Source organism: Carassius carassius, chromosome 11 (genome assembly GCF_963082965.1).
Source record: "Carassius carassius chromosome 11, fCarCar2.1, whole genome shotgun sequence".
In the NCBI taxonomy this organism is placed as follows: Eukaryota; Metazoa; Chordata; class Actinopteri; order Cypriniformes; family Cyprinidae; genus Carassius; species Carassius carassius.
Window position 1 is genome coordinate 27819986 of NC_081765.1, and position 481180 is coordinate 28301165.

Consider the following 481180-nt stretch of genomic DNA (forward strand, 5'->3'; position numbering starts at 1 on the left):
ACAGAGATGACATCACTGAATTCAATTATGAACTGCCTTTAACTATCATTTTGCATTATTGACACACAGTTTTCCTAATGAATGTTGTTCAATTGCTTTGACACAATGTATTTGGTTTAAAGCGCTATATAAATAAAGGTGACTTGACTTGACTATCATGCCCTGCACCTGTGAGAGTAGGTCTGTCCTGATCGGCATCTCCCACGGAGTGCCGTCAAGGAGCGCGACAAGATCTGAGAACCATACTCGGCCCGGCCAGAATGGGGCTACTAACAACTGATGGACCCCGTCCAGGCGTACTCTCGCCAGAACTCCCGGGAGAAAAGCAATAGGGGGAAATGCGTACAGACGCAGCCTCGGCCAGGTCTGTACCATAGCGTCCAGTCCCAGAAGAGCTGGATGAACTAGAGAGAACCAGAGGGGACATTGCGATGTCTCACAAAAATTCTCCATATCTGCTTCACCACCTCGGGGTGAAGCTTTCATTCCCCAGGCCTGGGCCCCTGCCTTGACAGTATGTCTGCTCCCACATTTAACTTCCCAGGAATATGCACTGCTCTGAGTGAGAGGAGTTTGTCCTGGGACCACACAAGGATCTGGTGCGCCAGCTTATACAAGTGGCGCGAACGCAGACCTTCCTGGTGGTTGATATAAGAGACCACCGATGTGTTGTCGGTGCGTACCAACACATGGTGACCCCTCAGGTCTGGGAGGAAGTATTTTAGTGCTCGATAAATGGCTGGCATCTCTAGACAAGTGATATGCCATGTCAGATGGCGACCGCTCCACAGACCACGGGCAGGGTGGCCACTCATGACCGCACCCCAACCAGTGAGGGACACATCCGTCGCTAGTGTTACATGAAAAGGAGCTCCCAGCACCGGGCCCTGATTCAAGAACCAATGTTTCTTCCACATGTCTAAGGCACAGAGGCATCGCTGCGTGACCTTGATAGCTCGAAGTGGATTGCCCCTCGGGGAAAAACCCTTGGTCTTGAGCCACCACTGTAGGGGTCAGCAGGCCAAGAGGTATCACGTTGGACACAGCTGCCATCAGACCCAACAATCTCTGAAATTGTTTGACAGTGAGTGACTGGCCTTCTTTGGCTCTCTTGACTGACATGAGGATAGACCCAATATGAGCAGGGTCAAAAACACCATTCCCAGCAGCCGATCTAGCTGTTTTAGAGACCCCCGAAGGGGTAGCGAGCCTCTCAGCACTGCTACGCTCGCGGGCGGAAGAAACTGAGAGCAGCGTTCGCTGGAAACCGCTGCACCCTGGTGCTCTGGCAGGGTTGGCAGATCAATTCCCCGAGGGCACTGAGGAGAGATGGGCACCATGTAAGACCGTGTAAACACCACCCTACCCCAGTAGGGGCCACCCTCTGTGTTAGGACTTCTGAAAGTGATATATCTTACTTCTCATTGTCAGGTAAACAGTAAATTTAATTCCTCAGAATTAAATGGAGCCAAACAAGCACACAAGTAAATTCGGTCTGGCTTGTAGATACAATTCATAGTTAACTTCTTATAGTAAGATAAATACTGAATTTAATTCCTCAGAATTAAATGCAGCTAACCAATCAGACAAGTAAACACGGTCTGGTTTGGTAAGAATCACATCAAAACTAATAATAATGTAATACACACGTTGCCTCGGCAGCGTGTGAGCCGCTTAGTCACACAAACAGTATTAATCTCCTCAGAGATAAATAACTGCAGCTGCAAGTTCACAGAGGGGGAAGGAACCGCCGTGCGGGCTTCTGAGCCTCGAGAACGAACTCTAGATCTAGGGAACACGGGTGGAGATAGGAAAAGCCGTCTCCAGCTCGTCCCCAGATATGTGAGAAGCACAGTCAGCCCCCTTATTTTTCCAAAGAGCTGACTGCGCTCCTCATTAATGCTGTTCGTTATAAAGGTTGGGTATAATATGCTTGTGAAACTGATGCTTGTGCAACTGATGTCTGTTCAACTGACGTTTATGCTGCTGATGTTTGTGCAACTGCGAGCTCATCGACGCCCTCCGTGTCAATCTCTTTGTAGAAAGAAAGGCGGTGCGTCACGGCCGTTACTCGGGGGGAAGGACCACAGCTCGGGCTTCCGAACCCAGAGATCGAGCAGATCTGGCGGGTGAGGTAGGAGATAGGGATGTGCCCGTCTCCATACCCTCCAGCAGATCTATCTGCAAACCCAGCAGGACCAACACCACGAGGAACGCTGGCGAAGACTCCCTCTCGAGGAGAGCCCTCCGGGATCGAATTGTCCACACTGGCTCGTACCAGTGCAGGCAGTCCCTCAAGAGCCGAAACAGCATGCTTTGATCCCAGGCAGACCGCGCACAGACTGTGTGTATCTCCACTTGTGATGTAGTTGATCCCCACTGGATTCGCCTTTCAGATGTCTCCTCTTAGCTTTGCTCTTTGACTATTGCTAACTCTTTGAGGAGCTAATAGTGACCAACAACAATAAATAAGACTGACAAGACAGAATAACATGCACACACAGAGCGCTTGCTGAAATACGCGAACTGATGCCAGCTGCACCGCATGTGCTTTTATAGCTTCCTGGTCACTTACGTCACCCCGCCTGTGACGTCACGATCTTCCATGAGACAGATTACACATGATATTCAGAGATGCTCACGCTAAACACGTTCCCCATAGCATTTTCGCTGCAGCTCAGTCCGTTTTGGTTTTGGGTAGGTGGTACATTATTTTTAAAAGTGTTAGAGCATTAATCTTTTAGAGCCACTCACCAGATATTTCATTTCTGAACTGCCACGATATGTACAAAAATAGACAATGAAATATATCCAGATTCACGTTCATCTGTTTGGGTAAAACCGAACATGCTTTTAGCGCAACCACTGGATATTTTTCTTTGAAAGTGTCGCAAAAGAAGAATCAATTTAACATCACTTTGCAGAAATGTCGCCACAGGCATGTTTTTCCAAAGAGCCTGTGTTAGATTTAGACCATTTATATGATGCAATTCTTAGAAACAGGCCAAAAAACAATAATTCAGCTTTATTTAAAACAACAAAACCACTATTTAGTTCTGTTTGATGTCCACATGTTTGTTTTTATTGTCAGTCACTGTTTAAAGACATCAAACCCCAGTATAATGATATCCACTTATAAGTGCCATGTTATAAATCCTCTTGCCTAAGCGGTTCCCATCTCCCCTGCTAAGCATGACATTTAAAGCATGACTGTAGTCCAGAATTAATGAATATTTGATGAGATATATTTCTGTATTTGTAGACTAAGGCAGTGGTTTGCCATGCTTTCAAAACCCCATTGTTGTAAATGTGTTTATAATGACACAGATCTGTGTCTCAGACTAAATGTAAATCACTGGGGCAGTAAGTGCGATGACAGACTCTATATTCAGGCTGAATTAATACTATTTTTATATATTGTGATTGCGGATATTTACGCATCAAGCCATACATAAGCCATTAAATCTCTTATACATCAATGGATTTATGTCTAAATCTCTGGTACTGCTGGCACAGGGGGGCAATGGTCTTGGCAGGTTTAGTGGTGGAAGTTAAGTGCTTTTTTCCCCTCACTTCTGTCTTCTTAGACCTGAGTTAACTTGTTCCTTTCACTCTCACGGCTCTCCACACATCAGTATCTCTGTAGCTGGAAACATATCCAATGTGACATCTCCTCCTGTTGCTCATGCATTTTTTATGGGGCCTGATCTCCACTCAGTCCTCTTGGAGGAAGCCCTGTGCCACAGTCTATAGCATTGTCACTGTCAACTCCATGCTTAAAGGGTTAGTTCACCCAGATAGCAAAATTATGTAATTAATAACTTACCCTCATGTTGTTTCAAACCCGTAAGACCTCCTTTTATCTTTGGAACACAGTTTAAGATATTTTAGATTTAGTCCGAGAGCTCTCAGTCCCTCCATTGAAGCTGTGTGTACGGTAGGGCTGGATGATTAAACGAAAAGTAATCGAAACCGAAATTTAGAACCTGTAACCGACGTAATTTTCCCATGTCGGTTATTTCAGTTATTTCCTGTTAATACTTCCCCCTTAAAAGCGTGTGTAGCCACATGATTCTGCCAGCCAGTGGCATAAAAGCAAAACACGGAGCTGAACGCTGGTTCAACACATAGTGATGGCGCGTGAACGGTGAGCCTTGAGTATTCACTAAACTTTGTCAGCTTTGTCACTAAACTTTGTCAGACCCCGAGCTTCACAATAATATAGAGACTAATTCACACACGCAATCACTCAAACTGGTACCTAATCTTTATTTATTTATCTTTTACACCGAGCAATAATATGTAAGAAATGTCACGAACATAGATAAAATAACTTCTGATAGTGAGCTATGATCGTTATTTCAATAGGAAAAAATATCCCACCTTTAATAGTCGATCTCAACCGTCTGGCTTAGGCCAGTCTAAAAAGACGCTCAGGACAGTTGACAGAACGCTGCTGCGTGTCGTCATGAAAGCGTATCATTTTCACGTGTTATTAAGCCTTGCCACTTGCAAATGTAACCGTTCAAAAGACTTTAAAGCATTCAAACACAAGACGCGGAAAAGCTGAACTGAGTAGCTGGTTACTCGCGCGCAATGCTCGGTGCGCACGGGGAGAGAGAGCCGCGTCTCACGGACAGCAACACCGATCTGAGCTCTCGTTTGCAAAGTTTTCCTTTAAGTTCTTCCTGCACCTGAACGAAGAAAAACAAATCGCAGTTTAAACAAACAGAAAAGGATGTGTAAGAGCCCACTTCAGCACCGCGGTGTTTTGGTGTTCAGGGCTCACGCAGAGAGAGGCGACTCAAAACACTTGAACAGCGAATTGGTCTGTTTTTGCTCTTGTACCGACAAATACATAAAAAAAATGTGAAAATACCCGTCTTGGATAGTATGTTCGAAAAAACTGTCAGTTATGTCTTAAGTGAAAGTAAACAGTTGAGAAAAAAATTGTATGTGTATTATATTAGATGCATTCATTGTCTCTTAAAGTGACCGCGCCTAATAGGGCTTGGGTGCCGCGTTGCATTCTGGGATGTGGCGGGCATGTTGATGAACAAATAAACAGAACGAACATTCAAATTAAACACTTACAAACAGGGCCCACTGGTACAAACCCCAGCTATGGCCCTGTTTACAGTACAATCCTTGTAAGTGAACTATGAGGGCAAAAAAACAAAACAGAAACAAAACAATCGTTCATTAATCGTAATCGAGGTAAAATGTTCAATTAATCGAGGTTTTGACTTTAGGCCATAATCGTCCAGCCCTAGAGTACGGTATAATGTCCATGTCCAGAAAGGTAAGAAAAACATCGTCAAAGTAGTCCATGTGACATCAGATGGTCAGTTAGAATTTTTTGAAGCATTGAAAATACATTTTGGTCAAAAAATAGCAAAAACGACGACTTTATTCAGCATTGTCTTCTCTTCCGTGTCTGTTGTGTGAGAGAGTTCAAAACAAAGCAGTCTGGATATCTGGTTCACGAACGAATCATTCAGTTCACCAAATCGAACTGAATCGTTTTAAACGGATCACATCTCTAATACGCATTAATCCACAAATTACTTAAGCTGTTAACTTTTTTAATGTGGCTGACACTCCCTCTGAGTTCAAACAAACCAATATCCCGGAGTAATGCATGCACTCAAACAGTACACTGACTGAACTGCTGTGAAGAGAGTCAAGAACCGGTTGCATCGGTTTTCGGATCACCAGTAGTTCTTTCGGACAGTTCGATTCAATAAACCGGTTGAAGAAAACGGTTCACTGGTTCTTTTGCGCTCGACGTAATGGCGTCATTTGCGATGATTGCCCTTGATTCAAGCCTTCGGTTTACCCGCGCTCATAACAATAGCACAGAATCAGTTCAGAATCAATCACCAAAAGAATCAGTTCGGTTCATGCGCTCTGTGTGTCAGTCTGCTTCACGCTGAATCCCACATGCGCAGTATCATCAGCTCCTCGATTCTTCTTATCTGACTCAGCTCGGTGTTCATCTTCAGTTCTCTCTTCACAGCAGTTCAATCAGTGTACTGTTTGAGTGCATGCATTACTCCGGGATATTGGTTTGTTTGAACTCAGAGGGAGTGTCAACCACATTAAAAAAGTTAACAGCTTAAGTCATTTGTGGATTAATGCGTATTAGAGATGCGAACCGTTTAAAATTATTCAGTTCGATTTGGTGAACTGAATGATTGGTTCGCGAACCGGATATCCAGACTGCTTTGTTTTTAACTCTCTTACACAAAAGACACGGAAGAGAAGACAATGCTGAATAAAGTCGTCGTTTTTGCTATTTTTGGACCCAAATGTATTTTCGATGCTTCAAAAAATTCTAACTGACCATCTGATGTCACATGGACTACTTTGATGATGTTTTTCTTACCTTTCTGGACATGGACAGTATACCGTACACACAACTTCAATGGAGGGATTGAGAGCTCTCGGACTAAATATAAAATATCTTAAACTGTGTTCCAAAGATAAACTTAGAGGTCTTACGGGTTTGAAACAACGTAAGGGTAAGTTATTAATTACATAATTTTGCTATCTGGGTGAACTAACCCTTTAAGCTGATTTACTTGTAAATACTGATACTCTGATGAATGTGATGTATGGAAGGGCTGTGTGCGAACACCTGCCGAATCATCATAGGTTTGTGCTTGCTCATGTTATGCATATCAGCCCATGTTATGATGCATGTTATCAATAGGTGCATCGATTTCACCACTGCACAAGAGTCACTGAGTGCATACTCTTCTGAGGGGCTGAGGGGGTTTGGGATCCCTGACCCTGACATAATGCCTGATTACTGGGACATCAGCAGAATCGGGTGCTAAGAGAAGTTTCACCACTTTGAACAACACCTTGTCATCCTGAAAGATAGAGGTGTCTTGCTTGTGGTTGTTAAAAGGACATTATTATATCTCTGTCCCCACATTGGTCTTTCCTGCTGTGAAGGGGATAGTGCTGGCCGATGTACTTTTCATTCGTCATTTTAACAGTTCACCATTGATCATTTCTCAAGCCAAGACCTGAGCCAGAGTACTGATCTGGAAGACAGAAGAAAAAAGGTCTTCTGATATGAGCTCCATTCCGGGTCTGTGAATTTGGTTTTATGCAGAGAAAGTGTGAGCACAATCAAAAATTAGCCTTCTGATTGACTGGCAAAATTTTCTGCCAAATAAAAAGTCATCCTTATGCCATACTAAAACATAAAACTATTGAAACAACACAGTAAAAAAAAATTGATAAAAAAAACATATATATATATATATATATATATATATATATAATTTTTTTTTCTGTGATGGCATATCTGTGATGTGATATATTTTGTAATATTACAAACAATGTATGCATCCTTGCATCCTTGCAGAATAAAAGTATTAATGCCATCATAAAAAAAGAAGAAAAAAGAAATAAGAAAACTTTACCCCAAACTTTTGAATGGTAGTGAATATATATAATTGTATTTAATAAGTTCATAAAATGAACTCATATTTTACAGTATGTGATAATACGCATAGCCAGACCTAAAAAATCTTGGCAGGGCGTCTTGAACAAGAAAGGCACATGATTGTGGTTCAGTTTTGAGTTCACTGGAAAATCATACTGAGTAATTGGACAGAATATGGCCAGGGTATAGTAATTGTACTTTTATTATGCCTATATGGTAATATTATTCGTGGTTGATAGTGTTCAATATAGTTACTTTGTTATTGGCATGCTTTCTCATTAAGTAGGCCTATGCACATACTAAGGTACTGTGAAAGATAAATGCTAGCGATTGTTTATAACATTCTTGGTAGCACTTTATTTTACAGTCCTGTTCCCCATGTACATACTATGTACTTATTATAGTAATTACAATAACTATGTAATAACTAGGTACTAACCCTGAACCTACCCCTAAACCTAACCCTACCCCATGTAGTTACCTTGTATTACCAGAACTTTCTTAGATAAATAGACTGTAAGTTAACTATAACTACATGTAAGTACACGTACTGTAAAATAAAGTGCAACCACATTCTTTTAGGACTGTGAATACATACTCATGTCACACAGGAAGGGGACACAGGTCTCGTTCAGTTTTCAACCCTCATTCAGAATCTTATAGAGTAAGTGTGTATTCACTATTTTACAGATGTTACTTTAATTTGATTTAATTACTGTATGGTAAAATATGTGTACTATGTGGTAACTGTGTTCTTATTTTTCAATAATGTTAACAATGTAGTTTATCATGGAAAACAGGGACTGATGTTGACATGTCCAACAGGCTCTTAGATTGCTGCTCGCACAGGAACCTGGACCACAGCTAAGACCGAGCACACTCCCATAAGTCTCTTCAAATGTTTTTTTTTTTTTTTTCTTAAGAGCACATACACATCATACGCTGGAAATGCCAGGTATGCGATGTTCATTATATATTTCAACATTACATACACTACCAGTCAAAAGTGTTTGAACAGTAAGATTGTTTAGGTTTTTGTAAAGAATTATTTTCTGCTCAACAAGTCTGCATTTATTTGATCCAAAATACAGCTAAAGCAGTAATATTGTAAATTATTTTTACTATTTAAAATAACTGCTTTCTATTTGAATATATTTAAAATTTAATTTATTCCTGTGATTAAAGCTACATTTTCAGCATCATTACTCCAGTCTTACTCCAAGTATAACATTATACACTATACCATTCAAAAGCTTGGAGTCAGTATATATATACTATATATATGAAGAGTTTGGTTCCAAAACTTGATAAACGGCATTAAAAAAATAAAGATTGATGATTATTTGTGCAAAATAAATAAAAGTTAGTAGGTCATAATAAATCTTTGAAAATCAAAATCTGGATTTGAATATTTAATGTTATTATAACCTAAAGATGCTATGTGAAAGTTTGGAACAGAAAATAGTGGTTTTCATCTTGCCACTTTCTTGGAAAAGAAAACACAATTTTACTAAAATTAATCAAAATCGATTTACTGCATTCTGGAACCAAACTCTTCATATATGTATGTATGTATGTGTATATATATATAATGTATGTATACACACACACACACACACACACACACACACATGTATACATACACATCTAAAATTAAAACAAACTAATTATACTCAACTGTTTTCAACATAATAATAATAATAATAATAATAATAATAATAATAATAATAATAATAATAATAATAAATGCTTTTAAGATACTGAGGTTTTTTTTTTTCCTGACCCAGATTATGAATAAAGGGACTCATCGCCAAGCCTGAAAGTGTCACAGTGTGATAATCATGCACACATCACGGTGTTAAAGTTATTCCTTCTCCTTCTCTATATCATATCATCATTTCTGCCTGCTTAGCATCATTGCACCTTTCCGAATCCCTTCCCGTGTAGCCTGCGCCTCTGTCTGTCCTGCAGTGGAGCATGCAGCGTTATTCTGCTAGGTTAAGTGCAGCACAATCTAATAACTCTAATGTCGGTTGCAGTCTTAAATCACACTTATTGGGTAAGTGTGCCCGTTTGTCCATTCTTTCCGAAGGGAAGCCGCTCCGCTCTGCTCTCTGACTAATTATTCCAACTGGATATGAGCAATTGCACTTATTGGCTAGGGCATGGCACCGGCTGCCTGCGCTCCCATTCGTTGCCAGTGAAGTCTGTGTGCGATTGGGTCCTGGAAAGGAGTGGGAGGGGCATTTTCTCTTTCCTCCCTGTACTGGAGAGTGTGTGGATGTAAGCACTCTCTTCTCTCCTATTATCTGAGTGGCTGCAGGTACTGGTGTCTGCCTCTATGCCTCTGTGCCAGAGGGATAAAGAGGGAAAGAAAGAGGACTAGTGCTTCACATCCCCCCTTTGGCCTCCCCGTCTCCCTGCTCCCTGCCACTCCATCCTTCCTTCCTCCCTCCCGGACCACCCGTCAGCGGCTGGATCAACCCGCCCGGACCCTCCTCCCACAACCCCTTTGACTATCCTCACTTCACCGTCCTGTCTTGTGAACTGTGTGCAGGTAAGCCAGCACCTAAATGTGACTTTGTTGTGCTTTTCCCCCGCTTCTCTACACTCTTTCCTCTTTGAATGTCATTTTGTTTCTCACACACACTCTTTTTCACACACCATCCCTCACTATCTTTAGCTTTCAAGTTTTCCCCTCTGGCAGTTCCTCTCAGAGGAAAGCGTGCAAAGAGAGATGAGGGACTAGAATCTGTGAGGTCACTGTTTTCGAGCCCAAACTCAGTTCACACAGAGTGCTTACCACTTCTTCTATCTAAGACTTTATCTGAAGTGATGTAATGCCCACCGGCTATGGATACGCTGGAAAACCGATGCTCCGCGCCACGAACCGAGTGTGTACTTTAGCTTGACACGCTTCCTCTGTGTTGTCCTTGACCCCTGCAGCAGTTTATTTTCTGTGTTTCAAAATTCTTTAATGCTGCAGTGTTTTGAGGAAATGTACAGATGATTTTGTGGTTCTAGGATTAACAATGTCATGATGTAACTACTGAACTAAACAAGGTATTCATGGTTAATTCAAACATTTAATATGGGCAGAAATATAATTCACGCACAATGCAAGTTCTTGTATTTTTGTAGAAAAAAGTATTTTTGCATAATTGTTTGTATTTTTGAAAAATGACAAAGTATTTACAACAGGCCAGGGCCACATACTTAAGCCTAATTGTTGTAAGTTTGTGGTGCTGTTCTAAATGCTTTTAAGCTCATAAAAATACCTAACACTGTTAAAAATGCTCAATATTTTGTTTTTTTTTCACCAGTAGCCCCTTTTTAGTCAAAATTTTCAGAAAAAGTGTCAACTTTGCACTTTTAACATAGCTCATCTTCAGTTCTTGGCAGCTAATTTGTTAAGCCAATCAAAAGTTTGAGGAAGCATTTATAAGCATTCAGTGTTCGTTCAAATCACATTAGTCAGAACAAGTTGGCGATGTACCTTTTAAAAAATATATCGCAAGTTTCTCTACTTCTACAAAATGAAGAATGCATATCATATGTTTTTACTTCAGTGAATATATGAAGGTGCTGTTAATGGAATTGTTAAATATTCATAATTGCACAAAACAATGGTATTTTGTACATGCAGCGTAGCTAGTTTTATTGTAAATCTAAAATAATCTGATACATTTTAACACATTTACCATCAACTACAGACACTGAATCCATTGTCCACCAATTATTTTTGCATTTTCACACACCCAACTTAAAAATTCAATAGTAGTAATTAACCTTAACTAAAAATAACTGTTAAAAGCATATTTTTTAAATAATTTTTTCTCATACAATGGAAGTCGATGGTAACCAAAACTGTTTGCTTAGCAATATTTTTCAAAATCTTCTTTTGTGCTTCACAGAAGAAATTCAGACAGATTTGAAATGTGAAGACAGTAAATAAATGACAGAATCTTCAATTTTCAATGTCTATAAGATTCTCTTATAAGAAACTATTGCAGGGTTGTTGACCTGAATGAGAAAACTTACCATAGAAGTTTGGACTTGCATTCCAGGATTCATTGAAGTGTGAAATCGAGTAGCTAGAAGCATTGGTGTTAATATACTTGCATAGAGTATATTTTAGATTTCAATCTACAGAGTGCAGCAGACAAAAAACTGCTGTTCAGTTCAGTGCTTTGATGTGAACGGGTGCTGTGTGAGATTGAAGTGGTGCAAACATCAATATCGGCCCATGGTTTGAAAGATCTTTAACTTGTCTCCAGCACTTTAGCAGATGGCCAATAGTAAAGACATTTCCAGTCGATCTAATTATCAGCATTACATTCTCAATGCTTGCTCTTTTTACAAGCACATTATACCTGTATACTGTATATTCTCTTTAATAAGCAATTTTGAAATGTAGAGCAGAATTTTCTGGTGTTATTGAAAGTGATGGATAGGTGAGTGAATTCAGAGAAGAACAGGTGTCTTAATTAACACCATGATTCCTTTGCTGCCTTGTTGGCCTATGTCCAACTGTGGAATAAAGAAGGATTGATTGTTCAAACAATAAACGGATCTTCAACTAACACAGACAGAATTGCAGGAATGAAAAATGTTTCCTTACTTTATTGAACTTAGCATTGATCTGTTTAGTTATATAGCATCTTGTGTCCCGCCAATCATTTGAAAGTGGATTTCATCAAAAGTCTTCAGATGCAAAAAGCAGATCTCATGCTAATCGAGACATTCATTCAACCTCCCCCTTTTTTATTATTAAACTATCATAACTTTTTGCATTTTAAAAGGAGGTTCAATGACGCTGCACAGTGACTTTTAGCTGCCCCTCGTGTTTACTCTAAAACAACTCAGTGGTTTCATATTGTTGATTTTATATTGTTTCTAAACCATTGCACAAATAGCGGCACCCCGTGAGAAGTAATACATGCCTTAATGCTTGACTTCTAAAGAACTTTGACTTTTAGATCTAGTAGGTTCTTGGATGTCGAAGTTGTTTCACAACAGTTTGAGTGTTTTGAAATGTTCCTGTCTTGCATTCCGGATTTGCATTTTAGCATGGTGTTTTTTTAAGCTATTTGCTTGTGGACTTATATTGGAAAGCTGTGCTTATCACATAGCATGATTACAAATATAGGCAGATTCTTAAGCTAGAGTAAATTGGAAATGTCATCGATGAGGATTTATATCTCCGAAACCACTTGAGATTAGTTTCAGTTGCATATTTACCTCACTGTATATTTTCATCATGGTGAACCAGATGCATGAAGTTTTAGGAAAAGCTATTACTTGCCAGACAAGTTCAATTATATTCTCACTAACTAGACATTTTTTTTTTCCGCTGACACCCATGATCTCGAAGCAGCTGGTCTTTTTGTGCTTTGAATGTTTTTTTCCTCCGGATCTCATGCTGTCCTGGCTTCCGAGTTGCTGGTTCGGCAGAGTTGCAGTATCAAAAGGCCTCTGCCATTCCCTGGGATTCCTCTCCATTCCCTATGTGCCAGGAAGCTATGGGAGCCTGGATGTCACTTTGGACTGAGATCCAAACATGAATGTAAATGTAAATCATTTCAATGCTTTCTGCAAGTAGAATGTGGATAGAAGCAAGCTCGTCTTTAGCTTCATTCAGAACATGAGCCGCTGTTATTTACACCATTAAATTTCACTATAACTGATGCTTGGTGCTGACAGTTTTTTTTTTACCCTATCCTCATCCTCCCTTTAGTCTGCAGGTCTCTTCCACATGGGCGTATAGTAAGTACAAAACATCATGGCTGTGTCATAACTGATAAGCGAAAGCAAAGTGTTGCTGAGGGCTGAAATTGAATGCTACACCTTTTCAAAGTTGAAGATTGGAAAGAATTATGGCCTGTGAAATCCTGGGCTCTTTGTCTCTCTTTGCAAAGCCACTCTGCAGTGTAATTTAACCCGCCGGTGGGCCGTGAGATCAATCAGGACCCAGGAAGCTGAGGGGGGATGGGGAAGGAGTGAGTTGAACCGGCCCTGGACCCTCCACTGCTGCCGTTCTTAATGCTTGACTGGGTGGCGCGGCTATTTTTAATGTTTCCAGTGATGTAGTGGAGATGTTCTGGAAAAGGTTAGGGAAACGTTGCAGGCTTGTTGGATTCGTAGATCCGTGGGTCATGTAAGCTTCTGATACGGCAGGCTGTTTGATTAAGTCAGGTCATCCTGTTGTTAATCTGTCAGTGATCAAACTTAATCAGTCATGGACTCCAAGCTATACACCGAATGCACATAGTTAGCTTACCGTGTGCTGCTCTCTGTGCTTCTGTATAGCAGAGATAGAAATTCTAGTCTGAAACTTGGACTCAAGCTGTGCTTGAGTTGCAAATTAATTGACTATACTGTATGCACGGTTACTTCCTGGTTTTAGATGAGCCAGCTCGGGCATTTCCGGTCAACTGTCAAAACCAACGGTGCTATAAGGGGAGCACGCTTTTATCGGTTTCTCTACGTAATCCATTCACAATTTGAAGAAATGTTTTGTTTGTCTAAGAGGACCGAACATCCACGCATACAGTTTCAGGAATGACAAATGTGAGTGTAAAAAATTAAGTGAGTGAATCCGATAAATTGTGCCGCGAGTCATTGCAATGATTGACAGTGATAAAGCAACGGATGCAACAAAACATCTGACGAGCCGTTGTCAACAGAGCTGTGCATAAAGTGATTCAACCTAAAATCAGAGTGGCAAAACTACAGCAGCAACAAGTATGTTGTCTGAATATATTTAGCAGCTTCTACAGTTAAAGATAAAACTTAATGTAGTTTTTAAATTATATTAAAAAAAAAATCTAAATATTTAATGCATTATTATTTAATTTTTAAATCAATCATTAATAATTAACTTATTTAATTTATAGTTAACTATTTATGTATTTAAATAATTTACCTTCTAGGCTGTTGGTGTCTGGCTATTTTTTAAATGACATAAGACTATGTGACTTCCTGCACTTGTTATACTTTATACTTTAGTACAGTAAAAGTACTAAAATGGTTATAATAGGCATTTCATAATAAATCCAAAAGCAAGGCTACTGAGCAAATAATCTGCTATCATCTACTCCTTATAATTGGAATTTAATCTCAATTTCATTTTAAAAGTCTTTGTTTTCCACCAGGAGACATTTTTTGGAAAATTTGTCCATGTCATTTTATGAATGAAAATGAATCTTTAAAGTGATTTTTACTACACAGCTGTAGAGGCTGTAAAATAATAAAAGTGTTTTAAAATTGTATTAATGACTATGAAGGTAAGAATACCATTATGATGACGTTTATGAGAAAACATCCCTTGCTAGCTAACATTAGCTTAAAAAGTTACGATAGTGTTTAGTTTTCAGCATTTAAATGTACAAAATCCATGTCTAGTTGCTATCCTGGGATTACCAGGCTCTGCATATAAAATTATATGTTGATAAATAACATGATATTAAAACACTGTATGTTAATGCTGCTGTCATTATTTACTGTGTTGCAGTTATTTTGTTTCTCAGTTTCTGACAAGAACGAGGCATGCAGAGTAAAGGTTTCTGTGAGGGTCTCATGAGTCTCAACCTAAATTGATACCACAATTTAAAATCACAATCACAATCTATATTACAATCTATATATAAATTTATGTTTCAAGTGATGTAGTGGAGATGTTCTTGAATTATTTAAGGAAATATTGCTTTCCTAAATTCACAAATCCATGGGTCTCTGAGTCTAACACTAAACTTAGACATCTAAATTGAGGTTTAAATTGAAATTACAAAATACAAATCTCTAGAAATGTAAGCAATATATATTTTATATTTGCTAGAATGTATTATTATTATTAAATAATAATATTATCTTGTTTTATTATTTTTGTTGTTAAAATAATTATAAACAAAGGAACATTATTTTATTAAATATTACACATTTTATTATGCTTAATTACATTTAATTTAATAAAATCGTATAACATTGGATTATTTTTTATTTTATTATTAGAACTTGTTTTTAAGTAATTATAACAACAAATGAAATCCCTCCTTCCGACAAGCGCAGTCTGCTCTGATTGGCCATTTGACCCAGTGCATTGTGACCGAACACCGCAAGCACTCGTCAGAAATGTAATGCCCCTTTCCATAAAACGCAAGCTTCATCTTTCTAAATAAATGTAAAGACAGTTAATAATATCCTTAGTTTTACCATCAGTTCAAGCCTGAAAGGGGAACAGAGTCGCGTGACAGACACAGTGATGAAGCTTGTATGTGTTTGCAGTAAACAAGCCACAGACTGTTAAGACATCTGACTCCACTGTGTGACAATCTCTCTCTCTCTCTTTCTCACACACACACACACACACACACAGGTGCACACATGCACACACACACGCGATGTGCAAACTGCATTTAACCATTCAATTCCAAATACTTAAACTAATAACAAAACATACTTACAGTAGCTGATTCAGAAGCGCCAGATTGTCATAGCAAAGTCAGAATAAAATCCTCTCCTAGGTTCACATAACAGTTGTCCATAAAATGTGTTGCTGTTCTGTTGTAACTAATCTTAAAGATTCCAAAATGGCGACATTTTGGCAGCATTCCGCAAATATTTCCACATAGTGATGTAGACGTGTGGGGGCGTGTTAGAACGAGGGGTTTTAGGGGGGTGTGGCAGAGTCTTAACTTTGATAAAGAATATCTCTTTGGATTTGAGACTTTAGTCTTTGCAACTTTATAGATCTTCTTCCATGCACCAAGAGCTTATAACACTACAAAGAGAAAGAAAAAACTGAAATTGCATCATATGACCCCTTTAATGTTACAGCAGGCCAACCTTTTTGAGCCCTAAAATTTATTCAGTTGATTGTTCTTTAACAAGGTTTATAAAACTAACCTGTAGTTTAGAGAATCCTCTGCTTGCCTCTTCTTCAGAGACCTGAAGAAGACCTCAAACTGTACTTGAAAACGTTTGTCTTGAGGCTTGGTTTAGACTTTAAATTGAACAAGATAATAAAAATTAAAAGTTTGTCATGGTTTATTAAACAAACTTGTATTGCATATGTGAATAGAAACTTGAATATGCAAAATTGCTTGCCCTTCAAAAAGGTTGACAAAAAAAACCTGTAGTAGAAACCTGTTCTAAAAAGATATATTCGAGACTCGACTTGCAATTCACCTCAAAGACTTGAAACTAGACTTGGACTTTACGTCAGAGACTTTAGAAGATGTCTGCGATATGGTGTCTGTGCATTGCAAGGAATATTATATGTCAGGATAAATCTTAAAGAGACTTTGAAGCCTGTCTTATAGCGCTGTCTTGGCAGCAAGGCTGGATTTCAGCATTTTTGTTTGATTAAAAGCGCCCAGGAGTTTGTAGCACACGGTAGGTTCAAGAGAAGGGCTGACAGCTTAACCACTGATTATTCAAGCCTCTTAGGCTAAGCCATGGCACTCCAGTGATGAACGCCTTCTCCACTTCACATTCTTGCTCCCTTGCTTTTTTTTTACATTGCTTTCTTACTCCCTCTCTCCCTCTCTCTCTCTTCCTCTTTTCCTTTCTCACTGAGCAGTGGGATCAGTAACAGAGTGATTCATGCAGTGCCGAGGCTTTATTTAGACATAATCCGCTGAGTGTCACTATGGCACGAGGCTTTGGTCAGGTTCTCCTACCATGCTCCTGCCTGCCTTCGTACCCAACCCCCGACAAGATGGGAGTGTGTCAGCGGGTCACATGCTGTGACGCAAGGAGACACCCAACCATGAATGATGCAGCATTTTCTCAGCGGCCTCTACCTTGTTATCAGATGGAGAGTGATCGGTAGCATTGTGAGGAGGAGAGAGAGGAAGGCCGCTTCGTTCATATGTGTTCTAATAAAATCTAGAGCCTCTGGAGCTTTTAGTAAAAGCTCTGCCTCATGTTCGGTGTCCTCTCACCTGTGCCCTGGCAAGGCCTACAATCTAGAGTGTTGTGACCGCAGAGATGGGCAGATTGAACCCAGCGGGGCTGGGTGTGAGGAAAAAGGTCTGACCTGCTGCTTGAAAAGTCTTTTTTAGCCCCCGAAATGGACTCCTGAGTGACATTTACCACCTTAAACCTGTAAACACTGGCCTTGTTTTGACTGTGGGTTCAACTTGGGTCTTTTTTTGTTTTCGTCTGCTCAGGAAAGCTCTTGGCTTGCCCCTCTCTATAACAAATATGCATGCCTGACACACTTTTCTGAGCCAATGCCGTTCACTCTTGTGAAGCATCTGCGCAGCTAAGTCAGCAGTAACGGTGCTGTGTTCTAGGGATGCACAGATTGAGGAAAGATGCACAACTTTCCTTTCAACTCTGTGCAGTGTACTGTATGAAAATCAGAAAATCTGAATTCTGAGTCCTTATATTTGCCTGATATACTGTATATAAAATATTCACAGTATAATTAAGATTATTTTGCTGGCAATATTGTGTGAATTTCACTTAACAGTAACTCTTATGTGTTTTTTTTAAATGCCCATCTAGTTACCTAAAGACTGCATCATTTGACTAGTTTCACAATGTTTCAGTGACTGTGATGTTCAAATAGAATGTTTCATTTGGAAATCAGCATGATGCGAGTCTGTTGAAACTGTGTTACTTTGTATAGATTCAAAGATTCTACATACAAATACATTTAAAACCATGTCTTTCTATTATCCCCCCTGCAGTAACTTCAGCAGTGTGCTGATCGTTTATCTCAAGACTGTGGTGACAGCAGAACGGAAAATTGCCTCACTCATATAATGTGACCATATATAATATCTTCTATGACGAGTAAAACGTGTAGTTTTTATGAAATAATATTTTTAGTTTGTATTACAAGAAAAAAAGTTTTTAAACAAGAAACTATATAATTTTAAAGAGAAAAGGATATCGTTTTAATGACATATCTCGTTATTACGAGAAAAGATGTAGTTTTAACATAATTGGGTGGAAAAATGTTTTGGCAGCAATGAATCAACATTTAGAATAGACAAAAATACACAAAAAATACTAAGATTGTATAAAATTATTACAATTTAAAATATATTTACCCCCCAAAAAAATTTAATGGTAGTGTAAGTGTTTTTACTGTGCAAAAGCAAATAAATAAATAATATATTTTTTTACATTTTATATTTCTCATACCATACAAAATGTATTTTATATACATGCAAAACATACACAAAAACACACCCTATTATTACTTTTATTATTAAGTATATTTCTCCTCTTATTTAAAAATATGAAGTTTTTTAATCTGCCAGTCTTACCCATCAGTGAAGATGAATGCTGTGTACTTGATTTTGAGCTTATGGTTTCTTTGTCTTGCCTGAAATGGTTAAACAAATTACTGTGGGTTATTATTAAGGTAGGCATTTTTCTTATTTTATGAATAAAGGCTTAGTCCGTATACAATTACATACTACATTGTCATTGTTAAGATCAGTGTAGAGCTAATATTTATTCTTTATGCTGTGCTCCACATAACTGTAGAAGACAACAATGATTTGATATATTAAAGCAAGGAAAAGACTGAAATAAGAATAGGGCCATATGATACTGTTGACACATTAAACCCATATATTATCTGCAGTGCATGCGTTTTCTGTGTGGTGACTGATGGAAACATTTACTCGAACCAGATGAGCAGGATTCATGCAAAGTACAAGATCTTAACTTAAAAGTGCGGCCGATACATAAGTATTTAAGTGTAATGTAATTAACATGATCTATTTGATTTTTGACATTTTTTAACAGCACATCATAAATTGGGACTCAATCTGGTTCCTGCAGGAAAATCTGAGCCGCAGATTAGTTAGATCTGTGATTTCTCCCACGAGGTCGAGGGATTTGATCTATCGGCTAATTCTCCTCAATCTTAACTCTATAAGAAGTGTCTGTGACTTCACAACGCTATCCCTCACTTCAATAAAACCTCAGCAGTGAAGGTAAAGCACCTGATATCGCTATCTGTTCTTCTCTGGATGGCGGAGGTACAGCGCTTATTCAAATGTGCAGCGTGCCTTTGGATTTCTGCTGGAGCCTTTTTTTTGGATTAAGACTTTAAAGGAGAACCTCTCCATTCATAAAGGTGTGAAAGTGTCAAGCGTTTCGCCAAACATTTCTGCTCGTCTCCCTTCATGTCTATTTTAAAAGCTAATTTGCAGTCTTTCACATTTCTCTGTGTTAGCTATTCAAATGTGTTCAGTTATAAGATGATACTGTATATACAGACTTTACATATCTCGCATATACAAAGTTTTGGGTCCGTTAAATGTTTTTCAAAGAAGTCTCTTATGCTCACTGATATTGTATTTATGTGATCAAAATACAGTAAATCCTTTAATATTGTGAAATATTGTAATTTAAAATAAATACAGTAAAAATAAATATTTCGAAATATTACTGCAATTTAAGATAACTTTTTTTCTATTTGAATGTATTTATAATAAAAAATTATAGATTCTTTGATGAATATAAAGTGCAAAAGATTCACATTTATTAGAAAGTATCAATATTATTATAATATTTGGGGGACAATGTAAAAGTCTTTACTGTCACTATTGATAAATTGAATGCATCCTTGCTGAATGAAATTATAAATTTATTTTAAAAAAAAATACTGATAGCCAATTGTATTTATGCATAGGCAAAGACATTTCCGTACATTCACACTGTTTCCACACACATTCACGATAATGTTTTGATTAGCTGTATTTACTCAGTCCTGCGTTTCAGGTTGCAAAGAAACAAAATGTGATTATTTTAAAGGGTGGGGGGGATTCTTTTCTATATTCACTGTATACGCACACACACACACACACACATACTCTTCTCAAAGTATATATATCACTGACCTGATAAAAATGTATGTGTGTGTATATTTAATCACATATCTATATGTATATGTACATTTTACAAATAAGATCAGAGTTATAGGACATTTGTGAATAGCGACTTAATTTGGTGTCTTTCACACATAAATCCATCATATGGCTTCATGAAGCTTGTGATATATAGCATATGATTCGTTCAGTGTATACTAGTTTTATTGAGCGTTATGGTTCTTTTTTGTGTCAGTTTTAGAGCTTGACAGCCCCCATTCACTTTCATTGTATGGAAAACCACAGAGTGAAAATAACATCACGCCAAACATCTGCTTTTATTTATTTCTTTTGACAGAATAAAGAAAACAATACAGGTTTGAAACAGCACAAGGGTAGGTAAATTATTTGCTAGTTTTTGAATTATTCATTTAACAACTGAAGGCCTAAGTGATTTCAGTGTGTATGAAATGATGTCATATGGTTTTCAACAAAACAAGCATGTCAGTTTGTGTTGCTGCAATGATATAATAATCATCTGTAGTCAAATGCAGTAATATTGACGGAACGAGATGCACATTTAAGAATTCAGACTTTTCAGTTAAGCATTTAATGATCAATAGCCAAAACTATGAACACAACAATAAGTAATGTTCTGCAGTGTGGGTGGCCACTTCCTTCATGCTCTGTGTTTTACAGCAGTATTTCAAAGCATTCTTCTGCGTGACTCTTGGCTTGAGTCCTTAACTTTGCCCTTTCACAGATTGTGCGAGCAACTTCAGAAGAACCCTACCCATATGTTAAGAACACACACACTGTGAAGGGTATTATGGGACAACTGTCTCCCTCAGGCAAAGATAGCCAGGTGGAATAGGAGCTTCTGGGGGACTGAATCTTGTCTGAGGCTCAGCACAAACCCCAGTATACAAAAGCAACTTGGCACAAAAGGGGTCAAATAAAGGATATCTATGAAATGCCATTAGCTCTCAATTAATGCCAAGGGCATATAAATTATAATGGCTCTTCTGGGTAATATTCATGTGGCCAGATAGCTGATACAGCTATTGAAAATTGGCGCACAAGCCTTTTATCTCACTTGCATTTAGAGCACATTGAGAGGGACGGGGAAATACTCTGTTTGTGTGACTGTGAGGATGGTATTAGCCATTTTCATATTAAATTAATCCTTTTAACTTTGTTACATTATTTTCTTACATCACACAATGAAATGTCCATTAATTTGTTAATGTGTTTTAGTATTTACACTACTAATGTAGAGTCTCTTATGCTCGCCAAATATATTTATACAATAAAACTAGTAATATTGTGAAATAGTATTACAATTTAAAATAAAAAATTTCTTCTTTAATATATTTTATAGTTTTATTCATTCTTACCATGTTAAAGCTTAATTTTCAGCAGCTATCACTCCAGTTTTCAGTGTCCTGTTTTTCAGGATTCTTTGATGAATACAATTTTCAATATAACGTTGTATTTACTGACACTTTTTATTTTTTTCTGACACTTTTAATGCTTCCTTGCTGAAAAAAAAATAAATAACAAAAAAAAGTTATACTGTATACTTAGGTTTCAAAAATGAATGGCGCTTCTGTATTTATCTGCTCACTGCATTTTAGTATTACAGTAGGTATTCTTGAAGCATTTAAATCATAACTTTAATTTTCACAAACTTTTCTTAATTCTAGATTAGGCTGTGACACTTGTTATTTCTTTGGAGGCAGTCTCTCATGAATACATTTACACCTTAGTCTTGATGTCTTCAGAGATTTGGTAATTTGTCAAGACAGTTTTCTAATTAATTTCATGTTTCTATTTATTATGCTGAACAAACTGCGGCTAAAAGATCAAGCCCTGTGAAAATATACTAGCATGTACCACCACGTTTGTGTCAGATATTAATAATAATTGATATATTTTCTCTTTTTAGCAAAATAATGAACTTGCTCTAGATTGCTGACATTCTGTACATTGTCTGATACCATAAAACTCTGAATCAGGTTTGTATTTCACTAGTAAATGGCTGCTTAAGAGAATTAAAAAATATATATAGCTGGTGTGTACTGTACATAGATTCAAACATTACAAGTCAAGTCAAGTCACAGAAACTACCAGTATATTGAAAACTTTATTATCGGCTAGCTCTTCATATGTAGTAGAATATATAAGTACATCCAATTTTATTTGCATACATACTGTATACTCATGTAGGGCAATATACACTATCAAGCAAATCTCACCTGCTTGATTGTTTACATCATTGCAAAATGTAAACTTTATTATCGCCCAGGTCTTATCCACCAATTTAGGCATGAAGATGTTAAGATATTTTATATATTAACATGATAATTTTCTTCAAAGTTGCTTTTAAACAATCCATATTGTGAAAAGCACTATACAAAAAAAAAAAAAAAAAAAAAAAAAAAAAAAAATGGACTTGACTTTGAATTTTTTTCAAAACATTTTGATAATGTTCAGTAAGATGAGTAGATGTACTACTATACTATATATAATTTTATATATACTTATATACTTGTATACTTTGTATTCAATATGTACAGTAAGAAAAATATTCGAAACACTGTACTTTTTTCTTTAATGTTACACCACTTGGCATATTTAGAGAATTTTTAAATAATAATAATAATAATAATAATAATAATAAAGTTAAATTTTTTTATCAATGTTTCAGAAATTAATCCAGCATGAATACATTTGGGGCTCCATTGTTTATCATTTACCCATACAGTAAGTCTTTTGTTTACTGAATCTTACAGTTATAATATTTAGAAAGTCATTTGTGTGAACAGTAGCGATACTGTATTCTAGATTTGTGACTCAAGGCAAGATTATGCAATAATATCTGTTTTTTGAACAGGTTTGTATTGCATAGAATGAAAAGAGGTGGCAAAGTTGTACAAGCTTGTTTTGATGAAATGCGTTTAAAGGTTCCTATATAAGCTCTTTTGCTGGGTGTTTGTGTGTGAGTGACAGGCTTTCACAGCCCTTTCAGACTGTTTCTACACATAAGCAGTTCTCCTAACATTATGCTTACTGCTTCTTGACTTGTTTTGTTCCTGTGTAATCCCTCCGCACTTGGTCGGCTCCATTAACTGTGCTCGGGCTGCTGAAACTGCAGCTCGCTTTTAAACCTTGCTCAACATTTCAAACTGACTTTCAAAGCATCTAGTCATGAGAAAGCAAACCGGCAATCTCTCTCATACATCACACCCGCATTATTTTCACTGCTGGTCAAAAGAAAAAAAAAAAAAAAGCTTTCATCAGTGTTTTCTTTATTGGAGGGTGGCATAGAGTTAGCAACATTTTTAATATTTCTGGGAGAATTTACACTTGATGTATAGACCCAGTATAACTAAAAAGTGATTGATCAACTGAGTTGCTTTGTGTCAGCTAAATACTGTGATTGAAGTTTATCCAGTAATATATCAAAATAAAATCTAATTTACTGTCTATTTTTCTTCCGGTTTTTCCACCTGTTTGTGGATTTTATGTTCTCTTCTTTTTTATTTTAGTTTAAATCAGGTGTGTCACCAGGGGGGAAGCTATGATGATGGGGGTCCGCTAAGTATTTCCACATTGGTGGGTCGAGATCCAAAAATGGGTCAAAGATCTGTTTTGACTGTGTCACAGAGAGCAGTGAAATATAAGAATAATACAGATATTAAAAAAATAAAAAAAATATATAAAAAATGGTACATTATTTAAATATGTAACTTCTTCATACAATATTGTATTAGGCCTAAATGTGTAATGTTGACATGTACAAATGTAAAAAATTATATTTATCTTAAATCATAAATTATATATATAAAATTAAAAGTAATATTATTAAATATAATATTAAATATAATATTAAAATTAATATTAATATTATTAAAATATATATATATTATCCTCATAATAAAATAATAAAATTATATTGTACATATATATATATATATATATATATATATATATATATATATATATATATATAATCCTCATAATAAAATAATAAAATTATATTGTACAAATTTATTTATATATATATATACATATTTATATTTTTATATCTTTATATCTTACAAATAAAACTAAATATATACTACATACTACATATGTATATATATATATATATATATACTATATATACTACAGATATATTTACGGTATAATGATAATTATATATTATTAGTATATATTAGTTCTTTCATCATCATCATCATATATTTAATGTTAAATTGTAAAAAATATTAAAATATTGGTATTATGTATATATCTTAAAAACAATTTCTGTATACATATTTATATAATTTATATTGATTAATTGTATTATATATAATATATAATAATATGTTTAATTCAATATTTAATGGTGGATTTTACGGAAAGTGGAGAACCACAAATGGTATAGTTTAGTGCTTTGCATCTGGTTGGGAAAAATAAAAATTCAAATAATAATACCAAACTAACATATATTACATAATCATAATTATATAATCACACATAATTAAAATGGTTATTATATTGGTAGATGCAGTATCTACATATTTTCCAATCGATGGCCATTCATGGCATACTTCCGGGGGGTCTTATCCAGCCAAATATCTGTCATTGAGATGAATGGGAAAGCTTCCGGAAAGCTTTCTCCAGGTATTATAAACCTCCATTGGCCCACCCATAAAAATTTCATCGGAGGCCCTGTGAATTCAAGCAACAGCCCCAGTTGAAATTAATGGAGGTGTTTGATTGATTAGACCTGCATTTCAGAGACATTCCTTTGCAAATCAATGACTGCCTGCATGCAAGCGTTAATGAAATTGCACACTGGCAGAAGTGAGCTGACTCTTTCCATGACAGAGGTAAGGGTCTGCACTTTCTCTAAAAGCCCTGTGGAGATCTTCCCCCTTTTAACGTCTCCATGAAAATGTCATTTGATTCTACAATTTCACAGCCAGTGAAGTGTCTCCAACTTGATTCATTTATTTATTAGTAAATGAAAGTAATGAAATGCTTAAACACATTTCAATAGCGTTGTTTTGTGCTGCTCTGGCTCTATTTCCTTCTGAGAGCTCACAAATATTTACTTATTTGATTAATGCATTAGGTGCTGCTTTTACAATATTTAGCAAAGCATGGGCCTTCTTAATTTATAAGCCCCCGGCTAAATGAAAATTGAAAAAATATCAGCTTTTCTCTCAGGCTTGATATTACGTTTTGAAGCACAATGTTAAAAGGGCTGTAATTTATTATTAATGCTCACAATATAAATAGTTTAGATCTTATTAATATTTCATTTATGGTAGAAAAAAAAGATTTGAGTGACTGCTACAGTATTGGAAAACTGGTAAATATATTATAAAGACAGTTCATAGAAAATATAGCCGCCAGGAAAAGCAAATGTAAACACACATATGCCATATGTTTCTTTTGATATCAATTCTGCTTCAGTCACCGAGCATGATATTTAACAAAGGAGTCCAGCGGCCTTGTTAAGTACTTGGATGATGGTGAGGACTCTAATTTCACTGAGGTGTGTTTGCCATTCGATTTTGGACAGTCCTTGAGTAGGGGTAAGGTGATAATCTGTAAATGCTGTGATGCGGGACTCTTGAGAAAAAAAGGAATATAAGCTTTTAGAGATCATTAAACATTAATACAGTGTGATTTATTTTTTGTTTTGAGCCCTTTATGCTGTATTTTGGTATACATCATTGTAGAATTTCATCTCGGGGACCCTCTGGAGTGGCTCCATGTCAAACAGGAGATCAGATTGTAAGCGCCTTTAGAGGAACTGATTAACTTCTGGTTTGCACAATTGCTCGCAGGCTGAAGACTGAAGTGTTTTATCTGCATCCGCTTGAACCCCTTAAATAAATTGGCTAAATTGGTTTTGGAGTCCAGAGTTGGCAATTTTCTTCTGCCTACACATTACACGTGGAGACGTCCAAATGTCCTCTTTTTTCCAGAAAGGTCATCAAACTGGAAAATGACGGACAGGAGGTTTCACTAGTTGATTTTGCCGTTAGATGGCAGTCTTTCCTAAATACCGCAGATTTTTTTTCAGTATACTGAGACGGGTCAAAGTTCAGCGTTTTTGATATACTATTTAGGGGAGATGTTAATAGCTTTCCTTCTCAACCCTGGCTTGTCAGGCAAAATATATCTTACTAGTTATCCTGTTGTTCGCTTCTGTGTTAATAAGACTACGATTAATGTAGTAACATGCTAAATTAATATAGAACGTGCGGTTACTGGCATTATACTGCAGTTTGAAGGCAGCTCATCCGATCAAAATTAAGTCTGAGCTTTCAGTTTTATAATAGATGTCATATATTTGATAAACACTAGGCTACTATGTCACGCCGAGCCAGAGAACACATTCAACACAGGCTTGTCAAACAATGCAAAAGATGACCGTTAGAGGGAGCACTTTTCACACAGACGGACCTTCATCTGCTGATAAACGTCTCCTTGTCTTTTTAAAGGAATTTCTCATTAGAGTTGAAGACTGGATTTGGAAGTGTGGTCACTGATGTAAAAGATGTTCATAATTACAATAATATGTATAAAAAAATCTAAACTTTTCTGCAAGCTCATATTATGCAATTTTCTATGTGAGACATAGAAAGAAAATCTGGAACAATCAATATAGATCATTTCTGTTAATGTGTTGTGATGTATGGACTTATTTCTATAAATTACAGCATTAACCTCAAGATCAGACTTTAACACTGAAACAAAATATATAAAATAATGTATAATATAAAAATTATTATAATAATAAACAATATTTGTATTTGTGTACTAAACTTAATATATCAATTTCTTCATATTTGATTTGAAAATTTTTTCGTAGAAAACTAAATCTGAAATATTTCCAAATAAAGCCCCTCTTGTTTTTTTTGAGTCAACAAGGGCATGGCAAAAATAACATCTGCTCAAACCAATGTAAAATTCACAAAACATGTGACACTGTGAGATGATAATGCGATTTCTGTCTTTACAAACAATGTATTATATATTTATCATATTTCTCAATAATATTTTACCAGAAATATTTTTAAATCTAATTTGTATCGTTAAAGACACCATTGAATGGAACTGAACTACAACATTTAGTTATTACTTAAAATAAGATGCATATGTTTTTCCCTGTCTTTCTTCCAGAATCTTGGTTGGGAAGAGCAGAAGAAAACCTTCAAAAACTAATTTAAAAATAGACCTCCTGTACAGAGAAACGGTAAGGAGTTGCTCTGGTAATGCATCGATTTTCATTCAATTGTAATGAAATCGGCAAATACATGGATTTGGACATGTACACCTCTACATCTTTTTAAAAGGTGAGGTACACTGGACAGACAGAAGTCCCTCAAGTCTTCTGGAAGTGTGGCAGCACGTGGTCACATGACCTGGAAGAGAAAACCCAAGAGATTTCTGGGATCCCTCTCTGGTTAGTGACACAATTTAATAAATCTCAAAAGACTTTTTATTTTGGTTTAACATTCACAGAAATGTTTGACATTAAATAGAAGCCGATGTTTTTGGCCTTTTTTGCGAGATGTTCCTGATGAAAGATTCAGTTAACCATGAGAAAAGTAAATAGGCACACATATGGCTTGTGTGATTTCACCCGTGCTCTTGAGGCAAGCCCCCTTTCTCTACACAGAGACCCTGATGTGGTGAAGGTATAACAGCCTCGCGTGACTGTCAAACGTGGCTGAAACTGACATGACAACAGTGTGTTGTTTTGATTTGCCCTTTTGCCTTCAGAATGGGCCGGTTATCAACCTGGAAAGAAATCTAAAGGTTGATGAACTGATCCGCACAGCGACACAGCTGCGCTCTCTTCCCCTCTTCGTCTGGCCAATCTCTCCATTTATGTCCTGAGCTCCACAACTTTCTGCAACTCTGGTGAGTACCGTGCCTTTTTTCTGTAGAACCCCTTCTAATCCTTATAATCTTACTAAACTAATCCTTGCAGGTTCTTCTCAGGCCCACAGTCCATTTTTGACAGGAAATGTCATTATGGGAAATGGGATGACCTTTTGCGTTGGCAGTCTATTGATGAATCAGCATGCATTCGGCTGGGAGCTTTCGCTGACTGTTGTAGGCCTTGAAGCAAGTGGGTTTATTTCTGTGCTGAATTCAAAGTGCACAGCATATAGATAGATTTTTTCCCCATTGAATGTTATAAGCATGTTTCTAAAGGAGAGAGTCATTTGTAGTAGTATGGCAAATTATGACTGAGATATATTTAGCCTGTGTGACGTGAGACTTTCTCGCTGACTGTGCTTGCAGTTCAGGGCCTGGTCGATTCTGACGGAGCGAATGCTATCGTAATGAATATTAATGGTGGATGCGTGTGTGTTTGCATCTGTCACCATGGGTAGGTCCAGAGGTTTCCGCCAGTGCGTGATGTTGCGTCACAGTTATTTCCTTCCCACCGACCTGTCTCAGACACCTCAGCGGCAACTCTCAAGGGAGTTTTTGTCCTTTGTCAGTGCAAGTAGTTTTGCCACAGTGGCAGCTTTTGCTCAAGGGCAATCAGTGTAAGGACTGCGGAATAGTGCATTAAAAATAACTTGCATGAACCTTTGAGAGTTTGTGTCACATGCTGGCTCATGTTGGTGGCGATAGGGGATGCCAACGCCGAGCTCACCCTGATAGGCTTCACTTAGATGCTGAGAAATGCTTTGGATTGGATGGGAGAGCCATTTTAACCAACACTGACACTGAATCTATTCATATGTCCTTTCATTATAACACAGCTATTGTATGTACACAGATATAAGGTGTAGATCACTTTTCACCCCAAAATCACAGGGATGTTTTTAATTGTGACATTAAACAGAACTAAGTTATTTAAATTAAACACTAGTTTCTCACCAAATTTGCATTACCATAATGCAGAGGTTCTCAACCTTTTTTTGACCTGAAGCCCCCCCTACATAGTAGTTCTGTTAATATTATGCTATGTAGTGGGGGGGGGGGGGGCTTCAATTATGTATTACATTTAACTATATTATTAACAAAAACTGGGAAATGGGTATATACATTATGTTAATATAGGTATATTAATTATCACTATTCATTTTGTGATTCTAGAAAACTTCAATAGTTATTTCATTTTATGTCTTGATTCTGTTTTTCTTTTTTTTGCATTTTAATTTAGTTAGATCATTAAAATAATAATTAATATTTAATAATATTAAAATTAGGAATATATTAATATGAAAGAAAATGTATTTTTAATTATATAATATTTAAGCTTCCACAACGTGTCTAGTTGGTAATTCTCATTAAATACTCATTACTGTAATACAGTAGTTTTTTTTCTCTATCAAAATAAAAATGATATTGTAATTAAACATATTTTCCCATAACATCTCATTTCTGTATTGTGACAGTGATTATGTTTATTCTTAATGGTGACAAAATATTTTTATATGCTACTGTTTATAAGTTTTGTGGTTCGTATTCAGCATGGAAATATTTCATTGATCTAAAGTAAAGTATTTTCACAGTGTTACAAAAGATTTGTTTTTCAAATAAATGCTGTACTTCCAAACAGTCCTGAAAAAAGAAAATCATGGTTCCTTTTCAGGAACTCGAGCTGCGTCGAAACGCTTTTGGGGGGAACGTCCCTGACGAGACCGACTCTGAATATCGTGTGCAATCAGTCCATCGGAAAGGCGTGATGTCACGGGCGGGGTGACGTAGCGACCAGGAAGCTATAAAAGCACGTGCCGTGCAGCTGGCTTCAGCTTCGAATCTGTCAGCAAGCGCTCTGTGTGTGCATGTCAAAAGTCTGTCCTGTTGGTCCTATTTATTGTTGTCTGTCCCTTAGCTTAAAAAGATTGCTAAAACAGCTCAATATGCCTAAGCAGAAGCAAAAAACCAAACATTTGAAGGGCGATTCCAAGCCACGTTACAGATTGTGTGTTCCTCCCTGCCCTCGCTACATTACGAGCGGGGATACACACAGGCTGTGCGTGGCTTGCCTGGGATCGAAGCACGCTGAGTCGGCTCTCGAGGGGGCCGACTGCCTGCATTGCGGACGTTTGCCAATGTGGACGCTTCGATCCCGGAGGGCTCTCTTCGAGGAGGGAGCCTTCACCAGCGTTCCTCGCGGTGCTGGCCCCGCTTCTGCCGAGGCAGAGCGGCTGCTGCACTCGTGGGGTACGCAGGTGGATCTGTTAGAAGGAATGGAGACGGGCCAGTCCTTATCTCCTTCCTCATCTGCCAGATCCGGCGCCCAAACCCTGGGTTCGGAAGCACGCTCGTCGGTTTCTTCCCCCCAGGGTGAGGGATCAGCTCTTCACCTCTCGTCCTCCGAGGAGGTCGATGTGGAGACTGTTGCTGGGGATTCGCCACCCCTGTCGCCCCAGTATGAGGAGCTTTTGGAGGTGGTCACGCGTGCAGTAGATAAATTAAAAATCGACTGGCCTGCTGAGAAACAGACTGAGCCGCAGAGAAGCAAATTAGACGAACGCTTTCTGCGGCTGAAGCAACCACCTCCACGTCGGAGCCTTCCGTATTTTCCCGATCTCCATGATGAGTTATCGAGATCATGGAATCACCCGTATTCGACCCGCCTCTTTGGCCCTGATTCACTATATTATGGCAACGTGATGGGGCTGGGAGAGCGTGGTTATAGAGCGATGCCACGGGTTGAACAGACGCTCGCGGGCTATCTGTCACCCGGTTCGGCCTCGTCTCTAAAGGCTCCGACATTGCCCACTAAGCCGCTTTGAGTTACATCATCGCTAGTGGGCAAAGGTTATGTGGCAGCAGGTCAGGCTGGGGCGTGCCTTCATACTATGGCAGTCCTGCAAGCTTATCAGGCTGACCTGCTGAGAGATGTCGATGAGGGGGAGGGGATTAAGTCTGAAGATATTGAAGAACTCAGAAAGACCGCTGATCTCTCCCTCCGCGCCACTAAGGAGACCGCTCGCGCAATTGGGCGGTCTATGGCAGCCTTAGTGGCCGCGGAGAGGCATTTTTTGGCTGACCCTGTCAGAAATTAAAGAACGAGACAGGGTCTGCCTCCTGGACGCCCCGCTTCAAGCCTCGGGCCTGTTCGGCGACACAGTTAATACTGTCGTCGACAGGTTCCAGGAGGCACACAAGCAGGCGGCGGCGTTCCAGAGTTTCCTCCCTCGTCGCTCTCGTGGTGCATCTGGGCGGGAGATGACCACGCCACATACCGGCTCCTCACACCGGGAAGCGCAAAAGCAGAGCGTCGCCACTCGTGCTCCCCCACGTCGGGACCGAGGGCAACGACGCTCTGAGTCGGGGGCTTCTAGGGCGAAAACCGATTTAAGATCTGTCATCGAAGCCCGGAAGTCCTCGACGAAAAGATCCTGACGCCAGGATCCAGAGGGTAGCCCCTGCTGGGGTAGAGCGCGGTTCACTACACATTACACGGTGCCCATCTCACCTCAGTACCCTCAGGAGGTCGGTCTGCCAACCCTGCCAGAGCTTCAGGGCGCAGCGGCCTCCAGCGAGCGCCACCCCCAGTTACTTCCGCCCGTGAGCGTAGCGGAGCTGGGATGCTCGCCGCCCCTTCGGGGGCCTCTTACACCAGAGGTCAGTCTCGAGAGACTGATTCCCTTAGTAGATTATTTAGCAGCGTGGAAGCTACTGCCAAATGTATCTCAATGGGTCCTGCGTACAATAGAAAGAGGCTATTGCATTCAGTTCGGTCATCCACCACCGAAGTTCAACGGGGTTACACCGACTGTGGTCGGCCCCCAGCAGGCTCTGGTTATGGAACAAGAAGTGAATACCCTATTAAGGAAGGAGGCCATCGAGGTGGTCCCTCCTCTAGACAGGGAATCCGGATTTTACAGCCGGTATTTCATAGTTCCAAAGAAGGATGGGGGGTTGCGTCCGATCCTAGACTTACGTCTCCTGAACCGCTCAGTTATGTCACTGAAGTTCAAGATGCTCACTGTCAACCAGGTTGTAGCTCAAATCAGATCCGAGGACTGGTTTGTCACAATAGATCTCAAAGACGCATACTTCCACATATCCATCCTTCCACAACACAGGAAGTTTCTGAGGTTCGCTTTCGGGGGCAAAGCTTATCAATATCGAGTACTTCCCTTTGGCCTCGCACTCTCACCCCGCACGTTCACGAAATGTATGGATGCGGCTCTGGTATCCCTCCGTATGCAGGGCATCCGCATTTTAAATTATATCGACGATTGGTTGATCCTAGCTCAATCAGAGCAGATGGCGGCTCGACATCGAGATGTCGTTCTCGCACACATGGGGGAGCTGGGTTTGAGACTAAACGCCAAGAAGAGTGTACTTTCTCCAGTTCAGAGAACCACCTATCTAGGCGGAGTGTGGAATTCGACCACGATGCAGGCACGCTTGTCTCCTGCTCGGATCGAGTCGATCCTCACATCAGTCGAGAGAGTCAAAGAAGACCAGTCACTCACTGTCAAACAATTCCAGAGATTGTTAGGGCTGATGGCAGCTGCGTCCAACGTGATACATTTTGGCCTGCTGTACATGAGACCCCTACAGTGGTGGCTCAAGTCCAAGGGCTTTTCCCCGAGGGGAAATCCACTTCGAGTTATCAAGGTCACGCGGCGGTGCCTTCGTGCCTTAGACATGTGGAGGAAACCTTGGTTCTTGAATCAGGGCCCGGTGCTGGGAGTTCCTTGTCGCCGTGTAACGCTAGCGACAGATGCGTCCCTCACCGGTTGGGGTGCGGTCATGAGTGGCCACCCTGCCCGCGGTCTGTGGAGTGGTCGCCATCTAACATGGCACATCAATTGCCTAGAGATACTAGCGGTCTATCGAGCATTGAAATATTTCCTCCCAGACCTGAGAGGTCACCATGTGTTGGTGCGCACCGACAACACATCAGTGGTCTCTTATATCAATCACCAGGGGGGTCTGCGTTCGCGCCCCTTGTACAAGCTGGCACACCAGATCCTTCTGTGGTCCCAGGGCAAACTCCTCTCGATCAGAGCAGTGTATATTCCTGGGAGATTGAATGTGGGAGCAGACATACTGTCGAGACAGGGGCCGAGGCCCGGGGAATGGATGCTTCACCCCGAGGTGGTGAAGCAGATATGGAGAGTATTTGGTACAGCCCAGGTGGACCTCTTTGCGACTCAGGAGACATCGCAATGTCCCCTCTGGTTCTCTCTAGTTCATCCAGCTCCTCTGGGACTGGACGCTATGGTACAGACCTGGCCGAGGCTTCGTCTGTACGCTTTTCCCCCTATCGCTCTGCTCCCGGGAGTTCTGGCGAGAGTACGCCGGGACGGGGCCCGTCTACTACTAGTAGCCCCGTTCTGGCCGGGCCGAGTATGGTTCTCAGATCTAGTCTCGCTCCTCGACGGCTCTCCGTGGGAGATACCGATCAGGACAGACCTACTCTCACAGGTGCAGGGCACGATAATTCACCCTCGCCCGGAGTTGTGGAAGCTGTGGGTGTGGCCCCTGAGGGGGCACAGCTGTTAGCAGCTGGTCTCTCAACCGAGGTTGTTGAGACCCTACTCCAATCCAGAGCTCCCTCTACGAGGAAACTGTACGCCCTGAAGTGGAAGCTCTTCACTTCATGGTGCAGAGACCGCCAGCTTGACCCAGCAGACTGCCCAGTTGGTACAGTTCTGGAGTTTTTACAAGCCAGGCTCTCTGCGGGGTTATCCCGCTCCACCTTAAAGGTTTACGTGGCGGCCATAGCTGCTTTCCACGTCCCTTTCAATGGTCAGTCAGTGGGTAGACACCCCCTAGTTACACGTTTCCTCCGCGGTGCGCTGAGGCTGAGACCTCCAGTACGATCCTGTGTTCCCCCCTGGGATTTGGTTGTGGTTCTAGAGGCTCTTTGTAAAGCTCCATTCGAGCCAATACAAGATATCTCAGATAGACATCTGACACTTAAAACTGCCCTGTTACTGGCAATCACCACACTAAAGAGAGTTGGAGATCTTCAGGCCCTTTCGGTGGCCCCTACCTACTTAGACTTTGCCCCTGGTATGGCCAAAGCATTCTTATACCCTCGAGCGGGTTACGTTCCGAAGGTTCCCTCTGTTACACCACAACCTATTGTACTGCAGGCCTTCTGTCCTCCTCCCTTTTGGGAGCCAGACCAAGAGAAGCTAAACTGTATGTGTCCAGTGCGGTCCTTCTAACAAGGGTTCTCCTGCCACCAAGCAGACCCTTAGTCGTTGGATAGTCGAGGCTATCAACGTCTCCTATGAGTCCTCTGGTCTTCCCCCTCCTTTGGGGGCCAAGGCTCACTCTACTCGGAGTATGGCGGCCTCCAAGGCCTTCTCAGCAGGTGTGTCCCTCTTGGACATCTGCAACGCTGCGGGGTGGTCCACGCCCTCCACATTTGTCCGATTTTACGATCTTGACATGCGAGCCACGCCGGGCTCTTCTGTTCTCTCGTCTTAGCTGTGCTCTTTTGACTACACACTAGGCAGGGATTTGGAAGTCTGGCAGCGTGGGCACATCGTTCCCCAAAAGCGTTTCGACGCAGCTCGAGTTCCTGAAAAGGAACGTCTCAAGGTTACGTATGTAACCCTAGTTCCTTGAAGGAACGAGACGCTGCGTCGCAGAGCCATACTCCCGGCACCCCTGCCGGCGCTTGCTTCCCTACTCGAAGCTGAAGCCAGCTGCACGGCACGTGCTTTTATAGCTTCCTGGTCGCTACGTCACCCCGCCCGTGACGTCACGCCTTTCCGATGGACTGATTGCACACGATATTCAGAGTCGGTCTCGTCAGGGACGTTCCCCCCAAAAGCATTTCGATGCAGCGTCTCGTTCCTTCAAGGAACTAGGGTTACATACGTAACCTTGAGACGTTTTCTTTTAAAAATATTTAGCAGCAGATCTGTTTTCAGCATTGATAGTAAAGAGTATTTCTTGAGCACTAAATCAGGATATTAGAACAATTTCTAAAGGATCAAGTGACACTAAACACTGGAGTAATTTATTCATTTGTTTGTTTGTTTTGTTTTTGGTGTGAAATATGAGCTTGACGTGTTCTGGACAGGTTTCATGTGAATAAACCTACAGAACAGTATAAAATGTTTCACAATATAAGCTCTCCACATGTCCATGAACTCTGTTTCTCAGTGAGTGACAGCAGTAAAATGTTCTTCTTTCTCAGAGCGTCTCCTTTTTTATGAAGTTTCTCTGTGAAAGTCAAGGTTGCATGAGAAAAAATATAAGAAATATGGCGCAAAAGACATAAAAACTGTATACGTGGGTAGGATGGATGAAGAGGCTTGTGTGTAGTTAACATGCTGGAGTGCTTCCTGTCTCGGCTGCTGGTAATTTGGCTTAAATGATGCTCTTGTCATCTGGGCACACATTAAAGGCAAGCCCATCTGTGACTGCGGGATGAGTGAATGCAGGGCACATGCAGATTACTCTTATTAACATCTCAGTGCCACCATTATCGGCTCAGCAGGGACTGGAGTCCCCTGTTTTTCATAGTTAATGTTTCCAGTGCAGTCAAAGCCTGATTTATGATGGACTATTTCACTCCTGTTTCAGAATAACTCCGTCTGGTGTGTTGTGTGGTCTTGACTCTAATTTGTCATTCTTTAGAATTCATGTATTCATAGTATGCATCTTGAGCACATTCACTTGTGTTTGTTTGTGGGAGCTTGGATTATTTTTTTTTCTTGCTTGCATGCAAACCTAGAGATTTGGTAACTAATTGAATTAATGTATGCAGAGCATGACTCCAATGACCATATGCAACTTATCTAAACATCATTGCAATGACTGTTTTACCAGTTACAGAATGCATTTGAATGAGCGGAGTGCAGTGACTCCTCTGGCACTTAATTTGTGTTGTGTAACTCCATTGTAAGAGTCCTTTTGTAGTCCTTTTAAATCTAAAGCATGTTATAATTGACTGTAAAACCGACCTAATTATTGCCATTTCAGTAGCTCACTTTTTATGTCTTTTAGTGATTCATGTTTTGAACCCAGCACAGCGGGGTTGTGCATGAACATGTGCGGTCATAAAAACATCACATTACATCTTGGAGGTCAATAATTATTTATTTACTTACAGAGCTCAGCTGTAAGGATTTCTGGTGGTTCAGATTTTGTAACATCATAAACACTTCAAATTGACACTTTTTTTTTAAGCATTTGTAAAAAATATTTTTTTAATAATTCATGTATTATTATATTTATATGTGTGTATTAAATATTAAATTAATATTGAGAAATATGTATCATATTAATAAAATGAAGATTATGTACTGTAATCTTTTTTATTTCTAGGATTTCACATAAACACATATACATACATATATATATATATATATATATATATATATATATATATATATATATATATATATATATATATATATATATATATATAAAATAAATAAATAAATAAATTTATTTATAATTTACAAAAAACAGGATCAACTAATGTCAAAACAGATCTGGTCTGATCAGGCAAGTGACAGTCAGTCCCATCAGCTGCCTCGAATCTCTCTCACACTGACCCCAGGCCATCCGGCCATCATTATTGTCAAGCCCTGTGTTACTGTCAGATTTCCTCTCGCAATATTTACCAAATCTTGAAAATGCTTTCCAATATGAATTCTGCTTTGTGGATTTGTTATGTGAAAAGCACAACCATGCAAACATATTGCTGCCAGTGTTTAGCTCATTGGAATTTAAAACTTGTTTGGATATCTGTACACAAGATCTTGAGATGTAGCCTATTGTACAGAAAAATGAGCCAGCCCGCTGGAACTGAAAATCAAGATGAGCCTTGTGTAATATTCTGAGGATTGTTGTAGTTCTTTCTCATACAGCGTAGACACTCGCCATCATTTTTTTATGCACTATGTCATTTATTTCAGAGCTGTGAGGTCTTGTAAAACCCTTCTGTTGTTTGTGAAGGCTCTAGGCCATTTCACTAGAGGGAGGAGACTGGTGACTTTTTCTTTTGTGAAATACAAAAGAAGATATTTTGAAGAATGTTGGTTCAGTCAGAAAAAATGGTACAAAACTGTCACTGGGGTGATACTTTTTAAAAGCAACACTTTTGTATGTTTTTTTTTTCTTAGAGTTTCAGCTCCCATTGACTTCCATAGCATGGACAAAACAACTATAGAAGTAAATGGGTTCCCAAACTGTTACCAACATTATAATTTTTTTTTTCTTTTTTTTCTGTCCACAGTGAAAATCTGAATGTTGTACAATAACCAAATATGGTTTTGGTAAGACATTGTGTCAAGAAAAGAAATGCACCTACGATAAACAGTATGTGATGTGGATAATTTATAAGTTTAGCAAATCTGCAACTGCACACGATGTGTACAGTGACATGAAATGGAAGGATAAATAAAGTATGTGCAATAATGGCTAATAGGAATTACCTTTCAAATAGTCTTGCTGTCTTGTATTCATGTATCTAAATAAAATAGTCTGGGACTAGTCATGTCCCCGAAAGCTCTGGAAGTGGGAGGTTTTAAGTATTCTGTGAAAGGAAAAACACTTTATTTGATCATTTAAATAGCCTCACAAAACTTCTCCAACAGAACCACCAATGCCTTGAATTCTAGAATGATTGCCACTTTGATCCGGTCTTGAGCAGAATGTATTTTGTTAAATGGTCATGCTTTTCAACAGCACATGGATTGTTTGTTTCTGTTCAAGCTTGCTTTTGCAATACTTTCCTCTGCCACTAATGATTCACTTTGATGCTGATGCAGCCTGACTGATTCTAAAGGCAGGGCATTAAACGGGTGCACACACACACACACACACACACACACACACACACACACACACACACACACACACACACACACACTCATCTCAGTGCTCCAGAAACCAAAGCCAGGCATTTGGCTTTGATTTTATAGACATCCTACACAAGCTTATTCATACAAGCATATTTTACAGTGTTCCCTGACACATTCAGTTATTGCATACATATATGTGCAAACACAGCTCTATTTATTTCCAGCAGCAGTGTGAGTTGACTATATTCTGTTGTTGTTGTTGTTTTTTTCTCCCTCTCTTGTTTTCAGATGTTACCGCACAGTTTTTTTGCAGTCTTATATTTCCGTGATTCCCAATACAGGGTACCATTCATACGCATCATATATTAAGCTTTGCTAAATGTTTTGAACAGAAGTTATGACTTAAAATTCATACATAATTCAAGATGGAAAAAAAAATGAAAAGGCAGCTCCTCATAATTGCCTTAATACAGTATCTCATATAGTGAGGTTTCAAAATGAAGACTGTTTCTTGTAACTGCGACCTTATAGTTTACAATGCTGAATATATTATCTTTAACTTTATTTTTCATTTTTGTGACTAATAATTTTGACTTCATTTTTCATAGTTAAGATTTTTATCTCAGAATTGCAAAATTTATTTCTCATTATTGTTATTCTATTTGTCATGAGTCCGGACCCGGTGGTCTTCCCTCTCACCACCAGAGGGCACCACTTCTATTCTCCCGGACTCATCAGTGTCACCCACTCACACATTCACTCTGTACACCTGTTGCATCCATCACCGCTGAGTCCCAATTCACATACTATCCATCCTAAATAGTATGCGAAACTAGAATTAGTACGTCCCAAATCGTAGTATGTTGAAAAGAGTATTCCAAAGATACCCGGATGGTCTACTATTTCCGGTTAGAATTCGAAGTGCAGATCAATGCACACTCTAAGTGCTAATATTGCCCACAACCCATTGCATGCGGGAGGGAGGAGCTTTGCGATGGCTTTGCGGTGATGTAAACATGGCAGCCGGATGCAGCAGCGGAGATGCGCCCTCAGCTTTTTTATAGTTATACTATAAACTTTAAATATTTGAACTTTAAAATAAGAAGCTTTCGTTACACACATTGCACATGAACGTCAGAACCAGCCGCCTCACAAACGACCTGCGTTTGGTTCTACGACGACGCCGCCCTGCTTCTTCACTCCTCAACTTGGTAGAAGAACACATTGTAAAATGTATTGTGAAAAAAAACGATGAGAAAAAAAGATGGGAATAGTAAATAAAATTTTATTGGACATACAAGAATGAATGAAACGTTAACAGTTGTGGTGTGCGTAACTAGGCAACCACGTTGTTGTTCACGTTGCATGACGTCATCGAAGTATGTCCCAGAACGTGCATACTCTATTGCTACACACTCAAAAGTATGTACTTTTTCCTCACAAAAAAAGTACATACTTTTAGGTCGTAGTATAAGTAGGCGAATTGGGACTCAGTCTCTGTATAGACCTTTTTCATGGAACGCGAAATTACCCATTATGCTTTGCGCATACGCGTATGTAGGATGCTTCGAACTTCCGGTTCGCAACTAGATGCGTTTAATTAGCCGTTACAGAGTTTTTGGACCGCTCTGAAACCACAGTTGTAATCGGTTTTACTTACTTTTAACATCCATAATGTCAACAAGCAACGGCAACATTCGCGGTGGCAGCATGGTCAAGGCTATTTAACAAAACCATAACCAATGTAATGTACTCAGTTACTAACGTAACCTCGGTTCTCTCTAGAAGAGGGAATGCATCTTAGCTAAGACGCTACGGGAAAAGTCTCTTTTCACGAAATACTGAAGCAAAAAATTATCCTTAATTTTGAATTTTTGTAAAGCGCATTTGCAGCAGCACAAAGCCATAGGCGAGACGGCTCGCTCACTCATTGGCTGCTCTGCGGCAAGTGCACAGCCTATCGAGGCAGGCTGATGCAATATCAGACCAATATGGGCGCTTCGCGCCCTTCATGCCACTTCCCGCCAAAACGGGTGTGGCCCAACCCTATTAAAGGAGCTCGAAAAGGCTGACTCACCTGATTTATTTCATCGCCGAAGCGAACCAGAGTGAATCGTACGCACGGCAGAGAACGCAATACTCGTTCCCTCTTCTAGAGAGAACCGAGGTTACGTTAGTAACCAAGTACGTTCTCTTACGAGAGTCCTCTCGTACTGCGTCTTAGCTGAGACGCTACGGGAACCCCATGTAAAACGCCGTGCGCGCAGGGATCACACACCAATAAACCTGAAGCAACGCCCAGGATTTACAGTGCACAGTCACCCGAGGGACTCACAGAGAGTCAAGGACAGGAGAGGTGGGGAGCCCTCCGTCCCATATCTAGCAGCACCCGTAGATGCGGCAATACAACATCACACAGTCGAGGCAAGGCCTGACCAATGTGGCAATGCGGGTCTTACGCAATGCTGCCCATATAACAGTCGGCAGCGCATAACGCTCACGAACTCAGAATTCCCATCAGGGCCCTGATTCGGCTATACCGACAGCAGCCTTGCTTGCAAGGCGGGAACCTCCAGGTTATAGAACCTGATAAATGTAGACGGCGAGGCCCAACCTGCCGCCATACATATATCCTGCAAGGAGATCCCAGTAGACCACGCCCACGATGAGGCGACGCCCCTCGTGGAGTGTGCTCTGACGCCCAGTGGGCACTGAAGGCCCCTGGAAGCGTAAGCTAACGCTATGGCGTCAACTACCCATCTGGATAGAGTCTGTCTCGAAACAGCCATTCCCTTGGAACGTCCACTGAACGAGACAAACAGCTGCTCAGTCTGTCGAAAGACAGCGGAGCGAGACACATAAGCTCTTAAAACCCTAACAGGGCAAAGAAGACTCGAGTCTCCATCCTCTCCTGACACCGACAGGGCAGACAGGGCAATAACCTGAGCCCGAAACAGCGTGTTGAGGGACTTTGGCACATAACCGTGCCTAGGTTTGAGTATGACCCTTGAGTCATTAGGCCCAAACTCCAAGCACGACTGGCTCACCGAGAGCGCGTGCAGGTCACCCACACGCTTCACTGAAGCGAGAGCCAACAAGAATACCGTCTTGAACGACAGATGCTGGAGGCTAATCGATTGGATAGGCTCAAAAGGGGGACCCTTCATGGCCTCCAAAACCGCCGCAAGGTCCCATATAGGGACTGATGGAGGTCTGGGAGGATTCAGCCTCCTAGCTCCTCTAAGGAAGCGGATGACCAAATCGTTCCCTCCTATTGACTGACCGAGCGCTGTTTCAGAAAACGCTGCGATGGCCGCCACATAAACTTTGAGCGTGGATGGGGCTCTGCCCTTATCCAACAGCTCCTATAGGAAGGAGAGAACCTCCGCCACCTCACAACTAAGGGGTGAACATCCCCGAGCTGTACACCAGCTGGAGAACACAGACCACTTTGAGGCATACAGCCATCGTGTCGACGGAGCTCTACACATGGAGGGACCACAACTCCGGTTGAGGGTGCCAAATCGAGCCCCTGGCCTGCGAGAGGAGGTCCCTCCTCAACGACACTGGCCACGGGGCGATGTCTGCTAACCGCATTAAATCTGGGAACCATGGTTGGTTCTTCCAAAAAGGTGCTACAAGCAGTATTAAACATCTCGTTTCTCTCACCCGTTCTATCACCTGCGGAAGGAGGGAGACGGGAGGGAAAGCATTAAGCAGGCAGCATGGCCATCTCCGTGACAGCGCGCTTTCGTTCTTGGAAAAGAATGCGGGGCAGTGAGTGTTTTCGTGGGACACGAAGAGGTCCACCTCCGCCTGCCAAATCTCTCCCACAACAGCCGGACTGTTTGCGGGTGTAGAGACCATTCGCCCGTGGGAATGTTTTTTCTGGACAGCCTGTCTGGACCCAGATTCTGTAGCCCAGGCACATGAACTGCCCTCAGCGAGCGCAAGTTGCGCTGAGCCCAAACCAGGAGGCGTTCTGTCAGCCTGTACAGCCTGTACAGGAAGTCCCCAGGTTTACACCAGTCGTTTGCGGTCCAGGGTTTCAGGGCTGTAACGCAGCCCTGATTGACCTTGAGACGCAGTCGACCAGATACCCACGCTCCGCGCGGTACCCGCGCTTTCAGCCAGAATTGCAGGGGGCGCATGCGGAGCAGGCCCAACTGCAGAACCGGAGATGCTGAGGCCATGAGACCCAGCATCCTCTGACATTCTCTGAGCTAAACGGTCGCGCCGCAGCGGAGAGAACTCGCCGCGCGCTGAATGCCCAACGCACGCTGTGGTGACAGCCGCGCCGTCATGGAACGTGAGTCCAGAGCTAAACCCAAAAACAGTATCGTCTGACTGGGGTTCAGCGAACTCTTCGTCCAGTTGACACTGAGACCGAGTTTCTCGAGGTGATCGAGTAAAACGGCCCCGCGCTCCACGAGCTCCGCTCGTGATTGAGACAGAATCAGCCAGTCGTCCAAATAGTTCAGCACTTGCACGCCTCTGAGTCTGAGAGGAGCGAGCGCTGCGTCCATGTACCTCGTAAACGTACGAGGAGCCACGGACAAGCCGAACGGCAGGACTGTAAACTGGTATGCCTGGCCCTCGAAGGCGAATCTCAAATATCGCCTGTGACTTGACGCTATCTGTATTTGAAAATACGCGTCCTTCAGATCTATTGACATGAACCAGTCTCCTCTGCGAATATGCGCGAGGAGCTTCCTGGTCGTAAGCATTCTGAAATTGCGTTTCACCAATGCCTTGTTCAGCTGTCTTAGATCCAGTATGGGCCTGAGACCCCCGTCTCTCTTGGGCACTAGAAAGCATCTGCTATACAGCCCCCCCTCGCTTTGAGCTTGAGACACAGGCTCTACAGCCCCTTTGCTCAACAGTTTTGATATTTCGGCCCGAAGTATGTGTACTTCTGTTTTGACCGTGGTTTCGACGCGCGCTAAAAAGCGCGGAGGGCGTCGAAAAAAACTGTAGCGAGTAGCCTTTATAATGCCTAGCACCCAATCCGAAAACCCTGGAAGCGCTGACCATGCATCTGCATGAATGGCTAAGGGCTGGATGCGAAGCGCGCTCTGTTGACTGGGCAACGGCGGCACTTCGGTATGCTGTAACATGGGCGTTACGCCTGTGGCATTTGAGGCGGGAGCGCGCTGATCACAGCGGGCAGATCGCTCCTCCTCTACCCCGTCCCGGCGCTTAACCGATTGAGGGAGGGCTGAGCAGGTCCCGTGGGACTCGTGATGTCTGCGAGTAACTGTGGGCTGCAAGTGTGCACATTTACTGCTTTCGACTCGCTGTCTGCCTGGGCAGAGCGTACGTGCACTGGTTTCGTTTTTACAGAAACCACGCGCCGTGTGTGACATAGTGTTTGTGGGCACTGAGGAGTGGGCACGTTTACTATGTGGTGCGCGTGACCGATCTGAGTCGATCTTATATACCCCTGCGTGCAGGGCTGTGGTTACATGTGGAGATGGGCACTGAGGAGTGGGCATCGTCACTACATTTATAGCACCATCGGCCGTGGCCGGACGAACGTGCACGGGTTTCGTTTTTACAGAAACCACATGACGTGTGTGACATAGTGATTGTGGGCACTGAGAAGTGGGCACGTTTACTATGCAGTGCGCGCGATCGACCTGAGTCGCTTTTATGGGCGCGAGCCCTGTGTGAAGGGCTGTGCTTATATGTGGAGATGGGCACTGAGCAGTGGGCATCGTCACTACATTTATAGCACCATCGGCCGTGGCCGGGACACCAGAAATTACACCTTTTTCGGGAAATATCTGGGTAGCCGTGATAACGTTTTTTTGTGTGCAGGCAAGCGGGCAACCGTACAGGCTTGCGCATTGCAAAAGACGCTGGAACAGTCACAATCCCTGGAACTGAAACAGCGGCGCGCTTAGGTGAGAGTTCGGCCGCGGCGGCTCGTACACCAGCGCTTTCCTAGGTTGGCTTCGGGGCTCCCGGCCTCACCGTAATCCTCTGCCGCGACACCCCAAAGGTGTGTCGCTATCGCCTGTTCCACCGGCGGAAGTGACTGGTAGTTCCTGTTTTTAGCATCATCCAGTGTGGAGAATGCTAGTGAGACAGACGAACGAGTTCGCGCTGAATATGGAGCGTTCCAAGCCTTTGCCACCTCTTCGTGAAGCTCAGGAAGAAATGAGGCGGGCTTTGAGAAGTACGCTCATCCGAAAGGAAACTACCATCCAGCCGGGAACGAGAGGGGGGGCGCTGGTGCAGACCACTCGAGGCCGAGACTCGTCGCGGCCAGCGTGAGCACTCGCCTCGGCTCCTTCCCGATGTCAGCTCGTTTGCTGGGCTTCTGAGCAGAAGGCGTGAGATCCTCGGAGCTCGCCCAGCCCTCACTGCCCGAAGCTAGCAGAGAGCGCGTGTCCTCTTCCCCCGACGCGGCCCTGAGATCGACCTCCCCGGATGACGTGGCGGCAAACAGCGGGCGCTGCCCATCGGGAAGCGATGCAGGGGAGGCCGGTGAAGCAGGGCGAACACACACACACGCATAAAGAACAGTTGGATATAACAGAACTGAAAGGATATGTGCGACGGAGAGCGCAGCAGGAACGGCAGTGGAAGGCGGCGAAGGCCAGCAGCTTCAGAAGTGGCTCGTTCCGCTGAGATGCCTATCAGACGGCGCTTGCTTCCTTCGTGATCCAGCGATGCGTGAGCTTCGCTGAAGAGATGAAAAATCAGGTGAGTCAGCCTTTTCGAGCTCCTTTTATAGGGTTGGGCCACACCCGTTTCGGCGGGAAGTGGCATGAAGGGCGCGGAGCGCCCTTATTGGTCTGATATTGCATCAGCCTGCGCTCGATAGGCTGTGCACTTGCCGCAGAGCAGCCAATGAGCGAGCGAGCCGTCTCGCCTATGGCTGTGTGCTGCTGCAAATGCGCTTTACAAAAATTCTAAATTAAGGATAATTTTTTGCTTCAGTATTTCGTGAAAAGAGACTTTTCCCGTAGCGTCTTAGCTAAGACGCAGTACGAGAGAACTCTCGTAAGAGAACTTTGTCTGTTCCACATCCTACGAAGTTGACCAGTGCCACCTCCTGGTTTGATGATATGAAACAATGGCCAGCAGTCACATATGTTGACATTCAATTATCTTGTTTTGTCTGAGGGTGTGGATTGCGAGGAACTTAGAAATTATAAAAGTACCAAAGCATACAGTTATCTACACAGTAACAAAATTGGACGAATTCTTTCTCATAAACATCAGCAGTTCACATTACTGAAAGCGGAGGTAGAGCCGAGTCAGGCTATTAATAAACCAAACCACATCGCGTGGGTTATGTTACAAAATAACGGAGTAGTGGAAATAGCTGGATGCTCCTGTGTAGCTGGTCCTGGCAGGTCTTGTAGTCATGCTGCTGCTGTGTTGTGGAAGGTGGGTATTTATAAATACAGCAACACTTCTAATGTAGCTAAACGCAAACCTAACAATACTAGGGGGTAATAATATGGCAAAACACCTGCCCACTTCAAGCACTGACTGCGTGATACAATGTAAAGACGTATTTTTAGAGCAGTATTTAACCAAATATACATTTCAGTTATAACTAAATTGTTTAGCTCTAAAAAAGTGCTATGTAATGGTGATGTATTGTTTAATAATAAAGTAAACAATATGTTCTGGTTTTTGAAAGGTGCAAAATGCAGTGATCAGTGGTATGACAGGGCTATCTTGCACTGATGAGCAGTGTAGATGGAATGCAGGAACCAGAAGAAACCTTGAACAGAAAAGAATCAGTCAGATGACCTTTAGACATCACAAAGCTGAGGGTGTAGATGGTGCCACTTCAACAAGGGAGGGAGAAAGGCTACAATATACACCAAGCTATGACACACATATCAAGACTTCAGGGATACAGTCAGTTCTTCAGACACAAAACCACTTTTTGAATTAAAAACAGTCTTTTGGAAAAATGCTACACTGCCAATGTATCAGTGGAAGGAGATGACACTGAGAGCTTAGAAGTCCACCAGCCACATGGAGAGACTTTGACTTGCTGTAAATGTAAAGCATTTTACAGCAAATACATAGAACTGAACTTTGACCAGGCAGCTGAATTGGAGATTCAAACACAAAATCAGAGTTTGTCAGAGGTGTGGCATAGTGCAAGACAGCCCAGGATCACTGCTAGTTCAGCTAAAAGTGTACCAGTGCGAGCAACAACAAATCCTGATAAATTCATGAGAGAGCATCTCTTTCCTACCTTTCGAGGTAATGCGGCTACAAAGTATGGAAATGAGAAAGAGGCAATAGCTTGTAGCTTTCTTGTAGAAAAAGGTCTACAGGTCTCCCACTCAGGTATCAGGGTCAGCCTGGCAGAACCATGGCTGTCTGCAAGCCCTGATGGCATAATAAATGGTATGGAACTACTGGAAATAAAGTGTCCCGTTCCCAAGAACAACACCACCTCTCTATCAGATCATTTCACTATAAATAATAGTGATATCAAATGGTTGATGGCAAGCCTGAATTACAGAAGAACGGAGTCAGGGGCTTCTACAGTCAGATACAATTAGGCATGTTTTGTACAGGGTTGAGAATGGCAAAACTGTTTGTCTGGTCTCCAAAGGAACACATTCTGATAAATGTACCATACGATGCAGAGTATTTAACAGACCAGGTTACTCGACTAAGAGGCTTTTACTTCTCAGTGATGCTTCCTAGAGTAGTGGATGAATTCACTGCTGGACGATTCAAACTGAATGACAAATACTTACATATAGTCAAAAAAGATTAACCTACTGGTGAACAAAGATTAACAGTTTTAAAAATTGTACAGATGCTGACATGGAGAAACAGTTTTTATGGTGTCAAGGCAGGTTTTAACATTTTTTTTTATGTATGTGATATTTTCTTGTTTACAGGGTTTGCACTTAGAAAGTCTTGTGTGTTATTTATTTATATTAGATTAAAGTGTATATATGTACATAGCACAAGGAAACAGAAAACACACTGAGATGGATTTTTGAGAAGTTAAAATGTCAAGTATTGTTATTAAACACATATATACATATATGTACATGACTAATGCAGCAGTGTGAGCATCAAATGAAGAGTTAATCCAGAAATGAAAATCTTGTCATTGTTTTCTCAACGTCATGTCAGTCCAAACTTGTATAGTTTTTTTCTTCTGTTGAACAATGATTTATTTTGGAGAATGTTGGTAACCAGACAGTTGTTGGGAACCATTGACTTCATAGTGAAAAAAAAAGACTATGGAAGTCTGATTACTATCAACTGTCTGGTTACCAACATTCTCCAAAATAAATCATGAGAGAGAGTTGAAGAAGACAACATTTCATTTAAAAAAAACTTAATTATCTGCTTCACGGATTAGATCACCACGCAAATTCACTAAAGCTGCACATATACGCAGAATTTTATCTATCTTTGGCACAAGGGTGATAGGCAAGGTTTGTGATAACACCTTGTATACTTTCAGTCTCCTAATTGCACGTTCAACATGTATCCTTACATTTGCAATCCTGCGGCTACATGTGACTTTATACTTTCATATATATATATACATGTGACTTCTGTTAGCTGCATTTTGTTGGCAAAGTGAGGAATTATCATATTGACTTTTCTTTCAAACAACAAGTCTCTAATCAAAAAACCCTGTCCACCATCACTTCATCTCCTGGATGGAGGTATTCGAGAATGCCAGAATCTGTCACTACAGCGTCCCCCATATGCTGCAGATATAAACATTACTAGACCACATGGTGCAATAGCCACTAAATACTTGATGGTGTTGCAAGCATAGTAGTGGCTGTATTATTTAGCCCTTGAGTCTAGGTTCCCTGGTCTTTGGACTTTCACTGCACTTTCACTGCAGTCTAAGATACAGGTAACATTGGGATAATGTTGCTTGTATGCCTCTGGTGTTGTGGCCCTGATTGTTTCTTTGGGGAGCCATGGTATCAGTTCCTTCAAGACTGCAGCCATGGTGTCAATCCAAAAAGAAATTATCCTCCTCACTTGACTCACTGATATACGGAATCGAATGGCAAGATCTTCTATCAACAGGTTTAATTTCAACTTCATTAGTGTGAGCAAGATTTGCTCTTCAATTTCAGTCTGGCAAGCCAGATTCTCATGGGGACGCAGAACAGCTACAAGGGTATGAAATGTGTGGAAAGGGAGCCCAGTGTAGAGATTTGAGTCATAGTCATTCATCAGAGTAAGAGGCTTGAATGTATCGCACTGCGTTGACTAGTTTACATAAGTTATACTGTGTTGTCTCTTAATATAACAATGCTCCTCGAAGATGTGGTCTTCCCACTGTGTTCCAACAGAGGTAAAGGTTTTAGATGTACAGCTGCTGTCATCAACATCTGTTTGCTTGGGACTGGGGACCGATGCAAGACTCTCTTCTACAGGTCTCATTTCATCCATTCCATGCTGCTCTGGGTTAACACCAGCTCCTGTAAATACAGAAAAGGCATTATACAGTGAAGCATCTAAAATCATAAGGGTTATTATATGGTACAGGGTGAGTTTCTATTTTTAGAAAATGGTTAATTACAAAAAAATGTATTAACTAATTAATTTTAGGATATAAAATGCAGAATTGTGGTTTAGCACTAGCACACTTTTAATTGGCATTGTATGAAAGACAAAATGCTGACTTTCCAAATTTTGTTAACCAAAATGAGTTAAAGAACAACTACTTTTAGGTATTATTTTGTTAAATGTTGTGATTTGAGCTGCAATATGGTGAACTCTCCACTGAAAGAAACTGTCACTGACTGACTGATATCAGTGCCTTTGTTTTGTCTCAAGATGCATACCAGTAATGTAATTTCTAAGGCACGTTTATAAAAAAAAATAAATAAATAAATAAAAAACTTTAATGTCCTGATTGAACTATGGCCCAATCCTGGCTTAGTTTAAGCCCTGTCTGTAAAACCAGGCCTTAAGGTACTATACATTTACAGCTGGTAAAATAATCAGACAAACCACACTTTGCCAATATATATATATGAGTCAGAATAAGTCAATTAATGAGCCGATTCTATAAATATGTTAAATAAAACAGTGTTCATTTGTGATTATCATATTTGATAACACTGAAATTACTGCAACAAAATTTTGTTTTCATAACACATACATTAATGCTGAATATATATCGAATATTGAATACACTTAAACGCTGAATGAAACGCTGGTCTCTTTAAGATGTTTAAGTACACATTATGAGAACTTGGTCGTCTAGACATACTAAAATGATTGTATCATAAGCTGCATTTCAATTAATTGTGCAGACCTAATAGCACGTTAGCCGTGTAAATAACGTTAGTTAATATTCTCACCTTCGTACGGCCACGTTCGTCGTCTTCTCTTCTTACTTAATGGGTGATCAAATCCAAGCCAAAGTTCAGGATATGTATTTTCTGTCATTGGTTGTCTGTCCACAAAGTGGAATGAGCATACATGGACGTTACGAGGCGGGCATTTCAAATTAAGTGCTGCGAGCCACTGTCTTTTACCGTCGTCGTTGGATGGCATCTTGTGCAATTTAAATGGTCTTGGGCATTTACATTCTGCTCTTATTGTTGGCTTGTGATCATAACACTCTTGATCAAGAACATTTTTGAGCTTCCTGTAGCTGTTGTGACAGCCTTTAACAGCACAACATTTCCTTGTAATTGCAACTTATCTCACAATTGTGAGTTTAAACCTTGAAATTGCAGCCTTTTCTCATTTTTGGCGACTATTTCTCATAATTGTGACTTAATATTTCACAATTATGAGTTTACATTTATATTATAACTTATTATAACTTATTCCTCATTATTGTGTTTTTTCTTGTAATTGTGGCTTAATGTCTCACAGTTGTGAGTTTAGTTTTCGGAAATTGCAATTCTTTTAGCAGTTATGTCTTTCTTGTGATTGCAACTTTATATTTCACAGTGTGGTTATTTCTTATCTTAAATTAGCTTACAATTACGTTATGTTTTAAAACAAATATCTGCAACTTTAAAAAAAGACAACCTCATTTCTAGATAAAAAAATAATAATAATAATGATAATAATACAATTTGAGTCAACAACTCAGAGTGCAGAGTTTAAATTTTTTTTTTTTTTTTTATTATTATTCTTGCCTTCTCAACAGAAAGTGTGGATGATATCTTACAACTCCCCTGAGAAAAACGTCCAGACACTGATAAATGCATGCCGATTTATTTAGACTTGTTCTACAGGCCTTTGCAAATACTTGCTGGCATTGCAGTCTCAATTTTATTGTCCTTTTGTGTCAAATATAGGCAATATAGTATACTGTATGTCCGACCGACCATTATAAAAGATATTTGACTTTGGCTTACCAGTTTTTTTTTTCTGTATTGTGTGTTAACATTGCCAGCATAGACAGTAGGAGTCATACATGCTCTAAAGAATAGCCTGAAGTGGTTATGAGGAGAGGGAGTTTGGCAAGAGAACACTGGGAGAACTTTATTAGTGAGTCGCTGTGACATCTTCATCTGCCACTTCAGTCCTGTGTCAATGGGTCTCGGCGCCTGGCCACATGAGCTGTAGTGTTTAGTCTCTGTATTCTGGATCAGAGGGTGCATGCAGGAAAATATAGCATAGGACAGGAAGGAAGAAAAGTCCCAGAAGACTCTAAGAGGTCTCTCTGAATCACTGGAGCCTTTTGAAGGATCATGAAGCGTTGCTTTAAGGAAGGCTGAGCCATGTAGGGTGCTGCCAAGCTGACCTGAACAGACATCTTAGTGGAGGATGGACTACATTAACATGCACCGCCTGTTTCCTTCTGATACACAATAGCTGAATATCTCAGCGCCAAATTATAATTTTGCATTACACTTCTATGCGATTAACTTCTGCTTTTGTATTTATATTATTCATTTGTCAAAATATTTACTCCTGCTTCTTAAATGAAAGATTTCTAAAACTGTTTCCCCAGAAATATTAAGAAATATTCTATCATCACTGTTGACAACAGTTGTGTCGCTTTAATATTTCTTTTAATATTCTTCAATGAACGGAAAATTAAAAACAACAGCATTTATTTAAAACAGAAATCTTTTGGAACATCATATATAAAATAAAAATACAATAAAGAAGTAAAGCCATGCAAGGCAAGTATGCCTGTGTTTGCATTCATTCTCATTGCTGTTTGTCTCTGAATAAATTGCCTTTTGAGAGCAGCTTGCATTCTGTGCATTTCTTTCTATGCATCCACAATAGATTCAAGGTTTCGTTTTTGCATGTTGTGGCGAGTGGGGTGGGGCCGAGGGACGTGGGAACACGAGTGAGGCCGGCAGTGATTGGGCAAATCAGTGGCACCTGCGGCCCACCGCCGGTCTCGAGTCCCACGTAGGAGATGGAAGGATATAAAACTGGAGCGACGACAGTGAAGGACGAGAGAGGACCAGGCCTGGGCTTTTAGTTGTGTTTTGGTTTTTATTTGAGCGCACCAGTAGTCCGTGAGGGGCTGGTGCGCTGTTTTGTGTTTATTTTGTATTATTAAAATGTTATTTGATTGTCCGCCGGTTCCCGCCTCCTTCTTCCCGATGATTATTAGAGTTAATTCATTGCACATGTCTTTATGCTAAATTCAAAACTTTATACACAAAGAAAAAATGTTTATGACATAGGGAAGCTGTTGTCATCTCCTCTTTGTTGTTAGATTTCAGCAGTGTTAAAAAGATTCACCCAGAAGTGAAAATATTTATAATTTCCTCACCCTCTTGTTCCAAAGATGATTGACTGACTGATTTACTTCTGTGGAACACAAAGGAAGATATTCTGAAGAATGTTTCAACTGTTCATAGTCACAAGTACTATGAAAGTCAGTGTGGTTAAAAATATTTTCTATTCAAAAACATTTTATTTTCTGTTTGTTTTTTGTATTGCTTGGTTTGAGACTCTTGATCTCATGCGACAGATCAAGAAAGGGTCTCTTTAGACACACATACACACAACATTTGTGAATGGAGACTTTTAATATCTCCAAATATTCTTTAAAATTTTACATTTTTTATTCCACAGAAGAACGTCAGTCACATACAGTTGGTTTATAACGGCTTGAAAGTGAGTAAATGATTAAAGAATTTAAATTTTTATTCGTTGAACTATTCTTTTAATAACAGTGATGTAGCACATACAGTATGTACATTTATCCTTTATGCAAAGTATTATGTTTTGTACTTTACATGGCCTTAACAAGGTTGTGCAACATAAAGTTCCACCCTGAATGTTCCGTTTGAAATTGATGTCAGAAGCTATTGGTTTTAGCTGCAGGGGTGTCCCATTATTGTAAGCTCTCACTGCAACCAAATGGAGGGTCAGGCGAAATTTTCCATTACTGACTCTAGCTAGGCTTGGGTGAGAGGGGTGGCATAAAGGCTTTAAAAGCCAATCCGCAGCGTTGTGATCAAGACCTGAGGCTACAGAATTTTCCACTTATCCTTAGCCTGTGTGTGAAGGTATGGCCAAGGGATACACTTAAACTACAGAATTCCTCCAAACCTCCGGGGCAACGAGTCTTAAGCATCCACTCCTCTTTGAAAGGAAGAATCATTCTCATGCTGACCCCAAGATTTTTAAGATATTGGGGTAAGAACCTTTTTTTCCTCACATTCTCACTAAGAACATCGTGAAGAATTCTTTTTGAGGATCTGAGTGGAAAGAGATTTTGCTTGTGTGCATAAAATAAGAGGCCGCTGCTATCATGGGTTAATGGCATAGGCATTTGCACGTTCCCTCTGTGCTCAGCGATTTATGGATTTTTTAGGTCTCTCGAAGCAAAGCACTGAGCCAATAAAGCGGCCCTTGTGTCATGCAGTCAGTAATGAGCTGCTTAATTAAACCCTGCAGGCTTGTGGCTCAATTAGGGCTTACGGACAAAGTTAAACTGATCAATCCAACAAGTGCTTCTGTAGAGCACTGTTAGAACCATGGTACTTTGAAGAACAAGAGACTGATTTGATGTTTTGTACAGAATTTTCATTGTGTTTTCTATGAGACCAGGTGACCTTTAGCCTTTCAAACTCTGATTGCTGTCTCCTTCATGCTCGTCAGGGCCTATTAGCTTGCTTAACTGATGAGTGTACGATGGACCCATAGATGTTCCCAAACAACTCAATTGTGCCTCCCCACCCCACCCTGCCTTTTGACCTTGCTTGGAGCATTGTTTGAGTTTACTTATAGGGCTAGTGCACATTCACGCTCCTCTCATTGTGCCTACTATCTTCCATCTCTGGTCCTTACTCAACCTCGAGAACTATTCTCTAACTGGTAAGGATGCTAGATAAGCTCCACTAAGAACGTATATCTTGGGTTTATGATTTTGTTTTGCACTTCTTCTCTGGAATCACTGGAAGTTTTTTCCCTTTGTGAATGTCTGTTTGAACATTTGTCTATTTGAATTAGTGTTTCTGTTGCCTTCATTGACTGGATTGAATTTATATCAGTGGGGAACGAAAGAAGCACCCATTCAATTGGTCTCAAATTTGGACACTTTTGAGTTGAAGTCTTAGGCTGATCTTAAGCACAGCAGTACCTACATTCTCAATTGTTGGCATACTGTGCTTTGCGTTTTATACCTCTGAAATTGCTTATGTTGGATTTTTAAACCCTCTTTCAAAGGCATTCAAATATTTGCATTAGTAACAGTTATTTAGTCATGATTCTAGGGTTTTAACCTCATTGATGCATGATTAATTTGTATTCTGCTGGTCAACTGAAGCAAATTAGCCAGGGGTTCGTAATCCAGATTGAGCCGGCAGAGCTCCCCATAATTCCTCACTCTGCCAGATTAAAATGACTGGTAGACACAAGGACTGTCAGATTTTGTGATGTTGATCGAAAGCCACCCCTCACCCGACTTAAACCTCCTGGTTTTTAGGCCAAGTCTGTTCTCCTGATTTTATTGTTCATGCTGTATGTCTTACAGCTCAGAAACACTGCGACCGAGTGGGGTAGAAGGAGCATAGAAGCATGTGAAGGTTGAATCTTTAATGTCACAACAGACAAATTCAGTGTAATGACAGAAGTAACTGATGTAAGAGTCTACAGATGGTGACCAGGCACCCTGGGCTGGACCAGACTGCAGAAATGGGCATGTGCAGTGGTGGGTACAGCTTTGTTGACGTGTCGCCCGCTGGAGATACCCAGATGACTGGAGTCTTGGGTGCTGATTCCGCCCCCAATACCCCTGGGGCTGCTCGCTGAGCATAGTGGGACTCCTCTAGCCTCAAAAACCTTTATCTCAGCCCAAGCATTGATAATGCTGTCGACAAACAAGGGACTTGATGCAGTAAAATTTGGATTTAGCCAATTTTTTTGTGATTTGCACATTGTATCCGGTGAGGGATCACGTGTCCAACGCCTTACCCACATGACCTCATACCAGGACCAATCAAATGGTGCCGTTCCATTGGGGTTGAGCGAGACATCGCTGGAGAAATCATTTTCCCTCTGTGGTTTTTAATTTCAGTCCTTTCCGAACATCAGTATTGGTGGCCATCAGTTAGGAGCTCTGTGAAGGTAAATCTTTTTATGTTTTCAAACGTTATTTTTAACATATGCTTTGATATAACATTGTGGCCTGGTTAGTTATGATTGGTCATAAGAAATGGCATTTTCTTTGTCAGTTAACTGAAAATTTTACCTTATGATGTCTTTATTGATGATGTTCCCCTGGATTCATCCATTGGAATCATTCTTCTTGCCCAAGTCTCCTAACGCCAGGAGTTTTGGGCCATATATAGTCTATACTATATATAGAACAGTTAACATTCAATTAAATGGTGTTTACATCTCAAGAGATATATTGACGTTTATGTTGTTGTGGTCTAGCTTGTGATATTTTGAACTGATTTGCTTTATTTGCTGTAGGCTGTGGCATTTCTGGATATATTCGTATATTGTTTGACTGTAGTCTGTATGCCGCAGACAGAATGGCGTGAAGGATTGTGACTTGTGTGTTGTGTGTCTCAGTTGTGATTCCGACCTTGATGGCAGTTCGCAACATTAAACGCTGCTCGGCCCTTTGATTAATGCTTCTAGAGGTACACAGTTTTGTTCGTCATCATTACTTCAATTATCATCATGCGTTCTTTATCTGTCACAATGGCACGGAAGAGATTTTGTCTTAAAAAATGTTGCTATGGAGTCCATCCATTACTAGCGTTTCAGTAGACTTATCTATGAACAGAACAAAGAGTTTTATTGGTTCTGAACCTGAGATTGCTTCAACTTAGTTTAGATTTGAAGGGTTATATTGCTGTGCTACCATCTTCCCTACATGTCTAATGAATTGATGGAATTTTCTCATACAAGGGTTGAATGTTGGTTGAATTGGTTATAAGTTTATGTGCACATGTTGACTTAAATGGTTTTGAAAGTGTCTAAAGATGCAGGGTTAAATCCATATTGAGCTTTCTACAAGCATGTTGGTGATTTCAGAAATGGTTTTCACTGTGATGCCTTGAGACGACCAGAGGTGTCTCCATTTAGCATTTCGACACTTTCGATTAGTAGGCCGTTAGCATAGCATGGGTCGTTGGTACCGTTATCCCGGCTCTCAGATCCCTGGATCGGTTTTGCTTGATCTTGCATTGGCATTGCTGGGCAACTGAGCTCTTGATTATAATTTGGGTTGAGATCCAGACAAGGGCGACTGATCAGGGCTGACAGTTTTTGAAGCGCCTGTCAGGCTGAGTAGGGGAGGGTGCCCCTGCAGACACGCATACTGCAACAAAAGGCTCCTCTAGAGTTGTTCACATAAGAGTGTTCATGCGCCTCCCTTATAACACAACGCCCAGCCAAAGAGACCCCAGCCCTGGTGATGCTGCATGCCCACAGGGAACACTTGTGCCAGAAAACCCAATGTTTTTTTAATTTTATTTTTTACAGTGAAATCCTGTATTATCACTTGTTTTAAGCACTTGTGTGCTTGCACTCTGTGTTTAGGGAATCAATATTTGGATGACTGGCTATTTTAATCAACACGTTTCTCATCAAAGATTTTGATTGGGCAAATTACTTGATCTGTATCAAAATGTGTGATTGCTCATTTTGTGCATGAGCAGGGAATCCAATAAAGGAAAACAAAGACTAAGCATTGTGCACAGTTGGCTTGGTCTTAATTAGCTGTGTTTTTTGTTGTTTATCATAATAACAATGGAGGATATGACTATGAATATTTTTTGAAAGATAATTAAAATGGTCACTTTTTTTACTTAAAGCTCTAGGGACACAACTAGCAACCATTATATATATATTATTATATATATATATATGTAATATAATATAAATATAAATAAATTACCTATCTACCAATTATTTAATTTTTATATTGTATATAATGTGAATATAATGTATTTGCAGACACACACACACACACACACACACACACACACACACACACACACACATATATATATATATATATATATATATATATATAGTGATTTAAAAGACAGTTTTCCTGTTACTAAACATCATTCTTGTTTTCAGTTTATTTTTTCAGTTATCCCATTAAAGTTTCTGTTCACATAAAAACATTTTGTGTGGCAAATATTGCTTGAACATTTTTCCCTTTTTGTTGAACTATAGAAAACAAATGCTAAACAGCAAGAAAATACTAAGTCATCCTATTTGTGATATTCCACCATCCTATAATCATAGAATTCCAAGCTGAAAATGCAGCTTCATTTATCTTAAAAAAATCTATTGTGCAGTTGGAAAAAGTACAAAATACACAATTTAGTATTTGACACTCATAAACTGAGTTGGTACAATAGGGTTCATAAGTTAATTGTAAGTATTTTGAAAGCAACTGTTCCTGCAGTGAAATTCTCCTCATGGCATGGAATTATGAAGCAGACTTATGGCTGGTTTATGTTTGAATGGAGGATTAGGGCAGGCCAGATGACGGTAGATAGACTATATTTATATTATATTTAGCATTTTCCCCTATTTTTTTCTTTTTCTTCTATTGCTTTGTGTTTTCGGTGTTTAAAAAATTGCAACAGTCGTAGGAATCATACATTATCTTCCAACATTATTCCCTTTCTGTGTATCTAATGGCTGTAGATTAAATGCTCCTAGCCTGCTCTTTATTCAGAGGTTTAATTCCTCCCCACAGTTAGAGTGATGACCCATCATAAGGACCTCATCACAGAGAGAATATCCTCTCTGAGTAGAAGCAATCATATTACAGATCTTCAAATCGGTATTAAGAGGACCATTTGCATTTACATTTGTGAACTTTTGTGAACGCACATCCGAAGTGGGTGGTCTGTTACTTATTTACATACTGTTTCTTTTTTATTATTCAGATTGATCAGTTCATTTGCCATATGTTTATTATAGTAGAAAATATAGAATGTTGTTTAGCAAACGCTAGACATCTTTAAAGACTAACTTTTTTCTTTTTGATCTTGCTATAAATCTTAGTGGATGCTGTGAGTTCATAATCCTGTTTGGAATCATATTCTGTTGCACTACACAAGTAACATTTAATCCTCTTGTTTTTCTTTACCCACAATTGAAAATTCACTTTTTGATTATTGTCATTTTCATGTTCAGCACTAATACTGTTGATTCATCTAAAATCTCTGCATGACCCTTCTGATCGGGCACCAATGGAACTTTTTTTTTTTTATAATTTCAGCCCTGTTTTGGGGGGAAATATGTGGAATTGTTTAAATGTAATACAATATGTAGGGATGAGGTGGAGGATGTGTAGAACTTTGATTGACAGGTGTTCAAATTCTGCAAAATTGCATGGACACACATTCTGTGAAAATTATCAGATTATCAGATTGCTTTTACATTTAAATATATTTTACATATACGTTTTTCATTTTTTGGTAAAAAGATAATTACTAGATTTGTTCTGATATTTTATCATAGAAAATTTCCAGATTTGTTTCTTATATTTCTTTTTTGAAAAATTGAATTTAAATCGCAATTCTGTTATCTTTCTTGCAATTGCGAGTTTATATCTCGCAATTCTGACATTATAACTTGCAATTTTGAGTTTATAGCTCACAAGTGCGAGTTTATATCTCATAATTTTGACTTTATAACTTGCAACTTTGACTTTATAACTCACAAGTGCAAGTTTATATCTTACAATTCTGACTTTATAATTCACAATTTTGACTGTATAACTTGCAGGTGCGAGTTTATATCTTGCAATTCTGACTTTCTTTTTTACTCACAATTGCAAGTTCATATCATGCAATTCTGAGTTTTTTTCTCAGAATTGCGAGTTATAAAGTCAGAACTGTGAGATATAAACTCGCAATTCCGAGAAAAAAGTCAGAATTGCGAGTTTATATCACACAATTCTGAGAAACAAAAAAAAAAGAATTTTAGAATTGTGAGATAAAAAGTCGCAATTACCTTGTTTTATTTTTTATTTAGTGGCGGAAATGGGCTTCCATAAAGAAGGGCTAAACCAGGACAAAATGTAAAAATAGTTTAGACAGTGTGAACAATTTAATTTGGCTCTTGTTTTGGCCTCTCTGCTTCCTCTGCACTATACTGCCGATTATTCCTGTTACCTCCCTTCTTCCTGTTTGCTTTTGGTCTCTCATCCTCGTGCCCGCCCATGATTGTGATTTCAAGAGCAATAGAAAAGACAAACTGCCTCCAGCTATAATTTGCCCTGAAATCTCACATGAGCCAGTGTCTCCAATAAACACTGTCGCCTCTTGTTAAGCTCTCGTCCTTGATACACTGACAGGACTAGTGATGTGTTTAACACGATAAATCATGGCGCTTGAACTGTCCAGGCCCCTCCGCCAGCCCACTAGTACAGGGACCTACCCCCCTCTTCCAGCCAAAGAGGACCACACTCGCTGGTGTGAAATCACAGAATTGTCTACATTGTTAATCAAATCTGGTCCCAACCTACTTTCTTTCACTCATTGAACATAATTGTTACTTGGAAGTATGTGTTATGTTGTTTGATAAAAATAAAATGAGTTTTTAATGCCATTTCATGCTGTCTTATACTGGGATTTGGTGCTTGTTGGATATCAGCGTTGTTCATAGACATACAGACTTTGATGTCTCTGCTCAGAGTATTCATTTAGGAATCACTGAGTTAAAGTAAGTAGGGTGCTGTAAATGTACAATCTCAGCACCCTTCAACTGCTCTTCAACGTGATTTAACAGTGGACAGTGTGTCAGCAGTTTGCATGGACTTGCCTGCATTGACTTTTTGACTCTCCGTTTTCGATTCCAAAAATGTTACTTTGCAAAAAAATGTGTTGTTCATGAAAGATGTAATCAAAAGGTTAGCAAAACGGACAACAGAACAATTTTAAATTGTAAATATATTGTCACTAATTCTGTTTTAATGCATGTTCCTGGTCATATTGTGCACACCTAGTGCATCTTATTCTGAATTTAAAAAAAGTTTGTCTTTGTGATCTTGGTCGAAGTGATGGTCTGCTTTGAAACGGCTTTCCTTTAAAGCTGACATCACACACCCTTGTTTCTTTTCAGCCCATCTTCCAATCTGAGTCCATGTTTCAATCAAAACCACGTCAAATTGTGCACATAATTTCACTTAACTTTAATGTCAGTGGTTGATTATTTTGATAAAAAGGTTTCATTACAGTACAGCACTTGCCCATTCTCATTATCAAGAAATACAGTGATTGTGCCACCACTTTAGCCATATATCTATTATTTTTTGATTTTGATTTTTTTGCCAGTAGGAGTCAATACCTTTGAGCAATAGGGGGAAGTCGTGGCCTAATGGTTAGAGAGTCGGACTCCAAATCGAAAGGTTGTGGGTTCGAGTCCCGGGCCGGCAGGAATTGTGGGTGGTGGGAGTGCATGTACAGTTCTCTCTCCACCTTCAATACCACAACTGAGGTGCCCTTGAGCAAGGCATCGAACCCCCAACTGCTCCCCGGGCGCCGCAGCATAAATGGCTGCCCACTGCTCCGGGTGTGTGCTCACAGTGTGTGTGTGTGTGTTCACTGCTCTGTGTGTGTGCATTTCGGATGGGTTAAATGCAGAGCACAAATTCCGAGTATGGGTCACCATACTTGGCTGAATGTCACTTCACTATTTGAATGTCACTTCACTCAATTGACAAATGGCTTGTTTATGCAGTCTTTCTGCTTCTGACGTTCAATAACTTTTTTTCCATTTCACATTAATTAGAAAAACTGCCTATGGTCTGAAAAAAAGCATTTTGATTTATTTTCTCATTGCAGAACTGCTTAAATTGCGGTGGTCATGTCATAGGAAGTTGGGTGTTTGATTCTGGTTGTCTTGTAGTGAATTGCAGCCTCGGGTTCTGTCTCTTGTTATTTTCCTTATTACAAGGTCACACCATTGTAAGCAATAAGGTTATTATTTTTCTCCTATTTTAGCAGTTACAAAAACACCAGTTTTAAATGTTCCTTGAAATGTCTTTTTGTGTACACTCCATGTATCCACTTCTCATATCATCCATGTAATTTATGTCTTCATCATCCATTGATCTTGTAAGTTAACAGAATTTTTTTTCTTTTTCATTTTTTCTTTTTTAATTGAGGCAATAATCTGTGAGATTTTAAGTCAGGTGAAGTGGAAAACAGAGATACTGGGAATAAAAAAAATAATTATGAGACATTATGAGACACTGGCAGCTCTAGGTTCATCTGCAGAACTTTATTTTAATCGTAACATTTCCATTTTAAGTCAATCATGTTTTAGGGGGCAGGACAGTGTAATATATAATATAATATAATATAATATGATGTAATATAATAAATTATTATATAATAATTCATACAATATAATATTTATGGTTGCTTTATTTTACATTATGTGCACTTACATTACGTACCAGTACTTACAGTGTACTTAGCTAAGAAATTACTAGAAAATATTACATGGGATAGGTTAGGTTTACTACATAGTTATTACCCAGTTATTGCAATTTCTATAACAAGTACATAGTGTACATGCAGAACAGGACTGTAAAATAAAATAAAGTGCTACTCTATTTATTAATATTTTCAGTTAGCTTTTATTTGTATATTGTATTTCATTTTAGTTTTAGTAATTGAGTAACCGGTATGTGCTTTTTTATTTTATTCTCTTTAGCATTATTTTTAATTCAGGCTAAGTTTAAGTAAATTTACTATTTCATTTACTATTTTGAATTTAAGTTTCTCATCTAATATCAATATTTGATTTGATTTTAGCTTTATTTAATCCATTTAAGAATGTCAAATTAATATTTAATGTGCGGTCAGAATTGTGTGTTTATTTAGTCTAAATATAGTCTGATCTGTTGTTTACTAAACAACATAATTTCACAGATACTGTATAACATGTATGGCTGTTGGTCATTTATATGAATTAATATGAGACAGTGTTGTGCTGCGTTTGAAGCAAAGTAGAGAGTGATAGAAAAAGGAGCATTTTGGGAGCTCTGCTTGACCAAGCGTAAAGCGTGATTAATTCAATAGGTACCACAGAGGAAGGGGCCAGAAGCTCTTTAGAGGAAGGGATGACCCACTTTCTATATCCTGTGCTTCAGCAAAGACTGAGCTTATCTACCACCGGGAAGATATCAGACTTATGATTAACATAAAATAGAATTAAAATGTGAAGTATTTCAATGGCTAATTTTTTATCTGCTCATACTTTCTTGAAAGGCATTGGAAATGTGCTCGCTCCTTCAAAAAAACAAACACTCCAACATCAATAGAAGAAGTGAATGAAAGGACACATGAGTGTGTTTATGCAGCCATTGCTTTTGCTCTGATGACTGCTGTAATCAGCACACAGATGTAGCGTTCAGATGTCCACTGTATTCTGTGGGCTGTTGACCACCGACCATCTCGGTTTCTGTATTTGGGTTATTTTGTGCAAGCAGTTTTGGCCCTATGGGCTTTTAGGAACTAAACACACTTTTCAATATATATATTACTTCAAAAAAATATTTTTGAAAAGTTGTAAATAAAGATTATTTGAGTAAGTTTTACAAGACATTTGTGGATAAAATATATTTTATATATAAATATGTTTGGGGATTAAAATTGGGATGATTGCCTTGCTATGACAAATTTTATATTCTATGTATCCTACATGCACACAATGAAATAATATATATATATATAAGCACTCTTTTATGTCACCTCAAACTATACAAAAAAGCAGCACTTTAAAAATATAATCCTTCAGGCATTCTTAACGGTTCACTAAACATGATCATCTAAGTAATAATATTCATGTTATTCATGCAGTTTTTCATTGAAGCACCAGATATAGAGCATTAGCTTCACATAAACGATAAGATTGCCTTTCCTCATTCTAAAATGGGTTTATTTGTAAAGTTGCCACAAGGTGTTATTGCCTCACCCACAGTATACGTGTTGTTTGTTGTCTTACAGGCTGATTTAATTAGATAAGATTTCATGCGGGTTGAACTTAAGGCATTTGAGATTTAAGTCATCTGAGGCGCATGAAGGACTACTACATTAAGTGTGTCACGAGGAGAAGTGTGGAACATTGTATGCTCTCCGTGACCATGTGCTCACTGCAGATAAATACAGTTGTCACTTCTCTTAATCATGTTCCTTGTAGGTGCTTCCAACCATATTTATACTGCACAATGTTTCTGATTGCAATTTAAGGGATTCACTCTAGCATTTAGAATCAGAATCAGAATCACATTTAAATGTGGTTGTCGCTCCAAAATATTGCAGTGTGTTTAAGAGTTTCTAGATAATGAAAAGAGTGTACTTTAATGCAAACTGAATGTAATGTTTTTGGAAACTTAACTGCATGTTATTTGCAATTAACTAAAAGGAGTATCATTCAAATTTTATATCATATGCAACTAGTTGAACATAAGAGTGTTTTTCTAAAACCAATTATGGTTAACTAAAACTAAAACCATTAAAGGGGTCATATGATGCTGCTAAAAATAACATTATTTTGTGTATTTGGTGTAATGCAATGTGTTTGTCCAGTTTAAGGTTAAAAAAAACACATTATTTTTCATATAATGCACATTATTGTTTCTCCTCTGTGCCCTGCCTTCTGAAAAATGAAATGCAGAAATGCATTGATTTTACAATGCTCATCGTTCTGAAAAAGCGAGGTGTGATCTGATTGGCCAGCTATCCAGTGTGTTGTGATTGGCCGAATGCCTCAAGCATGTGACGGAAATGTTACATACCCGTATTTTACATCCCTTAACATACTATGCCATCTCCCAGGCCAGCAGCATGAGACTCAGTCCAGCTGCTCTGCTCATGCACATCCCATCATCGGTTGTCTTTTTGCAGTTCAATCAATGTACTGTTAGGAGTAGTGGTCGACCGATATGTGATTTATTTTTTTTTGACTGCCGATATTTTCGAAAGTAGGGACCGATAGACGACATAAAGCTGATATGATATGATTTGATTACAATTATTATTAATATTTAAGGAATTTGCAATCATTTGACAGTGGATTAAACAATACATTTGTAAAAGAAACGTTTATACTTTAGATGACAGTATTTTTCACAAATAAATACATATTTAATAAAAATATGATAAAAAAAAAGTAAGCACTGTAACCAACAGGGCACTCAGTATTCTGGGAAGTTTCTGTGCATTGGGAATCATATTTTTCAAATAAACTCAGGGCAACACTCATTTTACATACAGTACACAGTGAAAATTACATGAATAGGACAGTGGGCGAATGCATAAAGCGTAGCATAATTTGAAATCACGAGATTAAAGTTTAATGCATTCAATTCTCACAGACTGACCATCACGCAGAGAACACGTGATCATTCTGGATAAAAATGCACACTTCACAAGATCTCACAGCTGGATTCAACTAAGTTTGCAAGGTTTGTGAAATGAAGTGTTCATTAGTCATACAAAGATTTGTTTAAATTATTTAAATGCGCATTTGCTTAATGCTGATGGCAAATGAGAAAGTATTATAATGTTTTATTTTCTATTACTAATAGGACTAATATGAAAGCAATCTTTATAATAGTTTCTGTATACTTTAATTCCTTTGTTTAACTGTTCTGATTATTAGACGGACTTCTATTTGTATTAGACAGAACTGTTAACAACAAACAAGAGAGAGAGTGTGAGCACTGTGTGCACTCAGGTGCTGCAGCTCTCAGCGCCGTCAAAAAAAGTCCCACCTTGAACACATCGGCCAAGCAGAAAAACTTATCGGCCGTTGCCGATATTTTAAAAATTCCAAATATCGGCCGATATATCGGCTTTGCCTTGGTGATATATGAGTCAACCACTAGTTAGGAGTAACTTAATAACTCGGGATATTGGTTTATTACACATCAGAGGGAGTGTAAGGCACATTTGTAAACTGAATAACTTAAGTAATTTGTGGATTAGTGTGTACTGGAGATGCGAACCATTTCAAACGATTCAGTTTAATTTGGTGAACTGGTTCGACCGGTTCACTAAGAAGATCCGGTTAAATAGAAAGATTTGTTCACGATCCGGACATCAGACAAGACAAAATCAATAAAACCCATTACAAACAAGGCATTTGTTGCATCCAGTGGGAACATAATTACTGATTAAAATGACTTCTACTGTCTTTTTAAGCGTTGTGTTGCATATCGCTCTGCTTAAACATAAAACCATTGCATTTGTGATCGGAGAAACAACAAACAACAAGCCTGCTCTACTGCTCAAAACTTGGGTTTGAATCATCATTGGCAAATTATTTAAATATAAAATATGTACAGGACTGGGTATCGATTCAGATGTCCCGATTTGATTTGATTTTGATTATCAAGCTCTCAATTCTTTTTTATTACATTCAGTGAATATAGGTTTAATAAAAATGCTATTGATATTTAAAAAACCTGATAAATGAAAAAATCTATTTTTTTTTTTTTGCCCAGACCTACTTACAGGCTGTGAGTCAGAAGCGCCAGACTGTCATTGCAAAGTTTGAACTGCCCAACTTTATAGAAACAGCCTTTGTGCCACAGACGCATTGCAGGCTATACTGGTTCAGGAAACAGTCATCATCCTCCATAAAATGCCGCACACATTTTAATATTTGATTTGGTCTGTTTTGGAACAGTGTTGAAATTCAACTCAACTGATTTCTAGTTGTGTCCTCTTTTGGAAGGCCAATCAAAGTAGTATCGCTTTCACAAGGAAACACACAGCGACTTTTGGGCAGTGTTATGAAATTCTGCACACATCGTGACATAGACATGTGAGGGCGTGTTAGGACGAGCCATTTTAGGGGGGTGTGGATGAGCCTTAATTTTTATAAAGAATATCTCTTTGGATTTGAGACTTTAGTCTTTGCAATTTTACAGATCTTCTTTATCCACCAAGAGCTTGTGACACTCGAAAGAGAAGGGGAAAATTGAAATCGCATCCTATGAACCCTTTAAAACATCACTGTTACTTGAAATAAATGTCAGCTAAAATAAAATGAAATCTACAAAAATCTAAACTTTACCTGTCATATTAAATAACACACAGCAGTTAAAATTATAATCAAGTACTTTACTTTTGCTTTATGTTGGTCAGTACATCAAAATAAGTGTACTTTTAAATCATGTTAAAGATTAAAACAATGATTTAAAATGTACTTTAAAGTAAATCTTTTAATCTTGACATTTTATTTAAAAAAATTCACTTTTCATGCGTACTTAAGTGTGTTAAAAAAACTTGTGAATGTGTACTTTTTTTAAATAATCTTTAGTGGCTTTTTATTAGATTAATATTTTATTATTTGCAAGTACAGTTTTTTAAAATTATACTTAGGATTTAAAGTACACTTGCTACAGTTGAGCGCACTTTTTCCCTGTTCAGGGGCTTCTTAAAATGGTTTTGCTGGAGTACAGGGCGGTTCACTTCTGTCAATTTGGTTTGCTGCTTCTGCATGCTCTTAGCTCAGATTAGAATTTTTATGCAATCTGTGCTAAGCAGGAGATTTGCGGACAGCTGGCAGCTCATCTCGTATACCCATGTGAATCTCTTCTTACCTTTCCATTGCTTTCTCTTTGCGTCTCTTCTCACACGTAACATGCAAAATTGTGCTTAAAACTTTTCTCCGCACATCTCATCCTTGATCAGTCACGCTATTTCTCTTTCCCTGTGCTTTTTTCCCGTCACCATGATTCACTTTTTGCTCTCTCTTTATCCTGTGCTTCATTCGAAGGTCTGGCAGCTGTGCTGGAATGGCTTAATGTTTCAATCTCTCAATCGTTGCTGATCCCCAGACCCATATGACGGCATAAATCACCAAAAAGGGACAGGTCTGAAGCTGTGAGGATTCCCCCTCCCTCACCAGAGTACAGACAGATACTCATTAAAACAGCTGAGCATGAGAAATCATCAGAGGGATCAGAGAGACAGAAAAAAACTGATTTGAATAAGCTGAATTTATTAAGTTATGAATTTTTACACAAAATGGAAAATGGGTTGTTTTATATGACCTTGTTTATGGTAAATGCACAGAAATCTGCATATGAGTTTGATGTTTCTCGCTTAAGCAGAACCAAATTATCGTCAATATTTAGTTTTTTATTGCATTATATTTAATCAAATTTTAGAAGAATTTAGTTTTCTTTCTCTTTATTATAACTAAAATAATTTGACTTGATTTGGGCCTGAATGTGCAGAGCTTTATTAATGATAGGTATTCAATTTGTATAAATTCTGTGTAGTTTCTATATCTGCCTACCTGGAATATTGTCACTGTGTGTTTGTGTTGAGAACCTTTTTGAATATTAGGACAATGATGCTGAGAAATCTAGATTCCTAACACATTTTTTTTATTTATTTATTTATTTATTTATTTTCTTTTAAGAGTTAACTGAGATCCGATTGGTCAGGATGTCGTTTTTGTAAAACACATCTTCTTACACTTGGCATGATAGCCCATGGAACATTTGGATGAATGATCTCAGCAGCTGTTAGATTATGAAATTATTTTAAGATTACTGCCTGGCAATGAATTTGATATTAAGTTGAATTTGATTACTTGTAAAGTGCTCCCTCTTGTGTTCAAACTATGCATATAAAAGCTTATTAAATATCTCGGTGTGTAGAATTAAAGGAATGTTACATATTCAATAATCTATACTAACAGCATAATGTTGATTATCACGAAAAAAACAGTCACGCTCACAGTAAGGTAATTTTAATGAATATTCAACAGGCAATAAAACATGCACTGTATTTAAAATGTATGGCTACAAAAATTAAAATACATGTTGGCATGAGACTAGTGGGTTATATTCAGTCTTTACAGGAATCAATTGGAATTAGACATCCATCTTAAAGTCGTTCAACTTTAAAATGATGATTTGAAAAGCTCAAATAAAGCAGGGTTTTACTGAATAATTAATGTAAGTGCTTTAATAAAACTACAAGCTTCAAATGAACATTCTGGAACAGACTGAAGTGTTTTATTTATTTGCACCCAATTTTATCTATTTATATATTTGATTTATTTTACATAATAAATGTTGTTCATTTTGAATTCATCAAAGAATCCTGAAAAAAAATATTAGAAGTTTCTGCAAAAATGCTAAGCAGCAAAACTGTTTTCACCATTAATAGTGATCAGAAATGTTTCTTGAGTACAAAATTAGAATGATTTCTCAAGGATCATGTTACACTGAAGGCTGGAGTGATGATGCGAAAATTCAGCTTTGCCATCTCAGAAATAAATAACATTTTAAAATATATTAAAATACAAAACAATAGTATTGTTTTTACTGTATTGTTTCAGCAAATTAAGCCTTGGTACACATAAGAGACTTTTCAATAACATATACCAACCACAGACCATTCAATAATAGTATATTCAAGTCAGAATTATTCTCTTTGACAAACAACATTATGAACCAGGAACATTCCTTTAATTCTGAGCTTTGGTTCCTGGGCGGAACCCAACCTTTTGCGACCATCTTAGTTTCTCATTTGGAAGTCTTTGGGCTCTTCATGACTCTTGTTTGATTTTCTCATCCCCCCCCCCCCCCTGCAGGTGACTGGTTGGCTGCTGTACCATCATTCTCGTCCTACTCCTGGGGATTTCCTGTCACGTGACCATATTCCTGCTTCACCTCCACTCCTAGTATGGAACTCAACAAAGTCCAGTCAGAGGGTGGGCTGAATGTGACCCTGACCATCCGGCTGCTCATGCATGGCAAGGTAAGTTGAGTCCGCAGAGCAGTACAGAGGGAAGTGGATGGGGGTGGGCTTGTGATGTCACTGCTATGTGCCTCAGGGATCTGTCCTCTCCTGACCCACTGTTTCAGGCCAAGGTGAATCAGGGGTTGTCAGCACCAGTGATCTTTTAGACTCATTAAATCACCGTAAACAAGCAATTTTCATGAGGAAGTGTGTTCATATACAGTTGTGAATGGTTACGCTTGCAATGACTTTATTGGTACTTTTTGTTGTTGTTGTGTTTTTTTTTTTGCAGGAAGTGGGAAGCATCATCGGAAAGGTATGTTAGATACTGACCTGTGTGTGTGTGCGTGTGTGTGCGTGTGTGTGTGTGTGTGTGTGTGTGTGTGTGTGTGTGTGTGTATATATATATATATAGAGAGAGAGAGAGAGAGAGAGAGAGAGATAGGTAGATAGATTGATAGATATATTAAATATATTCAGTATATTATATATGTGTTTATTTTAAGCACTGAATCTAAATATTCAACTCTTCTTTTTGTTACAGAAAGGAGAAACTGTGAAGAAGATGCGTGAAGAGGTATGTTTCTTTTTGCTAATTAGTTTTACCAAAATACTCTTGTTCGGTTGAGATCAACTTTTTTTTTCAATCACACCGACCTCAGTGTTGTTTGTGTAAAAATAAAAACAGTGATTTGAAATTTATTTCACTTTTTTTAAGATGGGATAGAGGAAGGTAGTTTAAAATTGTACCTTTAAGTGTTTTTAGTTTTTAGCTGTTAAAAGGGTCTTGAAGTCTCTCAGACATGAAGCGGAACAAGAACATGAGGGTTAACTTGACTTTTCACATCCTATAGAGCGGCGCTCGCATCAACATCTCAGAGGGAAACTGTCCTGAGAGGATCGTCACCATCACTGGACCCACAGATGCCATCTTTAAGGCCTTCGCTATGATCGCATACAAGTTTGAAGAGGTGCTGGTCAGATTCAATATATGAAATTCTCATGTTAACAGTAACGGTATACACTACCGTTCAAAAGTGTTTGGTCGGTTAGATTTTACAATTATTTTGAAAGTCTCTTATGCTCACCAAGGCTTTTTTTTTGTCAGAATTTAAAAGTCATTACTATCCTCTACACATCTATTTCAGTCAAATTAATGCATTCGAGATGAATAAAAGTATTCACTTAAAAAATAAATAAAAATGCTGACCCCAAACTGAACAGTTAAAACAGTAGTGTATATCTCAATATACAATATACATAAAAAATTGGAAATACCTTTTTTTATATATATAATCCAGTGACTCATTATGAAATGAACATTGCTTCATCCATTTTTTTTCTCCTTTTATTCATAACTTTATGGGCACAAACCAAAAGACATAAAAAAATTAGTCTGGCTTCAGTGCATATGCAGCTGCACAAAAAAAACATTTAAACTTTTTAAATTTGAACTAATTCGGATTGTATGAGCCATATTCTGTTGTTTCAACTATTTTAAATTTGAATTATCTATTATGTTGTTGCTTTCTGATATTTCGTCAGGATATAATCAACTCCATGAGCAACAGCCCAGCCACCAGTAAGCCCCCTGTCACTCTGCGCCTAGTGGTGCCTGCAAGTCAGTGCGGCTCCCTCATTGGCAAAGGAGGTTCGAAAATTAAAGAGATGAGAGAGGTATGAAACTTTGCTCTTAGACTCATTTTCTGATCATGGATTGTTAGATCACTTTTCCTGGCTTATGCAACTTTCCAAGCCCATGTTGTATGGCAGAAGCCACAAAAATCACAAGTATATACAATTTATGTAAATATACTAACAACCCACTAGACACATGCTGTTCTCAGTGTAAACAGGTCCTTGCTCAATCTATCTATCCAATAAGAGTTCCTTTATCTAAAAAAAGGTTGAAGGCCCCTGTTATATGGAAATCAGAACATTGCTGAATGCCTTCAATGGAAACATATGCTTACATGAAGATGGCAACATTTGTCCCAGCGTTCCCCAGAGAACAGTGCGGTCTCACACCATCATCAGCAGCGAATGCTCTGAATCATAGCCTGGTGTTGTTTTCTCTCTCTCTCTCTCTCTCTCTAGTCCACAGGAGCTCAAGTGCAGGTAGCAGGGGACATGCTGCCTAACTCCACAGAGCGCGCAGTGACAATCTCCGGCACCCCGGAAGCCATCATCCAGTGTGTCAAACAGATATGTGTGGTCATGCTGGAGGTACAGTTTTGTACAGTGTTGTTTAAAGGATAATTCACTTAGAATGAAGTTTATGTCATTATTTAGACCCCTCGTGTTGTTTTAAATTCAAAAGACTTTCATTACTTCAGAAGTCTTGCATATGGAGCATAAGTCATATTAACTACTAAGTACAAAAAAGACGGTTTTACTTGTTAAAGCTTAAAAGTATTATTCCTCATCCATTGCAATTGCTCAGAACAGAGCAACTGGTACATACTGTACAGCATTTTCCTTTTGTGTCTCACAGAAGCAAGTAAGTCTGTTTTGGAATACCATGAGGCTGAGTAATGATGAATGAATTTTCTTTTTTGGGTGAAATCCAATCGTTGTGGCAATAACAATGGGGTGGATGCACAACCATCACACACAGCCACACTCCATTACAGCCACCCGGCCAAACAGAGACTACATTGTTTTCCTCGTGATTAATAAGAAAAACAAAGCTTCCGTTGGCTTGCTCACACCTTCTCTCAGTTTATTGATTTAAATGTTATTCTTATCCACCAATGATGTGTAGGGCACATCTCCTGCAGAAGTGAATTGTGCTCTGATTTGGCATTATTAAATGCTTTTCATTCCTGGCTTGTACAGACACAGACATATTTCTAATGTAATAAGATCACTTGGGACTTAAAGTACAACAGATACTGTCTCACCCTTTGGGTGTAGCCGAAATTTTAGGGCAATTGTTTACCTTTATAAAAGGTCAGTAAACAAAACTTTTTATTTCCAATGTGACAAATGTAAAAAATTAAAACATAGAAAATAAATTAATAAAAATTTTCAACATATCTTAACTCACTGAAGTAAGCATGCACTGTGATGAGGTTATGTGACAACAATATAACATTCTACTGTTTGAAACATGTATAGTGGAATAATGCTACAGATTAACTACTGTATTAAAAAAAGCCATAAATACAATATGTAGTATGCAGTGTATATGGCTTATTATTGAAAGTAGTCGGTAATGTTCCCTATCCAACAAAGCCCTACTGTGTCCAGTGTGGCAAATAAATCTGAAAGTCTCTTTCTTGACTGTTTATTTGATTAGACTGACTCCCAAAAGTGAAGATACTTTAGCTTAAAATTGGACTAGAAATGCTAACAGAATTTATTTTAGACACCACTGTTAGATGATGGCATATTATAATGGTATATTACAGTTTGACATTTGTATTGTTGGAAAATGCATTCTGTTTTGCGAACAGTACTAAGTTGATAACATGGCATTTATAAATTGTATAATCTACCATTTTAAAGTTTGTGGTCAGTATGACTTTTTTAAAAATGTAATACTTTTATTCAGCAAGGATGCATTACATTAATTTAAATTAAGTGTCAGTAAAGGCATTTATAATGTTGCAAAATATTAGTTACAGTTCATTTTAATGACGTGTTTGTAAATGAAGATCAGCGCAGACAAAGGCTGCAGACAGCACACCTTGTTTGTTATCTTTATTTTATAAGTGCACAAAATTTTGTTGTTATTATGTCTGTATCCAAAAAAAGTAGACCCTTTACAGATTCGATTGATGTATTGCTCTTATCTGTACGATTAAAACTGAAAGTGTAATTTAAGTTCTTTTCGGGGTTATCAGGAGAAAATGACTCAAAACGCGTATCCGCGTTAATCGACTCCAGAGGGTTAATCTCAAGCAAATGCTGTTCTTTAGAACTTTATATTCATCAAAACATCCTTAAAAATGTGTCCTGCTTTACATACAAATACTAAGCAGCTCAACTGTTTTGATGAGCAGCAATTCAACATATTAGGATGACTTCTTAAGGATCATGCACTCTCATAAAAAAAGGTACAAATGTTGTCACTGGGGCGGCACCTTTCCAAAAGGCACAACTTTGTTCCTAAAGAGTCCATATTGGTACCTTAAAGGTAAATATTACTACCTATACCACCTATACAAAGTATACATATTAGTACCTAAAAGGTACAAAAGAGTACCTTTTTTTCTGAGAGTGTGTGACACTGAAGACTGAATGACACTGAATGAATTGCATTTTAAAATATATTCAAATAGGAAACAGTTATTTTACATTGAAATACAATTTCACAATTTTACTGTTATTTTACTGTATTTGGATCAAATAAATGCAGCGTTGGTGAGTATAAGAGACTTCTTTCAAAAACATAAAAAATGTGATCAACCCCAAATTTTGGAACAGTGGCATACTTTGCCTCAGCTGGTCAAAGTCAGCTGGTACTCTGTTCCTAGCACTTATTCTGTTGACATTTGCTACAGTGCCTTGATATTTCAGATTGACTTTTGCCCACCTTGTTTCTGGTTTATGGATTAGACAGATATAGATACAGAATAGAATATATACAGATACAGAATACAAATGTTCAAGTGTCTTCTGTCTTCTGGTCTTACGCTGTTTCTGCCTCTTACCTCTTACCTCTTCCCCTCTCCTAGTCCCCACCGAAAGGTGCCACCATTCCTTACCGCCCAAAGCCCGCCTCCACCCCCGTCATTTTTTCAGGTGGCCAGGTAAGAGCCGACCCGCTGGCGGCGTCCGCAGCCAACCTCAGCCTTTTACTGCAGCACCAGCCACTGCCTGTTAGTTCACTCAGGTTTTCTCACCTTCTCACTCGCATGTTGTCACACCATCCTAACCAGGGAAATGCTTGCAGAGAGAGAGAGGAGTTTTAGATTGTCAATGAGAGTCCAGATCCATACCATTCTGCCTTGACATAGCTCAGTGCAGCAGCATGAACTCATGTGATTCGGTTTCATTTCATTTCTATATTCTAAAATGTTTGTTCCATTACAATTTACCATAACAAGATAAAGTATGAAAGCATTTGGAATGAAGAGCATGTTTAAAAATCATGCAAAACAATGGCATGAAAATTTAAATTCTGTCTCAAATCAATCAAATCTGTTATTAATATTCTTATTTTTCTTATTTTTGAATCAGAAATCGAAATGTTGAGGTCTAATGTTTCAAATGTATTTATTCTCTTTAGGAAATCAACCTTCAAAAACCTTAGAAATCTTTGCATATTAAACTGACATAGAAAGATTGTCAGATATGTTAACATTGAAAAATAGAAAATTGCATACCTCACCTTTACATGGCAATGAATGCATTTTTGGTTGCTTTGAGTGTATCTTAATTCTAGATCAACATTCTTCACTCTTATAAGAAAAAAAAACTCCTCCCTCTCAGAGCAAATATCATATCCTTTTAATATTTCCAAAGCTTGAAGTATAATGTGTAAGAAACTGATAGAGTTTGTCAACCTGGATTTGCATTAATTTGAGATTCCCAAAAAATGTGAAATGTCAAGTTATGAATATTGAAGGGATATGCTATCAAACATGGTTTTTCAAAGTCATCCCCACTCATTCACTAACCAACACAAAATACAATGCGTTTGTAATTGTTTTCCCTGCTAATCTAACATTCCTTTGATGATGAATAATAATATCCTTTAAAAAAAGCTCTCAAAATCTTTTTAACTTAACTCTTTCACAGGCACTTCCCCCTACATAACCATAGATGGCACATCATGGCTTTTTACGTGAAATACAATATGATTATCAGTGTGACACTTTAAATTTGTTATTTTTTAAAATATAAAAAGTTCAGAATTTGATGTACTGTAAAATACTTGGTGAAGGATGTTATGTATTCATCTATTCAGATGGCTCAGAAATAGAGTTGCTTTTATTGTCGATTACAGAGTAAAGGAGTGAAGTAAATTATTTAAAGCGCTGAATATTAATACTGTATTATATAACTAGTCATAAAAATTATTCACATAAAATATGGGGGAAAAAAATCAGCTTTTGAAACCAAATGTTCCTGTAAAATATGAATCAGTATTTATGAATCAGTAAGTTCTTGTGTTTAATGGGCCCTGCAGCCTTGCAAAAATTTTGATTTGCTTTTCTTTTCTGAATTATTATTTTTTTTCTCTCTCTCTCCGTTTTGACAGGCCTACACAATTCAGGGACAATATGCCATTCCACACCCAGATGTGAGTCCTCAGCCTTCCACCCCCTTCCCCCACTAGCACCGTCAACAGTCCACACGGCTATGTAGTTTCAGCGTGGACCTCTCTATTAATATTAAGCAGTAATATTAATATGACGTTTCTGATGTGTGTGTTTTTGTCGCATTATAATCTGGAAATATTCTCAACCTCGGCCTTTCAAAATGTAAACCAAACTTGTAAGGACTTGGCCTGTTGGAGGAAATGACAGTGTTTGTCATTTTCTAGATGGTCCACATAGAATTACATACAAGATTCATTCAGAAGTGACGTGGTTACCTAATTCAGTGGTTCTCAAACTTTTCAGACCATGAAGAATCACCTTTGATTAGTGTAAAGGAAATTCGCCATTCAAGCAAATCAAAATTTCTGTTGGAAACATAACGCCTTTTTGTGGTTCAGTGGAAGGACTAAAACGCATCATTTATTTGCGGAGGCAAACAACACTGACATTTTATATGTTGAATTGCAAATGTATTTCTGAACTTAATTTCTCCCGTCTATGTACAAAAGCCTGGAAATCCTCTGTCAAACTTGTTGCACTATTGATAGACGTATCAAAACCAGGCAAACAGAGTGATATCTCTATATCTCTTTTTCTTGGTTTTCATTATATTTTTAGCATACGCAGCTTGAGAATGATTATCACTTTATCACTTTCCTATTTGCATCTTAACTGTTGCATTATGGTTTTATTTGCATTCAAATTGTACACTTAATTTCCAAGGTTTGGAGTCGGTAAGATTTTTGGAAAGAAATAAACTTTTATTTAGTAAGGACTTAATAATTCAGTTGTTCAAAGGTTACATTTTTAATGTTACAACAGATTACAATTTCAAATAAATGCTTATATTTTGAACTTGCTGTTCATTAAAGAATCCTGAAAAAAATATATATCATGGCTTTCAGGAAAATATTAAGCAGCTCAGTTGTTTTCAACATTGATCATAAAAATGAATGTTTCTTGAGCAACAAATCAGCATAATAAAATTATTTCTGAAGGATCATGTGACACCGAAGACTGGAGTAATGATGCCGAAAATTCACCTTTGCCAGCACTGGAATGAATTACATTTTTAGATATATTAATATAGATTCCAGTTATTTTAAAATTTGAATAATATTTTACAATATTACTGGTTTCACTGTATACCTGATCAAATAAATGCAGCCTCGGTGATCTTAAGAGACTTTTAACATTTTAAAATCTTTCACACTCCAAACCTTTTAACAGAAGTGTATATAAAAGGAGGAATGAGAAAGCAAATGTGGAAAAATAAAAGCACCAAAAAAATAAAAAAATTAAAATCATCAAAATTACACATCCCATAGTTTGAGAACCACTGACCATATCAAAAGGGGAAGCACGTTTACAATCCAGAGGATGGTTTAATCCTGATAGCTGTGTTTTCCTCGCAGATAATCTGAATGAGTATCTATCAGAGAGAAGGAGAGATGCCAAGTGTTAGTTCTTTTCATTTAGGATTGGCAGTGATTGATGCTTAGAGACGCTTCTGCTGACACTGCAATAACTCAAGTCAAGGTTGGAGATTCCCTTCAACCTGCTTTAGACTCTGATTTAGACGGTGTACATAGCTACCACTGGCGCAAGTCTGCTCTGGTTCAAAGACGGTTTGTAAAATAGGCTTGTGTGGCCTCTGAAGGTTACCCGAGCACTTACATGTTCATATCTCTGATGGATAATGGTTCACCTGTGGTTCAAGTGACAAATTATCCTTTGGTAATAAAGACCCTTTTCTAATGCATTTAGACTATTGAGTCACCGGGTTACAGAAAAGCAGAAACTAAACTCTCCTTTGATCATAAAACAAGAAAGTTAGGGAATATATCATCAAAATCTCACATGATTAATTGGCAGATTCTATATTTATCAGACATTTTTTCCTAAGCTGGGGTTTATCAAAGGTTAGTTAGTGATCAGAGATTAACCTTAACCCCACCAGGTCAGGCCAAGTCCTTCTAAAGTTGCTGTCTCTTTAGCTTTCTCTTTTGCTCTTCTTCCACCACAGTGTGTCATGGCTTCTTATCCTCTTTGTCTCTTTGTTCTAGTTTAGTTTCTTGATTTCTTGGTGTGACCTGTCTTATAACAATAACCTCTTAGCTCTACTGTCCCTCCAAACCCTCAGCAGTTGACCAAGCTCCACCAGTTGGCTATGCAGCAAACCCCCTTTACCCCCCTCGGACAGACCACCCCTGCTTTCCCTGGTACGTACCCATGAGCCCTTTTAAAGTATCCTTCTCTTTGTACCTGTAGAAAAGCTCTATTCGTCTTTCTTACTCTCTTTCCTTCTCGTTTCATGTTAAGCATCATGACATGCCCGTGGTGGTTGCTATTCACTTTGTGGATTTTTTATATATATATATATATATATATATATATATATATATTTATTTATTATTATTATTTGTTTGTGTTTTTTATTTTACTTGTTAGTGTTTTATGTATTTCAATTGTTAGAGTTTATTTTTTTAATTTTTTTAGCATTTTATTTATTAGTGGGTTATTATTTTATCAAATAATATATCCATTAATTGTTTCATTCTTTCTACCCATTATTTATTTCCTTATTTATTTTTTACTTATTTGAATTTCAGTTTTAAGTTCTGAAAAAAAAGCCTTCCATTGTCTCTCTCTTTTTTTTTTTTTTATGAAGCGCCTTATCCTGTACTGCTAAGACCTGGGTTAAAAGATAGTGAAGTTTTCCTGCTTATGCAACATTATCACGTACAGGGGACTTATGGTGTAGAATTTTATGCTAGAAAGGAATTGCCAATGGCACAAAATGTGTTCTTTCCTGCCCTTCAGCAACTGGTGTAAGAGAAGCATATCAGTGGTTTGAGTGAACAGATCACAACAGATCTTCCATCAACCCATTCATTATGTATTCATTTTGATAAACACTGTCTTGTACAAGCTCAGTTTAAAGCTATTTCTAAGGGCAAACCAAATGCCGTGTGCTGCATATTTATCTAACATATATCTAATATACAGTACATTTGTGTTAGACAAGGACATAATGTAGGAAAGTTTGCCTTGACACAAGAAAAGATATGAGAACCGCTAGAGATATTTATGTTAGTCTAAGGTGAAAAAAGGCCTCCATAAAAAGCCTTGTGAAGACTAAGAGTTCCTCGCACTCTGCGCTTGGTCCATTAAGCCAACCTAATCTTCTAAAGCTCACATTATATTTTGACACTTTCCAGCATGTGTATGCAGTGCTGTTTAACCTCGGCTGTCTCTCGAGCTTCCCTCTGCTCTCTTATTCAGGTCTGGATGCCAGTCCCCCGGCCAGTACTCATGAACTCACCATTCCCAATGATGTGAGTATAAAGACTGATGTTCCATTTTGACTCAGTCCCCTGTCAGAAATAAATTTCAGTTATTTGAGAATATATGTCTGATGTAGAGTCCAAGTCAGGGTCTATTAAGAACAAATCAAAGTATACAAATCCATTTAGAAAGTTTGTTTTAAAACCTTATACTCTTATTTATTTTTGTTGTTCACAAATCTCAGATTTGTAGCCACATGTCTCAAGTCAATTTTGTGGTATACACTACCATTCAAAAGTTTAGGGTTGATAAGATTTTTTTTTTTTTTTTTTTACTTTTTCTTTTTGAAAGGAGTTTTTCAAAAGCAGTTGGGGGTTCGGTGCCTTGCTCAAGGGTCTCACCTCAGTCATGGTATTGAGGGTGGAAGAGGGCGCTGTACATTCACTCCCCCCACCTACAATCCATGCTCATACCGAGACTTGAACCTGCAACCTTTGGGATACAAATCCAACTACCTAACCATTAGGCCACACCTGCCCCTATATGTTTTCTTTTTGACAGTCCTTTAAGAACCTTTCTGCTTTCTTCCCAGCTAATAGGCTGCATAATCGGGCGCCAGGGAACCAAAATCAACGAGATCCGCCAGATGTCTGGAGCGCAAATTAAAATAGCTAATGCCATGGAAGGGTCATCAGAGCGCCAGATCACCATTACAGGAACCCCCGCCAACATCAGCCTTGCCCAGTACCTCATCAACGCAAGGTGAGCCCGTCACTGTTTCACAAAAGTGTTGCCATTTTCTTCCAAATGTAGTAGTAATGTAGCTTTTAAATGGTTACAACTCAACTCAGTTTTAAAACAGCAGCTCAGATAGGATCTTCACACAATGTACAGGGCAGCATGTTTGGGGAATCAGAGAGGTTTAGGCACACTAAATCTGTTCCTGTGTGATGTTGAGGTTTTGCAGGGTAGCGGCCGGGGAGATACTAATGTATATTGCTTTCCCACGGTTCTGATGGCAGGTTCAGAGACGTGGCCGCCATGTGGAATGACCCCTCATCAATGACTACATCCTGAAGCCCCAAACTGCTTTCATTATCTGAAGCTATCAGCAGCTGATTCCCAAGAAACATTAAATATACAGTCTTCCATTAGAACTTACCAACCTTTCCCTTGAACCCCATGGTCAACTTCATCAGTAGCTACATTCATGTAGGCAGACTACTGAAATAAAAAAGGCGGGACAACTGTAGTATGATTTGTTCATGCAGTGTTTTAGTGTAGTATTTTAGCATGCTGAATGCTTGGATCTTGTTATATATTTATTTATCATTTTACATTTGTTAGATTAGTTCAGTGTGGTTGCTGTATAAGTCTTGTAGTTTAATAGCAAAGATTTTTTAAAAAGTGGATTGCATCTAATAGCATTTTCTAGCAATGCTGTTGGCAAGGAGCTAGTGGTGTGATGCAGATGTTGTAAAGAAGTACAAACGCATACCAAAATCAAGGAGATGTTGGAAACGATTTCTTTATAAAAGGAGAAGATTTTATTTTTACATTGGACAGGAGCTTGATTGTTTTCAGCTTAACCGAATCGATAGTAATGCATGCTTATTACTCGATGCAGAGAGCAACAAGGCGGAAAAAGCTATCATTCTTGTACAGACGTGTCAAATGCTTTCAGAATTATTTTATGTTATCTATTTTTTTCTATCTTTTCCTTACCCCTCCCCTTTTTCCTCTTTCCTTCAACTATTCTAGGCTGACGTCTGAAGTCACTGGAATGGGCACTCTCTAATTTCTACCCATGATCCTTCACTGCATCACATGACCCTTGAGCAAATGGCATTGCACCTAATTTGTTTTCTCTCTGTACTTTTGCTGTCCTGTATTTTCAGTAATTCTGACTAATTTCTATTCTATAATGTGCACATATTTTAAATCTCAGTTTGATGTTCCTGCTACTCAGTCTTTGTTGTTCTCCTGATGGTCCTTTAATTATTCCCTGATAATTTTTTTTTAAAAGACACTGCTTTTTTTTTTTTTTTTTTTTTTTTTTTTTGACTCTCTAGTACCTCATCTCACCGGTGTCCTGTTTTGTCATAACTTTCACTGTGAATTCACATTTTCTGGTCCATATTCTGTGGTGTGGTACAACAAAGCCAGTGAAATCCTCCACTTTCCAATCTTTCATTAGGTCAGGTTGAGTTTGTAATTTTAAAAGTTGCAGTCCTGTGCTTTTCTCCAGGGCTTTGCTCACCGGGTACCTTACAACAGTGCATCTCATACATGAATAATGAAACCCACTGATGGAGTTGGAATGTTTGCACCACGCCTGTACAATTTGGTTGCATTTGTCATTGTGGCATGTGGAGTAACACAGAGAATCCATTATTAGCTTCTCCTATTCACTTTCATAACCTATAGAAACAACAAAATCAGTATGAAAACAAACAATATGAGAATAAGCCTTGCTCACATCTTTACTGCATGTTGAGATATTTCAATTCAGCCTACAATCTAAGTTTAATTAATTGAATCTATTACAGCAGGATTATTTATATATATTTATATATATATATATATATATATATATATATATATATATATATATATATATATATATATATATATATATATATATATATATATATGCAACATGTTTTTGCAGTATTATGAAAAATACAGGGGCTTTATTCTTTTGGAAGTGAATACAAATTTGCTGATAATGAAATCCGTCCCATGCTCCTCTATCATACGCTTTCCCTGTGAGTATGGTAGATTCTCACAAGGGGTCCAAAATTAACATTGTGAACATTTTTACCTGACATGGAAATTTCAACCTAAGTCAAACACGAGGAATAGGATTTAAAAAGGCAAAAACGAATGTGGAAATATTTTTATTTTTAAGATTCGCAACTGGGTCTTGTTTGTAAAACACACTTACGATTAGATTTGATCCTAAATTCCATGGATTTCATCCTATGTCAAACGTGAGGAACAAATCAGCATTTATAAAGGCAAAAACTGACATGAAAATGTTTTTATGCCAGAGCATGCATACAAACTTTTAGCGCTCATATATATTCCAGTAAATAAAAGAATCATTGTTTTAATATATATATAGGGAAGTCATGGCCTAATGGTTAGAGAGTCGGACTCCCAATTGAAAGGTTGTGAGTTCGAGTCCTGGGCCGGCAGGAATTGTGGGTGGGGGGAGTGCATGTACAGCTCTCTCTCCACCTTCAATACCATGACTTAGGTGCCCTTGAGCAAGGCATTGAACCCCCAACTGCTCCCCGGGCGCCGCAGCATAAATGGCTGCCCACTGCTCCGGGTGTGTGTTCACAGTGTGTGTGTGTGTTCACTGCTCTGTGTGTGTGCATTTCGGATGGGTTAAATGCAGAGCACAAATTCTGAGTATGGGTCACCATACTTGGCTGAATGTCACTTCACTTTCATATATATATATATATATATATATATATATATATATATATATATATATAGTTGCCATTTAAAAGAAAGAATAAATATTTCATTTGATGTGTATATATATATATATATATATATATATATATATATATGATACATTTAGGAAAATTTTGTTTGTATGGACATTTTATTAATTGGTCATAGGAACGTTTTGGAAATTGTCCTACATTCACATTTGCAACCATTATACACGTCTTTAAAAATGAGGCCCGATTTCATATTACAAACGTATTCAATTTCAATAAATTTATTCTCCCACTTGGCAGCTGGTGAGTGTTCATTTTGGACCCTGCCCTCATGCATCCATCTACAAACTACATTCTGACAGTGTTTTTCATATTGCTCTCCTAAACTGTATTTGTTAGTCGAACCGAAAAGACACGCACAAGCTCTGCCTGTGTCAGACGAGACTAAGAGGTCATTCTCCACTGACTGCTTCGAAACATGCACACGCACAGTCGACAGCTGCCATGGCTGCCGTGTATTTTTACTACATGCCAGTAGAACAGAGCGCTTTGTTATTTTCTCCTAAGCCACTCTTCAATGATAAGTCAGGATCATTTATTTTTCAGGCGCTGGAATGTTCATGGGTTTCGGGCAGTCTTTCAAAAGTTTTGGCAGATTTAGCTCCCTGGTCTGCTCTGAAACATGATTGTTTCTTTATTGCAGTTGTTTAGCTTCAGTAAAGGCCATGGCTATTTATGTTGCATGTTTTGCTGTGATTAATTATTATTAAGACAGGCTGTGTACACTATTAATGATGCATACAGCTTCTTTCCCATTATTTTATCCAGCTGTTGGCACCTTCAATAATAATTTCATCCCTGATCATACAGCTATGCTTTTGTTTTTATTTTATTTATTTTTTATTTGAAGGTTTGTGTAATTTCTGCGGCACACATCTGGTAACACTTTAGTATAGGGACCGATTCTCACTATTAACTAGCTGCTTATTAGCATGTCTACTATTAACATATTGGCTATTTATTAATACTTATAAAGCACAAATTCTGCATGACCATATTCTACATCCCTAATCCTAATCTTAACAACTACCTTACTGTGAATAAGCAGCAAATTAGGAGTTTATTGAGGCAAAAGTCATAGTTAATGGTTTGTTAATAGCAAGAATTGGACCTTAAAATAAAGTGTGACCAACAGTTTATTTAAGTGACCTGACTGGCATGAGATTTTGAAATAAATGTGAAGATGCTCTGGGTTGGTGCGGAACATGCATCTTATAACACAATTATAATTAAGACCTGATGGCAAGTGCTTTGCAAGTCTGGAGACCTTAAAAATGAATGTGTAGTGCCATAAATCCTATCAGTTGTATTGTAATACCTGTGGAGAAATTCTCGTAGCTTGTATATTTGAGATGGTACCAAAAATGAGTTCCCTTGCTACTAAAATTAATGTGTCATGCCATGCATGTTGAAGATTTGCAGCAAGGCACTCAATTTGTTTCCAAACAAAGCCTGTTTAGTCAGTGTACTCAGGCATTTCATCCTTTGACTTCCATTTAAACAGACGGGAATGATTGAAGTCATTATTTGTACAATTTTGTTTGTTGCAGCTAGTGTCGCAGAAATTACACACTTCAATTCTCTCCCCAACAAAACTGTCAGTGTTGTGTTGCTATAGTTATGCAATTTATTTCCAGTACCGAAGCCCTCTTATTATGCTCTGAGCGTTTCTCAATGTTTCCTGAAGATTGCGCCCAGGCTGAAGTCATGTTGAGTTTCCCTTTTATCCAAATCTGAACTTTTTCAGTCAGCAATCAATGTGTATTTCATCCTCCACATTTAAATGTGTAAAATGTGGTATTGAGGCTGAAAGTTGAATGTAACTGCTTCAACGTAATTCATAATTCAATCTAGTTGACCTTTCTTGCCATTTTCCAGTTGCATGGTTTTTACATGAGAATATGTAATCATGCACTAGAAGAAACTATTTTCTTTCACAGTCTTATTACAGGAAATTATGGAAGCGTGTTTCTGCCATGGGATACAAATAAATAAATAAATAGGTAATTGCTGCTTTTTAATCTCATAATCAAACCATCACAGTTTTGAATTTATTTTTCATAATTTGGACTTCATTTCTCAATCTTGTGTGATATAAAATCTGAATTTGAGCTATGAACTCTTCTGAGAAGAAAAGTATGAACTGTGAGATAAAAAGTCACAATTATCTCTTACTATTTTTTTCATTCTTATTCCATGCAAGAAAACAATTGTGAGAGATGAACTCAGAATTCTGTTATTAAAAATGTAAATGTAAACACAATAAACTTTTTATGTTTTATTCCATGGTGAAAACAAGCTTCAATTAAAAAAAATGCATTCTTTTTTATTTAATCAGATACAAAACCATGCATTTACAAAGCATTGAAATTATAAAGATATATATTTCTATATTTTCTATTTGGTATCTAGTATCACTGTAGCAAAATCAAAGATATGCACCCAAGAGTTCATTTACACCAAAATCTGACATTGTATGATTTAATGTCTGTTATGAGCACAGAACTTTTATAATATTGGACTCATAAAGGTATGCACATGGTCATGCAGAGCCATCTGTGCACATGGCCGTAAATGATGTCATACTGTTCCTTTAAAATAGCTCATTCATCAGGAATTATTCAGTACATTCTGTTTGTGTTTTAGAATTAGCGTTCAGTTTCTTGTCGTCGCATTTACCATACGTTTTGCAGTGCTTTGAAATGTAATATTTGTGTCAGTGTCTTAGACTCAGTTAAACATTAAGTTAGATTGTATGTTTACACAAGGCTATGTCTTGTACCCTGACAGCAAGCAGTTTCGGTTTTCATGCGGGCCAGATGTGGGTCGGTTCTGGGCCGAAACTGCTCGCAGTCTGGGGCGCGATACATGTATGGAATGTTTTATTTGATGTTATGTTTAGTCCATAACGTGCTGTGCTCTAGATCACTGTACAGATGCATATTAATATTCAGACAGCAGCATACGTAACTTTGACACTTCTCAGTAGCAGAATGCTTCACCAAGGGAGGCTTTTGTTATTTTTTATTATTATTGTTATGACTATTATTTTACAAATGCAATAAAAATAAATGTTCGGACTGCAGTGAAGGGTCGAAAATGATTAACTGTCTGGTGGAAACTTAGTATGCCATTAGGCTTTTGTATTTTTTCATGTGTCATCTCAGACCAGCCTCATGATATTCACATGATGTTGTTCTCATGCAAATCATGTGGTTAATTTGCACTCATAATTTTAATATGCATTAATTCACACTGTGTGCATCTGAAATCATTGCATTCATTTTGTTGGTCATGCAGTTTTTTCATTGTACTAGAGCAGCAAAAAAAAAAAAAAAACCTTTCTCTACCTTTCTGTGCTTCTGTAAATTATTTTATTTGGGGAAAAAAATGTAACAGAGCAATTATTTTATGTTGGACAATTTGCTGCTTGCAGGTCTATATTAGAATTAAATTACTGCTGAGGTTAGGTTAAACTTTGAAATGTTTTGTAAAAATGAGAGAATAAAGTTTGTTTTCCCTTGAATTTTTGTGATGACTTATTTATTTATAAAGCACATTTATCAAACACAATATATAAAAATAAAAACACAATAAATAGATAGATAGATGAAAATTTCCTAATTTGCCAGAAGCCATACATTTAATATGGCTGTTTTATATTATTAGAAAGAAAATTTGCTCATAAAAGTTATAAAAAAGCTTATACACAAAAAAATAAAAATAAAATAAAATAAAAAATGCTTCGGTTGCACATCACAATGCACTTTGCCGAATAATTTTTACCACTAGAGGTCGCTAAATGTTGTAATTAGCTTCATGTAAATTTATCTGGATGTGATCTTGGTTAAAAAGCAGTGCAACCAGAAGTTATTTCACTTAATATTTAGAATAAACAATATATATATATATATATATATATATATATATATATATATATATATATATATATATATATATATATATATATATATATATATATATATATATATATATATATATATACCCGTAAACATTATATATTTGCATTTAAAGTGATTAATTGTAAGGCTGAGGTGTTGTTTTTCCTAATCAATAGCAGTAAGCGGCTACAGGTCTTTCAGGACTTTCTCTGCTTTTAACCTTTAACTCAACCAATATAACAAGATTCAAGGTTGTACCTGAACCAGGACATGGGCAGCATAGACTAGCTTCGCCTGGGAACCACAAAAAACCTGGAGTGTTATTTAAAATCCATTAGGTTTTGAACAAAAGTTTATCCGCTGTTCTCTGTAATTCTGTAGCACAAGGTTCTCTACAACTCATAGTCATTTTCTTTAAATTAAAACAGGCAGAGTAGCTAATCGCCGGTTGACTCCACCGGCCTCTCTTGAATTTCAAGGGAAGGGAATGGCCCTGGATCACTGCTATGCTTCAAAATTTGTATGTCACTCCAGGGGGAGGAGAGGTCACCTCTACCCACCCTCCGTCATTGGCCTCAGTTGTTCCTAGCCAGAAATAAACTCAAATTAAAACGCCTCTTGATTACCCTCCCCAAGTCCCTCAATACATTTGGCTGTACATGTTCCCAATGGAAAAGAGGAGACGAGGTGCAGTCCAGAGGATAAACACTCCAGAACTTCAGTGTGTTGCCTTAACACTGATAGTGCATGTAGTAATCTGAAAATCCATAAGATTTTCCAGTTTTTGGAATAAAATTTACCATTATAGGGGGATTTTGGTGACATTTTTTGGAGAACTGACTGCTGTTGTACAATCTACTGCACAGCTCCATATCCAAAGAGAGGTAAAAAAAAAAAAAAAAAAAAAAGGTTGGTATTATTGATCATAATAATTTTAAGCATTTTTTTCAGCATTTGTAATATATATATATATCACACCAGTAGCAGTGCAATATGGCTGTATATTGGCACGGCTGTGATTCTGCCATAGGCACACACACATATACAGTACACATTATTTGTTAATCATGATCATTTATATATATATATCATTTATGTGTGTGTTTATGTGTTAATTTTTAAGTGCTCTATATTCCTTCGTAAGAACATCTCTCTTAGATGTGCACTGATACATTACATATACATCTTTTGGTATGACATTCAATTTCCACTGACAATAGTCTGAATTAAACCTGAACACCCCCCCCCCCCCCCCCTGAAATTCTGAAATTCTGAAATTCATCCTAAATATACTTAAACCCAATAATGTGTGATTCCCAAGGGGTCCTGACAGCCCTATTTGAAGTTGCATAAAACGTAGTAGCCAATAAAAGAAACAACAAGTTTAAAACAACAAAGAATCCTCAACAAGGCTTTAGAATAAATTTGGGTTTGTTACATTGCCAATATAAAGACTAAATTAAGTCAACCTCAATAACTTTGTTCATAAATGTGTGGAGCCGGAAATGTTTCACTGTCAATTACAAACCTTATTCCCTTCGGTGGCACCCTCTGAATTGCTGAAAGGTTGGCTTTTATGTTGAGTAAAACAGGACATGGAAACTAATTAGGTGTTTTTTTTTTATCAATTATTCATCAGGACAGGACATTTAATGTGTATTTAAAGATAAGACACAAATCTACTGCAGGCATGTAATCTTGGAAATGATAAGAGGCTGTCCACTTATTATATAGTGTGTTTTGAATTTGTAAAGTCCTAATTCATTATGACTTTTAGATCACAATAAGATGATGAACTTCCAGTAGAACAACGAATTAGTGGGGTTTGCTAAAGCAATCATAACTGTTTTATCATTCATATTCAAAGTCACTGTGAAATTAGAATTGTTCATTTTGATATTTTTGTTGAATGTTAGTGTTTATTATAAATATTTTAACCTTACACATCATTATTATTATTTTTATCATGTCCTTAAATTTAAAGCATTAATATCCCAATTGCCAATTAACAAAATCATTTTTTTTTTTCATTCGAGAAGTCGTTTCTCTCTGATGTGTCACAATATGGAAGACAATCTCAGTTTCCATTTCATTAAAGAAATAGTTGCTGAAAATTTACCCTACAAAATGTAGATGTGTTTGTTTCTTTATTGGAACACATTTAGAGAAGTTTAGCATTACATCACTTGACAATGAATCCAGCGAATGGGTGCCATTAGAATGAAAGTCCAAACACATGATCACAATAATCCACATGTAATCCACTTGACTCCAGTCTATCAATTATTGTCTTTTGAAGCAAAAACTGTTTGTTTGTAAAATCCTTGATTAAAGCGTTTTTAATCTACAAACTGTTGTTTCTGGGTAAAATACAAGTCCTCTATCCATTGCTTTCTCCAGTGAAAAAGTCCAATCAACTGAATCAGGAGAAACATATGCACAGATCAAGCACCATTTACAAGTGAAAATCCAAAACCATTCTAAACAAATAACTAGTTTTGACAACATGGACTTTTTAACTAAAGGAGGCATTACACAGTAGACACAGACACAGTAGACACAGTAGATTTTCAGCAAGGTTAGGGATATGAACCTCCATTCAAATGGGTAAAAACAACAACATCAACAACAAAAACTCAAGCATGCATTGAAGGATGCAGCTGAGCTATATCCACAGATCAGACATTACAAATTATAATGTATCATGGTTGGAGGTATATAACAAGTTCTAAAATGTTATTTGTAAATCTGTATTTAATTTGTGCCTTACATGCTGCCTAAATCTAAGGTCTTTGAAATCCTGATTGAATTTGCCAGGCTCCAGTTTGTTCAGAAGCCCTCGAATCACACTCACAAATTGCATTGTTATCAGCTCTACACACCATTTAACACACAATGCAGGACCAAATAATTTCCCATTTCCACACCTCACTATCTCTCCTTATCCACCAGGCAGTTCGAGAACTTCTCGCAGGATTGTTTCACATTTGTTTGTCACAGTGTTGATGCGTCATAAGAGCTTTTATACAGAGCAGGTTTTTTTAATTAACGTCCAAAACACTCAGTTTATCTTAGCTCTGACAACTGTAGGTGCACTCTGGGACTTGGTTTGCAGGTGACAGTGACCAGCATACCCTGACTGGACCTCATGGGCTAATTGTGATAAATAAGTGGGTTAAAAGCGTGTTTTAATCAGGATCCAGCTCATCAGAGTAGATGGATGTGCTGTGTCACAGCACTGATTCACTTGAATTAGTCCAATGGTTACACAGGCAGAATTCTCTTTTGGCACTTGACACATGTAATTTATCCATTAAGGACACTCGAGAAGTGGGAGTTAATTCAGGTGAAGGTGTATTAAAAGAGAAAATGGGCTGCCTTGATAAACAATTAGGTAAAGTTTGTCCATGGCTAATGATCATGCAGTGGCACTTACTATACGTCTCCTTGAACCCCCAGCAGAAATAAAGGGCATCTTGATCAGGTAAGATGATTTTTAAGCTTTGCAGTAAAGGTCTCACATACTGTGAAATGTGCAAATGTGAGGTAAACTATGAATAAAGTAAATAAAAGGTAACGAGTGAAGAATTCTACTTCACAGTATCTCTATTGTTGTTCCTACTACAAAAAAAAAAAAAACATTCCTTTAATTCACATCTTTCTGCTAGAGTAGTGGTTCTCATCCACAGGAAGACTTAAAAGTATTTAAATGGATAGATTATTATTAATAAATCAGTGTTATTATATTTGTAATTAATTTTAAATTGGCATTTAATTTTATATTTAGATTTTTTTATTTTAATTAAATTCGGAATTTCATTATGTGCTTTTGTCATTTTTATTATTATATATATATATATATATATATATATATATATATATATATAACTATAACTATTTAGGTATGATTTATTTTCATTTCAGTTTTACATTTTGTTCATTATTTTTCGTCATTTATTACCAATTAATAATTCTAGAGCTTCAACTTATACTTCAGTTAAACTTCAAATATTGCAGCTTAATAACAAAAATGTTTACAAAAATGTTTTGACAGTTTTAGTATTACTTAATGATAATAACCCTGTAATGTATTTAAAAAGAATCACTTTAACTCCTAAATCTTTTTTGAAGAACATACAGTTTTTGATTATTGTGTTGGACAGTCAGGTGCCTTTAAATCAAAACCGATACGAACACCTTCTCTATGGAGTTTTAGACCTGAACAGTGTCTGAAACTGTGTAAAGATTTAATGCTGCAATCAAAGGTCAGAGATTTATGAAATAATTCTAAAATCAAATTATCTGAACTCCGTTATCCACAAATAGTCTCATTGTACTGTATGACATCTGTTGTATCATTTGTGTCTATTTATATCCAAGCATTTTTAGGAGAGACATCTAAAATATATCTTTAACTTTAATAGAACTTTATTAAGTCTTAAGAGTTAAAAGGAAACCAATAACATTTTCCGATGGGCAGCAGAGCAATGAAACTAATGGTAGACTGATTTAGCCTCTCTTGATGAATGAATCCAGTAACTGTGTTATCTGAGTTTTTATAGAACTGTAGCTGGATATACACTAGAAGCATCACTTTCTCACAAGTGAATGCTATTATCTTTGTTTTCTATATCTTTTCATAACTGTCCACTTCAGCAGAGTTACAGTACATTAATAATGCATCTAACCATCTACAGTAGCTAAACAGAAAGGTCAAAGAGACCTTCTATTTAAAGGCCTCCACACACACCTACCTTATTAAGAGTCCATACCAGCTCAACACGGAGTATAACATTCATGTTTTCTAACAGTATATTCAAATGAACCAAACATTTCTACAGTGGTGTGTTTTGCATTTCTCAAACCCTGTTCAGCAAAACTCAGAAACTGACTGTGCTTTTTTGTTTGTGATCCTGTGGGCTATAAATCACAGCTCACTTGTTTTCAATCTTTCACATTTAACTTTCAATCATCAATCCTGAGCACATCAAGGCAGGTGATGTGTTGAAATATTCATTAATCTAAATTCAACCTCTATCTGCCTTGAGGGAATGACCAAATTGGGAGTACTATCTTAGTAATTTAAAGTCTACGTTTATCTCAGTTGAGTGCCATGATGTGTCAAAGAGCTGTAAGAGATCCAAAGCGTAATGACAAATGTCTGACTGGAAGTGCAGACAGACTTCTGTCTGTCCCTGTAACTTAAATCCTGTTCATTTAAACTGAGCAATGACAGGTCATCTGTAATTTCTGAAATCTTCTCCTGTTATTATTGGACTCAACAAAATCAACAGGAAGCAGTAGTATTGCTAAAAGGTATTTTTATTATTATTATTATTATTTTGCTTTTATTAGCACATTATTTTTGGTTTTACAATTATCACATACTCTTGCAAGTTGAGAACAAGTTTATTAGCTCTGGAGATTATAAAAAGACACTTATATGATCAAATTCTTGCAGCAGACTGCAAAAAGAGAGTGATTTCTGGTCCTACAATTCGAAGGATTGACTGAAATTTATTGCTTCATTTAAATCCGAAGTCTGTATTCAGATTCTAAGACTTTAGTCTGTGTCATTTCCATGTCAAGCTGTATATGTGAACATTTTTGTTTATTTGGTTATTATTATTATTATTATTATCATCATCATTCAATAAGTTATGAACTGTTTTTCCAAAAGGAAGATGGTGAATCTGCAGTGCACTTGTTTCTATTAGAAGAAATGGCTGCTTATGCAATTCTGGTAAAAGGCTGGGAGATAAAAATAGTGCCTCCAGGTACAATGAGCAGCTGAGGAAATAAGAGTTTGGAGAACTGCTTACAAAACACAAAACAATCAAAAGATGTCAGTCTGTCTGCCAACAGCAAAATATTGAATGAAAAGCAGTATAAATCCAAACACTCTCTTATTCCTGTGGCCAATAGAAAAGGAAATATAATGCTGTTGTTTGTTTAAAAGGTGATATAATGAATTGAAAATGTTTGAGTAACAAACCCAAGCTTTCTGAAACTGCCCACAGACTCAATCCAGATACAATGAAGGCCATTAAAGCTGTGAAGAATAATATAATAGATGGGGAGAGGCTAAACAAACTTCTCCAGAGGGGAATATTTTGGATTTATGCTCTCAAAGCAAGGTCTCAGTAAACATTTGAACATTATTCTTTTTTTATGAACCCCAATATCCCAATTTTCTCCACATTTTCAGTTTAAAGGGCTCTCTGAGGAGTTCATTGTGTTCACAATATAGTAAAATGTGTTTAAACCTCTGTTGGTTTTAAACTTTATTACCCTTAATCCAACTGAAGCAATTAAAAGGGTGGTTGATCAGCTTTTTTCAAAAGCTTGATTGTGTTTATGGGGTGCAGTGTAATATGTGTTCATGCTTTGTTTAAAAAAAAAAAAAACTTATTTTGACATATTTTACCTTCATTCTACACTGCTATTTCCATTCTTGTAACCGGTCTGTTGAGTTTCTGGTTCTATGAAGCCCCTCCCTCAGAATTATGCAATAGGCTAGTGGGCTAAGTGTTTTTGTAATTTGCTAACCGCCTAGTGCACATTGTCCGGAAACGTCATGTCCCCTCACCATTTATGTAGACATCAGGGTTAATGATGTCACAAACCCAGGAAGAAGCTTGTTGTAGTCCCTACCAGATGTTTTTTTGTTGTTGTTCTTAAACTGCGATTTCTTAAAAATCTTAATCTCCCTTTAGATTAAACTTTGAGCGTCGTAACTTTGCAGACGTTGTTTATGCTCTAAAAGCAACATTACACACTAACTAAAGTTAAAAAAGTTAAAAATCATAGTCATAGTCATGAACATCATGATCATCATGATGTTATTTTACTGAAAAATGTCGAGAGCGTATTATTGTAGTGCAAAAGCAGTAATACAATGTGCAAGCGGGTTTCCTTTGCTCTCGCACAAAACCGGTCGCGTGTGCTCAGATATACAGTACGTTACTCATCTAGAGAGAGTATGCACACTTAAAACGTGTTTCTCCTCTTGCTCAAACTGTGTCCTTTGCACTCTCAAATCTCTCTGTGCTCATGCGCTATAGATATTAATTATTTTCGCACCTGAATTAAAACGCTATAACCACCCCTTTAAGGTAATAACTTGCACTAAGAAATTTACACTGGTGGTAAATAATTAAAAGCTTTTAATTTCACACTTTTAATTATCTCCAGAAATACAGTCCTGTTTGAAACCAAATTCATTATAGCAGGTTTGAGAAAAGCCAAAATGAAAAAAGGAGCACTTTTCTTATCTTTACCTTGGGGAAGAAACCCTGAACCACCACATTTAATACGATTCTGCAAATGATGTGCCTGTGAGAAAACACACACACGCACAAAAAAAGTGATGTGCTCTGTTCTTTGCAGCCAGACAAATAGTTTTTGGACATTTATACATATTTTTTTCCTTTCATTTCTTATTGCCCTCAGTAATTATGGTTGTCTCTTGATGGAAGAGATCTAAATTAAAAATTTAAGAAACAGTTGGATTCATGAACACAAAGTCAAGGGACACAAATGTTATCTTCATTTTACACACAGCAGTTCAACCAGTTTCATAAGACTTGCGTATGTCACATGAGGTTTTGATTAGTGGCTTCCTATCCTGTGCAGTGAAGGTCTGACCCGTCAGCTGTCACTGACAGACTGCTCATTATGTTGAGTCATTTATATTCTGCAGTCCTGCCAAAATAAGGAGATGTTGGCTAAAATATATTTAAGGTTCATGATGAGGGATTTGAAATAGTTCATAAATAATTTAACATTCAGGTCATTGGCTCTAGGCTGTATTTACACTATAGGTCAGATAAATACCATGAACAAATCTAAACTGAGAGAACATTTGCCTAAGAAGTCTTGAAATGACCATCCAGAATATTTCCATGATACAGATACACAATGCCAATAGCTGGAAATTGAAAATGCATTTTATGTCAAACATAATTTAATTAATTAAAAAAAAAAAGTTTTGATTTTGCACAATCTCAACATTAGACAAAAAAAAAAAAAAAACCTTATCAAATAGATTCAGTAGTTGAGTCAGATGTTGATTCAGTAGTCTCTCTAATCGATTCAGTTCAACGATGCATTTGTCATAGGCTACTGATTCAAACCGGTAACTCGATTATTTTAACTAGACTATACTGCATATTATAAGAACCTTCTCATTCATTCGGGAATCACGGAGGACGACTGCTAAAGCCGTGTAAATGCTAAATATGTTTTAAAAAAGTATTTACAATTAAATCTTAAACCACTTAGCCCGTAGGCCTACAAAGCATTAGATATCCGTGTGAATACTATAGATAATAGGCCTACAGTTTTTATTATTATTATTATTAATTTAGAGCACTTTACTGTAGGATAATTTCGAATCAGCATGATGAAATACAGTGACTTCAGTCTTTTGAAAATTGTTTTGAAGCTTATTCATAATGGATTCGAAACTTTGCCACAGCAATGCTTTGAACGCTCTTCTCAGAAAATGTGTTCATGAATCGGCGGTGTTGTATGTTTGTTTTTCCTCGCTTCTGACAACAGACGGGGTTTTTTTGTCAGTATTTTGCGGTCCATGTTCCTTATTAGCTATATTAAACACAGACTGGAACCGTATTCTACACATCTCATTTAAAACACAATATCTTTATGCGAGGTGCTCAAGGTTATGAAGCCAATCGACAGAAATCAGCGAACACTTAAGGAAATTAAAGGTATTTTTCATTTTTCAATAAGTATGGGTTATTTTACCTTAGCTCGTAAGATGTAACTACAAACAAGAAATATTTCAAGAAAAGTGTGTCTTATACAATTCTGCAAACACAAAACAACTCTCACTGAATTCTAAAGATTCCACTTGAAAACTCTAGTGAATGAATCTTTGTGGAGAACTGATTCAAAATATTCGAGTCACTGGAATGAATCAAAATCCACACCGAGAGCAGTCAGATGCGGATGCATGGTGCGGGTGGAGCGAGCGCACCATGAGATGATTCTATGTTCATTAGGGGGAACAGGGCTCTCCATCCAATCAGCGCGAGGCGGATATTTTATATCTGCTGTGTGCACTTCACTTTTACACACTGCAGAGGCGACTGATCCACTGAACTATCAACAAGTAAGGTAAGTCATTATGAAGCGTTCCGTTTACACTAAAAGGCTAACTTTATATTTGTAATTATTTATTTGAAACCACTGAATAGAGTAAATGCAATACGTTCGTTAATGTGATCGTTCTGAGAAGTGCTGGGGATTTGTCTTGACTTTATGTGGTCATGTAGCCTAATGCTTTTGTCATAATACTGCATTATTTTAATTGGATTATTTTTAGGTCTTTTGTAGTTTCCAGACGGTGACTCTTTGTTTCACTTCAGCGTTTCTTTTCTTTTCGTATTCCGTCTGCTGTTAAGCATGGCATTTACTAGCCTCGTACAGTGTAGCCTACAGTATACAACAGCCTACCGTAGTGGTTTTGACACGTACATTTTCAGAAGCCTATTAGTGTTTACCAGTAGCACAGCTGTCGTCTTTACCAGTGAGAGAAGAGAGAGAGAGCTTGAAATGAAATATGATATCCAGTCTGGTCTTTAATGTTTCTTTTCAATAGTTCGCTGATACAGTGAGATTCATAATTCTAGCTGTTTTTATGTTCTTTTTTACAACTACAAATTATAACGTTGCTCATTTTAATTTTCTTTTAAAAGATATTGATCAATTTTTTCTTGAGGCTGACGTCCCTTACCTCAAAAAAAAAAAAAAAAAAAAAAAAAAAAAAACTTGTCATAAACATAAATGTCTAGTGGTCTCTTCCCTCTATTAACAATGTACATGAATCAATATGAATAGACACAACTGATTAAAGTTAAAGTCATATTTGGCTTTTAAATTCACATAAGCTTAAAAAGGAGACAAATGGCATGTTTGTATTCCGGTATATTAACTGCATCTCATTCGATCATGCTAAAATAAAGCTTTTGTTTTGTTAAAGTTTTGTTTAAATTATAAAACAATATTGATGTTTTTAATGCTAAAGAAAACCTGCCAGGTATTAATTACCAACATTCTAACATTTTTACTTTTTGGTTACATTATTTTTCAGTTGTAGCCTACTGTATGTGTGGTTTCTGTTGGATGTTTTTAAAAAGGTCATCTGTGACATTATCTACCTCCAACCAAAATGCAACGTGCTGTGCCTGCTGGAGCAGAACTGTCATGATCTCACGGTCTCTCGCTAAACACCTTAATAGATGAACCATGTACTTGCATCCTATTGGATTCTAAACATGGCATGTGGTTTTAACATCCATCACAATAATCAGCTTCTAATACTGAGCTGCTGCAGAACCAGCAATCAATCCTGAGCTGTTGATTATTGTTCATTGTAATGCCAGTGAATTAATCTTTTATTTAGACATTTTCAAGATAATGCCTTTCACATGTCTTGAGTGCTGCTTGTGTCAAAGTTTCACTGTAAAGAATGGAAGCCGCGTCACTACAGCATGTGATCGGAATATTAATGTTATCTACCTGCCTTACGGCCACTTCTGATTGATTGGCACAATGTAAGGAGTTCGCTGTCATCATCTGTTCTTGAATTAACTGTTCCTCTCCCTTCTTGTAAATTTAGAAACCTGAAATGAAAATCTTGATGTTTTCCACACCCTCATGTTGTTCTGACTGAGTTCTCTTACGAGAGCTCTCTCATATTGCGTCTTAGCTAAGACTCTACGGGAAAAGTCTCTTTTCTTCTAGAGAGAACCGAGGTTCCCTTTCAGTCGATCACGTTCGACGTTACGAATGGGGATCTCGCCCGAGAGCCCAATCACCTTCGAGTCGTACAAAACGAGCCAATGGTACACAAAGTACCTTGGTCTGCGGAATCTGCATCGCGAGCTCCGCCCCGCAGAGCGGGTATATAAGGAGCAACACGAGCAACTCGCATTCAAGCTTTCGCTTCGGAGCCGGGCACATCGCTTGCTGCTTTCACCGGAGTGCTGCAAGAGTCACTGGTGTTGGTGTGACGGCGCGATTCAGCGGTTCGTCTGGGTTTCCTGCGACAGCTCCCGCATTCCCCTGAGCGCTTCAACACCGCTAAAAGAGCAATTTCTCTCACAAAAGAGATACGGGCCGATTTGCATCTTTTTAAAGATGTCATTTCGCCCGTGTGTTTCTGGGTGCGGTCGATATATCGCTCCTCGTGACGGTCACGACTTCTGCCCTGCATGCCATGGCCTCACTTCAGGTCTATCAGGCCAAGCTGCTCCGGCAGCTGCACGAGGGCAGTGCTGACCCAGGGGTTTTGCAGGAGGCGCGCACTGCTACCGACCTCGCTCTCCGGGTGACGAAGGTCACTGCGCGCTCCTTGGGTCAGGTGATGTCCACTTTGGTGGTCCAGGAGCGCCACCTATGGCTGAACCTGGCAGACATGAGGGAGCCTGACCGGGCTCAGCTCCTCAACTCCCCGGTCTCCCAGGATGGCCTCTTCGGCGACGCGGTAGAGAGCTTTGCCCAGCAGTTCTCTGCCGCCCAGAAGCAGTCCGAGGCCATCAAGCACATCCTGCCCCGGCGGCCCTCTGCTACCTCCACCCTGCCGCCGGCGCAGCCGCATCAGCTTGCTCGTCGCCGAGGGCACCTTTAACTGCCCGAAACCGTTCTGGTACTTCCTCCGCCTTCACTGGCCTCGATGGCGGGGCGGCCAAGGGGTATGCTGGGATTCCCCCGGTGGAGCGTTCTGTTGCGATGCAACTGTGTCCACAGAGCGCCTCCGCTTGGCGTGGTGGTCCCAAGCTGCCCTCCAAGGCCTGTAAGTTCTCATCCACGCTTGTGGCCAAGGCTTACAGAGCTGCGGGCCAGGCCGCTTCTGCCCTGCATGCCATGGCCTCACTTCAGGTCTATCAGGCCAAGCTGCTCCGGCAGCTGCACGAGGGCAGTGCTGACCCAGGGGTTTTGCAGGAGCCGCACACTGCTACCGACCTCGCTCTCCGGGCGACGAAGGTCACTGCGCGCTCCTTGGGTCAGGTGATGTCCACTTTGGTGGTCCAGGAGCGCCACCTATGGCTGAACCTGGCAGACATGAGGGAGCCTGACCGGGCTCAGCTCCTCAACTCCCCGGTCTCCCAGGATGGCCTCTTCGGCGACGCGGTAGAGAGCTTTGCCCAGCAGTTCTCTGCCGCCCAGAAGCAGTCCGAGGCCATCAAGCACATCCTGCCCCGGCGGCCCTCTGCTACCTCCACCCTGCCGCCGGCGCAGCCGCATCAGCTTGCTCGTCGCCGAGGGCGCCCCCCTGCGGCCTCCTCCACTCCTGCTCGGCCACAGCAGCAGCCTTCACCCCGGCCGCAGCGAAGAGATGGCCGCAGAAGGGCGGCGCAACCCGTCTCTGCCCCTAAGCCTGCCAAACGTCACGCCAAGCGGCGTTCCTGAGATGGGCGACCCGGAGTTAGAGACGTCAGCTCGTCAGGAGATGGTAGCAGGACCACTCCTTCCCCCGGAGGAGGGCCGGGGGAGAATCCTTTGTTCTTTTTGTTCCGCCACTGGCCCTGCGGCCGGTGGTACCCAAACCTTCACTAAAAGAGCTGTTTCCTCTACCTCCGGGTCCCAAGAGGCCACGAACGACAGTTGGCGACGTGCTTCCTCGCCGCTCTAGTTCCCCTCTCCCCTAGCCAGTTTCCAGGCAAAGCCGGCCCAAGAACGCTCCGCCTTCTCATGCCCTCTTTGCTACTTTGAGTCAGATGAGTGCCCGCACTCCGCCCCCGCTAAGGGACGCTATGCCTCCCATGCCGGGGCTGTCTGCTCCACCACGCTGCCCCACTGTGGGTACGCCTGTAGTCCCCTTGACCCCGCTGGTTCGGTTTCTGGGAGCCTGGCTAGAGCTCCCCAGGCCTTCCCGCTGGCTCATCCGGACGCTCAGGCTCGGCTACGCGATTCAGTTCGCCCGGCGTCCCCCCAGGTTTCGGGGTGTCCACACAACGATGGTGGGAAAAAATGCCCCTGTCATGCGCGCGGAGGTCGCGACCCTGCTGGCAAAGGGCGCGATAGAACCGGTCCCTCCAGCCAACATGAAGTCCGGCTTTTACAGCCCTTACTTCATAGTACCCAAGAAGACAGGTGGGTTACGCCAATCCTGGACTTGCGTGCCTTGAACCGAGCTCTGCACAGACTCCCGTTCAAGATGCTAACGCCCAAGCGCATTTTCGAATGCATTCGTCTGATGGATTGGTTTGCAGCGATCGACCTGAAGGATGCGTACTTTCATGTCTCCATTCTTCCTCGACACAGACCGTTTCTTCGATTTGCTTTCGAGGGGCAGGCATATCAGTACAAGGTTCTCCCATTCGGGTTGGCCCTGTCTCCCCGCGTCTTTACGAAGGTCGCGGAGGGAGCCCTGGCTCCTCTCAGGGAACAAGGTGTCCGTATCCTCAACTACCTCGACAATTGGCTGATCCTAGCTCACTCTCGAGAGCAGTTGTGCGAGCACAGGGATCTGGTTCTCAGACACCTCGCCCGACTGGGTCTTCAGGTCAACTGGGAAAAGAGCAAGCTCTCCCCTGTGCAGAGGATCTCTTTTCTCGGTATGGAAATAGACTCGGTCGCCATGTTCGCGCGCAGTCACTGCTGAATTGCCTGAGACAATTCGAGGGCAAGAGAGCGGTTCCCACTGCCAGTTTTTTTACTCCCTGACCGAGGGCACCCTCGGCAATGACGCCCTGGCACACAGCTGGCCGCTGGGCCTGCGCAAGTATGCGTTTCCCCCAGTGAGCCTACTTGCACAGACATTGTGCAAGATCAGGGAGGACGAGGAGCAGGTCCTCATGGTTGCGCCTTTTTGGCCCGGCTGGACCTGGTTCCCCCAACTTGTACTCCTCGCGACAGCCCCTCCCTGGCCAATTCCTCTGAGGAAGGACCTTCTTTCTCAGAGACGGGGCACCCTCTCGCACCCACGTCCCGATCTGTGGAACCTACATGTGTGGGTTCTGGACGGGTCACGGAAGGTTTAGGTACCTTGCCACCTCAGGTGGTAGCTACCATCACTTCAGCTAGAGCCATGTCCACCAGACATGCCTATGCTTTGAAGTGGAACCTCTTCGTCACTTGGTGTTCTTCACGGCGTCAGGACCCCTGGAAATGTCCGATTGGGTCAGTGCTTCCCTTTCTTCAGGAGGGATTGGAACGAAGGCTGTCTCCTTCCACCCTCAAGGTCTATGTGGCCGCCATTTCGGCTCACCATGACCCTGTTGAAGGTAAGTCTCTTGGGAGGCACGATCTGATCATCAGGTTCCTGAGAGGAGCAAGGAGGCTCAATCCGCCTCGCCCTCAGCAAGTCCCCTCTTGGGACCTCGCAGTGGTTCTATCAGCACTGCAGAGAGCTCCCTTCGAACCCTTGCTCTCAGTAGAGCTAAAATTTCTATCTTTGAAAACTGCGCTCCTGACAGCTTTGGCTTCGGCGAAGAGGGTCGGGGACCTGCCATGCCCCCTAGGGGTGAGAGCTCACTCAACTAGGAGCGTAGCTTCCTCCTGGGCGCTGGCGCATGGCGCCTCGCTAGCAGACATCTGTAGAGCTGCGGGCTGGGCGACACCTAACACATTCGCGAGGTTTTATAATCTCCGTGTAGAACCCGTGTCCTCCCGGGTACTCGCCCCTTCGGGCCAGTAAGGACCTGCTCGGTGTCAATCCGCTTGCTGCGCCATTCCACTCCGCGGACTGGATGCTTGCGCTATTTCCCTCAGGTGAGTTCCTCAGTCAGAACCCTGGGTTCCTCCAGCATTGTTGATGTCCAACACTTGTGTACATGCCCTTTGGTCAGCCATGTGTGGGACTAGGTGCCTCCATGTGTCGTGATTCCCCTTCTGGGTAACCCCACGTGTGTATGTCCACAGTAAGTCTCTCCGCAGCATGTGTCTCTCCCTTGGCAAGCCCCTTGCCAGCTCTGTCGTTTTAACTTCCACCCTGCAGTTCTTATGTATCACCACCTTGGTAGATACCTGCCTTCTGTAAGTCCTCCCACGGGCAGGCAGCCTGCTAGCATATGCCCAGCTAGAATATGCTACCCAGTGTAGTCTGTGTGAGCTATAGGCCCTCACTCGTGCTGGCCTCACGACAGGGTGCTATCACTCACACGGGTCGCTGGAAGACAGCCATGTGGCGTTTTGTAAGGGACCCCATTCGTAACGTCGAACGTGACCGACTGAAAGGGAACGTCTGGTTACGTATGTAACCCTCGTTCCCTGAAGGAGGGAACGGAGACGTTACGTCCCCTTGCCACATCACTGTTCCGCTGAACGGCCGGGTCACTGGCTCGGCTCCTCAGCGAAGACTTGAATGCGAGTTGCTCGCGTTGCTCCTTGTATACCCGCTCTGCGGGGCGGAGCTCGCGATGCAGATTCCGCAGACCAAGGTACTTTGTGTACCATTGGCTCATTTTGTACCACTCGAAGGTGATTGGGCTCTCGGGCGAGATCCCCATTTGTAACGTCTCCGTTCCCTCCTTCAGGGAACGAGGGTTACATACGTAACCAGACGTTACGTTTAGTAACCGAGTACGTTTTATTTTCATTCTTACATGACAAAAAAAAAAGATTCAAAGCTGTTCTGAGCTTTGTTTGACCAATCAACCAGAATTTAATCATATTTTTCTGAAGAATTGAAATAGAGTTTTCATACTGACAACTTTTACAATACAGAGTGTGTCAGTATTTCCTTGTGTGAAAGCAACAACTGGGATATTCTGCCTATTGCCTCTTTTGTATTTCATAGATGGGAAAAATTCAGCTTCATTTCTTTGTTCTATCATTAGAGTTTCTAATAGCCATTAATGAGCATTGTGTTGCCATGGAGCAAATGAGAAATTGATTTGTTTTGTTTTAATAAATCAGTTCTTTCTCATATAATGAGATTATATGCAGCATAACAAATGTATTCATCTGCAAGATTATGAGACTTAAATAATACTGTTTTGTCATGGCTGGAGCCATTTCAGGTCAGAGCACTACGTACAGTATGTGATATGATGTTTCTTTGCCTGTTACAGAGGATATCTTAAAGTATTTCACCAAAAATGAAATTTTTCACCATTTACTCACCCCCATGTTGTTTTTGCCATTTTGATGTATGTTGGAAACCAGATAGTTATGGTTACCACTGACTTCAATTGTTTGGAGAAGAAAAATAAAAACCTATGTTCCCGCTGAAGAAAGAAACTCATTCAGATTCAGAATGACAAAAAGTTGAGACAATGAAAGTTAATTTTTGTGTGAAACATGCGTTTAATGCCTTTATTTCATATTTAAATTGATCAAATATTAATTCATGTAACTTCATGTTAATGTCTGTTTGGATGGGTGATTTTTCTGCTCTTCTTTCATTCTTGCAGTTTCCAGACTTGGCAGGAGGAATTCTAAGTGAAACGAGCCCTCTTCACATCCTTCTTCTGCTTTTAGCTTCTAATTAAAACTTGGCTGTTAGAACATTTCCCTCTCAAATGTTTAATTGCCTTTCAGATGTTGATGGACTCGTTTGGATTCTCTCCTGACACTTACAATGATTTCACACACCTGAAAATTTTACATCACTACATGTGCTTACAGAGTGTTAATAAGGAAAAACTCCCGCTGTTGGAATGACACCATGACCTGTAATGTTTATTCATTTTTTTTTTTTAATATGACTTGGATTAACAATGGCTGCCCTTGAACTGTAGCACATTCAGAGCTGGACATGACTTTCCCTGGAGGGGCTCATGCGTCAAGGAAAGTCTTCATCCATCATGGCTGTCCCCTTATCTTGAGATTAATTTTAACAGCGATTTGTTTGAGTGCAATGGGTTTTGCGTGTCCCAAGAGTTGCCACTGCTCCGAGAGGAATGGCTTGACAGTAGTGCAGTGTTCCTCTCGCAACCTAGAAGAGATTCCCTCCAACCTTCCTCACAATACTGTGTCGCTTCTTCTATCCTCCAATCAAATCACCAAAATCCCAAACCAGGCTTTTAAAAACCTTCCATGGCTCCAAGAGCTGGACTTGTCACGGAATGCCATCGAAACTGTGGATGCTGGTGCTTTTCAAGGTGTCACGGAGAGCTTGCGGGCGCTCGACCTGTCTCATAATCACATGCAAAGCGTCCCTAAGGAGGCCTTCGCTCGGCTGCATGCCAAGATCAGTCTGTCCAACAATCCGTGGCACTGTGAGTGCTCCCTTCAGGAGGTGTTGCGCGAACTCAGGCTGGATCCCGAGACTGTGAACGAGGTTAGCTGCCACACCGCCGTTCAGGAAGAGTATGCGGGCAAGCCTGTCATTCAAGTCTTGGATTCGGGAATAAACTTTTGTAACTTCCACCATAAAACTACCGATGTGGCCATGTTTGTCACCATGTTTGGTTGGTTCACAATGGTTATCGCTTATGTCATCTATTACGTAAGGCATAACCAGGAAGATGCAAGGAGGCATCTGGAGTACCTCAAGTCTCTGCCAAGTAGCTCCCAAATTAGTAAGGACTTTGACACAATCAGCACTGTTCTCTAGCATGAGTCAATGCAGTTTAGGAGTTAATGTGTTTGGGACATTGACGATGGCACAACAGCAAGCCTTATAAGCGAGAGTGGGGTAAGATGTGTCATTTACTCAGTTTGTCCTCAAGGAAATGAGGAGTCATTGAGAAACCCACAATTGCTAGGCACAAACTAAATCCAAAGTCTTATTTTGCTGCACATTATTGATAATTTAATTTGAAAATATTCAATTTTCAGAAAATTTCATAATGACAGTATTTTGCATAACTTGAACCAAAACTTGCCAAATGCAAAACATGCATGAGATGTATCTTTTATTTATTTATTTATTTGCTTTTACATTCAACTCATTTTGTCTGCTGCAGAAAATTTACTTTGACATGCAGATTGCATAACCCCACTTTTTTAGCATTAAAAAGCAACTCTAATACAATATTCAGCTGCCTTAGAGAGAAAGTCCTTTTTAAATACTTGGCCCAGTTCAATCAACTGTAAGAATGACAGATTAGCCACTGACACGTCTTGCCCTACTCTTCCCAAGATATAGTATTATTAGATTTAATTGTGAATGTTTTACATGGGTTTTATCACAATGAATGTGTTGACAATTGTTCTGTGATGCAATTCATTGTTCCCATTCATGTACCCACAGTCGACCTACATAAGCCCTGCAGTCTCTGTGGTGGCCACTTTGTGCCTCACGACAGGAAGCTGCAGAAGCTCCATTTCTTTCTGCAGGTGCTTATCCCATTATTTCTTGAATTGGTTTTATTAATTTGTATGCTAATTTAATGGTGTTTCAGAACAGAATATTAAATGCTGGATTTATAGGATATTTTTTTCCTTATTTTGTATTGCTCACCAAGTAGAAAAAGTAAATAATCACTGCCAAAAAAACTAAACCGAAAAAATAAAACAAAGCCCATCAGTTAAGTTCTGCCTTGATAACTGGAAACCTGCCCCATGTTTTGTTGTATTTACTCAAGTGCCTGATCCTGGTACCTCAGCACCAATACACTGTGCATTGGGCATTATTTGGTTTGCTATCTATATGTTCTTCTACAATCAAAAATAATCATTTAACAGTGAGTGTAAAGTAGAACAGTGTCATTTTAAATCGAGTGATAAATTTGGTGTATTTTAAAGATTTCTCAGATTGATCTTAGGTCAATTATGTGCACACCTGATTAGAATATTTCATCAGATGACATTCAAAATGGATTTTGTCACCTGTGTATTGGTTTAAAAGGGCTTGCAGGTCATGTAGACTAATGTATATTTCTGTCCACATGTATCAGTTTTTCATTGTGACTAGCCTTTTCAGCAGTAGTGTACAGTATATCATAGCAACATAAGACAATAAAAATGCTGTTAGAAGGACTCTGCCTTTTGACTTTTTTCATTGTTTAAGTAGCATTCAATCTACTATATAAATTAACTTTTGCAGACATATTCAGCAAGCAAAAAAATCGATAGCTTGGGGTCCTTGATTTTATTTAGCCTACTCTTGTTTTGTGTGAGTACTAGGCATAAAACAATGCCTTGCAGAAATGTTGTGCCTTCAGGGGTTTTTTGAGGAGTCATACCACTGAGAGTGGATATTATGATTGCTTTCCTGTCCAGGGGGCCGAGGTCTAGCCGTATGTGAGTCTGTAGCTTTAGATCAATAGCAGATTCATTACAGGGAAAGGATCGGAATGCTGCAGTGGACTTTAAGCCATGCTGTTCAGGGACTAGTTGGCACCCTCAATACAGTGAAGATCTATCAAACCAAAGTGTAAGAGAAAGTGACTGTGTTTGTGCATATGTCTTCAAAGGAAACATTGAATGGGTGGTCCATCCTAGCATTAATGTGATCGTGGTTAGCATTTAAGTGCTCCGCAATGATTTACTATTTCTGTTTGTATTTAAACAAATGACCCTATAAGAATGTGTGAATTTATTTATAGTAATGTTGTAGTATATATATATATATATATATATATATATATATATATATATATATATATATATATATATATATATATTAGAATTGTTGAGATTTTGGATCCTATGCAATCAGATTCATTGTCAGTTTCCTTCATTATTGTAAAACTAAAACAAAGATTTTCCAAAAGAATGCAAATGATATTTACAGCATAACTCAAAATATCAACAACAAAAAAAAAAAAAATATATATATATATATATATATAGAAAAAAAAAACTGTACAAAGTTTAAATGTACAAACAAAACTTTTGGCTATGTCGATAATTTGACCCAAAAATCAAGCAAGCAACTTCACCGACTCACTCTACAAGCCCCTTTACCAGACTGAGAGAAACACTTAAAAAGTATAAGCCCCTCCCACTAGGACTAAACCATTAAATAATTGATGGTAACAAATAAGTTCAAGAAAGACAAAACAATTAAATAGCGATTTAACTGTAACAAAGGCATAACTATTAGAACCAAGAAATATACAGAAATATACAACCATTTCAAAGCACACCAACTAAATTCATTATTACGGTTTATCAAAGCATCAAACAAACACCAATCTCCCCCTCCGGCATAAGACCAATTAAGTGTGCCTTCTTTTGGCGGGAAACAGGTATTTAAAAATGGTGGCAATGTGCCCGGGTTTCTCTGTTTGTTATGAGGAAATGTTCCAGTACGTAAGTATGACTATTTACTTTATGTAAGTGGATGATGGAAAACAATAAACGTTTAACATGCCAACCGGTCTTGTTTGTATTCTCAACCATACACAAATGAACATAATAAACTTATTGACTCACAAAGTGTTAACCTAAAAAAAAATGGTGAGAACAGGATCGACACTTAAACAATACACAATCTATTACACACACACATACCTGGTGTTAACTGATGTTACATTGCACAAAACAAATATGTGTTGTTGTATGAAAAGTGTATGTATGCCTAGTGTGTTGTGTTCTAAGTCTAGTGCCAAAATCTCTAGTCACAGTGGCCCACTGTGACATTTACCCCTCCCTCTCCAGACACCGACTGTGGTGTCCTCGAGAGAAAGTCTGCAGTGTAATTCTGTGACCCTGATCTATACAACACCTCAAAGTCAAACGGCTGCATGGCCAGAAACCACCTAGTAATGTGAGCATTAGTGTCTCTCATGCGGCCTAACCAGGCCAATGCTCTGTGATCAGTCTCCAACCGGAATTTTCGTCCAAGCAAATAATACCTTAAAGAGTCCAGGGCCCACTTAACAGCAAGGCACTCCTTTTCAACAGTGGAATAGTGTACCTCTCTGGGCAGGAGTTTCCTACTGATGTATACAATCGGCTTGAGTTGACCTTCTTCCTCTTGAAGGAGTACAGCACCAACGCCATGTTGTGAGGCATCAGTCTGTACTGTGAATGGTTTCCCAAAGTCAGGACTCTGAAGAACTGGTTCCTGACATAGTGCATTCTTTAAGTCTTCAAAGGCTTTTTCACAGTCCTCAGTCCATACTACATTGTTGGGTTGGCTCTTTTTTGTCAAGTTTGTTAGGTTTATTGCCCTGGCTGAGAAATTTGGAATAAATTTCCTATACCAGCCAACAAGTCCAAGAAACGCTCTAACCTGCTTCTTTGTCACAGGCCGTCCTGCTCCTTTAACGGCCTCCACCTTCCCCACCTGAGGTCGGATCACACCGTGTCCCAGTACAAATCCCAAGTATTGGGTTTCTGGCTTGGCGAGGGCACATTTATCAGGGCGGATGGTTAGTCCTGCAGCCTTGATACGATTCAACACCTCCTTAAGGTGTTCCAGATGCTCTTCCCAGGTTTGGCTGAATATTATGATGTCATCAAGGTAAGCTGCAGCATAGTCCTCTGTACCATGGAGGATTTTATCCATCATCCTTTGAAATGTGGCCGCGGCCCCATGGAGACCAAAAGGAAGGACTCGGAACTGGTAATGGCCAAAGGGGGTTCTGAAGGCAGTAAGCTCTTTACACGCTGGTTCCAGCGGCACCTGCCAGTATCCCTTGCAGAGATCCAGCGTACTTAGGTATTTCGCCCTCCCCAGCCTCTCCACCAGCTCATCTACCCGTGGCATTGGATAAGGATCAAACTTACTAATACTGTTCAGCTTCCTGAAGTCTAAGCAGAACCGCAAGGTACCATCTTTCTTCGGCACCAGCACTATAGGACTGCTCCACTCACTTGATGATGGTTCAATAACTCCCAGTTGTTTCATGGTCTGTAATTCCTCTTTCATAACAGATAGAAGTTTCTCTGGCACACGATACACAGACTGCTGGACAGGTTTAGTGTCCTTGAGGATGATAGAATGATCGACCAAGTCTGTTCTGCCAGGGGTATCCATGAACAGCTGATCAGGTATACATTCCCATAGCTGAGTTCTCTCCACTTCAGTCAGGTGCTGTAAATTCAATTTGCGGTCACTGCGACAGGACGGTAAATACTGTTCTTCTATTTCCTCTTCACCCTCTATGGCTCTCACCAGCATAGCAATGTCGTTGTTCTCTTCTGTCTGGCCTGGAATTCGATGTGAATGCCATTTCTTCAGCATGTTCACATGAAATATTTGAAGAGGCTGGTTTCTTGAGGGAATTTCGACCTGATAGGTCACCGGACCTACCTTCTTCTTTATCTGGTACGGGCCTTGCCACTTTGCTAACAGCTTATTGTCAGATGTTGGAAGCAACAATAGGACATCCTCACCTGGTTCGAAGCTTCGTGATCTAGCCATCTTGTCGTACCAGTGTTTCTGCTGTACTTGGGACTTTACCAGGTTTTCTCTTGCCAAGGCAGTATTCTGTTGAAGTTTCTCCCTCATTTTCATCACGTACGTGAGGATGTTCATTCTCTTTGGGTTGTCTGTTGCCTCCCAGCTCTCTTTCAGTACATCTAGAGGACCTCTTACTTGGTGGGCGTATAGCAGTTCAAACGGCGAGAATCCTGTAGAAGCCTGGGGTACTTCACGGTAGGCGAAAAGGAGGTACGGCAGCCATTTATCCCAGTCCTTGCCAGAGTCTGAAACAAACTTCTTTAACATATTCTTTAGAGTCTGATTGAACCTTTCAACAAGACCATCAGTCTGAGGGTGATATGGGGTTGTTCGTACTCTCTTAATGCCCAATAGCTGATAAACTTGATGCAGTGTGTGACTCATAAAGTTAGTGCCCTGGTCTGTCAGAACTTCTTTTGGTATTCCTACTTGCGAAAAGAATTTCAACAAGGCTGAAGCTATTTGCTTAGCAGTAACATCCCTTAAGGGATATGCTTCAGGGTACCTTGTGGCATAATCTGAGATTACTAGAATAAACCTGTTCCCTGTCTGGCTTCTCTCAAATGGTCCAACAACATCCACTCCTATTCTCTCAAAAGGTACCTCAATCACAGGCAAAGGGATTAGTGGTGCAATGGCAGGAGTCCGACCAGCAGTGAGTTGGCAATCAGGGCATGTCTGGCAGTATTCTTTAATGTCTGTGTACATTCTGGGCCAATAAAATCTTTTAGAGATTCTCAAACATGTCTTTGCGAAACCTAAATGACCTGACCATGGAATGGAATGACCTAACTGCAACACCTCACTTCTTTGTGCTTTAGGTACAACTAGCCGAAGATCCCCCTCCTTAGTTTGCTTATACAGGAGTTCATGTTTTAACACAAAAGGATCATCAAGTAAAACATCAGCATCATCCTTCTGCTTAACCTGTTCAAAACATGTGGCAAGGGTTGGGTCTCCCCTCTGCAGCTGGGCTAGACCATTGGGAATCACAATGTCTGACTCACATAATTCAGGTTCAGCAACACCCTCGTTAGCCTGTTCTGAGGTGTCAATCAACTCTGATACCCAATCTCTACGTTGTTGTAACCTGTTGTCTTTTGCTGGTCCTGACTCCATCTCAATATCCGCAGAACTAAAAGGCAAAGTTTGCAATGGATTATCTTGGTCTAGGTTGAGTGTTGTCTGTACTACTTGCTTTGACTGAGCCCTTGTCACTACCCCACACCATTCTGTGTCTTGCAGTAATTCAGCCAACACTGGCATATCTGTGCCAAGGAGTATGGGATAGGGAAGAGTCTCAGCAATTCCAACCTTCATCAAATAAGACTGATTTAAGACCTCTATATACACTTCTGCTGTAGGCAATGGAGTGTTGTCTCCATGTACACAACAAACAGTAACCGTCTCTACATCATTCCAGTCTTGTCTGGGCACAAATCTGCTCTGTACTAATGTATATGTACAACCAGTATCTACCAAGGCTAAAACTGGTCTACCATTTAACAAGACAGATCTAACTGGCTGTGAGTTGCATTTCCCGGGGGATGACTGAACTGGATGAGGGACATAACAAAGGCTTGCTGTTTTGGGTTTCTTCAGGGGGCAAAGAGGTCTAGTATGTCCTGGCTGACCACAATGATAACATACAACATCATCCTTAACTACACTCTGTGAAGTTACATGCGGAGTAGTGGCTTTAATTTGTGGGAGTCTTAGGATCCTGTCTTGAGAGTTTGAACCCCCCCCAAATCCCTCAGACTTACCCCTGATCGAAGGGAGGATTCCAGCATAGCGAAAGTGTCCTGTTCCTTTTCGGGCTGTGATATATGCCTCCGCCAGTCTGGCAGCCTCAGCAGCAGTCATTGGATCATGCTCCTTGACCCAAGTCCACACGTCTGGGTACAAGACCCTTAGGAACTGTTCCAGAACAAGTGCCTCCATAATATCCTCTTTATTGCTGCTGGAGTAGTGTACCCACTTGCAAAACAGGTCTTTCAGTCTGATGTAAAGCTCATGTGGTGACTCATCCCCAGGGGTGTTTAGGTTACGGAACCTCAGTCTATAAGTTTCTGCATTGATTTCATACTTTTTCAGTATTGCGGTCTTAACAACATCATAGTCTTGTGTACGTGAAGGGTCCATTGCAACAAACGCCGACCTGGCCTTACCAGTTAGCAACGGTATGAGGTGAATGGCCCAGTCTTCTTTAGGCCACTGGTACACCTCTGCCAGTCTCTCAAATGTCAGCAAATAGTGCTCAATATCATCAGAGTCCTCCAGTCTCGCAAGCCGTGGCTCCCGGTCTAACACCCTCGGCGCTGGTTTGTCGCACCTTGCTCCGTGACTGATACGTTCCACATCCAGTTGCATCTGTGTGACATGGTGACTGAGCACTTTAAAATTTTGTTCTCGTCGAATTGTCTCTCTCTCTTGTCGATCATCCCGATCCTTTTGATATTCCATAAAGGACTTGAACATCTGTGCCAGAGCAGTAACAGCGGTATCAGCTCCAACCCCAGAAACTATTTTAGACTGCACTCCTTCATCTGGATCATCCTCGACTTCACTCTGGTCCACATCTGGCCTTGTTTTTTCATCAGGCTGATTCCTTGTCTTTGGTGGCATTGTAAAAACAAGAATGTCCACGTCACTTCAGCGGTACAAAAAAAACTTCTGACACCAACTGTGATACAGACAGTGGTGTGCCAACTGCTACAAGGTGTTCAAGCAGTGGCGGCACCCCTGCTCTGGATGTACCAGCCCATGGAGGCGTGAAAAAAAAAAAATGAAGTGACGTGCTGATGAAGTCAAAAAGTTGGTGTTTATTCCAAAATGTGAAAAACAAAGATTTTCCAAAAGAATGCAAATGGTATTTACAGCATAACTCAAAATATCAACAAAAAAAAAATATATATATATATATATATATATATATATATATATATATATAGAAAAAAAAACTGTACAAAGTTTAAATGTACAAACAAAACTTTTGGCTATGTCGATAATTTGACCCAAAAATCAAGCAAGCAACTTCACCGACTCACTCTACAAGCCCCTTTACCAGACTGAGAGAAACACTTAAAAAGTATAAGCCCCTCCCACTAGGACTAAACCATTAAATAATTGATGGTAACAAATAAGTTCAAGAAAGACAAAACAATTAAATAGCGATTTAACTGTAACAAAGGCATAACTATTAGAACCAAGAAATATACAGAAATATACAACCATTTCAAAGCACACCAACTAAATTCATTATTACGGTTTATCAAAGCATCAAACAAACACCAATCTCCCCCTCCGGCATAAGACCAATTAAGTGTGCCTTCTTTTGGCGGGAAACAGGTATTTAAAAATGGTGGCAATGTGCCCGGGTTTCTCTGTTTGTTATGAGGAAATGTTCCAGTACGTAAGTATGACTATTTACTTTATGTAAGTGGATGATGGAAAACAATAAACGTTTAACATGCCAACCGGTCTTGTTTGTATTCTCAACCATACACAAATGAACATAATAAACTTATTGACTCACAAAGTGTTAACCTAAAAAAAAATGGTGAGAACAGGATCGACACTTAAACAATACACAATCTATTACACACACACATACCTGGTGTTAACTGATGTTACATTGCACAAAACAAATATGTGTTGTTGTATGAAAAGTGTATGTATGCCTAGTGTGTTGTGTTCTAAGTCTAGTGCCAAAATCTCTAGTCACAGTGGCCCACTGTGACAGTATCGTTTACCCTAAATGAAAATTTGTCAAAAATGTACTTAAGCCTCATGCCATCCAAGGTGTAGAAGAGTTTACTTTTGGAGAAATTTAGCATTATATCACTTGCTGACCAACGGATCCTCTGCAGTGAATGGGTGCCGCCAGAATGGCAGTCCAAAAGCTGATAATAACATTGCAATAATCTACAAGTAATCCATAAACCATCAATTATTGTCTTGTGAAAATATAAACAAATCCATCATTCTGACGGCACCCATTAACTGCAGAGGGTAATTTTATCCAAATCAGTTCAGATGTAGAAACAAATGCACACTTTGATGGCCATTTAATAGACTCCAAACACAACAGTTTGAGGTCCAACAACAACATTTGACTTTAATGCTACAGCACTACTGTAACCACAAAGGATAAGGGTTACATTTTCTTAACGACACATTAGCAACTTTCCAAATGTCGTCACTGACCTACTTTACCTCTGTGAGATGGATGTTATTTGAGCATCTCAGCATGGCTTATCCATCAGTATCTGGCAGCATAAATGACGGATGCTCTCTGTGCCCTACAATGACATGCAGTGAACTGCTCCAAAGACACTTGTTTCACTCATTTTTTTTCTTTCTATTCTGCATGTTGAAGCTGCTTTGTAAACCAGCCATGTGTTTACTGCCCTTTCTGATATTTTTACCTTGACATCCTCTTACAGGTCATGCACTAGAACATTTTGTTATTGATGAAAACCCCTTTCATGTTGCTTAGTTGATAAAAGATTTTGCAGTACGTTTCACATTTAATGAGCTCTCAGTCTGTTGGTTGAAATTTAATAATAAAAAAATACATCATTGATCTTACTTTTAAGAACATGCCAGTCAGATACCACCTGTATTTGAAAAGGTTTTTTATTTTATTTTTTTATCTCGGTTTGGGCACTTTGATGAAGGACATGTAAACTTGCCTTTTAAGAATAGGCTAATTGAAATAATGTTTTGTTAGTCACAATTACTCAACCTGTGTTTTTTTTAACCACTTTTCATAAGCTATTCATACAGGCTGACAGAAGTGTTTTTCTTAGTGGAGCTCATAGCACTTAGGACACATTAAAGATTTATTACCTTTTTTTTTCATGTGCTCTAGATTGTCATTTACAGAAGTGTTATCTCTGCTTAGCCATGTGTCCTCCCACTGAGATGTTTTTTTTGCTGGTGCTCTTTCACCACAGGGGTAATCTGTGCCATCCAAACACCACTTTCCTCCTAGATTGGTGTATTGAGCCTCTAGCATTTCTCTGACACATCTTAGTAATAATTTATAAGCTCCTGTGGCTATTTGTTTGTTTTTCTTTTTTTTAAGAAGTTAAAATAATCCAAACAAGAAATACATTTCAAGATGCCCAGAAATGCAACACACTTTGCTTGTTTTCAGTTTACATTTGAATTTTCTTACATTTCTTTACACACTGACATTTCTCTCTCCCTCTCTGTCTCTCTTTTTATTTTATTTTCTCTCTCTCTCTCTCTCTCTCTCTCTCTCTCTCTCTCTCACACACACACACATATGTAAAAATACACTGCTTTTTGTTTCTCAAACAACAATCTCAGAAGATGCACCCATGTCCATTTTCCAAGATGACAATACCAAGTTTCAATGCCCAATTTGTGAGAGATTGGCCACCAAAGAGTCTTGACCTAAACCCCACTGAAATTTTTTTGGGATGTGCTGGAGTTGACTTTATACTGCCTGTCCAAAAAAAGTTGCACACCCTATGTGCACTGTTTTGACAACTTCATGCATCACAGCATTTGTTTCAGTCACAAGTTTTGGCCAAGATCTTGTACTGACAATGGGAGAGTTGAAACACTCCAGCACTCAAGTTGACTCCAGCTAGGGTGGCAATATGCACCGTTCATACGGGATACGTCCTGGCCCCTAACTCCCGCACATCCCAAAGACTTTCAACAGGAACTCCGTGGTTACCAATTCATAAATGAAAGTGATCCCTCAGGCTCAATGAACCACTGCTTCACAAACTGAGCCTTATGAATCTTGGTAGGTTTTATATGTACCATCACCCTGGAATATGTACGGTATGTCTTCCAACATGATTGTTTGAAAATTAAAAAGCTATGCACTGAGAAACTAGGGTTAAAATAATTGTTTAAAAACATATAGCATGTCAATAACATATTAATTACTGCAATAATGAACCAATTATAAACTCTTCAGTATTTCAGAATCAGAAAGAGCTTTATTTCCAAGTATGCTTGCGCATACAAGGAATTTGTTTTAGTGACATAAGCTTCCAGTACACAGAGACAACAACAAAATTTAATTTTTTTGCAAATAAATAAGTGTATAAACAATTGTGCTATAAATTATAATGGAATAGGATTGAGTAAGATGCAGGGATGTACTAGGATGGAGGGGTAACAAATAAATATAAGGATACTGCACGTTTTTATTGCATAAGTGGGGGACATTTAATTGTTCAAGAGGTAGATTGTCTGGGGGAAGAAACTGTTCTTTGGATGTGAGGGATCCTGAGTGATTTTCTGAGCCCTTTTCCTCACTCTGGATGTATAAAGTTTTTGAAGGGTGGGCAGGGGAGTACCAATAATCCTTTCAGCAGTCCAAACCGTTCTCTGTAGTCTTCTGATGTCTGATTTTGTAACTGAACCAAACCAGTCAGTTATTGAAGTACACTGGACAGACTCAATGACAGCTGAGTAGAACTGTTTCAGCATCTCCTGTGGCAGGTTAAACTTCCTCAGCTGGCGAAGGAAGTACAACTTTTGTTGGGCCTTTTTCACAATGGAGTCAATGTGATTGTCCCACTTCAGGTCCTGAGAGATGGTGGTTCTCAGGAATCTAAATGACTCCACTACAGTCACAGTGCTGTTCATGATGGTGAGTGGGGGGAGTGCTGGGGGGTTTCTTCTGAAGTCCACAATCATCTCCACTGTTTTGAGCGTGTTCAGCTCCAGGTTGTTAAGACTACACCAGACAGCCAGCTGCTCAACTTCTTGTCTGTAAGCAGACTAGTCACTGTCCTGGAGTAGGCCGATGACTGTAGTGTCGTCTGCAAGCTTCAAGAGCTTGACAGAGGGGTCTTTAGAGGTGCAGTCTTTGGTGTACAGGGAGAAGAGCAGTGGGGAGAGAACACATCCCTGAGGGGCACCAGTGTTGGTGAAGTAGCTGTTTGAGATGAATTTCCCCAGTCTCACTAGCTGTTGCCTATCTGTCAGAAAGCTGGTGATCCACTGACAGATAGAGCTAGGAACAGAGAGCTGGGTCAGTTTGGTCTGGAGGGCTGTTGGGATAATGGTGTTGAAATCCGAACTAAAGTCCACAAACTGGATCCTAACATAAGGATTTAAATTTGCTTATTTAAATCCAAAAGGTGCTTTTTGTATCTGTTTCTGAAACAAATATAGTTTTTATTTTAGATATTAATAACAGCTGTTAATTATTTATTATTAATAACAGCAGTTTTTGAGCTGCATGAACTTTACAAATGTGTGCAACATTTGATGATCGTGTTTTGCATCATGATTCGACAATCATCCAAAGAGCATTTTGTGCTTTAGTGGAAGCAAGAACATCTGACCTTTTGTTCAAAGAAGTTCTAGTGATCAGTGTTACAAATCTGATTAATTCTTTAGTGACATAATGTTGTTCTATGAAGAATTTGTAACATTAATGGAATATGTCCATTGCTCAAATGTCAAAAAATAATTTTATAGTGGAAAAAGGTTAATCCAATATTATTTACACTAAGACATTTTTTTTTTTCTGTTCACTGAAAGGTTTGTTGAGGAGCCCAAAATGGTTCTTCAATGACATTGCTTGTGAAAACCTCCTTTTGGAACCTTTAAAAGTTATGTTTAAAAAAAATAATAATTCATAAACTTCATTCTTGAATCAGAGATTTTCAGTGTGGTCTCACACATCTTGACTCCACTGTCTGCATGCTTTTACTTTGGTCTGCTGTTGCTTTGCCAAGTGTACAAAGTAAATATTTGTTTGAAAAAAATGGCATTTGCCTCAATTATTAAAATGGACGCACTAATATCACAGTCTCTTCACTCATTATCTATTATAACCATCACACCACCAAGGCATCCTATCACTACATATACTAATTTATGTGAAGGAATATGACCCTCTACCTCAGTGTGTGTTTGCTTGCTGTTTCTGGCCATTAGCCACATGTGCCATCTGTTCATAACAACATAAACACTTCTAGATTAAACCCCCTGCTTTTTCTTCCTGCACCACACAGCCATTTGTCCTTGTCGGCTTGCACTACCTTAACTGCCATCACCCCCATACACATTTACATTTAGATTTAGTCATTTAGGTGACGCTTTTATCCAAAGCGACTTACAATTGAGGACAATGGAAGCAATCAAAAACAACAAAAAGAGCAATGATATATAAGTGCTATAACAAGTCTCAGTTAGCTTAAACACAGTACACGTAGCAAGGGCTTTTAAACAATATAATAAATAAAAAGAAAACAGATAGAATAGATCAAACTAGTGTTAGAGGTCTTTATATATATATATATATATATATATATATATATATATATATATATATATATATATATATATATATTATTTTTTTTTTTTTTTTACTAACAATTGCAAGAGATTGTTGTCTCTCATATTTTGTTTTCTGTGTTACTTATAAACAAACAAACCAAAGTCATTTGTGATGCAGTGACCTTTTTTATGGCATTAATTCTAGCATTGCTGATTTAAATAAGCTTTTTTGTTGTTTTTATTTTCTCAAGTATCCTTTTTTTGTGGGGGAGGCATTCAAATTTGAGTTATTTTTGCATAAGTGTGTCATAAGTGTGTCAGTGTGTTCACATTTACCTCAATTCCTGCCTTAATTCATCATCACGTGTTGACTAGGCATCTGGCAGACCTCATTGTGGTTTTGTGCAGATGCTAAAATGAAATTCTGCATAAAATGAACCCTCGGTGGCCTGGAGAAGATACTTAAGATCAAAAAGACCCTATTGGAGGATGCATGTGCACTCTTTTGTTTTCTCAAGCTCTTGTTTCATTTATGGAGCTTCTTTCATGTGCTTTCTCATTCACTGCATTTTTTTTTCTCTGAGCGTTGAGAGCTTCCTGTGTTTTGATATCCTGTAGAGGCTGAGGAGCTTTAATATTCTAGAATTTGAGCCAAAGTGTGAGTGCCCATTAGATTCATTTTAAGGAACAGTGCAAGTGAAAGGGAAAAAATCATTTGTCATTTCAAATCTGTATGACTTTCTATCTACCGTACAACACAATGAGAAATTTCAAGGAATTGTAGACCTACTACTGGTCGTTTTCAGTGAATGAAAACTGAAGCTTTTCAAACTTCAAAAATGATGCAAAAGCACCATAAATGTAACATAAAAGTGGTCCACATTCTCTATATTACAGATCTTCTGAAGTCATACAGTAGCTTTGTGTGAGGAATGAATATTATCAATTAATAATTTTATTCAGTTCACAAAATCATTCTAAATGACTCATTTACGAATCTGACTGATCGGGTTTTCAAGTTCTGATGCAATGATCAGCAGTTAAAAGCACAAAAGGGGAAGATTATCATCAAGTATGCTGTAATATAAAAGAAAAAAAAAGAAAAGAAAATATTTTTCAAGTGTTAAATAAAACAAAGATTATTGGAGTAGAGGTGAATTCATTCCTCAACAAAAATTGTTTCTACATTTTTTTTTCAGTGCAATTTCTTACATTTTGGTCTGTTCCTCTCATAAATCTATGTTTGACTTAAGAACACTTTGAATATAGAATACTCTTCAGATTCATTGTAGTTGCATGGAAAAAACAACCAGTCCATTTCTCTATACATGTTGTGGAGAAGAAAGTCATATGTTTTGGAAGGACATCAGGGTGAGTAAATGATCTGTTCTGTTAATTGAGGTAGTGCATCTATTTCCTTGCTCTGATGAAAGGCTCATCCATTGATGACATGAGTAAATTTAGACTGCATGAAGACTATCTGTGTTATTCAGCATGTCATGCCAACTCGGTCACCATGTCCCACCAACTCCTCCTCAAACAGGCGGTCAGTCTGTCTTCACATTCACAGTGTGTGTGAGAGGGAGTAGGACTGATCTTCAAGGTGTCCACACACACTGTAAAAAATGATCTGATCAAAAAGTTATGATAACTTATATATGTCATTAAATCAGACATAAAAAATGTGTTTTGAAATTTCAACTCAATTGTTTGAGTTTTCAATCTTCCAATTTAGGTTCATAAGTTACTTCAATGAATCACAAATTCCAGGTGCTTGAATGAACTTGCCATTTTAAATTGAGTGGAAGAAAGCTCTTTGCGCATGTGCCCGCCTCGAGACGAACAACACTGTTGAGTGTTAATAGTCACATCCGGGACATTTGCTCGTGTGCGCGCGCCAGTGTCAAGTACCCATAGTCAGTGATGGTCTGGGGTGCCATGTCAGCTGCTGGTGTTGGTCCACTGTGTTTTATCAAGGGCAGGGTCAATGCAGCTAGTTATCAGGAGATTTGTGGTTTAAGCATCTAAATGTAAGCACTATAAACCTAATAAAATTCAAAATACATATTGACAAAATAAGAATTTGCACTGATTTGCTTTGACTTGCTTTTATACTGATTTGCTTTGACTATATGTTAAAAAAATTTAAGAATATGTTTAAATGTATTGAAAACACTGTAATTGTAATTTTATAATTGTAAACGCATTGATTTGTGGATTATTATATATATATGTATGTATGTATGTATGTTTTTTTTGTTTGTTTTTACTTGAACATTGAACACCTGAACACATTTTGACACTTTCTGAGTACATTTTAACACCATGCTGGATTTACAAATAAACTCTTTCAGTGTTTTAATGTACTCTGTAAGTAATGTACATATTTCACACTTTTGACAAAACGGAGGGAGTCATATATACATTTCAAGAGTGTTAAATTTGACTAAAATTGAGTTCAATGTACACTGGCGTTTTTGCTGTGCTGGGTGCCTCATTTTTCCATCAGACAAGATGAGTCGGCTTGGCGTGAACAAGTTTCTTTGGCAATGAATGTTTGGGGCTTACCCTCCTTGTGAAGGGTGTCAATGATTGTCTTCTGGACAACTGTCAGATCAGCAGTCAACCCCATGATTGTGCACAACCCTTCTTTTTATCTTAGCCTCATTATGTGACCTGCACCCAACTGAAGTTTGGTACCAAAAAAGTATTGATTGCAAGTTTGAGATGATTGAAGTGTTTATGTATAGCTTGTATTGGGTTAACATTGGTTTTAATAATAAAAAAAAAGTTTTGTACTCAAATTTGTCTGTTTTTATAATTAAGTTAAAACAAGACATTCTTTTAGATCACTCGATACCCTAATTCAAAGACATTACTTAATTGAAATTACTAAATTGAACCCACTAATGGGGATAAGTTAACAGAATGCTCTTTACTGAGTTCACTTTATTTTGAACTTGCATAGCTAAGTTGAAACAACAATAATTGTATAGTCATGTTGACTCACAGAAGGCAATTCACAGCTTAACAAGACTGAAAATAATGAGTTAAACAATTCATTAATCCATTTTGTTTTTAATTGAAATTTTGAGGCAGCTGCTTAACTTATGATTTTAAGTAGAACCAGGTAGATCTTTTTTTACAGTGCAGTATTATATTCTTTAATCTACTGTATATATAATAATTTCACATTGCACTGAAAAACCCAAATTCAGAGAGGGCAGTTTACAACCTAATTTCAGAAGTCCACTATATGCCACATAGGTACCTTAAACATTCATCTTACTACCTCAAGAATGTACACAGAAACATTTTAAATTCAGTCTGTAAAGGTTTTATCGATTTGTTTTTAGTAATAAAAGAACATATTGGTTATTCTTTAGGGGTTGTGTACGTGATTTGATATGCATTTAAACACCAAACTATCATGCATGTAAAGAGAATTAAAACCATTTTTATTTTGGGATTTGATGGGAAGCTCCATTTATGTAGATTTGACGGAAAAAAGAACATCATTAAAATATGTTATTAATTAACAAGCCTGAGATTCATCAGTAAATCCATTTTGTGTCTAACTTGGCAGGGAGAGCTTCACCTAAGGAGATTAATCGCATGCTGCAAGCATAGTGAATGTGTTACACCTCCTTGGCTGTAGATTACAGAAGCACAGAAATAAATCAATACTGTCCACCCAAAACACTCAGTTTGAAAATGCCCTCTGTCAGACAGGGCTCATCTAATGCTCTGCCTAATGGATAAAAGAGCCTTCCATCCAATAACGGGACTAATGCATTTTGAGGAGAAGAAGGACTTGCATTGGTGTAGTGCCAATGTATTAGCTTTAAAATCAGCTTTACAATGCCTTGTCACTCAGAACTGTGTCGCAGGGCACTGCTCTTATCCGAATGTGATTATACGGTAGTATAAAACTTAGATCTATGATCTTATTTGCATTTTTTGTTAATGAACATGGAATCTCCTGTTGTTGCGTCCCATCTGATTATTACAGGCTCCTATTCCTTATTTCCTTTCAGCTCAATGCCAGTACTTTGGTTAAACAATATAGAAGATGAATAACTTAATTAAGTGAAGGCTTAGGGTTTGACTGGGTATTTTTTTTTCTGCAGTTATCCCCTGCTGGTAGATAGCATAAGTACACCATTAAAAGAGAAATTCGTGTTTTTCATGGAAGGAAATATATTATAGAAGATGTTTCACAAATGACACTTTGTTTTGTAGGGCTCTTAGCAGCATGAAACAGACTTTTCTTTCCCGTCTTAAAAAGTAGTTGAAGCTCTAATTTAGAGAGATTAGTCACATGGCATTTAATGGTCAGGTGATTGGCTCGAAAAATGCTTGTAGAGTGCCCATTAAACAAAAATGGCAGTATTCCGTTTACATGAGCCAGCTGAGCCATTGCCTATGAGATAATTGTGCAAGCCAACGGTGGCGCACTCCAGATACGATTTGTACATTTAGACAGAACGTAGTGGTGCAAGATGCACATTCTAGTTGATTTCGTGTTTATAATCTGAAATCCCATTTCTGAAATCCCACTGGAACAATTTATTGGTTTTCATTCACCCAAAATACTCATGGCGAAGTTCTCTTATGTTGTTCACTTGGAGATAAAAATAAACTCAACTCAATAAACAGTGTTTAGATATGTAAAATATATGTAGATAGATAATGATAATGTTTAATGATAAACACAATAAATGACAGTGGTGAGAAAACAGCAGTTAAGTGTCTGATCATAGTGATGAGGATGTGTTTGCACCAGCTCTGTAATTCACCCTTTGCCAAGTGTTTGATTGACAGGACACCTGACCAGTCATAACGCCGAATCTGCCATTTTTTCCAACAATTAAACCAGACAGGACAGTAGATTAACGTCAGTGGACTTGAACTTGAAAAATATATTGATGTCTATCCGTGGCTTTGTCAGTCTCCTTTTTGCTCTGCAATGTATTTTTCACTGTGTGGGAACATGATATGTGGCGTGAGAGCACCATGGCATGCCGGATGTAGTGACAGTAACTAAGGGTTTGTGGGTCTTTGCGAAGGGTCATTTTGGCACTCCAGCCAAGTCATGTTTACATACTGCTCAAAAAAATAAAGGGAACACTTGTTGGTTACATTGTGTTGTTAAGTGTTCCCTTTATTTTTTGAGCAGTATACATTTAACATATTAAACAATAGATTGCTTTTGGACATTTGACCACAATGAACTTATTAGAAGAAATGACCCAGGGAAGATTTCATTTTTCAAGTTCAAGTCCACCAGTGTTAATCTACTCTCCTGTCTGGTTTGTTTGTTGGACAAAATGGCAGATTCTGTGTTGTGATTGGTCAGATTGGCTGTCAATCAAAGTCCTGGAGAAGGGTTAATTACATAATTGCCATGGGCAAATGGTAGTTTGACATGTTTAACAGTTTGCAGCTGTTTTGAACTCCAGAAACAAAGCAGAAATATGTTCGGTGAGGAAGTCGAACAATCAGAAGAGAACTGATGAAGCCCTTACATGGTTTGGTGAGCTTTATGTAAATTACTAGCTACATGAATGCGCTCATTAAGTAAGATGCAACAACAAATGGTAACAAATTTTATGCTCTGTGTAACTGGTGTGGATATGGTGCAAATTTAGTGTTAGAACATAAATATGCAAATTGTAATTTATCAGTGAATGAGGTGGTTGTAAATGCTATCTTTGAGTTAAATAATCAATGCTGAAGTCCTCTTAACCATGTGTTATTTTCTCTAAATCCCCAATCCCAAGCATCAAAATTTAAACCTTTTGTAATTGTCTTTAAGTTTTACATTTTGTTTTTCAATTTTACCTTTTTTTTTTGTTTTTTTTTTTTTACATCAAATTTTCTTCAGTAAGGTGGCAGAGTTCAGAAACAACATGCTGTTATCATTCTTGTATGTTTGATTGTTTCACCCCAAAGCGCATAGTGAATTAATTTGCTCTTAATCTGATGTTTTCTTGAGGTTTCTACTGTTGCTTTCAAAAGCCTTTGGAAAATGTATTAATTTTGCTCCATCTGTGGTGTTCGGTTTTTCATTGTCTTGATGGAGTCTCAGAGGTGTTATTCGTTTTGACAAGTGATTATAAATCTAATTACATCTGCTCCTGGGATTGACTTGCAAGTGAAGTGCCCTGTAGAGCCATTCACTCCGTGTGGTTTCACATGGTCTGTTCAGGGTCTATTAGTTCAGTGCTCTTTGCTTTGAATTGGCTAGTGATTGCTGTACTCATGTATTGCATGTTGAGAGCAACACATTTTAAGGTAGCAAAGAAGCAAACAAACTTAGTATTGATAAGGTGTTTGAGGAACATATAAGGGAATTCTCATGTTAACTGAAATGTTTTTAACTGAATTTTTTATCAACTACATTCAAATGAGTTAATTAGTAAAATACATTTTTAGTAATGAGAACAAAGAAAGATTATACCGAATAATATATATTTATACTATATGTATGTGCTCTCCAACATGAATCAAAGTGACCTTAGCCTTTAATTATCTTCTTTTAACTATGGTAGATGTACAAATATGTCAAAACGCAGGTTCTAAATTATGCTCATTATAGTCTTTGTTGACTTTGTGTCTAGTTATTTACCTGGAAAAATAGGATGATGGTATTTGACCTTTTAGTATGTATTCTTTAAAGCCCTGGTCACGTTTCATTGTGGTGCAGGATTCCACGTTGCTGGCAGTTGCTTAGAAAACTGTCCAATTATAAAGAATAGAGTGAGTTTTATTGTGTCTTTATCGAATTGGTCTTTCATTATGTAGTGTCTTTTACAAGCTAAAGTACATGCCATCTATAAAAATCTGGAAGAGTTTCAACTGCTTAAATGGGCCTTAGACAAAGAATTAATCAGTAATTAAAAGTCTAGATATATTTTAGTAATAAAAGTAACTAATACAAAAGTTTTTGAAATCTAAAATGTCCCATTTTCAGCAATTCTATATCTGAAATGTGGAGAAGTGATTATAATGTATACATTTTCATTAGAAACTAGAATTACTAGCATATGTTACTCTATAAACATAATCATTCTGATTTCGTGACATATATTATAATCGAATAAATAAAATACCATCACATAATTTTTTTTAATCATATTGTATCAAATGGACTAGGGTTTTTTTTGGTGCTTTTTGTCAACTGTTAAACCATACTGTATCAAATGTATAGAAGCAGATTAGTCTCAAATATAATTAACGCAAAAAAACACGATTCACACATGCGTAGACAATTTCACATGCATGAAACCTAATTCATGTACACACAAAAAAAATTGACGTGCGTGAAAAAAATATTCACAAGCAATTCACAAGCGCAAAATAAAATTATATATTTATAAAATACATTTCACAAATGCAAAAAACTATTTGTAGATATACAGCTGTGCACAAAAACCTTTGAATGTTTAAAATGTACGAGTGTCTGAATGTACGAATCGTCATTTACTACGAATCCACTCGGATTTGTGTGTGTGCGTGTTTGAGACTTTCCTGGCAGAGCTCTCTTCCCACGTGGGTCTGTCGTACTCTTTAGCCAATCAGATGCGAGCTTACCATTCAACCAATCATATCATAAGCCACTGAGTGCATTCAAGGAGCACGATCCTGCGCACCTTTAGCGCAATATGGATTAATTAGATTAATCCAGCATGGCGAATGAAGAACGGGAAGCACGGGTAAGAGTTTAGTTTATTTCATAAAAGTCTGAGTTTACACATTTTATCGTTTACACATTCAATCAAGAAAGTTTTTCTAGTTAGAAAACTAGTTAGAAAAAAATAGTTGTAACAGGACAGTTACAGTAATTATAAATTAAACTGCAATCAGGATAGTAAAAAGAAAGACCTGTAAAGACAAAAGTAACATTTTGAGAGTTGTGAAATTATAATTCTAAATAATCTTGTTTTGTAAATTGATGTCTGTTAGGTCAGTGTGTACTTTCTTACAGTAATACATTTTAAAACATGTAGCCTAGTCATTGTTAACCACTACGTTGAAGCAATGTAGTTCGATCAACATAAACAACATCACCTATTTAGAAACGTTGTTCAATTTGTAACTATATATGTTATAGTGGTTCTCAACCTTTTTTCCACTGGGCCGCACTATGGTCCAAGTCCAAGTGCAAGCGGATTGCACAGGTTCGAGTAGCAATGGGCTTCTTCACACTGCCTCTACGTGTGCAATTGTGCTTTTGAAGCCTACTGACCACGCGCACCTGTCCGTGCGGCAGGCCCGGCTGCAGGATGAAATGACTGAGGGGGCATGTGAAATTGTTAAGGGGGCTTAACTTTATTACACCATCAATGATTAATACACACTGAGATCTCGCTTTGCAACGACAGATTTTTAAATACAGAGCTCACTAAAACACTCCATATGCAACTGCAGGTAAGTTAACCAGAGACTGACTAGCAAGTTTTAAACGGCGTAATGATGATAGATCATGTCCTATACCTTTTTAGAAGAGCTGCAGTCTCCTTGATTTGGCACTGAATGTCCTTAGTAACAACTGTATTTTCAGGAAATCACACAGTCGACAAAAGATAAGCCAGCGTCATTTATTATGAATAATTAACCCTTTCACACTTAAGTTTAAAATATTCTAACTGACTCCCGAGAGTAAGATTTTAAGGCGACAGTTATTTTAGAACGTTCCCCCTTAATGTTTCCATGGCAACGCGTCATATTTGTCATGTGAAACACCGCAGCCACAATAATAACGCTGTATAACAGATGTAGGCTATCCTTCATTTCGTTTTTCCTTTTTTATTCGAAATATTCACAAACTTACTTACCATGTCATCAACTATCTGATATTCCGATTCTCAAATATGTTTAAGTGAGTGTGTTTGGTCGTTTAAAAACTTTTATAACAATAGAGTAAACTTTATAGTGAGCCTACTTCCAGTGTGTTTGTCTGATATGAAAAACACACGTCTGCAAATTATATTTGAATAGATTGTTATTGCTGCTTCCACAGACTCCAAATGTAGGCTATTGTTTCACCAGTGCTTATGTGTAGCCTATTTAAATGTATGAAATCTAAAATAAACATTATGAGGTTGAAAACACTGCATAGTTGTGATATGACAGCGCTGAGCTCGTCAGTATCTGGCTCAGCGCCAACCAACGCGAAAGACGTTTGAATGTGGCAGTAATGTCATGAGTCAGAACACTGAACATTCTAAATCCCATGGGGATAAGGTTCAATTATTATTTAACTCAAAATGTTGAACATTTTATTTTTAACCATGAATACAAAAATGAAACAGAGGGTGCACAAGTCAGATCTGAGGGGGCATTGCCCTCTTGTGGCGCCGGGCCTGCCGTGCGGTCATAAAAAAAATGGGAGGTACGCGTTCGTCCTCTCAGAGCCTCCGCACACACTCTCCCATGACGATGATTACGTCACGCCTACCAAGCGGTCCATAACGGACTCCCCGCGGACGCGGAAAGTTTAACATATTCTCGAGGTCGGACATCCGGGACTTTTACTCCCATAATGCACTGCGCGCGCATAGCAACCGCGGCGAAGGGTAAAACAAACAAGCGCTAGCAATTAAGCAACACGAGGAAGACAAATGAGCGCAGATATGTCGAGAAAACTGCCGAGAATCATGCCTAAAAAATTAGCAATGATTCGGCAAATCAAAGAATAACAAAATAATACCACTGCAGATATGGCCACTCAATTTTCTGTTGCTATGTTATGACATTGCTATGCATAATGGTCGGCAGCTCTACACTGATAAGCAACAATGAAATGCACTAGTTGTGTGGGGAATAAGATACGTTTCTGCAGTTAGTCTATTTTTGCTTTTTTGAAAAAACCGTGTCCCTCACTGACACTGTACAAGCTGTGCCACTGACAGACTGAGCTCATTACAGCCATTGTGTAACACAGTGCTTTTGAATAAACATTTTTTTTTTTCTAAATGAACAGTTAATGTAATCGATGCTTGATGGGTATTTAAACATGACTGCAAGTGTAGGACACATGGTATGTACACATGGTGTTCATACCAGGGGATTTGATGAGATAATTGTATATGTCTGGATACTCGAGCCTGGGCCATGCCTTTGGGTTGTTCTCCCAGGACTCAGCTGGATGTCGATAGGGACAAGATTGTAACGTTAAACCTACAAGCGACAGCTTTCTGTGGTACCTGGTCAATGCAGGCGCAAGTAGACTTTCTATATATTGATAAGACATTCTGTAATAGAAGAAAGAAGATCTGTATTTGTATAGCTGCTAGCGCCTTTCACATACATGTAACGTTAGCTAACGTTAGTCACAAAGCGCTTTACATGAGTGTTTTATTACATTCACTTCACTTCTCACCACCGACATACATTCGCATACACAGATATCATTCATCATTAATACAAAGTAGTCCGTTAGTATCCATAACTGACATAATCCACAACAAAACTTCTGTGAATAGATACCTTTTTGATTTTTCCTCGGGCTTTGCCTTGATTGCCTTCGGTTTGTTTTACCCTTCAAACACGGCGGTGGCTTGTTGCTATGCAGGTCACATGATTTGTGACGTAACGCCGACCAAGAGAATGGCTTAAGATGCAGTCTGTAAGATGCGCACGGGAGCATGACTTGACGCGACATTGCAGAAAATGTGTGTTCACAAATGTAGCCTATGTTGATCCAAATATGGAAAGCACATTCAAATTTAATAATATAAGGTTCTCTCCAGAGATGTTTTGCCACATTTCTTCAATTAAGGATGATTGCTATGTAATATATGGTGTTCCCATTTGCCTGAACTTCAAGTAAGTTGCGGGGCAAACCAAAATCCAGCACTGTCCTTCACTACTCATACTGCGACTATTATTTTTTTCTACGTGTTCATTCGCTGGCATTTTTCACATTTCTTTTTTTTTTTTCTCCCTTAAAAACAAATTTGTCCATTATGATGCTCAATTTTACCGAACTAATGGCTGTTGATTGAATTCTGCCAAAGTGGGTATGTGTTCGTTAAATGAGTAATGTTATGTGAGTAGGTCTGATCATGTCTGAAAATAATATATGAAACGCAAAATAATTTAACATAAAAAAACATTAGGCTATAGCTTACATTTCTTAAGTAAATGTTTAAATTAATGTAAAAAATAATAATAATTGTAAAACTGAAAAAAAATTTTTAATTGTGTTCAGCATGGTGGGACGCATTTGAATTCGTGACGGGCCGCGGGTTGAGATGATGCTGCTGCTAGCTCCATGGTCATTTAATAGGACTAGCCTATTGTTTCTTTTAGACGGCTGAAAATAACCGTGCTTTCTGTTACTTAGCCTGTGTCTGTCAATCGTCCTCTTAAAAGTGGAAGCTTGTGCTTTGTTGCATTATATTGAAACTTTGTTGATGTTCTCTGTTCATGACTCTTTATATGGCGATAAAAGACAGCTTTGTTGCGTTTTTTTTTTTTTACCAACCCGGTTGGGACATAGAAGGGGGAGCACAGGAAAAAAAGTTTGGGAACCGCTGCATAACATAACGGTTATGGAAATTAGAACGACAGTACATTGAATTAAATTGCAATGAAGTTACAAACGATCCACATCATTAAAGAGAATAAGCTCCGAAATATATAAAATAAATAAAAACGAGGATCAATCTGAAACTTTTCAAGTGCGACAATAAATAACCTACACACGATCCACAACATAATTAAGTTGCAAAGAGCATAGGCTCAAACATAAAATAAAATGAAAGAGGGTGCATCTGGAACTTTTCGAGTGCAGCGCAAAAGTCGCTCAGCCTGCAGCGAAAGAGAGATTTCCTCAAGATTTTTTTATTTGCTCATTTTCTTTCTCTATTCTTTTCGTCTCTGTTGCCTCCAAATCCTCACTCTCTCTTGGCCCCTCTCCTCCTGACTAACAACTTTAAGATGTCCGACTTGACAGTTTCTCTGATTTCAGCCAGTTAAGCATATTTATAATATATATTATGGAATGAATGAAACGAGTTGGCACGCATATTAGCCTGCAGTACATAAAAGAAGAACAGTGCGTTGAAGACAGCATCTTCATTATTCAATCTTCATTCACCATGCTGGATTACTGATGTAAAGGCTTAATTTCCGTTCTAATTAATCCATATTGCGCTAAAGGTGCGCAGAATCGTGCTCCTTGAATGCACTCAGTGGCTTATGATATGATTGGTTGAATGGTAAGCTCGCATCTGATTGGCTAAAGAGTACGACAGACCCACGTGGGAAGAGAGCTCTGCCAGGAAAGTCTCAAAAACACACACACACAAATCCGAGTGGATTCGTAGTAAATGACGATTCGTACATTCAGACACTCGTACATTTTAAACATTCAAAGGTTTTGTGCACAGTTGTATATCTACAAATAGTTTTTTGCATTTGTGAAATGTATTTTATAAATATATAATTTTATTTTGCGCTTGTGAATTGCTTTTTGTGAATATATTTTTTTTTCACGCACGTGAATTTTTTTTTTTTGTGTGTACGTGAATTAGGTTTCATGCATGTGAAATTGTCTACGCATGTGTGAATCGTGTTTTTTTTGCGTGAATTATATTTGAGACTAATCTGCTTCCATACAAATGGACTATTTTTTTTTTTTTTTTTTTTTTTTTTTTTTTTTTTGGTGAACTGTTAATAAACTGCATGCAGAGCCATCACAGTGAGTAAATAATTACATTTTTTAAAACTATTCCTGTAATCGGTCATTGGACCATAATGTCAAAACTCTTCAGACATAGCGTTATTATTTTTCTTCTTATCAGAGTTCATAACCTTCATCCTTCCCTGTCATGCAGTATGAGTGAACAACATTCTTTTGAATCCTCTTGATTGTTTTATCCTTCATGTTGACCCGATTGAGATGGGGCTGCATAATAGGTTTAAGTGAGCCAACTCTCAGAGAGCAGATGCTATTAACAGTGAAGCACATGGTCAGCAGGCTGGAAGTACAGAGACACTTCAGTAATCTTAATCTAGAAATATCCGCATGATTCTGTGCTCCTTGACCTATTTGAGATTGATAAATGTGTGCTGTATGTCTCAACTGTGCCAAAATGTGTGACATTATTGTAATAGAAGTCATTCTTATGCACTTTAATAATATTGTTAAAAAAAAAAAAAAAAAAAAAAAAACAGCTACAGTTTCCTTAACATTTTTGTGCTACATTTTCGGACTCAAGTTATTTGGAATAGTTTTGTGAAAGAGCCAAACAACTTAATTTTTCTGTGACAGAAAATGTCTGTAAAGTGTAAAGTTAATGGGTACATTTACCACTTGTTCAACTGTCATAGCCAAAGCTCTTATGCTTTCTGGGTGCTTCTCTAGGTCAAGCAATGAACTGAATGTCATTATCCAGATGGCTTTTGCAGGAACTCGTACAACAATGAATGAATGAATGAATGAATGAATGAATGATTCAGTCTCTATACTTATAATTTACAATTTCTATACTTGTAAGTTTCCCACATCCCAGTCCCTTCCTTGTTTATTAAATATTTAACTTAATTTGATGATTAGCTATCTTAGGAGTTGATAAAAGTGTAGTACCATTACATTAATTCATACTACAGAATTAAAAATTCATTGCTCCTCTTTGTTCTTAAAAAAAATGGTCAAATATACCCTAGTGTCCTTTATGGTAATATCACTTTTATTTAGCACAGATGTTTATTTGTTTTTTAAGACTGGTTAGGGGGTTGAAGAACTTGTCTAATTAAAACACTGTCTTTTCATCTTTCTCCATTATCCTCTGAGCTAATCATCATTATAAGTCACACATTATGCCTTAGTGTATTGGCTGAGAGTCACACACACTGTACTGTCTGAGGAGGTTTATTTGTAATCAGGCAGAGATTAGAACACGTATAATAGAGGTTGGAAAGGTGACTTGTAATTTCAAGGGCCATGAGGCATATATCCATACCCACTTCATTTGCTGTACATAAATTTGCTGAAAACTGATAAGTTAAGCTGTAACTGGGCTGGGATAGCATAGCCAAGGTCACTAATGCAATTCCCAAGAAATGCATGTTCTAATAACATGTATAGCTTAAATGTACTTCAAGTCGCTATGTATAAAATTATTCTTCCAAATGGATAGATGTAAGATTGATAAGGTTAACAAAACATGCAATACATCTGAATGCGTCTTTGAGTTTAACATCCTGGAACAACCTTGTCAGACAACATGTCGAAGGTGTTATGTATGGTTGCCAGGGTGTTGTTATGTGGTTGTTTTTAATGTAATATGCATACTATGGTTTTTATAGAGTTTTTGATTCCTTTTCAGTTTTCTTTTGTGGTTGCTAGGGTGTTCTGAGTAGTTGCTTATGGGCTTGAGTAAAATGAACCCAAGTCTCTGTGATCTTATTTTTTCTTGAAGTAAGTCATTGGAATTTCTTTTAATCCACACTTCTTCTCAACAAGCCATGATTTACGCTTGTGTTATTTAAAGTGGAAAGTCTGAATGACTATAAACCCTATAAACATTGTTCATTGCTTAATATAACTATAATTATGTACTTTGACAAATTGGCAGACAAAGATTTGTCATTCTGTTATTGATCTAAAATATTGATCACAAAAGATTAAACCCCTTGGTGCTCTGCGTATCACACACACACACACAACTGTAATGAACCGTGTAAGAGGGGGATGAAAAGCAGAACATCCACAGCACCAGGTGCATAAAGCACCTCAGGTTTTTCCCTCAGGTATGAGACTTAAGGCGTGATTTCCCCTTACCTAAGATAATGACTTAAGGGTGTTGTGTATATAATCCCTTAAACACTTCTGTAACACTGTAATGTTCATAGGTCGGGAAGAAGGAACAGCGCGTCAGGCACTCATGGACTACTGTCACGCATAAACAGATCCAAAACACAAAATTAAACCCTGGCCTGGGCCTCTCTCATCTTGCACTGTCTTCACTCCTCCTTTTATCCTTCCGGAGCTCCACCGTGGGACTCGAGACCGGTGAGTGGCCCAGGTGTCGCTCATTATCACTTCCACTCCACCGGTCTCGCTCCATTCTCATGGCTCTCGTCCCCGTCCCACCTGTCACATACCCCCATCACCCCTCGCAGGCCGGGGTGGTAGCCTACTTCCGAGACTGCACTCTACTCCCCCCTCCAGGAGAGCCATTCACCGTGGCTTTGGCATGCCTGGGGTTGTGGACCGACAGACAAGGCGAGAGAAAAGGAGACGCAAGGATGAGGAGAGACCGAAACGAAAGAGGAGAAAAAAAATTATTGTTCCAGTTCCCAGGACACACTGCCCCTCAGCCCTCCTCCAGCTAGATCAACTCTTCCGTGGTGCCTGGCGGTGGCACTAGATAGCCCTCAGTGGATGGCACGACACTCCTCTGCAGCCCGGTGGACGGTGACAGCTCCTCCAGATTCGGGCAGCTGGCAGGAATACCCCGTTCCCTCCTCCTCCCCATCAAGGCGGATGGCAGCAGGCTCCGGCCTCACGAGAACGGCGGTGACTCCTCCACTCCCTCATGGATGGCAGCCTCCCCTCCACATCCCAGGTGGCTGGCAGCGAGCTCATCCGTTCCCCCCGCACCGCAGATTCACCACAGCAGCGAGGGATCTTCGGCAGTGCATCCCTCCTTCCTCCTGGGTTTGGACCAATGTAACACTGTAACATTCGTAGGTCGGGAAGAAGGAGGGAACCAGCAACATTTAAATACAACTTTAATAATAAAATAAACAAAAAACAATGTGACAACCTGGTCCTCTCTCGTCTTGCATGGTCTTCACTTCCTTTTATCCTTCCGGAGCTCCTCCGTGGGACTCAAGACCGGTGAGCGGCGCAGGTGTCACCAAATATTGGCCTTGCTCCGTTTCCATGGCTCTCGGGCCCGCCTAACTCATCACAGCTTCCCTTAGCAAAGGTAAACTGTTAAGAGTTTCATGACCGCGACCCAGGTTTTGCCATTAAAAAAATCGACTGATGCCATGGTCACGTTATTTGTTAATGCAGATTACAGATTGTTTTCATATTGTTGATCAGTTGTGCAGATTGTTTCACAGAAAACGATAAAGAAAACAAAAAAGAAAACCAGATCTGAAAAGAGGGACCAGACAAGAGGGAAACTCAAATTGATAATTCACTCAAAATGGAAAATTCAGAAAAATCATTTACTCACCCTTTATGTCAGTTCAAACACATAAGAATTGTATTAATCTATGGACAACAAATAAAGATTTCTCATCATTTCTGTCCATGTAGTTTTAGTGTGAATAAATAGGCCTCTATATTTAAATGCAAACAGACAAGATGCATGACGTTTTATCCAAATCCAAAATGATGTGAACATTAAGAGTACATTCACACTTAAAAAACGATTGCGATTGCTCTGTTAGTGCAGTTCATTTGAGCATGTGTGAACGCTGCCATCCAAACCCTGGTGTGCATCAAAAAAGTGGACCGTGACTATGTGGCATCACTATGCCTTTAGGTTCTGTGTCTTTAGGTTCGCTCTCAAAAATGCCAATGTGAACACTAAGTGGACCAGGACGAATTGTATATTTTTTCTTTTTTGTCCGGACCAAATGAACCGAATTACAAGTGTGAACACACCCTGAAGCGCTAAACTATCATGCAGTGTATGTTTCTTTCATACTCGAAGCCAGAGGGCGCTCTCGCACTGAAAGTCCAAACCAGATTCATAGGAGTAGTCAGGGGCGTTGGACTGGGGGTAAAATCAGTACTGATTACCAGGGCCCCAAAGGAAGAGAGGGCCCTTGAAAAGTCTGGAATATATATTTTCAAGGGTGGGGGGCCCATTAGGACTGCCTATGCATAGGGCCCGGGATCTTGTGCAGCTCCCCTGGCTGTACTACTGCATTGGGAGTAGCCTATCTTATGAGCTGAATAAAAAGCAGAAACAAACACAATAAACTCACGATTGCAACAATATATGGTTCATGTATGTTATTTTAATAAAATATTATGGAATATAAATTTGCTCTCGAGTGTGACACTCAGGTATGAGCTAGTTATTTGCTGTATGTAATTTGATCAATGTGTATATGTAAATAAATGCATAAATTAAAACCTAAAAAAAAGTTTAACATATAAAGCGGCCGATCATGACTTTTGTGTAACATTTAAGGTGACATTTTCCAACCCTTATGTTATCCTTAGGAAAAGGACAGTTAAGGGGCTTTATGCAACACTTAATGTGTTTTAAGGGATATTACTGTTGATCCTCTTGAGTAGCATCTCTACAGCACTGATGCTATTTTAGCACACTTTGCTTTCAGCTCTGACAATAAATGAGCCGAACTGCACAAGTGCTCTTATGGAAAGCCCGACGCAACATATGCATGTCATCATCATCATCTATCCACTCGTAACTTCACAAACACAGCATCACTTTGTAGCCGCACTGGGTTGTACATTATAATTAACTCAAATGATATATAGGGAATTTTAATAATTAATCAGGAATATGATTAATATATCTATCTCATATGACAGTTACATTAAAATTATTGAAGATGAAAAATAGGTCTATGGTATATATCAATAACTCCTTACAAGGCACTGTAATTTACTCATGTCAATATTCCATTCTTCATATCAATTATAGTGATATCTCTTACTGTAAATTACCGCAAATCAAACAGTGGTTTGTCTAGCAAATGGCCATAAGATTAACTTATCAACTTTCAATAAAGTTATCACTTCTTATAATTCAAGGAAAAATATTCTCTGGCCATGAAAACATTATCCTATCATTATGAAATTTCGGTTACTAAAAAGTAAAGAGCTTGTAGCTAAAGATCAGACATTTCATTGACTCGTGATGTGAGCGTTTCAGACAGAGGCAATCATGAATATATATTGGTTTTTAATAATTGAACTAATAATACATCAGCAAGACGGGGAGGAATTCCTGGGTTAGTTCTTATGGCTTGACTGGTTCACGCCTCTGTTTGCGTGAACAACCAATGAACTTCCGCGATCTGAAGTGGGAAAAACGTTCATTTGTCTCTGGGGAAACACCCCCTCTCGTGAGTTATAGCTGACAGAATTGAACATTTTTCTTAAGAAAGATTGTATTTCTGAAACGATGCATCTTTTTGTAATTTGTCGTCGAGATTCGACACAGTCGGATTTTTATGATTATAAAGATACCATAAATGACATATATAACTGATAGAAACACGACGTTACATTCATATGCAGAATTACACACATTTAAAGTTTGATTAACACACGATAAAACTGCAGATACTCCAATTTATATGGGGAAACATCTACTGTACAAAAAGGCAATACTCAATACATTTAGAATACATTGAGAAGATAAAAGGGTACTATTCTCTTTTCTAAGAGTTAGCTTTCCTGTCCTGTTTCCCATAGGTCGTAAAGTTTGACCTGGGCAGGGGGGTAGGGTTACAACTCATGATTCTATTTGAGAACATTAAATTAGGAGAAGCATTTCCAATTTACAAGACAGCAATTTATAATCCTCGCATAACCGGATTAACCATTCTATGCAACACACAAACCTATTCAAAATACATATTATTAAGGACTTACATAAAGCGCGTAAATAAAAGTTTGTGTGTGTGTTTAGGAATGTGGGTGTTTCGTTTCTCCTTTGAGGCTGCTCACGTGACTGTGGAATTTCTTGTCCAGAGTGTCGTAAATAATTTAAATCCAGCCAGGCTGGCGCCAGGCATTTAGTTTAGAGAGAGTTGGGTTTATATGCCTGAATTCAAAATCTACAAGCTTTGGGTTTGCATTGTTTTAGATTCAACGAACCGTGATTCATTAGTTCAGAACCAATGAATCGATGAACTGCATATCCGTTACAACTTCTTTCCCTGTACTTTGCAGTCTAGACTCAAAGGAAATTTTAGATGGCTTAAAGGGATCTAAGAGACTACAAGCACCATTTTGATTTCCATTTCGGCTTTTAAGTCGAAACTCAAGAAAGGATGATGATGCCATAATTTTCTAAGAGGTTCAAGAGTCCATAAACTCATTCCAGGTTCCCTCTGTAGACCATTGGATGATTGCTTTCTTGAGCACTCATTTCATCCTGTAGAGAGATCAAGGGGATAAGGTTTCAGCAGAGCTTTATCACTGTGCACATCTCATCCCTGCTCATTTTAGATGTTTGTCAAAGCATCCTGCTACTTTCCGGTCCACTGTCAGTCATTTCCATTAGAGCTGTCTTCTCTGTCACTGGCAATACATTGCAGTTGTAGACTCTACACTTCTTTCACCATGCCATATCATACTAAATTGCATATTTTGAACAATTAGTTAGTTCATCCAAAAATGAAAATATGAAAATGTTTAAACAGTAACATTTTGAGATATGCTAAAAAGTAATACACTCCAATTCAGAAGTTTGGGGTCAGTAATATTTTTAAATGTTTTTGAAAAATTTTCTTAAGCTCAAGAAGGATGCATTTAGTTGACAAAGAAATGCAGAAAATTTTAAATTAAATATATAAATATTTAATTTAATTTATTCTTGTGATGTCAAAGCTGAAACTTTAGCTTCCAAAATTGTGAAATAATATTAAAGTTTAAAATGTTTTCTATTTTAACATAGATTAATTTATTACTCTTTTCAAGGGAAAGATACATTGTCATTACATTTATTCACTTAGCTGACGCTTTTATCCAAAGCGACTTACAATTGCTATATATGTCAGAGGTCGCACGCCTCTGGAGCAACTAGGGGTTAAGTGTCTTGCTCAGGGACACATTGGTGTCTCACAGTGGAATCAAACCCGGGTCTCTCACATCAAAGGCATGTGTCTTATCCACTGCGCTAACACCACCTCATTATTCTGATCTTCAGTGTCAAATGATCCTACATAAACCATTCAAATGTGCTGATTTGGTGCTCAATAAACATTTATTTTTATTATAAATAATGAAAACAGTTAAGTGGCTTAATATTTTTGTGGAATCCGCTATACAGGATTTTTTGCTTTAATAGGAAGTTCAAAGAATATATATTATTTGAAACATAAATATTTTGTAATATTTTAAATGTCTTTGCTGTTACTTTTGATTGTGTCCTTGCTAAATAAAAGTATTATTCAAAAAAAAAAACACTCTTATTGACCCCAAAAATCTGAATTACCAAAAAATTACAATAACGAGGAAATATGAGGAAAAACAGTGGAGTTTTGAAAAATAGTTGCATATTTTCATAAAGTTACAATTTGCTTTTGATTAAGGTATTTATTTGCAGTGAAAAACATCTTATATTTTTGCTGATTTTAAAATATATAATTGGGCTTATTTGACAAGGCAATAGGGCACTGTTAGCCATGTTAGCTTAAAAAAAAAGCACACAGCTTTCATGTTTTCAGCTTGTCGCTGTTTAGTTAGACTAGATTTTAAGTTGTTCAAAATAAATGTTTTTTGTCTACTCTTGAAATATGTTTCTGGCTTCACAAGCCATTACTTTGAACCCATTCCAATGAACAATTTAGGAAAAATCAATGCCAAAGGCACCTTAGGCTCATAAACATTTTCAGGCTTCCTGACTGTGACCCCTCAAGATTACGTAATTATACACTAATCGTGAATTGAATGTCTCTCTACCGTCCCTGTGTGCCCATTCATTGGCCTCAATTTCCAGGTGATTGTACAATTGTCTGAATTTACTGCAGCAGAAACAAAAAAGCAGGAGGTTTTTTTTTAATCAGATTGGTCTTTACCAGTATTTTTAATATACATTGTATGTTGGACTGTATTGTTTATATCTGTGAACCAGATCAGTGAATTAGCAGAAATTACAAGCTTGCAGAGTGTATTTATTGTTGGGTAAGTCAGCTTCAAGTAAAATATTTCACCATAAATCTTGGCAAAGCCTGTTATAACATAATCAAGATCTGTCTGGATGCTTTGAGTACCAACTAAAAGAGGTTGAGCTGGTGCTGAAGCATGTGTTGCTCCAATTCCTTCTATTCCTTCACTGCACAAATGTTTCAATGAAATCCAAAGGGGCCGTGTCACAATGTACATAGACACTATACAGGCTGAGCTGGAAGAAGGATGTGAACTGCACCAGACACTGCCCCTAAGACTGAGAGCTGAGAGGCATTAATCAAAGCGATCTGAGTTCCCAGAGCCCACAAGTAGGAAAAGAGAGATGTCTACTGTAACTAAAAGAAAGAGAGAATGGCTGGTGGCAGATTCTCCCATTAGCTGCTTCCACACATGCAAATGTTCCTAGCAGGGCCCTTCCACCGCTTATGAGGAGACAGGAAGTATAAATAGAAGGAACTGTTGACATCTCATTGACTTTTCATCAGTCTCTAGTTTTTCTACAGAAACACTGTTGGAATGCCCATCAATGAAACTCAAATGTGACGAATCTGTCATTATTCTATCATGTCATTCTAATCCTGTTTCCTTTTTGTATGCGTTTTTTTTTTTTTTTTACCCTTAAGCAGCTCTTTTCTTTTCAGCATTATAAGACATTGAAAACACCATAAATGGTGTCCATAGGACTTCATCTGACACCATAAGTCAGAAACAGATAGAAATGTAAGTAGATTTTTACTAAAACTCTTCAGTTTCTTTTCATTATCGTACATGTCAATCATACATCTCTTCCCAAGGGAGACAGTGCCTCCTCAAAATAATGGATGAGAAAAAAATTGTAGTACAAAAATAAAACAATGCAAATATAACAAAATATAGCATTAAAAGTGTATCAATTACTTGTTTTTCTAAAGAAACTTTGTCCAACAGAAACACCAGCAGGTAAACTTACAGCGAGAGTCTGCATTTCTCTTGCCTGACCTGTGCTAAGTGAATTTTAACAGACCCTGTAAAGTGTGTGGTGATGGGGGGTAATTAAGAATGAACAGGGGAAAGTCACGTGAGAGAAGGCAATGCCCCCATTGCGATATGATTGGATATTATGGTTGGCTGTGATTGGTTCATGAAATGAATACCGCCCTCTTGTGTTTGTGCTTGTTCCACATTCGTGAATCTGTCTGAATTAACAATATAATGGCGTTAATGGGAAGAATAATAATAAAAGAAATATGTTAACAATTCACACACTTAGATATAACCACTTTGTTACATCAAAGTAAGACTTGAAATGGCCTGAAAACATGATCTGTTGGAGTTTTTAGTAAGTAATCAGCTTAGTGAAATTCAAAGTCAAATTCTAAGATAGTTAAAAGTTAAAAGAATAGCTGAACATAAGTTCACAAATAACATATGTTGTTTAAATTGTTACTGCCTTGAGTTAATATTTTGAAATATATATATATATATATATATATATATATATATATATATATATATATAACACTACCGTAATGAGATTCATACTTGGCTTTAATAAATAGAATATTCATTACACTGCTAATGTAAAAATATTATTATTATTATTTGTATTTATTTATTCATTTTTTTGCTGATAGTGTAAGTAATGTTTAACCAAGAGAAAAAAACTGACTTTGCCTCATTTTGGAACACCACTGATCTCTTCATACATGTTCAGACTGGCTATAACAAGCTTAAAGGTAATAGTTCATTTAAAAAAAAAAAGTCATTTACTCAACAGGGATTACATTTTTCCAAACCTGTATGACTTTGTCTTCTATGGGACATAAATATAATATTTTAAGAATTGTGGATACAACGGAAGTCAGTAGACACCAAACATTTTTGGTTACCAACATTCTATAAAATATCTCATTTTTAAAATATCTTCCACAGAAGAAAGTTATACAGGTTTTTAGAATTTTAATTTTTAGGGTGAACTGACCCTTTAAAACTAAACTAGATGTGTCCATTTGTCAATTTTTCTTTTTAATCTGATTGTGGCCCTTCAAACTGAACCTCGCATAACATCCTTGGTGTGCCAATTATAACAACACAGAAAACACTAATTAGTGATTTCAATTCATGTTCATTAGTTATGCTTGTAATTAACAAAGACATTAATGTGAATAACCTGTCAGTCCTTTGAAAATGCAGTTTGAGTTAATAGATGATGTCTCTCAGGATACTCAACCTGAGCAATATAAATGTGCCAGTGTCGATCACACTCTCTAAATTTCTTTAGACAGCAATACTGTTCAAAGACATCCGTTGCAAATGTGACTCATCCAGCAACCCTTGTCACTTTTTCACAGATGTCACTGTCCTTGCCGTCATCAGGGATAACGGATTATAAAAAGATAGAATTGTGTCTTCAAACAAGCCTCAGAAAGGATGGATTTTGAAAATATGCTTACCAAAATTTGTTTTGCAACCCAATGAAAATCTAATCAGAAATGTCAAAAAGTCTGTGCTGAATGTAATTTGCAAGGTGCAATTTTCCATCTTGCAGGCCTGTTTTGAGTGAATACTGAAATTTGACATGCTTTACTGAAATATTACTTGCAGGAGTGTTGCAACTGTTTAGTTCACCTTGTGTCTTTAGAAATGCATTAATTCATGTTTTTTAAAAGAAAAACAGAGCCATTACCCAGAAATATGCCAGGCCATTTGAAAGCAACTTTCTTTTAGCGGTATCAGCCTGACTGATATATGGTGGAATCAAAATGATGTTTCTCTCAAGGTGACAGTCTTTTCTCACCAAACTCTCTTTCATCAGTTTTTTTTTTATTTTTTTTATCTGGTTCACTGTCAGGTCAGCAACGCAGAGAAATCATATAGCTATGAATGTCTGCTTTTGTATTCTGGGTTTTTATTTAATGTTACCTGGGCAGAGATATTTAAAATGCCAATCTCTAAAGTGTGTGGCATTTAAGCTTTACATGTCATTAAAATGAGGATGTATGTGAGAGAAAATAAGATTCTCAACAAGGCAAAATGTCTGGTTGTTTCCACAACTGCATATAGGCACATGGGTTTTGTTATTAAAGGGATAGTTCACAGCCCCCCCCCCCCCCCCCAATTTTTTTTATAAATAAATAAATAAAATAAAATAAAATTCTGTCATTATCATGTCATTCCATACTATTGTGATCTTTTCTCCTCTGCTTAATACAAGGGAAAAACTTTTGAATGTACTGCCCTTTTTTAATTCACTTATTTTTAAGGAGGACAGGAGCTTTTGCTTAAAGGACACAAAAGCACCATAAAAGTACTACAGGACTTATGCACTGAATTGTACTTTTGCATTACACAGATGAAAGAAATCAAACAGGATTGAGTTTTTTTATTTATTTATGGCACCTATCGATTCACAAACAAATTTCATTTTCACCTAATTAAGTGTAAAAAGGTAAAAATGCAATTTAATTATCTGTTACTGCAGTTATGTACATTTAAATTACAAGCTACTGTACTGTTTTAAGCATAATGTCATTTTTATATTTTCATTTTATTTTTGTAATTTTATGTGCTGTCATTAAAAAAAATACACGTGTTTGTACATGCGTGTGTTTTAATTTTTATTTCAATTTACATTTTTAGTACTTGAACCAAGGCAGAATGTCTCATTTTCATTACATTTTTAAGTATAAGTTTTCTATCTGATATTTAATTTTTTTTTATTTCAGTTTTATTTTAGTTAACAAAAGCATGTTTTACTAGTTTTTATTTTAGCTGACAGTAACAACACCGTTCCAGTGAGGTGCTTTATGGAGTTATTTTCTAAAAAGTCCACAGGATCAAAAGTGCCCATATTTGGGAAAAACACCTGCATTTAATGATGAAACGTTTTCACCTTTGATCTTTGGAGCAAGTCCATTCCTGAATTCTGCTGCAAGTCCTTTTATATAATGTTACTGAAATGGGTTTTTGGACTAGTGACAGCCAGAGCACAAAGACAGCATGGTATGTTTTTTCTTTTTTGACAGTGCTGAACAAGAATGTACAGTATGAGCCTTTTTAAAGGTGTTTTCCTGAAACATCCTAACCAAATGCTTCAGGCTTCAGAAAGGCCTGTAGGGTTGTAGTATGAATACGTAAAGAGTAGCAATCAGAGTATCTTGAAAATACTTGTTGATAGTACTTGAAATTATGATTTACAAATTTTGTATGTGGTATTGGCAGCAGAACAAATCCTCACTTATGTGAGGATCCTGTTTGTGGACTTTAGTTCGGCTTTCAACACCATCATCCCAACAACCCTCCAGACCAAACTGACCCAGCTCTCTGTTCCTAGCTCTATCTGTCAGTGGATCACCAGCTTTCTGACAGATAGGCAACAGTTAGTGAGACTGGGGAAATTCATGTCAAACAGCTGCTCCACCAACACTGGTGCCCCTCAGGGATGTGTTCTCTCCCCTCTGCTCTTCTCCCTGTACACCAACGACTGCACCTCTAAAGACCCCTCTGTCAAGCTCCTGAAGTTTGCAGACGACACTACAGTCATCGGCCTCATCCAGGACGGTGACGAGTCTGCTTACAGACAGGAGGTTGAGCAGCTGGCTGTCTGGTGCAGTCTTAACAACCTGGAGCTGAACACGCTCAAAACAGTGGAGATGACTGTGGACTTTAGGAGAAACCCCCCTGCACTTTCCCCACTCACCATCATGAACAGCACTGTGGCTGCAGTGGAGTCATTCAGATTCCTGGGAACCACCATCTCTCAGGACCTGAAGTGGGACAATCACATTGGCTCCATTGTGAAAAAAGCCCAACAAAGGTTGTACTTCCTTCGCCAGCTGAGGAAGTTTAACCTGCCACAGGAGCTGCTGAAACAGTTCTACTCAGCCGTCATTGAGTCAGTCCTGTGTACTTCAATTACTGTCTGGTTTGGTTCAGCTACAAAATCAGATATCAGAAGACTACAGAGAACTGTTCGGACTGCTGAAAGGATTATTGGTGCTCCCCTGCCCACCCTCCAAGAACTGTACACATCCAGAGTGAGGAAAAGGACTCAGAAAATCACTCTGGATCCCTCACATCCAAGTCACCCCATCTTTGAACTTTTGCCATCTGGCCGGCGCCTCAGAGCCGCAAATACAAGAACAGCAAGGCACAAGAATAGTTTCTTCCCCCAGGCAATCTACCTCATGAACAGTTAAATGTTTTCCACTTAAACTTATGCTTATGCAAAAATGTGCAATATCCTTATATTTATTTGTTACCCCTCCATCCTAGAACATTCCTGCATCTCACTCGATCCTATTCCATTATCATTTATAGCACAATTGTTTATACACTTATTTATTTGACAATTTGTAATTCTCCCGTAATTGTGTTTTTTTTTTTTTTTTTTTTTTTTTTTTTTTTTTTCTCTGTGTGTTGTTGTGTGTCTGTTTACTGGAAGCTTATGTCACTAAAACAAATTCCTTGTATGCGCAAGCATACTTGGCAATAAAGCTCTTTCTGATTCTGATTCTGATTCTGATCTGATTCAACACTGGCAAAAAAACACACTCTAGCACTCTATATAATGGCAATACACTCACAGTTATGAAGGCAAGAAGCTCTAGAATTAATTGCAGATAGTATACATTTCTGATACCTTTATATTGGAAGACTTGACCCAAACCCCAATAGCATTAAGCTTAGTTGGTGATAAGAATAATAAGGTACTTGGAAGCAATATACCCAAGATCAGTCCAAATGGTAAGAAAAATTCCCTTGAGAATATATATTTCGCCTACGCATGAAATGCAGCTGGCCTTATGCTTGATGGGTCGTAAAATCATGTGATGCTGTCAAGGCTAGGTGAAGAATGATAATATGACAGTTTTGACTGCAGAACTCCATTTCCCATGCAGAAAACTGCTAGTCTGGCACTTTTATTAAGGTCCAATTGAACTGCTGCACTGACCAAGATGTCAGGAGGCTGAATGGGACCGATGTTCCATAAATGCTGCCCACATTCACTCTGTCTCCCTCTGAGTGTCAAATAAACCTCTCCACTAAAGTGAAGAGATCCTTTTGTCTGTTTCCAAAGGTAACAGTTTTGCTGGCAGACAAGTTCCCCCTCATTTCAACTCTAGAAACAGGTCTGGCTCAACAGGGGGGCCCAACCAATTATGAGCTTGAGGGGGCAAACTAATTTCAGTTCACCTGATGGAACAAAGGATGACTCTTTACATTTAAAACAACTATATTGTCTCCTTTTTAACTCCTATTAAAATAGGATCATGGTCATCATCAAGTCATCATCCACATTCTTACAAAGTCCTAACCCCTAACTAGATGCAAATCTCTTCTATGGTAATTTTAGACGTTTAAACATTTTGTTTTCACCAGCAGTGATTGTGGTCATGAGAAGCAATGGGACATTTTGTTGATCGTCTGATTTCTATTTTTGCACTGTTGCAATGGGTGGCAATTCTCACTGTGAAATCTGATTGGTCCAAAGTCCTGTTTCAGATAACTGTGCATTAAAAAATTAAATGCCTCCAAACTTTGTCACACCACACAGCAGTTGTCGTATCAGATCAGTTGTTTAGGACAGTATTAAAACATTGTTTTTGAATATACCTTTCTTTCAAAATAAAATGTTTCGCCCAGATGTGTAGGGAAGAGCATTGCTGTTTAAACAACAACAAAACATTTGAAAATATATGCATTGTTTACCAAATGCATGAACTGGTTGCATTCTTGCCTTGAAAATCTTGAAGTATTAATAAATAAACAAACAAATAAAATAAAAAGTTGAAAAATGTTGCATATTTTTTGTGGCATTTTACATGCATTATATATATAGTACATTGATTTGATCAAAGAATATACAGTAAATTAATACATTATAGTAAATATTTAATAATTCATATTTTCTTGTGGCACATGTTCCTTCTAATATGCTGATTTGGTGCTCAAAATATATTTTGTTTATTATTGTAAATGTTAAAAACCGTAATACATTTCATTATCTATATGCTTTGCTTTTAATAATTATGTTTATAATTTCTTATAATAAGAAAATATAATACTTTCTTTGTAGATCAAATAACGTTTATAACCCTTGTTGTACACTGATAATATTGATTGACAGTTGAGGGGATGGTCTTTCACTTTGCCTGAGATGCATCCAGAGACAGCTGGAGTGGGGCCTGCCTACTGACATGAATGACAGGTATTCAAAAAACCTCTGAAAATTATTAATGTAATTTAGATTATAGTGCTCTATTACCCAAAGTTTTAAATTTAATTTGTAAAGATTACAGAACAATCATTATATTAAACTCCAATATTACGCATGTATTTTGCAGATTGAGCCAAGAATCAATCCCTGTTGTTTTTATTCTAGTAACTCAGACAATTTGATAGAGAAATACCTATCTGGGTTAGAACAAGATTGATACAAGTCTAACAATGTGTCTACACGAGACTAAAAACACAGTGGTCCCAGTGGCGATGGGTATTTATGGGGAGAAATTACCCATTACTGTATCTAATTTGTGGAGAATCGATTCTGGTATCATGCTCCATCATCCACCCACAGCTACTGTGATGCTTGGACTCAAACCGATCATTCATAGTGTCAGTCAGGCAGAGGATAGAGCTGCTGAGAGACAGGGAGGAGAGGCTCGTATCACTAAAGAAACATAAAGAGGGAAAAGGCCTTGGAAATGAGACCTCTCTATAGGAAGACTTCAACCTTGATTTCTTCATCATTTGCTTTATAATATGTACTTGACACACAGATGAACCGGGAAATAAGGCCGAACATTTGTTGAAACCAGTCCTCAATGTTTAGAAAGTTTTGTTAGACTTTAAAAATCTAAAAAGCTAATTTTGCACTCAGTTTGCCATAGTGTGGATGGAAAAACACGTAATGAAAAGTTACATTTAGTTTAAAAAAAAAAAAAAAAAAAAAAAACTTTAGAATGTGGAAAGTATTTAAATTACCAAGAATATTGTGTATTTAAAAAAAAAAAAAAGAAAAGTTGATTGCTGTGTATAAAATGTATTGACATCGTTCAGAATTAATTATGCCATTACCTTCGAAAAAAACAAACAAACTAGGCTATCAAGTCATTTGTCAAGTCTACTATTGAGTTGTTTGCTTGGTCTTCCCATCATCTGATTTCCTGCTGCTTATCTTTTCACTCAATTTCCAGATCTGCAGATACTTTATTCTGCCTTATGTGACATCGAAACATGAAACTATGCATCAATATTGCATATATTTTATCTCAGTAATCATTAGGCTTTTAAAGAACACAAACATTCAGTTAAACAGCCAAAGAGAAAACCACGTGGCTCCATTTCAGTTTATAAACATGCAGACTCTGATATAGATCTCCGACCAAACACCAAAATGGAAAAAGCTACTCCAATAATCACCATTGCTAAGAAAAAAGTTTATTAATGAGAAGCTGAATAACAATGCATGTTTAAGCTGACAAAATGCAACAATTACTCAAACAGCCACTGTTTATGACTGCAGATGGGCATCTTGGAACATGAACACATAAAGGGTTGGATGGGCTACAGTAAATACCACGCCAAGCTCCACTTCTGCCAACTTAGGACTGGAAGATAAAGCTATAGTAGCCACATGAGCAAAAACAGATGATTGAGGATAGGAAAAACACAGCCTTGTCTGATTAATCTCAATTTCAATGTCAGGGTCAAAATTAGGTGTAAACAGCATAGATCTACAGATGCTTCCTTCATTTTGAGTTTGCTGTTGGCGCTAGATGGAAATTTATTTATGGGAATGACATCCAAAAACTGAAAAATTCAGGTTCCTCTTCAGGAACTCGAGCTGCGTCAAATGCGCTTTGGGGAACGCGCTTAGCGTGAGCGGCTCTGAATATCGTGTGTAATCAGTCCAATGGAAGAGCGTGACGTCACAGGCGGGGTGACGTAAGCGACCAGGAAGCTATAAAAGCACGTGCCTCACAGCTGGCGTCAGCTTCGCGTCTTTCAGCAAGCGCTCTGTGTGTGAATGTCACTTGTTTGTCTTGTGAGTCTTATTTACTGTTGTCTGTCGAGTTAGAGCTCCTAGACATGCTGAAGAGCAAGGTGAAATCTAAGCATTGTGATGGCGATTCCAAATCGCACTATAGGTTGTGTGTTCCTCCCTGACCGCGATATATAACGGGTGGGGATACAAACAGCTTATGCGTGGTTTGCCTGGGAGCGAAGCACGCTGAGTCGGCTCTCGAGGGGGCCGACTGTCCGCACTGTGAGCGAATGTCGGTGCGGCTGCTTCGTTCCCGGAGGGCCCTCTTCAAGGAGGGGGCCTTCGCCAGCGTTCCCCGCGGTGCTGGTCCCGCTTCTGCCGAGGAAGAACGGCGGCTGCACTTGTGGGGTTCACAAGTGGATTTGGTGGATGGAATGGAGACGGGCCAGTCCCTATCTCCTTCCACTTACGCCAGATCCGGCGCCCAATCCCTGGAGTCGGAAGCACGCTCTGCGGTTCCTTCCACCCAGGGAGAGGGATCGACGCTCCACCTCTCTTCCTCCGAGGAGGTTGATGTGGAGTAACCAACCCTGCCAGTTTTCCAGGGCGCAGCGGTCCCCAGCGAGCATCGGTCTCAGTATCTTCCGCCCGTGCGCGTAGCGGGGCTGAGAAGCTCGCCACCCCTGCGGGGGCCTCTTACACCAGAAGTCAGTCTCGAGAGACTGATTCCCTTAGTAGATTATTTAGCAGCATACTGCCAAATGTATCTCAATGGGTCCTGCACATAGTAGAAAAAGGCTACCGTAATCAGTTCGGCATCATGACGATAGTCGGCCCCAGGCAGGGTCTGGTTATGGAACAGGAGGTGAAAACCCTAATAGAGAAGGAGGCCAGGATTTTACAGCCGGTATTTCATGGTTCCAAAGAAGAAAGGGGGGGGGGGGGTTGCGTCCGATTATAGACTTGAGGGTCTTAAATCGTTCAGTTATGCTACGGTTCCCCCAAGAGGGGTTCTCCTGCTTCTAAGCAGACTATTAGTCGTTGGATAGTCGAGGCTATCAACGCCACCTATGAGTCCTCTGGTCGTCCCCCGCTGTCGGGAGCCAAGGCTCACTCAACTCGGGGTATGGCGGCCTCCAAGGCCTTCTTAGCAGGTGTATCCATGCTGGACATCTGCAATGCTGCGGGGTGGTCCACGCCCTCTACGTTTGTTAAATTCTATGGCCTAGATATGCCAGTCACTCCAGGCGCTTCTGTCCTCTTGTCCTAAGCTGTGCTCTTCGGATACACACTAGGCAGGGGTTTGGTAGTCTGGCGGCGTTGGTACTCGTTCCCCAAAGCGCATTTGACGCAGCTCGAGTTCCTGAAGAGGAACGTCTCTAGGTTACGTATGTAACCCTAGTTCCTCGAGGGAACGAGACGCTGTGTCTCGGAGCCATTCCCCCGGCACCCCTGCCGGCGCTTGCTGGTACTCGAAGCTGACGCCAGCTGTGCGGCACGTGCTTTTATAGCTTCCTGGTTGCTTACGTTACCCCGCCTGTGACGTCACGCTCTTCCATTGGACTGATTACACACGATATTCAGAGTCGCTCACGCTAAGCGCGTTCTCCAAAGCGCATTTGACGCAGCGTCTCATTCCCTCGAGGAACTAGGGTTACATACGTAACCTAGAGACGTTTTTCTCCATAGTGGGTCACGCAAGGCCTGATGCCATTGAGTTTAACAAAAATAAAAACAAGGCAGTGTGTGAGGGATATACTTACTTACTAGTGTTTGTAGCTTTTATTTCACATTGACCAGATTTCCATTGCTATGTTCCACAGTGTTTATTTGTTCTTTCATCCTACAACTTTTCTTTCTTAGGTAATCTATCTTAGTGGTAACATAAGATAGATGACCACTTATGTTTTTGCAGCTGCAGCGAACACTAATACTTCAGAAACGTCAGTGGGCAAGGTCTCATGGAGCCCGTGTGCCATTTTCTCTTTCTGCTTGTTCATCTGTTTGTTACGAAACATGAAACACCTGTATACTTGAACTATGTACCGCTGACAAAGCCTGTGTGTAGTCCTTTGTAATAAATAATAATAAATCACCTAATAATTGAGTTCACTGTTTGCTATCGGGCCACAGTACAGCACTTCCGTCAGGGATGAATGGGGAATTACTGCCATCTAGCGGCAAAGTTGTTTAAATACACATCCTGAATGACGACTTCATGTCGACATGGCTTTTTCTGTTAATTTATTTAACATTTTACCTGGAACAACTGGTAGAGCAGTTTAACCTTTAATCTCTTATTCTTAACCACTAATTTGATTGGAAAAAACAGTATTCCAACAATAAGAGTGCCAATATTCCCAGTGAAGGTCTGTAGTAGGCTACGTGATAAAGCTATCTGTGCTAGCATTCTCATACATTCCAATGACAGTGGCTCTGCTAAAACATTTTTGATTTTGCATTAGTATGAGAAGTATGAGGAAAGACTAATTTTTACATTGCTGTTCTAGAGCCATCTGCAACAGTTAGTCCACTTCGTTATGAAGGAATAGCCTTTGAATCAAATTCCACTCTATCAAAGTCCCTCAGGAGATCAGGCAGAACTTGTCACAAATCCTCTCTTCATCAATAAAATATCTTTTAAACAAAGGTTTAATAAAGCATTGGTTACAAAAATCTTTGGAGCATTTGTGTGCCATATACCTGTCTTTTTTGAGAAGGTCTTTCTTAGGCCTACATGGTGGCCTCAGGAAGTTCAAACCTAATATACTACTTGCACTTGATTGGAGTGACCCATATTTGTAACTCAATTTCCTTTCTATCTATATCTTTCTCTCAATATAATATGCCTTACCATCATACCTGCATTTTAATCCTCAGTCATATTGTAAAGTGAATAAAAAACACACAATTTTTGAAATGAGCAATTTGCTCTTTAGTTCTGTGGATATTGTGTAGCTTGTCGGGAGGTCCCAGTGGATCATTTGTGTCCTGTGCCCTGTAGTAGGAAACAGCTCTGTGATTTTTGTTCTGCGCTGTTTGAACATGCTGTGATCTTCCCAGCTAAACGATTCCCTCCTGCTCTTTCTATCTGTTGTTTTCACCAAACAAAGCACTGAAGTAGTGGGATTCTGGAAAGAGTTGAAACAAAGGACTGCTCTGCCACAGAAACCTACTGTTTAGTTGCAAGGAGGTGTCGACTTCAAAGACAGTCCAGGTTTAGATACCTGATGCTTTTAATATTGGAAGAAAGTTGTATAAAAGGAATTCCTGTACTGGGGATCTCTTTCCCCTTGTGTTTGTTTAAATAATAGAATAGAATAATTGAAAGCCCTTGCTTCCTGCTAAAATACCAATCTATCCATAATATTGCTTTCTCCTTTTTAAATTTCTCCAAATCTGTTCTGATGAAGAAGCAACCCCCTCTTTATCTTGGATGGCCTGATGTTGAGGACATTTTCAATAATTTTTTTTATTTTGGGGTAAACTAAACCGGAGCAGATGCTTTGTTTTAAATAAACATGTGAAACTTGACAAGACTGACATCTCTGTAACCTCCCTACAGCAATATATAATAATAATTCAGTGTTTCTGCTGTTAAGGTTAAAATAGATACTTATTTGCAAAGTACAGTTTATGTATTTTATGTTGATTTTGTTTTAAATTAAACAATAATACGGAATATAAAAATAATACAGAAACTTTTTTTAAAAAAATATTTTGTGATAAATATCTAATAAAATATATCCTTGAAGTTTAGTGTGTTGTTTATTTTACCAGGTTTCTCTATTTCATTTTTAAGACTCTCTGGATCATATTTTGATGCTTGGAGCAACACTTGATATAGATTTTCTTTTCTTTTCCTGGTGTAAGCAGGGTTGGCAACAAAACAAATATGATTCATACTGACCTATGTCATCTGCTTTTGCTTCAAGGAAATTTGTCTTTGAAGGATTCTCTTGTTGTTCTGTGGCTACAGTCTCTCCATATGCAAATGTTTTAGATATTAATTATAGATAGATAGATTGTTAGGCTGTTAGATAGATTGTTAGTTAAAAACTAACAAAAGTTAAAACTGAGTCAATTACACCAAATCCAATGTTTTATGTTGCTTTATATGTAAAGTGTGCGCTAAATGATAACTAAGAACAACACAGATGGTTTGCAGATGGTGATGTTTGAGTCATGCATGAATCAAACATCAGTCGGTCAACATCTTATAAACATCTGCAGGTCAAAATATTAGGCTTGCAAGTTCATTAGGATAATGATGTGTTACCAATACCAATACCAATTAGCTGTCAGTTCCTGCTGTCTCTTTCCGTTTTCTCAATCATAGATAAATGAAAATCAGCAACCATGTGCACAATGTTTCTTCCAATGCATTTGAACTACAATACTTGAAACCATCCTAAAATTAGATAAACAGTCTATTGCTGTACTTCTAAACTGCAGGCAGCAGTTTGTTTTTCTAGACTTATAAATATTTTCAAATATCTGTGCTTGTCAGAGTTTGTTTTTTCCTCTTCATCATCTGGTCAGCGAGAATAAATAATAGGCCTACTCTTTGTAAAACAGAAATGCTGCATTGGCTGCGGACAGAAGCAACATGCACAATGCTTTTAGTAATAGTTTTACAAATTCAATTTCATCTCATGCAAGTAAACAGAGGCATTGGGAGACAGGGTTTGCAAGTGAAGTTTCATGACACTCGGTGAGATAAGATAATGTTCTTAAAGCGTTACTTCTTCAGACAACGTCGCCACCTAGCGGTAGAATAAATGCAACGCACATCGAAAATGAAAGTAAACTTGCTCTATTTGATGTTTTAGCAAACGTGTCGTAGAAAATGGAGGAAATCATTTTGGAAAACAAACCTAAACTCATCAAATGGCTTAGTTCGGATTCAGACATTTTTCTGCAGTATGTTCAAGCTAAAAAACTTATAACAACGTCGCAGTATACTGAACTGATGGACATGAGAGCTATGGAAAGGGTTATCAGACTTCTTGACATTATCCTTGGAAAGGGTGAAAATGTGTGTCGAAAATTTCTGGATTTGCTGAAAGAAGATGATGTGAATGAAAGTTCTCCCGAACTCAGAGAATGGATCAAAACAGTGTACACTGAAGGTAAGTTGTTTTGCAAAAGCATTGTGCACATTTATGGCGAGGCCTAATGCATTCATTCATTCATATCATATCGACATAAAAATTAATTTTAGTTCATAAAGTCAAACCGGTGGTCCTTTTTAGCTGAAATGGGTAGAAAAATGGACCGCAGTCAAAGAGTCTTTTTTTCGATAATGGATTTTATTTATTTATTTTTTTTAAACGCAAATGGAAAGCAAAAGAGCTAGGCTACATGATGACTATATTTTCCAATTTAAAACTCTTCATTTAAGCCACAACATACAATATGACCTAATGAAAATGCCTTCCAGCCTGGTGTTAAGTCACACACATTAACAATGATATGGTACAACATATTATGTGATTTAATGGATAAGGATGGATTACTTTTTTACCTTTTCTAAATTTCTAATGTTTTCAACTGTTATTCATTTTCAAACATTTAAACCAGGCTGGGTTAACCTTACAGTAGTTTTCAACTGATTACTGTCAGACTTTCGAAATCCTTCATCACTTGATTTAAAAATCAAGTAAAATGACATTTTAATGCATGAATCAGAACTTACTTTGAGATCATTTTGTGGTTAAATGCTGATTTAAAACCATATCAAGAAATATTTTAGTGGCTATAATACTGTTTCTCAAATCCTTGCTTAGCTATGACAGGAAACAATGGAAAAAAAGTTAATCTTAAAAAAAAAAAAAACTATATACATAAACCCAAATAGGAAATAAGCTACAACAGTTATCAAATCAGCATGTGTCCTATTCTGTGTTCTAAATTCCGGAAATATTGATGTCTCATATTTTAGAGCAGTCACTGCTTTTATCTAATTTATGAAAGAAATCAATTATATCTGTATGTGGGTGTGGGAAAAAAAATACAGATATAACCCCCATTGTAATCGTTAACATTTTAATAAGTAACTGCAATTTTTTTCTCAGTAACTATAAATGATTACAATTAAATTTATTTTGTAATTAAATTATGTAATTCTTTTGCATGTAAATACTTTTACTCCCCAGCACTGACTTCTACTAATAATCATCCAATTTTTTTTTAATTTTTTTTTTAAATAATTTTACAGAACAGAAAACAGAAAATGACTGTAAAAGACGAGAAAGTGGTGACAGGCCAATACAGGGTAAGATTTTAGATCTTGATTAAATCTTTTTCCTGTATATACTGTATGCATGCATGCATGTATGTAGGGTATATACATGGATCTATATGAGTCCTTATATACATTAACAAGGATTTGGGATAAATATGATGTGATTTAATGGAAAACGATGGATTTCATTTTTGAGTTAGCTGGCTCCCTCAAATGTCTTTATTCATATAGTTAAGCTTTAGTGACATTGAATTGCACTGTATGGAGAATAACTGTAAAGTTACTATGAATACTTGTAAATGTGTATTGTGGTAAACTGGGCAGATCACTGAAATGCACTGCATTACCGTCCATAGTATGCTTGCATGACTTTTGCCATCCAAAATATTTATTTTTTATTTTTTCATCAGAGACCACATGGCAAGACATTCAGGCATCCAAGTAATATGTTAGTGTGATTTATTTATTAATAATGAAGAAAATATCAGATGTACAATCAACAATTGTATGAATTGACAGCTTTTATCGTTTATTTTTGAAGGCAACATCTCCGCATCTGGAGGCAGCAGTATAAATTCACCTGTCATAACATAAAAAAACACTGCCTAAAACTATTAAAAATGGTAATAAAATGTTGTTTAACCCTCAGAAGATATTGATCATGTACCTCTGAAAGCCAAAGTACATTTTATATAAGCTGTTTTATTTATTTATAATTGTTATTATTATTATTTTTATCTTTTTACATTGTTGTAAGCCCTCACATTTTGGACACATCTACAAATGGTTTAAAACGGTTTAAACGTTTTCAAACAATTAACATCACAATTAAATAGCTGAAAAGAATTGGGAAAATTTTGCTCGGACATGATCACAGGCACAATCAGGGACACAGCTACATTTTTATGTTTTTTGGTTATTAAAATGTGCTTATAATTAATAATAGCAATGATCAAAGACCATCAAGGGGGGCTTTCTTATCTGTTAACCTGATTTATTATGTAAGATACTTTATTCTCATTGCACAAGGTACAATGCAATTTAGAATGGCAAGTCTCATATATATGTGTGTGTGTGAATACATTAAGCCACGCTTCCTTAATAATAATCCTTTATCCCTGCTAATGTTTCAGACCAGAAACCTGATAGAGACTGTCAACAGATGCCAATACAAGGTTAGAATAAGTTGTTTTCTTTCTAGTCTATATAATTTTCTTTCCAGTGTCTGATGATTTTTTTTGTCTTTCTTTTTGTATTCCCAGATTGTCAGATGTTTCTAAAAAAAAACTTAAGTCTTTTGGTTCAAAAAGTGTGTAACATTGATCCAATTATTGATGATCTTGACCTACACCCTGAATCAGTTGCAAAGGTGAGAGCGAAGTCAACCAGTCAAGAGAAGATGAGGACACTGCTTGGCCATGTGAATTGTGAAAGCATTGCTAAGGACCTGGTCATCGCTCTGTTCAAGCATGAAAAACATCTAATGAATGAACTGCAGAACAACTAGTGAAAGTTGTATTGTTTACACACCAGATAAGCAGCATGATACTATGAAGTTCCATGATAAAATTATGCATTGTACAAATGAACCTTTTGCATAGTTTGTACTGCTTTAAATGTGTTTTAATGGACATCTTAAATTGTTGAAACATTGGTAGTTTTTCATTACATTTTATGAATATAATAAAGATCAAATTAATCAAAACCATTAATGTATTTTTGTCACCATTAAACGACAAACACCCTAACATCACATGCATTTTGTTATATTAAGTCTATCTATCTGTCTATCTATCCTTCTGTCCATCTATGTCTGTCTGTTTAAATGTATTTATTTAAACCCTTATAGCTACAGGCCGTTTTCATTCACGTCAAAGAAAAAATATTTGCCTGTTTTCACGTTCAGCTGTTTATAATCAAGTCAAGCGCAGGTGAAGCCGCAGTAACAGGATGGTGGATCAGTACGAGGGAAGCGTGACTAGAGCACCTGTTGGCGTTCAGCTCGAGACAGGTAAAAATAAATACAAATGTAATATTAACTGTAAACCATTGTTCAAACTATAGAGCTTTATTATAGGAAAACAGGGCAGTGAGAGTGACTGATATCACCAAAATAATACATTGCTAAATTTAAGTCAAATGAAAATCCTCATTACATATGCATCATCACACAATCGGTCTGTGCACAAAACCAACAAAGGTAATGTGCGTTTAATGTAAGCTAACACATCATGACAGCGCTCACAGCAAAAAAATAAAAAAAATAAAAAATAGCGGCAGACACCTCATGACAAACAAGCAGTGCTTATAATAAATCATAATATTATTGACACAGCGGCCTAGTAAATGTCCTCAGTTATGTTATTTGCGGCTTCCATCGTGACTTGAATAATAGCTAGTTTGTATATCAGCCTATATATATATATATATATATATATATATATATATATATATATATATATATATATATATATATATAAATGCTTTAAGTAATCTTTATTATTATTATAATTATAATTATTATTATTGGATTGTTTTGGATAAAAGCGTCTGCTAAACGACTTAATGTTATATATATATATATATATATATATATATATATATATATATATAGGCTGATATACAAACTAGCTATTATTCAAGTCACGATGGAAGCCGCAAATAACATAACTGAGGACATTTACTAGGCATCATTTTTCTTGTCGATAGAGATCCCCACAGCAGGTGGAACTTATCATAAAGTTACTGATAACTGATAGTGATATGTTTGGTTAATTTTTCTGTCATATAAAATTACTCACCCATTGTTTTATTCATTTATTCATTTATTTATTATTATTATTGTACAAAAATTACACAAAGATTTGTACAAGCATAGGCAATACAACTTGCAAGAAGTTAAAAAAAAAATATTCGAATATGTAAATGTAACAATTTAAAGTAACAAAAAGCTTCATAGGTCTTTCATGCCTTTTTTTGTTCTTAATTTTGTTTAATGTAGTACCATGCTGTTTAATCTCTTTTATAAAATGTTCAAAGTTTGGCTTAGCTGTAGTCCATTTATTTTTTATTTTTTTACATGAATGTGATATTTTCTAAGTAAATTAAGAAGTTGTCGAAGAAAGCACATCATACTTTTGGAATTAACATCGTCCTGTACAAAAAAAAAAAAAAAACTTATACAGATCATTTTGTGTACATGTTCCAAACAACCTAGAAATGAAATTAGAAACATCCAACCAAAACATAATATAAAAAAATAAAAATAAACAATAAAAAGATCATTCACACATTTTGTCATTGCTACAAAATTTACATAAGCTTTCAATATTCAAATTGAAACATTCAAGTATCTCCTTGACTGTAAATTTTGTGCAACATTTTATAGGATACCTCTCTAATTTTATTTCAGAACTTATTTGTTATTGACCATACTTTTCCCAGTTAACATTTTCATATTTAGTAGACCACAACCTTGTTGAACAAGGCAAATAGTTTGTTTTTTAAATATTTCTAATATATTTGTTACTACATTTATCTATTACTATATTAATATCTCCAATAAATATTGTATCACTACAAAAACTGGATTGATGGTCAACGTTAGAGAATCCAGGATTTCGTAATAGTGATACAACTCTGCCTGGAATTGCATCAAAGATAATGAAGAGTAATCTTTTGGCCTCACAGGGATCATAAATTTATTGAGAAATTCAGAATATGTTAAAAGTAGAACTTGTTTATTAAGCAACTGACTAACAGTAAGAATTCCACTGTCATACCATATCTGATTAAAGATTAACTTTTTTGGTACAATATATCTTTATTATTCCATATAAAATATCGATGCGGTGAAAAGTTATGTTTATAGATTAATTACAAAGCCAGCAGCGCCTGCTTATGAAAGTTTGCCAGTTTAACTGGGATTTTTTTCAACCAAAAAATTACATTTTAAAAGAACATTTTTGCCACCTAAAGAGTTAAATGAAGCAATAAGCCCCAAGAAGCAGTGGTTTATAGTGAATTTATAACAGCTAAGGAGCGTTGTTAATCACAACGTTGTTTGATAACTTCAACTTCAATTTATTTGTATAGCACATTTATACACAACTTCGTTGACCAAAGTGCTTCACAGTGTAAAATAAAAACAAAGTAGGCATACAAAATTTACAAGTACAGAATTAAACAAGAACTAGTTAAAAAGCCAAACTAAACAGATGAGTCTTCAGCTGAGACCTAAAGACGTCCACTGAAGGAGCTTGTCGAATATAAAGAGGGAGATTGTTCCACAGTTTAGGGCCTGCTACTGAGAAAGCAAGATCACCTTTTGACTTCTTTTTGGACTGAGGAGTAACTAGCAACAGTTGATTTGACATGATTTGAAATGTATGGCTCTATAAGTTTGGAAATATAGTTTGGAGACAAATTATGTAAAGCTTTAAAAACAACCAGTAAAATCTTGAAATCAATCCTAAACTTGACTGGTAACCAGTGAAGAGAACGCAGCACTGGAGTGATGTGCTCTCTTTTTTTGGTTCATCTCCAACTTTAAGGGGAAAATCTGTGTGTCATCTGCGTACATATGGCACGAGATGTCATAACGACGACAGATGGATCCCAAGGGGCGCATATACAAAGAAAACAATATAGGACTTAAAATAGAGCCCTGAGGGAGACCATATTTTAAAGGAACTACAGAAGAAGAGACATTTGCAAAATTAACAGAGATTGTTCTATCCTTAAGGTATGAATGGAACCATTTCAGAGCAGTACCCCTAAACCCAACCTCGCACTCCAACCTTTTTAAAAGAATTGAATGATCCACAGTGTCAAATGCGGCACTGAGATCTAACACAATTAAAACCACAGCCCTCCCAGAGTCAGATTCTAAAAACAAATCATTCAAAACTTTTACCAGAGCAGTCTCTGTACTGTGACCAGCTCTGAAACCAGATTGAAATTCATCTAAAAGAGCATTAATAGATAATTTGTAAAAAAAACAACCTTTTCTATGACTTTAGATAGGAACGGTAGTTTCACAATTATGTGTCTGGGTTCTTAGGATTATCAGACTCTACATTTAATTAAATGTTCTTTAATAACATGAAACTAAATCAAAAGGCTTATAAAAACTAAGGTGTTAAAATGGCAGCTGCAGCCAATGAGTGATCCTCTGCTGCCATCTCCTGGTTATAACGCTAAATTCATTTTCATCTTAAAAAGTCTTTATTTTTCGCCAAGACACGTTTTTGTCTCATTTCTAATGGCCTAAACAGTTACGATAGTGTTTATTTGACAGCATTTAAATGTACAATTATGTGTCTGGGTTCTTTCCTAGGATTATCAGACTCTACATATAAAATTTAAATGTTCTTTAATAACATGAAACTGTATGTTAATTCCACTATTGTTATGGTGTTGCAATTGTTTTGTTTCTCTGTTTCTGATAAGAATGAGGCAGGAGAGGTCTCTGTGAGAGTATCTTCCTATAATAGCACATATAAAATGAGCTTCACCGGAAGATTACGAGCTGGTTTATCTTTGTAGTTCTAAATAGCGTTCCGTGCATACGGTCATTTGGGGAAGACATTCCATACACATTAAGTCAAGTCAAGTCAAGTCAAGTCACCTTTATTTATATAGCGCTTTAAACAAATTACATTGCGTCAAAGCAACTGAACAACATTCATTAGGAAAACAGTGTGTCAATAATGCAAAATGATAGTTAAAGGCAGTTCATCAATGAATTCAGTAATGTCATCTCTGTTCAGTTAAATAGTGTCTGTGCATTTATTTGCTATCAAGTAAACGGTATCGCTGTAGATGAAGTGACCCCTACTAAGCAAGCCAGAGGCGACAGCGGCAAGGAACCGAAACTCCATGGGTGACAGAATGGAGAAAAAAACCTTGGTAGAAACCAGGCTCAGTTGGGGGGCCAGTTCTCCTCTTACCAGACGAAACCAGTAGTTCAATTCCAGGCTGCAGCAAAGTCAGATTGTGCAGAAGAATCATCTGTTTCCTGTGGTCTTGTCCTGGTGGTCCTCTGAGACAAGGTCTTTACAGGGGATCTGTATCAGGGGCTCTAGTTGTCCTGGTCTCCGCTGTCTTTCAGGGTAGTAGAGGTACTTTCTAGGTGCTGATCCACCATCAGACTGGATCTGGTGGCTACGGTGACCTCGGAATAAGAGTGAACCAGACAAATATTATTGTAGATTCCATTCTTCTAATGATGTAGCAAGTACATAGGGTGTTATGGGTAGTGTTCCCAGTTCCGGTTTACCTACTTAATGCAGCCTAAAAATCCTTTAGAGGATTTGGATATTAAAAGCATATTAGTATGTTATGTGTAAGCCAGGTTAAAGAGATGGGTCTTTAATCTAGATTTAAACTGCAAGAGTGTGTCTGCCTCCCGAACAATGTTAGGTAGGTTATTCCAGAGTTTAGGCGCCAAATAGGAAAAGGATCTGCCGCCCGCAGTTGATTTTGATATTCTAGGTATTATCAAATTGCCTGAGTTTTGAGAACGTAGCGGATGTAGAGGATTATAATGTAAAAGGAGCTCAATCAAATACTGAGGTGCTAAACCATTCAGCGCTTTATAAGTAATAAACAATATTTTAAAATCTATACGATGTTTGATAGGGAGCCAGTGCAGTGTTGACAGGACCGGGCTAATATGGTCATACTTCCTGGTTCTAGTAAGAACTCTTGCTGCTGCATTTTGGACTAGCTGTAGTTTGTTTACTAAGCGTGCAGAACAACCACCCAATAAAGCATTACAATAATCTAACCTTGAGGTCATAAATGCATGGATTAACATTTCTGCATTTGACATTGAGAGCATAGGCCGTAATTTAGATATATTTTTGAGATGGAAAAATGCAGTTTTACAAATGCTAGAAACGTGGCTATAAGGAAAGATTGCGATCAAATAGCACACCTAGGTTCCTAACTGATGACGAAGAATTGACAGAGCAACCATCAAGTCTTAAACAGTGTTCTAGGTTATTACAAGCAGAGTTTTTAGGTCCTATAATTAACACCTCTGTTTTTTCAGAATTTAGCACTAAGAAATTACTCGTCATCCAGTTTTTTATATCGACTATGCATTCCATTAGTTTTTCAAATTGGTGTGTTTCACCGGGCCGCGAAGAAATATAGAGCTGAGTATCATCAGCATAACAGTGAAAGCTAACACCATGTTTTCTGATGATATCTCCCAAGGGTAACATATAAATCGTGAAGAGTAGTGGCCCTAGTACTGAGCTTTGAGGTACTCCATTACTCTCTCCCATTGATTTACCATTGCTTGGCCCTCTGTAATTTAATCACCACTAATCAGGGAGCTGGAAGAGTTATTTCCACAGAAATTATATTTATTCATTTAGATGGTGATTGTCAAATTATGAATTGCTTAAAAAATAGAAATGTATTTACATGTATTTTTTATTAGAAAATAATGTTTAAAATTTGTCATAAATAAAAAAATTTTAAACATTGTTTTTACAATAGCTTAAGCCCTTTCTGGGGGCCTAGAGAGCCTTGATGGTTCACTTCTGGTGTGTATGTTTGGATGCTGTGATAGAAGGCAGCTGCCTAAGGCAGATTACTGGTTTTTGGAACGGAGCCATCATGTTTTACCGCATTTGTGGCTCTCTAAGTCACTTGTGTAGCCTATACGAATTGTGTCTTTTTGGTTTCAAGTGCTACAGCTTTTGCCCATTCAATCTGAAGTGTCCTCACTGCAGTTGGTTAATTGTTATTCCTCCTCTTGCCTGCCTGTCTGATGTTCTAGGGCCAGTCTGATGCTGCAGCCGCAAGTGGATCACTGCACGGCATCTCACGCATCTCACCGCAGACAGTGTAATGGAAAACAAGGCCAGAGATGTCTCCTTCCTGAAGGACTGATGTGAGTCAAGAGTTCCTATTTCCCTTAAACAGCTTATACCAGCATTAATGTCTGCTCTGGGTTGGGTTGAGCTCGTTTGTTTCTTGCTAGTCAAGAACACATTGGAACAGATTGTGGACAGATGAATACTGTCCGGAAAGCTTAACTGAACAAATTTAAATAGTATATAATTGAGAGAATGAGGGGTCTACCAGTGCAAGCTGACAAGATATCATGTGTTAAATGCTAATTTAACGTAAATGTGTTTTTAACATTCTGTTAGTTCAGGGCTATACATACATTAAATATGTGGAAGTTGACATTGCAGGAATGAAAACCAGAACAGACAAGAGTCTGGTTATTCATGTTTTTGTGATGTTGATTTTAAATATTAAAAGGGAACGCTCATCCAAAATTTTACATTAAGTCAATATTTAGAAATCCTCCAAACCTGACTTTTTGTGTCTTCTATGGAACACTTAATTACACTTATTGTCGATGCTATGAAAGTCAATAGGTTCCAGTGTTGTTATGGACCTCAGTGTTGTTCAGTACGTCTATCTCTCTGTGTGTGTTCCACAGAAAAGTCATACAGGTTTGGAACAACACAAGGGGGTAAAAAGGTTCAACCACACGAGACCTACAGTTCATATAACAGATCTTTCATTGTGCGATGAGTATGTTGGTATTCTCCAACTAGATACATTAGGGTGTGAGTATTGGATATCTCAGGCTTATTTAAAGGCCTAGCACGTCAGCTGCAGTATCTCCACAATGCTCCCCAGAACTCTGTTGTCCTCTCAATAGCCGCGTTGAGCTTAGAAGCATTCCAAAATAGTTTTTGCTTTCTACAGGCTATAGTAGAAACATGGGGAATCACAGTGTCGAATGTCAGTTACTTCCTTGTTTTCCGTTCCTCTGACAGAGCTTCTTCCATTCTGTCGCTCCCCTTGCGCACATTATTAAGTAGCCTTTAGTGCCTTATAGTGTGGCTTACCATGAAGCTTTTAATAGTAAAAGAGTTTCAAATAACTATATCAGTATTTGCTAGAATGCTGGGTGTTAAGGGCCGTTCACACAGGACATGTTTTTGCTTAAGGAGCTGCTGAACGGAGCATACTGTATGAGAATTGTTTTTTTTTTTTTTTAAAGATGAACGACTTTTTACTTGGAACTACTTTCCATGGTAGTCACAGAGAAATGCAGCATAATGTTCAAAGACTTACATAAATACGGAGAAAAAAATTATCGGTCAATTTAGTTTCCCATTAAAGTATAGAGCGATAGTTTTATATTATGGCTAAGTTTTGTTTAAACCCTAAACATTTCGATCTATCAACCTTTGAGACCATTAAGAACTCAACCACATTATCTTGTTCTTTGGCTACACAATGGAAAGTGGCAGAACCAAATTAGAGAGATCCTGTATGGACGGAAAGTAGAAAATCATAATTTCCTCTATGATTTCAACACACAGATGATGCCAACATGATATATGAGTCTGATTACTTGCCCTTTGAAGCTAATTGACTTGTCTTAACAGCTGAAAAGAACAACATTTTATAACTCCATCAGAAACTTGTTTACCTTGATTAATGATGTGTCATTCTGAGTCACATTATGCTTTTAAAGTTGATTTATGTGACCTTTCAGGGACATTTGGTCATGGGAAAAATGGCATATAAAGCTGAAAAATGGCATGTAAAGCTGAGCAAGACCAACATAAGTCAAAAAAAAAAAACTAGATTATCCTAAATAACAAATACTTGAAAATGTTGAGCTGTGTGTGTTTTGGCTCCGCCTTTTTGTTTGCTAAGCTTCTTGTTTATGCTGTCTTCATAAGAGATTACTAGAAGTATGTTTAACATAAGATTCTTTATCTCATTCTGTCTTGTTTACCACGCAGTTCAGTAAAATTATAGATGCCATTAAAACATTTTATTGGCAGGTTATGGCTTTTAGAAAACACAGTAATGAGTTGCATCCATCTCACCTCAGGGCTAACAGAAGCAGGATTGGTTTTAAGTGGCAGTTTGATTAGGTCAAATCTAATTATGTCGCCTTATTAAGTAAAGTCCCTTTTATTTTGCCGTCTGGACAGTATTTGAACTTTTCACCCTTTGTGCATGGCAAAATAACAATATTAAAAGTCAAAGCAGCTTTTTATGATCCATAAGCTGAAATTCATTGTAATTTGGTGTCTCTTCAGTTTGGATGCTTGCTACTGTTGTTTCAGATTCTATGGAAATTTTGATTAGTCACAATATAGATGCCATTTCAAAATCATTTATCCTTTCATTTAGTTTGAGCTCACTATCATAAGAAACCAGATCATTTACATTAGTAGTGCAGTACATGCTCCCTTCTGTCTAAGTTATTTAAACTGTTTGACTGCACTGTATCCATGCCATTATGACTTGGAATAACTGAAGGCTTTGTACGGAATTCTCATTTGTTTGTGAAGCTCTTACTGAATGTTAAACTATTATGTAATATATAGTGAGAATCTTCACAGGGGAATGAACATTTGTTACACTCGTTGAATATAGTATTAGTTTTTCAACTAAAAAACATATAATATTTTAATTTGCATAAGATTATTTGATCATGATTATGCATATGAAATGGTTTGGCACCAGAACTGAGCATCTGAGAAAAAATAATACATAAAATCCTATTAGCATGTTGATGTCTTTTAAATCCAGAGAGAGTTACACATTTTAGAGTTGAAAACATTACATATCATAAGGTTTAAGAAAACTATAACAAATAAGACAGAAAATTCTTTATATGGAAAAAAAAATGTGCAACAACTTCATGCAAAGAACTGTTAAAACTTTAGTTTAGTTTGCTAATTAACTCCCGTGAAGTAGAAGAGGACAGAAGGTAAAAAAAAGAAATAAAATAAAAACACCCACTCAATTTAGATAACTTGCTAACTTATGTATCAGTGTGTGACTCATTTAAAATTACCATTCAAATGTAGATATTTTCTTATGATTAATTATTTATTTAGTTTTGTTTCAAAGGCCCATGAAGAAGAACACTTTTTCTCCACAAGAACTTATTCTCCATTATGTTTTTAGGGGTTAGAGTAAAATGAAACAGAATACAAAATTAAATAATTCACAAAAATGTAATAATAGAATACACAATTAAATAATACACAAAATGAAAAGCAGGTAGTTGATTTCTGGCCTCAAAATCATAAATTATAACAAAAAAGATTGAATTGTTTGTATTTTGAAAAGTTTATCTATCACTCTAATATTCTTATGAACATCAATTACAAGGAATAATATGTGTGTTTTTCTAAATTCATTTACTGATCCTTTCTTTCCAGAGACATACTGTATATGACCCTCTGAAATATGGTATTTTTTTATTATCTATTTTGGTTTTTCTGCTTATGAAAGCTTCTCAAAAGTGCAATTCATTTACCGATGTTGACTTGCTATTTTTAACACCAGCACAAAAGGTGAGGATGAGTCATCTTTTGTTTTTATGCTAAGGTTTTTAGAGCTCACTCTGAGCTTTGAACAGATAAAGAGATGGATACGCAGATCGTAGTCCATTTTCATCTAGGTGGGTTCATCTAGAGCACTAAACAGAGAAATATGAAATATGCTAGTTAAGTCAGCGGTGATCATGCTGGGAAAAGGATGCAGTTGGGTGAGATTCTGCAGTATTTGATGAGTCATGTGTGCATCTCATTTATGTTTTTCAATGAAGCCTTTCTTCACATAAATGATCAAGTTATGACAATTAACAAATTTTAGCATCAGAAGCAAGAAATTTCAAACGGCATGAGTGTTTATCTGAGTTTCTGAAAACCAACACACTTTGAAAACATATGTTTGAGAAGTTTATTACATTACTCCCTGTAAAGACTGATTTTAGCTTTTTGGTAATTGGTAATGCGCAATAAAGATTAAAGTAACATATTTGTGCTTCAGAGGCCTGACTGATGCTCCATGAAATCATGCTCTGGAAACAGGATCCTAATCAGCAGGCAGAAAAAAGAGTGGTGTTTGATTAATGATGCTTTTTAAAAGCAAAATTAAATGTCAGTTTTATCTCATTAAGATTTCTTCATCATTTCATGAACACAAAACAAATCATTATAATCTGCAAAGCCATTATCACCACAAGGGGTATTATAGTAGTTATCTAAATCAGGATCTAAGCAAAAATGAAGGTCGTGAATAGCTTCTGATATCTACGAAACTGCTCCACTACTTGGAGTAAATTTGGGTGGAAAATAAAATAAGATGTGAGAAACCTTTAAGGAAGAAAATTGGTCGGACTCAGGATTTTATATATATATATATCCTGATTTAGATAACTACTATAATACCCCTTGTGGTGATAATGGCTTTGCAGATTATAATGATGTATATAATGATATATATATATATATATATATATATATATATATATATATATATATATATATATATATATATATATATATATATATATATATATATATATATATATATATATATATATATATATATATATAAAATCCTGAGTCCGACCAATTTTCTTCCTTAAAGGTTTCTCACATCTTATTTTATTTTCCACCCAAATTTACTCCAAGTAGTGGAGCAGTTTCGTAGATATCAATATAGTCGTTAATCTCAAAGTTGGGTTGAGAGCTGATCTATACTATGCGAGCTATGATGACTTTCACCTTGATATTTTAGCACGGATGTATACCTAGCCGAATCTGTAGGGGGCGAGAACGAGTCTTTAAACCTGTGTGTATGCCTACTGTGAAATTATCACATCAAATGTGACGTGCTAACATGGATGCAGCTGAAGCTGCCGGGTTTGCTTCATGGAATTTTTTTTTTTTTTTAAGAAGCTTCCCAATGGAAACCTCGACAAGACGCATGCCTGTTTCACACATACTCCGTCTGCAGTGCGTATGCAGTCCGTGTGCGTTTTGTATGTGGTGCAGAAGCAGCATGGACTCATACTCATTGTGCTTTCACACAGGATGCGTTTGCAGTCCGCTATTCGGTACGTAAAAGATCGCTGCACTGCTGCAGACGCAACGCTCCTGGAACGCACTGACGGACTGCAACCGCGTGAACGCTGGAATCCATTAACATGGGTGCGTAAAAAAATACGAAACGCGTACGCACGGCAGACTGAGTATGTGTGAAACAGGCGTATGGTTGTTTGCACCTTGTGCAATGTGGAATTAGTTTACAGCTTTCTCAAGCGCTTGAGAAGGCACCTTGTGATGCATTTTGGAAACAGGAGATGAGCCCCTGGTCTAATGCACCACCTGGCTTGAGAAACCCGTTCTAAAACACATACTTTTAGTCATTATTTTATTTGGGTAGCACACATATTCTAAATGCCTTTGGCAGAATTCAAATGAGCCATTTTAATCTAGATTAATCTAGATTAATTCCAAGATTACCGTGAGAATAATCTAGATTAAAAAAATTAATCTATGCCCACCACTAACATATATATACATACATACAGTGGGCACGGAAAGTATTCAGACCCCCTTAAATTTTTCACTCTTTGTTTTATTGCATCCATTTGCTAAAATCATTTATATTCTTTTTTTTTCCTCATTAATGTACACACAGCACCCCATATTGACAGAAAAACACAGAATTGTTGACATATTTGCACATTTATAAAAAAATAAAAACTGGAATATTACATGGTCCTAAGTATCCAGACCCTTTGCTGTGACACTCATATATTTAACTCAGGTGCTGTCCATTTCTTCTGATCATCCTTGAGATGGCGCCGTGGATAAAACACATGCCTTTGGTGTGAGAGACCCAGGTTCGAATCCACTGTGAGACACCAATGTGTCCCTGAGCAAGACACTTAACCCCTAGTTGCGTCCGACCTCTGACATATATAGCAATTGTAAGTCGCTTTGGATAAAAGCGTCAGCTCAGTTACAAAATTTTTTTTTTTAAATTCTGCTGCACTTAAGGTTATCCTTAAATAATCCTTAAATGGAAGACGTTTGGGATGACCAGAACCCTTCCTAGAGCTGGTCGTCCGACCAAACTGAGCTATCGGGGGAGAAGAGCCTTGATGAGAGAGGGTAAAGAAGAACCCAAAGATCACTGTGGCTGAGCTCCAGAGATGCAGTCAGGAGGTGGGAGAAAGTTGTAGAAAGTCAACCATCACTGCAGCCCTTCACCAGTCAGGCCTTTATGGCAGAGTGGCCCGACAGAAGCCTCTCCTCGGTGCAAGACACATGAAAGCCCCCATGGAGTTTGCTAAAAAAAACACCTGAAGGATTCTCTGGTCTGATAAGACCAAGATAGAACTATTTGACCTTAATTCTTAGCGGTATGTGTGGAGAAAACCAGGCACTGCTCATCAACTGTCCAATACAGTCCAAACAGTGAAGCATGGTGTTGGCAGCATCATGCTGTGGGGGTGTTTTTTAAGCTGCAGGGACAGGACGACTGGTTGCAATCGAGGGAAAGATTAATGCGGCCAGGGATATCCTGGATGAAAACCTTCTCCAGAGTGCTCAGGACCTCAGACTGGGCCGAAGCTTCACCTTCCAACAAGACAATGACCCTAAGCACACAGCTAAAATAACGGATACAATATACGGATACAATAAGGAGTGGCTTCACAACAACTCTGTGACTGTTCTTGAATGGCCCAGCCAGAGCCCTGACCTAAACCCAATTGAGCATCTCTGGAGAGACCTGAAAATGGCTGTCCTCCAACGTTTACCATCCAACCTGACAGAACTGGAGAGGATCTGCAAGGAGGAATGGCAGAGGATCCCCAAATCCAGATGTAAAAAAAATGTTGCATCTTTCCCAAAAAGACTCATGGCTGTATTAGATCAAAAGGGTGCTTCTACTAAATACTTAGCAAAGGGTCTGAATACTTAGGACCATGTGATATTTCAGTTTTTCTTTTTTAATAAATGTTCAAAAATGTCAACAATGCTGTGTTTTTCTGTCAATAAGGGGTGCTGTGTGTACATTTAGGAAAAATAATGAACTTAAATGATTTTAGCAAATGGCTGCAATATAACAAAAAGTGAAACATTTAAGGGGGTCTGAATACTTTCATATACACTGTGTGTGTGTAGATATTTTTTTTTATTCTGTTTTTATTTTTTTGACCCTTTTAGCTGAAGAAAAGTTGCAATGTCTAAATTTCCAAGCTAATTCTCACCTTTTGCAAAATAAGGAGTAGTAGAAATTGTGATACAAAGAATTATGTAAAATGAATAAATGCTTTGTGCATGGATCCATACATGTTCACATGGTTGTGTTTGGTTAGTTTATCCTGAAATTACTTTTATGCATTAGAATATGCATTTAGATTTCTTCATTAAGACTTGCTTTAAAAGTGCATGTAGATCTGTATATAGGCCTATTTATGTGTTTGCATTTATTTGTCAATAATGTTTCTGCCCTAAACATAATAGAGTAACAGAAAAAATCTCACATCCTTCAGTATAAAACCATAAAATCTATAATGAAATATTATTACCCTGTCTGTAGAACTTTCGTAATACTCAGAAATCCCATTGTGTAACTTGCATTATTATTGGCTGTATTTTGTTATTTCAGTTTACAGTACATGTACTGTGTAGTCCTGAGGTACAATTTTCCCATCCTTAAATCTGCACGTTTCCTCCTCAGCAGTACTGAATAATTTCCATGATTGACACTGACCCCAAAGAATGCACATGTATCTTCCAGACAGAACGGGAAAAGTCATAAAATCCTGCAAGTGCTGATACTTCTCTCATGTTTTTTTTTTTTGAACATGGTGAACAGTCGATTGTACAACACATGGGATCAGAAATTTCTGTTAAAGATGGATAGTGAAGGCTCATTTGCCTCAGTGTGATGCTTCAGCAGTTATGACTAATGATTTCTAGCATGGGAAGAAATCTGTTTGGTTTTATCCCATAGAGAAGACACATGTGTATGAACAGTATTACATCAGAAACAATTTCCTCTATTTCTTGTGATGATATGTTTCTGCATCACTTGTGCTTGGTGTGGCTTGTTGAGGAGTGGTGTGCTATTATTTTTCAGTGATCACAGACTTACCATTTTCACCTGATGGATGGTAGAAGCCCCATACTTGTACTGAAGAAGGTGCATCCATAAAGAAATTTGGGACTGAGCTCTTGACTAGCAGGCACACTGCAATATGTTGAAAAATCATGTTAAAACCACAGTAAATCATGGTACAGATTGAAATTTGTTTAGTGACTGCAGAAAACTGCAATGCACACTTAAAAATAAAGGTTCTTTATTGGCATTGATGGTTACATGAACAGCTTTTATCACTGAACCTTTCAATTCCACAAAAGGTTCTTTTAAAGTAGAACAGTCGCTATTTAGTGGTTATTTAAATTAAATTACTCATTATTAAAATGTTTTTCACATTTAGAATATTTTAAGCACTGTAAACTGGGGATCTAAAATGATTCTTCTACGGCATCGCTGTAAAAAAAACTCCTTTTGGAACTTATATTTTCAAGAATGTAGAACAGCCACACACCAGGGATGTTCAGCAAAGGCTGCATTTTCATCTTTTCACTGGTTTTATTGTTTCTGTTTCCTTTGGTTGCTGAGTAGTGAATCCTACAGTAGAAGTTTAGAAAACACACAGTGAAAATTACCATAAGCTCCCTTTCATGGATGCAAATTTTTTTCAGGATATTAGTTCATTTAAATATTTACAAATCTATAACACTAAACACCAAATAGTGATGAATTTTCATGTTCTTTCTACATCAACTCCATGCAGAGAGACAAATCACAAAATCTAATTTAGCTAATTGAAGCTGAACCTTCGCAGGGGAGCTCAGTGAAGATGAGCTTTGTCACAGTTGCTGAAAGAAGCAAATTGTAATTTATTTCCCTTAAGATACTGCAATTGTAGTCTAACAGAACAACTATAACATTTTAAGCTCAAGATTTATAACTAAGCATCAGTTCATTGTTCATTAGATATCATTACCAGAGAAACATATTTTCACAGGAAAATACATTTTCACAGGATTTTTTTTTTTTCAAAAGTGAACTTCCAGTAGTTTTATAAATAACATGAAACAATCAACTGCAAATAATGGCATACATTATTATTTGCACAACAATATATAATTAAACAAAATTTGCAGCAGAAGCATAATTAACTGAATAAAAACAAGTAACTTAATGGATTTTTTAATTTCTTATTTTTTTTTAATAAACATATTTTGTTAGTTTTGTTAGTTAATTGTCTCATTATTAGTTTTTCAATCTGTCCAAGATCGACAATATGGTATGACAATGTGGTATGCTTTATGAAACACTCTTGCATGATGGTTTCTGCATATTAAAATGTTGTTTTAAAGGGACTGTAAGTAGGAATTACTCCCATCTAGTGGTGAAATTGTATTTTGCATTCAAACTAATTTTTCTCTCCAGCGCCTCGCTTTTTCAAATGCGCGTTGCATCTACGGTAGGCAATATGTACCAAAAAGCTTTGACAGGATGTCTTCTAATAGCACTTCGTCGAGTTTTCCTTCAGGTGAACAGGTGTGTTATTTCAAACAAACTGCAACATGACAACTAACAAATGAATGTTACAGTATGAATTACTGACTGTGGAAAACATGAAATATTGTAATTAGTAGTTATGTCTTCTTTATTCGTTATATTTTCTGAATTATGTGCATTGTTAGATATCATCATCAGATGATTCAACAATAGGGAGAGGTAGAGGGAGAGGACAGAGAGGCAGTGGATCAGTGGGATCTAGGCGAGGAGGTGGACGAGGAAGAGGAGGAGAGCGAGAGTCAATACCACGATGACAAAGATGCCCGGCAGCTACGAGAGACGATCTTGATAGAATTGAAAGTTTACAAAGGCAGAGAAGAGAAGCGACCGAGGTTTGTACAATTTATGTCTAGCAATAGCAATGAATTTTCATTGTCTGTACAGTTATATGCACGTAGCAAAATATTCACAACTTGAGCTAATGAATTGTTTTTGAAAAAGTAACACTGACTTACCTGTCGAGAAGAAAACAGGCCACTTCAGCGTCTCTTTTGAAATCTTTATCCAGCATTAGCTCTTTCCACCTAGAAAAAGCTTCCCCGACATTAACTCTTGTTTTCTGTAATCTACGGTCACGTTTCCTTTTACGTTCTATTTTTGACTGTTTTGGCGACGATGTTTTCTTCTCCTGTGGTGCGGCATATATATGGTCCATAATAAGAATGCAATCCAGACTTTTAAACTTGCCGGTGCAGTTTCAAGCGCCTCTCACTGCTCTGCACCTGCGTTTCTGGCTCTGACCGAAAACGCGTTGTGGAAACGCGTTGGCTTAGTACTTTTTGTCCCTTTCTGCTATTATAGTTTTGCAAGATGGCGGAACTACATGGAAGACTCCGTCGACCTACCCGTCCCATGTATATAAAGATAATAAATTCTTCATTTACGAGGATTAGTTGAAACATTGGCATAGGTATTTGTACACCATTGAGGGCATATTTATGAATAAAAATATTGATTTTAGATAATAAAATACCTAAAAGGTTACTTATTGTCCCTTTAAGTTTAAAGTTGAAAAAAGCAGTTTACTAATCCTGCATTCTTTTCCACTCCATTGTACCATGTAATTGTTTTTGAATGCAAGAACGTATCCTGTGTGAACAGCTTTCATTCTGTGTTTCCTGCTCAATGTCTGTTACTGGACTTGACTGCGGACTTGTGGAAACTTTCCTTGCATTTATATGGTAGGCTTGAATTGCTCCAATGGCAGGAACTGGTTTTAATGAAATAATTTTTGCTATAATTGTGCTGAATAAATGTTAAATTGAGAGATGTAAAAACAAATACTATATTTTCACTTCTTGCATCTGAGTATCGCACTATTTTACTTCTTTGGGGCGGTTTAATCTGAATGTCTTTGTTAAATGACACATTCACCCCAGTTTAGAATAAAAAAATGGTACATTGTGCACAGATTTTGTCTGAAGTGTTCCATGTTCTATACAAGTTGCCTTTTAAAGCTTTGTATTGATTTGATCTGTTGTTTGGTTATATAACCATGTTACATAGCAAATGGAAAACAGCTCTGAGTTGCAGCTCACTCAGTTTTTTATGTAATTTATGGCTATTATAAATAAATTTTCATCTCTTTACAAAGAATGTTGTAATGGTATTTACAATCACCCATTCAAAATGTAATTTCTATCTATTTATGATGTGCAAAAATTTATTTCCTCTTGAGGGCATAAGCCAGCCTGTTAAGTGCCTGCAATACTTTGTCTCATTGTATCATTCTCTGTTCACTTTCTTTTCATTTAAAAAGAACCTATTAGCCGCCTCATTTTAACAATGCTGTTTGTTTAGGGTTGAAACCCCTCTTTGGTTGGAGATGCTGACACATCATGTGGGCATTAAAAAAAGTGCCTGTATTTCCCCTGGATTCTTATCCGCTGAAAAACACACACCCTTACCACTTCGAAAGGTAGTATCAGAGAGAGACTACTGTATATTGTAAAAAATGCTACCAACAAGTTTGTCAACAGGGTTCCAAAGGAGGAGATGGAGGAAGTCACCCCACTCCATTCTTCTGCTGCCTATTTTTGTTTCTTTGCTTGCTTTCAGTTTATTTGTTTTCTAAATCCAAGGATGAACTGCTTTTAAGTCAGTTGTCATAATGTACATTCCAGATGCTCAAAAGATAAATTTTGTCAAGATGTGTGGTTATGAAGGCGAAAAATAACAATTCATCATCTTTTAGAGCTAAGAATGGAATAGAGCTGGCAAAGTGCATTGTTATTTTTGTGGTTATATAGTGTTTTGATTAAAGTGTTAACACACTTTAATTAAAATGGTGCTGTGGCATAATTTGGTACACACCAATTATCAAATATCTTGTTTTCCTTTAAAATAAAAAGAAACAAAGACAAAGAAAAGCTGTTTGTTTGTTTTCTCCTGTTTTAGTTTAGAAACTGAGTCAGGGCAGATTTCTATTTGTTTGTGTTTACTTTAAAATCAGGTTTGGTCATTTTTCCTCTCCCCTTTAGGTAGATGATGTTATGTTTGTAACGTTGGCCGTTCTCTCTCCTGAAGTCTTGTTTTTTGTTAGTGGGAGAAGGAATCTCCACAATCATTCATTACTCCTCAGCTGTAGACTACAGGGAGTAATGGTCCAACTCTCCAATGGGCTGCTTGTTCCTCTTCAGGAACTCGAGCTGCGTCGAGAACGAATGGGGAACGCGTCCAGCGTGATGTCTCTGAATAACGTGTATAATCAATGGAAGGGTGAGACGTCATAGGCGGGTGATGTCAGAGACCAGGAAGCATAAAAGCATGAGCGGCGAAGCCGTTAATCAGCCTTGTCTTCAGCAAGCGCTCTGTGTGTGTGTCAGTCGCTATCTGTTTGTGAGTCTTATTTAGTGTCGTTTGTCCACTGATAAACTCCATTGTCAAAGCTTCAATCAAGAGAAGTTTTGGGCGAGAGCAGGCAACGTTCAGGCTGTGTGTTTTCCCTGCCAAAAAAAACAAAACAAAACAAAAAAAAGGTAGGGACACACGCAGCTCGTGTGTTGTCTGCTTGAGAGTGAAGCGCGCAGTGTCAGCTCTCGAGGGAGTTGACGGCTGCGATGCGAGCCTTTGCTTCACTCGCCGAAGGCTCTCTTTGAGGAGAGAGCTTTCACTGGCCAGCACTGCTTTCGCCGAGGCGGAGCGGTGGTTGTGCTCGCGGGATTCGCGTTCAGATCTGCTGGAAGGAATGTAAGACGGGCAAGTCCTATCTTCTTTCTTAGCCACCAGATCCGGCGCCTGCTGTCGGTGGTCGGAAGCCCGCGTTTGCGGTACTTTCTCCCCGATGAGAGGGCGCGACGTGCTGCCTGTCTTTCTCTGATATATATATATATGGGCGCTCCCAGGCCGAAGGCTTCTAGTGGAAAGCAGTTCTACGGACCGTTGTTTTCGCTGGATAGCCTTCATCATAACGTCCTGATGCCTAGGCCTAGGACGTTTTGAGGGCCAGCTCCCTCTGGGGAAGAGTGGTGTACACCGCATTACACGGTGCCCGTCTCTCCTCAGTGCCCTCAGGAGATCGTTCTGCCAACCCTGCTGGTGTTCCAGGGCACAGCGATCTCCGGCGAGCGCTTCTCTCAGTTACCGCCCGGAAACGTAGCGGTGCTGAGAGGCTCGCTACCTCTACGGAGGTCTCTAGAGCAGCTAGTACGGTCATCCCCTGCCGGTCCACCGCTTCAGGGCACCGAGCTAGTGGCTCTAGGCGCACCAGAGGCCAATCTCGCGAGACTGGTTCCCTTAGGAGGTCACATGGCGGTGTGGGAGCCCCTGCCAAGTGTACTTCACGGGGTCCTGCCCCGAGCAGGCTCTGGTCTAGTCTTCCTAGCAGACGATGTGGGTCTGAGGACCACCGTTTTTAGGAGACTTCAGCTACGAGAGTCCTGATGCTGCGGCTCAGGACCTCGGAGGGCAGGCCCCTCTGGGGAAGAGCAGTGTACACCGCATTACACGGTGTCCGTCTCTCCTCAGTGCCCTCAGGAGATCGATCTGCCAACCCTGCCGGTGTTCCAGGGCGCAGCGGTCTCCAGTGAGCGCTTCTCTCAGTTAATGCCCGGAAACGTAGCGGTGCTAAGAGGCTCGTGACCTCCTGGGAGGTTTCCAGAGCAGCTAGTTCAGCCGTCTCCGAGCTAATTGCTCTGATGCAACCAGAGATCAGTCTTGAGAGGCTGATTCCCTTAGTAGACTATTTTGCAGTGTGAAAATTACTGCCAAATGTGTCTCAGTGGGTCCTGCACACTGTAGTGAGAGGCCACAGAATCCAGTTCTGGTGGGCCCCAAGCAGGCTCTGGTAATGGAACAGAAGTAGACTCTATCTGAGGACGGAGACCATCGAGGTGGTCCCTCCTTGGGTTGCAGAGTCCAGGTCCTACAGCCGGTACTTCACTGTTCCGAGGAAGGATGAGGTGTTGTGTCCTTTTCTAGATCTGTGCTTTTTGAACCTCTCAGTCAGGGGACTGAAGTTTAGCACGCCTGCACAGGCCAAGTCCGAGGACTGGTGTGTCACGATCTATCAAAAGATGCACTTATCTCCATCCTTCTTCATCGGAAGCTCCTGGGGTTTGCTTTTGGGGGCAAAAGCCTACCAATACGGATCTTCCACTGGCCTTGCACTCTCACCCCACACTTTCACGACTCAACCACATTGACGATTGGTTGATATCCGCTCAATCTAAGCAGATGATGGTTCGGCACCGAGGTGTCGTTCTCGTTCACATGAAAGAGCTGGGGTTAAGACTTAACGCCAAGAAAAGTGTGCTTTCTCCAGTTCAGAGAACCACTTATCTGGGCATGATGTGGGATTCGACCACGATGCAGGCACGTATGTCACCTGCTCGGATCGAGTCGATCCTCACTGCAGACGCGAGAGTGAGAGAAGGCCGGTCACTCACTGTCAAGCAGTCACGGAGATTGCTGGGTCTGATGGCAGCTGCGTCCAACGTGAATACTATTGGCTTGCTGTACATGAGACCCCTACAGTGGTGGCTCAAGACCAAGGGGTTCTCCCTGAGGGGAAACCCACTTCGCATGCTAAAGGTCACGCGGCGCTGCCTACGTGCCTTAGAAATGTGGAGGAAGCCTTGGTTCTTGTCCCAGGGCCCGGTGCTGGGAGCTCCTTGTCACCGCGTGATGCTAGCAACGGACACGTCCCTCACCGGCTGGGGTGCGGTCATGAGTGGCCACCCTGCCCGTGGTCTGTGGAGTGGTCGCCATCTGACATGGCACATCAACTGCCTGGAGATGCTGGCACTTCGTTATTTTCTCAGACATCCTGTTGAGGCAGGGGCCGCGGCACGGGGAATGGCGGCTTCACACTGAGGTGATGAAGCAGAGTTGGAGATGTTGGCCAGACTCGGGTGGATCTGTTTGCGACTCGAGAGACATCGCACTGTCCCCTCTGGCTTCCTCTGAATCATCAAGCTCCACTGGGGCTGGATGCCATGGTACAGACATGGCCGAGGCTTCATCTGTACATTTTTCGAGTGCTCTGCTCTCGGGAGTTTTGGAGAGAGTGCGCCAGGAACGGAGTCCGGCTGCTGTTAGTAGCCCCGTTCTGGACGGGCCGGTATGGTTCCTGGGCCTGATTTCTCTTTTTGACGGCACTCCATGGGAGGTTCCCGTCAAGAGAGATCTCCTCTCGCAGGCGGAGGGTGTGCCCCCGCAAGGAGCTTAGAGGCTGTAGGTGTTGTCTCTGAGGAGGCACAACTCTTAGCTTCCAGTCTCTCAACCGAGGTTGTAAGACCGTTCTCCAATCCAGAGCTCCCTCAATGAGGAAGCTGTATGCCTTGAAGTGGAAGCTTTTCACTTCTTGGTGCGGAGACCGCCAACTCGACCCAGTTAACTGCCCGGATGGTACAGTGCTGGAGTTCCTGCAGGCTCTCCGCAGGGTTGACCTACTCCACCCTGAAGGTCTACGTGGCGGCCATGGTGGCCTACCGCACCCCTCTCGGTGGCCAGTCAGTGGGCAGAAACCCTCTGGTTACATGTTTCCTCCATGGTGCGCTGAGGCTGAGGCCTCCGGCCAGAAGAAGCTTATGCTAAGCGGTGATCAGGATGTTATCCTAAGCCTCGAGTCCTCTGATCTCCCCTCTCCTGGGGTTCAAGACTCACTCCTTCTGAAGTTTGGCCATTGGACGGGTTGTCCCTGAATTCTGTCAGGCTCCTTTCCTTGCTTTAGCTGTGCTCTTCCACACTAGGTAGAGATTTGAAAGTCTGGCAGCGTGGGCATTCTCGTTCCCCATTCGTTCTCGACGCAGCTCGAGTTCCTGAAGAGGAACGTCTAAGGTTACGTATGTAACCCTGGTTCCTCGAAGTAACAAGACGCTGCATCGCAGTGCCACACTTCCGGCATCTCTGGCAGGCGCTTGCTTCATCCTTTGAGGCTGATTAACGGCTTCGCCGCTCATGCTTTATGCTTCCTGGTCTCTGACGTCAACCGCCTATGACGTCTCGCCCTTCCATTGGACTGATTATACACGTTATTCAGAGACATCACGCTGGACGCGTTCCCCATTCGTTCTCGATGCAGCGTCTCGTTCCTTCGAGGAACCAGGGTTACATACGTAACCTTAGACGTTTTTTATTATTTGATTTTAAACAAGATTTGCTGCTTGTAATTTATGGGTTTGACAGCTCAAAATCCTAACCTTTTCTGTCTCTCTTTCGCACTGGCCTCTCTTTTCTATCAGCAAAACACATTTACCTCATCGAGTTAGTTAAAAAGCTCCTCGGTGGAAAGGCACCAGGGGTGGATGAGATCTGCCCTGAGTACCTCAAGTCTCTGGATGTTGTGGGGCTGTCTTGGCTGACACGCCTCTGCAAAATCGCATGGCGGTTGGGGACAGTACCTCTGGACTGGCAGACTGGGGTGGTGCTCCCTTTTTTCAAGAAGGGGGACCGGAGAGTGTGTTCCAACTATAGGGGGATCACACTTCTCAGCCTCCCCGGGAAAGTCTATGCCAGGGTACTGGAGAAGAGAATTCGGCCGATAGTGGAACCTCGGATTCAGGAGGAACAGTGTGGTTTTCGTCCCGGTCGTGGAACACTGGACCAGCTCTATACCCTTTCCAGGGTGCTGGAGGATTCATGGGAGTTTTCCCAACCAGTCCACATGTGTTTTGTGGATTTGGAGAAGGCATTCGACCGTGTTCCTCGCGGCATCCTGTGGAGGGTGCTCTTGGAGTATGGGGTCGGCGGCCCCATGCTTAGGGCTGTTCGGTCCCTGTACGACCGGAGCAAGAGCTTGGTTCGCATTGCCGGCAGTAAGTCAGACCTGTTCCCGGTGCATGTTGGACTCCGGCAGGGCTGCCCTTTGTCACCGGTTCTGTTCATAATTTTTATGGACAGAATTTTTAAGCGCAGCCAAGGGCCGGAGAGTGTCCGGTTTGGGGACCATACGATTTTGTCGCTGCTTTTTGCGGATGATGTTGTTGTGTTGGCCTCCTCAGACCAGGACCTTTAGCGTGCACTGGGGCGGTTTGCAGCCGAGTGTGAAGCAGCTGGGATGAGAATCAGCACCTCCAAGTCTGAGGCCATGTTTCTCAGTCGGAAAAGGGTGGATTGCCCACTCCAGGTTGGTGGAGAGTTCCTGCCTCAAGTTCAGGTATCTTGGGGTCTTGTTCACGAGTGAGGGAAGGATGGAACGGGAGATTGACAGACGGATCGGTGCAGCTTCTGCAGTAATGCGGTCGCTGTACCGGTCTGTCGCTGGAGGGACTCGGGGTTCCCCCGGAAGAGCTAGATGAAGTGGCTAGGGAGAGGGAAGTCTGGGCGTCTCTGCTTGATTTTAGAATGATCCAAAGGCCATCTTGTGCTTTAATTGGATGACCTATAAATGGTGCAAAATATTTTTTATTTATCATTGTAACTTTTTTCTTTAAACTCTCATTTCCAGGAGTAGATGATGAAGACATGGCCTCAGACTTTTGAATCTCAATGTACTTCAATGTATAGAGCAATTGTTCATGTAGGCAGTGCAACAATTATTTATTTTTTTCTAGATAATAAACCCACGTGTCCCGACATGAGGTTCCAAGTGTTTTTAGTGGCCAGGTTAGTCATTGCTGCTGTTATTCATCCTCTTCACAATGCATCACATTTTCTAACTTTCCTAATACAAAATAAGACCAAGGCTGCACAGTAGCATTAATTCATTGCCAGATGGACTTGAACACCCATCTGAGGGAAATTTTCACAGGTTCAGTGCAAAAATAATACATTAAAAAATAAATAAAAACATGTTTGTTTGCTTTTCAGGTCTATTTAAATATGTACATAAGTTAGCAATGTTTTAAACTCTGCTTTCGAAAGACTGGTTATCTGGACTCCAAGATGGGATGAGATTCAAAAACAGGGACCTAATGGGGATAGTGGGGTAAACTGCAAACTGTAGAGATATTTCTATGATTTGAGAGACGTATTGCAGAAAATGTTGAAAAACAATTAGTATATATATACATATATATATATATATATACATACACACACACACACACACACACACATATATATATATATATATATATATACATACACATATATACACACATATATATATATATTACAGTTAGTATAAAAATATATATCATCCATTTTGTTTTTCTTACCAAGAGGATCTTGATAGTCCGCTAAAAATTAAATTGTTTCATCATTTAATCACTCTTATGTAATTTCAAACATGTGACTTTCTTTCATCTGGGGAACATAAAAAACATATTTTGAAGAATGCTGGTAATCAAACAGATTTGGTGCCAATTTAAAATTAATAAAATAAGCATTTTTACTAGAGATCTTAGACTTTTTGGACACAACAGTTAATTTAGTTTAAAAATATATATTCATTACACCTGAGAAAGTAAGTCATAGAGTTTTGGAACAAAATGTAATGAAGATGCGTAAATGCTGACAGAATTTGTATTTTTCAAATGAAGTAAGAAGTGCCTCAGCTTACCCAATTCCCCACAGGCGTTCCCTACAGTGGGTCTGGATGTTATCCTACTCATAGTCTTGGAAATTCATTTGGCCAAAACAGTGATTTCCAGCAACAGTACTGGGAAATTTTTAGTTATCAGTTGCTAGGTAGCAAATGTTCTGGGAAAATGTTTCTTTCTTTCAAACTAGTACTCTTGTGTTTTATTGGTCTTGCTCCATTATGATTTTTGGAAATAATTCAAGCAGACATACATTCCCATGTATACTATTCCCTCCACAGAGACAATGAATGAGATGATGATGATCAGGGAAAAACAGCAATATGAGAAGAGACAACCTTGTAAATGGAATGATTTTCTTAAGGGAGCATGAGGTTTACTCAATATGCTACTTCCCTCTGGCATGAATGTGTAGAAAGATGTGCACTTTATTCTTTGCTCAGCTCCAGGGAGTTTGATGAGACTGTCATGCAAAATTCATCTTCAAAAGCGTTTTAATTAAACTTCATTATAAATGTTTTGCATTCTGCTTACTAGATATAGTTTATCGAAATATATCCAGACAATGAGTCCCATTCGATTTGCTTGTTTGAATTAGCTTGATGTTGCAAGAATATTCAACTAAATACCTGCAAGTAAGCAAATAAATAAATACATAAAATAAAATGTGAGCATTGGTGTTCAACATAGGATTTTTTTTTGTTATTTTGTTTGTTTGTTTTTTTTAGTAAAGAAAATACATCTTTCTTACTTCAGTTGGGGCTTAGATGATTTCTGAAAACCTCAATCATCACAAATGAGTAGAAAAGATCCTTGCTGGTCAATTTAACACAATCACAGGAAAACTGCAATGCATTTTTCTTCAGATTGAACTTGACAGAAGTTTCCTCTTTTTTTCCTATGTTTGGACCTCATTAGATTAAAAGGCTCTTAAGGCTCTTGGTAAGAAAACAAATGAATCCTCCATACAACACCTTGGCAATTACTTTCACACTGTCTGAACCATTCCATTAGCAGGGCTTAGTAATGTGTGTTAGGTTTGTTTTGTCTTTACCAGAAATGTGTGGATACAAGTCCCAGGGCATGATCAATTAAGGGTGTACTCATACAAGAAGAATAACTGTATAACAATTCTTCTATTCAAGGAAGGGAAACATCCAACACAGCACATTAAGTTTGGCAATATGGCACTCCAAAAAAAAAAAAAAAGTCTATTTTTTGTGCATTACATTTAACAGTATTATCTCAGCAGATGCTAGCTTGTTTAGAAAACGTACTCGGTTACTAACGTAACCTCGGTTCTCTCTAGAAGAGGGAACGAGTACTGCGTCTTAGCTAAGACGCTACGGGAAAAGTCTCTTTTCACGAAATACTGTAGCAAAAAATTATCCTTAATTTTGAATTTTTGTAAAGCGCATTTGCAGCAGCACACAGCCATAGGCAAGACGGCTCGCTCGCTCATTGGCTGCTCTGCGGCAACTGCACAGCCTATCGAGCGCAGGCTGATGCAACATCAGACCAATAGAGCGCTCCGCGCCCTTCATGCCACTTCCCGCCGAAACGGGTGTGGCCCAACCCTATAAAAGGAGCTCGAAAAGGCTGACTCACCTGATTTATTTCATCGCCGAAGCGAACCAGAGTGAATCATACGCACGGCAGAGAACGCAGTACTCGTTCCCTCTTCTAGAGAGAACCGAGGTTACGTTAGTAACCGAGTACGTTCTCTTACGAGAGTTCTCTCGTACTGCGTCTTAGCTAAGACGCTACGGGAACCCCATGTAAAGCGCCGTGCGCGCAGGGATCACACACCAATAAACCTGGAAGCAACGCCCAGGATTTACAGTGCAAAGTCACCCGAGGGACTCACAGAGAGTCCAGGACAGGAGGGGGGGGGGGACCCTCCGTCCCATATCTAGCAGCACCCGTAGATGCGGCAATATGACATCACACAGTCGAGGCAAGGCCTGACCAATGTGGCAATGCGGGTCTTACACAATACTGCCCATATAACAGTCGGCAGCGCATAACACTCGCGATCTCAGAGTTCCAATCAGGGCCCTTATTCGACTAAACCGACAGCAGCCTTGCTTGCAAGGAGGGAACCTCCAGGTTATAGAACCTGATAAATGTAGACGGCGAGGCCTAACCTGCCGCGATACATATATCCTGCAAGGAGATACCCGTAGACCACGCCCACGACGAGGCGACGCCCCTTGTGGAGTGTGCTCTGACGCCCAGTGGGCACTGAAGGCCCCTGGAGGCGTAACCTAACGCTATGACGTCAACTATCCATCTGGATAGAGTCTGTCTCGAAACAGTCATTCCCTTGGAACGTCCACTGAACGAGACAAACAGCTGCTCAGTCTGTCTAAAGACAGCGGAGCAAGACACATAAGCTCTTAAAGCCCTAACAGGGCAAAGAAGACTCGAGTCTCCATCCTCTCCTGACACCGACAGGGCAGACAGGGCAACAACCTGAGCCCGAAACGGCGTGTTGAGGGATTTCGGCACATAACCGTGCCTAGGTTTGAGTATGACCCTTGAGTCATTAGGCCCAAACTCCAAGCACGACTGGCTCACCGAGAGCGCGTGCAGGTCACCCACATGCTTCACTGAAGCGAGAGCCAACAAGAACACTGTCTTGAACGACAGATGCTGGAGGCTAATCGTTTGGATAGGCTCAAAAGGGGGACCCTTCATGGCCTCCAAAACCGTCGCGAGGTCCCATACAGGGACTGATGGAGGTCTGGGAGGATTCAGCCTCCTATCTCCTCTAAGGAAGCGGATGACCAAATCGTTCCTTCCTATTGACTGACCAAGCGCTGACACGGGGCGGTGTCTGCTAACTGCATCAAATCTGGGAACCTTGGTTGGTTCTTCCAAAATGGTGCTACAAGCAGTATTGAACATCTCGTTTCTCTCACCCGTTCTATCACCTGCGGAAGGAGGGAGACGGGGGGGAAAGCATAAAGCGGGCAGCACGGCCATCCCCGTGACAGCGCGGTTTCGTTCTTGGAAAAGAACGCGGGCCAGTGAGCGTTTTCGTGGGATGCAAAGAAGTCCACCTCCGCCCTGCCAAATCTCTCCCACAACAGCCGGACTGTTTGCGGGTGTAGAGACCATTCGCCCTTGGGAATGTTGTTTCTGGACAGCTTGTCTGGACCCAGATTCTGTAGCCCAGGTACATGAACTGCCCTCAGCGAGCGCAAGTTGCGCTGAGCCCAAACCAGGAGGCGTTCCGCCAACCTGTACAGGTTTTTTCGGACCCGAGACTGCCCTGGCGATTTATGTAGGACACCACAGACATGTTGTCCGAACGGACTAAGACGTGGTGGCCCTTGATTCGGGGACAAAAGCGCGTCAGAGCGTTCTCCACTGCCAGCATTTCCAGACAGTTGATATGTTGGAGCTTTTCCCTTTCTGACCACAGGCCAAAGGACGGTCTGCCCTCGAGCAGCGCTCCCCATCCCGAAGTGGAGGCGTCCGTCGACACCATCTTCACTTTCGAGGAAGTCCCCAGGCTTACACCTGATTGGTACCAGTCGTTCGCTGTCCAGGGTTTCAGGGCTGTAACGCAGCTCTGATTGACCCTGAGACACAGCCGACCAGATACCCACGCTCCGCGCGGTACCTGCGCTCTCAGCCAGAACTGCAGGGGGCACATGCGGAGCAGGCCCAACTGAAGAACTGGAGATGCTGAGGCCATGAGACCCAGCCTCTTCTGAAATTCTCTGAGCTAAACAGTCGCGCCTCAGCGGAGAGAACTCGCTGCGCGCTGAGTGCCCAACGCGCGCTGTGGTGACAGCCGCGCCGTCATGGAACGTGAGTCAAGAGCTATACCCAAAAACAGTATCGTTTGACTTGGGTTCAGCGAACTCTTCGTCCAGTTGACACTGAGACCGAGTTTCTCGAGGTGATCGAGTAAAATGGCCCCGTGTTCCACGAGCTCCGCTCGTGATTGAGCCAGAATCAGCCAGTCGTCCAAATAGTTCAGCACTCGCATGCCTCTGAGTCTGAGAGGAGCGAGCGCTGCGTCCATGCACCTCGTAAACGTACAAGGAGCTACGGACAAGCCGAACGGCAGGACTGTAAACTGGTATGCCTGGCTCTCGAAGGCGAATCTCAAATATCGCCTGTGACTTGACGCTATCTGTATTTGAAAATACGCGTCCTTCAGATCTATTGACATGAACCAGTCTCCTCTGCGAATATGCGCGAGGAGTTTCCTGGTCGTAAGCATTCTGAAACTGTGTTTCACCAATGCCTTGCTCAGCTGTCTTAGATCCAGTATGGGCCTGAGACCCCCGTCTTTCTTGGGCACTAGAAAGTATCTGCTGTACAGCCCCCCCTCGCTTTGAGCTTGAGACACAGGCTCTACAGCCCCTTTGCTCAACAGTTTTGATATTTCGGCCCGAAGTATGTGTGCTACTTCTGTTTTGACCGCAGTTTCGACGCGCGCTAAAAAGCGCGGAGGGCGTCGAAAAAACTGTAGCGAGTAGCCTCTCTTTATAATGTCTAGCGCCCAATCCGGAACCCCTGGAAGCGCTGACCATGCGTCTGCATGAACAGCTAGGGGTTGGATGCGAAGAGCGCTCTGTTGCTGGGCAACGGCAGTGCTTTGATGCGCTCTAACATGGGCGTTAAGCCTGTGACATATGAGGCGGGGAGCGCGCTGATCACAGCGGGCAGATCGCTCGTCCTCGACCCCCCCACGGTGCTTAACCGAGTGAGGGAGGGCTGAGCGGGTCCCGTGGGACTCGTGTTGTCTGTGAGTAATTGTGGGCTGTAAGCGTGCACATTTACTGCTTTAGACTCACTGTCTGCCTGGGCAGAACGAACGTGCACGGGTTTCGTTTTTACAGAAACCACATGACGCGTGTGACATAGTGTTTGTGGGCACTGAGGAGTGGGCACGTTTACTATGCAGTGCGCGCGATCGACTTGAGTCGCTTTTATGGGCGCGAGCCCTGTGTGAAGGGCTGTGCTTATATGTGGAGATGGGCACTGAGCAGTGGGCATCGTCACTACATTTATAGCACCATCGGCCGTGGCCGGGACATCAGAAATTACACCTTTTTCGGGAAATATCTGGGTAGCCGTGATAACGGTTTTTGTGTGCAGGCAAGCGGGCCACCGTACAGGCTTGCGCATTGCAAAGACGCTGAAACAGTCACAATCCCTGGAACTGAAACAGCGGCACGCTTGGGTGAGAGTTCGGCCGCGGCGACTCGTACACCGGCGCTTTCCTAGGATGGCTTCGGGGCTTCCCGCAGACGCAGCCTGCTCAGCAGCAGAAAAGATTCTCGTGAGCAGAGATGACGTCATGCGGCAGGCTTTAGATGGCAACACCGCTTTCGTCCGCTGTCCAGCAGAGGGCGGGCAAAGGTGCGTCGCTATCGCCTGTTCCACCGGCGGAAGTGACTGGTAGTTCCTGTTTTTAGCATCTTAAAAAAGACGCAAGCTCTTTTACGAGTGTGTGTCGCAGGGCGAACACACACAAAGATATAAAAGGATATAGGCGCCGGAGAGCGCAGCAGGAACGGCAGTGGAAGGCGGCGAAGGCCAGCCGCTTCAGAAGTGGCTCGTCCTGCTGAGATGCTTATCAGACGGCGTTTGCTTCCTTCGTGATCCAACGATGCGTGAGCTTCGCTGAAGAGATGAAAAATCAGGTGAGTCAGCCTTTTCGAGCTCCTTTTATAGGGTTGGGCCACACCCGTTTCGGCGGGAAGTGGCATGAAGGGCGCAGAGCAACATATTGGTCTGATGTTGCATCAGCCTGCGCTCGATAGGCTGTGCAGTTGCCGCAGAGCAGCCAATGAGCGAGCGAGCGAGCCGTCTCGCCTATGGCTGTGTGCTGCTGCAAATGCGCTTTACAAAAATTCAAAATTAAGGATAATTTTTTGCTTCAGTATTTTTGCTTCAGTAATTTTTTGCTTCAGTATTTTGCTTGAAGTACCATCTTCAGCGTCTACGAGAGAACTCTCGTAAGAGAACTGTGTGACAGTCAGGACCCCCCCCCCCATTTATTTTCTCCATAGATATTTAAAAGCCATAAACCAACCAACCACAAATTCATGTGAAGTAAATCTATATTTGAAAATCACAGCTACAAAGCTATATACATATATTTATAGGAGAATGAAATACTCTTCCCATGATGATTTGAGAATGATGTGATTGAATCAAAAACAATAACTATTGAATATCATAAGTACTGTACTGTATAATGTGAAAAATATATTGTTAAATATTGTATGATATGAATCTTTCTACAGGTTTATGCTCTTATGCCTTCATCTCGCTTACAAACGTCAGAGCTCATAGTTGTTCTTACACTAGTTTACACATTATTGCAAAAAAATCTGTTGTTTTACAATCATGTACAATCACTGTTTTTATTTATTTTGATGAATACTAAATATGTTTTTTATTTTGTTTTTACGAGTGAGATGAATTAATGCACATTCACATTTAGTCTGGAACTATAATGTACATCGATTTCTCCCAGTATGGGTACAGGAGACTTGTCAGTCAATAAACAGGAAAACAGAGCAACTGCCGTTACTTTTTTGATATTTTCTTGTAAATTAAAAAGTAGTGCGTTACTTTACTAGTTACTTGAAAAAAGTAATCTGATTACGTAACTCCCATTACTTGTAATGCGTGACCCCCAACACTGGTTCTGACGTTAAATCTTAAGTAAACGAGAAAACTTAAAACAGCAATTGTTGAACTGCTACTCTGAGACCAAACTTGGAATTCAGGGCCTCTGACTGCAGGTCATTTTGGGCAGCTTTGGGCCACTCTGGGCCTCATATCAGTTTTAAAAAATAAAATGCAGAAATTGTTGTAGGTACCATCCCCTTGATGAAAATTGTTTCCAGCCTTGACCCTACTAGAGGCCCAGCTGATACTATCGTAACGTAGATCAGGTCACAGAGCACAAGTCATTTAAAAATAAGTGGATTCAAGGATTCGTGCACTAATCTAGAACACATTTTAGACTTCTGTTTTATTCACCATGTAGGAAGAGAGAGAGAAAGAGAGAGAACTCAAATGTACTTGACAGCCCTCCCGCTCTCAGTTATGCAAGGATTCCCACAGGCATCCCATTTCTTGCCTCAGCCTCTAGACACTGATGTACATTAGGGTCGGAGCAACTAGATACTATGGCTTTGGATAAGCAGCAAAAGATCTGATTGTTTTGGCTGATCCAACTCAAATCCGTTTAGTTGTTTGTAGTCTAGTGATTCTCAAATAAGTCTGTCTTTGAAAAAGTTTTTTTTTTTACTTTTTAAGGTTCACATGAATTTATTCGCAAAGCATTTGTAAATCACTCCACTGTAGAATATTTTAATAATAGTTTCCACCAAAGTCAATAGTTTTTGTTGTATTAAAATGGTGGTATAAGCCTTTTTATTATTTTTGATGAAATTCAATAGTTATGGTTTTTTTTTTAGAGGATTGACTACTGGAGGGACTACTGGAAACATTTTTGAATGATAATTCACATGAATCTGTAATCTAATTATTTTGAACCATTTCTTTAAATTATATACATGAACTGACTCACAAAGTGTTTGTAAATCACTCCACTAACTGTTGTTTATATAAAAACGTCTCAGGTTACGAATGTAACCAAGGTTCCCTGAGTAGGGAACGAGACACTGCGTCCTCTAGGGGGTGCTATGGGGAACACCTTGTCGTGACCCGTGTCTGAAGCATACTTTGAAAAAACACTACCTTGTTGGCCGGCGACAGCCTCTGACGTCACTACCGGCGCGACTATAAATCAGCGCCAGGAGAACACATCATCCACTTCTTCGTCTGAAGCTTACGTCCAAAGCATGGCAGGGAGCTAGAGGATGCAGTGTCTCGATCCCTACTCCGGGAACCATGGTTACATTCGTAACCTGAGACATTCCCTTTCAAGGGAACTTCGAACTGTGTCCTTTAGGGGGCGCTATGGGGAACAGTATACCCACGCCTCCATGCTGAGGGGAATGCAGGCCAGAATCATGGCAAACACATGGCAATTACCAACTCTACCATTTCCCTGGGAGTTGCCCCTGGGAAGTTTAGATGGCTGTCCATGACATTATCCCTTACGGCCAAAGGCCTAAGCTATAAACCAAGTGCCTTCACGTGCACACTTACCATAACATGTATTTTGAAATACTGTTCTAAGGAGGGGCTCTCGTGGCACTCTGATTGAGCAGCTCATAGATGGAATGGTGCATCTCAAACAATATGCTTGAGACTCATCGACTCAATCTGTGGAAATAATGCTGGAGCGCTCTGGGGAAAAAAGAGAGATTACAGTCTCGTATGAGAGGAGAACTCCGAATTCAGAGTAGGCGACCATTTCTGGAAAAGGGGAGCGCTGCTAACTACCATGAGAGTTGCCCAGATAGCCCCTCACGTTGAGGGAAGCGATGCTTGAAGTGTATAAACATACATTCTGGCTGAATGGAGCCCAAGGAACCAAGGTCTAACCATCTCGAAAAGGGAATGAAGCTGAGAGCGTAACTCTTACCGTACAGGATTTCAGAAAAGCGTGCACACTCACCACTTACGTGGATTATAGAAAGTACACAGAGCTTAGCGTGTGTACTTAAAGGTTCCTAAGCATCGCAGAGGCGCTGAACCGCACGGGAGAGGCAAGCTCAACTTTTGCAAACCTCTGGCGAGGGGAGCATTACCTGAGGCAGTATATACAGGAAGGCATCCGTAATTACCACCTCCACTTCCCGCTGGATGCGACAGCACAATTAAGCAGCCAGGAGCAACGAGGCAGGATGGCCGGTGCTGACGAATGTTCAGTACACGCCGTAACTGAGCACTGTAAAGGAAACTCACAGTTTGTTAGTAGATACATAACCACCAGCAATTTAATACACATAAGTATATACAGAAAGGGTTACATACTCACCCACCCTCCTGCACTGGAGCCCCGCTCAAGGGGCACCTCCTTTTAGTCCAGACCATCAGTAAGGTGTTTGCATTGAACATAGAATCAGCCAAAAACATCATAGGTCCAGCATAGGAGAAATTTCCCACCTAACCTCGATCAGGTGGAGAGCTGCTGGTTACAGGGGAATCAAGCCTTGTTTATACTTTCGCCTGGCTCCGCAGCGCGAGTCTCCGCAGACTGCGCGCGCACCTCCGCAAACGGACGAGGAGTTTATACTTGATGCGCTCGCCGTTGTACTATTTTTTTAACCGACAGGGGGCGACTCGGAGTAATTCTCCTCTAAACCACCTGGAATCGGCGGCGAAGAAGTAGTTTGCCGGAACAACAACACTGAGTACAGTGCTCTTATCAAAGAAATGCGTGCAGTGGACGAGCAAATGCACTTTGGCTACTTTCGAATGTCTGCTCAGCGGTTCGACGATTTGCTACACCGTATCAAACCTTATTTGGACCATAAAAGAACCCACAGTAGCCCAGTAAGTATGCAAGAGAGACTGGCTGTCACGCTTCGCATACTTTCATCTGGAAGTTCCCAAAAATGTGTTGCCTCCAGCTACAAATTGGGATTGACCACAGTCTCAGTGATAGTGAGTGAGGTCTGCCAAGCAATCTGGACTGCTTTAAAAGGTGATTTTGTCTCGCTACCAAAAGGCAACGAGTGGCTTGACATCAAGAATGAATTTTGGAGAGTGTGGAACTTTCCCAACTGTTTGGGGTGTGTGGATGGGAAACACGTCCTAATCAAGGCACCCCTAAAAGCTGGAAGTGAATTTTTCAACTATAAAGGAACCCACTCCATTGTTCTAATGGCAGTCTGTGATGCCAAGTAACATTTCACCATGGTGGACATTGGCTCGTATGGACGTGAAAGTGATGGTGGAATTTTCAAGGACAGTATCTTTGGTTCCAGACTTCTTAACAGCACTCTTGAACTCCCACAGCCTGAAAACCTGCCGGGCACCAACATCAAACTGCCACATGTGTTCCTGGGAGATGCTGCGTTTCCACTCCATGTGAACCTGGTGCGCCCATATCCAGGTAAAAACAAAATCAAATTGTGCCATAAATTAATATAACCTGTATTTGATATGAAAAATGCAAGAAAGAACATTATCTTTAATCTGTGCTCTTGTTTGTTTTACAGGTGTTAACTTGAATGATGCTCGTAAAGTTTACAATTACAGACACTCACGGGCCAGGCGAGTCATCGAGAACACTTTTGGTATCCTTGCTGCTCGCTGGAGGATTCTTGGACGGCCAATGGAATTTCATCCTGAGAAAGCTGTGGATGTTGTGAAGGCTTGTGTGGCTCTTCACAATATGTTAACCCTCACTGATGCTGCAACATCTACTGCATCCAAGTACATTCCACCCAATTTTGCAGATGGTACCACAGCAACGGGGGAACAGATGGCAGGAGAATGGAGAAGGTTTGTGTCTGGGGACAACGGCTTAATTGCAGCAGGAAGAATGTCATCTGCACGAGCATCCCGGGCTGCAGTTGCAGTGAGAAATGACCTGAAGTCATTTTTTAACACAGAACAGGGACTTGTACCTTGGCAGGACTCTGTCGTCAGAAGGGGCTGTCTACAGTGAAGTTGCAAACTAGCAACAAAGTAATTGAACAGTGTTGATGTTGTCTTGTGTTTGTTTTGTGTTTCACAATACCTATTTTCTATTTACATGTATATGTTATTACAACGTTTGTAATAAAACAAAAAAATGTAACGCAGAAGGTGTGTTTTCATTCTTGTTATATAAACAGTATCAATATGCTCATAGACCAATCACTGATTTGAAATGAGAACAAAATATGATGTTGAGAAGATATACATAGAACTCTTTTGATATTTAGCATCTCGTAAATGTAATGTCATTTAGTGTACAGTAGGCAACATTTGAAGTGGAGCAAAACCAATGACCAATACCTGTTGTTGTATTTGGACAACTTTGATAAACTTCAGATCCACTTCAAATGTTGACCACTGTAGACATGCGTTACCTTTTATTCTTTGGCAATGTTAATGAAAATACAATTTTTATAGTTTGTTAATATTAGTTCACAGTAACTGAGTTTGTATTATTAATTGCTGAAAGTAATATAAAAGAAGTTTATTAATGCAGCATGGAGGGATCATAAATATGCTGGTACAGACGAACCAGCTCGGACAAAGTTGCTTCAAAGTCGTTCATCTTCGGATGCGGCGCCGCGCGCGTTGTTACAAAAAATGTCGCGCACACCGCCAGGCGAAATTGGGTCTTGCGAACCCAACGCGCAGGACCGCCCACACCGCAATGACGTCATTTTTGCCGCGTGCACCTTCGCGCTCCTGTGGACGCGTCGAGTATAAACCAGGCTTTAGGCAGGGGAGGATAAAATCAGAAGTTAAAAACACACAAAGGGAATGAGTAGCTACTTAGGTATCGCTCCGATTCGGAAGAAAATGCTGCCTCATCTGAATCACATCCCTCAGGTCCTGCTTATCTCCTCATGACCCACAATTCCTCTTACCCCTGCCTATATGTGGGGGAGGAGTGCGAGCCGCGACACTAGCCTTTTGTGCCCGTCTTTGATACTCAGATCGAGGCTTGATCGATGTTGTTCAGGCTCGGACCTGGACCTTCATGGAATAAAGCATTTAAAGGCAGCTGAGTGCGCCCTTGCCTTCCTGTACTTCTCGACCACCATCTCGACGGATGTACCAAAAAGTTCGGAATGTGAGACTGGAGCATCGAGAAGAAAGCCCCTTTCTTTCCTCCTGATGTCTGCCAGGTTCACCCACAGATGTCCCTCTGTTACCACCATGGCAGCCATAGACCTACCCATGGCGGAGGCGGCCTTTCTGGTAGCATGGAGAGAGAGGTCTGTGGTGCGGCGCAGCTTGGCTACCTGGTCAGCTGAAAGGCCCTCACCTTTATCCAGGTCCTTCAGCAGATCAGCCTGATAAGCCTGGAGCACTGCCATCGTGTGCAAAGAAGCCACAACCTGACCTGCTGCTGCGTATGCCATTTAAGCGGGATGTATCCTGGAGGGGCTTAGATGGCAAAGAGGGAGATTTAAGAGAGGATGTTTACCCCCACAGAGATCTCTTCTACAGGGGGCATTCTCTCATAGCCGTTTTTACGCATCGCCTCGATGTTGGCATAACTTGTTGGCTGAAACAAATGGATGCGAGAAGAAAACGGCCTCTTCCATTCTTTTTCGACTTCATTCGAAATGCATGTAAATCAGGCAAGAATGGAAGGCTCACCTGGGCTGGAGGGCTATGATCAGATAAATAACGCTAGTCGAGGTGACCTCGCGGCGTCACTTTGCTGTTACGCTTCCATGGCAAATCCAACTTTGCCGTGGTGCGATCCATAACCTCTAACAGCTCCACATACGCAGGGCAGGAGGATTGAGAAGGCTCAGCCTCAGCTTCTTAGCTACCCTCAGACATCTCCTGCTCTTCCTGGGCAGAACCCAGCAGAGCACTAACTTCAGTATCAGAAAGGGTTAATGACAACACATCTTCCTCCTGAAGTTCACTCTCGTCTGCCGCCGAAGAGCGCGAAAGGAAAAGTCCCTCTCTAAAATCCTCAGCGAGATCCAACTGCGATCCCCACAAGCTCACTCTCCTCCGTGCCTCAGCAGCGGCGGGTCCTAAACCGCGGGAAGCAGATAGCTGCCGCTCTTTCCTCGAAAAGAGAGACAGACGAGAGCAGACTTTTTTCATAGAAAAACGCTCGCAATGCACTCAGATCGGCCCCTCAAGGATATCACGCGTGTGCTCTTCAACCAAACAAGAGACGCAAAAACTGTGTGTGTCATCAGGTGTCAAATAACGCAGACACGGATGTACACGCTATCTAAACACTTTGCTAGTGGATGCCATGATAAACAGAAAAAGATCACTCTTACTGTGGTAATTTTCTCAGATGCACACTTCAAACAAAAGTCAATGAAAACGAAGAAGGGGATGACGTGTTCTCCTGGCGCTGATTCATAGTAGTTGTTTTGTTGTAGTGAAATGGTGGTGGTATATGCCACACTATCAAAAAAGGAAACCAAACAGAGAAACAATAAGATTCTGAAGGGTTCTTTTATTGTTTGAAGATATCATATTAGTATTAGTATTATTTTACTGTATTGCGTTACCATTAATGAGATTTACATAAGCATTTATTTATTTATTTATTTATTCCAAATGCATATTATTAATCCTAAATTATTTTTTACACATTTATGTAGTATTAAATTATTTATTATTGAATTAGTGTTCCTAAATGTATTTTATCCAAAATGTATTTATTCTACATTTATTTATTTAAATAAATTGTTTGTTTGTGTTTATTTATTCTAAATGTATTCTAATTCATTTTTCAATTGTTTATTCTGAGTTGATTAATTCATTCTAAGTTTGTTTTTCCATATTTCTATTACTAATTGATTCTGTTTTTCATAATTATTAAAAACATTAGCATGGCACAAGTAGTTTTGCTTAGCAAATGTAGATGTTAAACCTGGATTTGCGATGCAATGGATCTGTAATATTGCTAACATTATGGCTGTCTGAGTTCCCGCTGCACCCAGACAACTACAACAGGATGTTCCCAGCAGCAATGCATGCTCACTGGGCTCTTTTCTTCACAGCTGTGGCCTATACACCCCAGGCTCTCAGATAACAGCACCTGTCCTTGTTGGGTCCACTATGGAGACTCCTGGGAAGAGGCACAATTTCTCTGAATGCATTGGTCAAACATCTGACAACAGCATGGACTGCTTATTACTTTTGGACTAAATGGGCACAAACACGGGGGCAACAGTTGCGGATCAATAACACCACAAGCTCGGTTGCTGTGGGACCCAGTTTCAGTCACTTTGTAAATGGCTGAGGTTTAATATCTACGGCCCATGTGTGACGCATTTTCACATCTCTTGACGTCAACTGTGAAATTATAGCACAGCAACTCTAATATTTCTTCCGTTCATACAGACAAATATGATCATTTATGAACGTTCAGAAAATGGGACACTTCAGATTGTCATTCTTGTATTTGTGCTTTGTTTAGTGTGCATAGTCTTGCTTTCCAAACATTTATGGCAATCTCTGCGTAATCTCACTTATGTTTTTCCTGACTAAAGATCCCTTGATGTGCCATGTGAACATTGCTCAAACTGAGCAGATCACCCAACAGGCATTGCAAGGATAAAAACTAATTGAAATCACAAATCCTTCTGGGAGCCTGTGATGGGAGAAGCACAAGACAGACACAGTGGGCGTGGCGTCAGGCCTCAGAGAGGCTTTTATTGAAAGAAAATCAAATAAAACAGGGGATAAAAGGTGGCCAAAGGGGAAGAGTGTCCAAAATAACCAGGGATTCTGGTGTCCTCGTCGTGCTGCAGGGTTCGTGTGGGTCGGGCAGTGTTCATGGAGGAAGGGACCAGGTAAGGGGCGGAGTCCGGCGGCCGCACGCACTCCCCTCTTCGGTCCGGGGCAGTGTTGCCAGACGTACGATAATTATCGTATTTGTACGATTTTTACCTCCATACGATCAATAGTTTAAAAAAAATCCCGTAATGTACGATAATTTCAGAATTCAGAGGGTACGTAGTTGCATTTTTAGGGCTTCTTTACTCATACACGAAATTGGCTCATTACAGACACTCGAAATGCGTTCGTGTGCACCTCAGGGTGTGTTAAGAATGCAGGAGAGTGCCCTGCTTTAAAGCCAATGAGCACTAGTTGCGGTCCATGACAGCAAGAACCCCTTCAACATCTGGCAACACACAGGATTCCAATGACAGCGGTTCAGATGTGGAGTTAACTGCACCACGCAGCAACAACTAAATCCCTTCTTCACTGGACGTGACAAAGCAAGTGTTAAAAATAATTTTAATAGGTTTTAATATGCGCCGCGACGCAGACAGTCACTGAAAATAATGGGATAGTATTTTGTCTCACTGCTTCCGTCCAACAATACGCCTTGTTATATATTGTGGTAATTTGCAGGTCGTGTCAAAATGTTTGTTGGTTTAGAATAGATATAGAATAGACTCTTTTGACTCGTGTACAATAATTTTCTTCCAGATACGATAATTTTGAACTTCTGTCACGATACTTGGACTTTTCCAATCTGGCAACACTGGTCCGGGGCACGAGGGGCGGCGGCTTCCTCTAGCGGCCGCATCACTCTCGTTGGCCGCGGCGCTGGAAGGGGATGGATGGCCCGGCATCCTGGCCCGTCGGTCGTGTAAACGGGTGCGGTTCCCATCCGGATCGCTGGACCGGCAGCTGACGTCTCTAGTGGCACGGGAGTCCCTCAACGCACCCTTCCTGGACCCACGAGGACACCAGTGTGCATGCACGGGGAAGAGACCGGTCTGCCGAGGAGAGGCGCGTTGGGCTTTTAAACAGCGGCGGTGATGAGGCTCCATTTCCTTCAGGTGTGCCCCATCACACGCCGCCAGCCCTGACTCGTCCAGCGCCCCTCCTCTTACACACCCACTCCAGTCGGGAGCCTGGTGAAGGGCGGCGATTTAGGACGGGGTGCCGGTGACAATCAGGGAGGAGGCAGCTGACTCGTCACAGAGCCTTTTACTTTTTTTCTGTAGGGGACATCTGAGTCTTTTTATGAATTTCTTCAAGGGTTTGACATAACCTCCTGTTCTTGGTTTTTGAAAATTGTTGACTTCTCTTGTACAGGAAAGACTTTTATTTTATTTTCGATTTCAGTACCAAAATAAATGAAAAGGTGTGCCCTTGAATGTTTTATATTTAAAACTAAGATTTGAACAACTACGAAACATTCTATGAAGTCGAAAAAAAATGTAAAATAGATCGTATAAAAAAATTAGAATTTTGTTCATGTATAGAAATTGAGGTAAACTTTGGAAAAATTCCATTACAAATCGTAATCCAATAAGCCGGCCTAAATGATACCATCAGATCAGATATATATATATATATATATATTACAGAATGTGTTAATTATTAATTTTTATTAATAACAATTATGTTTTTTGTTGTTTTCTCCATTTCTTTTATATTGCCATAATTTATTAAATTATAATTTTTTGGTAGGCCTAACTGAGTCTGGATGTCCCAAACTCTTCAATGAAGTGCAAAGAACATTACAAAATTCCAAAGACATTTTGTTTTGGGCCTCAGGAGCATATCAGATTAGCCATGCTGGAAAACAGTTTGTTTTTCAAAGTTGGACAAGTGATATAACTCTACGTTATCACACCAAAAGCACCACAGTCTCTTATTCCCTTGAAATAAGCTATTATTCAAATGCCTTGTTTACTTTACAGATAACTTGAAAAAGCAAACAGTAATTTCCCATAAAATCCTGGTAGCATTCCTGAGGAGGGACCAGTCTGTATGGTCATAGTGAACGTTTTAATTGAGTTTAGACTCTCCCATATGCCCATTTCCTCTGCTATCAAAGGCAAGGCTTGATTAGATAGAACAAACACATGTTTGGTGCCTTTGTTTCCTGAACAAATTTGTGCTGCCCAGGTCACTGGCTGTAGTTCGCTTTGGGACCCCAAAGCATGTACTTTGAAGTCAAACAATCTGTCTGAATTCAGTGATCCTGAATAATTTATACATTTTGAACAATTTGAAACAGAATATGAATATGTTTGAAACTGAACACCCCCTACTAATATGAATAAAATAAACTTTTTTTTGTGGATGTAGTGCTCAGTCAACCAAGTTCCCTTTCAGTCAGTCAATCTCGATGTCACGTCGTGATGACTGATGAACTGGAATCTGGCCAAAGAGACCAGTCCACTTTGAGTGTAATTAAACGAGCCAATGGACATTGGCCTGTTGATCTCACATCTGGCTCCAGCACAGCAGCGGTGGTCACGGTTCGTCTTTGTGCAGACAGCCACACCAGGAGTATGTGGTGGCCAGCACACCTGCGTGCATCAGCACTAAAAGAGCAACATGGGTGATCGCATCTTTTTAAAGATGTCTCATCACCCGTGCGTTTCTGGATGTGGTCATCTGGCACCTCATGATGGTCATGTTAACTGCCTCACGTTTCTGGGCATTAAGCAAGCCGAGGAAGCATTCATAGATGGTGCATGTTCTCCTTGTGGGGACATGACCATCTCGGAGTTGCATAAAATACTCTGTTATGTCAAACGTAGTGTCTGCCTTATAGGAAGGGTCAAGGGGCCTACACAGGGCACTGGAGGGGGCAGCTCATGTGGTGCGTTGGTAGGGATCCCAATTCATCAGTCATCATCGATGTGACGTAGAGAGTGACTGACTGAAAGGGATAGTCTCTGTTACATATGTAACCCTCGTTCCCTGAAGGTGGGAATAGAGAAGTCACGTCCCGTTGCCACAGTTGCTGTACCACTGCGGAGCTGCCAGGTCACCGGCTCCATGAATTAATGGAGTGCACCTGCTGCCTCTTATACCAGCTCTGTGGGGTGTGGCAGCCAGATGCGAAATCTGCATGCCAGTGCCCATTGGCTTGTTTAGTTACACTAAAAGTGGATTGGTGTCTCTGGAGAGATCCCAATTTGTCAGTCATCACCGACATGACTTCAGGTAACGACGGTTACATACCTAACCAATACGTTTTCTAATGAAGTCATTTTTTTTTCTCCACTTGGCCATATGTAAGCAGGTAAATGCTAGTTCAATGTTTTAACATGCAGCTAAATTTAAATTTTCTACCAAAGGATATTCTCATACAGTATATGTCCCTTCAGGGTCTTTTTGGAGTCTTTTTGTATTGTGATATCTAGTTAGTAACTTTTATGCTGTAGTTCAGAATATTCCCAAATTAAATGATGTGTTTATTCTTAATGGATTATTTAGATGGCATTGTTTACACTATTGAAATTTAAGCAGATTTGTACGTAATGCCAGTCACATGTATTTCATTTAATTGTGAATGTTGTTTTTGTCATGATATTTAAAAAAAAAAAGTGCAATCATTACAACAATGTAATCATTTTTGGCGATGTAAAAATATGTGCAATTAGAGAAATAAACTAATAGGAGAATAGGCTTTTCTATGTGTGAGTTCCATTTCCTGTGTCACTTTCCCTAGGTGTATGAATGTGTGAGGATAAGAGAGTGGTACTCACCCATCTGTGAATTGTAAAAAAGCATGTTTTCATCACATTTTGAAGCTAAATGCAGGTGACATTGGCCTTGGGCAGCCTCCTCCCTGTGTTATATTCCATTATAGTCTGGCCTGCATACTATTTAGATCCAACTGTAATCTTGAAACATGGATGCTAATGTTGTTGCATCTCCATAATCAGAGATTTGAAAAAAAAAATTAATATCAAGACAGTTTAACAGATTAATTAAGAAAAAATATATTAACAGAGATAGATTAGGTTAGGTATTAAGGTGCATACAAACACTCTTTTCAAGGTTACATTTTGAATGTGTGGATGTAGTTTACTATAATGCATTTGGTTAATTTTCAGATTTTCTTTTATTAATTTTTTTCATTTATTTGATTTTGGCCCAACAGTGCTAAAATGTTTCCAAGGTAACTATTGAATGAAGTCAGTTTTACAACGCTGATCTCTACACTTTTTAAGCTTTGTATGCCAGCAGTGGAAAATATAGGCTACATTTTTATTTTGTATAGGTCAAGGCTTGTGCTGTATGTTTAAACATTCAAAATAACATGATGGAGAAATCATCACCAAGTATTAATATTTAAATTCATATTCCAACAGCATTACTTTTCAGAGTCTGTGAAATATGATTTTTAATCATGCCTCTGTTTATATTTAAATGTATATAAATATTTAATTGGTGAATCTGATAAAAACATGTCCAAATGTCTATTTTTAATTTCATTTGAAACATTTAAGGTCATTTCCAACCAAATTCTCATTACTGTAATCCCTCCAGATTTATTACACTAAAATACTGCAATATGAGGATTATAAAGATGCCACCATGATTTCCATATACTTTTTTTTTTTGCTTTACATAACAGTAAGGTTTTATTTTTTTTCTGTTGTTTTTCATTGAAAATTTGAATTTGTGTGTACTGTATACTAAATTGTGATACAAATAATTTCACAATCTAAAATAAATATTCCTGAAATGCCTTTACTGTATTTTGTGTAAGCAATATCTATTTTGCTTTTTTTCACCCTTATGATTTTGTGGTCATAAGCTTTCTTAACCTTATTGAAAAATCATTCTAGACTTATCATGCCTGCCGTATCTTCCTTGATACAGATGCGTGCTATTTATTTAAGTCAATGACGCAGGGCACTGTCGAAAGTCTTGGATAAATCAGAACATACGATAAACACACATTCATGTGGAAAGATGAATGAATGCTTACCTCCTGTTTGTCAAGTGCTTTTGTATGTTAGTCCACCTGTTTCGCCAGCCCTCAGTATCGGTGGACTTTCCCTCTGATTAGACATCATGCTACGTGCTTAGAGAGATTTCATCTTTTAGCTTGAACACTGAACATATTCTAGTGAGTTGGAACTGAAGAAAATGTGTTTACATAAACAAGGTCTTTCATTTGTTCTGTGTTCAAAGTACAGGAAAATGGGCACCAAAGTATAACATTTTAGACTGAATTATATTTATATTATATTTTTTTTAGTCTGTCATGCAATTGTTTCACAGTTTGTTTTCCATTTGAGGCTTGTAAAGAAAGTGCCAAGTGCTCTCTGGGATTGCCTCATTTACTTAATGCTTTCCGAGATGGTGGACAACATATGTTGTCAATTTAATACTACTCTGTGTCTTGTCAGAGGAAACATCTGGCAGGCCAATACTTCCTAGGTAGAACTTTTTCTGTAGTCTTTACTCACAGCATGATACCCTTTAGTTCTCATAAATATCTGATGACATGCATTCCAGACATTTACTTTTGTACATTTACACTAGCAGGTAGGAATTCAACAATGAAGCAGCTATATCATCTTATTTTTACTGTTTACATTTTGTTTTCCATTGTTTAACTGTTTACTTGCAGTGTTCATGTTCATATAAAATTATGTAGATGAGTTTGTTTTCTTTATTGGAACAGATTTGGAGAAATTTCACATCACTTGTTCAACGAGTGAATCCTCTCCAGTGAATGGGTGCCGTCAGAATAAGAGTCCAAACAGCTGATAGAAACATCACAATAATCCACACGACTCCAGTCCATCAGCTGATGTTATTTTAAGATCGGAAAGCTGCATGTTTGTTAATAAATCCTTTATTAAGACTTTATAAACTAGAAACCATTGCTTTTGGCTAATACAGGAAGGGTAAAAAGAGTCCTCTATCCATAATTTTGTTTTCTCCAGTGAAAAGGTAATCTCGTCTGAATCAGGAGTGCTGTCCAAACAGTCCAAAACAGTTCTAGAAAAATATATCTGTGGATTTTGATGTGAGAGGACAACAGGGGATGGTTATTGGATTATGGACTGGTACTTTGACCAGAAGTGATGGTTTAAACAACCTTGATGGATGTCTCTTCCAAAAACACAGCTTTTTTGCTTAAGATGTTAACTGATGGACTGGAGTGATGTGGATAATTGTGATGTTTTTATCAGCTGTTTGGACTCTCATTCTGACGGCACCCATTCACTGCAGAGAATCTCTCGTTGAGCAAGTGATGTAATGCTAAATTTCTCAAAATCTCTTCCAATAAAGAAACACACCCACTACCTCTTGGATGGCCTGAGGTTGAGTACATTTTCAGGAAATTTTCTTTTTCAATAATTTAGCTACATAATATAACTATATACTGTTTTTTTTATAGGCAGATATTTTGTTTGAAATGTAACATAGTTGTTGTTAGACTCGCTATTTCACAGAGTAGTGGTCATCTAGACAAAGTTTGGCTTTAGCTTTTAAAGAGGAAAGTCCTTCTGGTTCCTAAAGTATTTTGTATCTGTGTTCTAAAGCCACCTCATCATGCACTTGATTGATGGCAGTTGAAGGACATGTTTGATGCCGAACAGAATAGATTGTCCTTGGAATTTAAGTAAATTGGTTTCAATCCTCTGCTTTCATTCTGACCAACATCTCATCCCCACCCCAGTGCTTTGAATGAAACACACATTATTAACATGCCAACAGGACACTTGAAATAATCATCTATACTTACAGAATAATACGATACACATGATTGCAACACTGCCCACATTTTATGAAATAGATGTTTCACAAATACACCTCAAGAGAACAAAGACAAATTACATTCATACAGAAAATAACATTTGAAATGGTTAAATTTTTAAGTGCAGTATACACAATACAACTATTTTGATAACAACTTGAAAAGCAAATTTACTTTCATACAAAGTACAACCTAAAATACCAGGTCAAAAAACAACAAGCAAATATATGAAACCTATGAAACCGTCCTGCAGTATGTGTTTTGTTTTCACTGAAACACAAATTATCACAAACACCACACCAAAAACCATAAAGAAGCATTATGAGCAACAGTAATTGGCACACATTCATGAAAATAAATGACATTCAAGGTAAAGGATGAAAACCCGATGAAATCATGCTGTGGATGTTTGATTGGCATTTGTTGACATGCTGTGAAGTGCTGTGATTTGCAATATTAATACTGATTTGTTCTGAACCCAGAATGAGTTACGTTTCCATGTAGGGTGGAAGAAATGCACACAAATCCTGTCTGCAGTACAAAGCGATATTATGCACACCCCAATAAAATATTTAAATGTGATCACTAAGAAGAACTAAGAATATAATATTTACATACAACCCGAATTCCGGAAAAGTTGGGACGTTTTTTAAATTTTAATAAAATGAAAACTAAAAGACTTTCAAATCACATGAGCCAATATTTTATTCACAATAGAACATAGATAACATAGCAAATGTTTAAACTGAGAAAGTTTACAATTTTATGCACAAAATGAGCTCATTTCAATTTTGATTTCTGCTACAGGTCTCAAAATAGTTGGGACGGGGCATGTTTACCATGGTGTAGCATCTCCTTTTCTTTTCAAAACAGTTTGAAGACGTCTGGGCATTGAGGCTATGAGTTGCTGGAGTTTTGCTGTTGGAATTTGGTCCCATTCTTGCCTTATATAGATTTCCAGCTGCTGAAGAGTTCGTGGTCGTCTTTGACGTATTTTTCATTTAATGATGCGCCAAATGTTCTCTATAGGTGAAAGATCTGGACTGCAGGCAGGCCAGGTTAGCACCCGGACTCTTCTACGACGAAGCCATGCTGTTGTTATAGCTGCAGTATGTGGTTTTGCATTGTCCTGCTGAAATAAACAAGGCCTTCCCTGAAATGGAGGGAAGCATATGTTGCTCTAAAACCTTTATATACCTTTCAGCATTCACAGAGCCTTCCAAAACATGCAAGCTGCCCATACCGTATGCACTTATGCACCCCCATACCATCAGAGATGCTGGCTTTTGAACTGAACGCTGATAACATGCTGGAAGGTCTCCCTCCTCTTTAGCCCAGAGCACACGGCGTCCGTGATTTCCAACAAGAATGTCAAATTTGGACTCGTCTGACCATAAAACACTATTCCAATTTGAAATAGTCCATTTTAAATGAGCCTTGGCCCACAGGACTCGATGGCGCTTCTGGACCATGTTCACATATGGCTTCCTTTTTGCATGATAGAGCTTTAGTTGGCATCTGCTGAAGGCACGGCGGATTGTGTTTACCGACAGTGGTTTCTGAAAGTATTCCTGGGCCCATTTAGTAATGTCATTGACACAATCATGCCGATGAGTGATGCAGTGTCATCTGAGAGCCCGAAGACCACGGGCATCCAATAAAGGTCTCCGGCCTTGTCCCTTACGCACAGAGATTTCTCCAGTTTCTCTGAATCTTTTGATGATGTTATGCACTGTAGATGATGAGATTTGCAAAGCCTTTGCAATTTGACGTTGAGGAACATTGTTTTTAAAGTTTTCCACAATTTTTTTACGCAGTCTTTCACAGATTGGAGAGCCTCTGCCCATCTTTACTTCTGAGAGACTCTGCTTCTCTAAGACAAAGCTTTTATAGCTAATCATGTGACAGACCTGATATCAATTAACTTAATTAATCACTAGATGTTCTCCCAGCTGAATCTTTTCAAAACTGCTTGCTTTTTTAGCCATTTGTTGCCCCCGTGCCAACTTTTTTGAGACCTGTAGCAGGCATTAAATTTTAAATGAGCCAATTAAGTGGATAAAAGTGTAAAATTTCTCAGTTTAAACATTTGCTACGTTATCTTATGCTCTATTGTGAATAAAATATTGGCTCATGTGATTTGAAATTCCTTTAGTTTTCATTTTATTAAAATTTAAAAAACGTCCCAACTTTTCCGGAATTCGGGTTGTAATTAGTACAAGCACATTCCCGCATTTTTCAACATTGTCAACCATTTTGTTCGCAGTTTAAATATGAATATGGACAAAAACAGGAATTAAATTAGTTCACCCAAAAATAATATGCAAGGTTGTTGTTTTTTTTTTTGTTTGTTTTTTTTTCCCATTAAATTGGCTCACTGAACAGAACCGATTGAAAAGAATAATTTAACACACAGCGAATAATGACATTCAGTCTGTCATGTAAAATTAAAAGATTAAAATTTTAATATTGTATGACTTCTGAAAGCTTAGAATATAGTGTACAAGTCAGAAGCGGGTAATATTTACACACACACACTGGCCACTACGAGCTATCCTTGGAAAGAGGGGAGTAAGATTAATCCAAAATTCTCTTGTCCGCATACAGATTTGGACTGACATGAAAGTAAGCAAATAACGGCGATTTTCATTTTTGGGTGAACTATTCCTTTAAGCATTATGAAAACTGGACGTCGGATTGTTGATTGTCAGAGGTCTAAAATGGAGTGAGTTTTGATAACGCTGTGACATCAAAGGAAATGAACAGTAGGCACATTTTTCAAATTATGGAATGTTATTGAATTTAGGTAGAGTTGGGTGAAAGGAATCCCTGCCTTTGACACAAGAGAGTGAGATCTCAAACACATAACATAAACATGTTATAGGAAAAGTTGCTGAGTAACACTCTAGGTGGTGGATTATTGTACCTTATTTCACAAAAGCAATGTATTAAAAGAAACATACATAAATGACTGAGCTCTACAAGCATTACAAGAAATATGAAATCAAAAAACACTGAAAATGTGGCATGTGTTATGTGGTAAGCATGTTTTTGTACTGTAATGCTTCACACTAAGTTCTTACTAAACCTAGGAATGTTACATAAATTCTGGTCCCATCTCCAGTGTCATTTTTAGGGGTCCCTAAAACAGGTGTTTATGAATTATTACTCACACTATCTGTGATTTGTGTCAAATAACTGATGTGAAGTGCTGTGATTTTGAATCCTTCAAATAAATTAGCGACCAAAATCGAGAATACTAATAAAACTAAATCTTCAAAGGTTTTTTTTTTTATATGTAGTTGTTGTCCAAATGAACAATAATTGGTTATAATACTGTCTGCACAGGAAAATAGCAGATTTACACCAAGTCATTATTATAAAATAAAAAGCGCCATTGGCTTTTGGGCACTGCATACAGTCATGGCCAAAAGTTTTGAGAATTACATAAATATTAGTTTTCAAAAAGTTTGCTGCTAAACTGCTTTTAGATCTTTGTTTCAGTTGTTTCTGTGATGTACCGAAATATAATTACAAGCACTTCATACGTTTCAAAGGCTTTTATCGACAATTACATGACATATATGCAAAGAGTCAGTATTTGCAGTGTTGGCCCTTCTTTTTCAGGACCTCTGCAATTCGACTTGGCATGCTCTCAATCAACTTCTGGGCCAAATCCTGACTGATAGCAACCCATTCTTTCATAATCACTTCTTGGAGTTTGTCAGATTTAGTGGGTTTTTGTTTGTCCACCCGCCTCTCGAGGATTGACCACAAGTTCTCAATGGGATTAAGATCTGGGGAGTTTCCAGGCAGGCCATGGACCCAAAATTCAACATTCTGGTCCCCGAGCCACTTAGTTATCACTTTTGCCTTATGGCACGGTGCTCCATCGTGCTGGAAAATGCATTGTTCTTCACCAAACTGTTGTTGGATTGTTGGAAGAAGTTGCTGTTGGAGGGTGTTTTGGTACCATTCTTAATTCATGGCTGTGTTTTTGGGCAGAATTGTGAGTGAGCCCAGTCCCTTGGATGAGAAGCAACCCCACACATGAATGGTGTCAGGATGCTTTACTGTTGGCATGACACAGGACTGATGATAGCGCTCACCTTTTCTTCCCCGGACAAGCCTTTTTCCAGATGCCCCAAACAATTGGAAAGGGGCTTCATCGGAGAATATGACTTGGCCCCAGTCCTCAGCAGTCCATTCACTATACTTTCTGCAGAAAATCAATCTGTCCCTGATGTTTTTTTTTGGAGAGAAGTTGCCTCTTTGTTGCCCTTCTTGACACCAGGCCATCTTCCAAAAGTCTTCGCCTCACTGTGCGTGCAGATGCGCTCACACCTGCCTGCTGCCATTCCTGAGCAAGCTCTGCACTGGTGGCACACCGATCCCGCAGCTGAATCCTCTTTAGGAGACGATCCTGGTGCTTGCTGGACTTTCTTGGACGCCCTGAAGCCTTCTTTTACAAGAATTGAACCTCTTTCCTTGAAGTTCTTGATGATCCTATAAATTGTTGATTTAGGTGCAATCTTAGTAGCCACAATATCCTTGCCTGTGAAGCCATTTTTATGCAACGCAATGATGGCTGCACGCGTTTCTTTGCAGGTCACCATGGTTAACAATGGAAGAACAATGATTTCAAGCATCACCCTCCTTTTAACATGTCAAGTCTGCCATTCTAACCCAATCAGCCTGACATAATGATCTCCAGCCTTGTGCTCGTCAACATTCTCACCTGAGTTAACAAGACTATTACTGAAATGATCTCAGCAGGTCCTTTAATGACAGCAATGAAATGCAGTGGAAAGGTTTTTTTGGGATTAAGTTCATTTTCATGGCAAAGAAGGACTATGCAATTCATCTGATCACTCTTCATAACATTCTGGAGTATATGCAAATTGCTACTATAAAAACTTAAGCAGCAACTTTTCCAATTTCCAATATTTATGTAATTCTCAAAACTTTTGGCCATGACTGTACATACCGTTTTTTTTTTTTTTTAGTAAAAATATAAAAATCTCCTATTAGTGTGGTCATCATTTGGATTAGATTGATAATATATTTTTATCATCACAGGGACAAATATAAGACAACAAAGTACATTACACATGAAATCTAAAAAAAAGAGCTGAATATTTACACTTAATTCCACTGTGAACAGTAGTTGCGCAAACTAAAATACTGTAAAGTACAAAGACCCGGCCAGTAATACTTATATATGTCCATTTAACATTAAATGAAGGTAGCAAAATGTTTTTCAGTGTAAATTCTAGGAGAGATGCCTTTTCTCCACCCTTCAGAGATGAGCAGTGAATTATGGGTAAAAAAGGTCCAAGTCAGCCATGTGACAGCTGTTGCTATATCCAAGTTTATTTATTTCTTTTTTTAAAGCGGCATACTGCCACATTCAGTGACATCAGGCAAAGGGATTCTCTGGTTTTAAGGTGCTGTTGTCAATGTCATGGCAGTTTTTGCCATTCAAGTGTTCCGTGTTGCCGTCGATGCTGTAACAGCCCAGGACCTCTGTAATGGAGGACGCCGTGTACGACGCAGACCTCAGAGCATCAGACTGTATGATGTTGCTTCCGAACTGTATGCGATACTGATTCCAGTGCCTTCTCAAAACCGCTTGGACCTGAGGAAGTTATGGGTAGATGATCTGCTCAGTCAACGGAAATCACTAATAATGCAGCATAAATAATCCATTTCTTCTCTAAAATAGTAACATTTCAGGGAGGGTGTAGTAACCAAAATCATAGTTCATTTAATCATTGTTCAAAGTTGTTGTTTTTTTTTAAATATTAATAACAAAATATAATATTTGTAGTTACAAAAAAAAAAAACTAAAACCATGAAACACTCAAAATTCAAAAAAATTTGAACCGAAATAAACTAGATAAAAAGTTGCCATAGTAACATTTCTCTTTTATTTTTACTTGCTCCTAAAATGGTACTAAAGTAACTAAAACAGAAACTGAAATAAAAATAAAGAAAAACTATACAGACAATAAAAAACAAATACTAAAATAAATAAAATAAAATAAAAATAAAAATAAATTATTGCTCTAATAGTATCTCAGTGATACTAAAATAACAAGGGATGTTGCTTAACATTATGGTAATGTATATTTTTGTATATTGTAATTTAAACAATTACATTACAAATGTACATCATCTAATTTGATTATTTTCTCTGGAACACAAACCAAGTGATAGAAGTAGAGTTTATAAATGACAAATTAAGTCTGCCATCACTGCCAAAAAAAGTACTGCAAAAAACAAAGCTGAATAAATAAGATTTCTGTTGGTGTATGGTTTATTATTGATAGGACAATATTTGGCCGAGATACAACTGTTTGAAAATCTAGAATCTGAGGGTGCAAAAAAAATTAAATATTGAGAAAATCGCCTTTAAAGTTGGAGATTCTGTACTTGCTGTTTAAATCCTAAAAACATTGGCAGATGTCCACATGTACCAATACCAGATGCTTTACTCAAAGGGAACCTGTACAAATCATTTTGCTTTTGCATTGAGCTGTTTTAAAAGCAACCGGCAATTCATAATTCCTTGCAGATAAACAGGAAATTTTTCATTTTAACTGGGTAAACACTTACCTCTCCGTTGAAAAAGCAGAAGATTGTGGCCACCAACAGTCCCTTAAAAATAAAATCAGAAATGCACATCAGCAGTAAATCAGCATAAACCGCTATCTTGCACTGCTAAACTATAATTTCCTATATTGCAACCTCTTCACTAATCATTTCTTGGATAGCGTTGAGTACTGTTCTCCCTTGTGTTTTGACACATTTTTGCAGAGCGAGTGCTCTTGATGTCCACAGAGAGTCATCTGGGATGACACGTCTGTTTTGTTGCATTATTCATTGTGCCGATTCAGCATGGTCTAGCAGTACCAGCTGTCCAAGGCTTCTCACTTTGCTGTTTTCATCACAACAAAGTATAAATGATTATTTTCTTGCTGCTGAACACCTACCCATCTCAAAATAAGTGTTCAAGAGTCAGACTTTTAGGAGGCAAGTGACCTGAACCTAACAATCGCTAATGTAAATAAATAGTTCACCTCAAAAAAACTTTCTGCAGTGTGTTATTTGCAGCTTTTTTAAGTTTAACTCAATTGAGATCAAGAATATCTGTGAATAATCACTTACAATGGAAAATACCAGAGTGAAAACTCTTCTTTTGTTTACCACAGAAAAATAAATAAATAAATAAATAACAGCATAGCATTTTGGAACAATATAAGGGTGAGTAATTAAAAGCAGGAATTCAAAAGGGACAAGTTTCCCACTCTGGCTAATATCTACAGAGCTGCAAGATGTTGTCATTTGGTTTACAAGCTTTTTAAGTCACTAATGACAAAGTAAACTTAATTATAGGCTGTTGAGCTTCTGCCAGTCAAAGAGACAAAGAGATTGGGAAATCGTATCTTTTAGTAATAATAAATGTACCCATGGTCAAAATCAAGCACTCCACAAGCGGAAAATACAAACATACAGAGTAAACAGTGGAAAAAATATTCAGCAAGTCATTTATTATGCTTCAGCAAATATTTAAAGTCAGCAACTAAAACATAACATAAATTTTTTTTTAATGATATTCTGACCATTTCTGATATAAGTAGCATGAAACATAAACCATCAACTAAAGAAAGCATCTTTTTGTTTGAATGATTTTTGATTCTGTGAAAAATTAAAATAATCTCAGATGTTTATCTAGGATGCCTAAAATTTCTGAACTCCAGTGACAACAAGTATAGCAAGGTCCAAAATACCATTAGAGATTTTTTTTGTGATTTTTTTATTTATTTTTCATAATATATACTGTATAACAATTTAAGTGAGAAGTTGTTTCAGAATTATTTATTTACTTTATTATTATTTTTTTTAGTGTATTAATGCTAAAAAATTCTGCTTTGCCATCACAGGGAGAAATTACATTTTATAATATATTTCAATAGAAAGCAGTTATTTGCAGTTGTAATGATATTTCACAATATTACTGTTTTTCCTGCATTTTTGTTAATTTTTGTTTTGTTTGTTTTGTTCATAAATGCAGCCTAGATGAGGAAAGGAAAGGAAGTGAAGTGACGTGTACCCAAGTTTAGTGACCCATATTCGAAATTTGTGCTCTGCATTGAATCCATCCAGGTGCACACACACAGCAGTGAGTTGTGAACACACACACACACACACACACACACACACACCCAGAGCAGCAGGCAGCCATTTTGGCTGCCCGGGAAGCAGGGGTTCGGTGCCCTGCTCAAGGGTCTCACCTCAATCATGGTATTGAGGGTGGAAGAGAACGCTGTAAATTTACCTACAAGTAAATCTTTAGGTCACGACTAAAACATTGTAACAGACCCATTTCAAATCTATAGTCATACTGACCCCAAACGTTTGAATGTATTGTATATTTAAAAAAATTGCAATGTACAATATACATAATGCAGTATACATTTTGCATCATTAATTGATTTATTGAAATTATATTTTAGGCATTGGAAGAAAAGTTAATTTGGAGCACTGAATGTATCAGTAAGATTCTAGGATGAGAGTGACCATAAACAAATTTGTCTGCTTTTTACCTGATAGTGCATTAGGATATGCATGATGTAGTCGTAGATTTCAGCAGAAACGCGCCCCCCAGGTTTGTATGGGAGGAGAACGAACTGGATGCCCAGCAGTGGAACCAGAATGAGCGTGGCACGGACAGCTTTCATATACAGACTAGACTCTGCTTGATGCGTCACTTTCAGTTTGGTGATGAGGACTCGTACGATGTTTAGCAGAAAGAACAAGTTCACCTGGAAGGACAGGCAAGATGAATGACAAACGCAAAACAAAAAGATCCCAGCTGGCTGGCAGAGGTCAGAAGAGTTTCTGTGAAATGTTCAGTAAAAATAGCTTCAAATAGCTTTAGGATCAAGTCAAGTCACAATCTATATAGTGCTTTATAGCTTTACAGTGTTAAAGGGAAAATAGTGTGTTGATTATGCAGGAGGAAAGTAGTAAACATCCTGATACATATAAACATTGTGCTCTGCTACTCAAACAAATTCAGATGGGCAAATACAAACTTCTGGATGTAATTTGCACAACAAATACAAAAAGATCATAATTAATGTTGCATAATTAATTGTTTTGGAAACAAAAAGGACAAAACCATTCAGCTGTCTTACCAGCAGTGCTGCACAGATAGGGCCATGAATAATATATAGCAGAGAAGTACTTGAGCTGATCCAACAACTGCGGATTAGGAAAGAAAGGATTAGCCAAACATTTGATATGGGTCCTAACAGGAGTGTTATTTTGTACAATAATTGCTTTACTTCACATGGATTTAGGTAAGGAACGTGATTTCCTTTTTTTTGTGTTGCTTATAAGAGTACAAATTAGAAAAACTGTAATCTCCTACATTAGCAATAATAATTACAAATTCAACTTAAAGCTACAGAACAAGTATACTCACTTATCATTGTAGTAATGACTTCTGGCTACTGCATGTATTGTAGCAGGTATAAGTGGGAAACCTGTGAGATTGAAAGAGGTTAGATTTTATTTATGAAGTAAATGCTGTGAATAAATTGCATTGATTTATTGGAAAACTCACCCCATCCAAGAAGGTAGTACCACATTAAGTGCTGTTTTTCAGCAAAAACTGCCACAACAATGAGTGTGTGCAAATAAATCCCTTCACAAAGCATCCAGAAGTAGTTGCATACAAAGATGTACAGATGGATAAACTGGGATACTTTGCAGCTGATCTAAACCGAAGCAACATGGACATTTAATGATGATTAGCACAGCAGATTGGTGACATCCTGTAATGCTTTTAAATGATCAAAGAAAAATGAAAATACTGTCATCATTCATTCCCCCTTTTGTTCCATAACTGGTTAGTCTGCTGCATTGTATGGCAATAATATATGCAAAATTATTTCCCCAAAATTTTCATTGTGATTTCCACAGGAAAAATAAATAAATAAAAAATCATATAGGAAGTAGTTGCAACTTTATCTCACAGTTCTGAATTTTCTTGCAATTCTGAGTTTATATTTCATAATTCTGCCTTTATTTTCCTCACAATCAGAATTGTCCTACAATACTCCATCTCAATTTCTATTCTCTTTTTGGTGAACTAAGTTACTGTCCATACACACTACTTACTGGGTTTTCCTGAACCACGTCTTGGTTGTTTGCCACTGCTGTTAACCAAATGCTAGTAATGATGGAGTTTAATACAAATGACAAGAAAAGGTTTTTATGAAGGGTAATTCTCTGGCAGCTCAAACTCCTATAAGCACAGAAAAGACAACAAATTGATAATTGTGATAAACCATTAAAACATGAACACAGTAGTTTAAGAGACATTTGGACTTACTTGAAATGAAAGAATATGCCTAGCGAGATGAACAAAGAGGTTAAAGAGAGCCCATGACCTATTAGCGCCAAGTAGAACAAATTCATTGCGGTCTGCAATCACCCAAACAATAGAGTCATGAAGTGTTTATTCTGCAAGCGAATTCAAATATGTTTATATTCATCTCAAGTGTTTATAGTGTTCATGCTCATACCCTGCGTCCTTCATTAGTGAGCAAATTACATCTGGTGAAATTTGTCCATGTGCGGTTACTCTCAGGATGCAAGAACCACTGTCCACTTTCTGTACATATTTTGGTTACCATTTCTGCAAAGAACCAGAATTAAATCCAAACGTGCTACTAAGAGAAGCATCAATATGGATTCCAGAGACATAGGGAACAGCTTCATTTGTTATAGTAGGTCTTATAAACATTTTAATAGCCATTTAGCCTATGAATTTAGCATGATTTCACAGTGAGGGGTAATAGAGTGAAAAAACTGACAATGACGTATTAGACAGGTGAGTGGAAAGCACTTACACTGGACCTTATCTAGGTGAAAATAACCTTATACTGAACTCTGATATTCACCTGTAGGGTCAAAGTCCTGGAAATAGTCAGGACACTGCTGCTCAGAGGTGACGCCGGCCTCTGTGTCGTCCCAACACAACCATCCATCCCAGGTCCTGTTGCACACCGGGCCTGCTAGATACAAGAGGAAAAAAAAAGCCCAAAACATTTATTGGTTTCTATGGCGGCTGGGGAACTGTAACTTCCTTTTATTTTCATTTACCACTATTAGTTCTATCAGCCCGTCCCAAAACCTAGTACCCCATGAGCTATTGATAGCTTTCAGTCAGTCACGTGACCGGCTCGAAGCAAAACATCCATAGAACTGCAGCACAATGACAAACGTTTTAAAAACACTTAATGTGGCTTAATATATTGAAAAAAAGTAATATTAAAAGATCAAATTCAGCTATATTGATGATGCGTAGTTTATAGGGGTGTGACGAGGCACTTATTCCACAAGACGAGACGAGACACGAGATTGGGTTCATGAAAACTTTTTTAATAAAAAAGTATATATAATAAACATGATTAATGTATTAAGTTTTGGAACAGCTAATGTTTCACAGCTGTCCTGCCACCCAGTGGGGCCAAATGCACTCGGTCTAACAGAATGAATATGAGCCACCTGAGACTTTGTGTGTTCTTGCTTTACTAATCAGACAGGATGACAAAAACTTCTGTCACAGTTTGCAATATATACTCTATGAGGGGCTTATTGAAAATCAAATTTAATTACCATTGTTATATATCATACATTTTGCACAACACATTTGAGCTACAGTGCTTTAACATGTTTTTACATTGAAATTATACATATCAGCTGATTGTCAGGACACATAATAATATAACTTAGTCTTGTAAAAACTCTAATACAGGCACAGTATGTAATGTGTCTACCTATTTTGTCTTGACTGTTGTCCTTCACAATCTTCTGATAGCACTCAAACTGTGCCGTCACAATCTTGTTCCTGGTAACACCGATGTCATGGTACACATTTTGAGGATGTTGTTGCTGACTTTCGTTTACCTCAGGACTGGCTAGAACAATAAACTACAAACAACAGGCACATTAGACAAGTAATGTCTGAGAACAGGTTAATTTAAATCAAGCTTCTTTCCTTAGATGTTCCTTTGGTAATGTGATTTGTTTTTTTATATGTCTTTATAGCTTTATATCTAGTTAAACTAAAAAGGTGTTGCCTTTGCAACTAGCTGTAAAAAGTTATATTTTATTTCAGTCAGCGCTTATTTTAAGTAACTAAAATGTATATTATGGTTTTAATTTTAGTTTCACTTTTAATTTTACTTACTATAATAACCCTGCTCCGAACATGTAAACTCATTTACTCACTAGTTCGCTTTTACAGCCTCTCAAACATATTCTTGTCAAAAGCTCTGTAATGGTGACATTAATTTGTGGAGATTATCATGATGAACAAAATGCATATGAATCATGGACTTTTATTGGTCACAGATCTTATTTATGCAATAATACAAAAGCCAATGAAAAAATCCTTTTGGGTTTTTTAGTAGATGGAACCAGGGTGATGTTAATTTCAGGGTTGGCCTAAAAAAATACATTATCACTGCAACACTCAGTATTTTAAAACTAGACATCTTATAAATGTTTATAAAAATGAGGCAAAAAATCGTTCACCTCCGTGACAGATCCCAGCAGAAAGAGACAGATCACCCAGCAGCTAGTTGTCATCTTCACTGGCATTTCCAATGACCCACGATCGATCTGCAAGGAAGGTATAAATGTCAATAAAACACTGTGCACAGTTCTAAGGGATCTTATGCTGTTATTGACACAAACAAAAGTACCTGTCTTCTTTTCTAGCCTATTGCAAACATAGACCCACACCCGCCATGAATAAACATACAGACACACATGCACATAATACAAATTCGTAGTATTTGAACAACAACTCCCTGATGGTTAATTCAGTTCTTAAAGCACTTATCAAGATAGGCTGAAACAATATAACCGTGTTAATGCAAATGAATCATAAATAATCATGTTTTGAATCAGTTCACTTAAATAGACTGTTTGAACTGATTCACATCATATGCCCTGCATGTGTCTAATGGGGTAAACAAGTCTTATGACAAATCCTCAACTTAACTGACAAATAAAATCATTGTAGTATTCAGTTTTGCTCAACTATATCACCAGCGAAACCATTGTAAATACAGCTTGAATATTCACTACTTATCACTAGAATGGTTATTTTTCACAGTTTGTGATTCTAGCTAGGTCAGGCACACACTTTAACCTAGATTTTGCAGTTTCTTTAAATCCCAGTGGTTTAGTCAATGAGGGACCCTCATACGCAATAGTAAATATTGTGTAAAAATGGTGAAGAAACATTCTCAGAAATTACTAAATGATGTCCCTTGATTGCTGACTTGGAAGTTATGGCAGGTCTTCAGGTCTGTTTGGACTTATGCTACTCATATTGGGTCACACTCTTGCAGGAGTGAAGGGAAAGCAAAGGAGGGTATTGCAAATTTGGGACAGACGATGAAAGGCAGTCATAATGTTACCCAAAATGCAACATATCATGAAACAGCACTGGCTGATCCCAAGGACCACTGCTTGTAGCTGCATCATTGGCTGCAGCTGAAATAATGGTGTTTACTTTTCCATTTGAGGGAATAAACGCAAGTTAGAGTCTTTGTGAGCCATTCTGCAGGCTGGTCGTGCTGATATCTGTCCTCTACTGGTATCTGCACTATTTTATCTTCCGTTGATCGTAGTACTTGAACAAATAGCAGTATTTTTCCCTTGTTGATGAAACCTCTGAGTACAAGCACATGGGATTTTCTTTTTGCTCTTGTGCCGACAAAGACATACAAAATATGTCAAAATACCTGCCTTGGAAAGTATGCTCGAAGAAACTGTCAGTTATTTCTTAAGTGAAAATAAACAGTTGAGGGAAAAAATGGGATGTGTATTATATTGGATGCGTTCATCGTTTCTTAATGTGACCGCGCCTAATTTAGCTACTGGCTGCTGTAATGTTAATCCAAGAAAATGAAAGAAAATCACTCACTGCTCTTGACTGAATTACTTTGTAGTTTTAACAAGAATTAATGCACAGTCAAACCAAAAATTATTCAGACACCAGATATATTTTTGATTTTGATATATTTGACTAGTAGGTACAGGACACTATAATACATTTATGTAAGTGAGTATAGCAAAATTAAGTGAACTGACATATTATACCCAAAGAATATTCATACAGTGAACTACTAGTGAAATTGTAAAAAAATTGTATATCAAAAATTATTCAGCGCCTTATAAAGCACAATGTATTGCTTATGTGTTGTTTTTTTTCTGAATTGCTAATGCAACCTTTTCACACCACAGTCTGAACAAAATTAAGAATTGCTTGGTAATTGTTCAAAAAAGTATTGATGGTAGTGTAAATATTGTCATAATAACAGTTAAGTTATTATGTCTTACTAAGTCTGTAGTTTTGGTTGATTGTAATCCATTACATTTCTATCAAAGTTATGACATTATCAAGACAAATTTGTTCTGACACAGTTTAACTCTAAGTTCTTGTCATATTTTAGAACCATTTTACAAGTGATAGCAAATAAACTGTAATAATGTGAGAAATGTTGAAGGTGTCTGAATAAATTTTGGTTTGATTGTATATTTCATTTTTACATTGAAGACTATCCAGTGCTATTTTACATTTAATTATTCAGTTTCTGTACCTTGACACCTACAAACTTGAAAAAAAAAAAAACTTAAACATTGTGTAAATAGCACAAATAAATAAATAAGAACGAACATACAAATTAAACAATTTCAAACAGGGCCCATTGGTACAACCTTCACCGGGGCCCCGCTGACCTCAGCTACGGCCCTGGGTGCAGAAGCAGCACGGACTCATACTCATTGTGCTTTCACACAGGACGCGTTTGCAGTCCGCTACTCGGTACGTAAACGATCGATCACCTGGAACGCACTGACAGACCGCAACCGTGTGAATGCTGGAATCAGTTAACATGGGTGCGTAAAAAAATACGAAACGCATACGCACTGCAGACGGAGTATGTGTGAAACATGCGTAAGGTTGTTTGCACCTTGTGCAATGTGGAATTCATTTACAGCTTTTTCAAGCAGTTTGTGATGCATTTTGGAAACAGGAGGTGAGCCCCTGGTCTAATGCACCACCTGGGTTGAGAAACCCATTCTAAAAGACTTACATTTAGTCATTATTTTATTTGGGTAGCACACCTATTCTGAATGTTTTCGGCAGAATTCAAATGAGCCATTTTAATCTAGATTAATCTAGATTAATTCCAAGATTACAGTGAGATTAATCTAGATTTAAAAAATTAATCTATGCCCACCTCTAATATATATATATATATATATATATATATATATATATATAGGATTAATATGATAGGATTAGGGATGTAAAATATAGTCATGCAGAATATGTGTTTTATAAGTACTAATAAACACCCAATATGTTAATAGGCAGTGGTGGAAAGAGTACTGTACATTTGTTCTTAAGTACAAGTACTGTTACATTGCTGAAATAATACCAAAGTCCCTTTGGAGGCAATTCATGTCACTCGGCGGACATCTTTGAAACATTCTCGGGCATGCAAGTGCAGCTCCTATCACTTTGTATGGGGAGACATTAAATTACTAAATTTAGGATTAAATTTCATATTTGAAGTCACCAATGAAATCTGACAACAGCTGTGTCATAAATGTAGTTTCTTTTGCTCAAATAGCTTTATAAAAAACATATTTTTTTTTTAATATGGCTGCGCAGCCATATTGAGTGTCACATTTTTCCCCATTCAAAACAATATTAATGACATGTCTTTGATAATACTAGATTACAAGTAAAAGTACTTGTGTCAAAACAGTAAGTAAAAGTACAAATTAGTCTTCTCGAAAACTACTCAGAGTACTAGTTACTTTTTAGCTTGCGATATTTTATGATTTACCCCAAAATATTAATTCATATCAAAGATCTACTGTATGTGGACAATAGCTCCTTTGAAAAAAACCCACTTTTATCTTATTGACAAATTACATGAAATTGGTGGTCACGATACAGGAATTCGTAACTTAAAAAATATCAATACCCATGAATTGCAAGTTGCAACTGACTTCAGTGTTGTGATGTATTTCCAAGTTAGACAGAATTTTTAATAAAGGACAGGGTTTTATTGTGATGCATCTCCACTCCTCTTCTTGCTCATAGCAGATTCAGTTGGATAGGAGTGGTTAAGAATATCTGCTTGTTACGTCTGACATCACGCTTCACTGCTTCTGGGTCCTAACGCTACTGTCTGTAGCCTATGTGTGTGCATTACAGTGCAGCAGCGAATTAGATTAGAATGGTGATTAATTTACCTGTACAATAAGCGGTTTAAAATGTGCATTCTCAAAAACAAAAACGAGGGAACAAATTATTAATATCGTCGCTGTTGGGTGGAAACCTCCTATGTCCACATTTTGTAAATTTCATATTTTTTCACAAATCCATGCTATTGGTCAGTCCCCACGTAGGTATGTAATTTTACAAATTATTAACCAATCTAAAGTCTTAAAAATAGTTTGAAAGCAAATCCCGTAACTCCATTGGACACTTCAACTGTCTGAGAAGTCTCGTAACTCCACCTCTTCTTCACACCGCGGGAGCTTCGCAGCATAATCAAGACTGAGAGTCGTAACGAATCCTCATCGAACAGCACGTCTTCTGAGGTAAATATCCTCAAAACAATGGTTATTCATGATTCAGTTATATGAATTATATAATAACAGTTTATATATATATATATATATATATATATATATATTATATATAACAGTTTTATCTCAAAGTAATGGTAGTGCTGAGATGTCATGTATCGTTTCTGAGGATGCTAGATTTTTCTTTCTGCTAGGTCTAGCATTGGACGGTAGCTAACAAGACAATCCACTGCAATGCAGACTAAACCCTGTGCATTGCAGATAAACAGGATTGTATCTTACAATGTCAAGGCATTAAAAAAAAATTACATGACATTGAGCCAAGTACGGTGACCTTTACTCAGAATTTGTGCTCTGCATTTAACCCATCCAAAGTTAACACACACAACATGAACAAACACCCAGAGCAGTGGGCAGCCATTTATGCTGGCACCCAGGGAGCAGTTGGGGGTTCGGTGCCTTGCTCAATGGCACCTAAGTCGTGGTATTGCTGGCCCGAGACTCGAACCAACAACCCTAGGGTTAGGAGTCAAACTCTCTAACCACTAGGCCTTGACTTCCCCAAACTGATGTATTTCAAATATCTACTTAATACTAGGCTTATTATGCATGTGCATTGAAGTTTTAAAATGTATCTAATATAATACTTGAATTAAATTGGATGTTTTGGATACCACCATTAAATTATTTTTAATGATTATTTTACTGATTAAGTTCAACTGTTAGGCCTACTTATAGACTATGCCTCTCTTGGCACTGTGCATGTAAAACACCCCAAGTAGCAAGGTTTTTATTTATGGGAGAAAAAAAGGCTGTCTGCTGGTGCCAAGTAAGCCTCTTTGGATACAATAACGAGTGAAAATAGTTAGGTTATATACATGCTTCGGTGCAGAAGGAAGAACGTGAGCCTCTGTAAATTGGCGAGCAGATTAGGCAAATGACCGCCTATGAGACATCTTAATCAGCTCATCGTTTTTTTTGTATTGCATCTCTTATAGCTCTCAAAACTTTAAAATAGAGTTTAGGAAGACGTATGTAACCACGGTCGTTAGCTTTGGTTAACTATTGAAGCCTTTTCTCTTGTCAAAAGGTTAAACTTGATCGTCAATTTTGCGTGCAGATTAATTTCCGCCTATTAGACAGTTTATCGTTTTATTTTGTTATTGCATCATTCATAGCTCTAACGTTTAAAATAGAGTTAACCCTTAAAGACCTAGAACATTTTTGGGCGCCTGACACACCTGCACTTTTCTTTGTTTTTCAGACCTATTCTAGCAGTCAGCATCAAGTGCCATATATCATTATAAACAGGAGGACTTACATTTTAAGTTTAACTAATTCAAAGTCTCAATTTTACTTTCGTTTTCTCAAAGAATGAATGAAATTACAGAATTTTAAGAAAAATGCAAGCAACAGTTGGGTGTTTTTTACTGTGTACTCAAACAGAAACTCCTAAAGTTTGGATATTTTTCTTTAGAAAGTTGTCTCTGGGTGTTTTACACTTCCAGATAAAATTTTGTTTAGATATATCATTCCCCAAGCAAATTATAGCCATTTATTACAATATTGTTATCTGCGTTTTTAAGTTAAAAAACAGGCCTATTTTGTTAACTAACAATAGAGATGTGTCCAAAAACATTTTAATGAGTAAAGAACATGGAAAGAGTGTTATTTGATAAGAAAACCAAACAAAAAAAGTTTTTTTCTTCTTCTGAGAAATATATTTTTAATCTGATTATGAACCATAAACAAACTATGCAGCATAGGCTATAGTAAAACAAATGCACAAATTGTCTTCAACAATACAGTGCAAAAACAGTGCAAATGATTCACAAACTACACAAAATGAGTGAGAAATATTCAGAGTGCAACAGAAAAAACAGTTCAAACTATCTTTTTGAACTATATATTTTGTATAATTATCTAATTATAATAGACTTAATATAAATGAGAGATCCGATGGCTATAATATGAGTCAGAATCGATTTTACGGGAACACCGCCTAGCGACTCAAGACATAAATTCCAGTGTTTTTCAGATATGTACCACTGTTTCATCCTTGGTTTTGATTTATTTTATGTCAAAGTTCTCGGTCGTGTGTTTTTTTTGTGCTTTTTCAGAGAGTTTTCTCATGCAAATGTGTTAGTTTGTGTTTGTATCCATGCACTCGCGACAGACTTCACTTTGTGATCGTTCATATTTCAAAAGCAATATGTTAAGTATATGTTCAAATGACTACTTATTGGTGGAATATGGTACAGTTTGAACCAATCTGGGCTCTGGGGTGGGACTACGCGTCAACAATAATTTCTGTTTGGCTCAGAGGAACGAAAGCATTGGTTTCTTCTGACGAATCAATGTTGTCAAAATGCGCTGATGTAATCACGTACACTACAGCGCCTCTGAATATCCAAATGAGATAAATAGGATAATCTCTGCTTTACATCACTTTTTAAAGCATTCAGATTGGATTAGCGGTTCAAAAGTTATTAAACATTAAAAAACAACAGTTATTTTTATATTATTTTTATATCGGTCTTTGAGGGTTAAGGAAGATGTATGCTCGTAAAGCCTTGTCTCTTGTCAAAAGGCTCAAAACGACCGCAGACTCTCATGAACACTGCTGGCAGCAGCGACATCTGTCCGTACCATTCTTATCAATGATGGCGTAAACTCGTATCTCCCTGCTCCCAAGTCATAAAACTTGTATCTCCAAAAAAACATGATTTTGGGGAAATGTTGTGTTAATGTTGGTATACAACAGTATATGATAGCAAAATAAGGTATAATAGCAACTTTAACAATACAATGTTGAATAACTGAAAAAATATGCTGTTTTTTTAATTTCCTGAAAAATAATGATTTTGGAGATACGATGATTCCCCCCGACAGCGACAATATGTGAGCACATATAAAGTCATCAGAATTGATTCTTTACTTGTATCCACAATATTTTCCCGTATGTCACTAGTACTATAGTGAACATGTTGACCTTCTTTAACTTTTACTCTGATCAAAATACATTTGTATTGTTGTCACTGCAGAAGTTAAATCTTTCATGTGCCACATCAAGAGGAGAACAATTCAGAATAAGCAGGAAATAATCGAGGCTAAGCGCACGCACTCCTCTGAGTAATGACCAATCGTCTCAATCCTTACTTAGCCAACAAATGGAAATCCAATAATGCTTCCTTTGATAAAACTTGTTGGGGGCATTACTCATTAGTAAAAATGACACTCTTTCCTGCAAACAGGCAATCTGATAAATTGCTAAGCGTTCCCGACTATTTCGCTTGTGTGTAACCTTATTATAGTTGCAATCGATAAACAAAAAAGGTCAATTTGTTAGTCAGGCAATCTCCCTTTATACCTCATTGGGTAAAATGTGTGGTGCAGCAGACCAGGTATCATACATGTATTGATCACATGCAATGTCTTATATTTATATGAAAAAAATTTTTTTTTTATAAAAAATATATATAATGACACAGGACTGTAAGGAATTTTTCTTTCTGCTTATCGTGCTATTGTTTTGAATGCAGCTGAAGCTTGTAAGGTTACACATGAGTGAAATAACTTTCTTTTTTGTAGCTTGCAACTCTTATGTATTTTTGCAGAATTTCTGGAAAAAGACCTCTTAGATGTTTAAAAAAAGGCAGCAGCTGTCTTTGGACCAGACATTCCCAGCTGTAATCTGTCACCTGATTTGCACATAACAGCCCAAATCCCTCAGGGCCAGTTCACTCCTTTACACACTCACTCCACCCCTTTGTTTTGTCAAGGCACCTCAAACCCTCAAATGATCCTTTCTTGTCTTTCCACTCTTGATGATTTTTTTGTCTTTGTTTTTTTTTTGGGGGGGGGGGTTGCAGCTGAAATGTATTAGCTGAACATGAAAATGAAGCAAACATTGCCTCACAGCTTGCCTTGGGCACAACCAGATGTTGAACTTTACAAAGCAAATCATAATGAAGTCATGCAGATGCTTGAGAACACGACTGGCGATGCTGTCAGACAGAAATCTGCTCTGAATTGCTTTATAAGGCCTAAGTAGGAGGGTGGGTTGTAGAACAGGCCTTTAGAAAATAGCAAGCTTTTACTTTCTCTGATCCCTGTGCCCTTCCACACCCCTACACAACTCTCCGTTACATGTGCAACAACACATATGATGGTATCAATTGTTCTGCTTTGTAGGCAGTCATGGCTGTGATGCCTATAACAGGTACATTTTTTTTCGTAATAATTTTTTTGTATGTCTTGTACCATCTCTGTCCAGCAGTATGAATAATCATGGCCAAACATGTCGCTGATGACACAGTGAATGGCATGGTAGCATTTTTAAAAATGGACCCTAAGAAGCCTATTGTTGTATTGCTATTCAAACTATTTTAAATTGTACACCTTTCAAAAGTTTTTAATTTTTTTCAAAAGTTTTTAATAAAGTTTAATTTTTTTATGTTGTTGAAAGATGACTCTTATTTTCACCAAAGCTGCATTTATTTGTATAAAAAATACAATACATTTTTTGTATTTATTTTAAAATAATAATTTTCAGCAAACATCCATTTTTATGCCACAAACCACCTGTTGAGAACCACCGTAGACACGCTTGTCAAATTAGTTTTTTATTAAATAAACATAATACGGTTATTTTAATGTCAATTTATGATGGTTTCAACAAAAGCAGCTAATGCAGTGACAATATGAGGGATTATGTAAACCTGAGCATCAGGTTTGTCTAGATAGCTGCAGGATATTACAAAAGAGGGTGTGAAAACATACACTGTAACACAAGCTGAGGAATATACCAGCACTTTAACTTAAAATAGAGCCAGAGAGTATGAAAGGCAGCATATAAAAAGTAGAGGATAAAGTAGAAAAGTATGAATGTTTAATTCAGACTGAAAGCTACACCAGCATCTGCCAAATCAGGTCAGCAAACTGCTATTATGAAACACAGCAGATAGCAACCTGGACAAATCTCTGAATGTTAATGCTCAGTAATGTGAACCACCCTTTCCTGCCTAGTACAGCTGAATATGCAGAAGGGCGACCATTACCCTGTAGTGTGGCTACAGATACAAACAGCCCAAGGAGAACAGAAATAAAACAGGGTGGCAAAGCCGGTCATATATAGTTACAGAAATACACATTTAAAAATAAAGCCATCGCAAGCTGCTCCAGAATAACAGCTGCAGAGTAAATACACATTTAAAGCTATCATGGGGCTCAAATCGTAATCCGTCCCCAAATTGTTTCCCCTGTTTGTCATAACTTGCTCCCTGTTTGACAAAATGTTTAAATTCATGCACAGCATTGCTTGCAGAATTTCTTTGAATTGGATGCTGAACAACTCAGAAAATGCATGTAAATAAAATGGTATCTGCTGACACGATTCAAATATTCAAGTGTTTAGCTGACAGCATATTCTAACTTTTAGTGCGTAAGATTGGCAAAGAAATTCCTTTGAAAATATATATGCTAAAAACGCATTTGTGCATTATTCAAAGAATGTAACACAGATGCCCATATGCAAGCTAATCATGTAGCTGCTCTTGCAAAGAATGTATTTTTGTTTGAAGGAATAGTTCACCCAAAAAATAAAATTTGCTTAAAATGTACTCACCCTCAGGCCATCCAAGTTGTCGATTAATTTATTTCTTCATCTGAACAGATTTGGAGAAATGTATTAATACATCACTTGCTCACCAGTGGGTCTTCTGCAGTAAATGGGTACCGTCAGAATGGCAGTCCAGAGAGCTGATAAAAACATCACAATAAACCACAAGTAATCCACATGACTCCAGTCCATCGATTAATATAAAAAGATGTGTGTTTGTCAGAAAGAAATCCATCATTAAGGTTTTTAACTTTAAACTTTTTTTTCATGCTTCTGGCTAAACTGCCAGTCCATAATCCATAATAACGTTTCCTCCGGTGAAAAAGTCATCTCTTGTTGTTTTGCACATCAAAATCCACCAACATATTTGTTTAGAACTGTTTTCACTCATAAAGAGGGCTGGATCTGTGCATATTTTTTTTCCTGATTCATACATGACTATCACAAGCAATGTTATGGATAGGGCTCATATTTTAGCCAGAACAGCAATGGTTTAAATTTGGAAAAAGTCTTGATGTTGAACCTGTTTATTACAAACACACAGCTTTTCACTTCACAATACATTAACTAATGGCCTGGAGTCAGTTGATTATTGTGATGTTTCTATCAGCTGTTTGAACTCTTTATTCTGACAGTACCCATTCACTGCAGAGGATCCTTTGGTGAGCAAGTGATGTAATGCTACTGTACATCTCTCCAAATCCGTTTCTTATGGAGAAACACTGATTTACATTTTGCAAGGCCTTAGGGTACGTAAATGTTCTTTAAAAACTATGTTTTTGGTGAAATATTCCTTTAATAAAGCATTCACCAAATCTGAATTAAATAAATAAATAATAAAAAAATATTAACAAATTAAAAATTTTAATTCATACAAATATGTAAATTCCCCCAGTGCATTTCAGCACATTTAGCATCTGGTTGAGTTGTGTAAAAAGTAAATGTTCTTACTTTGGTCAGTTGGATGCTAAACAACTCAACAAAATGCATGTAAATAAAATGGTATCAGCTGGCATGATTCAGATATTCAAGTGTTTAGTTGGCAGCATATTGTAACTTGTAGTGTTTTTATGGATGCTAAAAATAGTTACCTTTAGTTTACATATAAAGCAAAGATGCTCATAGTAGCTCTTGCAATGATTCATTTAATTTTTATTTAATTTTATTTTTTAATGAAGCATCAAGGGCTAAAACGACTGATTTGAAACTATTGTGTTCACAGAAGACTGTATCCAAAGACATCCTGCTGTGTATATACAGCTAGTTCTGTGTCTAGCATGTAAAACCTCTTCCCCTGCAGGCCATAACCCAGGACCAGAAGAGTTCTGCCTCTGCAGGCCACCAGTCTGCGCTCCCAGGATTCCTCTGAGCTATGAAAATAAAACTCGGAACCTGATCACATTCACTCCTATTTTTAAACCTGCAGACCTTTAGCCTGTACTCTCCAGGACTAGAAAAGGCATGTGCAAGGTCCTGAACTTGAACTGCAGGCGACTTTGCTGCTTACAGGAGAGAGCTGTGTTAGTGGTTTAGCACAAAAGGTTCGGTCCGATTAGATATGCAACTCAGGTAACACTTTCAGCAAGTTTCGTGAGGAGTAAACAAGAGCAAGCGATTAAGGGGAAGAGAGGAGAAAGTTCAAATTAGAAGAGTAAGTTCCAGTTCCACAACTTCCACTTGGTGCTCCTAAATCATTCCGTGAAAAATTGTTTGGCAGACACATGATGACCCAAGAATGACCCACTTGGAAGTGGGTCGGCTCTGATTTATCCACATATGTCACTTCCCAGGATCCCCTACACTCATGGTGGCAGAAGCCAATAAATCTTAAAGCCGCTGTCAGTCAACGGCAGATTGTTTTGTGTATATCAGCTTTAAACATTCTGAAGCTCTGTTTATATTTCCACTGTCCAGCAACCCACACACGCCCTTCGGCTCTAGGGTCCATTTTTAAAAATGCTACCATGCCATTCACTCTGTGTCATCAGCGACATGTTTGGCCATGATTATTCATACTGCAGGATAGACCCGGCTGCCACTATCCATAGGAATAATCATATAAAGCTGTTATTTGTAGTCATGTTTATAATGAACTGTTCCTGATATCTAGAGTGGAGGATGGCCAATAGTGGATGAAAGGCCAATGTACAATTGGGTCCAAGTGTCTGAGAAAATGGAATACTTCTTAGACATTTTACTTCTTTTTTAAATGTATTAATTAAAAGATTTCTATATATTTTTTTACATTATTCAAATTAATAATTTCAATGCAAATTATATTATGTGAAAGATTAAAGTGGAAACTCAAAGTGGTCTCCGAGTGGACCTCACTGTAAATATTTTATGATACCAAATAAGATTTTCACAAAATCCCTGAACGTTTATTTGACAGAATATTGACTCAAAACTGCTAAAAATACATGGGAAATTTATTTGGGCAGTAGACAGACACATTTTTTTAAGCCGTCTGCTCAACAAGGCTACATTTATTTGATAAAAAAATCCATCCAAGTAATACTGTGAAATATTATTATGATTTAAAGGAACTGTTTTCTATTTTAGTATATTTTAAAATGCCATTTATTAACTTTTTTTTTAATTTTATGAACTTTTAGAAGCAATTTCACATGATCCTTTAGAAATCATTCTAATATGCAAATTTGGTGCTTAATTATTAATAATGGTTCTTTCTTTTTGTCAATGTTGAATACAGTTTTTTTGTGGAAACCTTGATACATTTTGTTGCAATGTGCTTTTATGAATAGACAGTTCAAGCAGCAAATATTTTATCACTTTTTGATCAATTTAACTCATCTTTGCATTTGTCTTTCTTTTTCTTTCGTTCTTTCATTCTATTTTTTGATTTTTATTTATTTATTTTATTGTTATTTAGTTTTTATTTGCTTACCCCCAACTTGTAACTGAATGGTAGTGTATCATGGTTTCCACAAAAACATGAAGCAACATACAGTACATCGGTCTAACTAGTGTATACAGGAGACAGATATTTTATAAGGTTATACCTAAAGCAACAAGCATCTCATCTCAATAAAGCAATGTGATAATACTGACTAGTGAATGAAATTGATGTGATGGAAAGAACAGCTTGATAGCAGGTTGTGCTTGCCGCATTTCAATGACATAAAACCTAATGAATCTGGAGAGAGGAAATTAAACGGTCCTATTAGCCCGACAATTTAACACCTGAAACAAGGCAACGAATCTCTGACTGTAATAAATCTTTATTTTTTTTGCATCATTTCAAAGCATCTAATCATCAACTCTGACATTGCTGCTAATAAAAAATGGAAGACGTATCATGGCCTGTCTTGCGGTGGTGAAAACATTTACTTTGCAAATGCTCAGGGTTGTTTTGAGCTCACATGTATCTAATTATGACCTGTGTGCACAAATTCTATTAATCCAACCAGTGGGACTGTAGGCTTTTACACTGAGGACAGGATTGTGATAGCTATGTTTGCAGTAAAACATTCTGGCATAGTTTACTTTCTGCTCTCCATGTTTCCATGACGGAGTTAAGGGGTGAACTATGGTAATGGCAGCTTTGTTCCAATGACTTTAAATCCTCCTTGAAAGCAGCACTCAACCCTGACAAGCACATGCTTTGTGGCTCTGCATTGAGATCCACATAAAAGGCTCTCAAACAGTTAGGCTAAATAATTGATTCCCTTTTAAAAACACAATCTATGCTCTTTAACATATTCTGTGTGAGGATTAATTGGCTTTTCGTGATCTAAGTAACAAATCCTCTTTCGTTAGGTCTGTTTGCCAGCTAGCAATCCCTAGAAACAAACTTTTAATTTTGCAACTGATGCAGCTGAATCTATAGAAAAATTGTTCATACCTCAGCACTATGTGTAAAGTCTGATTATTAAAATAAGCAATATTAGAGAGTGCTTGTCTATGCAAAACTCACCACCATGATTCTAGGATATTATGGTGTTTAACAGAGCTTTGCTATGCCTTTGCTAAGGTGTTCTGAGTGGTTTTACCATGTTTCTGTGCCCTTACTGTCTGGTAGTGTGGTCAGGTTGGTCTATGATAGTGCATGACTCAAGGTATTATAGCATAAACTGTGCATTAATTATGCTCCATAATTGAATCTTTACATTTGGAAGTTTAAGATCCCAAATCGTAAGTATGAGCTATAATAATTGATGTTTGCATTTGCAATTATTTGAGATTAGAGTGCCAAGCAACAGGAATAACACAATTTCACATGAAAGATCTTCAGAAGATATTACACATCAAACAGTGTCATTGCATTATATGAGTGAAATCTATAAAAAATCATTTGAGCAATCTTTCTTTCATCGGCTTCACACAGTATTTCATGTATAAGTGGCTGATTATGTATCCATGTGTGAAAAAAACACACATACCAAGACTATCTGTTGGCTAATTATCACATTTTTTCCTCCTTGGAGAGATTGTCAGACCCCAGTCAGGTTAGGTGTCAACAGACCTTGGTGTTATGATACTGTTTTTTATCTTCTCAGTTCCTGGCAGTGATGTAGAATGTAAGGTTTTGGAATAATAAAGAAGTACAACAGTAAGAGCTACAGTTCTTAGACTGAATGGAAAATAAATATATTTAGAGGTCCCCAAAATAATTACTAGCAAATTCAGTTTAGGTTTGACAAATTTTATATGAAAGAATGCACTTTCTTTACAGATTAGTAAAAATAAATAAATAAATAAATATGACAAATATAATTACTATAAAAAAAAATCTGGCACTACTGATCCAAATTCAAACTTTAAGTGGATTTAGACATAATGTGTGATATTTAGTTTCCAGATGTATGACTGTAATGACATTTGTCACTTTTTGTGGAAAACGTTCAGTTAGTATTGTATTTGCGAAGTAATCTGAAGAAACAGATTGTCATTTAAAAAGCAAAATATTTTTTGTTGTTGTTCTTTGTTTGTTTGTTTTTTTTAAGAACGAGTTTTCACTATGCTATCTATGCTTGACATGATGGTAATGACAACATATAGGGTTCGATCGTTCTCTGTTATAAAATATTGCAGTTTGTACATACAAATTAAAATAATTATCAATTTGTAAGTGCAATCAAGTTTTGATCATTCTACACACATGGACAAATGTGATCTCACTCACAAATCGCATCAGCGGAGTTAAGAAATTACGGGAACACAAGAGCCAAACTGCCCATTATGACGTTTCAGAAATTTGGCTTTAATATCATCAACAGTCTAATAGACAAAATGGAAAAAAAAAAAAAAAAAAATTATTATTATAACATGACACGAAGTCTGTTTGACTGCAGCTGCACTTAGTAAATTATTGTATGTCTATAAATAATTCACTAGTAGTTCATTTATACCAAGCGAATCCTTACCTGTGGATTAAATCCAAGGTGTTCTGGAGATGTTCTGGTAAAAACGAACGCGCAAGTCTTGTAATTTAAAAACACAAACAGTCATTACTTTGCTTCGCGACGTCACGATGGCATGAAACAATGTAACAATATCAGAGGTCGAGATGAAAGAGCGCGCGAGACGCGCTGCGTGTGAATGACGACGGCTGTCAGGCTGAAAGATATTCAGTGTAGTAGCTTCCTGTTACATCATCAATGCTTATCCCCGCCTCAATGGCGCACAGGAGCTTCCTTACACTGTTTGCGTTATTTAAAAGATAAGGGTTGTCCTTGTTACTAGTAGTTAGTAATATTAATGAACAAATCCACTTACTGAAGGGTTGACGTTAGGATTAAGGGGTTCGGTTCATAATTATTTGCTTGTAATTATGTGTAATTTACTGTTATTACTAATTACTACACACACACTCTCTCTCTCTCTCTCTTTCTCTCTCTCTCTCACACACACATAATATATATATAAAATTGTTGTAATGTTGTTGTGATGTTCTATTTTAAAGTTGTATGACTATTTGTGAACGGGATATTTGTGGTCACAGAAATTACTTTAGATTGGTGGGTTAAACAACATTCTTATTTTTAAAAGAAAAACTCTTGGGGCCCCCATCTTATGGGAGTCCAAATGCTCCTCCACTCCTCCAGCTAATTTTAAGAAACATAATGAATTACAACTGTAATGAAGCCACTGAAAGTTCATTGAAATACAATTGTTTAATAAGAGTACATGTAAAGGCATTTTAACCACTAGTAGTGAATAGCAAAATGTCTTAAGAGTAACAGCTCCATCTTGTGTAGAGTTGTAAGCAGTTTTATGTGCTTTCCTTTTTCAAACCATCAGTAAGTCCAAGAACACAATGGAACAATGGAATTGCTGGTACTCTATTGGTAAGGTGTTAGTAAATTATGCAGTCATGTAAGTGGTAATTGATGATGTTGGTCACATTTTTATAAACATTTCTATGCTAGACTCAACTTCTGTTTCCAGTGTAACATTTTGAAATGTACTGTATAAACACATTCAAAGACTAGGAATTAGTGTTTGAACATTTTTACTAAAAAATAAAGGAAAAGAAAGAAAAAGGATTTAGAATCTTCAGCAAATTTTTATAACAGTCTTAGTGCATCCATAAGTGGCACTGTGGAAATAAAATTGTACAAGTAATGTATTTTTCATTAAAGATGATGAGTAATTTTTGTATGCAATTTTTTCCTTTCTCCCCATAAGACACAGTGATTACGTTTTAGACTGAAAATACATATAATGTCTTTATATATAAAGTCTAGATTAAAATCCATTAACTGTGATAATGATATACATGACAATAATGTGTGGGACAGCGATGTACTGTACTAGCACATGCTGCGGTTTCTTATTTTCTCTCTGAAGAGTGATTTAGGATTTGGTATTGTGAAAAATATATGTCCTAGACAGATCGAAATAAGGTATTTGATTTCCTCATCTTTATCCGTATTTGCCTCCTCCTGTGACCTGAAAGAGAAAACATTGAACATAAAGAATCAACAATAGATACAACTTTTTCTGCTTCTGTGTTTTTTTGTTTTTTGTTTTTTTTTTTGGTCCAGCATAGTAGAACACAAGTTGGATGTTTAAGCATCATCATTACTGACACTAAACTGCGGTGCTTTCCTCAATTGTAATATCAAACCCTCTGAAGTAAGCGAGGGCTGCAGTAAACACACCTTTCATGCACTTTTTCATGCAGTGTATCTTATTGACAAAGTTGTTTTTGTTGCCTCCACAGCCAGTGTAGCGAAACATCTGGCATCTCTTAGTCCTGGGGTTGTACACGTATCTCCTCTCAGAGCCATCACAATCACCTCTATCAACTGGACTCAAGCAGAATTCTGGGGGATTGCAACAATATGTTGGCAAAATCAGCAGCAGTTAAAAAACACTTTATACACATTCAACTGAGACAGAAAAAGATGATATTATTTAATAAAATATAAAATATATAAAAAAAATATGCATTTATATAGCGCTTTATTGTGTATTGTTGTACACCCAAAGTGCTTTTACAATCATGTGGGGGTTCTCTTCTCATCCACCACCAGTGTGCAGCATCCACTTGGATGATGCAACGGCAACCATAGGACAATGGCACCAGTGCGCTCAACACACACCAACTACAGGTGGAGAGGAGAGAGAGTCATAGAGGTAATCAAGAGTTTTGTGATTATTAGGAGGCCAAGATTGACAAAGGCCAATGGGGCAATTTGGCCAGGACACTGGGGTTATACCCCTACTCTTTACAAGAAGTGCCATGGGATTTTTAATGACCACAGAAAGTCAGGACCTCATCACTATACTGGGGCGTTAGGACCCACACAGACCACAGGGTGAGCACCCCCTGCTGGCCTCACTAACACCTCTTCCAACAGCTCTTCTCTTCTTTGTTTTTTTTTTTTTTTTTTTTTTTTCACTGTCCATATAGGCAATATTGACTTGTAAATGATTAACTAACAATCTGGTCAACATAAAAATCTTTATTTGAAGCACAATTCTACAAGAAAGGTAACTTACTGAAAAAGTGTTGGTACTTAAAGTGCTTCACTGAGCAGAAATTTAAACTTAAAACATCTCAAGATAAATCAAATAAAAAGAAAATCCAAATTAAGTGTTTTAAGGGCTTCAAACTTAACATCACATGGCTCAATGTCATATGGACTATCCTCCATTGCAGACACATGCCCCTCGTTTGGCCTTCTTGATTTTTGGCCTTGGCTAAACCAGCTGGCCACACTCTCTCTAGCAGCAAAATCTTCCAGACTTTACAGTGTAGGCCCCTCTACACTGATTCTTATCAGATCTTTCACTGTGTCTGAATGAAGGGATGCTCTAGTGTCTGATTTGAACAGCTAAACAGTCCCTAAACAGCTTATGCTACTGTTTCAGCAAATTAAAATAGTTAGGTTCTGTATGTTATAGCAAAGTGATTATATTTCATTTCGTTTGAAATAGTTAAGTTAATTTTTATTAAGTTAATTTAGAAAAGTTTAGAAAAGCATTTTTTTGTTTCTTAAATATGTTTTATTTATTTTATTTTTTTAAGTAACGACCAAGCTCATCGCGACTTGCCTAAAAATTAAATCTATAGATATAAAACAGTTCAAGCACATAACAATGATTAAATGTTAAACCTAGATAAATGTGCACTTTATCCAATAGTTAATGCAGAGATATGGAGGCGCCAGCATGATGACTTTTTTCCAGTGGATACGGCATCATTTTTGCTCATAAAGGTAAGAGTAATACATCATTCGTAACTGCAAAGGGTCTACTTTTATTTGTGTGCAATCACAATATCAAAAAAATTTGTGCTTTTATCAAATAAAGAAAACAAACATAATGCGCTTTCTGCTGTCTCGTCTTTAACAGGAGTACAAAAATGAACCGAAACTCAGCGAATACATGCCACACAGACAAGATATATCTATAGAAAGCTTTAAATGACTACTTAACGAAATAAAACAAATCGAAAACAAAAACTCTTTCATTATAAACATAATCCGTAAAGATGGATTGATGGATGTCTAAAATATATAAGTAAGGATAAGTCTAAAACAGTCAGGAGGCATGGCCCGTGTGAAGTATGATGTGAAAATTGGCCCGAAGCCCGATTCGAGGGGAGTAAAAAACTCAGGGGCCATCGGGCTCAAGCTGAAATGCAGGGCTCTACTGTCTGTTGTAGAACCACAGGGAGACTTTCAGATTTGTGGAGACACCCCCCCCCTCTAATGCAGACTCGCACTCTACAGCCCTGTTATAATGCATTTATTTATGTTTGCCCTGCACTTCTGCTACACAATTAAACAATTAACTAGCAAATTTTCATGTCTCTCGGTGACCATGTGCCATTCAGTACTGAAAACGTATTCCAATGTACGCTATGTTCATATTATGATTAAACATCACATCAGATCCCTATTGTTTAAGATGTGAAAAATTGACACTTTATTGACATTTTTCATTGATGTTGTGATTTTTCATTGATGAAATGACTGCATCAATGTAATTTTCTACTAGTTTAAGATTAATTTTATGCTGTTCTAGCTGGAGTAACACTAGACTTGGGATTATGAATTTTTGTAGGCGAAAACTCAAAAACAAGTTAACATTTCAGCACCTTTGCTTCATCACCCATCAACTCACTGTCTGCTTTTACAGCCTTATTGTGTTTACAATAATGCCCTGGCAAACTATTCTAACCCAAAATTTCAAAATGTTTTTCAAATAAAGATTGTCATGTGACTGTGGATCATTTATAGCCTGTTTAGAAACCAGGGCGATGTTAACTTCTGGGTTGGCCAACAAAAATACATCATCATCGGCACTGCAGCACTATTCATTCTAGCAGGAATGACAATGAAGTCAACTTGAATTTACATACTTGATCCACTAGATAGCAGTAAAATCTAAGCATTGTCATTCAGGGAACCACAGAGCATTTACACATTCAAGTCATCCTTTAAACCCAAAAGCAACTGTAATTAATTTGCAGTTACTTTTAACCCATAGTGAATTGCCTGTAATAAATTAGTAAAACAGAAAGTGTAAGGTCCAGGCACTCGGCCCAAGGAAGGTATCCAGTGCTGGATGAAGGTTTCCTACGCGTTCGGTCTTTCAGCGCATAGAGTTATTCAATTTAGGTTAAACTCAACTCTGACTCCATTTTATTATTTAATCTGACTCCATTTTACTTATCTAATCTGACTCCATTTAAGTATGACCTTGAATTTAGGTTGAAAGGCAAATTGGTTGTTTGTTGGTGTCTAATTATTATTGTTATTCTTCTGACATTTGATTATTCTAATATAACTCTTAATTTATTTTACTCGTTCATTAGGCCCCACGACGGCCGTTCTTTTACGTGTGCCCCACAATCACAAACTCGCCAGTCTCAACAATAATCAGCGGTTCTGCTAGCACTATCTGTCTAGCCCCCCCACCCCTCCGACAGTCATATAACTACGTACAACTTAATTAAAGCTCCAACAATAATCAGCGGTTATGCTAGCACTACCTGTCTAGCCCCCGACAGTTATATAACTACGTACAACTTAATTAAAGCTGAGACAATAACCAGCGGTTATGACCAGTACTTTTACTAGCCCCCATAGTTAATGCAACTGAGTACAACTTAACTAAAGTCAAGCGGTTTAGCCAGAAATCTAAAACCTCACCTGATGTGCCCTATGCTCCATCTAATCTGAGTTTTAGTATGCACTTAACCCTGGACGCAGATTTGCGGAAACAGCCTTCACTTAATCTACTTGAGAAAATTATTTCAGAGTAAGTCAGAGTAAATCAAATGTAACAATTTATTATCAGTCAGGTAAGGATCATGCCAATTACATAGCCAATTCATAGATATCAAATCAATACAAGACATCAAATTCTCAAAGATGATTCTAATAGTAAAAGATGCATACCTGACTCTTAGAAAAATACATAGTATGAAGTTTGTGGAAACACTTCATGCTATGGGCTCATTCCAGCTACAGAAGGCCCTGATCCTTTTGCTGCAATCGTTTAAATACCTCAGACCAAGACAAACATCCCATTGAGACCATTGTACCAGTTGCACTGAGACAATTAAAATGAGACCAAACATGACTGTAAATATCACTTGCATTAATATAGACCATTATATTCTACTATTGACCATTCTGAGTGAGCTATGTGAAGGGAAGGAATGGGATGAGAAGGAACTGTTGCATCTGTGAGAGAGGCGTTTCCTGCATTTTCTCTCAGTGAGATGTGGGAACAGATGTCTGTATGTTAATGCACTGTGTGTCTTTAGTATGTCTCAGAAGATCAAAGTGTCTGAGCTTTCTGTAATTCTTACAAAAGCTGTCAAGATGGCGAACATGGGGTAATTCACTTACTGTACTTCATTAACCACTTTGATTAAGGCAAGAGGCAAATGTGAAGTAAAATGAATAGCTCCCATTAACACATGGTAACCATATAAATACAGAAAATTGCAAGTGTTTAATAGTTTGTTTGCATTTTCCCTCAAGAGCCCAAATCCCAAGAAGAGGAAATTTAACACAACAAAATATACTTGCAATTACAGAAACTGATAGTCAGGTTTTACATTTCAAAACTTGAGTATTAATATCTTTAATTCAGTTTATTCAGTTTATTTCTGTGCAATCTGTGTGCCAAACAAGGATGTCATGTGCCCTGGGGCTGCGGAGCAGAGAGAAGCTCTTAACTGTCAAAAGAAGCAGGAGGAGGCAGAAAAAATGGCTGCTACACTGCCCTCTGGACTCAGACAAACAGACTGTCTGACACGAAGGCACAGCTGTCTGGAACCCTCTGCCTGTGTGTGTGTGTGTGTGTGTGTGTGTGTGTGTGTGTGTGTACACGTGTGTGAGATGTGACTCTCACCTGCTTCCTGTGCAGATGGTTTGTACACTCTCCGCGTTGGCAAATGTGATGCATTCAATGGAGCTTCAACTAAAAATAACCAAATACACAAATTCTAAATAAGAATCATATGAAAAGTTGTAATGGTATTTCTGCAATGACAATAATAACACTAATGGTCCAACGAAAATCCAAAACAAACCCCGAAAAAAAGAGTGCATCCTTAAATACAGATCACTGCAGGATGTCTATTACAAATAAAAAGGTTTTCTGCCTGATGTGTGACTCATCTCACCATGTTTAGCGAGAGGTTCTGTCTTGGGCTTGGGTTCTTCTTCTGGCTTTAATGGAGCATTTTGTTCCATGTGGTTTGAGGCAGCTAAAAAGAGGAAGGAAATTGAAAGACATGATCATATTTGTTGTCCTCTTGTTATAGAGAAAACTTTCTCTTTCAGGTAGCACTATTAGCACTATAATCACATTTCCTCTCTGTGTTTTTCAAGTATTAGTATTCTTCTAGGGTGACTATAAATCCTCTTTTTCCCAGTCATGTCCAGATCAGAATTCCTAACCTTCCAAAAAATGTCCAGCTTTAGGCTTTGTTTTCCTATTGTTTTCATACCTGTTGAAGGTAATGACTGAAAAGTAGTTAACATGTAGGCATTGTGCATTATTGACATGGCATGCAAGAAGGTGGGATCTGTAGAGAGCGGTCAGTGGTGTAGTAGTGAAGTAGTGAAGTGGTTTTGTGGCTAAATTTGTCTTTTTCATTTTAGTTGATCTTTTAGCATATTTTACCTAATAAAATGGGGTAATAATAATTATGTAGTTTTATAAATAATTTCTAATATATATTCCTGTACAATCTTAGTTTTTTTTTTCTCCCAATCTTCTCTCTGACCTTTAACAGGCAGCTGTCCTTCTAAGACATCTGTTTAAATGACCTCTTCACATGTGGAACTGGATATAGTGCTGTGCTGCTTCAGCACACAAGCTGTTTGCTGTCGGGGCCAGTATAGCTTTTAACCACCTTATCAGTCAAGGATAGTTTGATTCTTAATGATATGACCCCTTTAGCACTAAATGTGCTGAGAAATTTTCTGTATTTGCAGTTCTGCACTGACTGTGACCGTTCAAATTACCAAACAGACACACACACAAAAATAAATGAATAAAAAAATAAAACAGAATGTGGACTGAATTAAAACCAGCTGAATTAAAAGTTCTAATTGCACTATGGAATGAAGATTATTGAGACCAGAATACAAAGGGGCTGTAACCTCAGATGACTCAGAGCTTGCACAAAATCAGTATGTCATTATTGAAAATTGCATAGAAGAGAAATGTTATGTTGCTGGTACATACGTAGACATCTCTCATGGCATTCTTTTATGGTCTTGAAGTTGTTGGCATTCCCAAAGCAACCACCATAAAAGAATAGCTTGCATTCCTGGCTCTTGAAATCAAAAAAATAACGAGGCACCAGTCCTCGACATGGTCCCGGCTCATCCTCCAGATGGCATGGACTCTTGTCCTCTAAAAAAAGAAAGGATTTTTTTTGTTTTTGTTTTTAAAGGTTCTTTTTCAGCAACTTTAGACATGAAAGTAAATGAAAAGTGTTATACGTGAAAATATTTTACCCCACACTTAGGGTAGAAGGTTCACTAGCACAGGCAAAAGGCAATTTTCACCAACGTTTCCTTTTTTTGGGTGAACTATTCCTTTCATTTTACAGCTCAGGACTGTAAAAGACTTTTAAAGCTTTGTACACCATTTATATGCATGAATTACATAATGAGAACATCTGCACATATTAATACAGATATTAAATATTTCATGATTAAACTAGATAAATATGGGAATTGCATTTTAAAGCAGTGGCTTTCAGCAGAACCTTAACAAACACCTTGGCCATAAGCCATAGACAGGCTGGAGTGATTTATGTATTCTAGCTCCATCTACAGCACATACCCTTTTGATAAATTAATATCTGGATCCTAAAATTTCACTGATTTAAAAAATCACTTAATTTCCAGCCATGTTTTTGTCCCGTAATGCAGAATTTATTTATGGCCATTGCTAATTAAAATATGGAGAAAGGCAGCTTTAATCCAATCAGCTAGGAGAAATCATCAGGGTATTTAGTTTTTCTCTCTTCTTTAGCATAAATCGGATTTAGAAGGAACTATGAATTGCACTAACCTGATCATAAATGTCACAAAGTGACCATACAGATTAAAGCTAGTTGCTGCTTTTGGATATAATTCAATATTAATTGCAGTCCCACTTACTGCTTGAAAGCTATTAAAATGTGATTATGGTCAAGGCAAAAGCTCAGAGTAAGTGCAAAATAAAACAGCTTTTGGTCCATCCAAACAATGAAAGTCAACAGGATTAAAAAAAAAAAAAAAAAACACTGACGCTCACCAACTTTCATTATTTATTTACATAACAGCATTTCTTCTTCTTCAAAATAGCTCAAAATAAATGGTGACATAAAGGTGTAGATTACCCTAAAATAATATGTAAGACAACACTGTCAGACTTTATTTGCATTACTGTGTTGCTAAAAAGTGGGTTATCCCAGTCATTTACTTTAAATAAAACAGTGCAATTTCCACACTTTGCTTTACAAATGAAGTGGGAGAATTCATCAGGATGCGGCTAAACTCACTACATTAGATACTGTGTTCTGATACTCTACGCCCCAGACAGTTGTCCTGACCGAGAGCGGTTGACGAATGCTAATTAAGCTTAGAAAATGACCACTCATATACAGCATTGATCTAGAGTTCATATTTACAAGGACACTTAATAAACTGAATTAAATTAACTGAATGGAATGCTAAAAATAAATTATGCCGTTTAAAAAAGATGGCAGTAAGGCAGGTACTTTCAAGTAGATTCTGCGCCAGCTGAGCAACTACCATTGAAATGAATGTTAATGCTAAATGGTTAACTCAAGACATAAAAGACCTCAATGGCTTAAACAAACTGCAATTCAATCTATTGCCACTTGAGGCACAACAATTACACACATCACCGTGTGTAAAATTTAAAGCAAAATATATGTAAAGAAACGGAATCAGTTTTCTAGGGGTGAAAAATAATTAGAAAATGATCTTTCTCTCCTAGTTTATCTGTCTCTTTCTCTCTCACTTCACATACAAACATAAAAACAAATCACTCTTTATAGGGCACTGATGAATTGATTCACTAGATGGAGACATTTATCATTCATTTCTCACAGTGGTTTATTATCTGATGTTTGTTCCATATGCTCAGTGATTTCCATTGAATCTGAATTTTAAGTGCTTAAAAGGAAGCAGTGAGAGCTTGTTTAATTGTTGCCTTTTCATTTAGAAGATGCTTTTATCCAAAGTGACTTACAAATTAGGAACTTAACAAGCAAGAGCCAAAAATACTCACAGTAATGCAATGCAGCGTTACAGTGCAGAGAAAACAGTGAGCAAGATATATATACTGTACATACATACACACACACACACACACACACAAACACACACACATATACATATAAGGAGGGTTATGGTTTAGGTCTCTCATGAGCCATTTCATGGAGGTTGTTATTGTCAATCTTGCACTCATGAAGAAATTTTCCATGCACTCTTTACAAAAGAGTGCCATTGATGGTTCTATGAAGAAACTTTAACATCCGCTAAACATTTCCACAAAAGGTCCTTAACAGTGGAAAAAGGTTCTTTAGATTTTACATTTTCTGCATTTATATAGATAAATGTATATATATACATTTTCCTTTACATTTATTCTGATAAAAAAATGACTCTTCTAAGAGCTCATCACTGAAGAGTTCTTTGAATGGCATCACTGTGAAATTACCCCTTTGGAACCTTTCATTTTAAGACTGTAGAACCTCTTCATTGCACAATAAGGTTCTTAATAGTGGAAAAAGGGTTATTTAGATTCTTAAAATGTTGTTCACACTAAGAAAAAATGGTTCTTTTAAGAACTGATCAGTGAAAGGTTCTCTGGGGAACCCAAAATTGCCCTGCTGGAGGCAGTAACATCAGAGAGAACCTCTTCATTGCACAATAAGGTTCTTAATAGTGGAAAAAGGGTTATTTAGATTCTTAAAATGTTGTTCACACTAAGAAAAAATGGTTCTTTTAAGAACTGATCAGTGAAAGGTTCTCTGGGGAACCCAAAATTGCCCTGCTGGAGGCAGTAACATCAGAGAGTTGAGTGTGACATAAACCCTATTTGGTTCATCGAAGATCAGATGCCATGCTGTTAGGTTTAAAGGGTTAAATGTTCCCTCTATTACTAGAAAAAGCAAGTTTGGTGGCTGCAGAAATTAGAAAATGAATTGGCAGAGCTGAAAATAATCAAGGGCATGTGGTGAAGAGTGAAGAAGAAATGAATCCAAACACAGCAGTCAATTTCCTCTTCTGCCTCCATGGGGGGAACTTTGGCAATACTTTGCAGGCATTTATGAGAGCTCAGGTCCTTGGAGGTGTTTTTCCAAGTGGCAAAGTTTCTTATTTCCCAACTCTGTGGCTGTGATGGGATTGAGGCTTGTTTAGCAGTCACATGACACAATCTGTTTTGTACTGATTATTATGATGACCTCTCACAGGAGGCGATGTTGCAGGGGCCCTTCCAATTCACAATGACCCCCACTGGAAAATGTAATGAAATATGACTCACCCAACCAACCAAAGCTGTAAATAATCCATTGTGGCCTGGCTTTACTGTGAACTGCACATTTGTTCTTGTTTTAACAGGAAAAGGACCAAGAGTTACTCATTATTCTTGCAGAAATAATCGGATTGCCTAAATGGAATCTTTAATCTCTCTCATCTCAGCCTTGGCTTGTTGCCAAGGATTTGACTCTGTCCTCTAGTCATTTTCATTTTTGCTTTTATATACTAATTTAATGCCAATATTAGAAATGAAACAATTTAATATTGTGTTTTATTATAGTGTTTTATTTTCCTTGCATTAGAATTATTGTATTCATTAAAGTTGTCTGAACCCAACATCTGCTCTTCTGATCTTGGCCCCATGTTTTTTAAAGTATCTATCATGCTCTTTGACAAAGTAATATAGTGTAGGTTATAATTATGACACTTGCAGAGTATAAACTGATCCATAATTGCAGTACCACACCAATGCGTTACATTATTGTTTTTTATGGGCAGTTAATGAGTTGTTGGGAACAACTCCCTCATGGTGAACTATTCACTCTTCCCATAAAAGTATATTGTGTAATGTGTGTTATTTCTATGCTTATAAAACAAAAAAAACAAAGGGTAGTTTTGGTTACTGATTGGTCAATACAACATTCCAGCCATTGTAAAGTACAGATGTGACGTACTGTCCAACACCCACATCACTGTGCTGCACCTGTAGACTAATGTGCAACATGTTATTGTTTACATGTCAGCGAGTACACTGGGTTCCAAAACAGTAAAAAAATCCCCATTTAAAATTGTATTTAAAAATACAAATTTTGGGGGAAAAGGGAAAGAAGACATTCTGAAAATATTTTCACTCAAGTTGTGATATGCTGATAAAAAAAAAAAAAAAGATTAAATTAGAAAATAATGTTATTTTACAAGTTTGTATATTACACACACACATTTTATTGTTGCATCCCTAATATACACTATCGAGTATCAAAAGTTTGGGATCAGTAAGAGTTGTAATGTTTTAAAAGAAGGCTCTTATGCAAGGCTGCATTTATTTACATTTACATTTTACATTTAGTCATTTAGCTGACGCTTTTATCCAAAGCGACTTACAGATGAGGACAGTGGAAGCAATCAAAAACAACAAAAAGAGCAATGATATATAAGTGCTATAACAAGTCTCAGTTAGCTTAACACAGTACACGTAGCATGGGCTTTTAAATAATATAATAAACAAAAAGAAAACCGATAGAATAGAAAAAGAATAGAGCAAGCTAGTGTTAGAGGTCTTTTATATAACAAAAAGATTAGAAAGGTAGTTAAGATTTTTTTTAAAGAATAGAATTAGAATAGTGAGTGCTAAAGTTAGAGGGTCAAATAAAGATGGAAGAGATGTGTTTTAAGCCGATTCTTGAAGATGGCTAAGGACTCAGCTGCTCGGATTGAGTTGGGGAGGTCATTCCACCAGGAGGGAACATTTAATTTAAAAGTCCGTAAAAGTGACTTTGTGCTTCTTTGGGATGGCACAATCAAGTGACGTTCACTTGCAGAACGCAAGCTTCTAGAGCGCAAATAAGTCTGAAGTAATACATTTAGGTAAATGGGTGCAGAGCCAGTTGTAGTTTTGTAGGCAAACATCAATGCCTTGAATTTTATGCGAGCAGCTATTGGTAGCCAGTGCAAACTGATAAACAGAGGTGGGAAGTGTATTCTTTTCGGCTCATTAAAAATTAATCTTGCTGCCGCATTCTGGATTAATTGTAAAGGTTTGATAGAATTGGCTGGAAGACCTGCCAAGAGGGCATTGCAATAGTCCAGCCTGGACAGAACAAGAGCTTGAACAAAGAGTTGTGCAGCATGTGTATTTGATCAAAAATCAGTAATCTTGCAAAATGTTATTACAATAATAATAAATAATGGTTTCTATTTTAATATACTTTATAATATAATTTATTCTTGTGGTGCAAAGCTGAATTTCCATCAGCCATTACTTAAGAAACCAATCTAATATGCTGATTTATTATTAGAATAATCAATGTTGGCAACAGTTGTGCTGCCAAATATGTTTTTGCAAACTGCAATACTTTTTTTAAGATTTCTTTGATGAATAAAAATATTAAAAAGAACAGCAATTTATTTTTCAAAATATAATTTGTTTCTAATAATATAAATCTTTGCTATCACTTCTTAAAAATTTCAAAAAAAGAAAAAAACTTTTTTTTACTGACCCCAAACTTTTGAACTGTAGTGTATATTGTTAGAAAAGATTTATAATAAATGCTCTTCTTTTAAACGTTTTATTTATCAAAAAATCCTGAAAAAAGTATCACATGCAGGTTCCAATAAAATATTAATCAGCACAACAGTTTCCAGCACTGATAATAAATCAGCATATTAGAATGATTTCTGAAGGATCTTGTGACACTGAAGACTAGAGTAATAATTATTAAAATTCAGCTTTGCATCACCTGAATAAATTAGATTTTAATGTATATTAAAATAGAAAAACTTTATTTTCATCATACATCATAATAATTATTTACAATATTAATTTTTTCCCTGTATTTTTGATCAAATAAATGCAGCCTTGATGAACATAAGAAACTCCTGTAAAAAAATATAAAAAATCATTCTGATCCCAAACGCTTGCCCGGGAGTATATACAGTGCCCTCCACTAATATTTGGTAAATATGAGCAAAGGCGGCTGTGAAAAAAAATTTGCATTGATTGTCCTTTCGATCTTTCAATCGAAAAAATCACAAAATTCTAACCCATGAATTAGAAAAACCCATGAATTAGAAAAATGTAAAGTGGAGAGAATATCTCATTGTGAAATAAATGCTTTCTCTAGTTCATGTTGGCCATGAGCCAGTCTGGGACAGGCCATCCAATATACTGAGTGAAAATGAAATTGACTAACACAAAGGACACATCCTCATTCTGAAGAATGTGTTGAGTTTAAAGGTTATTTTCCAAAATTTTCTGGAAAGAAAAAAGTCATATTTGTATTTATTTTTGTTTGTCATAGAATAGCACAAGTCAGTTAAAGATTGCCTTACCTTTCACAAGACACATTTCCTCACACTCCTGTAGGGTCTCGAAATTGTTTGCATTGCCTTGACAGCCTCCGTATTCAAAGAGCTCACAACGACCTGTGTCAAAGTCAAAGTAGAACCTGTCCTTTATTGCCTTGCATGGCCCTTCGTCTTTCTTCAGGGCGCATGAATGATGGAATATGTGGACTTCAGACCTCACTCCATCTGCTGAGGGTGGAAGGAAGCCAGAAGTTATAATTTGCTCCAGGTATAATTCACAAAACTCTCCGTGGTAAATTGAAGCCAACTATAATCTGTCACCTAAGGCTTTGTAGGGGGTGAAAGAGCTTTCTGGCACTGGAAATTTACTATAGACCTACTTTTAATAGAGCTAGAGCATTTGCTCAAAAAGATCTCATTGACATGGCAGACTGTAGATTTGAGGGATCTGACAGATTTGCTCTTGGTGTTTAACGATTGGTTAAATCAGGAATGAACCTCCTACACTCTTCCACTCTCAAGCCAACGAGGAAGATAAAGCACTCTTTCATGAATATAAATTTAGATGGTTTAAATCAAAAAGATTTAGCTTTTCCCCAGGAATAGGTTCTTAATCCCTACCAAGAACCGACCATAGTTTGTTCTAAGAGCATCCTGAGTGAAGTGAACTCTGCTGTCCTTCCTGTTCACACAACAAGGACTGAATCCAAAGTGCCACAGACTAAAGTAACAGATGGTCTTGGACTTGAGTGACGACACCCTGCAGGCAGTTGGATCACTTATCCTGTCACATCCTGATGTTCATCTCCCCACTCTTCTCCACTCTAAAATCCTCTTTGCTCAATGCTGCCCTCGGGTTGAGAGAGTTCTGCTTTGGTATTCCACATACTCTGGATAAAATTCTTTCCTGCTCAAAAGCAGGAAACCCCTATAGCATACGTCTTGATGGGATTGACAGGAAAGTAGTAGTAGTTTGAAGGAAAATAGTAAAAACATCAATATTTTTACATGCATCATTATTAAATGCAGACAGGGAAGAATGCTCATAGAGGCTACATTTATATTGTAATGTTACAATTTAAAATTACTGTTCTATTTTAATATATTTTACATTGTATAATTTATTAATTACTGTAGTCCTATAATGATTATCTGCTTTATAAAATAATTTATTCCAGTGATGCAAAGCCGAATTTTCAGCATCATTACTCCGGTCTTCAGTGCCACATGATCCTTAAATAATCCTTCTAATATACTGATTTGGTGCTCAAAAACATTACTTATAATTATCAATGTTGAAACAGCTGTGCTGCTTAATAGTTTTGTGAAAACGTTTATACATTTTTAAAGGACTTTTTGAGGGATATAAGTTCAAAGGAACTTTATTTATTTGAAATAAATTTCAAATAAATTTTATTTATTTTTTCAATTTATTTGAAATAAAAATTCTTTGTAACATTATAAATGTCTTTACTGTCACATTTGACCAAATGAATATCACTGCTGAATAAAAGTATTCATTTAAAAAAATAAAATTCTACATATATATATATATATATATATATATATTTGCACACACACACACACCATAAAATATAAAAAGTCCTGCACATTGTCATGTGTAGCTTGAGAAACTAGAGCATTTAACAGGATATATTTTATTGTTTTCTATCTAATCATTAACTATTATGAAGAAAAAAAAATCTGAACTAAGATAATAACAATAATTACGTAAGCCAAAATTGCAGAGGACTTGTTTTCTTCTCCATTTCCATGGACACAGCAGCTCTTTTAAGATGAGTTCTTGTGTACATCCGTTCCAATTTAATTGTTTTTAAATGTAATATTTAAACATGCAATTTCAGTGTATCATAACACAGACAATACCTGGACCTGCAGACTTTCCCCAAAGAACTTATGTCTATAATGGAAAAAACTGTTCTGTTAAAATTTAATCTGCCAGATGCTTTTTTACCCCAGCATGAATTTTCGGTTCTGCTTGGATTCCCCTCAATTTGGATAGTGGTCAGAACAACCCAAAACTGGTGCTTTGCCAAACTCATTGTCAATGCTGAGCTTGGGCAGGCTGCCCCATGTTGAGACTCAGCCCTTGCTTGTTTTATATCCGTCATGAAAGAGAGATTTTCATGTTGTTTTTTCTGTTGATTTTATCTCAAGGTGGAATTTAGCACATTGGTCAGTTTTTGAAAAGAGTAAAACATTCATGAACTCTCAGTCTGATGGAAAGCTCAATGCATGTAAATATCTGTTTACAGATGTCAATGTCACGTTGGCTCAATGTTTGCTTTTAGTTACCTGAGCAACAGTGCAATGATTAATAAAACTGTCAGCAGTGGATATGACTGTAACACAAGGACACTGTAAAACTATAAATGGCAAAGTATTTGTCGTTTATGAATTAGTAACCAGTGAGTCAGTTTTAACGTAAGCCCTTTTTCATTACGTGGCATATTAAGAATTGTCCATTTGTCATATTACTGATAAATTTACAGATTTGTGTGTTAGAGAGTAGTCACAGAAACAGAGGTTTCCCTTGTTATCTAAAGTTCAGTGTTACTGAACTGAATCATTTATTTGATGACTTGTAAGGCAAGGGAGTTGTCTGGTTATCTTGAACATTTTTATAAGATGACCTTACAAAATTTCAATAACTGCAAGTATAATGACTGTGTTCAAACTGGTTTCCAGAAGGCTCCTCCTGTGTGCCATTGGTTGAGTTGTGCTGGGCTAGGAGGGAAAGTGCCACAGGGCAACAATATTTATCATTTTTTTGAATGGTTTAAGAATAAACCTACAATTATAAATTTTTATACTTTTCTCTGCATATTGAACTGGGACTGGAGAAAGTATTTTAACATAGAAAAAAAAAAACAGAGAAAACTATATGGGTGTTTTGTTTTGTTTATCTTATGCACCGACTTGTACAGTAGTAAAGCTTTGATTTATTTTGCTTTACTATTGTCAGGCATCCAGGCTTGATCCAGGTTAAGGCCTGTTTGCCAGTGGCACTGCAGACCATCTTTGTCTACAAAATCCTCCATTCCTTCAATGGCTGCAACACCTTAAAATCCTAGATAGGTCAGAACTTGTTTATTCTACTACCGTTCACAGATAACAAAAATAGGTGACATAGTAAACCTCGTCGTGTCGGATCACATGAAACTCTTGCGGGACAGAAAATCCTCCTCTCTGTCACCTGGTGCAATTATCTGAGGTCTGCAGTGCAGGGCTCACTGAAGCAAATAATCCCATACACCCCAATTAATCATTGTCAGGTCTGCAACTGACTGCATGAGACGATTCTGGCTCTTTAAATGACTGTGTGGCCACCGATCTGTTCAACCATATGGGACACCCGATGTGGACATACGTTAAACATAAGGCTTAGTGGGGAAAATATATATCCACAGCATTGCATGGTATGCTCTATAGCAAGTTAACCACCTAAATTGAAAGGCTTAACTGGTTGCTCCATATCTCTCCCTGCAATAAATCTGTACACAATACAGAAAGTTGGAAATTGAGAGCATTGATCTCCCATTAACCACCACAAAGCAGGAATACATATATACATAATTCAACATGGCTGACTGAACCAAGCTCCAAGGACCTTTGGAATATCTGCCTCTTCCTTTTGAAGGAGACCTAAAGCAGACTGGTAAAAGTGTAAAAAAAAAAAAAAAAAATAGAATGTGAGTATAAAATAACAGGTAATATCTTTGTTATATTTATTTACTTCTGTAAATTGGTATTCAAGTGTTACATACATTAAAGAGTATTGAATTTCCACTCACCAATGTATATATTATTTGTATATATTTTTTCGAAATCAATGGTAATCTCCAGGGTAATCTCACAATCTATAAATAACTGTCAAGATAAATTTCTAGGAAGCAGGAGATACTACAGGCCTAGCTATACATTAAATAAGTGCAGGCAGTAGATTGCATTATGTAAGTAATGGCATCCCCACATAATCTAGGAAAAATGTTCTAATAACTTCTGCTATACTACAAACAGTCCAAAAACCATACCGTAATAAATAATATTTCCCACCACACACTATTGGGGAGTGTAGACTATTCCCTGAATGACACAGATTGTCCTTGAAAAATGCAATGTAGTCCTGAAATATCATCAATCATGGTACAAAATCTTTCAAGGTCAGAGGGAAGATGAGACCCAATATTTGTCTATGCATGCTTCAGTACCTTTCCAGTGCTCGAAATGTCAGTGCGTTAGAGTGTGAAGAGAGAAACCTCAGTGCAGTTCTAAGTTTGGTGTCCTAAACTGAGTTAACGCAACAGATCCAACAAGGTCTCGACAAATATTCTGACATTATGAAAGAATATGTCATCCAAAACTGAAAATGTGCTCATCCTCAGGCCATCCAAGATGCAGATAGGTTTGCTTCTTCATCGGAACAGATTTGGAGAACTATTCCTTTAATGGAAGAAATCACAATATGACGCTTTACACATTCAGGTAGATAGGACCTGTATTTGCATGCCTATTGCGATAGAAAATAGCTGCTGGGGTGTTGCTAACATGGTTGTCGGGTATACTAACTTGCCTTAAAGGAACTTTGGTTATTTTTTAAATATTTTTTGAGAATTAATAAAGATGGCTGAAGGCAAATCACTTTTAAAGGCTTGTAAATGAGAAGACTTCAAGCATTAAAACACAGTGTCTTTTGATAACTGTTTTGATCCCTGCAGAAGTGAGCTGACTTTGGCATAGTAGAAAAATGATGATCCTGCTACAATTCTCCAGTTTAAAAATATATATATATATATATATATGGGAAAAATATGACAGCAAAGGTTTGTTAATAATATTGATAATATAGTCCACATAAGAAATTTTGATGTTAATCTAGTGTGTTCTGCATGCAAAACCTTTCCAGTGTTAAAACTACTCAACCGTGCTATATTGCTATGACTAACAAACCGCCAGGAGGGATATTTGCAATACCTTAGTGTTGATATGTGATCTTAATACAGTTCCTTTATGATCCTTTAAAAGGAGACAAAGAACAATGTCAAAACGTGCCCTGACTCAATCCTATTGCTTAGCTAGGCTCTAATGAAAGCAAAGCAATGTTGTCATCTCAGCGAAGAGTCATTGTGAAACATTTGATTCGGTATATGAACCAGCAGACAGAATCAACAGACTTTTCTGGTTAATTTTATCAGCTGATTTTAAATTATTTTAAATTCTTTATGAAATTGGAAAGTGTGGGCTTGTCTGTTCCAGTTCCAATATACTAAGCTTTCTGTGGAGCTCAGTGGGCACAAATTCCATGTGGGACTGATGATAATTCTCACATTAAACCTTTCTTAGGGAGCCTACACATGAGAGATTCATCTGATGAATAGGATTGATAAAATATGTTTAAAAAGCTGAGGTGTATAGTATTTGAATGCTTCACTATTATTACTATTATATTAATGTTATTGTGGGTATTCTGTAATTTACTTGAGTTCTGTTAAAGCTGATTACTTGTACTATTACTCAATTACATTTACAAGGACAAATATATATATATATATATATATCTTCTTCTTTGTTTTTGTTTTGTTTTTACTATTAAACTATTGCAATTTCATTTAGTCTTAAAAGTAAAAATTATGTCATCATAATTATGACTTAAATCTTTCCAAAATGATTAAATACTGATGAGGCATCAGTTATTTTTTTTTTTAAGAAGACTAGTCCCACCCCCAGAGTGAAATCTATGTTGTTATTCAGTTCTGCTATACATAACTTATTTTGTGTCACAAGGAAGAATGTCATTCAGGCTTTAAAAGACAAAGACGAATAAATGACATTGTTAATTTTTGGGTGAACTATCTTTTTCAGACACAAACTTTGAACTATAAGTAGTATTTTTTAATAACCATCACTGTTGCTAGATTAACTTGAGTCAAGTGTGAACATGATTAGTTCATGATCAGTCTTGGTTATTCTAAGAATCATTATATTCAAATGTCAAACCACTGTATAATTTTCTGCTGCTAATTTTAGGTTTCAGAATATTGGTTTTAGTTTGACATCTCATAGTCAGAAAAAAAGAGAAAATAGTATTTTTTGAAAGGTTTTGTTTTTTATTTTGTATAAAATATTTGCATCAACAATTAAAAAATGAGGAAATCTAATTTTGTCTCTCTACTGTCTCTTGTCTTCAAAAGACAATCTAAGAAAAGTGTTTACTTTTAACTTTTCAATACTTAAGTACAATTAAACGTAGAGACTCATTTTAGTATATTATTTGGTCTTAAGATATTAGGACTTTTAATTGAGTACAAGTTTTGACAGTTTAATGGAATTCCCAGTACTTTAACAAATCTGTTAAAGGGTGTGGAAAAGCTGTAAGATTGAAATCAAGCAGGAGTACACAACTATACCTGCCTCCTTGATATTCTTGTTGGCTAATTGGTTTGTCACTTTCATAAAACCCCTTGCTTTTTCTCTATATATGCTTTTGTTACATGCTACTGAAATCAATGTATTCCCATCACTGACACGGTATAAAATTGTGTAGGCGCCCTTAATCTCACCCAGCTTTTTAAAGCCCACACAAGCACCCTGGTTAGTTGCACTTTTACACTGTTTTTGAACAATACAGCTGTCATATGAACACATTTAAGAATCCATAGCATTTTTAACCATGCAAGTCTATATTTAATGGCATCAGTCTTCATCTTCAGAGTAAATGTATAAGGAATGACAGAAGCAATTACAGTTTAATCAAGCGAGCACACTTCTCTTTGACCTCTCCTGATGGTTCATTGGAATTTTAGATATGGCACTTCAACTTATCCAGACCATTTAGAAGGGAGGAGCTTTGTGCAATTCTGCAAAGTGTCTGAACAAACACTGAAATTTTCTTGAAAAAGGGTCAGTCCTCAGGAAAAAGATAGAGCTATCGGCTTAGACAAGCCTTCCTCTAATGACTCATTCAATGAGGCATGACTAATAGTGGTATATTTAACCCAGAGAAAAAAAAATTTGAGAATTATGTGCCTTGCATCTTATGATAGCTTTATTATATAGAACCATTTCTTGATGAAGATTAATACGAAGGAGTCATAATGTCCAAAAAATATATATCGAGCCAACAATAACAAACTTTGTAAGGCGTAGAGTGTTTCTTATAAATAAATATAAAATCCTGCAGAATGTGTTAATTTACACACCCCTATGTCATATAATATTCATAATATTGTCAGTCATGTCATTAGCATAACGAGAAATCATTACATGTTTGTTCAACGAAAAGGTTACTAATAACTCACTTTCCTAATCTGTCATGCAGTATCAGAAGCCTGATCTCTGCATTGCACCATCTTGAGAATGGCGGTCACATCTGGCAAGAGTGGATGTGTCTTTACGTGAACTTCACAGCCATAGCACAGGCCAATTATTCACAGAAAGGAACATCTCTTAATCTCACTTCTGTATTTTTAAAGACTAAAATGCATATATGTGACAGAATCTTTCAAAAGAAATTAGACTACTATTTCTATGCACTGTGCCAGGCGCACTCTGTAAAATAATTGGTTGTTTCAATCCATCTTTGGGTCAAATATGTACAAACTGAGTTGGGTTTTTATTAAATTGTTACCCAAAAGTTGGGTTGGTCCATATTTGACCCAAAGTATTTAGGTTACTGTTTTTCATACAAATACCTACGGCAGTGTATTGCCCAGAATCTGGCGATACGATACGTATCAGATACAGGGGTTGCAATACGATATGTTGCGATACACTGTGATACTGTAAGCAAGGCGATATATTGGGATGTTTCTTATTTTAGGAATAAGATATATTTTTATGAAAGCTGTCATTAAGAACACACCACCATATGCAAACCTTAGCAATAAATAAATAAATAAAAATAATTTAACCAGAACACAGTGGGATCTGCATTTGAAAATAATCAGTCCCTGTAACATTCAACATTATTGAACACAAACATTCATTGCCAAAGAAGCTGGCTGTTCACAGAGTGCTGTATACAAGCATTTTAACAAAAAGTTGAGTAGAAGAAAAAAGTGTGGAAGAAAAAGATGCACAATCCAAATGAGAGAACCTTATGAGGATTGTCAAGCAAATTTTATTCAAGAGTTTGAGTGAACTTCACTAGGAATGGACTGAGGCTGGGGTCAAGGCATCAAGGAATTTGCTGAACCGCAGACAACGTCAGAGGCATCTTACCTGGGCTAAGGAGAAAAAGAACTGGACTGTTGCCCAGTGGTCCAAAGTCCTCTTTTCAGATGAGAGCAAGTTTTGTATTTTATTTGGAAACCAAGGCCGGAGAAGCTCATAGCCCAAGTTGCTTGAAGTCCAGTGTTAAGTTTCCACAGTCTGAGATGATTAGGGGTGCAATGTCACCTGCTGGTCCATTGTGTTTTTAGAAAACTTTTTAGAAAGTCACTGCACCCATTTACCAAGAAATTTTGGAGCACTTCATGCTTCCTTCTGCTGACCAGCTTTTTGAAGATGCTGATTTCACTTTCCAGCAGGATTTGGAACCTTAAAGCAAAAGGAGCCCCTAGCAAGTATAAACTAATTCAGTCTGTGTGCATTGAATTTATTTAAAATACAAGTTTCACAATTTGAGTTGAATTACTGAAATGAACTTTTCCACATCATTCTAATTTATTGAGATGGATGTATGTATAAAAGGTATTTTATAAAAAGACCATATATATTTTTAGACCCTGCTTTAAATGTTCACAGTTTAAGTTTACAATTGTAACATACAATGGCACCCATACATTTTGATCTGAACAAAAAATTACATCTGCTTAATATCAATGAAAAATAGAGTCTGTACAGGATTCCTTAAAGATAACAAAATGATTGTAAAACAATAAAATTAATACAGCTGTTGAACCTTTCCATTTGGATTTCACAGGTTTTTCAGTTTGAATTCAGTTCCGTGCGGAATCGCCGAAACCACAACGCGAGACCATCCCATCTGCACAAAACGTCCCAAAAATGATCAGAGAAAGCTGCAGCCGCGTGGCGACCCTATACCGCCTGCTGCGCCCCGTGTAAGCATCTTCACACAGGACGCGGAAAGCATTGGAACCGAGGCGGCAACCATCCCACGGTCCCGCGGAGGACGCAACCGGCAACCTTCCACACCCTCTCTTGAAACCATCAATTGACTAAAACTGCAATTCATCGACTGGCCACTGGAGGCTGGCTCCAAAAGGGAGTCAATCCCATAGACTCCCCATTTTAAATTGCCCAACTTTACAGCAGAAAAAAAACATGTTTACAGCCTGGTACAAAAACTTATTTTGGTCTATATAGCTAATTTTGGCCTTCGTGACAACTGTGAGGGGGTGAATTTTTTTCTATAACTCATCCATTTAAATTATATTAAGCCATACAGTTCTGCATAAATAAGGGCTCAGCCACTTGAGTGACAGGCAGATTGCCACTGCTGACACTGCCGTCGAGCCTGGTGGGCATGGTTTCAGCAACCGGCTCCCGCCTTTTTGCCCATTTTTGATTATCCGGGAGTGATGCTCAGTGACGCACAGCCAAGAATGCGACGGCCACCTCCGCCCACTTTTGACTTCAGAAACGCTCTTTGGAAACCAGTGGGTGAGTATGCTAAGTAATGCTAGTATTTCCTGTCACTTAGAATCTGTTCAGAGATGAAAACTGCAATCTAGCGGTCGGGATATAAACTCAAAATTAAACAACATTAATCTTGTAAATATGTTTTATTTGTATTTATTTTTTAATTTTTCTGTTTTAAATATCGATATTCCATTTTTGAGAATCGAATCAATACAGTATCGCTAAACATACGGCAACATCAATATTTTCTAACACCCCTACAAACACCACCATATAGTTCAATTTTACCATCGTAGTGAGGTGATATGTATTTTACCTTTGGTTATCATGATCTAATTGTGTGATACTATAGATGACTAATTATAGTTATTTAAAAAAAATAACTTTTTCAGACCTTTTTAATGACTGGAAAAAATTGTCATCCATTAGAACATGCATAAACTAATTTATTATTTCTCTATTAAGATATTTTAAGGAAAAAGACTGAAAAAGGATTTGATTGAGGTTTAATCTTGCATATTTTGATGTTGGAATAAAATTATTTGCTATTATAAGCTTTGAATATTGTACCTCAGATTTGTGAAATGTTCACAGGTTTGGCAAGTTTGTCATGTTCTGAAAAAAAAAGTAAAACTCAAAGTTAACTGTCTGGTTTCTATGGTGTCTACAATTTTCACTTAGGAGAAGAAATCCACCTTTAAACTTAAAAGAAAATAAAGATTTTTTTGACATTTTTGTGATAATTATCAATACCAACTGACATGAACATTTTTATTGTGATAATTTTTGGCCATATCACCCAGTCCTAGTCTGCGTCAAGAATTAAGGGCTTGAGACAAAAAATCTACTGGACATGGGGAAAATAATAATACAAAAACTGTAATGAATTAATCTATTAAGATCCCATGATATCATACTTATTTACAGATACTTTTGCATTTAAAAAAGATGGAGAACTAATTAACTGATTGAAATATTTGACATAATTGGATGGATTTCTGTTTTTAAATTTGGTTAAAAAAATTATGAATAAATAAAAGTCACTTATATCTAAATCACTGATCTTGTTCTTGTAATTAAAAATAAATAAACTAGCAACATGTAAAACTGCACTTAGGAACATTTTCATCTTTTAACAATATGAAGTTATAGGAAATACATATATATATATATATATATATATATATATATATATATATATATATATATATATATATCTGCTGGCATGTTTGTTTGCATTGCAGGAATTAAATAAAGCAAGTTAAATATTAAATCCCAGTTCCCAAAAGTTAATAATCTTCCCATATTTATTACAGCAGATGAAACAGAACAAATGTGACACAAAAATGCTATTTTCTATGCCCCTAAAACCTATCAATCCTTGAGTTTCATTTCGCTTAGAAATTGTGGTTGTAAAGCAAACAGCCCTTGTTGACAAAAATCTTGTTTGTTTGGGATTTAATCATCGAAGTTGAGCTGAAAGTTTTGAGCCAGCGGAGCGCTTCAGCTCTCATTGGTGGGACACCATATGCAACCATCTATTTAATATGCAATTCTGCAATCTTTATAAATTACCCGTGATCTAAAATATAACTTAATCTGTCACGTTACCTTCAAAGTAACTTCAGCTCACCTAAACACTTATAGCACGTAAATATATTGCCTGATTTAACTTTCATTTCCTTTCAGTGGTCGTGTTAGGATAAACTCTGACCGCAAATATAAGTAGGCACTTGCATTGCTGTATTTAAATCAACATTTATAATTATCACAGTTGAGTCTTCTGTTTAAAATGCTTTTGAAACTTCTAGAAGTGTAAAATCACTCCACATATGGGAAAATGAACTTTTTATTAAACAATAATCATTAGGAAAAAGAATAATAACTCACCTCTTTCTGATTTTGTGAAACATATTCCAATAAGAGGCAGCAGAAGCAGCGGTGTACATGACCAGCTCAGTAACTGAGCCATTCCAGCAGACGAGGCAATCACTCTCTTCAGAGTTATGTGGTGTAGTAAGTTTGTGGCTCCCAATAGCATAACTACTCCAAATAATCATTGACTGCGCGTTAGTCAGAGTCACGCACTTCCGGGTGATGATCGTTCGTTCGGATCAAGTGTAAAGTAGGCTACTTCGTGATTCTTAAACTGATTCCCTAAAAATATTCCGGTTCCATTCACGATTCCTTTAGTTAATAAATACATAAATAGAAATGTAATTTCTAATATATATATATATATATATATATATATATATATATATATATATATAGACACACACACACACACACACTGAACAAGTGGTAATAATTCCTTTATTCACATACTTATGCTTTTAAAATAAAATTACATTGATTACAGCAAGAAAGGTGCAGGTAACATTTTAGGGTACTGTTTCTTACTTACTGCATAACTAATAAGGAATTATTGAAGAACTAACAGGTGATTATTCACTTAACTCACTACTGTTAACTACTAAGGAAGATATGTTAATTAATCAGTATGTAATATAACTTTATGATTGTGTTAAGTAACAGTTAGCTAATCAGTAACTAATATATTCTGTCATACCTCCTGAAGAACTACTATTAATTATCTACTAGTTAGGGTTCAAGAATAAAAAAAACTATGAAATAACTACTACTGAACAGTTATGCGCAAATAATCACTATAATAATCAGGCTGTGTCCCACAAGTAACTACTAATGAACAGTTTTACACAATTACATTCAATTGTGACCCTTTCATATAAATGTTATTAGCAGTAGTAGTAGTAGTATGAAAATGAATTATTAATAAATGCAATACATTTTATAGAGGTTTTGCCTGTGTAGTGAATTGTTTTGTGAGTGTGTTTTGTAAGAAATCAGCTTCCAGTAGGAACCCCACCACGACTCCAGTGCCTTGCGATAATTACCTTAGTTTTTAAATTTTTATATACAGTACTGTATGTGTGCCTCATCAGCATATACCACATTACCATTAATTCAATTTCTGTATGTAAGGCAAAGCCTGAGGAAAAGTGAAAATACAGGTAACCAATTAGTAATTAATAACGAATTATCAAATAATTATGCAGGACTTATTTTGAACCTGAAACATTAGGCCTATTCTAAAGTGAAACTATTGGGAACCCATTAGTAATTAATAAAGAATTATTAGATAATTCCTCAATATTACTTAGAATCTGAAACGGTAATCTAAAGTGAAAACATAGGGAACCCATTAGTAATTAATAATTAATTATCAAATAATTCTGCAGGACGTATTTCAAACCTGAAACATTAGGCCTATTCTAAAGTGAACTTATAGTGAATCCTTTAGTAATTAATAAATAATTATCAGATAATTCATATTTTATTCCATTTTAACATGCATACTGCCCACATTTGAACTAATTTAACAATGATTTCATAATCAAAAGTTAAATATTTAGAAGCAAACAAAATGCATATGTCATTTCCATTATAGGCTAATAAGTGGGCTGTAACAAAGTTGCTACTGTAGTAGTACTTTGTACTTGTCCTTTTACTCAAGTAATTTTGAAAATGAATAGGCCTACTTATAATTTTACCGGAGTAATATTTTATTGGGGTATCTGTACTTTTACTCAAGTACTTGTGGGACACAGCCTGATTATTATAGTGATTTTTTGCATATAACTGTTCAGTAGTAGTTATTTCATAGTTATTTTTCTTGAACCTTAACTAGTAGATAATTAATAGTAGTTCTTCAGGAGATATCACAGAATACATTAGTTATTGATTAGCTAACTGTTACTTAACACAATCATAAAGTTATATTACATACTGATTAATTAACACATCTTCCTTAGTAGTTAACAGTAGTGAGTTAAGTGTTAATGAATAATCACCTGTTAGTTCTTCAATAATTCCTTATTAGTTATGCAGTAAGTAAGAAACAGTATGCTAAAGTGTTACCGAAGTGTATCTCCAGCTTATCTTATATCAGTCAGTGGCTAACCTAATATATTTATAAAGTGTCAAGATCCGTTCATTCTTTATTCATTTCGAGACGGACTTGAACAAATATAAATTGCAGTGTAGTTTTTTTTTAATAAAAAAATATCTGGTTCGTAAGAGTGATTAATTCTGGAATTGAGCTACGCTGGTTTTGGTTTATGTTTTGATTCATTTAAAAAGAACCGATTCAGAAGAGTAAATCATTTGGTAATCGATCTACGCTGGTCGCGCTGTAAGTTTTGATTCACTAAAAGGAACCCATTCATAAGAGTTATTCAGTGTTTTTAACAAACCATTCTTCATTAGCAAAATCACTCTGAATGTTTTAAACAATCAAATTCAGACTGATTTATGAATTATATAAAGTTTTCAAAAACATCAACTTGTTCTTTTCTTTCTTTTTTTAAATATACATTTATTTAGTATTTCTGATTTTCTATGTTAAAACCCTGATTGGGTCATGACATTCAGTTAACTGGAACTAGATTTGTATTCTTAAGTGACTGCTTTTGATTGCCCATTTGAATAGATGCCTGTATCTTTTGGCAAATAATGATTAACTGGAGGTATTAATAAATTTAAGACACTTAAATCCACAGGGGTACAACTAAAAAACTTTAAAGGCATGGTAACAAATCTTTACATTAACTTTTTACATTAAGCTTAACAGCTTTACATTAAGCTGATGCACATGATAATTTAGATTTGAGATATTGTATGACTTGGTGTTATCAGATCATATTCCTGTTTTAATGACATTAAATGTTGAAAATCTACCAGAACTGAGCAATTATGAGAATTATGAGCCTAGTGTAAAATTAGATTGGGTAAACCTTACAGCGAATGAGCTTTGGCAAAATTAATTAGCAACTGAGAAGAGTTTAAGAAGTATTTGAGCGTATCCTTATGGATAGGCTCAAAAAGTAATTGATAACTACAGATGATCAATTTGGTTTTAAAAGTAATCATGGCACTGATCTGTGTATATATGCATTGAAGGAAGTGGTTAGTAAATATAATAAGAAAAATTCTACAATATTTCTGTGCTTTTATATGCTTCTAAGGCATTTGACTGAATGAATCATACTAACCTGTTTATAAAATTACAAAAAGTGTTCCCCTTTACTTGATAAGGATTTTACATTACTTTTATGTTCATCAGTCAGTGAGAATAAGATGGGGTGGGAGTGTATCAGTTCGTCAAGGTACAATACCGTCTCCTCTTCTTTATAACTTGTATGGATGATATTTCTTTAAAGTTAAATGACTGAACAACTTGATGTGTAATAGTGGATCGTCTTATAAATCATCTGATGTAAGCTTATCATTTACGGAACCCGTTTCACTCGCAAAGCCCTCTGCATCGCAGGTGATCCCATTCACCCGTCACACAGCTTCTTCAGTCTGCTGCCATCAGGGCTTCTTCTTCTTTTTTGCACTAATAAATCTTTTATCTGCACTGTTTGTTAACTTCACTGATTTGCACTCTATCTGCCATGTGCCTTGCGCTGCTTTAACTTTATTTTTTTAATTTTATTATATGTCTTTTTTACATTACTTTATTGTATAGTTGTATCTACATTTTATATTTGATCTAGATTTTTAGGCTCTACTGTTAATGTTATCTGTATGAACCGGGGGTTTGAGAGTAACGCAATTTCGATTCTCTGTATGTATGTACTGTACATGTGGAAGAATTGACAATAAAGCAGACTTGACTTGACTTGACTGATCATTTAGTTATTCTGTCCCCTAATAGTGCAGGATTGCAACAGTTGCTTCGTATATGTTCAAGATATGGTGTGCAGTTTGATATAAACATTGAATAGCAAAAAGAGTGTGGTTAAGATTGTCAAAACAAAAGAGCACCTTCAGCATCTTTTTATCTAGGTAATCAAGTAAAATATCTGGGTCACATTATCAAAGATAATTTGAATGATGACAATGATGTGCAGCGCCAATGTTGTAAGTTGTATGGACAAGCAAATATGTTGGTTTATGTGTACAGATGAGATTAAAATAGCTCTTTTTTGAGCTTATTGTACTTCATTGTATACAGCGCACTTGTAATTATGATAAAGCTAAAATGAAAAAGCTTCAGGTGGAATTTAACGATGCACTGAGAATTTTGCTTAAGCTCCCAGGGTGGATGAGTGCAAGTCAGATGTTTGTATATAATAATATTCCTACTCTTCATGCTGTTAAGTAAATATGTCTATAATTTTATATGTCGATTGAGTAATTCAAGAAATTCAATTATAATGGTTCTAAGTGATCCTACATTAAGTGATACTAAGTACTCATCTTGGTATTGGATGCACTGGAATGAATGTTTGTATATTTTTAAATAGTATTTTGGCATATACATTTATGTTTGTATTGTCTTGTATTTTGTTACTTCTGTGGATATGGACCTAAGAGTCTGAAATAAAGGATAATAATAATATTCTTCTATGGCCCTACACCAACCCTACACCTAAACCTAACCCTCACAGGAAACTTTGTGCATTTTTACTTTCTCAAAAAAAAAAAAAAAACTCATTCTGTATGATTTATAAGCGTTTTGAAAAATGGGGACATGGGTTATGTCCTCATAAGTCACCCTCTCCTTGTAATACATGCGTCATACCCATGTCATTATACAGAGTTGTGATCTGATATGTCACAAAAACAAGAGCACACACACACACACACACACACACAATAAACCTAAAGTGTTTTGGTTATTTTTGCTTCAGTGTTTGTCCTGTTTATTGTTTCTGCCCTACATATTTTTATTGTGTGTGTGTGTGTGTTTTAGGTAAACTATATGTTTATACTGTGTCTGATCTTTACATGTTTTGATTTGTGACCTTAAGTTTATTTCTGTTTCACCTTCTAATTCCTCAACTGTAAATACTTTCTATAAATAACTAAAAAGGCAAAATGCATTAATATTCTTTGCCAGGTTACCCTTGGATACATCAACAAAAGTTATTTCTACTGGTCAGAAAAATCATAAATAACCCCTTAGTGTTATAATTGTGCATATCCATTTTTACTGTGTATTCTAAACACAAAAAAAATAATTTGGTCTTGTTTCCCAGGAAACCACTATCTTTTCATCACTATTTTTCATCACTCTCGGAAAAATATGTATCAAAATATTCCATGCACCAGATTGGCTATCTCAGTTCTCATAATTTCTCATCGCTTTATGGTCTCCGGAACCTCTCATTACATCAGCAATAAATGTTCAGGATTTTATAGAACAACACAACATAGATAGATGGATGGATGGATGGATGGATGGATGGATGGATGGATGGATGGATGGATGGACGGACAGTGCATGTAATCTAGATAATGTCCTCGTTCATCTCAGATGGGTCCCACAGAATGTTGTTTACCGTGAAGACAGGGTCAAAAGTATGATTGGTGCAGACGTTCTCTCATTCCCATGTGCTGTGCTGGTCGATGTTGCCTGGAAACAGATGGAGAATCACAGTCCATCATGCATTTATGGTGGTGATTACCTTGAATTCCAACCTGCAAGGCCACATACAATTAGTCTGCAACCACAATAATTAGAACAGTATAGAGTTAAGTGAAACTTGTAGACATCCTATTTAAAATAGTTTCCCAACAGTGAACCCCTTGTCTGCTATGACCACATATCCATGCTCAAGCCTCTTATAAAAATCAAACTTTTTGGCTAACAGTCTGAAATTGCCCCATTAAAACATGTCTTTAAATGACTCACATGTAATTTTCCATTTCCATTGCACACTACTTCCTTTCATATCATAATATTCATATAAAAGTTAGGTCAAGAGTCAAGACAGCCTCTCAATCTCCCAAATCCTTAAATCCCTTCAGTGTTACAACATACTCTCTCCACTCATATTATTTTTTTCCCTTTTTACTTAGAAATACAGTCAAAGGAAGAGATGATACACTTGAAAGACATATATTTATTATTATTATTATTATTATAATTTCCCAACCCGCAAACCAATATATATAGAATGTCAAGATATAGAAAAGTTGCTAATTTAGCACACAAGTCAATTCTAATATTCATTTAATAGTGGAAGTTTGTGATTATTACAATGTTGCTATTTGATTTTGAATGAGAGAATCACCTCTCAAGTTCTGAAGGTCATTATATTGTTTGTGCTGGTTATAATAAGCTTCTGCAGTCATTTAATGTCGCAGTATACCTGTGGGCAACTTAGGTTACATCTCATTATCCAATGCATTGACATTTATAAATAAATAAATAAATACAGAGGCTGGAATGTTTTTAGTTTGGTAAAAACTGTAAAGTGACTGGTTGTCACGGTTGGTAAACCGTGATCTCTGGGTTTTGCACTTTGTGGGTGAAGTCTGTGTGTTACGCGTCTGCACTGATTAGTTTTTGGGCGTCTCCTTTAATTTTTCATCAGCAGCAGCTGTCACTCATTACCCTCTCTATATAATGGCTTGTCTCTCGTCTTGTGTTTGTGAGAGCGTTGTTTCATGTTGTTAACCGTGCTTTGCTTTCTGTTGTGTTCTGCGTTTTGGATGTCCGTGTCTTCCCCCGGAACCTCGTCCACTCTTCGTAACCACCACAAGCATCATGACTTACCTTCTGCTCGCTTCCCCGCAGTTCCTGTGCCACCCTCTCCTGCTGCCAACTCACCACCGCCATCTGGACTCATCACTTCCCTCCACCATCTCAGACAGTATCTCCTTCCCAGCGTTGTTTGTGTTGCAGTTTGTTTGTATACCTACTCTCATTAAAACTTTGTTTATACTCGCACTTGCTTCCAGCTTCTCCTTCACCCAGTCGTCACATAATGCTCTCACCACCATGGAAGCAGCGAGCACCACTTCCTTGTCTGACTTCATCCATCACAGTGTAAATCGAATGGATCAGCAGCAGGAGAGCATCGCAAACACCGGACGCGCTTTCCAATCGCTGGTGATACAGGTGTCCGAGCTCACCCAGTAGATCCATCAGCTCACCTCTCCCACTGCGCCCATCCACCACCTGCGCCGCCCGTCCCCCGGGAGACCTTCCAGGATCACTTCCGGCCAGAGCTGCGACTTCCGGCGCCAGAGAATTATTCCGGTGAGCCGATCCAGTGGGATCGATTCCTGCATGGGCTGGCCGACCGTGTTCAGAAGGAGATCTACCTCCTCGAGCTGCCCCCTACACTCAACGGATTAATCGACCTGGCTCTTCGAGTTGATGCTCGGATTAACCGCCTGGGTAGACAGGCCAGTCCTACACGCCATCCCATCTCTCCGGAAAGGGGCCGCTCGAGTCGAGAGAATGCGGTCGGTCCCGTCAATGACCACGAACCCATGCAGGTGGGTGGAGCTCGGCTGTCCCAGAGGGAGAGAGAGCGGCGGAGGTCCCAAGGATTGTGTCTATACTGCGGAGGCTCAGGACATTCTATCTATTCCTGCCCAGTAAAAGAGCCAGCCTGATAGTAAAGATGAGGCTATTATCGGGTGGGATCTCCGCTGGGAAGTCCTCAACTACATCATCGACTCTCCTTCCGGTGAAACTGCGGTGGGAGAATCACACTCACGACTGTCACGCCCTTCTGGACTCTGGAGTCGAAGGTAATTTCATTGACTCACTCCTTGCACATCACCTCAACATTCCTGTCCTGCCTGTGTCTCATCCCATCCATGTCACCGCACTGAACGGCCAGGAACTGCCACACGTCACCCACTATACTGAACCCATCACTCTGCTCACATCAGGCAACCACTGTGAAACCATATCCTTTTTCCTCATGGACTCCCCCGTAGCTTCCATTGTTTTAGGTCACCCCTGGTTAATCAAACATAATCCACGAGTGGATTGGGGTTCCAACACTGTCACATTGTGGAGTGAAAGTTGTCATGAGTCTTATCTGGTTTCTGCTTGTCCTGTTGTGCCTGTTTCTGTCTTTCAGAAAGAGAACATGGTGTTATCAAACGTGCCCGCAAAGTACCTGAACCTGAAGGAGGTGTTCAGTAAGTCCTGTGCTGCTTCTCTTCCTCCGCATCGTCCCTACGACTGTGCGATAGACTTAGTGCCAGGAAAGTCTCCTCCTAAAGGCAAACTATACTCTCTTTCTATTCTGGAGAGGGAGGCCATGGAGAAATACATTTACTGATTCCTTGGCATCGAGGTTCATCCGCCCTTCCTCTTCTCCAGCGGGGGCGGGATTCTTTTTTGTGGGTAAGAAGGATGGTTCTCTGCGACTTTGTATTGACTACCGAGAGCTGAACAACATTACGATAAAGAACACCTATCCTTTGCCACTAATGTCTTCAGCTTTTGAGAGGTTACAGGGAGCATCCGTATTCACAAAATTGGATTTACATAATGCTTATCATTTGGTCCGCATCAGGAAGGGGGATGAATGGAAAACCGCCTTTAATACCCCTAGAGGGAACTTTGAATACTTGGTGATGCCGTTCGGGCTCTCCAACTCGCCATGGGTTTTCCAAGCACTCGTTAATGACATGTTGAGAGATATGGTAGATCAGTTTATATATGTTTACCTGGATGACATACTGATTTTTTCTTCATCTCTCAAGGAACACGTTCAACACGTCAGACGAGTGCTCCAGAGGTTACTTGAGAATGGGCTTTTTGTCAAGGCGGAGAAATGCGTAAATCGTCTCATCCGAGGGAATACGTATGTACCCTGACAAGGTTAAGGCTGTAATAGATTGGCCATCTCCAGATTCCAGTAAGGCCCTACAGTGGTTTCTGGGGTTCGCCAATTTCTATCGGCATTTCATTCGCAATTTCAGCCAACTAGCCTCACCTCTGATGGCCTTGACCTCCCCCAGTACTCCGTTCAGGTGGTCGGACGCAGCCGAGACTGCGTTCACTAACCTCAAGAGCCGCTTTGTTTTGGCTCCCATCCTTGTGGCCCCTGACCCCACACGGCAGTTCGTGGTGGAGGTCGACGCATCAGAGGTGGGGGTAGGAGCAGTGCTGTCCCAACGTGCTACCTCGGACGATAAGGTACATCCATGCGCATTTTTCTCCCATCGTTTATCTCCTGCTGAACGCAATTATGACATTGGTAACAGAGAATGGTTGGCTGTCAAATTAGCTTTAGAGGAGTGGCGTCACTGGTTGGAAGGCTCAGGGGTACCTTTCATTGTTTGGACCGATCATAAAAATTTAGAGTACATTAGAACTGCCAAAAGACTCAATTCCAGGAAGGCTCGGTGGGCACTTTTTTTCGGTCGTTTTGATTTTACTCTATCTGAGTTATTTGATTTGACTTTACTCTTACTCTACTCTTTATGCACTAGATTTGGTTACCGCCCTCCCGCCCTCTAATGGCATGACAGTCGTTTTGACCATAGTGGACCGGTTCTCGAAGGCAGCACATTTCATTCCCTTGCCCAAATTACCGACAGCCAAGGAGACAGCGGTCACTGTCCTAGATCACGTCTTTCGGCTTCATGGCCTCCCGGTAGACATGGTTTCTGACAGGGGATTTCAATTTATATCCAAATTTTGGAAAGAATTTTGTAAGCCCGCTAGACTCTGCTCCGGGTGAGGGAGCGCACTAAGGCCAAGGCAGATCGCTACCGGTCAAAGCCTCCCATTTACGTCTTGGGTCAAAAAGTGTGGCTTTCTACCAATAACATTCCTCTGCGATCCGTATCTAACAAATTAGCTCCCAAATTTATTGGCCCGTTTACTATCACCAAGATCATTAGTCCGGTGACAGTCCGCCTAAAACTACCTCCAGCGTACAGGAGGATACATCCCGCCTTTCATGTGTCCAAAATTAAACCCGTGTTTTATGCACATATCGCCGCCACGTCTCGTAGATGGGGAACCGACATATTCGGTTAATCGTATTCTGGACTCAAGACGGGCGAGGATTCCAGTACCTGGTGGACTGGGAAGGTTACGGTCCGGAGGAGAGGAGTTGGGTACCTGCTAGGGACATACTGGATCTCTGAAAAGAGAGACAGAGAAAATAATGTGAGAACTGACTATCTCTGAAGTTTTGTCTTTCTTAATCCAAAATAGTGCAACTAACCGTTTTAGGATGCCATCATGCAATCAGTCTCAACAATATCTCGGTACACTGAGATGGATAGATAGAGGATAGAGTGTCAGATCAAGTTACCCACTTATCCATCTTATGGAATACAAATTGTTTCAGATCAACTTGAGCAATGGTTTGCCCAAAGCAAAGGATCGCATTTCCATTTGGTCCTTGGATCCACTGCTCTATGGTTTCCTTAAAGCAAAATTTGAAAGAGAGAGTTCACTGATTAATATGAATTTGGGTCTTGTGTTCATGTTATGTAAAAAGCCTGTAGGGTTTAATTCATTGCCAATTATCCTATACAGGAAGTTGAGAACAAAGGCTTGCTCCCATAATAGTGATTGTAGCATAAAAAATTGTAATCACTGATGATTGCTTGAAGACGTATTCAAGGAGATACTTATCATGAGCAGAACTTAACCAGCACTAGTTGACCGGTTAAAGTCATTACATTTTTTTTTTTTTTTTGATTTATTCATTTATTTGATTTAATAAAGAAACATAATAAAAATTTTATATTAAAGTTTAAAACAAAGAATTTTCTGTAATGTCTTAAATGTAAATATTTAATGTTTGAAGCAGCAAATAAAATATAGATTATTGGAGTATGTTTTATGAGTAAATACTATTTGAGTTTTTCTATTTACTTTTCTAAATTACACATATAATTCAATGTTTTACTTGAAATTTACTTGTAATTTCTAAGTGAATATTGTTTACGCTATGTCTTTTTTCAACTGTGTTATATACAGTCAGTAGGATCTCAAATACATTCTGCTCAGATGTAAACATGAGACTCTGGAGCTTGCATTTGCTGTTTAAATGCTCTTTATGTATTCACATTTGTAAGTAACACAAATATGCATATTTTCAATTTAGCTCCATATTCATTTTCAAATAACTTAATTTACAGTAACTTGTTATTAAAGAGACCTCAAGAAAGCCCCTGGTTTACACAAATCTCTGAAGACACAAATAATGGAGAAACAGACATTTATCTTTCAAGAATAAAAGCCATAGGAATTGAGTCTCATGTATATCTCTTTATGAGTTTATAACCATCTTTAATTGGTCAATTGTGCACAATATTGCAGAATATTGTTTAGACCTTTTAGGTATTATATTTTATCTTTAAATACATTTAGAGAAATGTCAGCTTCCTATCATTTCACGTCTTTTTCTAAGTCAAAATAGTCCAAGTTACATTTGAAAATGTGACTGATAATGTGGAAAGTTGCCAGAAACCTTTAGCCTGTAACTCTAAATCAAGACAGTGTTTGTGAAATTTACTGGCAGAGCAAAAGTCAGGTTAGGAAATATGTTGGTTTATATTCCTTTAATGCTACACTAGAACAAAAACAAATTCAATGAACAGATGAACCTTGATGAAATTTCTGTAATATAGTTAAAACTTAATGACTGTTAAAAAAAACTTAAAACTTTGGGTGGAGCAAATTATGGTCCACTTAGACAATGATGTTAGGTATTCTGATTAATATGTTTGGATAGACATTTGTCTTACCCCTTTTACCCATTTGGAATAGCACATGATGGTGTCACTGCATTTAACAATGCTATTCCATTTTCATCTGCATCATTTGAGAATGCAATCTGCAGTTAAATCACTCATAACCTGGAAAGGTTTTGTAGAAAAAATGCGAGCATATTTTTGTCATTTCAGAGTGGTTTCAGAGAAGAACAAACCAGCTAGAAAGAAACTACTGTGTTGTGGAATTTTGTAAAACAGTAGAGATGTCAATTAATAGTAAAAGCACAATTTCAGTTATGCGCCCACACAAGTTATTTACTGGGAAACAGCTTTTACATTGTGCTTTGAAATACTCTATTCTGATTGGTCAATCATGATTTGTCGTGTCTTTGCCTTTTAAAATGTGCATAAAACACATTTTACAGCTCTTTACAGCTTTCTGGCTCACTGCTGTGTTGCTAGGTCGTTGCCTTCTGGTCCAAATAAAAAGGTCCACATCAAGTCTTTTGATATTTTAATAAATATGACTCAGGCAACTTCTTAAGTCTGTGAAGTCTTGTGTAAAAAAGTAATAGCAGCACACCTTTCCAAAACAAGCCATTCACTTTGAGGCATCATTCATTTAAATTAAACAACAAAACATTGGCTATTTCATATTTTGAGTAAGAGGCTTGTTAAATCTTTCTTCAATAACTCTAGTCTTTAAAATTACCACTAGTTCAGATTTTTCATTTGCAGATACTATGCATTAATTTGATCCCTCTGATAAAGCCAACTTAAGCCTTTAGGTTATGACTAGAAAATTAAGTATCAGACTAATAATGATTGTGCCATTTTAACTTTATTATGCATAATGCTCTTATTCTTGTGCAGACATGAACATTAAGTACCATAATTACCGGATTAAAGATTTAAAAAAGCAAATAAATCATGGTAAAAAAAAAACAGCTATGCCAGCACATGGTCACAAAGAACAGCTGGAGTTTGGACCTAATGGGGGGTGAGAGCAAATAAACACACTAACTCAGGCCAGATATAATAAATGTCACGTTTATATCCAGTTTCTTCTTACTTTAAAACAAAATATTGACTCCATGACACTGATTATGATCCTTTTAGAATCTCAGATTTAAGTTGCAAGTTACATTGAATATTGTATTAGAGAAGTGTATTGTGTAGATTCAAGACAAAACAGTCACATTAAATGTGAAATGTGTTTATTTCTATGTGTAAATATGAAATTATTAAAAGTGCTCAAATTATTAAATAGCAAAATCACCCACAAGAAAGCAAAATGTTGTGATAATCATTTTATTTACTGACAGGTTTGCAATGCTTAAAATCTCACAGAGGTGGCCTACTTTAGTTTGAGAACACCCTGGCATAAATGATCTAATATTGCTGTAACGTTCTTCCCAGAAAAGCAGGCTGTGTGATCCATCTTTAATAAGTATTCCAACACTTCTTCTGAGCACTTTTCCTTTGTCAATCGTCTCTCCGTGAGGAAGTGGCTCACTGTGGCCGTATGGCAGTGATGCACTGAATGTTTTATTACTCATACGTCACTCCACTTCATTGTGCTCATCACAGTACTGGAGTATATTAATATCTAAATGCTTCTGCCTCAATGCAGTATGTCTGGATAATGTTTTTTTTTATTTTATTTTTTCATTAAATTCCCTCTGTTTAGTAGGCTGATACCTAAACCGTGTCCACCCAGACAACACTAAAACTGTGTTCCACAGAGGACTGGATGATCTCTGGAATTCCCTCCTTAAATTCAGATAACCATTGAAGTGAAATTCCCATAAGATGTCTAATGAAGCAAATAACTGATTCAGGGTTGGTTTTGAAGAGGCAGGAGGGATGAAAAGCATAGCGATGCTGAGGCTGGAGCCCACAAGACAGTGCTGTCGACTTTCATTTAGATGTCTTACTGGAGACAGTGCCAAAAGTGTTTTTGCTTGGAATAATCACAGAAAACTCTCAGAGCTCAACTTTTGCTTTGAGGAAGAGGAAGCAAAGACAAAGGCATGCCTGCCAGGCCCAACACAAATCTGGAATACTAGTTTAGCAAGTCTAATGAAGTTCACATTATACAGAGTAAGAGAAGTGGTAATGTAATTAAAATGAACAGATCACTCAAAAATGAACATTCTGTCATTATTTAATAACTCTATTGTGGTTCTGAAATACTATGACCTGGAAGAGAAACTCTCCTGCGAATTATAAAACTAGTGAAAGAAGAGTGCGAAATTTTTAATTATTAGTCACTCATGTTTAGAACTAGCCTGGCCAGCCAGACTTACATCAAGATGTACTCTAGGCTGCGAAATACATTTTGCTGCCGCTAGGGTGCGTCTAGATTTCTAGGCTAGTTTAGAACCAGATTAGGACCAGCTTTGTGAACTGAATAAAATGATTAATTGATAATAAAGCTTTGTTCTTACAGTGTAGATTGTTTGTCTATATTTTGATTTTCAGTGTTATTATTTTTAATCATTGTAGAGTGCAATTTATTGTTTCGAATTGGTGTATTTTTTTTTTTTTTTTTTTACAAAGTGTTACTAAGAAGATTTCCCTTGCACAGATTTACCATTTCTGTGACACTGCTATCTGTTATTTCAATTGTTGGAGAAAAGCCCATAATTCCGTGGTTAAGCAATCCAGTGTTCTGGAACATTCAGTTCAAGCTTTTATTATCTGCAAAAAAAAAAAAAAAAACTGTCAAACTCTGGAAAGTTGTAAGGTGAGAGATGAGTGAGTCGGGCTGTAAACAGTAGATTAATATGAATTCACCATCATATTATTTTCCATATGGAATTGTATGATTTATTTTTGGTGTTCTAATGGAGAAAAATAACACTAAATGTCGCCTAATATTACTATAATTTGGAACGACTGGTAAACTGTTATGACAATGATAACTATCTGAGAGCAGGTTAACTATTAATGTATTTATATAATATAATATTAATTTAAATATTAAATACTTATTTTGTTTCTGGTAGTTGCCAAAGGCAACAATTTGTCAAATTGAATTTTTAAGCTGAATTACTAAAATAACTCAAAGTATTAAATACAAAAATATATTTTTAAATGTATACATGTATCTTTATCTATACAAATAAAATGACTATTAGTTTAATATTAATGACGTGAATACAGAAATAAATAAATCTAATTGAAATATCAACAAAAGCTAAAAAAAAAAAAAACAGTTTGAGAGCAAGAATGCCATTATGTATAACAATTTAAAGCCAGCAAATAAACTAAACATACATTAATTTAAACCATATTAACTAAAATATATTTCATTTTGAAATTGACAGTTGGATGAAGACCACTTATAATCAGCCAGTTGGCTATTAATTGTCACTAATTGTTTTGAGATGTCAAATATTATAGCAAAATATTGTCTGAATTACTTGCCTATATATATTTGAATTAATATTAATAATAATTTTAGTGGGACACGTAAAACAGACTGTCTCAATCCAACTGGAACTATCAATAACTAATACAACTGATGACTGTTTTTGCTTTCTTTGAGCATTGAAACTACACTGAGAACAGTTTTCCTATTTTTGTTCTAGTACTTGTATCTCAAGGCTTCAGGTATAGTGTTCAGCCACAGACAAAATCACTAGAGAACAACTTGAGTATTTTATTGCTTAGCTGTTTCTGAGTTGTGGAATTATGTGATGAGTGATGCAGTGTCCTATAACTCAATTAGAGGAGACACAGTCTAAAGATTTTTTTCTTCAAGAATCATTTTCTAATTCAGTTTATTAATCTGCGCAATGACATTGTGAGCTGTCGGACTAGAGATTCCTCATTATTCAATACACCTGAGGAAACTGACAGGCCCTGTAATGAGATTCTCACTCTCTGCTTTTGCAGTCTCATACTAAACAGCACAGTGTGCCACTGAGAAACACTCTAGAATAAAAGCATGTAAAAGGATCAAGAGAAATGTGATTAAGTTGGTTCAGTATAAATGGACGATCTTGATGCAGCATGACTATTTCGCAGTTGGCTTGTTGAAGCAGTTTCACTCTCATTATGAATGAGAATGATCAGAATGACCCCCAGTGTTTTATTGAAATTGGGTCCTTTTCAAAATATAATGACTAAAATATCCCTTGATTTTTCAGTTACGAAAAACATTGTAAATAGTCAAGAAACCAGAATATTCATTAAACCACATGTGTCATGACTTTATATATATTTATATAAAGCTGTAAATATATTTTTATAATGTATGTCTTTCTGTGTATGTATATATATATATTTACACTCACCTAAAAGATTATTAGGAAAACCTGTTCAATTTCTCATTAATGCAATTATCTAATGAAATCAAATGAAGATCAAGTATTGAATCAAGTGAATCTCCTGAACTCCAAACTGAATGTCAGAATGGGAAAGAAAGGTGATTTAAGCAATTTTGATCATGGCATGGTTGTTGGTGCCAGACGGGCCGGTCTGAGTACAGTATTTCACAATCTGCTCAGTTACTGGGATTTTCACGCACAACCATTTCTAGGGTTTACAAAGAATGGTGTGAAAAGGGGAAAACATCCAGTATGCAGCAGTCCTGTGGGCGAAAATGCCTTGTTGATGCTTGAGGTTAGAGGAGAATGGGCCAACTGATTCAAGCTGATAGAAGAGCAACTTTGACTGAAATAACCACTCGTTACAACCGAGGTATGCAGCAAAGCATTTGTGAAGCCACAACACGCACAACCTTGAGGCGGATGGGCTACAACAGCAGAAGACCCCACCGGGTACCAGTCATCTCCACTACAAATAGGAAAAAGAGGCTACAATTTGCACGAGCTCACCAAAATTGGACAATTGAAGACTGGAAAAATGTTTCCTGGTCTGATTGGTCTTGATTTCTGTTGAGACATTCAGATGGTAGAGTCAGAATTTGGCGTAAACAGAATGAGAACATGGATCCATCATGCCTTGTTACCACTGTGCAGGCTGGTGGTGGTGTAATGGTGTGGGGGATGTTTTCTTGGCCCACTTTAGGCCCCTTAGTGCCAATTGGGCATCGTTTAAATGCCACGGCCTACCTGAGCATTGTTTCTGACCATGTCCATCCCTTTATGACCACCATGTACCCATCCTCTGATGGCTACTTCCAGCAGGATAATGCACCATGTCACAAAGCTCGAATCATTCCAAATTGGTTTCTTGAACATGACAAGGAGTTCACTGTACTAAAATGACCCCCACAGTCACCAGATCTCAACCCAATAGAGCATCTTTGGGATGTGGTGGAACGGGAGCCACGTGCCCCGAAATCTCCATCAACTGCAAGATGCTAACCTATCAATATGGGCCAACATTTCTAAAGAATGCTTTCAGCTCCTTGTTGAATCAATGCCACGTAGAATTAAGGCAGTTCTGAAGGCGAAAGGGGGTCAAACACAGTATAAGTATGGTGTTCCTAATAATCCTTTAGGTCAGTGTATACACACACAGTCATGGCCAAAAATATCGGCACCCTTGGTAATATAAACAAATAATAATATAAATAATAATAATTATTATTTTATTATTATTTATATAATAAAATAATAATTATTTATAATAATTATTATTATTATAATATAAATAATAATAATAAATAATAATAATATAAACAAAGGCGGCTGTGAAAATTAATCTGTATTGTTAATCATGTTGATCTTTTATTAAAGAAAAAGAAATCACAAAACTCTAACCTTTCATTGGATAATGATAATTTAAAAGAGCAGAGCAGTGGGCAGCCATATCGTTGGAGTGTCCAGAGAGCAGCTGGGGGTTCAGTCCCTTGCTCAAGGCTCTCACCTCAGTCGTGGTATCAATTAAGGGGGGAAGAGAGCGCTGGTTATTCACTCCCACTGCTGACAATTCCTGCCAGACCTGAGACTCAAACCCGCACAACTTCAGGTTACAAGTCAGACTCTCTAACCTTTACAGGCCATAATGGATATATGTTATATGTATATATATATATATATATATATATATACAAATACATACTATGTATTCATGTGTTCATTTCAGTGACTTATGTTGTTTTGTGATTTAATAATTTGAATTTATAAGGTGCATGAAACACTTATTTTACCTTTATTTTTCACACAGGTAATTTGCATGTACTATTCTGTGTTACAAAAAAAAAATTTAGTTGTATGAACTTGTTACGCTTCAGTTCCTATTCCACTAGTGGAGACTCAGGGAAACAGAGACCAGACAGCCTGACATTAACCCCTCCTCCACGGAGCAGCTACCAGATGCTCCACCTGAACACAAGAAGAGACCAAGGAACACAGAGACCAGGAGGGAGGTGGAGCAGCGGAGGACCAGGGGGAGGGACGGAGGGCCAGGTAAAATGGGGAAACAGAGACAAGAAGTGCAAAAAAACAAAAACAAGGAGCCCAGGAGGGAGGTGGACCGGCGGAGGATCAGGGGGAGGGACGGAGGGCCAGGTCCATAGAGGGAAACAGAGAGAAAAACAAAAACAAGGAGCCCAGGAGGGAGGTGGACCAATGGAGGATCGGGGGGAGGGACGGAGGGCCAGGTCCATAGAGGGAACCAGAGAGAAAAACAAAAACAAGGAGCCCAGGAGGGAAGTGGACCGGCGGAGGATCATGGGGAGGGACGGAGGGCCAGGTCCATAGATGGAAACAGAGAGAAGAATCCCACAGTGGGATCGATGACACAGGAGAACAAGTCTGGTTAGGCAAGTCTGAAACAGAGAACATGAACAAGTTAAGGGTGGCCTCCGTGGCCACGACAGGATCAGTTGAGCGCTCAGAGAGCTCAGAGATGTGACGAAGCTCTGGAAGTTCCGCAGAGACGAGGAGAGGCTCTGGTAGTTCAGCCGAAACGTGGAGAGGCTCTAGTAGTTCAGCAGAGACGTGGAGAGGCTCTAGTAGTTCTGCAGAGACGTGGGGAAGCTCTGGTAGTTCAGGAGAGACGTGGAGAGACTCTGGTAGTTCAGCAGAGGCGTGGAGAGACCTTGGTAGTTCAGCAGGGGCGTGGAGAGACCTTGGTAGTTCAACAGAGATGTGGAGAGGCTCTGGTAGTTCAGCAGCCACCTTGTGCTGTGGCGCTGGGCTTGCGGCCATCTTGGGCAGTGGTGTTGGGCTGGCGACCACCTTGTGCAGTGGCGCTGGGCTGGCGGTCCTCCTGTTTGTAGACCCCGATCTAGAATCGGCCATCCCACCGGGAGAGACAGGTGTGGCTGGGGTATTCCACGGAGACCGATGTTGTAGGTAGAACACAAACTCCCAGAAATTAAAAGCGTCCAACTGGTCCATTTCCCTTCGAGGCACCGGTTCATCCAGACCGGTGTTGAAAATGTCCTTTAGGGCAGCATCATTGTATCCCATACCATCCACCAGGGTCCAGAACACATGTGCCATAGCACCCACCTCATTCCCCTCTTGGCGGAGGGTGGTTAATTTTATATATTTCGCCCTCCGCTCCACCATACTGGCTGGGGAACGGGATCTCGACATCGATGGAGTCCTTCTGTTACGATCGGAACCCAGGGAAACACAGGAGACGAGAGATCCAAACGCAGTGTGATTTAATGGGTAATCCAAATCAGAATCCAACAAGCAGGGGTCAAAACCAGAAATCAATCCAAACAAACAAACAATAGGGATAGGTACAGGAAACTCGGAAGACGAGGAAACTCGGAAGGCGAGGAAACTGGGTGATGGAATGAAAGGACTCCATGAAGACAAACAGAAAAAGACTGGTTAATATAGGCAGGGTAATGACTATCAAGTGAAGACATCTGAGTGCAATTAACAGGAGTGCAATTACTGTGAAGAAGGAACAAGGCTTTGTGGGAATTGTAGTGCCTACGGTGAGGTGCCTATGGGGAAGTGAGACCACTAGTGGAGACTCAGGGAAACAGAGACCAGACAGCGTGACAGAACTGCTCAATGATGTTTTTTGATTGCCATCTTAGAAAATTAATCTTTTAGGACATTTTGTCACAGGTTTTACAACCTTTGATTAAGTTGTGAAGAAAATAGTCAAGTTGTCTTTTATGCTTAGTTATAATGTCAATGTTAATAAATATGTACCCCTCAGCTTTTTAGGAGAAAGCTGAACTTAATTAAATTTCTGTATTTGTGTTTTATTTGTTTTTTTATTTATTTATTAAAGTGACCCAATTGTGTTAAACTATTGAACTGAAACCAAAATGGTATTTTATCTGAATACTTTCAGAAGGGGGATTAATCCTAGTCTTGGTGCTTAATCTATCTATTTATTTTAAGTTGGACATGAGGTATTAAGGTCTTCCTTTTGTTTTTAAGGTGTTGATAAGTGCTCTTTCCTTTTAAGGGGCTTTTTATTGGAATCTGTCTTTGGCCTCCCTATCATTTTCAGTCTCATCACGTACCAGTCTCCCCTTTATGAGACTATCAGTCCCATCAAACACTTAGACAAATGTCATTTCTGAGATAAAGTTTGTCAAAAGCTTTGGCTATAACAGTGATGCCTATAAAGAAAAATGAATGTGAGCTTTGGGAACTGCATTGAAGGCAATGAGTTATTAGCACAGCTAATGCTACTGCTGCATCAAACTTAAAAATGTGAAAAGTTGGATGTGGATAATAAATGAAGAATGAATTCAATTTGTGGCCGAATCTCTCCATCATCCCTAACGTTCTGACAAGATTAAGAATTTTTTTTACCTGTCAACTTATGCCGCGTTCCAGGCAACCCGTAACCCATGTTTTTCCAACCTTCTACCCGTGAAACTGCACTGGAACAGCTGTCAAACCCGTGACTTCCCACCTGTGAACTCTTACTAGATAGATGTACTCAGAGTTACGAACTCTGATGTCACATAGCCTGCGAAACAACAATGGCAGCCTCTACTGATAATATTGCCTATGGATGAAATATTTACGCAAGTGGTGCACGTTAAAAAAACGATTTTAGGACAATATAACATTAATAAATAAAATTAATAAAATAAAATTAATAATCTAGCTACAATTGCTTGCGCTCAGGAAGTTTGGCGTGACTTGCCTGGAACGCTATAAAGTCGTGAGTCGTGGTTTGAAATCGAGGCTTATGGGCTCAAAAACCTGCGTGGAACGCAGCATTATTGTCACTGTTATCATCTTTTCTATCTTTTTGTTGACATTCGCCTAATATAAAAAACTGGAGATAAAGTTAGTAATTCGACAAGAAACAGACAGAACTCTCTGTCTTTGCAGACTCTATATCAGACGCCTCCGATATTCATTTTACATCTGTGTTCTTCAGTCTGCTGTAGTACTGATATTTCGGGCTTTTCTCTAAAGTATGCATCAAGATGACCTATATTGGCATATTCTCGTTCATTTTATCTCAAGGGTGGCATAGCATTTAAATAGCAAAAGGTTAATGGCATTACAATGACTTTCTCAAACAGGTTATTGATTAAATGCTCATTAACGTTTGGATGTTTCCCATCTGATGCAGAATAAAATAATGGTCCAGACCTTGCCTTATGGCTATATGGACCTATTATACACATCTGATAGCCAGTCCAACAGTTTTGTTGCCATAACCTTTTACTGCTGATAGATTTCCTCTTTTCATTGGTGTACCACAGTATTAGAAATACGACCCACTGTTGGAGCTAAAGCACTCACAGTTAAGTGTGTGATTAATGCATGACAATATGTTGAGTGTGGACTTCTTGGAATATATATGAACTCAATCTCAGTGAGATGCATTAAATATGAACTGTGCTATGCCATCAGAGTCCACATTTTTTCAGTAATGGTGGATTCTCCACATTGATTTATGTTGTTTTGTATTGTAAGCTAATGATATTTTCTATCCACTAAACCCAAAAACTGCACATAGAACTTTCTACATTTTCAAATTTACATTAAGACATTAAAATGTTTATTATGCATGTCTAATAATGTAGTCTCCACATTGCGGTGATTTCACGTTTTTCCATTAGGAGTATTGGGTTTCCGCTGTTTTTTTATTAAAGGAAAATTTAAGGCTTGTTATAAGATTAAGTAAAGAAAATTTGACAGTGGAACAAATTGAATGGAACACAATATTTCAATACAGTTTCTAAATGTAAGTGTCTTATATTAGCAACACTTTAAAGTTTACTTTTCAATTCATTTTACAAAAAAAGTAAAGCTTAAATACTTCTCTGTCCAATCTTTAGAATATGGAAATAACTTTTACTGTACCTTTTGATTGCTTATTTTCATACCCCATTGACAGATATTTGTTCAGTTTTTTTTTTAGCATAAACTCACTTAATTCTTTTTACGTTCTCAGAAAATAAAATGTATTATCTTCATTTTGCATTTCAAGTAGATGTATTTTGATTTAAGCATTTTTAGATATTTAATTTTTTTTAGATATTATTTTGGACAAAAAAACAGAAAAACACAAGTTTATTTATTGTTTGCTTGCTTTGCACGTCACATTTAATACCATGACTTTATGAATTTAAGACTTTCTGCTCCGATTTAAGACCTTTTTGGGCCTTAATTTGTGAAAGGGTGAATTAAGACTTCTAATAACACCTGCAGAAACCCATATTCTGATCATGTGATCGCAACATGTCTGGCCCTTTGAGGTGACCGCTTTTCATTTAAAATAAACCTTTTATTTGGCTACTGGTATGACTGGAGACTTCACCTTGTTTGAGTCAACAAGTTTTTAAAAATATTTTAAAATGTAAAAAAATCATGTGTAAAACATTTAGTAAATAATTACTGAGTGCACATTTAATTTCTTTGGTCATGACATGTTTCTGTTGACCTTTTGTACTGAGGTCTGGCATATATTGTCTGCATACAGAGGCTCTGATTACACTGCAGATAATGAGAGATGTAATTGCAGGGTTGTTCTTCTTCCTGGCATGTGTCTTTTCAAATAAATATATACTATTTCAACAGCATACAGTAATCACTAAAGAGTTTTAAATCAAATGAACACTTTGTACTAGATAATGAATTTATCTAGTGAGATAGAACCTAGTTTAAGTATGACATAATAGGCCTATGCGCCAATGAAAACTCAGTCCAGGGATGTACAGGCAATTCACTGTACCCTCCCTGAAATCAAAGAATCCACAACATCCTATATATATATTTTTAAAAACAAATAAAACGGTCCTCTGCTCTCGTCTGTGTTTCAGTGACTGAAAGGTGTGATTATGAAACTTGGCAGACTCCACAGCTTGCTGGCAGTTTAAAGCTGGACTAGACATTTTGGTCAAAGGGTTTTGGCAAGGGTAAGAGCTTTTTGTGCCAAATTCATACTTGATTGCAAAGTGGCTCATTTGACATGTTAAATGGAAGTCTTAAAGTTTTTGCAAGGTTCAAGCATGGCACATAAACAGTACACAAGGCCTTGATAAAAAAGACTGTTAAAGGCAAAACACAAGATGAAAAAGGTTGCTGTAATCCTTCGACTATGAATATCATTCAAATTGATGCCTTGAAATATAGACTCTGTAAACCAAAGAGCTCTAATATACTCTAAGAAAGCTGTTAGCATTCCCATTGAGAGGTCATGTATCATTCAGTGCACCATTAAGCAATTAAAAATTGTCAGAACGTTATTTAAAGACACCAGATTGTTTAGTCTAAGTGCTGATGTAAAAATACTCTTAATGTTTTCAGCAATACCAATTAAGACAAATTGCCAATTTACTCTTCGGGACGTCTGCACTGACCTGTTGCAAAATTAGACAAAATGCACAGTTGGGCTGCAGGGCATAATGCCAGATTCGGCAGTCAATTATTTTAAAACAAAAAGTGTAGGAGTTGTTCTTTCAGACAATGAACCCATGCAAACCGACACCAACCGTCTGAGACCAACCGAGTGGCAGAGGAGGCTGACCCAGGGTCTGTGCCTCTACTGCGGCGCGATTGGGCATCACATCATGGTCTGTCCCCTTCATCCTCCACGCCCAGTGGTGAGTTACATTAAACCATCTCCCATTAAGATGAGCCCACTCACCACTACTGCCCAACTTACTGCTGGCCATGTCACTCTTCCATTTACCGCCCTCCTTGACTCTGTGTCAGCTAGGAACTTCATCTCGGGGGACCTCTGCTGCCAGCTCCAATTACCGACCGCCACTACAGAAGCCATCTACCAAGTAGTCACCATTACAGGAAGGCCATTAAATCAGCAGCATGTCCGGTATAGTGTGGGCCCAGTACAACTGACCCTAGGCCTGTTGCATAATGAATCCATCAACTTCCTGGTTCTCGAGGGCTCAACGGCGGATGCCATTCTGGGTCATCCCTGGCTGGTGCAGAATAATCCGATCATCTCCTGATCGTCAGGCAAAGTCCTCTGGTGGGGTTTCCCATCTTGCTTACCCAATCGGCTAATTCCACCGGAAAGCCCTCCGGAGGACCTTCCCCTTAACACCACCTCCATCGAGAGTCCCTTGGAGAAACATTCAGTGGACACCCCCTCCTGCTATCAAGAATTTATCTACATTTTCTGCCCACACAAGCCTCCTCACTGCCCCTGGGATTGCGCGATTGATCTGATTCCGGGTGAGCCAGTGCCTCGTGGTATGATGTATACTCTCTCCTTACTGGAACAGAAGGCCATGGAGAAGTATATAGAAGAAGCTCTCAAACAGGGTTACATCGTCCCATCCACATCCCCTGCCGCTTCAAGCTTTTTCTTCGTGGCAAAGAAGGACGGAGGCTTGCGGCCCTGCATTGATTATCGAGCTTTAAACCAAATCACAGTCAAGTTCCGATATCTTCTGCCCCTTCTGCCGATATCTTCTGATCCACATAGATGAGGGGAAGATCTAAGCTATCACTTCCTGGCCGCTACCATCCTCCATAAAAGAACTCCAATGCTTCCTAGGCTTTGCCAATTTCTACCGCCGGTTCATTAAAAACTATAGCTCCATCACCATCACTAACCTCCGCAATAAGCCCAAGTCTCTGTCCTGGACTCCAGCTGCCACTAAAGCCTTTGCCACCCCTCAAACAAGCTTTCAAAAATGCTCACCCAGACCCAGAGCTCCTTTTCGAGGTAGAAGTGGATGCCTCAACCACTGGAGTGGGAGCAGTCCTCTCTCAGCGGCAGGGGACCCCTCCTTGACTCCATCCATGTGCCTTCTTCTCCCGGAAGCTCAGCTCGGCAGTGGGAAATTACGACATCGGGAACCGGGAGCTACTAGCAATTAAACTGGTGTTAGGGGAATGGCAACACTGGCTCGAGGGAGCGGCTCATCCATTCACGGTTTTAACGGATCTAAAAAAAAACTTCAGTCGCCAACCAAGTTCCTCCTGCTGCACCAACGGGCTGTCCCCCCGGGCTTCGGTATGTCCCACACACACAACGCACCCAGCTCATTCATACCACCTATACCTCCCTAGGCACTGGCCACCCTGGAGCTGACGCAACTCTCTCGCTGCTGAAAGACTGTTTCTGGTGGCCCAGTATGGCAGGAGACGTCAGGAGATTTATCCGGGGTTGCACCGAATGTACCATTTCTAAGAGTCCCCATCATCTTCCAGTCGGCAAGGTACACCCACTACCCATTCCAAACTGTCCTTGGTCACACCTAGGAGTGGACTTTATTACGGACCTGCCTCCCTCGGATGGTAACACCTGTATCCTGGTCATTGTGGAAAGATTATCTAAATTCTGCCGCATCATTCCCCTACAGGGTCTACCCACCGCCCTAAAGACCTTGGCGCAGTTGTTCAACTGGGTCTTTCGCCATTTTGGCCTCCCCGGGGACATCATGTCGGACAGTAGACCCCAGTTCATATCCCAAGTATGGAAGTCCTTATTCTCACTCCTAGGTGTGACTGTAAGCTTCTCCTCCTGATACCACCCGCAATCCAATGGTCAAACTGAGCGGAAGATACAGGAAGTCGGTCGCTTCCTCAGGACATTCTGCCATGGCCACCAGGGCTCCTGGAACCAGTTCCTGGACTGGGCCGAGTACGCCCAGAACTCACTTTGCCAACGATCCACGGGCCTTACACCATTCCAGTGTGTACTCTGTTACCAGCCCCCTCTCTTCCCCTGGTCAGGAGACCCCTCTGACATTCCTGCGGTCAACTACTGGTTCCGGGAGAGTGAGATAGTCTGGGACGAGGCTCACCATCACCTCCAACGGGCAGTGAGCAGGCAGAAGATGGCAGCCGACCTTCGCCGAACACCTACCCCTACCTACCAGCTGGGGGAGAGAGTCTGGCTGTCCACCCGTGACGTCAGGCTGCGCCAGCCCTGCAGGAAACTTAGTCCCAGATTCGTCAGCCCCTTTCCCTTCCTGGAGAAGATAAATCCCGTCACCTACAGACTCCAACTCCCTCCTCAATACAAGATTCACCCCACGTTCTATGTCTCACTTTTAAAAAGGAAGAAAGATCCATCTACAAGGTCAAGAAGATTCTGGAATTCCGGTGGCATGGTGGCAGACTGGAATACCATGTCGACTGGGAAGGGAAAGGCCCATGGAGAATGCTCCTGGGTCCCTAGAGATGACATTCTTGATCACACACTCCTAGAGGAATTCCATACATCATACCCGGATTGCCAGCTCCTTGGTGCAGAGGGAGACCACCACGTCGCTGGGGTGTTCGGCCCTCAGGAGCGGGCCCTGGAGGAGAGGGTACTGTCACAAGTTGGTCAGGCTCATCATCACTCACAGCGCACTCCCTCACCTGAGTATTTATCCACAGCACCTGTTCACAAGTCAGTCATCAACTCACCACCACATAAAAGCACACACCTCATTCAGCAAGTTGTCCGATCTCGTGGCTACACAATGGAACTTTCCTCTGTTATAGTTACCTGCATTCCTTTTCCAGCGTCAAAACTGAGGTCTGTGCAACCATTCAACAACCCTTGTCACCCCCAGCTCTGCAAGAAGAATACTGGAGTAATCGTATCGCATCTATCACCATATCCTCTCACCAAAGAAACCACTCACCTGCATCTCTCCCACTGTCACTTGAATTACCTGTCTCAATAAACCACTGCTTTCGACTAACCTTTTGTATTGAGTCAGTTTGTTACACATACATCGCATTGACATTTCCATGTATATATGTTGTCCTTGGTTAACAGATTATACAGCTAAAGTAAAGCTTACTTGCAGGAGTTTTGTATCCTGTCATACAGTAGCTCCTTCTCCAAACTGTTGTCACAGAACAAACTGGGATTTGACAGGACATAGGTCAGGTGCAAAAATATTACAAAATAAGCAGTATGATTTATGTCACTTTAAGTGTAAGACAGCCATGCAGAGAAACATGGCAGAGATGAAGATTGTTAGAAGTAGATGTTAGCGATTTTGAGTGATTTCACTGCACAGGCATCAGACACTCTCTATGTGGGGCTTTCTTATTTCTTTCTTTCATATCTTCTTTAAAAAATCCATATCTCTGAGGGGTATGACACAGACTTCATCTTTACAGTGAAGTCAAGGACAGGTTCTTTTTTTAATAAATGTCTCGAGAGAGTTCAAACCTGTGTCTCTTAGGAGGATGTCAAGGTAGCAGTCATTTTTAGGGTTCGTAGTTGGATGCACACACTCACAGGAGCAAGGAAATGTGTGCACAAGCATATGACTAATCTACTTAAATGAAGGTAGGGATATATTTTTTCTGCTCTTTGAACACTGCTTAACATCATCATGGTATTTTGCACAAGATAATTTATTTTCAGCATTATATACGATATGATAGTGAGTTTTCTGAAATATAATTTCTCAAAATTGAAAATCTTGATTCAGGGACTGTGATATCTCTCTCCATCTTTTGACACTTTAGAAGTCAATCAATCTTACTGCTATGAATTTTGATTAAAATGATAAGTTTTCTTTGTCAGGCAGTAGTACTATGCTGTTACTATGAATCGGGTGCAAAATAGGGCCTGAAACTTTTAATCTTCAACACTATCTTTAATACAAATCTAAAGCCAACAAATGGCCAGTGAAAGAAGGTGCTTTTCCTCATAAATGTATACAAAATCGTTATCCTCAGAGGGTCAAACTAAATTTATTTTTTATTTATTTATTTATTTTAATTAATTTTAGATCATTTTTAAATATAGGTCAAAGAAATTAGTTCATATTCAACATTCAGTTCAGTTCTGTGCCACAGTTCTGCACTCACAATATCTTTCTATAGCATTGTAGATTGTAGATTATCTGTTAAAAAAGATTCACCGACTGGAGTCACTGTTTTATGCTTTATTATGTATGTTAGAGTCTTTTGGTGATATTTAGTGTTAATGTATCTGTTCAAGTTTGATTGAGATTTAATAATGTTAAAAACTAGCTATTTTTTTATGCTAGATTATGATTATGTGAAAACCCCAATTCCAGAAAAGTTAAGATTTTTTTGTAAAATGGCATAAAATCATAAATACGTTATTTTTTCATTCTCTTTAACCTTTATTTAATTGACTAAAGTACTATTATCCTTTTCATGACCAGTCATAAATTTTCAATAGGAGACAAATCTGCAGGCAGGCCAATCTAGCACATCCTCTCTGTGTCTATGAAAGCACTCTGTTGTAGCACATGTAGAATGAGAGCTGGCATTGTCTTGATCAAATAAGCATGGACTTCCCATGAAAGACGTCATCTTGATGGAAGTACATGTCTCTGACAATTCCAAAATGTGCCTCTATGTCAAAAGTATCTTTGCACATATTACAGTCTCAAATGCCGTCTGCTCTGCTGCAGCCCCATACCACTACAGACGTTTGCTTTTGCATTTGTCACTGATGAAAGTCTGTATGGTCCCTTTGGTCTTTGGGACTGAGAACTCGATGCCCATTTTCCCCAGAAACAAGTTGAAATGTGAACACATTTCCTCTGTCTTTTGGACTATCTGAGATGAGCTCTTGTCGAGAGAACCCTGTGGAAGCATGGCATAGTAGTGATGTAAAGCTTTTTTCTAGAGTAAGAGAGAGTTGCATTTATTGATGCAGAGGTAGACTGTGTTAAGTGACAGCAGTTTTCTGCGGTACTCCTGAGCCCACGTGGCTATATTTAACACAGCAGCATGACGGTTTCTTATCTAAAGGGCTCAAAGGTCATGCACATCCTACCTTGCCCTACACAGACTGAGAATTCACTGGATTCCTTGAATCTTTTTACAATATTATGAATGGTAGTTGAATGGTAGGTGAAAGACCTAAATTCCTTGCGATTTTGCGTTAAAGGGTTAGTTCACCAGTCTTCCAGTTCCCCACAGTCAGCAGAAGTGAGAAAAAAACTGTTTTATGATGTTTGAAAACTGGATATTTATCTTTCAAAAATGCATGGATTCACTACAGGAGATCTTTATTCACCCCCTGGAGCTATGTGAGGGATGTTTCATTACAGATGCGTGCACTTTATTTCACATCTCCTGAACAGTTGACAACAAACACCCACTTACCCCCATTGAAAGGCTTGGAAGAGCAAGGATAATTAATATAACTTTGATTTGATTATTCTGAAAGAGGAAAGTCACATACACCTAGGATGGGTGAGTAGAAGATGGATGAATTTTCATTCTCAGGTGAACTAACCCTTTAAGAAATGTAATTTTTGATTTGTTTGACACTTCTCTCATGAAATACGCACAAAGTGATAAGCCATGATCCAGCTTTGCTTGCAAAGACTGAGATGCTCCATTTATACCCAAACATGATCCCCTCACCTATTATCAATTTACCTGCTTACTGTGAACCGTTTCAAAACAGTTTAATTTGGATATTCTATAACATTTTAAATTTTATTTTGTCTCTGTCCCAATATTTTTGCAGTGTCTTGCAGCCATCAAAATCAAAATAAGTTTATATTTTTTATATATACATTTAAGTTGGTCAGTGAAAACTTTGGATATATTTTCTTTGTACTTTTGTCAATTAAATAAAAGTTAACAAATTAGAATTAACAAATCAAAGATTATTGATTTTATTGCATTTTACAAAATTTCCCAGCTTTTCTGGAATTGGAGTTGTATATAATAGTTTATGAAACCTTTCTAGGAGTTCTCACAATAAATGTACTATATGTATTCTGGGAAATTACAAAAATATATGCTGTGATAAATAGGCTATTCAACTTGTCTTATGAAGAAGTGTTTGCTAGTTCATTACTGGAAATTAATTCATTATTATGGAATTAAATTTATTTTATAAAATTATATTTTGTGCAAACATTTTTACACATTTCCTAGCAAATTACAGTGTTTCATATCTGTAGAGAGCACAAATGAAGGCACTTTTCTTAAAGGAGGAAGGTAGAAAGATCATGGAGGTGTTCACTTTGATAGTAGTTAGTAATTTTAAACAATTCTTTAAATCCTTTCCACAAGTTACTTTTGTCTGTTTACTGTCTGTCTGTGACATGTTTTTCCAAGAATTATATGATTAGTTTGGTTGAGCTGGGAGCTCTTTCACAACAGTCCTTCCCGAGTCACTTGCATCGTTCTGCCATTAGCCAGCTAAAGCTGGAGAGATTATAGCAATAGTGTTTTAAAACAGGCATGTAATTGGCTATTTCCAGTATAAACAAAGCTCTAGCCCAAGGGATGCTTTGACCTCTATAACTCCCATGTTCCGAGAAGAGATTGAGCCGCCTTTTTGTGTTTTCTCTGTCAGTCTCTGAGAAAACATGATACGTGTCCATGAAGTGTTAAATTTTTTTTTCCTGAAAAGATCACATTCTGGCACATTTTGGTGCTGGTTCCTAGCATGCTCAAAGCAACACAAAGGTGATGAAACTTATCTGTAGTCATCAACAGAAAATCGACCATGTTGGTCCCCTAAGTGAGCCTTGGAAAATTAGATTGCTGAAATGATATTATGAAAGCTACCACAACAAGTTCTGCTTGGCAGTTCACCAAAGCCCCTGCAGATATAGCCTACTCCCATGTGGGCTTCAAATATATTACAGAAATGTTTTAAGAAGGACTATATATCTGGCAGAAATAATGTTCAGGAAAGGAGGTCATGAAGCCCATTGTGATAAGCAATATATAGCTGAATGGCGCTTGTTTTCGATGTTATATGTGAGGAAACAAACAAAAAGTTTTTTGAGGGACTGTGAAAAATATGCTTTCCACCTACATATAGGCCAGCTGGGGCATTACTGTTTCTGAATATGACAAAATAAAACAGCTTTAAAAGCCTTACATCATGCTATTTTTTCACTGTCCTGTACACTTAAACATGGCAATGCAAGTTATCATTGTCATTATGGGACATTATCCTGACTAATTATACCAATTACACACCTACACTGTAAAAAATGTACTATAGAATTTACAGGATTTTACTGGCAAAAAAGTTGCCAATAAAATCCTGTAAAAACGATGTTAATTGCTGTAAAATGGATTACAGGACATTACTGCAAAGCAAATTACAGTTAATTGCTGTATGTGAAATACAGTAGTTTGTAGTATTTTTTACAGTAACATTGAATTTTACTAGTAGTTTATTTTACAGCAATATTTTGTAAATTCACCAAAGTACAGTATTTACCTGGCAAAAAAGTTGCCAATAAAGTCCTTTAAATATATTTTACAGCATTTATTTGTAATTTCATTAAATTACAGTATTTAACTGGCAACAAAAGTTCCCAATAAAATCATGTAAATACCCCTAAATACAATATGATGTTGTAATAATTTAACAATGAAACTGCTTTAAAGAATAATTTTAACAGTAAACTATAAAATACTGATATAAATGCATTATCATGAGCTCTATCTTAATACATTTACAAATGAATAAAAACCAAGTCAATGATGTTGCAAATAGTATTTATTAAAACTGGCAGAAAGAAATTGAAAGGCTTTTACTGGTAAAATAAAATTTTCAGTCTTTCAACAGTTAAATCTTATCATAAAAATAGCATAGCATCACAAATAACTGTTTAAAAAAAAGCCATATTCAGAGTAGAACATTAACTTTCTATACAAATGAAGGTCAATCAACAGAATTTGTATAATTTTGGTAAAAAAATGTTTTAAAGAAAAGGATTAAAATAAAATGCTGGAATCAACATTAAATCACAAATTCTGTTGTTTGAGCTTATGTTCTATTAAATTAAGAATATTCCTGCAAAAGACAATTTAATAAATACATACTGAAAGTCCATCAACTTTCTGAGATGAGCACACAGATGAGGGTTGTCCCTCTTCTCTGAGACCTTTCCACTTGTTTTGCCTCTATGTGTCCGTCTTGTATCCAGTGAGTGTTGTGATTCCAAGAAAACATCTGCACATAAAAACAAGCAAAAGCATCAGGATAAAGTTAAGTATTGAATGAAACTAGCTCAATAAAATAAATGTCAAAATGCCACTTATACAATACAATCAGCATTTACCAGTACTTAAAAGGTTACTCCACCCCAAAATGAAAATCTTGGCATTAAACACTTACCTCAATGTCGTTCCAAACCCGTAAAAGCTTCATTCGTCTTCGGAACACAATTTAAGATATTTTGGATGCAACCGGGAAGATTGTGACTGTCCCATAGACTCTCCAGTAAATACCACTGTCAAGGCCCAGAAAAGTATGAAAGACAACATCAGAATAGTCCATCAGTGGTTCAACAGTAACGTTATGAATCGACGACAATACTTTTTGTATGCAAAGAAAACTAAAATAAGGATTTATTCAACAATTAGTCTCCTCTGCGTCAGTGTAGTGCCATTTTTGGAGAGTATCTGTTGGACACACACTACATAGCCTGTTCTGTGTCAGCTGGGTCACATGGACATGCTTTCTATGTTCATTTACGCTTTGATTTGAACGAAAACAGCATATCCGTGTGGTGCGGCTGACATAATAAAAAATAACCACTTTGTTGAATAAAGTTGTTCTTTTTGTTTTCTTTGCATAAAAAAAGTATTCTTGTAGCTTCGTAAAATTACAGTTGAGCCACTGATGGCAGATGGACTATTCTGACAATTCTTTTCATACTTTTCTGGGCTTAGAGATTGTTAATTGTTTGGCAGTCAGTGGGACAGACGCAAGCCTCCCGGTTCTCATCTGAAATATCTTAAATTGTGTTTACGAACATAGCTTTTACGGGTTTGGAACGACATTAACAGTTAACAGTGATGAATGACTACATTTTCATTATGGGGTGGAGTAACCCTTTAAATGAGTAACCTTTTTCACAAATGAAATTACTTAAGTAAAACTTGTTACCTTTGAAAAAATTAATGTGTGCAAAAGATGCCTGCTCCCGGTACGCACAATGTTGAGGGATAAATTCACAACCATCTGACCCTCAAATAGTCAAAAGCCACTGGGTGGACCTGAAATGAATAAATATAAGTAATAATGTAACCTACAATGCAGTATTTCAATATAAAATGTAATCTAAATTACAAGTTTATCAAATTATTTAAATAATTAATACATTACCTAATAAAATCAGCTTCAGAGTCTTGAAGCATCGAACATTTCTCCACATCAGCTGCTATTCTTTGCACCTACAAGACATAAAGAAAATAATCTTGTGATTTCTTTAAAGCATTATGTACTGTAAATGAGACCAAAATTAACACCCAAAAAGGCATATATTTTTAGAATAAACAAACTATTATAAATTTTATAACTTATAATTATAAATTGTAATATTACTTTGTAGAACTGTACCACCAATCAAATTAAATAATTAACGCTGCAAAATTACAACTGTGTAATGACATGAAATTTGAAAATACAATTAATAAATGTTGGAAAAATGCAATACTTATTAAACCTGAAACTAAACCGCCATTAGGTGGCAGTAAATAACTTAATGAGGGAATCAACTGAGTCATTCATTGAACCGTTCAACCGATCCGTTCAAAAAGATGAATCATTTAGCTAAAGTTTGGAGAGTTTTGATTTGAGAATGAGCAAAATAGTTTTGCTTTGGTCTTTGTTTGGAACTATATTCGTTGGTGAAATACAACAACAGTTAATATTGTGTCTAAAAAAGTAAGTAACTTGTTAACTAATTGTTTATTGAACTATGTATTTGCAATCGTGATACTCAGCAAAACAGCTCACTTGTGATGCTTCTTATATCATATGTTATAAATAAATTCAACAGTTGAACATTTACCTCATGTATTTTCTGTGAGTTTATGTGTGCGGTTAACCTTGTTTTGATGTTGAATGAAATGTTAATATAATCAGAATCAGTCTCGCGTTTCGATGCTTCCTCAGTCTCTTTTTTCTTTTCTTTTTTTTTAATCAGGCTAACTTGTCCAGTCGGGCATGTAAAGATGTCTAGTCAATATGGGATAGTTGAACACACATAAACCAATTAAATATTTATAATTTTGCTGTTCGTCAGTTATTTCGATAGATAGTAGTTACTATGACAATCGTTCGCATTAGGCTTTATTTTAAGTTAGGTAAACACTACTTTGCTCTCAAAAAGAACATTTTACTTCCAAAAATCGTACATTTAGCGTAACTATTCTATGATAGCAATTCCCAGTTTACTGCACAGAAGTTACCAAGGCTACTAAATGTCAGGATAGGAGGCTATTGTGACATGAAATCGCTTATACATTAACTTAAATAAATAAAAAGGGATATATTTCTTAAGTATAATTAAGTGAACTTACCAGCAATTATGAATAAAGCCTCTTATCTTCAATCGTTCTCGGGCTGCTCCAGTCGGCTGGGTTTCTGATTTGAATGATGCGTGCGCAATCCCATAATGCCACACTACAGTAAGTTAGTGTAAAAAGCAGGAACTACAGTCACAACACCTGCTTCTTGTAAATGAATTACAGTTGACGTGGAAATATACTGTTAACAACTGTAAAACCTTATTTGACCCATAATGCATTGCGAATTACAGCTGCATCTTGTAAAATGTTTATACAGTACAATTCTGTAAAATTTTGCTGTAGAAACTACAGCAATTTTTTACAGTGTACTGACCAAATAAATACATAAATGCGTGGATGTATATTATATTAAAGTTGCCACTATGGAAAAACAATATTACAGTAATATTAACACTGATGTCCTGTAGTGGCAATTTAATGCCATTTTCTACAGTCGATAAAATGCAAGATGATGTCAGTTGCGTTTGCATAAAAACAGTCATGGCTGCCATACTGAATGATTGTTTCAAACCAAAGTACTTAAAAATGGCCACTTCTAAGGGCACTTCGGAATGAAGGATTTTTAAGTGCACGACTAATGGACACTTCGCTCCCATGATTATTGCTGAAAATGTAATTATGTGACAAAGACGCCTCCTTAACTGGCTTGGTGAGATGACGCAGAAGTGCGTTCCACACTCTTAAGAATATAGGTTCCAAAAGGTGGTTTTAGAAAAGAACCATTTTTGGGTTCCCCAGATAATCTGTCAGTAAACAGTTCTCAACAGAATAATTTTTTTTTGGTGAGAAGAACATTTTAATAATTTAAAGAACAGTGTTCCACTATAAAAAACTAAGGATGGCTGAAGCGAAACAGTCGTTCCGAAGCTTTGCGAGATCCCGAAGCGCAGATGTGTCGAAACACTGATCCGAAGCGTGATTAGAAACACCCATGTCACGTGACTATGACCAAACGAAGCCTCGAAGTGTTTCACTAATTGTTTCATCAGGTGTGGTCCGCCGAATCAGCGTTTGATTGGAACGGTCGGGAACAGACCACACAATCGCACATCTGTATAAAAGTGAAATGAACGCATTTTGACCTCGTGGGTTTTTGTGAGAGGAGTTTGACTTTGAGATAGCGGATTTTTGGTGATATAGTGACATAGTGCGATTTGATTAGTTATAGGCAATTTAGACTTACATTTAAATTTACACAACACATTGACTGAGAGGCTAGAGACAGACAGAGTATACATATAGTGACACATTAATAGATACATAGATATAAATATATATAGACAGCTAGATTAATAGATAGATACATATATAGATAGATTACAGATACATATATAAATACATATATTATAGATAGATACATATATAGATAGATTATAGATACATATATAAATACATATATTATAGATAGATACATATATAGATACATAGATTATAGATACATATCTAGATACATAGATCGATTCATATATAGATAGATAGATTTGGATAGATAGATAAAATGGAAGCTCCCCAGAAGAGATGCCGTACATCTGTGGTGTGGGAGCATTTCCATTTAGAAACCCCAAATAAAGTGAGATGTGTGTATTGTGATCGGCAGCTAGCCTACTGCAACAATACATCATCCATGATGCGCCATTTGAGGACCACTCATCCTGCCATTTTGCAGGGTGCAGAGGATGGCATTCCCCCTGTACCTAGGCCTGCTACTGACACTGCTGGGCCATCTAAGCAAGGTATGCATTGTTTGGGATATAATTATAATTGAAATATAATTACAACCTTTTGGGACACTGTTTATAAAGTTTATAAGTTATATAAAGCACTGATTATAAACACTGGAAGGTTTCCAAATAATGAACCAGTAGGCTATACTTTTAATAGATGTGCACTAATTGAAGCTGTATTTTTCCAATGTATTTGTCTGAAAGTATGTTTTGTCTTCTCTTTTAAAAGTCAGACAGAGGGAATTGGATGAGGCTCTTATAAACATGGTGGTGAAGGATCTGCAGCCCTTCACCATCGTGGACGATGAGGGATTCAGGGCATTTGTGAACAAGCTTGATCCAAGCTATGTCCTCCCATCCCGGAAGGTGCTTAAAATAATGGTCAGCGAAAAGTACAACAAAGCCAAGGAGAAGACAATGGAGGACCTACAAAAGGCCGAATTTGTTAGCCTTACAGCTGACATGTGGTCCTCCATTAATATGGATGGATATCTTGCTGTGACTTGCCATTACATAACACCAGAGGCAAAAATGGCAACTGTTGTACTGGGTGTAAGGAGGTTTTACCAAACCCACACAGCCCAGCATCTCATGGAGGCTAAAGCCTTGCTAATGGCTGAGTGGGGAATAACCTCCAAAGTTCAGTGCATGGTGACTGACAATGCATCTAACATGATCCTAAGTGCCCAGCTACTCCACCTTCGCCATGTCCCATGTTTTGCTCATACTTTAAATTTGATTGTGAAAAAGGCACTAGATCGAACCCCAGTCATCAATGAAATACGCCAGAAGGCCAGAAAGATAGTGGGGTTGTTCAGATCCAGCTGCAAAGCAAAGGACAAGCTTGTGGAGGTGCAGAGCTTGATGGGAAGACCAACTCTGAAACTGATACAGGAGGTTGACACGAGATGGAACAGCACATTTGACATGCTACAGCGCTTGTATGACCAACGTGAACCAGTGCACTTTCCAACCTAAACAATGATACTGCTCCCCTGACAAGTATTGATTATGACATTATTGAACAATCATTGTCAATACTGCAACCATTCAAACTCGCAACAACAGAGATGTCAGAGGAAAAGAGAGTGTCTGCTTCAAAGCTTATACCACTGTACAGGATGTTGCAGCACAAGCTTGCACAGAAAAAAGGAAATGCAACGCAGGAATCAACTGTTCAATTAGGTAGGCCACAATGACCATACTACCCATGTGATTGGCCATAACTGTCATATTATTGTCATTATTATAAATATGTGTTTCTCCTGTTTTGGCTCATAGGCTCACATCTGCAAGAAGGTCTGCACTCCAGATGTGGAGGTTATGAGAGTTTTAGAGCCTTGGCACTGGCTACACTGCTGGACCCAAGGTTCAAAAATGTGGCATTTGGAAATGCTGCCAAAGCCCAGGAAGCTGAAAAGCATATCACACTGGAGTGTGCTTCACTGATGCGTTCAAACACAAATCCTGGTGAGCAGTTTCAGTCTGTGTTATGTTATGTAATCTGAATCATGTAATATAATATATCCTTCATATATGCCGTCAGTTTAGGATTTGTTACTAATTGCTGTTTTCATTTTTATTCAGACCCAGAAATGTCAACATCACACCCATCATCATCATCATCATCACCATCACCATCAACATCAACACCAGTAGAAACACAGGACAGTTTATGGGAACTTTTTGATACTCGCATCCATCAAACCAAGATGATACACAATGCTACAGCTGATGCCACAGTGGAAGTGAAAAAATACATCAACGATGCGTATTTGCCCAGAACTCATGATCCACTAACTTACTGGAAAGAGAGAGCAGTAATCTTTCCTCATTTGTATGTCCTGGCAAAAAAATATCTTTGTATGCCAGCAACAAGTGTCCCTTGTGAGAGGATTTTTTCAAAGGATGGAGAAATTATCTGTAAAAAAAGAAGTAGGCTAAGTCCTTCCACAGCAGATAAATTAATATTTTTGAATAAAAATCTCTAAAAAAGTGAGACATTGTGGCTTGATTTCTTTTATTAATATTCATTTTTCATGACCAAAATAATATTATGCACAGTGAGGAGCCTATAGCTTACAAGCTTCACATATTAGAACATTATAATAATAAAAAAACAACACATTTTTTTAATGGCTCGTCAAGGTTGTTTCAGATCAACACCTGCAAGTGACCACTAGGTGTCACCGTTGAGACGGGTGTCGGATTGATTCGAAGCCTCGAAACAATATGGCACATTTGGTTCAACTGTTTCATTGGTTCACGAGGCCTCGATTTTGCCATCACTATAAATAACCTTTTGTGCAATGGAAGTGTTCCATGGATGCTAAAGATTCTTTATGGAACCATCATTGGAGTGCAAGGAACAGTGTTTTATTCCCCTACACCTTTCATCCCTTTGTCACTCCTCCGCCATATGGACTCTTGCACCACACTAACTGTTACCCTGGACTATATTTCCCATCATCCATTACACTGATTGCACACAGCTGTCACCAATCTCCTGCTCACCTGAAAGCGATTACACCCACTATATAACACACACACAGATCCTGCTCAAGTCGCTGAGTATTGTTTAGCATTTATCCCTCATTGAGTGATAGCTACTCTACAGAGCCATTTCTTGTTTAGTCTCGACTTGCCTGTTTTCCTGTGTATAGATTCCTGCCTGTGATTTCGGTTTACCCTTTTGTCTTGCTGTTTCGGACTCTGTTTGCCCCTGCCTGGACTATTGCTGTTATCTGGATCTTCCTGTTTGCTTCACCCCAGAAGTGTAATCCGAAATGGATGTGTTCAATCGGTGGCTAACATTATCCTGAGGGTGAAACCAATGGATATTTTTAGCCACCGATTGACCACACCTGTTTTGGATTACTCTTCTGTCTTGGACTATTGCTGTTATCTGGATTTTCCTGTGTGCTTCACCCCAGAAGTGTAATCCGAAATGGATGTGTTCAATCGGTGGCTAACATTATCCTGAGGGTGAAACCAATGGATATTTTAAGCCACTGATTGACCACACCTGTTTTGGATTACTCTTCTGTCTTGCTTTCAATATACCTGTTTGCCATTGTTTGACCCTTGCCTGTTTTGACCATGTTTAAGAATAAAGCTTTGCACATGGATCCACGTCTCACGTCTCGTCAGCCCCCATTGCCTCCTTGACCAAGTACAGTTTGCATATAGACTAAACAGAGGGGTCCAGGATGCAACTGTAACAGTACTCAACCTCCATTTTTAATCATCTTGAGGGCAGTAGAAATCATGCCAGACTACTGTTTGTGGATTTCTCGTCAGCCTTTAACACCAATCAGCCCCATTTACTGATTGAGAAGCTCTTACATCAGTTCAAACTGGAGGCCAACCTTGTGGGCTGGATATTAGATTTCCTCACAAACAGATCCCAGCGAATGAGAGTAAATGGCCATCTCTCTAAATTGGCCCTTACATCAACTGGCTTATCACAAGGATGGGTTATTTCCCCCCTTTTTTATATTCTGTACACTAACGACTGTCACTCTGTGATTGAAGACCAATACTTTGTGAAGTTTGCTGATGATACGGTTATTGTCAGCTTATTGAACAATGAGAAAACTTTACACGGTTCGGTCATTGATCACTTTGTTACATGGGGTTAGGATGCCTTTCTTGAACTGAATGTCTCCAAGACCAAGGACATATGTATTGATTTTAGGCGCAATGTCACTAATACTGAAAAAACTAGTATTAATAGTCAGGAAATAAAGGCTGTAGAGTAATAGTACCTAGGATCCATTATTGATGATAAGTTGTGTTTTGACTCAAATACCAGTTTGCTTTGCAAGGAAGGCCAGCAGTGCCTGCATTGAATGTGGATAAGACCCTGTTGACCCTTTTTTATAGGTCTTTTGTTGAGTCAGTTGTTACCTTCTCCTTAATCTGCTGGTATGGGTCCATCACTTTAAAACAAAAAAAAAACTTCCTTTCAAGGTTAATTAAGGTGAGCAGCAACATCACAGGTTCTATGCAGAAAGGTCTGGAGGAACATCAGAAGCAGATGTTAAGAAGGGTTGAATCTATCCTGTTAGATAATTCTCATCCCTTACAGGCTGAATTTCAGATGTTGCCATCGGGATTACGCTTCAAACTCCCAAAATTCAGAACCAATAGATATAAACACTCTTTTGTGCCTGCATCCATTCTGCTTCTCAGTTCAGTAAAGAACCACAGATAACTTACTGATTTACTATTTATTGTTTGTGTACTGTTTTTATTATTTTAACCATGCCTGCATAGTAGGCAATTTTTATGTTGGTATTGTGTGTGTGATTGTATGTGATTTGTTATAATATCTGTTGCACAAAGAATTGCCCCATTGGGGACAAATAAAGAATTTGAACTTGAACTTCAGAATACTCTGCCACACAAGGATCCAGCTGCTTTTCTGAGGAACACTGGCCAGGTATGGAGACAGCAAGGATTTTGTAAGCCCTAAGACAAGGCCCGTGATCACTGGAGAACTATGTTCGCTAATTTTTAGCCAAAGCACACTGTTAGGACCTACCGGACTGTCTTTTGTTTTTTTGTGATGGCCTTAATCAACTTTTACAATCTGAGGTTAGACACGAGGGTCCGTGTTCATCACTCTGTCAGTTTTTGGACTATGCCTTGTTGTGTGTTGGCTCTACATTCACTGTGGGTGAAGAACGCGCCAGCACACTCACTCATCTAATGGCAGCCGCAATAGAACACGAGCACAGAATGGCGGCAACAGCAGAGGCTGATTGCAAAATGCCAGCCACAGCTGATCCTCATGAGTCAAGTCACTGTTGATCTTCTAGAGTCAATTCAAGTCAAGTCACTGTTGATCTTCCAGAGTCAAGTCAAGTAACAGCTGTTCTTCATGAGTCAAATCAAGTCACAGGTGATCGTCATGATTCAAGTCAAATCACAGTTGATCATCATGATGAGAGTCAAATCACAGTTAATTGTCATGAGGAAAGTCAAGTCACAGTTAATCTTCACGAGGAAATTCAAGTCACCATCGATCATCCTGAGGCAAGTCAAGTCACCGTTGATCGTCATGAGGCAAGTCATGTCACAGCCGATCTTCATGAGTTAAGTCAAGTCACAGTTGGTCTTCCTGAGTCAAGTCACATCTTCGCTGACCTTCCAGTGTCTTGTCACTTCTCAGCTGACATTCCAGAGTCCCGTCATGTCACAGCTGCCAATCCTGAGTTGAGTCAAGTCACAGTCGATCTTCCTTAGTCCAGTCAAGTCACAGTTGATCTTCCAGAGTCTCGTCACCGCTCAGCTGAACTTCCAGTGTCTGTTCACGTCTCAGCTGAACTTCCAGAATCTCTTCACGTCTCAGCTAAACTTCCAGAGTCTTGTCATGTCTTTGCTTCACCCTCAGGATATTGTTAGCCACCAATCAACCACCCCTGTTTTGGATTTATCTTCTGTCTTGCCCTCAATATACCTGTTTGCCATTGTTTAAAATAGTTTGCTGTATTTTTTTTTCCTCCGGTAAAATACCTTACCCAGTTGTTTTTATTTTCAATATTTCTGTTCTGCTGCACCTAGCTTGAGTCATTTTACTGCCTCCCACTACAGAATGAGTAAGATACGTTTACTCAAAGTCCCAGTGTGTTCATTTATAACTGGGGTTGTTCTGGGTCATATATTATATCACAAAGTATCAACAGACTTACATTACACTATATGTTCTAAAACCCTTTTAACTTTTATTACAGCTGTAAGGATATTTTTGCTTAAACTAGCACCCTCAGTACAACATTTGCCTCATTTAAGAGGCTGTTCTTTTACTTCAGTATTAATAAGGAAAAGAACCCTACCTGCAAAAGTTCAAATACAGGCAATAGTCCAACAAATCACAGACCCATGTGGACTCCCACATCTCAAACCACTTATGTTGATCATTAGGAACATGACAGCACCATTCCTTCCTCCTAACTAGCCTCACATTTGTCCATGCCACAATGATCTTGCTGTGGGTGTAGAAGCAATAGTGAGGTGTGAAATTCAGAGCCACTTTGAGAAAACTGTAATCGCCTTATCTGTGGATCCTTTTTAATGGGATTTTCTGCTCTGACCACCAGTGCTGTTTTGCTGCTTGTTGTCTTGGTGTCTCAACTCCTGCTGACATGCAAAGTTTGTTCCTTGAGAGGAAGAAGATTAAAGCAGAGTGCACATAGCTCAGATGGGGTCTTGGTCCTCATCGTATCTCTCTGCATAAACAGACATACAATATGTTTTAGGTGACATGAGGCAGCCAGCAATGCATTTTCTCCCATTCTCTGTAACAGCAAATGAAGTGGTTATTTTTTTAGATAATCGTATCATATTCTTCTAAGGAGAAATTTATTCACCCCATGTTATTGATTTTATATGAAGTATTATAGCAGAAACTCTAGTTCTGCCAGTGTCTTAGTGTAAGAAGTTCAAGAAAGTCTAATCACATCAAATGATGTTGCACCTTTAAGTAGAATTAACATAATTAAATGTGGGTTGATTTACTAACTTACAGAAATTGAGCTGATATCCCTACAAAACAAGTATGTTGAACTCTTAGTGCAGTGTCCATTGTGTTCAGTGATTACTGTGAGTATTGATATGAAAGTAAGGACTAAACAGTCACCTGCAGGTCCTCCTCAAATCATCAGTATCCAACTAATTTCTTTGTTGTGTCTGTAATACTCACAAAACTGGAAACAATGGGTTCAAAGATAATTAACTTAGTTGTGTGGACAAACTGCTACCTATTTCCAGAATTATTCAAGTTATACTGTATGTGTAATGACTGATCAAACAAGACTCCCTCAACACATCAAACGAGATCCACTTAATTGAAAAGGGTTTCTTTGATGTGCATGTTTAGCTTGCATTGCCATGAGTACCTGTCCTTTTGAATTTTTGTATTCATCATATCTCAGTGAGTTTATGAAAAGATATACTGTAGTGAGACTTAAAATTATTACTGCTTTGCATAGGACCACTGGCCTGTATAAGCTGTTCTCTTATTTAGATTTAGATCTTCAAGCCTTTCATATTCTGCGGCTTTGAGTTTCAGTGCGGCATAAATATAAATCATAGCATTCAGTGGGCCTTATAAAATGCACCACTATTTCAAATGCCATGACCGGCCCATAACTAGTGGAAGTAATATAGTGTATTATGAAAAGATTAATGCCCATATAAATCATTAAAAATAGTATCCAATGGAATAACACAACTTTTTTCATCATATTTTTGTTTTAGCAAACCCCAATCCCCCCCACCCCCCACCCCTTTTTTTTTTTTTTACAACAAATACAAGCAAAATGCCATTCTTTAGGAATTCTTAGGACCAGTTCATGGTGCTCAAGTTAAAAGAAGTTTAAAAACACATCTCAATAACTTTTTTTCCCATTTAACTGCTGCATCTTCAAAGAATAAATGCATTCTGTGTGAATGGCCTCTAAGCCTACACATTCTTTACATTAACATCCTCACATTTACATGTGCACAATGCTATAATTTTAGCCTATTTTTTTCAGTAAAGCCTTTGTTCTTGGGATTAACTAATGGCCTGTGGATCCCTGCTCTGAATGAAAGCATTTCATAGCTTACAGCTATCTGATAACTAGGCCATGTATGAGCCTTTTCATATAGAGACAGTTATCTTTAAAAAGGCTTGTTGTGTAAAATGAGATGGAGTGACAGTCTCTTGTCTGATAGATTTCAGATTCTTAGATGTCATCTTTGTACATCAGCAATCTTGTGAGAGAAGTCATCGTCATGACTCTGAATCATGGACAACATTCATTTAGATTCATTCCTTATGCGATATACCTCCCATATTAGAGAGATAGACTGAACAAGGAAATACACACACACACACACAAAGCATATGATTTTAGACTTTCTAATTTGTTTGTCATTACTGCAAGGCAGCAGCATGGCACTGTAATACCAAGTTCATTGTTTTGATAAATGCACTATAGATATTTAAGATTAAAGTGTCTACCAAAGTCCTGATATTCACTATGTTTTTGTTTATTTGTTACATCAGCAATCATATTTTTTAATTATCCACCTTTGTAAATAATTGTATGACATACGACACATGAGGTTACCTTCTAAAGGCCAAATGTAGTCATTTTTAAAATGTACTTTTCAAATTTCAGTTTTGAAACATCTCATTATCAGTCGGGCCAACATTTTGTCCCTCTTGCATTTTTTTTCACTCTGAGTGATAACTTAAAATTATTTTGCCATTTACTTAACGGCAATGTATGCCAGTGAGATCTCTTTTCTAATAAAGTAATCGTGCATTTTCATTGGATTCACGCTTCATCTTGATTGTCCTCCGGGAACTCAAAAAATGTAAGTAAAAAAAGGAAAGACTTTCAAACTGATTAAGTAAATTCTTTGGAATGTATTAATTAGCATTTCATATCATGGATCCATGCATTTTCATTTTTTCACAATCAGTATTGTAAATTTCATTTGAAAAGACAGTGATTACAGTGATATTTTGGTGCACTTTGCTTCATGTTTCCATGGTGGGCCACAGAATATTGTAATCAGTGTGATGTTTTTATTGTACATTTTACAGTGATAGTAATAAAATTAACAGCTCCTGCATTTTATGTTTAGTCATAGCTAGCCAAAACTAACATCTAAAACCTCCCTTACACTTTTTCCCTGCACCACTTGGCTGGCACTGTGCTCAAAAAAATCAGCATGATATCTTTGTGAGAGCTCCTTTTGTGATGCTAAAGCTGCCATTCTTATTCTCCCTGGATTCTTCATCATGCACCTGAGCATGTCACACATCAGTTTTTCATTGACAGTTGATGACAGGCTTTATATAGTACTAATATATTTCTAATAATCTAAATGTAGGCTGATCACTTGCACACATCATATCCCTATTGAACTGTTAATACATGATAACTGATAGAAAGAAAGATGAACAAGATAAGTTAAACAAAAATTGAGCCTTGTTATGTGTGAAATGCACTTTCCGGTAACACTTTAGAATAAGGTTCCATTAACTACTTTAGTTAACATGAACTAAGCTAGCACAATCCTTCTACAGCATTTATTAATCTTAATGTGAATTTTAACATTTACCAATGCATTATTCAAATCAAAAGTTGTGGTTGTTAAAATTAGCACTGTGAATTATAATGACCTAACAATGAATAACTGTATTTACATTAACATTAACAAAGATTAATAAGTATAGTAATAAATGTATTGTTCATTGTTTGTTCATATTAATTATTACATTAACTTACATTAACTAATGGAACCTTATTCTAAAGTGTTACCCACCTTCCTTAAAATTAACCAATTGGCCCTACTATTAATTAGAGTTTAAACACCTGCAATCTGCATGACGCTACATTTTGGCATTTTGCTTGGCCATGGTGGTTTAGAACTTTCATCAGTTAAAGTTCTCAGAACTTTGGCTAATATTCTGGCTAGGTTCTTTCAAAGTTATGAACAAAACGTTTTACAGTAACATACACAAAATGTCCACTCACAGTTAACCTGTCTTTAATAACATTCTTAAAACGTTAGCACAAGAAAAATTGTTTTGATTATTCAGAAATGATGTGTTCATAACATAATGAGAACATTAGCAAAATGTAGGAACAGATTTTTGTTAGTGAGGGAATCAAATATTATTGATTTTCAGTTCCACAAGGAAATGAATGAAAAGTAATCAGTCTGTTGAAGCATCAAGAAAACACGAGGCATGTGTTCTCAGTGTTGTGACATTTCTTAATTTATTTTTAAAAAAATTTATAGTTGTATTTTTTTATTACATTTATAATGATAATTTGGATACAGAAGTACAACAATAAAAATGTGAAATGTGAACTCAATGTGAAAAAACAAACAAACTGGAATGTCAGATGAAAATACCTGCTCATGTGCTAAATATTGTGTTAAATATACTGTATATGTATGTATATGTATATATATATATATGTTTTTTTTTTTTTTTGCATTTAGCAAACGCTTTTATCCAAAGCGACTTACAGTGTATTCAGGCTATGAATTTTTACCTATCATGTAATAATTAGTAATAATTATATATTTATTATCATGTAATAAATATATAATTATATATATATATATATATATATATATATATATATATATATATATATATATATATATATATATATATATATATAAATTGAGCTTAAAGGTATGTACGATATATATTTATAAAGTGAGCTACAGTATCTAAAGTGAAGCGATCATCGTCTCTCTTCTGGCCCTTTAAACCTCCAGCTGGTTGGCGAGACTCCTGCGGTGGCTGACGTCACTCAACTTTCCAGCGGACTGTGTGTGTGTGTGTGTGGGGTGTGTGTGTGCGCGCGCGCGCGTGTGTGTGTGTTTGTGTGCATGCGCGCGCTCACGCGTGTCTGTGTGGAAAGAGATTGAGTGTGTGTAAAAGACAGCGTGAGCGTGCACAGCTCAGGACGCGCTAAGGATTCCTGTTTTTCAGTGAGTGGATTGTACTTTTGCTTTGGAAAGTAAGCGTTTCTGGAACGTATATTGTGTTTGTACGTCGCTTCTCTTTAAAAAGGAACTTGAAGTCCTTGAAAGTGAGTCAGCCCGTGTAGAGAACGTGTATAAAACTTTCTTTTACATTATGCTATTTACATGAAGTAGTTTCAGCCATGATGTAAACATTGGTTTGTTTAAGGCTGTATCTTAGAGGAATGAAATGGACGGAATTTGTTAGGATGGAATGCGCTCGAGCAGGTTCCTTCTGTAACATGGATGCACGAGTGACAGCAGGCGGGATCTGTCGGCTTCTAACTGTCCTCTTGAATTTGACGAGGGGCTTTTATGGTGTAGTTTGGGGTATCCTATTTGTTGATAGACATAGATCTTGCATCTCCTTAAGCTTTGCTTTGGTCTTTAATTATCGAAAAAAATACATGTTACTGATGCGCCTGACAACTGTTCAGTGTTTGTTTTCACATTGATGCTATTTAGTTACATTATATCAACGCGTTGGAATGGTTTAAAATCTGCGCGGTAAATGGGGTATAAGTTTATACATGTAATATTCTTATTTTTTGTTTCTGTATTGTGAGATGGAAAATATATTTTGTCAGAGAGTTTGTAAGACCGTTTTCCTCGTCACCTGTATTCACTGGACTTTCCAAAGTCTGTAGCCGATGTTTATTAGTCTGTCTTTGTCTATATGCTAATTTGTCTGTCTCGCTGTCTAAGCTATTTACGTTCGTCTGTCTAGCTGTTTGTTTCTTGTCTGATAGATGCTGTAGATAATGTCTACTTGTCTTTCTGTTTATTTGTCTACTTCATCTCTCTGTATATCAGTCATCTTATTTTTTGACTGTCTGTGTGTATATCATGTTATGCATTTTATACATGCATATTATGATCATATTATTTTTCATTTTTTAGGCTTTCTCGCTACTTCCGTTTTTCAGTAGTTAAACCTTTTTTTGGCCACATAGTGCCCCTTGGAAGCACTGGCGAGGTCTGTCCATGGATACCTCTAGAGACCATTTCCAAGCTGTAATCTACATGACAATACCTTTTACTTCAGTGTGAGCCAGTCAGATTTAAAGATTTACTCTCTGAGAAAGACAAACTGATTCTCTAAATCTAAAAAAGTCCACCATTCTGCTAGCAAATATTCTGCCATTAAGGAGATTGAATGAATTCTTCATGACATCCATTTCTGTCCATTCAGTCCATTGCACATCCAGTGTATGTAATATTTGCTTTTGGTCAGTGTGTTTGATTAAATGACTGCAAGGCTTTGGAACTGCCAGTTTGCTTTTTTGTTTTTCCAAAGGCTTTAAATCTATGGTGTACATTTTTGAGAGCAATAAGTGAAAATTAGGCTTAATTCGGGTGCCCAAACTCGGTCCTGGAGGGCCGATGTCCTGCAAAATTGAGTTCCAACTTGCTTCAACACATCTGCCGGGAAGTTTCTAGTATGCCGCCTAGTAAGAGCTTGATTAGCTGGTTCAGGTGTGTCTAATTGGAGTTGGAGCTAAACTCTGCAGGACACTGGCCCTCCAAGACCGAGTTTGGTCAACTCTGGCTTAATCTGTTTCTTGTCACACCATAGGACAGAGCAGTGGTTCTTATTTCCGGTCCTTGTGTACCACCGCTGCATATTTTGCATGTCTCTCTTATTTAACACACCTGATTCAGATAACCAGCTCATTAGAAGAGAGCTCCAGCATGAACTGTGATCCAGTTGACAGGGTGCCTACAAAGTGTTCAGTGCTCCCTCCTCCCTAAGCATGGGAAATCTGTTTAAGTTCACTTCTTCAGAACTTTCATTCATGGATTTGCACTGCGCCACTGCCTGCAGTATCATCATCACACAGATTATACTTACGGGTGAAGTGTGACATAATAATTCTCTGTAAATAAATACAATTTAAATTCATATCTCACACACTTTAATGCCCTTTCAATGGAACATATACGCTTTCTTTTGAACTGGAATCATGGCAGAATATCCTGTGATGTCCACTTCACAAGGCACTTATGGTCGAATAGAACAAATGTCTGAAATTATAAGAGGTAAATACATACAAAATGTTCAGAACAGTGGTACGCGAGGACTGGAATTGAGAACCACTAGGGAAGAGAATGAGACTACTTATTATGAAAATGGCATGCAAAAACTTAACACATTGCTAGTAAACAGAAATGAAAAAGATACAATTGACTAGTGCTTAAAACGTATATGAAAAAATGTTTTCTATGCCTTCTATGCAAAGAAGGGTTGGCAAATATTGCAAAGTTAGTAGAGACCGAGACATATCGCTACAGGCTAAAGGCTGTAATTAAAGCAAAAGGTGGTTTAATAAAATACTGATACAAGGGGGAGATCCCTTTTTTTTCCCTGTGACATGTTTGTGTTATATCTTTCACTTGGATGTTATAAGATGCACTGGGTAAAAAAAAAAATATATATATAATAAAATAATTTAAAATTATATGGTCATTCCTTTAAATAGTCCAAAATGTCAGAAGAAACACATTGCCATGCATCAATGGTAATAGGTTTAGCCTTGTTAATTTGTAGTTGTACATTCACGTTACTATCTTAAAGAGGCTATGAATCCAAAATGTTTTTCACAGGTGTGGAGTAAATCAGTTCCTTTTCAGGAACTCGAGCTGCGTCGAAACGCTTTTGGGGAACGTCCCTGACGAGACCGACTCTGAATATCGTGTGCAATCAGTCCATCGGAAAGGCGTGACGTCACGGGCGGGGTGACGTAGCGACCAGGAAGCTATAAAAGCACGTGCCGTGCAGCTGGCTTCAGCTTCGAATCTGTCAGCAAGCGCTCTGTGTGTGCATGTCAAAGTCTGTCCTGTTGGTCCTATTTATTGTTGTCTGTCCCTTAGCCATTAAAAGATCGCTAAAACAGCTTAATATGCCAAAACAAAAGCAAAAGACCTAACATATGAAGGGCAATTCCAAGCCATGTTATAGATTGTGTGTTCCTCCCTGCCCTCGCTACATTACGAGTGGGGATACACACAGTTTGTGCGTGGCTTGCCTGGGATCGAAGCACGCTGAGTCGGCTCTCGAGGGGGCTGACTGCCCGCATTGTGAACGAATGCCAATGCGGACGCTTCGATCCCGCAGGGCTCTCTTCGAGAAGTGAGCCTTCGCAAGCGTTCCTCACGATGCCGGTTCCGCTTTCGCCGAGGCGAAGCCGCGCCGGCATTCGTTGGGTTCGCAGATCGATCTGCTGGAAGGTATGGAGACTGGCACGTCCTTATCTCCTACGTTCCCACCAGATCTGCCTGATTCCAGGGTTTGGAAGCCCGAGCTTCGGCTCTTCCCCCCGAGCGTCGGGCTTGACGCTCTGCCTTTCTTTCTCCGAGGAGATTGACACGGAGGGCGTCGGCGAGCTTGTAGTTGCACAAACAAAGTTGCATAAGCACAGTATAAAACAAACAGTGTCATTATACGGGCAGCGTTAGTGAGCAGCTATTTAATCTCCGAGGGGATTAATATTGTTTGTGTGACTAATTATTCGCGCGCTGTCGAGGCAACGCGTGTATTACATCATTTTCAGTTTTGATGTGAATTTTTCCATACCCGACCGCGTGTCTGGTTATTTTAACTCCATTTAATAAGCAGGAGTTGGTTCTATCATGTCAATGTGTACTTTATCACAATCTAGACCGTGTTTACTTGTCTGATTGTTTGATTATTTTTAAATTCTGAGGAATATGACTCTGAGAAGTCAATATATCACTATATGTGTACTTTATCACAATCTAGACCGTGTTTACTTGTCTGATTGTTTGATTTCACTAAATTCTGAGGAATTTGGATTGCATTAGATTCTGAGGAATCTAATGACTGTTATCTAACTTCGAGAAGTTCAATATATCACTTCAATGTGTATTGTATCACAATCCAGACCGTATTTACTTGTCTGATTGTTTGATTTCATTAAATTCTGAGGAATATAATGACAGTTATTTGACTCATGAAGTTAGATGTACTGGAGGGACTGCTGGGCGGGAGCAGCCCCCTCCGCGTACAAACAGTCACGACTACAGAGGGCAGCCCCTACTGGGGTAGATCGGTGTCCACCTCATTACACGGTGCCCGTCTCACCTCAGTGTCCTCGGGAGGTGGGTCTGCCAACCCTGCCAGAGTTTCAGGGTGCAGCGGCCTCCAGCGAGCACTACTCAGTTATTTCCGCCCGTGAGCGTAGCGGAGCTGGGATGCTCGCCTCCCCTTCGGGGGCCTCTTACTCCAGAGATCAGTCTCGAGAGACTGATTCCCTTAGTACATTAGCTAGCAGCGTGGAAACTACTGCCAATGTATCTCAATGGGTCCTGCGCACAGTGGAAAGACAATAGTCGGCCTCCTGCAGGCTCTGGTTATGGAACAAAAAAGTGAATACCCTTTTTAGGAAGGAGGCCATCGAGGTGGTCCCTCCTCTAGTCAGGGAGTCCGGGTTTTATAGCCGGTATTTCATAGTTCCAAAGAAGGATGGGGAGTTGCATTCGATCTTAGACTTATGTCATCTAAACCTCTCAGTAATGTCACTGAAGTTCAAAATGCTCACTGTCAAACAGATTGTAGCTCAAATCAGATCCGAGGACTGGTTTGTCACAATAGATCTCAAGACGCATACTTCCATATCCATCCTTCCACAACACAGGAAGTTTCTGAGGTTCGCTTTTGGGGGCAAAGCCTACCAATACTGAGTACTTCCCTTTGGCCTCGCACTCTCACCCCGCACGTTCACGAAATGTGTAGATGCGGCTCTGGTATCCCTCCGTATGCAGGGCATCCGCATTCTGAACTATATCGACGATTGGTTGATTCTAGCTCAATCAGAGCAGATGGTGGTTCGACATCGAGATGTCGTCCTCGCACACATGGGGGAGCTGGGTTTGAGACTAAACGCCAAGAAGAGTATACTTTCTCCAGTTCAGAGAACCACCTATCTAGGCGTAGTGTGGAATTCGACCACGATGCAGGCACGCTTGTCTCCTGCTCGGATCGAGTCGATCCTCACATCAGTCGAGAGAGTCAAAGAAGGCCAGTCACTCACTGTCAAACAATTCCAGAGATTGTTAGGGCTGATGGCAGCTGCGTCCAACGTGATACCTTTTGGCCTGCTGTACATGAGACCCCTACAGTGGTGGCTCAAGTCCAAGGGCTTTTCCCCGAGGGGAAATCCACTTCGAGTTATCAAGGTCACGCGGCGGTGCCTTCGTGCCTTAGACATGTGGAGGAAACCTTGGTTCTTGAATCAGGGCCCGGTGCTGGGAGTTCCTTGTCGCCGTGTAACGCTAGCGACAGATGCGTCCCTCACCGGTTGGGGTGCGGTCATGAGCGGCCACCCTAACATGGCACATCAATTGCCTAGAGATACTAGCGGTCTATCGAGCATTGAAATATTTCCTCCCAGACCTGAGAGGTCACCATGTGTTGGTGCGCACCGACAACACATCAGTGGTCTCTTATATCAATCACCAGGGGGGTCTGCGTTCGCGCCCCTTGTACAAGCTGGCCTGATCCTTCTGTGGTCCCAGGGCAAACTCCTCTCGATCAGAGCAGTGTATATTCCTGGGAGATTGAATGTGGGAGCAGACATACTGTCGAGACAGGGGCCGAGGCCCGGGGAATGGCTGCTTCACCCCGAGGTGGTGAAGCAGATATGGAGAGTATTTGGTACAGCCCAGGTGGACCTCTTTGCGACTCAGGAGACATCGCAATGTCCCCTCTGGTTCTCTCTAGTTCATCCAGCTCCTCTGGGACTGGACGCTATGGTACAGACCTGGCCGAGGCTTCGTCTGTACGCTTTTCCCCCTATCGCTCTGCTCCCGGGAGTTCTGGCGAGAGTACGCCGGGACGGGGCCCGTCTACTACTAGTAGCCCCGTTCTGGCCGGGCAGAGTATGGTTCTCAGATCTAGTCTCGCTCCTCGACGGCTCTCCGTGGGAGATACCGATCAGGACAGACCTACTCTCACAGGCGCAGGGCACGATAATTCACCCTCGCCCGGAGTTGTGGAAGCTGTGGGTGTGGCCCCTGAGGGGGCACAGCTGTTAGCAGCTGGTCTCTCAACCGAGGTTGTTGAGACCCTACTCCAATCCAGAGCTCCCTCTACGAGGAAACTGTACGCCCTGAAGTGGAAGCTCTTCACTTCATGGTGCAGAGACCGCCAGCTTGACCCAGCAGGCTGCCCAGTTGGTACAGTTCTGGAGTTTTTACAAGCCAGGCTCTCTGCGGGGTTATCCCACTCCACCTTAAAGGTTTACGTGGCGGCCATAGCTGCTTTCCACGTCCCTTTCAATGGTCAGTCAGTGGGTAGACACCCCCTAGTTACACGTTTCCTCCGCGGTGCGCTGAGGCTGAGACCTCCAGTACGATCCTGTGTTCCCCCCTGGGATTTGGTTGTGGTTCTAGAGGCTCTTTGTAAAGCTCCATTCGAGCCAATACAAGATATCTCAGATAGACATCTGACACTTAAAACTGCCCTGTTACTGGCAATCACCTCACTAAAGAGAGTTGGAGATCTTCAGGCCCTTTCGGTGGCCCCTACCTACTTAGACTTTGCCCCTGGTATGGCCAAAGCATTCTTATACCCTCGAGCGGGTTACGTTCCGAAGGTTCCCTCTGTTACACCACAACCTATCGTACTGCAGGCCTTCTGTCCTCCTCCCTTTCGGGAGCCAGACCAAGAGAAGCTAAACTGTATGTGTCCAGTGCGAGCACTGGACGCATACGTCCACAGAGCTGCCCTGTGGAGAAAATCAGACCAATTGCTTGTTTGCTACGGTCCTTCTAACAAGGGTTCTCCTGCCACCAAGCAGACCCTTAGTCGTTGGATAGTCGAGGCTATCAACGTCTCCTATGAGTCCTCTGGTCTTCCCCCTCCTTTGGGGGCCAAGGCTCACTCTACTCGGAGTATGGCGGCCTCCAAGGCCTTCTCAGCAGGTGTGTCCCTCTTGGACATCTGCAACGCTGCGGGGTGGTCCACGCCCTCCACATTTGTCCGATTTTACGATCTTGACATGCGAGCCACGCCGGGGTCTTCTGTTCTTTCGTCTTAGCTGTGCTCTTTTGACTACACACTAGGCAGGGATTTGGAAGTCTGGCAGCGTGGGCACATCGTTCCCCTAAAGCGTTTCGACGCAGCTCGAGTTCCTGAAAAGGAACGTCTCAAGGTTACGTATGTAACCCTAGTTCCTTGAAGGAACGAGACGCTGCGTCGCAGAGCCATACTCCCGGCACCCCTGCCGGCGCTTGCTTCCCTACTCGAAGCTGAAGCCAGCTGCACGGCACGTGCTTTTATAGCTTCCTGGTCGCTACGTCACCCCGCCCGTGACGTCACGCCTTTCCGATGGACTGATTGCACACGATATTCAGAGTCGGTCTCGTCAGGGACGTTCCCCAAAAGCGTTTCAACGCAGCGTCTCGTTCCTTCAAGGAACTAGGGTTACATACGTAACCTTGAGACGTTTTTTATTATTGTCTTTGCCTCTAAACCAAGTCCTTTGCCGTTAAATTACATAATTATTTATTTATTTTTTTATGCATGAATCATTTTTTCAATTAAGGGAACCCCTGTGTTTACCAAAGGAAGATTGTGTGAGATTGAGCTCACTTCTGAGGACAGATGCGTCCCCAAAGTATTGCTAAGTAAATCTACATACACATATTAGATGTGCATTCTTTGGCTAACATTAATCCTTTAGAAACCTTAAAGAAAGGAAAACTCTAATTAACAATCTGTTAGGCCTAAGCACATCTTACAATACAGAACCTTAATTGCATTACACATTGATTATTTTGGGGGTGTTCAGCTCTCCTATTCTTCTGTCCTTTATAGAATAACATTCATAGTTGAATAAAGAGTATTCAGTGTTTTATGATCAGTGCTATTCATAACACAACTCTAATTTTGATTCCTCAATTTAAGCTTTTTCTATTTGTGGTCATGTACAGTGCACTTGTTGTCAAAGAGCAGCTTTAACAGTACAATCAGTACAATTTTTCTTCTTTTTTTTTGGTGTCACTAAATGTGAAAAAAAATAATAATAATAATAATGATTTGAAATCTTTTATCTTCCAGATGTATTTCTGAAAGCAGCAAACTGCAGATGAGGGCATACATAGAAAAGGATGAGGCAAACATCCAGTGACTCACTACTTGTACAGACAGTAAACTATCTGAATATAATGGCTCTGTAATGAGTGCAATTTTTTAATTGATTTTTTTTTTTTTTAATATATACATTCAAGTAAAATTGTTTCATCTGTAGTTAAAGACCAGATTAGATGAAAACCATTAGAATTAAGTGCAATTTAGCATGACTGATTTAAATAATCCTAATTAACCTGAAACTTAAAAAAAAAAAAACAGATTGGCGATTGTTATCATTTTAGATTTGTTTTCTGTATTTTTCTTTTTTTTTTTTACATTGGCTTAATAAGTAGCATGAGTTTGGAGTTTGATCTGTTTTTGCCTGATTGAAAACAATTATTATATTTGCATTTGTGTTTGGTGATAATGGCAATAAATGAATAAATAATAATAATTTAAAAAAACACTTGAGCTTTAAAGAAATACTTTTTTTCTAAAAAATATTTTCTATCATCATTTACTGATGTGAATCAAAATCTGTATGATTTTCCTTTTCATGGAAGACAAGAAGTGACATTTTGGAAATTAGAGAGCTTTAGCAATGAAATAAAATAATGTGGTTTTGGATAGTTATACGTCAGTGACATTTGGACACATTTAAAGGGGTCATATGCTGATGCAAAAAATAACATTTTGTGTATTTGGTGTAATGACGTGTTAATGCGTTTTAAGGTTCAAAAAACATATCATTGTTTCTCCTCTTTGCTTCACCTTTCTGAAATGTGTAATTTTTTACAAAGCTCATCAGACTGAAAAGTGAGGTGTGTTCTGATTGGCCAGCTATCCAGTGTGTTGTGATAGGATGAATACCTCAAGCATGTGATGGAAATGTTATGCCCCTTTCCATACTGTGATATGTGTCCCAGTCAGAACACTAGCGCGACAAAAACAATAAAACCTATTACAAATGAGCCATTTCTTGCATCCAGTGGGGACATAATTACGGATTATAGTGACTTATACTGTCTTTTTACACATTGCGTTGCATCATGCCGTGTTAACATAAAACCTTGTCTGCATTTGTGATCGGAGAAACGACAAACAACAAGCGCTACTCTACGTTGCTCAAAACTCACGTTTGAATCATCAGTGGCAAATCCTTTACATATGTTAACGTACTTACAGGCTTTGAGTCAGAACAGCCGGCATTGTAATCTACTCTCGAAGGATCAGGAAACAGTCCTCCATAAAATGCGCTGCAAACATCTGAATATTTGGGTTGAACTGTTCTGGAACAGTGTTGTTAATACAACTTGACCACTGATTTCTAGTTGCGTCCTCTTTGTTTCCTCTTTTGGTAGGCCAAACAAAGTATTTTCACTTTCAACACAAAACACACAGCATCTCCGCAACATGGCAGTGGCAGCAACAATACTACAGCATGGATCAAAGTTACGCCATCTTTTTTTGCATGAAGATTTGGGCAGCGTTATACATATCTTCCCACACAGTGACGTAGACATGTGGGGGCATGTTTAAACAAGACGTTTAAGGAGGGGCGTGGACAAGTCTTAGATTAAGAATATCTCTTTGGGTTTGACACTTTAGTCTTTGCAACTTTAGGGATCTTATCTATTCACAAACAGCTTGTAACACTCCGAAGAGAAAGGAAAACTTGAATTCGCATCATATGACCCCTTTAAGAACTGACTCAACTTTGTATTTGACATAATGATAAATATATATATTAGTGCTGTCAATCGATTAAAAACTTTAACTAGATTAATCACACATTTTTTCTGTGATTAATCGCAATTAATCGCAATAAAAAAAGAAATGTTTTTGTACGTTTTTAATATATTTTTTAATGTAATAATTTCACAGTTAAATTTAAATACTTGTTTAAATGACATATTTTTATGAATGAAGTCCAGTATTACTGATATTAACACAGCTACTGATTTTTTTTTTTTTTTTCCATCCATCCATCTTCTTCCGCTTATCCGGGGCCGGGTCGCGGGGGCAGCAGTCTAAGCAGAGAACCCCAGACTTCCCTCTCCCTAGACACTTCCTCCAGCTCTTCTGGGGGGACACCGAGGCGTTCCCAGGCCAGCCGGAAGACATAGTCTCTCCAGCGTGTCCTAGGTCTTGCCCGGGGTCTCCTCCCAGTGGGACGCGCCCGGAACACCTTCCCGGGAAGGCGTCCAGGAGGCATCCGGAACAGATGCCCGAGCCACCTCAGCTGACCCCTCTCGATGTGGAGGAGCAGCGGCTCTACTCTGAGCTCCTCCCGGGTGACTGAGCTTCTCACCCTATCTCTAAGGGATCGCCCAGCCACCCTGCGGAGAAAGCTCATTTCGGCCACCTGTATCCGGGATCTTGTCCTTTCGGTCATGACCCAAAGCTCATGACCATAGGTGAGAGTAGGAACGTAGATTGACCGGTAAATCGAGAGCTTCGCCTTGCGGCTCAGCTCTTTCTTCACCACAACAGACCGGTACATCGACCGCATTACTGCAGAAGCTGCACCGATCCGTCTGTCAATCTCCCGTTCCATCCTTCCCTCACTCGTGAACAAGACCCCAAGATACTTAAACTCCTCCACTTGAGGCAGGAACTCTCCATCAACCTGAAGTGGGCAAGCCACCCTTTTCCGACTGAGGACCATGGCCTCGGATTTGGAGGTGCTGATTCTCATCCCAGCCGCTTCACACTCGGCTGCAAACCGTCCCAGTGCATGCTGAAGGTCCTGGCTTGATGAGGCCAACACGACAACATCATCCGCAAAGAGCAGAGACGAAATCGTGTCGTCACCAAACCTGACCCCCTCCGGCCCCTGGCTGCGCCTAGAAATTCTGTCCATAAAAATCATGAACAGAACCGGCGACATAGGGCAGCCCTGCCGGAGTCCAACACGCACCGGGAACAAGTCTGACTTACTGCTGGCAATACGAACCAAGCTCCTGCTCTGGTCGTACAGGGACCGGATAGCCCTTAGCAAAGGGCCCCGGACCCCATACTCCCGGAGCACCCTCCACAGGCCGCCGCGAGGGACACAGTCGAATGCCTTCTCCAAATCCACAAAGCACATGTGGACTGGTTGGGCAAACTCCCATGAACCCTCCAGCACCCTGTAGAGGGTATAGAGCTGGTCCAGTGTTCCACGGCCTGGACGAAAACCACACTGTTCCTCCTGAATCCGAGGTTCTACTTGTTTTTTTTTTTTTTTACATTTATTATTAGGCTTCAAAAATATAACAGTTTTTAAGTAAACTTAAAACAATGCTAACATAAACCCATAATAAATGTCATGTTTACTCCTGCCCTTCCTGTCTTAACAGTTAGGAAATATACAGAAATTTAATAAAGTTATCAAAGTTATATGCAGTCTGCACTGCATAAACTATAAATTAAATAGTTAATCCTTATTAAAGCTACAAAAGTTATTTAGTCAAGAGCAGCGAGTCATTTTCTCTGTTCCCTTTGTTCTTTAACTTTACTGACAGGAAGCTTTATAGGCTGCTGTCCCTTTAAGAGCAGACAAACACGCGGATCTCACCGTTTATATACTGTCTATGGATCTCGCCTCATTCTCTCACAACTCTTTTTGTTCATTTTAGACTTTATATAAATCATTTAAGATTGCTCTTATGAGGATAATCGACAAAACTGGCAATTTGGGATGTTTATTGTTAGTTCAAGCGCTTAAGAGAACTGGATCCTGGCGCCCTGTCTATGCATTGTGTGTGTGTGTGTGTGTGTACGTGTGTATGTGTCACATAAGGGCATTCACAGACAGCGCATTCTCTTTTGTCTTGCCGCGCTTGAAATGTTTAAAAGCATTTAAATGAATAAGAGCGTGATCATATAATGTAAAGCTAGCCAACGGATGGCAGAAAATACGGATGCTGCGTTAATTGCGTTAAATATTTTGACACGTTAAACCAGACAAAAATTAATCGCATGCGTTAACGCGTTAACGTTGACAGCACTGATATATATATATATATATATATATATATATATCTTTGTGCGAATCCGGCATTAAACTGATTGAGATTGAGGAATCTGTCCTCAGCAAAATGTGCTGCACTTAGTTTTACATGTGGATTATAATTTCCGGGAACCGAGTTAAACATAAATTGTAACCATTGATCTCTAAGAACAGCGTCCCTGGGAAGGCCAAACAAAGATGATTGGACTCCAAGATGAAAATAACAGGGTTTCGACAACATGGCGACAAACACAAACGCAGCTCTTCCTCTTCTCCGTGCGAGCACAACAAGACCACGCCCCCTTTTTTGTGTATTCATGTGGGCGGAGGTTAGTCAAAAAACTGTTTTAGTGACGTCATTCCTGCAGGAACTAGAGGGATGTAGTCCAAACGGGTCGTTTTTTGTAGGCAAATTCTGTTAAATAAAATATCTCGCTTGGCATTGAACTTTGAGCTATATAATTTTACAGATATTATTTATACTCTAACAACAACATTACCCACTAACTAAAGTTTAAAACATGGGATCACGAAGAACGGGACCTTTAAGTTTAAAGTGGTTTTTTTTTCTTCTTTAGTTTGTTAATTAGTTTGTAAATCTTTCCAGTTCAAATGGCGAGTGATGTTTGCTGACATTTTTCCAAAGCTTTCACCAACATTTTGTCAGTGTCACGGCTTACGCTGCTGGAAGGAACACGGAGCCGAGGGATAAACGAAACAAGGATTTATTAAATCAAACATAGGCAAGGTAAGTAGCAAATAACAGGTGGCAAGTGGCAAGTAACAGGTAACAAGTGGACAAGTAGACAAGTTGACAAGTAACAAGTAGACGAGTTGACAAGTTGACAAGTAACAAGTAGACGAGTAGACGAGTAGACCCGACAAAACAGAACTGAAAGGACAAGGCTTTTATACAAGGGATAATGGGGAAACACAGGTGGATGGCATGACTAAATTAACAGGGACATGGAACACATGCGGAAATGACTAGACACACCTGGGAACTAATCAAACCACACACGGAAGACAGAAACTGGGTCACAGGGGCAAAAACACACAAAATGAGTCCAGGTGTGTGTGACAGTACTCCCCCCTCCCGGTAGGTGCGTCCTCGCACCGTAGAAACAACAAAGGGAGGCGTGGGTGGGAACTTGGGAGGAGGTTCCGGTGGAGGACAGCCTCCCAGGAGGGGGCCAGCAGACAGGGACCACAGAGGAAGGAGCCAGGGAGGAGATGACGGAGGGAGGAGCCAGGGAGGAGACAAGAAGGATCTGAAGCAGGAGGTACCCAGCAGGACCCAGGCCACAGCCATAACGGCCCAAGGTGGGGCCGACGGTGGAAGGAGCCATGGAGGAGGAATGGTCAACGACTCCAGGGACTCGACCCACGGCAACGGAGCAAGTGGAGGAGGAGCCTGAGGTGGAGACGGAGAGCCGAAGAGCCAGGGTGACGGGGAGGAGCCGGAGGTCCTAGGCGGAACTGATGGCTCTGGTGACTGACGCGGCGATGTGGATCCGGAAGGCCGCGGCGAGGCCAGAGCGACCGAGGACCGAGGTGTAGCCGAGGGGATGAAGGAGCCTGACGGAGCCGGAGGGACGAGGCGAAGCCGGAGGAGTGGAGTCCCGAGGCATAGGATGGACGACGCCAGACCAAGGCGGAGCCGGAGGGACGAGGGAGCCAGGCAGAGCATGTGGACTGCCGGGACACGGCGGAGAGGAAGGAGCTAGGAGCCATGGTGGAGCCGACGGGTCAACGGGCCGAGGCGGAGTCCAGGCCTCAGAGGCTGGAGGCGGAGGTGAGGGAGACGCCGACCAAGGCGTCGCTGGAGGATGGCGGTCCCGCTGAGCACGCACCACAATGATGGTAGGCTGAGGGCGAGCAGAGGGGCAGCCAGACGACAGCGGAGGAGGAGGCAGGAGTGGGTGGGAGGGTGGGAATTTTGGAGGAGCAGGCATTGGAGTAAGCTCTGGGGCTGGAGCCCTTCCTGGGCTTAACGGAGGATCAGGAGCCCGTCCTGGGCTTAACGGAGGATCAGGAGCCCGTCCTGGGCTTAACGGGGGTTCAGGAGCCCGTCCTGGGCTTAACGGGGGTTCAGGAGCCCGTCCTTGGCTTAACGGGGGATCAGGAGCCCGTCCTGGGTTTAACGGGGAATCAGGAGCCCGTCCTGGGCTTAACAGAGGATCAGGAGCCCGTCCTGGGCTTAACGGGGGAACAGGAGCCCGTCCTGGGCTTAACGGGGAATCAGGAGCCCTTCCTGGGCTTAACAGAGGATCAGGAGCCCGTCCTGGGCTTACAGGAGGATCAGGAGCCCGTCCTGGGCTTAACAGAGGATCAGGAGCCCGTCCTGGGCTTACAGGAGGATCAGGAGCCCGTCCTGGGCTTAACGGGGGAACAGGAGCCCGTCCTGGGCTTAACGGGGGAACAGGAGCCCTTCCTGGGCTTAACAGAGGATCAGGAGCCCGTCCTGGGCTTACAGGAGGATCAGGAGCCCGTCCTGGGCTTAAAGGAGGATCAGGAGCCCTTCCTGGGCTTAACGGAAGATCAGGAGCCCGTCCTGGGCTTAACGGAGAAACTGACATAGGTGAATTGGAAACCCCCTCATTTTGACCCATTTGGCGCTCCACATTTTGCTCCCTCGTGGTGGGCAGTGTCGCCGGCTCTCGCACCTGGTCTGACGGGTTGCTCTCTGGCTCTCCGTCATCGGTGGGCTCGGGCTTATGCCTCGTACCGTGGGGAGATTGTAGGCTGGGCTCTGGGTCCAGAGTGGACCTGGCGAGATCCTCCATTGGGCCGACCGTGAGAGGTGACCCATTTCTCACCAGATTCCACTCTATGAATGCGGCGAAATCCTCCCGAGGACCATCTTCGGGCGACAACGCTCTGCACCTGGAGTTCAGGCTGGCGTGATAAAAGGTGCAGAGCGCGTGGTCCGGGTAGCTGGTGGCATTAGCTAGGAAGAGAAACCGTCTAGTATGGTCCTCGAGAGAAAGTCCCTCCTGCTCCAGCAGGAGGAGGAGGTATTCGGGGCGATAGAGGGGATCCATTACACACTACGTAAAGAAAAAGACTGTGAAAAAACGGAAAACAAAACGGAGGGAAAACACGCAGTTTTTAATTTTTTAGGTCGGGTCTTCTGTCACGGCTTACGCTGCTGGAAGGAACACGGAGCCGAGGGATAAACGAAACAAGGATTTATTAAATCAAACATAGGCAAGGTAAGTAGCAAATAACAGGTGGCAAGTGGCAAGTGGCAAGTAACAGGTAACAAGTGGACAAGTGGACAAGTAGACAAGTTGACAAGTAACAAGTAGACGAGTTGACAAGTTGACAAGTAACAAGTAGACGAGTAGACCCGACAAAACAGAACTGAAAGGACAAGGCTTTTATACAAGGGATAATGGGGAAACACAGGTGGATGGCATGACTAAATTAACAGGGACATGGAACACATGCGGAAATGACTAGACACACCTGGGAACTAATCAAACCACACACGGAAGACAGAAACTGGGTCACAGGGGCAAAAACACACAAAATGAGTCCAGGTGTGTGTGACAGTCAGTGGCCTTATTGCAATGATTTAAAAAGTCAGTGGTTCTTGTACTGCAAAATCATTTTCTGAATTAGCATTTTTGTTTTTGTTTTCCTTTTTTTTTTCATAAGATAAATGCCCTTCAAAAAGAAAAAGAAAAAAAATATTTTAGGACTAATACATTTCAAGTTTCTTAACTAGTCAATTTTGTAACATTTTGTAGCAACAAATTATTTGCCTCTTTAAATTGTGTTAGTTTCACAGATTTAAGCTTGAACTTTAATGAAACTTTACAACAAATTATATACCGTCATGTAGTTTGCTTCTGACTAAAGTAAATTGATCTTGTTTAGTTTAGATGTGTTTTTTAAGCAATGTATAATGTATAATATTCATGATGCTGGCGCAACATCGTGATGTCTATCAGCCATCGGCGATGAACAATGGCATCGTCTATCGGCCCAACCCTTCTTTCAAGTATACAATTAAATTAGTATTGGTTGGTCAATAAAAGTCTATCTTTATTATTTTGCATTAAACATATCTGGAAGCAGTTTTTAAGAAATACCTTTGCATCATGTTTTTTGCAATCTCATACCATTTCATTACTTAATCTCCCATTAGAGTTCAAATCTATCAGCCAGCTGAAGCTAAGTTGTTTAAAAAGAACAAACAGTTTGTGTCTTACATATTCTGCTAAATATAACTTGAAGTTATTAATGTGGGTGCCCTAATCAGTACAGGTGCTTCTCAATGACTGCGTTTACATGCAGCCAATAACCTATTCAAAACCGGGATATTAGCAATAACCCGGTCGCGCACGGCCATGTAAACAACGGCAAAAACCCGGATATGCTCATATCCCTACCTGGGGTACCCCTTTTCTAACCCGAATATTTGGTCTTGTAAACGCGTTTCAGCATATCCCCATCAAAATGTGTGTTCTGCGCATGTTCTATTCGCAAGGAATCTTGGTCTTTTGAGTAGAGACGGCGCATAAAAAAACCCCGCGTGCAGTATAGAGGCACAGTAGTGTCAAGTGCTGCTGGTGGATCAGTACCAGCGCCAAAGCGCAAACAAAGACTATCGCTATCTGCCCCAAACTATTCATTATCCGCCTGCTGCTGCTGTTGTTGTTGTTGTCTTTGGATACAGGAAGAAGAATCGGAAATGAGGCATATTGCGTCTTGTTGTCCGTACGTCCAGACGCTAACCGTGCGTCGCTGTTTACATCGGGATTGGTAACTCTCTCTGCTCACGCATGTAAACGGGTTATCCCGAATGTTTCAGAAACCCAAATAGTGACCTTAACCCGACCATAACCGAATTTTAACAGCATGTAAACGTAGTCAATGTGGCTCCTTGAGAAGGGTGTCAACTGACAGATCAGCAGTCTTTCCCATTATTGTGAAGCCTAGTGAACCAAATTGAGAGACCATTTTGCAGGCTCAGGAAAACTTTGCAGGTGTTTTGAATTTATTAGTTGATTGGCATGTCATCATATTCAAATCATCATAATTAAACCAAAGAACCAAAGACTTAAACTACTTCTGTATGTGTGCATTGAATTTATTTAATACCCGAGTTTCACAATTTGAGTTGAATTACCGAAATAAATGATCTTTTTCACGACATTCTAATTTATTGGGAAGCACCTGTATGTGCCATGCTCTTCCCCAGCTAGAGCCATAAAAATCATTCTCATGAAACCCTATGAGATGTATCTTACTTCATTACAAGACTTGTCTCAATTGACAATTGTCCTGGGCTTACAGGAGGATCAGGAGCCCGTCCTGGGCTTAACGGGGGAACAGGAGCCCGTCCTGGGCTTAACGGGGGAACAGGAGCCCTTCCTGGGCTTAACAGAGGATCAGGAGCCCGTCCTGGGCTTACAGGAGGATCAGGAGCCCGTCCTGGGCTTAAAGGAGGATCAGGAGCCCTTCCTGGGCTTAACGGAAGATCAGGAGCCCGTCCTGGGCTTAACGGAGAAACTGACATAGGTGAATTGGAAACCCCCTCATTTTGACCCATTTGGCGCTCCACATTTTGCTCCCTCGTGGTGGGCAGTGTCGCCGGCTCTCGCACCTGGTCTGACGGGTTGCTCTCTGGCTCTCCGTCATCGGTGGGCTCGGGCTTATGCCTCGTACCGTGGGGAGATTGTAGGCTGGGCTCTGGGTCCAGAGTGGACCTGGCGAGATCCTCCATTGGGCCGACCGTGAGAGGTGACCCATTTCTCACCAGATTCCACTCTATGAATGCGGCGAAATCCTCCCGAGGACCATCTTCGGGCGACAACGCTCTGCACCTGGAGTTCAGGCTGGCGTGATAAAAGGTGCAGAGCGCGTGGTCCGGGTAGCTGGTGGCATTAGCTAGGAAGAGAAACCGTCTAGTATGGTCCTCGAGAGAAAGTCCCTCCTGCTCCAGCAGGAGGAGGAGGTATTCGGGGCGATAGAGGGGATCCATTACACACTACGTAAAGAAAAAGACTGTGAAAAAACGGAAAACAAAACGGAGGGAAAACACGCAGTTTTTAATTTTTTAGGTCGGGTCTTCTGTCACGGCTTACGCTGCTGGAAGGAACACGGAGCCGAGGGATAAACGAAACAAGGATTTATTAAATCAAACATAGGCAAGGTAAGTAGCAAATAACAGGTGGCAAGTGGCAAGTGGCAAGTAACAGGTAACAAGTGGACAAGTGGACAAGTAGACAAGTTGACAAGTAACAAGTTGACAAGTTGACAAGTAACAAGTAGACGAGTAGACCCGACAAAACAGAACTGAAAGGACAAGGCTTTTATACAAGGGATAATGGGGAAACACAGGTGGATGGCATGACTAAATTAACAGGGACATGGAACACATGCGGAAATGACTAGACACACCTGGGAACTAATCAAACCACACACGGAAGACAGAAACTGGGTCACAGGGGCAAAAACACACAAAATGAGTCCAGGTGTGTGTGACAGTCAGTGGCCTTATTGCAATGATTTAAAAAGTCAGTGGTTCTTGTACTGCAAAATCATTTTCTGAATTAGCATTTTTGTTTTTGTTTTCCTTTTTTTTTTCATAAGATAAATGCCCTTCAAAAAGAAAAAGAAAAAAAATATTTTAGGACTAATACATTTCAAGTTTCTTAACTAGTCAATTTTGTAACATTTTGTAGCAACAAATTATTTGCCTCTTTAAATTGTGTTAGTTTCACAGATTTAAGCTTGAACTTTAATGAAACTTTACAACAAATTATATACCGTCATGTAGTTTGCTTCTGACTAAAGTAAATTGATCTTGTTTAGTTTAGATGTGTTTTTTAAGCAATGTATAATGTATAATATTCATGATGCTGGCGCAACATCGTGATGTCTATCAGCCATCGGCGATGAACAATGGCATCGTCTATCGGCCCAACCCTTCTTTCAAGTATACAATTAAATTAGTATTGGTTGGTCAATAAAAGTCTATCTTTATTATTTTGCATTAAACATATCTGGAAGCAGTTTTTAAGAAATACCTTTGCATCATGTTTTTTGCAATCTCATACCATTTCATTACTTAATCTCCCATTAGAGTTCAAATCTATCAGCCAGCTGAAGCTAAGTTGTTTAAAAAGAACAAACAGTTTGTGTCTTACATATTCTGCTAAATATAACTTGAAGTTATTAATGTGGGTGCCCTAATCAGTACAGGTGCTTCTCAATGACTGCGTTTACATGCAGCCAATAACCTATTCAAAACCGGGATATTAGCAATAACCCGGTCGCGCACGGCCATGTAAACAACGGCAAAAACCCGGATATGCTCATATCCCTACCTGGGGTACCCCTTTTCTAACCCGAATATTTGGTCTTGTAAACGCGTTTCAGCATATCCCCATCAAAATGTGTGTTCTGCGCATGTTCTATTCGCAAGGAATCTTGGTCTTTTGAGTAGAGACGGCGCATAAAAAAACCCCGCGTTCAGTATAGAGGCACAGTAGTGTCAAGTGCTGCTGGTGGATCAGTACCAGCGCCAAAGCGCAAACAAAGACTATCGCTATCTGCCCCAAACTATTCATTATCCGCCTGCTGCTGCTGTTGTTGTTGTTGTCTTTGGATACAGGAAGAAGAATCGGAAATGAGGCATATTGCGTCTTGTTGTCCGTACGTCCAGACGCTAACCGTGCGTCGCTGTTTACATCGGGATTGGTAACTCTCTCTGCTCACGCATGTAAACGGGTTATCCCGAATGTTTCAGAAACCCAAATAGTGACCTTAACCCGACCATAACCGAATTTTAACAGCATGTAAACGTAGTCAATGTGGCTCCTTGAGAAGGGTGTCAACTGACAGATCAGCAGTCTTTCCCATTATTGTGAAGCCTAGTGAACCAAATTGAGAGACCATTTTGCAGGCTCAGGAAAACTTTGCAGGTGTTTTGAATTTATTAGTTGATTGGCATGTCATCATATTCAAATCATCATAATTAAACCAAAGAACCAAAGACTTAAACTACTTCTGTATGTGTGCATTGAATTTATTTAATACCCGAGTTTCACAATTTGAGTTGAATTACCGAAATAAATGATCTTTTTCACGACATTCTAATTTATTGGGAAGCACCTGTATGTGCCATGCTCTTCCCCAGCTAGAGCCATAAAAATCATTCTCATGAAACCCTATGAGATGTATCTTACTTCATTACAAGACTTGTCTCAATTGACAATTGTGCTGGGATGGGATTTGCCCTGATTTTATGCAGCTGTTGATGCCCTGTCTTGAGACGTCAACACAAAGCAATTTACCTTCCCTATCCTAATACAATAAAGAGATGATGGGATAGGCACACATACAGAAGCAGTTGTTGTGCTGCCAGACAGCTTACTCCATCCAATTTTTATGTTATTTATTGATTGTAATTGTTTCAAGACATAGGCCGAAGTCTGGGCTATTTAATTTTACAGCATCTTTTACTGTGTCCAGACACATTCTTCATAAGGCAAGTGCTTGTCAAAGCTTCTTAAAATGTCACACAATGCAGTATTAACACCTATTATGAACATGCGATTTCCAGTCACTTTTCACCACTCTTAAGCTGACTCTAGATAATTCACATGCCACTGTGATTTCATCTGAGTGCCTTTTTGGTGCCACATAATTTCCCAAACCAGTGTAGCCGTTATCATGTCTAATTTCACACTTTTCTATAAAAGCTCCGCTGAGTTATTTGCAAACTAATTTGCGCTTGCAGTCCTTGTTTCCAAATTGCTCACACTGGAGATATGTACACTTGCTGCCACGTTGTTCCCAATGTACATTTTTGAAAATGCCCTTTTAAATTGAGCATTTTGCATGAGCAGGCACACTGTTTTAGTCTGGAGTTGACTAAGGTCAAGTTGAAGAGAGAAGAAATTAAATCTGTGAAATATAATCTGCAAAGGGTGTATGAATTGTACAAGCTTGACAACATGGGAAGTGTAAGCAGTTGAGAAGCTGGAGCTACTCATATGAGAAAATAAAAAAGGGCAAACTGGTGTGTGAGGACAATGTGTGACCTCAGGTGATGGATTATTGAAAATCTCTCCCAAAGGACACTGTTCTTCAATGACAGTTATGGCTTACACTTAGTGTATGTATCCCAGTCAGGAAGTGTGCTTCATCCGGTGATTTAGGTATTCTTTACTTAAGCCAGCACCTGGAGTGGCATGTTAGAATGAAGGAATGAACAAAAATGGTATATATAATAAAATTAATACCTTAAAGAAGGGAACTTCAACATTTTTTTCAGGGCAACAACCCCTTAGGCAAAAGTGACATGGAGCAGGGACCCCTGATATCAAATGTGTCAAGCAGAGCTATATTAAGCTTGTAGCCTTTAATATTAATAGAAACTAACAATATTATGGTTAAGAATACATTATATGTATATTGTTAGAACAGTATGCAAATTTATGCAAATGTATTGTTGTTGCACATTCATACAGGATTTTTAAGAAAGTGTAGATTAAATGTGTAAGCAGCGGCTCCAGCTCCACCATAACAAGAAAAGCAATGTACAGAGAGACATTCAAAATTATTTCCAAGGCATTAGTTTGACAAATAATTGGAATGGAATTTAACATTTGTCTAGTAATCTTTTAGTCTGCGTTTGCATTGCATGTACCTATTTGGCATTTGGACCCTTGCCTTAAAGGACACTAAAAATAAAAGTTCTGTCAATGTTTATTCACCCTCATGTTGTTCAAAGCCTTTGTTATTTTCAGTTGAACGTGAAGGGAGAATTCTGATGTGTCTTCACAGTGCTCTTTTCCATACAGTTACAGTCATAGTTACCTTCGGAATAACACCATAAAAAGTAGCACAATTTGTTTGCTATATTGCAATGCAAAAACGTTTAAAGAAGCTTTGTGCAACATTAAAAAAATTTACCTCCACCTACATTTCTGCAAAACTACAAAAGATTCACTAGAAGTTGGAATCTCTAGGCATCTCATGATTCGATTATCAGAGGGCTGTGATCTGATGATAAAACGATTATCATTGTATCTTTTTTTCTATACAGGTTTTCTTTTTTGCGCAATGCTGACATCGTAATTTATTTTGACATTGAACTTGCGATATGGTTTGAGTCCTAAGAAACGCATCACAATAATAGAGATCAAAGATCAAAGCAGGGTAAAGCAAATACATTTGATCTCACATTTGCTTTTGTTAACACTATCCATTTAGTGTAGGTGTAACTTTATTTTTACGATAGAGAATTAACCTTTAAGCACGTACCACTCACCAGACATTAATTCCCAAACTGCTGTGATATGTAGAATAACCACCATAATAAAACATTGCCAGATTCACATTCATCCTTTTTGGATGAAACCTAGCGTGCTTTAAGCACAACTCACTGGATATTTCACTTTGAAAGTGTCAGGAAACATGCAAGAAACAATGTCATTTTTGCCACAAGCTCGTTTTTCCAATGAGCTTAGTTTGCTTTTGTTTGAGGACCAGACTGCAATGAGTTTCGACTGACTGATTCTGTCTTCGAAAATGAGTGCAAGATTATCAGCAAAATAATGACAGAATTTCAGGTTTTTCCACACATACTGTAGCTCAAATGGAATAGACTACGTCTAATTTTTATATTTTGCTATATATTGACAGACATGGTCAATAAGGACTGTTGTTATATGGGAAAATAAGAGCATGAAATTTCTCCTTTTGTGTTCCACAGAAATAATAAATGCGTACAAGTGTAGAAAAACATGTTTATTTTCTGAGTGAAGTATTCCTTAAACCATCACCATGGATGTTGAAAGTGAAAAAGTGGAAAAAGTGACGTGAAATGCAGCCAAGTATGTTGACCAATACTCAGAATTTGTGCTCTGCATTTAACCCATCCAAAGTGTACACACACTGTGAACACACACCCGGAGCAGTGGGCAGCCATTTATGCTGTGGCACCCGGGGAGCATTTGGGGGTTCAGTGCCTTGAAAAGGAGTCTACAAAAACAGAAAGAAAAAACTTAATAACTTAAAAACTTAAATACACCAAGAAATTAAATCTAAATAATGGCTATAGGCAATGTCATCAGAATAAATGTTGTTGTTGTTTTTTGTACTTTGTTCCCCCCAAGAAATTAGGGTAAAAAAAAAAATCTATATCTAATCTTAGGGGTGGGCAATATGGAAAAAATATCATATAATGATTTTTTTTTTTAAATATCACTCATAGAATGTGTGCTATAGCACCATTATTTTATTCTCAATAGAACATAGATAACATAGCAAATGTTTAAACTGAGAAAGTTTACAATTTTATGCACAAAATTAGCTCATTTCAATTTTGATTTCTGCTACAGGTCTCAAAATAGTTGGAACGGGGCATGTTTACCATGGTGTAGCATCTCCTTTTCTTTTCAAAACAGTTTGAAGACGTCTGGGCATTGAGGCTATGAGTTGCTGGAGTTTTGCTGTTGGAATTTGGTCCCATTCTTGCCTTATATAGATTTCCAGCTGCTGAAGAGTTCGTGGTCGTCTTTGACGTATTTTTCGTTTAATGATGCGCCAAATGTTCTCTATAGGTGAAAGATCTGGACTGCAGGCAGGCCAGGTTAGCACCCGGACTCTTCTACGACGAAGCCATGCTGTTGTTATAGCTGCAGTATGTGGTTTTGCATTGTCCTGCTGAAATAAACAAGGCCTTCCCTGAAATAGACGTTGTTTGGAGGGAAGCATATGTTGCTCTAAAACCTTTATATACCTTTCAGCATTCACAGAGCCTTCCAAAACATGCAAGCTGCCCATACCGTATGCACTTATGCACCCCCATACCATCAGAGATGCTGGCTTTTGAACTGAACGCTGATAACATGCTGGAAGGTCTCCCTCCTCTTTAGCCCGGAGGACACGGCATCCGTGATTTCCAACAAGAATGTCAAATTTGGACTCGTCTGACCATAAAACACTATTCCACTTTGAAATAGTCCATTTTAAATGAGCCTTGGCCCACAGGACACGACGGCGCTTCTGGACCATATTCACAAATGGCTTCCTTTTTGCATGATAGAGCTTTAGTTGGCATCTGCTGATGGCACGGCGGATTGTGTTTACCGACAGTGGTTTCTGAAAGTATTCCTGGGCCCATTTAGTAATGTCATTGACACAATCATGCCGATGAGTGATGCAGTGTCGTCTGAGAGCCCAAAGACCAAGGGCATCCAATAAAGGTCTCCGGCCTTGTCCCTTACACACAGAGATTTCTCCAGTTTCTCTGAATCTTTTGATGATGTTATGCACTGTAGATGATGAGATTTGCAAAGCCATTGCAATTTGACGTTGAGGAACATTGTTTTTAAAGGTTTCCACAATTTTTTTACGCAGTCTTTCACAGATTGGAGAGCCTCTGCCCATCTTTACTTCTGAGAGACTCTGCTTCTCTAAGACAAAGCTTTTATAGCTAATCATGTTACAGACCTGATATCAATTAACTTAATTAATCACTAGATGTTCTCCCAGCTGAATCTTTTCAAAACTGCTTGCTTTTTTAGCCATTTGTTGCCCCCGTGCCAACTTTTTTGAGACCTGTAGCAGGCATTACATTTTAAATTAGCTAATTAAGTGGATAAAAGTGTAAAATTTCTCAGTTTAAACATTTGCTACGTTATCTATGTTCTATTGTGAATACAATATTGGCTCATGTGATTTGAAATTCCTTTAGTTTTCATTTTATTAAAATTTAAAAAACGTCCCAACTTTTCCGGAATTCGGGTTGTAAATATCTAGCATAACAAATCTAATGTATAATTATTATATGCTAAATTGTGCAAAAATCTAAAGATTAGAGCATTACATTTAATGCCATGTCTTGGACAAGCTCAAGACAAGTTCATGTGAATTTATTTTGAAGTGTTCTTATCTTGTTAAGTTTGTCAGGCCCTAACTTGCTGACAAGCAACCAGTGTAAAATGTACTTTGTGTGTACAGACAGAGGATAAGCAGTCTAAACAGCAGCTGTAATGTCTTTTTGTTTTCATGTCTTACTCAAGAGAGTCTCACAGCTCTAGACACTCACAAGTTTTTAGAATCATTCAACCCAGAACTTGAGCTGTATTTTAGCTTCAAAGTCTCTCCAGAAAGGCTTTAAGTTATGCCTGCCACATGATTCAGTGATGTGGAGTGAGCTGGACCATGGTGCTGTGTCTGAAATCTAATCATTTTAGGATATCCATGTGATGCTTACCTGAGACATTGACTATATTGATAAGATTAATGGTATATAAACTTAAATGAGATTTCAGCCTGCAGATTTTTTTTTTTGTCTGAACTATTGCCTTTAAAGGAAAATGCCACCATTTTTCCATATTCGACTATGTTCTTCCCTCAACTTAGACGAGTTGATAGGTACCTCTCCCCGTCCCCCTGTTCCTCTAACTTCTATCAATACAACCAATGTGAGGAGTTTTCAGGAGTGATAATATAACTGTGCCAAGGTCAAAGTGCTACGAAGTGCTCTTCCGCCATACATTATAGTTATAATTTTTTATCCACTTAGAAAATTGCCGTTTAACTACTCATGTAACCGTCTTTAAATAGGGAAAACATTGAAGTGTTTGGTGGCTTCTAATTTGTCTAATTTGATGCACAAGTATGACCACTCTCCTGTTGTGTGTAACTGTTCTGAGCATTGGTAATATTAAGAAATTAGCACCAGGTTGTTTTAATTACTAAACAGTATTTAAAACAGTGGTTTTAAACTGTATTTTTTTTTTAAGTTATTTTAAATACTAAAATATTTCTCAATACTACAAAATTTTAAGAAGATTAAGAAAAATCTTTTGACGTAACTTTTGAAGGGTAGTGTGCATATAATTTTTAAAGCAATATTTTGACAAGCTTTGAATGGCATAGAATTCATAGGAATTTTCTGGCAATTTTATACAAGAGCGATCATGGCAAAATCCTTGTTTTGTTAACCTAGTATCTCAGTTAGATGGCTTTTTACATAATCTTTTCTGAGCTATGGTATAATTTAGGATATATACACAGTGTGGGGAAAATGTATTAATGCATAATCACAGTGTTTATGCACTGTATGAATAACCTCCTTAGTGTTTGACCTTCGAGAAATTGGACAAGAATCCCGTAGATACCCAAAAGGTACTTCACCTTCAGGGGGTCCTTAATCATTCAAAGTGATGTGTGTAATTTACAATACTTGACATTACAATACTTTCTCCTTACTCAACTTAATTTGCAGAGGCGACCATAAAAAAAAAATCCTAAACTAACCGTAGCTTTTTTTTTTTTTTTTTTTTTTTTCAAACATTCTGACCAGTCTGACACAGCAATGCTACGGTCCAGGGTAGAACTATCTGTTTGTCAGACCAATAGCAATTTAGACATTTTCAGTTTAGTTTGATGACATTGGTGGCACAGAAATTACACACTTCATCTTTAAATGAAACACATAGACATACAGAAAAAGAGCAAGACCTACAAACACATTTTGTCTACTAGGATGTTCCATGCTCTAGTAGTCCATCAGCAATTAGAGTTGAACCACAAGAGACCTGTGCATTTGCCACCTGCTATCCGACAGTAATCAGTCCTGTTACTGGGCAGTTTTCTCAAAGCCAGGGTGTTTAGTACATCATGGCCTTTTACCACCATTTCCACAGCTAGTATTCTGTCTGAAAAGCAGATCACTTATGGCATTGCTGGGTCTTTATTGCAGAGTCAAGATAAAGAAACCCATCACCACCCACTGCTGCTTTATGCTTCTAGCCTTTCATCTTGCGTCTGGCCCCATGCTCCCTCTAGATGGCCTGGCTTGCTTTTTCTTCTTTTGTTCTGTGAGCCAGGACATTTTGTTTTACCTTTGTTGCCCTTTGTGAAGACAGCTGGGCAGGGTGCACATACATTGCTGTGTATTTGGATTTATATTTCAGTAATTTGATTTGACACGTATATACTGCATGTACTGTTGGATCATACGTTTAATTTTATAACCGCAGAAAGGGATTTTTTTTTCTATTCCATTTGAGGATTGTGCTGAGGGAGCTTGGTTGAGATCTTTATTTTTATGAGCTATTTTTCTGTCTTCTTCCAACATTCTCTATGCAATATTACAATTTTGAAGCCTTTTGCCTTGGCAATAAAATCGGCATTGACTAGTAATTTTTTTTTCTGTTTACTCTTGTTTGTAAAATGGTACAGCTTTTTAAATATCTGAAAACACTCTTCAGTCAGTCAAGCATTATAATATGATATTCTGATAATCAAACATTAATTAATGATAGAACTTCACTAATTAGAAGTAGGCCTAAATATTTGTATGTATGAATGCATATTTGTCATGCATTTTAACAAAACTTAAGACTATTGGTTATGTTTAAGATATTGTTGATCATTCAGGGTTTCTGTAAAAAAGGGCGGGGTGACTTAAATACAGGTACGCTGTGTATCCACTGACATGAATTGACAAATAGCACAGATCGCTTGATGGAGAGTGAAACTCTGAAGCGTTCAGTCAGAGTGTTCGGAGAGTTCAAGGGGTCATTTGACGTTACTAAAAAGAACATTATTTTGTGTATTAGGTGTAATGCAATTTGTTTATGTTTAAGGTTAAAAAACATTTCCACATACTGTACATTCAGGGCTGCGTTATACTAATGGTCCCGAACACTAGGGGGCCCCCGAGACAATTCTCAGGGTTGCCTGCCAACTGTTCCATATAATACAGAATCATCCCGTATTAAATTATAATTAAGACATTTCTTATACTATTTAAAATATTTAAATCTTTTCATGGCCTTAAGGTTGATACTACTCACTTTAGTAGTTTTAAGAACCCGCGGAAGATCTGCATTAGATAGCCTGTTGGGCAGAGAGGTACATTTTTGGCAGACCTAGAAAACATACAATCAACCTGAGATAAGACGTCTTTCTATTTTGTAAGGGAATGTTGTTAAATAGAGATTTTTTTTTTTACTTCTAGTGTATTAGTTATTAAATGTGGACATCATTATTGAAAGCCAAATTCAAGCACCAAAAAGCAGCCCACACTCTATATGTTCTCTTTCATAAAAAAAAAAAGAAATTATGCATTCATAGGCTACATGGTTACAATAAAGTGCCCTTGTTTAAAAAATGCTTTATTGACTGATGTTTCATAGACTATCAGTTGTGCTTTCATATGTTATGCCATATTGTATATATGTAACTTAACAATATCTGCCTCCTAAATTATTACACATATCACAATTCCATGACATTTTTGTATGACAAATAATGATTTAATTGAAGAATTCTCTTTGAAGAAGAAGCCCTTTTAGTGGTGAGTGATATTTAATTAATTTTATTTGCTGGGCTGTTTCCGATTTGTAAGATTATTTCTCAATAATACTGTTTAATTTATGTAAATAGCCTATATGGGATTATGACGTGTACATTGTTTATTTTTATTTTACTAGCGTTTATTTCAGAATATGCGCATCTTTAAATGCTGTTTGTTCATTGAATATAACATGCGTAGGCTATGAGGTAGGGGGTGTTGGGCGGCTCCGCAGCTGCGTTAGCCCATGACCCCACAAAGGCTTAACTCGGCACTGTGTACATTATTGTTGCTCCTTTATGCTCCGCTTTTCTGAAATGCGTCAATTTTTACAAAAGCGGGGTGTGCTCTGATTGGCCTGCTATCCAGTGAGTTGTAATTGGCTGAATACCTCAAGCGTTTGACGCCCCTTACCATATTGTGATGTCATGTCCCGGCGCGATGAGACAAAACCAATAAAATCCATTATAAATTAGGCATTTGTTGCATCCAGTGGGGACATAATTACTGACTATCATGACTTGTACTGAATTGCGTTGCATATTGTGCCATGTAACACCATGTATGCAGTTGTGATCAGAGAAACGACAAACAAAAAGTGCTACTCTACACTGATTAAAACTCACGTTTGAATCATCAGTGGCAAATTATTTAAATATGAAAACGTACTTATGCCAGACTGTCCTTGCAAAGTTGGAATTGCCCCACTTTATAGAAACAGCCTTTGTGTGTAGATGGCATTGAATGCTACTTTCCCAGGTTCAGGAAACAGTCCTACATAAAATGCGCTGCACACATCTGAATATTTGGTTTGAACTGTTCTGGAACAGTGTTATAAATGCAATTTAAACACTGATTTCTAGTTGTGTCCTCTTCTCGAAGGCCAAACTAAGTAGTTTCATTTTCACAACAAAACCCAGCGTCTCCACGACAGGGTGGCAGCGGCAACAATACTACATCGAGAAACAAAGTTACGCCTGATTTGTTTACGAGTAAACATTTATGCGGTGTTATGCAACTCTTCCAACCCAGTGACGTAGACATGTGTGGGCGTGTTCAAAGAAGGTGTTTTAGGAAGGCGTGGATGAGTCTTAACTTTTATGAAGAATATCTCTTTGGGTTTGAGACTTTAGTCTTTGCAACTTTGCACAAACAGCTTGTAACACTCCAAAGAGAAAGGAAATATTGAAATCGCATCATATGACCCCTATAAATATATCTGCACTAAACTTATACTTACCCTCCAACTCACACACTGGAGAGTAAAATCAAGGAATTTGAGGTGCATTCACGCCATATGAAGGCTAGTTCTGAGTCCAAGGGTGTGAACAGCTCCAAATAGAACGTCAAGTGTTGTCATCTCAAAATTAGAATAATTACAACATGGGTAATGTTAGACATCATTTAGTCGCTCAGAGTGAAGATTTAGTCACATATGCGAGTGATTTACTCACACTGTAGAGGGATGAATTAATTACAGGTAGTATCAACACTAAAAAAAATATATATGTATAATTGGAGAGATGAATAGCAGGTTTTTTAAACATATTTTCTGTCTTACATTTTTCTAGTTTTAAAGTCATATAAAGGTGTAATCTGAAAAGCTGTTTATATGCATCACATATTTTAATTGGACTGTAAATGGATTAAAAAATGTATCTATAGTCACAGATAGCAGTTAACTGTATTGACCATGTGAACTTATGAACTGAGACCCACATGATTTAAGTTTTGATACAAGCATATGTTGCTGGCAGGATCAACCAGTTTGCCAGGAGGCAGTTGCTTTTACAGACTGCTGTTATATTTTTGTGCTGGATAAGGAGTGTGCAGTCAGTGTGGGCAAATGACACTAGCCACAGGAACTGGGGAAAAACATTGTGTGGAATTTCTTTTCTTTTCATGTAAAAAAAAAGAAAAGAAAGAAAGTCCACAGTAATCACAGAAAATTGTATGAGTTTTCTCAGCTTTAATTTATCATGTGATTCTGTGATGGTTGAAAGATATGGTTATGAAGTCGTTTCAATAATTTTATTTTATTTTTTATTTTTATTTTGTGCAGTTCAGTTTTTGTTTTTTTTCGTTTACTGTCATGTTCTGATAAAGTCAAAGCTTGAGTGTTGAGAGATTCAGGTCAATAGATTTGATTCATTCTATGGTACAATTATGTGATAAATGCCTCTATTCTCAGAGGTGCACAATAAGCCCAAATATAATTCAGTCAATGCTATTCTCAGGTAAACCCTGTTATTCAGCCTAATAGTGTGATAGAAATTTTTCCTGGATTTCATGCTTCCAAAATTAGTTTCTCTAATTCACTTACATCTGAAATTAGTTTGTGTACCAACTTTCTAAATAGCATGTTCTTGTTTACATTTTCATGAAAAATCTGTGGGCAAGTAAGCATACAGTGGGTATAGAAAAGAATCACCCCCATTTAAAAGAATCACATTTTGTTGCTTTGCAGCCTAAAAAACAGACACAGTTTTTGTTTTATCCAGCTGTATTTACGGTATTTATAACATATAAGTGAAAGATATAACACCAGCATGCCAGAAAAAAAAAAAAACATGATCAGTGATTTGGAAAAAATACCACACTTTCGTATCAGTATTTTGTTAAACCACCTTTTGCTTTAATTACAGCCTTAAGTCTGTTGGGATATGTCTCTGTCTTTACTGACTTTGCACATCTAGACTTTGCAATATTCACACTCTTCTTTGCAGAACTAAGTTCAGTTAAATTTGATGGCGAGTGACCATTTGTGAATCTTCATTTCAGGTTGCAAAGCAACAAAATGTGATTATTTTAAAAAAAGAGGTGATTCTTTTCTATACGCGCTGTACATATCAATGTGTGGATTTGTAGGTGCATATGTGTTTTAAAAACTGTTATTAGATTTTACTTCTAAAGCTACATTCTCTTTTTTTTCAGGGAAAATCTGCTTCTTCTTAGCTGGCTAACATTAATGAGTGTGGGGCTGTTTACACCTGGCCACTTCATGCGTTTTCTCAGATCGGATAGCTATCTGATTTATCAAAACGGTTCCATTTACACCTGGTCACATGAATGTGTTTTTGCGAAACGGATTTAAATCCGATCTTCAATTCCCGCGCTATAGGCAGATTTAATGGAGTGCACGTCACCGAAAGCAACAGATATGAGCTGCATTTTATTGATCATCAGCTAAAATTTCAAAATCAAAGACCGCAATAAGAGAGAGCGGCAACAGCACTGGTAAGATCATTTCGTTTCTTTACTATTAATGATGATGATTGTGTGTTAAGCGTTCGCGACTTACTTTCACTTTGATTTGCGATAGTTTGCACGTTGGTTTAATGAATATATGCTCAGCTTCTCATCTGGTGGTGCGTGTTCCAGTAGCGTCGTCATATCTGGCTATAACATTACATATAGCCTATAACACGCCCTTACACGTTTATTTTTTTAGCATTTTGGGGAGGAGTACAATTTACATATGTGGTTTTAACAACCAGATGCATTTACACTTGTCTAGTTTCGTCTGGAATGCGCCCAGACCACCTCCTGAAGTGGTTTGAGCGATCGGATTCAAATCCGTCTCAAATGCGTTTCGGAGGGCATTTACACCTGGTCTTTTCACGATCGGATAGCTATCCGATCTGAGAAAACGCATGAAGTGGCCTGGTGTAAACGGCCCCTGAGTTGCTGAGAATGAAAAGATGTAAAACTTTAATTAGTTGGAGCATTTTATTTTATTGTTGTTGTTGTTGAGTGAATTATGTATACAACTGAATTAGATTAACTGTCACCATAATTTACATTAAAAAATGCAATTTTTCTTGATGCAGTACATTATGAGTTTGCCTTATCTGCCAAGGATATGAACTGCTGACCTCATGATCCATTGTGATTGTAATCTAATAAATATGCAAGAGCGATGCTGTACCAGCTACTGATCAAATTTACTATATCAGAAAAGACACACACACACACACACACACACACAGAGGCAGACAAACATATATATAAATATATAATTCAGAATACACAAGCAATTATTGTGCCATCAAGCTCTTTAGACACTACAGGGTTTCCATTATTTCTGTCTATCTCAGTCTCTTTGTCTTTCATTTCTCAGTCTCATTTTATGTATTGATTTCAGTTTCATGCAGTCTGTCCTCGTCTGTCTTTAAAGTTTTTGCCGGAACATTTTGAAGAATGCATTATGATCAAAAGCGTGCCCGTCTTCAGTGTTGTTTATGGTTGAGCCTTTATCCTGTATCTCTCAATCGTGATCTTAATCTTAAGAAGCTAAAATCTCCAAATCTTTTGGAAATGGTGTATCAGCCCCCCACACACAACTTTTTGTTATTTTTCATCTCAATGTAAATTGAGCGCAAATCTAAAACAGCTTTTTTTTTCTGGGGTGTTAAAGTGTTGCTCTCGAGAGTGTGTTTGTAAACGGTAATTTCATCTATACAAATTAAAGTTGTATGGGAAATAATGTCAGTTCTGCTCTTTCTGACTGCTGTTACTGCTGTTTACTACTTTTTCATTTAGTTGGCAGTTGGCACTTTTATCCAAAGTGTCTTGCAGTACATAGACGACAGCCTTGGGTTAAGTGTCTTTCTCAAGGGCACAGTGGAGATAGTTTATTGATCATCCCTTTTTGGGGTTTGACTCTACAACCTTTCAGTTACCAACTCAGCATTGACTTCCAGTATAAGTGCATGATGTATACACAATTAAAACCTCCAACAGAAGTTTCTCAAGTATGTAATTATTTTCCACTTGGCATAGTTTATAATTAATCTAATTACCACTGTAATTAATTTAAATTTAATCAGACCTTTTAATTTCCTCAAAAAATAAAGCTTTTCTTTCTAAATTGGTATTCAGTTTGTGAGATTACATGGTATTTGAGCAATTCATCGCATTAGAAAATAAGTATTATAAAAGAGCTCCTAGCAGAAAGTACATCAAAGGGCTTTTATATTGCAATATATTCCAGGTTTTTTCCATGGACAATAGGATTACTTTCATGTATGGATATAGTTATGAGTTTGTGTAAAGACTGCTTTACGTAATATGGTCATTTTAATCTCCATCTTCCCTATATATATATATATATATATATATATATATATATATATGAGAGCTTTAATATCACAAGGCTGATATAAGGGGTCATGCTACTGCCATAGAGAAAATGTCAGTTATTGTTTTTCTCCATATATTCTGTGACACTCTGTAAACAAGATAAAGGACCTATGTGTTGAAGAGTTGTTTTATTATTATTATTATTATCGCCAGCTTCCTTTGACAGCACAAACATCTAAACTAAGAAAATGTTTACATGGCTGGTGAGCATGTAAACCAGCAAATAATATAGCTGTACGCGTTTGAGTGATCAGTTTGCACAGGTTAATATATTAGGTCACCAGTCCACTAAATGTGAGAAATGGCTCTAATTTAAGTTTATGATCAACAATAGACCTATTTTCTAGTTTGATAATGTTCTGCTCACATCAAAAGGAATCAGACAGTGATTGATAGATGCATTTAAATTACTTTTCAGTTTGGATTTCTTAATCACCAATAGCTTTTGAAAATATAGCGTGTTTCATATTTATTCAATGTATATATTTCCTTTTTTTGTGCTATTCAGATATACTGTGAAATTTGATTCTTCAGAAGCATTTTGCCGATTTATCCAAGTGGATTATGAATGCCACTTGCAGCAAAGGGGAAACATAACAATAATTTGTATATTAATACATTAGGGCTGCCAATTCGATTAAACACATCCAAAATAAAAGTTTGTGTTTACATAATATATGTGTGTGTACAGTGTGTATTTATATATATACATATACAGTACAGACCAAAAGTTTGGACACACCTTCTCATTCAAAGAGTTTTCTTTATTTTCATGACTATGAAAATTGTAGAGTCACACTGAAGAGACCTGCATATATATACACAGTAGAGACCTGCACTCCCACGAGACCGGATGCAACATAGTGTGGTGTGGGACAAGACTTGAGGGGTGAATGCAGGTTCGGGATGCGGGAGAATAAAAAGTTTTGTGGGACTCCCGCAAAATAGAAATATCTAAACAAAATATATATTAAAAAAAATATATTTATTAATTGCACAAAGAACAACTAATATAAAATACAAATGATTAATAGGCGCAAGCATATGCAGAGTTTCTATTTAGAACGCGTGTTTGCAGCCTTGAGCAGTGTAGCCAAGCACAGACATATATGTTGATTTCTGAAACACAATGGCCAATCAGAGGTGTTAATGTAAGAATCCACACACCACTCAAAACACCTGAGTTCTTGTGCAGTGCTGAAATTTATGTGCTCACGAATCCTTTCATTATAACACAGTGTAGACATTGTGCATATATTCATTGTGTTATAACAGATTTTTGTGAGATTGTGATTAACTTAGATGTTCTTTTTAGTGATTATAAAGGAAGCGCTCGCATTCTTCCATTCCAAGCATATGCTTGCTTTTCTGTTAAAAATAACAGTTGTCTGTGAATGCTGATGCTTTACCAAATATTTTATCAGGAGTGTTTATGCTGTTGTGGCTAGGTGACACGAAAATTATTATTTCATGTAAATTTCATGGATGTACTGAAAAGAATCTATAAGCTATTTTTATGTGGGCTTTTGCGGACTGTACCGGGACAAAACATGTATGATGCGGGCGTTAGTGGGACAAGATAATATATTTTTGCGGGTGCGCGACAAACTTCATACATGTATGTGTATGTATTTATACATACATATAAATATACACAGCACACACACATACTGTATATGTGACCCTGGACCACAAAATCAGTCTTAAAGGAACGTCTTCGAAACACAATTTAAGATATTTTGGATGAAACCTGGAGGCTTGTGACTGTCCCATAGACTGTTACACTGTCAAGGTCCAGAAAAGTATGAAAGACATTGTCAGAATTGTCCATCTGCCATCAGTGGTTCAATTGTAACGTTCTGAAGCTCCAAGAATACTTTTTGTAAGCAAAGAAAACAAAAATAATGACTTTATTCAACAATTCCTTTTGTCATCAGTCCCCTCTGTGTCTCTTCATATCACCTTATGCTGCTTATGCTCTTCTGTATCAGTCGTGCCACAAGGATGCACTGTTTCTATGTGTATATATCTTTGCTTTGAAAGAAAACAGTGCATCCTTGTGGCGTGGCTGATACAAAAGAGCATACGCAGCATACGTTGATATGGAGAGACATGGGGCACATTTAGCCAAGTTTCCACCCCTGGAACTTTAACCAGGAACTAGGGACTTTGGGCTTTTATTCGGTATGTTTCTACCGCAGGATCCAGGATCTAAATAAAGTTCCTGGTAAAAATTGCCTCAGTGCTCATTTTACCGAAGAGAGCAGTTTCAACTCGGCTAGCCCTTCTGACATTTGCCACTGGCTAAATGGTGGTTAAACATAAAATATAATATAATTCAACACATTTCCCTAAACTAAGTACATTTCTGCAGCTATTAATATGTTTAAACGAAAACTAAAGGAGTCAGTAGTATTTGATATACTATTTCATCTTAAAGTGAGGAAAATTGCAGTAACCAGGTGAGCTAACGTCTCGGTTACGTATGGTAACCCTCGTTCCCTGAAGGAGGGAACGGAGACGCCACGTCGGTGACCGACGAATATGGGATATCGCTTCGATAGACCAATCTACTTCGAGTGTAAACTAAACGAGCCAATGCACATTGGCATGCAATTATTTCATCCAGCTGCCGCTGATCACTGCGTGAGTATAAGAGGGCAGCAGGTGCAATGCATACCAGTTTTTCGCTGAGGAGCCGAGCCGGGGACCCGGCAGCTCAGCGGCAGTACAGCAACCATGGCGACGGGACGTGGCGTCTCCGTTCCCTCCTTCAGGGAACGAGGGTTACCATACGTAACCGAGACGTTCCCTTTCAGTCGGTCACTCTGGCCACGAGCCAGCGCCCAGGAGGATGCAACACTTCTAGTTGAGTGAGCTCGCAACCTGAATGGGCAGGGCACATTCTGAGCCTGATAAGCCAGGGTTATGGCATCCACAATCCAGTGGGCCATCCTCTGCTTAGAGACGGCACTCCCCTTCTGCCGGCCTCCGTAACAGACAAAGAGCTGGTCTGAGGTCCTGAAGCTTTGTGTCCGGTCTAAGTAGCACCTTAATGCTCGGACGGGACAAAGCAAAGCCAGGGCTGGGTCTGCCTCCTCCAGGGGCAGTGCTTGCAGGTTCACCAGTTGGTCTTTGAAGGGTGTAGTGGGAACCTTGGGCACGTAGCCAGGCCGGGGCCTCAGGATTACCTGGGAGTCAGCCGGCCCAAACTGTAGGCACGAATCGTCGACCGAAAATGCATTCAGGTCCCCTACCCTCTTGATGGAGGCCAGTGCAAGCAGGAGTAGAGTTTTCAATGAAAGAAACTTTAGCTCAACTGAATGCAAAGGCTCGAAGGGGGCCCTGCTGCAGTGAGGCCCACTGGATACCACTGGTACGCTCGCTGTAGAGGGCCCAGTGCGTTCCGTGGGTTGCTCCACTGGATCGGAGGTGCAAGAGGAGTGGTGGGCCCCAGAAGGTTGGTTCCCTGCGGGGTTTGCCACCACTGTGACCCTCAAACCAATCCGCGCTACTGCCGGAAGTGGTTCTCGTCTGTCGGGCGCCAGAACGAGCCCCAGATCGCGGCCGCGGCAGCAGGACTCCGCCCCCCTGAAGGTAGCAAAGCCTGGTTAGCAGCTCCGAGATGGTCATATTCCCGCAGTGAGAACATGACTCATCCACGAAAGCCACCTCAGCGTGCTCGACGCCCAGACACGTGAGGCAGCGATCGTGACCATCATTGGTTGCCAGGTAACGGCCGCACCCAGAAACGCACGGGTGAAACAGCATCCTTACAAGGACGATCCGTCGTCTTTACAAAGACGCACCCGTGAAGCTCTTTTAGAGAAATTTGCTCTTTAGGAAATGCTCTTTTAGTGCTGAGGCGCACAGGGGAATTGGCCGTTTGCAACACGACAGGGGTAATGCAGCCTGAAGTGTGCAATCCACTCGACACAGGAACGACCGCCGCTGAAGCGCCGTCTCGCCAACACATGAAGCTTCCGAGAGCGTGCTGAACTCGTAGTTCACAGCAGACACAGTTGAGCAGAGCGATACTAATGCTCGGCTCCGAAGCGAAAAGCTGGTACGCATTGCACCTGCTGCCCTCTTATACTCACGCAGTGATCAGCGGCAGCTGGATGCAATAATTGCATGCCAATGTGCATTGGCTCGTTTAGTTTACACTCGAAGTAGATTGGTCTATCGAAGCGATATCCCATATTCGTCGGTCACCGACGTGGCGTCGAGAGTGACCGACTGAAAGGGAACTGATGTTATCAAGTACGCTGCTGTTTGCAGAATTACCAGACTTGGGTCATCCGGTCCGGAGTTCAAACTCGCCAGGCGAAAATTCCGAAATTTGCGTACTTTGTATTGAGAAACTCGCTCAGACCTACGTCACCAGAATATTTGCCTAATCTTCACGGTACTTTAGACCGCAATGGAACGCAGAAAGCAACATGTCTGGGGGGAAAATAGTTCCTGGTACAATTGTTCCAGGGACTTTCGGTGGCTACAGCATTTGTAGCAATAGCCAAAAATACATTGTATGGGTCAAAACTATTGTTTTATTTTTATGCCAAAAATCATTAGGATATTAAGTAAAGATCATGTTCCATGAAGATATTTAGTGAATTTCCTAATGTAAATATATTAAAACTTATTTTTTGTTTAGTAATATGCATTGCATAATAGTTGTATCTCTGCCAAATATTGTTGTATCTTAACAAAGCATACATCAGTGGAAAGCTTATTTATTCATATTGACCCTTCTGATTGTTTTTGTGGGCCAGGGTCACATATTATGTAAACACAAACTTTTATTTTGGATGCAATTAATCGATTTGAGAGCCCTATAATAATAATAAAATAATTCAAGGTATTTTTTTTAAAGTTTTTTAATACCCATTTGCATTCAAATGGATAATTCAGTCCAGTTCACCTGGTAAAGCAATTGTGTGAAACTACATTTTTATTTATTTATTTTTGCCACGTCTTGTCTTACTTAGGCCAAATCCCAATTCTATTTTCTATCTCTATCTCTCTCTCTCTCTCTCTCTCGAATAGGCAATATTTGAGAAAATGGTTTAGCGATTTCTAATTATTGGGGGGATTAGTCTACGGCAGTTATCGCCCTGATCAGACATATGCTGTGGCACTATCATGCAGTCTGTAATGATATGACGTTAGCAAATATCAGCGATTTTTTGCAAACATTTCTTTGAGTAACATGACCGTTAATATGAACTCACAATTGAATGTAACATAAAACAAATGATTACTTTTCGTTAAAATCTTTATTAATGCCAAAAAAGCTTACATTTATGTGTCTTTTTGTTCGCTATAGGCAGCCATGTTGCCAAGATAATTCATACCCCTTCGTTTGAAGTGTGTCCCGAAAAATCTTCATTTGAAGGGCTAACTGGCCCTTCCCCTTACCCCTACCCCTCCAACCAAAAGAGAATCGAGACAACCCGAGAAAGGGGAAGGGCTAAGGGGTAGAATTGGGATTGGGCCTTAGTGTACCTCTTAAATCAGGACCGCCATTAGTGCCCAATCAGATTTTTTTTTTTTATTATTTTTAATGTAATCAATTCTAAGAAAGAATCATCAGCATTTACCAAAGAATGGTGGTAGATCATTCTTTATGGCTGGAAAATACAATCTGTTTTTGGTGTTAATTATGCTATACAATTTATTTATACTGAAAGAATTCCGTTTTTCATGCAAGTTTTTAATAAATTCACCTAGTTGAATTACTGAAATTTAACCGAAAATTTATTTTCATTCAGAGGATTCCCTGTCTTTAGTTCAAGGTTGAAGCCTAATAAATTCCATTCTTCTTCCTTGGAATTACTGCTCAACTTAACTTGACTCAGTTGACACATGAAATCAATAATTCTAACTGGGTCAGGCAGTAATGTAGCCCCTACCTCTGTTTCTATCCTCCCTCTTTCTCAGCACTCTAGACTTATTAGCTTTTGCTTTAAAATAAAAATAATGAAGTAGGGCCATTTTTGGGGGATTATTAAGGTTCAGACTGATTTGTTTCTTTCTCAGGCTAAATCTTTGAAACTGTTTACAGTCAGAAACGTCTGTTTTGTGCTCCCTAAGGTTGCTCAATGGGGGATGTTTGTTTGGCTCTGCTGACCTCCGTACCATTTGTAACTAGTATAATAGATGGGAAGATTGTCTATTTCTTGGACATTTGTATCCAACAGTTGCCAAAATTCATTATGTGGCTGATTTTGAGGCTCCTATCTGCCAATGGAGATTGCCCTTGAATCAGTGGTGAACATTGGCATTGAATCTGTGGTGAAAATGTGGTTTGGAGCAATTTTAGGGTTAAAGGTCCATCATTCACTGAATCTGTTAGTTTCCTTTCAGTGTTTGCAAGAAGTCTTGTCCATTGACAAGGGCTGAAGGCCCATTTCCTACTCTCCTAAATGTCACTCACATTTCCCTCCCCTCCATAAGCATATACATTTTGATGTGTTGACAAATTCAAGTAGCATTAAAAAGGCTCTTGAACATTCTGTTTGCACAGCTTTCAAACTACTTCATGGGACGCAAATGAAGACAAAATGCTTGTCATGTCTTGTGGGTCTTTTTGCTGATGGCAGCAGAAAGATCACTCTCTCTGGAACAGTCCTCAGGACAGCACCTGGATCATAATGAGGGCCTGTGCCTGATTCATATGTGCCTTTCGGGTTTTTGCAACTTCTGTTTTTGCAACTCCTTGACTTTCCTTGACATATTTTATATTTAGGACTGTTGTTGACCTTAACACCTAATCTTCACTAATAAAAATGCTGATTCTCTACTGGTATCTTTTTGAAGTAGAATAACTTAAGGTTAAGTCTCAGCTAACTTCTATTGTATTTGATGCTGATACTGCTGAGGTCCATCTGCTTTCCGGTCTCCAAAATGTTCTGTCCCCTGCCTGGAAATTTTTCTACATTTGAGGTGAATGTGTATGGTTTCACCAGATGTGGGGGGAACGTTGGGTTTCTGTGGGCAGGAAGTCAAATTGGCCTTTTCACATTCCTCTGGTTTCTCACAGCATGTACACAGTGTTTTTTAACTTAATATTTGGGCTGAATGCTAAATTTAAGACTTGGTTTACTGTAATTGGCTTTACGTCTAGGGAGAATTTTTATACCTAAATGTACAAAGAAAAAAGTGAAAGTCTTGGAAAATGTTCAAAGGATTTAAGTGTGTGGAAAACAAAAAAAAATGTTCCAGCTTCTTTCATTCAAATGCAGTCTACATATGAATGTTGACTAACTTCAAGTGTTTAAACAGAATCATCATCAGCAAATCCCATTTCCTGTTTGCATACAGTGAGTTTTGGAGTAGCCTAATGTGGTATTTGTTGCTGACTAAGGCTACAGAGAGTTGAATCACTTGCGGGAAAAACATTTATATGGAATTTTTTTTCTTAGAAGAGGTGCCTGCCTTGCTCTCAAGACCATAAAATCATATCTCATGCTTAATTAGCTGATGAAATCTTTTGTGTTCTTTTGGTAATGTACTTTTTGACTGTAGCTTGTGGAAGTCACACAGCATCTTTACCTCCCATGGTTTGTAATCATGCTGTTTTATATCAAACAAATTATTTGTTGACATACAGATGATTATAATCTTGCTTAGATGAGACCCGATTTCTCTGCTTTGTGTTATATAAGGTTTAATGCACATAGGGATAAATCTATTTAGCTTCACATTGCTTCTAAATATTTAAGTGAAGGATTGATAATTTTGAAATTGGGATATCACTTCGATAGACCAATCTACTTCGATTCTAAACTAAATGAGCCAATGCACATTTGCATGCAATTATTGCATCCAGCTGCCACTGATCACAGCTTGAGTATAATAAGGCAGCAGGTGCAATGCATACCAGCTTTTCGCTTCGGAGCCAAGCATTAGTATCGTTCTGCTCAACTGTGTCTGCTGTGAACTATGAGTTCAGCATGCTCTCGGAAGCTTTGTGTGTTGGCGAGATGGCGCTTCAGTGGTGGCCGTTCATGTGTCAAGTGGGTTGCGCACCTCAGGCTGCACTACCCCCTGTGTTCCACAGCACTAAAATATAATTTCCTAAAGAGAAAGTTTCTCTAAATGAGCTTCACGGGTGCGTCTTTGTAAAGACGTCGGATCGTCCTTATAAGGATGCCGTTTCACCCGTGCGTTTCTGGGTGCGGTCATAACCTGGCAACGGGTGATGGTCCCGATCATTGCCTCATGTGTCTGGGCATCGAGCACGCTGTGGTGGCCTTTGTGAATGAGTCGTGTTCCTACTGCGGGAAGATGACCATCTCGGAGCTGTGAACCAGGCTCTACTACCTTCAGGGGGCGAAGTCCCGTTGCCGCTGCCGTGATCTGGGGCTCGTTCTGGCGGCCGACATACGAGAACCACTTCCGGCAGTAGCGTGTGTGGTTTGAGGATTACAGTGGTGGCAAACCTCACAGGGAACCAATCCTCTCGGTACCATAACTCCTCTTGCACCTGGTCGGGGGGATCAACCCACTGAATGCGCTGGGCCCTCTTCAAAGAGCATACCAGCAGTATTCAGTGGGCCTCCATCCGACCAGATGTCGATCTCAGCATTGGAGGGAGAGCAGTCGGATAAAGATTTGGCCACGCTGCCGCTCTCCGGGATGGTGGCAAAGCCTGATTCGGATCCAGAGATGGCAGCTATGCTTTCTCGTGCTGGTTCTCAGCGCCCCGCCTCAGTGCCTTTCTTCCCGGAAGTGCATGATGAGCTCAGACCAGACACAAAGTAGAACAGACACAAAACTTCAGGACCTCAGACCAGCTCTTTGTCTGTTATGTGGTCTTGTCCGTGGCAGCTACGACAGTGCAGTGGTGCCATTTACAACTTTGGTTGTAGAATTGTTTATGTTTTTTGGTTTGTTTTAGTGACATCTGAAGTCGAATCATATTCTGCATATTTGTCAAATAGGCAATATGTGTAATTTCTTCTCTTCTTCGATATGACAAAATTTTTGACCTACATCTGCCAACCCCACTATCAGTAACAGCTCTTGTACATCTAGTATGACTTCCAATTTTAACATATTTGATATTGCATTCACTAGTGTCAGTTTCATCAAACAAAAGTAACATCAATTTCAGTAATGGTTTATAATAAATCACTGATGTACAAACCCGATTCCAAAAAAGTTGGGACACTGTACAAATTGTGAGTAAAAAAGGAATGGAATAATTTACAAATCTCATAAACTTATATTTTATTCGCAATAGAATATAGATAACATCAAATGTTGAAAGTGAGACATTTAGAAATGTATTGCCAAATATTGGCTCATTTTGGATTTCATGAGAGCTACACATTCCCAAAAAGTTGGGACAGGTAGCAATAAGAGGCCGGAAAAGTTAAATGTACATATAAGGAACAGCTGGAGGACCAATTTGCAACTTATTAGGTCAATTGGCAACATGACTGGGTAAAAAAGAGCCTCTTAGAGTGGCAGTGTCTCTCAGAAGTCAAGATGGGCAGAGGATCACCAGTTCCCCCAATGCTGCGACGAAAAATAGTGGAGCAATATCAGAAAGGAATTTTTAAAAATTGCAAAGAGTTTGAAGTTATAATCATCTTAAGTGCATAATATCACCCAAAGATTCAGAGAATCTGGAACAATCTCTCTGCATAAGGGTCAAGGCCGGAAAACCATACTAGATGCCCATGATCTTAGGGCCCTTAGACAGCACTGCATCACATACAGGAATGCTACTGTAATGGAAATCACAACATGGGCTAAGGAATACTTCCAGAAAACATTGTCAGTGAACACAAACCACCGTGTCAGGCAAATCAAAATTTGAAGTCCTTTTTGGAAAACTGGTACGCCATGTCATCCAGACTAAAGAGGACAAGGACAACCCAAGTTGTTATCAGCGCTCAGTTCAGAAGCCTGCATCTCTGATGGTATGGGGTTGCATGAGTGCATGTGGCATGGGCAGCTTACACATCTGGAAAGGCACCATCAATGCTGAAAGGTATATCCAAGTTCTAGAACAACATATGCTCCCAATCAGACGTCGTCTCTTTCAGGGAAGGCCTTGCATTTTCCAACATGACAATGCCAGTCTACATACTGCATCAATTACAACATCATGCCTGCATAGAAGAAGGATCTGGGTACTGAAATGGCCAGCCTACAGTCCAGATCTTTCACCCATAGAAAATATCTGGTGCATCATAAAGAGGAAGATGCGACAAAGAAGACCTAAGACAGTTGAGCAACTAGAAGCCTGTATTAGACAAGAATGGGACAACATTCCTATTCCTAAACTTGAGCAACTTGTCTCCTCAGTCCCCAGATGTTTGCAGACTGTTATAAAAAGAAGAGGGGATGCCACACACTTGTAAACATGGCCTTGTCCCAACTTTTTTGACATGTGTTGATGCCATGAAATTTAATAAATTTATTTTTCCCTTAAAATTATACATTTTCTCAGTTTAAACATTTGATATTTCATCTATGTTGTATTCTTAATAAAATAATTGAAAATTTAAATATATATTTAAAATTTAAATATATATATATATAAACTTTTATGAAATTTAAAGTATATAATATTTTGTATGATAGTTTTTATGTTTTTTATCACATTTATGTGATTTAAAATAAAGTAAAAAAAGTATTTTGTTAAATATATATTATATTTCTATTTTAATATATTTAAAAAATGTATTCATTCCCATGGTTGCCCAGCTGAATTTTCAGCAGCCAGTTTTCAGTGTCACACGATTCTTCAGAAATGATTGATTTGGTGCTCAAGAAATATTTCTTCCTATTGCCAATGTTGTTTTTTGTAACCTTTTAAGTGTCTTTACTGTCACTTCGGGCAAATTAATGTATCAATGATTCTGTTTAAAACTTTTGAACAGTGACACACACACACACACATACACATACACACACACATATTTTCTCAGATCTAATCTGCAACAATCCGAATCACACATTTCCTGCTCAAGATCCACTGGTAGTTGTAAACACATGTTCTGTCTTGAAGGGCAGCTGAGGCTTTTGCTTAAAATACCATCGTGTGGTTACTCCGGAAAGCCATGCTTTGTTGGTTTAGGTGAATGACCCTATGGGTTTGGGAAAAAATAGTCCAAATGACCCTTACAGTAATACTTCTGTGTAAACATATGTACTCTAGCTCATCTAGCACAGAGCATATATCTGAATCATTGTGCATTGTGTTAGTGTAATTCTGAAGCAAAATACAAAATGTTTTCAAGTTCAAAATACAAGTAATAATTGGAACTGCAGTTTAACAAATGGTTTACCATTTAATTGTAAGTACTGTAGTCTAAACTCCATTAGATGTATTTTTTTTGAGATTTCACAAGGAGAAATTTCACAAGGAGATAGAGGAATTAGGTTCTGCAATAGAAAACAAATAACCTTCACTATTTTTCAACATGTGCAAGGACAAAACACCCCAAAAATAAGGTAAAGAAATATTTATAACTGGTAAATTATAATTTGCCATTATTAGATATGACAAAATGCTAACTTTGGACTTTGTGAGAATGGGACTCCTCACCTATGGTTTGGTATACAGATATTTTCTAATTATGAAGCACTCAAATGTTTTTGCAGCAAAATGGCTCTGAATTTCTTAAATTATTTATTCATTGTTCCTTTGTCATTTTAAGTGTTCTTTTTATGTGAAGCAGCATGAGTCATTATAGAAACATATCAAGAGACATCAGTTGACCCTGGCCTTTCAAGCTTTCCTGAATAAATTCTGGTCAACTAACTTAAACCCTAAATTATTAAAGAGTGTAGACCATCTTTTCTTTGCTCTATTCACCTATTGTATGAAAACAAGCTCTGGCCTATCTCCTAAAGTCCACAATCATCTCCACAGTTTTGAGCGTGTTCAGCTCCAGGTTTTTGTGACTGCACCAGACAGCAAGCTGCTCAGACTCTTGTCTGTGATCAGACTCGTAACCATCCTGAATGAGACAGATGACTGTGCTGTCATTTGGAAACTTCAAGAATTATCTCTTCACATCCCTGATGAGCTCCATTGCTGATGGTGCGGGTGAATTTTCCCAGCCTCACTAGTTGCTGCCTGTCTGTCAGGAAGCTGGTGATCCACTGACAGATGGAGGTGGGTACAGAGAGCTAGGTCAATTTATACAGGAGGGTATCCAGGATGATGGTGTTGAAAGCAGAACTGAAGTCCACAAACAGGATCCTTGCATAAATCCCTGGTTTGTCCAGATGTTGGAGGGTGTGGTGCAGTCCCATATTGACTGCATCATCCACAGACCTGTTTGCTCGGTAAGCAAACTTCAGGTGCCAGCAAGGGTCCAGTAATGTCCTTCAAGTAGGCCAACACCAGCTTCTCAAATGACTTCATGACCACAAACGTTAAAGTAACAGAGCTGTAGTCAAGTGATTTTTGGATTCTTGGGTAAAGGGATAATGGTGGAGCATTTGAAGCAGGAAGGGACTTCACACAGCTCCAGTGATCCGTTGAAGATCAGTGTGAAGAAGGATGACGGCAGGACAGCACAGGCTTTAAGGCATGCTTTAGAGACATTATTTGGGCCTTTGGCTTTATTTATCTTCTGTTTCCTGAAGACTTTGCATACATCATCTTCACAGATCTTAAGTGCATGCTGAGAAGCAGTTGTGGGGAGGGAGGTGGAGGCTTTGTTGCGAGATGATCAGAGCAGGCGTGGGGTGTGAGACCAGGCTTTTCAAACCTGCAGTAAAACTCATTCAATATATTGGCTAAATGATGACAGCTGATCTATTGAAAAATGCACTGTTGCTCAACCTTGGAGTTGTTCTATCAATTGATGGTATGGTATGTCTTGAGTTCTCCTGTAATTATAGCTTATCAAGGCCGGTTTATCACAATTTATGAAGAAAACCACTTTAACCTCACAAGTGGCTGATTTGAAATGCTTTAGGCAGCAAATAGTGCTCAAATTATTTTGCTGTTAAAAATAAGCAGGTAAGTGGGAACCTAGTGAGCCACTACAACCAAAAACAAATTGAGAGCTTGTCAGTGATGCTCCCTACGTAGGCAGTTCACTAAGAATTTTGGAACAGAGCTGTTTTTTCAATGCCTTTATTTGTACAATGATCAGATACAGATAGAAGTATGTTCTTGGCAAAGGAAGACTGGGGTGAAGCAAAAATAAAAATGTAAAGACTTTTACTTCGGCTAGCTTCTGACCTTAACAAGCGCTCCTCTTTCTCCCAGCAAGATCTCCTCACCCACTCGGTTTCCTTTCATCTTCTGCAAGCCACTGAGTCAATGTATCTACATACATAATCTCTCTCTATAGGCGCGGTTCCATTACAGAATCGCGCAAAACTTGGGTGATATTATATAAATGTCGATAAAAAAGTATTGCGAAATGACAGTGTTTCCATTAACCAATTTTATGAGACTAAAACGTAACCTTTTGCCTCTCGTGATAGGTCATGGCAACCGATTTTGACAGATTTTGGCTATATTTATACAAAAGAGGCGTATGCATGTATCTTTACAGAAGCAACTATTGGACTAACAGACAGTTCAGTCTGGGATGTGCAAACCCACACTTCTGTGAAATGTTTTTTAATGGTTGAGTAAGAGTTTGGAATTGTTTCACTGAAATAAACAGTTAACCATTTTGTATCACATTTATGTGAAAACCACAGAATAAGTACTTTTACCTCACAAAATGGAAAATGTCAAAGACTTAAACGCATTACTTTCTCCTCCCTAAATCTGTCCTCTCAAGGAGGAGGTGGGGAAGGAGGATGGAAAGACAACAAATTTTAGCATAATAAAGGAAAAGAAACCTTACAAATATTCTCAGACCTGCTGATGCCAAGACTAACACCACCCCACCCCTCTCTATTTCTTACTGGAGATGTGAAGAGAGAATGGCTGTACTTTTCACCATCTATATGGTCTGAACGTTTCCAAGTCTGCTGTCTGTCTAGTGTCTTGGTCATCTGTAACAGTTGTGACATGTTGAATAAGGCATAGGTCAGATTTCAGTGAGTGTAATACTGTTAGCCGCCAAAGTCTACTGTCTTGCACTCAAGTTGCTCTGTGGCTGATGTATGTACCAGAATTTTTGTGGTTAATGTTTTTTTTTTCTGTGGTGGAAACTTTTGTTTTCATATGTTCAACAAGTTTTCAGTGAGTAAATGTCCTTATGAGAATTACTAACACAGATGCCCTGCTAACACTGATACTTTTTTGTGAAAAAAAAAAATAATAATTATTATAACTATTTAAAACATGCATTTTGCAGCCTTGGTCAGTGTTAGCAATGCAAAATAGACTAAACCCTCTTTTATTATGGTTATTACTTTTTTTGAGTTGCAAATTAGTGCCAGTTGTGTATTCTAATGTTGAAAAGGAAAAAATAAAGTAATAAATCTAAATGAAAATAAAGTGCTAGTAGGCCTATTTTGCTCTGAACAGTGGACAACAGTTTTAGCGATCATTATACAGAGATATTTGACTGTTAAAACTGTGATTGGGCAATCGAACCATGTTTTCCAGAGATATAAATCTAAAATATTTTCCATTGCACAGCACTACTTATTTCTGTCATTCTCTCTTCCTGTCTCCTTTCTCTTGTTCTTTCTTTCAATAAGTTCTTACACACTCATGAGACACCTAGTTTTGTTTGCAAACCCTCCGCCCCTCTTACTTCACATAACCCCATCTGGCCCACAGCTGAAAACTATTAAGCACTGCTGGAACTTCCTCCTTAGTGTCCCAGCTTGTGTTAAAGCGAATAAGTTGCCTGGCTCTACATTTCACCCATCTTTTCGCTTTCGTCTAAAGGCGCTCTCCACTGGTTTTCTCATTCGGTTCATCTTTTGCAGAAGACACTGGCTGGTGCTTTGGAAATCTCCTCTTATTATTGGTAAGAATGTTGGCCTTTTTATGTGGAGAGGTCTGACAGAAAGGAAAGGAGTGTTTGGAGTATGGCTCTATGCTCAGCGGAGAATAACAACTGATCCATGTAAGGAATCCAGAGGGTTGAATTAATAAACATTCTTTTAGAATCGTTGCTATTTGAGCTCAGTGAATAGGGTTCTGTTGGAAACAAATGATAGTTTTATTTAATTCTGTCTTTCTCAGTGCAGTTGTGCTGTTGAAGCATAGTTTTGTTGTAAATGCTGGCAGTGTTGACTCAGATATTGGTCATAACAGTGGAATGTTCCTCTGCTTTGAACGGCCTTAACCTTTTTTTGGACTGTGGATGTTTATATTTTCCTGTTCATCCCAACCTGCTGCATGCTTTTTGAGTGTTTGGAAATTCTGGGATTTTGAAATGTCATCATCATAATTATTTAATAAAGTTTTTTTTGATAGTTGACTACAATATTTAAAAAATGGCATTTCCCAAGTCATAACAGTATTTTAACATGTTTTTTTTTTTGGTCTTCTCTGATGCCATTTTTAGGATTCCAAGCATGAAGTGCAGAAATAATTTTTGTCATAATTATTATTCTTTTTTTTTTCTCTCCTAAAATGGAATTTGCAGAACAAACTGTAAATTGTAGAAAGGCCTAAATGTCAGCCTGAACTCAGAAGTTGTGATATAGGATATTGGTGCTACTAAAAAGCAAATAAAACCATCATTTCATTTCATGTGATGTCATGGAAACAGGTGTTTTATATTAATGGATTTGTCTCATTTTAGATATCTCTTATACCCACATTTGTTTCTGCATATAACATTTTTCCAACATATTACATTTTTGGAAAATATGATTTGCAAATCAAGTTGTTCTCCTGGTCTGTGTTTGATAGACTTCAGAACATTGTAGTCCAGAAGGCCTTAGACGGCAGTTATTGTTTTAGAATATTAATGGGTTTGTGGGATTTTTAGCTGAAAGACAAATTGCACTTGGCTCCCAATAACTGCTATTTGCAACTATATTTGTACTTTAAATACAGCAAAAAGGACCCATGCAATCTCAGTTCTCAAATCTGAAGGATGTAGCTTCTCCACCCAGCAGTTATAAATTGCATTGGGTTCGCTCAGGCATCCCTAAGCTGGAGTTCTCTTTGAAGGTGCTAAATATTATCAGCAGAACTTTGCAGCTCAGCATAAAGGAAGGTCTCAGGGTCTCCCCTGTGGGACAGAGTGACCAGCCAGGAAGTGATAAATGGAGAACAAACACTGCTGCTGTCAGTCATTCAGGCGCACAGCACAACCAGGTGTTTGCCCAGGTGTGACTGGGCAACTGATAATATTACAAAGCAGAATAAAAGGGAAAGAATGGGCACTGTACCCAGATTTTTTTGCACTCTCTGTGGAATCTTGTAATGAAATGGCTTGGGCGGTGTTTTGTGGAGCAAATGTGTTAATAGGTTAGGAAACCTTTGCAATGTTGACTGTAAATATGACTCAGTTTATATATGTCAGCCCTTCAGAATGATTTATGAATTCTTTCGAAGTTGTTCCAGTTCTTTGTCTCTTCAGGCTGCTGGCAGGGAGACACGATAAACTCGTGACTCCACCTGCTCAGTCAGTGATGTCCGCTGTCCTTGTACATTTGAGTCTCCATGGCTCTTTATGACAGCTCAATTGCCTGTGAATAAAAAAATAAATAAAAATACAAGTGCCCGCCTTCCTGTTCAGCCTCTTAGTTTTTAAAGTTGGCAGTCTGTCATGTTTGCATTGCTCATCTGGGACCCAACAAAACCTTAATGTGCTAATAAATAAAATGATAATAAAATAAAATAAATAACTTTTAAAAAGATGTATTTGTCTGATGTATATTCATATTTTCTGAATAAAACTTTAAGGGATTTAGTTTCAGGTCTCTTGCAATAATTCAGATGTGTTATGGCCCATCTGTCATAGAAGAACTTATTCTCTTAAGATAAAAACATATTGCAGATTTATGCCTCATTGGCTCAGTAAGTGCCTTGCATATTGTCATCAGCATGTAAATGGTACAAAGTGGAATGTTTGGGGCTTAAAGAAAACATAAATGCATTGTTTTGTCATGAAACCTTAAATGACATTCTTCTGTGCCAAGATGCCTTCCCAAAATACTATTATTTATTGCTTCATTCCAGTGAAGCACCACACCCTTCACATGAAAACACACTGTAAAAATCATAGGCATCTCTACTTACATTGCATATTTTGCAAGACGTTGTGTGAAAGGACTTGTTTAAAACACTGTTCAGTGTTGCACGAAAGCTGCTCAGTTATTCATAGCAGAAAATAAAAATGGCTTAAGTTATGTACAAAATTAAAACTGCAATGTTCTCATTGTCTCATTGCATCTTACCATGAACATGATTAGATCTATATAACAAATTAAGGACGTCAATGATAAACATACCCAGGAAAGTTGTCCTGTATTATGTTCAAGGTAGTGGGAGTAATGAGTAATGAGTTTGAAGTCACTGTGAGGTTAAAGACACATTTGTCTGAAGATTTTCTATGAAAAGCTTTTGTCTCTCTGGATAAGGAAATCAGTAATGCGCACATGGACCCCTTGAGGAGGTCTTGCAATCTCTTCTTTCAGCATCCATCCATCCAACAATAACATTGTAATATGTCTGCCCATTGGGCTTAACATTAGATTAGTTTGTTTCAAAGCCGGTATAAGTCATTGGCTAAGCTTATCTCCTGATGTTTGACAATGCCTGAGAGGGAGATGCTTAGGAACTAGCATGCAGTGAAAAGAAATTCTACAGGACATCTCTTTTTTTTCCTGTAGTGCCAATGAAATGAGCACAATTTTCTGTCTGTTCACATTGTTTTTCCCTTTGAAACAGGATGTTTTTAGTGGTACATACAGCTCTCCCCTGTCTTTTTTCAATAGCCAGTACGGCTTCAGTTTCACATGTGGCTTTGGGGAAAGAGAGATTTTCATTTTAGAAAATATTTCACTTGAAGATAATCTATATACATGTTAAAAGTTTTTTTGGTGATGTTCAGGAGTACATGGTATAAATGGTCTTAAAGACATGGACTAAAAGCCACGCAAGTCCAATTTGATTTTCATTCAATCATAAACAATTTCAATCATTTTAAGCTTATTATTAAAACAAGATAGATAGATAGATAGATAGATAGATAGATAGATAGATAGATAGATAGATAGATAGATAGATAGATAGATAGATAGATCAATCGATCGATCGATCGATCGATCGATCAAAGATGCCTCAAGAAACCTACCTGCAAAGCTATAGACAGTGCTGTGAAAAGTTTTAGGCACTCGTGTAAAAATGCTGTAATGTAAGGATGCTTCCAAAAATAATGTAATAAATAGATTTTTCACAGTTCTTCTGGATTTAGTCTGTCTCAGTTTTTTGTGATTCTTCATGTCATTTCAGATACACTGGTTTTTGGTGAGATCAGATTTCTGTGTGGAGCACTGGCTGCTGTCAGATTCCTTGTGCATACACAAGTCTCACTGCATGGATTATTTCAATGGAAAAAGGAATTTTTGGAAATTAAACTGATATTTCCTACTGACTGATATTTCCTTTATTACAGCACCTTTCATTTGACTGTCACAGTCTTAACTTTTTGAAATATTTGAACCATGAAGGGCATATTTATTTACCCATACCATTTATAGTTTTTTTTTTCTTTTTGTTCAGTGATATTTGCTTTTTATTTCATTTGAACCCAATAACTTTTAACTCAGTAGCATTTTTGTGCAATAACACACCATAGGAGACTTAACCTTAGCGGCAGAGTCACAGGATTTTGTTTTTGTAACATGTAGTCCTATTTCTCAGACTCCATGGATTAAATTTTCATTTACGTTGTCATTCCAGCAGGTATAGGTGGCACATTCCAGGAAATCGCAGCTGAGACGGAGCGTTTTCAAGCATGAACCGGGCATTTAACAGAAAAAAAGGTATGTGGGTTGTACCAGTTTTTGTTTTGCTTTCCTCTCTCTCCTCTGTACAGTATGTCTGTCCAGCTCAGAACCTATAGGGCCTTCAAAAATTTTTTCAAATGTAATCAATTTAATGGCATTGTTTAATTAATAGCAATTCTTATTTGCATATATATTTGCATATATGTTAGAATTGGCAGTCCTAACCGAAACCCTTATAAAACTCTATTGTTCAGACTCTCCCTTTTTATACTCCTATCTGCCTGCGTATCTCTGTCTATCTTTACCCTCTCTTTGTTCCTCACCTAGTCTCTCCTCCCTTTCTGTCATTTCTCAGTGGCTTGGAGCAGACAACCTGTCTGCCTCCAGAGGTCTGTTTTTTTCCTCTATGTATTTACAACCACCTGTCCCACCCTTCTTTCCAAAATGAATTAATGGATATTTGATGTGATAAACCCTACCGGCCAGTATTAGATCCCAGATGGCAGGGAATGCACTAGTAATATTTCTGTGTTAGGAGCTCCTGCTGGCCTGTCTGCCATGCTTTGAAGATATAGATTATAATCGCAAGTAGTGTCCAGTGCTGAATCCCTCAGGATGGCAAATGATGTAATGATATTTCTAGATATATTCTCAGGCGAATGTATTACATCTGGGTTTTGAAGTATTTTAAGTTTGCAGAATACTATTTTTCAAGTACCAATACACTCTGCCGCCACTGAAAACTGTATTTTTATAAGTACATTTGTGGGTAGCTTATCTAATGTTTTCATGAACCGTTATCTCCAATATTTAAAACAGGGTCGTTGTTGGCTCAACGTGGTCTTTGTATAATGCATCTCTAGTGTACTACATTGCATATTCGTTTAGAATTTGCTAATTTACCCAGGAAAAGTTGTAATCTGATTTCATAAAGAGGTTAGGCATTACCAAGTATATATTTTGGCACTGAAAAGAGCAAAGCTCTTGCAGCCACGAAACATTTCCTTCCACTGCCTTGCACGGATGTTCCTGCTGTCACAGTTGCTTCTTTTCTGGCGCACAGGACAGTGCTGTTGGACCATGGAGAACACCAATAGCCCATCTGTCTGAAGGACATCATTAAATTCTCCACCTAACACAAAAATGTGTCTCCAAGCCACTTATGAACAATAGCAATATTTACCAGAGAGAAACAGTAATCACTTTATGGCCATGCATTCATTAGCAGCAGTATTTGGTGAAGATTCACAGAGAGGTTTCTGTCTAATGTAGTCTGACTAATGCCATTGCAATTAGATGTGTGATTTTTCATTGGTCAGTAAGGTAGTGTAAATATGTTAACTATTAACTATTAACAAACTCTCTTTGTTAACTATATGGTAATGAATTATTTTTCTTTTTCAGAGTTAATGGATGATCATTTGTATCATAAAACACAGGCTAATAAATTGAACTACGATCGGAAGGTTTTTCAAGATGTTATAGGCCTTATTTGTATAGTTTTGGATGGATGGATTGATGGTCAGCTATAGGACAAAAAATCTGTTGTATAAACTGTAAGTTTGTAAAATAATATAATATATGTTGGCTTTGTCAAGCTGTTAAAATAATGTTTTGAATATTTGATTTTTCAGTGTAAACTGCTGATATATAGAAGAATGAAATATAAATTACTGTTACATACTCAACTTGTATAGACTGTTAGTTTCTGAATTAAATGGTTCGGAATCCACAAAGCCAAAGGCAGAAATGGTGTTTGTGTGATGACAAAGAAATAATTGGAACCAGATACTTTCCAGACTTATGCATCCAATTACCAGACACAGAACATGAAATAGCAACAGTGTCTGTTATTTAGAGCGTAATAAAATCAAGTTTGAAACCAAACATGATCAGCTTGAATAGCCTCAACAACACAAAAGATTTCTCAGTCGTGAAACTTTGAGTAATGATTTGGCATAATCTCTGATGTGATTTGTGTATTTGTTTTTCTTTTGTCTTTTTTTTTTTTTTTTTTTACGCTTTTAAGCTCAGAAATGATTCCGTTTGGTGACAATCTAGTATTCCCAGTATCCTGTAAATAACCTTAGCTAAATTATACACAGTTTTACTTCCTAATTACTTACATTACAGTAGTTGTTGTGTCTCTTTTCTTATTTATTATCTTAAATGCTTTAAGAAATTTCTGAATATGTCATCATGGCATTGCTAATACCTTCAGGTTTTTTTAGTGCATAGAGGGAGATGACAGAAATACCCTGCGATTATGCATAAAACAGTCTTTCTTTAATGAAAAACTGTCCATGTGCTTACTAGAATTTGTGGCCCAGACCATGTATAAAAAAATGCATATTCAACACTTCATATATTTAAATTCATTCATTCATTCATTCACTTTTATTTATAGAGCACTTTACAACTACACCTGCAGACCAAAACGCTGTACAAACAAGAAACACTTCATTAAAACACACAACTTAAACAACACACATCCTATTAAACAAAGACTAGCCCAACATCTCAAAGGCTAAAGACAAGAAGTAGTTTTTGACTTTAACTTTAAAAGCATTTAAAGGTGAGACCTCTCTACCCTTATGAAACAAAAATATATTGCAGTACATTGGAAAATATCATGTAATATATTAGGCATATATTCTTATATATGGGATTTAATATTTATTTTTTTCCAATATATTGAAAGCAAAATATTGAAATATACAATAATTTGTATATTTTGCAATGTATTATTTAATATATGTATCATTAATATATTATTCAATGTATTTAAATATATAATATATCAGTATATTATATATAAATATATATAACAAATATATGATATAATATATCATATATAAAATAAAAAGGGAAAATAATATATTACAATATATCACAATATATTTTAAAAAATATATTGGTAAATATATTTTCCTTTCGTAAGGGTAAGTTCCTGAGATGCTTAGACTATTCCAGAGCTTCGGCCCCGCATCAGCAAAGGCCTGTTCCCCTTTTAACTTAGTACTTTAAATAAGTACGAGGGACAGTAAGCAATAACTTATTATTAGATCTTAGAGACCTAGGTACTTGACAAACTGCAATGAGCTCAGACACGTAAGCAGGGCCCATCCCATGCACTGCTTTAAAATCATACAAAAGAGTTTTATATTTTATCCTGTAGTTCCCTGGTAGCCACTTGAGAGAAGCTAAAATAGGAGAGATATGATAACTTTTCTTAGAACGCACTAGCACCCTAGCTGCTGCATTCTGAACTAATTGCGAGCATGAAATAGTGGTTTAAAAATTTAAATGCAATACAAAGGATTAGTGCCCAGGGCATTTCTTTACTATTTGTTGGAGTGGCATATAGAAGGATTACTATTGTGATAGATGATTCCTGTCTTATTTCTGTTATAATGTCTTCTTATTGCCATTCAGGGCTCCATGAATCAAAGCAGTGAGCTGTAAAATTAGATACAGAGACTGCCAAGGCTTTTACGATCCTCTGAAGCCCTTGCAGAGAAAACCAGCTAAGAATATTTCAAGATATTCTGATTCAGCAGAGTTGATTTTCAGTTATTGATCGCTAGATATTAGTTTGGGTAAAATCAACACTATTTGGCTGCTCTTCCCTTTCATTAAATTTAATGCAAAACACTCCCTCAGCCTGCTAATAGTCAGACAAACAGATAGTCAGGATGATCAGATATGCTGAGAAAAGTTTTGATGGTACCACAGGCTCAACCACTTTTGACACAAGCACATTTCATTGCTTTATGCTACGACCTTTTGACAGATTTTTCTCTTTGTCGTCCATTCTCCATTTTTATTGGTTTCTCTTCTGAAAGTATTTTAAGCAATGCATTTCTCCAAACACTTTTTCATCAGCTTTTGCATCATGGTGATCTCTATGAAGCACCTACCATTCCTACACACAGATGTACACAAAAGACATTTTGAGGTTTGCGCTCTTCATTTGACCAATGAATCACACCCACTTAATGTGGAATCTCAGCGGGCAAACAATGTATCCTGACAGTCTGTGGAAGAAGAAAAACTAGCAGATTTTCAATAAGCAATGAGTTCACAAGGATAAGTATAAGATCAGAATATGCAACTGGGATTGAATCTTATTATATAATATTATATTTATATATCATGAACAATGACGTTATATCTATAACTCACCAGTTTAAACCCTAATTGCTCTGAATGCCTCAAAATGTGTTGCTAACATTTAAAATGACTGTTTAGAGTAATCAATTTTTCAGACCGAGGGAAAGAGTGTGAAGATTTACAATGTTGGAAATGTGCATTACCAAACACCTGATAAGTGCTATATACTGTAGGGATTGGGAAGTGATTTTGGACATGCGATGGTGTGGCTAACTCTGTTAATGAACTCAGGGTGTTGATGCTGAGCAAATCGGCATGTGCGCTAAACTCCTGTGGCTTGTTTGTCACAGTAAGGCCTTGCAGTTTCCTCTAAGCTGTCACACAAGCACAGGCACAGTGGTGTCTCCTGTCCATCACATCTGACCCCGTCTGCACTCCTTTGAAGCCAAGCTCAGTAATTCAACTTCTTACAAGCCAGTCTGATCTACACTGCAGCTTTAGCTGAAATCCTTCTTCTACACAGGCATTTGGCTATTCATCTTTGACAATCTTTGAAAATTACTAGATTTGACAGTTATGTAAGTACTGTAAAGGAACAAAATAATTATTTGTAATCATATGGTTTGTTGTTCAAACACATTTACCGTTAAGAGGTCTGAACAGCATTTGATTTAATGAAAAATCAATTATAATAATTGGTTTGTTGTTTATACACATTTGCTCTAGAGTTTTAGCTGCTAAAGGGTTTGAACAGCAGCTGATTTAAAGGACTACTTATTTATATAATGTTTGTCTAAATCATTAAGGATATCATTCAGTTTTTGCGTACTTCATAAAGAACCTTATTACATTAATAGTGTTCTGTCTCTTTCTAGATAAATCATGGATGCACACTCCAGAAGCACTGGCCAAGCATTTTATAGCATACAATGCCAAGGTAAGTACTATGAACTTCTTTTTTCTCTGAATATCTTTCTCATAAGATTCATCATTTTCCTGGTCTTTTGTAGATATACTGTAGGAACAGCATTTATTTGAAACAGAAATATTTTGTAACATTATTGCTGTTCTAACAGTTACTTGTTTCATTTGAATGGCAGTCTCTTTTAAGTTTGTAAAATAATTGACTATATATATATATATATATATATATATATATATATATATATATATATATATATATATACAGCTGCTTCTCAATAAATTATAATGTCGAAGAAAAAGTTCATTTATTTCAGTAATTCAACTTAAATTGTGAAACTCATGTACTGAATTAGTTTAAGTCTATGGTTCTTTTAATTGTGATGATTTTGGTTCACATTCAACAAAAACCCACCAATTCACATCTCAAAAAAATTGAATACTTCATATAACCAAAAAAAAAAAAAACAATTTTTAGTGATTTGTTGACATTCTGGAAAGTATGTTAATTTACTGTACATGTACTCAATACTTGTTAGGGGCTCCTTTTGCTTTAATTACTGCCTCAATTCAGCTCTGCATGGAGGTGATCAGTTTGTGGCACTGCTGAGGTGGTATGATATTTTTGGTCTCTTGTTTCTAATTTTCCTCTTGACAATACCTCATAGATTCTCTGTGGGGTTCAGGTCTGGTTAGTTTGCTGGCCAGTCAAGCACACCAACACCATGGTCATTTAAACATCATGGTGCTTTTGGCAATGTGGGTAGGTTTCAAATCCTGCTGGAAAATGAAATCAGAATCTTCAAAAAGCTAGTCAGCCGAAAGAAACATGAAGTTCTCAAAAATTTCTTGGTAAACGGGTGCAGTGACTTTGGTTTTCAAAAAACACAATGGACCAACAACAGCAGGTGACATTGCACCCCAAATCATCACAGACTGTGGAAACTTACCACTGGACTTCAAGCAACTTGGGCTATGAACTTCTCCACCCTTCCTCCAGACTCTAGGACTTTGGTTTCCAAATGAAATACAAAACTTGCTCTCATCTGAAAAAAAGGACTTTGGACCAATGGCAACAGTCCAGTTCTTCTTCTCCTTAGCCCAGGTAAGACGCCTCTGACATTGTCTGTGGTACAGGAGTGTCTTAACAAGAGGAATACGACAACTGTAGTCAAATTTCTTGACACTTCTGTGTGTGGTGGCTCTTGATGCCTTGACCCCAGCCTCAGTACAGTCCTTGTGAAGTTCACTAAAATTCTTGAATCGATTTTGCTTGACAGTCCTCATAAAGCTCCGGTTCTCTCAGTTGGTTGTGCATCTTTTTCTTCGACACTTTTTCCTTCCACTCAACTCTCTGTTAACATGCTTGGATACAGCACTCTGTGAACAGCCAGCTTATTGGCAATTAATTTATTTTTTACTTGCACTCCTTGTGAAGGGTGTCAATGATTGTCAGAGACTATTCTGAAGGCTCAGGAAACCTTTGCAGGTGTTTTGAGTTGATTAGCTGATTGGCATGTCATCATATTCTAATTTGTTGAGATCATGAATTGGTGGGTTTTGTTCAATGTTAGCCAAAATCATCACAATTAAAAAAACCAAAGACTTAGACTACTTCAGTCTGTGAGCTTTTAATTTATTTATACTACGGGGTTGTTTTATGCTTGAATCTGATTGGCTGACGAACATTCTGACAAGCTCTCTCTCTCTCTCTTTGTGTGTCTTTGTCTCTCTCGATGTATCAGATCTAATTTATTGAGAAGCACCTGTATATATATATATATTTATGTATGTGTGTATATATATAAGATGAACCAGCCTAGTGGAGTTGTTACGAACCCCTCTTTAGAATTAGTAGAGAAAAAGGGTTGCATGACATAAAGAAGGATACGTGAGACCTAAATGAAATGCTAGAACATTTATTCAAATAAACAAAACTAAGAAAACACGTATCATAACGAAATAAACCCCAAAATACTTCTACAAAAATTACCAAACTATGATGAACAACGAGACACTTCAAAATAGAAAAACAACAAAAAAACAACCACAAATTCCAATTAAGAAAAACAAAAAGAAAAGCAAGCTGTTTGCAGGTGAGTCTCCTCTCTCCTCCCTCACACCGTCATGCTCCGCTTCAGCGTCCTTTATAGCGTCGTTCACCAACACGTACAATGAGTCGCAGGTGTGCAACGACGCGCAGGTGCACAGGGTGGACCTAGCAATCAAACTCAGATGCAGAAAAAGAAAGAAAAGTCAGGACGTTGTACATAGGAAACCCACAAGGCACAAGCCGTAACACTCCCCCACTTAAAAGAACCAGGTTCTAAGTGATGAATCTCAAGAAAATAACATTGAGCCATTAACGCCCAACGCATCAAACGCTGGTTGTGGTTGTACATTTTATTTAAAAAAAAACAGCGGATTGTGATCAGTGTAGACGACGACGGGAGTAGAGCTATATCCAACATATACGTCGAAGTGCTGCAAAGCAAGCAACATACCTGAGTCTCTTTCTCGATAGTAGAATAATTCTGATGACGATTGAATTTAGAAGAAAAATAGGACACTGGATGGGATATGCCATCAGCACCACTCTGAAGCAGGACAACTCCAACTCCGGTCGCGCTGGCGTCTACCTCTAGCTTGAACGGACGAGCTAGGTCAGGAGCAGACAACACCGGGGCACTGCAAAGGAGAGACTTTGCACAAAGAAAAGCACTTTGACATTCATCAGTACAATTAAAAACAACCTTAGGACTGCACATCTTTGTTAAAGGAGCGACCACAGTCGAGAAATTCTTACAGAAGCACCTGTAATAGCCAGCCATCCCTAAGAATCTACGCAACTCTCGCCTCGTAGTGGGTACAGGATAGTCAAGAATAGCCGTCACTTTTGCGTCTACTGGACGTACCTGACCATTTCCAACCTGTTTTCCTAGATATGTAACAGAGGCTTTTGCAAAATCGCATTATCAAATTTAACGTTAAGGAGGTGGCTGTCAATCGACTAAAAACATTGTGCAAGGTAGAAATGTGCTCAATCCACGTAGAAGAATAAAGATAAAAAAAAGATAAAGAAGATAAATGTTACAGTTTGGCACATCACCCAAAACCATAGACATTAATCTTTGAAAGGTTGCCGGAGCGTTTCGTAGTCCAAATGCCATCCGCGTATACTGAAAGAAAAAATCGTGAGTCACAAAGGCAGAAATTTCAGAAGCACGTTCAGTCAATGGCACCTGCCAATAGCCTTTTAAAAGGTCTAGTTTCGTAATGTACCGAGCAGTGCCAATATTATCAATACAATCCTCTATACGAGGCAACAGAAATGCATCAGGTACAGTAACAGAATTCACTTTGCGAAAATCAGTACAAAAACGGAATGAACCGTCTGCTTTAGGTACCAAAATGCATGGTGAACTCCAAGGGCTATTACTCTTTTTGGCAAAACCATTCTGGACCAGATAATTCACTTCACATTCCATGATTTCCCTCTTACCTACGGGACAGCGATACACATGCTGTTTTATTGGAACTGCGTTACCCACTTTAATATCATGCTGGATGACAGAGGTTCCAGACGGAACATCACAAAACAGGTTAGGATAACTTTCTACTAAGTCAATCACATCCTGACGCTGGTCACTAGACAAATAAGATAAATGAGATGGTAAAACTCTTAAAACCTCAGAATTCTTTAAGTGGCCACCATTTAACATTTCCGTGGACATTTTCAACCCATCATCTACATCCTCAGCATCCATTGTATGGGACAGCAACGACACTCGCTCCACGTTTGACACCGTCGGTTTCTCACATTCAGACACATTACTCCCCTCAGTTTTATCAGTTCGGGCCTTATAGGATTTCAACATATTTACATGACACAAACGTGTCTTCCGTCGTCGTTCCGGGGTAAGAACTATATAATCAGTGTCACTCAGCTTACTCTTAATCAAATAAGGACCTGCAAAACGCGCAGCTAGTGCAGAACCAGGTGAAGGGAGCAACACCAATACTCTTTCTCCAGGCGTAAACTTCCGCACCACCGCCTGCTTGTCGAAACAACGCTTCATTTTCTTTTGAGAGAGAGCAAGAGTTTCTCTTGCGACAGCACAAGCCTTGTGTAGTCGTTCACGAGTACGAGAAACAAAATTGAGCACATTACGTTTCTCAGTTGAACCGGTGACAAAAAATTCGTCTTTCAGTACTTTTAAAGGACCCCGTACATTATGCCCAAAGACCAATTCAGACAGACTAACGAAAAGCAAAAGCAAATAAAACCAAAGGGACTCCATCATCCAACTCATTCCCCGCCTCCAGGCAATATTTTCGCAAGCTAGATTTCAGTGTCTGATGCCACCGCTCCAGAGCCCCCTGCGATTCTGGATGATAGGCACTGGAGGTGACATGTGACACAGTCAAAGCTTTCAACACATTTCGGAATATTTTAGACAAAAAATTAGTACCTTGATCCGTTTGAACAATTTTCGGCAATCCGAAAGTTGTAAAACATTTTGTTAGAGCTTTGGTGACGGATTTGGCAGTTATACTCCGTAACGGAATTGCTTCCGGAAATCATGTGAGAGCGCACATAATTGTTAAAATATACTGAGAACCAGATTTAGTTCGCGGAAGTGGACCAACACAATCTACAAGGACGCGTTCAAAAGGTTCACCCACAGCCGGAATAGGACGGAGTGGAGCAGGTGGCACAGTCTGATTGGGCTTTCCTACTACTTGACATGTATGGCAAGTTTTACAATATCGAGACACATCAGTTTTTAACCCAGGCCAGAAGAAATGTTGGAGCACCCGATTATACGTCTTAGTTATACCGAGGTGCCCAGACCAAGGATGATCATGTGCCAGACTCAAAATATTCGGTCGAAATTTCGAGGGTACCACAATCTGATGGACCACATTCCAATCGTCTGAATTTTCATCACTTGATAATCGAGCCTTCCATTTACGCATTAAAACAGTGTTGTTCCTATAGAACTGATGGTTATGCGACGGTGATATTTCACTGTCCGCACTGAGACGACATTTCTCTAATGTAAGATCACTTTTCTGAGCCTCAATAAGAACATCACACGAAATAGGCAAAAATACGTCAGGATCTGGACAAACAGGCTTTTTGATTGGGTTAACATCCAAATCTTCAGAAAGTTTATTTCTCTCAAACATCTCTGAAAAAATAGACTCACCCAAATTCACTTCATTCTCCTTCGCAAGACTTTTTCCCCGAGCGCGTGTCGTAACTACACTAGAAGCAAAAACATTTGGAAAATGTTGTGCAAGCGCATCAGGTTGTTGATCAATACATGGAGTATTAACAACATGCACAACTGGCATTACTTTGCCTCCAGCGAGATCATTTCCCATAATAAAATCAATACCTCTCACAGGTAGGGAAGAACGAGCCGCTACATTAAAACATCCAGAGACTAAATCAGACGACACCCAGATGCGATAAAGAGGTACAGTTACAAAACCCATTTCTATACCCTGTACAATAGTACTAGTATCACATGCGGACTCCGCGGAAAAAGGCAAAATGTCGGACAGTATAAAAGACTGGGATCCCCCCGTATCCCGCAAGATCCTCACAGCCTTCTGATCCTCCGCACGACCAGTCAACGATACATAACCCTCAAACACAAAAGGTTGAAATCACTCATCAGGAGCTACAGAAGACATGGGCTGCTGAGACACAACTTTTACTAAAACTGACCCGCAAGGTTGAATTGAACCATCCTGACGCTCTTGCTTTCGTTTTAGAATTCGACACTCAGCAATCATATGTCCCATTTTGTGACAATAGCCACATTCCTTCCGAGTTTTCGGGCTCGATGAATTAAGGCTGTTTTTAAAGTCAAAAGAATTAACTTCATTCTCCCTTTGTGAAATGTTTCCCATTAAATCCCTCGGACGCTTTACAAACACAGGTTTATGAATTAATGCATACTCGTCTGCCAGAACAGCCGCTTGTTGCACAGTACTAACCTTCTGTTCATTTAGGTACAAAGCAGTACGCTCAGGAACACAATTCTTGAACTCCTCAATGAGCAAAAGTTCACACAAAGATTGATAGTCCTTGACTTTACACGCTTTTATCCATCGATCAAAAAGTATACCCTTCTCACGGGCAAACTCGACATATGTCTGGGAAGCAGATTTTTTCGTGGTACGAAACCGTTGTCTATAATGTTCAGGCACTAACTCATAGGCACGGAGAATCGCATTTTTCACCGTCTCATATTGAACACTTTCTTCTAAAGAAAGAGAAGCACAAACTTCTTGCGCTTTGCCTGTAAACTTGCATTGTAACATTAATGACCAAACCTCAGTCGGCCACTTCAAAGCTAAAGCTATTCGTTTAAATGCCTGAAAATAAGCCTCAACTTCTTTCTCACGAAATGGTGGAACTATCACCATATTCTTTGCCACATTAAACGGAGAAGTCGAATGAGCATTTACAGAATTTGTTAACACAGATATAGAGTCAGCTGTAGACCTAACAGGATCATTTGACACTACCGCAGCTGCTTCAGGCTCGGAACTAAACCTACCTTCAAACGCAGATGATTTTTTAGATCTCTCTAGATCGTCTCGAACAGACTGTAACTCTAACTGCCGCATTTTAACTTTCATCTCCGCATCAATACGGTGCAACTTAAGCTGATGCTGTAATTCATCCTTCCGTGCTTGAGCTTTGTCTTGAGTCTCGAACTGTAATCGAGCCAACCGTAATTTTAAACGCAAATCTCCACGATCTGCGGGGGATGCTTCGGTAGAGAGAGAAAAAGGTTTGAATTTAGGCAAAGAAAGAGGTGGTCCTACCTTCGCACCACCACTAGTACCCGGAGTAACTGGATCGCCAACAAGAGAACACCGTGAGGTAAGAGGACCCGGTGGGGCTTGTTCCTCTTTATCCATAACAGCTGCAACACTTTCGGCTGATGTAGGAACATCCTCCATCAAAGGCAACACCCTTTTACTAATTAAACCAGCCACCAAACAAGCTTTTAAGTCTTTCTTAAGCAATGTTCTAGAAACAGGTATTTCAAAATGTTGAGCAATAAGGATCAAATCGTCCTTTCTACACGTTTCTAACACCGCAATATTAGGTTGCTTTATAAACTCATTTACGTCAAACGTCGCCATAATAAATTAATGAGCAGAAAATTAACATAATAAAATAGTAGCTAAAGGCTTTAAACGTCTCCAGACCTACACCTACCTAACCGGGACCTAACTAAGACCTCTCTAATCTTCAGAGGGTACCAATTGAGAGGCAAGCCTCTCCCCGGAATACCTCCAAAAATAACAAACTAAAATAATAAAGAAAATAATAAATCAGTAAACCGTAGCGAGAACCGGCGCTAAACACGGTCCTCCTGGTTTACTCTACCTACCCGGAGATTGCTCAGCCCCACCACCAACATAATCCTCTGCTCACTCAAATCAATTAAACAAATCTCAGACGAGCCCCCAATTTATGTTACGAACCCCTCTTTAGAATTAGTAGAGAAAAAGGGTTGCATGACATAAAGAAGGATACGTGAGACCTAAATGAAATGCTAGAACATTTATTCAAATAAACAAAACTAAGAAAACACATATCATAACGAAATAAACCCCAAAATACTTCTACAAAAATTACCAAACTATGATAGACAGAAATGAACAACGAGACACTTCAAAATAGAAAAACAACAAAAAAACAACCACCAATTCCAATTAAGAAAAACAAAAAGAAAAGCAAGCTGTTTGCAGGTGAGTCTCCTCTCTCCTCTCTCCTCTCTCCTCCCTCACGCCGTCATGCTCCGCTTCAGCGTCCTTTATAGCGTCGTTCACCAACACGTACAATGAGTCGCAGGTGTGCAACGACGCGCAGGTGCACAGGGTGGACCTAGCAATCAAACTCAGACGCAGAGAAAAGAAAGAAAAGTCAGGACGTTGTACATAGGAAACCCACAAGGCACAAGCCGTAACAGAGTACAGAAAACTGTTGTAGTATGAGAATTAATAGCTTGACTTTTTTGGAAATAACAAGACATAAAGTATTACAGAAAAAAAAAACAAGAATGGTATAAAGAAAGAAAATTGGGTCCGTTCTGATTTCATTTTGACTTTAATGCTTGTCTGCATAAATGCAACAACTGTACTTCTTAAAAGAAAACACACAACAACAAATATCCAGAGGTCTTAACAGAGACATCTTAAATTGATGGATCAATGCAAATGCTATATCAAATTTCTATAAGTCTTTTTTTTTTGCACAGTCTTTTAACAAAACAATGAATTTGTTTGTGTCTCTTTTGCTATTCATCAAACATCTTGTGGGCAAGAACATCTCATAAACACTGTCAGTGCTGTTTCATGCTCCATTTCACCAAAGACTTGTCTTCTGTTCAAGGCTGAGAAGCTGTCTACTCCTGAGCAGTGCTTCTTAGCTGTCTTACCGAGTTCTTCACAAAAACAGAAATCGTTTTGATTCTCAGAGCTGCTGAAGTTTCAGCTGTGTTGTCTGCCTTTGGAAATGAGAATAGACAAAGAAAGAGTTAAAGAGGGGGGGAAATGATATTCTGCCAGTGTAGCAGGTGATGGATGGGTGAAGACTGAATGTCTTTTTTTTTTTTTTCAAAAAAAAAAAAAAAAGCCTTCGAATAGACTGGCAGGGAACAGTCATCAGGAACAAGAGATTCACCACCCAGTGTAATGTAGTGTATCTGTCACTCCTGCCTCTTTTTCTGTCCTACCGTGCTCACTTGCCCTTAAGTGTGGATGGCATCCATCATGACAATCTGCTGCAGACACTTTTATGGAGTCTTATTTGTTTAACTCCAGTCTGGAAGATAATGCAGTTCTTATGGCCCAGAAGAGTTTCTCTTATGTAAAAAATAAATAAATAAAAGAATAATAATAATTGATGTAAGCTTTCTGTATAATGATTAAGTCTAATCATAAATCCATTCCTTTCAATTCATTCTTGGAAAAATGCAGACCAGCAGTAATGACTGAGTTCCAAAAATTATCATTTTGAAAGGTAGAGGGACCTTTTATAGATTCTGTTTATAGCCTTATCTGAGAGCAACATTAAAATAAAAATGTGTATGTGAAACATGAATTATGTGAAAATGGGTCAGACAAGAAAATTGACAAGTATAGTTTGGGAGCCTTTGTGGTTACTATCAAATTATTGTTCATTTATTCATTTCAATAAAGTAGTCATTAGACTAGAGAAGTAATGGCAAGGTGCTTTAAGAACCGTTGTTGAATCAGACTGCACAGTGTCTAGACAGATGCTTGACCACAAGGACTGGACAAAAGTTAATAGCTCCATCTGTTGGATGCTAAATGTAGCGTTGTTCATGTTCGTGTTGATTTTCTTTTTATAGAAAAAAACAAAACAAAAAAATGGTATACTCTAAATTTGTGCCAGATTAAATGTGGAGAATGTTCTTAGCAATCATCAAAGCCTTTTAGTGAAATTAACATTATAACTGAGTGCACAATATTTCCATAAAAATGGAAGTGTTATCCAATGGAAAATGGACTGCAATATTTTTTTTTTTTTAGGGAGAGCAGGGTGATATGGGCCTGTGGGGAAGTTGAGCCACCCCTTGATTCTAGGCAACCTTAAACAAAATTGGTGATATGACAAACACATACTTCAAGATTTAAGCATTTTACTCACCCTGTGGGGCCATGTAATAACTGGTAACTACATTTAGGTTCAGAAAACATTTTTTTTGCTGTTCAGAGTGATTTTTGTTATGTTAGCCCTAAATTATTTTATTATCCAAACCTACATGTCCTTATTAGTGTCGTGGGGAGCTGGATCCTACTTCAGTGTCTTGAGCCACAGGTGACAACCAGTCCATCACAAGGCTCACACACAGATTTTAAGAAGTCATTTTTTATTGAATTTCTCTTACTTTGATATAGCATGAGGTGAAAAAGTTCAGTTTTACTTCAGCATAATCAGTGGCACAGTTTAACTCCATGTGGCTCAACTTACCCTCTCCCTAGGCTTAGCTAGTTTAGCCAAGAGACCACTTTTTTGGAAAGCCTATTTTGAAAGCAGTTTATTTTACACCCAGAATGATTATTCCCAAGGATGCACAACATCCTGAAATGTATGTACATATTTAAGTTGGACCCATTGCTGTCATGTGCTCACTTTAAACACAGCATAAGTAAAAACTGGCTCAACTCACCCCACTCACCCCTATTTATTTATTTATTTATTTTGTAGCTTGATTACTGAAGTCACTTTGAATGTTACATGCAAAAAGAGCAAGTTCTTTTAAAATTCTTTATTTGTATTTCACAATAAAAGAGTGTTTGTACGATAAACGGAAGCATAGATGTGGCTTGCTTTTTGGTCAATGTCTTCAAATGCTTTAGATTAGATTAAAAAAAAAAAAAAAAAATACCAGTTCCACATCATATGATTTTCATGTTTTTCCCACAGTTTCTGGGGCATACAGAAGTTGATCAACCCAAAGGTACAGAGGTGGTGAAAGATGCCGTCAGAAAGCTCAAGGTAAGTTACTGTAGTTTTACATTGGCTGCAAATAAAAGGCAGTATTGCTTCCAACTGCAAACAGGAAGTGTTATTTCTCTTGAGAAGATGTAATATCGGAACCCTCCAGCTGTTTCACCTGTTTAATGATGCATAGACAATTTTATTCCATCAACCCTCCACTCTCAGTCTTATATTATCACTTATAAGGTTTTTTTGATGAAATATGAAATGCTATATCAATTGAAGAAGGTCATATCTAAATAATAATAATAAATTATTATTATACGAATGTGTTACATGAATTCTCTTTAATGAACTCAAGATAAAACAACACATTATATTGGTAAATTAACCAATGACTTTTAAAAAACTGATCTTAAATGTATCTGATTGTTTTTTTATTCTGTTTCTCTCTCTAAAGTTTCAGAGACATATTAAGAAGTCAGAGGGACAGAAGATCCCAAAAGTGGAATTACAGATCTCCATCTACGGAGTAAAAATATTAGATCCTAAATCAAAAGTATGTGAATATACTGTAGCCTAACAAACAGATTTATGAAACCATTTGTGTCTCACAAGAACCATGTTGTTTAAGTAGAAACCAGTTGAGGAGCTGTTAAAGCCCTATAAAAAAGTTGTTGGACAATTTCTGGTTGTTTAATTTATTATTTGATTTATTATACCTGTGTTAGCCTGAGGGGAACTGACTTTATATATCTGCCAAAAAAGACTTTAGGATATTTTGTTGTTTAGTCTAAATATATTTTTAAGTTTGTCTAAGTACTTTTTGGTGCCACTGTATGCCCATCTCCTATATTTTGTCTATACTGCCTCTTATCTTGTTTTCTTCTTCACAGGAAGTACAGCACAACTGTCAGTTGCACCGGATATCCTTCTGTGCAGATGATAAGACAGACAAAAGGATATTCACATTCATTTGTAAAGATTCAGAGTCCAACAAACATCTCTGCTATGTGTTTGACAGTGAAAAATGTGTAAGACAACAGATGATGTCATATACATTTCTTTAAAGAAATGATCACTCTTACGTACATATTGTTTTAGAAATGTTGCACTTAATTTAAAAGGATACTTAATTGTGACTCAGAAGACAAATGGCCAAACAAAACACTGCCGATGATGTTACTAGGAAAATGATCTGTCATGTATCTGTCGATTCCAGGCAGAAGAGATAACTTTGACCATCGGCCAAGCGTTTGACTTGGCATACAAGAAGTTTCTGGAGTCCGGGGGAAAAGATGTAGAGACTAGGAAACAGATAGGTGGCCTACAGAAAAGAGTGAGTATGATATACAACTGCAGTTAGAGAACTCAAATCATTTGTTTATGACAAATAAATGTCTGTTTTTATAGATTCAAGATCTTGAAGCTGAAAATTCCGAATTGAAGAAGCAGTTGCAAGTCTTAGAGGAACAGCTGATGATTGCTCAAGTTCCTCCTGTAAGAACTGGATGGACTTCCTCTCAGTAGAGTGCACATAATTGCCGTTCACCATTCTGTTAAATAGCTGCATGCAAAACAGATATGCCTTAAAAGACCTCTTCTAAACTCATAAGCTTTTCCTTTTTTTAAGAAGAAGAAAAAAACATGCAATAAAACTAGAACACTAGTGCTGACTAGTTCTGATCTGTCCACAGCTTCTTCACATTAACTCTTCTAATGAGGCCTATATGCTTCAGAGACCCTCATCTCTCTTCTGGTGTCACAACGTGACTTCATTCTCTTGCCTCGAAATTTCTTCTGTTACACTAACGCCAATGAGCTCACCTGACTCTAACCTTTCTGCTGGTCTTCTGACTCCTCCACCTGCTAAACCTGCATTGTCGAAGCCTCCGAGTGGAGCCAGTGTTCCTCACCCTCCTGTTAAGCACTTTTCTGTTTACTCTTTCTCTCTTTGTGGTATTGGTTGTTGGTTTCACAAGTTTTGCCCTCAGATTTTAAAGGCTAGTTCACACGGCCCCAACAAACGCATACACTAGATTCCAGTGGTTGCTGGGTTTTGTTGGAGCGGTGTGTTTACCCTGTAGGTGTTTGTTTGGGGCAGTGCGAACCAGGTCATGAGTTTTGTCTAAACCCCATTTTACTTCTGTAATTTGAAATATTTCCAAATTAAATTGTGATGTTTAGCAAGGGGGGAAGGTATTTTTTTTATCATTTGGAAGTTAATTGGATCAAGATAAGATTGAGAAAGTGGGATTCATCGAATCAGCGAATTAGTAACTTTAGTTCAGAAGTTGAGCAAATTATTTTATTCATTTTTCTTTTCTTTTTTTAAGGGTGGTATATAATATTTTTTTTATTTTATTTGTAAATGTTCTTATTAAAAATATATATTTTCATGGCTCTGATTAAGAAATACATATGTAATTATTGATTTATATATAATGGAATAATGCATACAACAAAACACACAAAAACAGCAAGAATGTGAATGGGTCAAGATTCAATCGTTAATTTCATTTTATTCACTCACTCAGGTACAAAAACACTTGGAATGTAAATTGGGTCAATATAAATTTATTATGTATTTTTTGTTTTTATTAAAACATATTTTTGACTTACTAATTAAGAAATAAAAATGTAATTATTAATTTATTCAATGAAAAAATGCACAAAATGTGTCATTCATTCATCATTCATTCAAAGCACACAATTAAATTTTCACCAAAACATTTGTGAATTAAGGCTATTTTGAGTTCGTGTTGACTTCAACCTTATAAATAAATAGTATGTTGTATAATGTGGTATAGTGCAATATACTCTAGTATGCACTTTATTCTTAAGTTTTAATGTATGATAATGGTTTTCAAGTGAGTGATTCTTCAGATTGCTAATGTACTTCATGCATAATTCACATTTGCAGGGAAGCAGCATGTCCTCGAAGACGCCCACTGACATATTTGACATGGTTCCATTTTCTCCAATGACCCCATTGGTTCCATTACCAGCAAGTAATGGCTCAGCCCCTCAGCCCCCTGCAAGGCCTACAGAGATTAGTAAGTTGCCTTCCCCCCTCCTTTTCTTTACCAAAGCTCATTCGGCTATAAGATCAGGTTGCATAAGGTTATATATTATGGATGTTAGCTTCAGTGGCCTGTAAAATGAAGGGGAAAATACTGCCTTTTTGTTCTTCAGGCAAAGACCTGTTTGGTGCAGAGCCATTTGACCCTTTCACCTGTGGAGCAGCTGACTTTCCTCCTGACATCCAGTCCAAGCTGGATGAAATGCAGGTGACTGCATGTTTGTGAATTATTAGCAAATGGACTGGTGTTAATGAGCAGCTAATGGAGCAGATGGTAGGAACTGCTGCAGCTGTGAAGACTCTCTCTGTGCAGAAGGGAATTATGTGATGATTATATTTGGTTTTATGTTCATTTTGAATTTGGCTTGAGAGTGCTATACTGTTTGTAGATGGAAAACTTTCAAGAGAACTGCTAAGTTTGCTTTTTATGTATGCTTTGAACCTGCTTAGAATAGACTAACATGCAGTACATTTTGCATACAGAGCAGTTACTTGAAAATGTTATATCATTTGCCAGTTTTGCTTAACTAACAACCTAAATTTTCTGTCTTTTTGCTCTCTTTCTGCTTGCAGCGGCAAAGATGGTTTGTATTTTAAGGAAATTCGATGTATTTATTTATTTATTTATTAGATGAAATATAGCTTGGGTCTAATTTGGCATGCTTAACTGTTTTATAGGGATAGTTTATCCAAAAATGAAAATTAATGGTGACTGATTTCCACAGATTGTGTGCATAGATATGTGCACAATATACTTCTAAAGCCATGGAGAAGTTGCATTTGAGGTACAAACCAATTTTTTTAATCAGTTATAGACAATATGTAAATAAGCACATATTTAATTCACCTAAATAAGATTTGAAAGCTATGGCAGATGATTTCCATTGAATCATGGGTTCAATTTCAATCTGTTATGTCATAAAACTTGGAATATTATGCACAAATCTTATATCATGCTAGAGCTTTATAGCCCCTGGTCGCCATTCACTTTCATTGTATGGCTAAATGTCTCCATTTGTGTTCCATGGGGCAACATGATGGTGATTAAATGATGAAAATATTTTCAGATTTTTCTCTAAGATAAATTATTTACACTTCCAGCCCTGTGCCATTTTTTTCTGCTGCATGCCCTGCTTAAAAAAAAAGCTTTTTACTTATTAAACAGATTTGTATATATCTAGAATGTGGTTGCGTATTTGAAATAAACTTGCATGTGTTACACAGTTTAAAGGAATAATTCAATTTTTTGCCCTCTCCAGGAGGGGTTCAAAATGGGACTAACAGTAGAGGGCACTGTCTTTTCCCTCGATCCACTAGAAGGTCGCTGTTGATGCCAAGAAGAAAGTTTTGTCACTTTCATGTTAAACCATTTGTATTAAAGTGCCAAAACTCGGGTTTACAGTCAAGATATCAATGTCTTCTCTTATGTTTTTATGTATTTGCATTATGCATTTGCGAACAGTCTATTGAGAAATCTGAAGCAGTAGATCAATATTTTTGTAAGAACTAAAAAAAAGGAAAAAACTAGTAATGTAGTTTTAACACCCCTTGCTTGTACAGGCAATGAAGGATGAAGGAAGTATGTCCAATTGCACAGTCTGTGTCGACGTTTCATATTTGTCATCAAAGGCAATTTTTAGTTTGTGTTACACAAACAAGCTACTGTTTTTTATTTTGTATGGTATATTATAAATCATAAACACATACAATGTTATCATTATGGAGAGTTCCCTTTAAGTAATATTTTTACTTTATTTTTAACACTTAATGCAGTACTATACATAACATTCCTTTTGTATCAAATCTCATGTTAAATTACTATATTGTTTTTTTAATAGCAATGGATCCTTTAAAATGCAGTATTTTTTAACTGAACAGCAGTTAAACTGTAGGACTGGACTATTTCCACATTAACATGTACTTGTATTGCAGTTTAATTGTATATGATATATTTTAGTATACTCTTGCACAAGGAAGCACTTTGAAAGAGCTCTGTTCATGTATTATTGTTAATTCAGCATTATTTTAGCCTTTGCTGTTGTAGTCATTAAAAGAAAACGGTACATATTCTCTGTATAAGTCATGTTTTGTAAAATGTCTTTCTTAGACCTTTACTAGCATTAAATAAGAGACCATGTATGATGTATTTATTTATTTTTGGCTCAACAAATCTTCACACACATGCTGTAGTGTTTAAGTAATTTATTTCAAATGGCAGATAATGTACTGAAAATACAATATCAAGAGATTACAGTAAAATGGTCATTATGTACTTGAGTGCCACTGATTTACCATTAAATTAAAAGTTTTTAAATTTACTCTTAAAATTAGTATAAAAGCTTAAAATGTTATTTTTTTTCACGCTTTATTTTATAATGATGGTTCAGAATGTAATTTGGCTCAATCATGTAATCTTCTGTGTACTGTTCGTAAGTGTGTCTTTCTGAAGAGCACCGCATCTTGGAGTGCATTACTTCATTCTTCTCCCATCGCTGCTCTGTTAGCTGCTTTCTTCCCCATCCTTTGTATGTTCAACAAAGGTGTTTTTGCGTTCATAGTAGTGCTGCACCTAGATGTGTCATATTTCAGTCAGTGCAATTGTTGCAGAAACCTGTAGAAAGCCTGTCTGAGGAACATGTTTACAAGGCATAATAATACAACATTCAAACAGGATTCATAAAAGCACATATTTTGTTCAGTAAATCTCCATTTTTACGATCCCCCAAAATACTGCTAGTTTAACAAGCAATATAACGAACAGTTTTCGCTATAGGTGTTTACAGTTCTGATTATATTTGACAATTATTTTGGTCAAATATTTTTAGCATACAGAAAGGACAACTATTTTTTTTTAAACTATTTTTAAAATGTTTTAAACTATTATAATCCCTGCCATTTCTTGCTGTTTACTCAGAGCATAAAAATAAAAAGAATTTTAAAAATAATAATAATAAAAATACATTCCGACAGGTTTGAACAAAATTGCATAAATCACTCTAGCAACTTACAGAGGATATAATAAAGCAAACAATATCATACATTTTTATTAATTAAAAATATATTTTCATGCTTAAAAGGTGAGGAAAGAAATGAGCATCTTCAAAATTCAAGAAAAAAAAAAGAAATAATGTTTTGATTGATTCAATAAAATGATAAATGTTACTGAGGGTATGTTTAATTTGCAAGCAAATACATGAGATAAGCTTAAAAAAAGTTCTAAAATAGGATCAAATAATAATAATAAAAGAAAAAGTGCAAGAATAAGTATGCCTGCATGCTTTTTAGAAAATATGACATCGTAAAATTGTCTATACTGCATCTAATTGAATTGCACCAGCATTTTCTTTTACTACATTGTGACTTTTACCATTACAAAAGTATTTAAAATATAGACCTAATGGACAAAAGAGAAAAAAAATGGGAAAGAGAAATAATAATGCACCTTTTAGCAATTAAGAGTCTCAGATGCATTTCATTTTATTTGCATTTCCAATTTCCAATCGTACAGCTCCTTACAGGATTCATGTACAGTGAGTCTGTTCAGCTTTTGCCGGTTTATAGAAATGAGGTAGCTTGCACTAATAAATCAGCGTTTTCATCTTTAATTGTAAATTTGGTTTGAAAGTAATTACAAAGTGAATGTGCAAGAGTACAGTTTTAGGAATCAAAATACACTCAACTGAATGCAAACTTCCTCTATAGCACCATTTTTGTGTAAAAATAATAATTAGTTAAAAATACTGTAATGAAAACAGGCAAATCCAAATAGTTTTAAGTGTTGGTACAGTGTATAACATCATTACGGTGTTATTTGCAATGGCCATCTCAATTTAAAACAGCAGTTGATGAACAGTCTTGTAGTATAAAAATTCTGTTAAATTTAATTTCGAATTTCAAGAGGTCAATCTTAAAAAAACTTATGGAGCGGCTGCTTTCTTGAAACGCTTGGAAGGCATAATAAATATTTCGCTACAGGGCCAGAAAAGTCCCATGCTCTGTATGTACAAGGCTGATCTTGTCAGCAGTCACTTTAAGAGACTCGGGAATCTCTTCAATGCATCACTACTCCTTGTTTCACAAGAAGCACACAGGCCCAATATCAATGCCAAACTCTTGATCTGAACCTCCAATGTCCACAGGTGCAATATCCACAATTGGTAGTCTTGCTGTTTTCTGCGTCCTGTATTCAAACACTGTCTTGCCCCACCTACCATTTGCTTGCTGTGAAGAGAAATACATCCATTTAGGTTTATTTTCGGGGCAATTGTAATATCTTATGGCGTACTGATACTGCATGTGTGTTACATCTAATTTAGCAACATGCTAAAATACACTAGTGCTGTTTGTATTGATGCACAAGTTTGCTTTCCATGTAGAGTGTTCCAAATCCGATCCTCAGTTATCAGTTAAGGTTACATTTGGCTTCCTTGTAAAATGTAGGCAGTATAGAGTAAGACAGATCACTAGGTTTTGTAACAAGGCTTGTGCCTTTATACAAATGATGTATTGCGGGGTACTTACTGAGCAGCTGTCCTCAAGGACAGTGTATCTAAAGCGGTTATTTCCCTCAGCTTTGAGCTCAAGATCATTTGAAGCTTTGAGGATGACTGCTTTCTTGAGATTTCCAGTTGATTCATCCTTGTAGCCCACAGTGTTCTTGCAGTGGTAAGTGATGGTTTGTGATGCCTCTTTGGAGAGCAGACGGATGAAAGTCATCTGAACTGTGACAGTGTTGGCCGGCTGGTCTTTATTCCCATAAGTGAACTTAACAAAGATACAAAATGAAATAAATAATAGGCAGTGATGAATATTAGTCTGTTACTCAATGTCATACTAATTTCTTTTGCATTCTAAGTATTGTAGTACTAACCGAGCTCACACAATTGACATGATTAAACAAATACATTTTCTTAAGAGTTGTTCAACATTCTTACATATGTTCCTCTATTCATATTGGCTCCAAACCACACATGTTTACTTCCTGGGGAACTCCACCATGACTTCCGGGGGATGCTGGAGGGTATTGCAGAGATGCATGTCTCTCCAGTGTCCATATTGCAATGAACTTTAATGGCATCCTCTGCACTGCCCTGGTTTGGATCCACCCAGTATTCACCTATGATGAAAGGATGAAACATTTACATTTGTTTGAGTTCAACTGTTAATATTCTGGTAATAATTGGAAATAGTTTTGGTTCTTATTAAAATAGCAGCTGCTAAGGTACAAAGACAAAATGACAATGATAGCATAGTAATACTGTAAACATACTGTAAAAACTGTAACATTGTTTAGAACAGTGTTTAATAGTACAGTTTAGTATTTGTATCTCATGTCTTTCTCTCTCATATAGTAAGTGTATACATGTAATTCAATATATCTGACTGTATGTCAACATAAGCTCATTGAAAAGACAAGCCTCTGCCTACATTTTTGTAAAACTCCAAAAACTTACCTTTTTTTTACCATAGTGCATGATTTGTAAACTTATACATTTTGATGTTTGCATTAAATAATCAGTTGCATATAAGAAGCTTTTCTGATGTAGTAAACTTACTTGGTAGCTCACCTTGTACACTGCACTTGGAATGCGGAGCATTCAAGAGTGAGTCCCATAAAAGATGAGGCTCAAACGATGAGGCTCAAAACCTCAAACACTTGTAGAAGCACACTCAAATGCCATGGTTGCTTCAGCAAATGTGTTTTTATCTCCAATTTTCTTTCATTAACTCTACTGCATAGGTTTAAAGTAAGGATTATATAGGTGTTACATTATTTTCATGAACCTTTTAGCGCCACTCCCCTGATATTTCATTTGATAAGTCTGTTTATCTGATCGGATAAAACTGTTTTTAGTGCCACTCACTTGACACTTTAAAATTGTCACAAAATATACATTTTCAAAAATTTCACCCCAGCACGTTTTTTTTTTCCTCCAATGAGCTTGTGTTGGTATATGTAGGATACTGATTTGTCACTGTATTACATACAGTAATGAATTACCGAACTGTGCAATACCCTTAATTTAACTTACCACTCTTTTTTTGAGGGTAGCATTGTCTCAAGTCCTCACAAGTTCTGGCAGGATGCTTTCTACTACCGTCAGGGCTACGCATGCTATCAATCTGGCTGTTCAAAGCCTTCAAAGTAGCCTGAACTCCAGGATCAGCTTGGAACATGCTTGTTGAGTTACTCTTGGGAAGAGCTTCATCTTCACTGAACTCTGGGGGAGGAGGACCAGCATCATAATCTTGAGGCCCACCAAAGAGATCTTCCATAGCTGCAGTGGGAGGTCCAGCAGGGCCAGGAGGGCCAGGTGGGCCAGGTTCTCCAGGAGGTCCCTAATCATGATGACACAAAAATAAGTGGGTGTCTTAAATTTTAATGCTATGTGAAGTGGTAGGAAAGTTTAACTTGCCTCTGGTCCAATATCACCACTAACTCCTCTTGAACCAGGAGGTCCCATAGGTCCAGGCTGTCCAATGTATCCTTCCTTTCCTGGTGGCCCAATGGGCCCAGGAGGTCCCTGTGAGACAAATAGTTTATTTCATGTCAATTACCATTTCACTAGTTGTAAATAATTCACATTTAACAAGTTAAAAGCATACCCTTTGTCCACTTGGACCAAAGATGCCTGGAGCTCCCTGTTCTCCAGTTGTGCCCTAAAAAATTATGTAAATGTAATGTAAAAAGTTAATGTAAAATTTTACGATGGAAAAAGGCTTCACTGATAATATATTGCTTGATATTCTATATTTAATGAATTACATGACTCACGCAAATTATGGAGGTTCTGAAATAACCTTTTTTTTCTTTAAACCTAGAGGGGATCTTTGTTATAACTTACAGGTGGTCCAGGAAGACCTTGTAATCCTGCAAATCCTCTGTGACCCTTCTGTCCTCTCTCTCCATGGTCACCCAGATCTCCTTTATCTCCTCTTGGTCCTTGCGGCCCCTTAAATTGTTGAAAAATGGAGCAGTTGTTTTTATTTGCAACTTTAAGGTATTTGGAGCCTTTCTTATTATGCCATATTGTGTTATGTCATAGGTTTCCTACTATGAGTCCTCGTTTTCCAGCAGAACCTGGAGGGCCAGAAGGACCTTTTGAACCCTGCCGAGACAGCGTGAAGAAAACATGAGCCAACATGCATTCTAGTATATATTAAATTATAAGAAGAAATATAAGACTTACATGCTCTCCTCTCTTTCCAATTCCTCCAGTTGCACCGACAGGACCGGAGGAACCAGGTGGTCCTGTAGATCCAGTCGCACCCTCAGGGCCTGGATCACCTCGATCACCCTTAAAAAAAAGTAAGCAGCTTTTGTAAGATTGGCACAGCTTGAATTTAAGGTTTAGACATGGGTCATTTAATTGTTTTAGATCTCACCTGGGCCCCTATGACACCTTCCTTTCCTGGTGGGCCATCAGACCCAGCAGGTCCCTAATAATCAAAACCAAAAATTGTTATATTTATTTATTGTGCCGAGTAACTCTAGTAAGTACAAATGTCGTTATCTAACAATTATATAAAATAAATTTTACATCAGGTCCAGGATCCCCCCGTGGTCCATTAGCACCAGGCAACCCAACTGATCCAGGAGGTCCTTTGTCTCCCGAGGCTCCTGATGTGCCCTGTTTTCCTGGAGGACCCTACATGAGTCATGAGCAAGCAGATTAGTGGAGGTCTTTTTAATAAGAAGTAAACTCAGATGTCATTTAGTACAGTATGTACACCATAGGGAACAGTAAGTAATTTAAGTAATTTAATTTCAATTTATTTTTCTTTATTTAATTATTTAATTAATTTGGGATGTTTTGTAATGGATACTAACAGCTGGTCCAGGAAGTCCTGGCATTCCACGTTCTCCTCTTTGACCAGGAAGGCCAACAATTCCTCTTTGCCCCGTTGTTCCAGCAGGACCTGGCGGACCATCAGGTCCCTAATGAAAATAACCGTTAAGATTCTGTTTTTACACTTTAGTATTTCACCTGAGAAACATCTGGTGTACTTACTGGTTGTCCATCTTCTCCAGAATCTCCTTTGTCTCCAGGGCTCCCAGCAGGCCCAGGGGGACCTCTCTCTCCCTGGCGTCCTGGGGATCCATGGTCTCCTCGAAGACCAGGAGGACCCTCTTTCCCAGGAAGACCAAGTGGACCTGGTTCACCAATAGGACCCTAAGAAAATACATTTTAAATAAATCTTTCAAATGTTTTGAATTTTCATAATTTCTGATTTGTGATTGTGAACCTCTGTTGTCCATTCAACATACCGTTGGACCAGGTGGGCCAACTCTTCCAGCAGATCCAGGGAAACCTGTTGGGCCCTAAGCATTAAGGTTGGTTAACTGACTAGCCATTAAAATATATGATACAGTATTTGTTATCACAACTATACTCACAGGTGCCCCCTGTGTTCCTCTACCACCCTTTGGTCCAGCCACACCAATATTACCCTGTAGTCACACATATTAAGGAGATTATTAATTCCCTATCATCTTCATAGCACCTTCTGAAAACCATTTTTATGCAAGTGCTTTGTCACCTGTGGCCCTGGAGGACCAGCCAAACCTTGAGGGCCTGGAGATCCAGCATCACCCTTTTGTCCAGGCTCCCCTGGTGGTCCTTTCACACCAGGCTGACCATCAACACCCTGTGGTTTTGAAAGCACACCAAATTCAGAAACAGTTTACTCAATGATCTTACCCAAAGCTTTGCATTTTTGCATAGTTAATGCATACCATATCAATCAACAATGAGGTTTTTGTCAGATTTCAAAATGTATACTTACCGCTGGTCCAACAAAGCCTACAGCACCTATTGGCCCAGGTTCACCACGGGATCCCTTGGTTTTAGCACAAATATTTGTTGTTAAATCAATACATTTGAAAACATTAATTTGAAACTTTGTTGCCTTGTGTATCTCAGTTTCAAATATCAACTCACTGGCATTGCTCTTGATCCTGGAGGTCCAGGTGGTCCCTTAGGGCCTGGTTCTCCCTGTTAAAACACTACGTTAGACTTATGTGGTGGAAGAAAACATTATTACAATAAAATATAGATAATAATGACAGTAGGTGTGTGTACCTTTTCACCACTTGGACCACCGGGTCCTGCAGGGCCAATTGGGCCTGTCAAACCCTACATGTGAAAGACAACACGTCAATATGAGATTATTCTTTCATGCATATTAAGCATCATCTACAGATAATTTTATGCATGCATCTATGATCAGGCCTGCTTGAACAAGTCTTGTACAGTTCATCTTCTGTTCAATTACTAAGATGTCTGTTTTACATTTGTTAATTCTTGATATTGAGATGTATGCTTTTATCTCAGCTTTTGTCAGTTTGAAATGTTCCTTTCAAATTTATGTCACTGAAAATCAATAAGAGATGCATTAAGGCAGTGGTTCTAAACTAGTTGTACTGATCAAAATGACAGAATGATAGATTATCATAGCTATATCATAGCTAATTTATTTTATTTTTATATGATTTTTTTATTTTATTTGTAATTTTTTGTCATTGGCATCATCAGAATGATTTGCAACCCACTGGTTGATGACCACTCGATTATAATACAAATAATTACCCTTGCACCATCACTTCCAGGAGTGCCCTCTGATCCCTTCTCACCAATATTTCCCTAAATGTGGAAAAAGGTAAATTAAAGAACTACAAATATAAAAATATCTAAGTGCACACTGTAAATCTAATATCGCTACTCACTCTCTCTCCTTTTGGACCTGATGGGCCAGAGATCCCTCTTTCACCTGGCATTCCCTGCAAACCGGGAGGGCCTAGATCCCCTACTGTACCAGGAGGCCCAGGGCTACCCTTCAATAAAATTTAACAGAATGATAAATTAACATTTTAAAAACATTAAAAAACAAATTTTATCTTTACTATATATGTCAGGATTATAAAGTACAGAAGCTGCATAGTGAAACTGATGCAGTGTGCTTATTTCAGGGTGTATTCTGTGCTCGATGTACAGTACATTAAAGGGGTCATAATGTTTCCTATATCTTTGGAGTGTTACAAGCTCTTGGTGCATAAAGAAGATCTGTAAAGTTGCAAAGACTAAAGTCTCAAATCCAAAAAGATATTCGGTAACACTTTATTTTAGTGGCCAATTCTCACTATTACCTAGCTGCTTATTAGCATGTCTATTATTAACATATAGGTTGTTTATTAGTACTTATAAAGCACTTGTTCTGCATGACCATATTCTACATTCCTAATCCCATCCCAAACCTAAACTTAACAACTATTTTACTAACTATTAATAAGCAGCAAATTGGGAGTTTATTGAGGCAAAATCATAGTTAATGGTTTGTTAATAGCGAGAATTGGACCATAAAATTGTGACCAGATATTCTTTATCAAAGTTAAGACTCTGCCACGCACCCCTAAAATGGCTCATTCAAACACGCCCCCATGTCTACCTCACAATATGGAAATATTTGTGTAATGCTGCAAAATGTTCACGCAAAGAAAGAAGGTGTGGTTTCAGTAACCAGAGTTAGTGTTGAGGCAGCCATGTCAGAGAGATGCTGTGTGTATCTAGACGAAAGCAAAAACACTTTATTTGGCCTTCCGAAAGTAGGTGCATTAGTTTAAGTATTTGCTATTGAATGTCCAAACATGGAGTTTTGCGTGTTAGGGTGTGTGTGTTAGTGTGTGTACGTTTGAGAGAGAGAAAGAGAGGGAGAGAGATGGTCACACAGTGGAGTCAGCTGTCTTAACAGTCTGTGGCTTGTGAACTGCAAACACATTCAAGCTTCATCACTGTGTCTGGCCTGCGACTCTGTTCCCCTTTTGGGCTTGAACTGATGGTAAAACTAAGGACATTATTAACTGTTTTACATTTATTTTGAAAGAAGAAGCTCGCGATTATGGAAAGGGGCATTACATTTCCAATGAGTGTTGTGATGTTCGGCCAAACGCTGCGTCATTTGGCCAATCAGACCAGACTGCGCGTGTCATAAGAAGAGACTTTGTAGAAAACAACGCATTTGAGAGAGGCGGGGCATAGAGAACCTACAATAATGTACAGTATTTGAAAAATAATGTGTTTTTTGAACATTAAAGCATGTAAACATTCTGTTTCACTAATTAAACAAAATAATGATATTTATAAAGGCGTCATATCTGTCAAGAATCTGGGATGTGTTAGATTAGCACAGAAAATGATTCTGACTCATCTCAGAACATTAAAACAAATACTTGTTTACCATAACATGCTATACTCAAATAATTTAAACAGAGGAAGCATTATTCCTGTCTCTCATTACTAACTATAGGTATTTAGTTTTACCTTTGGGCCATCAGGACCAGGTGCCCCTGGGATACCTTTGGCTCCAGACAAACCAGGAGATCCCAGATCTCCTCTTTCTCCTGGAATCCCACGTTCACCCTGTTAAATTAAATGACTGACCAATAAGGACATGTCTTGACCTCAACAATGTGTGTTTACAGAAGCGTTTTAAGGTAAAACTAGAACTCACCCTTGGTCCAGTTTGGCCTATTGGGCCGCCTTCACCATGAATACCCTTGAGAGAAAGATAAATGTCCGTTTAGCATTGTTTGCTGCCATTTGTCCCATTTATCTTTTTCATCCATTTTTTTCAAGGAATTACTGATGTACTGATGTGATATACTTAGTGTTGAAGTGAACTAACTGTACCTGATCACCAGGTTTTCCTGCCTCTCCAGGAGCACCTGCTGGTCCCGGCAAACCCTGCGAAATAAGTAAAGAAGGACATTGATCTTATAAAAGAGCCAGATAAATAAGATTTAAAAATATATATATATATTAAATAGTAATAAATCAAGCACCTGGAAGCCGTGCATTCCAGGAGGTCCCTGTTCGCCTCTCTCACCTGCTGGACCCTGAAAATCAAGAAATAAAATCATACATTATACTCTAATTGCACTTGTGTAATTGTAAGCTTAATAGCTATACAACACAATAGCAAAAGTAGATGGTTGTGTAATACAGAGACAAAATAACACACTTACATGTGGACCTGCCGGACCAGCTGGGCCTACTTCTCCATCTTTGCCTGGTGGTCCCTACGAGAAAGTCAGGGTTGAAGGACAAAGTTAATTTTCATTTAAAACAATGTGAATGCTCAGATATTCAAAGTTATTATTATTTATTGATTTTTTGGCATTTTGTTATGCAGTTACTCTCAGGTGATGTAGTGTCAAAAGTAGTTAATATATTTAACTGCTGTAACTCACCCTTTGCCCAGAAACTCCTGCAGATCCCTGCTCACCTGGCTTTCCTGGATCCCCCTGAATTATTGTTCAAATGATAAGTCATGTACTTATAGAGAATATATTAATAAATGAATAAAAATTCCACTCACACTAAAACCTTTTGGGCCTATTGATCCCATAGTTCCAGGAGGGCCTTTTGTTCCAGGTGACCCGGCAGGCCCTGGGCGCCCGTCCTCACCTGGAGCACCCTGTAGAAGGTGAATAGTAACATTTCTTTATTTTCTGTTAAAAATGTGAATATTTTATTCGAGTCATGAATGGAAAACATCAGATAGAGGTACCAGTGGTCCTGGCTTTCCTTCGGCACCCTGAACTCCAGGTGTACCTGTCAAACCCTGAGAAAAAGAGCATGCAAAAAATTAATTAGTGATGTATTTGAAGAAGTTGGTGCATTCTTCTCTGACTCAGACACAACACATGAACAATTTCATTTACCCTTGCACCTGGTAGACCTGGTTCACCCGTTCTCCCTGGATCTCCAGTAGAGCCTTTAGGACCAGACGTTCCTGTAATTCCACGGTCACCTTGTGCACCCTTGGATAATTATGAACAAAAGTATTCAGCTAATTAAATTCAACTAGTTAATACTTTGAATTTGATTGAACTCTTTTATTACCTTTGGACCCGGTAAGCCATCTTGACCAGGGAATCCTCGGTTTCCAGGTGCCCCCTATATTACACAATAAAAACCCCATGAAAATTGAGGTGGTTTTCGAAATTACGATCATGCAGTCTGCTTTTGTAAAGGCCGTAAAAAGAAAATTAGACTCACTCTCTCACCAACAGGTCCGAGTGGGCCAACAGAACCTGGATCTCCTCTGAGCCCGCGTTTTCCCTCTTCTCCCTGAGGTCCGATTACTCCCTGTGCTCCTGGTGGTCCCTATTACAAAAAAATGCATTACACTTAAAGGTAATGTCTGTTTTAAGTTTTTGTCTGCTAGTTTTTTACCTTTTATGTCTGTTTTTGTTTTGTTTTTGTCTGCTATATTTTTACCTGTTAGAAAACTATTTTGTAATTATGTCTGACGACATGGTATAGAAATTGCATTCTTCATCTGTGTGAAAAAAGATACATGTATATAGGTCTACAGTATTATTCAATCAAAACTTACAGGTTCTCCTTTAGGTCCAGCCTCTCCTTTAAATCCAGGAACACCTACATCTCCCTAAACACAACACAAAACAAAAGACTAGTTTGAGATTCAGTGTTCTTAATTGTTTTTAATTATACACATTTTAGGGTACAAATAATACTACATATATTGTAGCTAACTATTTTACAAAATATGAACACAACAAATATTCTGTTCATAAATACATATGTTACAACATGTGCAAAGAATTCCTTACCCCTTGACCCTTGATCCCAGGCTGTCCAGTGCTTCCCTGAGGTCCTGGTGGGCCATTTGGGCCCAGCAGACCAACAGGACCCTGAGGACCAGGAGCTCCCTAGAGAAAATTATATTGTATTAGCTTCCAATATCTGCATTTGTAATCCCATTAAAACGGCAATATTTTAACATTTTTGCTGATTTTCATTAATGTATTACGTAAATATTTTTTTCTTTAACATACCACTGGGCCCTTGGATCCTGGACCACCATCAGTGCCCATAGGCCCCTGAAAAATTCATTATAATTTCTCAATTTGCATTACAGATTAATAAATAATGGACTTTATATTTGTAATCATGTACTAATGTGCAAAATGACCATCACAAACATACTTGTTGTCCAGGTGGTCCAGATCTGCCTTGATGTCCTGTCTCTCCTCTTTGTCCCTGTTGCCCCTCTGGTCCCCTAACACCTGTAGGTCCTGGTTGACCCTGTAAAGCAATTATATTCCCTTTTAATAATAGATTTAACAATGATTTAATGGAGTGTTAAAGTTCAGATGAACTATTACAATATATAGGACTAAAAGCTATAAATGTAAAAATGCTACAAAACATATGTATAGATCCTTGATATCATAACCCACCTTCATGCCTGGGCCTCCAGGATACCCTGAGGCACCATTAATTCCCAAAGGACCCTTTAAAAATTAAACCATTATAGATTAGCATCACAAGGTTTGTAGTTGCTTGGTTTGTCACATATTATCCTTTGGTTCATTAAAATTTCTTACCATTGGTCCTGGTTTTCCAACATTTCCTTGAGCACCACGCATACCCTAAAAAACATATATATAAAAAAATATAACCAATAATAATAATAAAAACACTACTCTAATTATACTCAAAAGCTCTTATTAAAGTTGGAAAGGTGCTATTACTTATTAATGTTTTTGTTCTCACCGGTGTGCCACTTGGGCCTGGGCGTCCTCTTTCTCCTGGCATTCCCCTAGGACCCTGCATTTAGCAACAGGCCATTTTAATTTCATTGGAAATAAGGTTAGAAGCATTTGAGGCAGTGTGAGAATGAAGAACATCTGTTTTTTATCTACTGGATTCACATCTGTAATTCTACTTTAATTGAAGTTTGAATTGGGATGGGAAATGAATTGGGATGTGGTCTTCTTACCATAGGACCAGGGGCACCCATTGCACCAGGTCCACCAGAGTCACCCTAAAATAATAAATAATATATCACGAAAATGTACTTAGAAACATGAAATGGTTAATACAATCATATTTAATATTTGTGTTTATATATATATATATATATATATATATATATATATATATATATATATATATATATATATATATATATATTCAAGTATGAAGCCATAAAGTTCTGCTCTTTTAAAGCTTTGTCAATATTAACTGTTAGGGTTTATAGTGAGTGGCTACTTAATAATTAAGTAAATTTGCATAAGGTAAACCTTTGATCCCACAGCTCCATGTTCTCCTTTAAGACCAGCTAGACCTTGGTGCCCCTGAATTATGAAAGGACATAGCAGGATTATGATTTTGTTAGACTCCATCTAGAAATCTAAAAGTAACAATAGGAAGTGCTGGGGAGTAACTACAGTAGTTACATGTAATGGAGTTACACCATTTTATTACAAAATAATTGTAATTGTAATCTGTTACAAAAAAAAGTGTATACAAATTACAGATACTTATGAAAATGTTAACAATTAAAAAAGGGTTACATCTGAACATTTTCACACACACACACACACACACACACACACACACACACACATACACACACATATTTAATTGATTTATTTCCCAAAATGCATTGACAGCTCTAAAATATGAGACATCAATGTTTCAGGAGTTTAGGACACACAATAGGACACATGCTTATTCAATAACTGTTTTAATTTCTATTTGGGTTGATGTATATGCTTTATTTTTTTTTAAGTGAAGTGACATTCCGCCAAGTATGGTGACCCATACTCAGAATTTGTGCTCTGCATTTAACCCATCCGAAGTGCACACACACAGAGCAGTGAACACACACACACTGTGAACACACACCCGGAGCAGTGGGCAGCCATTTATGCTGCGGCGCCCGGGGAGCAGTTGGGGGTTCGGTGCCTTGCTCAAGGGCACCTAAGTCATGACATTGAAGGTGGAGAGAGTTTTTATATAAACTGTTTTTTTCCAAGCCATTGTTAGATGCCAGTGTTTCCTGTCATATTTTCTATGCAAAGATTTGATTTCAGAAACAGTATCATGGCTATTAAACTATATCGTGTTATGATTTTAAATCTATATTTAACCTCAGAACGATCTCAGAGTAAAAACAGATGCTAAAGTTTGATTTTGTGGTGGCTTAAAAAAAAAAAGTTTGTTATATTATTTCAAGTTTTTTGTTTGTTTGTTTGTTTTTTGAAGATTTTGAAAGTCTGGTTTAAATATTTGAAAATGATTAAAAGTTGACAACTTTCATCAGAAATGTAGAAAAATGAAATAGGGTAATTTATAATCTGTAACCTATTACATTTCCAAAGTAACCTTTAAAACACACAAGTAACTTGAAAAGTATTATTTGTAAATTCTGCATTCTATTCTAGTATTAATATGAATTGTCTTTTCAACCAAGGGAACTTTGTGCTGAATAGTTGCTTGTGCAAAATAATCTCCAATTACTTATTGTCGAACATGATGGTCGTATATTTTGTTCTTTAGTATTTTGTGTGTGAAGTCTGATTTCTTTTACAGGTATTTCATATAATGTTTTGTGATGTATTCAAGACCAAACTGGTGGCCTGGTGGATGATCTGTAAGTAATGCCAAAACAGTGATGCTTTGAAAATTGTAGTGCACTCAATAAGAGGAAAATAGCAACTTGAAAAGATCCCCAGACCAAGAGAATGAAATTCTCACACTTGACAAAAGTGGGATATAACAATAAGAGAGCATATAAAAGAGCAAGGTTCAAAAATCTGAGACTACTAGCAATGCTTTTACTTTGTATTCTTGTCATTTATTGCAAAACGAGTTCACATGGTCAACATCAAAAATTACCTCATTTGATTAGTGACCTCCGGAATCTTAAAATAGTTATTATTCTTTGTTAGTCATATTGTCTTTGTTGTAATTTTATTTTTTTTAAGTGAAACCACATTTCAATGAAAAATAAAAAATATAAAAATAAAAACACTAGAGACTAAGAGTTGACTTACTCTCTGGCCCTTTAAACCTGGTGGCCCTGGCGTCCCTGGAAATCCTCTTGCTCCCTGAATATAAAAAGAATTATTCAAACATAAAACTAAACGCAAGCAATACCTTTCGATTATTAAAGCTGCTAATAAAGAGTGCCAATTATTACAGGAGATCCAGGAAATCCCATTTCTCCTGCACCCCCTGGAGTCCCTGCTTCTCCCTGTGACCAAAAAATGAAAAAAGACGAAAAATAAATAAATCAATATCAGATCCAGTTAAATTTTTCCACATTGTTGTGAGGATTCTCATGATACAGCATAGAGTACTCACATCTTCACCAGGCTTCCCTGAAGGACCCTCTGGTCCTCTCTGGCCAGCACCACCCTATACAATGCAGAACAATAACAATGATATTGTCCAGTTGTACTCATGGAGTGTTCATTTAGTAACAAAACAATGCATTGCTTCCAGAATCAGTATGATCGTGGAATTTATTAGAAAGGCTGATTCTGCAGCATTGAAAGGTGTTAATTCAGCTATTAGTCATCTCAATACCTCATAATTGGTGCACACCTTTAAAGTATATTTAATTCTTAAACAACACAAACCTGTCTTATAATCACTTAAGTAAAACAAAAACAATCAAAAAAAAAATAGCTAAAGATAAATCCTGCCATCTTCTGTGCCTCATAGTGTACAAGCTTTTCTTAGTATAAGGATATGTAACATAACTCAGAGGTCACGGGTTCGAGTCTCGGTACCGGCTGGGATTGTAGGTGGGGGAAGTAAATGACTAGTGTTCTCTTCCACCTCCAATACCAAACAGCTAGTACTTTTTGAGTTCTTCCTGGCTGATGTTTGCTTTTGAAATAAAGATTGTGAGGCAGACTGCCCCCAGTAAATTATGAAGTTTTCACAGGCAGATAATTAATCATGTTGCCTCACCATTGTCCCTGGATCTCCTACATCACCAGGAGGTCCCTGTGGTCCTGGCACCCCCTAGAGGAAATTGAAAAACATGCTACTGCTGAAAGCCATATTCTTTTGACCTGAAATGTGTAACAAAGATTTCTTATCAAATAAATACTTACTGGTGCCCCATTTGGCCCAGGCGGTCCCCTTGCTCCTGCCTCCCCCTATTGAAAAACATCTATGTTACTAGAATAAAACACATTCAAACACATTGTGTTTTTGAACACAACACAGCATCCAAATCAAATGAAGCAATTGTCATTTATATGATACAATAGTTTTGTTTAAATTACAGAATCTCCACTTACCCGAACTCCAGGCATCATGGCATGCTGGGCTCCTGTTTTGTCAGCAAATCCTCCAGCCATGTGTGAAGACAACTCTCCCTAAGTAAGAGAGGACATGGGGGTTTATTAACTGAAACTTTCTCTATATTGTAATTGTTGTGTTTTTTTTCTTCACCCCTCTTTTTTATATTCTGTCCTGCAGTCCTACTTTATGTGATGATTAATGATCTATATGATAATATAATCATTAATGAATTATAGATAATAAGCTCACTCCTGGGGTATGTCCTGGGGGCCCTGGCTCTCCTGGCTGTCCTGGAATACCAGGCTCTCCGTCATATCCTGGAGGACCCCTGAGACCCTACAATAGACATTAAAATCAGGCTAAAGTAACATAACATTACAATAATATTACACAATATTTCATATCTTTAATCAAATTTGAAATTAATTTGTTGTTTCTTACAGGACGACCCTTAGGTCCGCTGTCTCCTCTGTATCCTGGAGCTCCTGGAGGACCCTGTATAATAAGCATCAAATTACACAATCGAAGTTAAAAAAAAAACAGTCTTGTTAGCATTAGCAATATAGGTCTAGTCTGTGAAAACTGTTGTCACAGTTGTCACACACAAAGTTCTGATTGCAATTAGACTGGATGAGTTTTTGCTAGAGTATAAAGTTTCAAAATAATCTATTAGCAAGGTTACATGAAAAGTTCAAATAAAGACCAAACCAGTTCAAGGAAAATAAATTGAGCTGTGCTCTGTCTCCATCTAGTGTCCAGACATCAGAAAATATATATTAAATAATCTACTAGATATTGTAGCTATATGTGATTGATTAACTGCACAAAGCACAGCATGAAAACACTTATTTTCCATTTGATTGATCTATTTGTTAATATCGAGACCCTACAAAAGTAAATGAAGAAATCTTACCATTGGTCCAGGACGACCTCTTATTCCAATAACCTAAAATCAAGATTAAATGTTTGTATTATTTACAAACATTGTTATATATCCATCCTCATCTTCATGTAAGATAAATGTTCAAACATACAGTTGGGACATCTCCAGGTTCTCCTTTCTGACCCTGAAATCAAGAAGAGTAAAATTCAAAATAGAAGACTTTATTTGTAATATCTTTATTTATATATTTATTGAACTTTATAGAATACCTTGGCAATTCTGTCCGCTGACAAGAAAAAGGAAATAGATAAAAAATAGTTGCTGTTTATCCATTCTAAAATTTCAAAACACAGATTTGCATGAAGATGCTAAATGAATATAAATGTGGTGCACATCCTCACCTGGTCTGCCATTGCCAGTGCTGTGCGTTGTGTCACTCTGGCAAACAGGACAGCACTCTCCTTCTGGAATTATTACCTTTGCACAGTTAGAGACTTCATCACATTGCACCTCATCGCACAAGATGGCTCCGCTGTCACAAACACAGATCCTGCATGGTTCAGGTTTCCAGATGTCTTTGTTTGTGTACACCTGTCCGTTCTCTGTACAGCTCAACTCATCCTCTATGGGCAAAAATGGTAAATACTTTATAAATATTGTGTACACACACATTTTTATAAAAAACTCATTGTTAATAAAAAAACCTGTCATATATAGGTAGTTGTATTTAATTAATTTTAACATGTATTATTATAGGTATTTTTCTAAACGCGTCAATCAAATACAGTAATTTTGTATCTAAAGTTATATTAAGTTTCTGGTCCCCATTGACTTCAGTAATAGGCCTATATATATATATATATATATATATATATATAATAATAATTTTTTTTCCCCCATATAACAGAAGTTAATGGGTGTCAGCAAGTATTTGGTGACCCAGAGTCTTCAAAATATTTTCTTTAATGTTAAACAGAAGAACAAAACTTAAAGGGGTGGTTGATTATGATTTCACTTTTTTAACTTTAGTTAGTGTGTAATGTTCCTGTTAGAACATAAATAACATCTGCAAGGTTACGAAGCACAATGTTCAATACAAAGGGAGATTTTTTTCATTTAAAAAAATCACTGTTTAAGCACTACAAAAAAAAAAAAAAGTCTGCAACGGGTTTGTGACATCACTAACCCCCCATGTTTACATAAACCATGCACCTGGGAATATGCAATAGCCTGTAATGGTAAGGGGGCATTAAGTTTCTGGACAGCATGCACTAGGCGAAAAAAAAAAAAAACACATCATAACACACTGGGCCAGCTAACAAACACCACAGCTGTTTCCTCCAGCAAAAATGTTGCCTTTCACACATATTAAAACTATCATGTTGCTATTTTCATTTGAAAATTAAATTTTCAATATAAACATATTACAGTGCATTCAACATTAACTACCTTACATGTGCAAATGATTGAAGACAGTGACAGACAGTAGGCCTACTTGAACACAGAAAGAGGTTTGTATACTTGAGCTAATGAAAAAGTTTGTACTAGAAATGCAAACAGTAAAATTGTGTTTGTGTGTGTGTGTGTGTGTGTGTGTGTGTGTGTGTGTGTGTGTGTGTGTGTGTGTGTGTGTGTGTGTGTGTGTGTGTGTGTGTGTGATCAAGAAGACTTGTATTTGGCTTATTCAGTACTCAGATGTTATACCCATCTAACTTACGGAAATATTAATTAATTAATTAATTATTAATTAGTGGAATACTGCAATAGTTTTAGTATACCACCCTAATCTATTAGGCAAACTTTATTTATTTATTTATTCATTATTATACCCTCATTGGAGGCTGAGCCCCCCAAAATGAAAATCATAAAATCGCCCCTGCTAGCAACTAGTCCAAAAGGCCAGATAGGTGAGTAAAGGCTGAGAAAGTGGCTGAGAATTACTGGAAAAGGTGATCCCTTGCCTTTTGGAAAGCCTCTGGTGGGAAGACATGAGCTAATGCTCTCCAGGACGTCTGATTCATGGGCTACATATTGCTTCCAACAGACCTCTACTGCACTTTGCAATTCAGTCCATCATTAAAATAAAGTTTAGAAGAAACTATTTCCTAATACAACATTTTCAAGCTATCGAACTACAAGAACTTTGCAGAATAATGAACTGCTCTTTGGCAAATGTTCAAATGTTCACGTTCGGCAGTACGGGTTGCTGTAGTACCAGAACACCAGGAGGCACCCCTGAGCTTTATCCGGCTGCCGCAGTGAAACCTTCCGGGGTTTGTTCTCACCTGAAATCTCCAGCCTGAAAATGATGTTTTTGTTCCCCACTAGGCTATTTGAAAAATATTTAATATGTTGTAATACTGGCGACAAAGCAAGCAAATAGCAACTGAGCAGGTAAAGAAGCAGACAAGAACTTTGGCCGCTCATATCGGTTTTGCACTATGCTCATAAGAAATGTTCATCCCGTATTGATTCTGGAATGCAGATCATATGTGGCCACACATTACAGCTAACGGGGAGATACGATCATTCAGAGTGTTCAAGCTTATGAATAAATATAGCAAGGGGTGGTGAATACTTGATGGTAACTTGGGTGTTTCTATTGTAAATTGTTGATAGCGTTTTGGCCTGTGGAAATGAATGTGTAAGGGAAATATGTGAACGAAAAGTTAGATCTTTTCCTGAACACACCAGCAAACATGCTAGCATATATGCAGCTTTACACCCGGTTTTCCAGGATTGCTGATATTAAGTAGCCTAGCCTACATTGCACTCTTTGTTATTTTTTTATATCTATTAATTCATTTTTCTTTTTGCACAAGCAAGAAACATGATTTCTGGAAGTTGGACAAATGTTTTCTCTGTAGGTTTGTTCTGATTGGCGTTTCTCTAGTAATAATTAGCTACTGAATGCATTGAACATGGGAGGGGAATTTATTTTGCAGTCACATTCACGTTTAAATGGAACATGCATGATGCAAACTTCCATGCTTTGGCCTTTTTTATTTATTAATTATTTTTTCCCAAGCTGGCCAGTTTTTATATTATATATCATATTTAAAGATGCATAAAAGCAATTGTATACTCTTTTTCATGCTGTTGGCATAAATTGTTAGAGTAGCATATGTTTGCAATATTTGATTTATTTTTAAAGAGAGAAAAGTTTCATATTCCACAGTCCATGGTATTCACTGCAATTTACAGAAAACAAATGAAACTACAACACATGCAAAAACAGATGTAATCCAGATAGAATTCACATGTAGGATAATGGGAGGGAAAATAGCGCTCACAAGCCATGAAAACCTTACCATTAAAGGTGAAGAAAATGCTCACTCTTTCCCTCAGCTAATTAATTAATTGCAGACTCTGTGCTTTCTACAGCAATGGTTAAACTCCCCTAGTGATGAGGATACCAAAAGCATGGTGCTTTGTGGACTTCTGACGGATATTTTCCACCAGTCTTCTAGTCTGGCCTGACCTGACCACACTGAACATGCTCAGCATTACTCCGTGTCAACTAATGTCTGTGGTTCCCTGCCAAATCCTCAGACTTCCGTCGGCACGGTCTAGGATAACAATGGGCAGCTTCTTCTTTACAATTTACATCTCCAGCAAGAAGCTGCATTATCGGAGATTAACTGTAATATAAATCACATGTAATTTTCTTTGGTTGATGTGGAAATATCATAACTTGCTGTGTTTAGGAACTTTGTTGTTGGAACGAGGCTGTATGGGTTAGAAAATGACCTTATGGAAACAGTGACTCATCTGAGTCTGTCTTTCCAGCACCAAGTATATGTGTTTGAGAGAGTAGTCTGTAAATGTACGATTTTCATCTGAACGTCAAACAATGTGATATTCTCTTTTGATTATATCCTGATTTTGAGAACTTAATTACTGAATGCTGATGTCCAGGAATCACAGGGGCTACAGTCTTGCTTTAAGGACACAAATAAATTGTGTCTCACAGACCTCGGACCTCTCTCTTAATTAACTGATAGAGTTCTTCACAGTTCACTCCCTCTTTTTGAAGAAGAATCTGTGTGAAAATGGGATGTCCACATTGTAATTCAGACTATCACTCCAGAATGATAGACCTCAAAGTGACTGTGAAACCTTCAATTATTCAAGCCTTGACTCTCCTCAATGTCCTTGCGGCTGCCCTTTGCTGAGATACAAAATATCTTCAAATGAAGAGTCACACTGATTTCAGTCTAGGAAGAACATCCTAGTTTGTACAAGGAAAATGTTTTCCTCTGGTTTGGACATATCCATTTTTTTTTTTTTTGCTTGCTTTCGATGATGTGCAGTGAGATACTTGGCCCAGAATGGGTTTTTTTCTTTTCTTTTTTCTTTTTTTGAGACTACATAATTTCATTACCCTTCACATTGCTCTAAATCTCTTACCACCAATTCTTAATAAACTTATTTTAATGTTTAACCTGTTTAATCTGTTGCCTGCTTAATTAGGCTTGATAAACCCCATTTCAAATAATTTTTAAGTAACTGCATTTTCCAGTGCTTAAAGCTATAAAACCATTTTAAAATTCAGTACGTTTTCTTAGATGAACTACAAAAAGACGTTTCGTCGGCATCTCTAATGTGCACATTATCGACAAGTCTTGTAAACCTTTTTCAAACAAAGCTTTCACCACATGAGATATCATGGAAGTTATGGTGATTTAATACACTTGGCTAGAAAGAGAGCATGTGTTTTTAGTATATGGGAGCCTGTGGTAGCTACAAACCTTTGATGCATAGAAGAAATGAATGAAAGATTTTATAAAACTCTTCATGGTGTATTTTGTTATTTAGATAAAAACTTCAAAGGCATGCTTAATGTTTTTTTTATGTGCGTGTTTCTTCCCCCCAGTTTAAACTTTAAATGTTATTTTTTATAATTCTGTTTATCATGCTTGCGGCCTAGACAGCTGTCTATCCATAACAAAGGGATGTTCCAGGATTCATTAGCTTGCTTTTTGATATTTACACAACTTGAACTCCTGCACTTTTATACAAACATTACATATATCCAGACGTTGAAGGGTTGCTTTTCTTTGTGTGAGTGTCAGGCAAGATGTTTAATATATGCAGGCCATTACCAGTCACATTCTTGGCTATAAAATCAACAAAATCTCATGACCTGACATAGGTCTACCCATTGCTTTCCTGACCTCCATTCATGGATATTCAGGAGGGAAACAGTTTGGGCTAAAACGTAAATGAAATTTCAATTTGTAATAAAAAGTAAATGATTCGTAATTCTTAGGAGATAACATAACTCTATATATATACTCCACTCACTCTTTCCAGGGACTAGAAACATCCCTCCCTTATGTTTCTCTTTCTAGCATGTTTCCTCCTTGTTGCATGTTTGGATATTGTGAGAGCTTGCAGAGCTTCCACAGCTGGTCTGTCATGATTCTAGGTTATATTACATCGTTTTGGATGGAGAGCCTTGAGGCATCAGCGGAGAGGATTTATATAAACATTTACTCCAAGTGACCCCAACACTGTGGTACATCGTTCTCTTGCCTTTTTCTCTTTTTCTGTCTTTCCTCAACTTACAGCGTCAATCGTCAGCTTCAACATTTGTCATTAGCAGCAACTGTAAATAGACTGGAATACATTTTTTCAATAGGATTTTATTTTAAAGTTTCTCTTTTAGTATAAAATCAAGGACCAAAAAAATCACTTGTTACAGATTTAATGAATGAATCCACATATACCTGTTTTAGATGCTTTCAATCAGTTGTAATGGACTTGATCGTATTCTTTTGAAAGAAAGACTTTAAGTCGGCTCCCCTAGAAAACATCCTTTTTTTTCCTTTTTTTTTTAAGTTTATAGAGTCTTATATCTTCTTAAAGCATGACATTTAGCATGGTTGAACTTAAAGGTCAGTTCTTCCAAAGGTGATAAATCTCACTGACTGGTTGGTTTTCTAATATAGAACTTTAACATATGTACTTACTTGAAAATGTATCCCAAACTCATCCTGCATGTGCAATAATATCAAACAAGTAATAGTGAGATATAGTTCCTGACCAGTTTTCTGACGTACTCCAATATGAAAATTGACTTTATTTCTCTGGTTTGACAATTGAAAAAAACAAACAAACAAAGAGAGGGACTAAGTGAATCTTTCCAAACTCAAATGATCAAATAATAAACAATCATCACTGATTAGAAGAGAAATATATGAGAGAGAATTAATACTGTATCTCTTTTGCATGATTCGGGCGAGTCCCAGGGTTATATAGTTCTTCTCTTTAGAGGTTTGGAATGCCTGATTAGTCATCAGCAGCTGGTTTGACTGCAGTGTGAAAACCATGGAACAAAATAATACAAAAGTTAATTTTGAGTTTCTATATCAAAATTCTGAATTTTTTTTTACAATTCCGAGATTAGATCTCACAATTCTGGTCATTCTCTCTTTTCCTCTTTTACAATCCCACACTACTGGCTATTTACCCTCAGAATTGACAAACTCGCAATTGTTGAGTTAAACTGAGTAACTAGGAAATCTAAATTTGCATTTGCGAGAAAAAAAGTCAGAATCATGAGTTAAAATAGGTAAATGTTATGAAAAATGTTGTATGTTTAAATAGTAGTTTATTTTATGCTTTAACTGTTGAGGGGTATTATGTTGACCTATTGTTTAAATCACATTTATGCTTTAAAAGTAGGGTAATCATATTGGGTTTCATCCATAGTCTGTCTGTTTAAACATCTGTGTTTAGCTTCAAATGGCGTCTTTGATCACAATATTCTAAAAAATAAAACAATTTGCATTGTATGTAAATGTAATGTTAATGCATTCCGATTTTCTGACATCCAAAGGCACAATTATTATTTTTTCTTTTATTTCTTGGATTTAACCCGTTTCCCTCCACTTGTTACCAGTGTTTTTCTGCCACCACGTAACTGTGACGTCTACTCCAAATTGATTTATTTGTAAAAAATAATAACAGCCTTCTTATTTGCTTGCTAAAATAAAAGTCAGTAAGGAGAGGTATATTTGCTCTAAACATTATGAGACAGCAGGGAATAATGTCACTGCTCAGACCTAGACATTACTTCGCGTTTTTCTCCAGAGGAAATGCCAGTGTGAGAGAACTGACTTACAAGGTGGAAAAATGTCTTTCTCGTGAATGTGTTTTTTAAACTTTAAACTCCTGCCAAAGTGGAGTTCTGTGCTTGGATCAGATTCTCTACTTTAGTTTGATTTATAATATGTTTCGACAATATTGATCTATTGATTAAATAAAGTGTATTGCTAGTTTATCTGAAGAATACTACAGGATGTAATACATGAAATTTTTTTTATGCCACTTTAATGTAAAATGTTCAGACATATCTTGAACTTAAAGATAGCATGAGCCAATAATTTGGCCTAATATTTATAATAATTAAGTACACACATGCTACAAATAACTTAGCAAGTAATAGAACAAGTACTGTACCAAAGTCCATAACAGTAATTTGGGACATTAGTCCTTGATATTTATAATGAGAACTATCCTAATTCAAACTCCAGTTATTATCTTGTAACCAATGGATATTCCAAACAAATAAAGAGTAAATATGTAGTTTTCTAACAGATCTCTGGCATTTATAAACTGAAATGTGACTGCCGCATGGCATCTCAGGATCCCAGTCTCTTTCTCACACTCTATTATAATCTAATCTACTGTGTTCATGACTCAATAAACTGTGCAGATGTTTCCATATAAACTGGGCTGACTCAGATGTCCTAGTTATGAATGCATGAAGTACAGGATAGTTGCTTGTGGTGAAAAGAACAGTGTGTTCTCATGTTGAGAGTTCTCAGTTGTATCAAGTCGCAGTTTTAAACAATAACTGAAGCTGAAAACACCAGTGGTGTCAAAAGTATTGGCATTCATTACTCAAGTAGAAGTATAGATACTAGGGTTTAAAAAGACTTTTGTAGAAGTTGAAGTATCAACTCAAGCTTTTTACTCAAGTAAAAGTGTAAAAGTACTGGTTTAAAAAACTACTTGAAGTATAAAAGTAAAAGTAATGTAAGGGAAAAAATGCCATTAAGAACAAAAGCTTGGGCCGTGCCACAGGGGCCTATTGTGCACTACCCCACCTCCTCAAAAAAAAAAAACATTTTTCTAAAGGCCATAATGACTATAATGTTATATTAAAATATTCATGTTGAAAAATTTCAGCTGCATACATGCCCATTGAAAATGAACGCATTTTAGTACAATGCAAATACCGTATTTTCCGGACTATAAGTCACACTTTTTTTCATAGTTTGGCTGTTCCTGCGACTTATAGTCAGGTGCGACTTATTTATCAAAATTTATTTGACATGAACCGAGAGAAATGAACCAAGAGAAATGAACCAATAGAAAACATTACCTTCTACAGCCGCGAGATGGCGCTCTATGCTGCTGAGTGCTCCTGTAGTCTACACTACCACATAGAGTGCCCTCTCGCGGCTGTAGACGGTAATGTTTTCTCTTGGTGCTTGGTTCTAAATAAATGCGACTTATAGTCCAGTGCGACTTATATATGTTTTTTTCCTCATCATGACGTATTTTTGGACTGATGCGACTTATACTCAGGTGCGACTTATAGTCCGAAAAATACGGTACATTAAAGAGCTAGAGATATGATGACTAGTTGCTAATAAGTATTGTTATGGTGCAAAAAGTCAAACTTCAGAGGCATGTCATCAATGACCTTTAATGGAATGTAAATGTACATCCAAGCTTAGCTGCAGGAATCTGCGAGGGGAATGGACAAGAACATTAGTGCAGGCTTAGTAACAATTACTCTTGTTACTGGTTGTCTGTATACAATAAACATTATAGTGCTGTCAAAATTAATGATTAATCCAAGTGATCAATCAAAAACTAAAAATGAAAAATAACTCCTAATCCTGATACCTTTTTGATTGATAGCTTCTTGTATTCGGTACATACGTCTGCTATGTCCAGTGTTCGGGGGGTAACGAGTTACAAAGTTGGTAAAGCCTAGTTATCACAACATTGTCAATCGCGTCATCAATCGCAAACGCTAATTTATTCAAACGTCTCGCTACCGAACTACCTACAGTAGCTTAATTTGTGGAGGAGGAACAGAAAGCACCCATTTGGTAAATGAGCCAGTAGTGAGAAATAATAACTTTTAAGTAGGGTCCAGTGCCTTTTCGATACTTTTAAAATGGTACCGGCGCCTAAACGATGCCTGAACCGATACTTAAAAAAAAAAAAAAAAAAGAACCTCAAAAAAAAAAACTATGGATAACTTTAAAGAACATTACAAATATTTAAAATAAATCCATAGCTTTCACCTTGGATGCTCTCATTTCCCATGTTGTGGTTCCCTTAATCTAAGGCTAATAAATTTATTTCACAATCTGGGTCATTATTTAATACAAAACCACACATAATGTTTCTATTTATTTAGTTAAGATGAGTGCTGTCTGTCACTGTCTTTAATCAGTCCTGTGAATTATTGTATGTTCATTCTTTATAAAGTAGCAACAATGTCGTTTTTAAAATACAGTACTGTGCAAAAGTCTTATGGAAAAGAAAAAATAGTATTTTCACCCCAAAAAAGGGTTTTAAGCCAGTTATTTATATCTTTTGCTGTAGTGTGTCTGTAGGAAATATCAGTTTGCCACTAATTTTTATAATAATCTAGTGCGATTTTGAATGCACAAGCAGTTTGACAATGGCAAAATGAATGTTTGGAAATGTAAACTGATATTTTCTACTGACACACTACAGCAAAATATATAAATAACTGGCCGAACACCATTCTTTTAAGTGAAAATACTAACGTGCCTAAGACTTTTGCACAGTAGCTAGTTTATGTATAAAGTAAGTATGATTAAATTAAGTATATTTAAATAAGTGTAATTAAAGTATGAGTTCGTTCATATGTGTTAAGGGCTAGACTTTCGCTAGAGGAAACGGCTGTGGTGTGATGAGCGGTGACAAGCGAAAACTTTACAGTAGATGAGAAAGCGACTGCTTCTTCGTGACCTTTTGTAAACCGTATTTATGACAAAGAACTGCACAGATACAGATATTCTAACAATCTATCGATAAACACAAACCTTGTGTCCTCTGTCTCTGTTTCAGCTCACGCTGCTCCGCCGCGGTCTGCGGATTGAAGAGCGCGGTGAAAGACGGGAGTAGGTCTGACGCTGGTTTCATATTAAATTTAAGCGGACTGACTGAGGCGATCGGATACCGGTTCCATACCCAACCCTACTTTTAAGAAATATATTTTTTGATAAACGAACCCAAAACTGGCTATGTCCTTGCTGGAGTGTGATGTGATTGTGTCATGTGCAGGTGCGATGGATCGCGTACAAACCAATAGGATCTCGGAATGGTATATGTTTATACTTCTCATCCAACAACAATCAAATTCACTCCATCCGGATGGCGCGATTTATCTGGATAGGTTTTTTTTTTTTTTTTTTGGAATGATGTCAAGCCGAAATGAAAACAAGCCGAGATGAAATAGCAGTAACGAAGCTATTTTTAAAATGTAAGGAGTAGAAAGTACAGATAGCCTACTTGCGTGACAATGTAATGAGTAGAAGTAAAAAGTCCCTTTTCTAGCCTGTGTGACATCTGTTTCATTTCCGGCACACTGTAGATAAAATAGGGTTGTGTTCTATTAGTCACTTGCAAAAGTTAAAAGTAATGTTAGATATTTATATTGAATGGTTTGCATTGATCTTTTGGACTGAATCCAAAATCTGTATCATTTCATCTTAACATTTTGTTGAAGTCTACATGTCACTGCATTCTCATTACAGAGTTTGGTTTCTTGAAAAAATAAAACTATCCTGCCTGGTTGCTGGACACAGAATAGCTCTAATAGACCAGAAAACCACATATTCCTCATGAAATGCAAAAAAAAGCTGGCCAGCCACGGAGGACTTTTTATTACTTTTTATTTTGTATTAAGTATCAGTATTAACAACACCATTATGATACTGTTATATCTGAAGTATAAAACATGAGAAGCTTGTCAATGATATGCCTGTATGTTATAGTTAACCAGATGAGAAATCAAGGTTTGTTAGTATATAGTCGTGGTCAAAAGTTTTGAGAATTACATAAATATTAGTTTTCAAAAAGTTTGCTGCTAAACTGCTTTTAGATCTTTGTTTCAGTTGTTTCTGTGATGTACTGAAATATAATTACAAGCACTTCATACGTTTCAAAGGCTTTTATCGACAATTACATTACATTTATGCAAAGAGTCAGTATTTGCAGTGTTTGCCCTTCTTTTTCAGGACCTCTGCAATTCGACTGGGCATGCTCTCAATCAACTTCTGGGCCAAATCCTGACTGATAGCAACCCATTCTTTCATAATCACTTCTTGGAGTTTGTCAGAATTAGTGGGTTTTTGTTTGTCCACCCGCCTCTTGAGGATTGACCACTAGTTCTCAATGGGATTAAGATCTGGGGAGTTTCCAGACCATGGACCCAAAATTTCAACATTCTGGTCCCCGAGCCACTTAGTTATCACTTTTGCCTTATGGCACGGTGCTCCATCGTGCTGGAAAATGCATTGTTCTTCACCAAACTGTTGTTGGATTGTTGGAAGAAGTTGCTGTTTTGGAGGGTGTTTTGGTACCATTCTTTATTCATGGCTGTGTTTTTGGGCAGAATTGTGAGTGAGCCCACTCCCTTGGATGAGAAGCAACCTCACACATGAATGGTGTCAGGATGCTTTACTGTTGGCATGACACAGGACTGATGGTAGCGCTCACCTTTTCTTCCCCGGACAAGCCTTTTTCCAGATGCCCCAAACAATCGGAAAGGGGCTTCATCTGAAAATATGACTTTGCCCCAGTCCTCAGCAGTCCATTCACTATACTTTATGCCGAAGATCAATCTGTCCCTGATGTTTTTTTTTTTGGAGAGAAGTTGCTTCTTTGCTGCCCTTCTTGACACCAGGCCATCTTCCAAAAGTCTTCGCCTCACTGTGCGTGCAGATGCGCTCACACCTGCCTGCTGCCATTCCTGAGCAAGCTCTGCACTGGTGGCACACCGATCCCGCAGCTGAATCCTCTTTAGGAGACGATCCTGGTGCTTGCTGGACTTTCTTGGACGCCCTGAAGCCTTCTTTACAAGAATTGAACCTCTTTCCTTGAAGTTCTTGATGATCCTATAAATTGTTGATTTAGGTGCAATCTTAGTAGCCACAATATCCTTGCCTGTGAAGCCATTTTTATGTAACACATATGGCTGATGGCTGCACGCGTTTCTTTGCAGGTCACCATGGTTAACAATGGAAGAACAATGATTTCAAGCATCACCCTCCTTTAAACATGTCAAGTCTGCCATTCTAACCCAATCAGCCTGACATAATGATCTTGTGCTCGTCAACAGTTAACAAGACGATTACTGAAATGATCTCAGCGGGTCCTTTAATGACAGCAATGAAATGCAGTGGAAAGGTTTTCTTGGGATTAAGTTAATTTTCATGGCAAAGAAGGACTATGCAATTCATCTGATCACTCTTCATAACATTCTGGAGTATATGCAAATTGCTATTATAAAAACTTAAGCAGCAACTTTTCCAATTTCCAATATTTATGTAATTCTCAAAACTTTTGGCCACGACTGTATATATGTAATTGAAATATGAACCTATATATGTGTTTATGATATGTAGATTACATTTATATATTTATATAATGATGTTCTCTACATTAGGTTATAGATATATACATACGTTGTTGTTGATTTAATAGTTATTATTATTATTATTATCATCATTAAATTTTGCAAGCAAGATCATTTTTAAATTCTATTATACAGGTATTTTTTTTTTTTTTTATATATATAATATGACGTCCTGCAAATGTAGCTACAAAATTATAATCAATAAATTGATTCCTATCTCTTTGGGTTTGGGATAGGTTTTGTAGGAGTACATCCATTAAGTCAACTTTCCCCTGTATGAGGAAAGTGAAATACAGACTAACACATATCATTCTCAGGGACAGGGTATAATACAGTGCCTTGGCGCTCCACTCCAATGCTTTCTGAACAGTAATCTACTTCATTTACAAGATATAGGGATGTACAACACATATACATAACACAATCTTAGACCAACCCTTCACATAATTACATGTACATTTAACCTCATTGTCTGTGCTTTAGTTTTTTTGGCTTGGTTTATTTGTACTATGTTTTTCTGTATGACTTATTTTGTCGGTAATACTTTACAATAAGGTTCCATTAGTTAATGTTAGTTCATGTATTAACTAACATGGACAAACTATGAACAATACATGTATTACAGTATTTATTAATATTTGTTAATGTTAATGTAAATACAGTTGTTCATTGTTAGTTCATGTTAATCGACAGTGCATTATCTAATGTTAACATGCACATCTTTTGATTTTAATAATGCATTAGTAAATGATAAAATTAACAATAACTAAGATAATTAATGCTGTGGAAGTATTGTTCATGCTTATTTCATGTTAACTTCAGTAGTAAACTAATGTTAACTATTGAACCTTATTTTAAAGTGTTACCATTTTCTCTTGTTCTAAAAGCAAAAAAAGAAAAAAAAGGTTTGTAAATATTGGTGGAAACCCAGACACCAACATAGTGTTGGCCCAGATCCTGCCCAAATCTGGCCCGTGTGAAATCCATGCAGGCCAGATGTGGCCCGAATTTGGGCCAATACTGGTTGTTGTCGGGGAAAATTGGTTACCTTTTTCCAGATATCTGTTTCTGACTTTTGCTTGGGAGGTAATTGACAGATGAGCTAATAAAAAAATAAGGCTGGGTATGTGGTATGGTTAAAAAAAAAAAAAAAAATTTTTTGGAGAATATTCTGGCCATATAGAGTAGGGAAAGTGAATGAGAGGTGGGAAAACTCTGACATCATAAAAGTAGTCAGTATGACAACAAGACTTCTAAAGTCATGTAAAATTTTAATTATTCCAATAGAATAGTTGCAATGTCTAATTTGTACCAAATCATTCTTTTGAGCTCTTTATTCACAAAACTGATATTTTGATTCTGTTCACAAAACCCGTCTGAATGATTTGTTGACAACTTGTGCATAATTCAGAATTTCTTATTTTGTGTTCCACAGAAACAAGAAAGTAATAAATGTTTGGAATGACAAGAGTGTGAGTAAATGATGACACAATGTAAATTTTTTGGGGGTATTGACACTGCTCTAAATGGGTCAATTCATGCAAAACTAAGCTTCTTTAATCCATCAAGACATTCTCTTGGGATCAGTGTAGCACCAACAGACAAACAGATTGAAATTGACTGAAATTGTATATGTGCCAAATCCAGATGATCTCCAGACCAATAGGAACAGCTGTGTAAAACTAAAAAGCTTGTGGGGATCTCAAGGGGAATTCTCGTCATTTTGTCCATCGGCCAACCTCTGCATTCTCAACACGTCATGTTTGGCATATCTTACACCCTCCTTACTTCCTGATCCTGTAAGACTGCCAAAAGAATATTTGAATGTTTTTCACTACATCTGCTTTACATGAGGGTGAAAGCTTGCTTTTAATGGAAGTTTTTTAAGTTTGCACATGACAAACAATACAATAGAAGTTTGCTAAACTGTAGAGTGATAAAATGTCTATGATGCATTTACAGTACTCTCATTTTCCAAACACAATTGTCTTCCAGCCTTTGCTGTTCAGACACAGTGTTCTTTACATCAGCTACATGACTTCCTACACAACCACGTTTTAGCCAACATTTGTTTTAATATTTTACAAATACTGCCAAAGCAACCAGTTTAACATCTGGAAGTGATCCCCGGGCTTGCATTTGCTGACTGCCATAATTTACTTTATAAGTAGTTCCCATGGAGCGGGCTCAAGAGCACACTCAACATTAAAAAGGCATCTTCTCAATTGTTTATTCCATAGTCAAAGATTCTATGGAGTGTACAGTAAAGGTTATAGAGTTAAAGGTTGATGTCATAGGAAGAATAGGATTCTCTCTCTCCTTGTCCTCCTTTCTCGTTTTCTCTTTCTCTCCTTCTTTCAAGGCCAAAGAGGCATGTAATCGAGTCATAGCTCAAAAATGCAGCACATGTTTTCCATCAGCACATAAGCTGTGGTTTTGGTCAAATGCACATATTTGGATATTTAGCTGTAAAGTCAAAAACCCGTATTTGCTGTAATATACATTATTTGGCAACAATAACTGGAACTGAAAAAAAAACACCATTTCATTAAAAAAAAGAAGAGTACAGAGGCTACACAACCTTGTAATAAAAATTTTTAATTAAAGGTATAATACTTGAAAAACGATCTTCTGTTTGGGCCAGAAAAAATTACTGTGTTTCTCATGTTACTGTGAGAAGTAATTTGTGTCGATTTGTTTAACCTAGTTTACGTAAAATTACACATTATCCAAAAGTTTAAGGGTGTTTAAACTGTTCCATGTGATAATGCTCAGTAGAAAAGATTTGTCACATGGCGCTAACGAAGAACAGAACAACTTGGACTTCAGTTATATTTTTCTGCAAAACATGCATTAATTATACTTACAATGTATTGATTAACATATTAATGAGATTAGTTATGACTTAAGAAAGAAAGATGCTACAATAGAAAGATGCTACAATAGTTTTTTTTTTCTCCAGATGTAATGATCATTTACCACAAGGTGGCACACTGTCTGTAAGACCCTAACAGTAGGCTTTGAATCTAAGAGCCACATCTAAAACATTTTGTTCAGATATGCATATATTGAAATCTGCTTAACATTCAAGAACAACAGAACCTGAGAAAAAACATTTTTTGTCTGGTGACATCATTTAGGGAAAACTATACGTCACATGTTTGAAACGACTGAGGTAATAAAACTCAGGTGTTTTCTCGGCTGGGTGTTTTTTCTTTCTTTTTTTCCCCCCTTTCCCTGCATGTTCAGAGTCAGTGCCTCCCTCTTAATATCCTCATACATCTGCTCTGCGTTAAGATGCAAGATGTGTTCTTTTAGAGTCATGTGAGCGTAGTGCTAGAGTTGACATCGATTCAGCAGATGTGAGAGGAGGATAATGATGTGGGTAGACAATAAATCTAATGGTGCATGTTGAAGAGTTAAGCGTAAACTGTGCCCTTTGCCCATCATATGTCACAAACCTTCAAGTGACATCACCGTTATTCATGGTACTGCATGCTTATCACATGGCATAACTACTGATACTTGCTAGACAATAGTACAGCCAAATCTCCAACTTATGACATAACTAGAGATGATTTCTGGTCAAAAGTACAACCAAATTTAATGAAGATTTGTGCAACATCCTTTAAAATTAAAGACCAATTAAGCTCAAATTTTTAAACAATTAACTTTGCATTTAAGCAACTTTATATTCGAGACTTATTTAGATATATATGTGTACAAGTCATCTTTAGATACAGTACAGACCAAAAGTTTGGAAACATTACTATTTTTTATGTTTTTGAAAGAAGTTTCTTGAAATAAATGATAATTTAAAGTATAATACATTTAAAAACAATTATTTTAAATTGTAATAATATATCACAATATTACATTTTTTTTCTGTATTTTTGATCAAATAAATGCAGGCTTGATGAGCAGAAGAAACTTAGTAATGTTTCCAAACTTTTGGTCTGTACTGTATATATTTACATACCTAATTAAATATTTTTGTTAAAAAAAATTAACAATGCAATAATAATCATAAAATCAAAAATCAAAAAAGCCTCAGCTTTGGAATCAGCAATAGCTTCTTGAATAAACAGCAACTTACCACTGTCGTCTTGGCATTTCACAAATTGTAAAAAAGCCACAGATAAAGCCAGAAACAGGACAGTCCTATAAGGCTGAAATACCATCATGCCCATATCAAAGACATTAGCTGTTGTTGTGTGCAAAGTAACCGGGAAGAGGAAGGAAAAAAGAGTCCAGGTTATTGCTGCACCATGAAGACAGACTGAGGTTTTTCCTGCTCAGAGCAGCAATCAGACCCAGCCCCACTCTTTGCTGCCTCTTTTTTAACAGCCTTAAGTAAAAAGAATGCTGCCAACCCTAATTTTCCTCCCCCTTTTGTCAGTGCTCTCTCATAAGCATCAACTTTGGCTCTTTTGAATTACACTGCATGTTCTTCGTGACTATTCTTTAAAGATAGTTTGTTCTTTGATAATATTGTATATTATAACAGTAATTCTTTTTTTTTGTTTTTGTTTTTTGTTGTTTTGTTTTTTTACATTCACCGATACAATCTGACTGGCTTAGTATAGCTGCTAGGAAGGTCAGTAAAATGGCTTTATGACAGTCTTAACTGCACTGACTTTATAGCTTTTGCTCATAGGCTCCTTTTTAACAAGGGAACAAGAAAAGAGTTTATATCTATATTTGTCTTTTGTTGCAGATGACAGATTTAAACCCCTAGTAGGAAAACAAGAAGGAAAGAAAATGGTGAAACGTAAACTTTAGTTTAAGTAATTTCTGGTGATCTGAAGGAGTCATTGTTGTCTGTTTTTCATTGTTTCAGTGATAAAAACTAGACTGTAGGATCAGCTAAACATTCCATTGGTTGGTCAGAAATCTTCTACAGTTCTACTGACTTGTCCAGATCCACATTTTATTAAGCGTATTTCACATGCTCCATACATGGGTATGTTACTATGAATTCACAAACATTTATGTAAAAATGACCAAGACCTTGCATGTGGTTTGGCTGAATGCTTTATTTGTCTGTATGGGGTCAGGTTTTGCTCTGTTCCGAATTATTGCAAGAAAAAAAAAAGGATTTTTATTTGATTTCAAATTCAATAAAATTGTATACAGTACTATAAAGTAGAAGAAAACTGTCATTTGTAGCATAGTAAGGTAACATATTAAGGTTATCGGGGGTATTTGATTAAATTATCTCACAATGTCTGGAGCAACAGTAAATGTAAGTTAAAGTATGAATGAATATATTTACTACTGTACCACAATTAACAATGAACGGTTAAGGGTCAGGTAAGCGGAATCAGAAAATTCCCTACTTTTTACGGGTTCAGATTTACTGACGTCAGATTGACTGAAATGTTTTTGGAGGGCAGGATTTTAGTGAGGGGGCATGTAGGATTGGGGTAGAATTCTAGAAAAAGTTATCAAAACAGCTGAAATTGCTTACAACTATCATGATAGCTATTTCTCACTATACAAATAATATTATTTCAAGTTGTCAAAAATGCAGAAATTAATTTGCGCAAATACATTTTATGAAAAAGCTAATGTTTTCGCTACTGATTAGCTTCTAATTTTCACTCCCTCGTCTCATCGGAGTCATTTTGGCAGACAGCACAGTACTGGGACACAGTTGAAGTTGTATTTGAATTAGTCTTGCTATGACTAATTTGAACTCATTGCCAAACTAAGCTTCAAGTTAACTAGCATATTCATTAGCTAACTAATTATAAATGTCAAGTTAATGGAAATCCAACTTGAAAGATTTACTAGTTGTAATGCAAATGCTGTTCATATGTAAATATTTTCCACCTTTTGGGAGTAAAGCCCGCTATGATTCTCTAAATATGAGAATATCTTGCATAAGGTGAACTAGAAGACTTAAAGTATTCAAAATAATGCTTGACTAATGTAGTATTTGAATCCTCTTCAGTCTCTTAAAAACTTCTGAGGGAAAGGGGAGGAAGCAGCTGTGAGCCATGTTCTTTAGGAACTTGATTTACTCTCCATCTCCAATGCTTGTACGGCACAGAGGAGCAGATGTGGGGGTGGGGGGGTGTCTGAGTCACAGGACAGCTCTCCTCAAGTAGCCCAGCCCAATGGAGTGGCCAATAGCCTTTCCAAACCAATGTAACATCGCTTACAAGCAGTAGTAATATCACACCAAAAACAGGAATGGGAGGCCTTTTCCCCACACTGTCACAATAGGCTACCAAGTATGGGTAATAAGAAAATGTAGCCCAGAGGAAGGTAAAAGCTGTAGGGACAGACATTTCAATGAGTTATTGTGCTTTCCTTGCTTGCTTGTGCTCATATCCGGTCCACTGACTTGGAAGAAATCTGCTCAGTTTAGTCAAACACGCCAGAAGTCTGCTGCTTTGGAATGTGTGTCTGTAAATTGTACAGCAAGTGTGGTTGTCGTCTGTGTGGCCTGCGAGTTCTTCAAACACAGTGTCATTAATTCATCACAAATATATACACCGCTGTTCAAAAATTTTGGGTCAGCATGTTTTTTTGATGTAATATTTTATTCAGCAATTATGCACTCAATTAATCAAAAATGACAGTAATGACTTTTATTTTGTTACAAAAATATTTTATAAAATAAATAGAATTTCTATTCATCAAAAAAATTCTGAAAAAAAATCTACATACAACATTACAATAATACTGCCCTCAGGGCGTAGGTATAGGGCTATGAGGTGCAGGAGGGCCCGTTTTGGAAGAAGCCGGATTCCTTCAGCCTTCACATATATTAGCAACAGACAGTTTTTTGTTGTTGTTGTCGTTTTTTTTGGTATTATGTGTTATGTTGTGTGTGTCAAGCAAGTGCAGTGCTGTGGAAAATATTATTTTCCCCTTGTGGAAAATAAAGTTCAAGTAATATTAAGCATCACAACAGTTTGTCACATTTATAACATTAATATATATATTTAATTTTTAATAAATATATGTATACTTTTTTTTTTCTTTTTTTCTTGAGCACCAAATCACTATGTTCAAATGATTTCTGACACCAAAGACTGGAGTAATGACTGCTGAACTAATGGCGCTAACACAGGAACACAGTATTTGTGGTCAAATAAATGCAGCTTTGGTGAGCATTAGAGACTACTGACTTTTGAATAAGAGACCTCACACTTGTGGTCTTAACACTTGACCTCTTGACTACTTATATGACGTATTTCCTGTATTTGGTCCAAGTGTCTGTAGAACTTTTCATTAATTGATGGGACACATTTATTGTGTTGTAAAAATGCAAGTGTTTAGAGGGTTTTATTTTTATTTTCAATACTTTGCATTTTAATATCATCTTTTAAATGTCTGTTCAGTAGTCCCTATAACAGTTAACACAATTTAATTTTGTGTTGCTTCTAATTAAATGATAAAAAAGTTGCAAATATCTTACAAAATAATTATCACCACTACTCATTTGCACTAATAAAACGTGCAACTCTTTGTTTTACTACCAAATTTTATGTAATATCTAATTATTAATAATATTTAAAATGCCTCTTGCGAGATCTCGGCAAAAAGTCTCACAATTTAAGAAAACCTGTAGCTTCTTACTTAGCCTTCTCAAGCCTTCGGTTCAATGTGTTTATGTTTGAGGAGCCTTTCCTTTGCTTGTTTCTTTTATGTATAATGTGAATGTTGTTTATATTGAAGTCTGTTTAATTTCTCTTTGATTGATTTAAACTTCATGATTCATGAACTTCATGGTTTGTCAGAAAGCAACAATTATCTGCACTTGATACCATGGGAAATGTCTACTCCTACATGATGAAATAATAAACTGAGAAAAAAAGACAGATGACAGAATGAGTTTTAATGGACCCACCATTCTGTTGGCAACAGCCAAATCAGGCTAACATTCCTTTAAATTTCCACAATACCCCAAAAATTAAGTGTGCAAACTGAAAACTGCTTTGTAATGTGAATTAAATATAGTAATGTGCAATATGATAAGCACTATTGGCAACAGATTTGAAATGCTTACAATCCAATCCAAAGGGGCAGTTCTGGGTGACCAAAGTAAGTGTTTTCAAATGTTTTCATATTGCTATTGAAATGTGAAACAGTGAAAACTAAAATGTATTAAATATCTATTAAAAAACTAGATTTATCTTGCGTTCCTTAGCAGGAGATTCATGCTTTACTGACTGTGATGAAATGCATTGAAAATGGTGACAAATGCTGAACCCTTTATTGCACCACCCACTCAAATACAATGACTGACTTATTCAAAGGAATGTCTCGTCTGGAGAACGGCCAGATACTGACTTGTACTGGCTTGTTTTTTGTGTTCACTTTCCCCAAGTAAATAGATAGAACATAGAAACACGGAATGTAATACTGGTGTTTTGTTCTAAAATTCAATGCTTTGGCGGTAGTCCAAAGTAATGATAGAAGAAGAAAGAAAAATCACCTTTTCAGCATGTTGTTTTAAAATAGAATACACAAATGTTTGTTCTCCAGGAACAAAACTAATTTTATGTGCACTTTCACTTTCAGCAATTAAAATTTTCCACAAAATTGACACTGTACACAGTTTAAAGGAAAACAAAATGTATGGATAGATCATAAATATATATATATATATATATATATATATATATATATATATATATATATATATATATATATATATATATATATATATATATATATATATATATATATATATATATATATATATATATATAGATTATACTAAACTAGACCAATGGTTTCCATTATGTTCTTAGGCTTATAATGATGTGCTGCAAGGAATACTGGTTCAAAGTTTTAAAGAAGCTTAAAAATAAATTGAAGCACTGTTAATAACGTATATTTAAAAAAATATTTTTCAAACTGTTGTTAATCTAGTGACATTATTGTTGTCCAAAACTTTAAGACAAGCCTCTTCAACCTCACAGTGACCTCAAAAGATCCCCTCATCTACGGTCTGCTCATTATCTTGACTTTGTATTGGATCTTTAACAGTACATTATAAATCGTGGTTTAGTGCATTTTGTATGTTGAATGTCTGCTAAAAATGTAAATGCACAAAACCTTGCAGAGACATGCTGGTGGTGCTGTTTGATCAACTTTAATCAAGGTAACTTTTGACCCGCTGCAAAGGCTCACAGAGAATGGAAATAATTAGTACGGTTTAGATCTCCAAGGAAACAGCTGCCAAACACAGCTACAAACTAAATTACCAGCAAGTGCTTACTCCAATATAAAATGAAGTTGATTTCGTAGAATGCTGCATTACAGTATTTCCCAAATCCTGCATTTTGTTTGTATTTTAACCCTCTTCTTTCAAACTGTTCTCTTGTGTATTTATGTACTTAATAAAGAATTTAATTATGACAAATAATCCAAAGAAAAAGGAACACTCTTAATCATTTTACCATGTTATGTAGATAATTTGTTGTTTGTTATTTTTACTTTCATAACTTACAAACATAAATGACTCACATTTAAGGACTGTACAAATCCCTAACCTTAATGCTTATTCTGGTTTTATCTCTTTCTTTGAAATGATATGATTTTCTGATTTGTACCAAATGTTTTTAACCTAGCAGGGGGAATATACTATTGTCAGAGGATCTCTGCATCTCAAATGTAAGTTGAACAAAGACTTCTTCCTGCTTGAAACCTCCCACATGTTCTGTTAGCAGGCACTAACTATTTCTGCACATTTTGTAGATTGCAAGGGAAAGCTGTGATGATCCCTCCAATGTGAAACCTTGAGACATATTTTCCTGCTAAAACCATCTTTACTAGATTTGTCTGCATTCAATCAAAGCACAAATAAGCAATGAAAATCTAGAGCATGCAGACTATCCATTCAATGTACACATGTTTACCAGACATGTTTTTAAAGACAAAAAAGGGGGAAATTAAATTGTAGATTTGTTAAGTGCATAAAATGTTTGAACCGGTCATGAGATGACCAATTTCATGACCTTGGTCTCCTTATTAATTACTTATTAACTGATTACTAACTAACTGATAACTTTGATCTGCAGTCTGCCAGATCTCCTGGGAGAGTTTGTTTCCAGATGTGGTTGAGGAAGTTGCTGTTACAATATATATGGTTGTCTGTATTTTCCCTGCATTAACATGTGAAAACTTTTCCATATCTAAAGAGAGGTCTTTAACGTCAAAAGTATTCTTCAGTTTCTTGTCAAGAATCAATTCAATTTCTTCCTTTGAACCAGAGGTTTTATTTCTAGCATTTCTAGAAAATATAGCAGCTGCATATAAACAATAACTCTGACCTCTAAACTGGTGTTAGATGCATTTTTTAATGCTTAGAAAACAATTTACAACAAATAGAGCAAACAAAGTATTATACCATAAAGAACAAGAAACTGATTTTTTTAAATTCTTTAAATGATTCAAATCATATCCTTGAAATAATAAAAGCATTCATGAATGTACATTTTATCAAGAAAAATAACAAAATGATTAATATGAAAAGGGTATATTTTCAGAATAACCCCAAAATGCACTTTTTTTTTTTTTTTTTGGCAAAACAAAAGTGAATACGTGGTTTATACCAATAGTGCTCCAAATTCAGCATACACTATATCACTTTTACACCTTAAGGATTTTTTTTTTCTTACAGACAGCTTTTCACTTCACAAGATGTTTATTGATTGACTGGAGTCGTGTGAATTCCTTATTGGTTGGGTGACGTTTTTATCAGCTGTTTAGATGGCACACATTCACTGCAGATGATCTATTGCTGAGCAAGTGATGTAATGCTAATTTTCTCCAAATATTTTCACCAATTTTATATATTGGTGTTGGTGTGCTTGACTGACCAGCAAACTCACCAGACCTGAACCCCACAGAGAATCTAGGGAGATAAACGAGATAAAAAAAATACAGATGTGCTGCAGGCCACTGTCAAAGAAACCTGGGCTTCAATACCACATCAGCAGTACAGTAAATGAACATACTTTCCAGAAGGCCAGCAATTCACTATTTTTTTTTTTTTTTGGTCTTATGAAGTATTCTAATTTGTTGAGATAGTGAATTGCTTACATCACAATTACTTAAACAACTTCAGTCTGTGTGAATTTAATTTATTTAATACTCAAGTTGAATTACTGAAATGAACTTTTCCACAACATTCTAATGTATTGAGATGACCCTGTATTACACACAGGCCTACAGCCTCAAAATAAAGTAAAATGTCTTTATTTAAGCATGATATGCCTGACTAACACAAAGTTGTATCAGTCTTGGCCATCCTGCTAGAGTATTGCCTCCATCTGCTTTTGCCCTTCAGCCATGTTTTAGTGAAGACCTCCTCCAAAACAAATAACCACTGCGCTAAAACATGTTGGACTTAAGTAGATCTCTGACAAAAGTTGCCTACAATGTTAAAGATAAGCTAAAGTCTGAGCTACAGGCTGTTGTTGGATTAAGTCAATAACAATTAAAAATGTAATCAATTGAAAGAGAGAAATCTTAAGGTACCCCTACTTTTTGTTGTAGACCCAGGAAAATAGTGGGAGGACTCTTTTGAGGTTTGTGCTTCTAACTCAGGAACCACAAATTAAATAGTTTTTTTTTTCTTAGTCGGGGGAAATGATTTGCACCTACTGGAAAATGTTAGCAAATGCAAGATGGCTGGATATTCTGGATGACTCACTGCTGGGATATCTTGGGGGGAGGATGGTGGTCGTCTACTTGAATGTGGGGCTGAAACATTTGTTTACTTTCCAGACAGTTTGGCTAGGAGGCTCCAAAAGGGGGCCGCCATTGAAAGCCTGATTTTCCAGAGCATCGTAAAACAGGAGAGGGCTGAGGTCAGGGGTGATGCTTCAAAATGGTTTCAGTATAGAAATACTCTCTGGGATATGGAATACTCGAACAATATTCTGATTCTAATTTTTTCCTCTCTCTTGCATTCCTACAGATTTTATCTCAATCAATAATTTAGGTGCACACAGGTGGTTTTGGAAGTATCCACCCTTTTCAGGGTAGACAAAATAATGTCACACACTTAAAAACTCACAAGAGTTATGACTAACAGGTCAGCCTCAAAGCATAAACCACATTTTCTGAAGATAGGTAATTTATGGCATTTCCATGTGGTTTAACCAAAAAAGTCACCAATCCAATGCTTTATTTAAAAGCTGTCTGTTGTCTTGAAGATATTTAATTATTTCACTTTATTTACTAATATAATTGTATGTAATCTTTTAATAGACTAAGGAATTTCAAATGATAAAATAATTTTATGGAATAATTTATATATGATGTGTATGCTTTATTCATGTTTTATGTGTATAAATGTCATATGTCATACATGAGACAAAATGTTTTAGAAGTTTATTTTTAATAATTCATTTATCTTTTATTTTATATAAGTTTATTTATTTTTGAAAAATTCCTAGGCTCCAATTTTTGTAAAACTATATTATGATACTTGAGTAAATGATGAAAGCGTAATTGGCTTGACTGGTGAGATTCAGATTTCAGGTTCACATTATGGAGAAATGATCAAAAAAAAAAAAAAAAAAAATATATATATATATATGTCCACTTCCAACAGTAGTCACACCACTTACCCTCCCCCCACCACCCTCTATTACAGGAATGTGTGGTTAGTGTAGATGGTCTGTTGCCTGTCCCATTGCAGGGATGTGATTGATAACTTCAATGCTGCTGAAAGTTAAAAAGCACAAAAAAAAAACTATGATAGCCTTATGTAAACTTTCCTGGATGAACACTGGCATTTTATTGTACAAAATGTCAGTGAAGTCAAGCTATCTGATGTCACACTTTGATATTTGGACTGCTTTTTTATTACAGCGCTGGAAATTGATAATTGCATGCTTAAACATTTTGCATGTCTCTGCAGAAAAAGTTGATTCATTCAAAAATGTGTCTATATTATTATGTATGTGGCTGATGATGGCAGAACGTGGATAAAAAGATAGCTCCAAGCAATTTTTCCTTTTAAATAGCTGTTAGCTGAGTAACGACAGCAAGGCATAGCATAATTTTTTGGCCCGTTGTTAGTATGTGTGTTGCTACTTGCAGCTTTCCATGTTATGTTCCCTCAATTCAGGATTAAGGGCTTGGAACAATAAATGACTTACTATTGTTTATTGCTTATAAAATAACAGACATTTGCATTGCTTCTTTATTCTTCACATACTCCCTCAATTACTTGCCATTGATGAGAAAGAATGTGTTACTTGGCATATTCAGAAATTACACATTTAATTGCTCGTGTTTATGGATCTAAGCCTCCATTTCTAATCCTGGGATCATGTATTGCTTTCCTTCTCCTCCTCCTCCACTAAAAAGCACCATTGGTTAGTGAAACCATTGCAAAATTTTGAAGAGACACATGTTTATAGTTTCTCTCAAAACTGCCTGTGCTTGGCCCAGGTTCATTTTCTTCACTAAACTAACAAGATCTATTCAAAAACTGTCGTCCTCTTGTCAAATACTTGTTCAGTGTTCACAAAATGTAATTTCTCTACTTTTTGAAGGAACTTTAAGCTTTTTATACAAATCAAGCAACAGTTTTCCATGGTTTGAGAAGCATAGTGAGAAATGCAGATGTAAAGCAGAGAGGGTCTGGGGGGTTTCTGTAAAGGGAGCTTAGGCTTTGGTGTGTGAAAGGGAAATGCTAAAGCCATGATGAATAGGATATGTATGACCTCAGCGCTCAGACCTGTTCTCCACATTGACTAAATGTTGCTTATCTAATTAAACTGTTTTCTGGAAGAAGTGAAGACTTCAATGTTAAATTACACACACACACAGAGTGCGATTTGTCGGGGGGGGGGGGGGGGGGTGCATGGGATTTCCCCCTTTCTGGTCAATGTATCCCTGCCTCTGCTTAATTATTTTTATAAATTTATCCCCCTCTCAAAGTGATCATTGCAACTACACTTGTGGCGAGACGGATCACAAAACTTATCACGGATCCATGGTTTGATTAAAGTCAATTTTATTTTATAATGCGCTACTTTGGCTGGCTCTGATATAGCTGCCGCTCAGCCTCTCTGTACTCACTACTCCTCAGTCTTGCTCAATGTCCTGCCCACGGTGCTGATTGGTTACACCTCACGAGTAATAGCCTATCAACACTTACGAGACGGTTGAAGTCGGTCCGCTGTAGGGATGGGAAGTTCGGATCATTTTACCGACTCGGACTTTTGAGTCACGTTCAGCAAAATGAACGAATCTTTTTTCGAGTCATTTCGTTCATTTTAGCAAAATGTAATTAAAATGTTACGTGTTACTTCCCCAACACATCTAGTACTTACGCAAACATTGATCACACTACAAACAATACAAAACTAAAATGCTATAAGATACAGGAAAGATTAACTCATTGTTTACCTGGGTCTTCAGCCTGTGATTAGCTCACCTCATCTCTTGTCTGACAAGTCTTCGGGTTCAAGTCATTCCTCAATCACGTGACAGACCCATACGCTAAACCATGCAGTCTGAGCCGGAAAGAGAATTGATTAGTTCATCTCATGAGTCTTTCGGGTCGAGTCGTTCCTTAATCACGTGACAGCCCCATACGCTATTTCTGACATTTCTGTCACTGTGTTTTTGTTACCGTTTCTTCAGGATCTGTGGTGTGTTATTATTTTATAAATAAAACCCTGTTATAAATAAAATATTGATTAATTTGTCTTTTTGACTGTCTATCAGTAAATAAACACTAGGCTATATAATAATACAAGCCTACAATACAAAGTATTTATAGATTAGTTTGTTCATTTTTAATCCAATTTTGAGTTTGCTGGTATAATAATTGCTTTTCCTAGGCAAACTTGACATTTTGGTCTAATAAATGTACGTACAAGAAGATTGCTCCAAAAAGGACATAATGACATAAATTAAAAGCAAATATCATTTTGAATCCTAAACAAGTAACACTACAGTTCTATAGTCTAATCTGAAGGGTGAACTCAAAAGACATTAATCATACAACAAGGTCATTTTTGAAGATCAGAATCCACTGAAAAAAAGAAAGAAAAGAAAACATAGAAAAAACATCTCTTCATCAAAGTGATTTCGCCATCATATGGACAACATTTGAAGAATGTTCAATTATAAATATTATAATGTTTAAAAAATTATAATAAGTACTATGCACCCATTTGTAAGGAAGGTTGTAAATTAACGAATTACTCTAGCCAATGTTGTCACGTCACGTGACAAAAGAACGAACAACCCGAAGACCCGAAAGATGAACTAATCAATTCTCTTTTCGGCTCAATACTGCATTCTTTTACTGTCTATGGTTTTAGTGTATGCGTCTGTCACTTGATTTAGGAACGAATCGACCAGAAGACTCATGAGATTAACTAATCAATTCTCTTTTCGGCTCAATACTGCATTCTTTTACTGTCTATGGTTTTAGCGTATGGGTCTGTCACGTGATTAAGGAACGACTCGACCAGAAGACTCATGAGATGAACTAATCAATTCTCTTTCCGGCTCAGATTGCATTGGGTTTAGCGTATGGGTCTGTCACGTGATTAATGAACGAGTCAAAAACCCGATAGACCCGAACTATAAACTAATCAATTCTCTTTCCGGCTCAGACTGCATTGGGTAGCGTATGGGGCTGTCACGTGATTAAGGAATGAGTCAAAAACCAGATTGACCCGAACTATGAACTAATAAATTCTCTTTTTTTTTTTTTTTGACAGCTTATAACTTTACATTTTAATTAATGTTTAAATTGAGTCTTTACATTTAAAGACTCAATTTGTCCATTAATTATTTATAAAGAAACACGAAAATGTATAAAAGGCTCCATTACCTAGTATCTTACGTTATGGTAGAAGCAGTTTTTGTAAATAAACAGGCTAATGATTGCATCATAACCTGCGACTCTCTGTTGTACACAGTAGAGAAATTACCGTATGGACAGGAGGAGAAGCTCGCAGGCAATCTTTTACTGTCTATTGAGAAAATCGGGTGGATGTGGAGGCATAAAGTCATGGGAGATAATTAATCAGAATACTTACCAAAATTTGCTCCTGTTCACGCTCACCGCCTTTGCAAGATTCGGTGGGTGATTCAGATTTCTCTTGGCACAGCGATTAGAAGACTTACAATTGTCAGACAGGTTGCTCACGTGACCTCTACGTCATCAAGCTCAGTTTGAGTCTCTGCAGTATGCTCGACCCCCAGGAAGTGCGTGCTTCTAATTGACTTCATTTTTCTCCGTCCATTTCTTTCACTGTCTATGGGTTCAAGACGGCATTGATTGACACAGGTGAATTACTACTGACTACTGAAAAAACGGAACAGAACCTATTGAGAGTGAGGAGTTGTCGTCATAGTACAGAGCCCCTCCCCTCGATATCACAGTCTCCGATATGTTGGCAGGACACCAGCGGCAAAACATGATTGTTTACATGTGTTGTTAACTCGGTAGTAGAGGAGGTTTTTGCAATTCCGCACTGTTTTACCATGCCTGGAAGTCACTGCTGCGTTAAAAAAACTGCTCCAATACCTCACACGATATATATGGGAAACATAGGAACAATGGAATACAGTTTTTTTAGGTTACACCAGGCGCAAAACAGCGGTATTTGGAGAAGCTCTCAGGCATCCAAAATATCGACCCAATCGAGCTCCCTGCAGCGGCACAGAGACCTGAACCATTTACCTCAATGCACATATATGGACATTGTGAATTGTCTTGTTTTTGGTGTAAGTTACTGCACAATGCAGGAGTTTAAAACCACAAGTCTTTGGAAAGTTATGAGGCTTTCTGCTGTGGCTGGGTCCATCTACAAGCCTCCAGGTGAAAACAGTGTTGTACTGGCCAAAGTAAGTTTATTCACATGCGTTTTAGCGTGTTGTACAGTAATTAATTACATATTGCATTTAGCAGACACTTCTTGACCAAAATGACAAAGTAACTTAAATAACTGGGACTGTTTCGTAAACACTAGATTGTAACGAGATGTTCAATGTACACAAACTTTTCCAACATGTTTTGATGTAGGCTAAAGCTGTGTATGTTCAGTTATAATTTGATTTTAGCCCAAGGACACATATTGTACCAGGTTTTTGTGTTGGGGGCTGCAAAGTGGACAAACCAGTTCTGGGTTGGCTAGGGTAGTTAAATGTGTGATTGCGAGATGTAAATGTCCTGGTTAGATTAAAGCCATTAACAGTGTGAATGCAAGGTGACTTACATCGTAAAAAAGATAATTCACAATGTCCATATGTGTGCACGGAGGTAAATGGTCCAGGTCTCTGTGCCGCTGCACAGAGCTCGTATGGGTCGATATTTTGGATGCCTGAGAGCTTCTCCAAACACCGCTGTTTTGCACTTTGGTGTGAGCTTGTTCCTGTAAGGTCCCCTTTCTTTCGCCTTATCCCTTTGCATTGCTTTACTTTCTTCATTTCTTTCTCGTATTCGTAAATCCGTCTCTGTTCCACCGACATAATAAATGCGCAAAAATTGAAGAGCTCTGGAATGTTTAGTCGCGCCTCTGTGAAGTTGTGAAGGCATTGCCCCTGGCAACCGATAGCGTGTCCTACCATCATGGCCGACCGGCTCAGAACCCGCCCAAATCGACACGTGACTCCTCACTCTCAATAGAATATTGCGCATGCGCGACTGAATGAAATCACTCCCCGAGACGACTCGTTCTTCCAGAGTAATATTAAAGATTCGTTCAAAATGAACAAATCGTTCAAGAAGGACACATCAATAGTCCGCTGGGCAGTGGAGTTGCCAATGTGGTGACTTTATTTATTTCATTATTTAGTCTCTGAGACTCTCTGGTGCTGCCGCACGAGCGCAAGGTCTCTCTTTCCCAGCGCGAGCCTCTCTCTCTGCATCTGCTGTGTTCAGCGAGTACAGAGAGGAACAGCACTTTCAGTAAAAAAAAAAAAAAAGATATTCTGTTGCTTCTAACTCTATTTTACTAGCAAGTATATTTGCAGTATTTGATTTCATTAGACAATGTCGTGAATAGGATTTTAGTGCAGATTAATGTTTGAGAGCTGGTTATTGTCACGGTTCGTGAATGCACCGTCTCCAGCTGTAGTCATGTTATGTCATGTTGATTGGTTCATGTGGGTGTTGCCACTGATCGCCTGATCAGCGGCAGGTGCATCTCATTCCAACCGCCTATTTAACGCCCTGTCTTTCGTCTCCTGTTTGTCAGATCGTTGTTTGAGGTCTTCGTGTCGATGTCTGTTCGTGCTCCTGTGTTCCTGTCTTTGCTCAGTGTCCTGCTTCAGTCTTCATTGGATATTCACAGTCATTCACGGATTATCACCGCCGATCACCGATCTACCATCACCGCCATCGCTACCAACGCACTCAAATCACCTACCCACCTGTCTGTGCTGCCATCGTGGTTCCTGCGTCACTCACCAGCATTCATCCATCACTACTCCTGTCAATAAACTTCCTTTACTTGCATCTGCCTCCTGTCCTCCATTGTTAGCGTCACAGAACGATCTGACCCGCCTCGTTCCAGGCGCTCTCCGCCGAGATGAGACAGGTCTTTGATCGGGCCGCCGCAGGACGGGAGGCGGCCAGGAGGCTGGCGGAGTTACGCCAGCACGAGAGATCCGTCTCGGACTATTCCATCGAGTTCCGGACCCTGGTTGCGGAGTGCCATTGGAACGAGGAGGCGCAGTGGGACATGTTCCTGCATGGGCTGGCTGACCGCATCCAGAGGGAGATCTACGCCCTGGACCTTCCCCCGTCGTTCGATGGACTTATTGAGCTGGCCCTTCGGGTAGACGCACGTCTGGCACGGATGGAGAGGAGGGGGCTACTCAACACCCCATCCAGGGGACCGGCAGACGTGCGGTTCAGCGGCGGGGACGTGGCCAGCCCCGTCTACGATCACGAGCCCATGCAGGTAGGGCGAGCTCGGCTTTCCCGGGAGGAGAAGGAGAGGCGGAGGTCCCTGGGCCTTTGCCTTTACTGCTGGGGAGCCGGACATCAAGCCCACGCCTGTCCGTTAAAAGGCCAGGCCCGGTAGTACGTATGAGGCTACTATCGGGTGGGATCTCCGCTGAGAAGACCTCATCATCATCATCACCATCATCTTCTACGCTCCTCCCGGTATGGCTGCGGTGGTCAGCACAGACACATCACTGTCAGGCACTACTGGATTCCGGGGCAGAAGGTAACTTCATGGACAGCACATTAGCCCACAAGCTCCACATTCCCCTCAGACCTCTTCCACACCACATCACGGTTCACGCCCTCACTGGTCAGCAACTTCCCACCATATCATACATCACTGAAGACATTACACTCATCACCTCTGGCAATCACTCCGAAACCATCTCTTTTCACATCCTTGACTCTCCCCTGGCACCCATTGTCCTTGGCCACCCTTGGCTCCTCCTCCACAACCCTAGCATTGACTGGCTCTCTAACTCTGTTTTGTCTTGGTGTAAAAGGTGTCATGAGTCTTGTCTGGTGTCTGCCTGTCCGTCTGTGTCTGTGTTGCAGGAGGAGGCGGTGGATTTGTCTAACGTGCCCGCTGAGTACCTCCATCTGAAGGAAGTGTTCAGTAAGTCTCGGGCTGCTTCTCTTCCTCCGCATCGTCCTTACGACTGTGCCATAGATTTACTATCAGGTAAGTCTCCGCCTAAGGGCAAACTCTATTCACTTTCTGTTCCAGAGAGGGAGGCTATGGAGAAATATATTTCTGATTCTCTAGCTTCCAAATTCATCCGCCCTTCCTCTTCTCCTGCGGGGGCGGGGTTCTTTTTTGTGGGAAAGAAGGACGGATCTCTGCGACCTTGTATTGATTACCAGGGACTGAACAACATCACGGTAAAGAATACTTATCCTTTGCCGTTGATGTCTTCGGCCTTCGAGAGGTTGCAGGGAGCGTCAATTTTCACAAAACTGGACTTACGCAATGCGTATCATTTGGTTCGGATCAGGGAGGGGGATGAATGGAAGACCGCTTTTAACACCCCCAGAGGGCACTTTGAATACTTGGTTATGCCCTTTGGGCTCTCCAACTCCCCAGCGGTCTTCCAGGCACTCGTCAACGACGTGCTGCGAGGTTATGATCGATCAGTTCATTTATGTCTACCTGGACGACATATTGATTTTTTCTTCTTCTCTCCAGGAACATGTGCAGCACGTCCAACGAGTGCTTCAGAGGTTGCTAGAGAATGGGCTTTTTGTCAAGGCGGAGAAATGCGAATTTCATGCACAGTCAATTCCATTTTTGGGGTATATCGTGTCGACTGAGGGAATATGCATGGATCCCGAGAAGGTTAAGGCTGTGGTAGAATGGCCAAGCCCAGATTCCCGTAAGGCCCTACAGAGGTTTCTGGGGTTCGCTAACTTCTACCGGCGTTTTATTCGCAACTTCAGCCAACTAGCCGCACCTCTGACCGCCTTGACCTCCGCCAAGACTGCGTTCAGGTGGTTGGACACAGCTCAGGCTGTGTTTGCCAAACTGAAGAGCCGTTTCATTTCAGCCCCTATCCTGATTACCCCTGACCCTACACGTCAGTTCGTGGTGGAGGTCGACGCATCAGAGGTGGGGGTAGGAGCGGTGTTATCTCAACGTTCTCCCTTAGACGACAAGGTCCACCCTTGCTCGTATTTTTCATATCGTTTATCTCCGGCAGAACGAAATTACGATATTGGTAACCGAGAATTGTTGGCAGTTAAGATGGCATTGGAGGAATGGCGACACTGGTTAGAGGGATCGGGGGTTCCTTTTATAGTATGGACTGACCACAAGAATTTAGAGTACATTAGCACCGCCAAGAGGTTGAACTCCAGGCAGGCTCGGTGGGCACTGTTTTTCGGACGTTTTGACTTTACTATCTCGTACCGCCCGGGTTCCAAGAATATCAAACCCGATTCTTTGTCGCGTATTTTTGACCATTCCGAACGCCCGTCCACTCCCGAGTGTATTTTTCCTGAGACATTAGTGGTCTCCACTCTCACATGGGAGATCGAATCGAAGGTCAGAACGGCCTTAGAAGGGGTAACGCTTCCGCCCGGGTGTCCACCGAACCGTTTATTTGTGCCGGAGGGATTAAGGTCCAACGTTATCCAGTGGGGACATTGCTCGAATGTAGCTTGCCATCCAGGGGTTAACCATACTAGATTTTTAGTCAAGCAACGATTCTGGTGGCCACTTATGGCTCGCGACATTCACAGTTTTGTTTTGGCTTGCTCGGTTTGTGCCACTGGTAAGACTTCCAATCGGCCCCCTGATGGGTTACTCCAACCGCTGCCGGTTCCTTCGAGACCCTGGTCCCACATCGCTCTAGATTTTATTACCGCCCTCCCGCCCTCCCAGGGCAACACGGTAGTTTTAACCGTGGTGGACCGTTTCTCGAAGGCGGCCCACTTTATTCCCTTGCCCAAATTACCCTCAGCCAAGGAGACAGCGTTGACCGTCGTAGACCACGTCTTTCGTTTACATGGCCTCCCGATAGATGTGGTTTCCGACAGGGGACCCCAATTTGTGGCTAAATTTTGGCAAGAATTCTGTAGACTACTGGGAGCGACTGTAAGTCTGTCCTCAGGGTTTCACCCCCAGAGCAATGGTCAAACCGAGAGAGCCAACCAAGATTTGGAAAGGGTGTTGCGATGTTTGGTCTCCAAGAATCCTTCCTCCTGGAGCCAACAATTGTCTATAGTGGAGTACGCCCACAATACCTTACCAGTATCAGCTACGGGCCTATCTCCTTTTGAGTGTAGTGTAGGTTACCAGCCACCTATTTTTCCCAGTATGGAATCCGAAGTTGCGGTCCCCTCCGCTCACGCCTTCGTCCAGAGGTGCCACCGCACTTGGACCAGAGCCCGTGAGAGTCTACTCCAAGTGGGGGCGCGCACCAAGGCCAAGGCCGATCGCCACCGGAATAGGCCTACCGTATACGTCGTGGGTCAAAAGGTGTGGCTTTCAACCAAGAATATTCCTCTCCGGTCCGTATCTAATAAATTGGCTCCCAAATTAATTGGCCCGTTTACTGTCACCAAGATCATTAGTCCGGTGGCAGTCCGCCTTAAACTCCCTCCTACGTACAGGAGAATTCATCCCGCCTTTCATGTGTCCAAAATCAAGCCCGTATTTCATTCTCCCATTAATCCGCCTACCCCGGTCCCTCCCCCGCCGCGTCTCGTAGATGGGGAGACCACCTATTTGGTAAATCGTATTCTGGACTCTATAAGGAGGGGACGCGGATTTCAGTACTTGGTGGACTGGGAGGGTTACGGTCCGGAGGAGAGAAGTTGGGTACCTGCTAGGGACATCCTGGATCACTCCCTTATCGATGATTACAATCGACAGGTAAGAGATTCTGGGGACGCCAGGAGGCGTCCTTAGGAGGAGGGGTACTGTCACGGTTCGTGAATGCACCGTCTCCAGCTGTAGTCATGTTATGTCATGTTGATTGGTTCATGTGGGTGTTGCCACTGATCGCCTGATCAGCGGCAGGTGCATCTTATTCCAACCGCCTATTTAACGCCCTGTCTTTCGTCTCCTGTTTGTCAGATCGTTGTTTGAGGTCTTCGTGTCGATGTCTGTTCGTGCTCCTGTGTTCCTGTCTTTGCTCAGTGTCCTGCTTCAGTCTTCATTGGATATTCACAGTCATTCACGGATTATCACCGCCGATCACCGATCTACCATCACCGCCATCGCTACCAACGCACTCAAATCACCTACCCACCTGTCTGTGCTGCCATCGTGGTTCCTGCGTCACTCACCAGCATTCATCCATCACTACTCCTGTCAATAAACTTCCTTTACTTGCATCTGCCTCCTGTCCTCCATTGTTAGCGTCACAGTTATGTAGTCTTAATGGACCGCGTTTCAGTCATTATAATATTAATTCCGTTGTCTGACAACAGAAACATTAAAATATAGTGATAAAAACAGCTTTATTGAGAGTTTGGCTGAATTAAAATGCAGTACGTGAGCATAGGGAGGCAATACAATACGACCCTTACGTTATAAATATGCTAATTAGCGCATGACGTCATCTAGCGACATTTCAGGTGGGGTTTAGCTACTTTCTACTGAAAGAAGTTGGCAGCACTGCAGTGGAGCTGTGTCGAAACCATGGTCGAAACAAAGGAAGGCAGCATATTCAGCATATTACTGAAGCAGGAATAAACATCACAATCTGATTATCTGTTTCTATGATGACAAGCAGAGTTAGTGTCCCAGTCACTCCACAGAGAATGGCCGAAGTTACACATACGGTTTCACTCAATTGAGGCTAAAGCAAAGGTTTTTGGATTACTCACTCACTCTTGAGCGTCTGCCGCGAGTGATTTCAATGTTAAGTCAATGTAGAGGTCCTGCGGCGCGAATGAGGCGTTTAGCGTGGCGCGGGCGTGTCCATTTCACGCAAATGAGGCAAATTACTAACAGATAATGCATCTGTCTTTTCTATCATTTAACTGATTTAATTCTTGGGTGTTTTTTCATTGTGCTTGATCACAGTTCATATGTGTGGGGAAAGATAAGCTATTAGAGTAAAAATATTGCGTTAGGTTTGCTTCACGAGTTAATAAGAAAAAAGATTTTACAATTCCTGCAAATGCAGTGATGAAGTTCATGTTCTCATGATTTATTTTTATGAATTAAAATGTTTCAAAACATCCCCCCCTCTGTTTTTTTTTCACAAGTCGCACCCTGCACACACACACACACATGCACATATATATATATATATATATATATATATATCTATCAGTGGTGTGTGGTGGTGTTCTAAAATGAGGCAATTTTTTTTTATCAAACGTCATTTTCTTAGTTATATACACTATCAAAAAAAGAAAAAAAAAATCTATCAATTTGTCTCCTCTGTTTCTCCTCTGATGCAGAGAGACACAGAGAAGACAAATTGTTGAATAAAGTTGTTGTTTTTGTTTTCTTCGCGTACAATAACGTTACGGTTAAACCACTGATGGCAGGTGGACTGTTCTGATGATGTCTTTCATATTTTTCTGGACCTTGACAGTGTAATTTACAAGGGGACAGTCAATGGGACAGTCACAAGCCTCCCGGTTTTCATCCAAAATATCTTAAATTGTGCTCCAAAGACGAACAAAGCTTTTACAGGTTTGGAACGACATGGGGGTAAGTGATTAATGACTCAATTTTCATTTTTGGGGTGGAGTAACCCTTTAATAATGAGAGACATTTTAAAATCCTTAATATTTTCACTCTTCAATTATATTTACCCATAACAAACAAGGATAATGAAAGAGGAGACACATTTTTATAACTGCAGAACAAAATGTTGTATTTATTCAGATCGTATAACATCTCTCTAGGCCATCCTCCCATGTAAAAACGTCTGGTTAGGTGTTTATTCAAGGGTTCTTTCTGTTGCCCTCCTCATAAAGTGCAGACCTGTCAAGTCTGAATGTGCCGACTTGATATACGACTTACATGTGTAAAAATAAAACATGTGTAAACTATCGACACCTACATGCTGTTGTTGTTTATTGAAACAACAAGATGCAGACAAATCTTGAAACCATGCTATAACATTGTTGTAGAACAACTTTGGTGATCCAAACTGGGTGTGCCAAAAAAGGAGAGAAATGCTTTCAGACCAGTATAAACACAACAAACATAGAGGACAGATGGAAATAGTAAAACCAGTTAATAGAAAAAGTTGGGAATGGGTTTATGGTGTACTGTGCATTCTGTATAGACTGAATGGATTAAACATTCTCTTCTGTGTTGTGGTATTGCCATTTGCTGTTCAAGAATGCTGCAGTACGTGAACTCTTGGGATTGGAATCTGACTCGACTTTTTGCAGATGTTTGTGATGTTGTTGGATTTAAATGTTGCTGCTCCTCTTGCTATTCTGTATGCTTTGCCTTTTTAATCCTACCTGCAACACTATGTTCTGTGCCTGTTGTTTCAGCATTTGTATCTTTTGCAGTCACACTTCTACGTACACAATAACATTATGGTTGGTTTTGGTTTTTTACTTTTTTTTTTTTTTTGGTTGTTGCATAGACTGATAAATAAATAAATAAATAAATATAAAAAAATGGGGCATGATTTACAGAAATAACACAGTTGCAGTCTGACATGCCAAAAGGAAGCCTGCCTTCTCCTGTTTCTTTTTTTCCCATAAAGGGGAGCAGAACAACCTTTAGAGTTTTAGTTTTAGTGTTTTATAACCCTAACCTTGTTGATTAGGTGATCGCAATACCCTGATATTCTATAACATTTTGTAATTTATGCAATGTTCTAATATTATGGATGACTGGGGACTTGAAATGTAAGGGGGAAGGGGTAGTTTTGAGTCCAGTTTTTTTGACCATCATAGTTCATCACTGAAAAATGCCCTCATGGTTTTTTTTTTTTTCTATAAATAGGAGGGCAGGGACAAGCATCAGATTTCATAAAGAGCCAGTCATTTTAGTCATTTTATTGGCATTTTGTGGGATAATTTATAAAAAGTTGAGGCACAAGTCAACAATCAAACGTCAGCTAAGTCATGGGAACTTGACATAGGTGAAGTACAGTATGACACAAATTATTGTTTTAGAGAGAACTGTACCCAGTGGTCTTTAAATAGCACTCCTTCTAGTAGACCTGTAATCACCAAGCCCTAAAGGTAAAGCCACTGGACATCTAACCCATCCTAAGCCTATAGCCAGTATTTACATCACATGAGACATCTGTCTGTCAAACCCCAACTTTAACAGTCAAAGGCATACAGAGTACTAGCAATACCAGTGTAGGAATTGCTGTTTTGGGAAAGGACGAATTGTTCTATTATTATTTTTTTTTCATATTTATGCTAAAATTCTCCTTTGATTTTTTTTTTTTAAATGCTTTGACTTGCCTTAAATAGTACAATTTACGTTTAAAGTAAAACAGTCACTTCAACGTCTTTTACTAACCCCTCTCCCTCTGTCTGGATCTGCTCTGAATCTTGGCACTAACATGGTTTACGTCACTTTTGGCATGCGGGGGAGTTGAGGGAGTCGAGAGTTTTACATGAAAACCAAGTCCTTGCTCAAAAATGTCAGCTCTCTGCGTGATTTGGCCTCATTTAATAATTTCTTTGACTTCTAACTGTTTGGGAAATGCATGTTTAATGGTTAAAATGCATTGCTCTTAGCGTATAATGCTTCTCTGTAAATCCTAAAACACTACAATTCCCCACACTGAACAGATGATTTATCTCTCCCACAAATTCACCGATCAGAAAATCAGGCCACTTATATATATATATATATATATATATATATATATATATATATATATATATATATATATATATACATTACAAAATTACAAGTCTCTGATTTTTTAAAGCAGGTTCAAGGAAAGTGCATTCCAACACTTAAACAATTGTATTACAGAGCCACCTGGTGTTCTTAATGGGTATGGCAAGATTTGAATGGCTAATTTGCAATTTTATGGTTCAATGAAATGTGACTTTTTTCCATGTGAACCATGTGTCATGGAAACTTCTTTATTAGCTCACAGCAGGGGACTGTATATTTACATATGGTAAATACATTTTGTTTACAATATACTGTCCAAGTAATTTTCTTCAAAATTACACAATGTTAAGAATGATAATGATTTTAAATGATAATGATTTAAACAGAGCTGTAAATGCAATCCTTGAGTTCATTTGTCTGAATTGTTTGGTTGTAAATAGTGTTTGTAAATATGGGTTATTCTGTTCTATTGCTAATTGTAAATCTGTGCATAGTTAAACATTGTGTGCTGTGTTCAAAAAACAAGGCTGTTTACACTAAAAATAGAAGATTTTTGCAGAAATGCCATAGAAGAACCATTTTTAGTTTCCCAAAGAACCTATATGTGAACAGTTCTTAAAATAACATTTTTTTCATAGCTTGAAGGACATTCTAAGTTGATAAATTTGAGCAAATGGAAGCATTTTGAGAACAGTTTTTAAAAAGTACTTTTATATGCACTATTTATGTTTTTGCATTATGCCATGACAAGTTAGTGTCTGAGTCAACTTTATTCAAAATTTAGTGGTGTTCATCAACTCTACAGTTTGAAGAGTATCTTGTAGAGAACATCTAGTGCACCACCTGCATAAAAATGTCTTTCTAGTAGTGTTTATAGTTCATCATGGCCATAAACATTGTACTCCTTTAGCGATAAGGTCCCATCAGCATTGTGATCATTCTTATGGAACACATCTGCCACGACATCATCAAAATAGGATTCATCTTTCTGTGTGTTTAACTTCTTTGCTTCCATTTTCAAGTATTCTTTAATCTGTAAATCCAAAAATGATCATTTGTAAATTTTAAAAACAATAATAATGAATAAATAAAAATTATGTATGCAAAAGAAAATTACAATTAACATGCATTAACTGATGTCTATTACCTCTTCTTTTGTCAGTGCCTTGTCATTGTCAGCGTCAATTTCTCTGAAGGCTTCTATGCTGCGTGGTCCTCTGGTTATGTACAAAAGCTCCACCTCAAAGACCACTGTTGCATTTGGTGGTACAGGACCTATTCCATCACAGAAAGGTGATTGTTAATGGTTTAAATCTTAAACCTTACATTTATGTTGGAACTTTGCATTCATAAATCATTAACAAACATTATGCTTATATATATTTATATATATATATATATATATATATATATATATATATATATATATATATATATATATATATATATATACATATACATATATATATATATATATATATATATATACACGTATATATTTATAATTTAATATATATATATATATATATATATATATATATATATATATATATATATATATATATAATAATACTTTTATTTAGCAAGGATTCTTTAAATGTATCAAAAGTGATGATAAAGACATCATTTTACAAGAGGTTTCTATTTCAGATAAATGCTGCTCTTATGAACTGTCTATTCATCAAAGAAACCTGAAAAAATTCTACTCAGCTGTTTTCAACATTATCATAATAAGAGTTTTTTTCTTTTCTTTTTTTAGCAGCAAATCAGAAATTATTAAGGATCGTGTGACTGGAGTAATGATGCAAAAAATTCAGCTTTTGAATCTCAATAAATAACATTTTGAAATATATTAAAATAGAAAACAGCTATTTTAAACAGGCTTTTAAAAATATTTCAAAATTTCACTGATTTGCGGTATTTGGATCAAATAAATGCAGGCGAGACTTCTTTAAAAAACATTAACAAGCTAACTGTTCAAAAACTTTTGATTGGTAGTGGATACCGTATACACTGGTAAAAATTATGTGTTGGATTTACTTAAAATATATATGCACCATTTTTGAAACACACTTTTTAAGTAAGCCCAACTTGGAACAATTTTACTTAAAATAAACAAGATAATCTTTGTTATAGGAACTTAAATATTTGAGTTCACTCAACATTTCTTACTTAAAATATTCAACATTATATAATCTAGTGTTAACTTAACATTTAAGCTTATATATATATTTAAAAATTTAGTTGAACCAACTTAAGATTTTAACTAATTTTAGATCTTCAGCTATTGGTCTACTTACAGTACATTTACTATCTTAAATAAATTAAACAAGCAAATTACACAAAATAAAGCATTTCAGTTTATTTTTTTGACAGGCTGCAAAGCAACGGTGAAGCCTAAAACCACACATAATGAATGTACAACAAAATGTGACAAATATACAAATGGAAGTTCACTTCCAACAGGTTATTTCCTTGATTTTTCACCCTTTGCAACACTTCTTAAAGGATTTAAATTTTTCCAACATTTACTTTTGTACAGAATTCCTAATAAAACTAGAGAAAAAAAAACACAAAAACCAAAAAAAACCCTTTTCTTTCTTTTTGTTTTGTTTGTAAGACATAGATTGCAATCTTCACAATAGGTCACTTTTTTTTACCCTTTGCAACAATTTTTCTCACATTTACTTTTGGAACATGCGACAAATAAAATATATATATATGAGAATAAAACAAGAATGTAATCAAACAGTTGCAGACAAACATTGTACATTGAGCTCTTTAGGATAACTCAGATGAATTGCATAAATTAGGTCAAGCAGAAAAACACAAGCCTTCGCAACACCTGCCAATCCCGTCAACACCTCTACGCTTTCCAGCACTTATCCCAGTCTGTAATGGATAATCTGTTGAGCCACCTTTTGTGATGATTTTAAGTGTGAGCAGTTCCTCCTTATTCCCATGAGTATCCTTAAAAAACTAAACAAAAACAAAACAAAGCAAATGTGTATTTACTTACAACACCACTTGATATTTTTTCAGATTGTTTCTCTGCAAAAAAATACATTGCAATGAAATAACACAAAAAATAAGATTTTGAAATAGACATATTTTAAAATAAAATAAGTGACTTACATCCATTCATTTTATTTCTACCTATGTTGGTTGAATTTAATTAACTGCCTTTATATAAGTTGTTTATTTAGGTTTGGAAAGTAACTTGCTTGTTGATCGATTTCAGATGCTCACCTAATGGTGCTTGATGAGATTCTCAGGATTTTCAGAGAAGCAGACAATTAAGCATAGAATTACAACTTCTCTATGTTGTTCCACAGGGCTGGTCTGAAAAGTAAAACAAATGCAGCTTGTTATGGTGCATACACACCATCACAACTATACAGTGACTCTATAGAGTTTGTGAATAAAGGCATTATTTGACCAACTCGTCTATAATGACGGTGAAACTGCTGATGAAAAATGGAAGTTGAAAGAAAAATTAATTTTGAAAGAGAAAATAAAAATCTATACACCACAACAATGATCTGAAATTTCTAAAGTGACAAGAGTTTTTTTTTTTTTTAAAGCTAATTGGAGAATGGCCAAGTCAGTCGGTTGATCTACCCAAAATGTTTTCATCATTTACTCATCCTCACACTGTGTCTGATTAATGAATTTCTTTAGATAAACAGAAAGTAATTTTCAATCCTGGTCCTGAATACACATTTTGTTTGTACCTTGTCTGTTAATGGTGCACTCTTCGGATCAGCGGCAGAGGGAACGCAGGTTTAAATTTACAGTTGTGATCATAATTTCGAAGGTTTACTAGACAGAGGAATTGTTGTCATTTAGAAATAAGTTTGCGTGTGTTTGAATCGAGATCACCATTACTACTTAATTATCGTGCATACATATTGAGATGTAGCATATATTCTATAATATAATATAAACCAAACCTCAAAATTAACCTGCTCCCAGGCCCGGACTGCAACTTATAGAGAACATTAGAACATTGTGTCCGTACTTTTTTTATTATTTTTATCCTGGAATGGTTTACACGTACAAACTCGATGTTTTCATAAGTAGTCATAACACGTTTCTAATTACTGAAGCATTATTCTAAGCGATTCAGAAATTCAGTTTAAAAGTTCCTTTTTTGATCACAAATGCAATAAACGAGTAACATTATATGGTAAAGAGACAAATTAAGTAAGCTTACCTCTTTTCAGCATCTACATCACGTTGCGTTTCACCCATTAACACACACACACACACACAAACAGGGGTTCATTGATGGTAAACCGCCAAAATCTAATATCATACTTAGTTTTCAAAAAAAGTTAGCTTACCCCTTATCACCGTCTTCACATGTGCTTCACAAAATGGCTCCTTGGCAGGAAACAGCATAGCACGTGGCTCACAGACAAATACTTAAAATTTTAAGCTAGATTTACTTAATTTTAATGAAATTGTTCTAGTAGTTGACGTGACTTATTTTCTTTCATTTTATTTATGCATACACTTAAGTTCACTTTGTAACTTCTATTTTTGCGTTACATGAACTATATGTTAAGTAGACATTGAAAAGTTATAAATACTATGTTTTTTGTGTTTAATATATATAATTTTATAAGTAATGGTTGTTCAGACAACGAATCGTTTTTTTTTTTCAGTGTAGGCAACTTAAATTTTTCTCTAATTTCTAGCTTTTAATTGGCTTAGAAATCTATAACTGCTGGACAATAACAAATAATAATGATTTGTTTAAATACTACAAACACTTTTTATCTCCTAATAAGGCAGAATCGTTTCTATACTGTAAATGCTATGTCAATTATCACTGCATTGTTCTTATACTTTATTTATCACCTGCTGGTGGACTTGGAAAAAACTAAAACAACTGTTTCATACAGCAATAGCTGGACGCTGTTGCCCATATTAGGAGTTTCCTGGTATGATTTTCTGCGCGAGAGTCCCCCGCGTAATCTACGCCCCTGAATATAATGTTATAGATATAGATGTTATATTGTACTAACGTGTGTTGAGGCAATAAAAACTTTTTTTTGGCACTAAAATTACAATCTGTTATGTCTTTAGCAAGCATTTAGCTAAACTTAACCAGCCACCCTTTACACAAACCTTACAGTACAGTTACAGTAGCTAAAAGTCCAATGCCCATAAAGATACTAAATGATTACAAATTATGAATAGTTTGAAATTTAGATTGACTACTGCAAAAACATGAACAAATGATTAATAAATGATTAGTTAACATGTATAGGGTAAATTCTGTTTTTTTCTAGACACTTTTTTGCAATTGAGACGACTGCTCATAAAGGTATGTTTAGTAAACATTTATAAATATTTGCAAATGATGAATAGTTTCCACTTTAGATTGGGTACTGCAAAACATAAACAAATAATTCATAGATTATTTGTTAAGATGTGTAAATAGAGGTCTGCACAAAAGACCAACAAATGAAGATCATATGAATTGATGGATTACTGACATTTATAAGCATTTCAATTTACATTGAATAATCATATGTTAATCATTAGGAATTGTTTAGTGAGTTCATTAACAAGAACATTATCTCATCCCAGAAAGCACATGTACGTCTGGCCGACGTCGGCCCAATATCGAAACGTTGGCCTCATTACCTAAAACATCTATAAAACATCGGCCAAGCGGAGGCCGATATAATTCGGTCAGTGCTCTGTTCTCCAGCTCATCAATCGTCGGCCCTGAGTTGGTTCACGACCGCGGGCCGATGCCGCGCTTATCTGTGTGCGCGTGCACAGATATTCGTCTCTTTTAGCCATCCAGAGAGAGAGACGAGACCCATCCCAGCGACATCTGTGGCTTTCAGGTAACGTTACAATTTCACTTCAGCTCAGACAAAAAAAATACTACTTTGTTAATTCTGTGACACTGAAAAGGTACTAGTAAGGCACACGGTGTGTTTTATACAGTCTATGGGCAGCTGAAGAGACTGGCTCATTTCAAATAATGTTACCGTTAACTTGTTTAGACAACGGTCACGGTAGCGATTTTTTTTTTTAATTTTTGAAAGTCTTTTATGGCAACCACAGTTTAATGTATGAAATTAATACAATTTACGTGACTTTAAAAGACTGTTTTCTATTTGAATATATTTAGAGAAGTTTATTCCTTTGATGGTAAAGCTGTATTTTCAGCATCCTTCAGAAATCATTCTTATATTCTGATTTGCTTCTGAAGAAACATTTCTGATTATTATCAGTGTTGAAAACAGCTGTGTTGCTTAATTTTTTTCAGGATTCTTTGATGAATGAAGTTTTAAAACAGTACAGTGTTTATTTGAAACAGAAATGTTTGTTTCAACTTTTGATAATTGATAAGACATTGATAATAATAAAAAAATGTTTATTGAGCAGCAAATCAGAATGTCTGCCTGTCTGTGGTTCCCTCGTGCTTAATAAAATCTACCATTGTGCCCATTTCAAAGAGAAACAAAATCACATGTTTAAATGACTGGAGGCCCATTGCTCTCACACCCATCTTCAATAAGTGTTTTGAGAGAATCGTCAGAGACTACATCTGCTCTGTGCTGCCTGCCTCATTGGACCCGCTAAAATTTGCATATCACAGCAACCGTTCTACAGACGATGCTATTGCTTTCACCCTACACACTGCTCTCTCCCACCTGGAAATTAAGAACACCTATGTGAGAATGCTGTTTGTGGACTACAGCTCAGCATTTAACACCATAGTGCCTACCACACTTGTTGCGAAGCTCCAGACTCTGGGACTAAACAGATCTCTGTGCAGCTGGATCCTGGATTTCCTGACAGGCAGAAGTCAGGTGGTCAGAATGGGCAACAACACTTCATCCCCGCTGACCCTCAACACTGGTGCTCCTCAGGGCTGTGTCCTCAGCCCACTCCTGTACTCCCTGTACACACATGACTGTACAGCCACACACAGCTCCAACGTCATCGTCAAATTCGCTGACGACACAACGGTGATAGGCCTGATAACCGACAACGATGAGACAGCCTACAGAGAGGAGGTGAGCACCCTGACTAAATGGTATCAGAAGAACCACCTCTCACTCAACATCGACAAGACCAAGGAGCTGGTGGTGGATTTCAGGAGACAGAGCAGAGAACACACACCCATCACCATCGACAGGACACCTGTGGAGCGGGTAAGCAGCTTCAAGTTCCTCTGCATTAACATCAATGAGGATCTCACCTGGTCTATACACACTGATGCAGTGCTGAAGAAGGCACACCAGCGCCTCGTCTTCCTGAGACGGCTGAGGAAGTTTGGAATGAGCCCCAGCATCCTCAGAACATTCTACACTTGCACTATAGAGAGCATCCTGATGGGCTGCATCACTGCCTGGTTTGGAAACAGCACCGTTGGAAACCGCAAAGCTCTGAAAAGGGTCGTGCAAGGTGAGCTTCCCTCCCTCCAGAACATCTACACCAGGCGGAATATAAGGAAAGCCCGGAGGATCATCAGTGACTCCAGCCACCCGTCCCACAGACTGCTTTCTCTGCTGCCCTCAGGAAGACGTCTCCGCAGCACCCGATCGCGCACTAGCCGACTGAGGGATAGCTTTTTCCCTCAGGCTATCAGACTGATGAACAGTCAGAAGTAATACACCCTACAGCACCCTCCAACAATATGGTATGCCACACACTGCACTTTAACTCCAACAGTTCAACACTGGACTATACCTACACACTGCATTTAATACAATATTCTACCTGTTATCACTGGATACCATCTAATGCACATACATGACATTTCTTTATCCAGTTCACGTACACGCTGTTGCACCTTAGCATACTTTTATGCTTATATATGTTTACATAATGTGGAACGTGTACATTCTGTGTCTAGTGTATAATGTGTAGTGCTAACTGTATGTATGTACATATTGCGTATAATGTGTAGTGTTAACTGTAAGTTTGTCTAATAGTACACTGTGTGTACTGACTATATGTATGTGCATATTGCACATTTTCACCTGTTGAAGTCTGTATGGTTATATGTTAATTGTTTCTGCAATTTCTGGAGCAAGCTCAAAAGAATTTCACTCACCAAGGCACATGTGCTGTGGTGATGTGACAATAAAAGTGACTTGACTTGGATCATGTGACGCTGAAGACTGGAGTAATAAAAATTAGCTTAGATCACAGAAATAAATTACATTTCACAATATATTCACGTAGAAAACTGTTGTGTTAAATTGTAATATTTCACAATATTACTGTTTTTTACTTCCTTTTGATCAAATAAAGGCAGCCTTGGTGAGCAGAAGAGGCTTCTCTCAAAGATATAATAAATCTTACTGACCCCAAACATTTAACAGTAGTATAAATTACAAATATGATGTTCCACCTACTAAAATGGTACTGTGGCATGTGTATTCCATTCTAAAGAGACTGCCTGTTCCACAAATAATACATTTACAGGGATCACATGAAACACTTCATCAATACATTGATTTTTGAGAGCATTAGTGGCAATGTGTTGATTTTTGTTTATTGATTGGTGAAGTGTATCATGTGATTAAGCACCTGCCTAAAGTTTTTGGATGTGCGTTCATTAAACCTACTTGTGATTAAATCAGATATATATAGCAAAATAAGCACAGATTGAGGCAACAGCATCCGTGGTGCTTGGCCTGTAGTGAGGTCACAAAATTCTAATACTAAGAATTTATCAAAGTCCACTAAAGGAAGTAGAACTTTTTGGTATTTTACATTGAAATAGCCTTGCTAATAATATTTGGGGCTCGGACACACTTTTTTAGGTTAAATTAGATTAAAATACATAGTTTAGTATTCACACAACACATCTAATAACCATGCACTCCAGTTATATGTGATTAAATAGATAATCTTTTGTCTGAAATAATATGAACAGCAGCAACTATGCTAAACTTTCTATTTTTTTATTTCCTGTTTCTATCTCGTGATGGCCATACCAAGGTTTCTAGAGATTACACCAGCTCCAGACCGAATCCAAATCACTTGGGAAGACTTCAGATGACACCAACGCTCACAAAGACTACAGACGACGACAACTGTACATGAACACACAAAACATTTGACACACAAAACAAATATTATCCTTATTTTGCCTATAAGAGTAAATTTGATGATTTTCAACCTGCTTTATTGCAATGTCTCTAATATCTGTAAATGAACAGTATTTACTCTCTCTGAGTTATGTGTACCTACATGTCCCCTTTTATTTGTAAGCAGCACTCTGCAGGATGATGCAAAATGAAATGAGAAGTTTTGAGAAAATGACACAATGGAGCATCTAAATGAAAACATGCTGTTTTGCATCAGTTTTGCTGGCAAATAAACGGTATCTTGGAGAAAGAATAAACATTGTTCTTTTACAAATGTTACCAACATTGTAACAATGCAAAATAGATTGAACATTTTTTAACTTACCCTTTAAAAATGTTGAAAGATAATGTTAATTTTAACTGAACACAAAACTGTAGTAAAATCATGGTTAATTTTCAAAAAGACTACAAATAATCCCAAATTATCCACTTTTGATCAAAGCATCTGGTAAATGTTAATGTATTTGTACATGCAATATGAAATAAATGAAAATATTAATAAAGTTGCATCTGTTCTTGAGAGTGGTGTTGTTTTATTATAAACCAGCGAGGTAGCCGTGGGTGGTCCGTAACGATGAGCAAAACGCCGGTGAACCGCGTCCACACAGAGCGGCCAGGATGCATCGTCCCAGCATCGGCCGGAGAGCATTTCCGATCAGAGGCCGACGTCGCGGCGACATCTTCCCTATTAGCAAACGCTCCCTGAGCGATATCGTGTCGATGGAATTTTGTAGATCGGCTCAACATCGGCACAACGTATGTGTGCTGTCTGGGATATTTCTAGCTATGTGAATAAATATTAACTAATGATCTGTTAAGCATCAATAATATTTGTTAATGATTTATAATAACTTTCATTTATAAGTGTTACTTCTCCATTAATCACTGTGAAATGTACTAAAGTAAATTTTCAGATAATATGAATTATCTAGCACATAATTTTACAGTAGGCTACAATGGAAAAAAATCTAATTTCTATAATTTGGGCTTTTAATAAATTATCTTAAAAAAAATTATGTGGAAAAACTAAGAATTCTCATTTTCTGCTTTGCTGTTATCTAAAATATTGTCCAAATCAACTGAATTAAAACAACAACAAAAAGTACTAGAATTTTTAAAAAGCCAAACAGCGCCACCTGTGTAAGGGACTGCATTAATACAGTTAGGGTTAGGTTAGTAATTACTTTCTTTTCGGATTTGAACTGAAAGAACGTCTGTCTGAGGACTGCAAGACAGAAGAGACCTACCTTTTCCTTTCTCGCCGTATGCCAGAGACGGAGGAATTGTAATTTTTCTCTTCTCCCCGGGACACATGCCGTTCAGCCCTAAATCGAGGCCCTTAATAACTTCTCCAACGCCTAACACAAACCAGTGCGGGTGACCCGTGTTTGTCGAACGACTAGAAAATTAATACGAACAGCTTTACGTGGCATTGACTGGAAACAAAAATACTTTATTATTAAGCTTTTATCTAAAACTCCATTAAATACGAAATACACTGTTTGCAATCTCTCTGCATTACATTAGCAACAACTTTATTTGTAAAAAAAAAAAAAATATGCGTTTACCTGCAGTAAAACTGAGATCCATCTTTAACTAGATATCCATCATAATGAGCATTCAGCATGTCTCCTCTCTTGGCTTTCTGGCTGCAGTTTTCTGGCAGAAACGTTACCTCAATTTTAACATCTTGATTTGATTCATTTGCCCGAATCAATACAATGAAAGGATTGAAGGTTTGCAGAGACAAAATCAAACAAAAGTAAAATATAAACCGCGGGGACATCTTGCACATCTGTCGGCGTGGCGACGGGGGCCGGACAGCTGACGCGACAGCGCCACCCAGTACTCACATTTCGCACTTCACTTTTGGAGTGTTATTAAAAATCCGAGTGAGTTTATGGGTTGAATCTAAGAAAACATTTTAAGCATTTTAAGGTCAAGCCACACTGCACAGTTAACACTGTTGGCTTCAACACCTATTTTAATTTTTTCGTTTCGATCGAGCTACAACCTAATTTTCCTCAAAAAGACTCTTCGCTCCGCTTTGGACAAAATACACTCACAAGTACACACTTGCACAGGCGGCTGCGAGGGGATCGTCTGCAACGTGCAAAATCCAAAAAGCGTTCCCAGCGGCACATGACCGACCTTCAACGTTAAAATATGGTTGAAATAAGGTCAGTTGTTTTAACGTTGAAACAACATTGAAAATGTTTTATGCTAAATGGATAAAAAAGGTTAACAAACTTTTAAATTATTTATATGAAATTATTTAAGATTATTATTATTATTTTAATAACATTTTACAATATTTTAATCATGATACCTATTCTAAAATCTAAAGGTATATGTTTAATATTATCATCATTAACAACAATAAAACTAAATAGATTTCACTGCTTTATCATGCTGATATAATTCCTATTGGTTGTTTTACTTTATTACTTTGATCATGATTGGTAGCTGTCATCCAGGATACTGGAAACTCGTTCCTTAATCACGTCACAGACCCGAGACCTCCACATCAGCATCAGCACCTCTGCACTGCAGTGTGGCTGTGTTTATAACGTCGTGATGACTGTTTGCATGCAGCACACCTGGGCTTGTTTTTTAGCCAGTTAGCCTATACAATTTATATGTTTGAAAACCGCCAAACAGACCCCAAACCAGCCCAAATTGTGTCCACCCGCCCAAGGCAATTTTTACCCGCACAAATTCAAAACCAATTTCTCAACACTTTTTTTTCAACACTAAAGCCGCTTGTCCACCAGCGTCGGATCAATTTTTGTTCCGACGCGACGCCTGTGACGTTTTCGCTGCTTGGGGGCGGAATTTGTGGGCTGGACATTGTACGGACGTCATTTGTGAAGTTTTGGAGGGAAAATACTTTTTTATCATTTATTTATCATTTTGCAATGGATCGACGACGAAGACTCACTATCAGGAACCGGGTGATCAGCATTGCGGTGTTGTACCTGCGTTGGAAGAGGGGGAGACGGCAGTTAAATATGAAACCATAGCAACGGCCATACACAAATTCTCACCGCCGAGTTTCCATTGGCTGCTGCCCCGCATTTTGACGCTCTCATTTGCATAAAGTATCCACCGAGATACTTTTTTGACGCGCTGCTGTTGACCAAATCGACGCGACACGACCCATCATGCTTTGCGGGGCGTTTTTGCTGCCTGACGTAGTTCCATAGGAAATGAATGGGCTTTGACGTCGCGTCAGAAATCGAGACGCTGGTGGACAAGCAGCCCCAGACAGCAAGCAGTTTCGGCCCAGAACCGGCCCACATCTGGCCCGCAGCTTAAGTGTGAACATGAGTTATTTTTTTTAGAAAATTTTAAATCCAATGGCAACTTGTTTGCTGGTGTTTGTCTGTGCAGTTTGAATTCAGGGGCGCCCCCGGTGGCCACGGCGACGACTGTATAAACATTGGCAACCCCTGTGGCCACCCCTAGGATGATTTGCAGTGGGAACTATTAATTTAAATGCAGAATGTAAATTCACAATAGTTTAAGAAGTTTTTTTTATTGAATTTATTTATTTTTTACACACTGCAGGATATGGAATACTTTAACCTGCAGTTAAATTAATAAGTAATGTTTTGATAATTTAAACATAAAACATTGAAAACTTGATATTATTGAAAAAAAAAAAATATTTTGAAAAGGTACCTTAAATATGAAATTAAAACCGCCAGTAGGTGGAAGCGAGTCACTGTTAATAAGTGAGTCATTGCGATTGAACCAAATCATTTAAAGTGTTGATTCATTCATGAACGAACTGTCATGCTGCTCAGAGAAGCAAAACAGGCTGTGTTTGGAATGATTTTTGTTTTTGAAATGGAGCAAAAACAGGGAATATGTTGTCTAAAACGTAAGTCTCTTGATATTAGCTTCTTGTTTATTGAACTGTTGTATGAAATCAATATCACGTTTGTAATTATGCTGACTTTTGAAGAAAAACGTTGCTATTCGTGTGATAGTAACTATATGAAATTATATAGATCTATACATTTTCTGCCCCATATCTTGACAAATGTGATAATTCTAAATTTCCAGTGCAAGAACGCACTATAATGCGTATGCAAACTAGTCTAGACCATCACGTGATGTATACACGCAGTGTTTGGACCATAGACTGTATAAAAACATGGACGTAGTGTCCGTGACGTCACCCGTAGACTCCCAGTGGGGCAGGGTTTCATATTTTATTGAAGCTTCCCCGGGCGCTGCCATTGATTAGTGGACCCCCACCTGCTGTTAGCATTCCATTGACTCCCATTCATTTTGGCATCACTTTGACAGCGAATAACCTTACTTCTGAGGCATTTAAAGACTCGATTTGTCCATGAGTTATTTCTAAAGAAACACGAAAATGTAAAAAAGGCTCCATTACCTTGTATCTTATGTTAGGGCCCCCTAGAATCAGTTTTTGTAAAAATAGGCTAACGATTGCTTCATAACCTGCGACTCTCTGTTGCACAGTAGAGAAATTACCGTATGAACAGGAGGAGAAGCTCGCAGTTAATCTTTTACTGTCTATGAGGCAATCGGGGGGAAGTGGAGGCATAAAGTCAAGGGAGAAGCCCATGCATAGAGAGTCCATTAAAGCAACGGGACAAAATTGTTAAACAACGTTTTGAGGAATTGGAAATAATTCGGTATGTGGCAAGTATGAAGTATTCGCTACATATGAAGTAACATTTATCCACGAACTTTAAATAATTTATCTACTTCATTAAATAATGTTATACAACACCATGTGCATCAATTAACGTGCACCAGCAAGCACATTATCTTTACCAATGCCTAATTTAATCGGGCTTAAATAATATTTAAAATATGTGCTCCCTGGGCGGTTCAATAAATATGACTCATTTAACTTACATTCTACTTTGCTCTTTAAAATTAATTACTAATGTTAACTAGCATTTAGTTAGCAATAAATAGCCTGTGCCTAGTATGTTATCTGGTTATCTCCTTACATGTACCTATTGGGTAACTTATGAATTCATATCACAAGTTGAATATCATTTTACATAACTTTTTAATATTACACTGTAAATGATTTCTGTTGTTTACACAGTATTATACTGTTGATCTCAACAGTGTCTTGCTGTATAAGCTGTGTACAGTGTGTTACTGTAGATTTGGTTGTTTTCACAGTATTATATTGTACTCTCAACAGTTGAGTACTGTGTACACGGATGACAGTATGTTACTGTAGAATTGCATTGCATTCTGGGAAATTATCAATTACTGTAAATCAAAATACAGCAGTGCAAACTGACCGCGAAAAACACCACACAGAATTTCGCAGGTAAAACTGCTAATCCTACATATAAAAAAAACATTCAGGACTGGGTGCTATGCATTAACAACACTTAATTTCTGTCAGTGGGGGTTGCAAGAGAACGCACTTGAAAGAGTTTTTCCTGTAATGTCGGAAACATCGTGTCTTCTCTGCGACCTGGAAACGTGCTTCATCTGGTGAGTAATACATATTAATATTTTCATACATACAGACATTCTAGCTAATTCTAAATGTTAGTTTCGAATAGCTGAACTTTATTTCGATATTCAAGGTTTATACTCAACATTTTACTAGTGTATGTGTACAGTAGCTACTCTTTCAATGTAGTCTGCGACATGTTACTGTAAATTTAAATACAGTAATACGAAATGACAGCGAAAAACAACCACAAACTGCCATTTTGTGAAGGACTCTTTCAGTTCTCTGAGCAACTTTGAGGGCGCCTTCGCCTCGTGACGCTGTCTGTAAAGTTCGCCGTAAATATCTTGTAAGTGAAAAATCTTTATTTTTTTATGCAAACCAAAATGTCAGTAATAGCGTCAATGTTATTTTAGAAGAAGTGCCCGCGTTGTTGATGTTAACAGGGGTAACGCTAGTAAACATCGGTCCTGAGAGCCGCAGCCCTGCAGAGTTTTTCTTCAGCCCTAATCAAACACACCTGAACAAGATAATCAAGGTCTGAAGGGTTACTAGAAAGCTACAGACAGGCGAGTTTTAATTAGGTTTGGATCTGAACTCTGCTCGTCACCTTGTTCTATATCATCATCTTCGGAACACATATTAAGTTATTTTTGATTAAATACGATGGCTCAGTGAGGGCTCTATAGACAACAACGTCATTGAACTTCTGAAGATCCATAAAGGTTTTAAAAACATATTTAAAACAGTTCATGTGAGTTCAGTGGTTCAATCGTAATATTTTAGAGCAACGATAAATCTTTTTGTGCGCCTTAAAAATACAATAATGACTTTTTCAACAATATTTAGTGATGGGCGATTTCAAAACACTGCTTCAAATCTTTTGTTTCGAATCAGTGACTTGTTTATGTTTATGCGGCTTCTAATCAAAATATGACTCCCTGTTATGAAACAGGACATGGTTTTATACATGTCGACTGAAGAGGAAACCAGGACTAAAAGCATGATTATTATGCATAATGCTCAAGTTCAGGAATAGGAATGTTGTCCCATTCTTGTCTAATATAGGCTTTTAGTTGCTCAACTGTCTTAGGTCTTTGTCGCATCTTCCTCTTTATGACGCTCCAAATGTTTTCTATGGGTGAAAGGTCTGGACTGCAGGCTGGCCATTTCAGTACCCAGATCCTTCTTCTACGCAGCCATGATGTTGTAATTGATGCAGTATGTGGTCTGGCATCGGGTGCGTTCGACTTGAGGCACGCCTACAGACGGCGATCGGCGAGCAGCCGCTTCCATTCGGGGGGCGGAGTTAAAAACGGAGCTGTCAAGCCGGACACTTTCTGCTCCCCTCAAGCCCCTTTCACACTGCGATTCCGGCAAATACACGGGTAAAGTGTTCCGGCAATTGTTCCCAGGTCACTAGATTTTGCACTTTCACACTGCCAGTGATTACCCGGGATATGTGCGTGCGTTCACACACAACCCGTAAAGGTCCGTAACGACACGTGACATCAGGGCATGGGGTATAATGTACGGGTCAAAAACGTTAGGCACGTTATACTTTCACTGAAGCTGGCGAACGATCTCGGCGTCAGCGCGGAAAGTGAGGAACTAACTGATCTCTGCTACATTACAGTTTGCACATATTTTTTTGTCGCGAAAGTTGATCTTCCTTCAAAACAGCCGGTAAAAAAGTTGCGCGACAACGTGCATCATCACTACGACACGGCATTAGATCTGGCTTTTGTTCACACAGTGCTCGTTCCGGGATTGAACCCGGCAATGTTACTAGGTCCCGGACCCAGGTTCAATTGCTTTCACACAGAAGGCGACCCAGCAATGTTCCGGCAATTTGCCAGGTCCGACGTGCAGTGTGAAAGGGGCTTTAGTGACACTCACGCGGTGTTTGCATACTTTATCACAGAAGAAGTGAATTAAATGAAATATTTGTAAAATACACAGACATTTTAGAAATGTTTTCATGAGCAACAGAAACTGTTTTTACATACTGCTTAATACAGTGCCATATTTTCAAGAATAAAAGTTCAACATAATCATAAACTATTTAAATACTAAAACAGTGGGGTATATATGCTTTTATCTGTGTTGTATGATAAACGTGACACAACAGTGCACTGTTGTGTCACGTTTATCATACAACACAGATAGTCTACATTAAAAAATCTTTTACTGTTCTAAAAACACAGATTTTGGCCATTATTGGAACTGAAAAGGTTTGACTAACCTGAAAAACATGTGATCGTTGTCATGTGGTGAATTTGGCCAATCGTGAAACAGCTGTGTCGTCATCAGCGCTTTTTTTGGAAGTGGGGTGCTGAGGGTGCTACAGCACCCCATTTTGTTGTTGTTGTTGTTGTTTCTGTCTATTTACACTAAGAGCAAATAGGTCGCCTTGTTGGCAGAGACGCCAGTTACATCCACCAACATGTGATTAGGCTAGTCGACATTACAAAAGATGGTTATCAATCATTAGAACCAGTGGCCCATATGATAGAGTGTGTCATATTCCTTTTGACGTGATTGACCCAGATTCGAATCTGCCTTTTGGAAAACTTTTTTTTCTCCATTTTCAAATTTCAAATCACATCAGAAAAGCATTTTTTAAATGAAAATGAAGGAAATAATCAAAAAGTTGAAAATAATGTATCGGGTAGGGTTATCTAGCTTTTGTCCCAATAAGGTGGTATTCATTTAATAATTTTAAATAAAATTTATACTCAATAAGTTATTATTGCAAAATGTTTTATGATGTATTACAATGATGAGGTATTGGCAATAAGTAATTATTACAAAATATCCTGTTATTTTAATATAGTATAAATAGAATCTATAGCTATTTGCACTTAGTGTAAATAGAATTTATATCACAAAAAATACTGCTATTTTTTATTAGTGTAAACAACATCTATCATTAAGAAAATATGCTATTTGCACTTAGTGTAAATAGCATATGATATCACAAAAAAAAAAAAAAACTATTTTTACTAAGAATAAATACCCACGCGTCCAGCACCCCCAACTTAAAATCTTTCCATCTTCCCGTGCCCCTGCCTGTAAGTGTAACAGAATCAGTTACATGGCCTTTGGCTCCCTTTGCAGGCATTTCTAATAACATGAAATGTAGATAAATTGTTTATTTTGTATTAGTCTACATTATGCATTTTAACAGCCTTATTAACCAATCATTATTGCCTCACTGTTTTTATATAATGCATTTTAAGTCATTTTAAAGGCTATTGTTTGCTTAGGTATATATATATATATATATACACACACCTAAGCAAACAATAGCCTTGTTTTGCCGGCAGCCATATCACCCTGGAGCCCAAGACCGGTTTCCCACTGAAGCTAAGCAGGGCTGAGCCTGGTCAGTACCTGGATGGGAGACCTCCTGAGAAAACTAGGTTGCTGCTGGAAGAGGTGCTAGTGAGGCCAGCAGGGGGTGATCACCCTGTGGTCTGTGTGGGTCCTAGCGCCCCAGTGTAGTGATGGGGACACTATACTGTCAACAAGCACCGTCCTTCGGATGAGACGTTAAACCGAGGTCCTGACTCTCTGTGGTCATTAAAAATCCCAGGATGTCTTTCGAAAAGAGTAGAGGTGTGACCTAGGCATCCTGGCCAGATTCTCCCATTGGCCTCTGACCATCATGGCCTCCTAACAATCCCCATATGCTGATCGGCTTCATCACTCTGTCTCCTCTCCACCAGTAAGCTGGTGTGTGGTGGGCGTTCTGGCGCACTATGGCTGCCGTCGCATCATCCAGGTGGATGCTGCACACTGGTGGTGGATGAGGAGATACCCCCAGACTATGTAAAGCACTTTGAGTGCCTAGAAAATTATTATTATTATTATTATTATATATGTATTATACATATTTTTGGTTATAAAAGCAGACCTAAGCAAACAATAATCTTATCTTAATACTTCTTTATAAATTATTAATTGAATAAACAAAAATATGGTTAATTTGCAGTGACCATGGCTACAAGAACTTTAATTTTTGTTGTTATTCTTGTTGAACCCGGCAATGTTACTAGGTCCCCGACCCGGGTTCAATGCCGGAATCAATCCCGGGATGTGTTTGCTTTCACACAGAAGATGACCCATCGGGACCGACGTGCAGTGTGAAAGGGGCTCTAGTGATAGGAAGTTCAGATCATTTTACCGACTCAGACTTTTGAGTCTTGTTCAGCCATAGATATACAGGTCCTTCTCAAAAAATGTGCATATTGTGATAAAGTTCATTATTTTCCATAATGTAATGATAAAAATTTAACTTTCATATATTTTAGATTCATTGCACACCAACTGAAATATTTCAGGTCTTTTATTGTTTTAATACTGATGATTTTGGCATACAGCTCATGAAAACCCAAAATTCCTATCTCAAAAAATTAGCATATTTTATCCGACCAATAAAAGAGAAGTGTTTTTAATACAAAAAAAGTAAACCTTCAAATAATGTTCAGTTATGCACTCAATAATTGGTCGGGAATCCTTTTGCAGAAATTACTCCTTCAGTGTGGCGTGGCATGGAGGCAATCAGCCTGTGGCACTGCTGAGGTGTTATGGAGGCCCAGGATGCTTCGATAGCGGCCTTAAGCTCATCCAGAGTGTTGGGTCTTGCGTCTCTCAACTTTCTCTTCACAATATCCCACAGATTCTCTATGGGGTTCAGGTCAGGAGAGTTGGCAGGCCAATTGAGCCCAGTAATACCATGGTCAGTAAACCATTTACCAGTGGTTTTGGCACTGTGAGCAGGTGCCAGGTCGTGCTGAAAAACAACATCTTCGTCTCCATAAAGCTTTTCAGCAGATGGAAGCATGAAGTGCTCCAAAATCTCCTGATAACTAGCTGCATTGACCCTGCCCTTGATAAAACACAGTGGACCAACACCAGCAGCTGACATGGCACCCCAGACCATCACTGACTGTGGGTACTTGACACTGGACTTCAGACATTTTGGCATTTCCTTCTCACCAGTCTTCCTCCAGACTCTGGCACCTTGATTTCCGAATGACATGCAAAATTTGCTTTCATCCGAAAAAAGTACTTTGGACCACTGAGCAACAGTCCAGTGCTGCTTCTCTGTAGCCCATTTCCTGCACACGCCTGTGCATGGTGGCTCTGGATGTTTCTACTCCAGACTTAGTCCACTGCTTCCGCAGGTCCCCCAAGGTCTGGAATCGGTCCTTCTCCACAATCTTCCTCAGGGTCCGGTCACCTCTTCTCGTTGTGCAGCGTTTTTTGCCACACTTTTTCCTTCCCACAGACTTCCCACTGAGGTGCCTTGATACAGCACTCTGGGAACAGCCTATTCGTTCAGAAATTTCTTTCTGTGTCTTACCCTCTCGCTTGAGGGTGTCAATGATGGCCTTCTGGACAGCAGTCAGGTCGGCAGTCTTACCCATGACTTTCTTCCTGTCCCGCAATACTTTTGCCACATTAAATAAGTAACATTCATACAAAACCCCCTTAAATCAGTGTAGTGTCACACAGCGCCAGTCGGAGAAACTACTGAAAAGAGACCAAAAAAAAAAAAAAAAACATTTCCAACTGTGGCAGTGGAAAACTTCGGCCACCGTACCTTTTAGTTTACTTTCATTTTCACTTGAAATGATTTAGGCAGAGTTTTCAATTAACAGCGGAAGGATGGAGGATATAAAGGAGATGTGACGTACCTGAGAGAGTCGCGTCATCAAAGTTTGCTTGGAAAGTTTACAGTTGCATGTTTCAGAGTTAATATGGCAAGCCGTTTAACATTTAAATCCTTTTTTTGACTATCCAAAAATATAATTTCGGATAGTCACAATTGTAATTCCAGATATCTATATTGCAATTATGACTCGTCATAATTGGAATTAAGATATCTACAATGTGATTATGACTAGTCATAATATGCATTGAAGATATCTACAATGTAATTTTGACTAGTCATAATACACATTCCAGATATCTACAATGCTATTACGACTAGTCATAACCTTCCATTGACTTCCATTGAAATATATTTAAGATATCTTCAATTGAATTTTGACTAGTCGTAATTCCAATTCAAGATATCTTTAAATATGATTTGCCTAGTCAAAATTCTAATTAGAGATATCTCAAATTACAATATGACTAGTGATCATTCAATTAGAGATATCTTCAATTGAGTTTTGACTAGTCGTAATTCCAATTCAAGATATCTTTTAATATGATTTGCCTAGTCAAAATAAAATTTAAGATATCTTTAATTCCAAATTTTTAAAGATATCCAAAATACATTTGTAGATATCTGCAATTCATTTATGACTAGTCAAATTACAGTTGCAGATCTTTAATTGGAATTTTGACTAGGCAAATCATATTTAAAGATATCTTGAATTGGAATTATGACTAGTCAAAACTCATGTAAAGATATCTTCAATTTAATTATGGATATCCCAATCAGATTTGTGACTAGGAAGAACTAGATTTAGAGATATCTGCATTTAGCTTTGTTACTAGGCATTTTTGCAATGTAGATATCTGGAATTAACAATTTGACTAGTCAAAATACGTTTTTTTTAGATATCTACAATGTGCATGCAAATACACCTTTGCTGAGCCCAACCTTAAACATTTTTTTTACCAATCCTAGCTTGGAAACTGTTGTCATCTGCAATTTTGTCAAAGAGTTGTATAATAAAAGTCCTGCGTCTTTGGGTGATTTTAAACAGTTTTATACAGAAGTAATTAAAAAGTATGGAAATAAAAATGTAGCTGGAGCATGTGTAAAAGTGGTAGGCTATAGAGAGAGGACTTAAATAGGCTTTTGTCCTGTTTTATATCGTAATGTTGAGACGTGTGTGCTGTGGATTACATTTTGTTAGCCTTTATTTACAAATGAACACATGCATAAGCCTCATGTCAGCCGTTGCAACATTTGATATAATGTTAAAAGAATCAGTATCTATTTACATTAAGTGCAAGCCTGACTTGTTGTCAGAGACTACACTGTCGCCCACCAACATATGATATCAGTTAAGACTGATAGACGATGTTGGATTAAGTCAACTGTAGTGGTGTAGTGGTTAAACTCTGTTCTCTTTGGTACATTCGACCCGTGTTCGCGTCCGTTTTTTGCCTAACATTTTTCTACTTTTTCAAAATCTCATATCGTATTGGAAAGGCATTTATTTTCAATAAAAATTAAGGAAATAATTAAAAAGTTGAAAATAAATATTGGTTAGGGTAGGTGTAGGGAGGGCTTTTTTTGTCCCTGTAAGGTGGCATCCATTAAAAATGTATAGCTAATTAAAATGATAATTTACACTCACTACGCTATTATTGCGTACTGTTTTATAATGTACTACAATACTGAGATGCAGATAATTGCCACTATATGAAATAAGTAGTATAAATAGCAGAAGATCTTGCTATTTTAACAGTGTAAATATAATCTACAGTTCTTTGCACTTAGTGTAAATATCATCTATCGCTAAGAAAATATGCAATTTACACCTAGTGCAAATAGCCGCTACCTAAAAGAATACATTGGCGCTCATCACTGAAGACAGCAGAATATCGTCATCATGGATCTCTTGCTATAATACAATACAATAATCCCACCTTGTGGGCTATTTATGGAAGCTCGTTTCCACCACTAAATAAAGAAATTAATTAATTAAGTAATAAAGAAAAATCAACTTTTTATTTCACAGTTATAAAATGTATTATATCTTATCGTCTTTATATCACAATCCTGATAAAAAAAGTCAGAATGAATGGTAAGAAAATCTGCAAATTAGGCCTACCTTTCTTTAAAAAAATAAATAAAAACCATTGTTTTTCATTGTCTAAATATATAATAGATAAATTCAGACGAGCAGTTTGTGATTTTCTGCCTTTATTGAACATTACACTGCATTTGGTCTATTTTTCAACATGATTCAATTAAAACGCTGGAGACCTTTTACCACACAAGGCTGTATCCAGATATATTCAATAATCCACGAAGCACTTCATCCAGTAGCTTTTCTCTCCATGACAACAAAAGCAGACTTTTATTATGTTGTTAGCAGTTCGTAGAGTAGGCAGGGAGGAGCTGAGTAAATTTATTCTGATGTCACACAACAGCAATTCGACTAGGAGGAATTGCAATTCAGATATCTCAGACTATAATTGTTACTAGTCGAAATTTAATTAGAGATATCTCTAATTACATTTGTGGATGTATGACGCATCTATTGAAGATATCTATAAAGTAATTAAAGATATCTTAAATTGAGTTTTGACTAGTCATAAAGTATTTAGAGATATCTCTAATCCGATTTCTTACTAGTGCAATTATAATTGCAGATATCTCTAATTATCATTGTGACTAGTCGAATTATAATTATGACTATCCGAATTACAATTGTGAATATCCGAAATTATATTTATGGATAGTCAAAAAAGGTTTAAAATGCTAAAACGGCTTGCGATAAAACGGCAGCTTTTCGTTGGACATTTCACCCATATAGACGGTCTGGAAGAGTCACGCTTAAGTTTAGTCAAACTCCATGCTGTTCAAACATCTTTTACAGGGAATAATACTCAAAGTGGCCGTACTTTTTCTCTTCACTGGAATCCATTAACTCTATCGCAAGCCGTTTTAGCATTTAAAACCTTTTTTGACTATCCATAAATATAATTTCGGATATTCACAATTGTAATTCGGATAGTCATAATTATAATTCGACTAGTCACAATGATAATTAGAGATATCTGCAATCATTTATTATTCCCTGTAAAAGATGTTTGAACAGCATGGAGTTTGACTAAACTTAAGCGTGACTCTTCCAGACCGTCTATATGGGTGAAATGTCCAACGAAAAGCTGCCGTTTTATCGCAAGCCGTTTTAGCAGTTAAAACCTTTTTTGACTATCCATAAATATAATTTCGGATATTCACAATTGTAATTCGGATAGTCATAATTATAATTCGACTAGTCACAATGATAATTAGAGATATCTGCAATTATAATTGCACTAGTAAGAAATCGGATTAGAGATATCTCTAAATACTTTATGACTAGTCAAAACTCCATTTAAGATATCTTTAATTACTTTATAGATATCTTCAATAGATGCGTCATACATCCACAAATGTAATTAGAGATATCTCTAATTAAATTTCGACTAGTAACAATTATAGTCTGAGATATCTGAATTGCAATTCCTCCTAGTCGAATTGCTGTTGTGTGACATCAGAATAAATTTACTCAGCTCCTCCCTGCCTACTCTACGAACTGCTAACAACATAATAAAAGTCTGCTTTTGTTGTCATGGAGAGAAAAGCTACTGGATGAAGTGCTTCGTGGATTATTGAATATATCTGGATGCAGCCTTGTGTGGTAAAAGGTCTCCAGCGTTTTAATTGAATCATGTTGAAAAATAGACCAAATGCAGTGTAATGTTCAATAAAGGCAGAAAATCACAAACTGCTCGTCTGAATTTATCTATTATATATTTAGACAATGAAAAACAATGGTTTTTATTTATTTTTTTAAAGAAAGGTAGGCCTAATTTGCAGATTTTCTTACCATTCATTCTGACTTTTTTTTATCAGGATTGTGATATAAAGACGATAAGAGATTAACTGTGAAATAAAAAGTTGATTTTTCTTTATTACTTAATTAATTAATTTCTTTATTTAGTGGTGGAAACGAGCTTCCATAAATAGTCCACAAGGTGGGATTATTGTATTATAGCAAGAGATCCATGATGACGATATTCTGCTGTCTTCAGTGATGAGCGCCAATGTATTCTTTTAGGTAGCGGCTATTTGCACTAGGTGTAAATTGCATATTTTCTTAGCGATAGATGATATTTACACTAAGTGCAAAGAACTGTAGATTATATTTACACTGTTAAAATAGCAAGATCTTCTGCTATTTATACTACTTATTTCATATAGTGGCAATTATCTGCATCTCAGTATTGTAGTACATTATAAAACAGTACGCAATAATAGCGTAGTGAGTGTAAATTATCATTTTAATTAGCTATACATTTTTAATGGATGCCACCTTACAGGGACAAAAAAGCCCTCCCTACACCTACCCTAACCAATATTTATTTTCAACTTTTTAATTATTTCCTTAATTTTTATTGAAAATAAATGCCTTTCCAATACGATATGAGATTTTGAAAAAGTAGAAAAATGTTTGGCAAAAAACGGACGCGAACACGGGTCGAATGTACCAAAGAGAACAGAGTTTAACCACTACACCACTACAGTTGACTTAATCCAACATCGTTTATCAGTCTTAACTGATATCATATGTTGGTGGGCGACAGTGTAGTCTCTGACAACAAGTCAGGCTTGCACTTAATGTAAATAGATACTGATTCTTTTAACATTATATCAAATGTTGCAACGGCTGACATGAGGCTTATGCATGTGTTCATTTGTAAATAAAGGCTAACAAAATGTAATCCACAGCACACACGTCTCAACATTACGATATAAAACAGGACAAAAGCCTATTTAAGTCCTCTCTCTATAGCCTACCACTTTTACACATGCTCCAGCTACATTTTTATTTCCATACTTTTAAATTACTTCTGTATAAAACTGTTTAAAATCACCCAAAGACGCAGGACTTTTAGTATACAACTCTTTGACAAAATTGCAGATGACAACAGTTTCCAAGCTAGGATTGGTAAAAAAAAATGTTTAAGGTTGGGCTCAGCAAAGGTGTATTTGCATGCACATTGTAGATATCTATAAACGTATTTTGACTAGTCAAATTGTTAATTCCAGATATCTACATTGCAAATACGCCTAGTAACAAAGCTAAATGCAGATATCTCTAAATCTAGTTCTTCCTAGTCACAAATCTGATTGGGATATCCATAATTAAATTGAAGATATCTTTACATGAGTTTTGACTAGTCATAATTCCAATTCAAGATATCTTTAAATATGATTTGCCTAGTCAAAATTCCAATTAAAGATATCTGCAACTGTAATTTGACTAGTCATAAATGAATTGCAGATATCTACAAATGTATTTTGGATATCTTTAAAAATTTGGAATTAAAGATATCTTAAATTTTATTTTGACTAGGCAAATCATATTTAAAGATATCTTGAATTGGAATTACGACTAGTCAAAACTCAATTGAAGATATCTCTAATTGAATGATCACTAGTCATATTGTAATTTGAGATATCTCTAATTAGAATTTTGACTAGGCAAATCATATTTAAAGATATCTTGAATTGGAATTACGACTAGTCAAAATTCAATTGAAGATATCTGAAAATATTTTTCAATGGAAGTCAATGGAAGGTTATGACTAGTCGTAATAGCATTGTAGATATCTGGAATGTGTATTATGACTAGTCAAAATGACATTGTAGATATCTTCAATGCATATTATGACTAGTCATAATCATATTGTAGATATCTTAATTCCAATTATGACGAGTCATAATTGCAATATAGATATCTGGAATTACAATTGTGACTATCCAAAATTATATTTTGGATAGTCAAAAAAAGGTTTTAAATGTTAAAACGGCTTGCCATAGCCGTTTATCCTCCTGTCCTAGTGTCTGATGATGACGAGCAACCTCAGCTTCCTTCCCATTTGCACACCTGGTCAGTAGCCTACTTACGCCACCCCATTTCATACATTACTTCACACATACCCACTTACGTTAAATTCCCATCCGTGCATTCTGTAATTTATTATTATTTTTTTTAATTTTCATGTTATTTTTGCTCTTTAAGACTGTTGTTTGATTATTGTTATTGTTTCTTAAATCTGAACTAGTTTTATTTCATGTTTTTGTTTTTTCCCTCTCTCTCTCTCTCTCTCTCTATGGTCATAATATGAATGAACTAGAATGACGCGGTTTTTCTACGGCACAGACTAAATACTTGGGGTTTCAGGTCTGACGACATCACGCGGGCGTGGTTTCATCGCAAGGTCAAGGAGCATGCACAGTTCACACGCTCTATGTGAAGCGGCGATGATGTTGTTAGTATTCTAAGGTTTATTTAATTTTCTCTGATTTTAAATATGACTGATCTTCCATCTGATGTTAAATATTAAAAACCGCAAAGGAGTACTTTTAATGAGTTAAAGTTTGACTCGGGTTTGGTGTGTGTGTGTGTGTGTGTGTGTGCGCGCGCTTGGTGTCTCGGGTTTGGTGTGTGTGTGTGTGTGTGTGTGTGCTTGGTGTCTCGGGTTTGTTGTGTGTGTGTGCGCGCGCTTGGTGTCTCGGGTTTGGTGTGTGTGTGTGTGTGCGCGCTTGGTGTCTCAGGTTTGGTGTGTGTGTGCGCTTGGTGTCTCGGGTTTGGTGTGTGTGTGCTTGGTGTCTCGGGTTTGGTATGTGTGCGTGCGCTTGGTGTCTCGGGTTTGGTGTGTGCGTGTGCGCTTGGTGTCTCGGGAGTTGAGTGTGTGTTTGTGCTTGGTGTCACGGGTTTGGTGTGTGTGTGCGCTTGGTGTCTCGGGTTTTGAGTGTGTGTGTGTGCTTGGTGTCACGGGTTTGCTGTGTGTGTGTGTGCGCTTGGTGTCTCGGGTTTGCTGTGTGTGTGTGTGCTTGGTGTCTCGGGTTTGGTGTGTGTGCGCTTGGTGTCTCGGGTTTGGTGTGTGTGTGTGTGTGTGTGTGCGCTTGGTGTCTCGGGTTTGCTGTGTGTGTGTGTGTGCGCTTGGTGTCTCGGGTTTGGTGTGTGTGTGTGTGTGCGCTTGGTGTCTCGGGTTTTGAGTGTGTGTGTGTGTGTGTGCGCTTGGTGTCTCGGGTTTTGAGTGTGTGTGCGCGCTTGGTGTCTCGGGTTTGGTGTGTGTGTGTGTGTGCGCTTGGTGTCTCGGGTTTGGTGTGTGTGTGTGTGCGCTTGGTGTCTCGGGTTTGGTGTGTGTGTGTGTGCTTGGTGTCTCGGGTTTGGTGTGTGTGTGTGTGTGCTTGGTGTCTCGGGTTTGGTGTGTGCGTGTGTGTGCGCTTGGTGTCTTGGGTTTGGTGTGTGCGTGTGTGTGCGCTTGGTGTCTCGGGTTTGGTGTGTGTGTGTGCTTGGTGTCTCGGGTTTGGTGTGTGTGTGTGTGTGCTTGGTGTCTCGGGTTTGGTGTATGTGTGTGCGCACACACACACACCAAACCCGAGACACCAAGCACACACACACACACAGCAAACCTGAGACACCAAGTGCACACACACACACAGCAAACCCGTGACACCAAGCACACACACACACTCAAAACCCGAGACACCAAGCGCACACACACACCAAACCCGTGACACCAAGCACACACACACACACTCAACTCCCGAGACACCAAGCGCACACGCACACACCAAACCCGAGACACCAAGCGCACACACACCAAACCCGAGACACCAAACGCACACACACCCGAGACACCAACTGACACACACCAAACCCGAGACACCAAGCGCACACACACCAAACCCGAGACACCAAGCGCACACACACCAAACCCGAGACACCAAGCACACACACACACAGCAAACCCGAGACACCAAGCGCGCACACACACACACACCAAACCCGAGACACCAAGCGCACACACACACCAAACCCGAGACACCAAGCACACACACACACACACACCAAACCCGAGACACCAAGCACACACCCACACACAGCAAACCCGAGACACCAAGCGCACACACACACACAACAAATCCCGAGACACCAAGCACACACACACACTCAACTCCCGAGACACCAAGCGCACACGCACACACCAAACCCGAGACACCAAGCGCACACACACACCAAACCCGAGACACCAAGCACACACACACACACACACCAAACCCGAGACACCAAGCACACACCCACACACAGCAAACCCGAGACACCAAGCGCACACACACACACACCAAACCCGAGACACCAAGCACACACACACACACCAAACCCGAGACACCAAGCACACACCCACACACAGCAAACCCGAGACACCAAGCGCACACACACAACAAACCCGAGACACCAAGCGCACACACACACCAAACCCGAGACACCAAGCACACACACACACACACACCAAACCCGAGACACCAAGCACACACCCACACACAGCAAACCCGAGACACCAAGCGCACACACACACACACCAAACCCGAGACACCAAGCACACACACACACACCAAACCCGAGACACCAAGCACACACCCACACACAGCAAACCCGAGACACCAAGCGCACACACACACACAACAAATCCCGAGACACCAAGCACACACACACACTCAACTCCCGAGACACCAAGCGCACACGCACACACCAAACCCGAGACACCAAGCGCACACACACACACACCAAACCCGAGACACCAAGCGCACACACACCCGAGACACCAAGCGCACACACACACACACACACCAAACCCGAGACACCAAGCGCACACACACCAAACCCGAGACACCAAGCACACACACACACAGCAAACCCGAGACACCAAGCGCACACACACACACACACCAAACCCGAGACACCAAGCGCACACACACACACACACACACACCAAACCCGAGACACCAAGCACACACCCACACACAGCAAACCCGAGACACCAAGCGCACACACACACACAACAAACCCGAGACACCAAGCGCACACACACACACACACACACACACACCAAACCCAAAACACCAAGCGCGCACACATACGCACACACACACACACACACACACACACACACACACACACACACACAGCAAACCCGAGACACCAAGCGCACACACATACACCAAACCCGAGACACCAAGCACACACACACACACACCAAACCCGAGACACCAAGCGCACGCGCGCACACACACACACACCAAACCCGAGACACCAAGCGCACACACACACACCAAACCCGAGACACCAAGCACACACACACACACACACCAAACCCGAGTCAAACTTTAACTCATTAAAAGTACTCCTTCGCGGTTTTTAATATTTAACATAAGATGGCAGATCAGTCATATTTAAAATCAGAGAAAATTAAATAAACCTTAGAATACTAACAACATCATCGCCGCTTCGCGGGCTTCACATAGAGCGTGTGAACTGCGCATGCTCCTTGACCTTGCGATGAAACCACGCCCGCGTGATGTCGTCAGACCTGAAACCCCAGTCTGTGCCGTTTTCTACACGGCAAGCTAAGTTCACGTGTGAAGTGAAAAGCTGTAAACTTTTTTTTTTTTTATATGATCTTTTGTCATGAGTTTTTTTTTTCTTTTTTTTTTTCTTTCATGGACTTATGGAATAAATTTCTCTTATGAAATGTTCCTTGAACTGTTTATTATTATTATTGTAACAGGTGGTTTCTTAGTTTTTGCTATCCTGGGTTAATTGATAATTTTAAAGGATTTATCTTGTCTGGCGCCCGAACATTTTCTTTAAAAATTTAAGCTAGGGCGGCCACCACCATTACAAACATCTTACGATCATAATACATTGATATAAATACATTCTGTGCATTGTCAGTTTTCCTAACTGTCAAAAACTAATGGGTAACTAGCATGGATTAGCTGCGGTTGTTAACTGAAACAAACTGTTACCAGAAATATAATTTTGTAACATTCATAATCAGAATGAGCTTTATTGTAAAGCATATTTATACATGCAAGATTTTTTTTTTCGTGACAGAATCTCCGTGCAACAGAATGACGGCGACAGAACAAAAAACATATTTTTAAATGAAAAAAAGGTAAGGAATGAAACATAATAAAAGAATAAAAAAATACAAATAAGTAGGTAAGGAATGACAATATTCAAAATTGACAATTGTGTGTGCAGGTATATAGGCAGTTTTGTATGTACAGAAGTGTACACTAAGTATGTGTGTTAGATAAATACGTGTGTGTATATAAATTTAAATATGTTTTATGATTCAAAATACTTGCTGTCTGGATCTTATATTTCTTTCTTTTGAACATCCACATGCAGCACAAAAGTCCGACATTGTCCATGAATTCAAAGTACAGGTGGAGATCGCAGTGTTCCCTAGCTATAGACAGTTTCAACGGCAACAACATAAACAAACGTTACTTTGCATGCGCGCTTTGGTGGACCTAACTTAACTTCCGGTAGACTTCCAAATAGTAATAACACAATAACAACAGCCAAGCCCCTCTAGAGTAGATATTTTTTGATAAACAAACAAAATATGTTTGCCGCGTGGATCAGGCGGACTTAATGAAAATGCAAATTCATTCTTTGCCAGCAGGAGATGATTTAAAGCATAGACATAAAGCTCGAGAAATAGAGGTTTCCCCAGTAACAGCTGTAAACAAAGCAGAGCTGGTACGCTCACACGCTGCTTTATCAGGCATATAACATGCAAGTCTTCCTTCAGAAATACCGCGATATAAAAACACCTGTGCCTCGTTTTGATATTTAAACATATAAATGTAAGGAATTATTATTATTAAACGTGCAGTACATAACGTTACTCATGTTTATTCAACGAAGCCTTTTTGAAAATCAATCAGTTTTAAAATTGTGGCGAGTCTCCAAAAATAAATAAATGTATGGGAAACACATCCTGCAGCACAACCACCTGACCCCAACTTCAGTCTACTCATCAAATTGACTTTAACTGCGTTTGTAGAAGGCACCGCAGCCAGACTGATATACACAACACAGACCAGAAGTTAACTTAGGTCCAGGCGCGTGCGCCCGATGAAACCGTCTATATCCTATGACAAGACCCCTGTTCCAAGATGGGTTCAAGTCATTCCTTAATCACGTGACAGACCCATACCCTAAACCATGCAGTCTGAGCCTGAAAGAGAATTGATTAGTTCATCTCATGAGTCTTTCGGGTCTAGTCGACAGCCCCATACACTATTTCTGACATTTCTGCCACTGTGTTTTTGTTACCGTTTCTTCAGGATCTGTGGTGTGTTATTATTTTATAAATAAATAAAGCTCTGTTAAAAATAAAATATTGATGAATTTGTCTTTTTGACTGTCTATCAGTAAATGAACACTAGGCTACATAATAATACAAGCCTACAATACAAAGTATTTATAGCCTAGTTTGTTCATTTTTAATCCCATTTTGAGTTTGCTGGTATAATAATTGCTTTTCCTAGGCAAACTTGACATTTTTGGTCTAATATATGTAAAAGAAGATTGCTCAAAAAGGACATAATGTCATACGATACAGACCAAAAGTTTGGACACACCTTTTCATTCAAAGAGTTTTCTTTATTTTCATGACTATGAAAATTGTAGAGTCACACTGAAGGCATCAAGGGCTATTTGACCAAGAAGGAGAGTGATGGGGTGCTGCGCCAGATGACCTGGCCTCCACAGTCACCGGACCTGAACCCAATCGAAATGGTTTAGGGGTGAGCTGGACCGCAGACAGAAGGCAAAAGGGCCAACAAGTGCTAAGCATCTCTCGGGGAACTCCTTCAAGACTGTTGGAAGACCATTTCAGGTGACTACCTCTTGAGGCTCATCAAGAGAATGCCAAGAGTGTGCAAAGCAGTAATCAAAGCAAAAGGTGGCTACTTTGAAGAACCTAGAATATGACATTTTTTTGTTATGTATATAATTCCATATATAATTCCACATGTGTTAATTCATAGTTTTGATGCCTTTAGTGTGAATCTACAATTTTCATAGTCATGAAAATAAAGAAAACTCTTTGAATGAGAAGGTGTGTCCAAACTTTTGGTCTGTACTGTAAATTAAAAGCAAATAACATTTTGAATCCTAAACAAGTAACACTACAGTTCTATATTCTAATCTGAAGGGTGAACTCAAAAGACATAAATCATACAACAAGGTCATTTTTGAAGATTAGAATCCACTGCAAAAAAAAAAAAAACTTCTTTATCAAAGTGATTTCGCCATCATATGGGCAAAATTAAAGCATAACCAATAATTATAATGAAAAATAAGTACTATGCACCCATTTGTAAGGAAGGTTGTAAATTAACGAATTACTCTAGCTAATGTTGTCACGTCAGGTGACAAAAGAACGAACAACCCGAAGACCCGAAAGATGAACTAATCAATTCTCTTTCCGACTCAATACTGCATTCTTTTACTGTCTATGGTTTTAGTGTATGCGTCTGTCACGTGATTAAGGAACGAGTCAAGAACCCGATAGACCCGAACTATGAACTAATCAATCTCTTTACGGCTCAAGACTGCGTTGACTGACACAGGTGAATTACTACTAGCGGAACAGAACCTATAGAACAGTGGTTTTCAACCTGTGGTCCGCGACCCCCTATAGTATTGCAGGTGGGCCGCCAATTACTATTAAAATAAATAATAATATTGTTAATATATGTAAAAATGTCTAAGTCATAACACAATAACATCATTTCATATATATAATTAAATAACAAAAAATAAATGTTAATATATCCCATGTTAACGGATCAGAGCGTTCACACTTCACGCGGTAAAAGGCTAGAAATTAAAACGTGTGAAAATAATTAATCTAGCACATCAGCATTCTGAGCAATCACGTCTGGTTTTGTGACAGCAAAGCAAATCGGAGAGATTCGCGCTCACGCATTATTTTAATGTGCTTTCGCCTTAAAATAACGCGCTCTCGCTGCTGCTTCTGCACCGCTTACACATACTGTATACATACTGCAAACGTAGTACGTGTAAACCTGTATAATGTATAACAAATCTATTTCAACACCTGAGGCACCGCTACAATTAATGAGCTCTATGAACAATGCATGGCAAAAAAGAAAAAAAAAGTCCCTGGACACTGGGTTTATATATATATATATATATATATATATATATATATATATATATATATATATATATATATAAAACAAAAAATAAATATTAAACTGTAACTAAGTAATAAACCACCAATTTATAGTTTTGCTGCACATGCCACAGAACAACAAATTCAAACATGCATAAATGGCTGTCATTTATATATATATATATATATATTTTTTTTTTTTTTTTTTGCCGTAAGTCTATTGTTACACCTTATAGTGATTATTTTAACTTATGTCTGTTCTAGAGACCTCACAACTTTTTGATAAAGCTCTAATTGGTTTTCTTTTGTAAATATGTTTCAAAATCTCCCCTGAATGCATTTATGACTGTAAAGCATATCTGTGTGTGTCAAAATTGATTTAACACCTGTTACATTGATTTTAATTGATTAAAATCGAAATCTCTAAATTGATCAAATAAAATCGTGATAGTTTTTTTTTTTTTGTCGTCCATACAGTACAGCCCTATTCATTCAATAAAGACAGTTAACAATCTAGCTTCTGAGTGCTACGTTATTAACCTAACAATAGCGGGGTCAGTTAATTTTTTTGCAGTGGCCGGCGCAAACAAAGGTGTTTGGTTGTGTGGGCCACGACTTGAAAAAGGTTGGGAACCACTACTATAGAATATTGCGCATTCACGACTAAACGAATCACCTCCCCGAGACGACTTGTTCTTCCCGAGTCACATTAAAGATTCCCCGCTAAACCCAATGCAATCTAAGCCAGAAAGAGAATTGATTAGTTCATCTCATGAGTCTTTCGGGTCGAGTCGTTCCTAAAACACGTGACAGACCAGGCAGCAAGGAAGTCGACCGGAAGTTAAAGTCGGCCACGTGCCGCCATCTTGTAGCAGAACTTCACTTGCGTTAGCATTCCCATTGACTCCCATTCATTTTGGCGTCACTTTGACAGCGAATAACTTTACATCTGAGGCGTTTAAAGACTCCGTTTGTCCATTATTTATTTCTAAAGATACACGACAATGTATAAAGGGCTCCATTACCTTCTATGTTACATTATGGCCCCGTAGAAACAGTTTTTGTAAAAAATAGGCTAACGATTGCGTCATAACCATTTGACTCTCTGTCGCATTACCGTACAGACAGGAGGAGAAGCTCACAGGCAATTAACTTAATATGGCGTACTGGTGTTACATTTTAAAATACTATACAAAATAATTAATCAGAATACTTACTCCTGCTCACTCACGCCAAAGAACTCCTCGCTCAAGCTCGCCGTCTCTGCAAGATTAACGATGGCAGTTTGCACGCACAGACACTAGAAGATTTACATCTGTCAGACAGGTTGCTGACGTCATCAAGCTTAGTTTGAGTCTGCGCGTCAGAAACGGAAGTGCTAAAAAACACTAAAAATGGGCTTCACTTGTCTCAATTGAGTTCCAATGGGGTCGCTGTGTCCATTTCTTTTACTGTCTATGTGACAGACCCATACACTAAAACCATAGACAGTAAAAGAATGCAGTATTGAGTCGGAAAGAGAATTGATTAGTTCATCTTTCGGGTCTACGGGTTGTTCGTTCTTTTCGTCACGTTGTAATTAGTTTATTTCCAACCTTCATTACAAATGGGTGCATAGTACTTATTATTATTTTTATTATAATTGTGCTTTAAATGTTGTCCATATGATGGCGAAATCACTTTGATGAAGAGATTTTTTTTTTTTTTAATTACATTTTGCTAAAATGAAAGAAATGACTAGAAAAAAGATTTGTTCATTTTGCTGTACGTGACTCAAAAGTCAGAGTCGGTAAATCCGAACTTCCCATCACTAAAACCCTGAGTTTGCCTAGATAAGACAGCCACATATATAGCCTGATGCCCCTCCCCTTTTGGCGGGTTCGGAAGGGCTCACTCGCCATAGGCTCACCGCCGCGCCGCCATTGGTTCATTGGTTCATTTATATCAAACTAGGCAAGGCAAGGCAAGGCAATATCAAACTACACAAAATAATGGTTTCACTGCATGATTGAAAAAGGCTTAAGAAATTGGAGAAAAATTTTTCCCTGTAGCGTCTCAGCCTAACACCTTACGAGTGTAGTATCGAAAGGGAACTGCCTGCTATTTGCCACAGTTGCCTGTAACTTGCTCAAGAGATCAAAGCATTAAAGGGTCTGTTTACCCAAAAATGAAATTTCTGTCATGAAGTAACTTACCCTCATGTCATCCCAAACCCGTAAAATAGTCAATATGACTACAGTGGTTCAAACATAATGTTATGAAGCGATGAAAATACTTTTTGCGCACAAAAATAAAAATAACCACAGAACGTTATTTCTGTTCCGAAGATGATCTTGCAGGTTTGGGACAACATGAGGGTGAATAATTATTGACAGAGGTTTAATTTTTGGGTGAACTAACCCTTTAAGTCATGTATTTTTATAGCAGCGCTCTGATAAAACTACTTGGAGGGGGCCACAATATGAGACATTTGTGGACATCAAGTTGTTCTAAACCTGTATGAATTAATTTGTTTTGCTGAACACAAAGGAAGATATTTGGAAGAATGTCACTAACCAAACAGATCTTGCCCCCTATTGACTACCATAGGCAGTTCAAGTTGGATATGAATGAACGCTTCAAAATGTTCCAATATTATGAAGCTGCAGACTCTGAGCCTGAGACTGCTGCATCCACAATCCCGCACCTGGAGTCCTGCATTCTTAGCCACCTCCTAAAATATGTATGAATTGCCGTGAGATCGGGTTGCAAGGGGTCTGAGAATGCGGGACTCTGAGTGCGGGACAGTAGATGCAGCAGGCTCCAAGTCTGCAGCTTCAAAGCCCTCTGCTCCCATTTGGGAGGTGTTGCATCATGCAGTCTATAATATTCCTTGGTTTACACACTTGTTTAGTTTTTGATTTGGTATACCGAATGTGCACATTTGTGCTGTTTTTTTGAGCAACTGGGATGGTGCCCCCTGGGAGTTGATGACCTACGCAAACTACATACTATGTGTATAGGAAGTGGCGGTACTGATAATATATTAATACCATAATATGCTGCTAAGTGCAACTCTAGCTAAGCTGTTTCCCAGTAACCCCACTGGTAATTGGACTATTACCAGTAAATTATCTTTCAAATAATTATACAATAATAAACGAACATAAGCTCGAATTAACAACAAAAACGTTTGTTTTCAATATAATTATGCTTTAGTCAATCTTATCAACATCATTTACCGCTATCATGCTACCTCTTTTCCTCCTCTTCTTGCTTTTTCCCCACTTTTGGCTAGCAGAAGGATAAGTCTTGTTCCTGTCCCAGTTTGAAAACGGGGTCCGACACTCACGAGGAAAAAGCAAGCACATCCTGCGTAACATATAGAGGGGTCCTCCTAGTGGGGTTGCAGATATATTGCTCAATGTTATATTAATAATGACATTTCTGATTGTTCAAATTGTCAGCTGTCGGAGGCCCCCTCAAAATGTGGGGCCCCAGGCAATTGCCTGCCCTATTGCTACGCCTCTGGTTACGTGACGTAGCAGTGTCTGATTAGGGGCGACATGGGCTGATGATGTAATCGTCTCAGAATATATACGGATTTGCTGTCTAAGTTACCTGAAAATGCAAGGGTGCCATTTTCAGATTTATCCAGGACCTGGTTTCGAAAAATATCAGTTTCACTCTCCCTAAAATCCGTATCTGTGTGGACGAAACGCCTATATGATACAAATGCGTATATAGCCAATGCCATTTCTAGCCATAGGCGAGCTAAGTTCAAAGGCCAATTTAAGATAGTGGTACAGTAAATAAAGAGCATAAAAAAATCAGTATTTTGTTTAGGCAGTATTTGTGGTGGTTGATATATCAATTTGCAAGATTTGTCCAAAAGGTGTGCATTTTTGCGCCAATGCATTGTTAAAGGATCAGTGTGTCATGTAATATTCCCATATAAACTTTAACAGCCAATTAAAAATATTGGTATATTAAAATTTGCTAATTTATGAGATCAATAGATCCTTTATTAATTCGCTTGGTCGAGTTTAATGCATCCTTACAGAGGCCCAGTATGCAGCTAAATGAGTCTCTGTGTAGACGGGGCCAGAGTCATTTAATAAACTGATTCGGTCAAAACGCTGAATCATTCAGTAACTAAACACTGCTGCATGCTTGAAGATTGCACAGTACTTCTGCTGTGATATTTGTTTGGAAGTTGGAACTATTTTAGTTGGTGAAATGGAACAAAACAGTCAATATTGTTTCTTAAATGTAAGTATCTTAATTACGTGACTACTTGTTTAATTAAAATCAGAGAAACATTTGCAATCGTGAGAATATTCGGCAATTAGCTCCCTTGTCATGGTATGTTGCTTAACTACATCATGTTGTAAAATAAAAAAAACAACATTTAGAATTTTTACCTCAGTATGTCTCTTGTGTGTTCTGTATGTGTTCTGTTCAGCTCTTTGCTAATTTCATACACTCATTGGATCCCATAAAAGTCTCTTTCAAAGAGACGGAGAGCAGCGCAAGCCTAAACAGCACGACCGATACCAGAAATGCACTATCCATTATCAATCGCTGTTTATGTTGAATGTAATAAATTCAGAAGAATCGTTCTCGTGTTTCGATGCTTCACTGGTTATTTCTTTTTCCATTAAGTTCTAGTCAGGCAATTTGTCGGGCAAGTAAAATTCTCGACCCATTTTTCAGTAAACTTGCATTTATGTCTTTTTATTAGGAAAACTTTATTCAAGACTTTTTAAGGCTCCTCGGCCACCCTGAATAAATCATTGTGCCATAACTAATTGACGCACACTGAGACCACTGAATAAAGACAAGACCAAATTTAGTGCTGAGAACATGCTTTATTGAATCATTAATACTCAAGGAGGTTGCATATATAGATAATACTACAATTCTACATAAAATCAAACCAAAGTGCAGGGCATTTAGGTGCTAAACCATTTCTTTCCCATTGCACAGCAGGTGGAGTTGCTGTGGCACACTTTCTTAATGTTTGCCCAACAACTGATAAGGTGAATTCTAAAGCTAACACACAAACACACAATGCTTCAAAGCAATCCTCCAAGAGGAAGCTCTGCCTCTGCAAGGAAGTACAAGATATACTTTACTTATTGGCCAGGAGATGTTAATTTTGAAAGTTTATTCAAGCAGTCCCCTGCCAGAAACAGAGCACATTAAAAATTTTTGCTCATAAAGTGCAGGCCGCTCGCACCTTGAGCTTGTCATTAAAACGGTGGTATGACATAGTCAGTCTGAACACAAGGCCTAATCGCCCTGCTTACATGAGGGTAAAATGCAAACAGCACTCAAGGCCTTACATTCAAGTAACAATGCATAAGAGTATGGTTATAATAACACTGCATGAGTAAACATGCAGGTATAACTTAGTCTCTTAGATTTAGTGTTAACTTCAACAGGGAGCCTCTCTACCTGTTGAGGCAATCTTAAGACTTCAACTTATTGTTGAGGCACAGAGTTTAGTTTCAGGTTTATCAAAGTATTCGTTCCATGTGAAACTTTCTCCTGATAAACATTTAGTTCCATTTGTTTCAGTTAATATTGTTATAAATAACAATTCATACATTTTCCATAACCGTTAAATTCGGCTATATACATTATGTACATGTCACAGAAAAATGGATCAAAAATCCTAAGTCATAATTATCCAATATGGCATATTTTAAAATAACTTTAGACTTTAGTCTAGTTTGGCATAAATTAATGTCAAGTTTGGTAAAAAAAAAAAAAAAAAAAAAAAAAGGTTATATTTACAGGAACAGATATCCAGGTATTTATCAAGACTTTTTTTCTGCTCATTTAATAAATAGAAAAAATCACTTAATAAAGGAAGGGGTGGGGGGTAGAAATTATGGCTTTACTTTGATCTTATGCTTATGGTAACAGTTGCCATGTCAGATCCATGCTCATTGGAAAGTTTGAGTGTGTATGCCCCAGCATCACTCTCTTTCACACCAGTGATGATGAGTGTGGTTAGGTCCTCTGTGGTCTCAATATGGAACCTATTGCTTTCTTCCTCGCCAGGCAGTTTCTTTCCACCACGTGACCACTCAATATGAGGTGCTGGCTCTCCAGAGAAAGCACAGGCCACTGTTAGAACTTTTCCAGTTTCAATGCTGATATCTTCAGGAAGAGCTTCAATTCTTGGAGCTAAGCCTATGAAATATAATTTTATTTAAAATGATATTCATCTATTCTATCTTATTTTAAAAAGTGGTATGCATGATTGATTTTAATCAAATTGATCCTTACCTTGAGCACTATGGAGAGCTGCTCTAACTGAAGATTCTTCAACATGTGAATGACTTGACATTATACTGCTTGAGCTCATTGCATATACTGACTCCGATGTCATAGAGGACATGCTAGACATTGACATAGTTTCAAATTTCATCTCAGCCATTGAAGAACTGCTGAAGGATGCCTCTTGCATTGTGCTCTCCATGTGGATGGATTTAGAAGCAATGCTTTCATGCACACTACTAACAGCTGCACTGTCCCTCTTAAGAACCATTTCGCTTCCCCCGCGTATTTGGGATGACATGGATTCTGGGAAAGAAAAATAAATTTATAAATAAAGCTTCTACATAAATCACTGACACTGAGAAAAATGGGCATAAAGATTTTAAATGAATGAGAATTTAATGCATAAGGAAATGTACCTTGAACGGCCATTTGTGTAGCCACAAATGCAGTTACTTTTCTATAGATTGCTTGGAATACTTGACCAACAAAAGAAAATGATGTTCTTGACACTGCTCCTCCTTCGCTTATGATTTCACATGAGTATTCCCCTTGGTCGCTCTCTGAGACATCAGATATATAGAGACAGCAAGTTCCATCTGCAGATGAATGAATCTGGTAGCGACTACTTTGACTCAGTTTTCTGCTATCCTTGTACCACACAACTTCTCTTACTGATCTCTCGGCAACAAAGATCATCTTAATTTTGTCTTCATAAGCGTCAGCTTTGAGTTGCTGAATGATCTTAGGTGGTGCTTCCTTTGAGGGGGTTGGAGTTTTCACTGTAAGTGGAGATTTAACTCTTTTAGGTGACACGATTGGCTCAGGAGATTTGACTGTTGGTGGGGATTTGGCTCTCTGAGGCTCAGGAGACTTAAGTCCTGTAGGGGATTTAACTCTCAGAGGGGATGCAACCGGCTCAGGAGACTTCAATGGAGGTGGAGATTTTACCCTGGGAGGTGAAGCTATAGGCTCAGGAGACTTCAGAGCTGTTGGAGACTTTACTCTTTGAGGAGTGGTTGGTTCAGGAGACTTAATAGGAGGTGGGGACTTTACCCTCTGAAGAGAAGCTGCTGGCTCTGGTGACTTCAGTTTCAATGGGGATTTGACACCCTCTGGAGATTTAATTCGAGGTTCAGGAGACTTAACACCAGTGGCTTCTGGTGATTTAATTTGGGGTTCTGGAGACTTCACTGAGGGAACAGGAGACTTTGCTGAAGGCTCCGTAGACTTTACCAATGGCACTGGTGATTTCACAGAGGGCTCTGGGGACTTAGCTGATGGCACTGGAGATGCAACTGATGGCACTGGAGATGCAACTGATGGCACTGGAGATGCAACTGATGGCTCTGGAGATTTAACAGATGTCACTGGAGATGTTACTGAGGGTTCTGGTGGCTTCACTTGTATAGGTGTACCTTCCTCTTTAATTATTTGTTTATGAATGGTTAAGGTAAACCTTGCTTCTTGCTTTCCTTCTGAATTTTCTACAACTACAGTGTAACTGCCTTCATCTGAAAACTGAACTGATGAAATTTCAAATGTAGACTTATACTGTGTTGTAGACACATGAATACGGTGTGAGGAGACAATTTTTCTTTCCTCATGCATCCAATGGACACTTGGTGCTGGCTCTCCATCAATATCACAGACAAATCGTGCAGAGTCACCCTCAGATACAGTCAGAGACTGTGGTTTTGTGAGTATTTTGGCTGAAAGAGTAGCTTTCACTTTCTTTACTGAAACTTCAGATGTTGTTTCTGATTCTTTTACCTTTGATTCAGATGACACAAGTTTTTCCGATGTTGTATGCCTTTCAGAGGATGAATATGAAGCTGATGATAGGTATTCAGTGGATGCATATCTAATTGGAGATGATGCAAGCTTCTGTGAATCATACTTTTCAAAGGCAGAAACTTCACGTCTCTCTGTCAATTTCGTTTTGGTTTCTTTGATCTCCAAGTGACTTCTTGAGGCAGAGGAAGCTCTGATTGTTGTTGAATGATAATAATCAGTTTTTGTTATATCAGGTACAAATGGCGTTGGAGCCTCTTCATCTCGACGTCTTGAAGAGTAAGTAGTAAATGCTCCACCCGAAACATCAAGAGATCCATAGTCTGATGCCTCACCCTTTGAATTTGTGCAGACAACACGATATGTGCCAGTGTCCTCTTCCTGACAGTCATTAATCTGAAGAGACAGGACTCCACTCATATTTGTGAATTGGTATTTGCTGCTGTCTTGTATTTGTTGTCCATTATGGAACCACTGGATATCAGCATCTGGCTTTGATTGAACATTCAGTGTGAATTTAGTGTTTTGTCCACATGGTACACGGTGAGAACGCATTCTTACTGTGATACGTGGAGCATGGTCAAGACTAAAAGGCTGTTGTGTCACAACCTGGTACTTGCGCTCAGATTTGAGAGCTGCTTTCCTTGCTTCATATCTTGACATAATGTCAAATCTTGCAGACCTTTCAAATCTAGAGGAGGATCTGGAAGATCTTCTCTCAGTTGACACAGGACTTGGTGATCGAGGACGTGTCCTCTCAGGGGTGGGTGATCTTCTTTCAATAATTTCAACTTCAGCCTCTGTAGAGATGCGTGCACGAGGTTGTCTGATGAGTTCAGAGACAGGGCGCATCAGTTCAATGTATGTTGGAGATAATGATCTCCTCCTCCTCATGAAATGTGAAATAGGAGGAGGAGAGCCTCGAGCTTGCTCAGTTCTTGTTACATGTTTTGTCTCTTCTACGTGTCTCACTTCAGCTTTGTGAACTGGTCTTGGTGAGACATGATGTAGTGCAGACAGCTCAAAATGGACAGGGCTTCCACTGGGTGGGGAGGCAGAGAAGCCAAGCTCAAGTTCTTCTTCAAGCTCTTGCCTTTCTTTTTCAGTTCTCTTCATTGTCAGATAGTCCTCAGCCTCGAGGAGCTCCTCATCTGAAATATCTCCTAGTGAGCGCCTTCTCAGTCTGAATGATGCCTCTGACTCAGGGGATGGTGATCTTCTTGCTGGTCGAACAGTTTCTAAATCATCTTGTGTAAGTTTTGGAATGCGCCACTTTGGCCTGTACTGATCAGTTATTCTAGGCAGTGGCATGACATAAAATTGCTCCCATCTGGAAAGACGAATACGCCTCTGTCTCTTCTGAACAATTCTTTCCATTCTCTCAGGAATCTCATACTGGTCACGTAGTTTCTTGTACCATTTCATGTCGGATAGGGGCACAAAGTGTTTGATCAACTTATCTTCAATGAGAACAGTTGGATCATATGCACGAGCTTCAGGGATTTCGTACGGCATACGTATCTTCTTCTCTTCCTCTTTTATTTTCTTTAGTTCTTGATCCTCTTTAACAGAGATGTCAAACTCACCCTGCACATTTTTGGTGCTGACTGCAGGTTTATATAATTCAGCAGCTTCCTTTAATGCTTCCTGTGCTACAGGGTTAAGTGTAACAACCTCTGCTGTTGAGAACTGTTGTGCCATTTTCAGTGTCTTTTCTATTTGGTTCCTTACATACGTCTGCCTCTCTTCCTCACTCTTGAACTCCCTCCTTTTGTATGTTAGACGTTCAACTTTGAGAGCAGCTTGACAACTTGCTGATCCAGCTGCATTTGATGCAGTGACTCTGTATGTGCCGGAATCCTCTATGAGGGTTTCTCTGATATGTAGAACATGATGTTCTACATCCTCTTGAACGACTTCAACTTGTGGTCTGAACTCAAGTGGTTTCCCATTTTTCTCCCATTTCAGGGTTGGTGCAGGGATTCCCGATACTCTTAAGTCAAAGCGGACGCTTTGACCCTCAATACACTCAATATTAGCCAAGAGACGTTTGAACATTGGTTTCATACTGTCCTCAGCAACAACATGTGGTGTTACAGTGAGACGGGCCTTACAACTGTCCTCGCCAAACTTGTTGTTTGCTACAACAGTGTATTCAGCATCATCACTGAAGTCAACATTGTGTATCATGAGTTGATAAAGACCCTTGTCACTTGTGAATGTGTATTTTGTAGGATCTGGTTTGATCCTGTGTCCGGCCTTTAACCATGTAACACTTGGCTCTGGATGGACTGTAATTGTTACACCAAAGCGCACATCTTCACCAATGTATGCTGCACGGTTGTACAATGGCAAAGTAAACTCTGGAGGCCTCTGCAAAATTTTTGTTTGGTCAATTCTACGCCTTGGTTTCTTGAGCGAGCGTCCCAGATAGTATTCTCGGAAGGACCTAACTGTCTCAACAAACAACTCAGCATATGCATTATCCTCCCTGTCTTCACAGACAACTTTGCATCTATATAATCCATCGTCACATTCTTCTATGTCTTTAACATAGATGCTAGCAACTCCATTAACATAACTGATTTCATATTTGTGGCTTGCAGTCAGTTTGCGGGAACCAAAGTACCAGGTCACTTCGGTGTTTCTGTTGTAGTTCTCAAGGCAGCACACAAACCTGATATGTCCTCCCTCTTCAGCAGAGCAATGCATGACAGGACCTGCTCTCAAGCCTTGTTCAGGATGTCCAACTTTCACTCTGCCAATGGAAACATTTCTCTGGTTTCTGTAGCCACCACCATAGGCAACACGAGCTGCTGAAATAACAGTGCTCCATTCCCTTTTCACCAGTGATTGGTAGTATCTTCTGTGTCTCAAAGTCTTGATGACCTTTGAACTAACATGTTCCAATTTCAACTTGAGCCAAGGGTGCTCCAAAGCTTCAGAGGCAGTCATACGTAGCTTGCGGTCTTTAGTCAACAGTCTGTCAACAAAGTCCATACCTTCAAGGCTGGTCTCTTTAAAGGCTTCACTGTCAAACACATACTCTGCATTTGAAATGTGCTCAACCATTTTCTGGTGTGATTCATCAGCAAATGGATTAAGTCCACTAAGGAGGACATATGCAAGAACACCTACAGACCACATGTCAGTGGCAGTGGTGACAAAATCACTGTTGTGGATTTCAGGTGCACAGTACTCAGGGGCAGTGAACTGAATCCTGATGTTTTCTCCAGGTGTAAGCAACCTAGCTTGACCCATATCAATGATCTTGATTGTACTGCTCTTCCTTGTAGAATAAACAATGTTATCAGGTCTGATATCAAAATGACAATAGTTTTGACTGTGCAAGAACTTAAGGACTCCACACACTTGTCTCATATACCGAACAATTTCTTGCTCTGTGAGGTCAAAGTTTGTACCAAGACGCTCAAAGATGTCCATACCAGATATGAATTCATAGATAAGGACGTATTCTTCCAGGCTATCAAAGGATTCATGAAGATAAACAATATTTTTATGTCTTGCAATATTGAGTGTCTCAATTTCTCTTGCAACCAGTTCTCGATCAGCACCTTTAACTTTGATGAATTTTGCCAAGAATGTCTTCTTGGAGCTAATTTCCACACAGCGATGTACAATGCCAAAGTGTCCATTTCGTGCAAGTTCCTCAGAGACTGTGTACAGAGATGGCAAAAGTTTGACTTTTGAATTTGGTGCTTCCTCCTTTGTAATCTCTCTTGTTTCATCCACTTCCTCATCATAGTTTCGAATAGCTAACTTGTCTTCTCTTGTTGTCACAGGATCAGTTGGCACAGATGGACCACTCAAGCCAAAATGGTTTTCTGCAATCACACGGAACTGGTATTTTGTTTTGCCAAAGAGACTCATCACGGTGTATTGGGTCTCACATGTCTGAGCAACACGAATCCATCTGTCTCCAGAGGTAGGGCACTTTTCTATAATGTAATTGATAATTTCACTTCCACCATCATTTCCAGGACTCCACGTGAGAGTGAGTGTATCTCTGCCAATTTCGCTGATTTTAACATCTTTTGGTGGATCAGGGACATCAGCAACAGCAAGTTCAATTGTCTGTTTATCCACACCAAATCGATTTTTGGCACAAATTATGTAGTAGCCGGAATCCTTCCTTTGTACTCCCTTTAGGAACACCAGGGAGGTGAAAGATCTTGTGATAATTACTTGATGATAAGTTGTATTATTAATCATCTCTTGTCCCTTTTGCCAAGTCACAACAGGATCAGGTTTGCCACTAATGGGAATCTTGATGGTAACCACTTCACCACGAATGGCATGAACGGCTCCCATGCCTTGGAGATTTAATGGCAAGTGAATCTTGGCAGGAACTAGAAAATAATAATAACAAAAGAACAATCATAAGACAAAAGAGAAGTGCTGCAGGATTATAAAATATACAGATTTTGGTTTTAGAAAAGGGCTCAGGTTGAATAAACTTTGTTCAAAACAAAAAATGTTAAATACTTACCCTCAACCTCTAGGTTCATACTTTTGGAGATTGACCCAAGCTGATTAGTAGCTCTAATTTGGTAAACACCTGCATCATTCTCATCAGCATTGCTGATTACAATTTGGAAGTAACCTCCCTTGAATTCTTGGACCTTTATTTTCTCTCCATCAGGTAAAATTTCTTTGCCGTTCTTGAACCATTTAACCACTGGGCTGGGATGACCGATAACCTTTGTGACAAAGGTTGCGGTTGCCCTGTATTTTACACACATGTCTCTCAATTCTTCTTTGAAGAATGGGGCACGGAGAGCTGTATCTGATTTTGGAATGACTGGTTCTGAAATCTCACTCCAGTCACTCTCTCCACCAATATTTTCACATTTGACACGGAATTCATATTCAAAACCTTCAAGAAGGCCTTTAACAGTGTAAGATGTCTCATGAATTTCTTCTGTAGTAACTGCAATCCATTTGTTCTGTTTTTTCTCTCTTTTTTCAAGGAAATAGTTCTTAATTTTGGCACCTCCGTCACTGGTTGGTGCTTTCCAAGAAACAACACATGAATCCTTTGTTACAGAAGAAACAAACGGCTGTTGTGGGACTCCAGGTTTCTCTGTTTAAAGAAATAAAGAGGAATACATTTGATAGATAAATTAAAAAATATGTTTGATGATGTATACTTTATTTATTAAACAAAAAATTTTGTTTAGACCGTTCAAGAGCACTAATCCATGAAATTTACCAAATGGACTCTTGATGATGACAACAGATGGAATCTCAAGATGTTCACTTATTCCATACTGATTCTGTGCAGAAACCCGGAAGTAATATCCAGCACTCTCAGTAAGGTTTGGAACACGGCATGTGGTTCCTGAGATAGCTGATGACACAAGATGCCATTGTTCACCTTCTTTTGCTTCACATTTCTCTACAATGTAATTTGTGATCAATGATCCACCATCATCTTTGGGTGGTTTCCAGCTAATGATCACAGAACTCTTCAAGAGAGCATCAACAACAATTGGTCCTTCAGGTATAACAGGTTTATCTGAAAAAAAAAAACAGGGACAGTATTTGTTACATTTTACAACATATTTTCATGGGAAAAAAATCTAATGCCAGTAAGGTATTTATCTTTTATTAAAAACAGGCTTCAGTTTACCTTGGATTTCAACACGGAGAACAGTATCCACTGTGCCAAATTTGTTGCTCATTTGCACCTTATATTTTCCAGCATTTGTCTTACGCTGGACATTTCTGATAACTAAGTGAGTGTAACTTTCTGTGTTTTCAATTATGACATTCTCAGATGGATTGAGAGGCTTCTTGCCATAGAACCACATGATTTGTGGAATGGGGCGACCAATATAGACAACATGGAGACGTAGGCTTGTTCCACAACCTGCATAGTATTTTTCCTTTAATGGGAATCCAGGATGGAATTGTGGTGCAGCCTGCAAAAGGAGCTTGCCACTGGTCTCAATTTCACCTGCCTCATTGATAGCTCTACATGTGTACAAGCCTTCATCTTCTTGCTCATCTGTAAATACTGTTAGAGAGTGATTTCGTCCATCAGAGCTCATCTTGTATTTTCGGCTCAGGATCAACTCCTTTCCATATCTATACCATTTGATTTCAGGAAGAGGTCTTCCAATAATTTGGCATGTCATTGTTCCAGACTCTCCTAGTTTAGTGGTAATTTCTTTGATTTCTGCTTTCAGGCATGGAGCTTCTCCGACTAGAGGATAAATTGAACATGTTAGTCACTTTGCATACTTTGTGAATGTCGGTTTCAGAAAAAAAGTTAATTTTATTAACTTACCACTCAGTTTGGTTTTAATGCCCATTGCTGTTCTTCTTGGTCTACCTAGTCCAGTTTCATTTTCAGCAAACACTCTGAACTCATACTCTGTAGCTTCCATGAGTCCACCCATGGTAAACTGTCTGTCCTTTGAACGCTCTTTGTTGCATTTTTTCCAGGCACTTTCACCTGCTTGCCTGTATTCAATCCAGTACCCAAGGATCTCCTTTCCACCATCAGATTCAGGACGTAACCAGTGAATGGTTATGCTGTCCTTGGTTATAGAGATGATGTCAAACTCACCGGGTTGGCCTGGCTTATCTGTTGAAAACAGAAAATAGTTTAAGCATGTAAAAGTACTTTGTATACTTTTTCTTAAGGCAAATTATTAACTTGTTTGAAAGGGAGAGGGGGAGGGTTTCATACCAAATGGATCTTTGCAAACAACTGACTCGGATACAGGTCCAGGCTCACTTTGACCAACATCATTTTGAGCAATTACACGGAATTGGTACTCTGCATCAGGGATGAGACCAGTGAGAGTATACATTGTCGTCGTGATATGAGTCTTGTTATGACGCACCCATTTCTCAGTGGAAACCTCTCTTCTCTCAACATAGTATCCAGTTACACGAGATCCACCATCATCCTTTGGCCTTGACCAGGATAGGCCAACCGTGGTCTTTGTAACATCCATGATTTCTGGAGGGAAACTAGGAGGTTCTGGTGGACCTTTATGCAAAACAAACAAAACAATACAATAATAATTGTTATTTACAATAATTTAAAAGTGGTTATTTAGAAAGATGTTAAAAATAGCAAACATAAAAATGCTTACAAAGAGGAGTCTTTGGTGTTACAGATTCGTCAGATTTCAGGGATTTGCTTATACCAAATTGATTCTCTGCTGTAACCTTGAAGTGATATTCAACATTTTCCTTCAGTCCCTTGACCACAAGTGATGTATCAACCACACGTGAGTCAACAGTATACCAAGCTGCTTTAGGCACCTCTCGCCTCTCCACAATGTAACCAAAGATGTCAGAACCTCCATCATCTGAGGGTGGTCTCCAGCTCACTCTGACTGAGCGTGTCTGAATATCATCAAATTCAAGAGGACCCTCGGGTGGATCTGGGCGCCCAATAACTTTAACCTTAATATAGACAGCCTTCTTTCCACATTTGTTTTCCAACACAAGGTCATAGGTGCCAGTGTCATCTCTGTGTGCTTCCTTAATCACAAGCTCTGTACGTTCTTCACTGGTTGCAATCATAGCTCTATGAGAAATGTCACGACCTTCCTTTGTCCACTTGCATGTTGGTAAGGGTTTGCCCCTGATGGGCACAGATAGCCTGATGACACCACCTTGTCTGACAACATAGCCTTCCTGGTAGATTTGATCTAGCTCAAAATCAGGATATTCTGAAAACAAAATACAGTTTTTACAAAACAAATATGTTCTGCAATATACATATAAGACAGAATGATATATTTTCTTATTATTTTCATTATTAATTCTTTCATCTTACCCAGCATTTCTGTAACTTTGACCACTCCTGGAATCTCAGCTGGTTCTCCAGCTCCACCAGCATTACACGCCATCACACGGAACTTGTATTCAGCTCCCTGAGGCATGTGTGTCAGAGTGTATTCACAAATCTTTGTTGGTGTTGTGTTGCATTTTGTCCATTCAACCTGGTCAACCTTCTGCATCTCAATTAGATAGCCAGTTATAGCAGCACCTCCCTCTTCCTCCGGAGGACACCAAGCAAGTGAAACTGATGTTCTTGTGGTATCTGTGACTCTTGGGTTCAGTGGAATACCAGGAGGCTCTGATTAAAAGGAAAATGTAACATATTGGTCATGTTTGTTCTACTGATACAACTAGTCTTCCAGTTTGATTTACTTGTATTTGTCCTTTGTACATACCAATAGGATCCATTGCAATAGTTGGTTTAGAGTTTGCACTTGGTTTTCCAGAGCCTCTTGAGTTGATAGCTGTAACTCTATATTCATATTCAAGACCCTCTATAAGTCCTGTGGCTCTGTATCTTGTCATGGTCACTGTATTCTTATTTAAACGAATCCATCTGTCAGATCCAGCCTCTTTTCGCTCAATAATGTAGCCAGCAATAGTAGAACCACCATTATCCTCGGGTGGTGACCAAGTAAGAGTCATGCCATCATGAGACACATCAAGTATTTCAGGTGTGCTGGGTGCTCCAGGTACAGCTAGAAAAAAAAGAAAGAGATTAATTAAACACATAAAAAATGAATTAAATGTAAATATAAATAGAAAGCATCAGAGGTAGGAAAAGCATACTTTTGCCACTCTTGCACTCAACAACTTCAGATTGCAAGAACCCGCCAATACCAAAACGATTTGTTGCAGCAACACGGAATACATATTCAGTTCCTTCCACAAGTCTTGTAAACTTGAACATGGGTCTTGTGACAGATTCAGACACTGGCATCCATCCAGGTCGATGCGCATCCCGCTGCTCAACAACGTATCCACTGACATTTGCACCTCCATCTTTCAGTGGTGGTTCCCAGCAGCAGGTCACTGATGTGGCATCAATCTCATCAATTTTCATAGGCCCAACAGGTACTCCAGGTTTATCTAGGGATGAAATACATTTGTTAAATTTTAAAAACACTTTTTATGTAGCTACCAAAAAATTGTAGGCAAAAGTAAAATGTTTCTCACCAAGAATGATAACTTTGATGACCTCAGTTGCTGTTCCAGTGACATTTTTCACTTCAAGAGTGTAGTCACCAGTATCATCAATTGTGGTTTCACGGACTGTCAGTTTAGTGAATTTAGCAGTTGTCTCAATTTTGATGCGGTCAAGCTTGTCCTTCATCTTGGCTCCACCAAAGAACCATGAACACACTGGTGCAGGTCTACCTTTAATGGGAATGTTGAGCACAATTGGCTTACCAGCTGGCACATTGACAATCTTTTGTGGGATGCCGGTCAAGTCAATCTTTGGCATGACTGTAATTTAAAGAGAAATAACAATAATAAAAGTGTGAAACAAACAATAAATAATATAAAACATTAATTAATTACTGCTTTACTAATATTATACAGTAGTTTTAATGATATCTTACCTTTCTCTTCCTGTATTGTTACAGGTGTCATGAGATCTCTGGGCTCACTGACACCTCTGCTATTTTCAGCTCTGATTCTGAAGAGATATTGCTCATTTTCATTCAGTGAGACAACTGTGTGCTGTAGCACAGATGGTTTCGCATTAGCAACATTCATCCAGCGGTCACTTCCAGTTTTGCAGGCTTCAATAACATAGCCAGAAAGTCTGCTGCCACCATCATGAAGTGGTTTTTCCCATCCAAGAATGACAGTAGATTTTGTGGTATCAATTACATACAAATCTTGAGGAACAGATGGAACTTCACAAACCAATACTGGATCAGTAATTTCACAAGGTTCTCCAATACCATATATGTTCTCAGGCAATACCCTAAAGAAGTACTGTATTCCTTCTTCCAGTCCAGTGATTCTGTATAATGTCTTCTTGCATTCTGTTGTCACTGTTTTGTAAGATTTCATTGAAGCTTCTCGCTTCTCAATTATGTAGTTGTTGATGTGAGCACCTCCATCAACAGTAGGCACATCCCATGTGATTACAACAGACTCTTTTGTGTAATCTTTAACATTTACTGCACCACATGGTCCAGGAGAATCTACAAAATAATTTTTAAGCGGCTTTAAGCTTCTGTTGCTCTAAGTAACATATGGTTTAATTATTTAGTGAATTCATAGTATTCATTATTAATTGCAGAAATTTACTCACCATAAACCTTGACAAGAATGGTAACTATTTTCTTGCCAGATGGATTTTCTGCCTCAATTGTGTATTTTCCAGCATCATAACGATGAACCTTCTCAACTATTAAAGTTGTAGTATTTTCTGTAGTATCTATGAATCCACGGGATTGTAGGTCAATTCCAGTTTTTCTCCAGGTAACAACTGGTGCAGGTCTTCCAATTGTAGTTACATGAAGACGTAAAGTGTTGCCAGCTCTGATGCAAACAGTCTTCTTCAGTTCGTCAGGTAGCTCAATTTCTGGAATTTCTGAGAGCATAGCAATAACAAATTTAATTAATTAAATACATTAAAAAACAGGCCTTCAGGAGCATTAATAGCTTGATGGTGGCTAATTAACCATGTAGACCTTTAAAAAATCTTACCGACTCTTTCTGAAGGTGCAGACTCAATACTGCCTTCACTATACTCTCCAGTACCCATAGCATTGACTGCAGCCACTCTGAAGCTGTACTTTTTGTTACTTGTCAGACCAGCTACTGTGTACTGAGTACTTGTCAGAATCTTCTGGGTGGCTCTATACCATTGCACTGTTCCCTCTTCCAGTATCTCAACAACATAGCCTGTGACATCGGATCCTCCATCATACATTGGTCGTGTCCATGTTATACTAATACTGTGCTTTGTGGTGTCTGTAACACGAGGAACTGATGGTGGAGCTGGGGTATCTGTAAAATTAGAGGGCAGGTTAGACATGTTACTATTTTTCTGTTTAATAGGAATCTCGATGCAAAGCCAACAATATGATACATTACAGATACATATGAAGCAACTATCGATGCGATACGATTCAATACGATTGCAATTTCGATTCAATTCGATTCAACAAGTTAGTTTGACTCATTATCAAATGATTTTGTTCCATAAAGCAAATTTAACATAGGCCTCGATCAAGCTTGGTGGCAAACTATGCTGGGAAACTGACCTGGTCTAAAGCAGGTTAACTGTCAGACTAAGCTAAGCTTCTCCACTGACCAATAGGAACACAATGATATTACTACCTTTTTTATTTTTATACAGTTTCTAGCCATGCAGCCTTTCTCTCTGGATTTATGACAGCTGTACCTTTTATAGATTGCAGAACAGATAGCAGAACATTAGAACATTGTAAGCTAAAATTGCTCTTTAAAGCATTAAAATAACTAAATTAAAAGTTAAATCATGAATTAAAACTAAAATAAAGAAAAAGACTATTTTAACTATTTTAACTGTTTTTAAGAAACCCACATTAACTAATTTGAGCTTAATTAGTACTGTAGCCTATTACAATAGTCCCTTTACTACGGAAGTTCTAAGCGGCCATGCT

General features: G+C 38.4%; 8 protein-coding genes across 29 annotated transcripts; 4 read left to right on the forward strand and 4 right to left on the reverse strand.

The window, feature by feature from the left end:
* The first annotated feature begins 9744 nt into the window (after positions 1-9744).
* On the forward strand, positions 9745-80384 carry LOC132153137 (poly(rC)-binding protein 3). 11 transcript variants are annotated; one of them, XM_059562423.1, is made up of 16 exons: positions 9745-10019; positions 27487-27559; positions 27660-27769; positions 28090-28230; positions 68106-68272; positions 68547-68570; positions 68799-68831; positions 69109-69225; positions 69800-69931; positions 70352-70480; positions 72937-73080; positions 74466-74507; positions 76673-76748; positions 77812-77864; positions 78407-78576; positions 79576-80384. In XM_059562423.1, the coding sequence occupies exons 5-16, from the start codon at positions 68198-68200 to the stop codon at positions 79610-79612; spliced, it is 1032 nt and encodes a 343-aa protein (XP_059418406.1). In that variant the 5' UTR covers positions 9745-10019; positions 27487-27559; positions 27660-27769; positions 28090-28230; positions 68106-68197; the 3' UTR covers positions 79613-80384. The 11 variants fall into 11 exon arrangements, with proteins under 11 accessions (XP_059418406.1, XP_059418404.1, XP_059418411.1 ...); XM_059562421.1 differs by lacking the exon at positions 79576-80384 and adding an exon at positions 78837-79066; XM_059562422.1 differs by having other exon boundaries at positions 9746-10019; positions 76670-76748.
* Positions 80385-94263: 13879 nt separating this feature from the next.
* Positions 94264-104134, forward strand: LOC132153139 (leucine-rich repeat-containing protein 3-like). The gene is made up of 2 exons (XM_059562430.1): positions 94264-94378; positions 101623-104134. The coding sequence occupies exon 2, from the start codon at positions 101967-101969 to the stop codon at positions 102765-102767; it is 801 nt and encodes a 266-aa protein (XP_059418413.1). The 5' UTR covers positions 94264-94378; positions 101623-101966; the 3' UTR covers positions 102768-104134.
* Positions 104135-150429: 46295 nt separating this feature from the next.
* LOC132152519 (uncharacterized) lies at positions 150430-153615 on the forward strand. The gene is made up of 4 exons (XM_059561278.1): positions 150430-150768; positions 151857-151913; positions 153017-153058; positions 153146-153615. Exons 1-4 carry the CDS (start codon positions 150486-150488, stop codon positions 153388-153390), a joined length of 627 nt encoding a protein of 208 aa, XP_059417261.1. The 5' UTR covers positions 150430-150485; the 3' UTR covers positions 153391-153615.
* Positions 153616-159683: 6068 nt separating this feature from the next.
* Positions 159684-371944, forward strand: LOC132153142 (PTB domain-containing engulfment adapter protein 1-like). 9 transcript variants are annotated; one of them, XM_059562442.1, is made up of 13 exons: positions 299119-299247; positions 351665-351747; positions 356700-356761; positions 367235-367306; positions 367710-367808; positions 368146-368283; positions 368472-368588; positions 368663-368749; positions 368947-369171; positions 370173-370305; positions 370445-370539; positions 370905-370915; positions 371591-371944. In XM_059562442.1, exons 2-13 carry the CDS (start codon positions 351720-351722, stop codon positions 371610-371612), a joined length of 1089 nt encoding a protein of 362 aa, XP_059418425.1. In that variant the 5' UTR covers positions 299119-299247; positions 351665-351719; the 3' UTR covers positions 371613-371944. The 9 variants fall into 9 exon arrangements, with proteins under 9 accessions (XP_059418422.1, XP_059418425.1, XP_059418419.1 ...); XM_059562439.1 differs by lacking the exons at positions 299119-299247; positions 370905-370915 and adding an exon at positions 159684-159792; XM_059562436.1 differs by lacking the exon at positions 370905-370915.
* On the reverse strand, positions 204399-227270 carry LOC132153140 (calcitonin gene-related peptide type 1 receptor-like). 2 transcript variants are annotated; one of them, XM_059562433.1, is made up of 13 exons: positions 227079-227270; positions 211986-212072; positions 211226-211379; positions 210347-210457; positions 209969-210081; positions 209776-209867; positions 209562-209688; positions 209005-209158; positions 208864-208924; positions 208574-208640; positions 207980-208198; positions 205989-206030; positions 204399-205008 (listed from the first exon to the last, which is right to left on the reverse strand). In XM_059562433.1, exons 2-13 carry the CDS (start codon positions 212049-212051, stop codon positions 204790-204792), a joined length of 1425 nt encoding a protein of 474 aa, XP_059418416.1. In that variant the 5' UTR covers positions 212052-212072; positions 227079-227270; the 3' UTR covers positions 204399-204789. The 2 variants fall into 2 exon arrangements, with proteins under 2 accessions (XP_059418416.1, XP_059418414.1); XM_059562431.1 differs by having other exon boundaries at positions 210347-210460.
* On the reverse strand, positions 227814-252887 carry LOC132153141 (tissue factor pathway inhibitor-like). Of its 2 annotated transcripts, none has more exons than XM_059562434.1 (6): positions 252738-252887; positions 241248-241451; positions 233810-233893; positions 233536-233604; positions 228819-228983; positions 227814-228606 (listed from the first exon to the last, which is right to left on the reverse strand). In XM_059562434.1, the coding sequence occupies exons 1-6, from the start codon at positions 252817-252819 to the stop codon at positions 228542-228544; spliced, it is 669 nt and encodes a 222-aa protein (XP_059418417.1). In that variant the 5' UTR covers positions 252820-252887; the 3' UTR covers positions 227814-228541. The 2 variants fall into 2 exon arrangements, with proteins under 2 accessions (XP_059418417.1, XP_059418418.1); XM_059562435.1 differs by having other exon boundaries at positions 241248-241448; positions 252738-252875.
* A 693-nt stretch (positions 371945-372637) lies between the features above and the next one.
* On the reverse strand, positions 372638-406384 carry LOC132153144 (collagen alpha-2(V) chain-like). 2 transcript variants are annotated; one of them, XM_059562446.1, is made up of 54 exons: positions 406145-406384; positions 389750-389971; positions 389618-389631; positions 389500-389532; positions 389379-389411; positions 388907-388960; positions 388715-388801; positions 388462-388539; positions 388273-388317; positions 388127-388180; positions 387512-387565; positions 387348-387401; positions 387202-387255; positions 385444-385497; positions 385140-385184; positions 384914-384967; positions 384745-384789; positions 384598-384651; positions 384344-384442; positions 384193-384237; positions 383968-384066; positions 383730-383783; positions 383390-383497; positions 383234-383287; positions 383053-383151; positions 382899-382952; positions 382707-382805; positions 382579-382632; positions 382354-382407; positions 382171-382224; positions 382019-382072; positions 381840-381884; positions 381650-381748; positions 380059-380166; positions 379922-379975; positions 379415-379468; positions 379274-379327; positions 379119-379172; positions 378873-378980; positions 378730-378783; positions 378601-378654; positions 378344-378505; positions 378163-378270; positions 377873-377980; positions 377718-377771; positions 377522-377629; positions 377387-377440; positions 377177-377284; positions 376938-376991; positions 376748-376855; positions 376364-376670; positions 375266-375447; positions 374853-375095; positions 372638-374552 (listed from the first exon to the last, which is right to left on the reverse strand). In XM_059562446.1, exons 1-54 carry the CDS (start codon positions 406236-406238, stop codon positions 374406-374408), a joined length of 4482 nt encoding a protein of 1493 aa, XP_059418429.1. In that variant the 5' UTR covers positions 406239-406384; the 3' UTR covers positions 372638-374405. The 2 variants fall into 2 exon arrangements, with proteins under 2 accessions (XP_059418429.1, XP_059418428.1); XM_059562445.1 differs by having other exon boundaries at positions 389618-389634.
* Positions 406385-428532: 22148 nt separating this feature from the next.
* LOC132153145 (peptidyl-prolyl cis-trans isomerase FKBP7-like) lies at positions 428533-439442 on the reverse strand. The gene is made up of 4 exons (XM_059562448.1): positions 439003-439442; positions 438682-438833; positions 429448-429575; positions 428533-429333 (listed from the first exon to the last, which is right to left on the reverse strand). The coding sequence occupies exons 1-4, from the start codon at positions 439227-439229 to the stop codon at positions 429172-429174; spliced, it is 669 nt and encodes a 222-aa protein (XP_059418431.1). The 5' UTR covers positions 439230-439442; the 3' UTR covers positions 428533-429171.
* Between the last annotated feature and the right edge of the window lie 41738 nt (positions 439443-481180).

Excerpts from the sequence above, each read along its gene's own strand:
- LOC132153137 (XM_059562419.1), top strand. The coding sequence starts at position 68,198 with ATGGAACTCAACAAAGTCCAGTCAGAGGGTGGGCTGAATGTGACCCTG. Across the intron at positions 74,508-76,669 it reads ATGCCATTCCACACCCAGAT|CAGTTGACCAAGCTCCACCA; the intron begins GTGAGTCCTCAG and ends CCAAACCCTCAG. Across the intron at positions 77,865-78,406 it reads AACTCACCATTCCCAATGAT|CTAATAGGCTGCATAATCGG; the intron begins GTGAGTATAAAG and ends CTTTCTTCCCAG.
- LOC132153142 (XM_059562439.1), top strand. The coding sequence starts at position 351,720 with ATGAACCGGGCATTTAACAGAAAAAAAG. Across the intron at positions 356,762-367,234 it reads TTATAGCATACAATGCCAAG|TTTCTGGGGCATACAGAAGT; the intron begins GTAAGTACTATG and ends TTTTTCCCACAG. Across the intron at positions 367,307-367,709 it reads ATGCCGTCAGAAAGCTCAAG|TTTCAGAGACATATTAAGAA; the intron begins GTAAGTTACTGT and ends CTCTCTCTAAAG.
- LOC132153145 (XM_059562448.1), bottom strand. The coding sequence starts at position 439,229 with ATGTGCAAGATGTCCCCGCGGTTTATATTTTACTTTTGTTTGATTTTG. Across the intron at positions 429,576-438,681 it reads ATACGGCGAGAAAGGAAAAG|GTCCTGTACCACCAAATGCA; the intron begins GTAGGTCTCTTC and ends GTGATGGAATAG. Across the intron at positions 429,334-429,447 it reads AGGCACTGACAAAAGAAGAG|ATTAAAGAATACTTGAAAAT; the intron begins GTAATAGACATC and ends TTGGATTTACAG.
- LOC132153139 (XM_059562430.1), top strand. The coding sequence starts at position 101,967 with ATGACTTTCCCTGGAGGGGCTCATGCGTCAAGGAAAGTCTTCATCCAT.
- LOC132153140 (XM_059562431.1), bottom strand. The coding sequence starts at position 212,051 with ATGCCAGTGAAGATGACAACTAGCTGCTGGGTGATCTGTCTCTTTCTG. Across the intron at positions 209,159-209,561 it reads ACGTGGTTCAGGAAAACCCA|ATCAGCTGCAAAGTATCCCA; the intron begins GTAAGTAGTGTG and ends GCTTCGGTTTAG. Across the intron at positions 208,641-208,863 it reads AGTCATTACTACAATGATAA|TTGTTGGATCAGCTCAAGTA; the intron begins GTGAGTATACTT and ends CCTAATCCGCAG.
- LOC132153144 (XM_059562445.1), bottom strand. The coding sequence starts at position 406,238 with ATGGGCATGATGGTATTTCAGCCTTATAGGACTGTCCTGTTTCTGGCT. Across the intron at positions 389,412-389,499 it reads AACCTGGAGATGTCCCAACT|GTTATTGGAATAAGAGGTCG; the intron begins GTATGTTTGAAC and ends TCTTGATTTTAG. Across the intron at positions 387,402-387,511 it reads CAGGGAAGCCTGGTGAAGAT|GGAGAAGCAGGGACTCCAGG; the intron begins GTGAGTACTCTA and ends TTTTGGTCACAG.
- LOC132152519 (XM_059561278.1), top strand. The coding sequence starts at position 150,486 with ATGGAGGAAATCATTTTGGAAAACAAACCTAAACTCATCAAATGGCTT. Across the intron at positions 151,914-153,016 it reads TGGTGACAGGCCAATACAGG|ACCAGAAACCTGATAGAGAC; the intron begins GTAAGATTTTAG and ends CTAATGTTTCAG. Across the intron at positions 153,059-153,145 it reads TCAACAGATGCCAATACAAG|ATTGTCAGATGTTTCTAAAA; the intron begins GTTAGAATAAGT and ends TTGTATTCCCAG.
- LOC132153141 (XM_059562434.1), bottom strand. The coding sequence starts at position 252,819 with ATGGCTCAGTTACTGAGCTGGTCATGTACACCGCTGCTTCTGCTGCCT. Across the intron at positions 233,894-241,247 it reads GGAAATGTGTCTTGTGAAAG|CTGCCTCAAACCACATGGAA; the intron begins GTAAGGCAATCT and ends TCCTCTTTTTAG. Across the intron at positions 233,605-233,809 it reads AGAACCTCTCGCTAAACATG|TTGAAGCTCCATTGAATGCA; the intron begins GTGAGATGAGTC and ends GGTTATTTTTAG.